The 576,716-nt window shown below is 41.9% G+C and overlaps 16 protein-coding genes, 1 long non-coding RNA gene and 1 pseudogene across 35 annotated transcripts; 9 read left to right on the forward strand and 9 right to left on the reverse strand.

The window, feature by feature from the left end:
• The first annotated feature begins 1,234 nt into the window (after window positions 1–1,234).
• Window positions 1,235–7,481, forward strand: SVBP (small vasohibin binding protein). 4 transcript variants are annotated; one of them, XM_065929759.1, is made up of 3 exons: window positions 1,235–1,288; window positions 1,971–2,120; window positions 7,048–7,481. In XM_065929759.1, the coding sequence occupies exons 2-3, from the start codon at window positions 2,007–2,009 to the stop codon at window positions 7,135–7,137; spliced, it is 204 nt and encodes a 67-aa protein (XP_065785831.1). In that variant the 5' UTR covers window positions 1,235–1,288; window positions 1,971–2,006; the 3' UTR covers window positions 7,138–7,481. The 4 variants fall into 4 exon arrangements, with proteins under 4 accessions (XP_065785831.1, XP_065785850.1, XP_065785859.1 ...); XM_065929778.1 differs by having other exon boundaries at window positions 1,241–1,298; XM_065929787.1 differs by lacking the exon at window positions 1,235–1,288 and adding an exon at window positions 1,305–1,653 and having other exon boundaries at window positions 1,946–2,120.
• Window positions 7,482–9,192: 1,711 nt separating this feature from the next.
• LOC136151576 (10 kDa heat shock protein, mitochondrial pseudogene) lies at window positions 9,193–10,333 on the reverse strand (annotated as a pseudogene).
• Window positions 10,334–11,586: 1,253 nt separating this feature from the next.
• Window positions 11,587–28,433, reverse strand: TMEM269 (transmembrane protein 269). 2 transcript variants are annotated; one of them, XM_065929801.1, is made up of 7 exons: window positions 28,318–28,433; window positions 26,919–27,027; window positions 23,676–23,814; window positions 18,809–18,906; window positions 18,008–18,151; window positions 17,162–17,362; window positions 11,587–12,479 (listed from the first exon to the last, which is right to left on the reverse strand). In XM_065929801.1, the coding sequence occupies exons 1-7, from the start codon at window positions 28,330–28,332 to the stop codon at window positions 12,358–12,360; spliced, it is 828 nt and encodes a 275-aa protein (XP_065785873.1). In that variant the 5' UTR covers window positions 28,333–28,433; the 3' UTR covers window positions 11,587–12,357. The 2 variants fall into 2 exon arrangements, with proteins under 2 accessions (XP_065785873.1, XP_065785881.1); XM_065929809.1 differs by having other exon boundaries at window positions 26,919–26,969; window positions 28,318–28,417.
• Window positions 28,434–30,206: 1,773 nt separating this feature from the next.
• On the reverse strand, window positions 30,207–37,321 carry C1H1orf50 (chromosome 1 C1orf50 homolog). 2 transcript variants are annotated; one of them, XM_065929822.1, is made up of 5 exons: window positions 37,194–37,321; window positions 36,964–37,079; window positions 31,596–31,682; window positions 31,099–31,230; window positions 30,207–30,732 (listed from the first exon to the last, which is right to left on the reverse strand). In XM_065929822.1, exons 1-5 carry the CDS (start codon window positions 37,270–37,272, stop codon window positions 30,532–30,534), a joined length of 615 nt encoding a protein of 204 aa, XP_065785894.1. In that variant the 5' UTR covers window positions 37,273–37,321; the 3' UTR covers window positions 30,207–30,531. The 2 variants fall into 2 exon arrangements, with proteins under 2 accessions (XP_065785894.1, XP_065785904.1); XM_065929832.1 differs by having other exon boundaries at window positions 37,203–37,320.
• A 224-nt stretch (window positions 37,322–37,545) lies between these two features.
• P3H1 (prolyl 3-hydroxylase 1) lies at window positions 37,546–56,205 on the forward strand. 2 transcript variants are annotated; one of them, XM_065914901.1, is made up of 16 exons: window positions 37,546–38,072; window positions 41,379–41,531; window positions 43,193–43,382; window positions 43,593–43,724; window positions 44,799–44,938; window positions 49,872–49,961; window positions 50,233–50,285; window positions 50,460–50,581; window positions 52,468–52,595; window positions 52,757–52,852; window positions 53,514–53,664; window positions 54,355–54,472; window positions 54,872–54,947; window positions 55,202–55,342; window positions 55,746–55,858; window positions 56,028–56,205. In XM_065914901.1, the coding sequence occupies exons 1-16, from the start codon at window positions 37,608–37,610 to the stop codon at window positions 56,092–56,094; spliced, it is 2,235 nt and encodes a 744-aa protein (XP_065770973.1). In that variant the 5' UTR covers window positions 37,546–37,607; the 3' UTR covers window positions 56,095–56,205. The 2 variants fall into 2 exon arrangements, with proteins under 2 accessions (XP_065770973.1, XP_065770965.1); XM_065914893.1 differs by having other exon boundaries at window positions 55,746–56,188.
• A 7,161-nt stretch (window positions 56,206–63,366) lies between these two features.
• CLDN19 (claudin 19) lies at window positions 63,367–70,917 on the forward strand. Its single transcript, XM_065929845.1, has 5 exons — window positions 63,367–63,804; window positions 65,042–65,206; window positions 65,316–65,400; window positions 67,219–67,371; window positions 68,054–70,917. The coding sequence occupies exons 1-5, from the start codon at window positions 63,582–63,584 to the stop codon at window positions 68,100–68,102; spliced, it is 675 nt and encodes a 224-aa protein (XP_065785917.1). The 5' UTR covers window positions 63,367–63,581; the 3' UTR covers window positions 68,103–70,917.
• A 12,073-nt stretch (window positions 70,918–82,990) lies between these two features.
• Window positions 82,991–100,932, reverse strand: YBX1 (Y-box binding protein 1). Its single transcript, XM_065914909.1, has 8 exons — window positions 100,627–100,932; window positions 99,874–99,937; window positions 91,538–91,571; window positions 88,736–88,825; window positions 88,139–88,441; window positions 87,941–88,023; window positions 84,263–84,528; window positions 82,991–83,377 (listed from the first exon to the last, which is right to left on the reverse strand). Exons 1-7 carry the CDS (start codon window positions 100,790–100,792, stop codon window positions 84,294–84,296), a joined length of 975 nt encoding a protein of 324 aa, XP_065770981.1. The 5' UTR covers window positions 100,793–100,932; the 3' UTR covers window positions 82,991–83,377; window positions 84,263–84,293.
• Window positions 100,933–105,787: 4,855 nt separating this feature from the next.
• Window positions 105,788–122,455, reverse strand: PPIH (peptidylprolyl isomerase H). 7 transcript variants are annotated; one of them, XM_065914936.1, is made up of 10 exons: window positions 122,294–122,418; window positions 121,892–121,956; window positions 121,576–121,599; window positions 121,262–121,306; window positions 120,957–120,999; window positions 117,463–117,555; window positions 114,285–114,372; window positions 113,756–113,796; window positions 113,044–113,133; window positions 105,788–105,992 (listed from the first exon to the last, which is right to left on the reverse strand). In XM_065914936.1, the coding sequence occupies exons 1-9, from the start codon at window positions 122,357–122,359 to the stop codon at window positions 113,065–113,067; spliced, it is 534 nt and encodes a 177-aa protein (XP_065771008.1). In that variant the 5' UTR covers window positions 122,360–122,418; the 3' UTR covers window positions 105,788–105,992; window positions 113,044–113,064. The 7 variants fall into 7 exon arrangements, with proteins under 7 accessions (XP_065771008.1, XP_065770993.1, XP_065771024.1 ...); XM_065914921.1 differs by having other exon boundaries at window positions 122,216–122,374; XM_065914952.1 differs by lacking the exon at window positions 122,294–122,418 and adding an exon at window positions 122,057–122,119.
• A 188-nt stretch (window positions 122,456–122,643) lies between these two features.
• Window positions 122,644–135,472, forward strand: LOC136153304 (uncharacterized). The gene is made up of 2 exons (XR_010660386.1): window positions 122,644–123,076; window positions 133,918–135,472. It is a non-coding gene; the product is annotated as an uncharacterized lncRNA (long non-coding RNA).
• LOC136153358 (uncharacterized) lies at window positions 130,234–135,472 on the forward strand. The gene is given in 2 exon segments (XM_065915098.1): window positions 130,234–131,097; window positions 131,254–135,472. Coding segments are annotated over 2 exon segments (2,049 nt in total). The 3' UTR covers window positions 132,439–135,472.
• Window positions 135,473–138,056: 2,584 nt separating this feature from the next.
• Window positions 138,057–255,438, reverse strand: CCDC30 (coiled-coil domain containing 30). Its single transcript, XM_065914991.1, has 20 exons — window positions 254,568–255,438; window positions 245,053–245,231; window positions 242,130–242,250; window positions 235,153–235,340; window positions 227,277–227,366; window positions 225,829–225,982; window positions 218,494–218,565; window positions 214,624–214,739; window positions 211,363–211,461; window positions 171,414–171,590; window positions 167,908–168,117; window positions 166,190–166,344; window positions 162,792–162,954; window positions 156,671–156,783; window positions 150,304–150,445; window positions 145,702–145,838; window positions 144,372–144,486; window positions 140,116–140,183; window positions 139,706–139,879; window positions 138,057–138,577 (listed from the first exon to the last, which is right to left on the reverse strand). The coding sequence occupies exons 2-20, from the start codon at window positions 245,110–245,112 to the stop codon at window positions 138,550–138,552; spliced, it is 2,382 nt and encodes a 793-aa protein (XP_065771063.1). The 5' UTR covers window positions 245,113–245,231; window positions 254,568–255,438; the 3' UTR covers window positions 138,057–138,549.
• Window positions 255,439–257,859: 2,421 nt separating this feature from the next.
• On the reverse strand, window positions 257,860–261,346 carry PPCS (phosphopantothenoylcysteine synthetase). Of its 2 annotated transcripts, XM_065915001.1 has the most exons (3): window positions 260,806–261,346; window positions 260,532–260,635; window positions 257,860–258,809 (listed from the first exon to the last, which is right to left on the reverse strand). In XM_065915001.1, exons 1-3 carry the CDS (start codon window positions 261,311–261,313, stop codon window positions 258,486–258,488), a joined length of 936 nt encoding a protein of 311 aa, XP_065771073.1. In that variant the 5' UTR covers window positions 261,314–261,346; the 3' UTR covers window positions 257,860–258,485. The 2 variants fall into 2 exon arrangements, with proteins under 2 accessions (XP_065771073.1, XP_065771082.1); XM_065915010.1 differs by lacking the exons at window positions 260,532–260,635; window positions 260,806–261,346 and adding an exon at window positions 260,314–260,504.
• Window positions 261,347–261,805: 459 nt separating this feature from the next.
• On the forward strand, window positions 261,806–299,946 carry ZMYND12 (zinc finger MYND-type containing 12). 3 transcript variants are annotated; one of them, XM_065929856.1, is made up of 8 exons: window positions 261,809–262,010; window positions 273,712–273,853; window positions 275,293–275,464; window positions 288,793–288,962; window positions 291,824–291,946; window positions 294,141–294,252; window positions 295,709–295,858; window positions 297,876–299,946. In XM_065929856.1, the coding sequence occupies exons 1-8, from the start codon at window positions 261,901–261,903 to the stop codon at window positions 297,995–297,997; spliced, it is 1,101 nt and encodes a 366-aa protein (XP_065785928.1). In that variant the 5' UTR covers window positions 261,809–261,900; the 3' UTR covers window positions 297,998–299,946. The 3 variants fall into 3 exon arrangements, with proteins under 3 accessions (XP_065785949.1, XP_065785928.1, XP_065785939.1); XM_065929867.1 differs by having other exon boundaries at window positions 261,830–261,954; XM_065929877.1 differs by lacking the exon at window positions 297,876–299,946 and having other exon boundaries at window positions 261,806–262,010; window positions 295,567–295,828.
• Window positions 299,947–318,560: 18,614 nt separating this feature from the next.
• On the reverse strand, window positions 318,561–352,091 carry RIMKLA (ribosomal modification protein rimK like family member A). The gene is made up of 5 exons (XM_065929892.1): window positions 351,929–352,091; window positions 335,400–335,630; window positions 328,507–328,593; window positions 322,878–323,081; window positions 318,561–319,352 (listed from the first exon to the last, which is right to left on the reverse strand). The coding sequence occupies exons 1-5, from the start codon at window positions 352,089–352,091 to the stop codon at window positions 318,862–318,864; spliced, it is 1,176 nt and encodes a 391-aa protein (XP_065785964.1). The 3' UTR covers window positions 318,561–318,861.
• Window positions 352,092–392,343: 40,252 nt separating this feature from the next.
• Window positions 392,344–392,940, forward strand: LOC136164640 (small ribosomal subunit protein eS10-like). Its single transcript, XM_065929903.1, has one exon. It carries the CDS (start codon window positions 392,372–392,374, stop codon window positions 392,867–392,869), a length of 498 nt encoding a protein of 165 aa, XP_065785975.1. The 5' UTR covers window positions 392,344–392,371; the 3' UTR covers window positions 392,870–392,940.
• Window positions 392,941–416,213: 23,273 nt separating this feature from the next.
• FOXJ3 (forkhead box J3) lies at window positions 416,214–555,705 on the forward strand. Of its 4 annotated transcripts, none has more exons than XM_065915040.1 (13): window positions 416,214–416,301; window positions 439,314–439,374; window positions 460,334–460,658; window positions 472,440–472,514; window positions 506,109–506,192; window positions 518,615–518,716; window positions 532,909–533,037; window positions 536,309–536,483; window positions 538,607–539,032; window positions 540,261–540,362; window positions 540,709–540,900; window positions 552,288–552,395; window positions 552,695–555,705. In XM_065915040.1, the coding sequence occupies exons 2-13, from the start codon at window positions 439,331–439,333 to the stop codon at window positions 552,808–552,810; spliced, it is 1,878 nt and encodes a 625-aa protein (XP_065771112.1). In that variant the 5' UTR covers window positions 416,214–416,301; window positions 439,314–439,330; the 3' UTR covers window positions 552,811–555,705. The 4 variants fall into 4 exon arrangements, with proteins under 4 accessions (XP_065771112.1, XP_065771093.1, XP_065771122.1 ...); XM_065915021.1 differs by lacking the exon at window positions 416,214–416,301 and adding an exon at window positions 416,727–416,916; XM_065915030.1 differs by lacking the exon at window positions 416,214–416,301 and adding an exon at window positions 424,482–424,806.
• Window positions 555,706–565,834: 10,129 nt separating this feature from the next.
• On the forward strand, window positions 565,835–567,583 carry GUCA2A (guanylate cyclase activator 2A). Its single transcript, XM_065929915.1, has 3 exons — window positions 565,835–565,909; window positions 566,962–567,151; window positions 567,519–567,583. The coding sequence occupies exons 1-3, from the start codon at window positions 565,835–565,837 to the stop codon at window positions 567,581–567,583; spliced, it is 330 nt and encodes a 109-aa protein (XP_065785987.1).
• A 3,776-nt stretch (window positions 567,584–571,359) lies between these two features.
• On the reverse strand, window positions 571,360–574,526 carry GUCA2B (guanylate cyclase activator 2B). Its single transcript, XM_065929930.1, has 3 exons — window positions 574,434–574,526; window positions 573,140–573,326; window positions 571,360–571,421 (listed from the first exon to the last, which is right to left on the reverse strand). The coding sequence occupies exons 1-3, from the start codon at window positions 574,524–574,526 to the stop codon at window positions 571,360–571,362; spliced, it is 342 nt and encodes a 113-aa protein (XP_065786002.1).
• Window positions 574,527–576,716: the final 2,190 nt, after the last annotated feature.

The raw sequence follows: 576,716 nt of genomic DNA on the forward strand, positions 1-576,716 counted from the left end.
CAGGCTCTTTTTTGTGTCCATGCAAATTTTAAAATTACTTGTTCTAGTTCTGTGAGAAATGCTCTTGGTATTGTGATAGGGATTGCACTGAATCTAGACTGCCTTTGACAGTATGGTCATTTTAACAACAGTAATTCTTCCAGTCCGTGAACATGGTTCATCTTTTCCATTTGTTTGTGTCTTCAATTTCTTTCATCAGTGTTCTATAATTTTCCAAGGACAGGTCTTTACCTCCTTAGGTGGGTTTAACTATTTTTTAAGTGTTCAGTGCTGTGGTATTAACTATTTATACACTGTTGTGCAGCTGATCTCTAGCGCTTTTTCATCTTGCAAAACTGAAATTCTATACCCATTGAACAGCTTCCCTTTCCCCCACCCCAGTCTTTGGCAATCACCATTCTACTTTTTTTTAAGAATTTGACTACTTTAGATGTCTCACAAAAACAGAATCAAGCATTATTTGTCCTTTTGAGGGGTTATGCTCATTATCAAGGCTTTTGCTCTGCAGTGATAAACTGGCTTCTCAAAAGGTTGTGATAATTTATATTTTGACTGAAAGTGTGTGAGTGTAATTCAGGCTACACTTTCACTGATGCTTAGAAGCCCCCTTTTGTTTCAATTCTTGCCTAGTCCTTGAAGGAACAACAGGAGTGGACACGCCTGGGATTTCCCAGGCAAGAATACTGGAATGGATTGCCATTTCCTTCTCCAGGGGATCTCCCTGACCCAGAGATGGAACCTGCAACTCCCACATTGCAGGCCGATTCTTTACTGCTGAGCCACCATCGAAGCCCAAAATTACTATAAATAGTTATAAAAATGTAATTTCAAAAAAAAAGTAACTAAAGTTATCGATTGTCAGTGAACTTGAGCGTTTCTCTTCATTTATATTGGCTACTTATACTTCTGTCAAGATTTCCTTTCTTCAAACATCCTAGTAAACGGCGTCTCACTTGTATCTTCCTAACAAGTTTCCGAATCCAGAAGACAGCAATCACCATCCCTCAGCGAGTTACAGTTCTAGCCCCAGGTTTCAGATCTCTCCCTTCAAAGCCTAGCAGCTCTCCCAGGAAAACTCCCCCAGGAAAAGTTTCAGCTACCGGTACCCACTCGCCCCATCCCCAGCTCCAGCTCCTGAGCCTAAGCTGGGAGTACAGACACGCTTTCTGCGCCCGCGCAAGCTGCCTGTGGGCGGGGCCTCGGCCCGCCGGTCCGCCCTCCAGTTCCTTGCCCCGCCCCAGGCCCCGCCCAATCCGAGGCGCGGCAGGCTCAGAAGCTAGGCCCTGAGGTAGGGGAAGGTGAGGGTCCACGCGTGGGGCCTTGTCCCTGGCGCGGCGGGGCCGGTATCCTGAGCCGGGGAGGAAAGGTTCCGAGTCCCGAGCGCCGCCCGCCTCCCGCCGCCATTTTGTACCGGGAGAGGGCGGTGGCGGCGGGAGGGGAGCTCCCCTGGGGCCGGGCTTGGGCCCCGGGCGGGGCGGTGGCGGAGGGCGGGCCCGGCAGGCTGTTACCGGCTGGGAGGACAGAGGTGGGGTCCCGAGGTTGGCGGCCGCGTGATGCTAGGGCTCCCCGCCGCCCCGCTTCGAGACTTCGGCTGGCCGGTCCCTCTGGGCCGCGGTGTCCGGCAGTGCCACGCTGGATGCAGCCCGCGACAGAGTAGGAAACCGTTCACTGGTCTTTTCGCGTTTGGTGCTCATACCGCCGCTGGTGGGAGGGGCCGGGGAATGGACCGTTGTTCTCTTGTGCAGATGGGGAAAACTAAGGCTCGGAGTGGGGATGAGATTTGCCTAGAAACACTCAGTGAGGTGCTGGCAGTAGGACTCAGGTCTTATTCCTCCGATGCAGCGCCCTTTCCTCCGGGCCCCTCTGCCTCACCTGCCAAAGGAAGGAGCTGAGGTACGGCCTGAGTTTCAGGAAGTTCGTTCGTTCGTTCGTTCTTTGTTTTTAGATCAGCCTTCCTCTGTACCATCCAGGTTAGAGGTGACTAAGAAGTATACGGAAATCAAGTCATGGATCCACCTTCACGTAAAGAAAAGCCCAAAGTTAAAGAGCCTGTCAGCAGAATCGAGAAGGCCAAGCAGAAATCAGCCCAGCAGGAGCTGAAGCAGAGACAGAGAGCAGAGGTGAGCGTGAGGAGGGCCCGTGTACCTGTCGTTTGCTGGAGATGATGCTGGAATGGGGAGAGCAGAGAACGGTATAGGGGAGCCCCGCCTGCCTCCAGCCAAAAACAGGGTTCTCCTAGGTGTCCAGAGGAGATCTCTGAGGACCAGATGGTGAGGCGGCAGACCAGAGTCACATGCCAAGTGTCAGGAACCCCACCCCCACCCCGACCAGTCCCAGGTGATCTCCTGATGACCCCTGGTGCAGAACTTTTGTGGCAGAGTCCTGAGGGAAAGAAGAAAGGAGAAAGAGAAGGGCCTGTGAGGGAGGGTCCTGTAGGGGAGTCCAAGAACAAGTGTCAGACACCCTAGCACAGATGTCCTGGATTTGGCCTGGAGAGTAGCTGCTCCTAATTCAGAAGTAGAGGCCCAAGCTCTACACTCACCACTGTGTTCCTTTGTTCAGTCTGCCCTTAAAAGTCTATTTGACTGTTTACATGGATATTTTACTTTAGTATTTAATATCAGGAAAAAGCTTACTCTGGTCTTTTCCCTGTTTCTGTTTCTTTTCTGGTTTTTTTTTTTTTTTTAATTTCAAAATACAGAAAAACAGAATATTAGAACAAACACGTGGGTACTCAGCACCCCAGATTGGCAGTGTTTAACATTTTGGCATATTTGCATGTAGTCTTTTTTAAGATAAATAAAAATTACCTGTAAATTTGAAGTCCCCTTTTTCCATTTCCTGTCTTATGCCATTTTCCCCTCTTTATGGACAACCATGATTTTTTTTTAATACTTTTACATTCAAATATATTAGTAGATATTCTTGAACAGTATAAAATTTTTTGTTTTAAAATCTTAAACTAACTGCATATGTTTTATTTTGCATTACGTTTTTTTAGAATTATTCATGTTAATGTAAGAATCTAGTTTATTCCTCATCACTGTTTATAATAATCTACTTTGTGAATCTACGTATATTTACCCCGTCTTCCAGTGATGAATGTTTAAATGATTTATAGGGTTGTTTTTTTTTTTTTGCAGTTACAAACAATGCTGTAGTGAAAACCCTTTAGATGTCTCCTTTGATTCCTGTACTGGAATTCTTATAGGGCGAATATAACTAGAAGTAGAATTATGGGGTACATTTTCAAATTTATTAGATGTTGCCAAATTGTTTTCAGAGATTATACAAATTTGTACCCATATTAGCAGGGTAAGAGGGTTCTCATCCCTCACTTCTTTTTCATTGCTTAATAGTGTCAGACCTTAAACTTTTGTTAATCTGATCCAGTCACTAACAGTATTGCACTGCAACTACCTGCTAGGCACTGTTGCGGGCATGGAGGAGTCCCTGCCTTTGTGCAGCTTGCGTTCAGTGAAGAAGGCCATCAAAATGAGTAAATTTAATAGTGTGTTTGAAGTTAATCTATAAACTGAAATCTGCCTTTGGATTAAGTCAGACCATCTGAGAACTGCGGACCTGGCTTCCAACAGATTGTTCCCACTTTACTTCACCTCCCCATCCCCACCTGGACCCAGGCCCCCAGATGATTTTACTGCATTGCACTTTGGTGAAAGTTGGAGAACCGCCATAAGAAACAGCCCTAGGAAACTGTCCTTTGTGCACACTGCAGTGATGGATGTCATTGAGGACATTGTTCATACACTCATTGACACCCTGTTGGTGAGGTTTCACGGGTTACACTTACTTGTCTGATCTCAAATCCCAGCTCCTCCATAAGTTCCAGTTCTTCCCAGGTTAACTTGGGCAAGATACCTAACCTCTCTGAACCTCAGTTCTTCAGAGCCTCCTTGGTAAAATGAGGATGATGACATCAGTCACATGAGTTTGTTGTAAGCAGAAATGCTGTATCTAAAGCACGTAGTACAGTGCCTGCCCCAGAGAAAGCCCTTGAAAATAGCAGTGATGGTTATCACGAGTCGCTGTGCTTTTATTGTGCTCAGTCTAAGTTGAATGTGCTGACCTGCTAAGCTGTCATATTGGACTTGCACTGTTGTAGCAGCTGGCACTTGTTGAGCTCCTCAGATGTGCCAGGCACGTGTCTGACCACATGTTATCTTCATACTGGTGTGTATTACTGTTGCTTTCACTTTGACCTTTGTAAATCCTTCCTGGAATAAAGATGGGAGATATGACATACACGACCTTGTGAGGTAGGAGGCATTATCCTCATTTAAAGTGAGGTATGCTGACCAGAATCCCTAGGTGGTGATGGACTGAGGGGCAGGCCTGCCATCTAAATAGGTCTCTTGACATTCTCCCCTGCTTCCAGCTTTGCCCCACAGCTGCTGGTTCATCTGTGTGGCCTGGAATGCAACCTCCTAAGATAAGAATGTGACAGGAGCCCGTGTAGGGAGTCAGAAACACAGTTTCTGTTCAGTTTTGCATAGATGCCACATTCCAGGAAGTGAGATGAGGAGGAGATGAGAGGGGAGAGTGGAAACAGAGGACCATTTGGCAGTTGAAGCAACATTTGGAACTTTTGGTGACCATTTCTTTCTTGAAAGTCTTTCATTCCTTGGCTTGTACCCTTGACCCATTTTAAGTCTTCTTTCTCTGCTTAGTATAAATATACACTTAATATATAATAATATATATAATACATATAAATAATATATATAAAATGTGTTTGTACTCTTAAAGAAGGTGAATAAAACAAACACCCTACCACCCAAATACAGAAATAGAACATGACCATGCATTAGAAGCTCCTCAGGCCTCACTCTGGCCGTATCTCCAGCCTTCCCAGGAGTAGTACCTGTGGGAACTGAGGGAAGCAGTACCCTCCGTCCTTAATTTTATGCTAATCACCCCCTTGCTGTTCTGTATTAATTTACTGTTTCTGTGTGTACTCCCAAATAATACTGTATAGCATAATAGTGTATCATCTAGTTTTGCATGTTTCTAAACTTTATGTATGCTACCATATTCCATGACTGGCCCTATTCACTGAGCAATGTTTTTTTTAACCACTCAAATTTATTTATTTGTGTTTGTTAAACATACATAAAACCTGACCATTTTAACCATGCTTTTTGAGAATCATTTCAGTTGTTTGAAACTGTTTTCATCACTTCACTGTGTGGAGTTCTATTTTCCTTGAAGGTTATAGAATCTTACCACAATTTTTAAAAATTGGGGGAAAAAAGATTGTAGGATTATTCAGGCTTTCTATTTAGTCAGTTTTTATCATTTTACTCTTCCTCGGAATTTGTATCATTTAAGTTTTCAAACTTATTGACACAAAGTTCATAAATTTTAATTTCTACTCTGGCTTCCCTGGTGACTCAGACAGTGAAGAATCTTCCTGCAGTGCAGGAGACCCAGCTTTGATCCCTGAGTCAGGAGGATCCTCTGGAGAAGGGAATAGCTACTCACTCCAGTATTCTTGTCTGGAGAGTTCCATAGTCAAAGGAACCTGGCAGGCTACCGTTCATGGGGTTGCAAAGAGTTGGATATGACTGAGCAACTAACACACATGTATCAGTAATTATGACTTTTTAATTCTGGTAATATTCGTGCAGCCTCACTTTTATCTCGACAAGTCTCTGAGGTTTGCAGAGTTTTCTTTAGAATTTTCAAAGAACCATCTTGCAGTTTCAGTGATCCTCCCTGTTGTACATTTGCTTGCCTTTTCATTAATTTCTGCTCTTATTTTATATTTTCTATTTGTCTCACTTCTCAGGGTTTTTTCCCTTCTCTTTTTGATTATTCAAATTTTATCCCCTACACACAAACATGGCCCTTTTCTTCTTCTGTACAAATTTGGAGGTTTTACATTGTTTCTGGTTCTTTGGTGGACTGATTAATTACTGAAAGGTGAAGCAATAAGGTAGCTACCCTGCCTTTCACCTTGGAATGGCTCTTGCAGTTTTCTTCTCCCTCCACTGCCTGCCCTGGGTCACGTTCCTACTACCTCCTACCTGGACTGTTGTAACAGATTTCTCCTGAGAGATGCCTGTGATCTCTTCTCCCTGACTGCCAGTTTTCTTTCTCAAAGCACAGATATAATCAGGTTTCTTCCCTGCACACTTATCTCTCCAGAGTCGGCCAGATAAAGTCCAGATTACTTGGTGTGGCATTTAAGAGCCTAACATACCTTTCTTTCTTTCTCCATCTCCCCAACCTTTTGTATTTAGCATACTTGAAGTTTCTAGAACTAATGCTGTGCTTTTACATTATTTAGTCATAATATCCATTGTTCTAGCACTTAGGTCCTTTCCCCAGTCTCTACCTGTTTAAATCCTGTGTGTGTTAGTCTCTTAGTCGTGTCTTGACTCTTTGCAACCCCATGGACTGTAGCCCACCAGGCTCCTTTGTCCGTGAGGATTGTCCAGGCAATAATACTGGAGTGGGCTGCCTTTTCCTTCTCCAGGGGATCTTCCTGACCCAGGGAACGAACCCAGGTCTCCTGCATGGCAGGCAGATTCTTTACCATCTGAGCTATAGGGAAGTCCCACCAATCCTTTTTTGGGGGGGGGGGGCGGGGGGGGTGCTTTGTGGGCTCTTCGTTGAAGTATTCAGGCTTTTCTCTAGTGCTGTGTGACTTCTCTTGTTGCGGAGCATGGGCTCTGGAGTGAACAGGCTCAGTAGTTGGTGGTGTATGGGCTTAGTTGCCCCGCATGTGGATCTTTACTTCCCAACCAGGGATCGAGCTACATCCCCTGCATTGGAAGGTGGATTCTTAACCACTGGAGCACCAGGGAAATCCCCTACGAGTCCTTTCAAGGCCAGGTCAAGCACCTGCCTCACTGCTTCTTTCCTGATTCCCCAGTGGAGCTACTGTTTGCCTCTCCAGTTGCTTTATCACTGCCCCTGTATTACTGATGCAGTTCTGGCATTTTCAAATGACACAGCCTGTGGTGTCTGAAGACAGGTTGAGCAGCTGTCTCCACGGTTAACATATCTTTTTCTCCTATTCAGATCTATGCCCTCAACAGAGTCATGACAGAACTGGAGCAGCAGCAGTTTGATGAATTCTGTAAACAGATGCAGCCTCCTGGTGGAGAGTGAACCACCCCTGCGTTCACACTAGATGGGACCTTGGAAGCTTTGTTTATGAGCGTGCTACCAGTTTAAAGCTGAGATGGCCCATTTGGAGCCTTACACAACTAGACAAGAAGAGATTTGCATTATTCTTGAAACTGGATAAATCGGAACTTCCTGTATGTAACTTGCTTCACTAGTTCCTCCAATCGGAATTGGCCCATTGCTTGCTGAAGAGACTTCTTCTATTCTTCCAAGACAATACATTTTTTTTTTTTTTAACTTTTTCTATTGTTTGAAAAAAAAATCAGTGTTTCTTCTGAAACTGTAAACCTTCTCCAAAAATACAAATAAAATACTAATAAAATGTTTGTTTGCTTATACTTTAGGGGTGCCTAGTTATAAGAAAGTGGAGTCAAAAAGAATGTAATAGGTAGGAAAAGTTGACATTAGCAGAGGGGAGCCTTTTTCCTTCAAGAAGGGAACAGAGGTGAGAGGACAGAAAGAACATGACTGTTTCCAGATTTCATTCTTCCTGAGGCTAAAGCTCTGCAGACCCTACAGATTCTAAGTTTTTAGCTATACAGGTGTAAATATATGACTTTTACTCCCAGATGAGCCACTACTCAGAGCCTTGAAGCTAAGATTCCTGTCACCCTATGAATGTGGAGAGCTAGCAGCAGACTTATACCAACAGGGGGAGGAGGGGAGCAAAGTGCTTTTGGTTTTTCATTTTGTATTTTATTGGGCCTAGAAGCAGAATATGCATGGAAATGAGGCTGATTACTCAGAGGGTACAACAGCCAACATTGCCTCCTCTGTTACTCTCTGTGCTAAAAATTTACCTTTATTTTCCCTAGTGGTTCTGGGAACATCTCTAGCAATTCCCACCTCTTTGTCTCCCCACCGCTCTGAAGTTACTGGGAGTTCTGTTCCCATTCCTATGCTTATTTTGGCAATAAATTGTGATGTTAAGGAACTTGTTGTCCCTATGGAGAATGTGTTCAGAGAGCCTAAGTCATAGTTAAGGATAACCTTTACACAGGCTATCCCCATAAGTAGTAATTAGGTTCTATAGTGTCCTATTGAATTTGAATTGAATACAAATTTTTCAGTTTTATGTTTTGGAGGAATGGGGGTTTGGAGTAAGCTGTCATCATAAACATAAGGAAATGATGTAGTATACTAGAAAGAACAGTGTTTTGGGGTCAAGTATAATTCTTATTGCTTTGGATAAGTTATTAATCTCTCTAAGCCTCACTCTTCTCCCATCTGTATAATGGAGTAATAATTTCTTCTCTCAAGATCATTCATCAAGAAATAAGATAATGTATGTAATAACTATTCAGTAAATATTACTTCCCAGCTACCTTACTTAATGGGATATGTTTCAAATTTCAAATAACCAATTAATATATGAATGTTGGTTGGAAAGATTCTGATCCTTAGTTGGCAACTGCTTGTATTAACATGTCACAGCCCTGGATATAGTTTATCCTAGAGAAGTGTTCTAGTATTGCAAACTGTAGGTCATTGTCAAATCAGTTTAATAAATTATGACTAGCTTATCTTTTTAATTAAACAATAGGGGCCTTACCTGGTGGTTCAGTGGTTAAAAACCCACCTTGCAATGCAGGGGATGCCGGTAGATTCCACATGCTGCAACTAAACATTGGCATGCCAAAACGAAGACCCAGTGCAGCCAAATAATTTTTTTTTTTTTAAAGCTTTTAAAGAACAGATTTTAAAAATCAATGTGGTGAGGATATTGTTTCATGAAACTTTTGTTTCAACTTTCAGTTTTTTACCATCGAGTATAATGTTAGTTGTGTGTTTGCACACATGGACTTGAATATTAGGGGTACATTCCTTCTATACCCACTTTATTGAGAGTTTATCATAAATCGGTGCTGAATCTTGTCAAACACTTTTTCTGCATATAGTGAGATGATTATATGATTTTTATCCAGTCATTTTGTTAATGTGGTATAGCACAGTGGTTTTTGCATCCTAGAATCCCTTAATCCTTAATAATCCACTTAATCCTTTTATTTTTTATTTTATTTTTTTATTTTATTTTTTTGTGATTTATATTTTTTTATTTGGAAATGTTTATACCAGTACAGTGAAACTAAATTTTAAACACTGGATGTCATTAGCTTGGATATCCTTAGTTTATTATAAAAGAGAAACATGGAAATTATTTACATGATGAAAGATTTCAGAACTTCAGTGGAATGGGCAGCTTCACGTGATGCCATTTCAATAGTGACTTATTTCAATCAACGTATTTCCCAAGAATGTCGCCATCTCTAAATAAGAAATAATCCTTGTCGTCTAGAACTACTTTGGTGCCTCCATATTCTGGGAGAAGAACTTTATCTCCAACTTTCACACTAACTGGCTGCATCTCTCCACCCTTTCCTTTAGAGCCTGATCCAACAGCTACCACCGTTGCTTGCAATACTTTTCCTTGTGATTTTTCTGGAAGCATAATGCCTCCTTTGGTTACAGTTTCGGCTGCACTTCTTTCAACTAATACTCGGTCAAAGAGAGGAAGAAACTTTCTGAATGCCTGTCCTGCTATGACTCCGGCTGCCGCAGTTCGCACTCCGCACTCACGCCGCAGGCGAAAGGAGAGACCTACTGTCGGACCCTCCGGACACGTGAATGCCAGAAAAAGCTGCCCCACTTAATCCTATTAATATATTGTATATTTGATTTGCCAATATTTTGTTGAGGATTTTTGTGTCTATATTCAGTAGTGATACTTGTTTGTAATTTTCCTTTTTTGTGTGTTTTCTCTGCTTGCTTTTAGTGTAGGGTGTTGCAGGCCTTATAAAATAGGAAGTGTTCCTTCCTCTTCAGTTATTTGGAGTAGTTTGAGAAGGATATTAAGTCTTCTTTGAATGTTTGGTAGAATTCACCTGTAACCCCACCAGGCCCTGGACTTTTGTTTGGGGGAAGTTTTTGATTACTGTTTCAGTCTCTACTAGTGATTGATCTATTAGGATTTTCTATTTCTTTATGATTCACTCTTGGAAGACCTTCCTTCTAGGTTGTCCAATTTGTTGATTTATAGCTGATCTAATCTTTTGTATTTCTGTCATATCCATTGTTATTTCTCCTCTTTCATTGCTGAGTTTATTGGTACCTCCTCTTTTTTTTTTCTTAGTGAGTCTAACAGTTTTTCAGCTCTCAACTGATCTATAACTATCCTCATATGGCTAACCTAATTTTTGTTTGAGGTGATGTAGTATGATTATTATTGTTATAAACAAAGTACAATGTGTATTTTCCCTTTCAAAGCATTCCTCTGGGAGTCTACATATTTATTTCAGCTCTGCTGCTATGGCTCAGAATGGATATGGAAATCCTCTTTCAGAATTGCATTTTCTTCCTTTGAACAGTGTTCGAGTTCTAGAAATAGCCAGAAGTCATTTGAGGCCAAAATCAGTAGCTAATTTGGTTTTGGTTTAAAAAGAGGATATCATTGGCTAATATTAAATATTATTAGGTTTTTAGACTAATTTAGTTGGCTTGAGCAAAATAAGTATTTTTTGAGCACCTATTATGTCTAGGCACTGTGCTATGTGCTGACCTCTAAGAACTTATGTGAAGACAGTTATCATCTTGGAGTTCCTAAAATATTTTGATGAAGGATAGCAGCAGTGAAATGAGGGTTCAGCATTCAAGGGCATCACACTGAAATGTCTGAGCCCATATATATTTGTAAGATTCCTACTATATTATTCTAACATTGTATATAACTCACTAGAATGTACAACCAAATCAATTAATCTACAAAGTATATGTTTCTGAGTGTGGGGCACTGTGGCAGGCAGCAGAAACATGAAAATGTAAACTGAGGGAGCTTAAAAATCTAAGAAACAGAGCTATTCATCTATCCATGAAAACAAAAATGTAAGTGCTATAACAGATATGAACAGAAAGCCAAGGAGAAAAGAGGGTGCTGTCTTTTCCTTTAGAGCCAAATCATAGCAATGTGGACTTTTTTCACTGGACTTTTTTCATTTAACTTTAGAGTTAATGCATACTTGCAATATATATTGTTCTGCAAACTTCAAGAGGTTAGACCTGAGGTAAAGGTGGTCTGGTGCGCTGGCCGAGGAAGGGGCTGTTGCTGCTACTGCTGAGTCGCTTCAGTTGTGTCCAACTCTGTGCAACCTCATAGACAGCAGCCCACCAGTCTCCCATGTCCCTGGGATTCTCCAGGCAAGAACACTGGAGTGGATTGCCATTTCCTTCTCCAAAGCATGAAAGTGAAAAATGAAAGTGAAGTCGCTCAGTCGTGTCCGACTCTTTGTGACCCCATGGACCGCAGACTCCCAGGCTCCTCCGTCCATGGGATTTTCCAGGCAAGAGTACTGGAGTGGGTTGCCATTGCCTTCGAGGAAGGGGCAGAATGAGCCAATGATCCTCTAGGACACCACCTGGAGGTGGAAAGTCCAGAGGCAGTGCTACGAGTGTGACTTTTAGTGGGCCTGAGTTCTCTATGACGTGCCACTTGAGGGTTCCATACAGTTCTCTTTATTTCTGTTCAATCTAGATTTTAGAATATGAAACGTCCTTTGAATATCTTGAGTTTAGTATTTTTAGAGCTTAGGGAAAAGAAAACACATAATGAGATCCTGGAGGCCAGATGATACCCTGAAGATGCCAATGTGTCTAATCTCTAAACAAAGCAAAAAGCATAAGCTTTAATTGTGAAAATAGAGAATATTAAGTTACAAAATCCTACACATAAACGGGGCAACAGAATTGCCCTGCCATCAGCTCTGCTGTACAGAGCCAGAGTCTATAACTATAAGAAACCCGTTAGTAAGCCCCACTTTACCCCTGGAGTCATTACATTCAGGCAGGACAAGGTGAAGGCTACACCAATTCTGAAGGGTTTCATTTCCAAGGGACAAACAGTGCACCAGGTCACACAGCTGGTAACAGAACTAGAACTCAAACCCAGGCCAAGTTTAGTTTGGAAAAAAATCTGTTCTGTATGATACAAACTATTGTCACCAAGGGATTCAGAATCCTGAATAAAGAGGAAGAAGTACAGGCCAGTGGCCTGACTGTGGGTTGCTCTGGTTCAAGGCCACATGTATCTAGCACAGCACAACAGAGACAAGGAAAGATTTAGTGAGGCTGAGGCAAGGTTTGGCCCACCATGCTGGCAGAAACCCCACAGAGGCCAGTGGGAGCGTGTAGGGCTGTTTAATATCTTCAGTATCATGGCCGAGGACATGCTGCCTTGCCCCACAGGGCATCTGGAAAGAAGATGTAGGAGAGTGACCACGTCAGGCAGTAAAAAGCAGTTATCGAGAATGGACACAAAAACAGCATGATGACACCTAGAAGAAGGAAAAAGGCAAACACTCAATTTTTATGAAGCTGTCTTGTGTGTATTTTCTACCCTCTAAGTCCAATCCCCATCTTTTCAGCCTGCAGTTTTAACTCACACTAAAACCATTGACACATGAGCCTTACCTTTATGAAGTTTGTGTAACTAGATAATTACAATCTAATGCAATCTCTATTTCTTTGCATTGTTCACTTAAGAAGGCTTTCTTATCTCTCCTTGCTATTCTCTGGAATTCTGAAAGTGAAAGTGTTAATTGCTCAAAAATTCTGAAAGTGTTAATTCCTCTATTGTGTCTGACTTGTTACAACCCCATGAACTGTAGCCCGCCAGGCTCCTCTGTCCAAGGAATTCTCCAGGCAAGAATAGTGCAGTGGGTAGATATTCCTTTCTCCAGGGGATCTTCCCTACCCAGAGATCAAACCCAGGTCCCCTGCATTGCAGGCAGATTCTTTACTATCTGAGCCACCAGGGAAGCTCTGACTATTGAATATTCGTTGGAAGGACTGATGCTGAAGCTAAAGTTCCCATACTTGGCCACCTAATACGAAAAACAACTCATTGAAATAGACTGTGATGCTGGGAACGATTGAGGGCAGGAGAAGGGGGAGGCAGTGGATAAGATTGCTGGATAGAATCACCAACTCAATGGACGAGTTTGAGCAAACTCCAGGAGTTAGCGAAGGACAGGGAAACCTGGCATGCTACAGTCCATGGGGTCACAGTCAGACATGACTTAGCAATTGAACAACAACAGTGCCATCTCAGATTCCGTGTTGTCAAATTCAGATCAGAAATCAGTCTTAGCCAAGAATACATTTGAGTTGCCTGGATCTCTTGTTAGAAAAAGAAAAGGAAAAAAAAATTTATATTCATACTGTTTCAAGTTTAACATGTGATACGGGTCAATACAGTATTATACACATGTGGAAAAGAGTTAACATAGCAGGCTCAGGACTGCTATCCTTAGAAAATCCTGCTTGCAAGGTGGGCCAGGAGCCTAGAATCTTGAATAATAAAGTTTCCTACACTGATAAAAACTGATGAGAGCAACTGGTTATACAAGTGAGGTAGTTAATGCAGAACGTTGATTTCCTTCTGTGGAAGTCTGGAATTTTGGTATATGCTAGGCAGAGGGGAGGGGCTTCCCTAGTGACTCAGTGGTAAAGAATCCGCATGCCAACGCAGGAGACTCGGGCTCAATCCCTGGGCTGGTAAGATCCCCTGGAGAAGGAATGGCAACCCACTCCAGTATTCTTGCCTAGGAAATCCCATGGACAGAGGTGCCTGGAGAGCTACAGTCTATGGGGTCACAAGAGATGCACACGACTGAGCAACTAAACCAGCACCAGGCAGAGAGGACCTATGTGTCCAGCCCCTGTAAATGCCTTCAGCACTGAGTCTCTAAAGAGCCTCCTAGAGGACAGACCTTCACAAGCAGTGTCACAGTTCAGTGCTGGAGAATTGTGTCCTGCCTGACTCCACGGGGAGGGGATGCTTGGCAGCTTGCACCTGGTTCCCTCCAGACTTGGTTCCTTTCAATTTCCCCTTGACTGATTTTGCTTTATCCTTTTGCTATAACAAATCTGAGCTATATGTGTGACTCTGCAGAATCCTGAGAGTCCTCCTAGAGAAGCACTGACCCAGGGGTGGTCTTGAGGGAGCACCCCCCCCCACTCCACTCCACTCCCACAGCACAATTTCAATCTCAGACTTACCACCAAAGGGCACCAACATCTGTGGAGATCTACATTGCACTAGAGGCTTCCCAGGTGGCTCAGTGATAAAGAACCTGCCTGCCAATGCAGGAAACACATGTTCAGTCCCTGGATCAGAAAGATCCCCTGAAGGAGGAAATGGCAACCCACTCCAGCATTCTTGCCTTGGAAATCCCATGGACAGAGGAGCCCAATGGGCTACAGTCCATAGCGTCACAAAGAATTGTACATAATAGAGCACAAGCACACACACTTTGCACTAGACAGTCTGCTAGGTAGGTTACAAAAAGTACTTTATGTGCATTTCAGAATTACCCTGTGATTTAGGATTAAGTCTGCTTTTCAGATAAGGAAACAGAGGGGATATAATTCAGACAAGGTCCTGATTCAATCCCTCGTCTGCCTGGATGTTAAAAACTAGACACAGACTGCTTCAGAAAGTTCAAATGGAGGGAGGGAGTGTATCATCTATGGCATTTCCATGAGAGGAACCAGCATATATTCCTCAAGAGAAATCAGAACATGGGACCCAAAAAAGACCACTTCTAAGGATAAGAAGCAGTTACAGAAAGGTATTGGAACATTGGAATACTGCATCTAGAGAACAGTCATTGATTTGTTGCGTTAATGAGATAAGATTTTAAACCAAAGCTGTCCTGGGAAAAGGTCTCAGTAGCCATACAGCAGCTCCTCAGATGTACTGAGCTCTGTGGGGGAGAAGGGAACTCGGCCTAAAAAGATGACTGGCTGCACTCCAGTATCTACAGCAGGCATTTTGAAATCCATCCAGCAGGGCTTCAGTATCAACTGGGGTCAGGGTTGTGAGGGGCAGCCCCCCCTTTGCACACACAGCACAGACAATCCAAGAAAGGCTGTCAAATGTGCCATCTATTTTGAGAAGAGGGGCTCGATGGTGTCTACACAGAACACTGTGGGAAACATTGCTACAATGAGATAAGAGAAGGGTGAGTGAAGGGAAGAAGGGGGCTAAGAAGTTTCCATTTACAGGACACATCTGTGCCAGAGGATTTATATACATTACCTCATTTAATCTCAAGAATCTTGCAAGGTAGGGATTACCAGCTTCATCTTATAGATGAAGAAAACTACAGCAGGCTCAAATTCAGGCAACTAATATGTGCTGAAGTTAGAACTTGAACTCAGGTCTGTTTAGCTCCAAACCAGGTGTCTTCTCCCCTCATTGTGCCTCCGCCAACTGGGACACAGGAGGAGCCAGCACTTAGAACTTGGACAGGGCTGTGAGTGCTAATGCTACAGCAGAAAGGGTGTGAACTTAAAGGGGAGAGTCAGGATGGAACCCAGGACCTTTAAACCAACTGAAAGTGTTAGTCACCCAGTCACGTCCGACTCTTTGTGTCCCCATGGACTGCAGCCTGCCAGGCTCTTCTGTCCATGGGGTTCTCCAGGCAAGAATACTGGAATGGTTGCCATGCCCTCCTCCAGACTCAAGGATTGAACCTGGGTCTCCTGTATTGCAGGCAGATTGTTTATCATCTGAGCTGCCACTTCAAACCAAGTGGACCCACATAGAAACTAAGCATAGATGTCATTCTGTTTACATGAGCGCATCTCAAAAGAAGAAAAATCGATGTTCCTTGAAGAAGACCATAAATCAGGGAAATCTTAGGGAGACATCTTCCAGGGCCCCAGTGTGACCAGGGCCTCAGGGCCTGGTACCTTTACTCAATTGCTATAGCCCAGAACCTGCTTCCTCAATATCAGCTGTACAATATTTCCAACACTCATGTCACATCTCTTCATCTTTACCCCCACCATCACCTTTCATGTGACAAAAAGCAGGTTTTCCTACTTCCATTCTGAGTCTCCTACAATCTATTCTCTATATTACAGTCAAAGTGAACGTGTAAAACTGCTGCTCAGAAATCCCTTCAGAGACTTCTCATTTGCCTCCAGGATCCAATCCCCAATCCTGCCCAGTCTGCTCGCTTCACTGGCCTCAGTCTGTTGCCAGCCCTTTCTCAGCAAGTCCAGCCACACTGCTGCTCAAATGCATCTGGCTGCTCCTTGCCTCAGAGCACTCACAAAGCTCTGTTTCATTTTCTGAACCACCCCTCCCACTACTTGGCAAATCATCTTGTAGTTTCCTTGTGTTTTTAAATTTTTCCAGTTTTATTGAGGTAGCATTGACATATAACTTGGTATTAGTCCCAGGTTTATCAACAACTTTGATATTTGTGTATATTGCAACGTGATAACTGTAATAAATTTAGTTAGTATCCATCACCTCACAAAGTTACAAATTTCTTTTCTTGTGATGAGAACTTTTAAGATCTACTATCTTAGCAACTTTCAAATAGACAATACAGTATTGTAGACACCATGATGTACATAACATGCACAGAACTTACTTATCTTGTAAGTGGAGTTTTTACCTTTTGACCAATTTCACCTAGGTTTCGTTCCCTCTAGGCATTCCCATCTAAACTAGGTCACCCTCTGATGCCCTCTGAGAACATGCTGTAGTGTCACAACACATCAAAACTATATATTTTTAGTTATTTCTACCATGATTCGTTTGGTGTCTGACTCCCCCATTGGGAGGAAGTATTTGTCTGGTTTACCAATTTGATTCTTAATACCTGGTACATGGCAGGTGTTCCTAAATTCCTACTGAACTTAATAACATCCAACAAATATTTACTTGAGTATCTACTAGGTGACTGGCACAATCCTAAGTACTAGGGATTATGGCACAAATAAAAAAAGAGTCTTCTATGGGTGGAAGGGGGCAGATTTAGTATATATAGACAACAAACACATAAATACACTTCAGGGGATGATATCATAGGTTCTATGGAGAAAAATACAGCAGGGTGAGAGAGAGAGGGAGTGTGGGGTGAGAAACAGGCTGGCAATGAGCAGCAATGATAATAAAGGATCACTAGTGACATTAAGAGCAATATATTTCATTTACCTCCCAGATAGACCATTTTTTTCCAGCTCTCAGACTCCAGGATTTCATCATGTGGGTAGTAGCTCTGGTCCATCATGAACAGAATCATGAGTGAGGCCATGCAAGAGAGAATGAATGTGTTGCCTTTGGTCAGGAGGGAGGTGGAAGCCAAAACACAGGAAGCGTAGGGGCAGGGTAGACCCTTGTATGTGAAAGGAATGCCTGCAGGGAAAGAAAAGATGGGGTGAGCTGCTTCCCACTGCTCTAGAGAATCCACAGGAGGAAGCCCTTCTCTCTCTGGGCCTTCCCTACCCCACATTCCAAATTCCCTTACTCTCAGGGCCGCGTCCAGCTGTAAAGAACTTAGTCATTCAGAGATGACATGTGGGTTTTGCACTGGATCCCCAAGGTAAAGCAGGCAGTTAGGACCAGGCCTGTGCCTCGGCCCCTAGGAAGCCTCTGTAGAAGAGGCCTTTGAGATTTTTCCGTCTGCCTCTGCAACCCCTTACATTGTTACCTTGGGCAAGGCAATTAGCCTCCCTGGAGTTCAGTTACCCCATCTGTTTTGGGAAACTGGAGTATAACCTCTAGTTCTAGGGTCTGTGAAGCCATGTGCTCCATCCAAAGGTCACACAACAAGAAAAAAGCACAGCTGGTTCAAGAACCAAGGGTTCCCACCCCCTAGACCAGGGTTCAGCCAAGGCAACCTGTAACCTCCAGTGGGCCTGGAGCAGGAGAGAAGGAAGGAAGAGGGTCTCCATAAAAGGAAGGAGAGGTGTCAATTACTGCTCCCTGGGTTTCTGACATCCAACAGTTTCTCCCCTCCACAGTTTCCTACCCTCAGTCGTAAGTCTGGTTTCCACTCACCGGCTGAATAAAAACAGAGGCGGAATGAAATAGCTAACACATAGATGATGGCCAGGAACCCATTCAGAGGTCCATCCACGCCTAGAAGCAGGGCTGAGGCCAGGCCAAAGGTGGTGAAGACGGCAAAGTCATTCAGCTCGGTTCCTGCTCCAGAAGGCCAAAGTTGGAACTTTCACTCACATGTCCTGTATCTTAGTCCCCTCTGGTGGGGGAAGCTGCTGTCAGGTCCCTGAGGGGCCAGAAGGCAATGCTGCTTCCTGGGGTGGTCTGCTGATCAAAGACTAGGGTCTCCTTCTGGCTCTGCCTCAAACTGACCGTGTGGCCTTAGGCAAGTCTTTTCCTGTCTAGGTCTTAGTTTCCCTGTCCTTCAACATGCAAGGGTTGGACCACAATTGGAAACAAATCAATGATATGGAACCCTTTTTTTTTTCAAGCAAAATCTTACTTGGGAATATTTTATTTTAAGTGAGTTGTTCTGCTTGGGGTATTTTTCATTTCTCCACACCTCCATTACCACAACCACTGCTCCCACTCCCAGATCTGCCCTGAGAGGGAGACAGGGCAGATAAGCCAAGTGAAGGCCAGGAGAAGGACAGCCAGAGATCCACAATTGAACCAGCAGAGTAGCTAGGTCTAGGCTGCGGGGGCCACAAACTCCTGTTCTAGGGCTGCTTCTGCTATGCTCAGAGGGACTGAACAGGGGTGGTCACTGCCGGAAGCCTGCTGGATATTACAGGACAGGGGAACTGACTGAATGGGTGCTCCTGGGGTCAGGATGATGAATCTGAGGCCTGGACTCACCGGATCTGGAGCAGATGTTCAGGTGTCTGGTCGCTGACCTGATAGCCATGTCTAATAGAAAGCTGACCAAAACCATCCAGGAGGCGCAGGAGAATTTCCTAAAGTGCAGGCCCGCAGGCCAAACAGGACAGCTCTCTCACAGTATCAAAGAGACTCCACCCCTACCCACCCCCGACTAAACCAATATGCTTCCTATGCTAGCCAGCACACATATACACACTCCTACATGCTCCCTAACTCTCATCCTTTCTGATCTGTGCTGCCTTACACACCACAAACACACACACGCACACACACACACACACACACACAGAGACTTACATCCATTCTCAACCCACATTCTTAAAGGGCTGCCCTCTATAGGTAATCATTAATAAGGTCCCTTCCAATTCTAAACTCCAGGTGTATTCGATGGCAAGGGAGATCCTAGGTCCTAACCCAGCCTCCACAACCATCTCACTGTGGCCTGTTCCTCCATCTGTAAAATGAAAGGTTTGTATCAAATGATTTCTTTAACAGATACAAGCCTATTTAGATTATCTATTTCTCCAATGTGAGTTTTGTATCTTCGAAGAAGTTGATCTGTTTCATCTTAGGCTATCAAGTCTGTGGACACAGAGTTGTTCACAATATTCCTTTATTATACTTTTAATGTCCATGTAATGATTCCTCATTTTTCATTTCTGATATTGGTAATTTGTATCTTCTCTTTTTCTTGGATAGCCTGGCTAGAGGTTTATCAATTATATTGATCTTTACAGAGAACTAGATTTTGGTTTCATTGATTTTCTTTATTGACTCCTTGTTTTCAATTTCATTGATTTCTATTCTAATTTTTACTATTTCTTTCCTTCTGCTTACAATGGATTTAATTTGCTCTTTTTTTCTAGTTTCCTAAGATGGTAGCCTACGTAATTGACTTTAGATCCTCCTTCTTTCCAATTTTTTCAAAGACTTTATTTTTTAGGGAAATTTTAGGTTTACAACAAAATTGAGAGTAATGCAGAGATTCATTACCCTTGTTCTCACACATGCATAGCCTCTCCCATTATCAATATCATTTAACAGAATGATACATTCTGGCCTTAGTATATGCCAAAAGTGACCCTACACTGACACATTGCAATCACTCAAAGTCCTTAATTTACCTTAAGGTTCATTCTTGGTATTACATTCTACAGTTTTGGGCAAAAGTATAATGGCATATATTCATCATTATAACATCATACAGAATATTTTCACTGTCCTAAAATTCCTCTGTGCTCTACCTATTTATGTCCTCCCAACCCTCCTGACAACTATGATCTTTTTATTGTCTCCATATCTTTGGAGACATATTTCCTCCATATTTTCTTTTCCAGACTGTCATGTAGTAGAGGTCATATAATATGTAGCTTTTTTAGATTGGCCTCTTTCACTTGATTATATGCATTTAATGTTCCTCCACGTCTTCTTAGGGCTTAATAGCTCATTTGTTTTTAACACTGAGAGTGATATTCCATTGTCTGGATGTACCACAATTTATTTATTCATTCATCTACTGAAGGATACCTTTGTTACTTTCAAGTTTTGGCAATTATGAGTAAAATATCATAATCATCTGAGTACAGGTTTTGAACATAGTTTTCAATTCACTTGCTTGATTGTACAGTAGGAGTTGGGCTTCCCTGGTGGCTCAGATGGTAAAGAATCTTCATGGAATGCAGAAGACCTGGATTCAATCCCTGGGTCAGGAAGATCTCCTGAAAAAGGGAATGGCTACTCACTCCAGTATTCTTGCCTGGAGAATTCCATGGACAGAGGAGCCTGGCAGGCTACAGTCCATGCAGTTGCAACAAGTTGGACACGACTGAGCAACTAACGCTGACATGCTGACTCATGCTAGGAGTATGCTTAGTTTGTAAGAAGCCACCAAACTATCTTCCAAAGGGGCTGGACCATCTTGCGTTCCCATCAGCGGTGAGTAAGTGCTCCTGTTGTTCCACATCTTCAGAAGCATTTGTTATTGTCAGTGTTCTGGATTCTAGTCATTTTAATAGGTGTGTAGTGATATCCCATTGTTATTTAATTTGCATTTCCATGATGACATTTGATGAGTATCTCTTCATATGCTAAAATGCCATCTGTATGTCTTCTTTGGTGAGGTGTCTGTTAAATTCTTGGGCCATTTTCAAATTGAATTATTTTCTTATTGATGAATTTTAACTTTGTATATTTTGGACTATAGTTCTTTATCAGATGCATCCTTTGCAAATATTTTCTCCCAGTCTGTGGCTTGTTTTCTAGTTCTCTTTTGACATAGACTTTGGCAGAGCAGATTTCTTTTCTAATATATGCATACAATGTATAAATTTCCCTCTAAGTACTGCATTCACCGCATCTCACACATTTTGATAAGTTGTATTTTCACTTTCATTTAGTTCAAAATATTTTTTCATTTCTTTTGAGAATTTTTTGTCTATGTATTATTTAGAAATGAGTTGTTTAACCTCCATGTATTTTGGAATTTTCTAGTTATCTTTCTGTTATTTCTAGTTTAACTCCATATGGTCTGAGAGCATACTTCATATGATTTATATTCTTTCAAGTATGTTAAAGTATGTCTTACAGACCAGAATGTGGTCTATCTGGGTGAGCTTGAGAATAACATATATTCTGCTATTGTTGGATCAAGTATTATATAAAATATCAATTAGATCCAGTGGGTCAAGGGTACTATTCAACCATATCCTTACTGATTTTCTGCCTGCTAAATATTCAATTATGATAATAGATCCATAAAATTCTGCTTGTAGTTCTATCAGTCTTCATCTCACATATTTTTGACACTGTAAATTATTTCCAAGATATCTTTCATACCCTACCTTCAAGGATTCCTTCTTTTTTGGCTGTGCTGGATGTCCGTTGCAATGCATGGGCTTTCTCTAGTTGCAGTTCTCAGTGGCATGCAGGCTCAGTAGTTGCGGGCAGCTGACTTCTCTAGTCGTGGCACATCAGCTTAGTTGCCCCATGGCATGGGGAATCTTAGTTCCCAGACCAGGGATCGAACCCACATCCCTTGCATTGGAAGGTGGGTTCTTAACCACTGGACCGCCAGGGAAATCCCACCTTCAAGGATTCTGTGTTTCTTTCCAGCACATGCTCCCAGACCCCCTCTGAAAGCAGCTATAACCATCTCAGGCCAGCTTGCCGTAGGAGGCCACACCCAAGTTGACGCACTGACTGCAATGCTTGGGTGGCCCAGCAAAAGCAGAGAGCCTGACCCTAGACCTCAGCTGTCCCTAAACAACCTTAAAATTTCCTTTGTTTAGACCCATATTTCTGTGTCTAGAGGGGCTTCACTGGTGGCTGAGTTGGTAAGGAATCCCCCTGTAATGCGGGAGACCTGGGTTTGATTCCTGGATTGGGAAGATCCCCTGGAGAAGGAAAAGTCTACCCACTCCAGTATTCAGGCCTGGAGAATTCCATGGACTATACAGTCCATGAGGTTGCAAAGAGCCAGACACAACTGAGCAACTTTCACTTCACTATGTGTCTATAGGGAATTGGGCCCACCATCATGGCCTTAAATACTACATTCCCAGATTAGGTTGAACTAAGAAGATAGAGATTTTCTGCTGCAGGTATGTCCCAACTCATGAAACCCCCAAACCTAGATTTAGAGAATTTTCAAACTGGAAGGGAACTTAAACATCACTAGGTAAAACCATCTTATTTTATGGATGAGAAACAGATCCAGAGAAGTTACTTGCTAATGGTTATAAAGAATCAAACAGATTAAGAGGATATTGCTTATATTATAAAGGATTTGTTTGTATATGTGTATGTGCACTCAGTCGCTCAGTTGTGTCTGACTCTTTGCGACCCCCATTGACTATAGCCCGCCAGGCTCCTCTGTCCATGGGATTTTCCAGGCAAGAATACTGGAGTGGGTTGCCATTTCCTTCTCCAGGGAAATTTTCCTGACCCAAGGATCGAACCCACATTTCCTGCATCTCCTGCATTGGCAGACAGATTCTTTACCACTGAGCCACCTAGGAAGCCAATAAAGAACGTATCTTTTTTAAAATATTTATTTACTTATTTGACTGTGCCGGGTCTAAGTTGTGGCATGTGGGATCTTCATGTGGGATCTTCAGTTGCAGCATGTAGGATCTAGTTCCCTGACCAGGGATCAAACCCAGTCCCCCTGCATTGGGACCTCAGAGTCTTAGCCACTGGACCACCAGGGAAGTCTCCATGAAGAGATTATCTTTAAAGATCTGATTTCACAAAGGCATTGAAATACAATTCGATTCATAGAAATACAATTTGCTTAAAATTTTTGGGGTGACCCATACTCATGTCTCAGACTTTCCAGAACAGGGTTAACTGTTCTGCCAGGTCATATGCTCTAATTTAAGAATCAAAAAAATATTAATGGTAGCCTACCTACCCAAGGATTGTGCAAAGGCTACAGGAATGGAATCTTGATTTTCTCACAGAAACCATTCTAGATTGCCATATCTGGAAAGATCTATAGAGGTCATAATGCCTTGTTTTAAAGATGGAGAGGGACTTCCCTGGCAGCCCAGTGGTTAAGACCATGTGCTCCCAATGCAAGGGACATGGGCTTGATCCTTGGTTGGAGAACTAAGACCCTGCATGCTGCACAGCATGACCAAAAAAAAAAAGATGGGAGAAACTGAGGCTCAAGATGTAACCTAGCCAAGGTCATCTTCACACATCAACTCCTAACCCACTGCACTTTCTCCTGCCCCAAGTCAATCTGTATGCCTCAGTGCTTTGTTCTCTAGACAAACCCCTCCCTCCCTCATGCCATTGGCTCCAGCTTTTGGCAAAGAGCTTGCTGGGCCCCCAAACATACTTGCAGAAGCTGCAGAAGATGGAGAAGAGCCCCAGGATCATGTTGGCCAGGGACAAGGCATTGACAACATCCTTCCAGGTAAATTCATTCATCTGGGGATGGCTCTGCTCTTTGGTCAGGAAGAAACTGCTGCACTCACCTGGGGCCCAGAAGAGAGGGTCATGGGGTTGCCAAGGTCAAAGAGTCCCAAAAGAAGGTCCCAGGGACCAGGTACCTCCTGTTCCCCTAGACCTCACCCCAGAACTGCACCCTCCCAACATCATTTCACTGGCTGGAATGAAGGAGACTACAGGTTGATGGAAGAGACCCAGGAGGTGAGACAAAGGTGTTGAACATGAATGCCTGGGAAAGTTCAATAACAAAATGAGTGAACCATAGCTATGAATCATGACCACAGCCGCCACCCGTCTCTGACTATACCTCTTGCCTTACAGCACAGACCTCTCTCCAGCCCATACAGTGACCCTCCTGGCACCCCCACGGTGCAGGGTCCAAGGGGTATGGGCCATTCCCCAATCTGAGAGATAAGCCCCTTGTCATAAAGACCTTTATCATAAATGAGCCTCCTTTATTTTTACATTACAAAGTAAGTAAGTGTTAAGTGTTAGTCGCACAGTCATGCCCGACTCTTTGCAACCCCATAGACTGCAGCCCATATTCCAGGCAAGGATACTGGGGTGGGTTGCCATTTCCTTCTCCAGGGGATCTTCCTAACCCAGGGATCGAACCCGGGTCTCCTGCACTGCAGGCAGATTCTTTACCAACTGAGCTACAAAGGAAGACAAAGCTACTTTTAATACTCTAGAGTGAGCCCACAGGAATCAAAACACTGGGAAGAGCTAACCCTCTCACCCCTAGGAGTGGCCCAGGAGGCCAGAGGCTACCTGACGGGAGGGAAGCACAAATGGCCTGCTGCAGATTCAGGCTCCTTTGTCCCTCCAGCCACACTCCCTCCCTCAGAAGGAGAGGGTGTGGCTTAGGTGCCTCAAGGTCCTAGTTCAGACAGTCCCCAGCAGCAGGCCCAATACCAACAGCGGAAGGGATGAGAAACACAAAATGAAGACACACAGCACTGGATAGTTCACAGGACACTTTTACCACATTCTCTCTCCTGATCCTGACAACCTGGGGAGATGCTACTATAATTTCCCCCATTTCATGGTTGAGAAAACTGAGGTCCTGAGAAATGGACATACTTGCTCACAGTCACATATTAGGTGAGTAGAATTAATCCCACCAGTTTAATTCTAAATCTAGTGCTTCTTACTAGGGGCGTGATCTCAGCAGGAGAAGGTATTTGAGGCAGGGGGTGATGAGGGAGCTCCGAAGGCCAGCCCAGCGGGGCAGCTACAGCCTTTCCACGCAGAAGCAGCCCCTGCCAGTCCTCCTCTCTCCCCCAGCCTCCTTTGGCAGCAGGGATCAGCTGGCCCTGGCCATTTTCACAGTCCCACTGTGTCTGCGTTCACTCTGAGACCAAATACATGCACTCCTTACACATAAACTGCATTGTGAACCTTGCTTTTGGAGAAAGAGCCCCAGTGTTCTCTGAGACAGGGAGGCCCCACTGGTTGTAAACACACTACCCACATATAGAATCCTGCACTTGAGTGAAATATACAGGTTCCAAGGTGTTTCCACGTCTGTTTTCTCACTTAATCCCCACTCATTTTCGAGGTGAGGAAGCAGAGACTCTGCTTCCATATAGCCCCTCTGTACAGCCCCAGGCGTTTCTGGTCTGGGCAAGAGCTAAGACAAGTCATGGTCCTTTCCCATAAATACTGCCACCAAAATGCAGAGGGTGAGAGGTGGCCAGACTTGGAGTTTAGAGTTAAGAGTTTGTTAGGCAGCACAGCAGAGGTAACTGCTCCCATAGGCCAGCTTTATTCACCAAGGGGTATCAGTAGCTATAATGTCAAAGTCACTGGGACTTCTGAGACCTTGTTGCGCCAGATTCCCTCAAGACATAAGACAGGAAGCAATGCTAGCCAGACAAATCTGGGATGGGAAGGGGAGCAAAGGACTAGAGTTATGTTCCCTCTCTGTCAACCCTTCCCTCCTGGTCTGTCCTGAGTCTCAGGGTTGAACTGGCAAGAACAAACACCTCTGTTCCAGCCTAGCCCACTGTTGCCTGGAAGAGCAGCATCCTAGCATCTCTGCCTCACTGCAGAGATACCTGGGGTATGTCCAACAGTTACTAGACACACCTCATCTATACTGCTTCACAGTTTAATTAATGTTCAATTAATTGTCTACCAGATTATCTTGTTCAGTCACAAAACATGTTCATCTCTGTGGTTTCCAATGGCCCTGTGAGGTCTGCCAGATAAAGCAAAGAAGACTCAGAGGGGAAGAAACTTGTTCAAGGTCACACTGGAAGTGGCAGAACAAGACTTCCAACTTCACCTTAAGGGTTCTTTCCTGTGTATTCTGCTGTCTACCAACCAACAGGACTGATCATTTCATATTTGTTGTAAGCTCAGATTGAGCAAGGTGCTGAGGAAAGTCCTTGGTACCTGCCTGGACCTTACCATCTATTCAGGAAAAGAAGACTCATGCATGCATGTGGAGACTTACAGACTGTTCATGGCAATAACTCATCTTACAGGTGGGGAAAGTGAGGTTTCAGGACAGTTGAACAATTTGTCCCATTTACTAGCGGAGCCAGGACTGGAATTGGGCCTCCTCTTTCCCAATTAAAAGCCATCTGCAGCATAATGCACAGGCTCCAGGTATGAAAGGATGTGGACCCAAGAGTAAGGGCTGTTGAAATTTAGAGGAAAAAAGAACAATCCATTCATTCAGCAAACATTTGGTCTTGAGACAAAAAAGATTAAAACCTGGTCTTCTCCCTCAAAAACCTGGTCTGGCAGAGGCTTCAACCCTGCACAGAAAGGAAGAGGTGACAAGGCTGCTAAGGGAGCATAGATGAGGGGTCCTGCCTGTCAGGGGGCTCAGAGAAGGCTCCTCAGAGGAGGGGTCAGAGCCGAGACCTTGCCCAGCAGTGGCCGGCAGGACTAGCTTGTGTCGCTCCCCAGCTCCTTGGAGGTCATCAGTGGCTCCAGCACCCTCAGGGTGGAGCTCAACTCCTTCATTTGATATGCAAGTCCTTTCTGCATTGCCCCTTGGCCCCTTCTCTGCCCGCTTCTGGTCTTGGGTTGGGTGGTGGTCCTCTTTGGGAAGCCTGGCACACCCTCAAGTCTTGAGATGCTCCTCCTCTGCACTGCCACATGTCCTTGTGCTCACCGTGTGATAGCTGGCACTCTGAGTTGGCACCGCCCATGTGGTCTTCCTTCTCTAGAACAGGGAAAGGAACTTGAGTGCCGACCGAGGTCCCCGGTGCCCAGCATGAGGCCTGACAACAGAAGTTGTTCGGTGATTGTTAAACTGATGGAGCACTCTCTGTTTGCCTGAGATCCTCTCCCTGCGCTCATTCACTCAAAGCCTGTCCAGTCTGGCCCATGAGCCGCCTTCTCAAAAGAACAATCCAGCCTCGTCAACGCACCCAAGCATCTACCCGATGCTTATGATCTTCCATTTACTCATTTTTAAAAATGTGCTTGTTGATGCTTGCCCTGTGCCCAGCCTGCATGTTCTGGGCACAGCGAGCATCCTCAGGAGGCTGGGAATCTGGGGGGGGAGGCAGATGTGTGCAGGGACAGTGAAGGCGGTGTGACGAGTGTTGTTGGACAAAGGTTTGTCAGGTTGCTGAGTGTGTCCTGGGACAACTAAGTCTGTGAGGGGGGCAGGGGAAGGCTCCACCAACATGACATTTGCGACTCTATATGCATAAACAAAAGGGGTGGGCGGTAGCAGGGAGGGCGGGGCGGTGGCGAGGGCAGCTTCTTGGCAAAGGAAATTGCAAGAAGGCAAGCACAATGAGGAGGCTGGATGCCAGGGAGAGAGGGGCGCCTGGAGGCAGAGCCTGCAGGGAGGTCACCGTTGTGATAGCTGGTGTGATCTTGCATTGCCCCTGTGGCTTGGCAGTAACGTTTATTTAGTAAGAAGGTGTAGGAGCGTGTCTTGCTCAGATGTGGGTCGCGAGTGGAGGGTGGTCTCGAGAGGAGAGGCTGAAGAAAAGGAAATCAGCCATGAGACTGGTGAGGAGAACGAAGTGAGCGAGCTGCAACGGCAGACGCTGGGGCTGCTCCTGGAAGGAGTGGGGAGGGTTGCGTGTGACTCAGGGCTTTCTCGGGAAAGGCAAGGGCGGTGGTGTCGGTTCTGTGCCCAGGAACCCGGCAGCTGGTGTGAGAACGCTCCGGTGACACGTCCCCGCGGGCAGGCGGTGAGCCACGGGCCCAGCCACTTGTGTGAGAAACGACCTGCCTCCCCGCAGCCACCCGACTGCGCCCGCTACTCTTGAGGCCAGCAGCCCAACAGAGAACTGGCCTCCTCCTGACGCTGGTCCGTCCAAGCTGAAGACACCAGCGTACTCCTCCTCGTCCCTCCCCCTCTGCTATTTCGCGCGCCCTGCGGGATGACAGCAACGGGCGAAGATGCCCAGGCTAAAAGATGGAAGAGACCAAGCCGGAACTGGGCGCCAACACCTCGAGACAGCTTTCCCCGCTCCCCCCGCCCCCGCCCCCACCCCTGCCGTGATTACTGACACCGCCTGGAGGAGGCACATGCTGCTGCGGATGCTTACCTGGGGACCAGACATTCTTAGATGGGGTGGGGGCCCACACTCCGTCCCCGCTTCCTGTGCGGTGGAGGGGCCAGCCAAGGCGTGCGGGAGCTGCCGACCCAAGCCTCTCACCCCTGGCTCTTAGCTCACAATCCCCAGGAGGCAGGGGAGGGGCAACAGGGCTTTAGCTGGCAGGAAGAGGGGCCTCGTTTTGCAGGGGAGCCCGAGGTCTTGAAGCAGCGGCACCAGGGGCGGGGTCTGAGAGGAGTGGACTAGTGTAACACGATGAATGTGGAAAGGCTCAGCAGGTGAAAAGACCAGCGTGTGCACGGTGCATGGGAGGTAGGCGGGGAGTTGGGGGGAGGTAAAGCTGTAAAGGGACGCTGGGGTCCAGCCTATGAAGGGCCCCTGAAATATAAGGTCTCTGCTCGTGGACAGGGCTTCGGCTCTGCTTGGATCACTGCTTTATCTCTGAGCCTGTATGAATGCTAGGCATACAATACCCTCCCACCCCCAGCCTCAGTATTTGTTGGATCAATGACAAGCTGAGTAATTTACACCCAGTCCTGAAAAATAGTACATTTTAAGGGAAATAACAAGGTCAGGTTCAGGTTTCTAAAAGGTCAATTTTATCAACTCCCTACCCCCAATCTCTCACAACCCCCAGCCAATACTCTTCACTTTAAACTAGCTCCAATTCCCCAAATGTTATATTACGTCTTGTCAATGTCCCTCACGTGCAATTTTTTTTGTCTAGAATTGTTTATCATCCTATTCATCTACCTATCTCCTAGCTGTTAGAAGAGTGTTCTGGTCAGGAGTCACTCTTCGTGGCTGGCAGGACTATTTTGGTTGATGTAGCTTGTTAAGTGGATATTCCTTTGTTCATTCACAATTCTATATAAAAATGAACCTTCCCCCTGCCCTGAAAGACAGCCTTCCCACAGAGAGGACAGTTGGTACCTCCAGATAAGCTCTAACTCTTGTTTTTCAGTTCCCAAGCAGGTGTCAGCTCCTCCAAGTCTTCTTAAATTCTCTAAGCTGAGTTAGGTAGCTCTCCTCGGTGCTCCATATTCCACGTGTACTTCCATCATAGCCCTTTTTATACTATGTTGTAATGGCTGACTTACTCTCCCCAACTAGATTGTGAGCTTCCTGGAAATAGGGGCCTGTCTTACTCAGCTGTCATTTTCCAGAATCTGGAAGCTAGAAGGCACTTAATACTTAGTAATTAAGTATTATTTACTTATTTATGGGTGGGTGGATGGGTAAATGAAAAATGGTTACTCTATATAATCACTGGGTCTTAGTCCCTCTAGATGTTACCTCCAAAATCACTTCACAGTGCTCCTCTCTCTGAACTTGGTAACCGGCTTAACCAGGAAATCACAATGGCACCACCTAGTGGTCAATGTAGGGAGTAGAGTGAAGTAAGCCAGACCTTATTAATTGTGCAGAAGTAACAGTCCATAGTGATGCTGGGAGGGGTTGGAGGCAGGAGGAGAAGGGGACGACAGAGGATGAGATGGCTGGATGGCATCACCGACTCTATGGGCATGAGTTTGAGTAAACTCCGGGAGCTGGTGATGGACAGGGAGGCCTGGCGTGCTGCGATTCATGGGGTCGCAAAGAGTCGGATGCTACTGAGCGACTGAACTGAACTGAACAGTCCATAGGGTGGCAGAGTCAGACACGACTGAAGCAATTTAGTGCACACACACACCCACACACGGGAATTACACACTATCGCTAGCCAAGCCAGGCTGTTTGTCATCCTCCAGTACCCAATACTCTGCTTCCCAGATGAATTTGAAGCTAGAATTGCACAAACTATTAAATAGCCTCAACCCCAATCTTAAACACTTCTAGTTACAAAAGACTAAGTGTTTCTGGAAAATGACTCGCCAGCCTTTTTTGCAGGAAGAAGAAAACTTTCCTTCTTTAATGCTCTACCTTATGAGAGAACAGATGGAGATAAAGGAGAAGGAAAGTATACTGGCTATTCCTGTGAAACTGACCGGTTGGGTACATGTGACCCAGAGAGGATCCCAAAAGACACTGATATGATTCTACCATCCCACCTAAAAGTAACAACAACAGCGTTTCCATCCACACAGGATCACCTTCAAAGGAGTTCATGATTCACCCACACGACTTTGTCTCCCTTGCTACCTCCCACCAAGGCAGAGGTTGGGGCAACAAGGAGGTGACAGGTCCATGTCCTAACAGCCTTTGTCAGAGTCCACTCTCAGTGGACCTGAACTCCTGGAAGCTGGGTTCAGTGCTTGGAGGCAGAGCCACTGGCTGGTTTAACAACTTGTTCACGACACTGATTTTAGCATCCTGCTTCTCAATGTCCTCATACGGAGTCCAGGACAGGTCGTGCTGGAGCTTGTAGGCACCAAGGAAGTCATGTGGACGACTCATCCCCCATTCCTAGAGAAGGCAAAGGAGTCAGTTCTGATCAGCGCAGGAGGTAAAGAAGCTGAGTCCATTTCCTAATTATACCACAATTTTCTTTTTTGGCTTTTCACTTCAGACCAATCAGAATCATCCTTGGAAAGCAATGCATTACACATCAGGTATCTCCCTGAATAGAGATAATGATTGTGAAATAATTTAAGCGCATATATTTTTCAGAGTCATCTCTGGGCTCATGCCACCTCTAGTTTTCTAGAATATCACTTACCAACCCCTATGCCTACGTTTTCTCACACATAACACATACACACACATACACACTACACCAAGAATTTCTTAAAGATGAGAGTAGGTTTTTGTAGCAACATTAAATGTTCTTACCTCTGGAGAAATAATGGAAAAATACTGCTGACCACTCTCCCGTTTATACAGGTAGTAAATGTTGCCAGGTTTTTTCACTATATTACAAGCTACATGGTGCAAGTCAGCATCTCTGCGAGCATCCTCCAACACCTAAAATCCACAGAGATGTAACCAATTAGGTATAAGAGGTAGCAGTATTCATACTCAATGATCACCTCACACAAAAGCTGGAACCTGTTCAACGCTTAGGGTCTTGCTCCCTCACATCAATGAATCATGACTGAGATCCAGATGACACTGAAGAGAAAAATTAGACTACATTATGCTACTATGTTATAAAAATGCCTTTGGAAAACTTACTTAACCTCTTAGGCTTATTCTATTTTGCTCAACACTTCTATATTTCTAGGAGGCACCGAAACAAGTAAGTTACAGTGATTATAAACACTGTAAGTTCAGTCAATCCTGTGAACTAAATGAAGAAAATGAAAGCTTACCGAAAAGCTACTACTTACCTTCCTGGCTTGTTCTTGCAAATGTTCGATTTGCTCAGCTATGACTGTCAGCTTGTTGGTGGCATTTGCTCTGATGAATTCATTAGCCTAAGGGTGAGAAAAAACTGAACTGTGAGTCAGCAAAGGGTAAGACTTTACGATGCTCTTATTTAGATCCCAATGTGAAATTATGTCAACATGTTGGCTTACGCCTATCATACCCTTCCCATTTTCACCATTCCCCCATGAGCACCCACTCATCCCAAGGCCTAGCTCAGAAGGCACTGCCTAGGAGAAGTCAATGCTGACACGACCCCATACCATGGAAATAAGTGCTCTTTTTCTATCTCCCAAAGCATCTGTCTTGTTCACTCTAGATTCTGGTCACACTCAAAATTTTCAGTCTTCCAACATGCCCCAATCTCTTTTGCTTCCAAGTAATTTTGCATATGCCCTCTCTTCCATCCATTTCTCCTCTTGCTCTTTTGCCTGACTAACCCCACTTATTCCTCAGTTCTCCATCTATTTTCTCACACTTAAACATTTCTGAAATCAGGGATGGGTCTTACAATGAAAATCGGAAGACACTTGTGGTATGTCTCTTATGACCTGCAATATAGAAACCTGACTACATATAGAAGGTATCTGGTTTTTTTCTTAATTAATTTATTTTAATTGGAGGCAAAATGCTTTACAATATTGTAGTGGTTTTTGCCATACATTGACATGAATCAGCCATGGGCGTACATGTGTTCCCCATCCTGAACCCCCCTCCCACCTCCCTCCCCATTCCATCCCTCAGGGACATCCCAGTGCACCAGCCCTGAGCACCTTGTCTCATGCATCGAACCTGGACTGGCGATCTGTTTCACATATGATAATATACATGTTTCAATGCTATTAGAAGGTATGTGTTAAACTGACCGTTATTCAGTTGAATTATTTACATCACACTTAATTATATTTAACTTATATTTGCACTCCTGCTACTTAAAATGCGTTTTTAAAAGACTGTAAGCTCAGTGGGTAAAGAATCTGCCTGAAAGGCAAGAGACCCGGATTTAATCCCTGGGTCAGAAAGATACCCTGCAAGGAAATGGCAACCCACTACAGTATTCTTGCCTGGAGAATCCCATGGACACAGGAGCCTGGCAGGCTACAGTCCACAGGGTCGCAAGGGTCGGACACAACTTAGCGACTGAACCACCACCACTGTGATGTAGACCTGGAACAATTGTAACATACACAGAAGATTGTCCTGTGCTAGGAAATTCAACTGAAGGCACTGGAAATCGCTTTAAAAAAATAACTTTCAAAGCTAGGAGACACATATGTAACCAACTAATGTACTGGGAAGGACTATCATTCACACATCAGAAGTCTGTCAAAAAACTTCCAGATTTCTTTTCACAAAAAGCTGATTAACTTCTTTTTTTGGCTCTGTCCAACCAGAGATTGAATCAAGGCCCCAGCAATGAAAGCACAGAGTCCTAACCACTGGACCACCAGAGTCTCAAAAAAAAAAAACCAAAACTGATTAACTTTCAGTGGTATACAATTGTTAAGGAAAAGAAAGTAAGAGGTTACACTTGAACTAAGAAACATTAAGAGAATTTGCTGGTTAGTTGAGGAAGCTTATGATAAAGGTCAGGTATAAGTCATGTTATGAGTGAAGAGAAAACAACTGAGTAGGCTGAGTGAAGCCTTTATGTGTTTCACAGACACATACTTAGCAACTACCACAGGTGAGACTGGGCACAGTGGTACCACAGTGCCACGCTGGGCACTGCACTGGACACATTGGCAAACATGAGAAAGAGGTCACTGCCTTCATTAGGATTACAGTCTAATGCGACTATCCTTGAGGATAGAAACAAGTCACATATGAAATTGTATGCTTTCTAGTAACTGTGTTAAAAGTAATAGTAAATAAGTAAAATTAATTGTAATAATATAGTGAATTACCTGGCAGTCCAGTGGTTAGGACTTGGCACTTTCACTGTGGTGGCCTGCGTTCAGTCCCTGGTTGGGGAACTAAGATTCCATAAGCCACATGGCACAGCCAAAAAAACCAAAAAACCAAAAACTACTAATATAGTTTGTTTAACCCAATATATCAAAAAGCTGAGCGCTGAAGAATTGATGCTTTTGAACTGTGGTGTTGGTGAAGACTATTGAGAGTCCCTTGGACTGCAAGGAGATCAAACCAGTCAATTCTAAAGGAAATCAGTCCTGAATATTCATTGGAAGGACAGATGCTGAAGCTGAAACTCCAATATTTTGGCCACCTGATGCGAAGAACTGACTCATTGGAACAAAGACCCTGACGCTGGGAAAGATTGAAGGCAGGAGGAGAAGGGGACAACAGAGGATGAGATGGTTGGATGGCATCACCGACTCGATGGACATGAGTTTGAGTAAACTCCGGGAGTTGGTGATGGACAGGGAAGCCTGGCGTGCTGCAGTCCATGGGATCGCAAAGAGCCTGACGCAACTCAGTGACTGAACTGAACTGATCAGAAAATTTATCATTTCAACATGTAATCAAATAAAAATTGTTAAGAAACATTTTACATTTCATATTAAGTGTATTTTTTATATTCACAACACCTATCAATTTGGATGCTATATTTTCATTGGAAAAACTTAATCTGTATTGAGGCTTTATAAAATTTATAGTTGGGGGACTTCCCTGGTGGTCCAGTGGCTAAGGCTCCATGCTCCCAATGCAGGGGGCCCGGGGTTCATCCCTGGTCAGGGAAGTAGATCCCACATGCTGCAACTAAGATCCAACACAGTCAAAGAAATAAATAAAAACATATATTATTTTTTTTTTAAATTTGTAGTTGGAAGAGTCAATTCACATACTCAAATTGTTCCAAATATACTTAAAAGTTTCCAGCCATTAACTCAATTACCAGGTTTTAAAATTTAAATTAAGATCACATTAAAATTTAAAATAGTTTCTCAATTGCACTAATAGATAAGAAAGTCTTACTGAGGTTGTGACATTTGACTTGGGTCTGAAGGAAAGGGCAAGCCATGCAAAAAACCAGAGAAGCAGCTTCCAGGCATTTCTGAGGCCAGTACAGCTTATGAGTACTTAGTGACAGGAGATGTAAAAAAACTGCAGGCATTAGATCATGTAAGGCTTTATGACCCCTGATACAAGAACTTGCATTTTGTTCCAGGGACAATAAGGTACCTTATGGCCAAGCAGAGAGGTGGTTCCTGAGCTAGGATAGTGCTGGTTAGGAGTGGCCTTGAAATAAATCTTTTTTCTTAAGGTGGCAACAAATCTGTTCTTTGTACACAAAAGAACCTAATTAAAACAGAAATAAGAGAAAGACTACCTCTAACGACTAAGCACAAACTCTGGCCCTAATCACTCTGAGGCCCTGTGCATATTATCTCATTTAATTCTCATAATACCTTATGAACTTGGAGATGATAACTTCACTTTCTCATTTTAGGATTAGACTCAGACAGGTGAAGTAGCCTGTCCAAGGTTTCAAGGCTTCCCTGATGGCTCAGTGGTATACAATCCGCACGCCAATGCAGGAGATGTAGGAGAGGCTCCCTGGGTTGGGAAGATGCCCTGGAGAAGGAAATGGCCACACATGACAGTATTCTTGTATTCTTGCCAGGATAATCTCATGGACAGAGGAGGCTGGCGGGCTACAGTCCAAAGGTTCACAGTCGGTCACAACTAAGTACACACATATATCCACAAATCTCAAAACAGATCAGTCTGATTCTAAATTTCATGCCTTAGGGTTCTTGTGCTTTCCAACACACATGAATACCTAAATGGCATGTAAGAAGTCACCCCTGCTACAAAGTATATTTCAGTTCACTAACTGAAATACACTTGATTCTGTTTATCTTCAGAGTGCTTTTTCTTCAGTTTTTCAAAGACTAATGTTGGAAAAATGGAGGCAGCACAATAATTCATACTCTGTATTTCACTAGATTACAGACTAAAGGACAAAAACCGTCTTCCTTCTTTCTTTTCCACGTCATTGTAATAAACATGCCACTCAATAACCCACCGAAAATGTTTGCCTAAGATGTGACTCTGGGAGCTTCCCTGCCAATAAGTGATTTGATTCAACAGACATATAAAGTCAAAGTGAAAGTCACTCAGTCATGTCCAACTCTTTGCGACCGCATGGACTATACAGTCCATGGAATTCTCCAGGCTGTAATACTGCAGTGGGTAGCCTTTCCCTTCTCCAGGGGATCTTCCCGACCCAGGAATTGAACTGGAGTCTCCTGCATTGCAGGCAGATTCTTTACCAACTGAGTTATCAGGGAAGCCCACATAATGTTTTCCTAATCCATAAAAGACATATTTTGCTTTTCACCTCTCTAGGAAAGAGAAAGCACACAATATATCAAAGGAGATTTCCTAAGCATTTGAAAACAAAACTGAGGTACCGAGACATACACGTAATGGAACTTGAGCACATTATTAAAATTTTTGAGCAAAATGAAGGCCTTTGAATATAACCAAGGCCAAATGTGATCATATACACCAGGATGAGGGGATATCATAAACTTTAAAGTAGCAATGCCCTATATCTGTACAACTCAAAGAGCATTCTACAACTGGAAGTCTTGGTAAAAAAGATTAGAGGAAATCTGGATTTTCAAGAATTTCAGACCAAAGAGTTCTCCTAGTTCACAAAAGAAGCTGAGGTCCAGAGAATTACCTCAAGTCACAGTGCAAGTTAATATCAAAACTGGGATTAAAATTCATGTGTTCAAACTCCCAGTGACCCTGGGAGAACGGTTCCGATGAAGCAAGGGGAGAAGCCAGGTTTTGCAACAAAGGGCAGGTAGTCTGAACATCAAAGGACTATTACTAATTAAAGGAAAACAGGGAATCCAAATTAAAGAATTAAGCGCTTTTCTATTTATGTGAAGATACAAGAGTCTGGACTCACTGAAATCATGCCTTTGATATGCACCACAGGTGTCTGAAGCAGCATCCTGTTTTCATCCTGAGCTTCCTCAGGGCTCACTATAGGGAGTGGCTGCAGTCTGACGGCTGCTAGATGACCGCTAGATGGGAGATATTCTTTCCTTCCTGAGTTCCCTCAGGGCTCACTACCTGTGAAGGCAGCAATTGCTAAGGACTGTGACATCCTTATTTACTCATACAGCATGAAATATTCCATTTCTCAGAGATTATGGGCACTCAAGTTGAAGCTGAAGGGGTGTTTGGTCTCAAAAGATCAGCTGGAGTCAGGCCACCAACTGGCCATGAACATCAGTATTCCCCGAGTGTAAAATGGAGACAAGAAAAAACACTACTCCACACTAAGTGGCTGGGAGGACCAAATATGCAAGATAGTCATTCACTATCCCAGCCCCGCCTCCTCACCTTCTGCACCTGCTCTGCGAGCGCCACGAGGTCTGAAGGGTCCCCGGCCCGGTGGGTGTGGTAGGGGCTCACCAGGGCCAGGCCGCCGGGGTTCGGGGTGAGCTCCACCAGGGCTCCTGCGACACATATCCAGGAACATAGGCCGTGAGCGCCCGCCCGCGGCCTCCCGTGGAGCCCGGCAGACTAGCTGCTCCGGAAGGGCTTCTTTTCCCCATCTGACTCCCGCCTACCTCCCCGACCTGCCGCCGACAGAACTCCTTGGTTTTCTGTGACTCCCTGGGTTCCCCCGGGCGTTGCAGCATCTTCCATGACAGGACTTTGTTCTTCTCACTAACCAGGCGGCGCGAGGCTGCAGAGCATGCGCAAAAAGGCCCGTGGGCGGAGCTTCCGCGTCTTCTGACCACTAGGCGTCCGAACTGCCCGAAGTCCGGAGGCGGGGCTCCTGTGGACGCTCAGGGTTCCGCTGAGGGGCGGAGTCAGGGCTGGGGGAAGGCAGAAGAGGTGGTGCCTCCTGGGAGACGCTGCCGGGTTTGGGAGGAGGGGGTTCGTCTGGGGCGGGGCTTCCCTCGAGGGCGGGGCTTCCCGGAGGTGGGACTCCAACCTCTCTGGCCGGTGACCAGGGGTCCCGTTAGGTCTGAGAAGCCATGGCGGCACGCGCGTTAAGGCTGCTGACCACATTGCTGGCGGTCGCCGCCACTGCCTCCCAGGCTGAGGCCGAGTCCGAGGCGGGATGGGACCTGACGGCGCCTGATCTGCTGTTCGCGGAGGGGACGGCGGCCTATGCTCGCGGGGACTGGGCCGGTGTGGTTCTGAGCATGGAGCGGGCACTGCGCTCGCGGGCCGCCCTGCGCGCTCTCCGCCTGCGCTGCCGCACCCGGTGTGCCGCTGACCTCCCCTGGGAGGTGGACCCAGAGTCGCCCCGCAGCCAGGCGCAGGCTTCAGGTGCCTCCGCCCTGCACGACCTGCGGTTCTTCGAGGGTTTGCTGCGCCGCGCCGCTTGCCTGCGCCGCTGCCTCGGGCCGTCGACCGCCCACTCGCTCAGCGAGGAGCTGGAGTTGGAGTTCCGCAAGCGGAGCCCCTACAACTACCTGCAGGTCGCCTACTTCAAGGTGCAGACCTGCCCGGGCGGCTGGGGGTCCTTCTGGGCGTGGTTGGTTCGGGGAACTTGAGGGGCGAGAGACGTGTCCGCGGAGAGGGAAAGTGGCCTCTTGGACGAGAAACTTTTCCCGGATCCAGGGAGAGCAGGGACCCTGCCAGGAGACCAGCCTCTCCGGGTTCGCATAGGCAGATGGTGACCCCAAAAGTCCAGCCTGGGGTTAAGGCACATGCCAAGCAAAACTTTTTCTCGTGTTACTCAGGAAGCCGCTTATAGGGAACTACAGCGGCAGCTGTAAATCCTGATTTCATTGTAAGTTACCCAGTGAGAAGCTAAGACCTTTCTACAATATCTTCCTTCCGGTTTGCTTTTCAGTGATGCTCTTCCTGCCGCCCGGGTGCAGCAGCCTTCTTTCAGGACGTGAGGTTGCCACGTCGCCAGTAGGGGCTGTCTGGCCCCTCCCCGTGAGGGACCCTCTGGCTAGTGTCAGGTTTCCAAAGAAAATTAGCATTTTTAGGAATTCCAGAGTGCTTTAAGTCCAAGTAGATTGGAAGGTTTAAGTGCTTTAAGTCCAGATTTGGAGCGCTTCTGATTTATGATGATAAAGATAGCCAAAACAGACTTCCAGGCTTTTTAAGTACTTTGTGTTTGTTGGTTCATTTACCCAGATCCTGGCAATATCCTGTAAAGTAGATGCTATTAATAGCCCCATTTTATTGGGGGGACAATGGAAGGAGGAGCTCTGAGGGCTTATCTCTTATATCCATAGTGTAACAGCCCTTCAGTTCAACTTACAGACTTACTAAGTCTTGGGGACCTCAGATTTCCACCTCTCTACAAGCATTCTGCTTACACAGTTCTGCTCCATTCCTCCTAGTTTCCCAGAGGAGTACCAGATTTGACACCAAAATAATTGGGCTGTGTCTTTGGTTATGTCACTCAACAACACTTTTAAAAGTTCTTTGACAAACATTTACTAAACACTTATACATTCCAGTTTTTGAACAGGTGATGTGCTTGACTTTGTATGTTTTTGTTTTACCTCGCTTTGTAGTTTAAGAGTCACTTTAGTAGTAAGGGCTACTAAAACAGTATGTATATCCTGCTGTGGAAAAAGAACAGAGGAGGAATCTGTGGTTCAGAGAAGTTGGACTTGAAAGAAGAGGTGACATTCGAAGCTGATCCCAACTATTGCCAGAGGAGGGGAAGGATAGCCATTTCCAACAGAGTAGGGCCAGAGTAGGAAGAGAATTCTGCAGACTTCATGGACTCATCATCAGAACTGGGTTGTGGGATGCTGATTCTGGAAACCATGTGGAATAAGCCTTGGGAGATGGAGAAAGTGGTGGCCAAGTGAACCATTAGGAGATGACTGCAGTTGTCCACATGAGAGGGAGAAATCAGGTGCCTTGCGCTCAGAGGGTAAAAAAGGGCTGGAGGTGGAGTGAAGAGTGTAGAGATGGAGGAGAATGGAGAAAGGCAAGAGTAGTGCTGAAAGATACAAGAGAGTCAGTCCATAAAAGGGACAGACTTGGGAGAATTTCTGGTGAAGGAAATGGCAACCCACTCTAGTACTCTTGCCTGGATAATCCCACTGATGCAGAATCCTGGTGCAAGCTACAGTCCATGGGGTCACAAAGAGTCAGACACAACTGAGCGACTTCACTTTGAGAGAATTTCTGATTTTACAGTTAGGGATACTGAGGGACAGAGATGGGGATTGTTGACCTTGGGTCACCTAGCTATTTGGGGGTCACAGTCAGGACTGACTCCTTGTCTAGTGTGCATTTACTAGTACTAAAGTCAGAAAAGAAAAAAAATTTTCTTGGCATATTAGTCATGTGCTGGGAAGAACTGACACAGTGGAAAAGACCCTGATGCTGGGAAAGGTTGAAGGCAGGAGAAGAAGGGGACAACAGAGGATGAGATGGTTGGATGGCATCACCGATTCAATGGACATGAATTTGAGCAAGCTCCGGGAGTTGGTGATGGACAGGGAAGCCTATCGTGCTGCAGTCCATGGGGTCGCAAAGAGTTGGACACGACTGAGCGACTGAACTGACCTGAGGATTTACATTCATTGAGCTGACATTTATTAAGCATTTAATATGTGCCCAGTGCCATGTGTTAGAAGCTGCATATATATCCTCTCATTTAACTTTCCCTGCAATCCTGTGAGATTAGGGAATGTATTTATATATTTATTTATTCATTTTTGGCTGTGCTGGGTCTTCATTGCTGTTTGGGGGCTTTTCTCTAGTTACGATGAGTGGGGGGCTACTCTCTAGTTGTGGTGCTTGGGCTTCTTACTGTGGTGACTTCTCTTGTTGCAGAGTACAGGCTCTAGGGCTTCAGTAGTTGTGGTGCACAAGCTTAATTGCCTGCAGTATGTGAAATCTTCCCAGACCAGGGATCGAACGCCTGTGCACTGCATTGCCAGGCAGATTCTTAACCACTGGACCACTAGCAAAGTCCAGCGAATGAGTTTAGAGAATAAACTTTAACTTGTCTAAAGCCCCAGCAAGAGAATAATTAAACCTACCATTGTTACCAGCCTGATATCACAACCCATGTTGTTAATCATTATATCATCAGTGATTTCTTCTGGATTCTATATATGAAGCTGTATAATTTTGGTATGCTGGAGTCCATTGCTCTAAGCACTACTGTGGCCTGTAGCACATCTCTTTCCCTCTCATATTTCTGTAAAGTCACTTGTTTTAACCTCATGAGCCCTGGGTTTTGAAAAGTCAGAAGATGTCATGTCTGGATTTTGAATAGGACCTTAAGACTTTTCGCCACCCACCTTTTCCTTGAATGAGTCAAAAGGACATATGCAAAAAAAAAAAGCATTTTTTTTTCTAGGCAAATGCTTAGGCATGGTCTAATGTTAACTGCGCTTTCTCCCCTACCCCTAAATCCTTGAGTTCTTGGACTTTTTCAGCTCAATCCCTACATCTGAGTCTCGAGAGTGTATTATCTCAGGCAGTCAGTCTTCCATAGCATTCCCCCTACAATACCACCTTTGCTTTAGAATAGAATGTTTATACTTTTGAAGCATGATCTCCTGTAATTTGAGGAATCCCTAATCCTGATTTGAGAAATAGCTGAAAAAAAAATCTGTTCAGGGCCCTGTGCTTCTAATCTCTGGTATGTAGTTTCTTACAATAGGTGTGTTTTCTGGGCTTGGGAGGAGCTGGGGCACGCTGAGTGGAAGGCTCAGAAAGGCAGGGATTTCCTGTTTACTGTGACCTGCTTATTTGGACACCAAACTTCAGGGTTTTCATGTGACAACTATGTTTTTATTCTTCATCCTTAGATAAACAAGTTGGAGAAAGCTGTAGCAGCAGCCCATACCTTCTTCGTGGGCAACCCTGAGCACATGGAGATGCGACAGAACCTGGACTATTACCAGACCATGTCGGGGGTGAAGGAGGCTGACTTCAAGGATCTTGAGGCCAAACCCCATATGGTGAAAAAAAAAGAAAACAAAAAGCATTATCCTCTTCTCTCACTCTTTATTATAGTGACATTCACTAGGGTTGTTTTCAGATTACAAAAGTAATGTATGTTCATTGTACAACATTAGAAAAATGCAAATACATAAAAAAACAGGAATTAATTATCTCTAACAGTGCTACATTCAGAAAACCAGTGGTTGATATTTTGGTCTATTTTTTAAGTCTTCAGGACCTAATTTTTATGGGCTTCCCTGATGGGCTAGTGGTAAAGAATCCCCCTATCAATGCAGGAGACAAAGGGTTTGATCACTGGGTCAGGAAAATCCCTGGAGAAGGAAATGGCAACCTACTCCAGTATTCTTGCCTGGGAAATCTCATGGACAGAGAAGCCTGGTGGGCTACAGTCCATGGGGTAGCAAAAGAGTTGGACGAAACTTAGCGACTAAACAACAACAGCAGCAAATCTAATTTTTAAACCTAATTTGGTGTCATATTGTGTGTGTATTTTTTATCATCCCTTTGAACTAACATTTTATCATGCACTTTTTCTCATGGCTTCAAATTTTTTTTGAAAACACAATTTTTAATAGCTGCGTGGTAATCCATCTTATGCATTAATTGTATTCATTTACTTATCGAATATTTTTGGTTGCGTAGATTTTTGCTTTTCACAGCAGTGAGTGGTACCATATTCCTCAGTGTTCTTATTCTATTTGTTTAGCAGCTGGTGGCTCAGACAGTAGAGAAGCCTCATACAATGCGGAACCCAATCCTGGGTTCGATCCCTGGGTTGGGAAGATCCCCTAGAGAAGGGAAAGGCTACCCACTCCAATATTCTGGCCTGAAGAATTCCATGGACTGGGGAGCCTGGCAGGCTACTGTCCAGTGGCATAGTATTTTTATAAAGGGCTTATGTTCTGGTTTATTAATAGAAATAGACATATTAGAGACAATATCAGAATAGCTTTTATAAGTAAAATGTGTACATATAGTACTTTATACAACTCTACACAGTTTAGGTTTGGGGTTTGTTTGTCTGTTTTTAGTGATTCTGAGGCAAATGAAAAAATGGTTACCATCCACAAGAAGGGAGCTGTGTCCCACAGAGAGCAGAAGCAGGGTCTGAAATCGGCAGTCCTTACTGCCAGAAAGACTGCTTTCATCACCTCAGACCACATTCTAACCTCTAAGAGTTCAATTTTTTAAATTAAATTGTATTTTGAAAACTTTCAGCCCTACCAAGAAAAAGTGCAGGAAAATGACAATGCCGGACTTCCCTGGTGGTCCAGCGGCTAGGACTCTGAGCTCCCAATGCAGGGGCCCCAGGTTTGATCCCTGGTCTAGGAACTAGATCCCACACGCTGCAGCTAAGAGTTTGCCTGCTGCAACTTTTACGATCCCACATGCCGCAGCTAAGACCCCCGCACAGCCAAATAAATAAATATATATTTTTTAAAGAAAATGACAATGAATTCCCATATAGCTTTCATCTAGATTGAGTTAAATGCTTTTACATTTCAAAAGAAACAAGGAAAGACCGTTTCTAGGAGGCCTTCATTATATAGCAGCCACCCTTTCCGTGGGTAACCAGCGAGGGTTAGGGGGACGCCCGCGGAGGCCGCCGTGGGATAGACGGGAGAGCCGGCATCTGAGTACCTCTTCCTCCCAGTAGCACGAGTTTCGGCTGGGAGTGCGCCTCTACTCCGAGGAGCAGCCGCGGGAAGCCGTGCCCCACCTGGAGGCGGCGCTGCGGGAGTACTTCGTGGCGGACGAGGAGTGCCGCGCGCTCTGCGAAGGGCCCTATGACTATGACGGCTACAACTACCTGGAGTACAACGCCGACCTCTTCCAGGCCATCACAGGTGCGGGGCCCGAGCCCGCTCCGATCGGGCCTGCTGGGCTCTCGGGGCGGCAACGTGCTTCTGCAGACAGGGCATCTTAGGCCTCATTCCTGAATCTCCTAGAGCTGGGAATCCTACTGAAAACTGCTTCCTCTTGATTTGTTCATCTTAAGCAGAATTGGAATCCTGGAAGTTGACCTTATGGTTCTCCCTCTCTTCGATTCCTTTCAGATCATTACATCCAGGTCCTCAGCTGTAAGCAGAACTGTGTTACGGAGCTTGCGTCCCACCCAAGTCGAGAGAAGCCCTTTGAAGACTTCCTGCCATCTCATTATAATTATCTGCAGTTTGCCTACTATAACAGTAAGGCCTACATCCCTCTTTCTCAGCTGCTTTTAACTAAGCCTGAAGCAAGGAAGGCAGGGATCGTGGCCAGTGTGCTTCTTTGGCCTGTTTGGCTTCTCTCTGTGGCTCTGGGAGGCACTGTGCCAGGTGATCCCTGGGTGCCTTGTTACAGGCCACCTCCTGGGAAGCCAGTACCAGCAGCCTGAGAAGCTGGGAGAGGGAGACTCTAGGACCTCACTGGTCCTCTCTATAACATTTATAATCTGATTTTGCACTTGAGTTAAGTTATAGTAAGGGCTTCCCTGGTGGCTCAGATGGTAAAGAATCTGCCTGCAATGCAGGAGACCCAGGTTCAATTCCTGGGTTGGGAATATTCCCTGGAGAAGGGATGGCTATCCACTCCAGTATTCTTGCCTGGGGAATTCTATGGACAGAGGAGCCTGGTGGGTTACAGTCCATGGAGTTGAAAAGAGTGGAACATAACTGAGTGACTAACGCTTTCACTTTTTTCACTTTTAAGTTATAGTAAAGGTAAGATGTATTTCCATTTAAACCAGCTCACAGGACATTTCCCAGCCCTTCTCCTTCATAACAGCACTGATGCTCTGGAGTAGAGAGAGGGGCATGTCAGTATCCAGAAAAATAAGTCAGCGGGTCTTTACTGAGTTCCTACGGTGTGCTGAAGTAAGCCTTATAGCATATTCAAGAATATATGCTTTTATAGTAGAAACCAACACATACCAACAAAAACTCTGCCAAAGAGGCAATCTGCTATTATAATCTTCCCTTCCCTTCTGAAAGTCCATAGGGGAAAAAAGATAGGAAGATGGGAATATTTCTGATATTGGTCTAATGAGTGGGACTATTAAGGCCAATGTTTGAATTACCTGAGGACACTGAGCACCTTAAAATCAATTACATATTCTTTGTGGATTCTGTCATTTCTCTCCACTAATCAGGCAGTTGTGTTATGTAGCTGGTGCCTCCTAGCCGTGTCATTATCCCCTTGAGCTGTGCTGAGACTGAACTCTAGGTGGTTCGCAGTACCCAAAATGAGATGCTTTCTTTTCAGCCATTTTTTCCCCTTTGCAGTTGGGAATTACACACAGGCCATTGAATGTGCCAAGACTTATCTCCTCTTCTTCCCCAATGATGAGGTGATGAGCCAGAATCTGGCCTACTATACAGCCATGCTTGGAGAAGAGCAAGCCAGATCCATTGGCCCCCGTGAGGTGAGAGACTTGCGTTACTTAGGGCAGCTGCCAGCTGAACCCAGACCAGAGAGCAGAGTGGGGTGGAGAAGGGGGAGCCAGCTGCTGCTTGGGCAGGGTAAGGCAGGGTTCCCAGGCAGGCGTGAATGCATGGGAAGCATAGGGAATAAGCCAGAGCCTTCATTAGCACAATCTGGGCCCAGAAGTCTGTTCTCTGAGTTGGCAAAGAAAAGCAGAATTGCAAAGCAGCCACGTTCTTTGCCTTTTTTAGCATCGCTACTTTAAGACTTTTTACTGTTTGGCCAAGATTAATCATTTTCTACTTCATGTTAACTTTTTTTTTCACTCACCACTTTTCTGCCTCCACTTTCCTTCCTGTCCCCTCTTCTTTCTGCCATTGTCTGATCTGTCCCTGTTTCAGCATTAATCCCATATCCTTCCAAAACTGGAAGGAAAATCTATGTGATACAAAGGCTAAAATGAAAAGTACTGAAGTGAAACCACCCCCCCATCCCTGCTCTGTTGGGAGGACTGTACATTGTGCTGTTAATTTAACAATGGCTATTTCAGGAATTACAGGTGATTTTTTTTATTTTGTTCATTTGTATTTTCTAAATTCCCTGCAATGAATGAGTATGATTTTTGTATTAAAAACACGAAAAGAGAGGACTTTCCTAGATGTCCAGTGGTTAAGACTCCACACTTCTACTGAAGCAGGTGTAGGTTCGATCCCTGGTCAGGGAACTAAGATCACATGCCTCAGGGCATGACCAAAAAATAAATAATAAAATAAAATAGCCTAAAAAAAAACATACATGAAAAGTTCTCTGTTTTAATTTAATGAAGTTTGGCACTGTGTACCTTCTTATGTGTGCATATGCCGCGCAGAGGCCCTAGATCCTGTCCTTCTTGAGCCCAGAACAATGAGGTGGATTTGAAGTCACTAATCTGGGCTCAAGTCCTGACTCCTCCACTTACTAGCCATGTGATTTTTGGCACATCGTGTGGGATCTTACTCATGCTGCTTTGCCCTTCTGAGTCTCTCTCTTCCGCTATAAAATAGGACTGTGGTTCTTGCTCTCTCTTCAACACAGGATGAGTAGGAAGGTCAAATGAGATAGTGAGCTGGGACTTCCCTGACGATCCAGTGGTTAAGACTCAGCACTTTCACTGCTATGGGCCAGGGTTCAATCCCTTGTCAAGGAACCAAGATCCCACAAGCCTCAAGGTGCCATCAAAAAAAGAGAGAAAGCCGATAGGCACTATACAACATGTTGTGTGGACAGGTAGCATCACAGGGGTCTGGATGATGGTACACAAGTAGCAGTTGGAGTGTTTTCTCACCTTGAACCTCAGTTACCTCCTGAAACCAGGGGGCTTATCACTGTGGCCCTCGATCACTTGTGTCCTGCTGTCCTCACCCAAACCCCAGCCTGTAAAATTGACTATAACTTTGGACTAACTTTTCACTTTGTCAACAACAACAAAGATAAATAGCTACAATTGCTCTAGAAGCCCTCAGTTGTTAATGCATCACATCTCCTGGACAAATGAAGGGGATGAGAAAACAGGTCCACCCCAGGCTGTTTAACCAATGATTCATCAGCCAGGGATTCACCCCATAGCTGTACTGAGCATTTATGCAAAGGTAATGTGCACAGCTGTGCATCAGAACACTGCTGCTGAAAGCAAAATAACTAGAAACGAGCTCAGTGCCATCAATTTGGAGACTGGTTGAATCAATTTTGGTGCATTCATTCAGTGACATACAAGATAACTCATAAATTGCATGAGTAGATTACTATGCACCAATATGATATTGTCTCCATGATAATAATTTTAGGTAAAGAAAAAAATTTAACATAACTGTTCATGGAGATTATTCCCCTACCCCCAACCCCCAGGCATGGGCCTGTAGGTCAGGGGTTGGAGGAAAGACCTGAATGTTTCTATTTATGTCTATCAGCTCTCTATGGGTTTAGCTGTGTATGTTTTACCTTCATGTCTTTTTGAGTGCCATCTGAAACCACCTTGGAAAGGTATACAATATGACATTTGTAGGATACCGTGGTGAATATAATAAAAGAGGTGCCAGCAAGCTAGAGTGGACGCATGGGAGAGAAGGGAGTGCCTGGAGAGTCAGGGAGGGCTTTGCAAGAGGCAGTGGTGGTGACATTTGGTTTTAAAGCCTACAGTAGGTGAATGAGACAGGGAAGGGCTGTTTAGATGGAGAACAGCATGTACAACAGCTACACAACTATCCCATGCAAATGGAGGATGGTGCCAGGGAGTTGCAGGCAATGGGGCCTGGGAGGATCAGATTCTGAAGGGTCTTGAGTGCCTCTCTAGGACCTTGGACTCCACTCTGTGCAGCAGGGAGTGGTGAGTCCTGGAAGGGTTTGAAGCAGCCTGATGAGCTATGATGGTACAGGGTTCAGAATGGGAGGTGCTGGGGGCCATGTGGCACCAAGAGAGCTGCCAAGGCCTGAGCGAAACAGGGGAGCCAACCAGGTGGAGGAGGGAGGTGAAACTGGCAGCATGGGTTGGGGGGTGTTTTCACTCCTCCCTCCTCTCTTTGTCTAATTAGGTACCCTGTTCCAGTCTGGGACCCACTCCAGTATTCTTGCCTGGAAAATTCCATGGGCAGAGGAGCCTGGCAGGCTAAAATCTATGGGGTTGCAAAGAGTAGAACACAACTTCAAACTGAGCAACAGAGCACACACCCCAAATTCCCAGTCTGGGAGACCAGTGCGTGGAGCTGGCCACAGGGCTTCAGAGTATACAGGTGGCAGGGTGGAAGGGACTCACAGCCTCCCTTCCTGCATGCACTCCAGCCCAGGGTGGCTAACTTTTCCTCTGTTCACTGGGAAAAGCAGGTAGATGATGCTGTAGTAACAGACTTCCCATTCTGGTTGTTGCGGCACTTCCTGTTGAAAATAAGCACCCTTTAAATGTGTGTGGCATTTTATAGTTTACAAAAATCTTTTATAGCTTTTCCATCCCAGTGAGGTGGCATCACCAACCTACCCTGAAGTTAAAAACCAAGGTTCTTCCTTCCTAGAGCTGGCATCCTGAGGGTCTCCAATAGAAGGAATCCTCATCTTGCCATCCCCTCCCATGTGGAGACTGGTTACCTTGTCATTGTCCTCTTTGACTGCTAGATGATGACCACCTGACTTTGAGATGGCACTTCTTCTGGCCTCTTTGCTCAGTTAAGATCCCCTTCACCCTTACCCTTGATGGCCATATTAGTGAGTCTTGGGCAGAAAGAGAAAATGAGTGGTCAGCCTACCATTTCTAACTAGAAACGCCCTTCTGGTAAGAAGGTAACTAACATCTGTTGAGCTCCATCCCAGGCCAAGAACTGAGCTGGGTTTTTATACCCATCATCTCACTGAGCTGGGTGTTAACACCCATCATCTCATTCTGTCATCACGGGTGCCCTGTGAGGTGGGTACTATTCTTCCTTTTTTAGAGATGAGGACATTTAGGCTCCACGAAAGGAGTTAACCTGCACGGTGGCCTGTTACTGCCTATGGTGACTAGAATCTCTGCTTCGCTGCTTTATCCCAGTGCCAGCATAGTTTTGACACAAAGCTGCCACTTGGAAAATCAGTGTTGAAAGAGTAAGTGGTAGAAGTGGGACTTGCAGCCTCATGGGGCTGCTGCAGAGGGTTAAAGGAGTTAACACATATCTAGCTTTGTGTCCAGCACTTGGTGAGGGAGGCCAATCATTTCAGTTCCTCAAGAGGGACTACCCTGGTGGTACAGTGGTTAAGACTCCATGTTCCCAGTGCAGGGGGCCTGGGTTCCATCCCTGCTCAGGGAACCAGATCCCACATGTCATGACTAAGAGTTCAAATGCTGTAACTAAAGATCTTCCATAAAAAAAAAAAAAAAAAGAAATCTCGCATGCACAGCGAAGATCCTGAGTGTCACAACTAAGATCTGACACTAAGACCCAAATAAATAAATATTAAAAAAAATAATTTTATCCCTTACAATATTTTAAAAAATGAACTCCCTCGAAAATTTCCATCTTCCTCTTGAGTAAATAGAACAGGTGATTAGGTAGGCCTCATTGATGCCTTTAAAGTTTTCCTTATTGCCCTCATCTTTTATTTCAACTGATAGTGTCTTCTTTTTCTTTTCCTTCCTTCTTCTGCTGCTAGGAGACTAGCAGGGCACCTAGGGAAAGATGGGGTCCGGAAGGTACTTAGTTTCCCTACCCCGGGTAAGCCTACCAGTGGGAAGGGCCGGGTGCTGGGCCCCATTGCTCTTTCTGCAGCTGCCTGGCTCCGGGGAGGGATACCCTCTGCTCCAAGTCTGAGGGGAGGCACATGACGCAGGATAAAGCACACGGACTTTAGGATTAGAGAGACCCAGCCCTGAACACAGGTCCCTGCTCTGCTGTTTCCTATTGTGTCACCCCACAATAGGACACAATATTGTCCCTCTGTACCTCAGTGTCCCCATCTGTAAAATGGGGATAATCAGATCAGCCTCAAGCTGGCAGTAAAAAGATTGAATGAATAACACAGGAGCCACCTAACACCTAGTTTTTAAGTTGTTTGTTTTTTCCTGAGTACCAAACTCCTGCAAAAGTCGAGAAGGAGTTTTCCTCCTTTGAAGACTAGTTGTTCCTGAGAATCCTCAGGTTTTCTGTCTCAGAGAGTCATGGCAGAGGAAGGAAGGGGGCGTTTTCCCTTCAAGGGAAGCCTGGTTATGCCACCCTCAGACATGCTGCTTGTGCCAGGCAAGAGGAACCCTCGAGCACAAAAGTGAGGCTTTTGTCCCAAACTGGGGGACGGACACATGAATGGTGGTTGGAGAGGAAGCCTCGGGTCACACTGGGAGCAGAAGTATAGATGCGGGGTGGAGGGCGGGGGGTGGGGGGCCAAGAGCTAGCGGCAGGACTGAGTTCCAGAGCATTCTTCCCGCTGTGTGTCCTCAGAGTGCCCAGGAGTACCGCCAGCGGAGTCTGCTGGAGAAAGAACTGCTCTTCTTCGCTTATGATGTTTTTGGAATTCCCTTTGTTGACCCGGTGAGCCAGGGTGCGAGGGTGAGGGATGGGCAAGGGATGGGGTGAGCTGTACGCCAGGTGACTCCGGGGAGAAGCCCAGTGGAAGAGAGACAAGGGGGATTTCTGTGTAGCTAGTTATAGGTGACTTGGTCCCAAAGACGTCTCCCTTTGTCTCCTGGAAGGGGTCTGGTGAGAAGGTGGACTTCCTGTAGGCCCTAGTCTGAGCATAGAGACCCAGAGAATTCAGCACAGCGCCCCCGGCACTGTTCATTTCCTCCTGCTCTGCTTTTAGGACTCATGGACTCCAGTGGAGGTGATTCCTAAGAGACTGCAAGAGAAACAGAAGTGAGGCCCTTGAAGAAACTGCATGAGTGGATCGGTGTGATGAAGCACTTGAGGCTTCCTGAGCCCAGGCAGATGTGAACTCCTGGCAAGGGGTGGGCAGGTCCAGTCTGGGGAGCCAGGGTGGGAGCCTGGGTTGGCCCCGGGATGCAGCGCTCAGAGCGGCTGTGCCCACAGGTCAGAACGGGAAACAGCCGCCCGCATCTCCCAGGAGATCGGGAACCTTATGAAGGAGATCGAGACCCTCGTGGAGGAGAAGACCAAGGAGTCACTGGACGTGAGCAGGCTGACCCGGGAAGGTGAGAGGATGGGCTCGGGGCCACCTTGGCCATCGTTGGGGGCAGCAGGGCCAGGGTCTCCATGTCAGCTGGGCAGCTCCCGTGAGAGGGCAGCCTCAGGAGCCGAGCCAACACAGGTCAACCAGGGTCACCCTTCCTCACTCACCCACGGGACTTCTGCCTGCAAAGAGCACTGAGAATTGGCCTTTGGTTAAGAAATAAGATGCCTGTGTCACGGGGCCAATTTAGTTCACTTCGGTAAGTATTTAGAGGAGAAAACTCCCCTTGCCCCCAGACCGTTTCCTCCCAACTGCCATCATTCGTTCTGTCACCAAGCCTCAGAATCTTCAGGTGTCCTTTGGTCCCCCCTTGCTGTCCCCTCCAGTCCACTGGCCAGGCCTGCCGAGTAGGACTCTGTTCTCTTTCTATCTCCCCAACGCTTTTCATGTCCCATTGCCTCAGGCCAGTGACAGGCTCCCAGCCCCTCCTGTCTGCAACCTTCTTTCCTCTTCCAGTCTGTCCTTGCCCCTTCCCCTCGGGGGGCAAGACCAGTCTCCAAACACCGGGACACTCACACCATCCTCCTTGTCTCCCCTTTAACCGTAGGCTCCACTCTTGTCTTGTTTCCGCCTTTTCCTCATCCTTGAGCCTCTCTCTGCCCGCAAGTCCTTGTTCAGGCCTATCTCTCATACACACTTCCTATCATCCCTGCCATGAGGCATCTCAGATACACCCCCACAGAGTCCTTCTTAAACTCCAGGCCAGTCAGGAGCCCCTGCCTATTATTTATTTGTTTGCGCTGGGTCTTAGTTGAGGCATGCAGGATCTTTAGTTGCAACATGTGGGATCTAGTTCCCTGACCAGGGATCGAACCCAGGCCTCCCCTGCATTAGGAGCACAGAGTCTTAGTCACTGGCCCACCAGGGAATTCCCTTCCCTCCCTCTTTCTGTTGAATTTTCAAGGCACTCTGTGCTTTCACAAGGTCTGCTTTGTGCTGCTTATTGTGTAATTATTGAAACAGGTTCTGTCTTCAGGTGTTAACCCCTCACCTCTTCTAGCACAGTGCCTGGCACATGCTAAGGGTGGAGTAAATAGAGTTGAACTGGACTCTGGTATGTCCCCAGCACAAAGAGATACCAGGAGAAATTGAAGAGAGAAAGACTGGCCTTTATGGTTGCTTCAATTAACAGCGGTTAATTTAAAAAGATTAGCACATTAAAGAATTTGTCCATCATTCGTTTGTTTTCAGAGAGCTTTCACTCTACTCTGTTATTTCTCTTGATTCTCATAATTGCCTGAGAGGTGGGTTTGGGAAGATTGTAAGATCCTCATTTTTAAATAGATGATGATATGATGGTGGCTAAACTTTTTTTTTTTTAAACTGGAGGATAATCACTTTACAGTGTGGTGTTGGTGATAGGTAAACTTTTAAGCATTTACTCCATGCCAAGTATCGTGCTTAACTTTTAAGGTGTTTTACTATTCTTTACATCAAGCTTATGATATACCAGGAGAAACTGAAAAGAGAGAGACTGGTCTTTATGATATTATTTTGCAGTTGAAATAAGGTTCAGGGAGGTTAAGTAACTTGCCAAAGTCACACACCTAGTAAGTGGAGGATCCGGGAGTCAAACCCAGTTCTTTCTGGTCTTAAGCTCACGTTAGAGGAATGTCTATGTTTCTCCAACAGTGTGTGAAGGCCCAGGAGCCAGCAGCTGTGGAAGTGCTTGGATCTCCTGTCCTAAGTTCCATCCTTTGGTTCAGCCCACCTTTGGAAATGACTGAATGGAAGGTTTCTCTGGTGAACAGGAATCAACTGAATTTCTATTCCTTACAGGAAGGTAGTATCTGATGGAGAGTGTCTGAACTGCTGCTGGATTTAGCCAGTTTTGTCATTGCTTTGCAGGTGGCCCCCTGCTGTATGACGGCATCAGACTTACCATGAACTCCAAAGTCCTGAATGGTTCCCAGCGGGTGGTGATGGACGGCGTCATCTCCGATGAGGAGTGCCAGGAACTGCAGAGACTGACCAATGTGAGGGAGTGACCACACAGCCTCCCTAAGGGCCCAGCATCCCCCGACTAGGTGCCTCTTAGGTGCCGGACGATTGCCTGCCCCTTGCTCTGGGCAGTTGATCACCTCTTCCCGGGCTCTCAGCTGCCTGGCTAACTCTACCTGTTCTGGGGGCCTCATAGGCAGCAGCAACTTCAGGAGATGGCTACCGGGGTCAGACCTCCCCACACACCCCCAGCGAGAAGTTCTACGGTGTCACTGTCTTCAAGGCCCTCAAGGTAGGGTCAGTACTCTGTTCTAGGTGTGGAAAGGAGGGAGGGGGTACCCAGGCTCTGAGGGGGAGTTGGAGATGGTGGCAGGAAGGGGAAAAGTATCTGCCTCTCAGCATTCCGGCTGCCACGGAGGCAGGATAAACCATGCAGGGTGAGGCTGACTTTTGAACCATGGCTCTTAGTGTAATAAAATTGAGGCAAGCAAGTAAGACTAATACCCCAAGTTTGAGAGTCTTTCTGAAGAACAGCTATACTTTTTTTTTTAATATTTATTTTTATTTATTTGGTGGCACTGGGCCTTAGTTGCAGCATGTGGGACCTTTAGCTGTGGTACGTTAACTCTTATTTGCAGCGTGTAGGATCTAGTTCCCTGGCCAGAGATCCAACCTGGGCTCCCTGCCTTGGGAGCATAGAGTCTTAGCCACTGGACCACCAGGGAAGTCCCAGAGTGGCTCTACTTCTGAGCAGGATGCATGAGTTATTTATAAAGAGAACTATGAAGGGGAGGGGAGGGGGCGATGGCAGAGGGTCACGTGCGGGAAGCAGCAGGACTGCTCCTTCACAAACACGAGAAGTGGGGCCTTGTGCCCCCCTGGTCTCTGTCGGCCTCCAGAAAGAGGGGCGCCCAGGGCCCCTGACCCAGGCTGACCACTGTTCTCCTCGGCAGCTGGGGCAGGAGGGGAAGGTTCCTCTGCAGAGCGCCCACCTGTACTACAACGTGACCGAGAAGGTGCGCCGCGTCATGGAGTCGTACTTCCGCCTGGACACCCCCCTCTACTTCTCCTACTCCCATCTGGTGTGCCGCACGGCCATTGAAGGTGGGCCTCCCTCACCCCGCAGCCCCCGCCCAGCAGACATCCCCCTTACCTCAATGCCCTGGATATGATCTTTGCTTGAGAGCCATTAATTTTAGCATCTTCAGTCATCTTAAAAGTCTGTCACTAATTTTTAAATACCAAGTTTGTGAGAGAACTCCTTATTTTATAAGTTAGGGCAGACTGGAGGTCACTCGTTGTTCACTCTCCCTCTGTAGCATTCCCTTTTGCGTCCCTGCGGAGGGGTGAGGTACGGCCAGTGTCCAGGACTCACATGTGACCCACAGCCGGGTCTGTCCTGCCAGAGCCTTCAGTGGCCCCAGTGCTGACGTACCACTGATGGTGGCAGAGGTTAGGGCTTTACTGTCCCTCAGAATGTCTGGAATCCTACCATAATCTGGGGACACCAAAGGAGTAAGCCAGGTGCGACTGTGTCATGGTCTCCAAGCGGGGGCGCCCTGGGGCCTGGGCAGCAGGAAGCCAGTGGTCAGGCAGGGGAGTGCTGGGTGAGGCCTTGTCTTTATTCCACCAGTGTTGAGGATTTAAGGTTGGTCTTGCTGCTGTGTGGTGTGGATCAAACCAGAGGAAGGGAAGCTGGTCAGCAGTGACCCAAACCCACCCCCAGGCCAGCAGGAGAGCTGCACGGCTGTCCCCTGAGAGCCCCGGTGCTAATGTGTGTCCTCTTGGCCGCAGAGGCACAGGCTGAGAGGAAGGACGGGAGCCACCCCGTCCACGTGGACAACTGTATCCTGAACGCTGAGGCCCTCGTGTGCGTCAAGGAGCCCCCAGCCTACACCTTCCGGGACTTCAGGTGCCAGCGGTCCTCAGGTCCCCAGGGCCCCATGCCTTGTTCCCTCCTCCAACGCATGCATGCTTGGGACCAGGTCTTGCCAGAGTCCAAGACCCTCTGGGTTGGAAATCAAACAATACAGGAATGGTTACAGTGTATTGGGAGAAGAGAATGGAGAAGGGAGGATGTGGTACAGAAACAGCCCAGAGAAGGGCTTGGTGGGTGCTCAGGGTTAAGGGTGGGGAGGTCAGGAGTCCTGTTCGTGAGCCTTCAGAGAAGGTTCTGGAAAGCTTTCTGCCTATGAAAGGCCCCCCTCCAGCTGCTGGCTGGGAGCACTTGGAGGTGAAGGCACCAGAGCTGCAGGTTTTCTCAGGGGTGGGAGGAGGAAGTTGGTGTTGAGATACCCTCTGCCTTTCCCAGTGCCATTCTTTATCTGAACGGAGACTTCGATGGAGGAAACTTTTATTTCACTGAACTAGATGCCAAGACTGTGACGGTGAGTGCACCCATCCGTGGGAGACAGAAACCCTCAAGCTGCAGGGGCAGAATGGCCGGCTGGCCTTCCTGGTAGCCAGCAGTCCCCTCCCCAAACCAGGAGGCCTCCGACCGATCATCTTTTCTCTTTAGCTCTGGGCTTTGGGCAGCCCGGCAGAGGAGCCATCCCCCCAGCCCGACCTGAATGACCCCATGTCCCTTCTGAAGGCAGGTTTCAGTCTCTGACCTGGGCACCCGCCTCGCTGTCCCCTTTAGGCAGAGGTGCAGCCCCAGTGTGGAAGGGCCGTGGGATTCTCTTCTGGCACCGAAAACCCACATGGAGTAAAGGCCGTCACCAGAGGGCAGCGCTGTGCCATCGCCCTCTGGTTCACTTTGGATGCTCGACACAGCGAGAGGGTGAGAGCAGTTGGTGCTGCCGTGACCTGTTCCTGGCAGGGCCCCTGTTCTGCTTCCTCCTTCCCCAGTCCCACTGCCGATGCTTAGACAGGAAAGAAACACTGGGCTTGGGAGTCCAGAGAGAATCTTCGCTCTGGCACTGTCACTGTGGTCCCCGGCCCTTCCTTCCTTGTCAGTAAGGCTCCAGGTAGGGGGTTGGGGGGACAAGATGGGGGAGTGATCCTAGTTCTTGGTCCCTCACTGGGTACCACCTCTGCTACCTCTGCCCACGACCTGCTAGGAAGAGGATGAGCTCGGAGGCCACAGAGGAAGAACCTTCTTGTTCTCCAAGAAGTAGCACCTGGGCGATGGTGAGTACCTGGTCCAGAGGCCTCTCGGAACAGCTAGGGGTTTGTCCTTGCAGGACCGAGTGCAGGCGGATGACCTGGTAAAGATGCTCTTTAGCCCAGAAGAGATGGACCTCCCCCACGAGCAGCCCCAAGAAGCCCAGGAGGGGACCCCCAAGCCCTTACAGGAGCCCGTCTCCAGCAGTGAGTCAGGGCCCAAGGATGAACTCTGACAACTCCCGTGGATGGTGATCAGACCCACACGAGGGACTCTGTCCTGCACCCTGGACTGGCCAGCCCCGGGCCAGGAGCAGAGGGAACCTAGGCCTGCCGCCCAGCTGAGGGGATTCTGCTCACGGCCGTCTGCATGGTGCTACTGCTCTTGGAGTGGACATGGCGGGATGGCCCACTCCCCTCTGGGCCTGACTGAGGGCTCAGGACACAGGCCCAAAGCCACTCCGGGGGCCCGCACAGGCTGCCACGTGACAGCAATACAGTATTTAAGTGCCTGTGTGGACAACCAAAGAATAAATGATTTGTGGTTTTTTTACCTGGTGGTTTGTTAAGAGTGGAAATATGCCCACTGGCCCCAGAGGTCTCACTTGATGGAAATTGTTCCAGGCAGGACGCAGTGGCAGGCCCGGTGCGAGGAGGCTGGGTGCCGCACTGGGCCTGGCCACTTCCTGTGCAGCCTCAGGCCAGACACTTAACCTCAGGAAACTCAGGGTTGTCTTATGTTCAAGGGGGACCGTAATCCCCGCTCTGCCCACCTCCTGGGCAGCTGTGTGGCCCAGAGGCGATATCGGATGTGACAGCATTTTGTAAACTGGAACGCTCTGGGTGGATGGCAAGGATTATCACTAATCCTTCTCTGGCAGCCAGCGTCGGTCAGCAGTGCTCTGGCATGGTGCCCCCGTGTCGGCCACATGCATCCTGCTCTGCTGTCTGGCCTCTGGGTCCTCAGACCTCAGGGCCTCCATGTGCAGGACAATACACACCGCTAGGAGACAGTAAGAAGAGAGCTACAGCTTCCGCTCCTCTGGCCCCAAGCTCATCTCCCATCCTGGGCTTGAGAGGCAGGGGGGTCGTGAGTTAGGAACCTGCACTCTGAGAGCCCATTTATTCATTTAACCATGTTTATTTATTGAGCACCAGCTAAGTGCCTGGAGCTGGGAACATGGAACCCAACAAAACAAGTCCCTGCCCTGCAGAGCCTATACTTTAGTAAGGGAGACAGGGAACAAACACATAAATTGTGTGTGTGTGTGTGTGTGTGTGTGTGTGTGTGTGTGTGTGTGTGATCCTTTGAGGTAGATAAGAAAGCAGGTTAGGGAACAAACACATAAATTGTGTGTGTGTGTGTGTGTGTTAGGGAACAAACACATAAATTGTGTGTGTGTGTGTGTGTGTGTGTGTGTGATCTTTGAGGTAGATAAGAAAGCAGGTTAGGCCCCAAGTGGGGAGCAGCAGCAAGGAGGCCAACATGGTGGCACAGAGTGGGCCAGGAGGACAGCCAGTGAGGTCAGGGGCCCGGGGCCCTGTTGGCCACAGGGAGCACCTGGGCTTTGACTCACTGGGACAGGAGCCCTTGGGGGATTTTGAGCAGGGGGCGGGGGCATCTGACCTACATTTTAAGGGCCTCAGTGAAGAATGTACATGGAAAACGGGCTACAAGAGCAAGTATGGAGACAAGGAGAGCATAGCAAAGGCTGCTGCATTGACCCTGGGGAGAGATGGAGGCGGTGTGGATTGGGTGTCGGCAGTGAGAAAGGTCAGGTTCTGAACCTCTTCAAAGTAGAACCAAAAGGGACTTCCCTGGTGGCCCAGTGGCTAAGACCCTGCATTCCCAAATTTGTAGGGGGCCCGAGTTTGATTCCTGAACAGGGAACTAAGATCCTACATGCCACAGCTAAAACCTGGCACAGCCAAATAGATAAATATTCTTTAAAAAATTTTAAAGTAGAGCCGAGAGGAGTCGCTGATGGGTTGGCTGGCATAAGAAGAAGGAACAGCAAGGATTTAGCCTGAGCAGCTGGTGAAGTGGAGCCACCTTTTCTCCCATGTCGGGCAGACTGCAGACAACAGGGTTATGGGCATGGAAATGAGGAATCTGGTTTTGTGTGTTTTGCTCAAGTTTGAAGAGCCTGTTAAGCAGAAGATTCCTAAATCTGGAGTTCAGGGAGCGGTGGGCATAGGAGTTGAAGTTTTGGAGGTTATCATCAGCACATGGTGGGTGTTCAAATCCAGGAAACTGAGGTCAGTGTGGACAGAAGAGGAGTCAGAAGACTGGGCCAGGCTGCAGGCAACTGGAAGGCAGTGGGGTCCAACAGACGACATGAGGACCAGCCGAGAGTGGGGAGCCAGGATGTCTGGTCCTGGAAGCTGATGAGAGTGTTTCAGGAAGGTGAGGGGGGGGGGGGGGCGGTGAGCAGTGGTGTCTAAAGCTGCTGAGAAGTTGAACAAGCTCAGAACCGGGACCCCACTTTTGAATTTGGGGATGGATGTGGAGATTACTGAGAACTTTGGCAAGAGATGTTTCGGTCGTCTTTCAAGTAAGGGGAGGAGAATGAGTGGTGCTGGTGGGTGCAGACCACTCTTCTCAGGAGTTTAGTTCTGCTCAGGGGCAGGATGAGCTGGAGGGAAATATGTGGGAACAGTTGTTTTTCAAGTTGGGAGACAGTCTGCTCACGGGAACCGTCCTATAGGGACAGTCATTATTTCTTTAGTAATTGGTGGTCTGTGTCCTGTTTGGATGACCCACTTGCCTTATGGAGAGAGGACCACGTTAATGGAAAGAACACCAACTTCACCCACATGCTGAGCTGGACTAGACTTTCACTTCCCACCACTTGCGGCTGTGTGATCTCTTGAATGTGTTTCCTCACCAGTAATGTGAGATTATAGCCCTTACCTCCTGGGATGGCTGAGAGTATCAATGAGGGAATATTCATAGAGAGCCTGGCATAATGCTTGGCACATAGGAGATGCTCAACATTACAGAAAACTAATCAGCCTGATTGTGGTCTTCCAGGAGCTTTCACCTCAAGGCAGATGACCTTCACAATTTCAAAGTATGCTAAATACATAGAGACAGCAGACTGTCTCAGTGTAGCTCACGAAAGGCCAGATGTTTTTAGCGGCAACAGAACTGGAATAAGTGCATATGATTATGGTGGGTGAGTCCTCCCAGCAGCAGGAGGTGATGGCAGAGTCCAAGCTAAGACTGCTTGGCCTGTGTGTGTGACAATTGCACACAAGCGGATCAGCACTGGGGAAGGCTGCTTGAAATGAAGCAAGAGCAGCCAACGGAGCATGAGAGGGGACGGAGGTAACTCATCAAACTCAGGGACGACGTGGACATGGAAGATGTCTGTCTCGGCACTCTGGGCAACTGGCAGAGCTCTCAGCAGGGGTGCCAAAGAGAGCCAGTGCTCAGGATTGTTTGGGGAAGAGAAGAGGGCACTGCCAGTCACCCTCACCCTGGGTTAGTTGTTGTTCAGCCGTTAAGTCATGTCTGACTCTTTGCAACCCCATGGACTGCAGCTCACTAGGCTCCCCTGTCCCTCACTATTTCCCAGAGCTCACTCAAACTCAGTGAGTCAGTGATGCCATCTAACCATCTCATCCTCTGTCACCTCCTTCTCCTCCTGCCTTCAATCTTTCCCAGAATCAGGGTCTTTTCAGTGAGTCAGCTCTTCACATCAGGTGGCCAAAGGATTGGAGCTTCAGCATCAGTCCTTCCAATGAATATTCAGGGTTGATTTCCTTTAGGATGGACTGGTTGGATCTCCTTGCAGTCCAAGGGAGTTTCAGGAGTCTTCTCCAGCGCCACAGTTCAAAAGCATCAATTCTTCAGCACTCAGCCTTCTTCATGATCCAACTCTCACATCCACACATGGCTACTGGAAAACCTATAGCTTTGACTGTATGAACCTTTGTCGGCAAAGTGTTGTCTCTGCTTTTTAATACACTGCCTAGGTTTGTCATAGCTTTTCTTTCAAGGAGAAAGCATCTTTTAAGTTCGTGGCTGCAGTTACTTTCCACAGTGATTTTAGAGCCCAAGAAAATAGTCTGTCACTGTTTCCACTTTTCCCCCATCTATTTGCCCTGGGTTAGTTGTGGGACACAAAAATGAGGCTGGTGGTAGGGCCAGTAGATCTTTCAGTCCTTGGAAAGGAGGCAAAGGAACGATGAGCCAAGTGCCGTGAAAGGAAATATGCAAAGAGCATGACGGATCCCAGATCAGAGCACCTGATCCTGCCGGAGCGGGCGAGACACTGGGGTGACCACGCTGCTAGCTGCGCTGCTTTCTAGCTGTGCCGCCTGGGGCAAGTCATCTCCATTTTGAGCCTGGGATTCCATGGGAAAGTCAGACTCCAAGCTGGGGGGAGTTTGGCCAGCACCACCTCCTGAGCCACCAGCATTTCAGATGGTGGCTGCAGAGAATGTGCTGGACGGCAACCAACTGAGTCAGACCCTCTTAACTGGCAGGGGGAAAGGACCAGGGGAGGTGCTCCTGTGTTTCACTGGGAGGGAGGCAGAAATGTCATCTTCACACCCATCAGTCGGTGGTCAGCACAGATCTACCTACTAAGCACCCGCCCCGCCAGGCACTGCCAGGCAGGAAGGGGCAGTGGGTCCTCAGTCACCCAGGGTGAAGAGGGTACCCAGCCTGCAGCCAGGGTGTGAGGGTACAAGTGGGAGATCGCCTAGGAGGGAACAGAGCATACATTAGCCACAATTCTTCAGGCATATTATGTTTTCCAAAAGCACTTCTCGCCCATTTTGATCCTTCTAAACTCCCCTGTGACCCAGACAGATGAATACTATTGTCTCTACTTTTCAATTGGGGAACCAGGACCAGAGAAGCTAAAAGGGACTTGCCTAGCATCACACAGTTTTTCAGTGGCAGAGATAAAGCTAGTAGTAGCCCTAAGTATCTTGTAAGTGAAAGCACTTTTTAAACAGTGAAGTGTGATTCCCCAGGGAAGTTTCTAGTTAGTTCTTAATGGAGGCTGGGGTGGGTTCCTGAGCCTTGTTGCTCTCCCCACATGCCTGGGAGTTGCTGGACTGTAGGGGGCCATAGAGGTGGCAGAAGCCCTGGGAGGAGAAGCTGCGCCTGGTTAGGGAACTCGACTCCAGAAGCAGGATCTGGATTCCTAAGGGCTTTGGGACATGGGTGAGGAAAGGCCATTGGGGTAGGAGAGGATGTTTTGGTAGAACAGACTCAAGACCACAAGTAACAGAATGGATGAGTTTCCAAGGGAGATGTGAGCATCATTCTGGATCTTAAAGTGAGTCTGGTCCAGTGTAGGGAGGGCTCGGGGTTGTGGGGGCCCAGCCAGGGTGGAGGAGTGAGCGGGTCCTGGGGGCAGCTGAGTGACCCTGAGCAGCTCGCTTCCCGTCTTTGATTCTCAGCTTTTCATTTGTCAGAGGAGGGCCTTGCAGTTTGTGGTCTCCAGGGCTGTGTGGCTCTGACACTCTGTGTGTCCTTGAGGATCCTAAGGCTCAGAGACCTGACTCAGGTGCTCCTTGGGATCAGAATGACTCCTGGATCCTTCTCACAGAGGAAGCCCTGCATGAGGCTGGGAGGGGGCTTCCCTGGTGGCTCAGCCGTGAAGAATCCACCTGCCTTGCAGCAGACACAGTAGACACAGATTCCGTCCCTGGGTCTGGAAGATCCCCCTGGAGGAGGAAATGTCAACCCACTCCAGTATTCTTGCCTGGAAAATCCCATGGACAGAGAAGCCTGGAGGACTACAGTCCATGGGGTCGCAAAGAGCTGGACATGGCTTAGCAACTTATCTGGGAAAAGCCAAGCCCAACCTGGAGAAGGCAGTCAGTCCTTCGGGAATAACTGCTGAGTGGCCGCCCCATGCAGGCAGCCTGCATTCTCTCAAACACTGGGCAGCTCTCTGGGTGATTCCATGAAGCTAATTAGAGTTCATGAATCTAATTCCATGATTTAGAGATGAGGACACAGGCTCCACAGCCAGCCAGCTCAGGCCTGTCCCTCCCAGTGCTGCAAGAAAGGTGGGGTGTGGGCTAGACAGATCTGATATGAAAGCACCCTGACCCCGGGCTTCCTAGCCTGGGGTAGGTCACCTCTCTCAGTCTTGGTTCCTTATCCGTGAAGGGGCGCCCACCGTGAGGGGTTGTCTACGATTAGAGAGGGATAAAGCCTAGAAACCCTCGCCCGGAGTCTCTACTCTGGGCGCCGGCAGTCCCCTGCTCCTCTACATCACTCTCTCACGGTCCGCGGTGGAGGGATCGGAATTAGGGACTGGACTGTACCATGGCTCTAGGCCCGGCTAGCTTTGGGGGACTCGCAGGCGGCCCCAGGACAGCCAGATGCACGTGGCTCTGGACTTTCCAGCTCCGAGGACCGCGGTGGGCGGTGACGGGGTGGGGGGGAACAGTATCTGGAACCACAGGGCCAGCAGCGCCCACTGCCCCCTTGAGGGCAGGCCCCTCCCCCAGCTGGCAGTCGCGGGGCCGCGGGCCATACCAGGGCCCACGCCTGAGCGGGCGCACAGGGCGGCATTGTCTGCAGCGCCTGGCACCCTCTCGTTTGCATAGCCACGTGAAGAATGCGAGGGAGCGGGCGGGGCTGCCCCCGCGGAGGGGTTCTGGGTGGAGGGTGCCTGGAGCCCAGGGTCTGAGGCAGGACCCTGCCTTCCCCCAGCGCAGCATGGGGAAAGGCGAGTGGGACGCTGGGGTAGGAGGGGATGCGGGGGCGGCGGGGGCTGGCGGGAGCGGGAACAGGATTTTGACATTCCCCGGCACCCACGCCTGGCGAGCCGAACTAAACGTGAGGGGATTGCTAATGAGGTCGACGAGAGTTAAACATTCCCTTGCTCCAGAGGGCTCAGCTGGGACTGGAGAGAGGAGGGGGGTGGGCGCTAGGAGGGGGCAACCTGAACCCCAGGAATGTGCAGAGGCCACTGCTCCCCACCAGGCTGTTCTGGAGCTGGGGGCCAGGGCCTGGTGCCTCAGGCCCCAGCAGGAGTGTTAAGCCAGCCAGCAGAGGGATTAGCTGCCTGAGCAGTCTGCCCTCCTTCAGGCTGATGCCAAAGGTTGGTGATATCTCCCACCTCTCTGCCAGGCTCCTGGCTGGCTGGCGGCCAGCTCTGTCCCAGCCTTCATGGGGTCGCTCTTCTGCCCCCCACCTCAGATCTCAAACAGACCCCTGTTTGAGGGAGTCTGGCCCTCCCCTGTTTTGATACACATGGCCCCAGGGACCCAGGACCTCTCTCCCCAACACCCCCTCCCCAGCCCAGGCTCTCCATAGCTGACCTCAGAATCCGCTCCAAAAAGTTCTCCTCGATGTCTCACCCTAGTCTTACCTCCTGCACATTGGAATCCCATTCTCTTTCCGTCCTACAGGCAGGGGACAGAAAACCCCAAGGCTCAGATCAACTGTGCGAGGGCAACGTCCATCATCTCAGGGCTGATGCTTGGGGTAGGAATTAGAATTTTAGGGCACTTGTATCAGCTTCTAAAGGGGTTCCCCTAGGGGAGAGGCCCTGAGAGCCAGCCCAGGTCACTCCTCCCAGCCCCTCCCTTCTCTATCCCTGGGGAGGGGAACCCACCTTGGCCACGCCCCACCCCACCCCCCACCCCCAGGGGGCTGGGCAGGAGGAGCTTTGCTGGGGACCTTGCCCTGGCTTAGGCGGCTACTGTGGGCGGGCCCCTGGCCTTTCCAGCCTGGGCCTCCCCCTGCATTCTAGAGCCTGGAGCCGCTGCCTTCGCTGCTGCCACTGCGGGGCTGCCGCCTCTCCTCCTCAGCCTCTGACCACTTGCTGCACCCCACCCCCCACCCAGCTGCTCCTGTCACCTGGCCATGACCTCGGCCCCCCCAGGGATCCTGGCCCAGCCCTGAGCCCTGGAACCCCCGGTCCCCTCCCTTGGCCATGGCCAACTCCGGCCTTCAGCTCCTGGGCTACTTCCTGGCCATGGGTGGCTGGGTGGGCATCATCGCCAGCACAGCCCTGCCGCAGTGGAAGCAGTCCTCCTACGCGGGCGACGCCATCATCACCGCCGTGGGCCTCTACGAAGGACTCTGGATGTCCTGCGCCTCCCAGAGCACCGGTCAGGTGCAGTGCAAGCTTTATGACTCGCTGCTCGCCCTGGAAGGTAGGCCTCATGCCCGCTGGGATGGGGAGGCGGGAAGTGGGGGTGAGGGGCCCAGAGCAGGCTTTCCCACAGTCTGCCATCTGCCCTGGGCTGCACTCGCCAGCCCCTGCCCCCGTGCACTCGTGAAGAACCAGGTCAACCTGTCCCCTGACCGGGAACAGGGGCTCTAGGTTCTGGCAACTGTGGGTCCACATGCCAGCTCTGCCACTGTAACCTTGAAGGAGTCACTGACCCTCTATGTCCTCATCTGGAAAGGAGAGGACTAGGACTCTCGCAGGATTCTGGGAGGATTGAGGAGATGACTGCCAGCACTCAGAGGGGCTCAGTCAAGACCCTTCCCTCTGTTTCTCCCCACACGCTCTGCAGACATACTGTGTGCACATATCTACGTGACAGTCCTGCCATGTAGACAAGTATGTGGGCCCTTGGGTGCACCTACACACACACACACACACACACACACACACACACACTGATTCAATGGACATGAACTTGAGCAGACTCCAGGAGATGGTGAGGGACAGGGAAGCCTGGCATGCTGCAGTCCACGGGGTCTCGAAGAGTCGGACACGACTAACACATATGCACGTCCACACACAGGCACTTGAGTAGGCAGGTAGTCTTCCTCCTGAGGTGTGGGGCTGAGCCTGACAAGTTGGCTCGTAAACAGACACCACTTTAGCTCTACCCTGGCTGGGAGCCCACCCACCGCCCTCTGCCCAGGGCCCCACAGGCCTGAGCCAGGCTGCTGTCACATGGCCCCCGCTACTGCGGACCAGACAGGTCATCTGGCCTCCATCAGGGACCCAGATGCCCTGAGCTGCCCCTGGACCCAGGACTGGCCCCAGCAGCAGGCATCCAGCTGCCATGGGTGACTCAAGGGGCAGAGGGAAAGCTGACCAGCGTCAGATCCCTCAGCTCCTCCTTCCGCCGGATCTGAAAGGCCCCAGGAGAAGCTGCCTCCCAACCCCACTGCCTGCGAGGCCTGTGCCAGGCCCCAAAGGGAGTCGCCTGGCCAGAAAGCAGCAGATGGGAGAACTCATGCCCCCCCGTCACCACACACTATCCCAAAGAACCCGCAAGCGAGGGTGAATGGTGGAGACACAGGTGTGGCTCAGCTCCACACCCTGCTCTCACACCCTCCCCATCCCCTCACACTTACGGCAAGTAGCACCTCCAGCTTCAGCTCCAGGCCCCCCATCCTGGGCTCCGGCTCAGTTCCTCCCACTCCACTCAGGTCACATCCAGTCGGCGCGAGCCCTGATGGTGGTGGCCGTGCTCCTGGGCTTCGTGGCCATGGTCCTCAGTGTTGTCGGTATGAAGTGCACTCGGGTCGGAGACAGCAACCCCATCGCCAAGGGCCGTGTCGCCATCGCTGGGGGTGCCCTCTTCCTCCTGGCGGGTAAGTGCCCAGCTCCCCCCACCCCCATCTTGACCGTAGCCAGCAGCCCCATGCTGGGTGGCCTTCTGGGGACCGGAGCAGAGCTGAGACCTCCCTGCCCTGTCCTTAGGCCTCTGCACTTTGACGGCCGTCTCGTGGTATGCCACCCTGGTGACCCAGGAGTTCTTCAACCCCAGCACACCTGTCAACGCCAGGTGAGTGCTGGGGCATGACTTGAGCCATGGCTGGGTCTCCCGCTCCACCTTCTCTGAGGCCACTGGCCTTCGTCCCGCAGGGCACCTGGCGGGGAAACTAGGGACAGGCCCCAGGGGCTGTTGCTGAGAAGTTCTTTGGTGTGGGGAGCAGACAGCATGTGTCTGGGCCCTCCATCGGGGCGGGAAGCTGATGGAAGGCACCCCAAGGGGTAACGCCCTGGCTCTGGATTTAAATCCCAGCTCCACACAGGCTGGCTGTGTGACTGGCAATTCCTTAATCTTTCTGTGCCTGGTTTCCTGCCCTGGAACATGCAGCTAGGACCAGGGATGCAGCTCAGTGTGATTGTGAGGGTTCTATGAGATGGTGCAAGTAAGGGACCTAGCTCAGTGCCTGGGTTGTTATTTCTGTAGGAGGCACAGGGACTTGGAGCCAAAGAGATGAGGTTGGAAAAGTCTTAAGGGCAGATAGCAGAGGCCCTTGGAGCCATAGGAAGCTTTCTTTTCCCCAACTTCAGGTGGAAGGCAGGACAATCCCTCTGGCTATGGTGTGAGAATGATGGGGAGTGGGCAAGGCTAGTAACGTTCTGTTGTAGAGGTCTGGAGCAGAGGGCTTTGGGCTGAATGGCAGAGATATTTGGAGGCTAAAATGGTCAAGACTTGTAAGGTCAAGGTGTGGGGGTCAAATAAGGGGCTCTGTGAAGGGACTGACCCCTCCCCTTACCTCTCAACTCTGCCAGGAACAGAGAATGGGACAGTCTCAACCCCAGCTATCCCAACAGACCTTGAGGCCTGGGGTGGAGGGAGGATGAAGAGAGATGGCTGGGTGGTTGCAGTCTGGAAGGCTCCCTGGAGGAGGCAGCAATATGGAGAGGGGAGGAAAAGGAGATTTCAGTAGTAAGGTTCATTCCCCGAGGCTGGCAGCTGTAACCTCGAAAACCTGCCCAGCAAGAGGTAGCACAGCTCAGAGATGCCAGGCTGGCACTCAGACTGCCCCTTCAGCACTCCTCAAGGTTGCCCGAATTGCAGGCCCTGTGCTGGGCCCTGGGGACATGGACGAATCCGGTGCTGTCTGCCCTCAAGGTGCTCCCCGGGGAGCCAGACCAGCAAGAAATGATCAGCCACCAATGAGAGTCAATGCCAGGTGGCGAGCAAAGAGGAGTCAGGGAAAGCTGCCGGAGGAGGTGCATCTGCACTGGGTCCTAGAGGCGGAGGGGACGCAGGTAGCGGAACGCTCCAGCAGGGGGCGCCTCGGGCCCTACGGTGGGGAGACCTGGGCGCTGCAGAGGGGACGCCGGGCTGCCCCGCCCCGGCTAGGGGTGGAGAGGCGGGAGTGCTAGGTGGAGCAGGCGGAGGAGTCTGGCCTTCTCCAGAGGGCGGCGAGAGCCCAGTGACGAGTTCCGTGGGCCAGACCATGACCAAGAGAGGTGGCTTGACTGCCCCGTTCCTCCCGTCCCTGGCGGCCTGGCGGGGACCCCCCCCCACCACACACACCCCCTTGCACTGGCCAGAGGAGGAAAGGGGCCCGAGGTTGCACGGAGCAGACCAGCTTGGACCTGGGTCGCTCTGAGTTGGTGGTGCTGATGTGCTGGGTCAGGGGCTGAAGAAAGGGTGTGTGTTCATCCCAACTTCCCCAGATGTGCGTTCATTCATCCCAGCTTCCCCAGAGAGCCCGAGGAGGCTTGTGAGGCCCCAGCCTCCGCTCCCCACGCCCTGCCCATCCTCCGCTCTGCCAGGCAGAGGCTGGGAGCCCCCCGGGGGAGGTCGGGGCGGGGCAGGGTCGGCACAGTCACACCTGATAGTGTCCTCCACCCCTCGCAGGTACGAGTTCGGCCCGGCTCTGTTCGTGGGCTGGGCGGCCGCCGGCCTGGCCCTGCTGGGCGGCTCCTTCCTCTGCTGCACGTGTCCGGAGCCCGAACGAACCAACAACAGCCCGCAGCCCTACCGGCCGGGTCCCTCCGCGGCTGCCCGAGAGTACGTCTGAGCTTGCCCAGCATCCACTGGCCCGTGCAGCACCCCGGGTGGGGCCAGGAGGGCTCAGGGGGTCCCCCAGGTCGGCTAGGGCTCTGAGCAGCTTGTCCCCAACCTAGGCACCCAGTCTGCGTCCTGAGACTCAGACCCGGACATTCAGAGAGAGGCTGGAGGCCGGCCCCAGCCCTCCTGTGCCGCTGGGGCCAGGGCCAGGGCCAGGTACAGGCAGGGACCTGTCCACACCCCAGCCAGCTGCAGTTCCTTTCCTGGCTACTTATTTACTCTCTATGCTGGGCCTGGAGGACGCAGCAATAAAGACGCCCTGGGGATGGCCAGAGCCCATTGTCCGTCTGCCCCACGGGGCTTCTCACAACCCCAGGAAGTAGCGCCAGGATGACACTTGTCCTGGATTACACACAAGGAAGTGGGTTCAGAGAGACCAGGAGGCATGGCCCGGCTGCCTCTGAGTTCAGGTCTTGCAGTATGCCTGGAGCTGCGTGGACACACACAGATGGCTGAGCCAGGCCATGTCACTCCTGCCCCCAGAAATGAGCTCCTGCTGCAGGGCTGCTGTGAATTCCACTTGCCAGTACCTGAGTCTGGGCCTGAATCCCACAGCCCCTGCCCCAGCCCCACTGCCCTCTGTTCACCCCACTAATTAGCTCTCCTCTCTTTTGACTTTCAGACCAGTTGTTAAATTGTCCGCCTCCACCAAGGGCCCCCTGGGTGTGTAATGTCCAGGTCCTCAGCCTGGCTCTGCCCCGCCTTGCCACACCTAGACTATGTGCTTGATATTTTTTGGAAAGAAAAGTGAACATCCAACTCTGAGTGTGGTGTCATTTGATCCGTCTCTGGTACGGCAGAGCTGGACCCTGGGATCCTTGGTCACAAAGACGGGGAGACAGGTCCAGTAAGGCTTACACAGTACATCCAAGCTGGTCAGGGTCCTCCCTGGCCGTCCTTAGGTTGGCACCAGCTCCTCCTTGGTCAGAGACGCAGCCCTGCTGCTCTGGCTGTCCGGGAGCCCTCCTGGGAAAGGGGGTGATCCCAGGGAGACCCTCTCACTTGGTGCTGGGGGCCAGAGCCGGGTGAGAGGACACGAAGGAGGAGTTGGCTGCCTGGAGAAGTGCCTGAGGGAAGGACGTTAGGGCATCGCAGGAGTGTCGGAAGCCCTGCTCCCAGCCCAGCGCTGCTTCCTCTCCCACACCCACCCCTCTTGTCTCCAGTCTGCTGAGACCCCACTGTTTCTGCCCTGGAACCACAGTAGGGAGGGGCAGCCTGAGGCTGCCTGAGTCAGCAGCTGGAGCTCTGGCCTCACACAGGGCTGTGGGCAGAGCTGGAAGGACTTTAGGTCTTGAAGTACAGTTATCACCTCCTTCATACAGAAGCAAGTGTGTGCGCGGGCTTAGTCGCTCAGTCGTGTCCCACTTTGCTACCCTTTGGACTGTAGGCCGCCAGGCTCCTCTGTCCATAGGATTTTTCAGGCAAGAATATCGGAGTGGACTGCCATTTCCTTTTCCAATTGAAGCGAGAGTCCTCAAAGGAACATAGGGAGAACTAACCCAGATGAGGCCTGCTGTCACACTCAGGTGTTGCCCACCTGAGGCACCCTCCTGGACCCTGGGCCTCTCTCTGGCCTCTGCCCTCTGTCTCTCCCAACCAGAAGGAGCTGACCACAGCTCTTGGAAAGAACTGTCCCTTTCCCTCCCCTGCCCTCCTCAGCCAGTTCTCGTCTGGCTCCCTCCACCACCCGCCCAGTGACATCTCCTACCCAGTCACGGATCCCAAGGACGCAGCTCAACCGTCTCCTCCTGACGTGCCTCTGAGAGGTGAAGTCAGACGAGATGACCGTCCGGCTCCAGGAGAAGGGAGGGGAGAAGCAGACGGCAGAGCTGCTGTGGGATCATCCACGGCGGCCTGGCCTGGCGGCAGCTGCACATACATAAGGCGCCTGAGGGGCTAGAAGGGGTAGGTGGCTGAGCCTAAATGGGTTCACCAGAGCCCTGCCTCTCGAACGAGGTGAGAGGTGAACGAGAGCTACGGAAGAGCCTCTCTGGGTGCCTGACATTGTAACGTAGGGGTTCTTGGCTCTGCTCGCTCATTCAAGTCACCTGGGGAGCTGATGTCCAGCCCTCTCTGCGGCCTCCAGGCATCCCAACCTAATGGTCTTGAGGTGGCCACGTGGTGGACCTGGGCACCAGAGGTCAGCACATGAGGTTTGAAGCTGTGAGGCCTGAAGCTCGGGGCTGTGGCAGCCACATTTCTTGCCCCTCTGAGGCAGTCTCGAAAGGCAGGTAAAACAAGAGGCGAGAAAGACAAAGGAAGCCCCTCTTCCTCTGCTTTTCCCGAGACCAGGCCATTCCGTGAGGACACCACACCCTCCCAGTAAATAAATGAACCCCTTTCCGCTGAAACAGTTTTGCGTTTGACTTCGGTCACACACAGCCATGTTCAGGGGCCACCGGATGCTCAGGGCTTGGTAGGCAGATGTTGGGACAGTGTGTGCTGGCTGCTTCAGGGCCGGGCTGTGCGGGGGACAAGCGCCAGGCCGGCGGGTGGCCCCACAGCCGGGCGGGAGCAAACTTCCGTGTGATCCTTTGTGAAGGGACGCCTTTTGTGCCCATAGCCGAAGACTGGACAGGTGGAGAGTCAGGTGACCGCTCACAACCCACTGGTTCCTGGCAATGGGAGGATGCCTGGGAAGAACTCAGAGCTTGCAGCTAGAAGAGTTTGGGAAGCCTAATCCCCCCAGGCCTCTTCTCTTTCAAATGTTTATATCACGGTCACCTTGTCTGCCAACCTGTGACAGGGTCAACTGTCCAGGCCTCCTGTTTCCTATCCCAGCCGCAAGGCTAGAGGACTGAGAGGAGACCCAGGTAGGCTGTGCTGTTATTATTTTACTAGCAGAGTTCTTTCAAGGATGAAATTAAGTGTTAGTTGCTCCATTGTGTCCAACTCTTTGCAACCCCATGGACTGAAGCCATCCAGGTTCTTCTATCCATGGAATTCTCCAGTCAAGAATTACTGGAGTGGGTTGCCATTCTCTTCTCCAGGGGATCTTCCTGACACGGGGATCAAACCCAGGTCTCCGCATGGCAGGCAGGTTCTTGACCATCTCAGCCATCAGAGAAGCTAAGAATGAAATTGGCAGGCCATAAAAGATGGTTTGGGGAGGGATATACCTGTGCCCTCAGCCTCGAAGGAAAGCCGGAGTACCAAGGTAACAGATGTTCAGCTGACGGGTGTGAACCAGGTGCTGGAGTATCTGACCAGACACTCATCTATTGCCTGCATCTGAGAGTATAGATAGAACTGAGTATTAGAGGATGTCAAGGAATTATGGTTAATTTTGTTTTATATGTATTATTCATCTTATGTGATAATGACACTGGTTACCATTTTTAAGCCTTGTCTGTCAGACATGCACACTGAAACAATGTAATGGCTGGATTTTCTTTAAAAATACTCTAGGAATAGAAAAGTCAGGGGCAGGGAAAATTTTTTAAGTAAGACTGGTAAATGCCAGTGGTACTTAGGGGTTCACTCTGTTTTTCTCTGTGTGTTTAAAAATGAAAAAAAAAATCAAACTGTTAAAAATACATCTACGTTTTGCTGGTTTGTAATTTTATATACTTCCCATTCGAATAAAGGTGATGAAGACTTTTGTCACTCAAAGCAGAGTCTTCCAGCCACAAGCATCACATCACCCCAAACCTTGTTAGAAGTGCAGAATTTCAGGCTCTACTCCAGACTACGAGAAACAGATTCAGCATTTTCAGGAGATCTCTGAGTGATTCTGGAGCATTTCGGAAACGTAGGTGTAGGCTAGTGAGAGCTGTGTGTTGCTTCTCCTTTTCTGGATGAGAATTTCAACTGAGCTACCATTGACTAACTGGATATAATGAAAGTGGTTCAATTTAAGATTTTGTCTAGAGGTGGAAAGATTGTCGGGAACACAACTAAACCTGATCCAGGCAAAATTGGACATGAAGAATGGACAACACCCATTAGTGCTTCCTGATCATCTCTCCTCAGAGAGCACGTAAAACTAATACTTAGTTCAATTTATGAGACTATTGTAGGCAATTTTATTCTGGATACTATATAGTCTTGTTAAAAACAACATGAAAAAAAAAAGAAAAACAAGAAATGTGGAGGAAACAATCACTCTGCTGAACAGCAGTAATTAACATTATGTTGTAAATCAACTGTGAGTAAGTGAAGTTGCTCAGTCGTGTCCGACTCTTTGCGGCCCCATTGACTATACAGTCCATGGAATTCTCCTGGCCAGAATATTGGAGTGGGTATTATTAGTTCCTTCTCCAGGGTACTGTACTTCAGTAAAATTTTTTTAAAAAGAAAAAAAATGTTAAGGAAAGGGTAAACAATTCTTTTTTTTTTTTTTTTTTTTACCAATTTTAACAATTCTTTTTCTGAGCATCAGAGGACTGACTCAATGCTATGGAGTCACAGAGTCAAAACCTAAACCACTGTTGCTCCCTCTCTGTGTTGGTGGCCCATGTGATTGCCACAAAGCTGGAGTCCTTGGTTGCTGGGTTTGGAGATTGGTTACATATAAGGGGATTGAACAAATAAGTAAATTTGTCGTTGTTTAGTCGCTCATTCATATCTGACTTGTGACCCCATGGCCTGTAGCCCTCAGGCTCCTCTGTCCATGGGATTTCCCAGGCAAGGATGCTGGAGTGGGTTGTCATTTCCTTCTCCAGGGGACCTTCCTGACCCAGGGACCGAACCCTCATTCTCTGCATTGCAGGAGGATTCTTTGCCAATCACCTGGGAAGCCCAAGTAAGTATCTACACTGGAGGTAATTGAAGCGTCTTCTCACTGTCAGAGAATGGATTTACAGAGTTGGAAAGGGGGAAGACTAGAATAAATCTTGAGGTGTTGGATTGGAATTGGAGGTATGCGGATGAACATACAGCTTTTAGTATATGTAGATAAATGTAGAAATACAGTTGTATATGCACATGTGTATAATATACATACACAAAGCCTTCTGCAACCACGGCCATGGAACTGGAGATATGGAGAGCCTACTGTACTACAGTATTTTATATAAAGGACTTGAGCATTTAGGGATTTTGGTACGGTTGTGGTTGGCAGGGGAGGGGGTGGACAGGTGTGGTTCTGGAACCAATCCCCCGTGAGTACTGAGGGCTGACTGTACATCCCCTAGACAGGCCAAGAAGCAATGACCCCCAAGGGCAAGCTCATATTTTGATTTCTGAATACCATGCAGAACCCCAGGGAGATTCAAGGAAAGTACAAAATAAGCTTGGAGCATCTTGTTCCAGAAAGTAAGAATGTGCTCAAGGAATGATGGAGATGTGTCTAAAGGATTCAGAAACCAGATTAAAGGGTTCCCTCTGATTTTATCTGGAACAGTTTGATTATCAAAATTCATAGTGACAGTAACGGATTTTATTTATTTTTTTTCAGTAATAGATTTTAACTCTGTGAATAAAAATAAGAATCCACTAGTTCCTAGAGATATGAATAATTAAATAAGTGGGGAAAAAGAAAAAGCTTTACAGTAAAATGGCAATATGTGTAATTTATTAACTAAGAAGTACAAAATACTTAATTTTGCAGTGATGAGCACAGCGGACATATCTTAATCAAGTGATAAGAGTTAATACAACCAGCAATGAAACAAGACAAATGTAGATGACTCCTAAGATAGAGATGGAAGCTTTGAACTCACCTATGATGAAAACAGAACCTTTCACTTCCATTTTTGAAAGATGTTTTTGCTGAGTATAGAATTCTAGGTTGACTCCTTCACCCTTTTTCAGCACTTTGTAGATGTCATGCTAGTGTTTGCTAGCGTTTTCTAGCTTACATAGTTTTAAAATCAAAAGTCTGCTGTAGTTCATATTGTAGTTCCTTTGTTTCCCTCTGGCTGTTTGTTAGATTTTCTCTGTCTTTGGTTTCCTTAAATCTGACTATGATGTGCCTGGATGTATTTTTTCCTTTGTATTCATTTTGCTTCATGTTTTCTGAGTTTCCTGGATCTGTGATGTATTAACTTTCATTGACTTTGGAAAACTTGCAGCCATTATTTTTTCAAATGTTTCTTCTGCTACATTTTTCCTATGTTCAGCAGCTACTTCAGTCACATGCTGGATATTGTGTCACAGCGCTTCAATGGTCTGTTTTCCCCATGTTTTGGTTTGTATAATTTCTACGGACATATCTTTAAGATCAAGATGTTTCCTCCGCTGTGTCATCATTTGATGAGCACATCTAAGCAATTCTTCACTTCTGCTGATACCTTGTGCTTAGTTTGAGACCTGGAATTCAGAGTTTTTCTTAGTGTTACTGAGCTTTGGCATTCAACACTTCCTGCATGCTGGCACCAAAGACAGTCTCTCCATGCTCTTGTTCCTTCCCCAGAAACAGCTTGCCATTGCTTGCTTTATGACACAAGGCTCATGTTGGTGGCAGAGGTTTCTCAGCCTTAGTCATAGACCGGCCCTGTGCACCTGAGCATCTGACCTCTGCCTTGTGATGACAGTCGGTCTTGGGTGGGAGTTTCCTGCCCTCCCATCAGGAAGCAGATTTCTGTTTTGTATCAATTCAGGATCTTAGTAAGGAGTTTCTCCTATTTTTCTCTAGTGTCAGGCAGCTTTTGCTTCTACCCCAGCTCAGAGGTAGGCAACCTTGGTTTAGGACTTACTTCTTACTTAGCTTTTCATTCCTTTTTTATCTCCTAATATTTCAAATAGGATCATTATCTTCTGCTTGTTAATGCCTATCTGTGCTTGTGAGTATTCTTTGTTATCTCTAAATGTCTGTTATTTTTTCACCTTCATATCCTACTGTGTATGGAATCCTAGGTTGGCAATTATGTTCTTTCAGGTCACTGAAGATATTTTTCTACTCTGAGACTATCATTTTACACTTTTCTGGCATCCATTGTTTCTGTTGAGAAATATCAGCTTAAATGTCACTCCTCTGAAAGTAACCTTTTTTTCTTCCTGTCTACTTGCAATATATTCTTTTGCCATTAAAAAAAAAAAAAAGTGGTATAATTTTTGATGTGTTTAGATGTGAATTTCTTTTTATTTAACCTCTTTGGGATTCTTGACTCTTCTGGTGTCTCCCCCTCTCCCCACCCCAGTCATTTCTGATTGAGTCTTAGTCATTATCTCTTCAATTTTCTCCTTTTATCTTTCTTCTGTGGCTACAATTACAGACTGGTTGATTTTCTTACTATATTCTCTATCTCTTAGCTTTTCTCCTCTATTTCCCACATTGTTTATTCTCTGTATTTCATTAGAAATGATTTCCTTCAACTATCTCTCAGTTAATATTTATTTTTACTTTTTGACTGCACTGCATGGCTTGTGGGATTTTCATTCTCTGACCAGGACTGAACCCAGGCCCTCAAAAGTGAAAGCGTGGAGTCCTAATCCCTAGATCACCAGGGAATTCCCTTTTTATTTTCAGCTTTTAACTAGCTTCTGAACCTGTCTATTGATTTCTTTGGTGTATTTTTATAGTCTCAGATTTCCATCTGATTAATTTTTAAAAATCTGCTGTCAATTTATAGTTTCTGGCTCCCTCCTTTATTAGTTTGCCAGGGATCCTATAACAGAATAATGTATGTTGGGTGGCTTAGACAACAGAAATTTATTTCCCCACATTCTTGCAGGCTTAAAGTTCACGGTGTAGGTGTAGGCAGAGTTGGTTTCCCTCTGAACACTCCGTCTTTAGATTGTGGAAGCCTGTCCTCTTTCGGTGCCTTTGTGGTCATTCTTTGTGTGTCTGTGTCTTAATCCAGTAAACATAGTTGCTTTACATTCTATGTCTAATATTTTTGGCCTCTGGGCTACCTGTGGGTCTTTTTCCACTGTCTGCTGCTTCTACCTTCTACTAGTTCTTGTTCATGATGATTTGTCTCCTATAGACCTAATAATCTTTGAACGTATGCTTGATTTGACATTTGTAAAACATTTGTAGAAATAATTCAAAGCCTAGGATTATATTATTTTCCACAAATAATATTTTACCTGCTTTAGCTGGGTGCCTGGGTTGGGGAGTGGAACTGGCTTTTCAGGATCACCTTTATTGAAGTCTAGGGCTTGAGATATGGGCCCCCATATGATTCCAAGTCAGGTGGCAATCTATGTGAGGGTTGGTTAATTTACTACCATGGTAACCATTCAAAGTCCTCAACTCAAAGCATGGGGTAATACACAAGGGTTCACATGCTTGCGGGCCTCTAGCAGTTACAACTGCCTCTTCCAGGCCAGCAAACTTAAGCTTCCAGATAAGAACCCAGTCTCTGTTGTCTCTTCTAGATTTTCAAACATATCCAGGGAAAAGGAAGCCCTGAAAATCACTTACTTTTCTACACTTTCATCCTCTCCTGGACCTAGCCTAGTAGTTTGTTATTTTACTCTCTTAAAGCTTAAAAAAATTATATATTTTGCCTAGTCTTTTTTTTTTTTTTTGGGGGGGGGGGGTGTTTGCTTTATTTCAGTTGCCAGCAACTAGGGTGGGGGTGTGGAGGTCGACTAGAGAATATAGTCAGGCTCCTCTGTCCGTGGGATTCTCCAGGCAGTAAAACTGGAGTTGGTTGCCATTTCCTTCTACAGGGGATCTTCTTGACCCAGAGGTCGAACCTATGTCTCTTAAGTCTTCTGCATTGGCAGGTGGGTTCTTTACCACTAGCATCACTTCTGTTTATATGCTGTTCTTTTCATCTTTAGTCCTCTATCTTCAAACATTTGTTCTAAAAGCTGTCTAGATCTGCTACCAGGTCTTTCTCAGGGATAGTTTCTGTTGGTTCTTTCCTTTGATTGAGCCATATTTTCCTTTGTATGCCTTATGATTTGTTGTCATTAAAAACTTGACATTGAAACTAATAATAACCCTGGAGATCACATTTCTCTCGTCTCCAGGGTTTGCTGTATTTTTGTTTTCTTTTACTCTAGGCTGTATCTGTACCAAGGATCAGCTTAAGGTGTATATTCAAGATATCTTCAGGTCATTTCTGAGCTGTCTCCCCCAACCACCCCCACCATCCTGGCATGTCCAGTGACTAACTCCCCCCACCCTCATATGTGGGTGCTTTTGATTGTCCTTTAGACTAAAATGAAGAGGGAGGAGGCACCAGCTTTTTATATTCCCTGAAAGTCCCTTCAGCTGAAGGGGATAGGCTTGCAACAATGAGGGTAGGTGCAACAACAATGACTGCTATCTCTGTGTTGGCACCTCCTTGATTAGAAACAGCTGATTGACTACAATCAGAACATAATGCCAGTATTTAGGGGACAGGGTCTTTATTGCTCACTTTGGCTGCTGCAAGGTATGTGCAAGGTGCTCCAGGAACAACTGCATGCCTTAGGGCTGAGCTGGGCAGTCACTGCTGAATTAAGAGCCAAAATACCCAATTAATCTGTTTACCGTATGTCTTCCCTGGATGTTGCAAGCCTTCAAAATAGTTTCAGTTCAGTCGCTCAGTTGTGTCCGACTCATTGTGACCCATGAATTGCAGCACACCAGGCCTCCCTGTCCACCACCAACTCCCGGAGTTTACTCAAACTCATGTCCATTGAATCGGTGATGCCATCCAGCCATCTCATCCTCTGTCATCTCCTTCTCCTCCTGTCCCCAATCCCTCCCAGCATCAGGGTCGCATCAGACCAATTCTACCAATGTACTTGTTGAGTTTACGAGGACAGATTCCTGGTGCTTCACACTCGGTCATCTTCCCAGAATCCTTTCTCACCTCCTTACTTTTCTGTGATGCTTATGTTAGTCTGGGTTCTCCAAGCAGTAGAACCCCACCCTCCCCACAATAGGATTAAAATCCAAGAATTTTACTATGGAAACACCTTTAAAAAATGGGTAGGGGGCTGGGGGAGTCATCAAGCCTAAGTGAAGGAATACTGGGTTGAAGAATCAGACTGCCATGGAGTCTAAGCCAGTGAGCTGTCAGAGGAGTTCAACATCTTCCAGGAACAGGACTGTTTTAGAAATTGCTGAGCTTACTCATTGATTGGCTCAGTAGCACTTAGAAAGCACAGTCTCAAGGCAAACATGGTGGCAGATTTCACAGCAAAGCATCTTGAGTCAGTTACACTACCTGTAGTTAGAGATTCGCAAGTCTTACTCTCATGGCCACCACAATTTCAGTTTACAGTGTTCAGAGCTCCTATCTAGTTGATACTTAAAATTACTAAAACAACAGCCTACATTTACTGAGCACTAACTCATGCTCCAATACTTTGGCCACCTGGTGGCAAGAGCCAACTCACTGGAAAAGATCCTAATGCTGGCAAAGACTGAAGGCAAAAAGAGAAGGGGGTGGATAGGATGAGATGGTTAGATAGCATCACTGACTCAATGGACATGAATTTGACCAAACCCTGGGAGGTAGTGCAGGACAGAGGAGCCTGGCGTGCTAAAGTCCATGGGGTTGCAAATAGGGCATGACTTAGCAGCTGAACAGGACTTCCCTGGTGGCTCAGATGATAAAGCATCTGAGAGACGGTCTGTGGGAGACCCGGGTTCAATCCCTGGGTGGGGAAGATCTCCTGGAAAAGGAAACGGCAACCCACTCCAGCATTCTTGCCTGGAAAATCAAATGGACAGAGGAGTCTGGAAGGTTACAGTCCATTGGGTCGCAAAGAGTTGGACACAACTGAGCGACTTCACTTCACTAGCAGCTGAACAACAGAACATAAGGTATTCTTAATCTTCGCAAGAAACTTGGGAAGTAGGTACTATTTACCTCTACTTTCATTGGCAGGCCTGGAACTCAGGTTTTCTGACTGCAAATCACTTTTCCATCCTGGTGTCTCAAAATAATCTATGAAAACTGAATTTTATGCATAGGGTAAATGAGACATTTGGTAGCACCACAGAATCACAAAGCTCTTCTCGTCTGGTCCCTTCTCCCCCAACCTCCACATAAACATGTTTCCTCATACTAAAAAACCCTTCCTTCAAATTTGCTATCTCTGGAATGACCAGAACTCCCGGGCAGTCTTTTCATCCCAGTGTAATTGGCAATCAAATCCCTGTCACTCTCAAGAGCATCTATTTGGCTAACACATAAATTATACGGTCTAACATTACTAACTTATCTTGCCCTTCCAGCGACAGCCCTTGCTTCCGCCATCCCACTTCTTCCCAACGTAGTAACAGTTACTGAGCTTTCACTCTGTACCCTTGTAGATCTTCGGATGTATCAGGGAAAAAGCAAACACAAAACACAAACAAGAATATCTGCCCTTTACTTTCTGGCGAAGAGAATATGCACTATTGATTAGCCTACGATACACACTATGGAGAAAAGTCAAGCAGGGCAGGGAGGTCAGAAGACGTGGGCACAGGCAGGCTGCTATTTTAAACAAGAGTGGTCAGGGAAAGCCTTCCTAATCTTTCTCTGAAATAACAGAGGGAGAAAGGCATTTAGTTCCTGGAGGAAACAATCTTCCTGTCAAGAAGTTTCGGAAAGTGTGTAAGTCTTAATTTGGAATATGCTGGCACATTCACATTAAAGAAATGTGAGGTTGATGTAGACCAGAGAGAAAGCAGTAAAAGTGGGTGTGGGACACATTGTTAAGACTCCTGTAGGGTTTTGTTCAAAAGTAAGACTGGAAGCTTCTGAACAGTTTTGAGCAGAGAAGTGACCCAGAGTCTGACACAGTTTTTAAGAGGACTGGCTGGAGACAGGTGGGGCAGGAATTTGGTAGCTGGGAGCTCATCTTGCAGATACAACAATCCAAGTGAGACACGACAAGAGGCCTGAATCCATGTGGACAGAGGTGGTGAGAAGTGGTCAGATGCTGGCTGTATCAAAGGCAGAATCAACAGGATTTGCAGACTCTTTGGATGTGGAGTGTTCTAAGAAGTGAGAAGTCAGGATAAACTTGAGGATTTTGGCTGGAACCTGTAAGGATGGACTGTTACTGAGAAGTGGAAGGTTGAGCATGCAGCAGCTCTTGTCGCCACTCAGCTGCTGGGTCTTGGGACACCATCACACTTCCACAAGCCTGCTCTGAACCTTCGTCTCCTTGCCACTGAGCCCAAGGGACACTTTTCAGCCTCCCGCTTCTTGGACTGTTTGGTTTTGATGCCCACTGAACCACTTCTTGGTTCTTCATGATTCCATGATGCTCCTCTTCCTGGATTCCTCACATCTTTGGGCCTCCACTCTATTCTCCACAATCACAGCTTTCAATAGCCACCTGACGGGCAGTCAGCACCCCAAACCTTCCCTATGGATGCTCCAGACACTGCAAACGGACCCCTCCCCTTTGTGCAGCCCCTATTCTAGCAAATAGCTCTTATTTTCATCACCATTCTATAATCATGCCAGATTCTTCCCTCTTCCTCATTCCACATTCAGCTTAGTCCCCTCAAACTGGCACCCCATTTCTGAGAACATCTCAAATTTGACCTTTTCCTACTGCCTTATCTATGGTCTCATCTCATCTGGGCTTCTACAACAATGTTCCCTTTTTCTGTCCCAGAGTAACTTAAAGTGGTAACTATCCTATTTAAAAATCATCCAGTGGTTAGGACTCTACATTTTCACTGCTGAGGGCTCAAGCCCATCCCTGCTCAGGGAACCGAGATCCCACAAGCTACAGCCAGCCAAAAACATACAAACATCATTCAGACCCCTTATCACCACCTTCTCAGCCCAGATAGAAGGGCTGTACAGCTGGCTGCCCCAAGCCAGTTAAGAGGTGCTAAACATCACCTGGATAGGTATTTATGCAAGTTGACTTTTTATCATTTACAGCTTTTAAAGACAGCCAGCCAGACTGAAGGGATGTAAGCAGGCTCTCCAGTATCTGAGGCGCCATTCAGAGCAGGGAGAGGTGGAATTCCTGACAAATGCTCCTTCCCCAGCCAAAAAGCAGCCTTCCCAGGCTTAGTGCCACTACAGAACCTCAGAAATGAGCCTGTCATGAACTATACTTGCCTGTTTACTTCTGCCAGGTGCTCAATTCCCGTTCAGTGCCACTACCTTAATTTCTATCAGCTCTCCTCTACTGACTCAGTATCGCTTCTCAAACCCCCCACTGTGCCAGACCCTGTGGATTTAGTCACCAGCTGCTTTCCTGAATGTTCTTTTAGCCTACCTCTCAGTAGACTTGTGCTGAGGACACTCCCTTTGAACCTCCTGTAGTGGGTTTTTCTAAACCCAGAGTACTGTCGTGCCCGATGGTGGGCTAATTCTATTACACCATTGCCACTTTTAAATTCAAACTTCCCGGAAGCCCATGCCTTCAAACTAAGCTCACTATCCAGCAGCATTCCCTGACATTCCAGGGCCTTCACCACACCTACTTCTATCAACTGACCTGAGGGAATTTCAACACTCAGGATCCTTTTGAACACCATGGTCTATTTTTGACCCCGTTACCTCCAGTACTGCCTTCCACACTCCAAGCTTGTTGGTTTAAGGCCAGGACCTCATTCTTACAGCTTCCTTCAACTAGTACTTTTACTCTACCAGATCACTTTGGAATCATGTTAACTCACAGACTCATTCCAATCACCAAAGAAAGCTATGTGCTCTCAGCGACTTTCACTAATAAGGATACACCTCCCAGATCTGGGGATGGGGGAAGTGGATGCTGAGGACAACAGCATCAGCTTTTAAACTTGCATTCACTTGAAAAAATTTTTTATTTGGCTGTGCTGGGTCTTTGTTGCTGTGTTGGCTTTTCTCTAGCTGTGGTGAGTGTATGGGCATCTCACTGCGGTGGCTTATCCTGTTACAGAGCACAGGCTCTAAAGTGTTCAGGCATCAGTCATTTCAGCATGTGAGCGTCCTAGCTGTAGTTTCCCCGCAGCATGTGGGATCCTCCCAGACCAGGGAACGAACCCACTTCTTGCACTGGCAGGTAGATTCTTTACCACTGAGCCACCAGGGAAGCCCTCTGCATTTGCTTTCAATACCTTGACTCCCTTCTGTTGGATTCAGCTGGCCAAGCTCGGGTGAAACCCAACCCTCCATCTGCTGGCAGTTCTACTTCCTTCGTATACTTATTTTCCTATTCTCCAAGACAACTATTTTACATCTTTTTTCTCTCCTCTAATCTCCAATCTCTCATCTTTTCTAAAACCCAAAAATGCCATTTAAGAAACTGAATTTGAATAGATGGATCGACATCATTTGCTTTAACGTCTTTCAATAGTTTTACTTCCTCCCAGATATTTGGAAAATGCTACTTAGTTCTACATTTCCTTGATACTACTATATTTCTTATTATATGAAATAAATTTTAGCTCTTTACTAATAAATTATCCATTCTTGACTACAAGCTCTTCTGGTTTGTTACCACTATCACCTATTCCTTAAGTATTACCTGACTGCCTGGGTCATCCAGAACAAGCTTCGACAGAAACGAAAAGCATCCTAACTTAACTTTACAGAACAAAAAAAGACAACAAACTTGATTTGACTGACTTGGCACTCAGCTCCTTGCCACCTCTGTGCTCTAGCCACAGAGGTCTTCAGGAATATGAGGTATTCAAACTGTTACAGCGAGAAAACCAAACTCACGGGTAAGCAGCTAGGGTAGAGCTGTCAGAGGAAAGCGCTGCAGCAAAGGACTGCTGCCACCACCCCTCTCTAGGCTATCCAGTCCTTGTACACAGTGAATTCAGCATGACGTGCTGGGTGACATGAGAAAAATACACACGAGAAAAACACTGTTCTGTTTGCAACACTGGCAAAAAGACTATAACACAAAAAGCTTTCTTCCTTGCCATGGTTTGCAAAATCACATTCTTACATTATTGGGTTATATAAGCAATGTTTAAATCATTCTCCACAACATATACCCCAAATCCAGAAAAAGCATTTCAAAGTGTTAACTGATATAAGCCCAGCTACTTGCCTATTTTTTCCTACTTTATTCACCAGTCTCCTGAACTAAAACTACCACTGCAATGCAACTCTCAGTTCTGTGAATGCCAATCCCATTCTGGACAGGCACACGGCACTTCATGACTAGATGTGCCTCTCTAGCCAACTGTGTATCCCCAAGGTCTCAAAAACTGGCCAGAATGATCCAGAATATCTCTGGATAGCAGTCATTAAATTATTCCATAAAGGAAAGTAAGACACTATAAAATATAGAACATGCTTAGGTTACAAGGGTGCCGAGAACAAAATGAAAAGTCACTGACCTCTATATTCTTTAAGCAGCCTTCCCACAAGCATTCCATCATTTGTGGTTACCATCTCTAGTACCCAGATAAAGCAGCTGAGCTGTGTTTACTGAGTACAGCAGTCTCTGTGGCAGACATCTGCTAACTAAGGTGGGTGTCCAACCTGGAGGCTGAAATAACTCATAGTCCTGTTAGTCTCCACTAGAGCATGCCCTCTCTTTACCACTGCCTCCCAGTAAAAGGAACTCACCGAAAGGAAAAAGGCTGGATTATCAGAGCAAATCTTTTCTAATTTTCAGTACAGGTATGCTACTCAACAAACGATCACACATTTTAAGAACATTTCCTTGAATAAATACCACTGAGTATCACCTATCTGCAGAGATTTAAGCTAATACCCAGCTGAGTACTTACACACTAAAATGAAGCAAGGCAGAAATATACAACAAAGACAATTATTTAAGACCTTTATTAACAGGTGCTTGCAGTTTGTTGACTTTTTTTTTTTGAAAAAATCAAGCTGTAAACTTTTATTACAAATTAAAAATGAGGTTCTTAAAAATCTCAACTTGACCAGATATGAAACAATTTAAAAACCTTTAAAGGTGTATTGAGAAAAAACAGGCTTTTTTTTTTTAAAAAACACGTTTGTCATTACCAAAAAGAGACGTCTTTAGGTAAAAATAATAAAAACCCCATGCTGCATAGATAATGCAGATAGTTCTAGTTATCTGGTCAACAGGCAAAAAGCAAGCACTTAAGGTCTTCAGCTCCAATCTTTTGTTCATTTCTTATTGCTGGAATTTCATATTCATTTCTTCTTGTTGGATGACTAAACTGCAAGAGGAAAAAAGAAGTTTTTAAATTACCTTCCACAGTTCACTGCAATCTTTTAGTATATCAAATTGCTCCAGATCAAATGAGCTAGGTAGGGAAGGTATTAACACACTTCATATTGGTTTACCTTTACACAGCAGTTCATAACAGGAGTGGGCATTGCTATATAATAAGAATGGTTACTCAGATTCTGAATGACCTTTTGATACTCAAAATGGGGGGGGGGGGGGCGGGGCGGGGGGAGTCTCACTGGCTGAAAATGGTAATTCTAGACCCAAAGAGAGACAAATACATGTCTCCTAGAATCAAGTGAAAAGGGAATCCTCTTAATTTTAGAATTGATGATATAATGCCAAAGTCACCACTTTCCTCAAACAGACCATACTGGTCACCATCACCTACGTTTTTAATCTGAGTAGCTATCCCACTTATTTTTGAAAATGAAGAATGTCACAATGTAATTACTTTGTTAGGGTAGGGTTAGGAAGACCTTCCTCAGCTCACTGGTGTTTGTGTGTGCACTCAGTCACGAGTCATGACTCTTAGTGACCCCCATGGACTACAGCCCACTAAGCTCCTCTGTCCATAGAATTTTCCAGGCAAGAATACTGGAGTGGGTTGCCATTTCCTTCTCCAACTTACTGGTAAAATCATCCAAGAAAGTTGACAAAAAGCCCTAATACACAAGATACAATGTATATATCAAAGCATGGCTCTGATATATAGTCCATTAACAAAATGACATTCAAATCATCTTAAGATTAGTTTGGGTAGAAGACACGGTAAGTTTAAGTGGCTTACTTTACCTGATGAACTGGGTTTTCCTCTCTTTCATTAACGATATCACTCATGACTGCCTAGAAGCCAGAAGGCCATCTTACTTACCCGGATGATGGTAGAGATGGTAAGCCGGCATTTACTCAGCCCCGCCCTGCTCAGCCTCGGGAGCGGACGAATTCTCAGCTGGTGGATCGGCTGCTTTTGTCTCTTTGCCATCTTGTGGTTTAGGGTTTTCTGGGCGTCTGCGTCGGTAATTGAAGTTGCGGCGGTACCGACGTTGAGGTGGTTGCTGACCTTGGGTCTCATCTCCTTGATTTTCCTTATCTTCTTCATTGCCGTCCTCTCTGGGCTGTCTTTGGCGAGGAGGGCCCCTGGAATGAACATTGTGGAAACTTGCAATGATAAAACCTTCTTTAATCAAGTCACCAGGTTAACACACCCGCCCTTTCTGTTTATCAAGTGGTATGCAGGCAATTTATCAAAATTGAAAGAGTAAACTTGGTTTTTACTTCACAAATTGAGCACAACGACTTGGTAAAAGGATATGGAAATGTAAACTAAGATGACCATTTAAAACTGATTTTAATAGTCTCATATTACCCAATACATCCATATATATACCCAATATATCCATAGATAGTGAAGGTTGGGGACCCTGGAGTGCTACAGTCCATGAGGCCACAAAGACTTGGACACGATTTAGTGACTGAACAACACACTCATATTACTCAAAATGCCCATAGTATAACCTATTCCAAAGTTAGCCATGAAAGGACTAAAGCTGTACAACACCATCAATACTCTGATGCCTTTTAAAAACACGAGTATTAAAGTAACCAGGTTTGGAAACAAGTGCTAATCTTTATAGATGAACATTTGTTTAAAAAAGCAGAAATCAAAACCAGAGAAAAGGTATCATCTTCATATAAATCAAAGTACATAGCAACCATTAGTTTGGGAAAGGCAAATCAAAACTACTTCATACACACCAGGAAAGCCACAATCCCAAGGCTGAAAACAATCATTGGGGAGGGTGTGGAGAAACCCCTCAATGCACTGCTGGCTGGTGTGAATATAAACTGGTGCAGCAGCTTTGGAAAACAGCTTGGTGACTAAATGACCTAGCAGTTCTACTTCTAGAACTGTATCCAAAACAATATCCATCATGCATTATTTTAACATTCACAACAAGATGCGAAAATAACCCAAATGCCCATCAACCAAGTTAAGGAAGAACAAAATGTGATATCCATACAATGGAACCTGATTTGGTCATAAAAAGAAATCAAGCACTAAAGAGGGAGGCAGGATCGGGATGGGGAACACATGTAAATCTATGGCTTGATTCATGTGAGTGTATGGCAAAAACCACTACAATATTGTAAAGAAATTAGCCTCCAACTAATAAAAATAAATGAAAAAAAAAAAAAAAAGAAAAGAAATCAAGTACTAATGATAAAGGCATGAATGACTAAAATACACAAGGTGAAAGCCAGACAGAAAAATGTCCAAACTAGGCAAATACAGAGGTAAGGAAAGCAGATTAGTGGTAGCCAGGAGCTGGGGTAGAGGGGAATGGAGAGTGACTATTAATGAATACATGGCCTTTTTTTTTCTTTTGGAGGGGGGACATGATGAAAATGCCTGGAATTAGCCATTGGTTGGATAACTTTGCGAATACACTAAAAACCACTGAGTCACACACTTTAAACACCAAGATTATTAGCATGCCTTTTATACCTGTATAGGTCATCCCAGCTCTAACTTCCCATTTAAGATTCCATTTTTTACCTCTAACCCCTCCAATCTTCCACCTACCCCTCCCAACCTCCCCCCACCTCTTCTGAAATGGTTTTCCCATATTTTTGGGAACTCCTGACCAGTCCTTGGCAAAACTGCCCTGGCCCTCCCCTGTAGCCTTCCAGTGGTGGTTGTCCCACCCCTTATCACTGTGGCTTCTAAGTGAATTCTAAAACCCCACCTCTCATATCTTAATGTCATATTCCATTTTATTACCCTTTTCCTATTGTAATGATCAGGACAGTTCCATATAACATGAGCTTTTAGATTCTTTACCTCCCACGCAATTCTTGTTTGCTACTTAGGTTCTCAAGTTTCAACCAATCCACTCTCTAGTCACCCTTTACTTATTTTCCTGGTGTATTCCAGGAGTCTTGTTCTCCCACTCTCATTTCCACTAGGACCTATAATCCAACAATCCTATCACTCATTCTGTCCCTTAACTCTTCCTTAATCCTTTTCTCTCCTTTGTCTCCAAGTATAAGGTCTACTACTAAGGATTATCACCAAACCCAAACCCAGTATCTCTGAGTAGACAAATGCTGAACGATCTAACCCTGCTTAATCTGAAGCTGCTGCTCAAAATGGCTGGAAAAACACAAGCGTGTTTGGTGGACCCACTTTAAATCTGTTATCACTGTTATTTGATTTCCTCTATTTCTCTTCTTGAGATAATTTCATATATTTGTCCCAAACCTCTCACCCCTTTCCTTTTGACTTCACCAACACACTGGTGCTCATAAACTCTGGCTTTTTACACATGCAACATCCACGGTTCCCAGCGAAAGACCAACCCATTACGTGGACCAAACCCAATCCTAACTGAAGATAGCTGCGGCAGATAATTCTCTGACAAGTATCCTTTTTAAAAAATTGCATTTAAAAATAAACAAAATTGCATTTTTCAGCCTACAAATAAGCTCTTACTTCTCAAACAAACAAAAAAAATCCTTTCTTAATGATTCTTTTCACTTTACTGCCACCTCATCTGTCTTCCTTTCAGCAAAACTCCTGCTATACTGATTTCAGATTTCCCACAATTTGCTCTTAGATCTGCACCAATCATTTCACCCCCTGGATTATAAAGTAGTATGTGCCATTTACTACTCAAACAAAAAATTCTTGACTAAATATAAGTTTGGAAAGCCCTGCATTCATTATAATAAATATATTCAAATGAAACCATTAAGTCTAACTTAAACCAAAAGGCAAACAGTAAAACTGAAGCACTCAACAAAAATTCATGAGCTGTTTTTAAACACACCAATGAAACTAGGTAGAAAATTGGAGAAGTTCTACAACGTAACAAAAAGTAGACCAAGGATGCTACCCTTGGGATTTAAAGGGACAGAGCATGAAAGCCCATTTTAGGTCATTTATTACTATCACAGATAAACATTTATCACTAAGAGCTGATACTGTGACTGTTTGCAGTATTTCAAGGAGGTATCTATGTCTAGGTTTACAAGAGTATGCTACCTGTTAGTTTTAGGGATCACATCTGGAGACTCAATATTCTAAGACCTTTTACTACGTATATGCATTAAACCTGTTTGGCCTGTGAAGCTCTACCCTAATTCCTCTAATAATTAAACAGCTTCCGTTAAAAAGGTATGCTTACCTTTACTTTTCTCCCTCCCAATGAATCAGGTCTTAAAGTTATAATACAATGCAGTTTAAACTACTATTCTCTTACCTGTTAAAGGACAGAAATGGGAAATTCCATGCCCTCATTAGAGTAAAACAACAACAAAACCAACTGCAAAAAGTAGACCACATCTATAAAGCTGTTTTTTAACCAGTGCCAGCAAAGATGCAAAGAACACATTCTCAAAGATAACTGACTTCACGTTCACCTCTTAGGCATCTGATGAAAGAAAATGTGAAGTGTTAACAGACAAATGACTGAAAAAGCCTGCAGAAGAAGCATGCTGCTGCTGAGTCATAATACATGCTTGAAAAAAATTTAAATGCAAACCATACCTGCGGAATCGTGGTCTATAACCCCGATACATATTCTGTCTCACTGGTCTACCTTGTTCTCCTGCACCCTGGTTGTCAGCACCCTGAAAAGGCAATGGAAATCAAGCCAAATTTTACTCAATTTACATTAGCACCAAAACTCAACCAGACAAAAGTCTGAATACAGCAGCAGTTAAAAGTAAATAAAATCACATTTACCTCCATCACTTCTCCCTGCACAGGAGGGTTGGAGTACTGTGGTCGACGCCCATAGGGTCTCCGCATGTAGTAAGGTGGGAACCTCCGCCTGCGGTAGGGCCGGCGCTGTTGGGCCTGGCCTTCGGGAGCGCTCTCCGATCCCTCATTCTTTTCCCCACTCTCACTATTCTGGTAATTCTGCTGGTAATTGCGTGGAGGACCCCTGCGACGTGGATAGCGCCTATAATGGTTACGGTCTGCTGCGTATTTACTGCCTTGCACTGGAACTCCACCAGGGCCTGTAACATTTGCTGCCTCCGCACCCTACAAAAGCCATCATATAGTGATAGTGACAACGGAATTAAGGACACTCAACAAAACTTACACACAAAAAAACAAAAGGGTCTCTGTGGCCAGGGGCGCATAGAAACGATTAACTAGCTCCTCACTGTTCTGAAGAGGTGGCCCTCTAACCGCAGCCAGCACGCTAGGGTCGGTGCGCCTGTGTTCAGTGGTCACCTAACCCGTCCATCCACCTTAGAGCCACCATCCTGAAGGATGAGCTCTCCAAAATATTTCCATACTCAAGTCAAACCTTTACACAAAAAGCATCCTCACCTTTTCTCCTTCAACAACATCAAACTCCACAGTCTCTCCATCTCCTACACTGCGAAGGTACTTCCTGGGGTTATTCTTCTTTATGGCAGTCTAGTAATATCACATTCCAAAAATAGATTAACAGGGGAGAATAATGTGCTTTTTCATTTAAAATGTACCAGAGTCAATATTATTTTAACTTGGATATACATGTAAAGTTAGCTTTAAATAAGACCAAACCATCAATAAATTTAGGAAAACAAGGACCAGTGCTACCCCCAACCTCAATCAAAATACTCCAATCTTACAAGGCCCCAGCATTTTATCACTATTTTCCAAACTAAAACAAGTAATTTAACACGCAAGACAAACACAACTATAAACATATATTTTAAAATGCTTTTTGCAAAAGCATTATATGTAGCTTTGAACAAAATGAGGATATCCACCTATCCCCAAAGACTGCACTCAATAGTAGAAGCTAGCCCCACACAGGGCCAGTTTAGATGACAGGCGAGTTTAGTTTTGCATGCTTCTAAGTTGACCAAACCAACTTTGTCCCTGTGTTACCATATCAAACTGTTACAAATGTCAACCAAAATCCCTTCCAACCTGACTGTGGGAATACTTCAATGGAAATGCAATTCCCATGAATTAACTATGCCACTTTTAATATTCTGTTGGTTATTACCTCCCCAGAATACATTAAATCTCTCATTGTTACTCATTCTCCAGACTTGCATAACAAAACTAAAGGGGAAGAATAACATCTCACGTTTGTAATATTTCCATAAAGTACTTTCATGCATTACCCACTCAATCGCATTATGAAGATGATGTGAGGCATCATTATTCATTCCTCTTTTAAGGTAATAAAATAGGCTTTAAAAGTCAGGTGACTTGCCCAAGGTCACACAGTGTGGCAGAGTATGGACTTTCTAAATCCAGGTCTCGGGACTCCAAATCCCATGTTCATTCTACTATATCACAGCAGTATCTATTACGGGATCACCCATGCATTTCCATTCCAGAGGAGGGAGGACAACCAACAAATCTGAAGCCAATTAAGCTAAAGTTGCCCAGAACTGCAGTCTCCTTGTAACACCACCAAGACCTGAGCAGCCAAAGTCCTAAGAAACAACTAAATTTTGAAATCACCTCCAAAATAAAGAGGAAAGCATATTGGTGACAACTTGTGGGTTGGTACAAGTGGGTGACATGTGTTCAGCCAAATAATTGATCTCATCTGTCATCTAAACTGTCACAAAGTTTTCATACCTTTCATGTAACTCTCAATTATCTGCAGTCATAGGGGATAGCAGAAATATGGGTTAATTAAAATCCCAAACTGTTATTTTGGTCAGTATCAATTCTCTCCTGCACATTCCCAGATACTTCACTGTTGCCCACAGGGAGCAAGACTGGCAAGCCTTGCTGTCTGTCTCTTGTACCCAAGTATGCAAATTCCTTCGAAAATGCAGAAGGAAGTAAGAAACAGATTAAGTATTGGTATTCAATTTTATAAAACAAACATTTGTTTTTTAATACAATATTTTGCCTGAGCAGTCCTGTATTTGTTTAGAATTTAAATGTTTCCATACTTAATATTTGACCCTGTGATTACTCAACAGGGTTTTGGATATACCTCGAAACTGACCTGGTTTCCCCCTCAATTGCCATTGAGTGGTCTACAGGTCAATGCAGAGAGCTATACAACACCTTTCCAAAGGCAGCCTTTCCAAGGAAGTATGCTGCCAGCCAAGCAGCTGCCTGAATAACGGCACGAGTGTGGAGACTGACTGTCTTTTGATGTCTACATTACAGTACAGTGGTTAAAACGTTCTTAAAGAGTGATTTTCAATACAAGTCAATAAAATTTCAATAGTCTTAGTAAAAAAAGAAAACCACCCACTGCCCCGGTGGAATTCATAGCAGTATGCATTCCTAAACATTTCTCCTACCCATTGCATTCCTCTGAAGAAAATTAAGTCCAATTAAGCCTGATATACTTAAGGTCGAAATATTAGTGTTCATTTGGCAGAGGCTTACTTAAACAATAAACTTCTTAATGTTTAAAGTTTCCCAAAATACTTTCCTTAAATAGTACTTGTGGAGGAAAGTTTGGCATGTAGCACCTATCCTGTCAGTTTTTTCCTCTCAAACACTGAGGCTAATCTAAAAACTATTTAATAAGTAATCACCAACCTTGCCATACCACCCTTTCACTTAACCTTAAACTAGCAAGGATTTCTAAATTTCCCAAGCTGGTAAAAATTCCCCTAACATAAAAACATCTTACCTAGTCAAAGTACTTTAGAATAAACAGAAGGATCTATGCTATAATGTCCAGTTTTTCAACATTTGTCTCAGATCAACATACTTTGCAGCTTTGGCCTATTTCCCCCATCATTACTGTCATCTGTCAGAGGTAATTCTAACAGCATTTGAGAACATGTCAAACTTCGTGTTATGGACAGCAACAGTATAGTTCAAATTTAGATTAATGGAGGTTTTCAGTTTGTCTGAAATAAGGTTTGAAAATTCAGTGTAAGGAATCAAGTAGATTCAACATTTTTAAAAAGCTACAGCTATTAACAAAACAAAATACCAACACGAAAGGCCTATTTTAATTAAGTGAACTGCCAACACAATGTTTTAATGTACACATTTAAGCTGTACTACCCCTCTTCCTGTGGGAACTAAATTGTCTGGTAAGTGGACTTAATAAACCTTTTTTACAAGGAACAATAGTTCAGAAGACACACACCCTTTTCTTCTCACAAGCGTTAAGCGAGAAGTGTAAACAGCCACAGGAGCACTCACCTGGTGTACAAATACATCTTCCTTGGTGTCATTCCTACAAGACAGAACCAAGTAGAACAAGTTAGAAAACTGAACACTACATTTCATGTTGTCAAAGATTAAGAATACACTTGATCCTCTGGGCCTTCCCCTCCCTTTTAGAGACTTTCCTGGCTGCCAACCAGCCATTAGGAAGTAAATTAAGAATAGAAACAAAAACACAACCAGTACCAGTAAGTCACAATGGTTTTACTAACAACTGTCTCACCACCAACCTTAGAAGGATTAAAAAAGGAAAAAGACAAATAAAAAGTGTCCTACAAAGCCATTAAGAGGACAGAAGTGACTAGCAACATATATTGTCACTTCTCATTCTACTAAACACTAAATGTATTCCAGCACAAGCCATTCATACCTCTAAGAGCATGGTTACTACCTTAAGTAGAAGAGATCACGAACATACTCTCATCAATTGCTAGCTTCCCTCCTACTTCATCTTCACCATTCCCAACTCTCAACTTTCACTGAGGGTCATAAGGATGACCTCAGAATATACAATACCAGGAGTGAGTCCTAAATATAAACTATGGACTTTGAGCAATAATGGTGTCAAATGTAGATTTATCAATTTTAACAAATGTATCACTTGGTACAGTATAGCAGAGGTGGTCATGGATACAATCTGTAGACCTGGGGTACATGGGAACTATGTGTTTTCTGTTCGACTCTGCCATGAACAGAAAGTGCTCTTAAAAATAAAGTACTGATTAAAATAAAGCGACAGATTATAGTGGAAGTACAAATACGAACACTACCAATACCAACATCATTCACATGGCAAGCATTGTTTGTGCCAGAAAACCAAGAAAGTGAAGATGGAACGCAACTTTTCACTAGTACACAACCCTCTGTTACTTCAAGACACCATTTTTACACCAATCTTTGTTGCTGTTTAGTTGTCTCTTTTGTGACCCCCACGGACTGTAGCCCACCAGGCTCCTGTCCATGGGATTTCCCAGACAAGAATACTGGAGTGGGTTGTCATGTCCTTCTCCAGGGGATCTTCCCAATCAATCCAGAGATTGAACCTAGGTCTCCTGCACTGCAGGCAGATTCTTTACCACTCAACTACCTGGGAAACCCACACCAATCTTTAGTTCGTTGTTAAGCAAATATGGTTGAAATATTGCTTCAGGGCTTCACAAGTAAGTGTTAAAGGAAGCAACATTCGCCCTGAATCTTGAATGAGTTCACTAGAAAATGAGAATGATGTTCCCAGTGGAGAGGTCATGGACATGAGTAAAACCAACAACTAGCAAATTCAAGTTGAGTTCAAAGTGGCTGGAGAATATGACCCAGCTTTTGTGGCTGTGTGGGTGAGGGAGTAGATTTGAGATACCGTTCTTAACTTAATAGGGGAAAAACTGTGAATGAGTGAATGTTAGAAGTGAGGGGGCAGTGGTGAATGATTTGACTTTCTAGAGATTGGGAATTAATGTGATGATACTATTAGTAAAAAGAACCACTGGAGGAGCAACATTTCTAGACCTTTACCTACTCACCCCACCCTGTTTTCAGTCGGTCAGAGTTGAGAAAGGACTCAGTATTCTAGTATTTATGCACCAAAGACTCCATATAGCATCGAGGACATTTATGGAAACAGGATTAATTTAAAATCTTCAAACACACACACACTCCCACCCAAGGCAGGGTGACTGAAAACTGACCCTATAAACTAGTTGAGTATTGCTGTTTAGTCACTAAGTCGTGTCTGACTCTGCAAGCCCACGGACTGTAGCCTGCCAGGCTCTTGTGTCCATGGATTTCTCAAGCAAGAGAACCGGAGTGGGCTCTCATTTCCTTCTCCAGGGGATCGTCCCAACCCAGGGATCAAACCAGAGTCTCCGACAATGGCAGGTAGATTCTTTACCACTGAGTCACCAGGGAAGCCTCATTGAGTATTAGAACACTTAGGAATTAACAGCCATCTGTCAAATAGGTCCACATACATCACACAATTCCATAGCTACCATTAGTTTTCAAATGCATTACGACTGAATTTCAAGCTCTAAGGTTGTTCCAAAGAGAGGGGGATAGTACTTTCACTAATGGAAGTAAAGGATATAAGACTTGCTAGATGACTAAGGTAAAGGATATTTAGTACTGGACGTTCATGTAAATAAATTTATTACTTGAGTTTTGGGGGGGGGGGGAGTACTTTATGGTTTTAATATGCATTAAAATTTCCTTAAAAAAAGAAGGCAACTTTTAAGAGAGGGATTTTTCATTACTAACAATGCTGCTGCCCATGCATCTGGGTAGCCAATATCATTTTTTCTAATGTAGCTGCAAAGAGGCATTTACAGACTGAAAATACACACCACAATAAAAAGAAAAGCAGTTGCCTATGAATTTTACTTTGGGTTGTAAAAGGAATTAAAAAAAACTCACCAAATACTTCTCTAGTCAGTTAATCTAGTTGCAACTTGTTATACAGGGGAAAAGCTTAGATACCTTAATAGTTTATACTGTGAGGGTTTAAGTTCCAGATACTTTGGCAAGCATTTTACCATACCAATCCTCACAATGCCAAGGTGGGTGCTTTTATTTATATTACCACCCATCCTACAAATTAGGAAAATAATTGGTAGAATCTGATTCTACAGGCCCTGGTCCTTATCATGTTGAGAACTCAAAAAGGACCTGTTTGGAAATCTTTACGTATTTCTGCTTTCAAGGTAGATTACAGCATATGGTTTCTCTAATTTTGGGAGAGGACAGTAATAAATAACAAGAACCCCGTACACACCCTCACCTGCAGTACAGTTATATTCTGTGTAACTGGACCAGGATTCTGCTACATACTGCCCCCCACTACCATCAACACATGGAAAATGCAAACCCCATTCTTTGCTCACAAGCCACATAAAACCAGTTCTGTTCTGTGTGGGTTTGTTGATTCCCAATTACTGCCACTTTTAACTTTTTTCCGAAGTTTATTCTTTCCTATTATTCCGCCTTATTAGTTCCTCCTCTGATCTACCACAGGCCACAGGACTGACAGTGAAGAACAGCAAACCCAAAGGGCCTCATCCAATTCTTTAATAATGCTGAGTATTTACCTGTGCTAGCTAACTGGGCATTGTGCTAAGCACCAGAAATAAAAATAAGACATGGTCTACCCTCAAGAATTTCCATCTAGAAGGCCACCACCATTCAGTCTAATACAGCAGCTGAATTACCAAACACAGTTGCATATTAGAGTATGTTAAGGCATGTCAATCAAAGGAGGAGGAAAGAGTGGCAAGATGGGATATAGAACACAATGGTTATGAGCTCCTTACCAAAATCAGTGGAGCCAAGGTTGGAATCCTGGCTACTCCCATTCTTAACTACATAATCTTGGGCAAGCTGCCCTATTTGTGAAGTCAAATATCTAAGTTTGTTTCCTAGTGGCCTTAAAAAAAAGGAAAGTAAAATGAATTTGATCATTTCAATATCATGGTCAACACTCACTATTGAAGTATTTTACATTCAGTTTCTCAAACGCTCAACAGCCGCATGTGTCTACTACTGTATCGGACAGCACGGATTTACAATATTCCAACAGTGTCATTCCATGCACCAGACACCAGTCCTTCCATTCCCCAGCAGTCAAGAGAGTGTGTACTGTGTTCTTCCACTCTATTTCTTGGTGTTCACAGAACAGTCACTACTGAAAAAAAAATTTCTAAATGAAAACACAGCCTTTTCACCTATCTAAAGTACTGATATAATTTTGTTCTCATCCAGCATATAACACAGTAGTGACATCAAGGAAAAAGAAATCACACAGACAGCACGAGACTGAAGAAAAGGGGATGCCATTTTAAGTTAAGAGAATGCCAAAGAAAAAGGAAGTCCTGCAGGGATCTAAAGAAAATGAAAGGCTCTTCAAAGTCCCTAATGTAGCACAATGAAGGTAAAAAAGCATGTAGCCAACTTTTCAAATTTTAAGAAACATTCTTTTTACTAGGTGCCAATCCACAGTATTGCCTGAAAGGAGACATACCATATGTAAGCCTATCTAGCCACAATTGTCAACAAATGCTGTTACGCCATTATCTGAAGACCACCACACCAAGCCAATAATAATTTAACATGCCCAAGAGCATAAATTAATTTATAATCCTATAGCTATAAGAACAAAAGTTTCAACTCAACAACTTGGTGAAATGACTTCTGGCCAACTGACGATCAGTGCCCAACAATCAGCACAGGAATCAATCCTAAAGCGCTCTGCATACAAGCCACCGCCTTAAGAACCACAGTCTGTGTTTGAAAAGACTGCCAATGACACATCAGACTTTGGGGACCACTCAAGTGTCTTTTAATGACTCCAGCCTCCTTAGCACACCATCAAATCTTCAAGTTTTCTCTAGTGCCACAAGCATTTACTCATTTATGTTAGACTACCTATGATTTCTTGGCTCTTCCCATGTGATCAAGCTATAATCACTTTGACTTTAATAGCCTAAGAGGCTTGGCAATCATCTTTCTACAGGTCTACAAACTTTTAAAATTAGCAGGTTTTGTGGGACTTCCCTGGTGGGCCACGATGCCACACTCCCAATGCAAGGGGGCCTGGGTTCGATTCCTGGTCAAGGAACTAGGTTTCCACATGAAAACTAAGACCCAGTGCAGCCAAGTAAATATTTAAAACAAAACAGGCTTTGCAGGGTCACAGACTGCTGTATATTTTCCTCTTTCTTAAACAACATTTAAAAGGCAAAACTGGTTCCTGATTCACAGATCACATAAAAACAGAATAAGTTTAAAGATAAAGCCTAGTACTCTCTCCTTTAATTCCTTAATTGCTTCCCAATATAAGGTAAACAATCCGCACACTAAACTAGAACTATACTATGGCAATCCCTAACTACATGAAAACAGGCAGTGAGAAGTAGAAAGCCTTTCAAATCTGGGGAACTAGCAGCATACAGGAGCCCCAGTGACAGGACAGATATCATTTAAGAACCTTTCAAATGGCCAAGAACACCACCCCACCTCCAATCTATAGCCATGTGGAAACAAACAAACTGAAGACCAGGCAGAGAGCATAATAGCAATTAAGGCACATAAACTCCAATGTGAGAAAATAAGTTCAAATCTGAGCTCTGCTACTTACTAACCACACTTCTTGGAGCAAGTTTACTCTCTGGGCCATTGAATAGTACCTATACCTGAAATGCCGAGGATTAAATCCTATTAGTTGACTTTAAGCATTTACTATAGTTCCTGGCATAAATATCTGATAAACACTAGCTACTCGTTTACCACCACTGTAATGAAGAATGAGTTATATACACATGAAATCCCCAATAGGGAGGCCCCCTGAAGGGAGACCAAACCTGAGAGCCATGATATAGTATTTTTCTAGGGGGGGACAGCTGAGACTTTCCTAGGCCCTGGGTAATAGGTAATAAACACAAATGCAGATTAACAGAGGCCAGGCAGGAAAGGAAGTAAACAACAGGAGAAAACTAAGCCTGAAAAATGTGGTAAAAGAGAATGCACACCCCAATCACAGGCGTAACACTCATGGCAAGCTGATCTTCATTTACTTGGAACTAAAGGCCCCAAAACTAAACTAATAGCTCTTAAAAAACTTAGAGATTAAGCACATTACCAGTTTGTGATCTCTTCTGTATTTTATTCTCTTCACTCCACATTTCTTGGCCATCCCTTAGAATTAATTTAGCATTTTAACTACTATGGATAACAGGAACATATTTCTATTCTGGTCACTAAAAGATGCATGTCCAACTGGAAAATAAATTGTTAACTGATCCATGTCAATCTTTCTTAAATTTGGTGAGCATGGATTAATCCTCAACACCTGGAAGCAAAAAAAGGAAAGAGTTTCTAGATTCAAAATCAGAGAATCAAACCCTGAAACCACTGACCCCATGCCATCCTTATAATGCTATCTCCAATAGTTTTGAGTCAAGTTTTTCATTATAAAATGAAAAATAATTCTAGGGGTTAATAACCGCTTTAGTCACATAATCTAATTATCTTCCGCAGTCACAGAACACAAAGGAATAACAATGAATTCCTAGACTACATAGCCTAAGAAAACAAAGCCAAAAAATTTGCTGTGTTAAAATCAACACAGTCTTATTTGTTTGGCACCTTTCATATAATACAATCCTTAAAAGCTTTAACAATTACACAAGCAATAACAGACTAGAAAAAGTTTATAATGAAAATACATTCTCTTAAAGGGGACTTTTACATTAAAAATGTATTTTTAACAAACTGTAAAAACTTAAGAACCTAAAATACGTAATTCATAGAATTCCAAGGTTAAAATTAGAGCTATACAAATCATCCCATACATGGCATCCCCCAAAACAGCACACATCACACACACACTCTTCTCTCAGGAAAGCCAGGTGCCTACAGCCCTGAACCACTTGCTATACATTTTCCCTTAAGCAAGGTAAACCTCTCCTGAACTTAACTTCTGTTAGGTTTTACAGGGTCTTGTTCAAGTCTCTGAATTACTGAGACGATCAGTTTAGAAATGTGAAGCACATTTATCTGAACCAGTTAGTTTGACAAAACACTGTGGTTAAGACAATCCAAACAAAGGATCATTAAAAGCCAACTTACTTTTAACTTGCCCTATCTGATGATCAAAAAGGACTGATGACAAGTTAGATGGATAAAGAAATGGTATCTCACAGAATAAACTTAGAACGGGAAGAACTGCTTTTATCTTGGATTATCAATTGTTCACTTACAAATATAATCTAGATCCATTTAACAAATGCAGTAAAACAGAAGGCACATACATGCTACAATCTTGAAAACACACACACAAATTACTTAAAAGGCTGCAAATTATAGATCACTCCTAATAGGCACACCTGTGATAGCTTATCACCACACTGGGTCAAAGGTCAAAAGCAGTGTTTCTCAAGCTAAGGCTCACAGACTATAATCACCTGAAATTCGCCTTAGAAAATGTACCCCAGACCTAATGAATCTAAGCTGAAAAGAACTCAGGAATGTGCACTTTTACCCTTTCAAAGCAAGCACACAAATTTGAAAACTACTGGTTTAAGGGTGAGGCCAGTAAGGAGAATCAGAGTAAGACTCAAATACTAACAAATTTAGAGATCACCTAAAAAGTGGTCAAACACTGGCATCAAAGCAGTCCCTTCCTTCCTCGCCAGTAACCGATTATCAAAAAACTGATAAGAAACTGTGGCCTTGGCCTGTCCCAAGGCAGTGTAAGAACAAATGGAAAATTCCTAAAGATTTTGGAAAAAAATAGTGTTTCCCCTCAACTGCAAGCGTGGAAAACAGACCATCAAATGCTTACCATCTCTTTTGCTCTCTGAGCGTTTGAGTAACTAATGGGTTCTCGCCAGCCAACTGTGTGTCTAGGCTTGATCTTGCCCACTTGGTTTCCCCTCAGTAGTGTCCATTTCAGAAATATTTGGTATTACTTCCTACTCCTGAAGTTCTTTCAAACATCCAGTGTAAGAGGGGTGTAAGAAAGAAAATGCTAAGACGACCGCATCATACCTGAAAGGCCAACACTGCTGTTGGCATGCAGTGCTCTGCCCCCTCTAACTGCACTACCAGCCTGGGCAGCCATCTTGGAAAAGATGCCCGGCTGACAGGGACCACGAAGAGCCCTGGGAGCGAACTGCCGTCACCATCACTACTGCTGCAAACAACTCAAAGGATTAACCCTAAAGATGCAGTTTGCAGCTCTGCCTTCAAATACAAAGAATAATGTTATTGTGGACCAAAGTCACTGTATAAGCTACAACCAAAGCTTTAACAGGTACGATTTGGGGGGACAAGGAAGTAGGAGGAATAAGGCAAGAAGACCTTAGTCCAAATGACATACTTGCATTGTAAATATTACGTTACCTCCAAAGGTTAACAAGTTGTAAATAACCTACACAATAATCAACGGCTCACATTTTCAAATTCCATTTTCACTAACATAGAAAATGACGGATAAAAATGCGAGGGTTCTAAGCCTAACAAAATCACACCAGATCTTAGCTTTCCCAGTTCCCCCTTACTGGTAAGAGATGGCTCACTCACTCCGCTTGCCTTTTAAATCGCTTTGCACCTTTCAAGTTAGCTAGAGATCAACATTTAGCTACAAAACAAAGACAATCTCTAGGTCTCCTAATCCTTTCGGTCACCAAAGAAAACAAAACCCCACTAGCACTACACCAGGGCTGGCAACCTACACAAGCGCCAACAACCCCAAGTTCGTAAAGCTTACAGATATGGAGGAGAGCAATGAAAGAGGCAGGACAGGGCTTCAGCGACGGTCACCTCACCTGTTGATGAAACCATATCCGTTCCTTACATTGAACCATTTTACTGTTCCCAAAACCTTCGTTGCTGAAGGAGAGAGGAAAAAAAACCCACAATTACTAGACGTCCTTTATTAAAACCGCCACGCTTCAGCATCCGGTGGCTCACGCATTCCCTAGCAGCGGCCCGCGGCCACCTGACAGCCTTTTTCCCCAGGGCCCGCCGGCCATCCGCGCGGTCCACGTGGGTGAACCCACCGCAGCAGAGGCTCCGGGGCAGGCCCGGGGCGCGGGCCCGAGCTGGGTGTGCGCGGGGACCGCGGGCGGCGGCGAGCACGTGAGAAGGGGGAAGCCGCCCAGCCCACTCCGGCCTGCGTAGGCGGCGCGCCGCGCCCTCAGGGTACACGCGGAAGGGAGCGGGTGGGGGACGGAACAACGGCGTGCGGGCCCGGGCGCACGCGGCTGGCGGGCACGGAGGGGAGGGACCCCGCCGCACACGCGGCCGGGGGCGCGCGGCCACACAGGGGGAGGGGCGCGCGGCCCCGCGGGGTCCGCAGGGGGCGCGGGAAGCGGCGCGCGCGCGCGCTTGCCGGGCACGCGGACCGGGCGGGCCAGCGTCCGCGAGGGCGCGAGTGGGGGGGCCTGGGGGAGGGGCGGCCGCGCGCCGCCGAGTCGGTCCCCGCCGGCCGCGCGCCCGCCGGCTCGCCCCGCTTCGGGTAACGGTTCCGCCGCCAGACTTCCCTCCTTGCCCCACCCCCGTCCACGTCCGGTCCTCACCGATGACCTTCTTGTCCCCGCCGGCAGGCGCCGCCGATGTGAGGCCGCCCGGGCCGCCGCTCCCTGCGCCGCTGCCCGTCGTGCCGGGCTTGGTGTCGGCAGCGCTGAGGGCGGGGGCGGCGGGGGGGGCGGCGGGCGGCTGCTGGGTCTCGGCCTCGCTGCTCATAGTTGCGGTGATGGTGACTGGGGCCGGCTGCGGCAGCTGCGGCTCCTCCCGGGATGTGATGGTAACTAGGCCGGCGGCGGCGGTGGGGCTGCTCAGGGCTCTCTGGGGTCCGCTCTCCGCTCCCGCTACCGATCGAACTAGCGAGAATGGCGGGACGGGCGGGATAAGCCCTGCGATCGACCCGCCCTAAGCAGCATTCACTGGTCAGTAGTGTTGTCAATCTCACCACCTGACCACAACTCCTAGTTTCTATTGGCTAATACTCTTTCACTCCTCCACTCTCATTGGCCTTTAGGCGGCTAATTCGGCCGACCTACAACCGTTCCTGCCTCTGCTGCCGCCATAGAGACCGGAACTAGAATTAGAGTAGAGTCACCACGAGAACCATAGAGAACCCGAGAGGACGGGCTAGAGGGGACGTGACTTTCACGAGGCTGCAGCCGGGGTGGGCTGGCTCCAAGTTCAGGGTTGTGTCCTGGCCGAAGGAAAGGTACGGCCAGATGCCTGCGCCGGGATTACCCGGCCTGACCTGGGGGCTTGGAACGGGGCCCGACGACACCGTAGCTGCATGTGGAGAAGGCCTCCCTCCCGTCCTGCTCCAAATATGGTCCCTGTGACCTCAGACCATTACTGCAGATAGAGCCGTCTTTTCTACAATGGCCGTGTACTCGCGGCATAGCCGAGAGTTTCTGGAACAGACTTAAACGTCTGCATTCAAAAAGCGTCGGTTTACGGCGAACCGGTCACTCTGCGGGGGGGTGGGGGGATCATGCTAGCTATTAGGAAGCCCCTGTTAAAAATATTGAGGGCGGAGGGCGGGGGTCCATGGGGACCTGCCTTCCAAGCACAAGACTGTCTTGTCAAGTATTCACGTCTTTTTGTATTGACCACAAAAAAGATTTAATTTCAACTCACGTTTATTGAGCAAGCTAGGCATTTTATTCTTACAACAGCCATAATTGAAGTTGCCACATGATGTAGATGAAACCCTTCACCTTCGTTCTTTATTAGGCGTCTGCTATCTCCTGGGGTTGGACAAGTTCGCCAGTTGCAGCCTTCTTAAACTCAGCCTAGGGGTGAAGGCACAAATTCAAAATGCGACATACCAAACACCCCAGCGCTGCTAATGCACAAAGCGTTTTGGGAGTGGCCGTGGGAAAAAGGTAGGGTCGACTTAAAGCACATGGAGGTTTATGCAAAGGCATAGAGGGAAGAAGAGAACGGGGTCTGGGGGAAATGCAAGTAGTTACATAGGACCAGAATGAAGACGCTGGGTTATACAGGAAGGCAGGGTTAAATTAGGAACATTTTATCTGAAACTTAAGGGCAATAGTGAGAAGGGTAATTTTAGAGTTGAAATAGGGACTGGAATGAGGTGGTTTTTTTTTTTTTGTAATGCTAGGGAGTAAAGAATGGGTTGGAAACTTGGAAGTAGGGAAGCCACCTAGGAGGCTAGTGTGGTAGTCCTTACCTCATCCGTATCATTTATCCTGTCAATTCCACCTCCTAAATGCCTCCCTGAATCAGTCATAGAAAATCTCTAAATACCAATTTAGTCTTTATTCCTACTGCTGCTACTTTACTGTAGGCCATTATCATCTAGTGCTCATTGCAGGGGTGGTTGTTTAGTTGCTAAGTCGTGTCCGACTCTATGTGACCTCTGTGGATTGCAGCCCGTATTGCTCTGTCTGTGGGATTTCCCAGGCAACAATACTGGAGTGGGTTGCCATTTCCTTCTCCAGGTGATCTTTCCAACCCAGGGATTGAACTCATGTCTCCTGCATTGACAGGCAGGTTCTTTAAAACCACTGAGCCACCTGGGAAGCCCCAGAGCAGGGGTAGGCACACTTTTTCTCTAGGAGTCAAATGATTCTGTCTCAACCACTCAACTTTATAGAGCCTGAAAGTAACCACAGGCAATCAGTAAACAAGTGCATCTGTGTTCCACCCAAAAAGTAACTTACGGACACTGAAATGTGAATATCATGCAATTTTTTGTCACAAAATACTTAGATTTTCCAACTGTTTAAACCCTTTCCCCCCAGCTATTTAAACATTTAAAAATCGTCCTTAGCTCATGAACCACTGAAAAATAGAAAATACCTGGCCTGCCAAACCCTGGCTTAGAGTACCGCTGTGGCCTAGGCAGTATCGCTGTTTCTTACTCTAATAGTCCCCACACCAACATCCAGTGTTATTTTGAAACCACCAATCACAACACTGTCTTACTTAAAATCTTTCAGTGACACCACACACACAATTGTCCAGATTCCTTCACATGGTTAGCAGGACCTTGCATGACCTCTAAACTTAACTTCCACCCTTCTTTCACATCCCCTGCCCAAGCTTCCAGGTGACCTTACAATCGCTTCCTTTGAATTACTGCATACTATTCCCTCTGTTCTTCCTTTCTCTGCCTGCTTAATTCTTCATCCTCTACATCTTGCCTCAGGTGTTACTAGATTAGGAGACCCTTCCTCTCCTAATGTACTCTCCTAATGTACTGCACTCATTACATCTTCCCTGTAGGACTAGGAGTTCCTGAGGCATCTAGCATAGTCCTTGACACATGGTATCTTAATGCATTAAATATGGTGTGACGTAGAAAATGGATCGGAGGTGGCGGCACTGGCAGCAGTGCCAGTAATCCAGGAGGAAAAGGTCTGCAGCCCCGGAGCTGCTCTTCATCTGTTCCAGCTCCAGGTGACTTTTGACTGTTAAAAAGAAAATGTTTCCTCAAAGGCAATTCTGCCAACAGTGAGGACATTTAAAAGTGTGCCCTATAGACTTGAGAGCTTTTTTGCAAAGTGGAGTTACAAAGTCACTTAGAATAATGGCAGCAGCACCTCTGAGAATAAGTGAGCAACCTTCCCTATAACTGCTTTGAAGGGATGGCTTCTCAAGCAGAAAAATAAATTCTGTAACATTTGTCCTTAAACTGTTACTTAAAAGTATCTTAACTTACTCATCCAATTACTTTACTAAGCTCTCTCTTCATGCTCAATGCATATGAAGATAGATGAACGATTTAAGAAATAAGAAACTAGTTTTCCTCGTAACTACATCTCTACCACTGCAGATGGTACTGAAGCACTGAGGAGAAAGTTCATGTCAAAATTCATCTCCTGTTTCAAGGTGGGAGCTCTCCACACCATAGTTCTGCTAGTCCCCCTGTCACCCTGAGAGCCCAGTGTAGTGACCACAGCTCTGGTGTGTACCTTTAAGAGATGAGAAAAGCCAGTGGGTTCATTCCAAGAATCTCCTCTGCAAAACTCACTGGGTCCCCATCTCTAATAGACTCTGGCCCAAGAACATAGTTCCCTTTTCCTAGAAAGCCTTCCCCACCATTCAGTTCAGTTCAGTCGCTCAGTCGTGTCTGACTCTTTGCGACCCCACTAATCGCAGCACACCAGGCCTCCCTGTCCATGAACAGCTCCCGGAGTTTACTCAAACTCATGCCCATCCAGTCGGTGATGCCATCCAGCCATCTCATCCTGTCGTCCCCTTCTCCTCCTCCTCCAATCCCTCCCAGCATCAGAGTCTTTTCCAGTGAGTCAACTCTTAGCATCAGGTGGCTAAAGTATTATGTCCAGGTTAATTCCAACCAATCTGCCAATACTTACCTCAAATGTTGTCTCTTCCTTTCACCCCAGATCTCTCCGCTCTGCTTCCATAGCACCTTAAACATACCACTGTCATTCATGGAACAAGTATTTATTGAGCACTTACTGGCTACTGGGTGCTTACCTCTTCTAGTGCTGGAGACAGCAGTAAAAAAAGACAAGACCAAATTTCCTGCCCTCATAAGGGTTCACATTCTAACACCGCACTGAATCCAAATCATGCCTAGTCCCTGTCACAAGCATGGGTCACATCTTATTCATTTTTGCAGCTCCAGTGCCCATGACAGACACTGGCATAGAATATAGATGCCAAGTGTAGTTTAATTCAATTCAGTGTCCCATCAGGGGACTGTCAACTCAGGATCCCAGCTGCTCATCCTCCTTCCTGTCTCTTTATAATCCTACTCCTTTTAGTTACTTGAAGATTTCTCCTCCACTGGATCACAGACCCTTCTTTCCTGTGTTCCCTGAATCCTGTTTACTTAACCAGAGAGCTGGGAATATCCACACAACAGAGGCCCTTGATTATCTCACCATCTTCCTTGTCCCCTAGTACAGTGAAATGGCACTTTTAAGCTGGTTCTATTGTGTCAGAGAATTTAGCTCTCTGCTACTCTGCTGCTACAGTAGCCTGCTGCTAGTAGTTATGAGTCATCCCTGCCATGAGCCAAGAGAACGTAGGAATGGGATAACACGTTGCCTCATGAAAGCAATACCAGGGAGTTCCCTTCATCTCTTGAACATGATACTCAAAGGGATCTTTTTATGCTGGTCTATTTCCTTTCAAAACAAATATCTTCCAACGCATGTTACTGTTTACAAGTTACTCATATTCATTCTCTTGTTTGACCCTTTCAACAACACTGCAAAATGGTAATATTATCCCCATTTTACAGATAAGGAAACCAAGGTTCTGAAAGGGGAAGGTCTCAAGACCTCAACTTTAAAAAATGACTTCCAAAAAAAATAAATAAATAAAAATAAAAAATGACTTCAGATTCAAACCAAGATTTTTAACTAAATTATTCCCACTTCATCATGATTAAGACACATTCTACCAAATGGTCTTCCATTCCCAAATATCTCAAGCTAGTGACCTTTCACCTACAGGCTCTAAAACTAACCAAACGGAACCTACTGGAAACATCTTTGGAAGTGCTAGAAGGGCCCTGGAGTTTTGTCTTCTTTGCCTGATTAGCTTTAACCTAAGAGGGGACTGCTACAACTGCTTATGAATCTGAGGCATCAACTCTGCATAGCAAAAGCCTGCCTCTGGTCCATGCTGGTCTCTGGGGAGAGCCAGTTCTCCTAGCTGGAGCTAAGGCATGAGGAGGTAGGGCTATCATTACAACCATTCAAGAAGAACACAACATACAAAGAAAAAAAAAACTTTATTTACAGTTTAAAACTTAAACACAAAATTTTGGGGTTTGAATCTGTGATGCTTCCAAGGTCTCTTTCTTGATCAAATGGGGCAGCAGCCAGCAGGGAAGCCAACACAGGGGCCAATCCAGGTTATCTTACTCAAGAGTATCCCATCGAGCAAGGGAAGGCCTGCAGTGGCAGAGGTGGAGGGTCTGCGAGGGATGGAAGAGAGAAGCCGCTCAGAGGGGACAGGCCACGAGAGAAAACACTCGCAACTCTCCTCTGCACCCCAAACCCTCCTGTCCCCAAAGAGCAGAACCACTCTGATTCTTGCCACCGGACAGACCTTTGGTGCCCTACAGCAGAGTGGAGAGGGATATTACATAAGAACCAAGAAAGAAGCTATTAATAATATTTACAGTCAATACACTATCTCATTTATTATTTACCCCTCGCAGTTTTGTGTAGTATATATAATTAAGCAAAGGGCAAAACTAGGGTTCCCAGGGGTTTAATGGCCTGACAGTGATGGGGTTTCCTGGTCTACTTGGCTCCAAAGTCTGTGTGCTTTCTGCCAGACCTTGATGGCTCTCTGGAGCGCTAGAACAAAGAGCAATCCCTTTTCCTTGAAGCTTTTGGGCCCAGGGCTATAAAGAAACGAAAGTCCACACCCTCTGTTTATGGCCTTGGAGTTGGCTGTAGTACAAGAATGGGGTGAGTACACTCAGTTGCCACTGCCCCCTCCCCGCAAACATGGCTAACGCTCCTCCTCCTCCAGAGCACAGTGGGTCCTGGCGTCACAGCACAGGCTCAGACAGAAGTCTAATCCCAGGTCCTCAAGGAGAATGTACAAAAATTTATGATTGCACTTTACAAGTTGCCTGGTGCTCTGGGACCTAAACTCTAATCCCTGACCAGGCACTGTGTGAGTAGGCATGGTCCCTGCCTCAAGGAATTCTGAGTCTATAGAGAAAACCAGACCAACACATTCATGATATACTGTGTTAAATGTGGGACTAGAGATGTGAACCAAATACTGTGGATACCCCCAGGAGGGGACCAGGGAATGATTCACAAACTGATGTTAGCCACATGCCCCTGGAAGTACTGGAGGAACTAGGATTAGTTAAAACTGCAGATACACAGTATGCATTTCTGTGTATCTGAATTGTATATTATAAAATACATGCCCAATGTAGAAAATTCAAGCACATACATAAACTGAAAAGAACATCTTCAGCTACCTTTACCCTGCAGAGGTAACCATTACCACCACTCAGCAATCCATCGCTACAGTAATTTCTGAAAGAGTAATTCTAAAATAAACAGGATCATGTTTGTATAATGTGATCTATCTTGACTTTGTCCCTTAATGTATCTTAGAAATCTGCCAACACATACAGATCTACTTCTTTCTTTTTACAGCTATATAGTATTCCATGGACATATCACTCTGTATGCCGGGTTTCAGGGCAGGGAGCTTTGCCTTTGTACTGGAGGAGCTGGAATAGAGCCTTTCTCTCCTCCCTGCCCTTTATAGCTGGCAGGGCTTCTGACTTTCAGGGCAGGGAACACACAGTGTTACACACCCAGCAGGTATACAGATATTTGCTGCCCTGCTCCCTAGACCAGTATTTCCATGTGGAACCTCTCCTCTGGCCAGACTGCTGCAGTGGACATCTCACTGGCCTCTAGCCTATCCTCCACAATTCTGAATAAAAAAAAGTCAGTTACAGTGTTCTTCTGCTCAAAACCCTTGAGTGGCTCCTACTGGCCTGGTTCTTTTTGGACAGCCAGGCCACCGTTTGGAATCTCAGAAGCATGGTGGACTCTCACCCTGGGGTGGGAGGGGGCTGGGGGGAGTTGTACATACTGCCTTAAAGCTCACCCCCACCATGAGGTTAACATATGAATGCGTCAGCCTGCGCTGGATCTCACATCTGTCCTGGCCTCCTCTAGCCTCACCTCTATTTGCTTTTCACACCTTGCTTTGGCTGTACTGAATTACTTGCAGTCTCCCTAACACTTCCTGCTGTTTCCTGCGGTTTGCACCTTTGCTCATGCTATTCCCTGTGCCTGGAATGCTCTCCCATTTTAGCTATCTGACAAGCTCCGTTCTTGTACTCAGGTCAAACATCTCTCCTGCAGTCTTCCTGAACACTCCAGGCAGACACAAGCATTCATTTTCCTTCATCTTAAAATCTCCACAGTCCGGTGCTTTATTTTACTGTAATTTTCAGTTTCCCTAAGAGACTGTGAGTTCCTTGAAGGCAAGAACTGGGCTTTCCAAGTTTGTAGCCTCATCTGCAGCATGGAGTCTTATCTTAATTATTTAGTTCTTAATTGTGAAATGAATGAAGGGTTAGCCAAGGTGTCTTTCAACATCTTCCTCTACAGGAATGTATCAAATTTACAGGAAATCCCAGGTTGGGATGTGCACTCAAGTTTGAGAAATACTGCCTGGGAGGACTTAAACTCAGTCATCACAACAGCAGCTTCACATCTCTTATCATAGCCACCATCCACAGGTGCATTTAATTTTTAACCTACTGACTATTTGAACTTGAATAACACCTCATTGTAAGCTATGATAGCTGTAAAATTATGTGCTATGCTAATTGTATTTTCTCTTAAAAGACAAATATTAAAAAACATTCATCCAGCACCACCTAAAACAGGGTTACTCACATTTCTCTGGTAAGAAGCCTCTGAGATGCTTGTAACAAACATGGCGTCCTGGATCCTACCTCAAATTCACTCAGACTCTTGAGGGATGGGGGATGGCGACTGGGAATTAGTAGGCTTAACAAATGCTCCTATGTGATTCTTATCTTCAGGGGAACTTGGGGACCAATGAATGTAAAGAAAGAGCTCTATTGCTTGACAGCACCAGATCTGGGGATCACAGAGAGACTAGCAGGGCTGTCAGAGGCCACAGCCACTCTTTTCCAAGAGACTCTCAGGCTTTCAAAACAGAGGTTCCACCGCCCCCACACCTCCGCCATGTGGCTGTAAGTAGCCAAGAACCCAGTTCACTCTACAGCAGGAGAATTCTGTTTTGAAAGCCTGAGAGTCTCTTGGAAAAGAGTGGCTGTGCGCTCTGACAGCCCTGCTAGTCTCTCTGTGATCCCCAGATCTGGTGTTGTCAAGCAGTAGAGATCTTTAAATTAATTGGTCCCCAAATTCCCCTGAAGATAAGACTCACGCTTCCCTGATAGCTCAGTTGGTAATGAATCCGCCTGCAATGCAGGAGACCCCAGTTCTATTCCTGGGTCAGGAAGGTCTGCTGGAGAAGGGATAGGCTACCCACTCCAGTATTCTTGGGCTTCTCTTGTGGCTCAGCTGGTAAGGAATCTGCCCGCAATGTGGGAGACCTGGGTTTGATCCCTGGGTTGGGAAGATCCCCTAGAGAAGGGAAAGGCTACCCACTCCAGTATTCTGGCCTGGAGAATTTCAAGGACTGTTTAGTCCCTGGGGTCGCAAAGGGCCGGACATGACGGAGAAATTTTCACTTTCAAATTCATAATAAAAAGCTTTCAAAGGACTCACTGAGATAAAACCTAGGTTTCTACATCTAGAGTTGTATATTAACAGAAAACTTCGTTTTCACTACAACCAAGGTCAGGACCTAAGGTAAAGCACAAAAGTTGTGAAAGGAAGGGCTTCATAGGAGGTACAGCTGATCGAGTGACTTCACCTGTCTTCTGTCTCCTTTCTACATTCCTCTATTTCCAGTGCCTAGGCACAGGCCTCAAATGCCTGATAAGTGAATTAGTGATTTGAATGCAGTAGATTCCTGCTGGACTGATAGCAACAAAAGATTATCTCCTCCTGTGTCTTTTCTGATTGGAACATGGTGAGTTCGCAATTAAAAGACAGGCTGTTATTTCCCTGTGGTCTTGCTACTCCAGGTCAGCGTGAGCATCGCCTAAGAGCTGGTCAGAAATGCAAAACCTCAGGTCCCATCCAGACCGACTGAGTCAGAACCAGCACCGTAACAAGACCTCCCGGTGACTCATATGTGCACTAAAGTTTGAGAAATACTGCCTAGGAGGACTTAAAAACATCTATACTGGCTGTGAAACATTACTCCACCCAGACACTACCTGAGGGATCTGAAATACTCCTTTAGAAATTGAGAGATATTTGTAACTTTACAGCTGGGGAGAAAACATGATGGAAGGAAACCATACTTCTGGGGGAATTACTCACTTCTTTTCCTCACTTTCTCCCAAATCCATTACTCAGAAACCCAAAGTGAGGACCCCATCTGTGGAATGCCTTAAGGTCAGACTACCACTTAGATTCCCTACACCTTAAAACCTACAAGTTTTCAACTTGGTAAAGTTAAATGAGATAATTAAAGTAAGGTTTTTAGCTCAGAATTTGAGCACCAGAAATATTCACTAAGTGACAGAATTGCTTTTACTCTATTATCTCTAAATATAAGCTAAGAAAGATTTAATTTTGGGCAAGTCAAGGTTAGAAGACTAAGTTGAAGGTACCATGTGTGGCTCTTTAAATTTAATGAAAGTTACATAAAGATAAAAATTGAGTCCCTCAGTCACAGCAGCCACATTTCCAATGCTCAAAGGTCACATGTAGCTGGAAGCTACCATAATGGATAGCACAGATGCAAAACATTTCCACCATCACAGAAAGGAATACCTCCTGGACAGTATGGATGTAGAGGACCTCTGGAGCATCAAAGCGCATCCCTGGGATTTGTCCTGCTTGGGGTTGTATAGGTTGAAAAGAAGGGCTTTCATAGAGGCAAAGGTTTACATGACGTTCGCTCATAGCAGTGAGGAGAGGAGGGTTGATGACTGCCACCTTCAGAAGACAAATTCCTAACATGGATTTCCAGTAACTTTTTGTAAGGGACTCAGAAAAATGTAGAGAAAAGGCCGCAAACATAAAAGGATTTCTAAACTTTACTGTTTTTAATGATGTGTCCTCCAGTGGTGATCAGTGGTCAGTCTTTAGAAGGAAAAGGACCAGTGAGTTCAACTTTAGTTCAGCCCAGAAAAGAGGGGGAGAGGGAATGAAGAGCAGTGAAGAGCAGGTTGAGTCTGGGGCCTCCAGTACCAGCAGAAAAGACAGTTCAGCGTGTCAACTGGGCCTGAGAAGGAAGCATTTGGCTGGACAAGGGTCCACGTGAGCTTTCAGCACACACTTGTGCATTCCTGCCCTGGCATCTGCTCACACCAGATCCATGCCCAAAATGCCTGACATTCTCCCTCTCTATTAACTCATGTAATAAATTTTAACTGAATGCCTTTAAGTGCCAGATGTTGTGAACACAAAGTAAGTCACAGATGGAGGTATGCACAGTCATTAATGTGCATATTAATGCTCTGGTATTTGACTAGATCTCCATTTGAAAAAATGGCAGAATCCAGAAAAATAAATTCTAGATACTTTTGTAAGAAAAACTACAGAAACATTAGGCATTATGACTGAGGTAGTAAGGACCTTCTTAAACAAGATTAAAACACAACACAAGGGAAAAGATTAAAAATTCTGATCTCATCAAAATGAACAACTTCTCTTTAACAAAGGATATCACCAAAGTTAAAATAAGCAACCCACTGCCAATTTTTTTTAACATATATTTGGGACAAAATGGCCACAACATACAAAATAAGAACTAAGATACAGAAATGTACACTTAATTCAAGTCTAATTGTATAATTAAAAATTTGTAATTATTCAGATATATGCTACATATCAGTTATGTTTTAAGTACTACATAGTTTTACATGAATCATATAGGAAAAGTCTTCCAGACATATGTCAAATGGAAATAAAATGATGAACAAATATTGGGTTGGCCCAAAAGTTCATATGGTTTTTCTGTAACCTCATATGACATACCTAAACAAACTTTTTGGCCAACTCAATAGTATAATGCCATTTAGGAAAAAACAAAACCTCCCCAAATTAGATTGGCAAAGAAAAGGCCCTATGGACATATATCAGACTGATATAGCAGTTACCTCTGAGAGCAGTGGGATGGGGATGCAGATGGGGGTGGGCGGCGAACTGTCAAGGAGAAGGGGGGTTTTAGCTGTTCTCTGTGAAAATTTTCACGTCGCTTTCCTAACTAAAAATAAATAACCAAACAAAATACGTGAATCGTGATTGGATTTCTTTTTTTAAGAGCTTAGAAAATTTACTTTGTGGATAACTGGGGAAGTTTGAACTTGTATATCAGACAATATTATTGTGGTTATGCACGATGTTCTTATTTTTAGCAGTCACTTGCTGAAGTATTTAGGGGTAAGGTGTCAAGAAGTTCTCGAAACTTCCAGATGGGAAAGAAATGAAGTAAGGGAAAGAAAGGAAATAAGAGGAATAGGAGAGGAACAGAGGGAATGGGAATGGGAGGAGAGGGGAGAAGACAAAAGCCTCAGCAAAATGCTAAAACAAGAATGCTAAATATTGGCAAATTTAGGGGAAAAGTATACAGGTGTTCAATGTACTATTCTTCCAATTACCCTGCAGGTTTGAAAATTTAAGGAAAAAAAAGAGGAAAGAAAGTCAGAGCACTACCATTCTTTACCTAGCTGGAAGTGCTCAATTTCTTTCTTGAACTCATACTAACACTTAACAACATCACTCATATTACTAGTGATCACTTCTGAGAATGTGTTTTTATTCCCCATAAGTTCCTAAAAGGTGGAGGCATCTTTCAATGTTTTTTCCCATTCTCCATGTCCAATGTCCAGCACAGACTGGGTGGTGAGTAGTAAGCCTGGGTAGGAAGTGAGTCTTTGTGGACTGAAAAACGTGTCACATTCACCTCTGAGTCTGGCAAACACAAAGTCAGGGCCTGGGACTGCAGTGTCAGTTCTGATGAGAGGCTTGACAACAGTCTCCAGGCTGCCCAGGCTGCTCCCAATCACCCAGGGCTGCAGCCAGGGCTTTCTAAATGGGACTACTGAATGAAACGAGTGTCTAACAGTGTTGTCAGAAAGTGCCTGATGGTTTTCAGGTTGATAGTTTGTAAACTATAAAGTGTTAGAAAAATAAAGTGTCCCACTCAACCTTCCTCTTTTGATCCTTACAGTGACCCTGGGAGACAGGCATTATCACCATTGGACAGATGAGAAAAACAGGCTCAGGGAAGGGAATCGACTTCTCTTTAGGTCACACAGAGAGAAAATGAGCTCAATCCCACATCTTCAGGTCTAAAGTTCTTTCCACCAGACCGTGCTGCCCTCTGGGATCCTGACTCCTGATCAGGAAAGACACACTTACCTGATACAGTCTCCCTCTGGACTACATCTCCCCACACTGTGAGATCACCACAGGCAGCTTGGGTTTATTGTTGGGGCCTGTGGGAACATTCTAGGAGAGAAAGCACAGTGGTGATTCCGCCACTATGACACCCCTCACCCCACACTTACTGATGCCTCCCAGCCCCTGTGCTAAGGACTGACGACTCATGGGCTGATCTGACAGGAATATAATACAGATCAAAGAGAAAATGTACAATCTCAAAAAAAAAAAAAAAAAAAAAACCATCACACTCATGACATATAAAAATGCAGTAAGTTGTAAGACAGAGTAGAGGAAACAGCATGAGCAAAGACTCAGGGCAGGAAGAAGCAAGAGGCAGGGATGTGTATGCATATTTAAGGAAGGGCTAGTAGTCTGATGTGACTAGAACACGGAAGTGGCAGCAGCAGACAGGGCAAAAGAGGTCACGGAGAGGAAGGCAGGGACTCAGTCATGAAGAACCTTGAATACAACGCTGAGGAGGATTGCATCAAGTAGGTGAAGGAGTCAGCAGAGGCCAAAGCTCAGTTCGTACAAGAGAGGCTAACTTAGGGCCCAGAACCCTCCGGAGGCACACGGTGTCTCCTCCCTGTGAAGCCTGGCCAAACAGGTTCTCCCACTCCTCAATACTAGTCAGGTAGTACGAGGCCAGAATGGCTGAGACAGAGGAGATCAGCACCACAGGACTCACCTCAATCTTTCTCATCACCAAAAGTCCATCAATGATTTTTCCTGTGGGAAGAGTATGAGCTGGACTTGACTACTCTCATTTGCATAGTATCTTCCAGCCCCCCACGGCCCATTCTCAGCCATCATCTTATTTGAACCTCAGATTAACGTTACAAAATTAATATTCAGTGGAAATAAAATGTTTCCCAGGTCACAGGTAGTAAGGAACAGAATTAGGCTCATACCTAGGTCGGAGCAATTGCAAAGCCCCACTGTACCATGCTGCCTGTGTGGTATTTCTTAATGCTGCCATTCCCTGCAGACACACCTACACCTACACAGACACACTGCCCAGGTGGCTACTCACGACATCATCTGGCCCTTTCGTCATCCTCTCTAACCACACATCCTCCCCACCCGCCACGGCTTCCACCTTCCTAACTACTACCCAGGGCAGTTACACCCTTCGAGCATAAGAGCTGGGGGACCAGTTCCTTTAGAAGCTCCCCACTGGGTGAGGGGACCTGGACTAGAACAGGAACAGGACTCACCAAACACCACGTGCTTCCCATCTAGCCAATCACACTTAGAGCAGGTGATGAAAAACTGGCAGCCATTTGTGCTGGGACCGCTGTTTGCCTGATGGAAACCAAACAGATACACTGTGAGTTTTCCTGGCCACGTTAGCTAAAGGGCCAAACTCCCTAAAAGAGCCCTGACTCCTCCGTGCTATTGCAGCAAATCTGACTGAGCATTGACTGTGAGCCAGGGTCTGATCTAGGACTCAAGGACACAGAGAGGAACAGAATACACAATTTCTGTCCTCAAAGAGCTAGACCCTTCAATAACTACACATGTCTCCTACAGTGTGAGTTTTTATAATGGAAAAAATTGTTTACGGAATCTGATTTTCTGTATTTAGGCCAGTACTGGTAATAACTGGATCACATTTAACGAATTAGCTACCAGCTCACAAAAAGCCTGTCACTTGTGCCGTAAACTGTTTTCTGTCTGAATGGCTCTGTACTGTCCCAAGATAATGGTAATAAAAAAATTTAAGGTGCAAGAAGTTGCCATACTAGTGCTATGCTAGAAAAAAGATTCCGTTTAATTAACGACGTGCTTTTTATAGCTACACCCCAAATCCTTTATTATTGAATTTTATAGGAAAAATTATCTTTTAAAATTGAGGATCTGAAATTCTCCAGTCATATCCCTTTCCTTTTCCTCTCTTGAAGTTGCTTTTGTATCACCACACTTCACAATGCACTGTATAATGACAACACAAAGCAATCAGCAAACCCATGTCATGTTTCAGCAGCGCTACCTTACCACAGCGTCTGTGTAACTACGTGAGTATTTCACTGCATACTTCCCTTGTTTTGAAAACTGAGTAGAAAATGGAAAACTGAAAGCGCTAGTACTATTAAAAGCACAGGTCTCACAAAAGTAATACTATGGAAACAACACTGGAAATCATCAGATAGGTCACTAGCCTTAACTGGATGTTTAGTGGATTTAAATTAGTTGAGTCTGTGTTTTAACACTGAAGAAATGAAAAAATGAAATACATTAAAGACTTTGTCTAGAAGGGATTTCACATTATATTTTAGAAATTCCCCATGTGAGATGAGACTATTTTTGGTTCTTGTTCATGTATGCAGGAACATCTCACATTAGCAAGGACTGCCTGAGCCAGTGGGAACACAGCTAACTCTGGAATGAGGGCAGACTCCTCAGTGGACCACTTCTTCTTCCTTCTTTTCTTTTCCTCCCTCCCTCCCTCCCTCCCTCTTGTTTTTGCTATCTACCTACCTTGCTGCTCAATGTATAAACATTTATCAGTAGGCAGGCAGGAAAACAGTCATACAACATGTGTTTTTCGTCTGTCATTTATCCAGTCTTCCAGGCAGAATAGCTTACTGGTTCAGAAAACAAGCTTTGGAGCCAGATGATCTATCTTGAATCCCAGCCCCACTACTGCCTGTGATCTAGTTCAGCTGCATAACCTCTCTGCATAGAGAGGTTTTTTGCACTCTCTTAAAGGGATGCTAAAGATTAAAATGAATTAATGCAAACAAGTTGTTGTTGAGAATATGCGCGACATTAGCCTTTATTCTGATTATCTTTCAGTCATTCATCAGTCTCTGCTCAGCACCTTTCTGGATCAGGTAGTCAGAGTAGGAGATCAATGCAACTCAGTCTCTGCTCTTGAGGAACAAAACAATTGTGCTACAAAGAGGGTGACAGCACAACCAGTGTCAGCCTGAAAGCAGCAGAAAGCAAAGTTTCCTTCCGCTTTTTTCTGACCCCTCCCCAGAGGCTGACATAGTGGCACCCACCTGGAAGGGCTCCAATTCTCATGACGATGACCCAAGCCCACCTGAGCCCCTTCGGCACGGTACAGTGCTTGCCCAGCCTGACTTTTCTAAAGGGAGGTTTGTACACTGTCTGTTACGCTAGGCTCACCCGAGTGTTATGGCAGCCTCCTAATTGGCTTCTCTGCCCTGTCCTCTTCATTCTTATCTGCCACTCAAACACTGTAGCCAGGATCTTCGTTTTAAAACACAAAGTCGATCAGCCCTGCTCAGAAAAGTGTATGGCTTTCCACATTCCATGAAATCAAGTCCACATAACCTCATCCTTATTCTGGCATTTAGAGCCTTTCAGGAGCTAGACCCGCCTGTCTCTCCAGTGGTCTCTACTAGTTCACTCCCTCCCCTATCCACAATCTATGTTCTGGTCACACATCTTCTGTCTAGGCTGTTTTATCTGGTAGAGAACTTCTTTGGATCTTCGCAGCAATTACTCTCATTCTTTGGGGCCCTCAGAGTACTCTTACATACACTGAGGTGACCTCCCCTTAGTACACTGATGGCGGGAATTACACACTGGACTCATCATTCAGCATGTGTGCTACCCGCCTAGAGGGCAGGGATCAGGTCTGTACCCTCAGGCCTTACCACAAGGCCTAAAACAGTGGATATCAACAATTTTTACTTGACGGATGCCTGAGTGGATGAGTGGAAGAATGGGCAAGCAGACAAAGAATGTGCATGTAAACAGTGGGTCTGGTGGAATAAGAGTTGGGGAACTAACAGAGAAAAATAGGTGATGACAAGAGGGAGGGAGAGGGTTGGACAGTGAGAAGGAAGCAAGGTGAGAGGGGTAAGGGAAAATGAGAAGTGAGGGGTAAGTAAGGAGAAGTGAAGGGGGAATAAGCAGGGATGTGTAGATGGGGAGCTAAAGGAGGTGGGCAGGGGGACAGAGAGAGGAGCGAGATGTTTGAGTGGGGTTGTAAATGGGCAGAGAGGGTCCTGGGAGTGAGGAGGAGTGGTGTGTGACCTGAACAGGGCGACCAGCCAGCAGGCAATGTGAGGGAGGCTCAGGGGTGAGTGGCGTGACGGGTGTGTGAACACTGGGTCTTGACAGCACAGCTGGCTGCATTCTAAGCAGCAAGGCTGAGTGCCCAGCCACAAGTCCTGGCTCACACCAAGTAAGAAAATACACAGCAGAGTTCGATTTTGGCTCCCTGGCTGGCTAGTGGGTCCAGCTCCCCAAACCAAACCAGACTGAGGAAAGAGGTGGGCAGGGCAGAGCGGAATCCTGGGTCAAGCAAGGCTAGGAGAGCATCTCCTTTCATCCCAAGGGACTGCGCTGGGCCTCCAGAGGGCCCAGAATCCAGCTGGCTGCAAACCGAGCTCCATACATTGATGGGTCCTCACTTACCATGGAAAGAAGGCCTGGAGCTGAGTGTCTGAGCTTAAAATTCTCATCTGCGAACGGCCCCCGGTAGATACTGGCAACTCCGGTACCATCTCCCTGAGCAGAGAGAAGGAACTGTTAGTGACTCATGAGTGTTGGCTCTCGGAGCTCACAGGAAGCAGCTGCTGCACCCGAAGCCTCGCTACTTTAAAGTCCTCTTATCCCTGCAGGTCACTTTGGGAGCCACACCTCTTTAGCCCTATCCTGTAATCAAAACAAGCCCCATCCAAGGCACATGCAGCCCACAATTCGGCTAGGGCACCTCACTGAGAAAAAAACAACAGGTCACATAGCTGGGCCTCTAGAAAGGTGGATTAGGACACAAGCAAAGCAGAGGATAGGAAACAGTAATTACATATGTAATCAATGCCCTTTCCAAAGACTCTCTTGCCTGCAGTCATATATGAGAATCCATTTAACTGACTACTTCCCCTCTCCTCTCAACTATGCAGGTGGGTGGGCTCTTGGAAGTCTAGTCTGTACGACAAGATACCATCCGTCTGGCTAAAGTTGAGGTGAGGGGAAGTTGAGGGGAGAATGTAGGGCCAGAGTTCCTTCTCTGGGAAGCATGAAGTAGAATATATGCTCTCTGGAGGCTGAATTTGTACTGTGTAAACCTGGAAGTTGGAGGTGACTATCTTCAGCAAGGTGGATTGGATAAGAAAAAGACACTGCAATACACATGTACAGAGAGCTCTAGAGAAACAGAAAGAAAGGACTGCTTGGTTCTGTGACTCTCCAGTTCCTAGACCTATTTCTTCCTTTGGCTTCCACGGAACACCTGTCATAAATCCCCAATTTCTGCTTACACTAGCTCTATTTGTGTTATTCCTTTGCTCCTCCAACAACTCCATGGAACATGCATGGAGTTTATCTTCCCCATTTTCCAGGTGAGCGGACTTAAGTCAGGATAATAAAGCCACCCGACCAAGGCTTTGCTGTAGTACCTTAAACAGAACCCCAGGGGTTTAAAGTTAATATTGAGAGACTACCAAAGACCAATCTCTCCCAGCCAGTTAGTAAACAAAAAGAGTATTCGGTACATGATGGGATGTGAAAACACTGACTCAGTGCAGAATCAAGGGGCCCTTACTGGAGCAAAGACCACTGAACGGGATTAACATAAGCCAGGGAAGGAAAAAAACTCTCAAACTGTTTGATTAAAAGTTATTGGTACAACCAAGCTCTGTATAGTGGAAAAATGGGCTTTGAGTTCCAGATCTATCATTTACGAGCTGGGGAAGTCACTTCCTATCTCTGAGCCCCAGTTTCCTCACTATCAAGTGAAAATGAAATCACCTACTCCTTATGACATTGCCAAAAAGATGCAATAATAGTGTCTATAACAAAAACTTTTTGCGATCCACATAGCTCTGTGTAAATGTGAGCTATTGTATCTTTGTTGTTATTGTTGTTCAGTCACTAAGTCATGTCTGACTCTTGTGACCCCATGGATGTAGCCCACCAGGCTCCTCTGTCCATGGGATTTCTTTAACTACACATAAATATACACATACATATAGAAGGAAGAGAAAACATGTCCTTTTCCAATTTCAAAAAAAACCTAGAGAAAAGATCAGTTATTGCATCATTCTCTATAATCACACTGTCTACTGTGCTCCAGAAGCCAGAATAGGGAAAATGACCAAATTAATTTGCAGGACAAGAAACAGAAAGCAACTTAAAGCTTCAATGATAGTGGACTGATCAAATAAATTCACTGTGAACAAATTAGTGAACAAACACTGTTCGCTAAGGGAACAGTAGGGAGTAATTAGCAAGAATGTTTTGGAAGAAGACAGTGACAAGGGAAAACACAATGATTGAGCACAAATTTTTAAAAGTTTAAGTCTGTTAAAAGATATGACACACAAATGTACACAACAATAAGATGGGCAACTGTAAAGTAAAATGCCAACAGTGTATTCCTTGAGATGATTTATTTTCATTTTTGTACTCTTCTTTTGCAACCAGAAAAAAAATTATTTAAAAAATTTTAAAACACATTATTAAAACAAACAAGCAAGCAAATATTCTTAGTCCAACTTTAGAAGGTCTCAAATTCCGCTTCTACCTGTTGCTCATTCTATTTTTTCTGCCCTAAGGGTGGCTCTGAGTAATTTCTTCTCTCTGACAGCCTTCTGGCTGACTAACTGCTAACTCTAGAACTATCAGCAAGCGAGCACATGTGCCTGGCACAAGTGAGCACATATGACCCATAAGAAGTTGGTCCTATCCCTACTAAGACAATATAGCAGTATAGAAGCCTTTGGGAAGAAAAGAAAGAACGCAGAGAATAGCATCTTAGCCTTTCTTACCTGTCAATAAAAAAGGATTATGGTCACCCCAAGCCCTACTCCAATCAGTTGTAGCCAGGGGTTGCAAACTTAAATGCCTATAGGAGTAGGTGAATAAAGAAGGGAAGCAAGTAGTGGGAACTGTGGTGAAATAATAAGGACATACCCGTCTAAAGGCAGTTGTTACTTGACTCAACCAATTGTTGCTGCATGAGAAACATAGGCCAAGTGCACCCCTACTTTTCATTTGTAACAGAGAAAACAAAACTCCAGAACTTTCCAGTAAAATTTCCCAGTTTCACAACATTATACAGATGAAACAAAGCATATATGTTTCTGATTCAGCCCCAAATCTGCCACTTTGTAAACTCATCTGGGGAGGAAAGACAGAGATCTTAAAAAAACTCCTAAGAGTCAAACTAAATATACATGTAAAGGATAAAGAATGTCTCCCAGATCCAAGAAAACAGCAACATGACTAACCAAATGATATTAATGAGAAAGATCATGCACAGAAATGAGTGGGTAAGGACAAACGTAGCTTTAAGAAAGCATAAATTTGGTTTATTCAGAACCCTGCAAGGTTGGTGGAAGTGAAGGAGGCTTGAAATGGGGATGCATACAGTCTCATTGCAAGAAAAGTCATGCTTAGCAATGAAGGATTACTTCAATGGGTTCTCCTAGTGAATAGGGAAAATATCCTTCCAGAACTCTCTCTGATGCCTTGCCCACTAATGAACTTGATTAAAAAAATAATAACTCACCTTTCCAGGCACTGGGATACCAGAAGCGGATGGGAAATCAGGGCATAAGCATTTAGTTCACTGGAAAGGGACTTGACCCCATTTAGAAAAAAATAACTGTAACTGATTTCCAGCTAAATTCCATGCGACCAATTAATTTGGGTCTGTCATGGATCACCTATAGGTATGCTTCGAAAGTCAGTTCCCAGCCCTAAAAGGCTGAGATTTGGAAGTCAGTGACTTAATCAAAGTGCTGATGTCATCTAGTGATGCAGTGAGTAGCAGCCATCACAGGACATTTGCATTCCCACCTCCTCCCCCAGCAAATTGGCTATTGTTCTCTGGTCCCTGAGAAGCAGCTTCAATAACAACAACAACAAAACTTATAGGTCCTTAATAGGAAAGGAATAATACTTACATTAACAAAATCTCCACCCTGAATCATGAAATCTTTTATGACCCTGAAACAGAGAACAAAGGATCCTGGGAGAAAATTTTGTGGTTTGGAATAACATTAATTTCAAAATATAATGTTTATCACTTTGGTTTTAAGTAAGTCTTCAAATCAATGGTTGAGTTCACAAAAATATCCCTTCTCAAGAACTAAGAATTATGCTATGGTTTTGTTTTCCTCTGAAGAGACTAGTCACTCAAGGAAGTAATTCTAAACAATACTAATAGTAATTCTAAAAGTACCCCAGGATGGCTTGCCGAAAGTCTTACCTGTGGAAGGTGCTCCCCTTGTATCCTATCGGAACCCCATCTTTTCTATAAGCCAAAAGAAAGAGACTTGAAATGACAACAGGTAAACACGGCTTTTCAAGCTTACCACACAGTCGGGCCAGAGATACTCTTCTAAAGACGGTCGGGAGAGAGACGAAGAAGGCAAATGAACTGAGGACAGACCCACAGTAATACCTTCTATTACTGTCACCAGCAATCATTCAAGGCCTGCCGGTGATTCCCCATTACCCTCACTGCATACTCAGGACACCCCTCAGGAGCAAGCAGAGAAATCAACCACGTCTGAGACTGACCTGAATTCTCCTGTGCAGAACTGCCTGAAAAGGAAGAGTGAAGGATTCAGTCGCCATGGCATCACAACTCTGAGCGCCCCTAACCTCGGCGGGAAGGGGAGACGTCGGCGCTAGCCAGCCCACCTATAGGCTGGTAAGACGTCCAGGCATACAGATTAACAACATAAACTGAAAAGGGAACTACTATTCAGAGCGATACCCAGAGAAGTCAGATCTCAAGGACGGTGAATGAACGGATAGAGGTAGGCAGAAGATTTCACAGACAGGCCTAGCTTTCTCGTTTGGTTTATCCTGCAAAGCTGGAACATCTCCTTACCTAAAATTCTCCGCCGTCTTAGGCACAACGTCTGCAAAGAGCTCAATCTTCATACGACCAACTTCCTGCAACCGGCGAGAGACGTTCAGAAAGCCAAGTCTAAGCCCGTGAAGGCCTCACCGAACAGGGAACCCTCGGGCCCCCATGCCGCTAGGTCTGTCCTACCTCCGCCTCCATAGCCTACTCTTCCTTTCCACCTGGTCCCTCCACCAGCGCGGCGCTAGGCTGCGCAAGACTCCTCCTCTTCCTCCTCCCTCACCCCCGCCCCGCAGGTCGGTAGGTGCTGGTTCAATTTCACTTTTTGGCTCCCCGAGTTTGCTACACCTGCGGAGGTAAGATCTGCCTGCCAGACCGCGTGCACGTTCCCTTTGGCATCGGACAGGCTGGCTGCCAAGACCTCACCTGGCCGCCAATGCTGACATCAAAGAATACCACGGGATTGACAGGGCTTGAATTTGCCACCGCCATGCCTCTGACCCGGAAGCAGAAGTCGGGAGCGCGGAGTTCCGGCGATTCTACGCCCCTCCTCGTGCGGGAGGTGTTTATTTCCGGCGCAGGCGCAGGCGCAGGCGCAAGAAGAGACGGGGACGGCCGGCCCCGCCCCCGGAAGCTCTCCGCCTTCGACGCCAAACTGGGTGCTGCGTGGGTGGCGGGGGCTTCCTTCTGTTTTGACAACTAGTGTTACCTCACCTGAGTCTCCTTGAGCGCTGAGTTTGGAGTGTGAAATGTGAAACCCAAACAACTCCATTTTAGGATAGCACCGCCATTTTGAGTAAAACCCCCTCCCGAGGAGAGAAAACGAAATTTAAAGAGAAAGAAACTCAACGAGTCAATCAAGGGAGGGCAGGAAAGTCCCTCAAGAAAGCCCCTCACCTCCCACCAATCAGTAGCTTACAAGACCTCCTTAGTTAAAGAATTAACCAATCCCCTTAAGCTTCCCGCTTCCCCCACTATACGGTATAAAAATAGATCGCTGCCATCGCTCCGGGCTCTGTCCGCATGGCCGTTAGGTTGTGTGGAGGGAGTCCTTGCCCGAGCTTGTAATAAAGTTCCTCACTGCTTTTGCATCAATCCGTGGCTCCTGTGGTGTTTGGTGGGATTCCGCGATCCGGGTACAACATTTTGGGGGCTTGTCCGGGATCCCCCGGACCCTCCAGGACCCGCACTTCAGAGGACGAACGGCCGGTAAGCAGTAGCAGCAGCTGCATCTGTATCTGTAAGAGGGCCCCTCTCTGTAGCTGGACTTAAACCTAGGCGGACGCTCCGATACGGGTACAGCAGGGAGCAGGAAGAGACGTCTTCCAGCTCCCACTCTGTAGTCCCGTATATATATATATATATATATATTTACACATACACCTCTGATACACATCTGATATACTCTGTACCTTTTGTTCTTGGAATTGCACGCTCTGTTATTTGTATGGTGTGTTGTCTTGTTTGTTCATTGTGTTGTTACAGCCACGTGTTCCGGGAAACAAACTCACTCAGAAGGACAATGCAGATAGTGGTGTGCAGTTTATTACACCGGCGGGCCCAAGGCAGAGTCTCCTCTTAGCCAAGGACCCCAACCAGCATTTGTGAAAATCTTTTATACCCCATGTGTACGTGTCCAAACCCACCACCCCAAATTCCTTGAAACTTACATAAACAAAGGAAGGGTAAATACAACTACAATAACCCCATCATTCACATGTTATGTATTCAAACAGTTAATAATCAATAAGCCCGTGGTCACGTTCCAACCAGTTAATAATCGATAAGCCTGTGATTACATCCTGATAGATACGGAAAAAATTTATGACCTGTCCAGAGGCAGGGGTGATTATGGTATGTTTTCTCTTAGGTGATGAGTAACCTGGATACGATCTTCAAGGTTCCCCTGTCCGGAGGGGGTCTTCTCCTTCCATTGTCGTTCCCACAGGCACTAAGCAGAGAGTTCAGGGTCCACTGGAGAGTGGCCGAGCATGATCAGCATAGACAGGCCTGAGATGGAGTCCAGGCCCTATGAATTCCTTCTTCATTCCCCCTTCTTGATGCTCTTAACTCATGAGCATCATTCATAGGGATATATTGCACCCTGGCTCTCCAACTGCCAATTAGGGAGAATGACATCAACCTTCGGGTTACAAAGTTCATAATACATTGTAAAATTCAGGGTCCACAAAGCAGAACTATCAAGGCAACTATGACAGTGGTAAATATAGTTTTCTACCAATCGCCCTTCACCCAAGATAGGACCGAAGTCCAGAAAGGAATGTTTTCATTTGACATTGCTTTTACCTGGTTTTTCATGTCATCTAAAGCAGTTGATACATTGTCAGATAAGTCAGGAATGTATACACAACATTCAACCTTAATTATAGCACAGGTCCCTCCTTGAACAGCTGTATGTCCAAAGCCATTTTATTATGAATTACTGCTTTTCTCATTTAGATTTGCTCTTCATTTAAGGCTTGGATGGCTTCTGTTTTATCTATGAGGGCCTGTTTGTGAAATTAGTCAAGGCCTCTACTTTAATCATAATATTTGTTGTCCCTATAGAGGGTACGAAAAAGGCAGCAATATACTCATACCATTGAAACACAGATCTTGTCCACCTAGCATGTAAATAAGGTAGATTTACTGGGGCTTGCTATAGGTTAGGCTTTTGTTACACTGGCGTTTATATCAAATGTAGCCCCATGACCCGAGTCTATTGACTGTAGGTCTTACATCAAGAGAGCAAGGAGGGGTTATGATTGACAAGAGAGAGGAAAGTCTCTTTTTGTCATCCCAGAAAAGAGCAGAGTGATTTAAGATCTCCTTGGCAGAGCAGTGTCACCCACCAAGGAAGTCCATCCATCACAGACAGAGGCATAGCCCCACATACCCAGCAGTTGTAGGTGTTCTGGAAGTCTGCGTAGGAATGTGCCCATGAGACGAAAACATTGTCAGAAGTTAAATTCAAAATCACGTTGATGAGGCCAAGCAGCAGGAGTTGATTGTGTGGCTTCATCCTGAGGAGGGGCTAGTCCGGGATCTTTTCCTTCTTCTTAAGGATAGTCTTAGTCTCTCGAGGGTCAGTGGGGTCCCTCTGTGCAGTCCACTCAGCGTTTTCTGGGTCTGCGTGGTATGCTCTCTTCACTCTCATTTGATGGACCCAAGGGACAATACCTGCAACTTTAACTGCAGTAGGGGTAGTTAGAATAACATAAGGGCCCTTTCACCAAGGGGCTAGCAAATCATATTTCTAATTTTTGACCCATATTTGGTCACCAAGTGTAAATTCATGAATCTGTTCCCCAAGGGGGAATGGCACCCTTTCTTGTACAAACTTAGTTACCCGATTTATTACCTTACCCAGTTCCATCTGCTGTGAAATCCTATCCCCCCTTACCTGAGGCAAATTTGTTGACACCTGTTTTATTATGGGAGGAGGCCTCCCATACACAATTTCGTATGGAGAATAGCCTTGGGACTGTGGGGTCATCCTGAGTCTGAGCAGAGCCGTTGGAAGAAAGTCCACTCAGGAGCAGTCAGTTTCTCTGATCCACTTGGAGAGTCTCTTTAAGTGTCTGGTTGGTTCATTCCACCATCTCACAACTCTGGGCCTATATGCAGTGTGCAGTTGTTATTTGATGTTAAAGTTTTGCTTACTTGTTGCACTAAATCAGTCACAAAAGCCGGGCCATTGTCCGATCCAATGCTAGGAGGGAACGCAAATCTGGGAACTATCTCCCTAAGCAGGCACCGGGCTACTTCTGATGCTCCTTCAGTTCAGGTAGGAAAAACTTTTACCCATCCCGAGAATGTACATACCATGACCAGCAGGTAATGGTAGTATCGGTGAGGTTTCATGTCAGTGATGTCCACTCCCAGGTGTTCAAGGGGCAGCATGCCTTTCAGCTGAATACCTGGAAGTTTTTGTCTGAATACCCGAGAGGCAGCATTAACCTGTGAGCAGGCAGCATGGCCTAGGTGGGTCGCTTGGTGTGTTTGACTTACCAGAGTGTGTGCCAGCTCCTCCGGTACCAATAATTTGCCACTTGGCAATTCCCACCATCCCTTTTCAGTCTTGATGGCCCCTTCCGCTCTGGCTAACCTGACAGCAGTTGTCCTTGTTTTATCAGGCTAGTGCCATCAGTATATAGGACACGATTAGGGTCTGGAACCTTGAGCCCTTCTTTAAAACAAAACCCAGATACCTTACCTCCTCTTTGTAGATCTGTGCCTTCTTCTACACCCAGTAACCTGCTTCCATCAACAGCTGGAGCAGTGCATTTGTCCCTTTCCAGCATTTTTCCTTGGTCTCACGCAGCCAGCAGCAGGTCATCCCCGTATTGTAGGAACCAACATCCACACTCTTCCGGATGGAATGAGTCCAGGTCAGAAGCCAAGGCTTCCCCAAAGATGGCTGGGGAGTTCTTAAACCTTTGTGGGGGAGTCCAGATGAGCTGTTGTTCGGTGCTCCCGACTGGATCTTCCCATTCAAAGGCAAAGATGGGCTGTGACGCTGGGGCGAGGCGTATGCAGAAGAAGGCATCCTAGAGATCTAGGCAGGTGTAAACTTTAGTCCTCGGCGGGAGGAGGCTAAGTAAGGTATAGGGGTTTGGAACAGTGGGTTGTAAAGTCAGAGTAACCATGGTTTACTAGCCTGAGATCTTGTCCAGGCCTATAGTCCTGTCCTCCTTCCTTTTTGAGTGGCAGGCTCGGCGTATTCCAAGCTGACTGGCACTCTATTAGAATGCCAGCTTGTTTCAATCTACTGATGTGGGGCAGTATGCCGGCCCAGGCCTCTGTCGGTAGCAGGGTCTGGTTTGAGTTCTGTTATCACTGGGGCTTGATGTTTAGCCAGCCTGGGGGGAGTGGGGTTGTCTTCTGCCCAGACCTCAGGGAATAATTGAGTTAGCTCTCTCATGCTCTTTTGGCCCACCCGGTTCTTCCTTCAGAGGCTCATGCAACCTCCACTCATCTTGGGGGGGGGGGTATTGAGGGAGAGGGCAAATAAGTCATAGAGTCCGTCCAGAAGGTGGGCCTCTCCTCAGGGGAGAAAGTCACCTGTGCCCCTAGTATGGAGAGCAAGTCTCCTCCCAACAAGGGTACTGGGCACTCAGGAATGTAGAGGAATTCATGAATCACTTGGTCCCCCCCCCCCCCCATCTGACATTTTCTGGGCTGGCAAAATGATTTAATCATCTCTTCTCCCAATACCCCAGTTACATCGGTAGTCTTTGGACAGTGGTGCCACAGGTTTTGTTACCACCGACAGTTCTGCTCCTGTATCCACCATGAAGTCAATATTTTGGTCCCTCACCTATAAGGTTACCATGGGCTCTCAGGGACCTGATATCTCTGAGACCCAGCAGCCCTAGTTAATTTCCGGGTCAGCAAGCCCCACAACTGCGGGGGCTTCCTCTTCCTTCTTTGCCTTAGGGCATTCATTCTTCCAGTGGCCAAAAGCTCGGGCACACTGGTTTGGCTGTAATGGGTCCAGGGCCTCCCTTGGGACCAGTTGAAGGACTGTCCTGTCCCTGGGGCAGATGAGGTTTTCCGGTGGGCCTGAGATAGACTCCCAGAGTAGCAGCTTGCACTGTAAGTCTCTTGTCTGTTCTCTTTCGTTCCCTCTGGCTCTCTGGCAGAGCGCAGTCTCTGCTTAATTCCAGTGTCTCCCTCCCTTTCTTGTCAGTACTCACCAGGAGAGGGGCGTATAGCTTGGTGGTTCAGCTGGAGCTGTTTCCTGAAAGTGTTGGCCAGAGGCTTCTGTCACTGGGATCGGAGCCTGCCAAAACGGCGGCTCTACAACCTCCGGGAGAGCTGGCGGAAGAGCAGCAGCTGCTGCAGGAACTTCACATGGCCCTGCATAGGGCATTAAGGAGGCCTCCGGTCCTAGTGGAGCACTGAGAGGCAGGTGCCTCATTATCCAGCATGGGGGAGGAGTCAGGTCATCCCCGTCCAAATCCTATAGAATTTCCTTTTTTATCATCAGTCAATTTTTGTGCCATTAATATTTTTTCCTTTCCCTTCTGGATATAGAACCTTGTCCAAGGAGGGTCTCGAGCTAACTCTAGCCATGAGTCAATAGATGGATATCAATCCAGGTGTCCTGGCTCTCCTGTGACTACTGTATAGACCGCTTCCACTATTTTTAAGTTCACGGTGTTCTCTGGTGGCCATCCTGCTCCCATAGGGGGCCATTCGACCTCACAGAGTATGTGGAGGCAGTTAGGCTTCATCTTCACCCCATAGTATCCTCCAAATCCCTTCTTTAAATTTTTAATCATGTACTCCAATACAGTTGCCTTAGATTCACTTCCCCCCATCTTGCTTACCTTCTTGAACCTTCTACTACTTTTTTTTTTCGTTCTGTCTACGAAGTTCTCAGTACCCTAAGTACTTCTGATATTTCCACTCAATGACACTTAAATTGCCTTTCTGCCTCCTTCCTAATTGGGGTGAGAAGAGCCTTAACCTGCCAGATCCCAGAAGGAGAAGGGGGATCGGTGTGTCTTCACCTGCCAGTCAGTACAGCTGAACCAGAACATCACATGGTCCAAGACTGCTTCTCCCTTAAAGTCCATTCTGCCTTGGTGGGCCTGATCAAGTGAGGATGAAAACACAGATGGGTTAAATATCCCATGTCCCAGGGCATCTCCGGAAAAGCCAATTTATACTCACTTCTGTATCCCCCCTCCTTCTGGCCTAACAATTCCAAGGGGGTCAAGAATTTCACAACAGATGGGACACCTCCTAGGGGAGGGCAGAATATGAGCATACAAGGACCAGTTTCCTATCCTAAAAATCCCCTGGCGATCGCTTGGTAATAATTTTCCCCTAGACGGCGTGGACACACCTCCTAAATGACCTTCACAAATTTCCTTCCTAAACCCTAGCACACTCATCGACCTGTGGACCAAGCAATCGCTGCTGCCTGCCTATTCCAGGCTCCTGTGGGTCCCTGCCCCTTCTAGTCCCTCCCGGGGGGGGGTGATCAGGCCCCCTCTTCCACCCTACCAGGTGGGTTCCTCCTCACCTGAGCGCTCCATTCCCCTGCTGCCGTTTACTACCTGCCAAAGCGAAGAAACCGGGCGTTGAAAGGCCGAATTCTTCCAGAGGGGCGAGGCGCCTTCCCCCCTCTAGGAGATTCAAACTACAAAGCCTTGGGGTGGCCTCAAATGAGACCTGTCTCCTCAAAGTGAGGCGTTTCCCGGCCAACGCACCAAATGTTATAGCCATACGTTCCGGGAAACAAACTCACTCAGAAGGACAATGCAGATAGTGGAGTGCAGTTTATTACACCGGCGGGCCCAAGGCAGAGTCTCCTCTTAGCCAAGGACCCCAACCAGCATTTGTGAAAATCTTTTATACCCCATGTGTACGTGTCCAAACCCACCACCCCAAATTCCTTGAAACTTACATAAACAAAGGAAGGGTAAATACAACTACAATAACCCCATCATTCACGTGTTATGTGTTCAAACAGTTAATAATCAATAAGCCCGCAGTTACATTCCAAACAGTTAATAGTCAATAAGCCCGTGGTCACGTTCCAACCAGTTAATAATCAATAAGCCTGTGATTACATCCTGATAGATACGGAAAAAATTTATGACCTGTCCAGAGGCAGGGGTGATTATGGTAGGTTTTCTGAAAACTTAGGTGATGAGTAACCTGGATATGATCTTCAAGGTTCCCCTGCCTGGAGGGGGTCTTCTCCTTCCATTGTCGTTCCCACAGGCACTAAGCAGAGAGTTCAGGGTCCACTGGAGAGGTGGCCGAGCATGATCAGCATGGACAGGCCTGAGATGGAGTCCAGGCCCTATGAATTCCTTCTTCAGTGTGACTGACTGACGATGGCACAGACCCAATCTGGATGCTCTCCGCTTACCTTAATAACTGACCATTTCAAAGAAGTTAGAGCTCGAGCTCATAATCTGAGTGTAGAAATTAAAAAATCTCGGATGGTTATCTTTTGCAGTGCTGAATGGCCCAGCTTTAACGTAGGCTGGCCTCCTGAAGGGACTTTTGACTTAAGGACTGTCCGGAGAGTCTGAGAAATCATCCTCAGACCTTGAAGCGGACATCCAGACCAGGTCCTATATATCCTGGTTTGGGAAGATTTAATAGTCAGCCCAACCCCTTGGATCCAACCCTTTTTACCTCCACAGGCAGCAGCAGCCACGGAGATCCTAGTGGCTGAAGAAAAGAAAAAGCCTCCGGCTGCCCCCTCTGCCCCTGTTTTACAGGAAGATTCGACTCTTGATCTCCTTATCACACCTCCACCATATTCTCTCCCTCCTCCTATTCAGCTCGAACCCCCACCCCCCTAACCTCCTCCAGAAGCGGCTGGGGGGGGACCTGCAATGAACACCCGAAATCGTAGGGCCGCCTCCCCTGGGGGGCCTGCCGACTCTACTTCAGCAGCTATTCTTCCTCTCAGGGCTCTGGGTCCCCCTGATGCTGATGGAAATCAGCCCCTTCAATATTGGCCCTTTTCTACTAGTGATTTATATAATTGGAGGACCCAGAATGCCCCATTTTCAGACAGACCTAAAGAGCTTATTAATTTGTTAGAAACTGTTCTGTTTACTCATCAACCTACGTGGGACGATTGTCAGCAGCTACTCCAGATATTATTCACCACAGGAGAAAGAGAAAGGATCCAGCTAGAGGCGCGGAAACTGGTGCCAGGAGAAAGTGGGCAACCCACGGCTAACCCTGCGACGATTAACTCTTCCTTCCCTTTGTCTAGGCCACAGTGGGACTATAACACGGCAGAAGGTAAGGAGCGGCTCCGGGTCTACCGCCAGGCTCTGTTGGGGGGTCTCAAAGCGGCCGCTCGCAGGTCCACTAATTTGGCTAAGGTAGGCAATGTACAGCAAGGGAGAGAAGAGCGTCCTGTGGCGTTCCTGGAGAGACTGATGGACGCTTTCCATCAGTACACTCTCATGGACCCTGAGGCGGAGGATACTAGGTCAGCCTTAATGATGCATTTTATTAATCAGTCAGCCCCAGATATAAGGAAGAAGTTACAGAAGATAGATAGATTAGGTGAAAGATCTATTCAAGATCTGATGGCAGTAGCAGAGAAAGTTTATAATAACCGAGAGACACCTGAAGAGAAGCAGACTAGAGCCGCCGACTGGCAGACCCGAAATATGGCTCGCATTCTCCTGGCCGCCACCAGCGCCCAGCCGAACGAACGAGAGGAGAGATTGAGACAACTGGCAGAAGGTAAGCCGAAACCTAACCCCCAGGGAAAACCAAAGTTAGGACGGAATCAGTGTACATATTGTAAAAAAGAAGGACATTGGGTTCAGGATTGCCCTAAAAAGTTCAAACAAGGAACTAACGTTTTGGCTCTGGGGGACCTGAGCGACTAGGGGAGATGGGGCCCGGAACCCCTCCCCGAGCCCAGGGTAACCTTAAAAGTGGAGGGGACCCCAATTGAGTTTTTAGTGGACACTGGGGCTGAACATTCTGTCCTGCTTGACCCACGGGGAAAACTCTATTCAAAGACTTCATGGGTGCAGGGGGCCACTGGTATGAACAAATATTCATGGACTACCCGAAGAAACCTAGATCTGAGCACGGGCCGGGTATCGCACTCTTTCATGGTCATACCAGACTGCCCCTACCCACTGCTTGGCCGAGACTTGCTAACCAAAATAGGAGCCCAGATCCATTTCTCATCTGAGGGGGTGAATGTTACGGACCCGGCTGGTAGGCTGGTACAAGTTCTGACCATGCAAACAGAAGATGAGTACAGATTACACCAAGGCCCCTCCGAAGTAGCCCCTGAGGTTGATATGCATCAGTGACTTAATGAATACCCACAAGCCTGGGCAGAAACCGGAGGTCCAGGCTTAGCCAAACATTGGCCCCCAATTTATATTGAGTTAAAACCAGGAGCAGAGGCCGTCAGAGTCAAGCAATATCAGATGCCACAAGAGGCAAAAAGGGGTATTCGCCCTTACATACGCAGGCTGTTGGCTCAGGGCATCTTATGCCCATGCCAATCCAACTGGAATACCCCCCTTCTCCCAGTCAGAAAGCCGGGGTCCAATGACTACAGGCCAGTGCAGGATTTGAGACAAGTTAACTAACGGGTGATGGACATCCACCCCACAGTAGCAAACCCCTATACTCTTTTGAGCTCCTTGAACCCCAATCACCAGTGGTATACGGTACTGGACTTAAAAGATGCTTTTTTTAGCCTCCCCCTGGCACCCAAAAGCCAGAATATTTTTGCCTTCTAATGGTCAGATCCAGAAGAAGGCATTCATGGGCAACTAACTTGGACGAGACTACCACAAGGATTCAAGAACTCGCCCACGATCTTCGACGAAGCATTACATGAGGACCTGGGTGAGTACCGTGTCCAACACCCACGGGTTGCCTTGCTACAGTGTGTGGACGACCTTTTGTTGGCCACAGAATTCCAACAAACCTGTCTGGAGGCAACCAGAGACTTGCTGTATACTTTAGCTGAGCTGGGATATCGAGCCTCCGCAAAGAAAGCACAAATTGGCAGACAAGACGTTCATTCAACCTGGGATACATATTAAAAGAAGGACAGCGGTGGCTGTCCAAAGCTAGAAAAGAGACTGTGTTAAAGATCCCTAAGCCCCAGAGTCAACGCACAATTAGAGAATTTCTGGGGTCCGCTGGATTCTGTAGATTATGGATCCCAGGTTTTGCTGAAATGGCAAGACCACTATACCAGGCAACAAAAGAGACTATACAATTTGCCTGGACAGAGGAAATGAATAAAGCCTTCCAGGACATTAAGGCAGCCCTCCTGTCAGCCCCTGCCCTGGGTCTACCTGACGTCACTAAGCCCTTCTTTCTCTATGTAGATGAGAGCAGAGGGGTAGCCAAAGGGGTGTTACTCCAGAAACTGGGACCTTGGAAAAGACCAGTGGCATATCTTTCAAAAAAACTGGACCCAGTGGCTAGTGGATGGCCCCCCTGCTTGCGTATGGTGGCTGCAGTGGCCTTGTTAGTAAAAGACGCTGGCAAATTAACCCTGGGACAAGAACTGCAAATAACCCCTCATGCCATAGAGGGTATATTGAGACAGCATCCAGATCGATGGATCAGTAACGCTAGACTGACCCATTACCAGGGACTACTACTAAACCCTACCAAGATCATTTTTCAGCCGCCAACTACTTTGAGCCCAGCCTCACTCCTGCCAGATCCAGACCTGGACACTCCACTACATGACTGTGCTGACATCCTGGCTCAAGTATGTGGGATCCGGGCTGATCCAAAAGACGTCCCCCTTCCGGATGCTGAACTGACTTGGCACACGGATGGGAGCAGCTTCGTACAAAATGGACAAAGGGACAAAAAAAAATGCAAGATCTCATCAAAACTGCAAAGATTGTCATCAAAGACTACCGGGAGAAAATAGAGAAAATTGCCTCGGACTGTAAGGCTTGCCTGCTAACAAACCCAACCAAGACTTCAGGAGCAACTAAAGGAGCCAGAGAAAGGGGAACACGCCCTGGAGCCTACTGGGAAGTAGACTTTACTGAGGTAAAACCGGGACAATACTGATATAGATACCTGCTAGTCTTCATTGATACTTTTTCTGGATGGGTAGAGGCCTACCCAACAAAAAAGGAGACAGTCCAGGTTTTAACAAAAAAACTCTTAAAAGAGATCCTGCCGAGGTTCGGATTCCCTGCACAGGTAGGTTCTGATAACGGTCCCGCCTTTGTCTCCAAGGTAAGTCAGGGACTGGCGGCGGTTCTGGGGACAAATTGGAAATTACATTGTGCCTATCGACCCCAGAGTTCAGGACAAGTAGAAAGAATGAACAGAACTTTAAAAGAGACCTTGATCAAATTAACCCTAGAGACTGGTGGAGACTGGGTGGCGCTCTTCCCCTTTGCCTTGTTCCAGGTGCGGAACTCACCCTACATGTTGGGGCTAACCCCCTTTGAAATTATGTTCGGGAGACCTCCCCCTATTGCACCTAGTTTAAAGACTGATTTAACAGCTGACTTACCTGTTGATGCTCTGTTTTCCTCTCTTAGACTCCTCCAACGGGTGCACAAGAACATTTGGAAATGGCTAGAAGCCCTATACCTCACCAAACCACCGCCTGAACCGCATCATTTTCGGCCAGGAGATTGGGTCTATGTGCGAAGACACCACTCAGGCACCCTCGAACCACGCTGGAAAGGACCCTACTCCATCATCTTAGTCACACCAACGGCCCTCAAAGTAGACGGTATCTCAACGAGGATCCACTTCTCGCATGTGAGGCCTGTTGATCCTTTCACCCACATCCACAAGGTTCTGCCACAATGGAGAGTCTCCAGGCATCCAGACAATCCGCTCAAGCTAAAACTTCAGAAACGCCCCAAAAGAGTATCTCCCTCTTAAGGTACTTTGTGCTCTGGGCAGCCATCCAGGGACTTACCTCAGCCAATCCCCATCATCCGGTTAACATGACTTGGATGGTCTACAACCCTGAGACAGGAGAAATACTTAATTCGAGTTCCAACGTAGCCCCCAAAGGGACATGGTGGCCCGTATTGACCTTTGATTTATGTGTCCTGGCGGCCGACGGTAATGGCTTTGGTCCCCACCAACTGACCGACTTTTTTGCTCATGGCTCCTACAGCTTATTCACCCGCAATTGTGAGGGTAAGGGCCCACATTATTACGAACAAGTGCCTGTCTATGTCTGCCCAGGGGGAGGAAGGGATCAGACCCAAATTGATAAATGTGGGGGGGTAGATTCTTTTTATTGTGCCGCTTGGGGATGTGAAACTACAGGAACGGTCCATTGGCTCACCAACTCTGACGAAGACCTCATTCAGGTAAAATCACCCCCGCACACCCAAAAATGCCCCTCTCAGGGAGTATCATCTAAACCTGGACAATGTTTTCCATTACAGATTGAGTTCACAGATAAAGGGAAAAAGTTTACCAGGTGGGATTTTGGCCGAGCCTGGGGCCTCCGTCTCTACAAGACCGGATATGACACTGGAGTCCGGTTTGAGCTTAAATTAAAGCTGGGAACAAACCAGGTGATAGCCCCAAAACCTTCTTCCCAAGAGATAACCCCAAAACCTCCCTCCCAAAACCAAAGTCGGGATACTGGACCTACTCCACACACTCCTCCCATAGCAGACATGTCTCCACATACAGACCCCCTTATAAAGATGATATAGTTGACTCTGTAGAAGACCCATGATTGGGCCTTCCATAGGAACTAGAAGAGGGGGAAATGTGAAATGTGAAACCCAAACTACTCTATTTTAGGATAGCACCGCCATTTTGAGTAAAACCTCCTCCCGAGGAGAGAAAACGAAATTTAAAGAGAAAGAAACTCAAGGAGCCAATCAAGAGAGGGCAGGAAAGTCCCTCAAGAAAGCCCCTCACCTCCCACCAATCAGTAGCTTACAAGACCTCCTTAGTTAAAGAATTAACCAATCCCCTTAAGCTTCCCGCTTCCCCCACTATACGGTATAAAAATACATCGCCGCCATCACTCGGGGCTCTGTCCGCATGGCCATTAGGTTGTGTGGAGGGAGTCCCTGCCCGAGCTTGTAATAAAGTCCCTCACTGCTTTTGTATCCATCCGTGGCTCCTGTGGTGTTTGGTGGGATTCCGCGATCGGGTACAACAGGAGGAAGTCCTCGGCCTTTTTTTGCTCGAGGCCTACGGGCATCCCATTCACTTGGATACAGTAAGTGCAGTACAGATTATTCTCGCTCAGGCTACGGGCCTTGGACTAGGCCCTTCAGGATCCTTATCAGCCTTTGCAACCAAGACCTATCTGAACCATCATATGTGCAGCTTCTTACCCCTTTTCACTAGTCTGGAGGCCCATGGAAGCAAAAACCGTGTTTATATTCAGAGCTTAAAACAGCCTGGCTTATAAGGCGCGTTCAGTAAATTTAGCACTTTCTTGAAGTCAGGCACTAGACTTTTAATTCCAGTTCTCCCACAGGCTTCCGCTTTCATCATCTCCAAGTCACTTACTGCAGAGCAGCTAGAGATTTTAAATGAATCTGCTTATAGATCACTCCTGGCTTCCCTTATTTAGAAAAAAATCCAGTTCTTTACATAAAAGACCTACATTACATTATCTGGCCACCTACCTGGGACTCTAGCCTGTTCCTATAGGTCACGGAGACTCGAATTCTATTTAGGGCCTGTTAACTGACTTTAATATTCTTCTAGATCTTCATGAGGGTGGGGAGTGGCCTTGTAGGTCAAGTCTCAGCTCAGGTTATCAGTCAGGAACATTGTACCCAATCTAAAGTAGCCCTCTGCCACTCTTTTGGACAGATTACTGATTGTCTTCATGCCATTCACCATCCAAAATTATATGGTTTCCCCACCTCACCAGCTGCTTCACACTTGTTTTAACTCCATGAAAATGAAACTGGGTCCTTCCTAAAAACCAGGTTCCTTTGCAAAGCCTATTAATAACCTATCTAAAACGTTCCTTTTCTTGTCCACCTGTTTCCCTCGAGGTTGTGGAGTACCAAAGAAAAAGGGATTGAGACAGCAGGCCCTTGCAGGACACTACTGTGTATAAAACCCTTTCTTCTGTACCTGATTCCTTGTTTGTAGAAAGACTTGAGCCTCCTGGACCTTGTTCCAAAGAGCAGATCCAAACAGTTCCTAATGAAGGACATGAGGGAATGCAAAAACAAAGGAAAAGCAGTCACGGAATTACAGTTCAGGGACTTCCCTGGTGGGCCAGTGGTTAAGACTATGCTTCCAGCACATGCATGGGTTTGATTTCTGGTCAGAGAACTATGATCCTGTCTGCTGCACAGCAATAAATAAATAAAATTTTAGTTGACTTTGTTGTACACCTGAAACTAACAACACTGTTAATCAACTACAATTAAATGTAAAAAAAAAATGTATTTCAGTGATAAAACAGAGCCTCAGTCCCTCCTCATGGGATATATGTAATAATCTGATACAGATCTTTGAGTGCTGCAGGAACTAAAGCCCTCACCCAGGTGGAGGATGGTAAGTACCTTTTGAGAAGCCAGACTGGTGGGAACTGGAAGGTTGATGATTGAGATTCCTGGAACATCACCCTGTTACCTCACCACCAACCAGTCAGAAGAAAGATACACCTTACAGTCATCATCCCTGAATGATGCCTTTAAAAACTATTCCTTGAAAACTCATGGAAAGTTTGGGTCTTTCCAGAAGGAACCACCTGTTCTTGCATGGCCCATGCAATAAAACTTTCTCTCCTCCAAATTCGAATTTTTCTATTTGTTTTTTCTCACTGTTCTGCAAGCACCGGGACTTGGGTTTGTAAAAAAAAAAAAATGACACTTTCCGCCCCTTACTTCACAGGTGTGCCCACTATTCAATAAATAGATTCAATGACTTGAATGAGTTGGGTAAGACTTGGATTTAATATCACAGCTATTATTTCCTATATCCTATGACCACCCTTTTGGTCTGAGGAAGCAAAGCTTACATATAAAAATTCAGTGTGTCTCAACTTAGTTCAGTTCAGTTATGTTTGACTCTTTGCAACCCCATGAACTGCAGCATGCCAGGCCTCCCTGTCCATCACCAACTCCCAGAGTTCAACCAAACCCAAGTCCATTGAGTTGGTGATGCCATCCAACCATCTCATCCTCTGTCGTCCCCTTCTCCTCATGCCCTCAATCTTTCCCAGCATCAGGGTCTTTTCAAATGAGTCAGTTCTTCACATCAGGTGGCCAAAGTATTGGAGTTTCAGCTTCAACATCAGTCCTACCAATGAACACCCAGGACTGATCTCCTTTAGGATGAACTGGTTGGATCTCCTTGTAGTCCAAGGGACTCTCAAGAGTCTTCTCCAACACCACAGTTCAAAAGCATCAGTTTTTCAGCACTCAGCTTTCTTTATAGTCCAACTCTCACATCCATACATGACCACTGGAAAAACCATAGCCTTGACTAGATGGACCTTTGTTGACAAAGTAATGTCTCTGCTTTTCAATATGCTATCTAGGTTGGTCATAACTTTCTTTCCAAGGAGTAAGCATCTTTTAATTTCATGATTTCATGGCTGCAATCACCATCTGCAGTGATTTTGGAGCCCACCCCCCCAAAAGTCATCCACTGTTTCCCCATCTATTTGCCATGAAGTGATGGGACCGGATGCCATGATCTTAGTTTTCTGAATGTTGAGCTTTAAGCCAACTTTTTCACTCTCTTTCACTTTCATCAAGAGACTTTTTAGTTCCTCCTCACTTTCTGCCATAAGGGTGGTGTCATCTGCATATCTGAAGTTATTGATATTTCTCCCGACAATCTTGATTCCAGCTTGTGCTTCCTCCAGTCCAGCGTTTCTCATGATGTACTCTGCATGTAAGTTAAATAAGCAGGGTAACATATACAGCCTTGACGTACTCCTTTTCCTATTTGGAACCAGTCTGTTGTTCCATGTTCAGTTCTAACTGTTGCTTCTTGACCTGCATACAGGTTTCTCAAGAGGCAGGTCAGGTGGTCTGGTATTCTCATCTCTTTCAGAAATTTCCAGTTTATTGTGATCCACACAGTCAAAGGCTTTGGCATAGTCAATAAAGCAGAAATAGATGTTTTTCTGGAACTCTTGCTTTTTCGATGATCCATCGGATGTTGGCAATTTGATCTCAACTTAAGGGGTCATTTACAATAACTTCTGGTTACTTTCTCTCTCCATTTGGTTTCCCTCTGTACTTCCAATTGAAGGTATAGAAGAAAGAGGAGAAGGAGCAGCAGAAATCATCCATCAGTATAGTTTTATACCAACTATTTAGAATAATTTTTTATATTGATAATATCCTATGTTGATGAGGTTACAGAAAAACTAGTACACCCAAACTGCTATTGAAAATAAATAATGATGTCTAAGTGTTTATTAAGCTGTTACTAAGTGCTGCATACATGGTTCATTTCATTTGGTCCTCACGGCTCTATAGGATAGGAACTACTATTGCTCCCATTTTATGGATCAAGAAATTGAGGCTTAAAGAGTTAAACTATAGAAAGAATATGTTGACACAATCTTTTTAAAACAATTTAGCAAGTGATGTATCAAAACTATATATCATTTATATTCTTTATCCCAATCATGCCCATCTTGTAAATTCGTTTTCTGGATAACTCAAGAAAAGAGCTACATTTACAAAGACTTTCATCACAGCAATAATCTTAAATAGTAAAAAAGTAGAAACAAATGTCAAACAACAGATCAGTTTGTAGGACAACATGATAGGATACCATATGGTTACTAAAAGAATAATTATGAAGACTGATGAAATATGGGGAAATGTTTTATGATATATTAAATTTAAAATCAGACTGAAAATGAATATACAGTATAATCATTTAAAATATATACATTTGAATAAGAACCAGAAAAGGATAAATGAAAGTAGTTGTGTCAAAAATGTGGGCTTTATATGTTTTTTTCTTTCTCAAATATTTGCTTTAAGGTGATTACATTATTTTTTTGTTTTAAATTAAAAAATAATACCCATGATAATAAGAATAGGTAGAATGCTGAATTATCCATATATGTGCTCTGCTGAACAACAATCTTACTAAACCACTGAATTTATGTCATGACATTGATCAATACAAGGCATTAGAGGATACCAAAAAAACTTGAGAAATCCATTTGTAGAACAGGTTTAATGAATTTGTCAACAATTTTGAAGATTCCTGGTTGATGTCCAGTGAGGATCTGCCTGAACTCTTCTCCATGTCATGTTCCACCTGCACACCCAAACTTCAGGTTAGCAGTTTTGATCAGTCTATTTAGACACCGATGATTTTCTAGATCTGACTTGGTCTTACTTTTGAATGAGATGTGTTTCTTTCAGAGAAGCCATGTTTATGTATCCAGCTTCAGAATTCTGTGAACACGAAAGGGACTTGAGGGCCTTGGGGTCTGCCACTGCTTCTTCTAACCTCTGTTCTTCGGTCTCTTGAAGACTTTCAGTGCACTCTGCTGAACCCGTTCCTGAAAAACTAAGAAGGGCCTTATGTGAGGACCACATAAAATGGATTCTTTTCTACCTTAAGTCAGGATTCTGTCAAGTGTGAAGGTGAAGTGGCAGCAAGGGGAGGAGGAGCTACAAGAAGATTTAGATACTAAATATAGAGAAAATTACCTCTAAATACTATGCTTTCTCAGGCCAGCAACCAGAACTAGCTAGGCAGCCATGACTCTCAGGCATGCAAATGATGGTCTTGATTTTACTAACCTGGAGTTTGGTAAGTAAATGATTTTATTCAATACTTCAGATTCACGGATGTCACAAACAGTTGTTTCCTTAAAAGAAAGGATGAGTATTAAATTATAATCATAAACCATTGGTGATATGTATTTTTTTATACATATTTTTGGTTAAAAGTGTAATCACCTCACCTCATACCTATTAGACTAACTATCACCAAAAAAACAAGAGATAACAAATGCTGGAGAAGATATGGAAGAAAGGGAACACTTCTGCACTGTTCATGGGAAAGTAAATTGGTACAGCCACTGTGGAAGACATATGGAGGTTCCTAAAAAATTAAAAAGAGATCTACCATATGATCCAGCTGTCTTACTTCTCGGTATGCACCTGGCGGAAGTGAAATCACTGTCCCAAAGAGATATCTATATTCCATGTTTAGAGGAGCTTTATTTACAATAGCCAAAATATGGACAACTTAGGTGTCCATGATGGACGCATGGATAAAGAATATGTGTACCATATAATACTATTCAGCAAAATGAAAAATTTTAAATAAGGAAATCCTGCCATTTGTGACAACATGAATGGACCTTGAGGTCATTGTGCTGAGTAAAATAAGTCAGAGAGAAAGACAAATACTGTATGATCTTAAATATACTTGGAGTTTAAAAAAAAAAAAAAACTAACCTTCTTGAAATACAAACCAGATTTATGGTTGTCGGGGATGGGGGAATTAGGTGAATGTGATCAGTGGTATGAACTTTCTCTTGTAAGAGAAATAAGTTCTTGGAACATAATGTAAAACATGATGACTACTTAAAAGCACTGCACTGTATGTATTGACAGTTGCTAAGAGAGTAGAACTTAAAAGTTCTCGTCATGAGGAAAAAAAATTGGACCTATATGAGATGATGGATGTTAACTAATCTTACAGTGGTGATCATTTTGTAATAAATCCATATAATAAATCATTATATTGTATACTTTAAACATAAATGTTATATGTAATTTATATCATCAAAATTGGGGGGATTTAATCCCTACTATCTATGGAATATTTGACAATTCTACATCTCATACTTTTAACAACAAAAAACCAAACAATTGGATTTAAAAAATGGGCAGAAGAGCTAAAGAAACACTTTTCCCCAGGAAGACATATAGATGGCCAACAGGCACATGAAAAGATGTTGAACAACACTTAAATTACTAGGGAAATGCAAATCAAAACCACAATGAGATATCACCTCATGCCCGTTAAAATGGCTGTTATCAGAAAGGCAAGAAATAACAAGTGCTGGCAAGATGTGGAGGAAAGCAAACCCTCATACACTGTTGGTGGGATTGTAAATTGGTACAGCCACCGTGGAAAACAGCATGGAGACTCCTGAAAAAACTAAAAGCTACCACATGTTCCAGTCCCACTTCTGGGTGTTTCTCTGAAGAATATGACAACAGTAATTTGAAGAGTATATGTGGACTTCCTTGGTGGCCCAGTGGTTAAGCATCTGCCTGCTAATGCAGAGGACACAGACTCAGTCCCTGATCAGGGAAGACTGTACATGCTGGGGGGCAACTAAGCCTGTGCACTCCAGCTGCTGAGCTCATGGGCCACAGCTACCGAAGCCCACACTCTAGAGCCCCTGCTCTTCAACAAGAGAAGCCGCTGCAGTAAGAAGTCTGCGCATCACAACTAGAGAACAGCCTCCCCTCACTTCAACTAGAGAAATCCTTGCACAGCAATGAAGACCCAGGGTAGCCTATATAAATATTAATAAATAAAATTTTTTTAAAAAGAAAAGCTATGGCATTAATAACAATAGTCAAGATATGGAGACACCCTAAGTGCCCTTCAATGCATGAATGGTGGATAAAGAAGACTATAAATATATAAAGATGAAATCTTGCCATTTGTAACAACGTGGGTGAACAACAAGGTATTATGCTAAGTGAAATAAGTCAGAGAGAAAGACAAATACCATATGGTTTCTTCCCTCGCAGCTCAGTTGTTAAAGAATCTGCCTGCAATGCAGGAGACTTGGGTTCAACTTCTGGGTCAGGAAAATCCCCTGGAGAAGGAAATGGCAACCCACTTCAGTTTTCTTGCCTGGAGAATCCCACGGACAGAGAAGCCTGGCAGGCTACAGCCCATGAGTCTCAAGAGTCTAAAAGGACTTGGTGACTAAACCTACCTTAATTCACTTAATGTGGAATAATATGTGAAATATGTGGAATATATTGCATATGTGGAATAATATGCAAAAAAATAAACAGATAGATACAGAGAGCAGAGTAGTGGTTACCAGAGGGGAAAGTGGGTGAGGGTGAAATGGGCAGAAGTGTTCTACTGTTATGGTGGTGAATAGAAACTATAAATTTTTGGTGGTGAGCATGCTGTAGTGTATACAGAAGTCAAGGTATAATTGTTATATACCTGAGACCTATATAATGTTATAAACCAATGTTAGGGTAGGGTAGGTAGGTTTAGTTGCTAAGTCATGTCTGACTCTTGTGACCCCATGGACTGTAGCCTGCCAGGCTCCTCTGTGCATGGGATCTCCAGGCAAGAATACTGTAGTGGGTTGCCATTTCCTTCTCCAGATCTTCCTGACTGAGGAATTGAACCTAGATATCCTGCATTGCAGGCAGATTCATCACCAACTGAGCTACAAGGGAAGAAACCAATGTTACCTCAATAAATAAAATTATTTTTAAAATAACAAATAAATGCCAGACTTTCTATATTAGTGCTTTTCACTACTAGCCTGATTTTATTTTTTTTTAATTATGAAATTATGATAACACATTTATAGGAGACCTGGAAAATACAGAAAAAGTTACATATAACTGCTAGCCTGTTTATTATGTCTACTTTTCTACATGAATAACCTCATATTAGCTGATGTAATCATTCCAATATATTTACCTAGGTAAGCTTTTACTTAATACTCTGGTAAACATTTTCTGTCCCTTTGTAACATAAAAAAAGTTACCTGTTTTGAGCTCCATGATCTTTTAAATTTTCATTTATTTATTTGTTTACTTTTGGCTGCACTGGGTCTTCATTGGTTTTTGTGTGGGCTTTCTCTGGTTGTGGCAAGCGAGGACTACTTTTCATTGTAGTGAATGGGCTTCTCACTGCAGTGGCTTCTCTTGTTGTGGAGAACAGGCTCTAGGCTTCAGTAGTTGCAGTGTTCCCTACACTGGCAGGCAGATTTTATCCACTGCGCCACCAGAGAAGTCCTCCATGACTTTAAAAACCAAATATTCTTTCTCAGGAAAATATAGACCAAAACAGACCAGAGAAGTGGTCACAGAGCATATAAAGACCATATCAGAAACTGGGAGTTTTACCCTGAAGACTGCAGGAAGTTCTTGCACAGCACTGAGTCTTCTGCTCAGACTACATGTATTTTCTAAAGACCCCTTCAGCTACAGACTAAGAACCACAGGACTTATAAGACAAAGGCTGGGAAGATGGCAGAGGGGAGATGAGACATGTCTTTCCATGGCCCCTAAACCAATAAGCAGGATCTACTGTGAAGTATCCTGGGAAGAAAGGCCTAGCAGATGATATAAGCCAGGGAAGAAAGCAAGTAGGCTTCATCCTGGATTCAGAACTCAGCTCTGCTTACTGAAGTCCCTCTGGCTGACTCGGTCACCAGCCAGACCCTGGATCTCATCTGAATGTAGACTATTGGCTGCATCTCTCTGGACTTGGCTACTTGCCTGCCAGGACTTTTGTAACATAATTGCATTTCTCTGACTCAGATGTTCTCCTTAGACTTAACTCCTTGCCAGACCAGACTAGCTTCACTTTACCTTTCTGAGCCTCAGATGGGCTCATCTCTCAAGATGGGGATAGAATAATACAAGGCAAACAGGGCAACTGAGAAGGAGGCATATGTGTGTGGACATTTAACATCCTTTCATTCTCAAATATCTACGGAGCACCTGTTCATAGATACAGCAACGTATGAGATGTAACCCTTTTCCTCCAGGATGTCACTGCTGAGATGATGAGAGAGAGAAGTGAAAAGGCAATGACAGTACAGTGTGTTAAGGAAGAGGCTGGGAGGCATACACAGAGTGCTTTGGGATCACATTGGAGGAGCCAGTCGAACAAAAGCTGACCCGATGAAGAGCAAGTTGGTCAAGAGCTATGTCAAGGCCTGCTCCCTGGGTGTGCAGCCAGTGAATCTCTGCCATAGTCCACCAAGGCCAAGTTCAGGCTACAGCTTCATGCAGAAGGTGAAGGGAAGAGAAGACAGCAGCCTTACCTCCCCTCTGTGGGTCTGGATGCTCTTTATGATATGCTCTAGGAGATCAACCTCTTGTGTGAGCTGGAGACTGTTTTTCTGTAGCTGCTTATTTTCTTCATCCAAGACAAGTACTCTAAGGATGGCATAGATCAGAGGCGTAACTCAACATTTCTGGATCATCCAAAAAACTCTCTTCCACTTCCCACTAGCTCTGGGTCTTAGCCCACTGCCAAATTTTAGAACCAACTTTGCCAGAATAATTCCCAACACATTCCAAAACCAAGTGAAAACGAGTAAGCTTCTGGCTTATACACAGTCATTAAATAGAGAATAGAGACACACTCTATGCAAGAATACGAAAGGCACAGTTCCAGCCCTTGAGAAACCTAAGAAATGATATGATCACATTTAGAGGCGGGACTCTGCATCCCTTCTAACATTGTAGCCACACGGCCTGCATCTGGTTCTGATCTCAGTCACCCCGTGTTTTTATTTCAGTAGTAGTAGAAGTAAAAACAGTAGCAGCAGCAGTATTAGTAGCAGCAGTAGCCATTTACCACGTACTTGCCGTGTATGTGGGCACTGTGAACTATCTATACAGCACATGCATGCTAAGTTGCTTCAGTCATGTCCAGCCGTTTGTGATCCTATGGACCATAGCCGCCAGGCTTCTCTGTCCATGGGATTCTCCAGACAAGAATACTGGAGTGGGTTGCTATGCCCTCCTCCAGGGGATCTTCCTGACCCAGGGATCGAACCAGCATCTCTTATATCTCCTGCACTGGCAGATGAGTTCTTTACCACTAGTGCCACCTGGGAAGCCCATCTATACAGTAAACACTTAAATCTTTTCATGTATTAGCTCCTTTAATCCTCACAACGAGCCCATGAAATAGATGCTGTTATGAAGCCTATTTTGCAGGTAAGGAAACTGAGGCTCAGAATGGGGAAAGTAACTTATGTAAAAAGATAAAACCAGAAAGTCATACAGCTGAGATGCCAGCCTTATTCTCTCTCAGTCTACCTTGATTCCGTAGATGCCAAAACATGAACATGAGTGTCAACACACATAAACGGGATGGACCAGGATGAACACAGCTGGGTCCTTGGGAGGCAATCCTGCCATGAAAGAGCCTATCTGAATGCCCAGCTTACCCTCTCCATGATACTGTTCTCTTTAATTTTACAACTTCTGCCACTTGTATGAACTGCTAAAAACACCCAAATAGCAGAGAAACAATTATGAGACAAGTCTGCAAACTCAAAGGACCACCTCTGGAATGATCTCTTTGTGGAGGGAGAAATATCCTCTTTGTGGAGCTCACAGGTCACTGCGGCAGGCACCCACCTGCTCTGGACAGAAGATATCATCCACTTGTTGCTGTTAATCAATGTTTCTTGTTCTGTGACCTGCTCCAGAAGTTTCCTTTTTTCTAGGAGCAGGATATCATTTTGGGTGGTGATTTGGTGCTGGAATGCCTTTTCCTAGAGATAATAAGTCCTCATAATTACCCCAGCAGGAGAAAGAATTACACATTTAAGAGCATCAGCCTGTTTCTAAACTCAACAGTAAATTGTCTTGCAAACATCTTTTCTCCTGTCTTCTTAGTCTGTCTTTACCTGTTTGCTGACATTGTCAGCTAGACCATTCTCCTATTTATCTTGGTTATTTTATGCTATGTATTTGTTTTGACATTTATTCATTCTTTTGGGTTAAGTTTTTTTAATGTTTGAACACTCAACTTCCAATAAGGTCCCAGTGCTCTCTCATCTGTATTTTAATTCTATAGGTATCAAGTCATTAACAAATACAACTAAATTCTCTGAAGCTCCATACTGAGAAAGATTTCCATATAACACATTTCCATCTGCTTTGTAGTTACAGTCTTTTTAAGGTGAAGGAAGATGGGAATCTAGCCACCTCACTTGAAAACCAGCATCAGGGTTTCGGTTGCTTGGCATGTCAGCCAGGTATCGAGAGTACTCTTGCAGTGATGATGCTGAAATGATTTCTAGCTTGACATCATGTTTCATTTTCTACCAACATCTTCCCTGAAAGCAATAGCTAGTGAAGTTATAGCTAAAATAATACAGGATTACATTTTGTGAAAAAAACACTAACATCCTTACCTTGAGTCAGCAGATATTAGTAAATATCACAGTTGGTGAAGAGCTCAGAAGCTCACAAGCGTAGAACTGCCCCTCTCCCTTCACCAAGGACCTGTTAGTGGTAACAGGTAAGTGCCTTCTCCTATTTGTGTTGGTTCCCACCTTCATTTGGGGGATGGGCATGAATGGGAGTGTAAGGAGAGTAAGGACCTCTGGCAGATGGGTGAATCACATGGTTAGGAGGGGCAACTTTCTTTCTTCCAATAAGGCACTATTAATAATATAGATCATTCAGAAAAGACTGTCCACATATGTGGTATCTAAAAAAACTCAAACAACAACAAAAAAACAGACTCATAGATACAGAGAACAGATTGGATTGTTGGCTGCCAGAGGTGAAGTCCACGGGGTTGCAAAGAGTCAGACATGACTGAGTAACTGAACAACAAGAGGTGGAGAGGGGTGGGCAAAATGGGTGAAGGTAGTCAAAGGTATAAAGTCCAGTTATTAAAGAGTTATAAGGATGTAATGTACAGCATAGGGCTATAGCTAGTAATACTGTATTGCATATGACAAAGTTGCTAATACGGGAGATCTTACAAGTTCTCATTGCAAGAAAAAACATTTGTAACTATGGGTGGTGATGGATGTTAATTAGACTTATTGTGGTGGACATATATACAAATATTGAATCATTGTGCTATATAACTAAATAATGTAATAATGCTGTAAACATAATATTATGTCAATTATAATTCAAAATAGAAAGAAGGGAAGGAAGAAAAGAGAGCGAGGAAGAAAGGCAGGGAGAGAAGAAGGAAGGCTGTTTATCTATTAGTCTATTATTAAGGAATTGTAAGGAAGGAGATCACGGCATGTTTTGGAACAACTCTTCCATATTTTAAAGTCCTTCATCCAGGACCCTTCAGTGTCTAACAACAGTCTCACCTGTTACTCTTTAAATACATTATGATAAGGATTGACAGTGGAAGCAGCCACCCGACAAATAATCTCTGCAGTTATAACTGGATTAGAAAGGAAACTGAGTGGGACCGGCTACTGACACACTGTCCATTGAAAATACTGTATTTTTTAGGAACCAGGACACCTGCTGTAATAATAGGATAAAATATTTGTGGAAACCTGGTTTGGGTGGTCACACAGTCAGAGGACTCAACTGGCTCATTGAATAAGAGAAAGCTGAAGGAATGAAGCACCCCAAAAGTGGCATTATTTTCTGGAGACTTTGTGCTTAGAAAGTGAGTCCAGGATTTGTATGCTTGGGGCTCTGGTTCACAGGCCCTAAAATAAGTAGAATCAAGAGCTCCAGGTTTGTACCTCTGTGGTACATCTACTGATTAACATGCTTCTAAGAGATTTTATCATACCTCAGTCAGTGAAGAATCTGCCTGCAATGCAGGCGACCGGGGTTTGATTCCTGGGGCCAGGAAGATCCCCTGGAGAAGGGAATGTCAACCCACTCCAGTATTCTTGTTTGGAAAAAATTCCATGGACAGAGGAACCTGATGGGCTGTAGTCCATGGGGTCACAAAAGTTGGACATGACTTAGCGACTAAGCCGCCACCACCACCAAGAGACTTTACAAGAGATGTTACTTTAAGAAGAAAGTAACACCTATGAAGATTTGTATGTGCCAGGAGGTCCCACTTTAGGCATTTTGTATTTTAATCCTCATAGAAACCTTGTGAGGTTGGGATTCATATTTTCACAAGAAAATGATGCAAAGAGGCTCGGGAAAGATCACAGAACTATTAAGTGGCAGGGCTAGCCTTTGCATCCAAGACTGTCCAAGGCCAACTCCAACCACTCTTTCCTTGCCTCTGGTTACTTGCAGCCTCCAGTAAATTTCATGGAGACCTGTGACTCGGGGTAGACGTTCTAGTTCCCCAGGGCTGCTGTAACAGATTACAACAAGCTGGGCGGCTTAAAACAACAGGAATTTGTTGTTTGAATTCCTAGAAGTCTAAAATCAAGTTGTTGACAGGGTTAGTTCTGGGGGCACTGAGGGAGAGTCTGTTCCATGTCTCCCTCCTAACTGATGAATGCTACCAGTCCTTGGTGCTCCTTGGTTTGTGGCTTCATTGCTCCCATCTGTGCCTCATCATCACATGGCCTTTCTCCCCTGTGTACGTCTTTTCCTCTTCATATAACGATACTAGTCATATTGGATTTGGGGTTCACGCTAATCTAGTATGACCTCATCTTGACTGTTTATACCAGCAAACTTCCAAATTAGGTCACATTCTGGGGTTCCGGGTGGCCATGAATTTGGGGGGTATACTCTTGAACACAGTACAGTCAGGAAACATGCCTCCTGAAAGCAGGAGGCTGGTTTTGCCATGTAAGCTTGGAAGTGGAAGGCAGGCACCACCAGGAAGAATGGGTAGTGCAGAATAGGCTGATGGTATTTCTGGTGGGCCCGTGCACAAGAGCTGCTACTTTCTTCTGTTACACTTTCTGCGTTGCCTTCCTAACCTGGATCTGACCCTAAGTCTAACCTGGATCTGAGGCTTCCAAAGTCTGGTGAGTTAGTGCCACAATAGGAGGGTACTGCAAAATCTAACTTGTTTTCCATTCTCACTACAGTTTAAAGCAACAGAAGGATTAAAAAAAAAAAAAAACTTAAAAACACAACATTGGTGACCCATCTCTTATAATCTTCACATGTGTTATTACAGTCATTGAGGGAGTCTTCTTGTGGAGTCCTATAATAGCCCATGGAATAACTGAATTTATATCAATTGTTTTGGTATCCTTGGCATATAGTGGTGATATGATAAAAATCTGGTGGGTGTAGAAAGGAGTAATTTAGGACTGAGGACAATGTTTTCAAAATTCTGAAATGGGTTGGGTATCTTCAGAAGGGAAACATTTCTGGCCAAATCAGTTGCTCTCCCCTTTGAATTGATGTAGTTTATTGCTCTCAAGGCCATTCTGCACTGGGTCCTGTTCATCTGTTCCATTTACTTTCTGCCAACACCAGAAAGTCACAGGGGCAACAAGACAAAGAAACCAGAGAGATTTAGAAAACAGCCTGAAGGTGCTAGTCAGATAGAAGAGTAGGGGTCACCTGTTTTCATTGCCATTTAAAATGGACAGAAATGTGAGGCGAAATGAGGGCTACATAAAGCAGGAATGAGTTGTGGAGACTGGTTTGGAAGTCTCAGCTAAAGCGTGATTAACATATACACTACGATATGTAAACTCCAGGAGTTGGTGATGGACAGGGAGGCCTGGCGTGCTGCGATTCATGGGGTCGCAAACAGTCAGACACGACTGAGCGACTGAACTGACTGACTGACTGACCATATGTAAAACAGATAACCAGTGGGAATTTGCTGGATGATGCAGGGAGCTCAAATTGGTGCTCTGTGACAACCTAGAGGGGTGGGATCAAGTGGGAGGTGGGAGGAGGTTCAAGAGGGAGGGAGCATATTTATACACCTATGACTGATTCATGATGATGTATGGCAGAAGCCAACACAATATTGTAAAAGCAATTATCCTCCCATTAAAAATAAATTTAAAAATTTTTAATTAAAATATATATATATATGAAAAGGCACTTTCATTTGAAGGCAAAATGCTAGCCCTAAGCAGCAGTGCAGAGTATTTTCAGTGTCCACTTTGATCTAGCATCACTATGAGTCTTACATACTTTTGGGCAGGGCTTAAACAATTACTCAAACTGAAAAAGGGTGCAAAGAAAAGAAATGGAAACCTGGGCTCTGAAGAGGCCACAAACGCATTAAACATCAAGTGGGCTTCCCCAGATGCCCAGCACCAGCAGGACCAGTGAATGCTCCACCTTCCCCCTCACCTTTTCCATTTGCTGCCGCAGGGCTCCAAGCTCATTTTCGAGTTGTTTGATTCTCTCATCTCGGAGTTCTACTTCATCAACTAAACGATCCTTGACTCTGTGCAGCTTGACTTTGTAGTGCTGATATTTCTGATTATAGTTTCTACAAAAGTAAATTTAATATAGATGCACCTAAACACAGTGAAAATTTACTTTGCCTCCTCGATTAGCACCTTTCTTGGGGTTCCTCTTCTTGCTTTGTCAGGGTGGGTCCCATAGACAAAGACTTGTCCTGCCTCACATCCATAGGACTTCTCACCCAATTGGGGGAAATGGACCAAGGAGAACCTCCCCCATGACACCAGATTCAGTCATCCCCAACACAGGAAACTCCTTGACTTCTGATCCCTGACATCTAAAAATTTTGAATCCTACTCCACTGAGCTAGTCACTACTTTAAAATTTTCTGGTTCTGGGCTATACCCTTGGACAGTGATAGAACCCACTCTGTCTTGTCGATTTTCCAGACAACTGGGTTTGCTTTCACTCTTGTCTTGAGTTTAGACTTCTAAATGCCAATTCTATCTAGATCTTTGCTCAAGACTTTTATTCTGATTCTGACATAAATTTAACTTACCACCAATAAATACATGAAAAGATGTTCAAAATTATTAGTATTAAGAAAATGCAAAAAAAAAATACAGTGAGATACCTTTTCACACAGGAGAATGGCTGAAATAAAAAATAAAAGGTAGTGAAGTACTGGAAGGACTTCCCTGGTGATCCAGTGGCTAAGACTCTGCTATGTAGGGGCGCCAGGCTGGGTCCCTGGTCAGGGAACTAGATCCCACATACCACAACTAAGAGTTTGCATACTGCAACAAAGATCAAAGATCCCACACGATGCAACCAAGACCTGGTACAGACAAACAAATAAATAAATACATGTATTTTTTAAAAGTACTGGCAAGGATGTGGAGAAATTGGAATACTCATATACTGCTGGTTGGACTGTCAAATGGAAAAAGCCTAGTAGTTCCTCAAATGCTTAAATATAGAGAGCCATATGATCTAGCAATTCCATTCCTAGGTATATACCCAAGAGAAGTGAAAATGTACACCCACACAAAAACTTGTACATGAATATTCATAGTAGCACTATTCATAACAGTCAAAAGGTGAAAACAACCTAAATTTCCATTAACTGATGAACAAATAAGCACAGTATGGAGTATCTGTATAATGGAACACTATATAGCTATAAAAAGGAATGAAGTACAAATACATGCTACAACATGAATGAACTTTGAAGGCACTATGCTAGGTGAATGAAGCCGGTCACAAAGGACCACATGTTATACAATTCCATTCATATGAAATGTCCAAAAGCGACAAATATAGAGTGAAACAAAGTACAGTAGTGGTTGCCTGGGGCTGGGAGTAAGGAGGGAAACCAGGAATGGAGGGTATACCTAAAGGATTTCTTTAGGTAATGAAATATTCTAAAATTGATTGCAGTGATGGACTATAACTAAAGCCTCTGAATTGTACACTTTCAATGAGTGAATTGTACAGTATGTGAATTATATCTTAATAACCTATTATAAGGGCTTCCCTGGTGGCTCAGATGGTTTAAAAAATCTGCTTGCAATGTTGGAGACCCAGGTTCAATCCCTGGGTTGGGAAGATCCCCTGGAGAAGGGAATGGCTGCCCACTCCAGTATTCTTGCTTGGGGAAGTCCATGGACAGAGGAGCCTGGCAGGTTACAGTCCATGGGATTGCAAAGAGTTGGACACAACTGAGTGATTAACACTTTTTTTAAGAACTAGGAGCTGGATGGCAGGGGAAGAGCAAAGGAGACTTATTTAGATGGTAATTTAGTCTAGTGACTCCCGGAGAGTCTTCTCCTCTGGTTAAGTTATTATCTTACCTCTAAGTGTGTTTTGCAAGACTCTTCCATTTTCCAAAATAGTGCCCCTCTCTCTCCTAACTATTAACTGTAAACAAAAGAATCATTTTGCATATTTTTCCCTTAGAAGATTAATTCAGCTGTTGGCCAGATACCAAGCAGAGAAGTTTGAATTCCTGTAGGTCAGAGACATGCACACTGGCCCTTGTCACCAGCTCGTCAGTGTGGGTGGCAGTGATTGACTGTGGGGATGGGTCCTCAGTACACTTTCTCCTTCTTATATCATTATAGACCTCCTGGTTTTAGCTTGGCACTTGGTTGCTCAAACATGAACTACAAGAAACTGTAGTTTTTTTGTAGTTAAATGAGGCAGCTATATGAGGCCATGTGAGTAAGTTCCGGCCAGTAGCTGGAGTGGAAGTAATGTGCCTTAAAGGAAAACAGAATGCCCTTGCCTTCCCCTCTTTTCCCCTTCTTGTTGGATAAAATGTGAATATAGTAATGAACTGCCTTGGACTATGTGGATAAGTGTTAAAGATGCTGGAGCGACAAGAAAGGAGTCTAGACTTTGGAAATATTGAGCTCCCTGCACTTTTAGGTAAGAGAGAAACCCCCTCCCTTTCTAAAGACATTCTTATTCAATGTCTCTGCTACAGCAACTCAACAGAGTTACTCTAGATACTGGGGTTTATAAAACTGCTTTAGGCTTGTTCAGTTCTGTGGCCCCTGTAGCACCCACTGTATAATAGGAAATATATATTCTTATGGATTGACTAAGGTTCTATACAGGAAGATATTTTCATCTCACAAATGTTCTCATTTTCCCTTATTCTGGGAAGAGTCTGTCAAAAGATATCACTGGGTTTCAGCATCCCCCAGTCCATAGCTTCAGAGGTTTAAACACTAATGGTACACCTGTTGTTCTCTGAGTTTCCCAGCTGTTCACAGTTCCTCTGATGTTTTGACATCATTTGAAATACAACATGAATTTCTAGAATTTCTTTTACACATTCTGCCCTGGGTTATTAAAACCCACATCTGCAGCTTCCATGCCAGACAGCTGCTGTCTCTCTTATTCTGCCATTTGGACTATTAAAAATTCTAATAAAAATAGAAAAATTATTTATTTTTTAAATGATAAATTATAGAAAACTTGGGGAAAAAATCCAACTCCCATATGATCTATTTTATGATATTGTTGTCTTTCCTTCCACTCTTTTTATAAGTATCTTTTGTTTAAACACTGTCTAGGTTAAAATTATTTTATGCTCTTTTCATTTATTGTATCAGAAGCATTTTCCCACATCGCTTCTAATGTTCATGGCCACCACCTTTTACAGCTGTATAATATTCCATCAAGTGGATGTACAATACTTGACCTAACTAGCTCCTATTGCTAGATATTCAGGCTTCTTCCAGTAGTACTACATGGTATGAAAAGTACATGGATGCAGTAAAGCTGATGAGAGTTTAGACCTTCCCAAATAGCTCGCTGGCTATTTGGCACATCTATCAGTTTGGTCAGAAGTTCTGCTGGCCAACTTGCCAAAGAACATGTGGATTTTCTAAGTTTATGGTTGGCTTGGTTAACTGCATGCATGATAAGGCATCACAATACTCATGTTCTAAAATTTCAGGACAATTTTTGGGTTATGTTTAAGTAAAACCAGATGGTTTTTCCTTGATTTTTATTTAAAAATGGCAAGGAATTTGTTCCTCTGGAAGAATAGCTGGGAAAATATGGGAAAAAAGTTAAGCATTGTTTGTAAAGGTCAGGAGTAGGATCAGGGGAATGAAAAAAATGAACCTAGAGTTTTGACAATTTCTTCCATTTTCTTTCTTTCTTTCTTTTTTTTTTCATTTTCTTTTCTTAAAGCTGTAATTTTCCTAGGCGCCCATCAGAATCACATGGGCATGATTTTAGAAAAATATTGATCCCTAAGCCCTATACTCACAGATTCTGATTTAATTAATCTATGTTGGGGCCCACATATGTGCAGCTAGGGTTAGGATTCACTGTTCTAAAGCCTATGGACTAATAATATGGAAAACTATTCAGACTCACTAGCCATCAAAGAAATTCAAAATAAAATAACAAGTAATTTATGACTATAACTGATCATTGAAAACAACAGAAGGGAATTGTTCCAAAATAAAAATTAATGGAATAATCTGAGCAAAAGAAGTCAGACACAAAAGATTACATGTAGTATAATTCCATTCTAGTAGAGACAGAAACCAGAAGAGTAGATTCCTGGGAGGAGGTGAGGGATCAGGAGATACAGACTGACTGTAAAAAGGAACAAACTCTAAGGGATAAAGGAAATGTTCTGTGTCTTGATTGGGGTTGTGCTTAGTGGGCATATACATTTGTCAAAACTCATCAAATTGTACATTTAAAAATCTGTGTACATGTAAATTATACTTCAGTTAAAAGAAAGAGCATTGGGAAAAATTTCATCAGAGCCCTCCGCCCACAAAGGTAGCACCCAATCCAAATACAGATGTAGTGAAATTTCTACTCTCACACAATAATGGCAGAAAATTTTGGTAGGATGCTTCTGAATGTTTGATAGCACATTTTGAGATCCATAGCTCCAGCTTTTGGATTAGTAATTCCACACCTAGGAATTTATAAAGATAATTTTTTAGAATGAAAAACATATGTACAAAAGCGGTTTTAAGTTATTTTGCATAAAAATATCAATGGCAGGACCAGTGGGTAATTCTTAACTAAATCGGGGCTGTGTTAGAGGGTTGCGTCCATCAGGCCTAGAATCAGGCCTGAACTGTTTTGTGAAAGTTCTTGCTTGGCACTGACCAGTGGTCCAGGAACGAAATATACCAATTAAAACAGTGTTGCTTTGCAACCACAGGTCTGGAGTTTCATGGCAGTTCGCACCAACTATCAGCATTGTTTATTGATAACAATGAGATTAATGATTTATACCTGATCCGACTGAGACCCCAAGAAGGCTGTGCTCCCGAGGCTGGTTAAAGAGCAGGAATATGCTTACATGATCAGCAGAACGTAAAACATCTCCACTGAGAATCCGTTTTGGGATCCCTGGCTCTGAGGTGGTCAGTGCACATGCTGGGGGTTCCCGATCCAAGATGGGAGGGTGCATCCTGGTCCTGACAGAGGGCCTGGAGCTCCTGCCTGGCCTTCCTGGACTCACTGCTGTGAGACACCATGGGCTCTGTGGATGCCCTCTCCTCCCTCTAACGGCAGATACAAAGTGGGAAGAGCTCTGTGCAGGTTAGTAGAGGGCTGAGTTCTAGTCTTAGATTTGTCATTTTAATATGAGCTGAGCCATACATGTTCCTTTCCATGTTTCTATGCTTCTCAGTGATATGATAATCAAAGCAAGATACTGAATATCAATGACTGAAGAATTTTCCACTATATAGCAGAAAGTGGTTTTCAAATCATTATTACTACCATCAACATAGGAAGTGAGTGAGAATATAAGAGAATAAGAAACTTCAACTTAAAGAAACAATAGAGATGAGGGGTACAGAGCTAGAAGCAGAGAGGTGGGTCATAGAGGAAAACTGAAAACAAGTAGATATAATAACAGCTTTGTGCTAGATACTGTTCTATTACATGTATTCATTCATCATTTAATTCTCCCAATAAATTTATGCAAAAGGAATGGCTATTTTGCCCATTTTAAAGATGAGATACCTCAGGCACAGAGAGGTTACTTAACGTGCCCAAGGTCACACAGCTAGTTCCTAGTAGAACCAGGAATTGTACCCAGGCAATACGGTTCCAGAGTCCATACTCTGAACTACCATGCTACACTTCAGAGAGGAGGAGAGTGGGAGGAATCTGGTGGAATGATGACCAGTGAATGAAAAAAGAGTAGGAAGTCTGGGAACATAGATTTCTATTGAGCACCTTCTATATACCAGGGACTGTGGATAAAAAGATGAATAAGACTGTGGCCCATGTCCTTTAAAACCTATAGTCTGGTGAGGAAGAAAGGTGTGAATCACATTATTTCAGAACAACACGGTGCGTTCTTAAATAATCACAGTCACGTATAGAAGGCTATAGGGACACAAAGAGTGAGCACCTCATCCAGCCCAGGCTGAAGGTGTCAAGGAAGGCTTGTCTGAGAAGGAAGAGTTGAAATGGGGAGAGCATGGTTCAGACTGAGGACAGCATGTGAGGGGAAAGAGCCTGAAGGCAAGTCAGAGGGATGTATTTGGGGAAGAGCAAGATGTTAGATACCACTAGAGCTCAATAAATAGCAATTCCCTTCCCCCTCCCTCTCATGAGAAGAAATAAGGCCCCACACCTCCCTAGAAAAAGCCCAATAGATAGAACTTCCGGGAAGGAAGGATAATGGTGTTGGCGTTCTTGAAAAGTCACCTCAGCGAGCATCACCTGCTGAGCTCTGAAGCTAGTTCTGTAAGAAAGAGCTTTACTCTACGCAGTGTTCTTCTAAAGGGAACTTATTTTTGTTTACCTCACATAGAGATCAAACTGCTTCAAAAGGTGCTCATTTTCTTCACATAGAGCTTCCTTCTCCTGCTGCAACACAGACAGCTTCTTTGACAATTCCTGGTTGCTCTTGAGATGCTGAAAAACATTTAAAAAAACGAGAATACACTGGTGAAGAAAGGCGTGATGTTGAGAGAATGTAAATGGGCAAAGCCTTTCTGCTAAAAAAGGCTTACAGAAACCATAGTAGCGTCCTGTGATTTTTTGCACCTCCAGAATTTCTGAAAGCTAGTAGCTCCTTTTCCTTACTTGTGATTCCTCAACCCTTCCAACAGTTGTGTAAGCCTATATAAAAAGTCTGAGAACTCTAAGGTGTGTGGGGTGGTTAGCTACATCTGATCAAGTTAATGAGCCCTAGAGGAGAAAATGGCCAACTCAGGGTTTGTTTACTGGAACAAGGCATACTCAGAGACTCAGGGCACTTCCTTCATTTAGGCAGCAGGTCAATATATCCAAAATCCAAATCCAAATTTCATCAAGTAGGTTGCAGAACCGCAAGCACAAGTTGACTTCATAGCCTTGCTAGATCTCTTATATGAAAAATAGTGTTTTATTTGGAAAACATGCAAATCTGAGAACTGGGAATAAGAACATCTGACAGGATCCCAATAACTTTGAGCACCCTGGGTCTCAAAACCCTACTGAGCCCCTCTTATCAGCATAAGCAGTCCTACGGTCTCAGGACATTAGGCACCCTTGTCTCCAGGACTCTACTGACTCCACCTGGGGCATTTATCTGTGCAATGATGCCCGTTGTTCTTAAGACCCACCCCTACACCATCACCACCACTTCTCTTTGCCTCGAATCCTATAACAAGAGTCAGATCCCAGCACGTCCTAGGGAAAAGGAGTTGAGTATAGTCACTGACCTAGGAGGACTGCCATACTGAAAGAATGGAAAGATTATATGAAGTTAAATTGGCAGAAACCTGAGGAATATACATAGGACTGTATTCCTACAGTGTTTATACTTGGGACAAAGGAACATAATGTTGAATAGGCTGAATTTATTGACCTGATGGATACACTTACAGAGATTCAGGGTTTAATGTGTTAATTTAAATATCTCAAGTGACTTTAATAGTTGACTTGGTTGGTGGACTCAACAGTGACCAGGGTTAAATGATATTAAAACGCCATACTGGGTTCAGGATGGGGAACACATGTAAATCCATGGCTGATTCATGTCAATGTAAGGCAAAAACCACTACAATATTGTAAAGTAATTAGCCTCCAACTAATAAAAATAAATGGAAAAAAAATAAATAAAACACCATGCTAAGTGAGAGGAAAAAATCCAGAGTCTCAAGTAGATAGGAAGTTTGGAGTAGATTTATCATAGGTGACCTGCTCATCCAACTCATCATGACCCTTGCATGACTCAGAAGACATTTCTTTCACAAAGGCTTTGCCAAATACACTGGTGAGCACCAGATTCCTTGAAATGTTCCATAATGCTCTCCTATGAGGATGATGGTGGGAGGTGCCAACATTGGAATTGAGCCCTGATTTTATGATGGGAGGTGATGCTACTGCAGAGTGTCAAAAGTCAAGCACAATGCTTAATCCCCGATACAAGGTGGGCATTAGTACTGCTATTAGACAATAGGGCCAGAGATAAAACCAAACGGCTAGACTCGTAGCAATCATTGGTTGTAGTTAACTGATCACAGTGATTACAGAACTAAAATAGATGAATGGCCTATTAAAGTTTTACTTGAGTTGTATTTTTAAATAAATAAACGCACCTGGGTCTGGTGAGCAGAGGTCCAATTTGAATGACAACACAGAGAGTAATGGCCCCTTACTCAGTCCTCAGACCTGAGTCAGTTCAGACCCAGGGTCCTTTAGCCAGGTTTTCTTCAGGAAGAACCTTGTGTGTGACTCTGCCACAAGCATGTGATCTTCTCCCAAGCCTTTCCCAAAGAGATCTGTGGCCTTTTACCCAGGTGACAGGGCATTGGAGAAAAGGGATTATGGAGATTTGGGGTGAATTCCATACAGTGCAGTGGTTCTGCAACAGCACTAGCACCATGGAGCCCGAAGTGCAACCGAGGCTCAGCATTCAGAGTGGAGACTTGAGGAAGGAAGGTGGAAAATGGAGTTTGAGTACACAGTGTCTTATAGTGTGTCTGCAGAGACTCATTGGCTCAGTACAGGTTTCACGATGGGTCTAGTGGGTTTATAAAGCTCCTCAGTTTGTGAATTTCCCAGTTCTTGAGTGTGCAGTCAGCTTAGACAATATGGAAGAGCAGATTCTTCTTGCTGGCTTTCCAACCCGAGGCATGAGGGCTATTGATGATAGAAAAGGCCACATTCTTAGAAAGCCTCTTCTGAGTCTAGAATCAAATTATACCACCTTTGTTCCTTCAGCCCATTTATCAAGCAACCATCAGGGTTGTATGGTTTTAGTGGTGCCCGAAGCAAGACAAAGGGCTGCGCTATGCCAGGCTGTGGTGCAGACTGCTCTGCCATTGGGCTTTATGATCCAGCAGGCCCAAATTTGCCCCAAGTTTCTGTGGCAGAGGAGGAAACAACACAGAGCCTCTGGAAACCTTTAGTTTAATCTTAGGATTTGGGAGGAGAGTCATCTCTCCTCTCAATCATGTCTCATGGTTGGCCACGAGAAAGAAAGGGTTGAGTAACCTGAGCTGCCCTCCCTGAAACGAGGTGTTCTTCTATCCACTGAGCATTGAGTTGGCATGTGCCGTAGTACTCCGTCCTCAAACAGAACCGCTATGGAAAATACTGAGCAAGCTGCATGGCCAAGTGACACTTACCTCTATTGTATCACCTCTCTCAACCCAAACCTATGGCCTCACGGGGAGTTATGTGTCACCAGTTAGCCGAGAAAGATTAGCTTGGGCCTGATGTACTCATGATTCTGTACAAAACATGGCAACCACTTGAAATAGGGCTGCTGAGGCCTGATAGCCCCAACTGAGGGGTGGTCCTTCAGACCAGTGGGAAGGGAAATCTCAGTGGGCAAAGTTTATGTTCACTTTGCCTGGAAAGAGAGACATCCAGAGGCATGGACCGATGCTAACACATATAAAGTTTCTAATAGTCTGGCCAAGATGATCAGGGATTTGGAAAGAATAATATTGGAAGACTGATGAAATGTGTCCTACTGGTGGAAGTGTTCTGTGACTGCACTCTCTAGCAGGGTGGTCACTAGCTACATGCGGCTACTGAGCACATGAAACATGCCTAGTATGTCTCAGGAACTAAAATTTCAATTTAATTTAAATTTAGATAGCCACAGTGGCTAGTTGACACAATATTAGCACAAGCCTAGAGTGTGAAGATATATGTGCCTCATGGGCTTTTCCACAGCAGAGGGCTTCCACAGAAGAGGTGGCCTTCAATAATCAAGTGGAAAAAAACAGTACATTCTGTAGATGTCACTTAGCCTCTTTTTCTATCCTTTATGTGCTCACTCACTTGGGCTCAAAGTGGACAAGGGGTCACCAATGCTAATCTACTCAACTTGCCAAAAGCAGATCAATGTTGAGCTACTGACATGGAACCATCTACTAGGCAGGGGGCCCAACAGTCACCGGATAGCAGGTTTATTATACTGGACCTCTTCCACCACAGGGAGAACAACAGTGCGTCCTCAGTGAAAAAGACACTCATTTTAGACCTGGATTTTCTTTCTCTGTCCATAGTGCTTTTGCCAGGACTACCATCTGCGGGCTTTCCAAATTCTTTATTTCCTGCCATGATATACTTACTACTCAACATAGTTCCTGAACAAGAAAATCATTTTAAAGTAAGAGAGGTGAAACAAAGTCTCAGTCACTGCTCTCATCATATATCCTACTATCCAGGGGGAAAAAAAAGAAAAAGAAACCTGCAAAACAGTGAAAAGACCTATGGAAGATGTAGGTATGATGCTGGCCAGGTGACAACATCTTTTGAGGTTCTGTGTTGTCCTATAAGATGATGTCTAAACTTTCAACCAGTGATTGATATATGCTGTGGTCTCTCTCAGAGCCAGAATATGGGAAAGAAACCAAGAGCTGGAATGGGAATGGCTTTTCAAACATATGTCCCAAAACATGTTTATCGGTAGTTAATTTATTGTATTATTGATAGTTAATTTATAATTAAGTTTTAACGTTAGTATATCCATGTGGATTGAGACTGAAGAAGTAGCAATTACATTATCCATAAATGACCATAGATGCTGCTGGGACTTTCAGAAGTTAAGTGAATCAATGAAACAGGAAGCAGAGCACCACCTTTAAAAGAATGACATAACTGTTGAAGATATGACAAAAACTGGTTGAAACTATTAGGGTCAAGATGGCAGAAGATATAATTTCCACTAGACCTTGAGCTTCATTTCCGCTAGAAGCTCACTGTAATTAGGTAAGTGATACACCCACAGGTGCCAGACAGTTCCAAGGCCAATCATAAAAGGCCCAAAAGTAGTCAGTGGGTATGGCCCAATTCTGCCCCTTCTCCAAAACAGTTGGACTAATCCTCCCATCATTAGCCTATGAAATTACTCAGTCCATAAAAACTAACTATGCCATATTTCTGGACTTCTTGCCTTCTGAGATGGTCCATCCTCTGTCTGTGGAGTGTGTTTCCTTCAGAGCCACTCTGGCCTTTCGAGTCGGACCACAATCTACCTATGGAATGTGTATCTCTCTAAATAAATCCACTTCTTACCTATCACTTTGTCTCTCACTGAATTCTTTCTGAGACAAGACAGAAGAACCTGAGCGTCATTAAGTCCTGAGAACAGGTGTGTGATCTCAATTAAGACAACGGGTTCAAGCCCCAGTCTGAGTTGTGCTGCTTCATCGTCATCTGTATGAGTGACAGTGCATTCGACTCAGCGGAAGCATACTATTCTTCTTGTAGTTTATAAGGTTGAATATGGGTAAAAGGGTTTGAATGGAAGCTGCTTATACAAAGTAGACTGTGACATTGCTCACCAGGACCCTTACTTTTCTAAGCTCTCCCCTGTGCTGCACGATTGGAAGTCTGAAAATGACATTTCCTAAACTTCCCTTGACAGCAGAGTTCCAGTTTGGTTTCTGCAAATCAGAGGCACTTGCACAGAGTTTGGAAAGCATGGGGGAAGCACAGGAGAGGCCACCATGCTCCTCTTGTGCTACTGTAAGCAGACAGGGTAGGGAGTCTCCAGAGAAAGAACCAGGCATGATTTCTTGACATGAGAGAAGACATTTTTGGCTTAATCCATTTTGTGATCTAAACCTGGCCACCGTGCTTGTCCCTGAACAGGTCTCAGTAGTTAATGATTTTAAGGGAAGTGAAGAAGTGCAGGAAAAAGCAAAAGCAGTCAAGAAACAATAGTTCAGTGATAAAATTAGCCCTAGCTCCTCCTCAAGGGAAATATATAGCAATCTGATACATGTCTTTGAGTTCGGCAGGAACTAAGGCCCCCACTTAGGTGGCGGACAGAAGGATGATGTTGACCCTCATGACTTCTATCAACTAAAGCCTGGACTCTGCACCTTTGCCCCAATTCTATGCTGAATTCTCCTTTGCTCAAGCTCCTTCATGGATATGCAGGTATCCTTAGCTTAAAACTTCCCCAGTTTTGCTGTTTTAGGAGACACTGCTTTGGGAAAGATCCCTGGTGTTTTCACTTGCTGCAAATAGATCCTTTCTTCTCCTGATCTATTGATTTGGCTGTGTCTCTTGGCTTGACACCCACCAAGAGGCAAATCCAGTTTCTGGTAACACTATCAGGTAGATCAAAGAGGGAAACTTTGAAAGGGCTTTGGGAGAATTCCTGCTAATCTCCTACAAGGGTTGGTTTCCTTGTGGTTTCTGAATTTCTGGATTTATTGAAAGCTAGCAACAGTTCTTTCTGACCTACTCACCCCTACCTCTCCCTTCCAATAGTTTTGTAAGCATGTTATTCCCTGTGTTAAATTCCTTCTTGCTTGAAATATCTAGAGTAGATTCTACTTCCCTGTCTGAATCCTAACTAAACTTAATGGGTAAAGTGCTAGGCATTCAAGAATTATTAGCTCTTATTAACTATTACTTAGGTCTAAGAGAATAGGAAAACTGAGAAGCATACCTATTTGTCTTCTTACCTCATCAGATTTTCTTTTTTCATTTTCCAGTTCTTTAAGTTGGGCCTTTTGTTGCTGAAGTTTGATTTGCTGCTGAGAACTGGTCATTTCCAGTAGACTCTCTTTTTCCTGTAAGATTTTCACTTGCTTCTGTAGCTCATTCATATTCTGATCTAGGAGTTTCCTTAAGGCAATTAATGTATATTAAATCACACTGTGAATTGCAAAGCTTTGCAAAAGAAACTCTTTGACCTAAAATTGTTAGACTGGGCACAGGGGAATTTTTTTGTTCAGTGAGATAAAGTAGGGGTTCGTAATGGGCCAACATCAAAGCAACCTCCTTTGTGATGGAAGCTTTTCTTAGTTTTCTCTTTCCCGAAAACTACCCTAAGAAGAAATAACTGTCCTTATTTCACAGAGAAGGGAACTCGCCAACAACCATCTCATTGGAAAAGGCCCTGATGCTAGGAAAGACTGAAGGCAAAAAGGAGAAGAGGGTGGCACGGGATGAGAAGGCTGAATAGTATCAGGGCTCTAATTCTGAATTCTATAGTCCTTGTGCTTGTCCACACTGCTTTATGAGTTGAATCCTTTCATCTCCTTGCTTTAATAAAGGGCTGTCAGTTACAAACACTTGATACGAATGCACATGTGCTAACACTGCTATAACATTCTCCTTCACTTTTAAGAAAAAGTCCAAATTCTTTTTTGGACTTGTGGGATCTTAGTTCTCCAACCAGGGATTGGACTTGGGTCCTTGGCAGTGAAAGCATGGAGTTCTAACCACCGGACCACCAGGGAATTCCCCCAAATTCTTTAATATGACTTGTGAGCTAACTTACCTTTCTAGCTCCATTTTCTTGCCACTTCCTCTACCCCCAAACATTTTGTTCCAGGCAAAATGAAAATTTTTCACTTCCCCAAACAAGTCATCCTCCACATTTATTAATCCCCTGCAACTCCAGCTTTGTCCCTATCCTCTTCCAGGTCTTCCTTTATCTGGTATTTTCTACTTAGCTTTCCCGTAACAACTACTTTACTCTCAACTTACATAGCTCTCTTTGAGGAAGGCTTTCTTGAGCTTCCTGGACCTAACTAGGTGTCCCTGCTGTGTGTTACCTGAGCATACTAAATCTCCCTTAGTATAACCCTTCTCATACTTCGTTATAGTTGCAAAGCCTTAACGTGTCAGGATGGTGGTGACGGTGGTTAAGTCGCTGAGATGTGTCCGACTCTCTGTGACCCCGAGGACTGCAGCCCACCAGGCTCCTCTGTCAGTGGGATTTCCCAGGCAAGACTGCAGTGGACAGCCGTTTCTCCATGGGATCTTCCTGATCCAGGGATCTAGCTCACGCCTCCCGCATTGGCAGGTGGATCCTTTACTGCTGAGCCGCCAGGGAAGCCCCATGTGTCAGGATATTAATTACAAGATATTTTATATCAGCAAAAAGTCTAAAAACATTTTATACAAATTATGATATAGCTATGTAACAAAATGCTATACGACTATTTAATATTATGAAACCATAAATCCATAACAGAAAAATAGATGGAAAAGCACAATATTTGGGTAGCAAACATATTTCTATTTAAACAGTAGGTGTCAAAGAGAAATTTTAAGATTACTGTAAACTATATGTATTTTACAGGGCTTCCCAGGTGGCATAGCAGTAAAAAAAATCCACCTACCAATGCAGGAGACCCAAGAGAGGAAGGTTCAATCCCTGGGTCAGGAAGATTCCGTGGAGTAGGAAATGGCAACCCACTCCAGTATTCTTGCCTGGAAAATTCTATGGACAGGGGAGCTGGGCGGGCTACAGTTCACAGGGTTGCACAGAGTCAGACACGACTGAGCGAGCGAGCACACACACCTATGGCAAACTTCCTCGGGTTCTCTTGAACCTGGAGCTGATCGTGCTATTTGTCCCTTGACTTAGAAGTTTGTTTACCATTCATTATTTTTGTTTTGCCTCATTGTCTGTTTGCCCTAGGGCTTTCTCCAACTTTGTGAGCAGTGCTTTAAAAGGCATGCTTATTGTAGTTTATTCAGGAACTAGCTGTGTTAAAACAGGAGAAGGGTCTCATCTTGGTAGAAGTGGCAGTGAGACAACTATTTTTCTATCAGACCTGAGCGAATCCACTATTCACTCAAACATTCATTTATTTACAACATATTTGCTAAGCACCTACTGAGTGTCAGGCTCTATGTTAGAGGTTTCTTTTCTTTTTGAACTGTGCTGAGGAGCAGCATGTGGGATCTTCATTCCCAGACCAGGGATCTAACCTGCGACCCCTGCAGTGGAAACATGGAGTCTTAACTATTGTTACCTCCAGGTAAGTCTTATACTAGAGGTTTCAATTAGAGCTGAAAGTAAAGCTTCTGAGCTTAACAATTTATGTGAATGGCTATATATCTTTTCAGTAGTTAAAACTACGAAGTAGTTTCTTAAGACACATGTTCTGAATGCCACAGAAGTGCCAATGTTTATATTGTCTAAATTTTAAAATTTTACTAATCTTTATCAATTTTGCCAGCTACATTTTTTATGGAGTAGTAACATACATATGACAATATGCCCATGACTTGAAGTTTAGGGTATATAAGATCATTTTAGTAAGAATCCTAATAATCAAAACCCTTCTAGAAAAAAAACATGACAGCTCTTAACTACTATCAGCATGTGAACAATTAAGATGCCTATAAAGTACTTGGATCTTCTTTAAAGAAAATCAGCTGATAAATACAAAACAGCAACCGCATTCTACTCTGCATTTTGTGCCAATCCTGTTAAGAGTTAGAAAAGCAGATCCCAAGGGATCATATTTCATAGGTAATCCATTCATTCAAGAAGATTTACTGGTGTACCAAGCATGTTCCAGAACAAGAAATAAACCCTGCCCTTGAGAATTCCACATTCTAGTATGAAAGGCAAGCAAGAAAATAAACAATCAGAATATACTGATACATATATATATATATGTATACACACACACATACACATACACACATATACATATATATCACCATGTACAGATGTGGGGCTTCCCAGGTGGTGCTAGTAGTAAAGAACCCACCTACCAAAACAGGAGATGTAAGAGATACTGGTTCAATCCCTGGGTTGGGAAGATCCCCTGGAGGAGGGCATGGCAACCCACCCCAGTATTCTTGCCTAGAGAATCCCATGGACAGAGAAGCCTGGCAGGCTACAGTCCATAGGGTCACAAAGAGTCGGACACAATTGAAGTCATTTAGCACGTACATACACATACACACACATATATACACACACATACATACATACAGTTTTGTAATTGAGTTTACTTCATTGGGGACACAGGAAATGCAGTGGTAAATTGACACTGCTCGTAAACTCAAGGGTGGTTAGCCCACAGAAAAACGACGTCTTTGCTCCTCTTACCTCTTCTGTTGTTCTTCCTGATACTGTTGCTTTATTTTAGCTTCATTTTCTATTGCTTCTTTTATCCTTTCCTCTAATTGCTTCTTCTCCAAAATACAAGTGTCTGTCAGATTGACTTTATGAGCATGTTCTAACTTCTGCTGCAGATCCAAAATCTTAAGTGAAAAGAGTTTACAAATAAAACTTTAAGTGTGACTTATTTTCCAATTAGGGAAATACCATATAGATAGCAAACAGTAGTACTAACATAAAAATCTCATCTGAAGAGTGTGACTAGATTTAATTTTAAAATTAAATTACTTAATTGTTGCCATATGCAATAGGTTCACATAATTTAGTGTGTGTAGGTAAACTAAGCTACAAAATCTCCTTTCCAATCTTATATTGTCTTCTTTCCAGTTTTCCTCCACCAAATAGGTAATCACTGGTATTAGTTTCTTGTCCACCCTTCTAGAGATTGATTTATGTTTATATAAACAAATACTGGGGCTTCCCAGGTGACTCAGTGGTAAAGAATCTGCCTTCAATGCAGGAGACACAGGAGACTTGGGTTTGATCCCTGGGTTGGGAAGATCCCCTGGAAGAGGAAATGGTAAGCCACTCCAGTACTTTTGCCTGGAAAATCCCATGGACAGAAGAACCAAGAGGGCTACAGTCCATGGAATTGCAAAAAGTCGGACATGACTGAAGTGACTGAGCACACATGCTGCGTCCAAATACACGTGTGCAGCAGAATGCAGCAGAATTTCCCTAGTTTTTATGCCTAGTAGTAGAAGTGTTGGGTTGGTTGTATGGTATATATACAACTTTAATTTAACTAGATACTAATGCCAAATTGCTTTCTGAAGTGTCTATAATAGTTTACTCTTCCAACTGCAGTCAGAATATGTGATCCTGTTGCACAAAATCCAGTACCAATATTTCTATTGTCTAAATTTCAAAATTATACTAATCTTTATCAATTTTGCCAGTTACTTTTTTAATGGAGTAATAACATACATATGACAATATGCCCATAACTTGCACATACTCAGTTAAGTTTTACTTACATAACCACCACTTTAGACCAAGATAAAGAATCCTTCCAGCACCATAGATGATTTCCTCATGTTCCCCTCATAAAGATATCCACTATTCTATCACCATAGCTTAGTTTTGTCTATTCTTTAAAACTCATATAAATGAAATTACATAGTATGAACTCTTCTGTGCTGGCTTCTTTAGCTCAACATTGAGTTTTTGAGTTTAAGACAGATTGCTATCATCTAATTTTGATGTTTGCTTTATGTGGTTTGATGAAATGATTTATTTTTTACATGAGATTTGACTCTCAGATAAACCCAAGAAAATGTGCAAGTGTTACATACTACTGCCACCTGGTGTTAGGCAGGCTAAAATGCAGGGGTAACATTTCAAAAGGGTTCATTTCTTAACACCTATCCCTCCAAAAATTACAAACTAAAAATCAAATAAACAGACAATCCAAGCGACAGGAGGCTAAGTCCTTTAAAATTTGAAAGTATGCAATAAAAGTAATTTTATCTCAGATTTACTGGAACCGTAGGAACAGGTGACATCAAAAGAGGAAAGCATGGGAGAGTAAAAAACCCCTAGAATTTTATCATTTACACTGTATTTATTTCTTAAAATCCTCAAGGAAACAGAATTTCAGTAGTAGTATCCAGGGCATGATATTTATTAAGTGTGAGGATAATTACCTTGTCCTCTGCATCAGCAACTTTAGATTTCTCCTGAGCCAGCATTTCCTGTAGGCTGTTCTGTGATTTAATGCTCTGAGCCTGTTTAAGTACTTCCAGCTCCAGTTCCCTGATTTTCTGCTGACAGTGCTTCCACTCAGCCGTGAGTGAACAGCACATCTTTGAGCTGTCCAATAACTTTTCCTGGGCCTGCTTGAGTTCAATTTTGATCTAGAGGTGGGTAATAAAGACAAGTGACAAAAATAAGCATGGGATGAATGTGAATGTGAGCCAGAATAAGCAGCTTTCAAAGAAGTGTAGTCTCCCCCAAGAGCTGACAAATACCAATGTCATGTGACTGGTTACCTCTCTGGAGCTGCTGGCAGCTTGACAAAGGAATTTTCCTAAGAGTTTCTATACATGCGTGGTCTAAATAGTTTCCATCCTTTTTTTCCCCCCAGTCTACTCCAAGCTGGCTTTCAATCCCACTACTTCACGAAACTATTTTTGCTAAGGGCACTACTGACTTTCCCATTGCCAGAATTTAAGTCCCGTGGGCAACTGACCTGTTAGTAGCAGTTCCTTCCCCCATCTCAGAAAGTTCTCCTCTCTCAGTCTGTGATACCCACCTCTCCTGGTTTTCATTTACCACTGCTGTTGCTTCTTGGTTTCTTTCGTAGACTATTCTAGTGAATTCAACTTCTAAATATTAGTGGACTGTTCTAGGCCTTCCTTGTAAGTGACGCATTCTCTCTCTAGATTCATTCTCATGATTTAAAAATATCACATTTACTCCAATATATGCCAAAGTGGAACATCTGGATTCTGCCCATATCTCCAAAACTGTCCTCTCAGTCTCCCTGATTTCAGTAAAGGATGCCACCACCCAAGCTTTTGTTGAGTCTACTGACCTGAGAGTCATCCTTGAGCCTTCCTTTTCCACCGTCTATTCAGCACGTGCTATCACTCTACCCCTACAACACACCTCGCGTCCATTTCTGTCATTTGTGTCACCACCTCTGCTAGATCATCATCATCTCCAGCCTGGACCACAGCAATAGCACTGGTTGCACCACCTCCATGTTTAGTCCCTTCTACTCTGTTATCCACACTGCAGCCAGTGTTCTTTTAAAAACAGAAGTTGAACTGTACTTCCTGAGTGGTATGTGCATGTGTGCTCATGCCCAGTAGTGTCTGACTCTTTGCAACCCCATGGACTATAGCCTGCCAGGCTCCTCCATCCATGGGATTCTCCAGGCAAGAATACTGGAGTGGGTTGCCACTCCCTTCTCCAGGGGATCTTCCCAACCCAGGGATCGAACCCATATCTCCTGCATTGCAGGCAGATTCTTTATTTCTGAGCCACTGGGGAAGCCTTCTGAGTGGTACATTTCACAATAAAATGGTTTAAAAGCAACACATTTGCATTCTGGTTCCTTAGCCAGTCTTATAAGTATGCCGAATATTAGTCAGAGGTCAGAGTTCAAACATCTCTGAGTGGATTTTTAAAGTTCTGAGTTTGTAAGGCTGAGTTTCTAAAGTGCCCCAAACTGAAGAGAGAGAAAGACAGAAATAGGCATGGTACTAAATTCTGACTCTGCAATTTGTCAGCTTTGCCACCTTGAAAAATTTTCTCATCCATAAAATGCTGACCCTTCAGGACCGGGAGGTTTATAATAGAAAAAGTGGACAAACTGTCACTATAAGGTAGTTGGCTATTGCATATAACTCTGCTTAGGTGCCTGGGCTAAGGCAGCAGCCCAAAGACCAAAGTCTTATCAATGAAATGGCCAAAATTTTACCCTACCATGAAGGAGATTCAAAACAAGAAAAAATACCTTCTCCTTTTATCAAGCTATCATTTACCATCCCTGAAGGACCTGTGCATTAATCAACAAATACTGATATTTATAGGGTGCCAACCATATTTAAGATGTTATGATCTGTTGTTCTGGTCATTGTACCTTGACAAAGATGTGGTCAGAGTGGACAATTGAAATGATCTAAGAGAGGTGTTTGAAGGGCAAGGTAAAAGGCTGTCTTGAAATGTGAGAAAGATTTGGAATTTGATTTCAAACTACAAAGGCTTGAGAGAATATGATACTTAGTATTCTAAAAACTGTGAATGAAGAGGATAGGGAAGAAGTGTATCCAAACAATCCTGGAATTCTAGACCTCTCTAGAAGGGCTTTTCTAGAAGTTTGAGATAAATTACTGTTTTCCTCTATATCACCCCTACTAGACTGTGAGCTCCTAAAAAGTAGGGACCTTTCTTAATCCATTTTTGTCACTTTTTAAATAAGGTCATTGATCCTGCCACATGAGGGGTGGCAAGCGCTTTATATAAAGAGCCAGACAGAAAATATTTTAGCCTCTGTGGGCCACATGGTCTACTGTCAGAACTACTCATCTTCGCTGTTGTAGTGCAAAGGCAGCCGTCAATAATATGTGAAAGAACAGGTATGGCTGTGTGCCAATAAAACTTTATTTACAGAAATAAAAGGCAAGTCAAATCCTGCCTATGGATTTTACCTATAGGCCAAAGTTTGCTGACCCCTGCACCAGGGGATAAGAATTGTGTCAATTTTGCCTATCATTAAATCCTCAGTATTGACAAGATGGCCTGCCTTGTGTTAAGACTAATGCTCAATAAATATTGGTTGAATGTTGAACTCCAGAATCTTAAATAGGGGCTTACAGAAACTAGGTCCCTAATATATGTTTACAGAATTGAACCATAATTAAAAGAAAATACCATTTTACATGGTGGTTCAGTCTGAACATTTTGTAGTTCATAAAATTTAGATGAATATGTGGGTGGCAATTCTATACAGATCATTGTAAAATAAGCGAGTTTGGGGGATGTTCCTCTAACTTCTTGATACACTCACGTCAAGAAGAACAACTTTGCTCTCTCATGGTTTGTCCCTTGGGGCAGTTGATATTTGATTCAACCAATAATAATGAATGCACCTAGGGGCTTCCCTGGAGGTCTAGTGGTTAAGACTTTGCCTTCCAATGCAGGGAGTACAGGTTCGATCTCTGGTCGAGGAGCTAAGATCCTACATGCCTTGGGGCCAAAAAACCAAACGTAAAATAGAAGCAATACTGTAACAAATTCAATAAAGACATTTTAAATGGTCCACACAAAAATAATCTTTTAAAAAATGAATGCACCTACTAGGAATAAATATGTCCAGAGAGAGAACCAGGGAAGTGCTACCAGAGATTTGGTTCAGGTCATTGAAATTATTAAGTGCTAAATGTCCTAGGTAATGATTTCAAAAAACTTAAAAGTTTTTCACATTTATAGCACACACAACCTTTCAGCAGCAGAGAAACAACTGAAGTGTGCATCTACTTGGTAAAGAGAAGTTGAAGGTTGGAGTTACCAGATCGCTGACGCTGTCTACCCATCTGGGGACTCAATCATGAATTACCAAGTTGTAGAAGTTAGATTCCTTCATTCCTGGGGTCACTTGAGCAATTGAGACTCTTAAATGAAGGATACCCCCCACTTGAATTACCTTAATGCTTTCTTCCTGCAGTAAGCTATTATGTTGCTTTAAGTCGGAGTTCTTTCCTCGCTCATATCTAAGCTCTTTTTCTGCTGAGCTGCATAGAGTCTGGAGCCGGTGCAAATTCTGGTGAAGTTGTTGAACCTCCTCTTGCTGGTATTTCAGTTTTTCTCCAGATGATGGATACTAAAAGAAACGTTTTACCAGGGAAACATGGACAATTTGAAAGAATGTTGGTAAAACATGGGTTCCAGCTGTCAGAATGTGATTAGTCACAAGTAAATGTTTTTGGAGTTAGCTTCACTATAACCAATTATTCTTTTCACATGTGTGGCTAGTTGTACGCGTTCATATAATTTAACTCAGAGTGAAAATATTGAAGAAGTTATGTGAACAAAAGCAATTAAGAATAGAAAATTAAATTTCTTATTTTTCACATTAACGAAGGGGAACAGAAGTGTGGACAGTTTTAGAGCAAAACATGCTTTAAACAGGGAGTACAGGGCTTCCCTGGTGACTCAGAAGTAAGGAATCTGCCTGCCACTGCAGGAGACACAGTTTCGACCTCTGATCTGAGAAGATCCCACATGCCTGGAGCAACCACTGAGCCTGTGCTCTAGAACCCAGGAGCCACGATTACTGAAGCCCACACACCCTAGAGCCCGTGTTCCTCAACAAGAGAAGCCACTGCATGAGAAACCCGCACACCACAACTAGACTGTATCCCCTACTTGCCACAACGAGAAAATCCCTCACAGCAACAAAGACCCAACACAGTCAAAAATAAAGAAATAAAATTCTACAAATACAGGGCGTTCAAACTATCAATATATGAAGGAGTGTGAATGTGTGTATGGAAGCTATGTGCGTGTGTGCACGTGCATGTGCACACGTTTGCTTGTGTGTAGTGTCTGATGGTAAAGGGAAAGAGGATATTTAGCAAGAGATACTAAATTCCTAGGCTTCCTTATCGCTTTCCTTTTACTCCATGATGATTCCCCTTCAGTTACTTTTGAACAACACACTCTCCTGCCAGGCCTCTCTGGCACAATAAAACTCGTGACCAAAGGAGGAATTATTTAGATTTTCTAAAAGGTAGGCACATATAGGCGTGCTGAGTAGATAAAGAATTCGACCTTATTTAGTTCAATTGATAAGATACTGTTTCCTGAGTCCTGGTCCAGTGTGTTTCCTGTTCAAGGCTTTCTGATAAGGTCACATCATTACTCTAGTTTATCTTGCTATAACAGAATTGCCACAGTGAATTCCCCAAGTCCTTGTTAGCCTTTTGGTTCTGGTCTTGGGTTAGTCAAAAAGGCAATCTGGATCCAATTTGTTTGTCTTAGAGCTGCAAGTTTCTAAGATCCCTAGATAGCTTGCTATGGATAAATGCACTGTTATCTAAACATGGTCAAGTGATATTTATTCATTGTTACAGAAGAATAACTGATGGACATTCTAATTTTATCTAGTAGTCTAGAAGATTTGGTTTAATGTAAATGTATCCCCATGACTCAGATCTATTCTAGGGGAGCTATTACATTAAAGTTTTGAAGAGGGCAAGCCTAAGGGTCAATTCCAGATAAATTCACCACAATAATCTAAGACAGGGGTTTCCTTGGTGGTTCAGATGGTAAAGAATCTGCCGGCAATGCAGGAGACCTGGGTCGAACCTTGGGTCGGGAAGTTCCCCTGGAAAAGGGAATGACTAACCACTCCAGTATTCTTTTTTTTTTTTTTTTTCACTTTAATATTATTGCCTGAAAAATTCCATGGACAGAGGAGCCTGACAGGCTATAGTCCAGGGGATCGAAAAGAGTCAGACATGACTGAGTGACTAACACTTTTATTTTCAATCTAAGACAGACACCTTGGGAAGGCTTTTGGGAGCCAGCTTGCCAGCCTTCCTTAGAAAATTAGCTTGATGTGAGAACTATATGCTTTCTGTGAGTCTGTCAGCAAGAGGAAGCAGATGACAAAACAGTTAAAAGGTCAGTCTGTAATGGAGACAGACCCAGGTTCCACCACAAAGTGTCATACTAGGACAATTATTTAACCTCTCTAAAGCCTCAGTTTCTTCATCTATAAAGTGGCAACAATAATATTCCTGTCTCATTGTATTGCTTAATACACACAGAGTATTAAGTACAGTGCCTAGGGCATAGTAAAAAATGCGAAACTACATATTAAATCTACAAAATTAAGACAATTAACAGTGGTTCAAATGTGTTTCAAGAATAGTGGGAAAGTAATATCTAGAACTCAGCTATTGCAACAGAATACTGTTGAACAACAGAAATTAAGCCCTAAAGGTCATTAGCAGCCACAAATGATGTCACAAAAGACATATGAGCAATATAGCTCACATACTTACTCATAATAGAAACGCTCACAATTTTTTTACCATGTATTTGCCATTTATAAGCATTCTTTAAAGTTTAGGTGTTTATAGATACCTAAATTTGCATGTTATGAGATTAATAAACTGTAGCACACATGGAAAGTAGCAAAGTACCAGCACCATAATCTTGCAACATCAGTGAAGTCTAAAAACCACACACACACACAAGAACTAAAAAGTAGAACAATCTATAGCTATCACATGATCAAAGAGCTACATACACAGAAAGAGGTTCTGAAATTATCACTGCACAGTGCACTGTAGACAAAAATCTGACTAAAATATATTTTCTGGGACTTTACCGGTAGTTCAGTGGATAAGACTCCATGCTCCCAATACAGGGGGCCCAGGTTTGATCCCTGGTTGAGGAACTAAGATTCCACATATTGCAACTAGAGAGGCTGCATGCTGCAATGAAGACCAGTGCAGGCAAACAAACAAAAATAATTTTAAAAATGGTAAATATTAAAAATGTGTTTTCTTCCTTGCTTGCTTAAAGAAGTAAATAAAATATCATGTGCGTGAATGTTTTGGGAAATGTGAATCTTAAAACACAAATATGTTATTTTTTCCCCACGAGGCCCATATCTACCTCATTTACTCTTGTATGTACCTTAATGTGGGGCCTGGCACATCACGGATACTCAGTTAATACTGGTTGAATAAATGAATGAGAAAAGCGTACACTTCTTTCAATGCCAGATTCACTGTTACGGAAGAAAATTACTGTTTCTGTGGCTGTACGGTATATAGATTTCTTCATTCACAAAATGGCTATTTCCCCAGATTTCTCATAGAATTCTTATACATTTAATAGTTTTTCACACACATCCCCACCAAGTATTGAGAAAAGATTCTTCAAGTGATGGGAAAGGATAAATTAGAGAAAATTAATAAATTAAACTTCATGGCAAACAGATGGGGAAACAATGCAGAAACAGTGACAGACTTTATTTTTTGGGGGCCCCAAAATCACTGCAGATGATGACTGCAGCCATGAAATTAAAAGACTCTTGCTCCTTGGAGGAAAAGCTATGACAAACCTAGACAGCGTATTAAAAAGCAGAGACATTACTGACAAAGGTCCGTCTAGTCAAAGCTATGGTTTTTCCAGTAGTCATGTACAGATGTGAGAGTTGGACCATAAAGAAGGCTGAGCGCTGAAGAATTGATGCTGTTGAACTGTGGTGCTGGAGAAGACTCTTGAGCGTCCCTTGGACTGCAAGGAGATCCAACCAATGAATCCTAAAGGAAATCAATCATGAATATTCATTGGAAGGGCTGATGCTGAAGCTGAAACTCTAATACTTTGGCCATCTGATGTGAAAAACTGACTCCTTGGAAAAGACCCTGATGCTGGGAAAGACTGAAGGCGGGAAGAGAAGGGGGCGACAGAGGATAAGATGGTTGGATGGCCTCACCTACTCAATGGACATGAGTTTCAGCAAGCTCTGGGAGTTGGTGATGGACAGGGAAGCCTGGTGTGCTGCAGTCCACGGAGTCGCAAAGAGTCAGACACAACTGAACTGAACTGAATAAATTAACCAAGGTGTTAGTTCTCATATTCTAGGTTTTATTATTCTAAAAGTTCACTGATCATTTTAAGCTCATAAGTAAACTTTAATCATCTTTGTGACCACAGTGTGACCACTCAAGCCTCTTACACTGGCCCACTGTCCAATAAAAGGATTGTCTGGGTATGAAAATTCAACTTCTTTTTGACTATGTGATGTCATACTTCCTTGTGGTCTTCTGAACAAATCCAGTGACTTCCTTCTCATTCAAAGGTATCTGAATCTCCTTTTCAGGTATATATTTTCCTGGTTTACGATGACTTGACTGTTTTTCACTCTATAGCCAAACCTCTTTTCAAGTATGTTTTTGACTTCTTTTATTAACAAGCTTCCTTGTTTTCTTGGACATCCCTGGTGGCTCAGATAGTAAAGTGTCTGTCTATAAAGTGGAAGACCCAGGTTCAAGCCCTTGGGTGGGAAGATCTCCTCGAAAAGGAAATGGCAACCCACTCCAGTATTCTTGCCCGGGAAATCCCATGGACAGAGAAGCCTACAGTCCATGGGGTCACAAAGAGTCGGACACAACTGAGAGACTTCACTTTCTTACTTTCACTTTCTTTCTTGTTTTCTAAATGTATACTGAATCACTTCTCAAATGTATATTATCAGTTTTTTGAAGTTGGTTTACTTATGAGTTAGTTTACTTTTGAGACACTCCTTCTGTGGATCTCAAAATAATTCCTAGAAAGGTGTGTATAGGGAAATCTTAATTTGTACAAGAGGGAATCAGTAGAACTGAGGTAAAAGAATTGAGATACAGTCACTCCTTTTATTTCTCCTGCAAGCAGACTGTTAATAAATAGCAATTGTTTATTGTTCCATTGCTCAATCATGTCCGACTCTGCACCCCCATGGACTGCAGCATGCCAGGCTTCCCTGTCCTTCACTATCTCCCAGAGTCTGCTCAAATTCATGTCCAGAGTCAGTGATGCCATCCAACCATCTCATCCTCTGTCACTCCCTTCTCCTCTTGCCCTCAATCTTTCCCAGCATAAGGTCTTTTCCAATGAGTTGGCTCTTCACATCAGGCAGCCAATTATTGGAACTTCAGCTTCAGCATCAGTCTTTCCAATGAATATTCAGGGTTGGTTTCCTTTAGGATTTACTGGTTTGGTCTCCTTGCTGTTCAAAGGACTCTCAAGAGTCTTCTCTAGCATCACAGTTCGAAAGCATCAATTCTTTGGCACTCAGCCTTCTTTATGGTCCAACTCTCACATCTGTGTATGACTACTGGAAAAACCATAGCTTTGGCTATATGGACCTTTGTTGGCAAAGTGATATCTCTGCTTTTTAATACACTGTCTAGGTTTGTCTAGGTTTTCTTACAAGGAGCAAGCATCTTTTGATTTCAGGGCTGCAGTCATCGCCCACGGTGACTTTGGAGCCTAAGAAAATAGTCTGTAATTGTTTTCATTGTTTCCCCATTTATTTGCCATGAAGTGACGGGACTGGATGCCATGATCTTAGTTTTTTGAATGTTGAGTTTTAAGTCAGCTTTTTCACTCTCCTCTTTAAATAGCTATAGCCATATTTCAAAGAATTTCAAGTCTGTGGCCTTTCCCCCACCAAAACAATGTATTTTGTATATCAAGCTAGGTACCAGGAACACAAAATGTGGCACAAATCCTGCTGTCCCCTATTCCACTTGCCTAGTACCAACAATGACAATCAATCAGTATTCTTTCCTGCTGAGAATTGGTGGAGCCTAAGAACCCTTTATAATAAAATACATCAATGAATGGGCTCAGCTGAGATTTTGATTGCTACTTTATTAACATTCAGGGCATGGTTATGATATTGTTCAACAGATATGTGCTAACAGTGATATTAAAAATTAAACCCCTATCCACAGCTGATCAGAGGAAATGGAGCCAGTCAGACCTCATGTTTATCACACCTACCTGGGCACTACTGTCTTCTGAGGTATCCCCAGAGCTCTGAGACTGAAGAGGGCTCTGATTCATAAGACTCAGCTCTTCTCTGAGCCTCATAACTTCCTCAGGCTGCAAGGTCAACTGCTGTTCTTCGCCTCTCATTTCTTGGTTCTGCTGTGAGTCCTCCTCCTTCTGTCCCTCTCTTGGAAAAGTGCCCTCCTTTACTGCCTTCTCTGGAACTTCCTTCTGCTTATTTTCTCCTAGTTTGGGACTTAGCATAAATATAATAATAAAAAAACCATCAAAATGCTCCCTATAGTAGCAGAATATGGAGGAAAAATATGTACCAGTGAAGAAAGTGCTGCAAGCAAGATTTTTGACCTGAATTCTACAGCGGAGCAGTTGCCTTATACTTGGAAATACACTTTTAAAACAAATCAGTCGTATCCTTTTTACTCATATTCAGGGAAACGACCCATCATAGGTTTTTGTCTACAGGTGTAGACAAATAACCAGTTTAGTGAATTTTTCACTTTTTCAACTTTTAGTATGGCACTGGGCAGATATAGCTTATAAAGATTTTTTTTTAATCACTCAATAAGCACCAGGCACTTTGGTAGGCATTAGGGCTACAATAGGACAAAATCCTGTCCCTAAGGAGCTTACAATTTAGTGAGAAATAAGGACAAGTTAACAAGTGATTATATTAAGCTGCTGCTGCTGCTGCTAAGTCACGTCAGTTGTGTCCGACTCTGTGAGACCCCAGAGATGGCAGCCCACCAGGCTCTGCCGTCCCTGGGATTCTCCAGGCAAGAACACTGGAGGGGGTTGCCGTTTCCTTCTCCAATGCATGAAAATGAAAAGTGAAAGTGAAGTGTCTGACTCTTAGCGACCCCATGGACTGCAGCCTACCAGGCTCCTCCATCCATGGGATTTTCCAGGCAAGTGTACTGGAGTCGGTTGCCATTGCCTTCTCCTATATTAAGCTAGTAATAAGTAATTGGAGGCCTGATGGATGAGCTGGTACAGGCTAGGCAGATGTAAAGGTAGGGATGTGTGCATACTTGCCTGTGTGTATAAATATGTTGAAGACGGGGGATGTTGGAAGACTTCATAAATAAGATAGGTAAAAGCCCAGAGGCAAAAGAGAGAGTGTGCTTTAGGAAGATTATTTGGAGTCTGTGTGGCAGGGAAGTCAGTTGAGAGATTGTTGTGATCTGCCTACTAACCAACAGTGACTAGAATAGGACGGTGAGGATGAAAAGGCAGAATGGGTCTTAGAGAGATATTTAGAAGATGATATTGATAAGATCTGTCATTTATTGGGTGTGGCAGGTGAGGGAGAAAAGGGAACAATGAGTGACACCTGGATTTCTGACAGGAACAAATGAGCAAGTGGATGGTAGCCCAAGAAGACAGAATGTAGGTATACACTGGAGAGATGCTTGGGGTGAAGATACAGACACAGAGGAATGTGAGCAGAAACCCTGGGATTAAATGAGCCAGGGAGAAGGAGGAAAGTAAGAGGAAGAGGATCAATCTAGATAGAAGCCTAAAGACTTGTGAGGAACAAGCAGAGGAAAGGGGCCTGAAGAGCAAGCTCAGAAGCCAGAGTAGCGGGAGGAAAACCAAAAGGCTGTGAGCCACTGAAGCCAAGGGAGGGAACATACCTTCCATGGTTAGAGAGTGTGAATGAAAAGTGAACACAAACAAGTCCATTTTGTTTTTATTCCATTAATCTTAAATTTGTTTCCAGTACCTCGGGGTCTAGCATAAGATGCTTCACAAGTTATAGCTGGTGCTCAAATTCTCTAAGAAGGCAGTTTGGCAAAGCAGATCAAGAGCCATAAACATGTTCGGATCTTTTGTCTGAATAATGGCATTCCATTGAATTTGCTGGTATAAAATAGTTGGCAAGAAGAAAAAAGCTGAATATATAATAATGCTCATGACCTCAGTATTTAAAACAGTGATTAAGTGGAGACACAGAAATGGCTAAGATGATTAAAGATAAACCAACTTGAAAGTGGTATGTAGACTATTCATCAACATTAAATACTTATTAAAGTAAAATGGTGGAACAATGAGTAATATATATGTATTGTGTGTAAACATCATACATATGGGAAAGGTATATACAGAAAAAAAACTTGAAAAGAACACAGGAAAAATTGTATCTATGGAGTTTTTTTCCCTTTTAAAATTCATTTAATATTGTATGGAAAAGAATTAAATAATTTACCTTGAACTCAGCAGTTTTTTTAAAGGTAATATATTAAAATGATTAAAAATATGAGATAGAGTAAAACGTTTTAAAAATAAATTTCTGATAAAATAATGATTCCTTCCATCCTCTGTAAACTCTTTGCTTTTTCTTACTCTCAAAGGAAGCTGAAGACTGGGAAAATGTAAACATATACCTAATATTTTTTAAAAATGGAAAGACTAACTTCTGCATTCAGGAAGATAAAGTAGACATACTTTTCCCTATTTTCCCAACAAGTACAACTAAAAACTCTGGACACTATATATAAAACAAATATAAGAAGACTCTGAAAAGTAGGAAGAAGTAGAATCAGCTAGGGAACTCAGGACTTGAAGAATGACATGTCTATGAGTTTCCTGGGTTTTACTGTAGCCTTTCCTTGGGTGTTCATAGAGGCTGAGTGGGGAACCTAGGCTTCTACTGTAACCTGGGGTAGTAATGAGACAATATACTCCTCCATGTCACCTGCCCCAGAGTGGCATCAGAAGAAGCCAGCTAAACAGATGGTTAGATAAAACAAGATGTAGGGTTTTATAATATAATACCCAAAATATTCACATTTCATTCTAAATTATTCATCATACCAAGAACCAGAAATCTCAACTTGAATGAGACAAGGCAACAATAGATGACAAATCAAGATATCAGGATTATTTAACAAATATTTTAAATCAGATCTCATAAAATAATCCAAAGAGCAATTATGAAGCATTTGAAACAAATGAAAAGGTAGAAAGTGTGAACAGAACTAGAAAGTCTCAGTAAAGAAATAGAAGATATAGGAGAAAAACAAAATGGAAATTTAAAACTGAAAAATACAATAGCCAAAAATTAAAAGCTCATTGGATAGAATCTATAGCAGAATGGAGGAGGCAGAGAAAAGAATCAGTGAGCTTGAAAACAGAACAATACAAATTACCCAATCTGAAAAACAGAGAGAAAATAGACTGGGAGGAAAAGGGGGGAAAAAAGTGCCTCTGGGAACTGTGAGACTATAGCAAAAGATCTAATGCATTTGTTATTGGATCTTGGAAAGAGAGGATAGGGCTGAAAACGTACGTAGAGAAATAAAGGCTACAGCCTTCCCCAGACATAAGCTGAGATTCAAGAAGCTGAGTGAGCTCCAAACAAGATAAACCTAAAGAAATCCATACCAAAAGGCATCAAAGTCAAATTTCTGAGAAACAAAGACAACAGAAACTTGAAAGGAACAGGAGAGAAACACTAGGGAAAGACAGTTCAAATGACAGCAGGCTTCTCATTAGAAATCACAGAGATCAAGAAGGAATTTGCATAACATTTTTCAAATGCTGAAAGAGAAAGGAAGTGCTGATACAGAATTCTACACCTAGGGAAAATATTCTTCAGGAATGAAGAGGAAATCAAGATGTTCTCAGATGAAGAAAAATCAAAAGAATTTGCCACTCGCAGAAGTACTCTAAAAGAATGGCTAAAGGAAACTCTCTATACACATAGGAAATGATTTAAAAAGGCACACTGGAACATCAGGAAGGAAGGAAGTATAGAAAGAGTAAAAATCTGGATAAATACATTTTCCTTCTCCTTTTGAGGGGCTTCTCTGGTGGCTCAGATGCTAAAGAATCTGCCTGCAGTGCAGGAGACCCAGGTTCAATCCCTGGGTTGGGAAGATCCCTAGGAGAAGGGCATGGCAAGCCATTCCAGTATCCTTGCCTGGAGAATTCCATGGACAGAGGAGCCTGGTGCGCTCCTCACAAAGAGTCAGAAATGATTGAGCAACTTTCACTTTCACTTTTTCCACTTCTGAGTTTCCTGAATTCTGTATAATGGATGAAGCAAAAGTTATAGCACTGTTTGATGTGATTCTAAACGTGTGTAGAGAAAAATTTTAAGACAATTATAAATAGGGGAGGGTAAAGGGACATGACTGTGACTCAGATCATGAACTCCTTATTGCCAAATTCAGACTTAAACTGAAGAAAGTAGGGATAACCACTAGACCATGCAGGTATGACCTAAATGAAATCCCTTATGAATATACAGTGGAAGTGAGAAATGAATTTAAGGGACTAGATCTGATAGATAGAGAGCCTGATGAACTATGGACAGAGGTTTGTGACATTGTACAGGAGACAGGGATCAAGACCATCCCCATGGAAAAGAAATGCAAAAAGGCAAAATGCTTGTCTGAGGAGGCCTTACAAATAGCTGTGAAATGAAGAGAAGCTAAAAGTAAAGGAAAAGAGGAAAGATATTCCCATTTGAATGCAGAGTTCCAAAGAATAGCCAGGAGAGATAAGAAAGCCTTCCTCAGCGATTAATGCAAAGAAATAGAGGAAAACAACAAATGGGAAAGACTAGAGATCTCTTCAAGAAAATTAAGAGATACCAAGGAAACATTTCATGCAAAGATGGGTTTGAAAAAGGACAGAAATGGTATGGACCTAACAGAAGCAGAAGATATTAAGAAGAGGTGGCAAGAATACACAGAAGAACTGTACAAAAAAGATCTTCACGACTCAGATAATCACAATGGTGTGATCACTCACCTAGAGCCAGACATCCTGGGATGTGAAGTCAAGTGGGCCTTAGAAAGCATCACTATGAACAAAGTTAGTGGATGTGATGGAATTCCAGTTGAGCTATTTCAAATTCTGAAAGTTGATGCTGTGAAAGTGCTGCACTCATTATGCCAGCAAATTTGGAAAACTCAGCAGTAGCCACACGACTGGAAAAGGTCCGTTTTCATTCTAATCCCTAAGAAAGGCAATCCCAAAGAATGTTCAAACTACTGCACAATTGCACTCATCTCACACACTAGTAAAGTAATGCTCAAAATTCTCCAAGCCAGGCTTCAGCAATACGTGAACCGAGAACTTCCAGATGTTCAAGCTGGTATTAGAAAAGGCAGAGGAGTCTACGGCCATACCACCCTGAACGCGCCCAATCTCATCTGATCTCGGAAGCTAAGCAGGGGCGGGCCTGGTTAGTACTTGGATGGGAGAAAAGGCAGAGGAACCAGAGATCAAATTGCCAATATCTGCTGGATCATTGAAAAAGCAAGAGAGTTTCAGGAAAACATCTATTTCTGCTTTATTGACTACACCAAAGCCTTCAGTTGTGTGGATCACAATAAACTGTGGAAAATTCTGAAGGAGATGGGAATACCAGACCATCTGACCTGCCTCTTGAGAAACCTGTATACAGGTCAGGAAGCAAGAGTTAGAGCTGGACATGGAACAACAGACTGGTTCCAAATAGGAAAAGGAGTACATCAAGGCTGTATATTGTCACCCTGCTTATTTAACTTATATGCAAAGTACATCATGAGAAACGCTGGGCTGGAAGAAGCACAAGCTGGAATCAAGATTGCTGGGAGACATACCAATAACCTCAGATATGCAGATGACACCACCCTTATGGCAGAAAGTGAAGAGGAACTAAAAAGCCTCTTGATGAAAGTGAAAGACGAGAGTGGGAAAGTTGGCTTAAAGCTCAACATTCAGAAAACTAAGATCATGGCATCTGGTCCCATCACCTCATGGGAAATAGATGGGGAGACAGTGGAAACAGTGGCTGACTTTATTTTTTTGGGCTCCAAAATCACTGCAGATGGTGACTGTATACATGAAATTAAAAGACACTTACTCCGTGGAAGGAAAGTTATGACCAACCTAGACAGCATATTGAAAAGCAGAGACATTACTTTGGCAACAAAGGTCTGTCTGGTCAAGGCTATAGTTTTTCCAGTGGTCATGTATGGATGTGAGAGTTGGACTGTGAAGAAAACTGAGGGCTGAAAAATTAATGCTTTTGAAGTATGGTGTTGGAGAAGACTCTTGAGAGTCCCTTGGGCTGCAAGGAGATCCAACCAGTCCATCCTGAAGGAGATAAGTCCTGGGTGTTCATTGAAAGGACTGATTCTGAAGCTGAAACTCCAGTACTTTGGCCACCTCATGCGAAGAGCTGATTCAATGGAAAAGACCCTGATGCTGGGAGGGATTGGGGGCAGGAGGAGAAGGGGACAACAGAGGATGAGATGGCTGGATGGCATCACCGACTCGATGGGCATGAGTTTGAGTAAACTCCGGGAGTTTTTGATGAACAGGGAGGCCTGGCGTGCTGCGATTCACGGGGTTGCAAAGAGGTGGACACGACTGAGCGACTGAACTGAACTGAACTAAAAGGGACATAAAGGGAGGTAAAGTTTCTACATTTCATTCAAACTGGTAAAATTGTGTGTATGTATGTATGTGTGTGTAAAACACAGTACCTAGAGCAACCAATGTAAAGCTATGAAAAGAAGTACACTCAAAAACACTATAAAATTCAAAGCAGAATTATTAAAAAGTGTTCAAATAACTCATAGGAAGGCAGAAAACAGAAAATTGATGCAAACAACAGAGAGAACAAATAGAGAACCAAAAATGAAATAATAGCAAACTTAAGCTTTAATAGATCAATAATTATATTACATGTAAATAGCCTAACCACACCAATTAAAACAGACTGGCTGAGTGGATTAAAAAATAAGACCTAACTGTATGATGTTTACAAAAACTCATCTCAAATGTAGTAATAAAAGCAAGTGGAAGGCAAAAAGATGAAAAAGATATATCATGCAAATGTTAATAAAAAGAAAACAAGAGAATCTATATTAACATCAGATAAAATGGATTTCAAAAATAAGAAAATTAAAAGAAAGAGAGGAGGACATTATTTACAGATAAAAGGGTTAGTCCACCAAGAAGACATAGCAATCCTAAAATGTGTATGCACCAAACAACAAAGCTACAAAAGTACAAACTGAATAACTAAAAGGAGAAATAAACAAATCACAATTACAGTTGGAGATTTTAACAATCCGTTTGCAAAAATTGATAGGACAACTAGATAGAAAATCAGCTATATCAGTTGACACTGAGAAAGCATTTGATAAAATGTAAAAATTTATGATAAAATCTTAAAGAAACAGAAATATAACTTCTTTAATTTGACCAAAATCCAACAGCTAATGTTATACTAATGGTGAAAACCAAATACCTTCCTGATAAGATTGGAAACAAGACAGAGATATTCATATTCACTACTTTTATTCAACATACTGCTGCAAGTCCTAGCTAATGTAAATTGGCTAAAAAGGAAATAAAAGGCATACAGATTAGAAAAGATGAAATAATCTGAAATGTCATGATTTTCAGATAACATAATTGTCTATGAAGGAAATTCCAAGGAATCTTAAAAAAAAAAAAAAACAACCTAGAACAAATAAGCAAGTTCAGCAAGGTCACAGAATGCAACATAAATAACTGTTATTTCTGTATATTAGCAATGAACACATAAACACTGAAATTTCAAGTACTATTTACAATTGGTCAGAAAAGTATAAAATAATTAGGTAAAAATACACAAAACATGTGTGGATCTCGTCTGATGAAAACTATAATATACTGATAAAAAAAAAGAAAAGAATGTATCTAAATCTAAACATAAATGTAGGAAATACTGTGTCCACGGATTGCAGGATTATTCATAGGAAAGATGTCAATTCTCCCTACATTGATATGCAGATTTAAAACAATTTGTATCAAAATTTCAGTCAGATGTTTTACAGCTACAGATAAGATTACTCTAGCATTATATGAAAGGGCAAAGGAACTAGAAAACTAAATGATTTTGAAAAGGAATAAACATAATTAGTCTATCCAATTTCAAAATTTGTTATATAGCTATAGTAATCAAGATTGTGTGATATTAGTGGAGGAACAGACACAGATCAATGGAGTAGAATTAGAGAAACCAGAAACAGAAGCTCACAATCATGTCTAACTCATTTTTGTCAAAGATGTGAAAGCAATTCAATAAAGACAGTATTTTCAAGAAATGATGCTAAAGCAATTGAATATCTAGAGGCAAAAAAAAAGAATCCCATCTAAGTCTCATACCTTATACAGAAGTTAACTCAAAATAGATCATGAGCTTAAATGCAAACTATAAAACTAGGAGAAAATATTCAAGATTTAAGGTGAGGCAAAGAATTCTTAGATTTAATATCAAAAGTATGATCTGTAAAAGGGAAATTTGATACCTCATCAAAATTAAAATTTTTTTTTGCTCTGAGAAAACCTTGTTAAGAGGATGAAAAGACAGGGCACAGACTGGGAAAAATATTTGCAAGTCACATAACTAACAAAGAAACTAGAATCTAGAATTTAAAAAGAACTCTCAAAATTTAACATTAACAAAACAAATCCAATTAGAAAATAGGCAAAACATATCAAAGGAAACTTCACTAAAGAGGATACACAGATGTACATAAAAAGATGTTACACACTAGGAAAATGCAAATTAAAACTACAATTGGGATGGGGAATACATGTAAATCCATGGCTGATTCATGTCAATGTATGACAAAAACCACTACAATATTGTAAAGTAACTAGCCTCCAACTAATAAAAATAAACGAAAAAAAAAAAAACTACAATGGGATATTACTACATGCCTATTGGAATGGCTAAAATTTAAAAGTGATAACACCAAATGCTAGTGAGGATACAGAGAAACTGGGTCACTTATACATACCTAGTGGGAATGTAAAATGATACAGTCATTCCGGAAAAAGTTTAGCAATTTATTTTAAAAAGACTAATTAAAGCTAAATATGTGAGTACCAGGTTATCCAAAATTGCACTGCTGGGGATTTATCCCAGGGGAAAAAAATAATATGTTCCCATAAAACTTGAATATTTACATCAGCTTTATTAATAATAGCCAGAACTGGAAATAACCCAGGTGTCCTTCAATGGATGAAAGTTTAAAAAAGAATCTGTGATATAGCCATACCAAGGATATACTACTCAGCAATGAAAAGTATCCAACTATTGATATATGCAATAACCTAGATGAATCTCTAGAGAATTATGTTGAGTGAAAAAAGTCAACCCTAAAATACTACTTATTATATAGTTACATTTATATAACATTCTTGAAAAGAAAAACTTACAGAAATGGAGAATAGACTAGTTAGAATTAGAATAGAACAGGGTCAGGGGTTAAGGAAGGGGTGAAGTAGGAGGGAAGTGGGGGTGGCTATAAAAGGACAACATGAGGTATCCTCGGAGTGATGGAAACGCTCTGTATCTTGACTGTATCAATGTCAATATCCAGATTATGATACTGTACTACAGTTTTGTAAGAGGTTACCATTGCGGGAAATTGGTAAAGCATAAACGGGGATTGCTATTATTTTTTACAACTGCGTGTGGATACACAATTGTCTCAAAAGTTTAGTTTAAAAAATGAAAAATCTATAAACTGGCCATTTGTTATTTATGAAGGTACTTGATTTGTCATATAATAATTTAATAATATATCATAATAATTTATTTACTATGAATAATAAACAGTAAATTTAGCCAGACCTAATATGGTTTCCAGAGAAGGCAATGGCACCGCACTCCAGTACTCCTGCCTGGAAAATCCCATGGACGGAGACTGGTAGGCTGCAGTCCATGGGGTGCTAAGAGTCGGACACGACTGAGTGACTTCACTTTCATGCACTGGAGAAGGAAATGGCAACCCACTCCAGTGTTCTTGCCTGCAGAATCCCAGGGACCGGGGAGCCTGGTGGGCTGCTGTCTATGGGGTCGCACAGAGTCGGACACGACTGAAGCGACTTAGCAGAATATGGTTTCCTTCTATAATTACATTGTGGCCATGCAGTCACAGGAGGAGAGAAGCTGCCTTCATTATATTTCCATAGTTTCAAGTTTAGATGGTCCTCCTCTTAGGCAGGTCCATGAGACGTGCCTGTAAACCCTTGTTTTGAGCACAGCAGACAGTGAGTCTGCTCTCACTTGGAGGAAATGAGCAGTTCTTTCCCAGGGACAATCTTGGGATAAGGCCATTTTACATCTTTATGAATACTCTGGATAAATGATTTACATTCATATGAATTAATTAAGGAGAACTGCAATACCCAAGAATATGGGAATTTAATTTAAAGTAATCTTATTAAGACAAAGTTTCATTAAAATAAATGCTCTCCAAAAAGAAAAGGCTTTATCTTTTTAAAAGGTATAAGAGAAAATATGACTTGGAAATCAAAAGAAAACTGAGCAGGTTTTTAAAGTAATACAGGAACTTCCCCGGTGGCCCAGGGGTTGACTCTGTGCTTCCACTGCAGGTAAGCAGGGGTTCAGTCCTTGGTTGGGGAACTAAGATCAAGATCCCACATTCCCTGTGGCCAAAAAACAAAATTAGAAAACAAACAAACAAGCAAAAAAACTTTATTCAAATACTACTATGTATACTGTATCATTTTTATATGATAATAATAATGTAAAAGTTGCATGGGTAAAAGTAGACTACCACTCAAAAATGACATGGAACTGAGAACATGTCCTGCAGTCAGTATACCTACAGCTTAGGGACTAGAAAACCCACCATGACTTTCAAACTTCTCCTCCCCTCTAACACAGCTCTTAATATTTATTTACTGAGTTCTGACTGAAGCCAACCCCCTGTTACTTTTACTCCATTCTATAATTTTGTAATTGCCTCCGCTCTTCACCTGGTAGGAGGTGCCTAGGCAGCATCCTTATTCTGTTCCTTTTCTAGTAGCCCTGATACATGGCAGTCTTGAATGTGAATAAAGATTCAAGAAAGAAACTAAAATAGGATGAGTCATGAGGTCCAGTCCTGAATCTTCCACCTACCATTTGTGCAATGTTTGGTAAGGCAAAACCTCTCAGAGTTTCAGTTTCTTGCTTTACTCATAAGATTGCTGGGATTTTATGAAGTAAAATGTGAAAGAATTTTGATAACCTACAAGGACAGGGTACAGTTAAAATGAACTAAATCCTAATGAAAGCGAAAAGTAAAAGTCGCTCAGTCATGTCTGACTCTGTGACCCCATGGACTGTACAGTCCATGGAATTCTCCAATCCAGAATACTGGAGTGGGTAGCCTTTTCTTTTCCTTTTCCAGTTTGATCCCAACCCAGGGATCAAACTCAGGTATCCCGCATTGTGGGCAGATTCTTTACCAAGCTTAGCCACAGGGGAAGCCTAGTAGGACTGTAGAAAAACAAGACACAGTCCATTACCTTAAATGGAGCTTAAAATCTAGTAGAGGAGATATACTGTAAGAATCGATCAATTTGGCTTACTGAGCAGCTTTTATGTGCATGGGGCCATGTTAGGTGTGCTGTGACACCTCCTACTTCTCTTCAATTGAAGATCTGGGTTCATGGCTTTCTGGCATCTTCTTCACCCCAAGTCCTGCGATCATCCTGGAAGATTCCAAGGTCCATAGAGATCACCCACCAATGTCTTGACATCTCAGTTCCTCAGTCTCCTTATCTCAAATGATTGTCTCATCTCTCTCACCTTGCCAACTACTTGTATAATCACACCGTGGGTAGTGTGATCAATAACTGCTCCACTTCTGAAATACTAAAATTAAACATCTGGATTCCAGCTTCTCCTTTTTACACAATTTGTACTCAATGCAATCATAAGTACCTTAAATTACTTGCCCAGCTCCCTTTACTTTGCTTCTTTATTCAATGCAGTCTATACAGTTCCTTTAATCACTGTCTAAATAAAAGACTTAATTCTCTTGCTCCATTGTTCTTCCACTCCACTCCTGTGGCAAAACCTCAACCCTGGATAAATTCAACCATCTTCTCAAGTCTATACTAAATGTTAATAAACATAAATGTGGGGTCTCTGGCCTTGATTGGGTTCTCCATACCACCTGCTCTTCCCAGTCAGTTTTCTTTTCCATTTTCCACCGTGATTATTTCAAACTTCTTTCATTCTCCTGCAAACGCTGCTCTTTCTCTTTCTCTCTCACTTTCAGCAGATAACTTTGCTTCCTGCTTCAGAGGACACAGAAAACACCAAACAAGTCCTTTGATTTCCTCTCAAATTATAAACCCATTTGGGACTTCCCTGATGGTCCAGTGTTAAGAATCTGTCTGCTGATGCAGAGGACACAGGTTTGATCCCTGGTCTGGGATGCCGTGGGGCAACTAAGCCCATGGGCCATAACTACTGAAGAACCGGCACTCTGCAACAAGAGAAATCATGCCAAAGCTGCACACGGCACCAAAACCCAGCGCAGCCAAAAAAAACCATTTGGATCTCTGTTCATCCTCCCTTTCTTCCTCCTGTTACAGTGGACAAGGCCGATCTCCTGACTAATGCCAGCCATTTTCTGAGTCCTAAACCTGCCCTTTTGGAGACTTTCCCACCAGTATTCAAACATACATGAATTTCCTCTTAACTCGGTTCCATATTCTCTTCTATTTGAAACCAGACTTTTTGGAAAGTGTTATCCACAGTCACCATTTGCTCATCTCACATGCCCTCCTCAACTCGCTCCCATTCACCATCCCATGGCATGTTATCTAGGAAGCAATGTGTTTTCTGCCCTTCATCCGAACTACTCTTACTAAAGTCTCCAATCACCTTAAGGTTGCTAAATTTAGCAGTCACTTTTTATCCCTTATTTGGTTTGACTCATTGGTAGCATATGATACTCTTGACTACTTCTTTCTTGAAACACTCTTTAATCTGGCTTCTGTAACACACACGCTTTTGACTTTTCTTCTGCTTCTCTAGCTGTTTTGTCTCAGTTACCTGTTGGAAGTACTCCTTTTGTCCATATAGAGAGGTTTTCCTTAGGTTTCTGCCTTTGAGTGTTTTTATCAAGCAACATATGGGAATATATCCATCAGATGACTTGTATTACCATCTACCTATTGATGATCCTCAAATTTGTCTCCAGCCCAGGCCTCCAAACCCATCAGTCAAACTATTTGTTGAAAATCCACATATGGTTGTTCCAAAGACACTTGAAAGTCATTGTCTCAAAAGCTGAACTTCTCTCTTCTCTCTCAAAATTATGTGAATGATTCCATCAAACCAGAAAATGAAATCTTCCTTAACCTGTCCTCATACTTAAACTTCTGCCTAGAGGACCTTGTTCCTTACTTCCTATACTCATTAATCCCCGAGTTTCATTGATTCTGCCTCCTCTCAATTTCATCCACTTTTCTCCATCCTCACAAACATCATTTCAGTAACAGCCTCCTAATTGGTCTTGCTACTTTTATTCTGGTACCAATCATCTACTCTCCACATAGCAGGGAGAGTGATTTTTCTAAAGCACAAATCTCTCTGTGTCTCTGCCATGTTACTAAATCCTGCAGCAGTTTCCTATTGGCAAAATTCCCTAGGGTAGGCATTCATATTCCCTCCAGATCAGATCCCTGACTTCCTCTTCATTCTCATCTCCTTCCTCATTTTCTTTCTACATACTTTATGCTACGGCACCACTGATGTCACTTTTAGTTCCTCAAACAAATCAAGCTTTTTCTTGCAAATGTCATATCTTCCCTGAAAATTATTCTCCCCACTTTTTGCTTTGCCCTTGATTACTCATACTTCAGGACTCAATTTATCAGTTCCCTTTAAGAATATTTTCTGGTTCATTAGCTAGGCCAGAGCCTCTCCTTTGTGCTCCCATCCAAGACTTCCTTGTTTAGTGATTTATATTCCCCTATCAGGCAATATGCACCGTAACTCCTCTAACGATAGGACCTGTGTCTGTCTTACTTTGTAGCCTCAGCATCCACCTATAGTACCTGGCACATGATAGATAAGCAATTTATTGTTGAATGTGGTTGTGTAATGGATCTGAGATAAGCGGGGGCTGTGAAGTGGGGCACAGAAGATAAGCAAACAGGGAAACATTATGAGAAGAGGGGAGAAGAAAACATACAGCAGATAAGTGGACTTCTTACCATCCCAGCAATGGCAAGCAGTTTCAACCTAGCTATGGAAACAAGTGGCAGTAAGAAGTTGTTTACAAAGAAGTCCAGAGCCTTTCTCATGGCCAGGTTCTCCACCTCCAAATGAATTAAGGCCACAGCCTTGTTCCCTATGGCAAGTATCTCTGCCAATTATCCCAAGTCAGCTGGGTGGATTTTCGTCAGCTTTGACTACTGATATCAAATTATACTCTGAGAACAGCATCGAAACATGTATATTATCAAGTGTGAAACAGATCGCCAGTCCAGGTTGGATGCATGAGACAAGTGCTCGGGGCTGGTGCACTGGGATGACTCAGAGGGATGGGATGGGGAGGGAGGTGGGAAGGGGGTTCAGGATGGGGAACACATGTAAATCCATGGCTGATTCATGTCAATGTATGGCAAAAACCACTACAATATTGTAAAGTAATTAGCCTCCAACTAATAAAAACAAAGACAAAAAAAAATTATACTCTGAAAAGCATTCAGATTGGCCATTTCATCTCCACTGTTACTTATTCACTCTGAATTACCATCTCTTCATCTGTGGCTAATATCTAGATTAACTCGTCTTTCCTCTCAATTCATCTAATAGAATTACTAGGCCTATATCCCTCAAAAGTCTTGTAACACACTATTTTAGTGCTCAAAACTAGACTTATTTTTCTTACACCTACAACAGACCTACACATTGTGATCTGGCTTCTTGGCTCTTTGCTCCTATGATCACTATAATACCTGCTCTCCAACACCTCCGTAGTATCTCATTCTGCTTCTGCAACTAAGGCTCATGCTTTTGAATCTTAGAGCTCACTATAGACTTAAAACCAGTTTTTAAGAGGACATAAAATTCAGGGGACTGAAACTGGCAAAACAGTCCCTTCTGTTCTAGAATAAAGACAAATTTGGCTATATCTAGGCCATATTTTCTCAACTCACTGATAAGGTATCATTTAGTATGATATATAAGTTAAAATGTCATCTATTTTTCCTTTTGATGATCTAATTCTAGGCTTTTGTCCAGACAAAATTTGATTTCATCTATAGCATTTGTGCCAAAACACAGTAACGCATTTGTCTAAATCTCAAAAGTTTCTGTGCAAGATACTTCTGATGGGACTTCCCTGGCAGTCTAGTGGTTAAGACTCTGTACTTCCACTGCAGGGGGCCTGGGTTCCATCCCTAGTTGGGAAGCAGATTAATGTGGCAGAAAGAGAAGAAGAACTAAAGAGCCTCTTGATGAAAGTGAAAGAGGAGAGTAAAAAAGTTGGCTTAAAACTCAACATTCAGAAAACTAAGATCATGGCATCCGGTCCCATCACTTCATGGCAAATACATGGGGAAACAATGGAAACAGTGAGAGACTTTATATTTTTGGGCTCCAAAATCACTGCAGATGGTGACTGCAGCCATGAAATTAAAAGATGTTTGCTCCTTGGAAAAAAAGCTATGACAAACTTAGACAGCATATTAAAAAGCAGAGACGTTATTTTACCAACAAAGGTCCGGTCTAGTCAAAGCTATGGCTTTTCCAGTAGTCATGTATGGATGTGAGAATTGAACTATAAAGAAAGCTGAGCACAGAAGAATTGATACTTTTGAACTGTGGTGTTGGAGAAGACTCTTGAGAGTTCCTTGGACTGCAAAGGAGATCCAAACCAGTCAATCCTAAAGGAAATCAGTCCTGAATACTCATTGGAAGAACTGATGCTGAAGCTGAAACTCAGATACTTTGGCCACCTGATGCAAAGAACTGAGTCATTGGAAAAGACCCTGATGCTGGGAAAGATTGAAGGCAGGAGGAGAAGGGGTCGACAAAGGATGAGATGGTTGGATGGCATCACCAACACAATGGAAATGAGTTTGAGTAGGCTCCGGGAGTTGGTGATGGACAGGGAAGCCTGGTGTGCTGCAGTCGATGGGGTTGCAAAGAGTCAGACACAACTGAGTGACTGAACTGAACTGCGCAACCAAAAATAAAAGATACATTGGCTGGAAAAGTAGAAACACAAGAGTTACAGGGCAAGATTAACAACAGTGAAAAAAAAGAAAAAAATTCTCAAAACAATTATCAGATATAATGTTAAATAAAAATAGCAAAAAACAAACCTCTCTGAAAAGTATGGTCTTAATTATGTAAAAAATACATACATATTTGTATTAGTTAGTGTTAGTCACTCAGTCATGTCTGACTCTCGGCGATCCCATGGACTGTAGCCCACCAGGCTCCTCTATCCATGGAATTCTCCAGGCAAGAATACTCAGGTGGGTTGCCATTCCCTTCTCCTGGGGATCTTCCCAACCCAGGGATTGAACCTGGATCTCCTGCATTGCAGGCAGATTCTTTACAGTCTGAGCCACCAGGGAAGCCCCAAATACATATATGTGTATGGGAAAAAAGACAAGAAAGAAAAAATTAGGACATTAACATTTTTCCATAGTGGAAATTATAGGTTACTATAAACTCCTTATACTTTTCCATGCTTTCCAGATTTTCAAAAAAAGCATATATTTATTTTTAAAAGAAGGAACAAAAGTTTAAAATTGTAATAACATATCAAAAGACAAGCTTTGGGAATTTTTTGAACTGATTTTTCCATGCACATCATTTGGAAATGAATATCAAAATTATATAATTATACCCCCAAATAATTAAGGTGACATGAGATTTTCTCCATTTACCAGAGTTCCTCTTCCTCTTCCATCAGACTTTGAATATCTACTCCCAAAATTGGTACTTTAGGCACAAGATCTTTACAGGCATTTTCACTTGTAGTTAAGTTAGCAGCTGCAGTTTTTTTCCCTACAGAAAAGTTATTTAATTGCTCAAATTCTTGTAAAAGCATCAAGACCTGTTAAGTAAAAAGACAAATATTCTATTTTGCATACTCTATATGTGACTGTAAAAAAGTATGTTAATTTCATTACATGCTTAAATGATTATTAGCTTAAATAACATAAACTGCATCCAAACTGAAGTCTTATTCCAATTTAATACTTTGCAGTTGTTACCTAATCTAACCCATTTTTACCATAGGCATAGGAGTGCATTAAGTCCATGGTTTTAGGAAAAGAGGGTATTTTGGGTCTCTGGGATTAGCTTCCTAGAGTGCTGGTTAGGGTTGTGCTCTTTTAACAAGCAAAAAGATGTGTTACCCTATTAGAGCTTTTGCATTATTATCACATATTTCTGTTCTCAAGTTTAGAGTGTACTTCATTTATTCAAAAGCAGTAATACACTGTTGCAAGAAAACATTAGACATAATATTAGCTATACATGACAGAGAACATAAGTCTTCCAATCAGATTTTACTTGTTTGGAAACACTTGAACATGTAAAGACTCCCAGACTATTGTAGTGACTCTCAGATTTTAGCTAATAAGAGCATCACATGAGTTTAAAAAATGCGGTCTCACATTGCCACCTCACTCCTGAGATTCAGGTCAGTGGTATGGGCTGGGAAATGGGAATGTGCACTTCAGATAAGTCTCCCAGACAATTCTGATTCCAGTGGATGCTTTGAGAGTCACTGCTCTGCTGTGCAGTTTGGCAAAATATTTACTCAGGTTTTGTGGCTTTGTTTTGTTTTTTGACAAACAGATTCCTTTCCTCAAACGCATATTTTCACCTAAAACGAAAGAATGCCTCCAGAAGGCAGCAGAAAGGGTGGATGGGGGATAGTTCCAAGAATGGAAGATGAATCTCCATTCAAGTATTGCATGAAGAGAGACAACAACCTGTCTGACTCCCATTCTGAGCCTCTCTGAAAATGCGAAGTTTTTATAGTTATTACTAATATGTTTGATTCTAAGAACACAATCTAAAGATCAGTTTAAGTTACTTTAATGAATCTTTTTTATCTTCTTGGCCTTTTCAATTTTCTGAAGAAAAACCACAGTGTGTGATATGGGTTATAATCCCATAGAGCTATATATATAATCTCATATGTATTATAACCTCTCCAGGGGATAAATTTGGTCTTACACTGGGCCTTAGGAGGTGGGAAGATACAGACAGGTGAAGAAGAGACTATACAATATTTCGAGCATGATCAATATGGTCAAAGGCATAGTGTGTAACTGAGCAGGGAGTATTTTTGCTCAAGTGAGGAGGATGGTCTTCCTGGAGTAGAGGCTACAAGATGAGGAGTTGAGGAAGTAAGACAAGACTGAGGGGAGGGATCAGATTATGAAGAGACCTGAAAGTAATTTTCTTAACGAACATGTGTAACTTTTGTGAACAGGAAGACAGATTCCAAAATGCTATTTAAATCACTGATTTTTATAGTCATTGTAAAAATTTAAACATTACAAATAGTCAATGTTAGTTTCTTAAGAAGTAAAGAAAGTCAAACAGAATTTAGACTTGACATTCTAGCAAAGTGAGAATTGCTGACGTTTCTAAAGTGGAAGGTGACCTTGACACTAAGCACTTTCTAGGTATTCTGGATTCTCAAATGACCAAGTTATTGGATATTATAAGTGGTCAGCTTTGCTCTTTATCATGAAGAAAGTTAAGTCCACAGGACCCTTCATGGCACAGATGTTGTGGAACAGGAGTAACTCTGTTCCACAGGCTCCTCCCTACCGAAATTTTATCCTGGTGACATAGCTCAATCTCATAACCAGCCATGTTGAAGTACCATAAAGCATTCAGTTGATTATTCCACTTTCTGCTTAAGGACCTAGAGGAGTGAGGAGAGAGCTCAGGCTGAGAAACACCAGGCAACTTGGTACTTGTTCATTATTCCAAGTCTGGTGTCCCTATCTGTAAACTGAGGAAGCTGATACACCCTCTTCTGGCTCTAAAATTCTGTGGCCCAAATAAAACAACAGCCTATAAAACAAGGGCTTTAATAAATACATAAAATACAATTTTTAGTCACTCTTAGCAAGACTCGGAGAAGGCAATGGCACCCCACTCCAGTATTCCTGCCTGGAAAATCCCATTGACGAAGGAGCCTGGTAGGCTGCAGTCCATGAGGTTGCTAAGACTTGGACACGACTGAGCGAATTCACTTTCACTTTTCACTTTCATGCATTGGAGAAGGAAATGGCAACCCACTCCAGTGTTCTTGCCTGGAGAATCCCAGGGACGGGGGAGCTTGGTGGGGTCTATGGGGTCGCACAGAGTCAGACACGACAGAAGTGACTTAGCAGCAGCAACCACAGAAAATAATTAAAGAATCAAAGTTTCAAAACTGAAACTTTTAATAAGTAAAAGTTTGATGGGAAATAGAATACCCATAGTCTCAAAGTGCCTCCCCACAGATGGTTATTAACTGCAAAGGGAATTGTAATAAATTTATAGTGGAGAAATCCGACAGATAATACCTTACCCAAAGTAAATAGAACAAAAGGACATCCTTTTTTGTTCTGATACAATGCACTGAGAAGGATACAGCATCACTTCTGCAGTATTCTTGCAAAATTATGTAATCTAAATTATATTGTGAGGAAACATGAGAAAAACCCAAATTGAGGGACATTCTTGAAAACAAATGATTTGTACTCTTCAAAGAGAGCAAAACCATGAACAACAAAGAATGAGGAACTGTTGCAGATTCAGGGAGCTTTAGCCATATGACAGTTAAATGCAATGTACGGTCCTGGATTGGACCTTGGACTAGGGAAAAAAATGTCTTTTGCTATAGAGTGGGACAATTGGTGAAATTTGAATAAGAGCTGTAGACTACAGTACTATATTAATATTAATTTCCTGATTTTGAGACTTGTACTGTGACAAAAAGATGTCACTATTTTTAGCAAACATATGGAAACATTTGGGGTTAAAGGAGTATTAAGTCTCCAACTCATTCCCGGGGTTCAGGAAAAAAGTATGTATCTATGTGTGTAGAGCAAGAGTGAGAGAGATTAATAAAACCAAATATGGTACCATGTTAACATTTGGAAGGGTAAAAGTATATGGAGAATCTTTATACTATTTTGCAACTTTTCTATAAATCTGAAATTATTTCAAAATAAAAAGTTTTTTTAAAAGAGAGGGAGAGAAAGTCCCATTATCAGGACAGTGATCTGGATCTCTGGCTTTATACTATATTCTTCTCACTTCCTTTCATTCTTTATGTTAGGTTTTCTGATGATACTTTGAGAGACAAGGTCCTTTCGTTGTATACTGTGATGAAAATGCATCTTGCTGACAAGGTCCCACAAACAAAGCTGAGATGTAGGCTGTGCCAACATATTAGCCTATTGGCTGGATCTTTCCCTCCCTAGGTCACATGCTATTTGATGTGCCCCAGTTCCTCAGCAACTTACTCTGTGATTTCAGAGCAACAATTTCAGATAGGATAAATTAGGCCTTGATTTAGTCATCTACCTCACATGTTGCATTAAAATGTAAATCAACATATTTTAACCGTTGTGTTCAAGCCTTTAGTCCTTCCTACCATTTTAATCAACATAAGAGAGTAACCAAGGGTGGGAATTTTTAGCCAGGAGTTGGTGATAACCTAATAGGTAGGACTCTGGAAATTACACAGCTGGCAACCTCTCCGTTTAGTGTTGCACTGACCCTAATTTGGCAGTGCCATTATTATACTGGGGGAATTTGCTGGCGTTGGGACATTTCACCATTTTCCTAATTCTAAGTTCAGTATAATTAGAAAAGATGCTTTCAGTTTTTAAAGTTGAAGACATTTTAGTAAACCTGTTTGTTTTTGCTTTTTTTTTATTGTGATAAAATATATAAAACATGAAATTTACCATCTTAACCATTTTTAAGTGTACAGTTCAGTAGTATTAAATACATCCACATTGTTGTGCAACCATTGCCACCATCCAACCCCATAACTCTTTTCATCTTGTAAAACAAACTCTGTACTTACTAAACAACAACTCTCCAATTCTTACCTCCCCACAGATCCTGGTAACCACCATTCTACTTTCTGTCTTTATGATTTTTGACTACCCTAAGTACCTCATGTAAGTGAAATCAAATGATTTTTCTGACTGGCTTATTTCACTTAGCATAATGCCCTCAAGGTTCATCCATGTTGTAGCATGCTGCAGAATTTCCTTCTTTTTAAGGCTGAACAATATTTCATTATATGTATATACCATGTTTTGCTTAATCATTCATTCACAGATGGACACTTGGGTTGCTTCTACATTTTAGCTATTGTGAATAATGCTGCTTTCAATGTGTATGTACAAATATCTGTTTAAGTCTTTCTTTGGCATATTTATCCGGAAGCAGAATTTCTGGGTTATATGACAGTTCTGTTTTTAAGTTCACCTTTTACATTATGTTATGGCTTCCCTGGTGGCTCAGACAGTAAAGAATCTGCCTGCAACGCAGGAGACCCGGATTCGATCCCCGGGTTGGAAGATCCCCTGGAGGAGGGCGTGGCAACCCACTCCAGTGTTCTTGCCTGGAGACCCCCACGGACAGAGGAGCCTGGCGGCTGTGGTCCATGGGTCACAGAGAGGCGGACACGGCTGGGCAATGAGTACAGCACAGCATGTGCTCTAAAAACCAAGCCACTGGGAAGCTTCTCTAAACTAAAAAATTCCTAGGTTAATCCTAAGAGTAAGGTCCTGGCTGAAGTCTGAATATTTACCCTGAAATACAGCTTGACTTATAATCCACACCATGTGGCAATTTGTTCTATAATAATAAAAGAAACTCTGATTTCCAAGTCACCTCTTAATGAAATTAATTTCCTTTTATGTCATCTTCATAAAAGACAGGTCATATATAGAACGTTTAAATACTAAATAATTCAGTCTCACCTTTGTTTCTAACTCAGAATTCTTTCTTTGTAGCAGGTCATGTGCTATTAACAAATGGTCTCTGTGTTCTGCTGCACCTGGAAGACTTTGAATTTCACGATAAAGGCATGTAAGTTCTGACTTTGATTTTTGCAATTCCTGATTAAGAAATGACAATATTCAATAGAACAAAACAAGGTTTTCCACAGAAAATGTATACTACTGCTAAAAAAATGAATCTTTGAAATGATTCTGACAATTTTTTTGCTTTAAATATTATAATTTATCCTCTGATAGACAAATTCCTTTCTCTATTATAGTTAAAGAAAAGATTCCTTAAGTCAAAAATTAAGTGTTCTTTTTCTAAATTTGTCTTTCTCTTTGAATCTTCTTCCTGCTAAAAAAAGACAAAAACAAAAACCACCCAGAAATTTAACACGAGGAAGCGCAAAGAGCCAAGGCAAGCGAGCCCAAGAGAGAGCCCAAAGCTCCTTCTCATAGGGGGCCTAGGTCTGGGTACTGGGGTCTTCACTCAGAGCCTGGCAGTACAAGCTGGTACAGAATAAGGTAGTTCCAGAAGCTAGCAGCAACTGACCCAGAGGGGGTTTCTATCCAGGGACAACCCTAACAAGGCCAGGCTGTGTAAGAAGTGGTACTTGTTGGCCTAGTTAAAGACCTCTTCTCCACAGGCATCAGGGAACTGGGCTCTATAGGGCCTGTAGGAGGCCAAGTCTAAGGCCCCAGCTCTGGACTAGGTGCCCAGGCAGCGGAAAGCAGTCCTGAACCAGTCATGGCTATGAAGGGTCACGTGCCATTGGCATTCTTAACATCTATCACTTATAGGTTCAAGACTGGGCTTCTATTTATCCCCACTTTATACAAGGTGTGTAGAGAGAAATTCTTCAGCAATTCCTGCATTAGTTATGTTACCTGCTTTAAAATGTATTCTTTTACAGTTTCTTTTTTATAGGTCAGGTGCTACGTTGTTTACCCTTAACCTTATGACAACCCCATGAGGTAGGGTTATTGAAACTGAGGCTCAGAGAATGTAAATGATCTGCCTAAATTCACATAGCCAGGAAGTGATAAAGCTGGGATTCAAACTCACTGACTTCAACCACTGCTCTTCACGACAAATTATGCTGTCTTACTTAATGCATATTCAGTGACTTAACTAGGGATTCCTCTAATCCTCTGATTTTTTCCATATTCATGAGAGAAAATACTTTAGTTAGATGTAGATTTTTATTAAATTTCTGCATTGATGACATAGAATATGCAGCATTTGACTGGTGGATGACAGGGCCTGAGAGCCAGGCTGTGGTGTAGCTCTCTATAAAGGGAGCAGATAACATAAAATTTACTTTATGGTGTTTCCCAGGTGGTGCTAGTGGTAAAGAACCTGCCTGCCAATGCAGGAGACATAAGAGAAACAGGCTTGATCCCTGGGTTGGGAAGATTCCCTGGAGAAGGGCATGGCAATCCACTCCAGTATTCTTGCTGGAAAATCCCATGGACAGAGGAGCCTGGCAAGCTATAGTCCATAGGGTCACAAAGAATCAGACACAACTGAAGCAACTTCGCACAAAGCATGCAATGCTTGTTACTATTCCCAAAGGCTTGAGATCAGACAGGGAGGAAAGTGTTGATGAGGAGAGAAGGTAGGGAGTGGCCATCCAAAACCATAGAAGAGGGCAAGTGCTATCAGTGTCCCACCTCATTCCATGGAAAATTCCTACTGGTCATCAGCACGAGGGAGAAAGCAATGGCACCCCACTCCAGTACTCTTGCCTGGAGAATCCCAGGGACGGGGGAGCCTGGTGGGCTGCAGTCCATGGGGTCGCATAGGGTCTGACACGACTGAAGCGACTTAGCAGCAGCATGAGATTTAGGGCACTGTGCCTAGCTCTCACCCACCCTGCAAACTGACTGTCACCATCCTCTGAATTAATGATCTAGAATTCCATGAACTCACTTCCAGGTCTCTCTGCCAAATATAGACTGGTATGTCTCCTGATAGACCTTTCCAAGATGGTATGACCAGCGGTTAAAAGGAGGGACAAGTCTGGGACTCTACAACCATCATAACAATCAAATCCCTTCTACTTAAAGGACTCTTTTGGGCTAGTGTTGGAACTCAGCCTGGAGAAACAACAGTCACCCTATTATTCCTAATACAAATAATACTCTATAGCTATAATTTATTTTAAAATAACAATAAATAATATGAAATCCCTAAATTACAAAAGCAAAAAGAGGAAAATAACATCCTAAATGGCAAAATACCTCACTTTCAACTTCCAAAGCTCTCTGCTCAGTATTAAGATTAGATGTCAACTGCTTTTTTCTTTCTCTCTCTTCTGACAACTCACTTTCAAATATTTCAATTTTTTCTTGGCTCATTTTCAATATCTGCAAAAAGTATTTTAGATAATTAATTCTATATATTCAATACAATAATCGTGTATCTTATACTTTGATAATACTTTTCTGCCCAACTCAATTATAAAGTCATATGGGGAGAAACGAACCTGGCAAAATTAATTCATGGTACCATAGCTCATAAGATGGGTTTTTCTCTCTAAGCCCCTTTTTCTCAGCTGTAAAATGGAACTAACACTTGTCCTACGTACATTATAGCCATAACAGTAGGAGTCATCCTTACAATTTCAATATACTAGTTTGTTCTAAATACAGTTTTCAAGGGCTCCTTCCTGAATGACTAATCCTGGAAGGTTTTCTATAACCACTGATCACGATCATAGGATGTAAATTTACCATTCTTTTTGCCTACTTTTGGGACTTCTCTCATAGTTCAGTTGGTAAAGAATGTGATTGCAGTGCAGGAAATCAGAGTTTGATCCCTGGGTGGGGAAGATCCCCTGGAGAAGGAAATGGCAAACCACTCCAGTATCCTTGCCTGGAAAATCCCATGGACAGAGGAGTCTGGTGGGCTGCAATCCATGGCGTTGCAGAGTCAGGCACAACTCATCAACTAACACTGCGCCTATTTTCAGTAATTCTTAAGCATTCTTATAGAGTCTGCATCACCTGTATTACAAAATGTAACTGAAAATGACCTTTTAATTTCTTACATCATTTAAATCTTGTGCTTTCACTCTCTCTTGACCTTTCATACTGGTTTCTCATCTGTCTTCCTATCTGATAAGTCAGGCTCCAAGAGGGAAATCTTAATCCAAATAAACCATCAGCTAAAATACATACATATATTTGCTATTTTTTAAAAATGCTGAAAAGATAAGCTACAATTCTTAAGAATCTCTTCCGGAGGCTACAGCCTTGAAAACTCCCCTACCAGCAATTCCATCTTTTATCTGGTCTTGGATGCTTTGGAGAGTTGCTTTAAGATATATTTCAGTCCTTGCTCTGTTTGGCAACTTAACCAAAGGGAACAAGCACTATTAGGAAAACATGCTACAGAATCCTGATGATTCTGAATTAAACGAGTTGATAATTTACCTTATTTTTTTAACTTTTCTTTTTCATCAAACTTTAAACTTTTTATTTTGTATTGGGGTATAGCCAATTAACAATGCTGTGGTAGTTTCAAGTGAACAGTAAAGGGACTCAGCCATACAGATACGTGTATTCATTTTCCCCTAAACCTTCTCCCATCCAGGATGTCACATAACATTGAGCAGAGTCCCATGTACTATACAACAGGTCCTTGCTGGTCATCCATTTTGAGTTTAGCAGTGTGTACGTGACTGTCCCAAACTCCCTAATTATTCCTGGTTAGTGCTGACTGGACCAGTAATAAAATTAAATGCAAAGGAGGTTTATGAGTATTTAGATATAATTTAGAAACAGGAGACACCAACATTGATATTACTTATTACTATTATCAGAATTAGGTTTCAACAGAAACTTCAACTTGAACTTTTCAATTCAGAGATAAAAATATTCCGTTGCTAGGCTGAAGAAAGGAAATAACTGATTTGTATCTAATCAAATTTTGGGGAAAGTATTCTGGAGTTTGCTTATATTCCCAGGTTCATAACTTACTGCAAGACTGTATAAACTTAACCTACAGATTAAAAAAATAAATCCACTAGTTTAGTAAAGTTGGTTATCAATAATTTATCTTCCTCATGTTAAATATCAATAGAATAGAAATATTAATAGAAATTCCAGATCAATGAGTTGAGAAAAATGGGGAATTCTACTGGAAAAATGGATGCTGAAACCTAAGTGTAGCTTTTACATATCCTCCTATCTAGCGGTATGGACAAAAGATCTATCAAAGAATCATGCTGACTTCCTAGCAGAAATGCACAAGGATACAGGGAAGAATATATTTTATCCCCAGGTCAGCTTCTCCCTGCTCATCAGCTGCCATGTGCACTGATTAATGTTTCTGTACATCCACACATGACATGCTGATGCATTCAACACTCAAGAGTCTACTTAGCCCTGCCCTTACACCGCCTGAGATGACCGAGTGCCAAGTGCAGAAAATGTTTTCAACTCTTAAAAATGAACGCTCCACCCATTTCTTCTGTGTTTTCTCTATACAAGAATGCCATGTACTTTAATGCTATAACTTCCAAGAGAGAGCTTTTCAAAAGGATATATACTTGAAATTTACCATAATTTGTGGCATACTAAATACAGCCATAAATTTAGGTGATTTATGTATCTCACGAGACTGATGATCAAAGTTTAGAGCAGAAAAACACAGGAAAGGGGCCACAGTACTGTGAGAAATAAGCAATGGACATAGTGATCTCTAGGCAACTGAAGGGAGCCTGCCTCACCTGTCAGCCAGCAGTAAGCAGAGGAGAAGGAACAGACTTCTAGGGGATCGCCTCACTGGCACAGGGTAGCTGCCAACAACTCTGGAGAACAGTCTAACAGCTCAGAATGCCCCACTTGCAGTGTTCTACTGTCTGAAGGGCGGGGGCCGTCTGACATCTGAGCCAAACTGTGCCCCCAGGCACCGCATGACGAGAGCGACCGCCAGCCTCCACCTCCTCGCCCGCCACGTGCCTGTGTCATGCTGTCCTCTCTCACGGGCACAGTCAAAGGAGATGGCGGGTGCAGGCCCTGCAGAGAAAAAATGCTGCCGGGTCATCACCTCCAGATAGGGACGTGCTCAGTGCCGGGTGTGCTGTAGACCCCGTGAATTATAATATGCTCCCTCTATGAACCCTCACGAGCGTTGGTATGAGGTAGAAAATGGTCTCTAAGGCCAGACAGACCTGGATCAATTCCTGGCTGTGCCTCTTACTTTATCAAGTTCCTCTACTCAAGTGTGAAACAGAACATACCTACTTACCTCGGGGAGGACTGTTGTAAGGATTATATAAGGTTATGTTAGTAAAACAAGATCACACATATGACAGATGATAAATACATCATGACTACTTTTTATTCCTGCCAGATACCTAGCTTTTCTTCCATTTCAAGCATCTTCTGGGATCTCCCTGGTGGTCTAGTGGCTAAGACTTCACGCTCCCAATGCAGGGGGCCAGGTTTAGTCCCTGGTCAGGGAACTAGATCCCACATACTACAAGGAAGAGTTCACATGCTGCAACTAAGCATTTTCTTTGAGAACATGGATACTAGCAACACTAAGACAGCCCATTTAACGGTAAATCTATCTGCATGTAAAAATGGATAAAGAACATAGTCATATATGGAGGAGTCTGTCTGACTTAAGGGAGTGGTTTTGTAAATTATTTGTCCATTTGAAGTTACAGGGCTTCCCGCTTCCTTTTATCTTCAGAAGAATTCTTATGGAGAAGCTACAGAGTGCTCACAAGTGGAGGCGTCTCTGGCTGATGTGGAGGTAGAAGGCCTGGAGATTTGTACCTAAGAACAGCAAGAATCTCTGAAACACAGTTTGGAAATCATAGTGGCAAAAAAAAAAAAAAAAAAAAAAAGAGCTTTGTAGTCAGTTGAAATCTGAAATCTTGACTTCTACATTTGTGCGTCTGTGATCTTGGTTTCCTCATCTGTAAAGCAAGGTGAACAATACCTAAGCTCTCCAAAGGCTTGCTAACCTTAAGTGAATTATGTCAAACCCCCCACCCCCAGTGAAGTCACTGAAACATTATAGGTACTCAAATATTAGTTTCTATCCTTTTACTTACTTTCTGTAGGACACAGAAAATAAAGTCGCTATAGGTCAGGATAATTGCATGAGACACTGAGTTCCTGGCATCTTCCCTGGCAGCTCAGCTGGTAGAGAATCCACCTGCAATGCAGGAGATCCCTGTTCGACTCCTGGGTTGGGAAGATCCCCTGGAGAAGGGAAAGGCTAACCACACCAGTATTCTTGCCTGGAGAATTCCATAGACAGAGAAGCCTGGCAGGCTACAGTTCATGGGGTTGCAAAGAGTCAGACACAACTGAGTAACTTTCACTTTCCCAAGACCTGTCTGAAAGCTGAAGATCCATGACAAGGAAAGCATGGCACTAGGTCAAAATCTGGAAATGAGCTCAAGGAAAAGTGCTGCTATTGTCTCCCTACTGATTACAGTACACAGTTCCCTTCATTCCCCTACTGAAAAAACTCTTGACTTAATACTTATTGATATCCATCCAGCTACTAAACATAATCAAGGAAGCTTGAGGTTTTTTCTTCATGAAAGATTAAGAGAGAACTTTGAAAGCAAAAATCTATTTATAGTTACATCCTCTTTCCTCAGGAAATGACTTTAAAAATCATTTAAGTATAATTAACTACTTATTTCTTAAGTAACTTCTCTAATTTTAGAGACCTTCTACTTTATAGAGAAGAAGCATTTACTTACAGTGTTCCTCAGTGCCCCTTTCCAGCTGGCTCTGTGTGGGATGAAGTAGGTGAGAGGATCAGTGACGGTCAATATAAAGCTTTATTATTTTAGAAACCCACACATATTTCAAGCCTTAATGACAAGGAAAAGAAAACTGATTTCTATCATAGCCTAGACAATTGAGATGAGACAGAAAAAATTGTCCAGTACTTTAGGGAGAAAAACTGTATGATCTTCTTTTTGGCACATCTTTTAAAATAAGATAGATTCTTATTTATCCAGAATGTCATAGACAACGTCTATCATAGAGGAAGGTAGATGAACCAATTATTCTACAAGGGTCTTTTCTATTGTCAAGAATTCCATGATACAAAGGGCCACAAGGTATCCTATCTCACTTCAAGAAAGAACATGCCGCATTCTTTCCAGGCAGCCTCCAGTGAATGACTGAGCATAGTGAAAATAATAAAGCCTGGCCATTTCTGGCCAGTGTGGATCCTCTACAGGTTATTATTGTGCCAAAGCCTCCTGTAGGCCTGGGCTAGACTTCTCAGGATTGCAAGACAGTCTTAGGCTCTTCTTAACCAATTTTCCTGCTTTTTCTCTTTTCTTGAACAGATGTGAGAACTATATTATGACCTGAAGGTTTTGCCTGTCCATGTCTACTCCTTCCTTTTATCCTTCACAGGTATCACCCCTGTGAAGGACAATTCTTGTAATTCTAAGTTCATCTTGGTGTTGCTTCCTAGAGCAGCCTCCTTCAGGTTGATTTATGAATGACAGAACAAGGAATGGGTCACAACCATGGTCACCATTAAAAACAAAAGAAAATGATGATTTGACTAAAGACATAAATATAAATATCCAACAAGCTCAGTAAGCTGCAAGAGGGACCCACAGTGAGACACAGTAGAATCACACTACTAAAAGACAAAGACAGAAATAATCTTGAAAGCACAGCAAGACAGAAGTGACTTGTCATATACAATGGATCCTCAAAGAGATTATCAGCAGATTTCTCATTAGAAGCTTTAGTGACAAGAAGGCAGTGGGCTAATACATTCAAAATGTTGAAAGAAAAAACCTGTCAACTAAGAATCCCATATCCAGCAAAACGGTCTTTTCAAGAGTGAGGAAGAAATGAAGACATTCACAGATCAACAAAAGTCACAAGACCTTGCTACCACTAGAGCTGCCCTGTGAGAAATCCTAAAGGGACTCGTATAGAGTGAAAACAAAGGATACTAGACAGTCACTCAAAGCCATAGGAAAAGATAAAGATCTCAGTAAGGGTAAATATATGAGCAATTATAAAAGCTAGTATTATTGCAACAATGGCTTGAAACTCTACTTTTTGTTTTTCACATGATTTAAAAGATTAATACATCATATTAAAATTATATATGCTATGATACTGATGAAATTTGAAGACATCATGCTAACTGAAGTAAGAAAGTCACAAAAAAACAAACACTGTATGATTCCACTTAAATGAGGTACTCAGAGTAGTCAAAACCATAGAGAAAGAGAGTAGAATGGTGGTTGCCAAGGCTGGGAGGGAAGGGCAGGATGAGGAGTGTTAGGGAAATTAAATAAATAGTCTTGTTTAGGCTTCAGAGACAAAGCAGGGAAGGTCTCTGACCTTGTTTTAACCTTTAAACCTTTAAATCTTCTAAAACCTGCTCGGACACTGCCCTGATTGGGAGTGACTGCCTGCTGTGAGTGCAAAACTTGCAGCACCATAGATAAGATGGGGGAAGAATCTTGAGATTGTTGAGCCCCTGAAGGGGGCCTGGCTAACCAAGCCCCAGGCTTCAGTTCAGTTCAGTTCAGTCGCTCAGTCATGTCCGAATCTTTGAGACCGCATGGACTGCAGCACGCCAGGCTTCCCTGTCCATCACCAACTCTTGGAGCTTACTCAAACTCATGTCCATCAAGTCAGTGACCCATCCAACCATCTCATCCCAGGCTTAGCAACTTCCAAGTTTTACAAAACAAAACAAACAGCATTAACAGGAAACCAGGCTCGCAATTTGGTCACAGACTGATGATGATACCAGTTTGCATCCATCCTGGGATTATAAGTGGGAACCCTGAACTGCAATCTCTGAAGTCTCACCGTGGAGCCAGCATGCTGCCTGGGACCCTTTCCCAATTGGGACTCCAGATGTGCTGTGACACAGGACTTCCCAGTGCTGTTTAAGTCTGGATGTTGGTCAAAACCCAATTTGGTATCCCACCTGGGCTGGTGGTCCGTTTCAGGGGAATACGTGTAACTATATGGCTGATTCATGCCAATGTATGACAAAACCCACTGAAATGTTGTAAAGTGATTGGCCTCCAACTAATAAAATAATATTTAAAAAAAAAAAAAAAACCCAATTTGGTGATGTATTCTCTGCTCTTTCTATTTCTCTTTCCTGTTAATGTTACTATGTTGAAAGTAAGCTAGATAATTCTCTAACATATTTCTGTATTATTTATTTGTATATAATGAGTGGCTTATTTTGTTAACAAATCCTTTGAATCTGAGACGAAAGTGAAAACTTTTGGCAAAAAAGGAGTTATTGTTTAATGGGTATAGAGTTTCAGTTTTGCAAGATCAAGAAAGGTCTAGAGGTGGATGGTGGTGAAGACCCTGATGCTGGGAAAGATTGAGGGCAGGAGGAGAAGGGGACGACAGAGGATAAGATGGTTGGATGGCATCACCAACTCAATGGACATGGGTTTGGGTGGACTCTGGGAATTGGTGATGGACAGGGAGGCCTGGCGTGCTGTAGTTCATGGGGCTGCAAAGAGTTGGACACGACTGAGTGACTGAAGTGAACTGAACTGAATATCACTGAACTGTACACTTAAAAATCGTTAACAAGGTAAATTTTCTGTTTTATGTACTTTACTACAGTAAAGAAAAAATAGAAAAAAAAATAAGTAAAACAAAGACTTTTGCAGACAAACAAAATCAGAAAGCTTATCACTATATCTGCACTAGAAGAAATGTTAGTCAATGTTCTTTGGGCTGAAGAAGTATGGTACCAAATGGAAATGTGGACCTGTGCAAGGTAATGATGAACTCAAGAAATGGCCAATAAGCATAAGAAAATACACTCAGTATCATTAGTCAATCAGGAAATGCAAGTCAAAATTATACTTAGATATTACTTCATACCCACTAAGATGGCTATAATAAAAGAGACAAAATGTAACAAGTGTTGGTAAGACATGGAGAAACTGGAGTGCTCATATACTGCTGGTGGGAATGTTAGATGGTACAACTGTTTTGGAAAATAGTCTGGCAGTTCTAAGAAAAGTTAAGTATAGAATTAATATATGACGCAGCAATTCCACTCCTATGTACATATTGAAGAAAAATGATAACTTGTTCACACAAAATTTTGTACATGAATGTTCATACCAGCATTATTCATCACAAAGTGGAAGACAATCTGACAGTTTCTTATAAAGTTAAACATGCACTTGCTCTGTGATTCAGTAATTCCACTGCTAGGTATTTATCTAAGAGGGAAAAAAAAACAGACTGGTATGTGAATACTAGTAGCAGCTTTTTCATAATAGCTGAAAACAACCTGATTATCTATTAACCAGTGGCTAGATAAACAATGCATCATATATCTATACATGCAGGAATATTACTTAGCAGTTTAAAAATGAACTACTGATACAGGAAACAATATGGATAAATCTCAAAAGCATTATTATATTAATAAGTGAAAGAAGCCAAACACAAGAGTGTATACTAGATGATTCTATTTATTTAAAATTCTAGAAATGGTATGGTCATAGAAAGTGGTGGAGTGGGAGGCACTGATAGTAAAAGGTGAGGGAACATTTTAGGTTAACGAATATGTTTTCTTGATTGCAATGGTTGCGGTTATACAGATGTATGCATTTGTCAAAGCTCATTGAACTCAACTCTTAAAATATGTATGTTTATACTGTATTAAATATTTTAATGAAGTTAATTTTATAAAAGAAACAAATAAGTTTTAAACATTTGAAAAATGCTCAATCTCACTACCACTAGATGATTGAAATGAAAACTACACTGAAGATACCCATTCTCATTTGCATTTGGTAAAGATTTCATAAACATTTGCATGTTTACTAAATGTAAATATTTGACAATATAGTCAGTTAGTGAATCTTTGGGAAACCCTCTTTCTCATACACTGCTGAAGGAAAAGGAAAATGATGCAATTTCCACTGAGCAGTATCTGGCAACATTGACCAAAATTACTGACGCATCTACACTCTAACCTTATAATCCCATTTTTGTGACTCTATCCTACAGAAACACCTGTATAAGTATGCAGAAGACTAGAAATAACTTGAGTGTCCATCAACAGGAGACTGGTTAAACAAATTATAGTACATCCACACAACAGAATGCTAGCTGTTTTAAACAATGAGGGAGATCTCTTTGTATGATATGGAAGGATCTCCAGAGGCATTTTAGTAAAAAAAGAAAGGAAAAAAAAAAAAAAGGAAGGAAAGGAGGAAATCTGAATAAATAAGAGGAAATCTGAATAAATATTCAAAATGCTTCTATATGAATAAAGATATACTGGAAGGATAAATAAGAAGTTAACTGAGTCAACTTTAAATCAGAGTGCCACCATTCTGGGCTGCCTGGGAGAAATTCTGATAGACAACCTGAAACCTTGCCTGGAAATTCCTTCTTCCCTTCCTTCCTCCTTTTCTTTCCTCCCTCCAGCACCCTCCTTCCTTCATTCTTTTCTTCCTCCATCTTCTTTCCTTCCTACCTTTCCTTCTTTCCTTCCTTCCTACAAAATGCATTATTACCTGGGAAAGAGTTTTGGAAGACAAGAAGAACATTGGCTCCTTGGGTAGGGCATCAAGAAATCCAGTGGCTATAATTTCCTTGATACCGAGGAGGTGGCGGGTATAGGGCCCAGGGAGTTACAGTAAAAAAGACAAGTTCCAGTGAGGGAGATCCCTCAGCAACAAGGAACGTTACTCATCTTAGGTGTACAAGAGAAAGGCTGCAGCAAAATCACCTCTCCTGGAGCTCAAAGTCTGAAACCACCCTCTCTGTGATACATTGGCTCTTGCTACAGTCTGCCTCGTGTTTGATCATTTCGACCACCACTTCACAGGCTGACTGTGCTGAAAAGACTGCAAGGTGTACACACTGGAGACTAAACCACATTAGTTCTCTCTGATATGGGGTTCCCACTACCCCTCCCCTACCACTGGTTGACTCTACAAAGCAACTTTTCATTTGGATGATTAAAAATGCCCATACTGATTGTATTTTTGGAAGATTCTTTTTTCTTTATCGAAACCCATTATATTTTACATATTAATCATTCCCTGTGGGGAGGAAGTGAACAGAAACATATCCTATCCTCTGTACTCAGATTTCTTTCTCCACACTCTGGCAAAGCAATAGGAAATGGCAGGCAAGAAAAGAGTAGCCTGTGTTCAGCACCCAGTGCTCTGGTGCACTGTGTAAAATGCAGCTCACTTCAAAACGAGAAGTCAGAAATTACAGAACTTTAATACCTCTACTTTCTGTTCAGTCCCCACAGTTTTTCCAGGAGAGTGGTTTCCAAGATGCTTATTCTGCTGAGAGTCACACGTTCCTCTTTTAAGTCGTTCAACCTGAAATACAAAAGCATTTTAAATACACAGTGAGGGGGGTGGTGCTTTATTTTAAAAATATATAGGTTATACATGAATACATTCTTTTTGTGAAAAATTTAAACAACATATAGGTATATAGAGTAAAAGATGATCTTTTCCTTCACATAACTTTGCCCCATAATTCCATTTCCCTCTCCACAAGTAACAATGTTTGGGATATACTCTTCCTGAACTTTATCTCACATGTATGTATGTGTGTTGTTGTTCAGCCGCCCAGTCACGTCTGACTCTTTGCATGTGTGTATATATATATATATTTTTTTTTCCTCCCCCCCTTTGGGGGTGGGGGAGGTTTCCCTGGTGGCTCAGTTGGTAAAGAATCCTCCTGCAATGCAGTAAACCCAAGGTTCAATCCCTGGGTAGGGAAGATCCCCTGGAGAGGGTAATGGCTAGCCACTCTAGTATTCTTGCCTGGAGAATTCTATGGACACAGGAGCCTGATGGGCTACAGTCCATGGGGTTAAGAAAGAGTTGGACATGACTGAGCAAACATATATAAATATATATGTGTATATATATAAAACATACACAAAAATGTTTAACATACATTGAATATATTTTATCAGTATTATATGTACAAATTTATAGAGATTTAGACAACTTGAACATTGTTCATTCATTCTTATGATTGCATTTTAAAATTATGATAAAATATACATAACACAAAATTTATCATTTTAACCATTTTTAAGTATATAGTTGAGAAGCACTTAACATATTCACATTATTGTGTAAGCATCACCACCATCCATCTCCAGAGTTCTCATCTTGCAAAACTGAAACTCTGTAATCATTAAGCACTAACTCCTCATCCTGCCCTTCCCCACAGTCCCTAGAAACCACTATTCTACTTTATGTCTCTGTGATTTTTGACTACTTTAGGTACCTCATATAAATGGAATTATACACTATTTGTCTTTGTGTGACTTGTTTATTTTAAGTAGCATAATGGCTTCAAGTTTCACCTATGTTGTAACATATGGTAAAATATCTTTTCTTTTTAAGGAGCTATTTTATATATATATATATATATACACACACACACACACACACACACACACACATATATACACCATACTTTGTTTATCCATTCATCTGTCAATGGATACTTGAGTTGCTTCAACTTTTTGGCTATGAACATGAGTGAATAAATCTCTGTTCAAGTGCCTGCTTTCAATTCTTTTGGGTATATACCCAGAAGCAGAACTGCTGGTAACTCTAAGTTTACTTTTTAAAGGGAGTACACACTGTTTTCAAGTGTGTCTGTACCATCTTACATTCTTAACAATATAGAAAGGGTTCTAATTTCTCAACATCCTCATCAACATTTGTTATTTTTTATTGTTTTGATAATAGCCATCCTAATGAATTACTCTTTTTTTAATTTATTTTTTTCCATTTATTAGTTGGAGGCTAATTACTTTACAATATTGTAGAGGTTTTTGCCATACATTGACACGAATCATCCATGGATTTACATGTGTTCCCCATCCCGATCCCCACTCCCGCCTCCCTCTCCATCCCATCCCTCTGGGTCTTCCCAGAGCACTTGCCCTGAGCACTTGTCTCATGCATCCAACCTGGGCTGGTGATCTGTTTCACACTTGATAGTATACTTGTTTCAATGCTATTCTCTCAGAACATCCCACCCTCACCTTCTCCCACAGAGTCTAAAAGTCTGTTCTGTACATCTGTGTATCTTTTTCTGTTTTGCCTATAGGGTTATCATTACCATCTTTTAAAATTCCATATATATGCGTTAGTATACTGTATTGGTCTTTATCTTTCTGGCTTACTTCACTCTGTATAATGGGCTCCAGTTTCACCCATCTCATTAGAACGGATTCAAATGAATTCTTTTTAATGGCTGAGTAATATTCCATGGTGTATATGTACCACAGCTTTCTTATCCATTCGTCTGCTGATGGGCATCTAGGTTGCTTCCATGTCCTGGCTATTATAAACAGTGCTTCGACGAACACTGGGGTGCACGTGTCTCCTTCAGATCTGGTTTCCTCAGTGTGTATGCCCAGGAGTGGGATTGCTGGGTCATATGGCAGTTCTATTTCCAGTTTTTTAAGGAATCTCCACACTGTTCTCCATAGTGGCTGTACTAGTTTGCATTCCCACCAACAGTGTAAGAGGGTTCCCTTTTCTCCACACCCTCTCCAGCATTTATTGCTTGTAGACTTTTGGATAGCAGCCATCCTGACTGGCGTGTAATGGTACCTCATTGTGGTTTTGATTTGCATTTCTCTGATAATGAGTGATGTTGAGCATCTTTTCATGTGTTTGTTAGCCATCTGTATGTCTTCTTTGGAGAAATGTCTGTTTAGATCTTTGGCCCATTTTTTGATTGGGTCATTTATTTTTCTGGAATTGAGCTGCAGGAGTTGCTTGTATATTTTTGAGATTGAATTACTCATTCTTGCAATAAAATTTCTTGAACACTTACAGTGTATGCCAGGCATTGTATTAGATACTAGAGATATGATTATGAAATGAATATAACTAAAATTGAAGTAACATATAGTGTATCTAGAACCTGGAAGTACATATTAAAAATGGTTCAAAAACATAACACAACTAAGTGTTTAGTATTAACAACCTCAAACTTTGGTAAATGTGAAAAGTATAAACTATTATCTAAATCCTTATTAAAGAGAAAAGATCCTAAATTAAAGCACAATCAGTTCAGTTCAGTTCAGTTCAATCGCTCAGTCGTGTCCGACTCTCTGCAACCCCATGAATCGCAGCACGCCAGGCCTCCCTGTCCATCACCAACTCCCAGAGTTTACTCAGACTCATGTCCACCGAGTCGGTGATGCCATCCAGCCATCTCATCCTCTGTCGTCCCCTTCTCCTCCTGCCCCCAATCCCTCCCGGCACCACAATAGCAATAACATTACTGTTTAGCATATGTGATTAAAATGTATGAAGCAGAAATACTGATACAAAGCATCCAGGTCAAAGTCTGGCATCTACCTGCATTGTTCCAGCCACCAGAAGCAGACTTCACTAATGACCAGTGGATGATGTATCTATCTAGGCTGCTCTAACTGCTGTTAGTCTATACACATTTAAATTAACTCTAGGAACAAATTTAATTAAACAACTTACCTCTTCTCCAAGTACTTTCTTTTCTGAGTCAAGTGATCGAACCCGATTTCTTAGAGCCAGAATTTCCTCATCCAGTCTCTGATTATGTTCCTTTGCTTTCTGTAGGTCAATTGAGTCTAAAACAAAGAAAATGCAATTGATTCAATTGGACTGAAGTTTTTTGAAAATAATTTATTTTTGGCTGCACTTGGTCTTTGATGTTGTGCGTGGGATTTCTCTAGCTGCTGAGAGCGGGTGCTACTCTTTGCAAAGGTGTGCAGGCTTCTCAGTGCGGTGGATTCTCCTGTGAAGCACAGCCTCAGTAGTCGTGGTACACAAGCTTGGATGCCCCACATCATGTGCGATCCTCTTGGACCAGGGATCCAGCCTGTGCCCCCTGTATTGGAAGGTAGATTCTTCACTACTGGACAACCAAGGAAGTCCATGGATTGAAGTTTTAATTTGGGGGCATTAAGTCTAAAAACTGAGGAAGTACTATTTCCTGCTGTTCTTGTCAGTTCTACCATGTCTCTGCACATGTGATTCTCTGCAAAGAAGAGCTGCTAGACTCTCAAGTCCAACCCTAGAATGTTGTACCAACTCATGAAACAGAACAGAATGTTTCTTCAATTCTCATGCCAGTCTAATGAGTTGGACTTTTTCAGAGTAGTGTTTCCAGCAATAGAGGTTCTTCCAGGACCTGGAATTTTAAAACAATTTAAAGCATTTAAAACCTAAATGACCAAGAAAATCATCTTCCTAAGCTCCTGTGGTCCCACCTCTCTTACATGCGTGTATGCTCAGTCGCATCAGTCATGTCCAACTCTTTGCGACCCTGTGGACTGTAGCCCGCTAGGCTCCTCTGTCCATGGGATTCTCCAGACAAGAATACTGAAGTGGGTTGCCATGCCCTCCTCCAGGGGATGTTCTCAGCCCAGGGACTGAACCCGCAGCTTTTATGTCTCCTGCATTGGCAGGTGGGTTCTTAACCACAAGCACCACCTAGGAAAGTCTCTCTTACACACCTCCTGCATTTCTTGGTACTTCTCTTGCACTTGGTAACAGCAGGACCCCCATAGACAGCTGATGCCCTGAGCTAGGAGCAGCGAACAGACAGACTACCCAAGTGAAATCAGATTAATTCATCAAAGTCATCTTTCTCCTGTAGCACCTCTGCCTGTAGGCCACTCTCACCTCAGCACCTCATGTTGAGATCTGCTCTTTCTAGCACTCATCAAGGTTTCAATAGTATAAACTTGTTGCCGGTAATTTTCTTGGATCAGCAGCTGTTTCTTTTTTTCACTTATGTTTTTCCTGTTTTTCGTTTGTGGCTGTAAAGTTTCCTTTGTCTTCCTTCTTCATTGCCTGTTTGGTTTTTAACTTGTATTAATTTTTTCTTTCTTCATTTTTTTGTTTCCCTTGCTATCCCCTTTTTCTCCTTAGCATGTGAATTTTTAACTTGAAAAATGCTGAAAACACGCCAAAAAGGAAAAAAAAATTTACAATCCATATACAAATATGGAAGGCAAGATTTGTTCTAACTTTTGCATACGCAGTTTAAAAAAATTTGAACAATGCTATACAACACTATCTGCAAATTTGCCACCTGTGAATACATCATGGATATCTTTACAGGATAGTTCACCTAGAGTCATTTTTCATTTCTTATGTGGAACTATTTTTAAATTGAGATATAATTTATATACAATATAGCAAACATGTCATAAATGTTCAGTTTAATGAATTTTGAGAATTTTATATACCTGTGAACTTGCCTTCAAAAAGATACAGAATATTTTCATCACACCATAACATACCCTCAAATCCTTTTCAGTTAGTTCTCCACTCCCACCCACCCCTACAGTCACTTTCTGACTTCTATCACAGAGACTATTAATAGCTTCGCTCATTCTTGGTTTTCATATAAATTAAATCTTACAAAACACATAAGTTTCTTTCAGGCTACTTGCACTCAGTATATACAGTATTCAGGGGATTCACCTGTATTTTATTGATAATTTGTTCCTTTTGAGTCCATCTTATTAATATACTATGATTTGTTAATGCCAGTATCTCATTTTGTTCTGCATAGTAAACCACTGTCCAAATTGTCATTTCAATCTCACTTTCCTCCTACTGATGAAGATTTAGATTTGCTGCCAATGCTTATTCTTATAAACAATTATACAAGGATTTTCCTTGTTCATCAATCTCTAAGTCCTTATGACATTATTTCCAAAAAAGTTAATCCCCAGAAAGAAATGACATAGCAGGATCAGAAGGCATGTGCATATAAAAAATTTGACAGAGCCTGCCAAATTATTCTTCAGAAAGATTGTACAAAGCTACGTTTTCACAATGGCATTGTCTATTTCTCTATACTATATATTACCAGTATTTTTAATTTTCACAAATCTTAAAAATACAGTTGAATAATGCCTATTTTACATAGGTCACTAAAATTAGTTCTGTTCTGCTTATCACAAATGGAATACAGACTTTTTGTTTTTTAAAACATCAAGCTAGGGCTTCCCTGGTGCCTCACTGGTAAAGAATCTGCCTGCCAATGCAAGCGACATGAGTTCTATCCCTGATCTGGGAAAATCCCACATGCCGCAGAGCAACTAGGCCCAAGCACCACAACTACTGAGCCTGTGTTCTAGTGCCCGGGAGCCGCTATTGAGCCCACGTGCTGGAGCTACTGAAGTCCAGGTACCCTAAAGCCCGTGCTCTGCAAGCAGAAGCCACTGCAATCAGAAGCCCACGCACTGCAACTAGAGAGGAGCCCCTGCTCTCCATAACTAGAGAAAAGCTCGTGAGGTAACACAGACCCAGCACAGTCAAAAATAAATAAATAAATAAAATTATATTTTAAAAATCAACCTCTACAGTTAGGTTCAGAGCGGATATTCTCATCCAATCCTTATCTACCCTGACCTGAAATAATGTTGTTAATGTGCGTGTGTGTGTGTGTGTGTTCAGTCGCTCAGTCATGTCCACTCTTTGTGACCACATGGACTGTGGCCCACCAGACCCTCTGTCTGTGGGATTTTCCAGGCAAGAATACTGGAGTGGGCTGCCATTTCCTCCTCCAGGGGATCTTCCTGACCTAGGGACTGAACCCACATCTTCTGCATCTTCTGCAGGTGGATTCTTTACCACTGAGCCACCGGGGAAGCTTATCCTGTGGTTACCTAGGGACTTTCCAAAAGTCTTCACTGTCAAGACAAAAGACACCTTTACTAGGGTGAAGACCAAATAAATACATGTTACTTATTATAAATTATAACATCACAGGATAAATAAACCTAGTTTTATAACTATTAAACCAGTTTTATATAACCAGTTTTATAAGTATAAAACCACTAAGCATATTTTAAATTATTTTTGTAGCTACTATCATTATAACACTCAAATTTCATTGTATTTCGCTGTAGCTACTGTCATTTATACATAGCCAAGTTAGGGTGAGGTGTTGTTAAATGCATTATACAGTGTCTTAACCTCAGTGGTCCCAGTAAAACACATATTGTTTGTGTTAATCAAAGGTTTTGCAGTCAGACGTATAGCTCTAATACTTAATGTAGCTACTGGATAATTCATTTAACATTGCCATGACTCAGTTTCTTTACCTATGAAATGGTTAGAATAATACTACAACTTGGCATTGATGTTAGGATTAGAGATAATGCATGTAAAATGCCTGATAGGGTATGAGTTAGTAAGCAACAAGTGGTAGTAACAGTAATAAGATGGTAGAGATAGTAATAATAGAACTAGTAGTAATATCATTATTTATTAAATATTATTTAATAACATTACTTAACATAAATTATATTATTGTTTAATGTTTTATTATTAAGTATTATAATATCTGTTAAAGTTACTCACCACTTTCTTTCAGCTTTATCAAATTTTCTTTCAATTTCTCAATTTCTAGTTGAGCCTTCTCAAGTGCAGAATCTAAAAGAAAAAAAGAGCAATATATTTGTGTAAGGAGCAAATGATTAGCATAATAATCAAATTTCAAATGACCTTCTGGAACACTTTCTTTCTGATGGCTGTCCTCTGAGTTTCTGCATAAACGTCACCTCCTCCAGGAGCTTTCCCAGAGTGCCTTCTTCTTTTTTTTTTAAATTTTTTATTTTTCAGTGGGTTTTGTCATACATTGATATGAATCAGCCATAGAGTTACACGTATTCCCCATCCCGATCCCCCCTTCCACCTCCCTCTCCACCTGATTCCTCTGGGTCTTCCCAGCCCACCAGGCCCGAGCACTCGTCTCATGCATCCCACCTGGGCTGGTGATCTGTTTCACCACAGATAATATACATGCTGTTCTTTCGAAACATCCCACCCTCACCTTCTCCCACAGAGTTCAAAAGTCTGTTCTGTACTTCTGCGTCTCTTCTTCTGCCCTGCATATAGGGCCATCGTTACCATCTTTCTAAATTCCATATATATGTGCTAGTATGCTGTAATGTTCTTTATCTTTCTGGCTTACTTCACTCTGTATAATGGGCTCCAGTTTCATCCATCTCATTAGAACTGATTCAAATGAATTCTTTTTAACGGCTGAGTAATATTCCATGGTGTATATGTACCACAGCTTCCTTATCCATTCGTCTGCTGATGGGCATCTAGGTTGCTTCCATGTCCTGGCTATTATAAACAGTGCTGCGATGAACACTGGGGTTCACGTGTCTCTTTCAGATCTGGATTCCTCAGTGTGTATGCCCAGAAGTGGGATTGCTGGGTCATATGGCAGTTCTATTTCCAGTTTTTTAAGAAATCTCCACACTGTTCTCCATAGCGGCTGTACTAGTTTGCATTCCCACCAACAGTGTAAGAGGGTTCCCTTTTCTCCACACCCTCTCCAGCATTTATTGCTTGTAGACTTTTGGATAGCAGCCATCCTGACTGGCGTGTGATGGTACCTCATTGTGGTTTTGATTTGCATTTCCCAGAGTCCCTTCTTAATGTTCCTACTACATCTTAGGTTTCTTCCTATCCCTAATATTGTCTGATCATGTAATCTTTCCCTGTTTCCCTAACCAGATTCTATGCTAAAGAGTTTGGACCACTGTAAACAAAAGGAATAGCTAAACGTTTTTAAGCATGGTACTACAAATTTAGTGAAAAGAAATTACACACATAAATACTTAAAATTAATGCCTGAAATTAATAATATATAGAATTTCACCAGCTGTTCCTAGAAATAGCAAAACAGAAAAATTTCAGAAATAACTTTTGGTACTATTCAAGAATTGTATGAAGATTGCAGAATGGCCTAGAGAAAGTATATGGGGCACTGGAGTCTATTGAATTTGTGTTCTCTAACCCAGGTTTTATCACTTTGCCTCCTGTGGTCTACTCATCACCAACGCTACAGCTGATAGGCCTCCTATAATGCAAGTTGAGGAATCTCCCAGAAGTAAGAGACCAACATGAATCTTACAAGAGATCATTCCCAATCACATAGAAAAGGTAAATGAGGCAGAGTCCAGAGGAAACCAGGCATAAGCTTCCAAGAGCCATCTCTCAGCAGTCATACAGGATGGGCTTAATTTCTCCAGCAATGAAACTGACAATTCACATGAAGTCTGCCAAGAAAATTCATTACAGACTCAGCAGCCAAAGTTTTTACTGGGGGCTACTTCAGTCCTGGGTGTTCACTGGAAGGACTGATGCTGAAGCTGAAACTCCAATACTTTGGCCACCTCATGCGGAGTTGACTCATTGGAAAAGACCCTGATGCTGGGAGGGATTGGGGACAGGAGGAGAAGGGGACGACAGAGGATGAGATGGCTGGATGGCATCACCAACTCGATGGGCATGAGTTTGAGTAAACTCTGGGAGCTGGTGATGGACAGGGAGGCGTGCTGTGATTCATGGGGTCGCAAAGAGTTGGACACGACTGAGCGACTGAACTGAACTGAACTTACACAGACACCACCTTCTGCCTACAACATGCCAAAATTCCAGACTCTCAGAAGGAAAGCAGGTTTTCAGCATAAACCACGTTGTACAACAGGTCAGGCACAGGTGAGCCACTATTATAAATTGGGGGAGGGAGGGAACCTTCTCCAAATCCACGCTCTCAGATGCTAGCCAAGGCTAACCTAACAAACAGGACTTTCTAAGGACAGCAGGGTCAAGTCTTCTATTTTAACTATTTTCTGCACAGGATGGATATACATTTTGTTTATCCACTCACCAACGATAGATGTTTAAGCTGTTTCTATGTTTTGGCTAGTACTGTAAATAATAGTGCTTCAAACATTCACATGCAACTTTTTAAAAAATGTATTTTATTGAAGTATAGTTGACTTATAATGTTGTGTTAATTTCTCATACAAGCTTTTTAGTGGACATATATCTTCATTTCTCCTGGGTCACATGATAATTTTATACTTAACACCTTGAGAAAATGCCAAATTGTTTTCCAAAGTGTCTGCACCATTTTATATTCACCATTATATGGGGAATATAAAACAATGTTCCAATTTCTTCACATCCTTGCCAACACTTGACATTATCTTTTTTATTACAGCCATTCTAGTGGGTGTGGAGGGGGATCTTATTGTAGTTTTAATTTGCACTTCCCTAGTGATCAATGATTTTGAACATCTTTTCATGTGCCTATTAGCCATTCACATGCCTTATCTAAAGAAATGTCTACTCAAGTTGTTCATTTTAAAGTTGGACTGTCTTTTTATAATAACATAAAATAATATATAAGTAAGAATTCTTCATGTAGTCTGGATATGAGTTCTGCATCAAACACATGATTTGCAAACACTTCTCTCAGTCCACAGTTTGTCTTTTCACTTTCCTGTTGGTATCTTTTGAAGTACAGAAATTTTAATTTCAATTAAGTATAATTTATTAGACTTTATTTTATCACTTTTGCTTTTTTGTTACTTCTAACATATGATTGGCTATGCCCAGATCATAAAAATTTACTCTATGTTTTCTTCTAAACATTTATAGTTTTAATTCTTGCATTTAGCTCTGTGGTCCATTTTGAGTTAATATTTGTGTAGGCATGGCCCTGCCCATCAGAGCAAGACCCAGATTCCCCTCCAGCCAGTCACTCCCATCAGGAAGCTTCCACAAGCCTCTTATCCTTATCCATCAGAGGGCAGACAGAATGGAAACCACAGTTATAGAAAACTAACCAAACTGATCACTTGGATCATAGCCTTGTCTTACTCAATGAAAATATGAACCATGCTATGTAGGGCCACCTAAGATGGACGGGTCATGGTGGAGGGTTCTGAAAAAATGTGGTCCACTGGAGAAGGCAATGGCAAAACACTTCAGTATTCTTGCCTTGAGAACCTCATGAACAGTATGAAAAGGCGAAATGACATGACACTGAAAGATGAACTCCCCAGGTCAGTAGGTTCCCAATATGCTACTGGAGAAGAATGAAGAAATAACTCCAGAAGAATGAAGAGACGGAGCCAAAGTGAAAACAACGCCCAGCTGCGGATGTGACTGGTGATGGAAGTAAAGTCTGATGCTGTAAAGAATGATATTGCATAGGAACATGGAATGTTAGGTCCATGAATCAAGGTAAATTGGAAGTGGTCAAACAGGAGATGGCAAGAGTGAACATCAACATTTTAGGAATCAGCGAACTAAAATGGACTGGAATGGGCAAACTTAACTCTGATGACCATTATATCTACTACTTTGGGCAAGAATTCCTTAGAAGAAATGGAGTAGCCCTCATAGTCAACAAAAGAGTCTGAAATGCAGTACTTGGGTGCAACCTCAAAAATGACAGAATGATCTCTGTTCGTTTCCAAGGCAAACCATTCAATATCACAGTAATCTAAGTCTATGCCCCAACCACAAATGCCAAACAAGCTGAACGGTTCTATGAAGACCTACAAGACCTTCTAGAATTAACACCAAAAAAAGATGTCCTTTTCATCATAGGGGACTGGAATGCAAAAGTAGGAAGTCAAGAGGTACCTGGAGTAAAACAGGCAAGTTTGGCCTTGGAGCACAGAACGAAGCAGGGTAAAGGCTAACAGTTTGCTAAGAGAATGCACTGGTCACAGCAAACCAAACATGCTCTTCCAAGGACACAAGAGACTGCACGTGGGCATCACCAGATGGTCAGCACCAAGATCAGACTGACTATACTCACTGCAGCCAGAGATGGAGAAGCGCCATACAGTCAGAAAAAACAAGACCAGGGACTGTGGCTCAGATCATGAACTCCTCATTGCAAATCTCAGATTTAATTGAAGAAAGTAGGGAAAACCACTGGACCATTCAGGTATGACCTAAATCAAATCCCTTATGATTAAACAGTGGAAGAGACAAATAGATTCAAGGGATTAGATCTGATAGATAGAGGGCCTGAAGAACTATGGGCAGAGGTTTGTAACATTGTATAGGAGGTGGTGATCAAAACCATCCCTAGGAAAAAGCAATGCCAAAAGGCAAGATGGTTGTCTGAGGAGGCCTTACAAATAGCTGAGAAAAGAGAAGCGAAAGGCGAAAGAGAAAAGGAAAGATAAACCCATCTGAATGCAGAGTTCCAAACAACAGCAAGGAGAAATAAGAAAGGCTTCCTCAGTGATCAATGCAAACATATTGAGGAAAAGAATAGAATGGGAAAGACTACAGAGCTCTTCAAGAAAATTAGAGATACCAAGGGAACATCTCATGCAAAGACGGGCACAACGAAGGACAGAAATGCTATGGACCTAACGAGCAGAAGATATTAAGAAAAGGTGGCAAGAATACACAGAACTATACAGAAAAGATCTTCACGACCCAGATAACCACTATGGTGTGATCACTCACCTAGAGCCAGACATCCTAGAGTGCCAAGTCAAGTGGGCCTTAGGAAGGATGACTATAAACAAAGCTAGTGGAGGTGTGGGAATTCCAGCAGAGCTATTTCAAATCCTGAAAGATGATGCTGTGAAAGTGCTACACTCAATACGACAGCAAATTTGGAAAACTCAGCAGTGACCACAGGACTGGAAAAGGTCAGTTTTCATTCCAATCCCAAAGAAAGGCAATGCCAAAGCATGTTCAAACTACCGCACAATTGCACTCATTTCACATGCTAGCAAAGTAATGCTCAAAAGTCTCCAAGCTAGGCTTCAGCAGTACATGAACTGAGAACTTTCAGATGTTCCAGGTGAATTGAGGAAAGGCAGAGGAACCAGAGGTCAAATTCCAACATCCGCTGAATCATAGAAAAGCAAGGTAATTTCAGAAAAACATCTGCTTCATTGACTATGCCAAAGCCTTTGACTGTGTGGATCACAATAAATTGTGGAAAATTCTTAAACAGATGGGAATACCAAATCAACTTACCTGCCTCTGAGAAACCTGTATGCAGGTCAAGAAGCTACAGTTAGAACTGAATATGGAACAATGGACTGGTTCCAAATTGGGAAAGGAGTACGTCAAAGATGTATGTTGGCACCCTGCTTATTTAACTTATATGCAGAGTACATAATGTGAAATGCCTGGCTAGATGAAGCACAAGCTGGAATCAAGATTGCCAGGAGAAATATCAGTAACCTCAGATATGCAGATGATACCACCCTTATGGAAGAAAGCAAGAGGAACTAAAGAACCTCTTGATGAAGGTGAAAAGAGGAGAGTGAAAAAGTTGGCTTAAAACTCAACATTCAAAAAACAAAGATCATGGTATATGGCCCCATCACTTTATGGCAAGAAGTTGGGGCAGCAATGGAAACAGTAACAGACATTATTTTCTTGGGCTCCAAAATTACTGCAGATGGTGACTGTAGCCATGAAATTAAAAGATGCTTGCTCCTTGGAAGAAAAGCTGCGACAAACCTAGCCAGTCTATTATAAAGCAGAGACACTACTTTGCCAACAAAGGTCCATCTAGTCAAAACTATTGTTTTTCCAGTAGTCATGTATGGATGTGAGAGTTGCACTATAAAGAAAGCTGAACACCGAAGAATTCATGGTTTTGAACTGTGGTGTTGGAGAAGACTCTTGAGAGTTCCTTGGACTGCAAGGAGATCCAATCAGTCCATCCTAAAGGAAACCAGTCCTGAATACTCATACGAAGGACTGATGCTGAGGCTGAAACTCCAATACTCTGGCCACCTGATGCGAAGAACTGACTCACTGGAAAAGACCCTAATGCTGGGAAAGATTGATGGTGGGAGGAGAAGGGGAAGACAGAGTATGAGATGCTTGGATGGCATCATCGACTCAATGGACATGAGTTTGAGTAAACTCTGGGAGCTGGTGATGGGCAGGGAGGCCTGGGGTACTGCAGTCCATGGGGTCTCAAAGAATTGGACATGACTGAGCAATTGAACTGAACTGAACTGATACTTAAATAAGCAACAACAAACATATGAAAGGATTTTCAACATTGTTAACTGTCAGGGAAATGTTAAGTAAAGCCACAGTTAAATACTACTACATAACTCACCAGAAAAGGTAAAATTAATAAGATTGATGATACCAAGCACTGACAAAGAATGTGAAGTAACTAACAACTCATACACAACTGAGCAGAGCTTAAATTGATACAAGTATTTGAAAGACAGCATGACAGTAATCTACCAACACAGAACAAATCCTTAACCATCTGATCTGATAATTCTACTCAGGTATATCATGATCAGAAACATATAGATAAGGACAAGAATACTTAGAGCAGCACCGTTCATAATAGACCGCAACTGGAAACAACATAAATGTCTATCAACAGTAGAAGGGATAAATAAAATAAATGGAGTATGTTTATTCAACGAAATACTAGAGTACAAATAGCAAAAGTGAACAAATTAATGTAACATGCAACAATATGAATGAATCTCACAAATATAATATTGAACAAAAGAAACAAGCTAAAGAATGTATACTTTCTGTAGTTAAAACTCAGAAACAGCCTTAAAAGTTAGGACTAGTCATTACTTTGGGGGAGGAGAGAGTATGTAGACACAGGGAGAAGAAAGAGAGTTTCTGGAGCACTGGAAATTTCTTGCACTGGCTGGTGTACTGGAGTTGTACACCTTTCGGTAGTTATGATATGCTTCAACAAAAATTTCTGGACACTGTAGAAAATGGGACTATATATCAGACTTTTATGTGTTTATCTTAGAAGATTTATTTTCTCAGTGTACTTGTGTTTTACCCTTGGTAGGACCATTACATTTAAAACATGGTCAGAAATGTTCATCTGTCACCACAGCCTACCTAATTTACTCTGTACCTTCTCCTTCCCTTGCAGTTCAACAGTGAGCCTTCGGATCTCTTCATGGGCCGTCTCTAGCTTCCACGCTACTTGCTCCAAATCTCTCTCTCTGCAGTTTTGTGGTGTTTTATCTTTTTCTGGATCTTCATTATGGGACTGAAATAAAACTGTTGTTAGTAGTACACTGAAAAGTAAATATATTCTTAGGATATTGCCCTGTAAGTGTTTGAAAGCCAATAAGGAAGAGTAGATTATTAATGTGCATTTCTTTTATTAGGTTGAACCATATAAAATTGGTGATACTTTATTGTTTTTATACAATTTCACCTTCAAACCTAACCTACTTAAGAGATTATGGTTATATAATTATTTCAAAAACTAGAAATTCAATCATAAAAATAATCTTTGGCAAAAAAGAGGGAAAATAGTCCTCATTTATATGGTAATTAAATACAGCTTGTAAAATGCCTTTACATTAAATTTTATTTAATTTCAAAGTTGGAACAATTAAGGCTCAATTCATGTTTAGAGCTCCTTCCCTACAACTATTTTTAAAGCATTTTAAAAGCTAACTGAGAAATTCAATCTCAATTGTATTTGGCTTTTGATCCCCAAGATATATATTTCGTATATGAATATAACTTCATTCTACAAATTTTTCTAAAAAGGAAGAAAACAATCAAATATTAGTGCAATCTACATAACAAAACTACTTTCGGCTTACTGGTATATTTCCTTGCAGTATTTTTCATTTACATATATTTTTTACATAGTCATAATCTCAATCTGTGTACACATTTCTGTCTGGCTTTTTCATCTAACATTATATTAGGAATATTTTTCTACATTGCTGTATAGATTTGTAATGATAATTTTTAGAGGCTATATAATGTACCAGTGGGTGCAGCATAATTTATATAATCATTTCAACATTTTGGTACTTTTCCATTTTTGCTATTGAAAATAATACTATGGTTTCATCCACATGTATTTATCTTGGCTGCTTCCCATTGTTAAATTCTCTATATATACTTTATTCACTGGATTTAACTCTTAATAACATTTCCCTAGATCAAAAATAATTTCCACAAAGAGAATTACTTATATTTAAAATAATGTGTTACACATTTTAAAGGACCTCCCCCCAAAAAGAAACTTCGAATATATTTGGAAAGAAGTGTGTGCTGTCCCAAGGTGATTTTTCAAAGGACATAACACATATTGATTGCTTAAATTTTGATACATTCAATAAAAATCAGCTATTGTGTTAAACAATTTATTTTTTCTTCCCAAATTTCTATGATGTGTTCATAATACTCTCATGCACAACTGATATCTTTTACAGCATGGATTTATACATTTTAATGTATTCAAACAAAATACTTCCAAGGTAAAACTAACTTGTAATTACCTATTATTATTAAGCAAAAGATTGTAAATTTTTTCTTACCTCACTCAGACTTTTTTTAGACTGATGCACAGGTCCTTGATGTTTCTGATGTTCCTTTTGCAGAGGCTGGTGGGTTTGTTCAAGTTTCTCCTAAGTGAGGTGAATGAAAATTATATCAATCAGCTTCATGAACAAAAATGTCATTTAAATTAAAAAATATATAATCAAGTAGAGAAAGAGAGAGCACAATCCAGTCAATTTTATGAGGCTAGACTATGCATTCTCAATGAGATAATACTGCCCCCAGGGGAGTTCAAACTGATTCCTAAGCGGGGGAAATCTTACCCTTTTAAGTACAAAGTACAGATGCCTATGGTACATATTTAGAATTATTTTATATCAGTACCATCAAGATTTCATGGGAGAGTGATAGAAAAAATTATCTCATTATAGAAGTTTAATGAAAAAAAGGCTGGCTAACACTGCCTAGATGGACCTTGATATTAAAACCTGACAAAGGTAACACAAAAAGAAAAATTACAGGGCCACCTCACTCATAAACATAGATGCAAAAATTTAAAGAAAAGTTTATCAAACTGAATCTATACTATTTAGAAAGGATAACATATCATGAAGGAGTTGGATTTATCCCAGGAATACAAGATAGGTTTAACATTAGAAAATTTAATCAATGAAATTCTCATATTAACAGGTAAAAGTTCTAAATAACTTCATCATTTCAGTAGCTGTAGAAAAAACTCAACATTTTCTAAACTCAACATTAATTCCTAATAGAAGCTCTGAACAAATTAGGAATAAAAGAGAACTTTCTTAACTCAATAAAGTCTATCTTTAAAAAACAGCAACTCTTTTTTTTTTTTTTTTTTACAGAATATAGCTTTATTTATAGAATCTTACAAATAAAAACATTTACAGTCCACATAACTTATTTTCTTTTCTAATATATCCTTATAACTCCTGACTTATTTTAAAAAAATACTGTGATGGAATTGTAGAACTGTAAAAGAAAATATGAATAATAAAATTCTAACCTCTCCCTTTTGCAAAAATCAGACAACTTTTTGAAAAAACAGCAACTCTTAATCAAACATCATACTAGTGAATAGCTGAACAATTTCTCTCTGATATCATTAACAAGACAAATATGTCTGCTATTCAAGATAATACTCAAGATCCAAGTCAGTATAGTAAGGTAAGTAAAGAAATTTAAAGGAATAAAGATGGGAAAGGAAGAAACAAAAGTATCATTATTCTCAGATACAGGTGGAAAAAGTACAAAATCTTCAAATAAATTATTAAAATGAATGCAAAATTTTAGCAATATTGCTAAGTATAGTCAATATGTGAAAATAATTATAGTTTTAATACTAGCAATAGATAATTAGAAAATTAAATTCTCAAAAAACATACAGCATTTACTACTAATAGCATCCAAAAATATGGAGTAACTAGCAGTACATATGACAAAAAATGGGCAAGATTTGGCGAAAAAAGTGATAAAACTGTACTTATATACATTAAAAAGTAAATGAAGAGATAGTCTGTGATCACAGATAACATAATTAAGATAGCCATAAATTAAGATAAACATAATTAAGATAGCCAATTCCTCTCAAACAGATTTATAGAGTCAATGCAACCAAAAATCAAAATCCCAGAAGGAAAGAATTTCTTAAACAGGACAGAAAAACACTAACTATAAAACAGATGATTGATAAATTGAACAATGTTAAATTTAAGAACTTCTGTTCCTTAAAAGACACTGTTACGAATATTAAAAAGACAAGTCACAGAGTGGCGAAAAAGTATTTGTGACACACATAATCAATAAAAAGAATTGAAACCAGAACACAGACAATACATGTAAATATTAAGACAGACAACTCAATTTTTTAATGGACAAAAGACCTGAAAAAACACTAACAAAATAGGAAATTCAAGTGCCAAATAATCACACTAAATTCATTTTTAATCAGGGAAATGATAATTAAAACCAATATGGGATATCATTATGCACCTAGTAATTCAGCAAAAATTTAAAAGTCTGAAAACATCAGGTGTTGATGAGAAGCAAAGGCATTCTCATACAATACTAGTGCCAGGATAAACTGGTACCACTACTTTAAGAAGAAAGTTTGACATTATCTAGTAAAGCTGAAGATCCACATACTCTATAATTTCCTAAATCTCCTCTTAGGTGTATACCCTATACAAATGAATGCACATACAGAAGAATACTCACAGCAGCATAACTGATAAAATTAAAATACATTCAAAATAGATATAAATTGGAAATAACCCAAATTAGCATAGAATAGATAGTCTCCTGTAGTATACTCACATGATGGAATAATATATAGCAGTGACAAGCTGATTAAAAATAAATAATATAAACATAACATTTTACAAAAAAGCACTTCCCAAAGTTCATTCCTTGTATGTAATGTTCAAAAATAGACAAAACTAATATATTATTTAGGGATGTATATCTCTGTGGAGAGGAAGGGGGTTGTGATCAGATAAGAAATGTTCTAGGCAGTTGGCAATATTGTATTCCTAACAGGACCAGTGGTTACATGGGTGTTTTATTCAACAACTATTAGTCAAACTGTATTTTTAAAGTGCTACCATTTTTTCTGCACATATTCTGTTATATTCTGCAGTAAAATATTAAAAAAAAAACCAACTTTGATTATTCCTGGCATTATAAGTCATCTCTTTGTCCTCTGCCCCATGCAACAATAAAGTGGTTAAATAAATTCTGATACAACCATTTAAAGGATATATGTTATCAAAAAGACAAAGGAAAATCTCTACACACTAATACAGAAAGTGAAAACAATAGGCATAATGGAATATAATTTGAATTTTAAGAGAATGGAAACTTTTCGGAAAGATAGGTTAAAAAATTGTTGGCAGTGATTGCTTAGCAGTATGGAAGTGAGGAATTGGGGTGAGAAGATAACTTGTTTTTCATTCTATTTTATACTGCTTGAATCCTTTTTTCACTATGTGCCTGCATTAAGTTAAAAAGCCAGTCATTTCAGTTCAGTCGTTCATTCATGTCCGACTCTTTGCGACCCCATGAACTGCAGCACGCCAGGCCTCCCTGTCCATCACCAACTCCCGGAGTCCACCCAAACCCATGTCCACTGAGTCGGTGATGCCATCCGACCATCTCATGCTCTGTCGTCCCCTTCTCCTCCTGCCCTCAATCTTTCCCAACATCAGGGTCTTTTCCAATGAATCAGCTCTTCGCATCATGTGGCCAAAGTATTGGGGTTTCAGCTTCAACATCAATCCTTCCAATGAACACCCAGGACTGATCACCTTTAGGGTGTACTGGCTGGATCTCCTTGCAGTCCAAGGGACTCTCAAGAGTCTTCTCCAACACCACAGTTCTAAAGCATCAATTCTTCTGCACTCAGCTTTCTTTATAGTCCAACTCTCACACCCATACATGACTACTGGAAAAACCATAACCATGACTAGACGGACCTTTGTTGGCAAAGTAACATCTCTGCTTTTTAATATGCTGTCTAGGTTGGTCATAACTTTCCTTCCAAGGAGTAAGCGTCTTTTAATTTCATGGCTGCAATCACCATCTGCAGTGATTTTGGAGTTCAGAACAATAAAGTCAGCCACTGTTTCCACTGCTTCCCCATCTATTTGCCATGAAGTGATGGGACCAGATTCCATGATCTTAGTTTTCTGAGTGTTGAGCTTTAAGTCAACTTTTTTCACTCTCCTCTTTCACTTTCATCAAGAGGCTCTTTAGTTCTTCTTCACTTTCTGCCATAAGGGTGGTGTCAACGACATATCTGAGATTATTGATATTTCTCCTGGCAGTCTTGATTTCAGTTTGTGCTTCCTCCAGCCCAGCGTTTCTCATGATATACTCTGCATATAAGTTAAATAAGTAGGGTGACAATATACAGCCTTACATACTCCTTTTTCTATTTGGAACCAGTCTGTTGTTCCTTGTCCAGTTCTAACTGTGCTTCCTGACCTGCATGTATAGATCTATAGAATGGAATATTACTTTATAATAAAAAAGAAAAAGTACACAACAAAACAGATATATATCAATTATCTGAGTCAAATAAGCCAGACCAAAAAGAGTTCATAGTCTATGGTTCCATTTGTATAAAGCGATAGGAAATACAAACTGGTCTATAATAACAGAAACAGATCAGTGGTTCTGAGGACCATGTTGGGAAAGAATAAATTCAAGGAAACTTAAATATGAAACTTTTGCCTGTGGTGGATATTTTCCATTATCTTGATTGTGGTGTTGGTTTCATGAATGTATACATGTAACAAAAAATTATACACTGTAAATATGTTCAGTTTATTGTATATTGATTATACCTTTAAAAAACTTTTAAAAAATTGCAAGGATCTTATTATCATGAATTGTAGCTTGTAAAAATTTCATTGCCTCCCCAGTTATATTTTACATAGACTAATATTGAACTAACCTGTGCATAAAGTAGATGAGAGAATCATTCCTACCAAAATGGGACCACATATGCTGACTTGAAAGCCCAAGAAGTTTTGCAAGGCCTGATCTACATATGAACTACATTTTACTTAACATTAGTTTTTATTTTTTTGTTGGCTTTTTAACTGTGGAAAATTCTTAAAGAGATGGGAATACCAGACCACCTGCCCTGTCTCTTGAGAAATCTGTATGCAGGTCAGGAGTACAATTTTTTGTTACATGTATACATTCATGAAACCAACACCACAATCAAGATAATGAAAACATCCACCACAGGCAAAAGTTTCATATGCTTTCTTAAATTTATTCTTTCCCAGCATGGTCCTCAGACAACCACTGACCTGTTTCTGTTATTATAGACCAGTTTGCATTTCCTACCACTTTATACAAATGGAACCATAGACTATGTACTCTTTTTGGTCTGGCTTGACTCAGATAATGGAGATATATCTGTTTTGTTGTGTACTTTTTCTTTTTCATTATAAAGTAATATTCCATTCTATAGATCTATACATTTACCTGTTGATGAACATTTGAGTTGATTATACAATGAAAGTTGCTGTGACATGTGTAGGTCTTTACACGGGCACAGGCTTTCATTTCTCTTGGTGTATTCCCAGGAGCGGAATGTAACAGTTGCATGTTTAACTTTTTAAGGTAATGCTAAGCAATTTTCAAAGTGGCAATATCATTTTATATTCCCATCAGTAGAATATGAGGATTATAGTTGCTTCACATTGTCAACAATACTTGATATCGTTAGTCTTTAATTCTGGGCATTCATTGATATTGATAAATTGATAGTGGTGACTCGTGATTTTTGTGTTTTCCTAATAGTAAATGAATTTAAGCATTATTTAATGTGCTTATTTACTATTTGTATATCTTCTCTGGTGCAGTTGCTTTTTAAATTTTTTGCCCATTTTTTAATTGGGTTGTATGTGTTATTATTATTGAGCTATAAGATTTATTTATATATTTAGATAGAAAGATTTTGTTGGACACATTTAAAAAAAATATTATCTCCCAGTCTATGCCTTCCTCTTTTATTTTTGTCTTTTGAAGAGCAAACATTCTGAATTTTGATAAAATCCAATTTCATACTCTGTGCTTTTCCTGTCTGATAAAAATCTTTCCAAACCCAAGGTCACTAAAATTTTCTCCTGTAGCTTTTATCTCCTACATGATCTATGAACCGTTTTGAGTTAATTTTTGTATACAGGTAGGATAAAGGTATTATAAAGCCTAAAATTTCATGTGTTACCTTCACACTCTTGTATCTCACAGTGCACCAAAAGCCTAACCATGAATTCCTCTGCTTTTGCCAGATATACTGCCGTCTAACAGGAAAGATTCCCTACCCAGCTAGTTCCCCTCTCAGCCCGAACAGCTATACTCTACCTGGTCCTCAGCTATTTAACAATTGTCATTTCGCCGCCAACTCATGGAATGTTTTAAACAAACTAGTCATATCCTCCCAGAGGAACAAAGGAGCGCCTCTCCTACTGTCACCACAAAGTCTGCCTCCCGTGGGTCCTGTGAGCTCACTCTGGTCCCGAATACAACCCCCTGCAGCCCGGCCTGAGAGGCAGCGTCCACCCCTGGGCTGTGAGTCTATGTGATTAACTAACAGCCACATCTCTGTCCAGAGCTGGGTATCATGTCTTTGACTATCTCATAGTATTTAGAGTAGGGACTCCCTCCTTTACCAGTGGGGAAGGGAACTCAATAGAGTTGAGGGAGTTTCTTCTGTTTGTTTTTTGCATATGCCTGTCCAATTGTTCCAGCACCATTTGTGGAAAAGCGCATCTTTTCCCATTAAATTACCTTCCCATCTGTTTTGAAAATCAATTTACCATACAGATGCAGGTCTTTATTTTGTTCCATTGATCTATATATCTACCTTTACACCAATACCACACTTTCTTGATTACTGCAGCTTTGTGGTAAGTCTTGAAAGCGGGAAGAGTATATCATCCAATTTGTTCTTCTTTTTCAAAGTTGTTTTGGCTATTCCAGTTCCCTTGCTTTCCTTATCCATTTTAGAATCAACTTGTCAATTTCTACAAAAAAGTGACTCTACTGATTACTTTATGCTCAGGTAAATGACAACATTAGCTTAAACAAAATATAAACGGGAATGTGACAGAAATGTTATGAATTACATTTTACAATAACAAAATCCTTTGTACTATCTGTTTTAATTCTTCCTGTCCATGAGTTGTAAAACTATGACTTAGTAGTGATCTAAGTAAACTATGATCTTAGCCTTAAAATCATCTAAGACTTCACCTTCAAAACACCAATTTGTTTTATAGATTCCATCTCCTTCATAACTCCTTAGTTCATCTTCCCTTCTCCATTTACACTCTGAGTCTTGTTTTTGGTTCTCATTCTTTAATTATTTATTATTTAACATCTCCTGAAACCCCAGCTTCCAATATGGCCCCTTGCCAATCCATCTCTCCACAATGGCCAGAGTGATTTTTCTAAAACACAAATCAGATCATGCCATGTGTGAGTGCATGTTGCTCTTCTCTTAAAATCATTTAGTGACTCTCCAGATCTCTCACAGCAGTCAGTTATTAGTCAATCTGAAATATTTTTATGCCTCTAGTATCCTCCAGAACACTGTTGGGTGCTGAGTCCAAACTCTCTAGTTTAGCATATGAGTCTCACCATGAAGTGGTTTCTGAAAATATCTCCAGGTGCATTTCTCAGCATTGACTCACATGAACCAGTACGTATTATGCACTGTCTTCTCTGCCAGAAATGCCTTTCCCTTCTTCTTCATCCAGCTCACACCTACTCAGCTTTCAAAATGCTACTCAATACCACTTCTTCTGGAAGCCTTTTCTATCCATCCTGACTGAGCCCTCCCCTGGGTTCTCCTAGCCTTCTATGCCCCATTTTACTAAAGAACTTTCCACACTGAGTTATAACCACTAGTTTATTTCTTTCCTTCATTAGCTTCATTTCTTTCTTTCATTTTTCTTTCCTTGCAAGTCCAGATCACATTTAATTTGACTTTGTTCCTACATCTACTAGCACAAAGCCTGGCACACAATAGGTTCTCAACAATAAAAATGCTAATTAACATGTGGGGTTTCATTTTAGAGCTATACATATATTAAGCAATTTCATTTCATTTTCATGATCATCTTGTGGAGTAGGTGAGTTGCTCCCAGATTTTTACAGATTATGACATCGAGGCTCACAAAAATTAAGTAATTTATTCAAGGACATACTGCTCACAAGGGGCAGAGCAGGTCCATTCAAACCTAAAGTCTATATTCTTAAGTGCTATCAAAATTGGCTTCCTGACATTTTAATGTATGAAAGGTTAAATAAATACATGCATTCTTCAACTGGCCTGCTTCTTATTCAATTCTGTAGTTAATTTTGGAATACCTGGGGAAAGTCTTTCCGCAGGTTATGGCTCAGACATCTTTGTGGTTCTGGCTTGGGGTTCCCAAGTTCCAGTTTTCTCAAGAGTGTACTTCTTTCCATGATTAAGTGTGTGATCTGTTCACTGGGGCTGCTCAGAGCCACTGTAGACAAGGCTTCTTGATACATTTCAACTTCCTTTGTTTGCATTTCTGTTAGGAAGAAATAGCAGAAACAACACTGTTACAAGAAATGCAGGCAAATAACTAAAAAGTAGTGGGAAAAGCTTGTCCAAAGCGGTAGATATTCTTCAGTTCAGTTCAGTTGCTCAGTAGTGTCTGACCCTGCAACCCCATGGACTGCAGCAGGCCAGGCTTCCCTGTCCATCACCAACTTCCGAAGCCTACTCAAACTCATGTCCACTGAGTTGGTGTTACCATCCAACCACCTTATCCTCTGTCGTCCCCTTCTCCTCCTGTCTTCAATCTTTCCCAGCATCAGGGTCTTTTCCAATGAATTGGTTTTTCACATCAGGTGGCCAAAGTATTAGAGTTTCAGCTTCAACATCAGTCCTTTCAATAAATATTCAGGACTGATTTCCTTTAGGATTGACTGGTTGGATCTCCTTGCAGTCCATGGACTCTCCAACACCACAATTCAAAAGCATCAATTCTTCGGCACTCAGCTTTCTTTATAGGCCAACTCTCACATCCATACATGACTCCTGGAAAAACCATAGCTTTGACCAGATGGACCTTTGGTGGCAAAGTAATGTCTCTGCTTTTTAATATGCTGTGTAGGTTGGTATTCTAGATATTCTTACTACCTATGTAAGTTTAAAATTTGTCCTTGCATAACTTTTAAAGTGTATTGTTGTTTCAGTTAGTGTTTGCTCTTGTGGCAGGTATTATGCTAAGCATTTGAAATAAATTTATCTTATTTAATCCAGTGAGGTAGGAATCATATTATCACTTTTAAGAGATGAGGGCTCAGGCACCAAGAAATCTGTCCATAGTCACTCAGCTAATCCTGCCGAAATTCTCGATGATTTCAATATTCAGGTAAATGATTATATTCCAGGAGCCTGTCCTTTCAGTTTCTTTACCAGCTAACTTGCAAAAATCTGGTCCTCTATCCCATCTCAGTCACCTACTCTGTAGTAATTCCCTAGACCTTGTCATTAGCCTGTATAGTTTCTATAGCCTCTCCCTAGCCTCAATTTCAAACATCCTATTCTCCAATCATCCCTCCCACCTCTTTGTACTAGCAACTCAATTTCAACAATTTTTGACCATACTGGAAACTACCATCCATTTACTATAAAGACTTCTCAGCATTCCTTACGCCATCCCTATTCTCATTTCCTTTCTTACTTAGCTTAGAGTCTACAGCCCATCATTACAATCACTCCCCTGAAAACATTCACAATTCTCTTGCCTCCTTTCCTTCCATTATACTTGGTGACAAAACTTCAACCTGTTTAAACCCAGCACTTCACCAGTGCACTCCAGAAGCTGAACGTAGCTGGAGAACACTGCACAGACCGTGCTTGGTTTCATTTCAAACTCATGACTACCAACCAACCTTGAGTTGGGCCCCTACTGCTGCTCAGCAGTCCTTCTGCATTCCCCTGCTTGTCTTTCTCTCCCATTTTCTAGAGACCTAAACCATTATTTCATCCTCCTCTCTCATCAAATCTCTAATACCTCCTTCCCATCCTCACTCTCAGCTGAATACCTGACTTCTTATTTCACTGAGAAAAGAGAAGTACTCTGAAAAGAGCTCCCACTAGCTCCCCTTACCAAATCTGCCAGCTCTCTGGTACTCTTCCTTCTTGTGAGATTAAACAAGCTACCCCTGTTCCTAAGGCCAGCCCCTCTCCCTATGCACTGGATCTCATTCCTTCTCCTCTCAAAAAAAAAAAAGAAAGCTCCTGCAGTTGACTCTTATCTCTGCTGCCTCATGGAGCTTTCTTCCCAACTATTCATCTTAGAGACATGGTATATCTCCCATTAAAAACAATAGTCATAGGGACTTCCCTAGTGGTCCAGTGGTTAGGACTCCACACTTCCATGCAGGGGACATGGGTTCGATCCCTGGGTGGGAAACTGAGATCCTGTATGCTGCACACAGCATAGCCAAAAAATTAGAAAATGAAAAGTTAAAAAAAAAAATAAAAGTAAAAACAAGGTAATGAAAAGCACAAAAACTTTGCTTTATACACGTGTTGCCCTCCAGCTCCTCCACCACTTCTTCATTCCTCTTTGCCGCACAACTTCAAGAAAGGATCAGCCATAGCCATGTCCCCTCCTTCTCCTATCATTCTTTCCTGAATTCACTCATTGGCTTTTGTATCCACTGCTCCACAGAAACAGCTCTTCTCAAAAACACAATGAGCTCCACGTGACCAGATCCAATGGTCAATCTCCTGTCCTCACTCCACATAGCCTATTAATTGTTCATTTCCTTTTCTTAAAACACCTTCCCCATTTCTCACCTTGGGCACCACACTCTGCTAGTTTCCTCTTACCTTTCAGGCCACTCCTTCTCAGACTCCTTTTTCTTACCTCTAAACAATGGAACACATCAGGGCCCGGCTCTGAAACGTCTTCTCTTTACTCCCTAGGGTATCTCCTACCATCCTAAGGCTTTAAGTATTTGCTATACCTGATGACTCCCAAATTTACATCACTAGTTCACAATGCACTCCAGACATAAACAAAATTGCCTATTTGACCTTTCCACTCAGATGTCTAATATTCACATCCAGATGCAGATGTCCAAGAGCAAACTCTTTACTGTCTTCCCTAAATAGGACCTCCCACATCTACCCCATCTGAGTAGTTAGGATCTCCAGTATTCCAACTGCTCAGGCCAAAGAGATTGGGGTCACCAGTAATTTCTCTCTTTTTCTCCCATGCAACATGAAATATGTGACCTCGGTATGTGCTGTGCTGCACTTAGTCACCTGCCAGGCTTCTCTGTTCATGGAGATCCTCCAGGCAAGAATACTGGAGTTGCCATGCGCTCTTCCAGGGGATCTTCCTAATCCAGGGATCGAACCCAGGTCTCCCACACTGCAGGCAGATTTTTTTACCATCTGAGCCACCAGGGAAGCCCGTGACCTTGGTATGGTGGTGGCTTAGTCACCAAGTCATGTCCAACTCTTGCGACCCCATGGGCTGTATAGCCTGCCAGACTCCTCTGTCTATGGGATTCTCCAGGTAAGAATACTGGAGTGGGTTGCCATTTCCTTCTCCAGGGCATCTTCCCAACCCAGGGATCGAACCCAGGTCTCCTGCATTGACAGGCGGATTCTTTACCAACTGAGCTACAAGGGAAGACCTTGGTATAGGGCTCAAAAAAACCCATTATCAAATCATGTTTGTTCCACCTTCAAAAGACATCCTTTAATTACAGACGCATTTCTGATGTGATTGACATATGTGTTCCTAAAATAAACAAGGGAATCTGTATTTCACAAAAATGCTCACTAAAAATAATGAGGCTTATGGAAAAATGTTGGCTTGGAGCACTCAAAACCTTTATTGTTGCATAATTAATGCTATAAAAAACACTGAGAATCCCAATTATATCAGTTCATTAAAGAGATATGTCAAATTCGTAAAAAAATTAAGGGAATACTACAGCAAATATAAGCAAACAATATAAAGAAATAGAGGAAAATAGAATGGGAAAGACTAGAGACCTCTTCAAGAAAATTAGAGATACCAAGGGAACATTTCATGCAAAGATGGGCACAACAAAGGACAGAAATGGTATGGACCTAACAGAAACAGAAGATATTAAGAGGAGGTGGCAAGAATACACAGAAGAACTATACAAAAAGGTCTTAATGACCAGATAACCACGATGGTGTGATCACTCACCTAGAGCCAGACATTCTGGAATGTGAAGTCAAGTGGGCCTTAGGAAGCACTACTACGAACAAAGCTAGTGATGGTGATAGAATGCCAAATGAGCTATTTCAAATCCTAAAAAATGATGCTGTTAGGGTGCTGCACTCAGTATGCCAGCAAATTTGGAAAACTCAGCAGCGGCCACAGGAATGGAAAAATTCAGTTTTCATTACAATCCCAAAGAAAGGCAACGTCAAAGAATGTTCAAACTACAGCACAATTGCACTCATTTCACATGCTAGCAACGTAATGCTTAAAATCCTTCAAGCTAGGCTTCAACAGTACATGAACCAAGAACTTCCAGATGTATACTCTGGATTGAGGAAAGGCAGAGGAACCAGAGATCAAATTGCCAACATCCGTTGGATCATAGAAAAAGCAAGAGAATTCCAGAAAAACATCTACTTCGCTTCAATGACTATGCTAAAGTCTCTGACTGCGTGGATCACAACAAACTGTGGAAAATTCTTAAACAGATGGGAATACCAAACCACCTTACCTGCCTCTGAAAAACCTGTATGCAGGTCAAGAAGCAACAGTTAGAACTGGACATGGAACAGTGGACAGGTTCCAAATCGGGAAAGGAGTGCATCAAAGATGTGTATTGGCACCCTGCTTATTTAACTTCTATGCAGAGTACATCATGTGAAATGCCTGGCTGGATGAAGCACAAGCTGGAATCAAGATTGTCAGGAGAAATATCAATAATCTCAGATACGCAGATGATACTACCCTAATGGCAAAAGTGAAGAGGAACTAAAGAGCTTCTTGATGAAGGTGAAAGAGGAGAGTGAGAAAGCTGGCTTAAAACTCAACATTCAAAAAACTAAGATCATGGCATCTGGTCCCATCACTTCATAGCAAGTTGATGGGGAAACAATGGAAACAGTGGCAGACTTTATTTTCCTGGGCTCCAAAATCACTGTAGACGGTGACCACAGCCATGAAATTAAAAGACGCTTGCTCCTTGGAAGAAAAACTATGACAAACCTAGACAGTATATTAAAAAGCAGACACATCACTTTGTCAACAAAGGCATAACCAAAGCTATGGTTTTTCCTGTAGTCATGTACAGATGTGAGAGTTGGACCATAAACAAGGCTGAATGCCAAAGAACTGATTTTTTTGAACTGTGGTGCCATAGAAGACTCTTGAGAGTCCTTTGGACAGCAAGGAGATCAAACCAGTCAGTCCTAAAGGAAATCAATCCCGAATATTCAGTGGAAGGACTGATGCTGAAGCTGAAGTTCCAATACTTTAGCCACTTGATGTGAAGAGTTGATTCAATGGAAAAGACCCTGACGCTGGGGAAGACTGAGGGCAGGAGGAGAAGGGGGTGACAGAGGATGAGATGGTTGGATGGCATCATTGACTCAGTTTGAGCAAACTCCAGGAGACAGTGAAGGACAGGGAAGTCTGGCGGGCTGCAGTCCATGGGGCAGTAAAGAGTTGGACATGCCGGAGCAACTGAACAACACAGCAAATACAGGGCATCCCCAGGTGGCACTAGTGGTAAGGAATCCGCCTGCCAATGCAGGAGACATGGGTTCTACCCCTGGGTCAGGAAGATCCTCCAGAGTAGGAAATGGCTCCCCACTTCAGTGTTCTTGCCTGGAAAATTTCATGGATGGAGGAGCCTGGTAGCTGCAGTCTACGGAAGTGCAAAGAGTCAGACTACGACTGAGCACACATACGCAGATGCATAGCAAATACAGGACTCTGTCTTCTTTTTAAAAATCAGGTTTGCTGTAAAGATGAGATCAAGAAGGAGCTGAGTCTGCAGGGTAAGAAAAAAGGCAAAATGAAAAGGATTAGGAATATCTTTGCAATAAGCACTTTCAAGGCAAAATATGTGGCCAAACAGCTCAGAAGAGGAAAGTGGGATGAGTGGGCTTTAGGTATAAACTCCATGGCTTGCTGGTGAACCCAAATCATTAATATGCTGGGGTCTACAAATCATTAATATGCTGGGGAAAAGGGTATGTGAACTTCCACATGTAACTCCCATTGTAGTGACATTACTCCCCTATTTCCCAATCCTTCATGAGCTAATTAATTTATGCTAGTAACAGAACACAGAGGAGCTTTTGCTTCTTATAGTAAGGCAGATTAGAGCACTCAATGACCTTGCAGCTGAGAAAAACTAAAAATGCCAGGAAAAATTTAAAATTCCAAAAATGCAACCAGAATATGAACAAAACTAGAATGCAAGCTTTTGAGGCAGCAGAAGAAAACTCAGTTATCCAATGGAAAACAAAAAAAGGGGGGGAAAATGAAACTAGAATGAAGTACAAATGAATTACCTCTTATGATTAGCTCAATTCACTCTGTACCTGAGATTTAAAATACAGAAAACTGTCCATCATGGACCCTTGTGAAAGAAAGTTCTAAAATGAAAAAATGGAAAATGATTCCAAATAGGATATCTGAAATGAAAGAAAAATGCTAAGCAAAGAAAATAATAAATGTGTGGTAAATATAAATATTTACTGGCGTAAAATGACCCCATGGCGTGCTGCAGTCCATGGGGTCACAAAGAATTGGACACGACTCAGTGACTGAATTGAATTGAAATCTAAATAAATACTGACTATTATAATAAAAGCTAATTTATGGAGTTAAAAAAATACAATATTTTAAAGGGGTCCTGTCTGTATCTTCCTTTGTAGCTTTGCAGTACTTAATAAACATTTCCTGAGCCCTTAACATGCTAGGTACTTTACAAGGCTGGAGCTGTTGAGAACATAGAAACTAGGGAGACTGGGACGTGACCTCTGCCCCAGGAGAGCTGACACAGGTAAGGATGACCTAGGGCGCTAAGTGTTGTAACTGACATTAAAGAAAATAACCATTCTGCACTCTCTCACACACATTTCAGGATATTTCAGAATACATACCTTAAAAAGATAGGCAGAAAATAAGCCTATAACATTACAAATACTTTTCTTGAGGTGAAGGGTATATAGTAATTTTTTTCCTTCCTTCTCTTTTTATACATTTCCCGAATTTTCTATAATTGTCAAACTCTACTTATTAGAATTAGAGAAAAAATTTTACATTTTTTACAAAAGGAAAAATTACCTGGTTTGAGTTGGAGCTCTTTAAACTCATGTCTAGGGTGTTTGTTTTCCCTTTCATAACTATGAGAAAATGCTTCTTTTTCCTCTGGTAAGTCACAGACATGGTTTGCATAGTTTTCCACCTAAGACGAAAATAACACATTTTCTTACCAGACTATTAAGTCAAAGAGTCATTAAGAGATCACCATACTATTAATGGTTATAATACGAGAAATAAAAGAAAACTCAGCTTTGCTTAAGCGTGGACTCAGTATCTAATGTCCTCAATATTTGATGTCTCTCCCTAAGCTTCCTGTTCTCATGTTATCAGACGCTGTTTCCCCACAGATAGGATGACACATCACCACAAATTTCTGGGAAAATCACAATCTCTGATTTTTTTTCCATTAACAACTCAGGTTTCAAATCAAGTCTCCTTATCTATGGCTTAGGAAATACTGTCATGATACTCAGGAACAGAGAAATATCTACACAATAATTATTTATACTCTTAAGCAAAACTCATGATTATGGTGTCTAAAATTTTTTTCATTCATAATAATTGCTTATTTTAATTAACTATTAATTCAAATTAAAATGATTACATAAATTATTTTTTAAGGTGTTAAAAAATGATGAAATGTTGACAGGAGCTTTATTAAAATAAACTGTTGGGTATTCTTTAAAAATAGTTTCTGATTAATAGGGCATCTTCACAAAAGGCACTTTTATGTGGCTAATATAATAGGTTGAAAGCAAACTATATGCTCCAGGTACTCTGTTAAGGACATCGAATACTGAGTTTTCACCACAGTCCTAAGACACTGTTACCTCCTCCTTTATAGGTAAGGGAGGAGGCTGAGAGAGGCTGAGGGAGCTGCATTGTCAAGCAAGACAGAAAGAGAGGAGCCGGAATTCACACTAGGCCAAACTGCTTAGAAGTAGACGACCAAAGTAACTGCATCTTGCTGAATTGTGTTGAAGCCTTCTGGGGACAACTGCTCAGAATATGAACAAAAAGCTGAATGGTATAGTAGAAGGAACACAGAACTGCAGCCCAACTTTATCACTTCCTGGTATGATTCAGTTCCCTTCTCTTTAAAATGGCAGGAACAGTACTATCTATTTCTAGTACTTGGTGGGTGCCAAGTACTTATCAAATACTTGGTGGGTGCCAAGAACATATGTGAAATGTTTGATACATATTGTGTGTATACCTCACAAATCCTTTTTAAGGAGTTATTATCAGCTCCAAACTACAGATGAGAAATTTTAAGCTCAAAAAAGTAACTTGCTCAAGGTGACACAAGAGAGTCAGTGCCAAAGGCAATTTTTCACCCTCATCTGCCTAATGTTAAAGTTTATGGTCTACTATGCTAATTGTCCTCTTAAGAGTTTGGAAATCAGACTGCCCTCTAAGAGTTAACTTTAAAAATCAACAAGTTAGCTGAGCTGAGCTGTCAGAACACAATAGAGTGATCTGCAAGTGACCTGAGAGAATTTATTAACTCATTTAAAGAAAGTAGCTTAACTGGGCAAACAGAAGAGGCTGGTTGTACACTCAAGGACTTTGTCAAAAATATTTCTTGAGGTGGCTCATTTGCTTTAGTTTTTTTTTTTTTTTTTCTTTTTTTCCCCCCTTTCTTTCTTTTGTGTGGTTTTCAAGAAATATCAAATAGCAAAATGGCACTTTATAAAACTAAAGAAGATGTTTGCCTAGGTAGCAAACAGGATATAAAGCCCAACATTAGAGAAGCAATGAAATGTCCCTTGTTAATCAAATCACAGTGATGTTTAACTGCTGTTGAACTTAATACTTAAAGATACACTGTAAATAGCCATTCCTCCAAGGAATGGCTGGATCAGCAAAGAATTAAAGAGAGTTGTTTTACTTATTTTTATTACCTTTTATTTCCAGAAAAAGAAATACAATTTTGTTCTTATATTGGAGTTTTTTCTTTATATTTCGAGAAGTTGGAAATAACTTTATTAAAGGAAATTTAAGTATCTGGAGTAAAAAAAATAAAGTATCTTATATGTAAGAATGTAGGTTAATCAGTACTGGACACATCAAAAAGAGTGATTAAAGTGTCAGAAGTGTCATTATATGCTCCTCTACTGGCCTGGTACTGAGGTTCTAGGATATAACAGGTCCAGAAACAAGGGCAGGTATGATAGTGTGATTGTAGAAATATGGTTATCTTAGCTGGTGCTCTACAAATTCAGAATCATTTCATTTGTTCAGCAAGTAAAGATTTGATTAAAATTTGGCTTCCTATATAGTGTGTCTATAGAGGAAAAATGCATCAGCCACAGGATATATGTGTTTGGTTCCTTTGGTAGTTATATTTCTTACTGCTATTTAAAAATCTGGTTCGATTTTTCTACAAACTTTTCTGTGAGTTTGGTCAATACAAGGCCACCTTTGAGAAGCAGATCCATTCCCTATAGGCTGGCTAGTCAGGTTTCTAAGTCTACTAGCCAGAAAGTCAGCTAGGGGGTTGGTTATTGAGATAAGGATGAATTTACTAAGATAATGAAAGCCACCTTCAGCAGACCTATTTGGATATTCAACCAGTCCTCTCTGGACAATGTCCTGTATATGTATTCTATTGGAAACCAATACAGATTGGTATTATTCTATTGGAAACCAATACAGATTGTTGATATATTTCATGAAAAAAAAAGTGTACACATGAGTGCTTTGCAAACTACACAGTGATATTCAAATATCACTTTTAATATGTTAACATAATGGAAGGATGATGAACAAAACCACAGTTTTTTGGTTTTTTTTTTTTCCTTTTTGGCCACATTGTGCAGAACTTCCCCAACCAGGGATAGAACCCTTGCCTCCTACAGTGGAAGCACAGAGTCTTAATCACTGAACCACCAGGGATGTCCCAAAACCATGGCTATCTCAAAATTATGATATTAGTTCTTACGTCTTTAATTTCTTCCATGTGCTTCGCTGACAGCTCTTCTAGATTTCTGGAAGCAGTCATCAGCCTGTCTTTGCTGTAACAAGCCCCAGACAAAACAAGAGTTGTTCTTCTGTCAAGGCAAGCAGTTCAATTTCTTCTTTCTCAGGATGGTGAACTAAATCTTCTAATTGAAATTTTCCCTTGATAAAAGAAATAAGCATATGTATGTATGTACAAACACATACAAACATACAACTGAGCATACAAGAAATGTTATGTTTATATACCTAGAGTTAGACTCCTTACAAAGTATAGCTTAGTTTCCCTATTAATTAACAGTTATGCTATCAAGTTATACTGAGCCGCTGCTGCTGCTAAGTCACTTCAGTCATGTCCAACTCTGTGCGACCCCCATAGACGGCACCCCACCAGGCTCCTCTGCCATGGGATTTTCCAGGCAAGAGTAGGGGAGTGGGTTGCCATTGCCTTCTCTGTTATAATGAGCACATATATGAAATAGCTAAAATACAAAAAATTAAAGCTTTGAAGAGTTCTTTTATATCCTCTAAAATAAGAAATGCACATGTTAAAAAACACAAGCTTTCTGCCTGCACAGTTCTGAAGTTTGTAATTTAATAATCTAAAAATCTCCCCAAGGCCCCTTGCAATGTTATAAATCCCAAAGTAGTTTTTGGCTTTCAAGTATTTAGAAAGAAAAGGATTCCTCTGGGAGCTAGAAAGCCATTAATTCTGTACCATCAAGGAATTATTTTGCTCCTAGAAAGTGTCTTATAACTTCTGTTGACATTTAAGTCATTTAGCTCACTTCTAAAACTTTTTGATCTAAGCCTGCCATTGATACTGTCTTTAATTTTTTTAACTTGAAAGTACTCATGCTACATAACAGCTTGCACTACATGGTGTGGAAGAGATAAATGTTTGCTGATTATGGAGTGATATAAGTGTTATGAGAATCACTAAAGCATCACAATGAATAAAGCCAGCGGAGGTGATGGAATTCCAGGTGAGCTATTTCAAATCGTAAAAAAATGATACTGTGAAAGTGCTGCATTCAATGTGCCAGCAAATTTGGAAAACTCAGCAGTGGCTACGGGACTGGAAAAAGTCAGTTTTCATTCTAAACCCAAAGAAAGGCAGTGCCAAAGAATGTTCAAACTACTGCACAATTGTACTCATCTCACATGACAGCAAAGTAATGATCAAAATTCTTCAAGCTAGGCTTCAACAGTACGTGAACCAAGAACTTCCAGATGTTCAAGCTGGATTTAGAAAAGGCAGAAAAACCAGAGATCAAATTGCCAACATCCGCTGAATCATAGAAAAAGCAAGAGAATTCCAGATAAACATCTACTCCTGCTTTATTGACTATGCTAAAGACTTTGACGGTATGGATCAAAACAAACTGTGGAAAATTCTTAAACAGATGGGAATACCAAACCACCTTACCTGCCTCTGAGAAACCTGTATGCAGGTCAAGAAGCAACAGTTAGAACTGGACATGAAACAATGGACAGGTTCCAAATTGGGAAAGGAGTACATCAAGGCTGTATATTCTCACCCTGCTTATTTAACTTATATTAGAGTACATCATGTGAAATGCTGGGCTGGATAAAGCACAAGCTAGAATCAAGATTGCCAGGAGAAATATCAATAATCTCAGATATGCAGATGATACCACCTTTATGTCAGAAAGTGAAGAGGAACTAAAGAGCCTGTTGATGAAGGTGAAAGAGGAGACTGAAAAAGTTGGCTTAAAACTCAACATTCAAAAAACTAAGATCTTGGCATCTGATCCCATCACTTCATGGCAAATAGATAGAGAAACAATGGAAACAGTGACAGACTTTATTTTCCTCGGCTCCAAAATCACTGTGGATGGTGACTGCAGTCATGAAATTAAAAGACACTTGCTCCGTGGAAGAAAGACTATGACAAACTTAGACAGCGTATTAAAAAGCAGAGACACTACTTTGCTAACAAAAGTCCATATAGTCAAAGCTATAGTTTCAGTAGTCATGTATAAATGTGAGAGTTGGACCATAAAGAATGTGCATCGAAGAACTGATGCTTCTGAACTGTGGTGTTGGAGAAGACTCGGGAGTCCTTGGACTACAAGAAGATCAAACCAGTCAGTCCTAAAGGAAATCAACCCTGAATATTCACTGGAAGGACTGATGCTGAAGCTGAAGCTCCAATACTCTGGCCACCTGACAAGAAGATCTGACTGGTTAGAAAAGACCCTGAGGCTGGGAAAGATTGAAGGCAGGAAGAGAAGGGGATGACGGAGGACGAGATGATTGGATGGCATCACCAACTCAATGGACATGAGTTTAATCAAGCTCCACGACATGGTGAAGGGCAGGGAAGCCTGGAGTGCTGCAGTCCATGGGGTTGTAAAAGTCAGACATGACTAAGAGACTGAACAACAACTGTGAATAAGACTTGCTGGTACAATCAAATATATTAATGACTTTTAACTAAGTTAATGTGACCCAGATTATAGGGAAAGCATGACTGTTAATGAACTGCAGTTAGTCTACATAATCATGATCAGTTTTGCGCTTTTAACAGCAAAACTATGTTTTGATTATTTTTATCTTTTCTTGATAAGTTTTCCAGAGTTTTACTCTTTTCACATCAACAGTTCTTGAGGATGATATATAAAATGATAATTATCATCTGATACATTAAAGAAAAAAAGGATCCAGATCTGAATTTTAGTGTCCCCATGCATCTTCCCCATGACTTATAGCTAAAAGTCCTCTTGTGCTCCTCCTCACCCTACTCCCATCATCTGGTCCCCATTCATATCCTCCTCCCTACAAGGTCTCTGACCACTATTCAGTTCCTTGTGGTTTTAGTTCTGAGTATTAGAGGACCTAAGACACTAGAAATACATTTGGCAATATAGAAAAATGCTTCTGTCATAATAAAGAGAAAAAGTAGAACATAAAGGTATTATTACAACTATGTAAAAATCAGACACATAAGAATGGAAGCAAATACATCAAAATGTTAAAACACAACTGTGATAAATTGGTGAGATTATGAATAATAAGAAAATAAATGTTTGAATTCTTACATGTCCTACACTCTGAGTTGCTTGCCCCCAGAGAGTAGCATACGCCCCGTCACCCTACCATATTGTGGGGTAGAGCGGGGCAGTCTTAAGCTGGAGGAAGTTGAAAGGAGAAGTGGATGGGGCATATTGAGAATACCACTGCATTCTGGCTTCTGGGAAATTTGGGGTATCAGAGGGTAAGCAGCGATACAGGAAAAGGAAGCTTTTGTCTGGTCAGGAGGGTGGTATAGGATGCAAGTCAATAGCCAAGTGTATGACTCATCCAAGCTCCTAGACCAGACACCCTTCCAAAGCCAGAGACCTTTAACCTCCACTCTACTTATTCATCTAAGCCCATGGCTTCCACTGAGCTCTTGTCATAACCTAAACTACTGTTGAAATCCCACAATTCTAAATTCCAAATGTCTGGCTCTACCATCTTCCGCTCTTTTGTGTGTGTATAGTAAATATACTAAACTTAAAATTTACCATTTTAACCATACTTAAGTGCAGAACTCAGTGGCACTGAGAACATTCACAGTGCTGTACAATCGTCACTGCTATCCATTTTCAGAACATTTTCCTTATCCCAAACATAAACTCTGTATCCATTAAACAACAAGACCTCATTTCCCACTCTCTAATTTCTGTCTCTATAAATGTGCCTATTCCAGGTACCTCATACAAGTGGAATTATACATTTGTCCTTTTGTTTCTGGCTTATTTCACTTAGCATGTCTTCAGGTTTCACCCTCTTCATACCATGGATCAGAATTTCCTTCCTTTTTAAGGCTGAATAACATTTCACTGTGTGTATTTTGGTTACTCATTCATCTGCTGATGGGCACTTGGTTTGTTTCCGCCTTTTGACTATTGTGAATAACACCGCTGTGAAACACTGATGTAACAAGTATCTAAGTCCCTGCTCTAGTTGTTTTGGGCATCTTCCTAGGAATGGAATTTTTGGATATATAAATCTATGTATATTAACTTTTTGGAGAACTGCCATAAATATATTAAAAAAATAGCCATAGAAATGGGTGTGAAGTTGTTGCTCTCTTAAACTATTCTACAATGACAGTTGAAACCTCCAGTCCCTGGACCATTACATCCTGTCTCAAACTACCAGATACTCTTTGGCTTCACTTATTTCCCCCTCAAGCCTGGACCCTACTGTGGTTCATCTCAATCAGTCTCTCATCAATGTTTCCAGTTATCTAACCCCTTGTCCCATCTTCTCTGCAAATCCAAACTGGGGGAAAAGTTTGACCATTTGACTTGTCTCTACCTATTTTAGTTTGCTGAGTGCTGGGAGAGAAAAATGAACAAGTATGCAAATTGGAGCCACTACAAATCCATGGTCTGCCGCCTGAGCCAAGCTTCTCTACTTGCATAGGCCATTCCATGCACTTGGCTAGTTTCTGCTACCATTTCACTCAGTAAATATTCAGAACTTCACCTCTCCCATCAAACTCCAAACCTCACCTCTCCCCTCTGTTGGCAGGTGACCATGTCTCCCACAGCACTAGTAAGAACTAAGGCCATCATAAAGCTGTCAGCTTCTTCTGTGACCACCAATACACTAACCACCATTTTTAGAGACCCTGATCCTTTTCCCTTCTCAGAGGAAGAGTTTTCCCATTCTCTTGTCCGAAGCAAATCCCTTGACCCGTGTTTCAGATCCCATCTCGGATTGCTTCTTTTTTCTTTTATGTTGGCTCATTATCTCCCTCTCAACTGATGTCATGTCCTTAGGTAAAGATGTCTTTGATGGTAAAAATAAAGGTACAAAATAACTCTCCTTTGATCCTACCATATCCCCCTCTCAAGTTACTGTCCACTTTCTAATCTATCTTACCCTCCTCAAGTCACAGCCTTTGGCTTCTGCTCTTACTACTGTACTCATACTCTCATTCAGCAACAACCCTCAAAATGCCAAATTCAACTGGCTATGTTTCTGCTCTTTTTAGGAGTGGTATCTGTCCACTCCTTTCTGTTCTGTGACGTTACTTTTTCCTGTTTTCACTCTTACCTCCCTGGCCTTGCCTTTCCTGTCTTCTTCCTGGGCTCTTCAACAGACACGTCAAACGCCACCATTCCTAAGAACCCTGTCTTTGGCTCTCCGCCCTTCTTACTATCATGGTGATGAACAGCTCGGGCAGGGGAGTCTGACATGCCTTGGTTCAAATCCTGGCTCCACCACTTTCTAGTCATGTGACTAACACAAATCATCTAACTTCCTTAAACTCTGATTGCCTCCAAATAGAATGGATATAATAGTAATGCCAATCTCATTGGGTTATTAGGAGAATTAAACAATAATCCATCTCTGCTAAGCCCCAGGTCTATCTAGAAAAATTGGCAAGAAACAAATACACTGAAGTTAGAACAAATATAAATAAGTAAATGTAGCAGAAATTGCCAGTTTTTCTTCAATATATATTCTTTTTAAAATATCTATTTAATTGATTGATGATTTTGTATTCTTTTTTCCTGCAGAAATAAGATTTTTTTTTTGTACTGGTCACAAGGATGCCTTCTGCTAGATACATCCATGTGACTAAGTTCTGACCAATAGGATGTAAATGGAATTGTGGGCCACCTAGTTTAGCAAATGTCCTTAAAGGAAAAGGATGGACTCATCCTCTTTCTTTCCACTGGCTGGAATGCAGACAAAGATAGTTTGAAGCTTGAGCATCCATCTTGGACACCATGATGCTGAAGCCACAGGCCACAGATGATATACTATCATGAGAGTAGAAATCTGAACCTTTGGCAATTTCAAAATGCTGCCCTATCAGTTCTGGGGTGCTTGCTTCTTGACTTTTATGGACTTCTATTTTTCAAGCCATTATTATTTTGAGTTTTCTGGCCTTTACAGCTGACCAATTCCAACTACTTAGGAGGGTTATCGGAAGAATAAGATAGAAGTGCACATGCTGCAAACAAGGAGATCAAACCAGTCCATCGTAAAGGAAATCAGTCCTGAATATTCATTGGAAGGACTGATGCTGAAGCTGAAGCTCCAATACTTTGGCCACCTGATGCAAAGAACTGACTCACTGGAAAAGAGCCTGATGCTGGGAAAGACTGAAGGCAGGAGAAGGGGACGACAGAGGATGAGATGGTTGGATGGCATCATCGACTCAATGGACGTGAATTTGAGCAAGCTCTGGGAGTTGGTGATGGACAGGGAAACCTGGCGTGCTGCAGTCTATGGGGTTGCAAAGAGTTGCACACGACCAAGCAACTGAACTGAACTGAAACCTAGTTACATGGAAGATGGACATGGAAATAGACAGTCATTGCTAGTCTATCCTGACCCATAAGGTCTTTTGCCTGTGCGTTTCCCTATGAACCTGCTCCCATTTACTTACTTTTCCACATGGATGGACTTTCTCTGTGTGCTCATCAGCAAAGCTAAAAACAGTCATCTTAGTCCTAAACCTATGTAATTTCTCAGATTACGTAATTTCTTTTATCTATCCCATTTAGTTCAAATTTATGAAACAGAGACAATTATTTGTTGCTCACTCCATGAATTTCTCTCCTCTCTCCAAAGTTAGTTGTACAATATTCCTTGTTCAGTCAGCTGTGGCTAGGATAGGTGGGAAGTAGGGATAAAAATACAGCCATCAAGCCTAACCTTTAAGCAAGGATTGGCAGAAAATTACAAGTTCCAGGGCAGAGAATGTAGGCAAGAAGGCAATACAAAATGAATCTACTGCTGCTGCTGCTAAGTTGCTTCAATCATGTCCGACCCTGTGTGACCCCTTAGACAGCAGCCCACCAAGCTCCGCCGTCCCTGGGATTCTTCAGGCAAGAATACTGGAGTGGGCTGCCATTTCCTTCTCCAAATGAATCTACTAATTAAGAGCAAATGCATATCCAACTCTCTAGTGTACAACTCAGTTTGAAAAATCCACTCATCTTTCTTATCATTTGGTCTTCCATCTGTATCCCAGTTAATAAAATCACTATCAATATAGTTTCCCAAGTTAGAAATCTGGGAGTCATCTTTGGCCTATCCTTATTCATCCCGCTCTCATGGACAACCAGTTCCTGCATTTGTGGATTCCATCTCTTCGATCATTTTCTAATTAATCCTCTTGGTTTAGCCTCACCTCATCATTTGCCTAACTTAGTGTAACAGTGTCCTTAACTGATTTTCTTGCTGCCGGGTTGGCCCCCATCCAGTCTGTACTCTATAAAGCTCTCAGACTGACCCTTGTAAATGCAAATCACTTGCTGCTTAACATTCCCATTGTTTTCAGGAAGAGTCTGGTTCCTCAGCTTGGCACCGGAGTCTTCACAACATGAGCCCTGCATGTCTCTTATCTTCTGCCACACCTTGACAGCCCTTCATGCCAGTGTATGGACTGATCATGCTGCTCATTACATGACTCTGAAACATAGGTCCCTCTGCCTGGAATCCTGGGTCCTTCTGCCTGTTTCGCTCTGACATCCCAGAACTAACATTTTCCCGATGAATTTACCGAGTCCCGATAGTTGAGTAATTTGAAACTTATAAAAAAGCAGATCTTGAGGTAATATAAATTCATTCTTTGAATTCTAAATGCTCTGACATCTAAACTGTGCCTAAACTTGCCCACATGACAAAGTATATAAGCACACTATTCTTTAAAAGGAGATACTGAATACATGCTCATTAAGTATCTTAAAAAGTCGTGGTCTGGAAAGAAGTACATCCTGTGGTGTTTTTGGAGCTGCTAAAAACTTCTAGATGTAAAGAATGAGGTGGTAAGAGCAAACTGAGACAGAGGCAAAGAATTTTAAATGGGAAGAGGACAAAAGAATGAGTGCAGTCATTTCAACTTGCTCTTAGTGCTGCAGTAAGTGCCTTCCAACTACACGGCAGGGTCCAGGACCATACCTCATGCTACAGCATATCTCCTGGGGCTGAACAAAGGATGAGCCTGTGACCCTATGGTCTTTGAGTGACATAAGGGAACAGAGTAAAGAGTATGGCCATGAAAACTGAGAAATCCACTTAGGTTATTCATCCTAGTCCTTCTTTCTCCCTCCTACACAAATATAATTTAAAACATACAAATGTTTTAAATACAGTATCCATTATACAGTTATTTTCTTTTCAATTTGCAAATAAAATAAGGAGAAAAATACTTTTAAAAAGTTGAGAACAACATAGCAATGTTTAAACACTTAAAATACAAAATTAAGTGAAATAGAGAAGCAAATGTCCACTGTAACTAAGTAAAAAACATATGCACATGAGCAAGGACTGACACAGAACAGAACAATGAACTATTGATATGTCAACCTTAGCACTGCTGTCAGACTCAGCCAGCCATTCAGGGCTGGCTAACTCTTTCTTGTGGGGAAATTCTTTCTTGTTCTATGGACAGAAAAATGGAGAGCGGAATCTCTGGCTTCTACTAACTAGATGCCAGTTATACATCACCAGTTGTGACAACTAAAAATGTCTCCATCCATTGCCATTATGTTTCTTAGGGAGCAAAATCCTCCCTTCTGCTGCCCCATCCAAGGTTTAATAGCACTAGGCTAGGGGTAAGAGGAAAGTTTTTTGAATTTTATGTTAATATTGCCATAATGATGTTTGTTTAATAAATATATACTGGAAAGGGAAAAGAAAATCCTTTAACATATAGCATTTAACAGTGCTTATTACCAAGAGTTAAAATTTATTCAGCTCTCATTTAATATGAAAAGTTTTAAAAATCCACAGAACTCATTTTTCTTCTCCAATCTATTATAGAAGAGAAAGCTGAATTTCTGAGTACGTGGACACTTGACTTGGCTTTGAGCATGACTATCACAAATAACTGATGAAATTAGTCTGAGAAATAAAAATATCTAAAGCATTGTATCCCCACAAATACCCATTTAAAATGTACACTTTGCATATCTTCAAAATAACTTTATATATATAAAATAATAAAACTCAACAAGAAACACATACTTTAAGACAAATTAAAGTTTTCCAAGCTCAATTACAATTGCACTGGATCTAAAGAAATCATATTCTACTTTTACAGCCGCTTTTCCAATCTTTTGAGAACTTTTAAGCCTGCCCCCTTGCCAAAAATATTTATTTTCAATCATTCCTCCTGTTTTTGTTTCTCATCTTATATCACAAGGAATATTTTCTGATTAAGAACTATCATGAAGAGCAGGCACAAGAATTGTTTCAAGCATCTCCTTTCCTGAAAATTCTATCCTGTCATGGTGTTGAGTTCATACGGACTTGAAGTTGTAGGATGATCATTCTGAATGATCTTTTTCACATACGTGAACACGTCACTAAAATGAATGCCTAAAACAGTATACACTTAAGGAGAAACATCTTCTTTCTTTAAATAAAACTGGGATAAGTCCAAAAATACATTTGGATTTTTTTCTCCTCCATTTTCAAAACACACTAGACTTGTAGAAATTTACTCTTTGTATTTACCAATGTATGCTTTTCCATTTTCGTCTCGAGCTTACTCAAGACAGAAAGCTTGCCGTGGTACAGAGACACAAAGAAAATCTTCCAAATGATTCCAGGGCTGGAGAATGTGAAATGCTTAGTTACCCAAAGCATTGTAGCAGGAAAGAAGGAGGGGGTGTAGAGATAGCAGAGGTGATGGAGACGAATGAACATTCAGGAATGTGCAGTGTGGACAAGAAGGGGTGAGAATGGCCGTACAATGATCAGGATGAAAAAAATGACGCTCAGGGTAATGAGAGAAGTGGATGAGGTTGTAGCTTGAAAGGCAGAAGGTAACTGACTTGATGACGTCTGATGTTGAGGATACAAAGGGCCTCCAGAGCTTCATCAGGAATTAAAGTTCTGCATGACGAACCAACGGCAAAAGGGAGGAAACAGCAGTTCTTTGTTCACAGGCCGACGCTCAGAGGATGCCGTAGCTCGGTGGACTTTGTCATGGCCCCTACCTTCACGCGCAATCTCTGAGTAGGGGTGACTCTTCGCCTGGAAAGTGAGCAAAGGAACGCCTACTTAAGCAGATTGAGTGTTCTAAACTCTCTTTAAAGAAAAGCAGAAGCCTAATTCTAAGGGCCTGCGACGGGTGGGTCCCGGGGAACCGACCAATCTATTCTCAGTCCGAATCCCTCCAGCCCGCGGCTAGAAAGGCCAAGCCAGGTGAGGCTCTTCTCCTGTCGTTTTGGGCCCTGCCGGGAAAGGCCTGGAATGCTGAAAAAGAGCGAAGAATAGCGGCTTTCTTCCTTGGGGCTGCGGCGGGAACCTCAGGAACCGAGCCGGAAATTGTCTCTTGGAAAGCGCGGTGAAGGTTCGGGGCAGCCAGGGTGCGAGCGGCAGGTGCCTGCTCAGTCCCGGGCGTCATAGCAACCGCGCTAGCCGCGTAGACGCCTGGCCTTCCGGCGGCAACCATAGAAACGACGCGCGCCATTGGCTCAGGAGCTGCGCTTCCTGCCGGAGATCATCGCTACGGCGCAGACCATTGGCCTCTGGGTTAGCCCCGCGGTAACGAAGGTACAGCTCTTCCCAGTGGTTCTGCAGTAACCATGGTAACGTCGTGGCGCCTATTTGCAACTTCAAGTTCTGTCACAGGGCATTAATAGTCCTTAGCTTCCTGCCAAACTTTATCTAGAGCCCCAGTCTAACAAATTTGGATTAAATTTTCTAGAAGTAACTTCATTCTTAAAAGGGGGGCGGGGGGAGCTAGGTCAGGGGTTCTGAATTTTAGATCAGGACTCGTCATTCATTACCTGGGTCGGGCACCTAAGACACATCACAACACTTTTGGAACCCGCTTGTTATTGTAAAAATGACGAAACCGAACTTGACTACAACTATTCCTAAAGCCCTTCAGAAGTCCTAAGCACTGAAAATTCGGTTTTCGCGAACCGTATTCTCTATGTAAGGCAAAATAAAAATATCTAAAAGACACAACATTTAACAAAGGACCGGTTTATATGCTCTTCATTTAAATGCTCTTAATGCAAGATTCTAGTTTTCCTAAACTTGATTTTACTCATGTTTTGGGGCCCTTGCTTTTCTGGTATCCCGAACATACACTTAACATTTCTTAACCTTATTCTAGTTTCTCACAGGCTCCTTTCCAAAGCTTTGCCAGTTCTACATGCATTATCTGGACAGATCTTATCCCTTACACTTCCTAAACTCTCCCTCTGGCACCAGAGCCCTTGCAAGTGTTTTTTTCCCCTCTGATCTAAAATGCTGGCCACCATCTCCCCCAGCCCACTTTGAACAGTTCAAGTGTCATTTTCTCCTCAGGGATACATTGTTTAGTCCTCCAATTTAGATTCAGGACCCTTCTTATTTGCTCTTATTGACTTATGTTCCTTTTTATTCTTAGTTTTTTTGTTTTGGGCTGTGCCCTGGCTTGGGACTGAACCTGGGCCATGGCAGTGAAAGCACCAAATCGTAATCACCAGGGAACTCCCTCATTCTTAGTTTTCTTGCTTTCTTCACACACTTCCATTTGCTGACTAAAAAAACCACCTCTTGGACTTTTTACATGCTCTGAATGCAAATGAAACTGAACTGGAAAACACGCTAAACAATTCCATTTAGGGTAATGGAGGTTGTTTTAAAGCATTAACAAAATAGAAAATGGTTCCCAAGGGGAGTAATGATATTAATAAAAACAAACATTATAATCACTTTTAGTTCTAGCTCCATTTATCCTCATTATACATTCAAAGATAATGACAGCCATCATCCACATGAACCTACAGATGTACAGGAGGGAAGAAGTCAGGCTTTTACTTCATGCTCCTTCAGTACTGCAGCCACTGTCTACAGTATGTTGCTTTGTAGATTTTGCTATTTGGATCAGAAATTAATTTAAGATTTTTGTTCAATGGGATTGCTGCTTCCAGAGAAGTCCTGATTGCTGCAGTTACTTTTCCTGTTTCCTGATTTAATGAAGTCACATTTCCTGATCTGATGACATATTTAGGTGTATCTTGGCACTTATGTGCACATCTCAAAGTTTATTATACTTCTATTATCAGACAGATACATTGGACTACTCTTCCCAACACACTCCATGAATTGCATTTTAACTCATTTATGTCAAGTACTTTTTTATACCTAGTTCTTAATGACAGTTTTTCACACTGCATTCTGGACCATCCTATGGATCACTGAGGGTACTTCTCTGGTCTACTTATTTTGCACTCCCAACCCAAAGCCCAGGACAGTGAGAGCTTTGAAAACTTTTCAAGGATTCAGGAATCAAGCAGGGCACCAGCAGTAACACTGCCTTGCTAAGTGAGAAAATTAGCAATTGCACCTATTGTGCAAATTATGTGTCAAATGCCAGACTCATGCTTTACTGTCACCATTTATTTAATCCCCACAACAAATGGTGTTACTTTGCAGAAAAATTACCACCATTTTATAGATGAGGAAACTTCAGATTAAGTCAGGTATCTAAATTTACAAAGTGAATAGGTGGCACAGCTGGAAGGGTGAAATCTGGCTAAGACAACTCCAAAACCCATACTCTTCATCTCCTTCACGTCAGTGGTCACCAACTGGGTCCCGCCTGGCCTCCAGCTTAACTTTCCCACAAGAGCAGTTATAAAATATTTGAAAGGTAAATTCTTAACACAAATATGAAGTGAGTCTAGAACAAGAAGCAAGAAGTAAATGTAGGGGGATAATCATCAATCTACAGCTAATCTATCTTTGGGGAGGTGTCCTTCTCTCCTACACCCGTTTTTACTAAATTTCCGAAAAAACAACATCATTGTATTGATTTTTGGGCACATACTTTATTGTACTTAATTTTTACATACCCATTTCCCAAACTAGACATGTTTATTCATCTTTTTGAGCTAACTCTGGAAGATAGTGAAGAACAGGGGAGCCTGGCATGCTGTAGTCCACGGGGTCACAGAGCTGGACACGACTTAGCGACTGAACAATTCACCTTTGAATCTTCAAAATCCTCAGGGCCTACCACATAGTAGGTATCAACAAAATAAGCATGGCCATTCAGGCATCCATCATCCTTTTTATAGTGTGAAGAAGGCTGATATTCAGGCCCCACAGGTATATATTGAGGAATATGATACCTAATAAGCTTTTTTTCTTAAGCTGAGAAACAGCTAGTCATTTTCAAAATCAAGATAACATTCAGGTGAGTGTGTCAGGTGGTTCGGTCATAACAGATTTGCCTTTGCTTTCATTTTTTGAGTACTGAAAGACCTTTAAAAGATAGATGCTGAGCCACATTAGTCTGCCCACCACTCACTGCTTTTCCCCTTCATTTTCTGTCTTTATGAAAGCAAAGGATTTATTCTACTTCTCACCACCTATAAGAGCCCTGGTCCACTGAACAATTTTTGATCCTATAAATAAAGGCTTTTTACCTCAGTTTTTGTCATGTATAAAAGCAGTATGTCGAGACTGAAGATCATCCACTATCTTCTCTTCTATCTCTATGCCTTTTTCTACTTCTTCCTCTGATAACAGTAACTTGGTCTCTGAGTCTTTGGTTATAATAACCACAGAAGATCGTCGTGAATCAAGGATATTAGCCACCACCACTTGATGTCGATAAACTTCTAAAGCATTCCGTGCACGATCAATTATAATGGAGGGGTCAGTCTCCAACTTAAAGGAAATTATAAATGCTTTGGGAGCCCAGTCTTTAACCAAAGGAGAAAGCATTTTTGGAACCATCTTCATTGTTATCTGTATTGGAAAAAGAGAATCTTAATAAGCAAACAAGGTTACTACCTACCAGTCAGGTCAATCTCAAAGGAAATTAAGGAAGCAGGGACTCAGATGTTTGGCTATGTCAATTTCAGTAGGATTTCTCACTACCAAACTTTTTAAAGCTATTAAATGCTTACTTAAAAGTCCTGCCTTTGTAGGGTTCATAAGGATGTCTGATTTCAAAGCTTCATGCATATTCTGGGGCAAACCACATCTTATGAATTAGCCCTGCCTCGCAACCCTCATTACCATAAATAAAACTGAAAAAATAGCATTACATTTTCTCAAACATTCCCTTTAGATTTTTTAAACCAAACCTTCAAATAAACAAATACAAATAATCTGTTTATACAAATGTTACTCTGGCAGAAGCTCAAGGTTGAGTTTTTAAATCTCTCAGTCTAAAATATTTCTTCCACTGGTGGACTGGCTATTTGATTCCATTAAAAAACTGTCACGTGTAATATCTTAGCACTGAAGAAACAGAACTGATTTTATTTTTATTCATCAACGCCATAATATCATTCTCAATCCCTTCTAAGGGGAATGTTGAGTTGTTTTGTGTACTTTCAAGTACAAGACAGAACTAAGAATTACAGGATAAAGTAAAGTTCCCAGAATTTAAAAAGTGTGAAATCACTAAGCTAATCATCAGAATTTTCCCTCAAAGAGTCAGCAAGAGTGACAGGGATCACATACCCATTCCCCATTTTACTTTCCTCCTTAAAATTTATCACTACGTAATATAGTATGCATTTGACTTACTGTTTCCTCTGCAGATAATAAGCAAAACCAGGGCACAATATGTTTCTTTTCACTGCCTTATCTCCTACAATAGTGCCTGGCATATAGTAGGTACTCAATAAACATTTGCTGAAGAATGAAAAAATGAACTGTCCCACAGAATCAGCAAGTGCTCCACAGGTAGTTTCTCCTATTTAAATTCTACTTGTATCACCCAATAAAAGACTAAGAATTCCCTCAGGTTCCAAGAAGCCAGATGATTTCAGCATCTTCACCACACCACTACCCTCCCCATACCTTCTCCTTAAACTGCAACAATAACCACCATCTAATCTGCCCCCACCACTCTCTCTAATTCACCTTTCACAAGGTGAAAGGATGATGCCAGAATGTTCTTCACAAACAAAAACTTTATCTCATTCTCTTAGGTTTCCCTTGGCTCCAAAGGATTAAATTCAAGCTCCTTAAGAAGGAACACAAAATTTTCTATGAAGGAAGCTGTCCCTTCAGCTTGCCCTCCACCCTCACCACTCTCCAGCTTTACCAGACAATGTCAGTTCACAACACAATGCTCACTTTTAAGCTCCAATTGTGTACTCTATCTGGAATTATCTTCCCTTGGTCTGGTACACCTTCTGCTCATCTTTTAAAACCCAGTTCAAGCCATTTCCTCCAGAAAGCCTTGACTTTCCCCAAGATTCACTCACCCCATGCTCTGACTTCACTTTGTACGTACCTCTACTAGAGCATTTATCACTCTGTACTGTAATTATGTCTGTGTCCAGCAACCTCAACAGATTGTGAGGTTCTTGAGGGAGGGCGGTGTCTTATTCATCTCTGTATCCCTAGTGCCTAGCACATACGGAATGCAGAAAGGCCATCTCCAGATCAAAAGGAAATTAACCCAAGATTGGTTATAGGAAATCAGATCTCTGGAAGAGAAGCGCCCATCACCTGCAGTGGGCCCCCAGATGACTGGATCTTGTGTTCAGGCATTTCAGAGGCAGGAACATAGAAATCTGACACGGCCGCAGCCAGGTAAAACATCGCAGAAGAACCTGAAACAAGAAGCACAGAGTGTAATAAATCAGAGAAGGGTATGGAGTCAGCTCCTTTTCAACTCAGGTTCCTCCGTTGTGAGAGCCCTGGGTATATATAGTAACGGGCTATGTGTCTAGGGGTAAAGGCTCTGCCTCCTGGAATCCGATGAACTCCTAAAGTCACGCACCTAGTGGGCTGAGAGCCTGGGCTGCAGCCTGCAGCAAATGCAAATAGTCTGCCAAAGTGGTGAACTCTATGGCCAGAAAGGTGCCGGCAGCCTCAGCTTCCTGGTAGCTCTGCAGAGCTGCGGCGAAGCCCGGGAGTGCTTTTTCCTCGGCCTCCAGGCTCAGCAAGCCCGAAGGCGCTTGGCCGGAGGGCCGCAGAGCAGACAGCCAGGTCTGGGGCGGGAAGCGGTGGGCAAAGGGGAAGGCAGAGCGCGCGCGGTACAGGAACAAGACCCCGTAGCCCGCGGCCAAGAAGGCTTCGGCCGAGCCAGCACCGCGCCGCCCACTGCTGAAGTTGTCCAGGAAGCGCACAGGCCGGGCTTCCAGAGGGACCTTGGTGCCGCCAGAAGTGACCAACACCACCCGTCGGCCCTGCGCGCCCAACCGGGCGGCGAAGCGAGCCATAACCTCTGCCCAGCGCGCAACACCGGCGGGCTGGGGAAACTCGGCAACCAGGTCCACGGCCGCCATCAGTCCCGAGGCGCCCCCGCGTCTGCGCAAACTCTAGGCCCTTCGGCGCCACGCCCCCTGTCCCCTTACCTGGCCCGCGCGCAGCCGCAATAGTCACTGGGCGGTTGGCTACGGTGCGCGGGACGTCAGCGCAGGGTTTCCGCTTGTCTGGAAATACGAGCTGGCTCCGCCCTGCACCCTGCGAGTCTGACACTTGAGTTCTCGGCTGAGAGGCACACCCCCTTGTTTAGTTTCCTAGCCTGAGTGACGGTCCGGCCGTTGTTTGATCCTTATCGGCCACCGTACAGACCCTGCTAGACTCGGACCCCGGCTAAAACTTTGATTGCCCGGCTGTTTAACCTTTGGATTTGGAGCGGTGCGGGAGGGGGAGGGGTGGAGGAGTGGCTTGTTTTTTTTTTTTTTTTCCCCTTTCATTTTTAAAAAAAAACAACCCTACAAACGCACTCCCGAGTTGTCAGTCGAGCCACACGCCCTTCCCCTCGAAAGGCCGGGGATGAGGCGGCGCCGTGTCGGTCACGTGACACCGCTGTCCGGTGCGTCCTCGCCGGGCAACCGTCCTAGAGACTGACAACGCCGTCTGCCGCGGCATGAACGTGATCTACCCTCTGGCGGTGCCCAGGGGGCGCCGGCTGTGCTGTGAGGTGTGCGAAGCCCCGGCCGAGCGGGTGTGCGGGGCCTGCACGGTCACTTATTACTGGTAGGCCCTGAAACGTGGCCCCTGGGCGCCTCAATCGCCTCCCTCTCAGCCAGGGAGCCCTCTAGGTTCAGGAGTCTAGGAGGCTTCAGGACTGGTCCCTAAGACATCAGTGTCTGCGTTTGCTTCCTCTTCCGCTCGCTCGTCCGTCTCCAGATGTTTTGTGGAGCGCCTGCTGTGCGCCTTGCACTGTTCTAGGTGCTGAAGTTACTGGGGAGAAACTCGGGAGACCACGTCTCCCAAAAAAGTAATATTGTCATGAGAAAGCTAGATAAATAAACCAACAGACCAAACAAAATAATTCCAGAGAGTAGCCCGGTATTCTTGCCTAGGAAATTCTACGGAGAGAGGAGCCTGGCGAGCTACAGTCCATGTGGTCAACAGCAACAAAATGCCTTAAAGACAAAGAAAATGTGATGGGAGGTTGAGCAGACAGCCTCTCTGAGGGTAGACTATGGATATATGATTGAATAGGAACAGCCCGCCCGAGAAACGCTGGGGGAACAGTGGCGCAGTGAGGCTCCGAGGGAGGGAAGACCTTGCTGTGTTTGAAGAACAGATAGAAAGCTGGTTTGTCGGTACACAGCCAAGATCGCGGCGGTATGGGAAGGGTATGATATTAGTTTTCATTTACTTCAGCATAACATCCCCTGACCTTTGCTTCAGATCGGCCCCTATTTGGGGCCTGAGATAAGACAGTGAGGTTGCTGACGTTCAGAAACCTAGTCCAGAGCAGGCTAACCTGTTTTTAAAAGTAAGTTATAACACAACCGTATATGACAAGTGCTGTCACTCAGGGAGTACTATTCCCTGGGACCTCTAAGGATGGAAGCATGATGACTGGGGTGGTATCTGCAAAGGCTCCTCTGAAGAAATAATATTTGGGCAAAGTCTTGAAAGATCAGAAGGAAGTTGCTAGGTGAATGAGAAATGGAGAAGGAAAGGCAAGGCACTTCTTGAATCCAGGACTGCTTTGGCAAACTGAGAGAACAGACTTTGTCCGAGGTGGGTTGAGAAGGTAATGGTGGAGAGAGCAGTTACGACTGTAAGCTTGCTGTCCAGGCCCCGTTGGCAGGTCATGAATAAATCACAACCAGCATTTTAAGGGGAAGGAAAACCTATCAAGTATCAGAGTAATCCTACTTGAATTGTTTCTTCAGACTTGTGTTTTAGTGTTTATGTGTTTGTACTAGTGATATGTATTTCCTACTATAGGTTGATTTTTAAAAAGTTTGAAAACCATTGTGATAGGTAGTAGTAGGAGTTTATACCAAGAAGATAAAAGTTAGGGCCAAACAGTGATAGGAGATCAAGGAGTTTGGAATTTATCCTCTGGGGGGCCATGGATGGTTTTCACGTGCCCTCATTTGTATTAAGGAAAGATGACAGGTATCGATGTGAAGTTAGGCTGGAGAGTAGACACTAAAGGCTCATAACTTCTCAACTGCAGTGATCCCAGTGGAGAGTGAACATACCTTTTGGACTGAATCCAGTGTCCCTCCTCAGTGCCTTCACAGCACTCATTATGTCCCCTATCCTCACATTTATGACAGATTGAAATCATTTTTTAGTGGTCTGTATCCCTCACTAAGCTGTATGCTTCATGAGGGCAAGGGCGGCATCTCTGTTTTCACTGTTGTTTCTTTATTGCATACAGAATACAATTCAGAATTTGTAGCAGAAGCTACAAAGCCCTGGCTCCCTCTCTACTTTCATTTCCCACCATACTCACCCTTCTTTTCCTGGATGCAGTTATAGAGGCTTTCTTTCAGTTCTAATTTGCCAACTCCTTTCCTCCCTCAGTTTCTTTGCCCAGCCTGTTACCTCTGTTGGGAATTTTTCTGTACAGTCACAGCTCTTCCTAACTCCCTTTCATCTTTCTCTTCTCAGAAATGTTATTTCTTCAAAGAGGTGTTTCTGCTAAACCCAACCTAAATTCCATCTCATTTTCTCTCTCACATTTTTCCTTCACTTTTTCAATACTTTTATATTTTTGTCTCACTTGTTTAATGTCTTTTTTTTTTTTCTTTTTTGTTGTGTGGTTTATGGGATCTTAGTTCCTCAACCAGGGTTTGAACCCTTGTACTCTGCACTGGAAGCATGGAGTCTTAACCACTGGACCTCCAGGGAAGTCCTGAGTAAACACTTCTAAGTGCAGGACTGGCCTTCTGGAGAGAGATAAGACTTCTTTGCCTCATACAAGCATCTACCTCCTCCTTTGTCCTCTTCATCCCTCAAGCCCAGAAGTAATTCCTCCTTCCTCTCAACTCACTTTGCAGTTACTCTGTAATCTTTCAGATGACTCTTATTTCCCTGACTCATTTTAGTTGTTGGCAAGCCTGTTAGCTCAATTTTATTATGCTCCATTAATACAGGATGCCGTGCCATTAATGCAGAATAGTATTATGTTTAACATGTAGACAGACTGTCATATGTTCTCTTTGATCTGTTTCATACTCATCTGTGTATACCCTATGGTCTCCAGCAAAGTATCTTGAAATGGTTGAAACTAAATATTTGATGAATCCATGAATAAATTATTATTTCCTATGCCCTTATCCTCCATTATTTCCTTTCTCTTCTTTCACTCCCTTTAATTATTTTTAAGGTCTTCTCCTCTCCCCCTAACTTTTCTCCAGATATCTATATCCTTGTGTCCTAGAGATGTCATGATTTTTTTCAGAAAATAAAACTGTGATAATTGTTCTCTATCTCAAAACTGAGGGCCTTTAGTACTCCCTTATAGGGTTTTTACGACTGAATGTAAAGCATCTAGCACCATGCCTGAGATCAAGTTGGCAGTCAATAGATATTGTTTTTCCTCACTCCAAATTTAAAGATCAGGAAGGGAAGTAAAATTGAATTTGTGAAAGTTAATTTTTTTGCAAAGTAATTTTTTGATTGCAAACGTAATTCCCACTCCAGTGTTCTTGCCCGGAGAATCCCAGGGATGGGGTCGCACAGAGTTGGACACGACTGAAGTGACTTAGCAGTAGCAGCAGTAATTCATGCTCAGTGCAGAAAACTTGAAATTACTGAATGCAATATATAACATAATATAAAATATAAACATGAAAAATAATCCATAACCTCACAGTCCAGATAATTAATAGCTTCACATTTTGGTGAATTTTCTTATGTTCTTTTCCTATAAATTCATTTATTTTTTACATTCTGTGTAATCTTGTGCATATCATTCTATGTTGCACTGTGAGAATGTTCCCAGGAAATAGGACGTTTTTAAGAGAAGGCAATTTTATAAAGTACACTGGAACATTACAGGTAAAAGAGACTTTAGTAGTATAGGTTAGTAAGTTGTAGCATAGAGATAAGAGTAATTTGCAATGATTTTTCCTTTCATTTAACAAATGGGGCACAAATAAAAATGTTCTCACTGTGTAGGAAGAGAAAACAGGCAGGTGGTATTCAATAGTAGCTACGATCTGTGGTGAACTGGAGAATTCAGGCCCTGCCTAACAGTCTTCCACTTCAGTTTAAAAAACATGGTAATGAAAAAATAAAAAATAAAAAAATAAAAAAAATAAAAAACATGGTAATGGCCAAACAAAACATGTCTAACCCACAAGCTATTTGCTTGTGATCCCTGATTTGAATGCATACTTTTCCAATCCTTCTTTATGCATGGCCCTGTGACAACTGTTAGGGATGATACAGATGAATAAGCAGAGAGCTCATAAATATATAAAATATGCTGCCTTTCTTTAGAAAGGCAAGATATGCAAATGCGCTCAGCAGAACAAAAGTTCAGGCAGTTAAGTAAGTTAATATTTCCATTGCTCACACAATTACTCACTAAGCCCCTATTTAATAAATACCCTGTGGAACTCACCTATTTCTTTATTCTGACTGTTAAGTGCTTTTATTAATTTGTTTACAGTAATTCTCTATCAAGAAACCCTTTAAAATGCTTTTTGTCATTTGTATGAGAGCCATCACAGTTTATAAAGCAAATACTGTATTCATTTCTTTGTCCCAGAAGAAAGAAAGGCAAGAGAGTATATGAGCGCAGCAATTACTGTCTGTGACTGCTTTTATGCAACAATGAGTTGAGTAGTTCCAACAGAAACCGCATGGCTCTCAAAGCCCAGAATTGATTATCTGGCCCCAAGAAGAACTTTGCTAATCCCTGCCTTCAGGTATTGTTACCTATTTTGGAGTATGTGTAAATGGAATTAAACAGCCAACTTTCTCTCATCTTTAAATAAAAGTGTATAATAGGCAATAGAAATGCAAATCTCCCCTTTTAATAATGAATAGAACAACTAAACAAAAGATCAGCAAAGAAATATGACTTGAACAACAGTATAAACCAATTAGACCTAACAGACATTTACAGAATACAGAATATATATTCTTCTCAAATGCATCTGGAACATTCTCCAGGGCAGACCAACTATTACATCATACAAGAATCTCAGTAAACTTATAAGGATTGAAAATATGCAAAATATGTTCTTCAGCCACAATGGAATGAAATTAGTCAATAACAGAAGGAAATTTGGGAAATAGATGACTACATAGAAATAATACACTCAACCAGTGGGTCAAGAAACCACATGAGAAATTTAAAAATGCTTTGAAATGAAATGAGAACAAAAACACAACATACTAAAACTGATGGGATGCAATGAAAGCAGTACCCAGAAGGAATTTCATAGCTGTAAACAATAACTCTAAAAAAGAAGGAAGATCGCAAATCAATAACCTAGTCTTACACTTTAAGAACTAAGAGAAAGAAGAGCAAAATCAACCCAAAACTAGCAGAAGGAGGGAAATAGTGCAGATTACAGCAAAGATAAATGAAATAGAAAATAGTGAAGTGAAGTCGCTCAGTCATGTCCAACTCTTTGTGACCCCATGAACTGTAGCCTGCCAGGCTCCTCCATCCATGGGATTTTCCAGGCAAGAATACTGAAGTGAGTTGCTATTTCCTTCTCCAGGGGATCTTCCTGACCCAGGGTTTGAACCTGGGTCTCTCGCACTGCAGGCTGACTCTTTACTGTCTGAGCAAAATAGAAAATAGGAAAACAATAAACAGAATTAACAAAACCAAAAGTTGATTCTTTAAAATGGTTGAAATTGACAAAACTTTTGCTAGACTGACCAAGAAAAGAAGAATCAAATTACTAAAATCAGAAAATTAAAATGGAGACATTGCTACCAACTTTGCAGAAATAAAAGGAGTTATAAGAGAATACTACATACAATCGTATGCCAACAAATTTGAAAACCTAGATGAAATATATTCCTAATAAGGCACAAACTATTGAAACTGACTCAAGAAGAAATAGAATATCTGAGTAGATCTATAATTAAAGAAATTTAGCTAAGTAATTTAAAAAAAAGCTTTTCACGAAGTAAGCCCAGAACAATTTCACTGGTGAATTCTATCAAATATTTAAAGAAGCATTAACAATTCTTCACAAAAAGAATTTTTTCTTCTGAAAAAATTAAAAGAGGAGGGAATAGCTTCCAACTAATTTTATGAGGCCAGTGTTATCTTAACACCAAAACCAGAAAAACATCAAAACCACAGACCAATACCTCTTATGATACAGATGCAGAAATCCTTTCCAAAATACTAGCAGACCAAATTCAGCAGAATATAAAAAGAATTATATATCATGACCAAGTAGAATTTCTCTCAGGAATTCAAGGTTGGTTCAACATAAAAGTATCAATCATATATAATATCATCTTAATCGAATAAAGGACAAAAATCACATAATTATCTCAATAGATACAGGAAAAACATTTGGCAAAATCCAACTCCCTTTATGATAAAAACACTTAACAAAATTCCTGGGTCGGGAAGATCTGCTGGAGACAGGATAGGCTACCCACTGCAGTATTCTTGGTCTTCCCTTGTGGCTCAGCTGGTAAAGAATTTGCCTGCAATGCGGGAGAGCTGGGTTCAATCCCTGGGTTGGGGAAGATCCCCTGGAGAGGGGAAAGGCTACCCACTCTGGTATTATGACCTGGAGAATTCCATGGACTGTATAGTCCATGGGGTCACAAAGAGTTGGACATGACTGAGTGACTTTCACTAAAAAAATGGGAATAGAAATGAACTTCTGTAACTTGGTAAAGAGTATCCATAAAAGAACCATAGAGAAACACAATAGTAACCTCATACTTAAGAGTCAAAGACAGTAAGTTTTCCCCTCTAAAATCAGAAATAAGGCAAGAAGTCACTTTCATTACTTTTCTTCAACATTGTACTAGAGGTTCTAGCTGGGGCAATTAGGGAAGACAATGAAGTAAAAAGTACCAAGCTTGGAAAGGAAGGAGTAAAAGTATGATCTTTATATAGAGAAATCCCTAAAGAACCCTCACACAAAAAAGCAAGGTTATAGGATATAAAATCAATATGCAAAAATCAGCTGTATTTCTGTACACTAGCAAGGCACAATCTGAAAATGAAAATAAGACAATGATTCCACTTACAATAGCACTTTAAATAAAGGAATAAATTTAATCATAGAAGTATAAGACATACACTGGAAAAATACAAAATATCGTTGAATAAAATTAAACAAAACCTAAATAAATGGAAAGATATTTCATATTCATAGACAAGAAGACTTAATATGAAATAGTTTCCCTGGTGACTCAGTCGGTGAAGAATCCACCTGCAATGCAGGAGACCCAGCTTCCATCCCTGGGTGGGGATTATCCCCTGGAGAAGGACCTAGCAACCCTCTCCAGCATTCTTGCCTGGGAAATCCCATGGACAAAGGAGCCTGGTGAGCTACAGTCTATGGCATCACAAGATCAGACACAGCTTAGCCACTAAACCAACACCACAACCACCACCACCACAGATTCAATGCAATCCCTGTAAAAATTCTAATCATCAGTTTTGCATTAATGGACACTCTGATCCTAAAATCTATATGAAAATGAAAGGGACCTAAAATAGCTAAAACAATCTAAAAAAAAAAAAGCAAAGTTGGAAAACTCACACTTCTCAATTTCAATATTTACTACAAAGCTACAGAAATAAAGATAGTGTGATACTGGCATAAGGATAGACATATAGATTGATGGAATATATATGATGGAATATATTTGAGTCCAAAAAGAAGCACATACATCTATGCATGTTAAGTCACTTCAGTCATGTCCAACTCTTTGTGACCCTGTGGGTGGTAGCCCATCAGGCTCCTCTGTCCACAGAATTATCCAGGCAAGAATAACTGGAGTGGGTTGCCATGCCCTCCTGCAGGGGATCCTCCCAACCTTAGGAAAGAACCCACATCTCTTATGTCTCCTGAATTAGGAGGCAGATTCTTTACCACTAGCACCACCTGGGAAGCCCACATCCATCAATGGTCGATAGATTTTCTTTTTTTTTTTTTTTGTAGTTTCTTTTTTAATCAAAGTACAGTTGATATACAGTAATACATAGGTTCCAGGTGTATAATATAGTGTTTCACAATTGTTAAAGGTTATACTCCTTTTATAGTTACTATAAAATATTGGCTATATTCCCTGTGCTGTATAATATATCCTTGCACCATATTTCATATATAATAATTTGTCTCCAAATATTATAGGAACAATAATACTCCTATATTGTTCCCCCTCCCCTCTCCCTAATGGTAACTGCTAGTTTGTTCTCTCTATCTGTGACTCTGCTTCTTTTTTGTTATATTCACAAGTTTTGTATTTTTTAGATTCCATGTATAATTGATATCTCACAGTATTTGTCTTTTTCTGACTTATTTCACTTAGCATAATACCTTTCAAGTCGATCCATATTGCTACAATTGGCAAAATTTCATTCTTTTTTTTTTTCATTCTTTTTAACTAAGTAATATTCCAGTGTGTGTCTGTGTCTGTGTCTGTGTTTGTCTGTGTCTGTGTGTCTGTGTGTGTATACCTGCCAGGCTCCTGTCTGTGGGATTCTCCAGACAAGAATACTGGAGTGGGTTACCATGCCCTCCTCCAGGGGCTCTTTCAATTCAAGGATCAAACCCATGTCTCTTTACGTCTCCTGCATTGATTAGCAAGTGGGTTCTTTACCACTAGCACCACCTGGGAAGTATATGTGTGTGTGTGTGGGTATATATATATGTACATATATATGTACATATATATATGTATGTATCTTTTCAAATGAATGTTTTTGGATATATACCCAGGAGTGGAATTGCTGGGTCATATAGTAACTCTATTTTTTAGTTTTTTGAATTTTCCATACCATTTTCCACAGTGGCAATACCAATTTACATTTCTACTAACAGTGTATAAGTTTCCCTTTTTTCCACATCCTTGCCAACATTAGTTATTTGTGTTCTTTTTTGATGATAGCCATTCAGACAAGTATGAGGTGATATCTCATTGCTGTTTTGATTTATATTTAACTAAGGTCTGTCTAGTCAAAGCTATGGTTTTTCCAGTAGTCATGAATGGATGTAAGAGTTAGACTATAAAGAAAGCTGAGTGCCGAAAAATTGATACTTTTGAACTGTGGTGTTGGAGAAGACTCTTTTTTTTTTTTTTTGGAGAAGACTCTTGAGAGTCTCTTGGCTTGCAAGGAGATCCAACCAGTCCATGCTAAAGGAAATCAACCCTGAATATTCATTGGAAGGACTGATGCTAAAACTGAAGCTCCAATACTTTGGACACCTGATGCGAAGAACTGACTCCTCAGAAAAGACCCTGATGCTGGGAAAGATTGAAGGCAGGAGGAGAAGGGGGTGACAGAAGATGAGATGGTTGGATGGCATCACCGACTCAATGGACATGAGTTTGAGTATATTCCGGGAATTGGTGATAGACAGAGAGGCCTGGCGTGCTGCAGTCCATGGGGTCACAAAGAGTTGGACAGGACTGAGCGACTGAACGAACTGAATGATTAACAATATTGAGTATCTTTTCATCTGCCTATTGGCCATCTGCATGTCCTCTTTGGAAAAATATCTACTCAGTTATGCCTATTTTTATTTTTATTTTTTATTTTTTTTTTAAATTTTTATTTTTCAGTGGGTTTTGTCATACATTGATATGAATCAGCCATAGAGTTACACGAATTCCCCATCCCGGTCTCCCATCCCACCTCCCTCTCCACCCGATTCCTCTGGATCTTCCCAGCCCAACAGGCCCGAGCACTTGACTCATGCCTCCCACCTGGGCTGGTGGTCTGTTTCACCACAGATAATATACATGCTGTTCTTTCAAAACATCCCACCCTCCCCTTCTCCCACAGAGTTCAAAAGTCTGTTCTGTACTTCTGCGTCTCTTCTTCTGCCCTGCATATAGGGCCATCGTTACCATCTTTCTAAATTCCGTATATATCTGTTAGTATACTGTAATGTTCTTTATCTTTCTGGCTCACCTCACTCTGTATAATGGGCTCCAGTTTCATCCATCTCATTAGAACTGATTCAAATGAATTCTTTTTAACGGCTGAGTAATATTCCATGGTGTATATGTACCACAGCTTCCTTATCCATTCATCTGCTGATGGGCATCTAGGTTGCTTCCATGTCCTGGCTATTATAAACAGTGCTGCGATGAACATTGGGGTGCACGTGTCTCTTTCAGATCTGGATTCCTCAGTGTGTATGCCCAGAAGTGGTATTGCTGGGTCATATTCAGTTATACCTATTTTTAAATTGGGTTGTTTGTTTTTTGATGTTAAATTGAGTTATTTATATATGATAGATATTAACCCCTTATTGGTCACATAATTTGCAAATATTTTCTTCTGTTCATTAGGTTGTATTTTAATTTTGTCAATGGTTTCCTTTGCTGTGCGAAAGCTTGTAAGTATCATTAGATCTCATTTGTTTATTTTTGATTTTATTTCCTTTCCTTTAGGAAACAGATTCAAAGAAAAATATTGCTATAATTTATGTTAGAGAGTATTCTGCCTGTTTTCCTCTAGGAACTTTTTGGTTTCTGGTCTTACATCCATTTTGAATCTATTTTGTATATGGTGGTGGTGGTGGTGTTCAGTTACTCAGTCATGTCTGACTCTTTGTGACCCCATGGACTGCAGCATGCCAGGTTTCCCTGTCCTTCACTATCTCCCGGAGTTTGCTCAAACTCAAGGCTATTGAGTTGATGATGCCATCCAATCATCTCATCCTCTGTCACCCTCTCCCTCCCCTGCCCTCAATCTTTCCCAGCATCAGGGTCTTTTCCAATGAGTCAACTCTTTGCATCAGGTGTCCAAAGTATTGGAGCTTCAGCTTCAGTATCAGTCCTTCCAATGAATATTCAGGGTTGATTTCCTTTAGGATTGACTGGTTTGGTCTCCTTGCAGTCCAAGGAACTCTCAGGAGTCTTCTCCAACATCACAGTTCAACAACATCAGTTCTTCATTGCTTAGCCTTCTTTATGGTCCTCACACAACTTTCTCACATCTGTACTTGTGACTACTGGAAAAACTATAGCTCTGACTATATAGACCTTTGTCAGCAAAGTGATGACAAACACTGTGTACATTTAACATGCTGTCTACGTTTGTCATAGCTTTTCTTCCAAGGAGCAAGCGTCTTAATTTCTTGGATTTCATAGCTGCAGTCACCTGCAGAGTTAGGGGTCAGAAAAGCAAACAGTTACAGATTACAGATTAGGAACAATTGCAATAAAAACTAGGAAGGTTCAGGCCTGTTCACTGTTCTCTTTTTCTTCTTCATTCTCAGGAAAGTGAAAGAAAAACTCATTCCTCTTTTTCCTTTTCACTGCAACAGGAGTCATTCATAGAGGAAATTGTCTAAGGAATGGGAGGGAATTTCCTAGTGGTCCAGTGGTTTGTTACTTTCCCTGTCCCTTCCCTGGGCTCTGGTGGCCCAGTAGCGCTTTCCTTGGTTGGGGAATTTAGATCCTGCAGGCTGCATGGTGTGGCCATTTAAAAAAAATAAAAGGAATGGGAGTGGACTCTCTGTCGAAGTGCTGTCCAATAGAGTGTTTCTATAGTGATGCAAATGTTCTATATTTGTGCTGTCCAATTAAGTGTTTTAAAAATATTAAATATGCAAGTAAAATAGTCAGAAAAGCTGTAAACTAAACTGCCACAATGCGTTTCTCTGGAGAGCTAAAAAATACTAGCTTTGGAATCAGGCCTAGAGTAGCTACTTACTCTCCACACCCATGCTTCCTTACCTTTAAAAAAATAATTTTTTTTTGTTTGTTTGTTTGCAAAAAGTTGAACAGTTACTTGTGAGATCACCTGTTGCACTGCTAGGATTGGAGGATATTCACAGTGTGTTCTATGCGAATGCCCCCGGTGGAGCACAGAAGGCGCAAATGGTGCTCTTCCCAGCCTTGCCCCAACTATAAGGAAAGTGTCTCCGAGAGCCTCATGAGAGGCTCTCTCCTTTCCCTAAGAAAAAGATCCTTTAATTCATCAGCTTCAGTGTTCAGATATTTTGAAAATGACCTTAGGCCAATACAGTGTTAACATTGTCTTTGTTGTTACTAATGAAGAAGAAAAGCAGAATAACCACAGAAATATCATCCCACCACTCCTACCACACACCTCTGATATTTACCCCACCCAATCACCATATGAAGGAAGAGCAATTTGTGTCAGAAATGGCTTTGGGCTCCCTGCCTGGTCTGTGTTGAGCTTACTCTTCTAGTCCCTAGGGCCCAGGCAGCAGTAGGGCCAGGAGAATCCGCGGTCAAGCCCAAGGTAGAGATAACGAAGTCATGTTTCCGTTGTCAGTGGTGTGGTTCATCAGAGAGCTGATTGGGGCAGCATCCACGAGAAGATATGTCAGCTCCTGATTCCCCTGCGCACCTCCATGCCCTTCTACAACTCGGAGGAAGAACGGCGGCATGGCCTGCAGCAGCTGCAGCAGCGTCAGGTAGGGCCTGTGGGGCACTGCAGGTCTAAGTCCGGGGTGCAGCACAATGGCCCCAATGAAAGGGCGGTCTGTGCAAGGCCACTGAACTGCAGCCTCTGCAGGCAGAGGTGTGGTTTTATGTCTTTATGCCTTCAATTCCATTCAGTCAGTTGTCCGCAAATTCGCTGAATCACTGCAGCATTAGCTCCCTAGAGCTGCTGCCATAACCAAGTACCACAGATGGGGGGCTTGAACAACAGCTTTATTTTCTCACGGTTCTGGAGGCTGGAAGTCCAAGATCAACAGTAGGTTGTCAGCAGGGTTGATTTCTTCTGCGGCCTCTCCCCTTAGCGTGCAGGCGGCCGCCTTCTTGCTGTGTCCTGTGGTCTCTCCTCTGTGTGCACACATCCCTCCTGTCCAAATTTCCTCCCCTAATAAAGGCGCCACTAGATTGGATTAGGAGATGCCCCATTACCTCATTTTAATTTGTCTGCCTCTTTAAAAAGCCCTATCTCCAAATGCAGTCCCATTCTGAGGTACTAGATGTTAGGGCTTCATCATATGCATTTTGGGGACTTCTCTGGTGGTCCAGTTGTTAAGACTGCCTCTCAGTACAGGAGGTACATGTTCGACCCCTGGTCAGGGAACTAAGTTCCTGCATGCCTCATGGCCAAAAAAACCAAAATGCAAAACAGAAGCACTATTGTAACAAATTCAACAAAGGCTATAAAAATGGTCCACATAAAAAAAAAAATCTTTTAAAAAACTTATGAATTTTGGGGTTACAAAATTCAGCCATAGCTCCCAAACATGCTAAGTATTGTGATAAGAGCCTAGGTGCATGGTAGAAGGTCAAGAAATGATGAATGAATATACTAGTTAATAAGTAAAGGAGATTGGGAAAATTATTATTATGGCATTGATAGCATCTCAGTTATTCTGAAAAAATAATGCTTTATAAGCCATAAATCTCAAAACAAAAGATTCATTGATTTTAGTATAGTGACACTTTGAGAGTGGCCTTAGAATGATGCAGAGTCAAAGTTATTTCTAATATTAACTAAGCAGGATAATTCCAGAAGGAAAAATATGTTTGTCTCAAAATTAACTCAGAAAGGCAGAAAGTTTTAGACTCTCCTGAAACATTACAGTTTTGCTAAACTAAGATTTTATTAAGAACATAATAATATTCATTTAATAATTTTATATTGGGCACTCATTTATACCAAGTACTGACCTATGATGAAAAGATCCTTGTCCCTGGACCTTGAGGAGCTCGCAGTCCCGAGTTTTCCTTTCTAATCACCTGTTTTGGGTCTCAAGTCCACCTCAATGTGGGCAGGCTCACTACGGGCTCTTGACCAGGTCGTTAGGTGTTGCCCTTATCTCCAGGGGTACCTATAACCACCATTACCTTTTACCCTTAGATGTCTCAGATAGCCTCATTTTTTCTTCCACAGAAGCATTTGATTGAACTCTGCTACACCGTTGCCCAGAAATACATCTTTGAAGGAAAACATGAAGATGCTGTCCCGGCAGCTTTGCACTCTCTTCGCTTTCGCATGAATGTGCACGGCCTGAGTTCAGTTGAGCTGGTGCCTGCCTACTTGCTGTTGGCCGAAGCCAGCCTTGGTAAGTGAAACTGATTAGAGGCCCCTTGGAACCAGTAAGAAGTGCTGTATTGAGTCATGATGGTGGTGGTTTAGTAGCCAAGCCCTGCCCGACTCTTGCGACCCCATGAACCTGTGGGCTACAGAGACTACAGAACTGTAGTCTCCTGTGTCCATGGGATTCCAGGCAAGAATACTGGAGTGGGTTGCCATTTCCTTTTCCAGAGGATCTTCCCAACTCAGGGATCAAATCTACGTCTTCTGCATTGCAGGCAATCTCCTGCATTGCAGGCGGATTCTTCACTGCTGAGCCACCAGGTAAGTACATATTGGGGCATGTTAATGGCCAAAATGTCCAGCTCTGGCAATGGCACTAAGACACATTTTGTGGAAGAACAGGATTGTTGGAAAGTTTGGCACAAGGTGGGGAAGGAGATGTCTTGAACTTTTGGTTATAACCGACCCATATCCAAGCTAACTGGCCTTAGCAAAAGGAGGAAGTTTATTAGGACGCTGGAGTGTCCTAAAGGAAGGGAGGCTTAGTGAGATACTAGACTCTGAATGCTATAAGAAGCCAAGACTAGTGCTGTTTCTCTCTTGGGTCTTGTCTCTGTTTCTCTCTGCATCCTGCTTTATTTTCCATCTCTACAGACAAGCTTTTTCTACCCTCTGCTTACTGCAGAAGACAGCTACCTCAAAATATCATAGGTAGCTGAATTTACATTGAATTTACACATCCTCCAGGTTCAAGGTGGGTAATAGAAACTAATTAGCATCTGATTTCCAATGTTAAATTCTTGAAAAATAGAATTGTGTTGACTCAGCTCGAGTGTGGTATCCATCTGTATCTACCTTTGTGTTGGAGTCACACAGTTCAAACACAAAATTAGGAACCTGCTCCTACTGATGGGAGAGGTGATTCTGAGAGCAATGAGCACAGACTTAGCAGACAGCACACATGGTGGTTTCTATAAGAGGAGAATTAGCATTTTCGAGGGGAATGAACATTTTTGAGTATCTATAGCATTTTAGGTACTGCTTTGTTGTTCAGTTGCTAAGTCCTTTTCAACTCTTTGTGACCTCATGGATTGTGGCATGCCAGGCTCTTCTGTCTTCCACTATCTCCCTGAGTTTGCTCAGATTCACGTCCATTGAGTTGGTGATGCTATCTAACCATCTCATCCTCTGCTGCCCCCTTCTCCTTTTGCCTTCAATACTGTACTACTGCTTTATATATCTCAACAGCCATTTTTTTTAAAAAAAAAACTTTTAAAAAAGTAAAACTGTTGGAAATACTATAAAGGACTTTCCCCCTAAGCTATCTGAGAGTAAGCTGCTTACCTGATGCCCTATGCCTTGACTACTTCAGTGTGCATATCCTACAAAGATGTCTCCTTCTTAACCACAGTACAATCATTATCGATGATTATCTACTAAGCAGACCCCATTCGGCTTTTTCCAATTGTCTCAATCACATTTTTATAGCAAAAGGACAGAGCCCAGAATCACAGTCTCATTTTGTTGCCTTGGCTCTTTAGTCTCCTTCATTCTGGAATAGTTTCTCAAGCTTTCCTTGATGTTTACCATGTTGACACTTTTAAAGATTAAAGGTCAATTATTTTATACAATGTCCTTCAATTTGAGTTTTTCTGATATTTCTTCATGACTGAACTCAGGTGATGTGTCTTTGGCAGGAATATCACAGAAGTGATGCTGTGTTCTCATCCCATCCTAGAAGTTGGGATGTGTTTTTAGTTTGTTGCATTATTGATGATGTTCAAGTTACTTTATTAAGGTGGTATCTGTCAGGCTTCTTCTCTATAAAGTTACTCTTTCCTCTCTTTACAATCAATAATTTATAGAGAGGTATTTGAAACTATATGAATATCCCATTCCTCAACAAACTTTCAGTGAATATATTTTTTATATCACGATAGACCTTTGTTTTCCTATTTTATTTAATGGGTTACAATCCATTAGTATCTTTAATTTGATGTTCAAACTGTCCTTGATTTGGCAAGTGGCAGCCCATCACACTGGCTTCTGTGTTTCCTTGACACATCCCCACTGTTCTCTTTCTTTCTTTCTTGTTTGTTTTTTGGGAGGTTGTGTGTGTCTGTGTGTGCCTGGCTGTGAGGATTGCAGGATCTTAGTTCCCTGACCAGAGATAGAACCTGTGTCCTCTGCAGAGAAAGTATGGAATCCATTAGCACTGAAAATTGAAAGTGAAATTGTTAGTTGCTCAGTAGTCCGATGCTTTGCAACCCATGGACTGTAGCCCTCCCGGCTCTTTTATCCATAGGGTTTTTCAGGCAAGAGTACTAGAGTGGGTTGCCATGCCTTTCTCCAGGGGATCTTCCTGACCCAGGAATTGAATCAGGGTCTCCTGCATTGCAGGCAGATTTTTTACCATCTGAGCCACCAGAGAAGTCCCGTATTAGCACTGAACCACTGAACTGCCAGGGAATTCGCTCCCCATCGTTCTTTGATCATTTTTCCTGCTTTCTGAAACCTATCTGCAAGGAGCCCTGATTTCTTTTAGTGGAAAATGGAGTTCAGAAGCCATGAATTGTGCACTAGACATACTCATTGCTAGTGAGGTATGGCTATTCCCAGGCTTCTCTGTGGACAGAATTAGGAAATATGTGTATAATAATGTGTATATGAATTGATGCTTTTGAACTGTGGTATTGGAGAAGACTCTTGAGAGTCCCTTGGACTGCAAGGAGATCCAACCAGTCCATCCTAAAGGAGATCAATCCTGGGTGTTCATTGGAAGGACTGATGCTGAAGCTGAAACTCCAATACTTTGGCCACCTCATGCGAAGAGTTGACTCATTGGAAAAGACCCTGATGTTGGGAAAGATTGAAGGCAGGAGGAGAAGGGGATGGCAGAGGATGAGATGGTTGGATGGCATCACCGACTCAATGGGCATGAGTTTGGGTAAACTCTTGGAGTTGGTGATGGACAGGGAGACCTGGCATGCTGTGGTTCATGAGGTTGCAAAGAGTTGGACATGACTGAGCGACTGAATTGAACTGAATGTGTATATGTATATGCACATTATTACTAAATCTCTTTATCTCTCTGTACATCTATATCTATATATGATCTTGGGTCCCTAGGACTACATTTATTTTTTTTTTATCTTTTAATTCAAGGATAATTGCTTTACAGAATTTTGGTGTTTTCTGTCAAACCTCAACATGAGTCAGTCATTAGTTCAGTTCAGTTCAGTCCAGTCGCTCAGTCGTGTCCGACTCTTTGTGACCCCATGAATCGTAGCACGCCAGGCCTCCCTGTCCATCACCAGCTCCCAGAGTTTACTCAAACTCATGCTCATCAAGTCGGTGATGCCATCCAGCCATCTCATCCTCTGTCATCACCTTCTCCCCCTGCCCCTGATCCCTCCCAGCATCAGAGTCTTTTCCAATAAGCCAACTCTTCACATGAGGTGGCCAAAGTATTGGAGTTTCAGCTTCAGCATCAGTCCTTCCAATGAACACTCAGGACTGATCTCCTTTAGGATGGACTGGTTGGGTCTCCTTGCAGTCCAAGGGACTCTCAAGAGTCTTCTCCAACACCACAGTTCAAAAGCATCAATTTTTCAGGGCTCAGCTTTCTTCACAGTCCAACTCTCACATCCATACGTGACCACTGGAAAAACCATAGTCTTGACCAGACGGAAGGCCACAGGTATATATATATATATCCCCTCCCTCTTGAACCTCCCTCCTGCCTCCCTCCCCACCCCACCCCTCTAGATTGTTACAGAGCCCCTGTTCGAATTTCCTGAGACATACAGCAAATTCCCTTTGGCTGTCTATTTTACATATGGTAACGTAAGTTTCCATGGCACTCTCTCCATACATCTCACCCTCTCCTCTACTCTCCCCACGTCCATAAGTCTGTTTTCTATGTCTGTTTCTCCATTGCTGCCCTGCAAATAAATTCTTCGGTACCATCTTCTAGATTCCGCACATATGTGTTAATATACAATGTTTCTCTTTCTCTTTCTGACTTACTTCACTCTGTATAATAGGCTCTAGGTTCATCCACCTCATTAGAATTGATTCAAAAGTGCTCCTTTTTATGGCCAAGTAATAGCCCCATTGTGTATATGTACCACAACTTCTTTATCCATTCATCTGTTGAAGGACATCTAGGTTGCTTTGATGTTCTAGCTATTGTAAATAGTGCTGCAATGAACAACTGGATACACGTGTCTTTTTCAGTTTTGGTTTCCTCAGGGTATGTGCCTAGGAGTGGGATTGCTGGGTCATATGGTGGTTTTATTTCTAGTTTTTTAAGGAATCTCCATACCGTCTTCCATTCCCACCAACAGTGCAAGAGGGTTCCCTTTTCTCTACACCCTCTCCAGCATTTATTCTTTGTAGGCTTTTTGATGATGGTCATTCCGACCAGTGTGAGGTAATATCTCATTGTAGTTTTGATTTGCATTTCTCTAATAATGAGATGTTGAGCATCTTTTCATTTGTTTGTCAGCCATCTGTATGTCTTCTTAGGAGAAATGTCTGTTTAGGTCTTTTTCCCATTTTTTGATTGGATTGTTTGTTTTTCTGGTATTGAGCTGTATAAGCTGCTTGTATATTTTGGAAATTAACCCTTTGTCAGTTGTTTAATTTGTTATTATTTTCTCCCATTCTGAAGGTTGTCTTTTCACCTTGCTTAGTTTCCTTTGCTGTGCAAAAGCTTTTAAGTTTAATCAGGTTCCACTTGTTTACTTATGTTTTTATTTCCATTACTCTAAAAGGTGGGTCAAAGAGGATCTTGCTTTACATCAGAGTGTTCTGCCCATGTTTTCCTTTAAGAGTTTTATAGTTTCTGGTCTTACATTTAGGTCTTTAATCCATTTTGAGTTTACCTTTGTGTATGGTGTTAGGAAATGTTCCAATTTCATTCTTTTACATGTAGCTGTCCAGTTTTCCCAGCACCATTTATTGAAGAGGCTGTCTTTGCCCCATTGTATGTTCTTACCTCCTCTCCCAAAAATAAGGTACCCATAGGTGCATGGGTTTATTTCTGGGCTTTCTACCTTGTTCCACTGGTCTATATTTCTGTTTTTGTGCCAGTACCATACTGTCTTGATGACTATAGCTTTGTAGTATAATCTGAAGTCAGGAAGGTTTATTCCTCCAGCTCCATCCTTCTTTCTCAAGACTGCTTTGGCTGTTTGGGGTCTTTTCTGTTTCCATATGAATTGTGAAATTTTTTGTTATAGTTCTGTGAAAAATGCCATTGGTAATTTGATAGGGATTGCACTGAATTTGTAGACTGCATTTGGTCATACAGTCATTTTCACAGTATTGATTCTTCCTATCCAGGAACATGGAATATCTCTCCATCTGTTTATGTTGTGAAGACAACATTTTTAAAGAATATGTCACTTTGATGTTCCAGCAAGCTCTCCACGTTGATGGGCAAGCGAGGGTCTCGGATCAGCGCCTCCAGCTTCCTCTGGCGGCTCGCGCCCGCGCCGTCCCCCGACACGGCCTCGGGGGCGCCGGGCATCTTCCCCGTCGTCGGGGGCCGGCTCATACCGCCGCCAGGCCCGCTCTCAGCTCCCCGCGCTCCGGCCCGGCCGGCCTCGGGGCCTACCGCCGCCCTCGAATCACCGGCCCCGGCCGGGGCTCCGCCCGGGCCCACCGCCCGCCTCGAGCTCAGCGACCCGGGGCCTTGGGGCTGTGGGAGGCCGGCCCGGCCCCGGGAGCAGCGCGGAGCAGACGGCGTCCCCGCCCCTCAGTCAGATTCGCGCCGCCCGGTCCACTCCTCCGCCGCGAGCTCCCTCAGGACTCCGAGGGCGGGAGCGGGGAATTGGCGCCGCCACCGCCGGGCCCCCCGGGGGCTGTCCCGCCCTATGGGGGCTCCGGGAAGCTGAAGCCCGAGCTCCAGACAACTACTGCCACGGCCAGCCGGCTCCCATGACCGCCGGCGGCCGCCCGCGCCCCTCACACACTCCCGCGCGGCGCCCGTCTCCGGCTGCGCGCAGCCGCTACCCACAAGCCCTTCGGGCCCCCTAGGACTACATTTAAATCCACAGGGTTCAATCTCATTTTCTCCTGTTCTATATTTGTAGTTCCCTTCTCTGACAGTGAGAATGTTGGCTTTCATTTTCACTGATGTATTTATATATTTAATCTGTTATCCTGTATGAGTTAACCTCCCATCTCTAACCCTATTCTTTCCCCTTGCAGATGTCCTCCTCTCCTTTTGTGGACTCTGACTCCTTATTCTGGGATGCCTCTTCTGCATGGACCCCCTCCTTACTGGCTTGCACTCTGAATCTTCATCCCAGGCCACTTAGCTGCAAGAATACCCTTTTTATCCTGCTTTGGTCTGACTCCCCATTCTGGCCTGTCCCTCCTCCATGACTAGTGGAAGACTGCTGAACAAGGAAATACAGCCTTGGCTCTGTTTATCTCTGACACTGACTCGCTATGGAATATTGGAAAAGTCACCCTAGCCTAAATCCTATCATCTCTCATCTGAATTACTCCCTGCCAACTGGCCTCTGCAATCTTCCCCGGCCTCCCTCTAATCTGGTCTCTAAACAAAATGTGACCAAGTCACTCCAATAAATAAAGACCAAGTTCCCAGAGCAACCTGTTAGCCCATGCTTGGTCCAACCTTTATGAATTCTCTACCTCACCTCTCATCTTCTCTCTCCCTTTCAGTTGAGTTGACCTTCTCTTGTTGCAACTGCGATGCTTCCTTGTTCTCGAAGGTTCTTCTCTAGCTACTCTCCCACTTCTCCTCCCCTCCCCCTCACCTGACTAACTCCTATTCATCCTTCAGGCTCAGCTTGAGTCACCACTTCCGTCTACAACCCTTTCCCAAGCTCCCAGACTGAGTCGATTCTCTTTTTTTGTGTATGCAGTTAGAAACATCTTTCTTTTTTCTGGGCACTTACCTTGATAATAATTATACATTTGTTGATGGGGCTTCCATGGTGGCTCAGCAGTAGAGAATCTGCCTGCCAGTGCAGGAGATGCGAGGTTGATCCCTGGGTTGGAAAGATCCCCTGGAGAAGGAAATGGCAGCCCATTCCATTTTTCTTGCCTGGGAAATCCCATGGACAGAGAAACCTGGCGGGCTACAGTGAATGGGGTTGCAAAAGAATCTGACACGAGTTAGTAATTAAACAAGAACAACATTGTTGATGAGCTTATTTAATTCAAGTCCCTCTCCTGCAATAGACCATAAGTTCAGGGGGAACTGGGACTGTGTATATTCTTACTCATTATAGTGTCTTTACATCGAGAACAGTACTTAGTGTAGAGAAGGCACTCTAAAACCCTCTCACAAGACCTGACACCTAAATGGGAACCCTGTAAGCATTTGTTGAACCTGAGTCCTCTTCACAGGACTGTTTTGAGGATTAAATGAATTTGTGTGTAATGAACATGAAAGTGCTTTGCAAGCAGGAAAGTGCTGTCTAGATGGAAGGTTTCATTATAACTCCCACCATTACTGATTTATAACCTTACCAACCTTTTTGAAAGTCTAAATAAATCACATGCCCCCCCTCCCCACATTCCTCTCCCATCTTAGAGATTCCTCCAGACTGGAATGGAAAAATTACAGGCATTCATCTTTTTTTTTTTTTTTAAAGTAAAACTTTGAAATTTTAACCCACTGGAAAATGACATTTTCAGTAACACTTCAAAGAGGAGCCACTTTACTCACCTTCCCTCACTCTAGTCAGCACTCTGGAACTGAGAGAACCTAGGTTTAAATTTCATCTCCTCACTAGTTGTGGGAACCCAGTCATCAAGCTTTTTCTTACATTAGGGCTCTCTCACACATTGCCTGGAATGCTTGTTTCTCCCTCTTACATGGCTGATTCCGTTCAACCTTCAGGCATCTGGTTAAACATCACCTCCTCAGAGATGTCTCCCGTAATCATCCAAAGTAGGTTTCTTCCTGCCTTTTTTGATAACTGTTCTGTTCATTTCTTTCCTAGTCCTTCACTTTTTGTTTCTTTATTGTGTAACAATTTCACTGGACTGTAAACTCCTTGAGGTCAGGACTGCAGCATGCAATGAGCATCTGGCAGACTGGTAGAGACTGGACAGATCTGATGAACTTATATTAATTGAAGGCATACGATTTCCTTCTCAGATGTTTCTTTCTCAGGGTTGTTTGCAGATGTAATCATAGATGCAGGTGGCCTCACCTGGTGGAAGGCCAGTGGAAGGCATAGTGTAAGGTAGGCCCTCATTAAATGCTGATTCCTTTTTTTTCCCTTGGGCGATTCCTAGTCACACCTTTGAATCATTTGTGACTTTTATTCTGCGTTTCTTTACTTTCAACACCAAGTCCTGCAAAATCTTCCACTATAGTATCTCTCGAATCTGCCACAACCCAATGTAAGCCTACTTGTCTCGCTCTTGAGACAAGTACCACTGTTGCTTAACTGGCCATCTTTTCTCTCTCTACTGCATATACTCTGCAAATTGCCCTGTGGGATAGTTTCCTTTCCTGATGTCTCTGTTACCTCCACTCTATCCCTGCTCCTCTCCAGGTAAGCGCTGTATGGAGGAGGGCATGCCTGAGCTCACCCACTCACCGGTCACAGTCTTAATTCCGACCTGCTTGTCACAGCTTGATCTGCTCACCTCATTATATCCTGCTTTCTGAATTTGCAGCCTTGTCATTTTTTTCCCTCGCACATACACTTTTTCCTTTGGTACTGATCCTTATTTAGATGTGGTTCAGCTTGGCCTAGGGGCGTTCCTTTTCTAGCAATAATATCTCCATAAATGAGAACTGGACTTGAAAAATTTTCATTTTCAATAGATATCAATACCCTCTACCAGTTTTTTCCTGAACTTAAACATCTTAGCTAGACTTCCCAGGTGGCTAAGTGAAGAATCTGCCTGCCATGCGGGAGATGCAGGTTCGATCCTTGGGCTGAGAAGATCCCCTGGAGGAGGAAATGGCAAGCCACTCCAGTATTCTTGCCTGGAAAGTCCCATGGACAGAGGAGCCTGGCGAGCTATAGTCCATGGGGTCCCAAAGAGTTGGACATGACTTAATGACTGAGTACGTATGTACGCAAATATCTTAGCTAAGAGTCATTTGCTTCTTTAAATTTGAGAAGGCCTCAGTCTAAAACCCTTAATTTCTAGACAAAATCTAGTTGGAAAATGTGACTTGCCTATTTAATTAACATGAACCAGGATCCTGGGCCAAGGTTTCTCGATTCTAATATTTTCCCATTTTAGTGTAAGCATCACTCAGGCAAAATTACTTGCTGCTTCTTGTTGACTGCTTCTTCCTCACATCTCCTCCAGTAATTCAGTGACGTATGATTACAACTAGAATAAAGCAGTGCTTACGTATGAAGTATGCCTGGGAGGAAGTGCCAAGAACAGAAGGTTGGCTTTGAAGGTGTCTGGGTCCTCCTCGCCCTACCCTTTACTGATACCATTTCTCGTGCAGCTTTCAGCACATGGAATACTTCACTCCATGTGAGGTCATGCCTCCTGCTCTGCAGATGCTCTCAGAGTAGTTTTCTGCTCAGTTCTCACAATCTCCCTAGGAGGCAAGCAGGTAGGCAGGAAACCGTTAGATATCTTTACAGCTAAACAAAAAGGTTTAGGTGTCAAGAATATCTGACTATCAGAAATAAAGGTGACTTTCACTTAACCATGGGACATGGTTAACCACCTAAACCATTCTAGCTCATAAATATCTTTTTTATTTACTCCAGCCTTATTCACTGCCTTAGTACTAGGTTCAAGTACTTGCTGGAATGATTTAAAAAGTCTTTGGATGAGTGTTTTACTCTTCCTCCTCCCCTTTGGTCTCTCCTCCGCATAGTTCCAGAGGATTCTTCTAAATCTAAATCCAGTTCTTTCTCCCTTCCTGAAAATCCTCTAATTTTTATCCACAAGCAGCAAGCTCCTTGGCATGACTTACTAAGCCCTCCATGATCTGTGCCCTGCCTACCTCTTTACTCTCATTTCCTGCCACTCGATCCCTTATACTTTGTGCTCTGGCTTCACAGACTAATGTATAATTCTCCAAACACAACATACTACGTCATATCTCTAGGCTTTGCATATATGTTAATTCTGCCTGAAATGCCCTCTTTTCTTTAACTATCTGGAAAACATATTCATCTTCCAAGCCTAGCTCAGACTTTTCTATCTTAGCTTGGTTGGTAAAAAAAATACCATAGACGGGGTGGTTTAAACAAACATTTATTTCTCACGGTTCTGGAGGCTACAAGTTCAAGATCAAGGTGCCAAAAGAGCTGGCATCTGGTGAGAATCCAATTCCTAACTTGTTGACAGCTGCCTTCTCTTGGTGTATCCTCAGAAGGCCAAAAGCGAGATCATCTCTCTCATGTCTCTTCTTGTAAGGGCACTAATCCCATTTATGAGGGCTCTACCCTCATAATCTAATTAACTCCCAGAGGCTCCCTTCCAATTACCATCTCACTGGGGATTAGGGCTCCAGTATATGAATTTTGAGGACACAAACATTCAGTCCAAGCACTGACCATGCCTCTCTCCACTCCATTGTCCCTCTCTACCCCATCCACAGAATTAAACACTTCCCTGGTGGCTCAGTAGTAAAGAATCCATCTGACAATGCAGGAGATGCAAGAGATGCATGTTTGATCCCTGGGTTGGGAAGATCCTCTGGAGAAGGAATTGGCAACTCACTACAGTATTCTTGCCTGGGAAATTCCATGGACTGAGGAGACTGGTGGGCTATAGTCCGTGGGGTCGAAAAAGAGTCAGACACAACTTAGTGACTAAACAACAACTCTGTTCTACTTGAAAACCTTATAATGTTACTATGATTGCATTTACGCTCTATTAGGAATATATTATGTTTATTATGAATATGCTAGTATATATTACAAATATACTAGTGTACTTATTTACACTATGAGCGCAAAGCTAATAGTGGTGATGGAATTCCAGCTAAGCTATTTCAAATCCTAAAAGATGATGCTGTTAAAGTGCTGCACTCAATATGTCAGCAAATTTGGAAAACTCAGCAGTGGCCACAGGACTGGAAAAGGTCAGTTTTCATTCCAGTCCCAAAGAAAGGCAATGCCAAAGAATGCTCAAACTACCACAAAAGTGCACTCATCTCACAACTAGCAAAGTAATGCTCAAAATTCTCCAAGCCAGGCTTCAACATTACGTGAACGAGAACTTCCAGGTGTTCAAGCTGGATTTAGAAAAGGCAGAGGAACCAGAAATCAAACTGCCAACATCCACTGGATCATAGAAAAAGCAAGAGAATTCCAGAAAAACATCTGCTTCCTTATGCCAAAGCCTTTGACTGTGTGGATCAGAATGAGCTGTGCAAAATTCTTAAAAAGATGGGAATACCAGACCACCTTACTTGCCTCCTAAGAAACCTGTATGCAGGTCAAGAAGCAACAGTTAGAACTGGTCATGGAACAATGCACTGATTCCAAATTGGGAAAATAGTACATCAAGGCTGTATATTGGCACCCTGCTTATTTAACTTACATGCAGAGTACATCATGTGAAATGCCGGGCTGGATGAAGCACAAGCTGGAGTCAAGATTGCCGGGAGAAATAACCTCAGATATGCAGATGACATCACCTTTATGACTGAAAGCAAAGAACTAAAGAGCTTCTTGATGAAGGTGAAAGAGGAGAGTGAAAAAGCTGGCTTAAAACTCAATATTCAAAGTACTAAGATCATGGCATCTGGTCCCATCTCTTCATGGCAAATACATAGGGAAACAATGCAAACAGTGGAAGACTTTATTTTCCTGGGCTCCAAAATCACTGCAGATGGTGACTGCAGCCATCAAATTAGAAGATGCTTGCTCCTTGGAAGAAAAGCTGTGACCAACGTAGACAGCATATTAAAAAGCAGAGACATTACTTTGCTGACAAAGGTCCATCTTGTCAAAGTTATAGTTTTTCTAGTAATCATGTATGAATGTGAGAGTTGGACCATAAAGAAGGCTGAGTATTGAAGAATTGATGCTTTTGAACTGTGTGTGGTGTTGGAGAGGACTCTTGAGAGTCCCTTGGATTGTAAGGAGATCAAACCAGTCAATCCTAAAGGAAATCAGTCCTGTATATTCATTGGAAGGACTGATGCTGAAGCTGAAGCTCCCAAACTTTGGCCACCTGATGTGAAGAGCTGACTCATTAGAAAAGACCCTGATGCTGGGAAAGACTGAAGACAGGAGGAGAAGGGGATGACAGAGGAGAAGATGGTTGGATGGCATCACTGACTCAATGGACATGAGTTTGAGCAGACTCTGAGAGATGGTGAGGGACAGGGAAGTCTTGCATGCTGCAGTCCATGGGGTCACAAAGAGTCGGACATGACTGAGCGACTGAACAACAACAATGAATATTCTTGTTTCCATGTCACTCATTCATTCCCTGTAAAATTTCATCTTTGAATTCCTATCACTTCAGACAAAGGCACAAGGAAGGTATTGAATATGAATATACATATATTTTTAAATTGAGATATAGTCCATGTACTGTAAAATTCACCCTTCTAAAGTACCATTCTGTAGCTTTAGTGTGTTTACAAGATTGTGCAGCCATTATCACATCTAATTTGGGAACATGTTTGTTACCCCAAAGTGAAACCCAATACCATCGGCAGTCACACCTCAGTCCCCATGCCTACAGTCCCTGTTTTTGCTATTTAGTTGCTCAGTCATGTCCTACCCTTGGCGACCCCATGAACTGCAACATGCCAGCCTTCCCTGTCCTTCGTTATCTCCTGGAGTTTTCTCACACTCACGTCCATTGAGTGGATGATGCTATCCAATCATCTTATCCTCTGTTGTCCCCTTCTCCTCCTGCCTTCAATCTTTCCCAGCATCAGGGTCTTTTCCAATGAGGTGGCTCTTCACATCTGGTGGCCAAAATATTGGAGTACAGTCCCTGGCCAGTTACTAATCCACTTTCTGTTTCTATGGGTTTACCTATTCTAGAAATTTTATATCAATGGAATCGTACAATGTATGGCTTTTTGCCTCTGACTTCTTTCACTCATACAATGTTTGCAAGGTTCATCTGTGTTGTAATATGTATCAGTACTTCATTCCTTTTGTGTCTGAATGACATGCCACTCACAAATATGGAAAGACCATATTTTGTATATTTACTCACCAGTTGGTGAACATTTAAATTCTATATTTTGGCTATTATGAATAGGCTGCTAAAAGCATTCATGTACAGGTTTTTGTGTGTCAATCAGTATTTAAGTCAATGAGTGAGTGTATGAGTGATGACTCATCTTTCATCTTGTGTTCTCTGGGCAGGATATGAATTGCAATCTTTATTTCTTTTGGGCAGGTCTGGGCCGGGTCGTCCAGGCTGAGGAATATCTATCCCAAGCTCAGTGGACAGTCCTCAAATCAACTGAATGTAGTTATGCCATCCACTCCTTACTGCATCGGAACCTGGGACTTCTCTACATGGCTAAGGAAAACTATGATGAAGCCCGCTATCATCTGGCCAATGATGTAAACAAGCTACATTACGACACCTGAATGTTTCTGAGAACACCTCTGTTTGGTTGTTGTTTATTGCTGTTTTCTTTTTACTGAGCATTTCTCTGAAACTTTCTGTTTATAGCTGTTTGTTTGGTGGACTATTAGCAAGAACACAATTCTAACAACCTGAGTTCAGGACTTTCTACTTTTTGTCTGTACATCCTTGTCCACATCACATCACTTCCCAAGCCTCAGTTGCTCCAAGGATGATAAAGGGAGGCAGAAGAGCATCCTGATTAAGATGCTTTATGGGCTTTCCTTCTCGTTCTAGTGGTGTCTCTTCACCAGGCACATAGACTTGGATAAATTATTTCATGTCATTCATCACCTGTAAGACAGAAACCATAAGCCAGTCTCTGCCTCATTAGGTAATTGCAGAGATGAATAAGATAGCAGAGCATGTGCAGTACTTTGGCTATTATTTTTATAAGTAACATCAACATCTTTACTTCAGAGTGTGGTTATTACATTTAAATGGCCTGGAGTTGTGTGAAAGTGATTTGTAAACTATAGAACTCTGTACATTGTTAGACAGGATGATGTGGGTGATGACTGAGCTGTTCTTCCAAAGGTTTCTATTAGGATTTCAATATTGGACCATATTGGGACTTCCCAGGTGGCACCTGCCACCTGCCAATGCAGGAGACGTAAGAGACACAAATTCATTCCCTGGGTCAGGAAGATTCCCAGAAGGAGGGCATGGCAAGCCACTCTAGTGTTCTCGCCTGGAGAATCCCATAGACAGAGGAGCGTGGTGGACTATAGTCCATAGGGTCGCAAAGAGTTGTTCATGACTGAAGCAACTTAGAACAGCACATTGGACAGTATTACCAGAGAGAGGAGCTCCTGAGTCTGAAATCGGGATGAAGTTGGGGTCAGACTGCAGTCGCAATGAAGGCTGAGCCTTTCTTGAGCCCCTCCATTGGACAACCTTCCCTCTGGTTGCCTAGCGCTGCACAGTGTCCCTAAATTTGCTGGAAACCTTGTTGCGTTGGTTATTCTCCATATCCCCTTACCCCAGATCCATTCTTTGCTCTCCTCTGCCCCGGAAGGCTGGCCTTTATGGACTGTAGAACCTGGACTTCACTGCTCTCTGGCCTCAGTTGCGTTTGGGGAGTGAGAGGCATGGCAGAGGAGGTTCTGAGGAGACAGAGGTTGAGGTATTTATTCTCTCTGCTACCTTTCTGCACCAGCACACTTCTGGCAGGGGAAGTGCTCCTTGCAGCCACAGCTCCCATCAGGTAGCCTTCAGCCGCAGCTCTCACTCTTGCTGGCCCTGGTAGCCCTGCTTTCTCCCCTGGTTTTCTCAGGAGTTTGGACTATACCAGTCTCTTACTGTAACAATCTCAATAGCACAGTGCCTAGTGCTTCACTAACTCTCATTGCTTCCTTACCCCTTCCACGTCTCTGGAGGTAAACCTTTTATTAAACTATCCTCAGGAAATACTTGTGAGGGTACCATATACTTCCGCCTAGCAGCTTGGCTCATGCACTTCTTTGTTTGTGTTTCCTCTCTATACTCTACAACCTCCAACAGATCAAGCAGAAGCAAATTCTGTCTTGAGCTGGAACACAGAGTTGGCATTAGATCAAGCTCAGATTCCTTAGCCTAAGTTTAAAAAAAAACCCCAAATTATTGATACATACCATAAAATTCAATGGTATGTACAGTTAAATGTACAATTCAATGATTTCTTAGTAAACTTACAGAGTTCTGTAACCACCAAGATAATCCAGTGTTCACCCTAAAGAGAGCCCTCATATCCATTGCAACCATTTCTCATGCCACTTCCTGTCCCTCTAGATTTACCTTTTAATATACACACTTAATATAAACAATGATATGTGATCTTTTGCATCTAACTTCTTTCACTTAGCATAATTATTTTGAGTTTCACCTGTGTTGTTGTGTATACCTCAATACTTCATTTGTCTTATAGTTGACTGTCACTTAGATGTACCATAGTTACCCTTCACCAGTTGATGGACATTGGGATTGTTCCATCTTTTGCCTGTTATAAATAATACTGTTTATGAGCATTTATATATAAGTCTTTGTGTGAAGGAAGTGGAAGTGAAAGTCGCTCAGTCGTGTCTGACTCTTTGCAACTGCATGGACTATACAGTCCCTGGAATTCTCCAGGCCAAAATACTGGAGTGGGTAACCTTTCCCTTCTCCAGGGGATCTTCCCAATCCAGGGATCAAGCCCAGGTCTCCCGCATTGCAGGTGGATTCTTTACCAGCTGAGCCACAAGGGAAGCCCAAGAATACTGGAGAGGGTAGCCTATCCCTTCTCCAGTGGATCTCTCGACCCAGGAATCCAACCGGGGTCTCCTGCATTGCAGGCAGAATCTTTACCAACTAAGCCATCAGGGAATGTTTTTACTTCTCTTGGATATATGCCTAAGAATAGAATTGCTGGGTCATGTGATTAAACTATGTTTAATTTTTTGAGGACTGGCAAGCTGTTTTCCACAGAGGCTGCATCATTTTATGTTCCCACCAGCAGTGGACAAGAGGATTCCATTTTTGCCATGTCTTTGCCAATATATGTTATTTTCTGTCTTTAATTAGAGCCGTTATTGTGTGTGATTAAAGACATAGCTCATTGTGGGTTTGATTTTGCATTTCCTCAGTGATTAATCATACTGAGAATTATTTCACGTACTTATTAGTCATTGGTGTATCTTTTTGGTGGCTTGTCTGTTCAGATCCTTTGCCCATTTTTAAATGAAGCATTGTAAAAATTCTTTATAGGCTTTGGATACATGTCCTTTATCAGACACATGATTTACAAAGAAAACTCAAGCACTCTCTCTCTTCCTTCTAGATTTATTTTGCCAGTTGTGCATTTGGAACAGAGCACATCAGGGCCTCAGGCGGCTACTTCCACCTGGCCAACATCTTCAATGGCCTTAAAAAGTTGGACCTGGCAGACACATTGTACACCAAGGTGAGTTGGGAATACGGGAGCTGAGCCTTGATACTTAGGCCTTATATCTTGAACCTGGTGTCAGGCCATTCATGAGAAATTCGAGACACAGAATGACATGACTGGCCCAAGGTCACATAGCTTAATACATGACATATTCCACTTCTCTTTCTTTCTGTTTCTCCTCTACCAGAATAGTTTAGTCCTTAGCATCCATAGAGCAGTTAGCAAATAACAAATTATGGGTCAATAAGAACCAAACCCTTCCAAACAGACTGCCGTATACTCTGTCATAGGACTTCCCTGTAGCTCAGACGGTAAAGAATCTGCCTGCAATGCAGGAGACCAGGGCTTGATCCCTGGGTTGGGAAGATCTTCCAGAGAAGGGAATGGCAATCCACTCCAGTATTCTTTCCTGGAGAATCCTATAGAGAGAAGCCTGGCAGGCTACAGTCCGTGGGGTCGCAGAGTCGGACACGACTGAGCAACTAATACACACACATATATACTCTGTCATATCCCTAGCAGCAAGCTAAGGTGGTCATGTTGAAGTGTGGGATAGAGGAGGAGATTAGATTTTTAAGCAAAATTGATTGTGGAAAAGTCCTGTGAAGGGATCAAAGAACATGAAAGTACTTTAAAATGTCCATCTTTACCTGTGAAAGATTTTAAACTGTTTCTAATATATTTGAATTTTGGTTATGTTCATATACACTTTACTTAGCAAATAGCCATTTTTGCATGTGGTATAGGCTCTCATGCAGTGACTGTTTATTCATATTTTAGACCCACTTCTGAGGACAAGGCATTGTGATGTAGCTGAAAAAAAATGAGCTCTGGAATCAGGCAGACTTGAATTTAAACCTTGGCTGTGCCACATAGCAGCTCTTACCAAGAGTCAAGTGTGATCTTAACTTTTCTGAGCCTCAGTTTAATTATCTATGAATTGGGAGTAATAAGAATAAGACTTCAGTTGGGATGTTGGGAGGATATAAAGGAAGTTGTATGTGCTCAACATATGGCAGTCATTTTTATTTAAGAATATATTTAAACCTTATTTTGTAAATTAGTTTTTATTGGAGTATAGTTGGTTTACAATATTGTGTTCGTTTCTGCTACACAGCAAAGTGAATCAGCTATATGTACACATATATCACCTCTTTTTGGATTTCCTGCCCATTTAGGTCACCACAGAGCGTTGAGTAGAATTCCTTCTGCTATACAGTAGGTTCTCATTAGTTATCTATTTTATACATGTGTGAGTGGGTGCTCAGGGGCTCAGTCAGGTCCGACTCTTTGCGACGCCATGAACTATAGCCCACCAGTCTTCTCCATCCATGGGATTATCCCAGCGAGAATACTGGGGTAGGTTGCCATTTCCTCCTCCAGGCTATCTTCCCGACCCAAGCATTGCACCCGGTCTCCTGCAGCTCCTGCACTGGCAGGCGGATTCTTCACCACCTAAACCACATTCCTCCAGGGGATCTTCCTGATTCAGAAATCAAACCCACCTCTCCTGAATTAGCAGGCGGGTTCTTTACCATTAGTGCCGCCTGAGAGCCCATGCGTGATGCTAGGGACCTGAATTTTTCACAACACTGGTCAAATCGCTTTGACTCCTCTGTCTCAGTCTGCCCGTTCTGCAAAATAGGGAAGATGGCATGGATGCACACCATGACAGGGACAGCTGCTCTCCCTCTGAGGGGCAAAGTCTATGGATCAGAAGAGGTGAAGTCGCTGCTCTGCTTCCTAGGAAGAACTGCCACTTCCCATTTAGGTCGCCACAGAGCGCTGAGTAGAGTTGCCTCTGCTATATAGTAGGTTCTCATTAGTCATCTATGTTATACATGTGTGAGTGCGTGCTCAGGTGAACCACCATAGTAGTGTATATATGTCAATCCTAATCTCCCAATTCATCCCATCCTCTTTCTCCTCTCGGTATTCATTCGTACATACATGGCAGCTATTATAATTAGACCCCACCAGGGCTGTCCCCAGATCAGCCTACCACGTGCCCTTTGCAGCCTAACATTTGTCACACTTACCTTGGGCAAGCACCTCCAGGCTCCTAGGGCTCCCCCTGCCTCCAGACACAATGAAATGGGGAGTCTGTAGATGGTCAGAAAGCCTGGCCAGAGGTTCTGCCCTCTCAAATGTCTGGTCCAATGGCTAAAGTCCAGCCTGCTTGTCTGATTACCATCTCCTTTCCCAACAGGTCTCTGAGATCTGGAACAAATATTTGAATGATCACTATCAAGTCCTCTCACAGGCTCGCATCCAACAAATAGATTTACTGGGCAAACGATTTGAGACGGACACTGGCTTGGGTAAGTGGCAGTTCTTCCTGGGAAACAAAGCAGTGGCTTCATTTCTTCTGATCCATAGACTTTGCCCCTCAGAGGGAGAACAGTTGTCCCTGTCTTGGAGCGCATCCGTGCCATCTTCCCTGTGTTGCAGATGGGCAAACTGAGACAGAGGAATCAAAGAGATTTAGCCAGTGTTGTGAAAAATTCAGGTCCCTAGCATCACCCATGGGCTTCCCAGGTGACACTAATGGTAAGGGACCTGCCTGCCAATTCAGGAGAGGTGGGTTTGATTCCTGAGTCAGGAAGAGCCCCTGGAGGAGGGTGTGGCAACCCACTCCAGTATTCTTGCCTGGAGAATCCCATGGACAGAGGAGCCTGGTGGTGTACAGTCCATGGGGTCGCACAGGGTCAGATATAACTGAAGTGACTTAACCCAGCACAGCACCACAGCATCACACACAGTCTTTCCAGTGGGGTTAATGAGGGACAGATTTGGAAGGAAAGAAAACCCAGCTAGAACCCCCCATGATTTTTGCATAGCATCCATTTTTTATGTGTTATCCTCCCAGGACACATGAGTGTCCACATGGAAGTCCCATTGCTCATTTGTTCTGGAGCCTCATCCCCTTCGTTTACTGGACCGTGAGCTTCTCAGCAGCATGATTCTTCTCATGGTGGATTCTGAGTCATCTCTGTATCCTTAGCTCAGCAAAGAGCTGAGGACTGAATACAGCACCATTCCTTCTGAGATCATAAAAATTGACGCAGGATCTAGTTTCTGCTCAAAAGAGACAGTGTAGTGAGACAGAAACTATGTGAAAGAAAAGATAACTTCAACAAGTACAAATTATATTACAAGGTGAGTCCCAGAATGAAGAAATGAGTACAGTTGGATGTTTTGAAAAAGGAAGACTTCTTGGAGGAGAAGTTTTGAGCTAAGCTTCGAAAAATTCATAACTTTATTGACTTTTCTTTCATTATGAAAGTGGTTCATGTTAAAGCATAAAACTTGAAAATCATAGCTATCCAAAGAGTGTCAACTTTAACATTACAGTGTATGTCTTTTCTGTCTTTTTCTCTTAGCTTAGCCTCACATGGGGAAAGCGGAAAGGTTGTTGCTTAAGCATTTTTGGATTTGGGGAAGAAGAATTAAGATTCTGTGGCTACCAGAAGCCTGTCTCCCTCCTCTTGCTGTAGAATGAAAGCTGAGTTGGACCCAAGGAATCACACCAGGACAAATTCCCTGTATCGGGCGCCTGAGAAATCTAGGACTCTGAAAGAAAGCAGGCTAAGCAACTCAGGGACCTGTAGGAATGAACTTTTTTTTTCTTTCAGTTTACTCTGATGATGGCACGTTGGACAAAGCTGGCGAACTGCCTGAAGGCTGGGTGCCCTAGCTGCTCAGTGCTCATCCCTGGGGGTAGACGCAGCTGCCCCAGGGCCTGTTTCCTCTTCTCTCCCTTTTTTTCCATTGCAGATGAAGCCCAGGAAGCAGAAGCTATTCAGATCCTGACTTCAATCTTGAACATTCGAGAATCTACATCTAACAAAGCCCCCCAAAAAACAATCTTTGTTCTCAAAATTCTGTCCATGCTTTACTTCCTGATGATGAATTCTTCAAAGGCAAGTTCCCCTAGAAAAGCAGCAAATCTAAAACAGAGGGAGAAATTCCTCTGGTTGGATTCGGCTGTTTTGTCCATCTGCACTAGCTTTTGTCCTCAGAGTAAGCCCTCACTCCAAAAAAGTTCAAACACTGACAACATTTCACCTGTTAAGTCCAACTGCACAATGAAAACAGGATTGTCTTCTTCCCTCAAGGGGACCACCCTAGGGTTGCACAGGTAAACTGAGGCTGGGACAGTGCTGGGAGGCCTGTAGGACAGAAGGGCTCTGGAGAGTTCTTGGGGAAATGGAGCAGTCACTCTGACTACACAGTGATAGTGAGTTCCCTGTTGCTGGAGGGATCCTGGCAGAAACAATTCCAAAGGTAGTCATTTTTGAGTGCTTATTACATGCCAGTCACTAGCCTAAGTACTTTACATGAAGTATCACATGTAATTTCCATATCAACCTTACAAAGTAAGTCTTTTATCATTCCCACTTTACAGGTAAGGAACTGAGGCACAGAGTGCATCCATTATTTGCCAAATTTCTTATGGAGTAAGTGGCAAATCTCAGGTTCCTTAATTTATTGATTGACTGATCCACTCATTCAATAATTTATTGAACTTCTGCCATTTGCAAAGGATGGTTCTAGAGACTGAGGGTACAGTGGTGAACCCCCAGCCAAGTTGCCTATTTCCGTGGAACTTAGGTTCTTCTGGAGGAGGGGAAGTCACAATAAACAAGTGAACACATAAATGTGTAATATAATTTCAGAGCCTGTAAAGCTCTACAAAGAAAAACAAAGCAGGCAAGAGGAAAGAGGAGAGAGGGTTGGCTGGAGGAGGCAGTTTTGTGCAGGTGACATGGGAAAAGTTAAGATGTCCTTCCCCTGTTCCCTTCCTCCCTTCTTTCCTTCATTCTTTCCATTTGCCTGCAAAGTTTTACTAAGCACCTACTGTATACCAGGGCCTGGAGGAGTTCCTGATCAGTGGGTTGTAACAGAGTGTGAGAGCAAAGCCTGGGACATTGTGGGAGCATGAAGGTGAGAAGGGTCAGGGAACAGAGAAGCATTTTCATTGCATTTCCAGGTTTACTGTGGACAAAACCTCTGCATTTCAGGGTCCCATTTTTTACTGAAGGAAGTCATTCCTCCAAGGTATTTTAAGGATGTTAGGTCTACAAGAGGTTCTTAGAAGAAAGGGCCACCTCTCTCTACTCAGATTGGTGCCTTGCTTCCTGCAGGTCTGGAATCAGCTATCTGCTCTTGAATAAGGCCTTCCCTGTCCTCTGCCTGAAATGGCAACCCCCCATCGGACACGACTGAAGCGACTTAGCAGCAGCAGCAGGAGCATTGCCATCACTAATACTTTCTGTCCCCCTGTCTGCTTTAGTTTTTTCTCTCAGCTTGAATCACTATTTAAGATACCATCGTATTCTACTTATTTGTCTTGTTTATTGCCTCTCTCTCCGACTGTATAGTAAATTTCACAAGGTTAGGAATTTCTGCCTATAGTCACAGTCTCTGAAACACAGTAGCCATTCAATAAATGTTTATTGAAAGAAAGGAGGGAAAGGGGGAACGAAGGCAGAGCGGGAGGAAAGAAGGGAAGGTAGAAAGGAAGGAAAGGTGAGCCAGAGTCTGTCTCACAATGTCCTGTGAAACTTCTGTCCAAATCAAGACTCTGGGCCACCTGGATTCCCCAAATGGCAATTTACTTGTGGCACCTCTCACCTCTATGCCTCTCAATGTTGGTTCAAAGGGCCCTGAAATGGAGAAAAGAGGCTTTGTCCACTATAAACTCAGAATTTCAGCATCCAGGTTTTCCTGTTCCCTGACCCCTCTCACCCTCATCCCACACGTGAGGCTAGCTATGAAGACCTAGGTCATGTGTTCACAAGTTTTCACAAAGAGCTCAGTGGGTAGTATGAGAAGTTGAAGGGTCCTGCCCATGTTTCTGGGGTTGAGCAGAGATGGGGCTTCCAACATAATGCTTTTCTGTGACAATTTCCTTTTGTCTCTGCAATTCTCTTTCAGGCAGAAGAATATGCCTTGAGAGCCCTCCACCTAGCCAAAAAACAGAAGCTCAGTGTCCAGGAACAAGACACCATTCAGGGTTTACTAAATCTCATCTCAGGTGAGGAAGCTCAACCCATTACTTAGTGACCCATGAGCTCTGCATCAGGGACGACTGAGCATCTAAAGTATTTCAGCCTTGCACAGGGGCATTGAGGTGCTATGAATTGCTGAAGTACCCACCCCGTTCCCCTGGCACTGCACTCGTAGCTGTGTTTTTATTGTTACACAGCATATGTTGGGGGAATGTAGAGCTTTTGGCACAGAGATCAGTAAAACTCTTGCTTATTATGACTTTGTACGACTTTGAATAATGTGCTGTCAGTTCACTAACAAGGTATTCGTAATTAAACTGCAAATAGTTTATCTTATTTCTCTGAGGTCTCCCAGTGATTCATGCTTCATAGTTCTTTGCCAAAGAAAGGGGTAGGGATTAGAGCTATATTGGAGTAAAGCTCCTCTATTCTGCTGTAATTAAGTTAGCATTAATTTGAAGTAGATTGTGATTAAAATGCCCATTATGATTCCTAGAGCAATCGCTAAGAAAATTACTCTAAAAACAGTTAAAATCAACAAAGAAATTAAAACGGCACACTAGGAAAGATCCGCTTAATGGAAAAGCAGGCAGTAAAGGAGGAATGGAGGAGCAAAAAGGATGTGTGACATATAGAAAGCAAATTGCAAAATGCAGACATAAATTGTTGTTCTTGGACAGAAAAGGCCCCTGGGGCCTTTCAAGGAGCTCCAGTATAGATGGGCTAAGTTACCCTTCCAAGCTGCTGTCTCTTTCCTCAGAGAGTTATTTGAAGTGGATGTGAGTCATCTCTACTGTCTAGGGCAGAAGTCCTCTGGAAGGTCTTCTGTGATGTAGGGGACAGAAGGCAGTCACGGGAGCAGACATGCCTGGTTCAAATCCCAGCTTTCTCACATACTAGCTCTGTGACCCCCACTCACTGCCCCCACACACTCAATCTCATTACATTCTAAGATGGCCAAGGTGTGGCCATGACTGTATCAACTTGTCCCATTGAGGACTCTGGTCATTTAGCGCAGACATTTTTGCTCCAGACTCGCCAAGCAGCCTGCCCATTAGCTCTTTGCTTTCTGGATAGATCTAAACCAGGGGGAGGATATGCAAATCAAGGACCTGTCAAAGGACTTACCTGGTGGCCCAGTGGTTAAGAATCCACCTTGCAATGCAGCAGACTGTGGTTTGCTCTCTAGTCTGGGAAGATTCCCCATGCTACAGGCCAACTGAGCCCGTGTGTCACAATTACTGAACCTGCTCTCTAGAGTTTCCGAGCTGCAACTACTGAGCCTGTCCACCGTAGAGACCATGTTCCGCAACAAGAGAAGCCACTGCAATGAGAGGACTGTGCACTGAAGCGGTAGTAGCCCCCGCTCGCTGCAATTAGAGAAAGCCCAGGTGCAGCAATGACGACTCAGGGCAGCCAAAAATAAAATAAATTAGAAAAAAGAAGGACCAATATGGCCTCTATGGGGAACAATATGGAGATTCCTTAAAAAATTAGGAATAGAACTACCATATGACTCAACAATCCCACTACTGGTCATATACTCTGAGAAAACCATGACTGAGAGAGATGCATGCACCCCGGTGTGTGTTGCCGCACTATTTACAAGAGTTAGGACATGGAAACAACCTAGATGTCCACTTTAAGATGAGTGAATAAAGAAGTTGTGGTACATATATACAATGTAATATTACTCAGCCATAAGAAAAGAACACATTTGAGTCTGTCCTAATGAGGTGAAAGAACCTAGGGCTTGTTACACAGAGTGAAGTAAGTCAGAAAAACAGATATGATATATTAATGCATATTTATGGAATCTAAAATAATGGTACCAATGAACCTATTTGTAGGGCAATAGAGATGCAGACACAGAGAACAGACTTACGGACACAGAGGTGGAAGGAGAGGGTGGGACAAATTGAGAAAGTAGCATGGAAATATATACATTACCATATGTAAAATAGATAGACAGTGGGAATTTGCTGTATGTCACAGGGTGCTCTGATGGGTGGAATGGGGGTGGGAGATGGGAGGGAGGTTTAAGAGGGAGGGGATACATATATACCTATGGCTGATTCGTGTTGATGTATGGCAGAAACCAATAGAATGTTGTAAAGAAATTATCCTCCAATTAAAAAAACTTAAAAAAAAAAAAAAAGATGTTACCTCAATATAACTTTTTTTTTCAATAAAACTTTGAAAAAATACATACTTACGGAGTGTTAATACTTATGGCGGACAGTTATATATAAAGAAGAAATAGAAACCACCCAAAACTCCTCATAGAGAGACGCCATAGCTAATATTTTGGATATTTTTTCTAAACATAAAAATACATCTAATAGAGATCAGTCTTATGTACACTCTGTTTCCTAATTTTTAAATGTATATTGTATCATCTCCCCAGGTGATAAACACAATCTGAAATGGCTCATTTTCCCTTACATATGGTTGTGTAAATGAATCACTTTGCTGTTTGTCTGAAATTAACACAATATTATAAATCAACTATACTTCAATAAAAATTTAACTATCCCCCTAAAAAAAAAGACCTATCAGAGAGTTTTATATTCCTCACTGAAATTAATTCACTCAGACACATGTAATATTAATAAAAATAAGTCAGATGGCTATACCTTGCCCCTTTGGATCTGTAAAATCCCCTTGGGGTATACTTAGGATTCTCAAAGACTGCGAAGTCCCAAAGGCCTTATTTTTCTACCTGTATCTTGCTTTCATTTTTAGCTTCAGTTACCTTTACACTTTCCACATCTTGTCTTGTAGTTGTTTTTTTCATCTCTTTAGGGACGCAACTCCTTTTTGATTCTCACTTCAAATATGAGCCAGCTCTTCCAAAGAGATCTTTAATGAAGTTTGGGGGAGTGAGGAGAAGGATGAACAGTTCTTCAGCAGATAAGTTAAAGGAAAATATTAGAACTTCCTTATTCTAAAGAAGTCCTTCAACATCCATTTCATTAAACTCGAACTCTCTTCTTTACTATAGTCACTGGCCTCTTTTCCCCCTCCTCCCTGTTTTCTGTTCCTTCCACACCTGAATTCTTCTTCATGAGTCCTCTCCACTGAGTATATTAAAAAAATTATTGCTTCAATTTATTGTTCCTATTGACTGATTTTCCTCTTGGTGATGGCCCATAATGTTCTGCTTTTTTGCATCATGTCTAGTAATTTATTTTCAGCCTTTCTGCTTTTCTAAGATTTGAATTTAAAGCTGTAAATTTATCTCTAAATACTGCTTTCATTGATCCCACATGTTATTAAAAGTATTTTTACTATCATTCGCTCTAAATAGATCTTAATTTTTTATGATTCATGAGTCATTTAGAAGTATGATTCTTAATTTCTAAAAGATCGTGACTTTAATTACCTCTTTGTTGTTTTCCAGCTTAATTTTATTGACATCATAAAATATTCTGTGTACAATTTTGACTTTAAGAAATTATTTGAAGTTTTCTTTATGGCTCAGGGTATAGTTAATATGTATTTGTAATGTTAGGTGTGTGCTGGAAAAGGATGGAATTATTGGGAACCATGCCCTGTATATGTCCATTAAATCAATTTTTTTTCACATTTTCAAACTCTGCATCTTACTGATGAATTTTTAATTTATTTCTGAGAGAGGTATATAAAATCCCTCCAATATGATTGTGGCTGTATCTATTTTTCCTGCAGTTTTATCAATTTTTGCACTACATGTTTTGGGGCTTGATTATTAGGCAAGTACAAATTCAAATATTTTCCTGTGAATTGAATCCTTATTTTTTGTATTTTGAAGTGATTCTCTTTATCTCCAGGAATGCTTTTGACTTTCAGTTCGGTTCAGTTCAGTCTCTCAGTTGTGTCTGACTCTTGTGACCCCATAGACTGCACCACGCCAGGCCTCCCTGTCCATCACCAACTTCCAGAGTTTACTCAAACTCATGTCCACTGAGTTGGTGATACCATCCAACCATCTCATCCTCTGTCGTCCCCTTCTTCTCCTGCCCTCAATCTTTCCCAGCATCAGGGTCTTTTCAAATGAGTCAGCTCTTCGCAAAGTATTGCAGTTTCAGCTTCAACATCAGTCCTTCCAATGAACACCCAGGACTGATCTCCTTTAGGATGGACTGGTTGGATCTCCTTGCAGTCCAAGGGACTCTCAAGAGTCTTCTCCAACACCACAGTTCAAAAGCATCAATTCTTTAGCACTCAGCTTTCTTTATAGTTCAACTCTCGCAACCATACATGACCACCGGAAAAACCATAGCCTTAGCTAGATGGACCTTTGTTGGCAAGGTAATGTCTCTGCTTTTTAATAAGCTGTCTAGGTTGGTCATAACTTTTATTCCAAAGAGTAAGCATCTTTTAATTTCATGGCTGCAGTCACCATCTGCAGTGATGTTGGAGCCCAGAAAAATAAAGTCAGCCACTGTTTCTAATTGTTTCCCCATCTATTTGCCATGAAGTGATGGGACCAGATGCCATGATCTTAATTTTCTGAATGTTGAGCTTTAAGCCAGCTTTTTCACTCTCCTCTTTCACTTTCATCAAGAGCCTCTTTAGTTCTTCACTTTCTGCCATAAAGGTGGTGTCATTTGCATATCTGAGGTTATTGATATTTCTCCCAGCAATCTTGATTCCAGCTTGTACTTCATCCAGCCCAGCATTTCTCATGATGTACTCTGCATATAAGTTAAATAAGCAGGGTGACAATATACAGCTTTGACGTACTCCTTTTCCTATTTGGAACCAGTCTGTTGTTCCTTGCCCAGTTCTAACTGTTGTTTCCTGACCTGCATACAGATTTCTCAAGAGGCAGGTCAGGTAGTCTGATATTCCCATCTCTTTCAGAATTTTCCACAGTTCATTGTGATCCATGCAGTCAAAGGCTTTGGCATAGTCAATAAAGCAGAAATAGATGTTTTTCTGGAACTCTCTTGCTTTTTCAATGATCCAGCAGATGTTGGCAATTTGATCTCTGGTTCCTTTTCTAAAACCAGCTTATACATCTGGAAGTTCATGGTTCATGTATTGCTGAAGCCTGACTTGGAGAATTTTGAGCATTTCTAGCATGTGAGATGAGTGCAATTTTTTGTGCAGTAGTTTGAGCATTCTTTGGCATTGCCTTTCTTTGGGATTGGAATGAAAACTGACCTTTTTCAGTCCTGTGGCCACTGCTGAGTTCTCAAAATTTCTCCATTCACATTCCAGGATGTCTGACTCTAGGTGAGTGATCACATCATCATGATTATCTGGGTCATGAAGATTTTTTTGTACAGTTCTTCTGTGTATTCTTGCCACTTCTTCTTAACATCTTCTGCTTCTTGTTAAGTCCATAACATTTCTGTCCTTTATTGAGCCCATCTTTGCATGAAATGTTCCCTTGGTATCTCTAATTTTCTTGAAGAGATCTGTAGTCTTTCCCGTTCTATTGTTTTTCTCTATTTCTTCGCACTGATCACTGAGGAAGACTTTCTTATCTCTCCTTGCTATTCTTTGGAACTCTGCACTGAAATGGGTATATCTTTCCTTTTCTCCTTTGCTTTTGGCTTCTCTTCTTTTCACAGTTATTTGTGAGGCCTCCTCAGATAGCCATTTTGCTTTTTTTCATTTCTTTTTCTTGGGGGTGGTCTTGATCCCTGTCTCCTTTACAATGTCATGAACCTCCATCCATAGTTCATCAGGCACTCTGTCTATCAGATCTCATCCCTTGAATCTATCACTTCCACTGTATAATCTTAAGGGATTTGATTTAGGTCATATCTGAATGGTCCAGTGGTTTTCCCTATTTTCTTTAATTTAAGTCTGAATTTGGCAATAAGGAGTTCGTGATCTGAGCCACAGTCAGTCCCAGTCTTGTTTTTGCTGACTGTATAGAGCTTCTCCATCTTTGGCTGCAAAGAATATAATCAATCTGATTTCGGTGTTGGCCATCTGGTGATGTCCATGTGTAGAGTCTTCTCTTGTGTTGTTCAAAGAGGGTGTTTGCTATGACCAGTGCGGTCTCTTGGCCAGACTCTATTAGCCTTTGCCCTGCTTCATTCTGTACTCCAAGGCCAAGTTTGCATGTTACTCCAGGTGTTTCTTGACTTCCTACTTTTGCATTCCAGTCCTCTATAATGAAAAGGACTTTTTTTTTGAGGTGTTAGTTCTAAAAGGTCTTGTAGATCTTCATAGAACCATTCAACTTCAACTTCTTCAGCATTACTGGTTGGGGTGTAGACTTGGATTACCGTGATATTGAATGGTTTGCCTTGGAACCGAACAGAGATCATTCTGTCATTTTTGGATTGCATCCAAGTACTGCATTTCAGACTCTTGTTTTCTGTGATGGCTACTCCATTTCTTCTAAGGGATTCCTGCCCACAGTAGTAGATATGATGGTCATCTGAGTTAAATTCACCCATTCCAGTCCATTTTAGTTCTCTGACTCCTGAAATGTCGACATTCACTCTTGCCATCTCCTGTTTGACCACTTCCAATTTGCCTAGATTCATGGACCTAACATTCCAAGTTCCTATGCAATAATACTCTTTACAGCATTGGACCTTGCTTCTATCACCAGTCACATCCACAGCTGGGTGTTGTTTTTTCTTTGCCTCCCTTTCTTCACATTCTTTCTGGAGTTATTTCTCCACTGATCTCCAGTATCATATTGGGCACCTACTGACCTGGGGAGTTCCTCTTTCAGAATGTTTTGTTCTGATACTAACATGAAAGTGAAAGTCGCTCAGTCATGTCCAACTCTTTGCAACCCCATGGACTAGTCCATGGAATTCTCCAGGCCAGAATACTGGAGTGGGTAGCGTTTCCCTTCTCCAGGGGATCTTCCCAACCCAGGGATCGAACCCAGGTCTCCCGCATTGCAGGCGGATTCTTTAGCAGCTGAGCCACCAGGGAAGCCCAAATGAGCCCTCCCTGCATACTAACAGAGCTATGCCTATTTCCCTTGGGGCTGGATAGCTTGTTATCAGCTAGATGTTATCATTTACCTCTGCTTAAGCACTTACCTCTGCTTCAGAGGGGAAGCTTGGAACTACAGTTCCCAGTATCTCTTTCCTTTGATGATTCTGGAATAAATTCAGCCAATGAGGGGCAACTGCACAATATTTGGAAGCCAGATGAGAAGGAGGATCTTCCTGAGAATCACCCACTGTTGCTTTCCTGAAAGCAGATTTCCTATAAAAGAACCTTGCTGACCTTGGCTGCCTGATTATCCAACCATTTCAAAGATCATGTAAGATTCTAATTCCTTACATAAAATCAGTCTCTTTACTCAAACTGCTCAAGGAAACTACTGTTTTCCCAACTAAGCCCTGACTAAACACTATTTCTTTTTACAACCTTTTACTTTCAAGCAATCTGTACCCTTACGTTCTGTATGTACCTCTCATACAAGTACAAATTGTGATTTGTGGGTTAGATATTTTTATATCTGTAATTTGAAAAACAATCATTTAGTCAATTTACATTTTATTTCTGTGCTAAAGTTTTTGGATTTAAATCTATTATTCTGTGCCTTCTATTTGTATTGCATGTTCTATTTTCCTTCTTCTTTCTTTTAGACTGATTATGTATTTTTTCTCATTCCATTTTCTACCTTCCCCCATCTCCATCTGCTAGTTTGTAGGTTATACACTGTATTTCTATTCTTTAAGTGATTACTACAGAAATTCAAATACTCATCCCTAACTTATCAAAGTCTGAAGTTATTCAGGTTGTTTACCCTTATCCTGGACAATATAAGAACTTTAAAACCTTTAAACTGCATTTTCTTCCCCCAACTTATGTATCACTACTTTTACTTATTTCATGTGTATCTTGAACCCACAAATCACAATTATTATTATTATTTTATTTATAATAAAGAGTTTGCTGATGGAAACTTCTCAAATTTTCTTTCTTTCACTGATTCAAAAGTGTTTTATTTTGCCCTCTTTTTTGACTCTTCAATGAAAATGTATTTCACGTTCATACATGATACAGTGATGCAGGACATAGTCTCAATTCTGATGCTCTCTGTGAAATGTGATTTGTGTGCATGCATAAATGCTCAGTTGTGTTCGAGTCTTTGTGACCCCATGGACTGTAACCCGCCAGGTTCCTCTATCCATGGGATTCTCCAGGCAAAAATATTGGAGTAAGTCCCCAATTCCCACTCAAAGGGATCTTCCCAACCCAGGGATCAAACCCACGTCTCCTGCATCTCCTGCATTAGCAGGCAGATTCTTTATCACTGCACCACTTGGGAAACCAAAATGTGATTTCCCTGACCCAAAAAGGTATACACAGGTTAAAGAGAACCAGTTCTTGGGAAATAAGAGTATCTCTTATCTTGCCACCAAGTAACCTTCCCTAAGCATCTTCAATAGAATTTGCAGGTATGGAGCTGAGGGATCATTTCTGAAAGGCTTGGATAAATGTTCTCTACTAGCAAGTACATATGCACTGTTAGAAATTATGTCATTTTGTCTACGAACCTTTATTTAACAAAGATTGACATTGAGTAGTTGCTCTGAGTACCCACTCACCAATATTTTATCATTGCACAACTTTAGCACACCATAGTGCTCTGGCACCAGTAGGTCCTACTATAGATGTACGCCATGCAAGTGAGGTTTCTGTATTCACAACTGCTCTATGAAGCATAATATATCTCAGGAACAAGAGGTCACACAGAACACACATCTGGCCAAGTAGGTGGTTCAGACAAGATAATGAAGCATTACTTGAATGACAAACAATGTCATCATTTTGTTTGCTAGGAAAAGTACATCTTTCCTGATATTCATCAGATGGATGATGATGAGATGGAGATTAAATATTTAATTTAATATATATGCATATGCAGACAGTTTCAATAATTAATAAATATTTCAATAAAGAGCAGATTTGAAAAGCATGTAAGCAATCTTACTATTGAGATCAGGATATAAAACCAAGTTATATATTATAAATGTTGTCCCTTGCTTACAAACAAGAAACAATCCTAGAACATCTTCAAGAATAAGGAAGAAAAGTTTTCAATGAACAAAGACTATTCAGGCCTTGAAAGTCAAACTTTACCGCAAGAAACAGCACTGGATGAAGGGGCAGGAGAGCAGCCATAAAAGACTGCTGGCGTGTGTTTTCCTCTCCTCTGGTTTGAGCATGAGGTCAGAGTTGTGCCCTCACTTGAGGAGGCCCTGGAAAAGGAGCAGGTTTGTGGGAGCGAGAGAAGAATGTGAATTCAGCTTGGATCATGGTGAGTTTAAAGATACTTATGAAATATTTGAGGGGCAATGAAAAGGCAGAAAACTGGACATACCATCTGACATTAGGAAAAGAAGCCTGGGTTTGAGAGATCAAGAGCATCATGTGGATGGTAATTAATACTCTGAAAATGAAGGAGACAACCTAGGGAAGAGAAGAGAAAGAAGGACAAGAGACTCAGGAAATGCCCTGAAACAGAATGTTTAACGGAGAAGAGGTGAACCCAGCAGAAGAGGCTGACATAATTTCAGATTTATCCAGAGTATCCATTCAAAGGATTCCCATATGTCTCTCACTCAGATTCCCCAGATGTTAACATTTTACCATATTTGCCTTTTCACTTTCTCTCCATAAATACACATTATTTTATGAATTGTTTGAAAGTGAGTTGCAGACATGGTGCTCCTTTATCCCTAAATACTTAATATGGATCTTCTAAAAACCAGGAGGCTCTCTAACATATTCTCATTAGTACAATCATTGAAATTGGGAAATTAATCATTAGTAGGATACTGTCAAAGAATGAAATACAGACTATAATTCAGATATCACCCATTGTCATAATGATGTTCTTTAGAGCTGTGATCCCCAGCCTTTCTGGCACTAGGGACCATTTTCATGGAGAGCAATTTTTCCACACACAAGAGGGGGTGGAGTGGCTTTGAGATGATTCAAGTGCATTACATTTATTATGCACTTTATTTCTATCGTTATTATATCAGCTCCACCTCAGACCATCAGGCATTAGATCCCGGAGTTTAGGAACGACCCTCACTTTAGAACAAAAGAACATCCCTGAGCAAGCAGTACATCCAGTTGCTGTCTCTTTAGGCCTTTAGATGTGACACAAGGTCCTGCTACTCAAATCTTGTCTGACTTAGAAGGGATTCAGCCAAAATTCCTAACAAATGAAGAAGCCAAGGCCTCTTGGGAGTTCTGACGAACTGTGATTCACTGAGGGTGCTGTAGATCTGAGGCCAGGGGAAGAGCAGTAATCCTTGGGGGAAGCCCGTTCCCTGATTGAGGAAACTCCTGCAGTGAATAACACAGCTGCAGGGAAAGCAGTGAAACGGGAACCAGCCTGACAGCCAGGTGGGTGATAGCAGCACAAAGTGCGGACAGTCTCAGGGGATGACCATGGACCGTTGGAAAACAGGAGGGGAGGTCTCACTGGCTCTTTTCCTCGGGGAGAGGAAATCCCAAGCTAAAACACCTGAGGCAGGTGTCTGCAGCCAGCCTGAGGACCTCTCTGCTGGGGCCTCTTCAGCGTGGTCTCTGCCAGAGCCACAGAAGGGATGGCGGGGAAGCAGGTACCACTCTTCCCAGGGGACCTCAGGCCCCATCGAGCACACTGGTCCACAAGGCAGTAAATCCAGTTCTTCTGAGATAACGGGGGGAAGTTTCTATGCACTGGATATTAGACAGGATCAAGGAATTACTGTTAATTTTGTTGTATGTGGTACAGGCATAAGGGAATCTCTCTTTTTTAAAAGTGGAATAGACATTTTTAAAAATGTATTTATTCTTAATTGGAGGATAATTGCTTTACAATATTGTGTTGGCTTCTGCCATAATCAGCATGAATCACCCATATGTCCCCTCCCTCTTGAATCCCCCTCCCAGGTCCCACCCCATCCCACCCCTCTAGGTTGTCACAGAGCACTGATTTAAGCTCCCTGTGATAGGCAGCAAATTCCGACTGGCTATTGAGAGAGTAGCATGGAAACATATATGTTACCATATGTAAAATAGATAGCCAGTGGAATAGACTTTAAAAAATATATATTTATTTGGCTGCGTCGAGTCTTAGTTGCTGCGCATGGAGATCTTCGTTGCATCATAAGGAAATTTTTGTTGACTTGGCGCGTGGGCGCTCTAGTTGCTATGCAACAAGTGGACTTAGTGGCCCTGTCCCACGGACCCTGCATTGCAAGGAAGATTCTTAACCACTGGACCACCAGGGAAGTGTCGGAAATCTGTCTTAAAAATGAGATGCCTTCTAAAGTATGCAGGGGGGAAAAGATATGGAGCGTGGGAACTGTTTTTAAATGTTTAAGAAAAGAAATCGGTAGATAGAGTAAAAATAGAAAATGTTGATAATTGAAAACTAGAGGAATTCACTAAACCAGCCTCTCTACTTTTATGTCGTTTGAAGAATTTCGTATAAAATAAAAAAGAAGTTCGGGTCACGTTCCCCAGTGTTTGGTTGAAGGACAATGTGGGTGGCACAATAGAGCAGCAGCCTGCCTGCAACAAAGAAGCGTTATCCCTGTGTCTTTCTTCCTAGAAGCGTTATCCCCATGCCTCTCTTCCTAGAAGCGTTATCCCCGTGCCTCTCTTCCTAGAAGCGTTATCCCCGTGCCTCTCTTCCTAGGCAGTGGCGGGGGCGAGGGTCTCCCTGACCCACACTAGTTGGGGAACAGCCTTCATTCAAGGTCCTCAGTCCTGGTGCTGCCTGGAGTTAGTTCCCGAAGCTCTTATCACTGTTTCTCCCAGGAAGTCTTTGCAAATGTCATGCAAACAAGTTCTAAAGGCTCTTGTGATCCTTCCAGCGCCCTGGGACCCTTCCTGCACCACGGAGCCATTCCCAATGGCTTTCAGATCTCACTTGCTATTTGCATCTTCATTCTAAAGTCAGTCCAGGAGAGTATGCTGAGCAGGCTCACGACAAGCTCATACCATCTGCATTAGTATTTTCCTCCATCATCTTGACAGTTGAGAGTTGGCAACATTACAATTCAGACAGCACTCTGCGTTTGAAAGGAAAATTATGGTTTTTCAGAATGCAGCTGGCATGCAAGTGAATAGGACAAAGTTTCTATGAAGACTTTTCCTCATTTTATGATATGAAAATAATAAAATGTAGATTCAGCATGTGACTTTTACTGAAAAAGAACCACCAAAAAGGACAAAGATTTGGGGAAAAAGGCAAACAAACCATTCTGCTCCACGGCAATAATTTTAATCAAAACCAAAACCAGCAAAACAGTCATTTAGAAATGACTTCTTCTCTGTGGGAGAAGTTAACATTGTTATTACTGTTCAAACCACTTGGAAATGAGCTCTTTGGGTGACTAGTTAAGATATATTCTTTTAAAAAATTTATTTATTTATTTGGCTGCATTGGGTCTTAGTTGCAGCCCACAAGATCTTCATTGCATTGTTCAGGATTTTTCATTGCTGCACATGGACTCTGGTTTCAGCACGTGGATTCAGTAGTTGCAGCGATGCATAGTCTTAACTGCTTCACAGCATGTGGGATCTAAGCTCCCTGACAAGGCATCAAAAGTCATCCGCTGCCTTGGAAAACGGATCCTTAACCTCTGAACCACCAGGGAAATCTGGAGATATATTCTTTGTGGCACATCTTCCGTTTGCCAGTTAGGCAAGAAAAACTACAATTCACTTTTCTGGGAGGAACTTAGCTGAAGTATAGCCCACAGGAGAGACACAGCCTGAAAAACTCCTAAGTTCAGGAGCAAACCAAACAGATTTCTCATGTGTGAAAACACACAGAAAAATAGAACAAGCAGAGAAGCTGTGTTTTCAAGCGTTTTTCTTCAAGTTAGTTCTGCACACTATGACACTGGCTTCTGAGGAATCCATCGCACATGCTACCTCCCTGGAACCAAGATGTTTCAATTCTTCAGTATATCAATTTCTTTCTTCCCCCCCCCCCCCAATTATTTTTATTAGTAGAAGGCTAATTTCTTTACAATATTGTAGTGGTTTTTGCCATACATTGACATGAATCAGCCATGGATTTACATGTGTTCCCCATCCCGATCCCCCCTCCCGCCTCCCTCCCCATCCCATCCATCTGGGTCTTCCCAGTGCACCAGCCCTGAGCACCCGTCTCATGCATCCAACCTGGACTGGCGATCTGTTTCACACTTGATAATATACATGTTTCGATGCTTTTCTCTCAGATCATCCCACCCTCGCCTTCTCCCAGAGAGTCCAAAAGTCTGTTCTATACATCTGTATCTCTTTTTCTGTCTTGTATATAGGGTTATCGTTACCATCTTTCTAAATTCCATATATATGCGTTAGTATACTCTATTGGTGCTTATCTTTCTGGATTACTTCACTCTGTATAATGGGCTCCAGTTTTATCCATCTCATTAGAACTGATTCAAATGTATTCTTTTTAATGGTTGAGTAATATTCCATTGTGTATACGTACCATAGCTTTCTTATCCATTCATCTGCTGATGGGCATCTAGGTTGCTTCCATATCCTGGCTATTATAAACAGTGCTATGATGAACACGTGTCTCTTTCAGGTCTGGTTTCCTCGGTGTGTATGCCCAGGAGTGGGATTGCTTATCAATTTCTTTCTTGGTTACCCATTGGCACTGGCATGCTGATCAATGTTTAACAGGCATCTCCCCAGGAGGGGAAATGATATATCATGTTTGCCCATCTCTGTGCGGGTGGATATCCCCACCATGGTTGATTTCAGATCATCAGTGTGATGTCACTGAACAGTGCATTTGGGTACAGATGCTCAGCCGCACACCATTCTGTGGCATTTCCACTATACAAACACGATAGATGTCAATAACCTAAGGAGCACAGACAATAGTAAAAGGTAGTAAAGTAATTAGGAAGTGATGAGTTTTGATTATTTTTTACCTATGTTTTAAATATACTTTAATTGTAGATTTATATAATATATATTTAATTTGGGCTTCCCTGGTAGCTTAGCTGGTAAAGAATCCACCAGCAATGTGGGAGACCTGGGTTCGATCCCTGGGTTAGGAAGATTCACTGGAAAAGGGCATGGCAACCCACTCCGGTATTCTTGTCTGGAGAATCCCATGGACAGAGGAGCCTGGCAGACTTCCATGATGGCTGCCTTTAACAACCAGCTCACGAAATTCCTGAAAAGGTAACAATCCACTCTCATGGGCTGGTCCAATCTGGTACAGCACACCACTGGTACTCTGGGGACACCTGGGTGGGACTAAACAAATCAGCCACCTGCCTGGTCTTGCCACTACAAAGACCTTTATTAGTTCTAGACTAAGAGACTCATGCTCTCTCCAGATAGTAGGATCAGTGTTCCCTCTAAACAGGAGATCCTGGGGGTCCGAAGGGGGCCAGGACCGGGGCAGCAGAATTTTAGCTGCTTTATTGGCTAGTTCCATCTGCTCTCAAGGCTGTCATCCCTGCCAAGTCCAGATGGTGCTGTCGGGCTATCAGAGTTCCCTACACAGCCCACCCTCCAGCCCCAGCCTTCTGACTCCCCTCACCCTCTGTTTGACAGATTTAATTCAAATCCTGGCGTCTCCTCCTTCCATTTGATGCAAAGCCAGTAAACCTTATATAGGAAGAGCCAAAGAAGCCAGGTGCTAAATCATCCAAGGTCACGCTGCTTCTCTGCTCTCAGCCTCCCAGTTGTCTGTGGCAGCCTTTCCTCTAGGAGTTTTCTAAGCCAGATACACCCTCTATATCTCACACTAGAGCATCACAGAATCTCGGGGATAGATGGGACCTTTCAGTCATTAAGCCTAAACCACAGCACGCTTGAGCAGCCACCAGCCCTGTCCCCTCCCTCTCCTGCATCTCTTTTCCCAGCTGTAAAGCTGCTGTCTGCCAGCTTTTATCCCTTGGCACTGAGCCATGATCACAAGCGGGAGCTGTTTGTGATTGCTGACACTGAAGGAAGCAAGAAGAGGAAAACTGCTGAAAGCCAGATCTGTGGTTAAGAGCTTCACTTTCAAGACTGTATTTATCTACCACATTTATAGGTGATGATGCAAAGGTTAAGCAAGATTAAGTGGCTTTCCTTAGGTCACATAAGCTGTAAGTTATCAAGCAAGGATTTGAACCTGGGTAACTCAAACCAGCACCGTTTACATCAATCTGTGTTGGCTTCCATAAAGCATGATGACCCTGACAGCTAGTGGTGATTATGGTGGTTGCCATACCTGGCTAGGGTAGTGGGAATGAACAGTGTATCACCCTAAGGGACAGCATTTGAGTTCCTCTTGAGGAGGGAGTGATCTTTGATTAGGAAAATGCCTCTAATAAGCCATGGTTGAAAGTGAAATCATGAAGGTAGGGGTGTTGGCAGGAATCAAATCTTAAAAAATCAAATCAAAAAAGGAATGACTGTGCTGCCATCCATGAGAACATAAATGGATTTGGTTTGTCCCAAAAAGGGCTTCCCGAGTTGCACCAGTTGTAAAGAACCTGCCTGCCAATGCACAAGATGTAAGGGATGTGGGTTCTATCCCTGGGTTGGAAAGATTCCCTGGAAGAGGGAATGGCAACCCACTCCACTATTCTTGCCTGGAGAATCTCATGGACGGGGGAGCTTGATGGGCTACAGTCCATAGCGTCACAAAGAGTTGGACACGACTGAATCGACTTAGCCCGCATGCACACAAGAAAGGAGACAGATATCATGTGGGGTGGAAGGTGAGTGGATTCTTCTGTAGGGTATCAAAGGAGTGTTTTATGAATGGGGGCTCCATGTCTGCATTGCTGTAAATGCTCCCATTTCCTCCCACATCACCAAAACACACACAGGCACCCATGCCCATGCTGACTCATTTGAATTTTGGTGTGCGTGGAAGTAGGGGTGAGAACGGTACATTTCAGCTGAGGCAGTGCAGAGATGAGACACCACTGTCGCTTAAAATGAGGAAGCAGAAGTCTGGAGTCAGCAGTAACTGCCCAAGATATAAACCCCTTAGAAATCACGGAGTTCCAAAGGCCCAGTTAGCAGACTTCTCTGGATCTCAAGGAGCAGGGGGTGTCCTCAGCTGACACACCAGCAGGCAAGAATCTCTTCTAGTGGCTGACTGTAAGGGGGATATCCTATGGACCTGTGAGTGGAAGGAAACCTTTGACTTTGCGGCTGGTTGCAAACAACATGTTTATTGATCAGGATTTCCCCTCAGGTGTGCCTGACAGGAGACGCTTAGGGCCTTTGTGCCCTCGGAACTCCATGCAGGGCCACTAAGACCTCTGGAAATCCAAGACATTCTTCAGTGAGGGAACATGAATCAAACTGGGGCCAAAGAAGCCTTCAGTCAGCTTGGCAGGGGCATTCTCTCACAACCCACCACTGATGCTGTAAGATGGGGCTGTATGCTCTTGGTTGGTCCACAGAAAGCACAGGTGATAAGCCAGCACGCACCTGGAAATCTCATATACACCTCTGCAGCTCTTACCTGAAAGTCACATCCAGGAGCTGAATCCTTCATGTCATGCTGATCCAGAGAAGGGGTTCAGCAGAAGGGGGATGGGTACAGGTTGGCTCCAGGATGGCAGCAAATATTGAGTGCCATGGAAGAACAGACACACCACTGGCAGTATGCCAAACCAGTGGGGAACCAGACTGCCTGCATCCCAGCCTTGCTGCTGACCAGCTAAGTGAACATGGTCTCCGGGATTCAGAATTCCATCTATAGAATGGGGACTGAACTGGTTCCAAAGCCCTGCTCCTCCGGTGGCCTCAAATCTGGCTCGGTGGGTGACCTTCTTAGTTTTACCTCTGAGCCCCAGTGAACATGAAACGGCAGAGCAAGTCTTCCCAACAAGGTTGGGATGCCAGCACAGGGCTTGGGATGCTGCCACAGGTCAGTGTGGGAGCTGCACCTGGAGAAGGAAGTGGAAAAGGCTTGAAGGGACAAGGTTTCCAAACTCAGCTGTGTGTTTCAGAAGGGCAGGCTGCAGTCTAGCCACAGACTTGGTAAGAAAACGTAGTACAGTTTTAAGAAAGGATTAAGACAACATATTCCTGAACTGGGGGTCTTCTAGGTGACAACATTTTAAGCCACATTCTGAGCTGGAGTTTCAGAAGCAGCCATAATCAGCCCCAGGTTTTCTACTAATGTTAGGCTACAGCAGCAGGTCCAGGAATGTTAACTCCAGGGAGAGTGAGAAGAGGGCTGCTGTCAGGGCTCTTTACAAAACATCGGCATAAAATAACAGCAGATAGAAGCCTGCTCACCTTCAGGTGCATAGGAAGTATTAGGCCATTTTGCTGACTTTGGATTCACCCTCTGACATGGCTCTGTGATCGCCTGCACATGGCTTTCTTTCTTGGTCATTCATTTCCAGGAGGGTCAGCTCTTACTTGAGTGATTGAAGCTAGCTGGTTCAATCTTCCTCTGATTTACATTAAGAGTATTCTCAAGACCAGCCTTCATCAGGACTTAAAAAAGGGATGTGTCTCTACTACTTCCACCAAGGCAGATGGAAATCCATGCATCTCATTTTCTTTATACAGAATAGTTTCTAATCTAATCAGTAGGTTAGATCCCTAACTCTAATCAATACATATTCATGATTCTTTCATTCAAACAACTCACCAAAGAGCCATTTCTTCCTTTTCCCACTAGAGTTCCAGATGATCCCAACTCACCACTTCCACCAAAATGTCACAAAACTATCCCAGACCTTTCTCCTTCTCTTTCTTCCTCATCCCTTCCCCAGTGGTCATGGAATCCCCTTTGAGTTGGGAGCACTGAGTCTGCAATTGTGACTAATGACTTATGATCCACTTACACTGTTGATCAGACCCCCAAGACCTAAAGTCCCGAATCCACCTTCAAGGAGGGATACCCATACCCCTCAGCAATCAGACAAACAGCATGAAGACATTTTTCCCAAGTGCAGAATCATATATATTCTGAGTGACTGAGCTATTGGCATTCAAGTTTTGACCAGTTTCAAGATGCTACTACCAGATAATGGGAAGACTGTATACAGACACCGCAATTTATGTTACAGAAGGAAGACTGTGAGTTGATATACCAGTCAAGAGTTTCAGGTTATATACAATACATCCAGAAGGCTGAATACATTACTCCTTTCAGGTCGTAAGACCTCTGAGAAGCTGCATCCATTTTCAGGCCCCCCACCACTGTTTAGCGTGCTAATGCCAAAAATTTATGGTCTCTTTCTTCAACTCCTCCCAGAGGAGGGGTGATAGGAAACTGTTAAAAACCAGATGCTGGAGGCATTTCTCTACCACCTCCCACATAATGCAGTCTCATTAATTAAATCACTTCAACCTCAAAGCACACCGCCCTCAAGAGGTAAATAAAATAGGCATATCCCCTATCAGAAAAATGGAAAAATCGAGGTCAGAGTCAACTTGTTTGTATAGGGTTATCAGCTGTTGAAGGGGAGAGTCAGAACGAGGAGCTGGCTCTGTGCCCCATGTTCCCTCCAGCAGGCCCTGTGGGCAGCTGTGACGAGGGCGGCCCAGCCATCTGGCCGAGGCTCGCAGGGCCCACAGCCAAAGTGGGAAATCCTGGAGCAAGACTACGACCCAGCTGTGCCCCAGCTTCCTCTGTTTCTAGACAGGGCTGGGTTCCGAGCAATGATGCCAATGACTACAGATGTCACTGGCAGCTGGAAAACAGGCCCTTTTGACAACTCTGGAAGCATCCTCTAGCTGCTCTGCTCAGGATGGGGCCCACTATCACCCCTTAGATAAAATGGAGAGACTGAGGTTACACTAAACTGTGGGAAGGAGTGGATGCAGTTTCCAGAAGGTCATCACTTGGTTCAGGTTTACATAGAAAACATCTGGCCAGTTCCAACGAGAACAGACCTAGAACCATTCTTCTAAACCCACCCTGAGTGGTAAAGATAAGGTACATGTCTTAACCTATATAAAGGTGAAGGATTATCATTTTTCAACTCTACAGACACATGACTGGGGTTACAGCTCAGTGGCATGCACCTTATGTTGGCTGTATTTAAACTACTATTGTGGAGTGCGACGTCTTCATTACACGGTGTCAGTTTTCAGTTGTACAACTGTTACTTAGTGAGATCTGATTTTAGCCACAGTATTTTCAAAGCCAGTTTCCATTTAAATGTGTTGTGAAAGAAAATGGACTAGTTTGACTTTACACACATTTTACATTACAGAAGTTCAGGAATTCATACACCCAAATGGGTTGTTGCTGCCTTCAAACTAGTCACCTTGGGAAGATGTGTGTTTAGTCGAGGGAAGCTGGCCTTACTCAGAACATTTCTAGAACCCTCCTTGGAGCTATCCACCTGTAAGCTTCCTTAATGGTCTTTGTCCTTTAAGGGTAGATTTCTTTTTTGAGGAATGATTTTTTAACAGCCAAAGAGCATTAGAAGATAAGTCTGATTAAGTAAAATGACTGATGGAGCTTGGGATGACCTCTGGGGAGGAGTGGTGTAAAAAATGAGGTCTGACTACAAGGTGGTGAGGCCTCTTTTCTTGCATGGCTTCAAAGATAATTCCAAAGAGGAAGTCTATGTGGTCTTGGCACATGGAACATTGCAGCTCAAGAGTAAGGTCTCCCAAGGAAGTAAGTATGATCAGGGTGACTCTTGAGTGCATATGTTCTAGTTTATTTGGTTAAAAAGGTAGCCGTGTTCATTTCTGTCATACTTCATACAAGCAGAAACGGAAAACTCCATCTCTGTGATTTCTCCCAAGGGAAGGGTCATCATCTACTGCTAGAAGAGTTAAAATGGAAAGCACTTGGTGTCATGTCAACATTATCCACTTCCCTTCACCATCCCCCCATAAGATGTGCAATGAGTTGTCCTTGATACCTGAGTCTCCCCAGTGTAGAAAAGTGAGTAAAGACAGAGGTCTCTGGAACCTGGGAAAGACTAGTATGTCAATGGGACTGGAGTGTGTTTCCAATGGCTCTATCTACCCAACAGGCCCACAACACCAACTCGTATAAGAAAATCTCCTATAGCTAAGTACACAAAGTTTCAGCAGAGGAAGTGGGGGAATGATTAGTTTTCAGTAGCTCTCTAGGATTAAAAACCCACTGGCTTCTGATGTCAAGTGAACAGGAGTCCACTGAAAAGAAGTCCATGGTGTTCTAGTGCACGCTTAAGGAAGGTAGTGTGTGGCCACTAGCTCATTGAAATGCATTTCCAGCTGAGGCCAAAGGCAGCAAAGGTGCAGGAGGCTGCGGGGGCTGGCGTTAGTTGAAGCAGGGTCTATATACTTGGCAAAGCAGTTTGTAGAAAGCCCCAGTTACAGAGCAGGATGTCTGCCAACCACTGAAGTCAAAGGACACTCAATTTCACTTTCTACAAAGTGCTTCATTGAAGATGCTAATGAGGAAGCTCCCTTTGAAACACCATATCCTGAGTGTCAGAGAAATATGGTCAAGACGGTGATTGATGGGTAGCAGAGACTGATTCTTTAACAGCAATGGGACTGTGTATTCTCTGAGCATCTCTCTCTCACACACACAGGCACACACACACTCTCTTAATGAAGAGCAGACAACTGCAGTCACATTCCACTTCTTCTGCACATGTCTCTGTCGGGCGGTTGCTCTTTTGTACAGTATCTCCAGGAGCAGTTCCAGCTTAATGGGTTCCACAGCTAAAAGCCAAAGCACAGCAGAGAGTCAGTGCCCCAAGTCAGCTGTGACATCCAAGTGCTTGCGGCAGACATCGGTCTCAAATCAATCAGTCGGGATGCTGTTCTCGGTGAGGGTTTTTATATTAGTGTTTCTAAAAACCACAAAGCTAGGCCATTTGCTTAAATCATCGTTAGAAAGAATGCTGAGTGCCCAGATGGGATTTCTAGTTTCTGTGCAAATGAAATCACACTAGTCCAGATTTTATTCGCTCAAAACTACTAGGGAAGCAGTAGGATTTGGTTTCAGTGCTGCCAAAAAGCAGGAATTTACTTAAGTTTTAATTCGGAAGCAATCCTGGTGTTAATGTTGTAGCTGGGGTCAGGCAGCATGGGGGCCGGGGCGCCCGCTGTGCTGGCCGAGGAAGCCCGGACCTCTCCCAGTTCAGGCTCACTCTCGCTGGAGGTAGACCCGCTGTTGATGGCGTAGACGCTCTCCGCGACTCCCTGAGCTGAAGCACAGCCATCTGGCTCTTTCTTCTCCCTGGGGCTAGACAAGCCTGGGAGGACGGCCATCTTCCCGGCCTGCCTGTTGGGCAGCAGGGACATGGTGTAGTCTGCAATGATCCCGCCCACATCTAAGTTGCATGCCTGGTCGAAGGCTAGGAAGCCCACATTGGCATTTGCCTCACACACCACGAAGGAGCCATCGTCCATGATGAGAAGATCGATGCCACAGAAGTCCATGCCCAGGATGTTGGACACCTGGATAGCCAGCTGCTTGCCTTGCTCCGTCAGCGGGCACATGACGCCCACACCACCTGTGGGCAAATCACAGCGGTGTGACGGTGACACTGTAACTGAGCAGGACCCTATGGGGGCTTCCCGGAACAGACCCCCGCCCATGTTCTCCGCCTGCCTTTTGAATGTAGAAAAACTTTAGTCAGAGAATAAATTTAATCAGAGAAGTGAGAACATGCAGAAAGAAAGGAAAACAGTCCAGCAAGACAAAATAATAATACTTGAGCCATTAAACAAAGAAAGGACCTTTAGCTCTCCCTCAGGGACTATAGATAATATTCTGAGCCATGTCCTTTGAGTTGTTTGCAAATACTGAAACCCTCACCAGGTCAAAGAAGTTAACTGTATGCTGTCCACAAGCATGTAGACCCCAGACCAGTAGGAACCAGAAGGCTGATGATGCTGAGTCCCCATTATCTCATCACTGACCAATAAGAAGAATGTCCATGAGCTGATCATACCCAGCTCCTTGAACACTATGAGACTCCTCACTACCCCCTCCAGGGTGGAACACACAGTCCTGTGGGCATTAGCCCTCTGTGGCCCCCTTTGCCTGGCAAAGCAATAAAGCTATTTCTTTCTGTGCTGTGCTTGCTTAGTTGTTCAGTTGAGACCCTCTGGACTGTAGCCCACCAGGCTCCTCTGTCCATAGCATGCTCCAGACAAGAATACTGGAGTGCGTTGCCATGCCTTCCTCCAGGGGATCTTCCCAACCCAGAATTGAACCCAGGCCTCCCACATTGCGGGTGGATTCTTTACCGTCTGACCCACCAGGGAAAGTCCAAGAATACTGAAGCGGGTAGCCCATCCCTTTTCCAGGGGAACTTTCTGACCCAGGAATCAAGCCAGGGTCTCCTGCATTGCAGGCAGATCTTTACCAACTAAGTTACCTATAGAATTCCTTTCTACTTCTCCCAAAACTCTGTCTCTGAGATTTAATCCATCCCCAGTGTACAGAGGCCAAATTCTGGCAACAATACCAGACACCAACTGATGAATCAAATGACCTTTCAAAGGAAGGGGGGTATGCTGGTGAGAGGTAGCGAAATGGGCACTTTTATTACTCACAAAAGGTCTGCGTGGAAATCAGGACACTCTTTGAGAAAGTAATATGAAAATAATAATCTTCTCTAGAGTTTTAAAAAAATGTTTATATTCTCTGACCCAGTCAATCCACCATGAAGGAAATAATCTTATATAATAGGGAAAAAAGCTTTATGCACAAATATGCTGATGGCAGTTATTCAAAATACTGGAAAATCAAAATGCTGGTACATAGTAGTCATTCGATATTTGTTAATGAGTAAATAAAATACTATCATCTAAGTAGCTCACAATAGAAGAAAGGAGCATAGTTTACAACCATTACTAAAAATGATGGTGAATTTGAAATCACATGGGAAAATATTAACACTTGAAAGGTATAAAGGCTGTGTAGTATGACCATAATTATGCCAAAAAAAACCCAAAAACCCAAACCATTGTCAGAAACAACACCATCAAAATGTTAACATTGGTTGTCTCTAGATGGTGGGATTAATGATAAATATCTTTTTTCATTTGACTGTGCCATATTTCCTAACTTTTCTACATTGAGGATGCATTAGAAGAAACAAAATTAACTTATTATTTTCTGAGAGAGGCTTGTGATACAAAAATCCCACACCAAGAGAGAGTCTGCTTACTTGTACTTGTTAAAAAGCTAAGACCTCTGATTTAATTGTCTCCCTTTAGTCTTCCTGCAAAGATAACACTTGGGACTTCCTTGGTGGTCCAGTAGGATAAGAATTCGCCTGCCAATTCAGGGGACACAGGTTAGATCCCTGGTCCAGGAAGATCTCACATGCCTCAGGGCAACTAAACCCTGTGCCCACAACTACTGAAGCCCGTTCTCTAGAATCTGTACTCTGCAACAAGAGAAGCCACTGTAGCAAGAAGCCTGTGCACTGAGAGGAAGAGGAGCCCCCACTCACCACAACCAGACAAGCCACTGCAAAGCAACAAAGACCCAGCATAGCCAAACAAATAAGTCAAGTGGTTAAAAAAAAATGACAACTTACAAACACAACACTTGTATTCTCATAAACTGATGACTTACACCTTAACTCTGCCTCTCCACCACTTATTACATTGTATGAGGAAAAGGTTATTAAGCAGCTTTAAAACAGTTCATAAAAAAAAAAAAAGCAATATGAATAAATTACAAAGTTGTGGTATTTTCCAGTTAAAGAATGAATTTTGTGAAGCAACTGAAAAAGACAAACAGATAGTACATAAGGTTTGATACTGTGGCAAGACATAGGAGTGTCATGAAAATTAAATGAGATAATATACTAGGTACAGTGTCAACCTTAGCCTAGCATTTGCTTCTATCACAGCACTTTAGTCACTGTACCTTACAATGATCTGTTTATACGTCTTCTTCTTTACTGGACTATAAGCTTCCTGAGGGTGAGGACTCTCATTAATCCTTACATTATCGGCATCTACCCAGGAGCCCACTCTGGGAGACTGCTCAACCACACTCCAGTTGAAGGACTGGATTGGTGTTTTGGCCTCCTCATTAGTCACCAGACTTGATACACTCATCTGGCAATTTAGGAAATAACAACTGGGTATTTTTTCACATTGCCAATAAATTCCACTCATGACAATAGTTGACAACAGCTTTCTGTAATGAACATAAGAATTTCCATGCCCTCGGGACCATCTCTATTCACCACAACAGAAAACAAGCCTTATCAACAGGTCAATGGGATGGGTTTATGCATTTGACCCAAATAAACTGCAGCTTTCTAATAGCATCAAATATAGAAGAAAAACACAAAGAAAAAAAAAAGAAATACAATTTCAATTGTCAATGCAAGGTAAAAGCATATGCTCTGTCTCCTGCATTACCTTGGTTTACTTCTCACTCTCTTCCATTTTTTTGTTTTTGGCCATAACACATTGCTCTCAGGAGTTCCCAGACCAGGGATTGAACTCATGCCCTCAGCAGTGAAAATGCAGAGTCTGAACCACTGGAACCCCAAGGAATACCCTACTGCCTTAGTTTTAGACTCCTTACTTCAGCCTGAGCTGTTGCCAGTTTCCAAAATCAGCTCCCCTGCCTCCCTCCTATGCCTTCAATCCATCCTCTTTCCAGACATCAGTTTTTCTCAATCACCAGATCTCCTGTTGCTCCTTGTTTAAAGGGAGTTCACATTGCAGTGTCCTGACGTTCCCTGGTTTGACCTCCGACACGGCCCTTATACCCACCTGTCCCCCACCTGGAGTGCTTACTGCTAAGGGAAAGGGCTTGCTTCTAATTCCTCTCTGTGACCCTGGCACCTCGCAGAGGGTCTGATAGGACAGGAGGGATCAAGACACCCTGACTGGGTGCAAACATCCCGAGATGGTGAAGGACAGGGAAGCCTGGCGCGCGGCAGTCCATGTGGTCACAAACAGGTGGACACGACTGAGCAACTGAACAACAAAACATCCTGGTGAAAAACCCCGGTGGCTTCCCCCAACCAACAGTCCCACTCTGAGCTTCGGTGCCTCACCGAGAGAGCAGTTGCTCTGCATCCGTCCATCTGTGGAGCAGCGAAGCATGGAGCCTATCACCTGGCCGCCGACCACCACCACCCGGATGTCCTTGCCGTGGGACTCCTTCACGTACTTCTGGAACAGGTAGGGCACGTCGTGGCGGATCAGGTGGCAGATGTCTGAGAGGTGGTGTTTATCTCTTGCGAGAAAAACACCTTTTCCTTTAAAAAGAAAGACAAACAGCAAAAAGAGGAGTTAGACACGCCTCTGAGTACAGTCCTTGCCATCCCACCTCCCGGTCCAGAGTCAACCATTCTTTCCCAACCTGCCTCACTCTGGCCCCTTCAGCTTCTCTGAGTTGACTCTTGTGTCTTCTCAAATGGCCATCAAATTTTATTTTCCCTGGGTTTTACTCACCTCCCTCTCTGTTCACAATGGTTTTTTTTTTTCCCCAAAAATGAAATAAAAATGTATTCCAGAAACACACAGAAGAGGCCAAAAGAAAATCTTAAGAATCTAGTTAATTCGGGTCCAAAACTGGAGGATGCTGACAGTTCATGTCTCACTCACTTTTGTTTAAATCCCCAAAACTTACACCATGTCAATCAATGTTTATGGAACATAATTAATTGAACATACTTTAGAGAAATTCCCAGTTGAGATGGAGACAGACCACAAAAGATAATGACACAGCCTGATATGGCATTAGGAGAGGTCAGTGCTGAATACTATTGGAGTTCAAGAAGTAGCCACTGCCAGACGTCCTGAACTTTCAAACATGAGAAATGCATTATTTGGCTATATCCATTTAATTCTAAAAGGAATGACCCATACTTCTATTGATATCTGGGGAAGGCATTTGTACTTGATTCCAAATTTTTTATTTTCTGCCTGAATCACTTACGTTTTTGAATTACTTGACATCTGCTTTTCCACTTGCACATTAGCTAACAGATCTGAGCAGGGGGGCCTGATGGGTTTCCTCTACAAATCTGACATGAACATACTGTACCCTGAACCTTGTTAGCAAATATGGAACAAAGAGATGGTCTTCCTAAGATCTGTTACTACCTTAAAAAGAGTGGGACATTTCTGAAGTCTCAAAAAAAAGAGGGATGGGTATCAGTCCCCAGTGGTGAATAACGTAAAAAAGTAACCTCCAAAACATGGCTGGTTCATTGGACATTTGGCACCAGGAGATCTGGCATCTGGCAGCAGATGGCAGGGATTCAATGATAGGCACTGGGAGAATTTTCAGCAGAAATGGGGGCTAAAAATAGGTTCCTTGGTTCCTGGCACAGAGGTTCCAATATGGGGCTTAGTCTGCAGTTAATTAAGGAGCTACAGTTTTAAAGCAAGGAGGGAAAAAACTAGGGTAGGGTGGGGGGAAGAGTACGAAGATTATTTAATCATCTATTGTGTGCCAAATACTTTATATTTTTAAATTATATCTTTCATATTTCATGCTAGCTCTGTGAAGGCATTAGGACAAGTATAGCTATTTTTGTTTGACAGAAAAGGAAAATTAGGGCCCACAAGATTAGTAACTTTCTCAAGGGCACATCTTGCATGATGAGTCCACAGCCTTCTTGAGATTTATTTCCATATACCAGAGTCTAACAACTGCTACAACTTTGTTCACTCCCTATCCACTGTTCCTCAGATGCTGTGTGTTACAACCAAACTGAAAATGAAATTAAGAACAGCATTTCACTTACAATAGTATCAAAAGGAATACATGTAGCCAAACAGGTTCAAGACTTATTCACAGAAAACTACAAAACATTTTTGAAAGAAATTAAAGACTGAAATAAGTGGAAAGACATTCCATGTTCAAAAAATGGAAGACAATATTGTTAAGATGGAAATACTCCTCAAACTGACCTACAGATTCAATGTAATCCCCACCAAAACTCCAACTTCCTTTTACTGCAGAAATTGATATGCTGACCCTAAAATTTATATGTAAATTTATGGGGCTCCAAATAGCCAACACAATCTTGAAAAAGAAGGACAAAGGTGGAGGACTTGAACTTCCCAATTTCAAAACTTTCTACTGGTGGCTCAGATGGTGAAAGAATCGGCCTGCAATGCGGGAGACCCGGGTTTGATTCCTGGGTCGGGAAGATCCCCTGGAGAAGGGAATGGCAACCCACTCCAGTATTCTTGCCTGGAGAGTCCCATGGATAGAGCAGCCTGGTGGGCTCCACACCGTCCATGAGGTCGCAAAAAGTCAGACATGACTTCGTGACTAAGACACACATGCACACACAACAGTGTGGCATAAGGATACACATATAGATCAATGAAACAGAACTGAGAACCCAGAATAAACCCTCATTCAGATGGTCAATTTTGGATTTTTGACAAGAGTTCCAAGAGCATTCAGTGGAGAACCAACAGTCTCTTCAATAATAATACCAGGAAAACTGGATATCCACAGGCGAATGAAATTTGACTCCATCACACCATATACAAAAATTAATTCAAAATGGATCAAGCACTCCAAATGTAAGGGCTAAAACTGTAAAACTCTTAGAAAGAAAAATAGGTGTAAATCTGTATGACCTTGGATAAGGCAAGCACAAAATGACATCAAAAGCACAAGTAATCAAAAGAAAAAATTGAACTTCATCAAAATCAAAACCTTCTGTACATCAAAGGATGCTATCAAAAAAAGTGAAAAGATGACCTACAGAGTAGGAAGAAATCATGCTCAGATTATGTATCTGATAAGAGTGTAGTAACCGCAATATAGAAAGAACTCTAAAAAATTTAATAAAAAGATCAGTAAACCAACTGAAAATGGGCAAAGAATTTGAAAAGTCATCTTTCCAAAGAAGATACCAAAATGGACAATAAAATGAAAAGATGTTCAACATTAGTCATTAGGGAAATACAAATCAAAATCATAGTAAGATACCACAAACACCCACTAGGATGGCTATAATAAAAACAAATTACACATTTAAAAGTTGCTGAGAGTAAATCTTAGAAGTTTTTATAAAAAGGAAAAAAATTCTGCATCTATGACAGATATTAACTTACTGTGATCATTTCACAATATATACAAATACTGAATCACTATGATGTACACCTGAAACTAATATATTGTTACACGTCAATTATACCTCAATTAAAAAAAGATTTTAAAAATAAATCTGTAAAATAGACCTATACATTACTAATGCTTGGCAAACATGCATTTTTGTTCTTTTTAGTTTGTGACTTGTTTTTATGGTGGAGCTATGGTGACTATTTACATCACTTGCCTAGGCCAATTAATATATCTAAAATAAAAGTTTTATTTAGTATGTGGTGAAAATAGAACTCTCATACATTGCTGGTAGGGACATAAATTGGCATAACTGTTGTGGAACATCATTGTAGGGAAACATTGGTAGTTTCCCTAATGTTAAACACAGAGTTACCATATGACCCTGCAATTCCATTCTTAGGTATATATATACCTAAGCGAAATGAAAACATATGTTCACACATATGTGCATGAAAGTTCACATCAGCATTATTCATAATAGCCACAAAGTAAAACAACTCAAATGCCCATCAATGGATAACAGATAAACAAAATGTGGCATATCCATATAAAATATTATTGAGTCATAAAAGGGATAAAAAACCGATCCATTCTACAAAATGGATGATCCTTACAAACATTACACTAAAAGAGGCAGACACAAAAGGCCACATATCATGTGGTTCCATTGACAGGAAACATCCAAAGGAGGCAAATCCATAGAAACAGAAAGTGGATCAGGTGTTGCCAGGGACCCGGGGAGGCACCGCTCTGACTGACCTTTGACAAGCACAGGTTGCTTCCGGAGGTGATGGAAATATTGTGGAATTAGGTAGTGGGGGCTACCCTGCTGGTTCAGACAGTAAAGAATCTGCCTGCAATGCAGGGGACCTGGGTTCGATCCCTTGGTCAGGAGATCCCCTGGAGAAGGAACTGGCTACCCACTCTGCTATTCTTGTCTGGAGAATTCCATGGACAGAGGAGGAGCCTGGCAGTCTACAGTCCACCGGGTTACAAAGAATTGGGCATGACTGAGTGGCTAACATTTATTTACACAATGGTTGTACTGAAAAGTAAAAATACTAAAATTCTCATTATTGTACAACATAAAATGGTACATTTTTTGTTTTATGAATTATCTCTTAATTTTTAAAATATCTAAAAGTACTACATCTGCTATTTAGTTTATTTATCGTCTGTCTTACCTTTCTACAACGTGAGCTCCTTGAGGGCAGGAAGTTTTGTTCTGTTCCTTTCTGTGTCCCCCTGGCACTTTGAGGGCACTCAATAAATATCGGTTGAATTTTATTTCATGTATACTTCACCACAATAAAAAACTAGTTGAGACACTGCATTTCTGCACTGCAGTATATCTGAACAGTATTCAGAGCCCCACCTCACCATCCCAACTCATTTCTCTTACTCCTCAACTCTTTCCCCAGGTTGCTTTGCCCACCCTGGCTTCTGCATGCTGCTTACCCAGTTCAAATTCCACATTCCAACTGAAGTCTCCTTTCCTTCCACTGAAGCCTTCCCTGCCTCAGGGCAGAGCGGACCCCTCCCTCCGTGAGGCTGAAACAGGCGCAAGGACCTGCAAGCCACAATGCATCACCCTGCAATGCAACATCTCTACCCTCTACACAGCGAAGACCAAGAGCAGGGTGTGTGTCAGGCTCACGGAAATCGCTCGTCCCGTGCCCACCCGGGGTACCTCCTGTCACTCCAGATGCCCTGAGCAGTAAAGGATGCCATCTGGGGTGTCATCAGGAGGTACCCGCTCACATACCAGGGGAGGGGAGCTGCTTTCAGCCGCACACATCCTCTCAACTACTGCGTCCTGAGCAACGTAGGAGGTCCTGGGGACAGAGATGGGCAGGACCAAGTTCCCACCTCTGAGCAGCTGCAGTCAAAAAGGGGGAAAGGCACAGAAATCTATACCTGTCCTAAAGTGTAGTACTATGCTGGAGGCAAGGATGAAGCGCTTCGGAAACACAAAGGGAAGAGTGATTAACTTTGGAAGAGAGGGAAGGAGACCAGGGTTGTGGAGGGAGAAGAAACGATGTGAAGTTGGCTTTAATGCACAGGCAGAAGCTCACTGGAGCACAGAGGAAGGCAGGGTCCCCAGAAAAGGGAAGAGAACAAAGATTTTTTAAGAGAGCAGGAGACACAGTCTGGTCTAGAATGGATTATGGAGTGTTCAGGGGGCCAGAGAAGGCTGCCAAGGAAGGTGGACACTGTTCCCCCAGGGTGAGGAATAGGAACTGTGTCTAACAGGCAACACAAGCTCTTCGGAAGGTTGTTCAGCAAAGGGGTGACAAGAAGAGATCTTTGCTCCAGAGAAACTGCTTCCACAAAGACAAGAGGATGCACTGGCAGTGGAGCTCGGGGAATCAGTCAGAACCAAGTCAGGAGTCTACTACGAGAGTCTAGGGAACGGCCGGCAAGGGTGTGGCCAAAGCTAGAACAGTGGGGACAGAGCTAAGGACTACACCACAAGCTCCGCCAGGGGGCGCTCCGTCCCTCCGAGCAGCGCTCCTGCAGCTCGGGGGCGAGGGTCTCGTCCAGGCAGAGCTGCCGCCCAGTCAGAAGCCGGGGCAGGGGGCACTGACCCCGGTGTCCCCGCGTGCTCTTCACCACCACCGGGTAGCCCAGCGGCTCGGCTTCATCGATCATCTTCGAGAAGTCTTCATGTCCACCTGCCAAGAAAAGCAAAAGTCAGAGAAGGTGAGGCTGATGGTTGGGGGGGCTCTGTGGGAATTCTTTAGAGGCCTCGCGTCTCTCTGATTAAGGCAATTTGAACCCATTCCATCCGACAGACTATGTGTTTTGTATCTGTCATCTAAAAGGTGGGAGCAGAGAGATATGGTAAGCGGCATTATCATGGCCTTCTACGTGGCAGAGGCTTCACATGCTGCAGTCCATGTCATCGTCATGACAAGCCCACGGGCAGGGCAGGGATTTTTTTCCCCCTTATCATGGCTGGGGTAGGCAGATCTCTAAGAAGGCCCCCGAGATTCCCACCTGCTGGTGTACATGCCCTGTATAAGCCCCCTCCTAAGTGCAGGAGGGGCCAGTGACTATGCTGGGGGAGCATTCCTGTGATCAGGCTAATAATCAGTTGACTCGAATTAATTAAAAGGGAGATATTCTTGGTGGGCCCTGTCCTAATCAGGGGAGCCCTGTAAAAGAAGGTGAAGCAGCAGAGAAACGCTCCTGCTGGCCTTAGGGGAGTGAACTGCCATGCTGGAGGGAAGTCCATGTGACAGGGCCAGGCGGGCCGCCTCTAGGAGCTGACAATGGCCCTAAGTTAACAGGCAGCGGAGAGCGGGGACCTCAGTCCTACAGCTATGAGGAACTGAATGCCAACTAGTGAGCCTGGAAGACCCCAGACTTCAGCCTACTGAGACCTGAGTATAGCACCTGGCTATGCCATAGCTAGACTTCAGACCTTCTGAAAATGGGAGTTGGTAAACGGGTGTTTTCTAAGCTGCTGAGTTTTCAGTAGATTGTTGTACAGAGGTAGAAAACCATTATCTAAAGAAACCAAGTCTGGGATTTGTCTCATCCAAGGTTAAGGCATGACTGAATTGGCTCCACTATACACTTTTAAGCCTTCATTTAAAAACTATGAATATTAATATGTATTAAAATCCTTCTAAATTGTTTTATAAGCTTCCTTGATTTCCTACACCTTTGCATCTTTGTTGTTGTTGTTTAGTCGCTAACTTCTGTCTGACTTTTGCGTCCCCATGGACTGTAGCCCACCAGGCTCCTCTGTCCATGGTATTTCCCAGGTGAGAATACTGGAGTGGGATGGCATTTCCTTCTCCAGGGGATATTCCCTACGCAGGGATCAAACCCACGGCGTTGGCATTACAGGCAGATTCTTTACCACTGAGCCAACAGGGAAGCCCTTTTCTATCTTTAAAGGACCATTATTCTTCCTACCACAGGTGTTACAGTTCATCAATTTTTTTGCAAAGCAAAATACTCTGAAATACTAATAAGACCTGTCACCAAAGTGCTAATGATTTTTAAAAATGTAAAGCAGCATACAGAGGCAACGCAGGTAAACAGGGGCATCATCACAGTGAAAACATTTTATAAGAAGAGAACTCCTAGCTTCCTGATATTCACTGATAAAGGTAACTCCTCCCTAACCGTCTTTTTGTCCTTCCCTAGAATACAACGCAAGGAAGGCCCTTTATTTATTTATTTATGGCTGCATGTTATGTGGAATCTTAGTTCCCCAACCAGGGACGGACCTGCACCCCTTGCATTGGAAGTATGGAGTCTTAATCACTGGAGTGCCGGGGAAGTCCCAAGAGGGATTTTTCTTATCTGAGGCCATCCCTGCATCTGGGCCATAGACCCCTTTCCCTCTCACCTCCTCAGGGATTTTGCAACATTAAATGTCCTCCCTCTGCTGTATCTTCCACCTCTCAGTTCAGAATGGCAGCTGCATTTAAAACATGCTCAGTTGTCTCCCATCTTAAACAAACAAAACCCATTCCTTGACCCTGAATCATCCCTTAATTACAACCTTGAAGAAAGTAGGGAAAACCACTAGACCATTCAGGTATGACCTAAATCAAATCCCTTACGATTATACAGTGGAAGTGAGAAACAGATTTAAGGGACTAGATCTGATAGAGTGCCTGATGAATTATGGACGGAGGTTCACGACACTGTACAGGAGACAGGGATCAAGACCATCCCCAAGAAAAAGAAATGCAAAAAGCAAAATGGCTGTCTGAGGAGGCCTTACAAATAGCTGTGAAAAGAAGAGAAGCCAAAAGCAAAGTAGAAAAGGAAAGATATACCCATTTGAATGCAGAGTTCCAAACAACAGCAAGGAGAGATAAGAAAGACTTCCTCGGTGATCAATGCAAAGAAATAGAGGAAAACAATAGAACGGGAAAGACTAGAGATCTCTTCAAGAAAATCAGAGATACCAAGGGAACATTCCACGCAAAGATTGGCTCAATAAAGGACAGAAATGGTATGAACCTAACAGAAGCAGAAGATATTAAGAAGAGGTGGCAAGAATACACAGAACTGTACAAAAAAGATCTTCATGAGCCAGATAATCACGATGGTGTGATCACTCACCTAGAGCCAGACATCCTGGAATGCAAAGTCAAGTGGACTTTAGGAAGTATCACTATGAACAAAGCTAGTGGAGATGATGGAATTCCAATTGAGCTATTTCAAATCCTAAAAGATGATGCTATGAAAGTGCTGCATTCAATACGCCAGCAAATTTGGAAAACTCAGCAGTGGCCACGGGGCTGTAAAAGGTCAGTTTTCATTCCAATCCCAAAGAAAGGCAATGCCAAAGAATGCTCAAAACTACCACACAATTGCACTCATCTCACACGCTAGTAAAGTAATGCTCAAAATTCTCCAAGCCAGGCTTCAGCAATACATGAACCGTGAACTTCCAGATGTTCAAGCTGGTTTTAGAAAAGGTAGAGGAATCAGAGATCAAATTGCCAACATTTGCTGGATCATTGAAAAAGCAAGGAAGTTCCAGAAAAACATCTATTTCTGCTTTATTGACTATGCCAAAGCCTTTGACTGTGTGGATCACAATAAACTGTGGAAAATTCTGAAAGAGATGGGAATACCAAACCACCTGACCTGCCTCTTGAGAAATCTGTATGCAGGTCAGGAAACAACAGTTAGAACTGGACATGGAACAACCGACTGGTTCCAAATAGGAAAAGGAGTACGTCAAGGCTGTATATTGCCACCCTGCTTATTTAACTTCTATGCAGAGTACTTCACGAGAAATGCTGGGCTGGATGAAGCAAGAGCTGGAATCAAGATTGCTGGGAGAAATATCAATAACCTCATATATGCTGATGACACCACCCTTATGGCAGAAAGTGAAGAAGAACTAAAGAGCCTCTTGATGAAAGTGAAGGAGGAGAGTGAAAATGTGGGCTTAAAGCTCAACATTCAGAAAATTTAAGATCATGTCATCCGGTCTCATCACTACATGGCAAACAGATGGGGAAACAGTGAGAGATTATTTTTTTTGGGCTCCAAAATCACTGCAGATGGTGACTGCAGTCATGAAATTAAAAGATGCTTACTCTTTGGCAGGAAAGTTATGACCAGCCTAGACAGCACATTAAAAAGTAGAGACATTACTTTGCCAACAAAGGTCCATCTAGTCAAGGCTATGGTTTTTCCAGTAGTCATGTATGGATGTGAGAGTTGGACTATAAAGAAAGCTGAGTGCACCCAATGTTCATCGCAGCACTGTTTATAATAGCCAGGACATGGAAGTAACCTAGATGCCCATCAGTAGACTAATGGATAAGGAAGCTGTGGTACATATACACCGTGGAATATTACTCAGTCATTAAAAAGAATTCATTTGAGTCAGTTCTAATGAGATGGATGAAACTGGAGCCCATTATACAGAGTGAAGTAAGTCAGAAAGATAAAGACCATTACAGTATACTAACACATATATATGGAATTTAGAAAGATGGTAATGATAACCCTATATACAAAACAGAAAAAGAGACACAGATGTACAGAACAGACTTTTGGACTCTGTGGGAGAAGGCGAGGGTGGGATATTTCGAGAGAACAGCATTGAAACATGTATATTATCTAGGGTGAAACAGATCACCAGCCCAGGTTGGATGCATGAGACAAGTGCTCGGGCCTGGTGCTCTGGGAAGACACAGAGGGATCGGGTAGAGAGAGAGGTGGGAGGGGGATTGGGATGGGGAGTACATGTAAATCCATGAGTGATTCATGTCAATGTATGACAAAAACCACTACAATATTGTAAAGTAATTAGCCTCCAACTAATAAAAATAAATGGAAAAAAAAAAAAAGAAAGCTGAGTTGAAAAGAATTGATGCTTTTGAACTGTGGTGTTGGAGAAGACTCTTGAGAGTCCCTTGGACTGCAAGGAGATCCAACCAGTCCATCCTAAAGGAGATCAGTCCTGAGTGTTCATTGGAAGGACTGATGTTGAAGCTGAAACTCCAATACTTTGGCCACCTGATGCAAAGAGCTGATTCATTTGAAAAGACCCTGATACTGGGAAAGATTGAGGGCAGGAGGAGAAGGGGATAACAGAGGATGAGATGGTTGGATGGCATCACTGACTCAATGGAGATGAGTTTGAGTAAACTCTGGGAGCTGATGGACAGGGAGGCCTAGTGTGCTGCAGTCCATGGATTTACAAAGAGTCAGACATGACTGAGTGACTGAACTGAACTGAACTGATCCCTAGGTCAAGCTATCAAAGGGCTTCCATTTCCTCACATCCCATTCACTTCCTCATCCCTGACAGGTTGGTTTTTCTTTCCATCACTAAAGTGAAGCTGTAGTCATTGAACTCCCTGTGCTACATCCAACATACATCTCTGTGCTTATGTTATGTGTCTTTTTAGAATCAAACATCACTTTTCATTATACCATTCTTTGTGGTATGTTCTTTTCATTGGCTTCTGTCACCTCTCTTTCTTTTCTCACCTTTCCAGTTGCTCTTACTTGGCTTCTTGCATAAGTTCTTCTTCTTTTTCCTTTTCCCTAAAGGAAAACTGATGCTTTTGAACTGTGGTGTTGCAGAAGACTCTTTAGAGTCCCTTGGACTGCAAGGAGATCCAACCAGTCCATCCTAAAGGAGATAAGTCCTGGGTGTTCATTGTAAAGATTGATGCTGAAGCTGAAACTCCAGTACTTTGGCCACCTCATGCGAAGAGTTGACTAGTTGGAAAAGACCCTGATGCCAGGAGGGATTGGGGCCAGGAGGAGAAGGGGATGACAGAGGATGAGATGGCTGGATGGCATCACCGACTCGAAGGACATGAGTTTGAGTAGACTCTGGGAGTTAGTGATGGACAGGGAGGCCTGGCGTGCTGCAATTCATGGGGTTGCTAAGAGTCGGACACAACTGAGTGACTGAACTGAACTGAACTGAAAGGATTCTCTCTCAAACTCTCTTTTATTAATTATTATTTTATTATGGTAAAATAGACATAACAAAATTTACCATTTAACCATTTCACGCAGCTCAGGCCTCTCTTCATTCTGCATGTTCTCCCTGAGTAATCTCCATTCTTGTGATTTCACTGAACATAATCGAAGTTTCCATATCTACTTCCAGAGTCTACATCTTTCTCAGGCGCTCCAGATTCACTTATCTGCTGCCTACTGAATACTTTTACTTGCATATACTATAGACACCTCAAACAGAATGTGTCCTAAACTCAAATAATCTCTGCCAATAATGCCTTGTCCTACCCACCAGTCTGTTTCTCCTCTTCCCTGGAATACTCATTGAGTGTTTGCTTTCACATCTGTTGGCCCAACCAGAAACCAGAGTCACTCTTGATTCCTCTCCACCCTCCTAACACCCAATCAATCATCAGGTCCTCATATCTGTCTCCTTCTTAAATCTTGAATCTGTTCACTTCATTCCTACTCTAACCACCTTAGTTTCGACCATCATTGCTCACTTGCATCATTTATAAAGCCTACCACTCTATATGGCTTCCCTGATAGCTCAGGTGGTGAAGAATCCGCTTGCAATGCAGGAGACCTCAGTTCAATTCCTGGATCACGAAGATCCCCTGGAGAAAGGAAAGGCTATCCACTCCAGTATTCTGGCTTGGAGAATTCCATGGACTATATGGGGTTGCAAAGAGTCGGGCACAGCTGAACGACTTTCACTTTCACCACTATATATCCTGTCTCTACTTTACCTCTGGTCTAATTCCTTCTCCGCAGTGTAGCCAAAGTGATATTCTGACCTCTGTTCAGGCCATTTCCTTGCTTAAAGCCCTCCAATAACTTCCTGTTAGTCTCAGGATTACCCCAACCTCATTCATATACTGTAGATGGCAACTTCTTATCCTTCTAGCCATGTATCTCAACTCTAGTTCCCTGATGTTCTACAAATTACTCAAAATAACACCAATCGGTCATGTTCTCTCTTGCCTTTATATCTTTCTATATTCTGCTTTCTTCTTAGATTGCTCCCTTGCCCACGTTGCTTTAGCTCGGTAACTTCAGCTTTATCTCTTTTGGGAAGTCTTCAATATCTTAAACTAAATTAGGAGCTCTCCTATGTAAACCTGTACCATCTTGCACTTACTCTTATCCTGGCACTTACTGCACTGCACTAAAATTGCCTGTTTACTTGCGGTCCTCTGCCCCAGATGAACTGGAAATGCCTTGAGAGCAGGACTCTCCTACTTCCTGCGAGAGCAGAGTGCCTAGTGTGGTAGTTGGCACGCAGTGTGTTCCAGCTACATGGTTAATGAGCGAATTCCAGAGAAAAAGGAGCAAAGACATTTCAGACAGAGGGAATGACTATGATAAAGACTCAAGGTATTGACTCAACTAAGATGAGCAGATTCACCTTGAAAGCCAACAAGAGCTACCAGAGGGCTTCTGGGGAGAGAGAACATAAGCGATGTGGGCAATTTGGAAAAACAAGTTTCAATTCTATTTTTAGGACACTCACCATAGGAGAAGGTGTCTGGCATGGGGACCCCATGCCCAGCCAGCTCCTGGAATGTCCAGAATTTGTTGATGCAGTTTAGAATGCTCTGTGGGCGGTTGACTAAGCGGCAGCCCAGCTTCTCCAGGTGTCGCAGGACGGTGATGTCACTGTCCGACTGCACGGAGGGCGTGGGCACGCGGACAAGCACCACGTCTGGGAAAGTGGTGAGCGCCTTCTGGTTCAGCTGCAGGCCTGCAAGCAAAGCGAGAAGTGAGCTGTGTGCTGACTGTCTAATCCCACCAGAAGCACTGCTTCCAACAGACTCCTCAAGACTGAGGTTAGCGGGAAGAAGAGCCTTGAAAATGGCACTTGAATATCCTGTTGTAATGAGATGCTACTGTCCATCTTATACTCCAAGAAAATGGGCAGAGTGTGACACTGAGGAAATACAAAAGAATGAATGGGGGCGGGGGAGGAAGGCGGCATACCAAGACTAATCCAAGTCAGAAAAATCCATAGGAGATAATAGTCCAGTACCTCCTTCCATGTAGAACTATTAATGACATTTGAACACTGAAGTCGCTCAGTCGTGTCCGACTCTTTGCGACCCCACGGACTGTGGCCTACCAGGCTCCTCGTCCATGGAATTTTCCAGGCAAGAGTACTGGAGTGGGTTGCCATTTCCTTCTCCAGGAGAACTATTAATAGTAGTCCCTAAAATGTAGAGGCTTAGGAGGCTGGAGACAATGACAGGGAATGAAGTATAAGTCACTTAAATTATCTTTACTACTCGCATGATTTCATCTTGAAAAGTCATCTGGAATATTATGAATATAATGAATATAAAAATGTCAATGTTAAGTGAAAAAGAAAAGATATAAAATTATCGATACAAGTTAGAAAAGGTATATCAACATTTTAACAGTGAGTAATGGGATTATAGATGATTTCCTATATTATAATTATCCATATTTTCCAAAATGTCTCCAACTGCATATTATCTTTATAACAAAAAACTTAAAAAATAATCAATCTACTAAAAGTCAATTCAATATTAAGAAAAACTAGAATGCATCACAAAACAATTAATCTGTATAGCCAAAGGACTTAAACCTGCACGACACTGGATGAACTGGGAGTATTAGCTTGTGATGAAGAATCAGAGGAACAAGAGTGAAGTCTTCAATTATCTGTAGGGTTCCATGCAGAGGAATTACTTGGCTTGTCTTCTGTGACCTCAGGAGAAGGAGCTGAGGAGCTATCCCATAAGAGCATTATTTTGCCTGACTGCTCACTGCTATGACCCCAGCCCCTAGAACAGTATCTGTCGTGTGGTAGGCATTCCATGTTTATTTAATTGAATAGAAGCTACATAGAGATAGATTTGGACTCAACAAAAGGGATACTTTTCCGTTGTCTTAGGATGGAATGGGCTGAGGCTCATTAGGTCATTCAAGGATGGCACAGAAGGAATGTCAAGGTTAGATAAGCTCACAGCAACCTGCTTGATCTCTTTCAACCCTGATAGCCTATGGTTTGGAGAAGGCAATGGCACCCCACTCCAGTATTCTTGCCTGGAAAATCCCATGGATGGAGGAGCCTGGTGGGCTGCAGTCCATGGGGTCACTAAGAGTCAGACACGACTGAGCAACTTCTCTTTCACTTTTCACTTTCATGCATTGGAGAAGGAAATGGCAACCCACTCCAGTGTTCTTGCCTGGAGAATCCCAGGGACAGCGGAGCCTGGTGGGTTGCCATCTATGGGGTTGCACAGAGTCGGACATGACTGAAGGACTTAGCAGCGGCAGCAGCAGCAGCCTGTGGTTTGTATTACTCTTAGTATTTCACTAGGCATCTCCAGTGCATTCAGCACTTGGGGATACAGTGAGAGGGACAAGAAGCGGACCAGCGAGGGCAGTGAGACGTGAGTTCAAGGAATGACTTGGTCTGCCCTAATGAACCTTAAAGGTGTCTCTAACAGCTCCACAGAAAACCGTGTAAACACAGTTTGAGAACCATGCTATAGACTTTAACCTAAAGCACCTTTAATTTTGTTACATGATAAAAGTGCACCACCATATTAATTTCAAGAAAATAAAAGTTGCTAAGGAAGTTACTATTTCTCTACTCGGGGATGAATAATATCAATACAAAAGCTCTAAGCAAAACAAAACAACAGCAACCAAACAGAAAAACCCAAACCAAAAAAACAACTACATGGATTTAACTTGCACAGTTTCCTCCCATTCTAGATGTTTCACCAATTTAAAGCAAAGAGAGTAAGTGCAGTCATTAAGTTAAATTGTTTTTAGTACTTCTGTTGACAGCGTGAACCCAAGGAACTGGAACGTAATTCTCAGGGATGATGTCTAAAGAACATTCAGGTTATCTTCACTTTGCCATCAGAAAACAGTATCATTTATATGTGCTTTTTCCTGTGCCACTAATAGCCCCTGGGGAAAATAATCTGAAAGGGGGAAAAAGCAAACCCTGAGTAATATCCTGAAAATTGGTAGGAGAAGAAAGAAAGGTATTCAAGTTGGTAAAAAAGGTGAGTAAATACAGAACAGTCAGGGGAAAAGCAACAGCCCAGAACGACATTACATAATGAGGTAATATATGCAAAAATGCTTTGAGAACTACAAAATGCTATGCATATGCAAGGCACTGGCATTTTTACTGCACAGACATTCTACGGAGCAAGGTAGGACACTTTATGGAGATTTGCACCACCTGATGAGAAAAATGGCTTTGCAACAGAAAAGTGACCTAGAGAGATGAGAAGCAGCAGAAACGTCTGGCTTTTAAATCTCAACACAAGACCACAGACAAACAGTTAAACTTCTAAATGGGAAGAAAAGAATTCAGTCACTTCTGGAAATACCAACCACAAGTGGACAGAGACAGCTCAGCCTCAACAAGCAGATTCACGTACACCTAGGAAGTCTTACCAGGACTTCATCTCTCTTCTCCAAAGGTAAATCTTTGGGCCTGGCTCATTCCAACTGAAGCCTTTAATAAACGAAGAATGGAATGGGTTAACGTGGAGCTGAAAAGGCCCTCGCAAGCAGTTAGACAGATGTGGTCTCTGACTATGCTGGCCTCCAGTTCTGTGCAGAGAGGAGCATGATGGATTTAGGGGAAACATCAGTACAACCAGTTCTTTCTCTGCCCATTGACCCAACTCCAGCATACATGCCACGGGGCAACATCACTTGCCCCCTGATCACTCCCATTTTCTTTGCTGTCTGTACCTTGGGCTTCCCATGTGGTGCCAGTGGTAAAGAATCTGCCTGTAATGCAGGAGATGTGGGTTTGATCCCTGAGTAGGGAAGATCCCCTGGAGGAGGACATGGCAACTCATTCCAGTATTCTTGCCTGGAGAATCCTGTGCACAGAGGAGCCTGGCAGGCTACAGTCCATAGAGTCGCACAGAGTCAGACATGACCGAAGCGACTGAGCACAGCATGTCACGGCACCTTGTCCAAATCAAACATTTCTAGAAGCAGGAGACAAGAGTCTGCAGCTTGTGATGGCATCCGTCAGCAGGAACGGCAGTTCCGCATAGCCACGGCCAAGAACAGCTTGGATTTAAGACTGGTGCTCGGCAAACCTGTCAGTGAATTCTAGAGCCTTTAACCACTTAGTAATCTCTCTCCCTCTCCCCATAAATATCTCCTCTCAGGAAAGGATGGAGCTTAATGTGTCACCTTTCCTGGGATCATTAACGTTCCCGCTGCAATCTATGGGCCTTAAGCCAAGGGAATGAAGGGCTGATGCAGAAATCAGAGAGGGCAGGCCTCTGCTTTGCTGCCAAGGGATGGGCGGAAAGCCCTGAACCATGAGGGGCTCGTTCCCTCAATAACAAGGGATTTCATGTGATTAGGTGCCCGAGTGCTCTTGGGTATCACCTTGACCTGGACGGCAGGGTGAAGGAAAGGAGCTGAGTTGCTTCTGGGATATTTGGGGTCTCTCAGTCTCCTAGATTGGGCTTGAGATTTACTATTTAGCCTCGAACCACTTTTTTAAAAAAAATTAAAATGATCACTCTGTTCCCGAACAGGTCCATAAGATTGTGAGAATGATCAGACCCCAAACTAGTTAGTACAATGACGAATAACCAACCTCGCTTAAATCAACTTTTTGAAACCACAAAATTTCCTCCATATTACTTCCAAAAAAAAATAATATACTTTCATGTGCAATTATGTTCTGATTTCCTTTTGACTCTATTCTTTTTATTTGGAAATATTTTTAATGTATTAAAAACAAGACAGAAAAATGAGTAACTTTTCCAAAGAATTGAGCCTGTTTTTTCTTTCTAACCTATATATTGGATTAAATTAATTCTACAAAACTAGACTTTTGCATTTATATGTACAACAGCAGAGAAATGAACATAATAATACAGAGAAATAGCTTTAGAAATAACTCATTACTGGAAAGCAGAGCTCTAAAAATTAAAACCTATTTTCAATCATTCATACAAATACAGGGAAGAGTCAAGGATAATAAAAGGTAAAATCATTCAGATCTGAATTTGCCTAACATTTTGTGTTTGAGGGACTTTGGTAAGAACTTTCATATGTATTATTGTATTTAAATTAAAGATGTTTCGTTAAAAAAAAAAAATAACAGACGTAGTTGCTGAGGAAGAGTGATAACCTGGGAGCTTGGGGGTAGTAAATGCAAACTATTACATTTAGAATGAATGAACAAGGTCCTACTGTATCACACAGGGAACTATATTCAATACCCTGTGGATATTGGGAGTATCCACAGGGAACTATATTCAAAACCATAATGGAAAAGAATATAAAAAAGAATGTATGTTGTGTATAACTCCGTCATTTTTCTGTCCAGCAGCAATTGGCAGAACATTGTAAATCAACTATGCTTTAATTTTAAAAAAATGACATCTTGTATATGAATCCCTGGACTAGACTGACTAGTAAAAGTCTGCATTTACACAGACCTGATGCCCAGTGTGGAGAAGGCCATGGCACCCCACTCCAGTCCTCTTGCCTGGAGAATCCCAGGAGCCTGGTGGGCTGCCGTCTTTGGGGTCGCACAGAGTCGGACATGATTGAAGTGACTTAGCAGCAGCAGCAGCAGATACCCAGTGGGTCACGACCCTTTAGATGTGTGGACACACAGCACTCATTCACATACACACATATACATCCCCGGCTTCACAACGAAAATGCAAGCTTCAGAACTAAACTGGCAGGGCTTCCTTGGTGGCTCAGTGTTCAAGAATCTGCCTGCTAATGCAGGAGACACGGGTTTGATCCCGGATCTGGGACAATCCTACATGCCGCGGAGGAACGAAGCGCGTGTGCCAGAACTATTGAGTCTGTGCTCTAGAGCCCAGGAGCCACAACTACTGAAGCCCACGTGCCCGAGAGTCCATGCTCCGAAACAAGAGAAGCCACCACAATAAGATCGCACAACTGCAACAAACAGTGACCCCCATTGCCACAACGAGAGAAAAGCCCACACAACATCAAAGATCCAGCACAGACAAAAAATAAATAATTGATGAAAAAAAAAAACACCCTAAACTGGCTTCGTGTATGCTAGGAAAAAAACACTCTTCATGTACAAAGCAAGTGGCAGAAGTAAGAAAAAAAGCAGAACACCATCACAGGAGAGCCAGCAAAAAGACCTCACGGGAGTTTTAGAACCACTACACTTGAGTAGGATCGTGTTTACTACTAGCCACGGTTGGCAGCAAGGCTCAGAAAGGAATCAACCCTATAAATAAAGTAAGTGGATAATAATCCATGAAGTGTTGCGCATTACCATGTCGTGTTAGGAGGAATGTGTGTCATCCCAAACATGATCTGGCTCATCCCAATCACTCTCCACATTTTCTCCAGTCTTTTTCTACCCTACCCCCCAGCATTTCCTCATACAGAAGTTATTTTTATTCTTACTATGCCACTCTTCCTTCCCTTTTAAAGGTCTTTGTTACATGCTCAAAGAAAATCTCACCTCCACCTCATTAAGACCCACAGTCATTATGTGGCCACCTTCTCTTTCCACCAGATGCTATTTTGAGGTTATGTAATTCAGTTCAACCTTTATTGAACTGTTGCGATGAGTCAGACACAGGAATACAAAGATGAGCCAGGTGGTCTCTGCCTACCAGTCTATTGTCTCCTTATGGAGAAAGATACTGACATCATTGTAATTCATTCAGTCACTCAACACACATTTATCATTGCACGCAGTCATTCAGTGAAGACTTATTGAGCACCTACTTTGGGCCAAACTCAGTGTTGGTTTTGGGTCTCCCCAGCAGGACTCCTGGAGACAAGGACTGAAGTAGGAGAGGTTTATCATCAGGGTGGTAATTTCAGGAAACACTGGGAGGGGAGTGGAAAAGACAATGCTGCAAATCAAAGGTGTCTTAGGAAGTGAGTGATGACCTTGGCACCCAGAGCTTAATCCTGCTGAGCAACAATAAGACATGGTTTAGTGCACACTCTTTGGTTGCCACACCCAAGGGGCGAGGGAGCTAGTGATTTATAATTTTATATGTACGCTAAGTCCGGCTGAGAGCTGATCCAGGGGTGTGGTGTTAATTCCCTGGCCCTTTTGGCTTACCATACATGTGTGGGCAAAGTGAGCTCCTGTAACCAGAGAAAGCCCTCAGGCAGAGATTCACGTACTGATGGTTAGATGCAAGACAGGGGGTGGAGGAGGGGTGCCATCAAGTGTAAGGGCCAAGTGCCATGGGAGAGCCCCTGACAGCGAAGGAACATGCACCCAGGCACTTAAGGGCTGGACACAGGGGCTGAGGTGTGTGAGTGAGACAACATCCCTGGGATTTAAGAAGAAAGAAGACAGACAACTGTAATTAATGTCAGTGAGGTTCTACAGATCACCTGGGTATTAAGAAGAGTTATCAGTCTGGTTTGGGCAGGGGCTGGGGAGATTCTAACACAATATTAGAAGTGCTCTAGCAGGCATATATATCGGTACAGTGACAGCAAAGGAGGAGGGGACAGTTAGGGGATTATTTCTGAGAGAATCAAGGCAAGTTTCAGAAAGGACATGTCAACTCACAGTGCTTCTCACTCAGAAGAAACATGTATAACTAATAAAACCTTGATGCCTATCTCTTGTTGCAAAGGCATGGCAATCATACACGCCGAGTTCAGGAATATCCCAGGGCTATTTGCAAGGGCCTTTCAGGAAGCTGAGGCCACAAGAGATGAAAGGCAATTATGGCAAAGTGGATAAAGTCCTGGCCTCTAAGTCAGAGGCTTGATTTAATTTGTGCTGTCATTGAACAGCTTGGCAAGACAAAAAATGTCCCTGGGTCTCAGTTTCCTCTTCTGTAAAACAGAAGAACTTGAAAACCGTCCTCTCTCCCCCACCTCACCAACACAATCTTTCCTGCAACCACAAAGACAACTCTCATCAAGCCCTTTCCCTCTTTCACATCAGTGTCTCAAGACTCCAGTCTCCAAGGCCATGTCTTTGGACTCTGATCCACACCCAGCCCAGTTCTGACACTGCCTTTTCTACTCACACCTTCCACCTGCCCTGTGCCCTAGGGGACTCAGTCAGTGGGACTCAGTGGGCGGCAAATCCCCTATCCTTGACCTTTTCTTGAGTGTTCCTTTCCTCTTCTTTCTTTGAGTCTAATTGACCCCTGCCTCTCCCCAGTGGTACTGCTTCTTACTCCCTCCCAAGCTATGGAGGTTTTCTCTCTCTCTCGCCCGGGGTCACTGGGCCTGGAGGTAGGAGAGACATGCTCCCTGCTTCTCACTGTGGCTTGACCATCCCCCTTCTCTCCTCCTAAAACACCCAGTCTGACTCTCGTCCAACACCGCCACATCTCCCTACTTGTGCAGGTCTTCTAAGGCTCCCAGTCAATCCCCTGTCCTTGAAGCTTTAGCTCCAGACTCACTGACTCTCTTGCACTGTCATAGATACTGGTGACTTCAACATCCCAATGCAGGGGACCTGGGTTTGATACCTGGTCAGGGAACTAGATCCCACATGCTACAACTAAAGATGCTGCAGGGAAGATCAAAGATCCCATGTGTTGCAACTGAGACCCAGTGCAGCCAAAGAAAGAAGTCAATTAATTAAAATTTTAAAAAAAGAATTCTTCCAATGCCCAGGTCTCTCCGCTTTTTGACTTCCTTTCCTCCAAGGATCCTGTCCATCACCCCAACTCAGCCACCACTCCCAGTTACATTCCAGACTTTATGCAGTGATCATAACTCCCATCTCCAACCACTGCCTCCTATCTTTCCAGTTCACTCTCTCATACCCCAACTCCAGCCGCACTTTGATACCATCTGGAACTCCCATGCGTGGATCCCCCATCTTTTTACTGCCCTTCACCCCCTTCATGCCCTCACTTCCTCCCTTACACTATTTAAATTCCACAGCGAAGGACCACACATCTACCTTCATGTCCTTGCACCCATTTCTTGCTTGGCTAAACCACAATCCCAGTAACCCTGATCCCACTCTGCCTACTTCATGTGTCCTCCTGTGCAATGGGGCATGGCTGGAGAAAAAACACACAAACCTGTTGGCTGGTTTCAAGGGTATCCTTACTGCTGCCTGGTAAGCTATTCTATTTCCCTAGTTCATTCACTCTCCCTCAACCCCAAACAACTATTTCACACTTTGTCTTCTTGCCTCAAATCTTTACTTCTTCCTACCTCCTTCTCATTCTGACTCTTCCTATTTCAATGATTCTGAAGCAATCAGAAAAGAACTTCTCTGTAAGTTTCCACTATCACATCTACCCACCTGCCTGTACCTGTGTCAATAGGTTACCTCCTCTATTATACAGTGGCTGAAGTGTCCTTGCACCTAGCTTAAGCCAACTTCTTGAAATATGCATTCGATCCCAACCCCTCTCAGGCATGTAAGGCACTGCTCCAGCAATTAACCTCCTCCTCCTAAATCTCCATTTCCCTCTATCAGATCATTCACACTAACAAAATATGGTGTTATTTCTCTTCTTTAATAAAAGCCTCTCAAATTCATCTTTGAGCAATATCTTAACTCAAGCTGCTATTACAAAGTACCATAGCTTGAGTGGCTTAAACAACAGACATTTATCTTGCACAGTTATGGACACTGGAAGTCTGATATTGGGGTGGCAGCATTATTGCGTTTTGTTCCTGCTGGCAGTTAGCTGCCTTTTTGCTGTATCCTCACATGGCAAGGAGAAAGAGACAAAGATCAAGTTCTCTCAACTCCTGTTATAAAGGCACTAATCGGATCATGAAGACCCCACCCTCATGATCTCATCTAAATCTCATGACTCAAAAGCACTACCTCGAGATACCATCATATCAGAGGCTAGAGATTCAATATATGAATTTTGGGAGAACACAATTCAGTCCATACAAGTTATCAATCCATTCTTCACCTTTTCATTATAATAAAACTCCTAAGACAGTGTGTATATTCACTGTGTTCCATTACTTCATTGAAACTGCTCTTATCAGAGTCACTAATGCCAAGCCCACAGTTTAAACCCAATGGTCAATTCTCAGTCCTCATCTTACTTGATTTACAAACTACAGTTGAAAGAGTCTCATCATGTCTTCCTTCTTTAAATATTTTCTCCACTCAGCTTCCAGCACACAACACTCTCCAGGGTTTACTTCTTTTACTTAGGATTCTTTGCTGGTTCCTCTTCCTCTCCCCAGAGCTTCCCCAACGGCTTGGCAGTAAAGAATATGCCTGCAGTGCAGGAGAAGTGGGTTCAATCCCTGAGTGTGGAAGATCGCCTGGAGGAGGAAGTGGCAACCCACTCCAGTATTCTTGCCTGGAAAAAATCCCATGGACAGAGGAGCCTGGTGGACTATAGTCCATGGGGTTTCAAGAGTCGGACAAGACTGAGTGACTTAGCATGCATTCTCCCTCTCCCCAACCACTAAACAGTGGAGTGTCCCAGAGCTCAGTCTTTGGATCTCTTTTCTCTCTGTAGTCACTCCTGGGATAGGTGTATAGAGATGCTCCTACTTTTGCTATCCTCAGGTCAGGACTTTCCCCTGAATTGCAACTGATATGATAAACTGCCTACTTACCATTTCCATTTGGATGTTTAATGGGCACCTTAGGCAGTCCTGATCCTCACCACCTACCCAAACCTACTCCCCTCACACCCTTTCCATATGAGTAAACAGTAAACCTGATTCTCACAGCTGCTTAGGACAGACATTGGAACTTTGAAGGCCTCCTTGATGAGTCTTTCTTACATGTCCAATGTCTGATCCAGTAGACAAATCCTGACAACTCTGTCTTCAAAATATATCCAGTCACTTTTCCCCTCCCCCCCGAAATCATTCTAGTCCAGCAATCAGCATCCTTCATCTCTCACCGGAGCTGCAGCAACACCCTCTCAGGCGATCTCTCTACCTTTGCCCTTGCTGCCACCAGTCTGTTCTCACACTATGGCCAGTGTGATTCTGTGTGCATAGGGCAGGTCACATCTCCTCTCTGCTCAGAATTCTTCAGTGGATTCCCAGCTCATTCCAGGGTAAGATAGAAAGTACATCCATGACTCACAAGGCCCTATATATGGGCTCCCCTCCCACCCTCACCTCTCTGACCTCCTCTCCTGATGCTCATTCTTAACTCATTCTGCTCTGGCCACACTGGTTTCCTTGCTCTTCCCTCTCCCTGAACCCCCCTATTCCTGGATATCCCAAACAGCCTGTGTCCTTATCTCCTTCAGGTCTTTTACTTGAACCTCATGTTCTGGGTGAAGATCACTCCAGCCACCCTATCTAAAATTACAATCCTTTCTCTCGCCCCCAGAAATGTGCTACTTTTTCTCCCTTCTTCCTTCTTTCCTTTTTTCCTCCTTAGCTCTTTTCACCAAATGCTAATATATTTTACCTCGTTTGTATTCTGTTTCCCCATCTAGAATGTACTATCCTCGAGAGGCAGGGATTTCTGTTTTGTTCTGATGCCTAGATCAATACTCCACACATAGTAGGCAGTCAATAGATATTTATCGAGCAAATGAATGAACAAAATCATAATGACGACAGAGACTGTCTGTTCTTACCCTCCATTGTGTCTCCAGCACTTAGCCCAGCACCTGGCCTGGCACAGAGTGGGCACCCATTTGATATTTGTGGAACGAAGTAAAGGAATGGACAGGATCGTTGTGAAGATTAACTGACACATAAACGATATTAAACTATTTGGAGGAGAAGGGGGTGACAGAATGAGATGGTTGGATGGCATTACTGACTCAATGAACATGAGTCTGAACAAACTCTGGGAGATAGTGAAGGACGGGGAAGCCTGGAACGCTGCAATTTATGGGGTAGCAAACAGTTGGATGCAACTTAGCAACTAAACAACAGCAACAACAATAATAATACCAGAGTTATCAGAATAAGGAACCATTATTCCTGTTTATTCTTTGATGCATAGTAACTTAATTGTATCCCTTCCTCACAACGAAATCTTGAGTTACTTTTTAATAGTGAAGGGTCAAGTAGAATTAGATTGAGAATTTTGGGTCCTGTTGTAGCTTTGTAACAAAATAATATAAAATTCCCAGTACCTCTGGGAAATAGGTACTGTGGCCCACCTATCTACTGGAGAAGTTGGTGGAGCAGGGTAAGCCTAGCAGTAATGTACCTGTATGTCAGTGGACTCTCTACTAAGAAGGGGAATGACAAGGGGGATGGATGGATGCAGATGACCTGGACCTCTCTGATGATGGCTGTATCCCTTCTATCAGGCAAGCTTAACCAATCTGGTGGCGGGTATGGTAGTAACAACGGATGATTCAGAAACCTATAAAGTAGGGCTCTGAGAACCACTAAGGACCCCCATCTATTAGTTCTAGAACATTTTCCAACACAGTTCATGAGCTGTCCCTAAAAACAGCTATTAGAAACATCAACATAAACCACACTTCAACCCATCCTCAGTCCTGGAGGTCAGCCCAGAGTAATAAGTGTGGACCCATGGGGTAAAGCATATCCATTCAGCACTCACGTCAGTCTGGAAACATTATATGGTTGGTGCTTCCACCCACTCCCTGATCTTTCCACTAGTGCTGGATACTGGTTTATTCAGATTACAGGGTGTCAGGCACAGGCCTTTAGCATGGACTAAGGTTAAAGATTAACCTTTGTGCACAAAGTTGAGCCTGGTACCCTTTCTTGCTAGTGTCTTCTTGCACAGTAATGGGAATCCATCCTTTCTCTGCAAGGCCCCTGTTCTCTTTTGGAAGGCCGATATAAGACCATTTCCTCATTCAAATTTAATTAAGATTTCTTCCCACCCAAACATTTTAAATCTTACACACCTGATTCCTACAAAGAACCACGTGAGAATCTCCCAAAACACCTTAATGTAAAGAACCTGACCTAGAAACTGCCATGCAGCCACCAAGGTTTTAACTCTGAAAGGAAGGGAAGAATGCTGAATCATCCTGCTCCTAGGAGCCAAACTGTAACACATCCTCATTTCCAGGTCAACTCATCTCTTCTGTCTTGGTTTCTGTTCCTGAGTTTGGGGCTATACTTGTTTCTTGAGACTTTTGTAAAGTCCTGTGGGTGGTCAAAATACTTGATTTGCACCAGTGACTCTGCCCTCAAATAAACAAACATCTTCATCATGAAAACAGTTATGCATCCAATCATGAAATCCCAGACACAGCAGCTAAATACAGCACAAGTCTCACATACCTGCGTTAGCCTCTCACATAGCTGTATTAGCCTTTAAAGGCACTTCATTCAGTCATCCAACAAATGTCAACTGAAGGTCTACTATGTACCTGTTCTGGAGCATGCATTTGAGCAATATCCAGTCATTTAGGGGGTGAGAGGAGATGAACTTTGTAAATAGGTAAATTACAATAAAATACAATGAATGCTATCTTATTTGGCAGCAGATGGGAGAGATGCTTGGGGGCCAGGTAAGGAGTCAAGACAGACTTTAAAGAAAAGAAAGACTTGAGCTGCATATAAAGGGTGAATAAAAATAATAAAATACAAAAAAACAAACAAAAAAAACAAACAAAGGGTGAATAAGAGTTCCCCATGGGGCAGGGAGCTGGACCAGATGAGCATCTCAGGCAGAAGCAATTTCAGCGCAAGGGGCAAGTTGAAGTCAGTGCGGGCTGATGCATGGGATGCAGTGGAAGCAAAGGAAACAGAAAGTGCTGAGCCCAGAATTACTCAGTGTTGGTCCCCAACTGCCAGCCAGCACCATATGCCCAGACACTCTGACTGGGCACATAATTATCAGATTAATATGTAAAAAGAAACTTGGCCTATGGCATATGATAAAAACTCCATGTGTTTGGTTTTGAATATTCCTACGTGCATTTTGGTGCCATATTCACCACCACTGATTGAGAATAATTAATAAAAATGTGTTGAACAAATGAAGAACTTGTGGTTTCTAAGAAGGACATGGCGATGCACAGATTCTCATAATGCTACATCTAGCAGGAAGGTGAAGGGAAAGTGTTTTCTACAGGATTGCTTCAGTCACCTGAAGGTCATTCACTCTCTCCAGCAGTCTCCCCACCCGAATCTACGCTCAGTAGAGCAGACCACTGGGTTAAAAAGAATAACCATAAAACCTCGTATTTGCAGCATTTCTTCAGTTTATTTGTATTATTCTGTTTAAAATAACTGCAGTGTTTAAACGCAAAACTTTGATCCTCTTGTCTGAATTCTACTTCAGATATAACCTGAAATTCTTATCTCTGGATTTGGATTCCCACTAGCCTCCATGGAGGCAAGATGGGCAATGAATTTAAGGAACTGGTGGAGTCACTGCCCATTCTTGTCTCAAAATGACCCCTTTATCTACTCCCACATGAATCTAAAGAAAGAGTGGAAAGAAGCAAAGATATGAAGCCTGAGTAAAGGTGACACTTTAACTTCCTAAACTATCACATTACTCTGCAACATCACTGTCTAGCCTCTATTTAATGTAATTCTGTTCAGTTTCATATCTACTGAGAAAAGTATTGGGCTGGCCAAAAAGTTCATTTGAGTTTTTCCATAACATCTTACAGAAAACTCTGAACTTTTGGGCAATACTATAGGTTGCAGATGTCCAAGGACACACTTATTCCATTATCACTGGCTGGGAATTAGATCTAGTTGTTAACCATTCATTTGCTGCTAACTAGCTGGATGGCACTGAGCACGTCACTCCATCTCTTTGATCTTTAGGTTTTTCATTTATAAAATGAAGGGGTCAGAATGGATGATCCCAAACTCCTTCCCAGCTCCCACAATAATTCTCAAATAGGCAAGGACATCAGTACCATTGTAACTCTTTCTGGATTTCGAAGTCAGTAAATTCTAGAGTTTATTTCAGAGGAATACTTTGGCTTAACAAATTACCAACAGTTTTCTATAACTGACTCTAGAAGAAACTGGGAAATAGACTGTATATCTTAATTCATTTAAATACATTTATTGAGTGCCTATTACCTGAGAGGCACTATTTAGACACTGTTAAAGCACTGAGCAAAGCAAAGGAGCCCAGTATTCTCATGGAACTCACTTACTTGTGCTTTAATTAATCCCCCCATGCACCATGCACCGAGTAAGTCTTTTGACTGCTTTAGACAGCAGAAACAGTGATCTAAAAGGTTTGTTTTATGCGTTGTGACTTGTGTGGGGCAATCACTGAATTAGCAAAAAATTAAAACTGCTTCAAAAAGTACCTATGTTCATGTTCTTGATCAACTAGGCAAATAACTACATAGATCTTGTAGTATAGAAAGAAGTAACTACTGGCTTCTGAATAGACTGAGATACATTCACACATGAATTCCAGCAAAATTTTAAGACACTAAACAAAAGCGTGGAAATGTTTCCTGCTGCATTAGAATTTAATTTTCTATTTTCCTATGACTGACTGTTTAAAATGGGGTTCTAGATACAAAACAGAGAGCATTCCCCTACTCTTTCATGGAATGCATGATGGGTCTATAAAAAGGAAAATGATGTAGAATGATGTGCCTGTATCTCAAAAAAGGCAACTTTACAGGCTGGAAAAAAAAAATTTAAAAAGAGCAAACTCTTAGGGGTGGAAAGATGTATATACTAGATCTAGATCAGGAAAATATGACAGATCATTGCATTTAAGTATAGCACTGAGAGATAATTTTACAGCTGGAGAAACCCTAATCCTTAGCTTTATAAATGAGAAAGCTGAGATTCAAAAACATAAAGAGACCTGGCCAAGGCAAAGTCAAGATACTTGTTAGCAGCAAAACTGTAATAATCCCATTCTGCTGGTTCCTCGTCTAGGAATCCAGCTCAGCGTTAACTGAGAATTTTTAGCAAATCGAGACTAGAGAGAGGGAGCCCTTTATGGTTGACAGCCACTCTTTTAGACTAAATGCATATGACACCCAGTGTTTGGAGTATATTTCTCCAACAGACTATTCAATCTGATAGTACTTATGAAGGTTTTTGATTAATTTATGGATGAAACATCTAGAACAGATATGGTCCACTTAGAAATAGGTCATATTCAAAATCTCATGTGTATGTAGCCTGTTCAGAAGTTGGGACCCTTTTCCCCTGCCAAAGAAAAGTAACAAATTATGAGTTTATTTAACCAAGCATGATTGAAATAATATAAATGATATTCCAAGAAGCACTCTCAGTGGGCCCAAAGCTCCTTGGGTCCTGGACCCCTCTGGATACCTCCATACTAGAGGCTGCAGAGACTCAAATACTGCAAGCCAGGGGAAGACTCCTAAACTAGGATTCTTAAGCCAGAAACTGTTTATATTAGAATAATTAAGAATATCTAAAAACACACAACCTTTTGAGGTCATGGTCACAGCTGATAACCATGTCTTACCGCCCCCCTCCCATTCCCTACACTCCAAATCTCTCGAACTCAGTGGTGGAGAAATCAATGCAGCCAGAATGGTCTCTACCTGAAATCGTGACTTTTCTGAAATCAGAATTTAATACTTTCAGAGAAGAAGATCAGTTTAAAGAAAACCCATCAAAGGTCTCCTCTCCCTACTTTACACTCAAGAGGTGATTCTAATCTTTCTCAGATTTCTCCCCATCTGCAGGTTCCTAGCTTGGGAATAATAGTCTATGCAGTGCACTGCTGATGCTTAGACACTCTTGGAAAACTTTTAAAAACATTCATCTTAATGGCAATTTTGTAAATTTAGTGTTGGCTCTTATAAATCTAAGCTGGCAGGGTACTGAAGCGAGCAGAATTTGCTAATTTGGGGTTTGCTTCCTTTTCCTCGGACCTCCAGGCGACTTCAGGTGAACTCAAGTTCCTTCCAGACAAAGTCTCCTAAGTGAATTAAACCCCGTTCTCAAATCTCGGCCTCAGGGCAGATGCTGGTGGTCCAGAAAGCTCCCAAGGTTAGGGAATTTCTCTAACCCGAAGAGGTCTCTCGGGGGAGAGCGGCAGGTTTGGGTGGCCCAAAGGAGACTTAGACGGGGGAGGCCCGATGCGCGGGCCCACTCTCTGGTTCTCGGGGACCCCGGAGCGCCACCCCACCCTCCCGGGCCCACCTAGCTCACCGAGGTTGCCGCCGACGATGGTGACGGCGATCTGGTCCATGAGCACCGCCCGGAAGCGCACGTCCTGCTCGGAGCAGCGCTGCCGGAGGGCGCGCAGGATCTGCACCTGCGGGTAGTCCTCGCGGATGCGCCGGTCCGTCAGGAACCAGAGCTGGGAGCACATGGCGGCCAGGGCGGCGGCGCCCGGTGGGGCGCGGGCCCCCTCGGCGCCCCGGGCCGCTCGCTCGGGCTGGCGGGCGGGCGGCCGGCGTCCCGGCGAGCGCGCGCCGCGGCTCCGCTCCCGCCGGTGCGCCAGGCGCCTCTGCAGCCCTGACCCAGCGAATCTGCCCGGCCACTCAGCGCCGCCGCCGGCCCCGGCCAACCAATCAGCGCGCGGCGGCGGGCGCGGGCCGGCCACGGGGCCAGCTGCAGAGGCGGCCGCGGCGGGCGGCGCCCGGGAGGGGCGGCGGGGCCGGGGCCTGCGGCGGCCGGGGGAGGGGACCCGAGCGGGGCTGCTGGCCGGGGGGAGCCCTGAGCGAGACAGGCGGCGGCGAGGTTGAGCCAGGGCATCCCTGCCCCGCGCTGGACTCCGGTGGGCGTGGCGCTGCCGGCCTGGGTGGGGCGACCCGAGCGGGAGGGGTCGGGGCTGCTATCCAGGGAAGCGGAGAGGGTGTCCCGGCTGACGGACTAATGGTCCGCAGCGGGCAGCGGGATGCTTCCCAAAGGCCATCCCGAACACCTAGGGGCTGGGTGCATCGGCGGCCCCTACGGAACCCGAGCAGGGCCCCGAGGACTTCCTAAGGGAGACTCCAGGACCTGGCGAAGGTCATCCAGCTAGGCCCCCGGTTAGCCGCTTGGCCTTGGACTCCTCTGCCCAAATCGTGGCCTGGAGCTGGGGAGGGGGGAGAGAAGGAGGGAGTTGGGTTGTTTGGGTTGAGGGTCCAGATAATTTGAAGGTGCATTTCTCAGGGTCTCCGGATTTCCCTCGGACACCCGCTCCCAGGTTGCAGCAGTTCTGGGTCTGTAGAACCTCAATGTGAAGAAAACAGATATGGGTCCTTTTCGTCAGAAGGATCATTAGTTGGTCTTCCCCCATCCCTCTAGACCATACAACTGAGTCATCATTAAACACTGTCCTTGGCCCTAGCCAATTGCAAATTCTGCCAGCAAACAACAGTGTTTGTAGCCAGACTTTCCTTTCTAAATAACTGCAGGACTGAAGTTAGCCATCTTTGGAGATTGCATTTGCTCTTCCGACTCATTAAAATATTTATCCTTTTTTTTTTTTTTTTTGGCTTAGGGAGGCAAGAGGAATTTCAAAGCAGACCAAGCAATAACAATTTAGAAATGGGTTAAGATACCTCAGGTAAGGTATAGGCTTCACTATATATATGTATTTTGCAGGTGTGTTCATTTATTACCCACTTGATGTCTTGATGTGCCTTATGCCGTTGGAAAAGTTCTAAGGAGAATTTCAAAAATTAATTCTTTTTCAAGAATTAATAAAGTAGCAGGAACCTAGTGCCCCATGACTTAGTAACTTTCAAAACTATCTTCTAATCACAGATCGACTTGGGGACTAGAGGCTCTATCTTCTACGTTGACCATTTCCTTAATGTCCCATGGTGTATATTTTGCAGACCTTAATGCTTTCTACTTGGCTTCTGCAGTATCATACATAGCATGGCTATAAGATGATCAGAACCATGGTTGTCTGGAACGGTAATGTGTGTATGAGTCAGTAAATTTAGGAATTGCTTACAATCCATTTTCATAGTCATCTTCATAAGTCGAGAATGTTTAATTTATATGCAAATGGCTACTAAGATCTCCAATTTTCTCAAAAACCCAGGTTTGAGGAGAACAGGATCTGGGGATCCAGATGTTATCATCGCTTCTTCACTGTCTTTGCTCACCCTCCCTAGAAGTTTGCTGTCACCACTGTGATCTCTCTTTTCTAGGATCGATGATAAGTGAGGCCCTTGATAGTGACATATCCAGTTAGGAGATAGCTAAGCTTATGTTCCCAGGCGGTGCAGTAGTTAAAAAAAAAAAATCTGCCTGCCAATGTAGGAGATGCAAGAGATGCGAGTTCAATCCCTGGGTTGGGAAGATGCCCTGGAATAGGTAATGGCAACCCACTCCAGTATTCTTGCCTAGAAAATTCCATGAACAGAGTACGCTGGTGGTCTACAGCCCATGGGGCCGCAAAGAGTCTGACATGACTGAGCAACTGAGCCCACAGACAATATTTCTTCATAGATGACTCCCAGATTCAGTTTTAACCCTGACATCTGAGCTTCAACAATAAAAAAAAACATGCTGTCCTGCCATCACCTCACTGTCCCTAGAGCTAAACTCATTCTGTCCCCCTTCATTCCTGATTCAGCCATCTTAAACAGTAAGGAAAATGTATTGTCTCATGTAACAAAAGATCTAGAGGTAGGTAGTTCAAATGTTTGTTCATTTAACAGCTCAGTGGCCTTCTCAGGTACCCAAACTCTTTCCATCTTTCCACTCTGACTACCTAAGGCCAGTGTCCCTTAGGTACTCATGGCTGCCATGAGTCCAGCTGACATGCGTGCACGTCCAATGGAAGTAGAGAGACATGTTTCTTCCCATGTGTCTCTTAGTTAGCAGGGAAAACCTATCTCAGAAGCCTATAAGCAGACTTCTCACGCTCTTCCCACGTCTGAACCAGTCACCAGCAGGGAGTAAGAAGCCATCATGAATTATTTAATCATGATTTCCCTCTGTGGCTGAGAATTGAAATCCCACCATCCTCAACAAGCACATTTACAGTTAGGTGAATCCCTAGGCAAAAATTGGGGTTCTCTTAGAGGACGGAAAATAGATGTTGGAAGGACAAACGATGGTGTTTGATACAGATGGGTAATAAGGAAAATGTATTAGGAAAAGCCAGGTCAGGCTGTGGTAACAAGTGATTCCAAAGTGGCTTACAACAATGAAGTTTTATTTCTTGAAATGCCAAACATGCCCTTAACAGATCAGTTTGGCATGTCTGAGGTTGTCTTCATGCCGGGACTCAGACTGATAGAGTAAGCTTTTTAAAAAAAAATTCGTATTTATTTAGTTAGTTTTTTTGGCTCTGCTGGGTCTTCATTGCTTATGTCTTTTCTCTAGTTGCTGAGAGTGAGGGCTACTCTCTAGTTGTGGTGCGTGGACTTATGGTGGTGGCTTCACTTGTTGCACAGCACAGGCTAGAGAGCATGTGGGCTTCAGTGGTTGCAGCCCATGAGCTCACTAGTTGTGGTTCCCAGGCTCAATAGTTGTAGCACACAGTCTTAGTTGCTCCACTGCATGTGGGATCTGCCCAGATCAGGGATCAAACCCATGTCTTCTGCATTGGCAGGCAGATTCTTTACTACTCAGCCACCAGGGAAACCCTAGAGTAAGCTTTATCTGGAACAATGTTGGTCTCATGAAAAGGGGAAAATGATGATAGTGAATCACGTGCTGATTCTTGATACTTCTGCCTGGCAATTTTACATGTTAGAGCTCACGTTTTGTTGGTCAGAACAAGTTCACCTGGTCAAATCTGACATCAGTAGGGACCAAGTCTAAGGTTAGGGAAGCATGATCCTTTCCTGGAAACAGCAGCAAAAATTTGTAAAAAAGAACACAAAATTGTGACCAACAATGTGGATTGCCACACTCAAGGATGAGAAATAGCCAAATCCTACTCCACTGATCATCTCTCCTCTCTTTAGAGTTCCCGAGGGAACTATACAGAAGAAAGAAATTGGAATAGGAACCAAAGGATCATTTTATTCATAGCTGAGCTAGCACCCAATAACTTCCAGAGAAGAACTCTGCCAAAAGACTGAATCACATGGCTTAGGTTTAAGGCTGAAGTGAAGCTTCGTGATTCCCTGCTCCACCTCCACCCTCTAGATTTGGGGACTGTCACGCGTAAGCATGCCTGCAGAAAGAGAGAAGATAATCAGGTATGCTAGCAGACCGTCTTTATTCATCCAGGTGTGCATCAAATAGAAAGTGAACTGGTCCTACTTGGAGCAAGAGCAGCACTCCTGACCATGTAATCCCTCAAAATATAGTGATCCCAACCACTGTTGAAGTGTGGACTCGTTAGTGTCCTGGGCTCTGACCAATCAGGTTAATAACTGCTTCCATTGGAAGGTAGCAAGTCACAGGCTAGGGCAGAGGAAAAGGGAATTCCTTCTTGTTCTCACATTCTCACTTTTGTTCTCTCTTAACCATTAGGAAGAGGGGTAAACAAATGAGTATTTGTTGTCTATTTGCCTCCTCATCTAGACTGTAAGCCTCTCAGGAACAAAAGTCAATGCATTGAGCATCATGTTTCCACATGTGGTAGGTACTCATGTTTATGTTGATGAAGTTATGACTGTCATGTAAGAGACATCACTGCAATTTCAGTTGACAAAATTGTGGTCAGTTACAGATGTATTAGGTTTTTGTGACCTGGGATTCTGGAGCCCTATTTCTTGTCTTACTTCCAACTTTTACTACATACTGGCACAACAGGGTACTGAAATGTGGATCTGCACGGTGGAAATAAAGTGAAAGTCTTCATAAATATTACAAGTGACCCCAAACAGATTGATATACCAAGTTAGAAGATTTAATTGACCTCAATAAATTAGAGAAATGATCATTAATAGCAGGTTAAAAAGATAAATGGAAAGTAGGACATTGAAGGAGGAAAAGAAGCATCACACACTCATAGGTTCAAGAGAGAAAAAACTGGCCACAAAAAAAGTGTGTCCAAGAAGACCTGATTGATGTGGCAGAGCAGTAACAGAACAAATAGAAAATTGGCAGTAGCTTACCTGGTGGCTCAGACAGTAAAGAATCTGCCTGAAGTGTGGGAGACCTGGATTGTTCCCTGGATTGGGAAGGTTCCCTGGAGAAGGGAATGGCTACCCACTCCAGTATTCTTACCTGGAGAATTTCATGAATAGAGGTGCCTGGCAGGCTACAGTCTATGGGGTTGCAAAGAGTCAGACACAACTAAGTGACTCAGACTTTCTTTCTTTTATGTTAACAGAAGTCAATGAAACCAAATTCATCTTCTTATCCCTGGGACCTAGCATGGTACCTGACATAGAGTGGACATTGATAAGTAGTTACTGGGAAAAAATGTAGGGTTTTGGTCAGATTGTTTATGATATTCCATTCCTCTGCAAAGCCTTTGCATGACCAATGCCTATCTTCTCTTCAAGACCCAGCTCAGATGCAGTTCTTCCATGTGATCTCTCCTAAAATTCACCTTACGCTCACCTAGAAGAAAGTGCTCCACTTCCAAATCCTCATAAGCAATTAATAACTGCTAACTTACTTTAATTAGAGTTAATATGTATTTAATTATAATTATAAAATATGATTAATTTTATTCTAGTCATGGACTCTCAATAATTATTGGGTGAATGGTAACTCTCAGATTATGACAATCCAATATACATAATTTCAAAATTATTGAATTGATAACTAAAGGAAAGTGTCTCAAATTCTAGAATTGTTCACCACTGGCACTGATTCTCACTTTTCTTGGTCTAGTAATCCAGATGTCAGCTTTTCCTGCATCCTCTATTCAAGCTCCTAACCATTTATTCCTTCTCCCACCAGGGTGTTAGGGAATAAGGCAGAATTTACTGAAGGGGAGACAGGATGTACATCATGCAAACTGTAGTAATTCACTTGAAAATTGCCTACAATGTGCCTCTTTTTCCCAGAGTACTCTTTGCTTCTCCCACTAGGGATCTTTTTCCACCCTACTGCCCAGTCTCCCAGAACCCTAGGCAGATTCCTCAACCTTTTATTATTGGGAGGAATGCATTTTATCCCAGCTTCTACTTTCAGACTTGCGCTTCTGACAAGTTACTTGTTTAGCAAAATAGGCCTTTCAATTAGCAGACCCATCTTCTTCAAGAAATACAGGGGGGTTACAAATAAATTTTCCCTGTGGCAAATATGGTTAATACAAAATGACTCAGTGGGGTTAGTCAATGAAGTCTTCATTAGAAGCTTGTTGGAATCAACTTTTTTTTTTCTTTCTATTTAATCAGCTTTTGAAGAGGAGAATAGATACAGCTTTGCAGGGCAGAGTGCAAGGAAAACAGTGGGGTGGTTGCTAGCAGCTGTCATGCTGTGGATGAACTAGGTTCTCAGAATCAGCGAGAAGTTTATAGTTTTCAAGGGGCTTTCTCTATCTCTCTTGAGACAGGCTGCATATTTGCTTATCTTGTTCTTGGCCAGCCCTAGTCTCACTCTATAATCATTAAAGATAGATGTTTGTTGTCTCAGCCTTTTCTAGCTCCTTCACCATTTCTGACAAGTCAAGAATTATATTAGAAGCCTCAGCACTCTCTTTGCTTCCCTCTTATGTTAGGATACAGGCTATACTGCTGTAACAAAGGCCCCAAAGACAGTGAATCTACAAGGAATTTATTTCTCTCTCACTTAATAGTCTAGTAAGGTGATGTCCAGGATGAAGAAGTAGCTCTTCTCTCCTTGTTCAGCCTGGGACCCAGGTTGTTTTCATCATAGTATGCTCCCTGCTCGGGGAGTGGTCATTGTTGGCATGTTTGAGACTGGCTTTATTAACTGCACCTGTATTTCAGACCTCTGGAAGGTGAGGGAAAAGAAGAAGTGGAGACAAGTAGCTTCCTTTTAATGTTGTAAATGAACAATATGCTCCTAACTTCCATTTACATCCCAAGAACTTGGTCCCATGGTGACATCCTCTGCAAGGGAGGCTGGAATATATTCCTTAGTTGGACAGATATGCGCTCACCTAAAACTCAGTGGAGGAGGAGGGGAAAGTGCAAAAGTGAAAGTGTTAGTTCCTCATTTGTGTTTGACTCTTTGCGACCCCATGGACTATGTAGCCCATCAGGCTCCTCTGTCAATGGAATTCTCCAGGCAAGAATACTGGAGTGGGTAGCCATTCCTTTCTCCAGGGCGTTGAACCTGGGTCTCCTGCATTGCAGGCAGATTCTTAACCATCTGAACCACCAGGGAAGCCTTGGGTGTCTATTACTAAAAGGAAGAGGAGAACTGGAGGTGGGGATTATGGTCAGTTTCCAGCATGAGATCCAGTTTCCCTGCATGAGGTATAAACTTCTTGGCATGGCATAAGTGACCCTTTGGATCTTTGGCTTTCCACTCTAATAATATCAAATTACCTGAACTGCCCTGAATATGGTTTTGTGTGTCTAACCTGCATGGCTTTTCATGGTAAATCTTGCTCATCTTTCTTTGCCTGCTACAACCAGCTCAAGCAGCATCTTTTCCAAGAAGTCCTCCTAAACCTTACTTCATTTGGCATAAGTGAACCTCCTTTGTGTTCTCATAACAAGCGATGCATTCCTTTCCTCTCCTGTCAAATTCCCCCACTATCTACATAAGTTTGAAATTACCTCTTTATGACTCTGTCTCCATCTAGATTGTAAGCAACTTGAGAGCAAATATGCTATGTCTCAGTCTCATTTATATCCTTAGCATCTAATTGAGTTAAATTCCTTTTATCCACCATTGGGTAAAATAAATTGCACTTTTGCCTGATCCGTGCATGTCCACTGAGTTGTAGCTTTCATCCATAATGGCCAACCTGTGTAAGTGGGCATTTTTTCCATTTGAATGGAAGCACTAGCCTGAAACCCCTGCTGGTCTAGGATACCGATCCTCCTAGATTTTGTGAATTCCTGCCTCGGGGGCCTGAAGACCTGTTTTGTTACTCCTTAGGGGCCAACTGCTAACAAAGAACCGGGGCCATGACAGCCGTGGTTAGGTTGGTTTCTCCCAGTTCTGCTCCTAGTGGGCTCTGGATATTTGCCCCCTTATCACTGGTTCATCCTGCTAAGACTTTACTATGCCTGACTTATGAATAAGTTTGCCCATGTTAGGCTTAATAATTGTCATTGATACCTTCTGTTTGAAGCTAACTGGTCCAAGATGGGAAAAGAGTCTCAGTTTTGTGACATATCACTGAAACAAAATGCAATCTGTATAGACTTTATTTAGTTGAAGATATCTATTTGTATATCTTTAAATACATGTATCTTTAAAATATGAATATCTGAGCATGCAAAACCAATATATTGAGAGGGATACTCATTTGGTAAATGTTCTTTATTTTCCAAAAGGGTTGACCAGAAAGATCTTAGGAATTAATCTCTCATTTTTTTTTGGTGTAATTTTGTTATTGTTCAGTGAGGCAGCTTATGATCTTTCCTGGAAAATGTTCCATGTGCACTTGAAAAGAATGTGTATTCTGTTGCTTTTGGATGGAAATTTCTGCAGATATTTAATAAGTCTATCTATTCTAATGTGTTATTTAAGTTCAGTGTTTCCTTATTGATTTTCCTGTCCATTGATATGAGTGGGTGTTAAAAGTCCCCTTAGCTTTATTATGTTACTGTCAATTTTTCTTTATGTTTGTTAATATTTGCTATGTATCTAGGTGTTCCTATGTTGAGTGAATGTGTATTTACAGTTGTTATATCTTCTTGGTGGATTGATCGCTTTACATTATGTAATGTCCTTCTTTGTCTCTTGTTCTAGTCTTTGTTTTAAAGTCTGTTTTATCTGATATCAGTATTGCTACTCCTGATTTCTTTTTGTTTCCATTTTCATGGAATATATTTTCTATCCTCTCACTTCTCAGTCTTTGTGTGTCTTTAAATCTGAAGTGAATCTCTTGTAGGCAGCATAGACATGGGTCTTGTTTTTATCCTTTTTGCCACTCTGTGTCTTTTGATTGGAGCATTTCGTCTGTTTAAATATAATTTTTGATGTTGTCTTATTATTGTTTTGTTAACTGTTTTCTGTTTTTGTAGTTCTTTTTTGGTCCTATCTTCTTGTTTTACACTCTTCTAGTATGATGACTGTAGTCTTCAGTGTTATGTTTGAATTTCGTTCTCCTTTTTTTGTTTCTGTCTATCCTAGATTTTTTATTTGTGGTTACCATGCTTTCCAGATGGTACTAGTGGTAAAGAACCTACCTGCCAGTATAGGAGATGTAAGAGACACAAGTTTGATCTCTGGGTTGGGAAGATCCCCCTGGAGGAGGGCATGGTAATTCACTTCAGTATTCTTGCCTGGAGAATCCCATGGACAGAGGAGCCTGGCAGGCTACAGTCTATAGGGTCACACAGTCAGACCCAACTGAAGCAACTTAGCATGCACGCATGCATGTGGTATATAACAACCCATGTATATGTGATTATTTTATGTTTATAATCTCTTAAATTTGAATGCATTCTAACAACCCTGCATTTTTACCCTGGCCCCACATTTAATATTTTTATTTCATATTTTACATCTTTTGAATGTATATCCCTGAACTACTTATTTTGGTTATACATGATTTTACTACTTTTGTCTGAACCTTCTGACTAGCTCTATAACTGGTTAATCTACTGCCTTTACTGTATATTTGCCTTTATCAATGAGATTTTTCCTTTTGTAATTTTCACATTTCTAGTTTTAGTTTTCTCATTTGTACTTAGAGAAGTCACTTTAACATTTCTTGTAAAACCAGTTTAGTGATGTGGAACTCATAATTTTTGCTTGTCTGTAAAACTCTTTATCTCACTTTCAAATCTGAATGATAGCCTTGCTAGGTAGAGTATTTCTGGTTGTAGGTTTTCCCCTTTCATCACTTCAAATATAATGTGCCACTCCCTACCTAGCTACAGAGTTTCTGCTGAAAAGTCATTTGGTTTATGGGAGTTCCTTTATATGTAACTAGTTGCTTTACCCTTGCAGCTTTTTAACATCTTCTCTTTGTCTTTATTTTTGCCATGTTAATTACATGGTGTTTTGGAGTAGATCTCTTTGGATTCTTCTTACTTGGGACTCTCTTTGATTCTGGACCTGAATATCTGCTTCCTTTCTCAGGTTGGGAAGTTCTCAGCTATTATCTTTTCAAATAAGTTCTCTGTCCCTTTCTCTCTTCTTCTGGGACCCCTATAATGTGAATGTTAGTATGTATACTTGATGTTTTCTCAGAAGTTTCTTAAACCATTCTTTTAAAAATTCTGTTTGTTTGTTTTTTCTGTGCAGCTTGGGTGATTTCCATTACTCTGTCTTCTTTTTTACTCTTGATCCAGTCCTCTGTGTTATCTAATCTACTGTTGCTTCCTCCTAGCGTATTTTTTATTTGAGTTATGTATTCTTTGTGTCTGTTTGGTTCTTCTTTGTATTTTATTAACTCTTTGCTAACCTTTCCACTGTGTTCATCCATTCTTCCCCCAAGTTCATTGAACATCTTTATGATCATCACCTTGAACTTTTTATTGGGTAGATTACTTGTCTCCACTTCGTTTAGTTCTTCTGGGATTTTATCTTATTCCTTCACTTGGAATTGGAGAAGGAAATGGCAACCCACTCCAGTATTCTTGCCTGGAAAATCCCATGGATGGAGGAGTCTATTAGGCTACAGTCCATGGGGTTGCCAAGAGTTGGACACGACTAAGCGACGTCACTTCACTTGGAATATAGACTTTGTCACCTCATTTTGCCTAATTCTTTGTTTTTATGTGTATGTATTAGGTAAGTTGGTTTTCTTGAACTAACCTTTTGTAGGAGACATCCTTTGCAGCACTGCCCCTCTAGTCATCATGCTCTAGGGGTGCCCTCTATGTGGGCTGTGTTAAAGGGTCAACTGTGTGTGTGTGTATGTACTTAGTCATTCAGTTGTGTCCAACTTTCTGCAGCCCCATAAACTGTAGCCCCCCAGGCTCCTCTGTCCATGGAATTTTCCAGGGAGGGATACTGGAGTGGGTTGCCATGTCCTTCTCCAGGGGATCTTCCTGATCCAGGAATTGAACCTACATGTCTTTGTATCTCCTGCATTACCAGGTGGATTACCATCAGTGCCACCTGAGAAGTCCTAAAGGATCAACTGCTGTGGGCATATTAGTAACTGCCATATTGGGCATATTGGTCCTGCTTCATGCAGAGGCTGCCAGCCCACTGGTAGGCAGGGCTGGATCCTGGGGCATCTGGTTGTGTAGCCCAAAGGGCCCCAGGACTGGTGCCAACTGACTGGTAGGTAAGTGCTAATAGGGGAGAGAGAGGACTCCAAAATCATGCTTGCCAGCACCAGTATCTTAATGTTAGAATGAGCTCCCCAAATGGCTCCCACCAACATTTCTGTCCTACGGAAAGTCACAGTTGCTTCCTGTTTCTCCTGGAGGCTCTCCAAGATCAGCAATTTGGTCTGACCCAGGCTCCTTTCAAATTGGTACCTCTATACTAAATCTCAGAGCATCAGATTTTGTAGGAATCCTTTAAGAGTGGAACCTGTGTTCCCCACAACTCTCTGACTCTCCCTTATTCAAGCCCCCTTTAAAGCCAGACATTCTAGGGGTTCATCATCCCAGTGTAGAACCCCAGATCTGGAGAACGTGATGTGGGGCTTGGTTCCCTTGTTCCTTGGGGAAAATCTCTGCAATTGTGATTATCCTCCCATTTGTGGTTCACCTATCTGAGTCTTGACTCCACTGTACCTCCATCCCTTCTACTTGTCTCACTGTGGTTCCTTCTTTATAACTTTAGTTGTGGAAAATCTGTTCTGCTTGTTTTCAGGTCATTCTCATCAATAGTTATTCTGTGGATTGTTGCAATTTTGGTGTGTCCATGGGAGGAGATGAGCTCAGGGTCTTCCTACTCTGCCATCCTGGCCACACCCCCTCTAGTGTTCTTGATGAGATGAAGATGTATTGGCAATTTGTAATGCATTGAAAGTTCCCAGAATCAAAAGGTCTCTTGAATTAGAGGTAGTTGCATAGCTCAAGTTGCATAACTCAAGGCTAATAGCCCTTCCAAGTTTCCCTGCTTGTATTAGTTAGAAGTCATTCATTTAGAATGTCAGAAATCCAGTTTAAACTAGTGTAAGTGAAAAGGAAATATCCTGGCTTTCAGTCCTTGGAAGTGTAGGAGTAGACTTCAGTCACAGTTAGATCTAGGGACTAAAATACATTTTCCAAATTGGTCTTTCTCACCTCTCAACCCCTCTCCCTTCCATTTTCTATCTCTCTTTCTCTCTCACTCTCATTCTCTTTTACTCTCATTCTTCTTACTGTGTGTTGATCCCATTCTCCTCCACAGGATATCCCTTCTTCCACATGGCAAGGAAGTTAGATCTCTTCACAGTCTCAGTGTGCTTTATCTGGAAGACTAGATGCCCTTTTTTCTACCTCTAAATCAAAAGACTCCCCCAAAGAAATTTGATCAACTTACCCCTTATTCTGGCCAAGGCTCTGTGGTACCTTGGTTGGCTTGGCACCATGACTGTGAAGTCAGATGGTGTGATTAGGAGCTTCACCAGACTCACACAGTTTGTGTAGGTTTTGGTAAACAATATAAGACATAATCACCACATTCTCATGTGTAATGCCTGAGAGTCCCCAGTAAATATCTTAAGTGTTCCCAGCGAACAACCCAGGCTTCACTTCATACTTGTTGCTGTTTCTACCCTTACTGTTCCACACTGACCACCGCTTACCTTCTGTGTGGATCTGTGCTCCAGTGGTTCCCTTAGACTACCACTTAACCCTGGTACCACTCAGCTGGACCATTGTTGGCCACTCTGCCGCTCAGGCCAATGCTTATGCTGCATTTTTTCTCAGGTCTCCTCTCAGTATGAGCTTCTCAGATGCTCTGACAGGGACCAATACACACACTTGTGCAATTATGCACAGTTGTTCAGGTTGTTGGGTGCACAAGGGCACATGTGGGGACTAAAATCTAGTGTGAAATGCAGTTCACTAAGCTCAAATTATCCACCTTCCCTCATGTGTGTTCCAGGAGAATGAAGCACTTTTTCTGCTTGTGCAAGGGCACCAATCTATGCTCCCTAAAGTTGTGACTCTCCCCAGATGATTTTTTCTAATTCAGATGAAGGTTCTCTAAGGGCTTGCAGTAGCTCAACTCTTGCCTTTTTCTTTGAAAAGGAGACAAACAGCTCCCTCTCCTCTGTTTGCCATTGTATCAGAGGGGTGCCAGCCACAAGCACAATGTTGGGAGAACAGCAAGGATCACAGGCTCCCCACCCCATCATCTAACTATAAAATCCTCATATGCCCTCCCAATATGCCAGGGCGAAAAATAGTGAAAAACTGTCACAAATGTGACTGTGTTATCAAAAGCATACAGAAATTAGCTATGTAAATTGTAAAGCTTGTTGGGTTCACTGTTTTATGACATTGGCAAATTTTTCATCAAGATAGAAAAGAAAAACTAAGAAAATCTATAGGATTCATCTCAGAGACTAACCATTACCACACCCAGGTAACCCATGTTCACACTTAATCACACACTTGGATGGTCAGTTCAGTTCAGTCGCTCAGTCGTGTCCGACTCTGTGCGACCCCATGAATCGCAGCACGCCAGGCCTCCCTGTCCACCACAAACTCCCAGAGTTTATTCAAACTCATGCGCATCGAATCGGTGATACCATCCAGCCATCTCATCCTCTGTCGTCCCCTTCTCTTCCTGCCCCCAGTCCCTCCCAGCATCAGGGTCTTTTCCAATGAGTCAACTCTTTGCATCAGGTGGCCAGAGTATTGGAGTTTCAGCTTCAGCATCAGTCCTTCCAATGAACACCCAGGACTGATCTCCTTTAGGATGGACTGGTTGGATCTCCTTGCAGTCCAAGGGACTCTCAAGAGTCTTCTCCAACACCATAGTTCAAAAGCATCAATTTTTCGATGCTCAGCTTTCTTCACAGTCCAACTCTAACATCCATACATGACCTCTGGAAAAACCATGCCCTTGACCAGACGGACCTTTGTTGGCAAAGTAATGTCTCTGCTTTTTAATATGCTATCTAGGTTGGTTATAATTTTCCTTCCAAGGAGTAAGTGTCTTTTAATTTCATGGCTGCAGTCACCATCTGCAGTGATTTTGGAGTCCAAAAAATAAAATCTGACACTGTTTCCACTGTCTCCCCATCTATTTCCCATGAGGTGATGGGACCAGATGCCATGATCTTAGTGTTCTGAATGTTAAACTTTAAGCCAACTTTTTTACTCTCCTCTTTCACTTTCAAGAGGCTTTTTAGTTCCTCTTCACTTTCTGCCATAAGGGTGGTATCATCTGCATATCTGAGGTTATTGATATTTCTCCCAGCAATCTTGATTCCAGCTTGTGCTTCTTCCAGCCCAGCGTTTCTCATTATGTACTCTGCATATAGGTTAAATAAGCAGGGTAACAATATACAGCTTTGACATACTCCTTTTCCTATTTGGAACGAGTCTGCTGTTCCATGTCCAGTTCTAACTCTTGCTTCCTGACCTGCATACAGGTTTCTCAAGAGGCAGGTCAGGTGGTCTGTTATTCCCATCTCCTTCAGAATTTTCCACAGTTTATTGTGATCCACACAGTCGAAGGCTTTGGTATAGTCAATAAAGCAGAAATAGATGTTTTTCTGGAACTCTCTTGCTTTTTCGATGATCCAGCAGATATTGGCAATTTGATCTCTGGTTCCTCTGCCTTTTCTAAAACCAGCTTGAACATCTGAAAGTTCTTGGTTCACGTATTGCTGAAGCCTGGCTTGGAGAATTTTGAGCATTACTTTACTAGCGTGTGAGATGAGTGCAATTGTGCGGTCGTTTGAGCATTCTTTGGGATTGCCTTTCTTAGGGACTGGAATGAAAACTGACCTTTTCCATCCCTGTGGCCATGGCTGAGTTTTCCAAATTTGCTGGCATATTGAGTGCAGCACTTTCACAGCATCATCTTTCAGGATTTGAAATAGCTCAACTGAAATTCCATCACCTCCACTAGCTTTGTTTGTAGTGATGCTGTCTAAGGCCCACTTGACTTTACATTCCAGGATGTCTGGCTCTAGGTGAGTGATCACACCGTTGTGATTATCTGGCTCATGAAGATCTTTTTTGTACAGTTCTTCTGTGTATTCTTGCCACCTCTTCTTAATATCTTCTGCTTCTGTTAGGTCCATACCATGTCTGTCCTTTATAGAGCCCATTTTTGCATGAAATGTTCCCTTGGTATCTCTAATTTTCTTGAAGAGATCTCTAGTCTTTCCCATTCTGTTGTTTTCCTCTATTTCTTTGCATTGATCGCTGAGAAAGGCTTTCTTATCTCTCCTGGCTATTCTTTGGAACTCTACATTCAAATGGGACTACCTTTCCTTTTATCCTTTGCTTTTCGAGTCTCTTCTTTTCACAGCTATTTGTAAGGCCTCCTCAGACAACCATTTTGCCTTTTTGCATTTGTTTTCCATGGGGATGGTCTTGATCCCTGTCTCCTACAATGTCCTGAACCTCCGTCCATAGTTCATCAGACTTTCTGTCTATCAGATCTAGTCCCTTCAATCTATTTCTCACTTCCACTGTATAGTCATAAGGGATTTGATTTAGGTCATATCTAAATGGCCTAGTGGTTATCCCTACTTTCTTCAGTTTAAGTGTGAATTTGGCAATAAGGAGTTCATAATCTGAGCCACAGTCAGCTCCCGGTCTTGTTTTTGCTGACTGTATAGAGCTTCTCTATCTTTGGCTGCAAAGCATATAATCAATCTGATTTTGGTGTTGGCCATCTGGTGATGTCCATGTGTAGAGTCTTCTCTTGTGTTGTTGGAAGAGGGTGTTTGCTATGACTGGTGTGTTCTCTTGGCAAAACTGTATTAGCCTTTGCCCTGCTTCATTCCATACTCCAAGGCCAAATTTGCCTGTTACTCCAGGCATTTCTTGACTTCCTACTTTTGCATTCCAGTCCCCTATAATGAAAAGGACATCTTTTTTGGGTGTTAGTTCTAAAAGGTCTTGTAGGTCTTCATAGAACCATTCAACTTCAGCTTCTTCAGCATTACTGGTTGGGGCATAGACTTGGATTACCGTGATATTGAATGGTTTGCCTTGGAAAAGAACAGAGATCATTCTGTCATTTTTGAGATTGCATCCAAATACTGCATTTCGGACTCTTTTGTTGACTATGACGGCTACTCCATTTCTTCTAAGGCATTCCTGCCCACAGTAGTAGGAGCTACCCCTCACCCAAGGTCAGGGGTAGCAACTGAGAGCACCAGGCTGTGACAGCGCAGGAGCGGCGGAGAGGAGCTTTCCCACGTCAGTCCGAGGTAAGGGGCGCGGCCGAGAGGATCTACCCCACCTCCAAGGAGCAGCTGCTGCACAGGCACAGGAGGGCCGAGAGGAGCTACTCCACGTTCAAGGTCAGGAAGGGAGGCCGTGAGAAGATACCCCTCGTCCAAGGTAAGGAGCAGCAGCTGTGCTTTGCTGGAGCAGCCGTGAAGAGATACCCCACGTCCAAGGTAAGAGAAACCCAAGTAAGACAGTAGGTGTTGTGAGAGGGCATCAGAGGACAGACACACTAAAACCATAATCACAGAAAACTAGCCAACCTGATCACAGGACCACAGTCTTGTCTAACTCAATGATACTAAGCCATGCGTGTGGGGCCACCCAAGACGGTCGGGTCGTGGTGGAGAGGTCTGACAGAATGTAGTCCACTGGAGAAGGGAATGGCAAACCACCTCAGTATTCTTGCCTTGAGAACCCCATGAACAGTATGAGAAGGCAAAATGATAGAATACCGAAAGAGGAACTCCCCAGGTCGGTAGGTGCCCAATATGCTACTGGAGATCAGTGGAGAAATAACTCCAGAAAGAATGAAGGGATGGAGCCAAAGCAAAAACAATACCCAGTTGTGGATGGGACTGATGATAGAATCAAGGTCCGATGCTGTAAAGAGCAGTATTGCATAGGAACCTGGAATGTTAGGTCCATGAATCAAGGCAAATTGGAAGTGGTCAAACAGGAGATGGCAAGAGTGAATGTCGACCTTCTAGGAATCAGTGAACTTGGATGGTAATAGGTCTTTCAGTTTTATCTGCAGCCTAAATGTACCCCTCACCTTCCTGCCCAGAACTTATGCAAAATACCAATGGGCAATAGCTGGTCTAGATAAGTTTAGCTAATAAATATTATATTGGTTCTAGAACTACCATGCTGACCAGTCCTGCAGCCCTGGTGCTGCCTGTGGCTGGTCACACCACACTGTTTCCTTTGTGATGATTGCTCTCCTAGGAATCTGGAGTCCTGCCTGCAGTTTGTTTCCGTCAGCTTCTCCTCCTGCCTGTTTTCCTCAGACATACCTATACATGAATTGTGGATATGGTTTGAGTTCTTTGGAACCTGGAAGTCATCTCAACTTGCACAACAGAGCGTGCAGTAGAAATCTATAAGAGGTGTCATCTCACTCTACTGTAGCAACATCCAAATCACCGTTTCATCCCAGTGGGCACTCCCTTCAATAGCAGTAGACAAGAATGTGGCTGCTTGTGCCATGTGGTGTGTCCTCTGGACTGATGACTCAGTGAGATCAAAGGTGGTCAAACACATGTGCACATTTCTCAACCTGTGTCTCTCATATTGCTGCCCTATGACCCTGATTTTCTGCAGAAGAACATGAAGCTGAAGAAGTCAGGGTGGTTCCTAATCTACCACCCAGAGACATCTTTTTATTCTCCTTCTGTGTTACCATCAGTAAAACTAGATGGGGGTTCTAGCCAAGGAGAGGACAAGGGTAAGAGGGGGTGTAGAAGGGATGTGTGCTGAGGAGTTCTTGACTATAGCAAAGAGGATTAGAGGGACCTAATGGAGAGATGGCTACCCACTCCAATATTCTTGCCTGTAGAATTCCATGGACAGAGGAGCCTGTGGGCTATAGTCCGTGGGGCTGCAGAGAATCAGACATAACTGAGAGACTAACACACAGTGAGAGACAGTAAGAACTGTGAGTAGATGGCCCTAACCACTGGAACTCAGTTCTTACTGCTGGGATGAAGGGAAGTAAAAGATAATTTCAGGAATGGAAATGAAACAATTGTGCATAATTGCCTTTCAAATTGATCTGCTGACTGAGAGTCGGTCCTGTACCTACTGAGCTAAATTCTTGGTAAAAAGAAAAAGTTAGGTGACTCATTTCTTGGAAAAATTAATAGTGGCTCTTCTTGCCTGGAAAGCTGACAACATATTATCAGTGTTGGTATTTATCTTGTCATGCCTTGCTGAAGCCTTCAGAATTTTTTTTTTTTAATCCTGAAGCCAGATACAGGTTCCTAGGAATGGTTTTTATTTGACAGCATCAAATAAGTTGGTCATGTTCAGTGGAAGTGAATGTACACAGCAGATACCAGCTGGAGTACAGAGGAGGCAGCATAGGAAGTAGAGAAAAAACTCTGAACTAGGACACCTGGCTCAGGTCCTGCCTCGCACTGCCGACAAGCCAGCATTGTCATGTTAGGAAGGTCGCTTAAACCTCACTAGCCATTAGTGTAAAGCAAAGGATTTAAAATTATATAACCTATTATTTAAATTAAATAACTTCTTTTTAAAAGAGTGAATACTGTTGTTGGAATTATGTTGAATCATTAAATCAATTTGGAAAGAATTAACATCTTTATGATGGCTTCGCTGGTGGCCCAGTGGTAAAGACTCCCCATACCAATACAGGAGGTTTGATGCGTGGGTAGGGAAGATCCCCTGGAGAAGGAAATGGCAACCCGTTCCAGTATTCTTGCCTGGGAAATCCCATGGACAGAGGAACCTGATGGGCTATAGTCCACGGGATCGCAAGAGTTGGACCCGACTTAGTGACTAAACAATAACTTCTTTATGATACTGAGCTTTCAAATCAAGAGAATGTTTTTAATGGGGAAAAGAACAGCCTATTTCTCTGCCAATGTATACAGGGGGAAATAATGATGCAAGATGGGGAAAATTGCTCGAGCAATATTCTGAAGTGGGCAAGAGTAGGTGGGCTGTGATGCCCAAGTGGAAGGATTGACATAGGTGGGAACATAGGCAGTTCCTAAATAATAATAGAAAACAAGAAAGAGTAATAGTCGTACATGCAATTAGGTGAACAAATTTGTGGTAGTGGGACCTTGTGAACATTCTCTTTCGATTGCTTCAGCTCTGTGAAATAATAGCCTGATCGGATGGTTAGAGTAAATGTTCTTATATTGTCTGGCTTCTAATGAGATATGTCTGGTGGGGAATCATTAGGTATAAAGGTGGCTGCTGGTTTAAGAGAATTACTTTGTCATCTTTTAAAAGTATCTTTTCTAAAAGTCATCAGGAAACTGTGTCTCTTTGCCTGTATCTTTTGAGATTGGTTTCCATTTATTTTATTTTATTTTCATTTATTTTTATTAGTTGGAGGCTAATTACTTTACAATATTGTAGTGATTTTTGCCATACATTGACATGAATCAGCCATGGATTTACATATGCTCCCCATCCTGAACCCCCCTCCCACCTCCTTCCCCATCCCATCCCTCTGGGTCATCCCAGTGCACCAGCCCTGAGCACTTGTCTCATGCATCCAACTTGGTCTGGTGATCTGTTTCACACTTGATAATATACATGTTTTGATGCTGTTCTCTCAGATCATCCCACCCTCGCCTCCTCCTGTAGAGTCCAAAAGTCTGTTCTATACATCTGTGTCTCTTTTTCTGTCTTGCATATAGGTTTATCGTTACCATCTTTCTAAATTCCATATATACGCGTTAGTGTACTGTATTGGTGTTTATCTTTCTGGCTTACTTCACTCTGTATAATGGGCTCCAGTTTCATCCATCTCATTAGAACTGATTCAAATGTATTCTTTTAATGGCTGAGTAATATTCCATTGTGTATATGTACCATAGCTTTCTTATCCATTTATTTTAAATATTTTTACTTTCCCTTATTAGGAAAAGCTCCTCCCAGAGGTGGAATTTTTAGCTTCCTTTGGGCTTCCTTGAGATCTGTATGTCTCTTCTTTTAAATTAAATAACTTATAACACCAGCTTTAAAATGCTTGTGAGATCTGAGGTGCAACTAAATGTTTCCCATTATTTGTTTCATATATATATATGTATATATTTGATCTGTTATCACATCTGAACAGAAATATATCCACTCAGTAAAGTTCTTTGTGGTCCCTATAGAAGTGATGTACAAAAATCAGTGGTAACACTAATGTAATAATTATGTTGTGGCCATTCTTGATGTACCAAAATGTGGCCCAAAGTTTACCAAGACCTCCTGGCCTTTCTTAATCTACACTACTGATAGCTTACAGTGAATGATGTTGGATTCATGATCTCCGAAAAAGAAGATTTAGCTTCAGGACCAGGGACCAGCCTTGATCACTCAAGAGCTTTTGCATAGCAGAGTTTTATTAAAGTAAAAATTGGACAGAGAAAGCTTCTGACATAGACATCAGAAGGGGGATGGAGAGTGCCCCCCTCACTAGTCTCAGAAAAGGGAGTTATATACTTTTTTCAATTGGTTATTACAATAAGTCAAAAGAATGTCTCAAGGTTGTCAAGGTCTTACCAGACCCACTCCCACAATATACATTTTGAGATAATGGGATTAGAACTAACAATAGAAAGGTCTTACCTGACCCACTCCAATAATACACATTTTAAGATGACAGGATTATTCAGAGGTTCTCAAGGAGGAGAAACATGTCCACAAGCAGGATACATTGTTGTTATAGTCATTGGTACAGAGTTTAAGGGAAAACATATCCTTGAGCAAGAGAGTTCCAGAAAAACACCTACTCCTGCTTTATGGACTGTGCCAAAGCCTTTGACTGTGTAGATCACAACAAACTGTGGAAAATTCTGAAAGAAGTGGGAATACCAGACCAAGTGACCTGCTTCCTGAGAAATCTGTGTGCAGGTCAAGAAGCAATAGCTAGAACTGGACATAGAACTACAGACTGGTTCCAAATCAGGAAAGGAGTACGTCAAGGCTGCCTACGTCACCCTGCTTATTTAACTTCTGTGCGGAGTACATCATGAGAAATGCTGAGCTGGATGAAGCACAAGCTGGAATCAAGATTGCTGGGAGAAATATTAATAACCTCAGATATGCAGATGACACCTCTCTTATGGTAGAAATCAAAGAAGAACTAAAGAGTCTCTTGATGAAAGTGAAAGAAGAGAGTGAAAAAGTAGGCTTAAAACTCAAACATTAAGAAAGCTAAGATTATGGCATCTGGTCCCATCACTTCATGGCAAATAGATGGGGAAACAATGGAAACACTGACAGACTTTGTTTTGGGGGGCTCCAGAATCACTGCAGATATGAAATTAAAAGATGCTTGCTCCTTGGAAGAAAAGTTATGATGAACCTAGACCACATATTAGAAAGCAGAGATATTACTTTGCCAACAAAGGTCATCTAGTCAAAGCTATGGTTTTCCCAGTAGTCACGGATGGATGTGAGAGTTGGACTATAAAGAAAGCTGAGCACCGAAGAATTGATGCTTTTGAACTGTGGTGTTGGAGAAGACTCTTGAGAGTCCCTTGGACTGCAAGAAGATCCAACCAGTCCATCCTAAAGGAAATCAGTCCTGAATACTCATTGGAAGGACTGATGCTGAAGCTGAAACTGCAATACTTTGGCTACCTGATGTGAAGAACTGATTCATTTGAGAAGACCCTGATGCTGGGAAAGATTGACAATACTTTGGCTACCTGATGTGAAGAACTGATTCATTTGAGAAGACCCTGATGCTGGGAAAGATTGAAGGTGGGAGGAGAAGGGGACGACAGAGGATGAGATGGCTGGATGGCATCACTGACTCTATGGACATGAGTTTGAGTAAGCTGGTGATGGACAGGGAAGCCTGGCGTGCTGCAGTCCATAGGGTTGTAAAGAGTCAAACACGACTGAGCAACTGAACAAACTGAACTGAGCAAGATGAGGTTTTTTTTTTTTTTTTTCCCCTGTGCAGTCATCAGCTCTGGACTTAAAGAAAAAAAGTTTTATGTAACTAAGACTAAGGAATGGAGAGAGAGAGAGAGAGAGAGAGAGAGAAACACATTTGTCTTTGCCTCCTCCTTGAGAATTCCAGAGCCCTATCTCCTCTTTGAGAGCCCCAGATCCCTCTCTCCTCCTCAGGAACCTCGGACTTCTTATCAACCTGCCTAGGAATTGACTCTCTCATTCCCCCTTTTTCTTTTAGGAGAATTATGTTTCCAAGGGAAAGGGGCATTGTTTTTGTTCCATAACTACTTCCCTCTGTTGAGGGGCATTTTCCCTAAAATGTTGAGGCAACATATTCTCCTAACCGTCACATTGAGGGTCTCTGATCCAGGGGCCGCAAGTAATAGTTGGAGGAGGTTGTGGCACCTGTAGGAGCCTGGACAACCGTTTGTAGCTTAAAAGCTCTCAGAAACAAATCCAGTTACACAGTTACAGATGTAAGGCAAAATAGTCATTAAACCAAGCTAAAACATAATTAAAATTAAAAGTGACATTATGTTCATAGCTACATCAGTCCATCTTAGAATTGCTAGATGTCATCAGATCAAGAAGAGGCACCACATATGATTTTTGTTGGTGAAGGTGGTTGCAGAGCTGAAGAAAGTCCCTTTTCCTTGAAGTGGAGAATCCCACCATGGGAAGCCTTCAGTTGATGAGATTGAAAAGCTGAAAGCTGAGTCACATAGTTAATTTTAAGCCTTCAGGATCTATATCTATTGTACACAGACAATATCTGTGTACAAAAACTGTCTGTCATTGGATAATCCCATTTGTGGGGGGGCAGTTTGAGCCCTCATTAAAGGTATGGGTAAAATTTTAAACCTACCGTTTTTTGTTTCCTGAGTTAGCTTACACAGATGCCTCATAATAATGTCATTAGCCTTTTCAACTTTCCTGAGGATTGGGGTCTCCAGGAACAGTGTAAGTGATATTCCTAGAGCTTTTGAGACCCTTTGAGTTACAGCAGCTTTAAAGGTGGAGCATTGCTGCTCTGAACTTTAGAGTTTAAGATCTCACTTACATCATGAGAAGTCAGTACAGTAAGATTTTGCCCATTAGTAAACTTATGAGCTTTATGCTTTAGCAAAACAATAGTAGCAATTACCCTTAAGGAGTGTGGTCATAACCTTTTTTCAGTAACAAACAAACTAAACTCTGATCCTGTGGGCAAGCTCAAAGCAGGAGTCTGCAAGAGAGCAGTTTGAAGAGCCTTAAAAGCCTTTTGAGTCTCTGGGGACCAAACCAGCTTGTTGGTTTGGGCCTACTGAGTCTCAGTTATAAGTTTATATAAAGACCAGGCAAGTTCCCCATAACCAGAATCCAAATTACAGTAGCCTGTAATGCTCAAGAATCCACTCAATTGTCTGAAAGTCAGGTTTGGGTCATTTAGGAATTTCAGAGAATAAAATATAAGGATTAGACACTTATTATTTGTATATCTTGAAAAGTCTCCATTTATCATTTGACTTTTTTTACACCCAAAATAGGAGTATTGCATGGACTATTACAGGGAATTAATAGTCCCTGTTCCTTTAAATTTTCAGTGATGGGTTGAAAGGGTTTTAACTCTTCCTTAACCTCAGGCTTTAGTGGGTACGGCTTTTGATGTGGAAATAAGTGAGATTTATTGAGCTTGATAATGACAGGAACAGCATTTTGTGCTTGACTCACAGTGTTTCCATCAGCCCACACTTTAGGATTTGCATTTTGTTAAATTAAAAGAGTGGGTTCCATATTTATGAAAACAGAGGCCTGGACCTTGTTCAATATATCCTTCCCCAGAAAGAGTGAGGGAGACTCTGGTACAGTCAGAAACTCATGAGAAAACAGCATAGAGTCCCCATTTCTGCTTAAAGCATGATTGAAATAATAGCATTTGGCTCATCCAGACAGTCCCATTATGGTAGTGGATCAGGAGGAAAGTGGACCAGGGGCTTCAGTGAGCGCGAAGAAAGCTGCCCCAGTATCTGAAAGAAAATCGACTGATTGGCCCTCCACAGTTATTAACACCCAGGGTTCCTCAGGTGTAATTAGGATGGGAGCTTGTGTGGGGACCCCCGGGCACCTTCAGTCAGTCCTGATTGCCTTAAGAATCCACCGCCTGGGGCCTACACCTTGGAGGACAGTCTCTTCTCTAGTATGGTCCTTTGCAGACTGGACATGGAGCCAAGGGCAGCTTAGATGCCTGAGTGCAATCCCACTTGAGATGCCCCTCCTTTCTACAGTAATAACAAGTCCATCCCTTTTCACCTGGGTTCCTCTGGGCATTTTTCTTCAGGCTGTTTCAGAGTGGATCTAACAGCCATTGTTGGGGCTTCAGTCTTTCATCTGGTTATTTTTTTGCTTCTTATTTTCCTCCTTGTATTCTCTACCATTATATACCATCTGAGCCAGTTGTAACAGTTTTTCTAAAGACTGATTAGGTCCAAATGCCTGTTTTTGTAACTTACGGCAGATATCTAAAGCCAACTGAGTGAGAAGTCTATCTTTTAAGATTATTTCTCCCTCTGAACGTTTGGAATCAATGTCAGTAAACTTGCGGAGAGCCTCCCGTAGTCTATCTAGGAATTTACCAGGAATTTTCATCTCTCCCTGTTCTATGTCAGTCAACTTAGCATAGTCTGAAGTCTCAGCATGCGCTCTTGCTTGAGTCCTTCAAGACTACATCTGACAAAGTGGCTCTGTTATGGGAACTGCTTGGCTCCCAGTAGGGAGGAGGGCTATTTTGTGTTCCCTCTTTCCCTTTGTCTCATGTTCAAGCCATTCATCTCCAAAAGTAGTAGCTTCCCCCAACGAACTCTAGAGTTAGGAGTCAGCCTCTGTCCCAAGACATGCATTATAGCTCTCCAAGTAAGGTCATAAAGTAAAGGCAGTTGCGTAAAGGCTTCTATGTACTTTTTGAATCCTCTCGATAGTCTTGACCACAGTTGGTACTGTTTGAAATGCTACCAAGACTGAGGCAACCCCTCCTGGAGGGGTACCTTGATTCTCGGCCTGTTCATTTGGGAGCCCCAGATACGGGGGCAAAGTAAGAGGACAGAAGGGAACTGATGGTTTCACACCCAAATCTGCACCCTTAGGACACAAGTCTGACATGGCTCACAGGGAGATAAAGACCAACACTTATGTCACTTCTACCCATTTCCCTTGTTTTCTACAGAACTGGTCTAATTGTAAAACAGTATTAATTGAGACCTTTCAACTGGCCAGCATTTCCCGTCTTCCAAAGGATACTGTGGCCATTTAAGTATCACAGAAGAAGATCAGGTGTGTCTTTTTAAAGTTTGGGGGATCAAACCTGTCCCAGCTTTTTAAAATACATTTTAAAGGAGTGGTTCTGAAACTGTTAGCTCCCATCTGTAAGAGAGAAAAAAGCGGCATCCACAGATGTGGCTTTTTTCCACCAGAAGCATCCCTCCCTGCTCTAGATGGGGGTGTAGACGGACTCTCCACCAAAGCTTCCCTTCCCTGGTCAGACTAAGCCTGTCCCTTACTGACGCAAGCACCGTACTCGTCCCTGCCAGTTCTAGCACCGAGGTGGGGTGGAGATGCACCAGGGGTAGACCTGATGGCATACCAGATTGATTTTCAGTTCCTTACTGCCGAGACCTTTGTTTGGTTTGCCTTTTTCTCTAATGACACCGAGAGTGTAACAGAGTAGCTTTCTGGAAGCTAGAACTACTAGGGGACGCATCCATCTTCCGTGTGCACATTCCCAAGTACAGTCCCGAACACAATAGAAGCATTGAGTTATAAAGGGACGAATTAAAAAACCCAAGATGTCTCTTCTGAGTGTCGCCACACCAGTAATATGTAATAAAAAAAGGGGTTGTGAAGGGTTGGCCAGCAAGAAAAAAGTGAATTCTGTCCTCAAACTACTTGGACTAACCTTCCAGTTCATTTCCACAGATTCCACAAAAAGACCATCTAGGGAATTGAGACACAAGCTCTCTAACCTTCTCTGGTCTGCTAAGAGCTAGTACTACCAAAAGAAGAAACCCATTTCATTTCCAGTCTGACCAGATTCTGTAATTCCCAATCTGTGTCCTCAAAAACCTCATGGTGACCAGCAATGCTTCTACCCACATAGATTGGAGGCATAGCCATGCCAAAGACTCACTTTCAGGTCGCTGGCCCCTGAAGCAGGCAGCCAAGAGAGTGACCTCTAACCTGAGAGACGTTCTTGGAGCTAGAGTTCTGCATCGCTCCCAAATGTACTCCTAGGAAGGCTAGGGGCTTTCATGCATGGGGTCTAAGTAAAAGTACATAGTAACAGCATGGATAACAAGTCCCTTGAAAGTCTATGATCCAACATATTAGGTTAGTAGTTCTAATTCCCCATGCAATTACGAAACAGTCAAAGAGACCAGGAAAAGCTGACCGAGAAAGGAAAGTTCAGTCTACCTGCTTCGCCCATTTCTGGCTGCTCCCCTTGCAGGGACATTGGGTGTCTCTTGGCATTAGCAGATGGGTATAAACCCCTGACAGGGCTCCCCTTTTGGGGGCTCCCTTCCATCATTATGAGGCACCACAAAATCGCAGAGCAGGGCTCATCCCTTGCTTCACGCAGGGTGTGTCATTCATTCACACAAGTACACCGTAGAGTTAGTAAAGTACAGCAGAAAATGTGCATACTGAGAAAGCAGAGAGTCTAGAGCTCTGAGTGTTCTTACCTTGTCGTGAAGATCCTGGACGAGCCCCCAAAATTACAGCTTACAGTGAACGATGTCGGATTCGTGATCTCTGAAGAAGATTTAGCTTCAGGACCAGGGACCAGCCTTGATCACTCTGGAGCTTTTGCATAGCAGAGTTTTATTAAAGTGAAAAAGGAACAGAGAACGCTTCTGACATAGACATCAGAAGGGGGATGGAGAGTACCCCCCTCACTAGTCTTAGAAAACGGAGTTATATACTTTTTCAATTGGTTATTCAGTTCAGTTCAGTCGCTCAGTTGTGTCCTACTCCTTGCGACCCCATGAATCGCAGCACGCCAGGCCTCCCTGTCCATCACCACCTCCCGGAGTTTACTCAAACTCATGTCCATTGAGTCGGTGATGCCATCCAACCATCTCATCCTCTGTTGTCCCCTTCTCCTCCCACCTTCAATGTTTCCCAGCATCAGGGTCTTTTCAAATGAGTCAGTTCTTCACATCAGGTGACCAAAGTATTGGAGCTTCAGCTTCAACATCAGTCCTTCCAATGAATATTTAGGACTGATTTCCTTCAGAATGGACTGGTTGGATCTCCTTGCAGTCCAAGGGACTTTTAGGAGTCTTCTCCAACACCACAGTTCAAAAGCATCAATTCTTCAGCACTCAACTTTCTTTATAGTCCAACTCTCACATTAATCCATGACTACTGGGAAAACCTTAGCTTTGACTAGATGGACCTTTGTTGGCAAAGTAATATCTCTGCTTTTTAATATGCTATCTAAGTTGGTCATAACTTTTCTTCCAAGGAGTAAGCATTTTTTAATTTCATGGCTGCAGTCACCATCTGCAGTGATTTTGGAGCCCGGGAAAATAAAGTCTGCCACTGTTTCCATTGTTTCCCTATGTATTTGCCATGAAGTGATGGGACCAGATGCCATGATCTTAGTTTTCTGAATGTTGAGATTTAAGCCTACTTTTTCACTCTCCTCTTTCACTTTCGTCAAGAGGCTCTTTAGTTCTTCTTCACTTTCTGCCATAAGGGTTGTGTCATCTGCATATCTGAGGTTATTGATATTTCTCCTGGCAATCTTGTTTCCAGCTTGTGCTTCACCCAGCCCAGCATTTCTCATGATGTACTCTTCTAGAAGTTAAATAAGCAGGGTGACAGTATGCAGCCTTGACATACTCCTTTCCTGATTTGGAACCAGTCTGTTGTTCCATGTCCAGTTCTAACTGTTGCTTCTTGACCTGGACACAGATTTCTCAGGAAGCAGGTTAGGTGGTCTGGTATCCCCATCTCTTTCAGAATTTTCCACAGTTTGTTGTGATCCACACAGTCAAAGGCTTTGGCATAGTCAATAGAGCAGAAATAGACGTTTTTCTGGAACTCTCTTGCTTTTTCGATGATCCAGCAGATATTGGCAATTTCATCTCTGGTTCCTCTGCCTTTTCTAAAATCAGCTTAAATATCTGGAAGTTCATGGTTCATATACTGTTGAAGCCTGGCTTGGAGAATTTTGAGCATTACTTTACTAGCATGTGAGATGAGTGCATTTGTGTGGTAGTTTGAACATTCTTTGTCATTGCCCTTCTTTGGGATTGGAATGAAAACTGACATTTTCCAGTCCTGTGGCCACTGCTGAGTTTTCCAAATTTGCTGGCGTATTGAGTGCAACACTGTCACAGCATCATCTTTTAGAATTTGAAATGGCTCAACTGGAATTCCATCACCTCCACTAGCTTTGTTCATAGTGCTGCTTTCCAAGGCCCATTTGACTTTGCATTCCAGGATGTCTGACTCTAGGTGAGTGATCACACTGTCATGATTATCTGTTCGTGAAGATCTTTTTTGGATAGTTCTTCTGTGTATTCTTGTGACTTCTTCTTAACATCTTCTGCTTCTGTTAGGCCCATACCACTTCTGTCCTGTATTGTGTCCATCTTTGCATGAAATGTTCCCTTGGTATCTAATTTTCTTGAAGAGATCTCTAGTCTTTCCCTTTCTATTGTTTTAGGGAAGTCCCTGGAAGGGTATTTGAAATTGAGAGGAAGTAGTGCTCCACCCAGCCTCCTTTCCCTGCTAACAAAGACAACAACTTTTTCCCAGGCATGTAGGGAGGCCTAAAGTTTCAGCAGTAAAATGACACATTTCCCCTCATTCTAATCCACCCCTTGAGACAAAACAAATTAAGCAGTCATAATACCCAGCAGAAAACTGTCCATTTGGGGTTCAGTGAACAAAGGAAATAGTGTATCTATCCTGCTTTCTTGTAACACTGCATCCAGGGGCCCTTCCTCCTTTGGGATATCTGTGGCTGGCACAGGGTATGGGGATGGAAACTCTTACTGACTGAATAAGTACTTGGTAGCCTCTGAATTCTTGTCCAGAGATTCTTGGGTTGGGGTTTTTTTTTTTTTTTTTTGGAGGGGGTTTTATTTTAGGGAAAAACCAAAGAATAGAGTGAGACCATCCAAGAGTATGGGATTCACATGCCAGTTGACACAAAAGAACTTGCTTATCTTTGGTCCATTCTCCTTATGGATACTACATCAGAAAACAGGATTCATTCTTTTTCTTGTTTTGTTTCTTTTTTAAAATAAGCTTTACATTTTATAGTATTAGATTTATAGAAAATTTTAGATGGTTTGCAATGGTAGTAAATAGAATTCCCATATATTCCAAACTCAGTTTCCCTCATTAGTAATATCTTACGTTAGTGTGGTACACTTGTTATGATTAACTAAACAATAGTGATACATAATTATTAACTAAAGTCCACATGGACTTCCTTGGAAACGCAGCAGTAAAGTAAACGCCTGAAATGCAGGAGACTTGCATGAGATGCAGGTTTGATCCCTGGGTCTGCAAGATCCTTGAAGTAGGAAATGGCAACCCACTTCAGTGTTCTTGCTTGGGAAATCCTATGGATAGAAGAGCCTGGCAGGCTACAGTCCATGGGGTTGCAAAAGAGGCAGACAGGAATGAGTGACTAAACAACAACAATACCTTATTCAAACCTGTTTTCCTTTTTTCCTTTTAGTTTTATTGAGAAATAGTTGACGTATGTCATTGTATTAGGGTTAAGTTGTACAGCTTGATAGTTTGATTTACATGTGTTGTGAAGTGATTGCCACATGTTAGTTAACATCCATCATCTCACATAGATACGATAAAAAGACAGAAGAAAATTCTCCTTATGATGAGAACTCTTAGACTTTACTCTCTTAACAACATACCTATATATCACATAGCAGTGTTAACTATAGTCATCATGTTGTACATTACATCCCTAATATTTATTTATCTTATGACTGCAAGTTTGTACCTTTTGACCACTTTTCCTCTAGTCTCCCTCTCTCCGATCCCTCCCCTAGTAATCACAGATCTGTTTTCTTTTTCTGTGTTTGGTGTTTTGTTTATTTTGATCTTTTAGATTCCACATATAAATGAGATCATACAGTTTTGGTTTTTGTTTGTCTTCTTTATTTCACTGAGCATAATGCCTTCAAGATCCATCCATGTTGTCACAAATAGTACGATTTCCTTGTTTTTTATGTCTTAATAGTATTCCATTGTGTATATATATCACAGTTTCTTTATCCATTCAGCCATTGAATGGACTCTTGGGTTGTTTTTGTGCCTTAGCAACTGTAAATAATGCTGCAGTGAACATTGGGGGCTGATATCTTTTTGAGTCAATGTCTTCATTTCCTTTGGAAATAATCCCAGAAGTGGAATTGTTGGATCATTTGGTAGTTCTATTTTTAACTTTTTGAGGAACCTCCATACTGTTTATCATAGTGTTTGCAGCAATTTACATTCCCACCAATAGTGAACAAAAGTTCCTTTTTCTCCACATCCATGCCAACATTTATTATCTCTTGCCTTTTTGATGATGGCCATTCTAACAGGTATGAGGAGATCAGATTTGTTTGCTGTTGCTGTTCAGTCACTAAGTTATATCTGACCCTTTGCCACCCCATGGACTATAGCACACCAGACTCCTCTGTCCTCCACTATCTGCTGGAGTTTGCTCAAATTCACGTCCATTGAGTTGATGATGCTATCTAACCATCTCATCCTCTGCCGCCCCCTGCTCCTTTTGCCTTCAGTCTTTCCCAGCATCAGGGTCTTTTCCAGTGAGTCTGCTCTTTGCATCAGGTGGTCAAAGTATTGGAGCCTCAGCTTCATCACCAGTCCTTCCAATTTAGTTTTTACCAAATGCCCTTTTTCTGTTCCAGGATTCCATCCAGGATACCTCGTTACATTTACTTGTTATAGTCCCTTAGGCTCCTCTTGGCTGTGCCACTTTCTCAGAACTTACCTTGTTTTTGGTGACCTTGACAGTTTTGAGGAGAATTGGTCAAGTATTTTATGGGATGCCTCTCAACTGCTTTGTCTGATGTTTTTCTCATGATTAGGCAGGGATTATAGCCTTTTGGGATGAAGACCAGAGAAGTAAGTTACCATTTTTTGCCACATCATTTCAAGAGTACATACCATCAACACAACTTATCACTACTGATGTTGACCTTGATCACTTGGCTGAGGTAGTATTTGCTAGGTTTTTACGCTGTAAAATTACTCTTCCCCTCCTCCCCTTTCCATGTTTTTCTATTTGGAAGGAAGTTACTGTGTACAGCTCGCATGTAAGGAGTGGGAAGTTATGCTCCACCTTCTGGAGGGCAGAGTATCTACATAAATTATTTGGGATAATTTTGCCCAGGAGATGTCTCGTCTCTCTCACTTACTTATTTTTTCAGTCACTTATTTATATCACCCAGTGACTTTTGCTCACATGTATCTTTAAAAACCTTTTATTTATTTATTTTAATTGGAGGATAGTTACAATATTGTGATGGCCTCTGCCATACATCACCAGGAATCAGTCATAGGTGTACATGTGTCCCCTTACATGTGCTTTTTCACCTGGCTGCATGCTTAGAATTTAGAAGGAGGAAACTCAAATTGGATTCTTACAGATATTTGTTTTATATGTTGGTTATACTGATTTGATTATTTTGTTGTTTGAATTGTTCCAACTTTGGCCCTGAGGATCTTTTTCAGATGCTTCCCAATGGTCTCTTTGACATAGCCCTATCTTTGTCGTGTTGTGTTTTTCTGTTTTATTTTGTTTGTTTTACGTTTTAGCACCTCGTTACTTTCTGGCAGTACAAGATGATGCAGTCACACCTTGTGTATCCTCTTCCAATCCTAGAACGAGTCATTTTTCCAAAGAGCCAGAGATCATTCTTGATTTGCACATTTGCATCTACAACAAACTCATTAGAAAGTGGTGAGAGAGATTTGAAACAGAATGGGTAGGACCCTATTTCTTACTGATTAACTATTTTACCTTGCTTAATCCCCTGCCAAAGTTTGAAGCCTGTATTTGTTTCCTATTGTTGCCGTAACATATGTTATTTCTTATGGCTACTGTAACAAATTACATGTTGGCAGGGGTGTGTTTATTCTGAAGGTTCTAGGGGAGAATCAGTTCTTTGTCTTTTTGAACTTTTCATGGGTATCTGCATTTTTTAGCTCATGGCCCGCTTCCAGCAATGGCATCTCGCTAACCTCTGCTTAATCGCTAGCCAGTCTCCTCTTTCTCTCTCTTCAGCCTTCTTCTTCCATCTTTTAAAGGTCCTTGTTATAAGACTGATCCCACCCAGATTATCTAGAATAATATTCCTATTTTAAAGTCTTTAAAGTTCCTTCTGCCATATAAGGTAACGTATTCACAAATTCTGAGGATTAAAACATGAACATCTTTGGAGGGTTTTTATTCTGTCTATTACAGAATCCTAAAACCAAAAAGTAACATTTGCTGATGAATCACAGTTTTAGCTGTTTCCTTTATGCCATGCAAGATATTCTAAATCTAAACACTTTCAACAGTTTCAATCATTTCTCCTTTTCCCCCAAAGAGCTAATCATATTGTTAATATTATTTAATAAACTTTCCTAAAAACTTATGTCACTTTTTGGTATTTTGCCCAAAAGAGTGGCACAGTTTACCTCACTAATTCCAGTGATATTTCCCCCAGTAGAAATTTAGAACATGTGGGCTAAGTCGTTTATGTGAGTGACTTCTTACTCTGACCAAATGATCTCTCAACAAGAAAGGCTAAAGCCTTTATCCAAGTGCACAGGGTCATTACACATGATGAAATACATTCATTTGGGGGTTTCCCAGGAGGTGTAGTGATAAAGAATCCTCCTCCCAATGTAGGAGACACAAGAGACTCAGGTTTGATCGCTGGGTCAGGAAGACCTCCTAGAGGAGGAAATGGCAACCCACTCTAGTATTCTTGCCTGGTAAATCCCATAGACAGAGGAGCCTGGTGGGCTACAGTCTAGGGGGTTGCACAGAGTCGGACATGACTGAATAAACACGCACACACGTGTGCACACTGTATACATGTTACACGTGATGATAGGGTCATGATGGCTCTCAGAGCCTATTTATTGCTTCTGCATCTCTTCCATAGTGCAAATATAAGCCACATCAGTCAGTTACATAGATCAGAGAATTTCCAACTATATGTCCTATAAGATGGACCCAATATATTAGACTTAAAGTTAAATAATTGTGGAGTTTTTCCTACGGAAAAAAGTTATAGTAATGAATAGATTGTTATACATTTAAGTGTTTTTCATTAATTTTCCTTAACACTGGTACCTCCTACTCTTTGTCTCTTGGCACATGCTAGCTGACAACAAAAGAAATGAACAAGAAGCCAAGTAATATTAATAGAAAAGTTCAGAGATAAGAGATAACAAATCACATCTAGATGGATAGTGCATGGTGCTTTTCTGTAATTTTATGTTGCATACGTAGAAATATTTTGCTAGCCAAAATGCTTTCTTATGTACAGAACTCTATGTGTAAAGGATACATATCTTTCCCTAAATATGATGGAGCCATCTACTATTTCTTTGTTGTACTGAAGAGTCTTTACAAAAGGAAGTCATTTCTGTCTTGTAAAAGACTAATATAATCTTGAAGAGGCAAGAATATGGGCTTTGGAGCTAGGTCAATATGAGTATGAATATCTTACCAGCTGCGTGACTTCAAATATATTGCTTAACTGAACAATTTGAATTAGGAATTACGTTAGGTTATTTGCAGAAGATTACAATTAAAGCATCTTAAATATGAAAGCAGCTTATTTCTTCCTCACAATAGAGAAGTGAAGAGTTAGGCAGTTTGGGACTGGTGTGGTGTCTCCTTGATCATGAAGTTTCTAGGTTCTTTCTTTCTGAATGCCCTACCATCTTCAGCTTCCATATTCTAGGTCACTTGTGGTCTGCTATGGCCTTTGATGCTCTAGCTACCTCATCTGCTTTCCAAGCAGCAGGAAGGATAAGGAGCAGACAAAATGTTTCAGGAAGCCCTGCCTAGTGACTTCTGCTTCTGTCTATCTGGCTGCTCCTCTCTGCAAGGACAATGGAAAATATAGTTTTTTAACTGGACAGACTGCTCAGAATTTGGAAGGAGAGAATCACATTGGGTTCTGTGGCAGAGATGCCTAAACAATCCCTGAGACCCAGGATTTCCTTCTTCTTTTAGTAATAGAATCACCACCATACCTACCCACCACTGGTTTTACCTGGCTAAGGGCTACTAAGTAGAGGCTATGTTTTTCAGCCTCTCTTGCAGTTAGTTGTAACCATGTGACCATGACCTTTCTGGACCATGTGAACTGAAGTGTCTATCTGCAGTTTCCTGAGAAAAGGAACCACCTGTCCTGCGACTTTTCTCTTCTTCCTTCCCACAGGCTTGGACATGCCTGGGCAGCGGTGAGCCAGTTTTTACAATATAGCTGAGGATACCACCCTTGACAGTGATCAAGTAGCAAGGAAGTACTGGGTTTCTGGATAACTGTGTGAGGCAGAGCCGCCTGCTATCCTGGACCTTTGGTGTAACTATGTTGTGTTTTATGAGAGAAATAAGCCTCCACCTTGCTCAAGTCACTGTATTTTGGTATTTCTTTGTTATAGCAACTTAGCCTATATCCTAACTAATAATAGTAATTTCTGTGCCTCAATTTATTTTTCTGTAAAATAGCAATAGAATTATGTTCTCCACTGAGTTATTGTGAGGAAAGAAATATACGTAAGATACCTGGGCTGTGGTTATTATACGCGATCAATATTGACAGGTTTCACAAGAGAGTTCTGAAGAGGTGACTAAAGAACTTGGGAGGATATAGCGCCAGTGTAATGGAGGCCCATTACATGCGATTGGATTTTGATTTAGCAACAAAAGCATAAGAACAACAAATGTCTTGCATTTAAATGTGAGTAAGCTAGTTAAAATGTTTAGAAATACTACCTGAAACATTTTCCCTTCCTAGCAATTTGGATTGTTTCTCTGCCTGAGGCTGACATGAGGGAGGGACAGAATGCATGGAGGATGAATCAGTAGTAGATACCAGACTGATGTTCCAAAAGAGAAGGTGGAAACAGCCTTCCCTTGGCAGGCTTCAGAAGTGGGATCAGGGAAGGAGCCTCAGGACAGTGTGGGTTTCTTCCCTTGTGCTTATGAGGGGGATTTACAAAGTCGGACAGCAACTTTTACAAAGACATAAACAACGTTGTTTTCTCTGCTATTAGCAGGACTAGAGCCTTGAGTCTAAGACGGAATTAGTTGTGGAAAATAACTGGGGTCACAAAGAGTCTGACACAACTTAGCGACTGAACAACAACAATGAACATTATATTCCTTTGCACCCCTGAGTCATGGCATGCAAATTTCTATCCTGCTAGAGGCAATGGCACCCCACTCCAGTACACTTGCCTGGAAAATCCCATGGATGGAGGAGCCTGGTAGGCTGCGGTCCATGGGGCTGCTAAGAGTCGGACAAGACTGAACGACTTCACTTTCACTTTTCACTTTCATGCATTGGAGAAGGAAATGGCAACCCACTCCAGTGTTCTTGCCTGGAGAATCCCAGGGGCAGAGGAGCCTGGTGGGCTGACGTCTATGGGGTCGCACAGAGTCGGACACGACTGAAGTGACTTAGCAGCAGCAGCAGATGACTCCAGGTTAATACACTACTGTAGGTCAATTTCATTTATAAATATGGATTCCATAATCTTATAACATTGGCAAATTTAATCCATTAAGATAGTAAAAAGAAAAAATACATCACATCCAACAAATGCAAGTGTAAAAGGATTTTAAATTAGAAGTTTCAAGCCAGAAACCCTGAGGCAGTAGATATTAAATAACACTGTTGTCAGTATACTATCCTGTAAGAATTTCAGAGTAGAGTCAAAAACCAGTTTCATAGTTTCCAACTCCTTCACCCTCAAGGTGTAAAGGCTGTGGGTGCAGGACTTTTAAAGAGGACATTTCTGGAGAGAGCTATGCTATTTCTCTCCTCCCCTCTCTCAGTGAGTAGGGGTAGGGCATTCATTCCTGTTCTCAAGTCATGGGAGAGCTATTTCACTGGGACCATCTGGATACTTATCCTTGATGTAACTCCTTCAGGTAGTAGACCAGTCTCTGACTCATGCCTGGAATGTGTAAGAGGCAGAGATGGCCTGGCTAGGTGATCCTGTCACCAAGTTGCAGGGGAAATGAATCAAGTGGCCAGCATGGAGGGAGAACTGGTTTAAATCCTTTTAAATCCTGCCCAAGAGAATTGTCTGAAGGAGCCATAGGACCCCCACAGAAAGACCCACTGTAGAGTGGACCACCAAAAAGCAAATGCGGAGGTGGGGAGCAGCCAATGGAAGGGAAATCATGTCACCTGCATTGTGGTAGGAACAACAGAAATGTTCCTACTGGGGGCCTTTGCAGAATCCTCAAAGCTGCTTCAGGAGAGAAGGAGTCAGCTTTGAATATTTGCCAATCCCAGAGAGCTTGAAACTGTTTAAGTATTTAAATACTATTTATTTGGTTTCTCTCCCAAACCTGAGAGAGCCAGCTGGAAGAGAAGGAGATAGATACTCTAGGCAGAAAATGAGAATATAACCATGGCCCTACCTCCTTCCATTCCTGCTATAAATATTCATACAGAAGGTCCAAGTTAGGGAAGGAGAGGAGTTTTTACTTTAAAGAAAGCTTGACAATTTGATCAGTATTTAGAATTGGGCATTCTAATGCCTGGACTGTCATGACCATGAGAACTTTTCTTAACTAAGAGTCATGTGTATGTCCAAGATTTATTGGAACAGAGAGGAAAGATTCCCCAATGAATAAAATTTAAAGGCACATTGTGAATCAGATCCAAAAAGCATAAACTTTGTAAAAAATTGGTAAATTAGATTTCATGAGAATTTAAAATTTGGGGTCTGTATCTACACAGTGGAAAGCTATTCATCAAAAAAGCATGTGAGCTACTAGGAACAAATAACAGGTGCAGTAATATGAGTGAATCATAAAAACAATATGCTCAGTGAAAAAAGCCAGACACAAAAGCATACATACTATATGATTTCATTACATAAAATTCTAAAAAAGGAAATACCAAACTACAGTGACAGGAGCCAGATCAGTGATTGCTTGGGTGCTACAATGTTCATCATAGCACTATTCATAATCACCCCAAAATAGAAACAACTGAAATGTCCATCAGCTGATGCATGCATAAATAAAATGTAGTATAGCCATACAGTGGCATATTATTTGATAATAAAAAGGAATAAAACACAGATACATGCTACAACCTGGATAATCATTGAAACATCATGCTAAGTGAAAGGAGCCAATTACATAGGACCACATGTTGTGTGACGCCATTTATATGAATTGTCCAGAACAGGCAAATCTGTAGTGACAGAAAAGTAGGTTAATGGTTGTTTCAGACTGCAGGAAGAGTTGGGGTAAAAAGGGTTACGAGGTTTCTTTTGGGGGTGATAAAAATGTTGCAAAATTTATTATATTTAATAAAATACAATATTTTATATAACATTGTTATATAATATAATATAGAACATATTATACATTATAACATACAATATATTATAATAACATAAAATCTTATTGATTTATAATATTAATTTATTATTATTTATTATTATTACAGTGATGATTGTGCTACTCTGTGAATATACTAAAAAAACATTGAATTGTACTTTTTAAATGTGAATTGTCTCTCAATAAAGATGTGGATTATCTCTCAACAAAGCTGATACCCAAAAAATGTTGTTGGAGATGATTGAAAATCCTTTTATAGAAGAGTAACGTTGGATTCTTACCAATACCACTAAAAATATACATTTCTGATCAATTAAAAACCTAAACATAAAAAATGCTAAGAAGGAGTTCCCTGGTGATCCAGTGGTTAAGATTCTGCACTTCCAATGCAGGGTGTGCAGGTTCGACTCCTGATCTGGGAACTAAGATTCCATATGCCACGAGGTGCCACCAAAAAATAAATTAAAAAAAAAAAAGAATGTTATTTTTTTTAAGTCATGAATTTATTAGGAAAAAAAATTGTAGAAAAATGTTTATGGCCTTAAGAGTAAGGAAAATCTTACAGAAGAAGATTCAAAGAGAAAAAAATGTATAAAAGTGATACATTTGACTATGTCAGTAATAAAAACTTTAAAACAATAAATACCTTTATGATATCTAAAGCTTAAGATATATAACAGACCAAGAGAAAATAGTTTTAAGTATCTGAGAATTAAGATTAATAATGCATAAAAAACTGCTGTTATTAATTTAAAAAGGTAAAGAAAATAGGATACCAACAATTTACAAATGGAAAAACACAAGTGGCCAATATACATACTAAAATATACATTTGAGCAACTCTCCTAGGAATCAGGGAAATTAAATTTAAAATAAAAATTTTTTGGACTTTCTTGGTGGTCCAGTGGTTAGGACTCTGTGCTCTAACTGCTGAAGGTCCAGGTTCAGTTGCTGGTTGGGGAACTAAAATCCCATAAGCTACATGGCATGGCCAAAAGTAAATAAGTAAAAATATCACCCATCAGATTGAGGAATTTAAAAGATTATTAAAACTGTTAGGAAGAATATGAAAGACTTTCACAAAGGTCACAGGTAATTTTCGAAAAGACTGCAGGTAGGAATATAAATTGGTGCAGCCTCTTTGGAAGGCAAACTGGCAGCATAGACTGAAATTTTAAACGTGTGTCCTCTAGGGCTTCCCTGGTGGTTCAGATGGTAAAGAATCTGCCTGCAATGTGGGAGACCTGGATTGATCCCTGGGTTGGGAACATCCGCTGGAGGAGGGCATGGCAACCCACTCCAGTATTCTTGCCTGGAGAATCCTATGGACAGAGGAGCCTGGTTGGCTGCAGTCCATAGGGTCACAGAGTCAGACACGACTGAGTGACTAAGCAGGCACACACACCTCTAGGTATCTACCAGAGTAAAGCATTTACCCAAGTGTAACACTTGTATAAAGGAGTTTACAGTAGCATTGCCTTCATAGGACAAACTGGGAACAATCTGAGGTCTATCAGAAGTAGACTGGCTATGCAAAATTTAAAAGAAAAGGTTGATTGCTTTGTATAGAGAATGACCTCCATGATTTATAACTGAATGACAAAACAAAGCTAGGGAACAGTGTTTGATATGATGAAAATGAAAGTCAATCAGTCCTGTCCAACTCTTTCCAACCTCATGAACTGTAGCCTGCCAAGCTCCTCTGCCCATGGAATTCTCCAGGCTAGAATACTGGAGTGGGTAGCCTTTCCCTTCTCTAGGGGATCTTCCCAACCCAGAGATTGAACCTGGGTCTCCCATATTACAGGCAAATTCTTTACCAACTGAGCTAGCAGGGACGTTTAGTAAAAACAAACTCACATAAAACAATGTTACCTGCAGGTTTATCTTATTTAAAACATAAAAGAAAGTCTGATACTATTGAACTGAAAATAATAGCGAATGGTTGCTTAAAATAACATGATATTGAGGGTTTTCTAGTAAAGAAATTGCTCTAAGCCCTTTGTAACATTTAACACATTCAAGCCTACAACAACTCTATAAGGTGAAATGAGGTTAAATAACTTGTCCAGAGTCATGAATAAGTTGCAAAATCCAAACTTGGACACTATAGCTCCAAGAGTTATCAGTCTTAACTTTGGTTATGTGCGGGAAACAGGACTGGGATTGGGATATGATTGAAGGCAACCATGGCCTAGTTTGTAATGTCTTTATTTTGTACTAAGTATAAAAACACATAAAAGAAAGCTAAACAATGAATTCAGGATGATTGTTACAGATGGGGAGAGTGAACTAGAAATAAAATCCATGTGGAGTGTGCAGAAGGTGCATGAATTTTTTGTGTCAATAAAAATTCATTTAAAAAGAAACATGACAATTTACCAATGATTATAGCAGATTAGAGAGAGAACTCTGATCCCAGTTAATTCATTATTCTTAGAAAAGACAAGCGTAAACTTATCAGAATATTCTGAAAACTGGAGATGACTACTTTCTGACACAACAATGAATAAAATGTTCTCAATTTGGAAACTAGTATGTTAAAGTTGAGATTCAGACAAAACACTTTCTTAAGTATTACCATTAACTATCTTTCCAACCTTTCCCTCCCCTCCTCCTACAAATGGTAGGAGAAATCCATGCTCCATTTCCTGCCCATGTTTTGCTGAGTTCCCCTTTTATCCTCTGCTCAAGATGTTTGCGCCCCACTTCTTTGGATCACTCAGTCCTTAGGGGAACTATCTGCACCTAGTCGATACATAGCCTGCAGGCCTTTAATATGTGTTAATAGATTTGGGAAAGATTGAAGGCAAGAGGAGAAGTGGACAACAGAGGACGAGATGATTGGATGGCATCACAAACTCAATGGACATGAGTTTGAGCAAGCTCTGGGACATGGTGAAGGACAGGGAAGCCTGGCTTTCTGCAGTCCATGGGGTCGCAAAGAATCGGACGTGACTGAGCAACTGAACAGCAGCAACAAACAGATCTGGAATGACTGCAGTAGAAATCTCTCTTTTTCCCTTTCCAGAGCCGGCCCCGGACACAGCAGCAGTCGCGATGTTGATGCCCAAAAAGAACTGGATTGCCATTTATGAACTCCTTTTTAAGGAGGGGGTGATGGTGGCCAAGAAGGATGTCCACATGCCCAAGCACCCGGAGCTGGCAGACAAGAATGTGCCCAATCTTCATGTCATGAAAGCCATGCAGTCTCTCAAGTCACGAGGCTACATGAAGGAACAGTTTGCCTGGAGACACTTCTACTGGTACCTCACCAACGAGGGCATCCAGGATCTCCGCGATTACCTCCACCTGCCCCCTGAGATTGTGTCCGCCACCCTGCGCTGCAGCCGTCCTGAGACTGGCCGGGCACGGCCCAGAGGTCTGGAGGGAGAGCGACCTGCAAGGCTCACACGAGGGGAAGCCGACGGAGACACCTACAGACCAAGCGCTGTGCCCCCTGGTGCCGACAAGAAAGCCGAGGCTGGGGCTGCGTCAGCAACTGAATTCCAGTTTAGAGGCGGATTTGGTCATGGACGTGGTCAGCCACCTCAGTAAAGTTGTAAGAGGTTGTTTTGTGTTGAATAAACCTGTAAAGAGAAAAAACTAAAAAAAAAAAAGAAAAGAAATCTCTTTTTTTCCCTTTGCAGTAGGAATCTTATCCAACAGGAATTAGGACTGGAAATGGAATAATTCAGTTAAAGTCAGAAATCACAAAATGTGATCTATATTTACATTAAATATTTTTGACTTAAAGTGTATTTGTACATTCATTCACCAGTGTTATAATGTAAAGCAAGGTTGAGAAGGAGGATTGAATCCCTGCATTAACTTTCTTGAACATACAACATTCACAACATGCATTTTTATGATTTAAGTTTGGCTTTCTTTAAAGTGGAGCAAGAACTTAAACACACCTGGGAAAGAAATCTGTGTACAGGACTTTAAATTACTTAGAATTATTTACCCAACTTCTTACAATTGTTTTGCCCACACTTATTTCAATGGTAGCTTTTGTTTTTTTACTAACACAGTCTTTATTGAATCTTTTCAAGGCATTCCACTAAGTTTAAAAACAATTTAATGAAATGATGCAAACACAGAAGAAAAATAGAAAGGACACCTGTTCCCACACTCAACTGTATGAATGTTACCATTTTGCTGCACTTGGTTCAGATTTTTCAAAAAGGAATCAATATTACAGATAGAATTGGAACCTTCTGCACACTCCACATTGGTTTTATTTCTGTTTTACTCTCCCCATCTGTAACAATCATCCTGAATTCACTGTTTAGCTTTCCTTTATGTGTTTTTATACTTAGCACATACATGTACCAATAAATAGATATATTTATATAGCTTTGTTTTACATGTTTTGAATCTATGTGTAAATTGTATCATACTGTATTTTTCTCTCATCATATGTGTTTGAGATTTATCCTTGTTGCTATTTGTAGCTCTAGTTTACTCATTTGAACTGCTGCATTGTATTCTATTTTGCAAATATTCCAAAACGTATTTATTTTCTCTCTGGTTGACTATTTGGGTTATTTCCATTTTTTTCCCCCAATAAAAAATACTGCACTGATCATTCCTTCATACATCTCCTTGTATATATATATATATGAAAGTTTCCCTAGCAAATATAATAAGAAATGGAATGTGGGGGACTTTCCTGGTGCCTAGTGGCTAAGACTCCACTCTCCCAGTACAGGGGCCTCAGATTCCATCCCTGGTCAGGAAACTAGATTCCACATGCTGCAACTTAAAAGATCCTGCATGATGCAACTAAAGATCTCACATGCTGCAACTAAGACCTAGCGCAACCAAATAAAATGAATAAATAAATATTTTTAAAAATCTATTAAAAAAGAAATGGAATTTTGGGGTCAAAGGTCATGCACATCTTCACAAGCATATTGTCAAATTATTTTCTAATATGTTTGTAACGATTTATGCTTTCACTAGCAGTGAGTGCGCTCATTGCTCTACAGCCAACACTCATGCTATCAGTCTTTTCCCATTTAGGTGAGTGTGGAATGGTATCCCAGGTGGTTTTATTTGGATTTGGCTTATCTATAATGAGATGAATTATCTTTTCATACGTTTGTTGGCAATCTAGATGTCCTCTTCTCATAATTACTTGCTTCTCTCCTTTGCCCATTCCTCCATTATTTATCTTTTATTCCTGATCTGCAGAAGCTTTGTTAAATTCTAGATACCTATCTTTGTCAATTAAGTGAGTTGTAAATGTCTCTCTCAGATTGCAGCTCGTAATTTATCTTTGTTAATGTCATATTTTGTTGCATAAATATTTTTAAAATAGAGGTGATCACATTTAATAGTCTTTTCTGTCATGGTTTATGCTTTTGAGGTTTAGGAAATACTTACTGAAAGATTCTGCTTACATACTCTTCAAAATGTTTTGAAGCTTTATTTTTTCATATTTGTGCTTGTTTTACTTAGATATGGTTTTCGGTGTGGTATGGGGATAAGGACCTTTCATCTTTCCCTTCTCTCTCTTTCTTTCTCTTCTGTATATACAGTCATCTTACCCTCGGTTCTCTGAAAAACAGAACCTGAGGTACCACCTACATGCTGAGGTACTGAGAGGGGCAATCCTAGGGCTGCAGTAATTAAGGAAAAGAGAAGTTAGGTGTGGGAGAAAAGAAAGCAAATACAAGCTTGATATGTTACCAAGCTGGTCACGGCTTCCCAAGGAAATCCAGCCTTGGTCACCCAAGACATTGTCCCAGCAAGTTCCGTGGAGACACCACATCTCAGAACGGTCAGTCAGAGAAAGGAGGAAGGGTTTATTTGCTGGCTCCTCTTTTCTCCTTCCTCTTCATGGTTGAAGTTTACTCCACTGGAAGTTAAGTCACTTCTGGGTTGTTATACCAACCCAATGGGGAAGCCAGTCTCTAGCACTGTTACGTGGAACTTGATGCTTTGTTTGAACTGATAGTGATGGAAGAACCCCATGAGTCTGGTAGGGTGAGACCTGAACACCAGGACCGTTGTGTCTTCCACACTTTTGGGAGCAGTGGAGGCCACACCAAAGTCAGGCTCTCACGCTATGGTAACACTGAGACAGCTGAAAGTATTAGGAGATGAAGAAATACCAGTAGTGACTGGGGCTCCCAGTGGGGAAGTGGGTCCAGGTCAATTATTTGGATCCTTAACAACCAATTTTCTACTTATTTAATAGCTAATCTGTAATGCCACCAGGACCCAGGAGAAAGGAGCAGTGACCCCACAAGAGACTGACCCAGATTTGCCTGAGAGGATCCAGGAATCTCTGGCGAAGACATGGGTCAGCTTTGGTCCACTGCAGGGTCGGGGGCGCTGAGTGTAGCAGTGCATGCACGGGACCTTTTGCAGGAGGTCCCCATTTTCTTCATTACCTCAACCATAGTTTGGCCTCAGGTCAAATAACAGGGAGGGCACACAGCCCCACCCATCAACAGAAAATTGGATTAAAGATTTACTGAGCTTGCCCCGCCCATCAGAACAGGATCCAGTTTCCCCCTCAGTCAGTCTCTCCCATCAGGAAGCTTCCATAAGCATCTTATCCTTCTCCATCAGAGGGCAGAGAGACTGAAAACCACATCACAGAAAACTAATCAATCTGATCACATGGACCAGAGCCTTGCCTGACTCAATGAAACTATGAGCCATGCCGTGTAGGGCCACCCAAGACGGACAGGTCATGGTGGAGAGTTCTGACAAAACATGGTCCACTGGAGAAGGGAATGGCAAACCACTTCAGTATTGCATTAGAACCCCATGAACAGTATGAAAAAGCAAAAGTTAGGGCACTGAAAGATGAACTCCCCAGGTCTGTAGGTGCCCAATATACTACTGGAGATCAGTGGAGAAATAACTCCAGAAAGAATGGAGAGATGGAGCAAAAGTAAAAAGAAAACCCAGTTGTGGGTGTGACAGGTGATAGAAATAAAGTCTGATGTTGTAAAGAGCAATATTGCATAGGAACCTGGAATGGCAGGTCCATGAATCAAGGCAAATTGGAAGTGGTCATACAGGAGATAGCAAGGGCTAATGTCGACATTTTAGGAATCAGCAAACTAAAATGGACTGGAATGGGTGAATTAAATTCAGATGACCATCATATCTACTACTGTGGGCAATAATTCCTTAGAAGAAATGGAGTAGCCCTCATAGTTAACAAAAGAGTCTGAAATGCATTACTTGGGTGCAATCTCAAAAATGACAGAATGGTCTCTGTTCATTTCCAAGGCAAACCATTCAGTATCACAGTAATCCAAGTCTATGCCCTAACGAGTAATGCTGAAGAAGCTCAAGTTGAACGGTTCTATGAAGATCTACAAGGCCTTCTAGAACTAATACCCAAAAAAGATGTCCTTTTCATCACAGGGGACTGGAATGCAAAAGTAGGAAATCAGAGACACCTGGAGTAAAACAGGCAAGTTTGACCCTTGGAGCACAGAATGAAGCAGGGCAAAGGCTAACAGTATTGCCAAGAGACCGCACTGGTCACAGCAAACCAAACATGCTCTTCGAAAAACACAAGAGAAGACTCTACACATGGACATCACCAGATGGCCAACACCGAAACCAGATTGACTATATTCTTTGCAGCCAAAGATGGAGAAGCTCTATACAGTCAGCAGAAACAAGACTGGGAACTGACTGTGTCTCAGATCATATACACCTTATTGCCAAATTCAGACTTAAATTGAAGAAAGTAGGGGAAACCACTAGACCATTCAGTTCAGTTTCAGTTCAGTCACTCAGTCATGTCTGACTCTTTGCGACCCCATGAATTGCAGCACGCCAGGCCTCCCTGTCCATCACAAACTCCCGGAGTTTACTCAAACTCATGCCCATCGAGTCAGTGATGCCATCCAGCCATCTCATCCTCTGTCGTCTCCTTCTCCTCCTGCCCTCAATCCCTCAAAGCATCAGGGTCTTTTCCAACGAGTCAACTCTTCGCATGAGGTGGCCAAAGTATTGGAGTTTCAGCTTCAGCATCAGTCCTTCCAATGAACACCCAGGACTTATCTCCTTCAGGATGGACTGGTTGGATCTCCTTGCAGTCCAAGGGACTCTCAAGAGTCTTCTCCAACACCACAGTTCAAAAGCATCAATTTTTTGGCACTCAGCTTTCTTCACAGTCCAACTCTCACATCCATACATGACCACTGGAAAAACCATAGTCTTGACCAGTCCAAAAAATAAAGTCTGACACTGTTTCCACTGTCTCCTCATCTATTTCCCATGAGGTGATGGGACCAGATGCCATGATATTAGTGTTCTGAATGTTGAGCTTTAAGCCAACTTTTTCACTCTCCTCCTTCACTTTCATCAAGAGGCTCTTTAGTTCTTCACTTTCTGCCATAAGGGTGGTGTCATCTGCATATCTGAGGTTATTGATATTTCTCCCAGCAATCTTGATTCCAGCTTGTACTTCATCCAGCCCAACATTTCTCATGATGTACTCTGCATATAAGTTAAATAAGTAGGGTGACAATATACAGCCTTGACATACTCCTTTTCCTATTTGGAACCAGTCTGTTGTTCCATGTCCAGTTCTAACTGCTGTTTCCTGACCTGCATACAGATTTCTCAAGAGGCAGATCAGGTGGTCTGGTATCCCCATCTTGTTAAGAATTTTCCACAGTTCATTGTGATCCATGCAGTCAAAGGCTTTGGCATAGTCAATAAAGCAGAAATAGATGTTTTTCTGGAACTCTCTTGCTTTTTTGATGATCCAGCAGATGTTGGCAATTTGATCTCTGGTTCCTTTTCTAGATGGGGAAACAGTTGAAACAGTGGCTGATTTTAGGGCTCCAAAATCACTGCAGATGGTGATTTCAGCCTTGAAATTAAAAGATGCTTACTCCTTGGAAGGAAAATTATGACCAAACTACACAGCAAATTAAAAAGCAGAGACATTATTTTGCCAACAAAGGTCTGTCTAGTCAAGGCTATGGTTTTTCCAGTAGTCATGTATGGATGTGAGAGTTGGACTATAAAGAAAGCTGAATGCCAAAGAATTCATGCTTTTGTACTGTGGTGTTGGAGAAGACTCTTGAGAGTCTCTTGGACTGCAAGGAGATCCAACCAGTCCACCCTAAAGGAAATCAGTCCTGGGTGTTCATTGGAAGGACTGATGTTGAAGCTGAAACTCCAATTCTTTGGCCACCTGATGCGAAGAACTGACTCATTTGAAAAGACGCTGATGCTGGAAAAGACTGAAGGTGGGAGAAGGGGACGACAGAGGATGAGATGGTTGGATGGCATCACCAACTCAACGGACATGAGTTTGAGTAGGCTCCGGGAGTTGGTGATGGACAGGGAGGCCTGGCATGCTGCAGTGCATGGGGTCTGAGTCGGACATGACTGAGCAACTGAACTGAACTGATCTGAGCTGATGATACTGAATCTTCCAATTCATGAACCTGATAGATCTCTTTATTTATTCAGGTGTGTGTTTTTGTTTTCTTCAGTTTTTATAATTTTCTTCATTATGATCTTATACACTTACAGATTAACTCCTAGGAATCTTGTTATTGTTGTCACTGTTGTGAATGGAATCTTCTTCCTACAATTTCTGATTATTTACTGATACAATTTTTTCATACTGATCTTGAGTATGGCAAATTTGCTAAACTTCCTTATTAGTTTTTTTTTTTTTTCAAACTTTAAACTTATTAGTTAATAGATTCTATTCTGTGTATTATTTTTGGAATTTGTACATAATCAATCATATTATCTGTAAATAAGGACAGTGGCCTTCAGATCCCAGTTTTAAAGAGTTGTAAAAATCATGAATGGGTGTTAAATTTTGTTGATGTACTGAAATTTATTGGAATGACAAAGTTTTCTCCTTTACTCTGTTTAAATGCTCTGTAGATTTTAGGATGCTCCACTTCCTATTATTTCCGGGATAATCAACTTAGTCTTTGTAGAAACAGTTCTTTTGATATTCATATTACATTGTTTTACATAGTTTTAATTTAAATTATGTAACTCTAAAATCACTGCAGATGGTGACTGCAGCCATGAAATTAAAAGATGCTTACTCCTTGGAAGGAAAGTTATGACCAACCTAGATAGCATATTAAAAAGCAGAGACATTACTTTGCCAACAAAGGTCCATCTGGTCAAGACTATGATTTTTCCAGTGGTCATGTATGGATGTGAGAGTTGGACTGTGAAGAAAGCTGAGTGCCAAAAAATTGATGCTTTTGAACTGTGGTGTTGGAGAAGACTCTTGAGAGTCCCTTGGACTGCAAGGAGATCCAACCAGTCCATCCTGAAGGAGATAAGTCCTGGGTGTTCATTGGAAGGACTGATGCTGAAGCTGAAACTCCAATACTTTGGCCACCTCATGCGAAGAGTTGACTCGTTGGAAAAGACCCTGATGCTTTGAGGGATTGAGGGCAGGAGGAGAAGGAGACGACAGAGGATGAGATGGCTGGATGGCATCACTGACTTGATGGGCATGAGTTTGAGTAAACTCCGGGAGTTTGTGATGGACAGGGAGGCCTGGCGTGCTGCAATTCATGGGGTCGCAAAGAGTCGGACATGACTGAGCGACTGAACTGAACTGAACTGAATATCAAATGCACTTTGCATCAATAGGTTATGAAAATACCATCTACCCTGGATGAGCAGAAAAGTGTACAAGAGCCCCTTACGTAGCAGTATTACACTGATTGTTCTTCTAAGACAGAATGGGGGGCTTTCCCAGTGGCTCGGTGGTGGGGAGTCTGCCTGCCAGTGCAGGAGACATGGGTTCGATCCCAGATCCAAGGTGATTCCACGTGCTGTAGAGCAACTAAATCCACACACCACAGCTGTTGAGCCTGTGCTCTCCACAACTGCTGAAGCCTGTGTGCCTTAGAGCCCAAGCTATGCAACAAGAGAAGCCACCACACTACAACTAGAGAGTAGCCCCCACTAGCTGCAACTAGAGAAAAGCCCACGCAGTGACAAAGACTGAACACAGCAAAAAAAAGACAGAATGGAGAGTATCAGTTAAGTAGAAATCAATTAACAAAGTGTTCACTGTTTAAGGAAATCAGTGGCCATGGTGACAAAGCTCGTGTTCTGTAGGTCAACATGAGTTGTCTCCATCCAACCACATTCAAGAAATAGTTAATGAGAAATCACTATACATTAAGTACCATGGTAGGCATCATGGTTACACACAGAAGTGAAGCGGATCGTTCCTGTTCACAAAATATTTCCCAGTCTAGTAGAAAGGTTAAGACTAAGTGCTCATATACATCATGAAGAGATAGAAAGAGTAAGACAGATGTCTAAGGAAGTACAAAAGCTATCACAGGAGTAAGCAAAGTAAATGGGGAGGAAACAGTGATCAGGAAAGGAGTCTAAGAGGAGGTGGATTCTGCTATGAGCTATGAAAGGAGTTGGACCTTTGATATCCACACCAAGTGGCCCCTTTAACTGCTCCTGGTCAGCAGTTGCCTTGAAAGCAGAGCTACCCTCTGATCTGCTCTGATGACCATTTCTTTTCCTGTTGACTTCGCACACAGATTCTCCCTCTCTGTCCGGCCCTTTGAGATGAGATGTCCACTTTCTAGTCCCTGGAAACTGCCACCGTGTTATCTTACATGACAACGGAGAATGAAGACAGAAGAAGGAAAAAATTACTAATCAGCTGATTTCAAGATTGGAAAGTTAGCCTGAATTATCCTGATGGGCCCGGTGTAATCAAAAGAGATCTTTAAAGTGAAAGAGGAAGTGGAAGAATCAGCGCCAGTGTGATGCAGCGTGAGGAAGACTTGACCAGTCATCGTGAGCCAAAGCATGCTGGCAGCCACTAGAATCTGGAAAAGGAAAGGAAATGGATTCTCTCCTGGAGGCTCTAGAGGACTACAGCCCCGAGACACTGTGATTTTAGCCCAGGGCAACCCATTTCAGACTTCTGACCTGCAGAACTAGAAGATCTTACATTTTGTTTTAAGCTGCCAAGCTTGTGATAATTTGTTACAGCAGCAACAAGAAAGCAATACAAAAGGTTAATAAAGCTGATCAGGAGAAAGAACAGGTTTTGAGAGTAAGTTTCTGGCTTTGTTGTTGCTGAGCCGAGGAGCTGGCGGTTATCTGTGAAGGGACCAGAAGGCTGTTGGAAATCTGGGTTTGGAGCTGAGAAAAGAGGTTGGGATCTGAGATTCTAGAATCATTTCATCAAGGAGATACTTGACAGCTACAGCATGGCTGTGATGGCTTTCAGGAGAAAGCTTAAGGCAGTGGTACCCAGTAGAAATAAAACATAAGCCACAAATGTGAGTCAGATTTGCAACGTAAATTGTTCAGTAACCACATTAAAAACATAAAAAATCATATAAAATTAAATTTTAATAATATATTTTATTGTACTCACATATCCAAATTATCATTTCAACATATAATTACTATAAACATTATTAATGAGATATTTTACATTCTTTTTCTTGGTTTAAAGTCTTTAATATCTGGTGAGCATTTTACACTCACCACATATCTCCGTTTGGGACATCTATAATTAATTTCAAGGGCCCAAACCATCATGTGGCTAGTGGATACAATATTGGACAGTGCAGTTTAGAGAAGGTGCACAAAGAGTGGAAACTTGAGAAACTCTTGCCTTTAGGAGATGGGAGGAGGAAAAGGAACCAGCAACGGGATAGACAGAGGTAGTGCAATGTTTCAAAATCCCAGGGAATTTTACTTAGGAAAATGTGGTGGCGGAAAAGCATCACATAATTTCTTTCTTCAGTGCTCTGGCTCATTCAACTCTTACATTTTAGAGGCATTCACCCTGTCTGTAGTGAAGCTTTACACTACATTTTCCTTTTCCCTGCCTTTAATCGTCTCATATGTATACATCTAGTCATAAATTTAGGAGCTTAGATATAGATGGCTAGGGATAACAGGGTGACTAGCAGAAAGAAGAAAGGAGCACTAAGGTGGTATGAGGTGGTTGGAGGATGTGATGATTTGGAACAGGTGCCTGGTGGGAGTAAGATGAAGATCATGTTGCCATGACAACTGATTATTTCATTGGTCCAATGACCAGTTGCTATGGTGACAAAATCTTTGTGTCAGTGTGACATGGATCCCAAGGGAGAAGATGCTTGTGCAAAGGACCCTTTGCTCATTGGTAAAGCTTTTATATTTGCAATAATTTCTGCACTGTTTGACAAAACCTCCCCCAGGAACTTCAGTCAACATTGATATCCTCCCTCCTTCCTGTTCATTTACAACAATCATTGCTGGTAAAATGCACAGATTTTCATTGTTCATGTTTTATATGGTGCTTCCTTATCTGAGAGTCCTTAACTGTTTATTAATTTAACTCTTTCTCCTACACAGATATAATCCTATTGAAGGTAGGGATCATTCTTGTGTTTTCAAAAGACTGGGGGTTAGTGGAAAAGACAGACTTTTGGGAGTCAGACATATGTGGGTTTACATACCACCTCTGCTTCTGCCATTTGCAAAGCGCATGGCCTTAGGAAAGTCATTTCATCTTCTTGAAATTTTATTAAGAATTATTCCATAAAATGAGGATAATAAAACTTGCACTGTGAGATTGTTGTGATGATTACAGATAACCTACATAAAGTAGCTGGCTTACAGTAGGGACTCGGTAAATGGTCTTAATTATTGTAATATCATGTCCAGCCCATGTTATGATGAGCACTTAGTAATACTTGATGAGTAATAAGATAATAATGACAGATGACAGGATAACAATGGGACTAAGTTTAATCTTCAGGATTCTTAGAGATCAGCTGTCCTATGGTAGTCCAACTATACAGCTACAGTCTTAACTGTCAACCCAAGTTATGCTGGTTGTAACATCCTGGGAGAAAAGAATTTAAAGTATTTAATTAGAAAACAGGAGGGAAGAGATAACCAGATATTATGTGCCTCCTTATGGAAGAACATGCAGCCACTGAACTATTAATAGTTATGTCAAAAACAAAACAAAACATCACACATGAATGTAATTCAGACTCTCGACCTAATTACTGATTTCCAGGAAACATAGAGGGCAGGGTGTGTGCACGTTCAGCTGTGACTGACTTTCTGCAGTCCCATGGAATGTAGCCCACCAGGCTCCTCTGTACATGGGATTTTCCAGGCAAGAATACTGGGGTGAAAAAAAAAAAAAAGAATATTGGGGTGGGTTGCCATTTCCAGCCTAGGGGATCTTCCTGACCCAGGGATCGAACCTGCATCTCCTGTGTCTCCTGCCTTGGCAGGTGGATTCTTTACCACTGAGCCACCTGGGAAGAACACAGAGGGCAGAGTCCATGTTAAAAACCACCATAGGGAAGCAATCAGCAAGATTCAAATTGTAGGAAACACTACAGGAAAAATAATGTAGTTTCTTCAACAAACACATTGAGAAAAACAGGGCAGAGAGGGAACTTATATATTAATAAGATTTAAGAGACATATCATTAATTTCCATGTGTTACTTGAGCTCTGATTCAAACAAACATTTAAAAAATTCATAAGGTGACTGGAAATTTAAATACTGACAGGATGGGTCCAAGATACATCTTCATACCAGTGACTTCAGAAATTCTCATTAATTTTAGATAAGAGAATGCTATGTTTTGGTATAATAAGAGCTCTTATCTTTTAGAAATAAGACCCTGATGTTGGAAAAGACTGAAGGCAGGAGGAGAAGGGGATGACAGAGGACGAGATGGTTGGATGGCATCACCGATTCAATGGACATGAGTTTGAGCACCCTCGAGGAGATGGTGAAGGACAGGGAAGCCTGGTGTGCTGCAGGCCATGGGGTCACATGGGGTCTCAAAGAGTCGGACACAACTGAGTGACTAAGCAGCAAATATTCTGGAAATACAGGTTGAAAATATATGTGTATTGATGAAGTATGATGTTGGCAATTTGTTTCAAAACAACATTGATGGGACAATGTCACTGTGAGGGTAGGAATCAAAATTGAAAAAGATTAGCTACTACTTGATAATTGTTGAAGCTGAGTGATGACTATGGGGGTTCGTTGTGCTATTTGTCTATTTGCACATCTGCTTGAAGTTTTTCACAGAAAATAAAGATGTTTGGAAAACATTAAGGAATCATATTTAAAACATTAAGTGCAGTTATCCACGATTGTAGGCACAATAAGGGCTTCTCTGGTGTCTTAGCAGTAGAGAATCTGCCTATAGTGCAGGAGACACAGAAGACATGGATTCAGTCCCTGGGTCAGGAAATTCCCTGGAGGAAGAAATGGCAACCCACTCCAGTATTCTTGCTGGGAAAGCCCAGAGAGCCTCGTGGGCTTCAGTCCATGGGACTGCAAAGAGTTGGACACAACTAAGCAACTGAGCATGGCACATGCTCAATAAAGATGCTCAAATGCAAGAAAATACAGAATATTCTTTGGTACAGTGGTGGACAAATGCATTTTTATGGCCTAATGAATAAATTCATGTATATTTAAGCTAGTCCTCCAAAGTTTAATTTCTACACTGGACACATATTTTTCTATTTCAAGTTACAATCAGTACCACTCATATTGTTGTAGGTTAGATTCCTAGAAAAAAAATCCCCTAAGAAGGAATGTGTGGACAAGATATTTTTTAGGGGGAAGAGAGAGAGGTGTGCTTTTGTGATCAGTCCTAGTGGAGAAGTAAAGAGGAAAGGGCAGAGGAAGGAGTTGAATGGTGGTGATACGGTTGTCAAGCAGATTTCATCTGAATCAGCCTCCCAACCCCCTGGGAGCTCAGGAGATGGAGGGCCCTTTCCAGATGTACCGCTTTGAGCAATGGGGCCAGGTCTTCATACTTGGAATCACCCTCATGCCTACCTTGCCCCAACAAACTTGAACTCATCCTTTGAGGCTGAGCTCAAATGTTTCTGTGTCTGCAAACTTTTCCTTAAAACATTCATCCCCAGTCAGATTCATTTCCTTCCTTCACACTTCTTTCTCTATGAACCATACAGGGGAATAGGAAGAGCTCACAATTGTAACATTTATGATGAGCTAGGCACTGCGTTAAGGACTCTAAATGGGCATCTGCGGTTGGTTCTATTATCCCCATTTCCACATGAGGGAACTGAGTCTCAGAGAAGCTGAGCAATTTTACCTAGCTAAAACCATTTAGCTAGTGATGGGCAGGGCTAGTGAGGGCGATTTAATTCCCAACAAAGGAGCCCACACTCACTCACTTTTCACCATTACTCACTTATCACAGCACATACTCAGTCACTATTGTGCTGGACTGCCCCCTAGCTCCTGCTTTTATCCTTGTACTCCAAGCCCTGAGCCAAGTTACTCAACCTAGAGTTAGCATTTAATAAATGTTTACTGAATAAATGGATGGCCATCTAATCAGCATCTGTAGAAAATTTCATTTTGGAAACAAATCAAATCCAGAAGCAAGCAATTTATAGGCACAAGGAGGATGACATATTTCAAGGTAACAAGGACCAAGAAATCCCACTTTAAGGACTAAGATTGGCTATACTCAATACGGCATAAGAAGAGATTGGGTGAAGGGAGTGAGCGTGTAGGCCACAAATTAACTGCTAAGTGGTTAAAAAGGAAAAACTGTACTTAGGTACTTGAACCAAGGCTTTATGTTTGTGCAATGCAAGTCTTTTGTCATCTCTTGCTTTGAGAATCATTACAGAAAGAAAAATTCCCTATTCCTTCCACTATGTAGAATAGTGGGAACAAGTCACAGGTAGAGCATGAATTTAGATTAAATAAAATTAAAACTACTTCCTGAGTCAAGAAGTATGTAAAACAGTTGCTCAAACGTGGAGATGAGAACCTATAAGGAGAAGAAGATACATGAATTATACATGTTTCTATTATATAGAAAAACAACGCTTCTCCTTTTCCATTAAAATATTAGAATCTGAGAAAATATATTTAGACAATCAGTGTGGAATATTAGGAAAAGGAAAAATTTGGAAGTCATTGAATTGAGGCTCAAGTTTTTGTTTTTTTTTTAACTGATTTAGCTGCACCAGATCTTAGTTGTGGCATACAGGATCTAGTTCCCTGACCAGGGATTAAACCCAGGTCCCCTGCATTGGAAGCATGGAATCTTAAACACTGGACCATCAGGGAAGTCCTAAGGCCTAGGTCTTTACATTGCTATTTGCTAGGAATGTGACCTCAGCTTTCTTTTTTTTTTTCCCCTGTAAAACGGGGACAGGGATCTCCACCCTTTAGGATTATTATGGGGATTTAAGTAAGGTAAAATATTACCACCTCTTAACTTCTATAGACATCAGCATTTTGCCTGTCTTCTTTCATAGATCTCTCACACATTTTTTCTGGAGTATTTCAAAGCAAATCTCAGTCATCATGTCAATTCACCTTGAGTATTTCAGTTGCAAGGATTTTTGTTATTTTTATCAAAAGAAACCCCAATGTAAATTCTTGACCAAAAAAAAATTTTTTTTTTTGTACATATTACTCAGTTTGGTTTACCTGTTAAGTTTAACCCTAACAGGTTCACTGGGTCACTCTTCATTTCTCTGCTTTGTGTCTGTCCTTTGAATAAACTAATTATGCTCAATGCTGTTATAATTTGGAATCAGCTGCATGTCATGTATGCAGTGTCTTAACTGTTTAAGTGAGTGTTAGTAACAGTTTAAATCTCTTTCTGGTTTTGAAGCACTGATCTGGGTAGTCCTAATTCACTTGCAGGGCTTTCTTCAATGCTTGCTTCAACGATGTTTCATGGAAGGTTTTCCAATTACTGTCCTGAACTCTTTGGAGATGCTCCTTCGTTTGCCTGCGTTTAACCTTCACCTGTATATTCTCTTAATCAGGCCTGTTAAGAAACTTGATTCACAGTGCACTTCAAGCTATATTTCTCCTTGCCAAGTCGGCTGGGCTCTTCTTCAAGGTTTTCTACTCTTCATAATTTCCTTCAGGAGATTTGTGTGCCTTAACTGCCTATCTTACTCCAGCCCTGCAGATCTCAATGTACTAGCTATTTTTCATTTATGTGGCATTTCAAATAAATGAGGTGCATATCACTTGTAAAGTATTATATTAAAAATTGGCTAATAAAATTACCACAGCCATCCCCTCCAAAATCCCTTAACCCAGTGGGCAATACACTACAACATAGAAGAGCCTTTGTGGGGAGTTAGAAGATGTTAGTTACGTTTCCAGATCATTCCTTAGTGTTAGTTTTAAAAAATTATAAAAATGTATTGAATGAAAAAAAATGTATTGAATGCCTAGTGGGTGCCAGGTACCCAGTAGGGTGCTAGGTTTAAAAATGGATGAGGTGGAAAAAAAAAATGAATGAGGTGGCTCTTGCCTCCAAAACAGGGGCTATACCGTAACCTTCTTTGTAACTTCCTCTGGGATGTGACACGGTCCATGGAACCTGTCTTACAAAGGCTTGTCTAAGCCCACAGATCAGGATTGAGCTTCAAATCCTGTATTTTAAAACCTTTCACTATATTATACCATGGACAAGAGTCTGAGCAAACTCCAGGAGATCCTGGAGAATAGATGAGCCTGGCGTGCTGCAGTCTGTGGTGTTGCAGAGCCAGACACTGCTTAGTGACTAAACATCAAGAAACGTTACACCAACCATCCATTTCTTCTATTTTCACGTAATCCCCACACAAACTCTTTTACCTGGGGATGACTCCAGAAATTTGGATCAGCAAAAGAAAAAAAGTTGGGAAAGCCACTAGGCCATTCAGGTATGACCTAAATAAAATCCCTTATGATTATACAGTAGAAGTAACAAATAGATTCAAGGGATTAGAATTGGTAGACAGACTACCTGAAGAACTATGGACAGAGGTTATAACATTGTACAAGAGGTGGTGACCAAAAACCATACCAAAGAAAAAGAAATAAAAGAAAGCAAAGTCATCGCCTGAGGAGGCTTTACAAATAGCAGAGAAAAGAAGAGAAGCAAAAGGCAAGAGAGGAAGGAAAAGATACACCCAACAGAATGCAGGGTTCCAGAGAATAGCAAGAAGAGATAAGAAAGCCTTCTTAAGTGAACAAAGAAAAGAAAAACAGGAAAACAATAGAATGGGAAAGACTAGAGATCTCTTCAAGAAAACTGGAGATATCAAAGGAATATTTCATGTAAGGACGGGCACCATAAAGGACAAAAATGGTATGGACCTAACAGAAGCAGGAGATGTTAAGAAGAGGTGGCAAGAATACACAGAAGAACTACACAAAAAAGATCTTCACAACCCAGATAATCACGATGGTGTGATCACTCACCAAGAGCCAGACATTTTGGAGTGTGAAGTCAAGTGGGCCTTAGGAAGCATCACTGCGAACAAAGCTAATGTAGGTAATGGAATTCCAGCTGAGCTATTTCAAATCCTAAAAGATGATGCTGTGAAAGTGCTGCATTCAATATGCCAGCAAATTTGGAAAACTCAGCAGTGGCCACAGTGATGGAAAAGGTCTGTTTTCATTCCAATCCCAAAGAAAGGCAATGCCAAAGAATAGTCAAACCACCATACAATTGCATTCATTTCACATGCTAGCAAGGTAATGCTAAAAATCTGTTAAGCTAGGCTTCAGCAGTACATGGACTGAGAACTTCCAGATGTGCAGGCTGGACTTAGAAAAGGCAGAGGAACCAGAGATCAAATTGCCAACATCTGTTGGATCATAGAAAAAGCAAGAGAGTTCCAGAAAAACATCTACTTCTGCTTAATGGACTAGGCTAAAGCCTTTGACTCTGTGGATCACAACAAACCGTGGAAAATTCTTCAAGAGATGGGAATACCAGAACACTTTGCCTGTCTCCTGAGAAATCTGTCTGTGGGTCAAGAAGCAGCAGTTAGAACTGGACATGGAACAACGGACTGGTTCCAAATTGGGGAAGGAGTACAACAAGGCTGTATACTGTCACCTTGTTTATTTAACCTATATGCAGAGTACATCATGCGAAATGCTGGGCTGGATGAGTCACAAGCTAGAATCAAGATTGCGGTAAGAAATAACAACTACCCCAGATATGCAGTGATACCACTCTCATGGAAGAAACTGAAGAGAAACTAAAGAGCCTCTTGATGAGGGTGAAACAGGAGTGTGAAAAGTCTAGCTTTAAACTCAGTATTCAAAAAACTAAGATCTTGGCATCCAGTCAAAGTGGAAACAGCAACAGATTTTATTTTCTTGGGCTCCAAAATCACTGTGGAAGTGGTTCACATATACAGTCATTCCAAAATGACTGTAGCCATGAAATTAAGAGATGCTTACTCCTTGGAAGAAAAGCTATGACAAACCTAGACAACCTGTTAAAAAGCAGAGACATCACTTCGCTGACAAAGTTCTGTACAGTCAAAGCTATGGCTTTTCAGTTGTGTATGGATGTGAGAGTTGAACCATAAAGAAAGCTGAGTGCCAAAGAATTGATGTTTTCAAACTGTGGTGCTGGAGAAGACTCTTGAGAGTCCCTTAGACTGCAAGGAGATCAAACCAGTCAATCTTAAAGGAAATCAATCCTGAATATTCATTAGAAGGGATTGATGCTGAAGCTAAAGCTCCAATCCTTTGGCCACCTGATGTGAAGAATCGACTCATTGGAAAAGACCCTCATACTGAGAAAGACTAAGGGCAGGAGGATAAGGGGACGACAGAGGATGAGATGGTTGGATGGCATCACTGACTCAAAGGACCTGAGTTTGAGTAAACTCCGGGAGATAACAAAAGACAGGGAAGCCTGGACCATGCAGTTCATAGAGTCACAAAGAGCTGGACGTGACTTATTGACTAAACAATAACAACAACAAGGCTCTGCATTAGTCAGGACAGGCTCTGTTACGCTACAGGAGCAACTTCCAGTTTTCAATGGCCCTATCAGCAAAAGTTAGTTTCCTCACTTAGGCCGAGTGTCATTCCCAGGTCAGCTATGCTGCACATGATCTTCCCTCTAGGACGAAGGCAGATGGATCACTATCCTGAACATTGCTGGTCATCAGGACAGCAGGAAAAGAAAACAAAGTGAAGTGCTCTGACTCAAAGCTTCCAGGTTGACGCAAAGCTTCCACCTGGAGGTGGCTCATCCAGTCACTGACATTTCACTGACTAATGCAAGTCACATAACCAAACCTGTTGCAGAGGGAGTGGGGGAAGTACAATCCACCCTTCCAGAGACACAGGAAATGTTTGGGAACAATAATATGGGCGCTTTACCCTTTCTTGATTGCAAAACAAACAGATTTTCAGCCTCCTGCCCCCTCTCTCAGCAGAGACTATTTGGACTGTGTTTGTGTCAATAGGAAAATGAAGTGAATTCTTTGGGATTTTTCGTGTAGAGGTTCCCACCTCAGCTGTGTCTCTGATATGGTTTGAAAGGTTTCCTGAAGTGGTACTTGGATGTAAATATACCCTCCTGCAATGACTAGCACCCAGGAGGTTACATTTCTCATATTAATGTAAACTGACAGGTTAGAGGGTCTTTGAAGGGCTTAGAGCCACAGTCCTGGGTTCAAATTCCCACTCCATCACTCTGAAACCACTGAGCATTTGTTTTCCCCCTTCTTTAAAATGGGGATGATCCACCTCATAGTTTTGCTCTAAGGATTAAATGAAAATATTTGCAAAGGGTCTATCACATTCCTAATCACACAAGAAACAATAAATATTAGCCACTCCCTACCACTATCCCTCTAGCATTGGGGTTTCTTGATCATTCTTACTTAGCCCGTCAGACATGGAGAGGTAAATAAGCTCACAACTTGAAAGCAAATAGTTTCCTAAATACCATGTTTGTACCCAGAGTTTCAGGATCCTTTGGGTTGCAAATCTTGGTTGCTCTTTCCTGTTCACCAGTTTCCTTTCCTTCTATGATTCCAAGAGTTGCTCCGAAGTCACTCGAAGAGAGGAGGGCTCCTCTGTCCCCACTCCACTTGAACATCTTCTGACTCACGCTTTCTAGCATCACCCAAACTTCATCTTCACCATTGCTTTTACGTAATGTACATACCTTATTTAATCTTTGCATTTGTTCTTGTTTGTTCAGCTGTCTCAGTGCCCTTGTATCTTTCACTATGCTTTTAATTAGGTTGGTTGATTCTGAGAATGGAGGGAAGCCAAGGTTTAAACCAGGTGGTTACAAGGAAGATGGTTGGAAGGCGGGTGTGGGGGAGATAGGTGGTATGCGTGCACTAGTATAAATTCATTGCTATGAAAAAAGATTTAGCCTTCCACTTTCTATTGGTGAAATATAGTTTAAGTTACTCCTTTCTTGTGAGAATGATTAAGCAGTAGAGTGTTTGGGAAGGATCACATTTTGCCTTAGTGATAAAATCTGAGGTTAACACCAAGCTCCTAGAGGGCAGGAACTCAATTTATGGATGGTTTACAAAGAGCGATATGGTCTAGATTCATGAGTTAGCTCTTTTCATTAGCCATTAGTGTTTAATGACCACTTTAAGACTGTAATTTCTGTGGCCTCTACTTTTCTTGTATCCACCCAATCCCTTGACTTTGCACAAGCTTTCTTCCTCTACTGCAAATTTTCTTTCTTTACCCTCAGCCCTGCTTCTGTCTCTGTGGCAAACTCCTACCTATTTATTCAGACTTGGCCTTAATCTTACCTATGAGAGTGAAGCTCTCTTGGTATTCCCCTCCACAACCAACCTGACAGAGTTAAGTCTTGCTTTTCCTTTGTTCCTATGGCACAAGTACAAATGTCTACTAACTGCACTGGGATTAACTGTTAACACATCTGTTCTTCCAGAAGCCTAGGAGCCCACAGAAGGTACAGAATTTACTTATCCCCTCTTGATTCCATAGTGTTCAGCCTAATACCTGTTATAGAGTAGTTGCTTGATAAATGGTTATTGAATGTTATTTAAGTGTGCAGAGTGACCAACACCAAACACCCAACTATCATTAAATAGCAGTTAGTGGTGCTAAAAACCTCCCAGTAGCCTCTGTATAGCTTTTTTTTTTTTTTTAAAAAGAAATCTAATACGTGAAATATAAAGTATTATATAAAGATACCCAGGGAGTCTGGAAAGCTCCTCCAGGACTGGGAATGATGGGAAGGGCTCTCTCCCCTTTGCAGGTCTTGTGTGTACGCTAAGTCACTTCGGTCATGTCTGACTCTTTGTGACTCTGTGGATTGTAGCCTGCCAGGCTCCTCTGTCCATGGGATTCTCCAGGTAAGAATACTGGAGTGGGTTGCCATGCCCTCCTCCAGGGATCTTCCTGACCCAGGGATCAAACCTGTGCCTCTTTTATCTCCTGCATTGGCAAGTGGGTTCTTTACTACTAGCACCGCCAATTCATTCCTTATTTTCTACTTTCGTTTTATAATAAAGAGGGAGAAAGGATCAGGTAAAGCCTCATTTGTCTAATAGGCTGTGGGTCATGTGAAGTGTTGAACACCCTGCTATTGACACACTGCCGGTGCTGAATTAAGGTTTTGTAGGGCTGTGGCAGTCCAGTTTGGGACTTTCTTTCAGGAAATTTATAATCAAGGTGAGGCTGGGAAAAGATTGCAAACAACACAAAACAATAAAACCTCTATCTCATTTCTCTTAAGGATCATCGCCCGAGTTGGATACCATTTTCTTTCTGAGGGCTCTCGTGAACCACACTCTCCCGAACCACACTCTCCCTTCCAGGCCACTCTCATCTCCCAAGACTATCAACTACTCTTTCCTGTGCCTTGTACCTTGTACTCGACCTTGTACCTAGTAGTAGCTGTCTTTGGGGGTCTTTATTTTATGGCAACTTGGGCATGATCTCTCTTCCTATGTAGCTATGGTTATTTTTCCTATTTAAAACACCTGGAAATAGAGACAAAGAGAAACTAAGTAACTTGATGTAGGCACATAGGAAGTAGGATGTAAAACATGAGGTTGAACCCAAGTCTGCCTTCCCAATCTGAGCTTTAAGCTTTTCCTACCCACCCCTGCTAACCCTGCCCCTACTATTCCAGAACCACCCCCCTCCAGGCTATGGTCCTTACAACTTTTGGGGTGTGGGGTAGGGGATAGGGTGGTCCTCAGCCTTTGACATTCTGGGGCTTGTGATTCTTTCCTTCTCAAAGACTGCTGATTCCCAAGCTCCCAACCCCATTCTGGCAGCTATCTAAAATGTCTTTCTACTCTTTTATTCCATCATCTGGCTGACTCAACTCAAGTGGCTGAGAGAGATTCCTGGTTTGGAACTTTGAGGACCTTGATTCCCAGTCTCAGGTTAAAACCTTGACTATTGGTCTTGTTTTCTTCTTCTGGCAAATAGGGATAATCCCATTTTTGCCCATCTCCTTAAATGCTATGACTGTTCTTTAGTAGCTTTCTGCTCATAGCACCACTCAGATGATAGTGGGCTTCAAGTCCTGAAGGGCTGGGAAGAAGACAAATGTTACCTATGTTATCAAGGATCCCCCAGTGATCCAACAAAGAACACAGAACTTTCAGCTCCCTTGGCAGCTTGGCAGAAGAGGGAATGACTACTCTGTCAGAAAAACTGGCAAGGGTGGCCTCTTCTTCAGGATGCTATTTCCCTTATCACAGTGTATTGTAATTACTTATCTGCTTTCCACTGCACTGTGAGTTCTTAAAATACAGAAACTGTATCTTATTTAACCTACTCACTGCTAACAATTTGGTCCAAGCTATTATCCTGTACCTGACTAATGGAGCCTCTGGCGTCCATCAATGTCCACTTGCTGTCTACTCTTAGCACATAGCCAGGGTGATCCTCTGAAAGCACGGATCAGATTATATCACTCCTCTGTTCCAAGCCCTGTGGTGCGTCCACTTTAGCCAAGATCCTTACAGTGGCCGACAAGACCCCACTCTCTGACCTTATCTCCCATTCCTCTTTCACTTGCTTACCCGGCTCCAGTTGTTTTGGCCTCCACTATTTCTAACATTTCCACAAATACTTTCACTTCAGGGCCTTTCCACTGGCTGTTCCTTCTGCCTAGGACACTTTTTACTATCCATTGCATGACTCACTCCACACTTCTTTCAAGTTTCTCATTAAAGTCACCTTATGAATTGGGTTCTCTCTGATGGTTCTATTTAAAATCTCATTCTGTAAAACTGGAATTGGAATAAGCTATTATGAATCTACCTTCATTTCTCTTCCACTAAGTCTTCTTAAAGAAACTATAAAGGACTATAAAGAAAGCTGAGCACCAAAGAATTGATGCTTTTGAACTGTGGTGTTGGAGAAGACTCTTGAGAGTCCCTTGGACTGCAGGGAGATCCAACCAGTCCATCCTAAAGGAAATCAGTCCTGAATATTCATTGGAAGGACTGATGCTGAAGCTGAAACTCCAATACTTTGGCCACCTGATTCAAGAAAAGACCCTGATGCTGGGAAAGATTGAAGGCAGGAGAAGAAGGGGATGATAGAGGATGAGATGGTTGGATGGCATCACTGACTCAATGGACATAAGCTTGGGTTAACTATGGGAGTTGGTGATGGACAGGGAGGCCTGGCATGCTGCAGTCCATGGGGTCCCAGAGTTGGACAGGACTGAGCAACTGAACTGAAGTCTTCTTTGCTACCCCTTTTCTTTGCTCTACATGTCTAGATTTTTTGATGTCCCCCCTCTTTTCCCCTAAATATTTTCTTTTCTCCCTCCCTTTTGCCCCAACGCAGATCTAATGTCATTCATCTATACTCATGGATCAGTCTACTTGATGAAAGAGGTGAGGCATGAAATAGAAATATATGAGTTCTCAGCTGAGGTGAAGCTGGAAAGGGAGCTGGACTCAGAAGTCACTGAGTTTGAGTCCCAGTTCTCAGCTTCAACTTCATCAGCTGTAAAGATGAACACAGGAGTTCTAACCAAGGGACTTGGTGAAAACACTGAATGAGGGCAAGTGAAAGGATCTGGCATGTGGTCTCTACCGGTGGCAGAACCTTGGCTTATCGTTCACTGAAGCCCCCAGCACCTAACATGGTCCAGTTGAAGTAAATGAACTAATTATTGATGAAGAAATGGTTGAGGTTAAAAAAAAAATCCCACTTTTCTTCCTTCCTCCTCCAGTTTTTTTCATACCTCTTACTCATACCTCTTACCCTGGTCTATTTTTTTTCCTCCATAGCACTAAACACCTTCTATCATACCAAATTCTTTTCTTGTTTTGTTGATCATCTTTCTCTATACTTAAGATGATAGCTCCAAGTTGGAAGGGTATTCCCACCCCCTTCCTGTTTCTAGTCAATGATCCAACCCAAACACTAAAATAGGGTCTGACAACCTGATCAGCAAATATTTGTTGGATGGATGAGTGAATGAATCTTTTAATCTTCAGAATCTCGCTGGAGTCTTAGGTATAAAAGGGATATAGGAGTAATTTGAATCCTCAGGGCCTAGTACTGCTTGGTAAATGGCAGGTGTTCAATGTTTACTGAAGTTATTGGGTACTCAGCTCTTCACCTGCAGTCTTTATTTGATTACTACAAGACTACGTCCGACAAAAGATGTTCCCAAGATGAATTCACTCAGGCCTCTCCTTTTCGTCTCATCCAATCAACCTAGTATTCATCTAGCAAGTTACCTGAGTTTCCAAATATTGAGCACCTACTGCGAGTTCAAAAGCATACTCGGTGCTATATGTGACTAACGCGAAGGAAGCAATGGCAAATAATACGATGTATGAATGTAATTAAACGTGAAATTACAGGGCAGATACTTTAGAGAAAAAATCAGTAAAGACTGACGTAGAAGTAAATTCCAAAGTTCACAAGTCGCCCAACTACTCTTCTAAGTGCTCCACCTGTTGATAGCAAGGACCATAACCTGGGCAGCTACTTAAGAATCAGAAGGGTCTTGAGAGTTTCATCTCCTTTGTTTTAAAGAGAAGGAAACCAAGGCGAGGCACAGGAGAGGACCCGGCAGAGATGGGTCTAGAACCAGGGACGTGTGGAGTTCTGGAAGAAGAGGTGTCCTGAAGGTCCAAGGTGCCTTTGCTGGGGCCGTAGAAGCCGCGGTGACCGGTGTCCCGAAGAGGCTAAGGTACCTGTTGCTACGGTCAGGTGAAGGGAGCTTGGGGGAAAGTCGCAAGGCGCCCTTCCCCCGGGACACAGGGCCCCGGAGTCCCTGGGGAGGGTTCAAGGCGGAGGTCCCTCTTGTCCTCAACTAAAGGGCCGCTCCCACTGCCCTCACTCCCTGGCCACCACTCTGAGGGACAGAGAACCCGCTACTCCCCGCCTCAACAAGTCGCTCGGAGCTGTCTGCGGCTGCCTGACACCCGCTTCGCGGAAGGAGGACCCGTCCCCCGCACCCCCTGAGTCCCAGGGTACTATTTGCCCCAGCGGAAGGATCTCGCGCTCATATCCGTGGCCGTGACAGCGGAGGGGCAGTGACGCCGCCGACGCCGTACCGGTGGCGCAGCGACGTCGCGGGAGGCGGGGGCGGCAGCGGCGGCGGCGGGAGGGGGAGCTGGTCGGGAAGTAGTTCCGGGTGCGCGGCCCCGGATGTTGGCTGCTCCCGCTGCCGCCGCCGCCGCTCTCGGCGCTGCTCCGGGCCTCAGCGGCTCGCACCAGGCGCCGTTGGGACGTTTCCCGGGGGGCGGAGACGCACACAGCGGCCGGGGGCTCGGCCGGGCCGTCCCGGCCTGCGCAGCCTGAGGTGAGCGCCCGCCGCCGGAGCGGTCGGGTCGGGGCGGCGGGCGAGGAGGCGGGGCCGAGGCATCTCCCGGGACGGAGGCAGGGGCTGCCCTCCGCGAGACGTCCTCTCCGTTCTCACAGCTGCGGCCGCGTCGCGGGGCGGGCGGCGGGCGGCAGGCGGGGCAGGGGGCCTGAGCCCAGGCTGAGGCCCGGAGAGCGGCTAGGGCTGGGTTCCTCCCTCCCCCGCGGCGCTTCTCAGCTGCTGCTGCCCCTCAGCAGGGAAGCGGCGGCTCCGCGCCTCCCGCCCCTCCCCCAGGCGGGGCCCGAGGGAGCTAGACGGGATTCCCGGGGGCGTCGAGTCCGAGGACAGTGGCCGCCGTCCGTAAACTGCCCCTGGCCTGGGCTAGCCCCCCTTCCCCAGCGCGATGCAGCTTCTTCCCTTCAAGCTCCTGGGTGCCTTTTGGCCGGCGAAGCGGCCAGCACCTCGCGCGTCGGTGGTGCCCTTCGGGGTGGGGAGGCCCGTGCGGGGGGCCTGTGTTCCCACCCATCCTGTCGCCGTGTCCTCTATCAGTATTGGGCAGAGGCAGCAGTTCCATGCGGACGTGTTGCTGTCCTGTGTGTGTTGCATCCTGCCCACGTGGTAGGGTGTCGCCCCCCCCCCCCAACCCCCCTCCAGTTTGCAGCTGGTGAGGACGGAGGTTAAAGCGGGCTGGTTTTTTCCTCTGTGATTTCCTCCGGGTGGCGTGGAAGGTGTTAGGGTCAATTTGCTGTGCGGAGGCCGACGGTTGGTCAGCTGAAAGAAGCAAGACTTGCACTCTCAGAGATTGAGACCAGTAAGGGACGTAGTTTCATTGACATTTCCCCCTCTTCCTTGAGCTGCTCTTGTTCTTTTCTCTACAGTTTAATCCTAAAGAGAATAATAAGCTCTAGTTGCTGATGCGTTCAGGTGTATAGTTTTCACTTCTCCGTTCTACTTTTTTGTGTGTGGTTGGCGAAGATTTTTCTTTTCTGTATTGTGCAATCCACGTCTGTTGTTCCTGGTTGGATTCCTGAATGAGCTGAGTTGGATTGACCAGGGAGTTAGAGATTGATGGGGCATCTACCTTGTCTTTTTCTGATATTTATTTTTTCTGTTTTGTTTGCCAGTGAAACAGGTGTGCATGTCATGGATGTTATATGCATAGCTCTTTACTTGCAAGGCAGCACTAGATAAGTTTCAGTGAGTCACTCATTTCGTGGGTGCTTTTTTATTTCGCTTTCCCTCTCTTTCTATTGAGTATCATTGTACTCTCTGGTTTCTGAAACATGTATTTTGAGTAATTTCTTTCCTTAATGTCTCTTCCAGGTTCAGGTTTCCATCTTGCCGTGTTTTGCTCTTTTATGACCATAGATTGCTTCCTTAACAGGGAACGGGCCACAGTAGCAATGAGGGAAGCCTTTTATTTCTCCTAGGCTATAAGCAGATATTTATAGATGAGCAATGAGCTCCGCTTCATTTTTATGTTTGGGTAGTATCTAGAGATTTGATTGAATTAAAAAAATTTTTTAGGTTTCTGTTTTCTTTTTGTATTTCTTGAAGTTAAGATGAATTTTGTTTTTGGTTTTGTGTTGCTGAAGATATGAGGGCTTCCTCATGCTTTTATTAGGTATGTTTTTGGATGAGGTCTGGTGATTTCGATGATTCTCTTTGAGTTTTTTTTTTTTTTTTTTTTTTTTAAATCTGGTACAATTGTTAGTATATTCTCTTTCTGTGTATGTAAAATAAAAATACTTAAGAACAGATTCTATCAGCCCTCACTATGCTAAGTATGGGTGGGGCAGTGGAAGATAAAAGAGTGTTGTTCTGATACATTCTGAGGCATATTTATTAAGTCAGTATTTGTGTACTTCTGCAAAATACTGTGCTATGTATGAAGAGTCACAGGAAATAAAATATGTGGTCTCCTCTCACTTTTGTTGGGGAAAGAACATATAACATGCATCATTTAGAATTTCATGCAACATCAGGCTCCTGGTTGGGATAACAGTGTAGCCAAAATCAAAGGTATAAAGTGACTTGGAGAAATTGAAATTTTCAAAAAGCAAGAGATGTATTCCAGGAGAGTGAAGGGGTATTTACCAAGACATACACCGACAGTGTATCAGTACAGAAGATACCGAGCAACTTGATTGGCATAGAGCATCTTATTGATGAATTATAATAATAAATGAGTTTAGGCTTGGTAAAGTAGGTATTGATGGAGGACCTTAGTAAGGATATATAGTTTAATTTGATGGAGTACCACAGTGAGTTCTAAAGATTGGGAGTAAGATAAAGCATATTATTCCTGAGGAAGATTTTCTTAATTAGTTGAGCATTCTGGAGTAGGAAGACTGACTAGAAGGCTTTTGAAGAATTTTAGGAATAAGGTGATGAGGGTCTGAGATAAAATGGTGATGTTTGGAATAAAACAGTAACTAGCATTTATAGAGTACTGTATGCCAGGTACAGTGTTTTAAACTATATACATATATTTAACTCCTAAAATCTTTATAATAAGGTGTTATTATCACTATGTAGAAACAGAGTTAAGAAAGGTTAAGTAATTTGCCCTAAATCCCATAGAGGGTAAGCAGCAGAGCCAGAATTTGAATCCAGGCAGTTCTGCCTTTGAGCTTATGCATTTAGTCTTTAAATTATACTGTCCTTTGAAAAAAAGGAAAGAATATATAAGAGAATGTTTGTTTGAGTAAAAATTAATTTGAACTTAGTGATAACCTGGATGTGTGCCAAGGAAAGAGGGTGAACTAAACATTAAAAGATTAAAGGCTAGAATTTGGGGAGACTGGCTGATAATGATGAGGAAATTAGGAAAGTGTCACTATAAAGATAAATGAGCCAGGGTGGGTAATGGTCAGCACTTAGATTGTATACAATCAACTTTTCAATAAAAGATTAGCCTCCTTCAACTCCTGATAGTCTTTTCTCCTTGCTGGTTTGACTCTGGAAGTGTAGGCTAGTTTAGTATTAGTCTAAGCAAAGCAATCAGAAAAACAGATCTGCTCAAAAGAAAAAACGTATGGAAATTACTTTGGTTGAGCCATACCACTGCTTTCCACCCTTAGCAAAGATAATCAAGATTTGAATAGAGTAATCCTGTAGTGTATCACTATAAGATGATATGAAATGTAGATTGTATATTGAGCAGGGCTGTATTTGGTAGTTAAAAAAAGAAACTTGAATAGATGAGTGTTGGAAGGTTAGTAGTATGATGGCAAAAGAGCTTTGAGGTTTGGAACTGTGGGTGACATTATAGGCTAATAGATAAAGCATTTCTGAGAAGAACCAGGAAGTACATCAGTGCCACAGAAGCCAAGGATAGGAAGGGTAAAATGGTAGACAGTATCAAATGCAGTCTTAAAGTTCAGAAACAATGATCATGATGAAAAGACTTTTGAATTGGGACCAGGAGGTGATTTGTAACCTGAGAATTTTGAAAGAAAGGATAAGAGATTCCAGATTTGTTTTCTACAGAAGGTGTTGTAGAGGTGTTATGGTCTGGTGTGGTAATTCTTAGTATTTTCTCCTAGTGTTTCCTTCAGTCTCATTCTTGTCCACAGGTCAGAGCTGCTCAAATATTAGAAAACTCACTTTTTTTCTTTGAAAAAGAAACAACCTTGTGTTCTAAAGCCAGTGATTTTATACTTTAAAGGTTCTCTCAAACATTATTTTTCTTTAAAAGTTTTATTGACATAATTCACATACTATACAATTCACCCATTTGAAGTGTACAGTTCAGTGGCTTTTACTGTATTCGCCAAATTGTGCAGCCTTCATCACAGACATCCCAAAAGATAAAGTCTGAGTCCATTAGCTGTCACTGTCCATTTCCTCTTCATTCCCCAGTCCTACGCAAGTGCTAATGTACTTAACATTTCTGTAGATGTGTCTCTTCTGAACATTGTTTAAATGAGATCATACAACTCATAGTCTTTTGTGTCTGAATTTTTTCACTTAGCGTAGTGTTTCAAATGTTATTCATTTTTGTATTATGTGTCAATATCTCAATCCTTTTTATTGTTGAATATTCTGTTGTATGGAACTTAGCAGGTGGTGCAGTGGTAAAGAATCCACCTGCCAATGCAGGTGATGTGGGTTCAATCTCTGGGTCAGGAAGATCCCCTGGAGGAGGAAATAGTAACCCATTCCAGGATACTTGCCTGTAAATCCCATGGACAGAGGAGCCTGGGGGGCTGCAGTCCATGGGGTTGCAAAGAGTTGGGCACGACTAACCACCAGCACGATTCCACCTTCTGGCTGTACTGCCTTTTATTTCTCCACTTCTCAGTTGATGGACATTTGAGTTTCTTACTCTTTTATCATTGTAATCCTCACCCTGTCAACTCCATCCCTCTTATGGCTTTCTTTTAAATTGTAGCCTCTGCTCTGCATTCTGCTAGGCATTGGGGGTATAAAGATGAGTATCACATGGCTCATGAACATTGATATAGTGTGTTTATGGCTTATATATATTTTCTCATGTGTTATCCGTTTATCAGGCAACAGCCCTGTGAGGTAGGCAAAGTGTTTTTTAAGGTGAGCAATTTGAAGTTTAGATTGGGTGACTTGCCCAAGATGAAGTCAGTGATGGAGCAATTAGATCATCTTAGTGCATATCTGTTGTTATTTTCACTTCTTTATGCTGCTCTTCTAACTTAAGAGCAGTCTCATGTGAATTACTGGAGAATTAGAGGTTGGAAAATCCCATTGCTTAGGGAATGAATAACTTTTAATGTTAAAGTTCAGGGTTTAAAATGAGATTTTTCTTATTGCATTTTGTCACTTGTTTGTGATTTAGATAAGTCATTTCATATTTCTGCCTTTCAGAACTTTACTGGGGATTAATGTGATGATGATGATGATGATGATAGAGGTAGTGATAATAATAGCTAACATTTTCTGAGGCTTTACCATGGGCTCCAAAGTGTTCTGACTATATTTATTATTCATATAATTCTCACAACAACTCTGAAAGGTAAATCTTATTATTACCAAAATTTTACAGATGATATAGGTACAGAGGTTAGGTAACTTGGCTAAGGATATGTAGCTGGGAATGGAAACAACCAGGATTTGAACCCCTGCAATCTGTTTTCAGGACTCAGTGACTCTTAATCACTGCAGTGTACTGTTACTGTGTTATGAATTAACAGAGGGTAATGTTTCAAATAAGACCCTGATGCTGGGAGGGATTGGGGGCAGGAGGAGAAGGGGACGACAGAGGATGAGATGGCTGGATGGCATCACCGACTCGATGGGCATGAGTTTGAGTAAACTCCAGGAGTTGGTGATGGACAGGGAGGCCTGGCGTGCTGCGATTCATGGGGTCGCAAAGAGTCAGACATGACTGAGCTACTGAACTGAACTGAACTGAATGTTTCAAGTAAGGGTATGACCAGAATATGAAGATGTGATTTTGAGTGTGGTTGGGGAAATAAACAGCAAAGTCAAGTTGACATTTTATCCACATTTCTTTTAAATATCAGTCTTTAACACTTCAGTGTACAGAGATATGTGTTGTTAGGCATCCAGGTACCTGTTTTCCTGTTTATCCCTGCTAATAGCCTCTCAAATCAGAAATTGTATTTTCGGTGTTCTTCACTGTGAGCTTTGTTAGTCACTTAGCTTTCCACATTGCCACTATTCAGAAACCTTGGCTTAGGACAGCTGAAGCTTACTATAACTACTCTCCTCAGCCTTCCTTTAGCTATGAATCTTTTTCATTTTGAACAGTTAGCCTTTCAGTCCTTAATGGAGGCTCTCTTTGCCTCCTCCACCCCAAAACTCAGAAAACACTACGGAGGCATTTTATAGTAACTGTCAAAAATTTTGACCACCTTAATTGGCATAAATGGACTTTAGTGCACAAATAACAAGAACCAAAGCTTAATGTTTTGGTTAAAGAGATTGACTTATACTGAAATTGGAAAAGGCATCTGCTATATAGGATTTTGGATTTAATAGAATTTGTTATAACCAGATCAGCAAAGCATTATTACTGTGGGCCATCTGCTGGGATATGGAAATAGCTTTGTTATTTGGAACCAGATGTATTTATAACAATGGAATTCTACTTATTTTAAGTAATCTTTTTAGTTAGGTATGTTTGACTGCTGTTTAACTTGGCATGTCAGCTGATAACCTGAGAATGCAGTGTCTTTCAAAGTGGTTATTTTCTATAGAATTGAGACAAAACAACTGAAATGGAGAGCAAATGAGACTCATATATGGTGTTTAGTACTGTAAGAAGAGAAAATACAGGGTAGATATGAACTTGATATACAATAATTAGGACCATATTCGGTAAGAACTCTGGCACTGTCAAGTTTCTAATGACTAAGAAACTACTCTGGTTGCTCTCAGAATTCTACTGTAATCTAAGTGACTTCATTTTGGTATATTCAGACCTACATTAACATTGCCCTCGTCTGACTTATTTCCCATTATTCACAGGTAAAGAAGTCTGTTATGGGATGCAGTAAGAGACACTATCACTTAGAACGTAGTCCTAGAAAACTCTTCTGAATTGAATGCTAATAATTTTGGAGATGGAGAAAGTCTTTGGGTGGAAGTTTTTAGAGTCTGTAGAAATCTGGTATTTGACTGTTTTTGTTTGGGCTGCTGTAACAGAATGCCACAGACTGGGAAACTTACAAACAACAGAAATTGATTGCTCGCTGTTCTAGAAGCTGAAAAGTCCAAGATGGAAGTGCCTCCTGGTGAGGGTCTCCTTTCTGGGTCGCAAGATGGAAGTGCCTCCTGGTGAGGGTCTCCTTTCTGGGTTGTAACTGATGCTCTCATGCTGTGTGGAAAGGGCAAGGGATACCTCCTGGAGCCTCTCTTATAAGAGGCTAATCCTATTTATGGAGGCTCTGCCTTCATGACCTGGCCACCTCCCAAAGACCCCACCTCCTAATGTCATGTTTAGGGGTTAGGATTTCAACATAGAAATTTTGTGGGGGACACAAATATTTAAGTTATAGCATTGGCTATTTTTTCATTATTTTCAAATAATATGTATGTCATGAATTCTATTGAAGAGTTGACTGATGATCCTAGGATGACTGTGTGTCTGAAGGAGACTTTACCCAGTAAACTGAGTTTTAGTTGAAGTTTTTACCTGGAGTACAAAGCTGAAACCTGTAAATGAATTCTACTAAACAGAGTCCTGCCCAGAGGTATAGTGGTGTCAAGGATATAAGATTGATCTTCTGATTGATTGGTAAAATGTGGTGTCAGTGTGACCTTATTAAAGATTTCAGAAGTTGGAATTGGCTTTTTCCTAAGGCTGAGACCTGGCCTTACTGTGGAACATAGATTTGTGAGAGAATGGATGAGCAGAGGAAGACTGCTAGAACTCCATAATAACAATTTCAAATTCTCTTTGCTTATAGATAGATAGATTTGGGAGTGAGGTGCAGTGAGATCCTAGATTTTGGCTGGTGTGTATATGGGAACTAAAATGTTTCTGTGGCTTGGCTGTACAACTTTGGGAAATTACAGGCATGGAAGTCAAGTATGCTGCAGTCATGAGCAGGTTGACTTTTCTGAATGAAGATGGAGCAGACTGTCATGGCAGGAAAACAATATACGCATCGGCTTTTGCTAATGTGATTGGGTCTGTGAATTTGTGACATGCTTTACCTGTCTACCCTGTGTAAGAGCTGTTGATGGTATTATCTCATATGTATGTACATAGATAGGAATCACTGTCAGAATGGCATCTGTGTGCATCAGGGCAAGTCATGTTTTATGTTTATTATAGGGCATGTGTGTATTGGAAAGATATCCACTTTAATTTGAATAATACTTTGTGAAAAGCTTTTTCTCTGATCTTTTAGATTTTGGAGCCTCACTCAGTCCTCGATGTAGGTAAGTCAACTAATACTTGTTTTGACAAATGGAGAAAATGAGATATAAGCTGAGGCTGACATAGTGTTACTCAGTTATAGAGACCAGAGACAGTAGCCTGGACCCTGCATTCTGTCTTAGTCTTGGATTCTGTAGTAGAAAGCCGACAAGATTTTTATGAAGAACATACTTGGATTTTTGAGGTAGAAATTGAAGTTTAAGAACATCAAAGGACCTGGGCTACTTGGAGTAGAACTTGTTTTGTGATGATGTCAGAGTAAGGGACAAAAACTGTTGGGAGCAGCGTCTTCCTTTGTTAAATTTGGATCCTTTTCCAGTAGTTGGATGTATTTTTACTTCAGCTTGCATTCTTTGTGAATTCTTAAGGTAAGAAGGAGATGGAATCAGAAAGGAAACGTCAAAGGATTACTAAATAGTAGATTTGGTCTTATTTTTATGAAAGTATACATCTGTAAAATTTAGAAATCGAGAAATTGTACCTGGAACGTGATTCTACCGAGGATAGTTGGGTTACTGCCATAGTGTGAATCTGTTTTCTCCTGTGCAGTGTGTAGGGAGAGTGACAGTATATAAAGAATTTTTAACTCCACAGAAAAAAAGATTGGGAAAGAAAGCATTTTTACGTTCAGTTCAGTCACTCAGTCGTGTCCGACTCTTTGCGACCCCATGAATGCAGCACGCCAGGCCTCCCTGTCCCTTTTTGCATTGGGTAGTCTTTATTTTCTCCTTTGAACCTGTTTATATTTTCTAAGTTCTCTACCATGAGCAGATAATCATTTTTATAATCTTCTCTTTTCTAGTTTTTAACTAAAAAAAAACTGGTTTTTATGGTTCAAATGAGAATTTGAAAAACGTGAAGCATGGCACTTTTGAAGAATAGTTTAAGCACTTTGTGGTATTATAAAAGTATTTTGCTTTTTGGTCAGTTATGTTAATCAGTTTTATAAATTATTTGATTATAATCTTATAGGTCAAGTTGTGGGTGTATTAAATGTTTTAGGTTTTTCTTTGCATTAGAAATTTGTCATTTAGCTCTGCTGATCAATAAATTAATTTTAGTCCCCCAGAAGCAACCAAGAACTTGGATTTACATTTAAATAAGTGACATAAAAATAGCACTTTTTAGTGAAAAACTAGATTTAAGAATCTACTCATTTGCTTTCATTTCCTTGGCAGATTTCTGGTAAGAAAAACAAAACTGTTAGTGATACTTTATAAAGTACTTGTTTTCATCCAGCAACATTGGACTCAGTTTTTCTCATTTGTTTGCTCATTTATTCAGCATCTAGTATGTCCTGGGCACTGTACTAAAAGCTGGGGACACAAGTAACTGATAGGGTCCCTGCCAGCAAAGATGACCACTTTTGGTTTGGGAGAGACATCAGAGAGAGATCCTAGGCATATGGAGATATCTATTTTTTTTTTCTGTTTTCTAGTTTTTAACTAGAAAGGCAGCATGACTAGCTTATTCCTTTGAAGAACTTAATGCTTTTAGTGGTTTGGTTAGATGACTTTAAGAGAAGCTGATGGCTTCATAATTATTTTTTCTTAACTGCAAAATACTGAAAATCATTGACCTAAAGAATTTCCTTATCTAAGGAGATTTGCTTACAGAGGTGGATGACCTAAGTGTTTGTATCTGTTCTACTTTGGGGGCATAATTAAGAAACCTTGTGTTGATTTTTCCAGAATGGATACAGTGTCTTTTTTTTTTTCTCCTTTTTTTCTCTCTATTGGTGATCCTTGAGCAATAAGGGTTTGAACTACACAGGTCCACTTGTAGTGAATACTTTTCAATAGTGACTGCTGCAGTACTGCACGGTCCATGGTTTGAGTTCACAGATGCAGAGGAACTGCAGATATGGAGGGGCAGCTGTAAGATACTCAGGTTAAACCTCACATTATTTGGGGATCAGCTGTACTAATAAATGAAAGGATATTTCATATTTGAGCTTAATTTTAAGAATTTAATATTGTATCAAAAGTTACCTTTTGTCTAATATACATATTCATATAGACATACATCTTGAGTTAATCTTTTATTCAGGCCAGTGAGATATCCCACTAAAATGCTTGATACAGTTATTCAGCTACTCTTAGAATACCTGTAGTCACTATAGCTGTAAGGTAGCTTGTTTGTTGCTAGCTTTAATTGGGGCAAAATTTGCTTCTAACTTCATCTCTTTTTCCTTCTCATTTTCTGTGCAACATTGGAGACCTAGTTTGCCTTCTTTAACAAGATAACTCTTTAAATATTTGAATGTGATTATTCATTCAGCAAATATTTTCTCAGCACCTACACTTTCAAGACATGGTTCCGGGCATTGTGAGAGATCCAAAGGTAGTTAAGAGGCATGGTCTCTTCCTAAAGAACTGATGTAGAAAAAGAGTCAGGGTTGTGTTGAAAAGAGTGGTTTTCCTTATGATCTGGAAAGCTTCTTGGAAACAATAATGTTTGAAATAAGATAGTGAGAGGGTAGTCTACTGTGAACACATAATCAAAAATCTAGAGGTGAGGAGGAACAGTGCAAGTTAGTAGCAAGAGGCTCAGCCTGGCTGTTTCACAAACTGATGTCAAGGATATTGAAAACGTTCATTGTTGTATTCTCAGGGCCTGGAGAAGTGTTGGCAGGTAATAGGGGCTCCGTAAATATTTGTTGAATGAATGGTTACATTTGGGAAATACAGAATTTCTTGAGTCATAAAGCACTCTAGGATATAGAATACTTTGGTAAGTCTCTTAGAAAATTACTTGACTCACTTTCTTGATTATGGAATGCCTGTTAACAATTTTTAAAGTCCTCTGGAAAATATTTTACTGGGGTCTCTATGCTAGAGCTGACATGGAAGACTGGAAAGTGGTCCCCACCCCCCCCCCCAGGCTAGACACACCCCTTTTCTTCAGTCATTCTCCATTTGACATTTGGCTTCTAAACTCCTTGCCAGTCTGATACCCTCCCTGCAAACTTTCTAGCTTGTAAGTGTTCTTAAAATGTGGTACTCAGAACAGAACGCAATACTCCAGTTGTGAACTAACCAGTGAAGAGTGAATGGAACTGCTACCTCCTTGATCTCGACACTGTTCTTCTAATGAACCTAACATTGTATTTTCTTTTTAGCAGCTGAGTCACTGTCTTGGCTCACACTCAGTCCTCATATTAATTTACAAGAAGTTCTTTGAGTCAATTCAGAGAGATTGCCTGTTAGTAGAACTAACAAATGAATGCCACCCCTCCTTTTTTTTCTGATTGAGTCTAGGCTGTTTTCTCAGAAGTACTAGTTATTCTTAAGCTTCCTGAAATGTGAGGAAAAAAAGAAAAAGAGTTGATTGTACAGTGCTGGAGTAACATTAAAGTCCAACTGTACTGCCGAGTACACTCAAACCTAGATAAAATGTAATGAAACCCTCTATACCTATTACAGATTTAATTATTAAGCTGGTTGCCATATATGCCTCAGTTGCCTTTTTTCCTTTTTCTCTTTTGCTTGAGTATTTTAAAGAAAATTGTGACATTGTTTTTTCACCCCTACAAAGCTTAATATGCGTGTCTAAAAAATATAGACATTTTCTTACATAACCATATGCTATTATTGTAGCTAACAGAATTAACAGTATTTCCTATTAGTGTTGTCCAGTGTCAGTTCATAGTAAAAGTATCCTTGATTGTGTCTTTTTACAGTTTTTAATTGAATCAAGATTCAGGCAAGGTCTACACATTACATTTAGTGTTACTGTTTGTTGTCTCTTTTCACCTGGGTTCCCCCCCCCCCCCCTTTTTTTGGGCATAATTTCATTCTATCCACTTATTTGGATTTTCATGTTTCTGTACTAAATTCTGTTACTATTACTTTGGAAATAGCTGTAAGAGTTTTCTTTCACTTATACCAATTTAGTAAACGTTTTGGACTATTAGGTACAAAATATGTGCTTAGCATTATGGCAGATAGAATGGTTAATTTGACATGTCCCTGGCCTACTAGGAGGCCTGCAATTCAGTGGCAGAGACAGGTACATACAGAAACAATAGGAAAGAGATTATTTGCCTTTATATGGAGCATACCTTGATTATATAACCTCCCATTTATTTTCTTGGTAAATGCTGCTAGTGGACATTACTTGAGTCATGTCCTGATCAGAAACCCGCAGTTGTTTTTTGTCTCTCGATTCAATCTAAAATACACTGTTTCGGGCCTGGCAGTCAGTGCGCCACTAATTCTCACCTTTACCTAAAGTGAAACTCCTCAAAGCACAAATAGCTTTTTTTTTTTTTTTTAAAGACCAAGTTTATATTGTCATGTGGAAGTTTTCATTTCTCAAGCAAGATTATAGACATTTTGAAAGCATAAATCTTTGTATAATATTGGAAAGCTTAATAATTACTTTTGAAGAGTTCTGGCACATAGCCGGTGGGCCTGCTGTTACTGCCTGCTACCTTCCCAGAGAAAACTTCTGCCAGTTAAAAGTAAATAATCCAGTTCTGGATCTCTTACCCAAAAGCCTCCTTAAAAAAAGTCCATTTTCAGTCAGTGGTCTGAGTCACAGACGGCAGATACATGGTTTGCATGTTGTCACTTCCCGATCACCATGTCCATGGCAAACTACTAATTTCTTGTTTTTTTCAGACATTACTTTCTCAGTGTAACACTTCAGGCAGCTACTATCTATTGAACATAATTGGCAAGTGATATGAAACCTTTCTGCTATCCCAGTCCTAAAGCAGTAGTTCCTTAATTAAGCTGTGCAACCAGAATCCTGTGATACTTGTAATTAATAGATTCCCTAGGTTTCACCCTAAGCGCTTGAATCAGGATTTCCAGGAATAGGATAGAAACGATTCTTAAAAGTTGGCAGTGGTTTGTTGACTGGCTTTGGGGACCAGACAGATAATTCTTATTTTGTTAAAAAGCTGTAGCAGTGGAGACTATAGCTTCCCATCTTTCCCCAGTTGTAGTACAGCATCTCATTTCTCTAACAATCATATTGTTCCAGTGTGTTCAATTTACATGGCAGGGGTATGGTGAATCTCTTGCTTTGAATTATAACCAGGCAAAGCACATGAATCAAATGCCTGAGATAAAGATATGGGATCCAGAGAGGTGGCATCTTGGTTTTCTAAATATAACTGAGCATAAATTTAAAGCCTCAAAACTGTTCAGCCCTCTGAGAGCTTATTCTTTATCTATTTAGTGAATACCTTTAGAAGTTTAAAATGAAAGAGTTCAACATTTTTGGAGTGAACAGGTCTTTAGAATTTTTTTCATATTTCTTGTATATTCTTTAAAGATGATTTAAACATATGATTTAACTTCATATACCTTTGTCAGATTTTTCATGAAAGTAAATCTACAAATTGCGGAAACACTCTTTATTAGACCACATGATTTGATTTTGGGACCGGAAATTGTGGTTAAGTTACTGAGCGAAGTAGAGAGACTGAAGTTTCAAAGATTATCCAGTGAGTTAATAACAGATCCAGAAATAGAATCCTGTGTTATTTGCTTGGGTTATGATTTGGTTTGAAGAGGGTGGCCTGTGATCTGTTTACATAAATTTAGGGGTTTGGAAGAAGTTATCGTTCTGTGATATTTAGCCAAGAAGCTCCCCTCCCCCACATTTACCACCTGTTTTATTGACACTAATCCTAAGCTATAGAGGGTAGACAGTTCACATTTACACTTCCTACCTCTAAACCAGTCTTGTAAAGCCAAAGCTGATTGTTGGTTTGCCTGCTTTTTTTCATCTTCTGTTATTAGAGAGTAACAACACCTTGCCCTAGTGTTTTTTTTTTTTTTAAGGAGAAGAGGTGGTATAGCCTCAGTAGTTGTTTTATAGGTAATGTTAGAGTGGTTTCCTATAGTGTTTTTTTCAGGGTTTATATAGATGTATACCTAAGTGTATCTTTGTTAAGCATGTTTAATTAGTGTGTGGTTTGGAAATGGTGGAGCCCACCAGAAAACGAACTTTCCTGAACCACCAATGGTTGAAGGGGTTATAGATTTCAAAGTAATTGCTATAATAGAGTTGCTTTCTGATGAAGTCATTACTTTTACTCTCCCCTTTTCCATTTTGTGGAATAGGGTGGGGTGGGGGGAGGTTCCTATGGCACTAGTGAGGAAAGAAGCAGGAACTTATAGAACAAGAGAATATTTGTGTGTGAATATGTGCTTAAACTTGTGAGCAAGTTTAAGAAACTTAGGGGAAAAAAAAAGGGCCCACCCCCCCACCAGCTTTATTGAGACTAAAATTCACATACCATACAATATACCTATTTAAAGTGTAAAATACAATTTTTTCTAAGCATTTTCATAGGGTTGTGTGTGTGTTTTCCTCTCCCTCTAAAACAAGCCCCACACTTATTAGCAGTAAGTCCACTTCACCTGCCTCCCTGTGCTTAGTCACTCAGTTGTGTCCAACTCTTTGCGACCCCATGGACTGTAGCTCACCAGGCTCCTCTGCCCATGGGGATTCTATAGGCAAGATACTGAGTGGCTTGCCATGCCTTCCTCCAGGGGATCTACCCAACCCAGGGATCGAACCCAGGTCTCCCTCATTTAAGATGGATTCTTTACCATCTGAGCCACCAGGGAAGCCCAGCTGCCTCCCTATCTCCACGAAACTACTCATCTAATCTAACTCAGTTCAGTTCAGTCGCTCAGTGTGTCTGTCTCTTTGCGACCCCATGAATTGCAGCACACCAGGCCTCTCTATCCATCACAAACTCCTGGAGTCTACCCAAACTCATGCCCATCGAGTCAGTGATGCCATCCAGCCATCTCATCCTCTGTCGTCCCCTTCTCCTCCTGCCCCCAATCCCTCCCAGCATCAGGGTCTTTTCCAATGAGTCAACTCTTTGCATCAGGTGGCCAATGAGTCAACTCTTTGCATCAGGAGTCAACTCTTTGCATTGGAGTTTCAGCTTCAGCATCAGTCCTTCCAATGAACACCCAGGACTGATCTCCTTTAGGATGGACTGGTTGGATCTCCTTGCAGTGCAAGGGACTCTCAAGAGTCTTCTTTAACACCACAGTTCAGAAGCATCAATTTTTCGGCACTCAGCTTTCTTCACAGTCCAACTCTCACATCCATACATGACCACTGGAAAAACCATAGCCTTGACCAGATGGACCTTTGTTGGCAAAGTAATGTCTCTGCTTTTTAATATGCTGTCTAGGTTGGTCATAAGTTTCCTTACAAGGAGTAAGCGTCTTTTAATTTCATGGCTGCAGTCACCATCTGCAGTGATTTTGGAGCCCCCCAAAATAAAGTCTGACACTGTTTCCACTGTCTCCCCATCTATTTCCCATGAGGTGATGGGACCAGATGCCATGATCTTCGTTTTCTGAATGTTGAGCTTTAAGCCAACTTTTTCACTCTCCTCTTTCACTTTCATCAAGAGGCTCTTTAGTTCCTCTTCACTTTCTGCCATAAGGGTGGTGTCATCTGCATATCTGAGGTTATTGATATTTCTCCCAGCAATCTTGATTACAGTTTGTGCTTCTTCCAGCCCAGCGTTTCTCATGATGTACTCTGCATAGAAGTTAAATAAGCAGGGTGACAATATATAGCCTTGACGTACTCCTTTTCCTATTTGGAACCAGTCTGTTGTTCCATGTCCACTTCTAACTTTTGCTTCCTGACCTGCATACAGGTTTCTCAAGAGGCAGATCAGGTGGTCTGGTATTCCCATCTCCTTCAGAATTTTCCACAGTTTATTGTGATCCACACAGTCAAAGGCTTTGGCGTAGTCAATAAAGCAGAAACAGATGTGTTTCTGGAACTCTCTAGCTTTTCCGATGATCCAGCGGATATTGGCAATTTGATCTCTGGTTCCTCTGCCTTTTCTAAAACTAGCTTGAACAGTGAACTGCTGAAGCCTGGCTTGGAGAATTTTGAGCATTACTCTCTAGTGTGTGAGATGAGTGCAATTGTGCAGTAGTTTGAGCATTCTTTGGGATTGCCTTTCTTAGGGATTGAATGAAAACGGACCTTTTCCAGTCTAATCTGACTACTAACCCATAATCTAATTTAACATAAATTTGTCTGATTTGGACATCTGATATAAATGAAATCGTGTAATATAGTCTAGTTACTGGCTTCTTTCACTTAGTATGTTTTCAAGGGTCATTTATGTCGTAGCATGTACCATTCCTTTTTATTGGCAAATAACGTTCTGCTGTGTGATTATAATATCTTATCCATTCATCAGCTACTGGGCAGTCGGGTTGTTTCCACTATTTTATTGTTATTTAATGCTGCTGTGAACATTTGTGTATAGATTTTTCTGTGGTGGTATGTTTTCATTTCATGGGTATATTCCCTGTAAAATGGCTGCATCATATGGTTACTCTATGTTTAACTTTATGTTTATGAATGACTTACCTATTCTTATATTTCAAATGCCATAAAACATAACTCTATGTTTAACAAACTGCCAAACTGTTTTTCAAAGTGGCTGCACTGTTTGACATTTCCATTACCAGTGTATGAGAGCTTCAATTTCTTCAAATCTTTGCAACTTTTGTTATTGTCTTTTTTATTATAGTCATCCTAGCTGAAGTTGTATCTGATTACTTAGTATCTGATTACCTAGATGAAGTAGTAGTGTGATTTTGATTTTGATTTCCCAAATAACTAATGATTTTGAACATCTTTTCATCTTATCGGACATTTTAATATCTTCTTTGAAGAAATGTGTATTCAAGTCTCTGCCCATTTTTACTTTTTTTGTAGTCAAATCCTCTACCCCTTTGCTCTATCTCCAAATCTTTGGGCATTTTTAACTTGAGTTGTTTCTGTTGAGTTGTAAGGGTCCTTTATGTATTTTGGATACCGAACTTGTTCTTCTAACTGAATTTGTCTTAAATTATTTGCTTCAGAGACAGAGAGAACTAGTGGATACAAAGACTACATTGAAAAGATTTGGTGAATTTTCAGTTAGATCTTAGTTGTACTTCTTTTGGGTTTATTCTCTTTCCAATCTAGAAGAACTTGGTTTATTCATTCATTTGAACAAATATGACCACAGACTACATACTAGGATTTGGGGATATAACAGAGACTGAAACAGAAACTTAAATCTGCGTTCTAGTGGGACAGAAGCAGACAGTAAAACAAAAGTCATTATCAAGTTGTATCAGATGACAAGAGCTATGAAGAATAAAACAAGGTAATGGGGATATAGTGTGACTGGATGAGCTTTCTAACATGTTCTTCACCTTTCTTGATAATCCGTTCCTCTCTGCTCTTTTTGACCTTATTGCACTTTCTGTTTATTTTCATTTTATGTAGTTTGTAGCTAAATTTTTATTTCACACTTTCCTGATTCTTAACACCCTTCCAGTCTAATTTTTGCTCCCACTCATCTGCAAACCCCACCCTCTATAGTATTAATGATCTTCCATTAAAAGCCTGTTTTGTGTTCTCAGTTTATGTCCATCTTAATCTGTGTGTAACACTTGCCTTTTCCCCCATTAAATCACTTGCTGCTATCTCCAGTACAGTTTTCTCAAGGGTGGTTAAAACTTGTTCCTCTTCTCTAAATCTAAGTTCTCCAAATTTAAATTTTGGCCTTTCTTCTCCCTCTACCATTACCATGGTGAATTGATCATTCTCACATGATTTTGCTTTCTGAGAGCATGTGACTCTGAGTTCTCGCTTTTTAGCTATAGCTGCATCACTGCCTTTAGGTTCAATGAGTGGAGCTGCGATGAACAGCTGATTGCTACTCACTCAGCAGGATTCTTTTCCTTTTACTCCTTCCTCTGGCAGATTTTTCCTGTTGAGGATGATTAAGACACAGGTTATTTCCATGACTGCTTTAATGATTACCTGTGAGTAATGGTATAGCAATTCACAATGTTCAGTCAAGGACCCTGACTCAACAGGGTTGTTCCTTCATGAATGCTAGTAAATTTTTATTTTCAAGTCTTATGAAAGATAGAGGTGAATTCAGAAGTTTTTTTTTTTTTTTTTTTTTTTTAAAGGAATGCTCTCTTGATTTACAGTGCTCTAGAATTTATTTTCAACAGACTTAATTCTTTTATATGTCACGGTGGTGGCTTCATTCAAGCTCCCATTACAGTAACTTGAGGCATGAATTTTCCCTGTTAACAATATACCCAAAATCATAGTTGGGATTGCAATCGAGGTCTTGGCTCAAGGTCATGAATGTTACAAGTTCTTTATAAATAAAAATACTTCCATTTTACCTCCTCCTCTCAAATAATATATTTTATACACCTGTTAGTTTGTTGAACATCTGCTTCCTAGATGTGAATAGTTTGTAGCTCAGTTTAATGTACACTTGATGACTGCTTGTATTAAAAGAAATTCTGTATTCTTCTATTAGTGATGGCATGTAATACAGTAGTTTCTATTGGAGCTTGTGCAGCAGTGCATGACTGATTTTTACTCCCCATGCTCTTGTTATGTCATGCTACACAAAGTTTCTTGTTTGTTGATTTTCAAAGGATTTGCAGAAAATACTAGTTGGTGCTGTTGGCACCAACTTAAACTGTATAAATTTTGGATGAAGTTGCATGAATTAATATAATTGTTCAACATAGTTGACTTCAGAAATGTGAGTTTGTGATTTGGAGGTGACTGATTTCACTGTGAATCTTAGCCTTCTTCTGTGAGCATTCCATGTTTCTGGACATTTGCTTGGGTAGGGAGAAGAATATTGGTGTATTTGTTCTTTCAACTAACCTGACTGGTGTTCAAGACACCATGTAGGAGCAATAATCTTAAGTTAAAAGAGTGAAGAAAACTGAAACCGAGGCATCAAGGCTGCAGTAGATTAGAAAGATGAAGTTCACCATTTAAAAGTGTAAAGTTTGAGGATCTTATACTAGAGGATTTTATTCACAAGGTTGTGCAACCCTCACCTCTACCTAATTGCAGAGCATTTTTATCAATCCTGAAAGAAACCAGTTAGCAATCACTCTCTATCCACATCCCTCCTCCCATCCTCCTATCTACTGGCTGATCTACTTTCTGTCTCTTAAGATTTGCCTGTTCTGGACATTTCATATGAGTGGAGTCATGCAATATGTGGTGTTCTGTATCTGACTTTTTTCTTAAGCTAAGATGCTCAAGGTTCATTCGTGTTGTATCATGTAACAGTATATCATTCCTTTTTATGGCTGGATAATATTCCATTGTATATGGATACTGTGCAGATATGCCACGTTTGTGTATATGTTCATCTGTTGATGGACATTTGGTTTCTTTACACTTTTTGACTTTATAAATAATACTGCTGTGAACATTTGTATGCAGGTTTTTGTGTGAACGTATGTTTTAAGTTCTCACTACCCAGGCAAATGTCCAGAAACATGGAATGCTCACAGAAGAAGGCTAAGATTCACAGTGAAATCAGTCTCCTCCAAATCACCAAGAGAACTTAAAACATATGAGTGTATATTATATATTCCCAAGAGCATTTTACATATATTCATGTATGTATATATTTGTGTGTATATATAATTTATAAAAATACATATCTCTAAGGGTAGAATTGCTGGGTCATATGGTAATTTTTATAAGAATTTACCTTTGTTTTTGATAAAGCTGATATTGTAGAATGTGGTTTAGGTTTAAGAGCCAAATGTGCTGGCTAACTTTCCACGTTCTCTTGTCCCTTCCCATCCAATCTAGACAGCTCACCTGGTGTCTAGATTAACTGTTAGGGTCAGTAGGGCCGTCATACTCAGATAACTACCTTGCAGAGTCCTGGATATAGAGTCCTGGAGTTAGCTCTACCCACTTGGTGAGGAGTGGCCTGACAGCCCAGAGGTGTTTAGAAATCATTCCTCATAGAAATCAAGAGTTGAAGTGTTCAGCTTTTAACAAGGAAAAGAAAGGTGTTAGGCTAGAAACCTGAAAGCCATTCTTAGATAAAGGACCCTAAAGGGAGGAAATACTTTAAAGAAAGGTGATGAATTCAGCTTTGGACATAGTAAATTTGGGATTTCTTGGAGAGAATGTTAGTTATGTTTATAGATTAGGAGATTGATCCCTAATAGGGATGTGGATTTGAAATTCATCTGCATGTAGGCATTTGAAATATAAGAATAGGTAAGTCATTCATAAAATAAAAACAGTAGGGAAAAGTCTCATAATTCCCATATCTGAAGTCTGAGTTTTTGAGTCTGCCACCTGATGTTTCAGCTGTATCTTACTCTTGAGTGGCTTGTTTCCTACTGGTTTTGTGATTTTTGATTGTGAGTTTATTTATCTTGGGACCTTATCCTTGAGAATTCTTCCAAGCCTAGATCAAAGGCAGATTGCCAGAGAGGATTTGCACTTGCATCTGTCAAGGTTAGGGGGCAGATATCACCATTCTAGCACCACTCTAAAATTCTGAGTATGAAGCTTTTTAAACCATAATCTAGGTGAGGGTTAGCTTCTGGTTGTATCTGAGAAGACACTGTTGAACTGCTCTTGTAGCCCCCAGTCCCTCACCAACACTCAACGCCAAGGTTAAGAAATTTTCCTTGAGATTCTCTTGGATAACATCTGGACTTTGCCTCTTGTACCTTGAGCCCTAACACACTGTGGAATTGCAAGCTGAAATTCAGGGTTTGGCGCAGTGCTCTGAAGATGAGTGAAAGCTGGTTTCAGTACTCTGCATACTTCTCTAGTTTCCCTCTTTCACTTAGTTTTTAGTCTTGATCATACTTTATTTTCTTTCAAGTTATTGATTAATATATAAAGGTTAAAAATTATCCAGTGTTATTTTCACTGGGCATGTTGATCAAGCTATCTATTCCGTTGTTCTGGCAGAAGTAGAACATCTCTTTTTAGTGCAAGCAGGGACAATTATTGATAGATGCAGGGAGTGCAGTCAGCCTCTAAAATAAAAGTTATAAACTTGGGATAACTGCCAGTGTTTTGTTTGGCCCACATAGTGTTTAGAAAGTAAAAGTCAGGAGATTTCAAATAAAATTTTGGGTATCTTGCTTCTCTTGAAAAATTAGATGTTCTTAACCATATTTTTTGGACTCCGAAATCACTGCAGGTGCTGATTGCAGCCATGAAATTAAAAGACGCTTACTCCTTTGGAAGGAAAGTTATGACCAACCTAGACAGCATATTAAAAAGCAGAGACATTACTTTGCCAACAAAGATCCGTCTGGTCAAGGCTATGGTTTTTCCAGTAGTCATGTATGGATGTGAGAGTTGGACTATAAAGAAAGCTGAGTGCCGAAAAACTGATGCTTTTGAACTGTGGTGTTGGAGAAGACTCTTGAGAGTCCCTTGGACTGCAAGGAGATCAGTCCTGGGTGTTCATTGGAAGGACTGATGTTGAAGCTGAAACTCCAATATTTTGGCCACCTGATGGGAAGAGTTGACTCATTTGAAAAGACCCTGATGTTGGGAAAGATTGTGAGGGCAGGAGGAGAAGGGGATGACAGAGGATGAGATGGTTGGATGGCATCACTGACTCAATGGACATGGGTTTGGGTAGACTCCGGCAGTTGATGATGAACAGGAAAGCCTGGCGTGCTGCGGTTCATGGGGTCGCAAAGAGTTGAGTGACTGAACTGAACAGTATCGGGCTGTCAGTCGTGCTCAGCAGCAGTTGGCTAGAACTGGAAAAGGAGCCGATCCTTTTAAAGTGAACCTGTTTTCTTTAGTTGCAAGCATTTGTATGCATATTATACCCTCCCATTCCAGCTTCTTTCATTCATATTACTTGTAGACACTGTGAATGATCCTTGCGCTGGATAGTAGTGCTAATAGATAGTTTCACATTTGTTCAATGATTTAATTCTAATAACAAACCTGCAGTTTATCTCTTGATAAAGTTTTAGGTGATACTATGCTGCAGAAGGAAATGGCAACCCATTCCAGTTATCCTTGCCTGGAAAATTTCATGGACACAGGAGCCTGATGGGCTGCAGTCCATGGGGTTGCAAAGAGTTGGGCACGACTGAGCGACCAACACTAACACACTGTCCCCAAGCTACAGATGGAAAAAATGGAGGTTCTCTGAGGATATGTAACTCTTTAAGGTCTCACAGTGTCATAGCTAGAATTTGAACAAAGCTTTTTCTGTTCAATGTTATTCTTAACTTTTTAATTAAGCAGTGGAACTGTTCCTCAAATCAAGTCTTAGTGAAGTCCGTTCTGTGAAACCAACAAAGATATCACTGCTTTGATTGAATGGTAGATGAAGTGGGAGATGGGAACCTATGAGGATGGGAACCTGCATGCTCAGCTCTTTGGTAGCATTTAGGCACCTCTCTGGAATCCTTAGACTCTACTAAACCGTTTGAACTCTTTATCTGTAACTAAGCTTAATTTGTTAAATTTTGTGAGTTTTTAGCTTCTTTGGATGTTACAGTTATAGTGTGCCCATTTTTCCTGTGCTTCCTGGTATGTCAGTCTTCCTTAAGATAGTTCATCATATTGCTCAACAGCATTTTTAGTTTAATTTATTTTGATTTATAGTTTAATTTATTTTGGAGCATCTGATAACTAACTCTTCTTTACCTTTCAGATTCTCTTTGTGGCCAGATGGGTTTGTATGGACAGGCTTGTCCATCTGTAACTTCATTAAGGTGAGTGATTTTTTTTTATTAGAACATGTAGCATTTTAAAAGTTATGCTGGTCAAGTCATATTAGAATCAGTTTGACTGTAAGGTTCACAGTAAAACACTGTAGTTTGTTTTGGGAAGTAGTGCTGTTTTGTGAGATAGGGAGATACTTTTGCTTACAGAGAAAGACTAGATAGTAATTGAAATTCCTTTCTAAAGGATGATATAAACAGGATACCTAAATTATCCTCATTTACAATAAATAAGTAAAATGTAAAAAAGTAGGAACTAAATTGTATTCAACCCAGTGGTTTTATATTTTTTTGAAGTTGCCAAATACTTTCTTCAAATTAAATCTTAAGTGAAATCCTGTGAATAAAATAGATAAATGCTGGACTTAGACTTCCATGTTCTACCCCCATAGTTGCCCTTGAGGGATTACTGTAGTTCGCAGAGCACAGTCCGAAAATATAACAAATTTAACCTGTTAATTAAAAATTTTCAGACTGGAATGTGAATTGTTGATGGCAGCACCTACCAGTTACATGTGGTGTTGCAGCTAGCTACCATGTGTTGTTGCTACCATTTACTTGTTCAGCATATTGATCGCCTAGTATAGTGTCAGGAGCTGTCTGAATGCTGAGACTGCAGTAATGAACGTAATGGATTAAAAATCCTGTAATCACTGGGTTTATATTTTGGTGAAGGGATAATTAATAAAATAACTGTTAGATTATTAGTTAGAAGTAACTGTTAGATACTGATAGTGATAAGAGGTAAAAAACAGAGAAAGGGATTAGGAAATTCAAAGATGCGTGTTATTTTAGATAGGGTAGCTAGGGAAAACTTTTATTGAAAAGGTGACATTTGAACAAAGACTTCAAAGAATGGTGGAACAAACCTTTCGTTGGATAGTAGAGGATGAGCATCCCAGGCAGAGGGAACCCAGGAAGTGCTGGGGCAGGAGACTTGCTTTGTATGTTGGAAGAATAGTGAGGTCATTATAGCTGGAACAGAGCAAGTGATGAAGAGAGTTGGAATTAACCAGCTTTGGAGGGCAGGAGAGAGAGGAGGGATACAAAATTGTTAACGGTTGTTAATGTGGAGTAATGGAATCTTCAGGCTTGAAAGAAATTTTGGTGGTTTAGAATGCCACAAAAGAAAAAGTTGCCTTTTTTGTTTTCATATCCTTGAATTTTTATCAGACTAAGGCTGATATCCTTTTTCCTCAGTGGGAAAGCTTTACCCTATGCTGTTTTGGCCTTTCCCTAAGAATACATCTTCCAGCTTATAATGGAAATAGGTGGAGTGATGCTTTTCTACCTTGTTGGAGCCCATATGCCCCCACACCCTCACAACAGACACCTGTATAGTTTTGAAAAGAACTTAAAAATCAAAAGGGCTGTTGTAGAACTAATTTCACTTAAGAGTGATTTCTGCTTAATATGTTGGGAAGAATCATTTTACCCTTTCTTTGAATATTTAAAACTTTAGATATGACCAAATCAGGTTATTTTTGTAGACTTTGATCTTCCACTGATCATAGATTTCCTTAAAGACACTTGTTTGTGGGTTATGCTAACCATGTATTAAAGTCATTTACTGAGATTTTATATCCCTCTATTTGAATGGTTCCGTTTAGGTGAAACTTATGTATGACATTGGATTAGGAATAATAGATACCTAACTTTTTTTGCTTGATAGAATTATATTGGAAGGGATGATGAGAGAGAAAACCATGAATTATTTTATAACTTGCTCACTATGTTATAATTCTTGTGTGTAATACTCTATAATCAAATTTTTATGTGATGTAGCTATAAATTTAGCATTTAGTTAATAAATGCTTCTCAAAGCTCTGTGACACTTGAGTTGAGATACTTAGGATCCTCCTATCCTAATCTTTCATGTTTTTGTAATATTCTGTATGGTCCAGTCCATCTGTGAGGCAGAGAATTCACGTTCTCAGATGTATGGGTAGACAACCATTGTTTGTCATTGATTTTTCTAACTGAAAGCCAGCCAGGTTTGATATAAGGAGGAGAAGAAAAGAATGACTATTTTTTTGGTGACAGGAAGAGAAACTGAATTACTTGAAACCACAATAAACTATTGTCTACTTTTGCACAGTCTTTCCCAAGCCAGAAATGGCCTCCCAACTACACTGTCCCAACAGAAGTAGAGTAAGAAGTCTTACAGTAACTCAAACCCAGTGACAAACACTGCTTATTTGCCATAACTCTCTTTGTATGTACTACCTTTATGTCTTGTATATACCTTCGTATGCTACTATATATCTAGAAAATGACTAACTTCAAGATAGGAAAGCATGTGAGTTGGTGGAGAAGAACCACCATATGGCTGGGAATGAGCAAATGGGTAAGCAGGTGGTGGGGAGGGTTGTAGGCATAGATGAGAGTGGGAGTGGATTACTTCTGTGAAGTAAAGATAGGGGGTGGAATGAAATCATGTGACAACTAAAAATTTTGTTCGGTAGGAGAAGGTACTTAGTGAATTAAAACTCTTCCTCTGCCCTTTAAATATTTAATGTAAGCAAGTTAAATATTGTTTTCCATAGATGATATTTGATCCTTATTGAATTTGAGCATGTTATAATTATTTTTAAAAATTATGCTCACTGTATTTTTATGATTAAAAAGTAATCATAAATCAATTATTGTAGAAAATTTGGAAAAACAGAGATAGTCATTGTTGATAATGTCTTATCATGTAATTTTATTCCAGTAGATACTGTGTGTGTTAAAAAAAGGTGCCCCGAATTTTCTCTTAAAGAATGGTTTGTTTCAGCAAACTACTAAGAAATACAATGTTAAAAAATGTTTTCTCTGCTCTGTTCTGCAGCTGGTCTTTATGTGATTTTAGTAAGGTATTTATTTGCATGTTGCTAAAAAAGTGCTAATTTTATAAATCATGTGATATATATGAGTCACAGGTGTTCCTTGCAGTCTGAATCTACTGCATTCATACCCTAAGTTTGAATAGTAGGAGTCTGGATAGTGAATACTGAGTCATCTATGTTAAATTTAAGTCCTGAGGTTTGAATAGCAAGAGTGAGAGTTCAGGTAATGATGGATATAGTTTCTTTCAGACAGTAGAATCTTAAAAATCTAGCAGAATCTGTTTGCTTACTGAGTTTATATAAGAGGCTTTGAATCCTGAGGTGAATCTCCTTTTTATTTCCAGGTACAGACTCAGTAATAGCAAAAGCTTACTGAAAAAGCAAAAGTTTTCCTTGAACATTTGTTTTATGTAGACAGGTAAACACATATATGTATAGAACATACTACTTTTACATGTTGTAGCATTAGATTTTTTATAATTTGGTTTGATTAAAGCAAAATAAAATTGGGTATTTCTTTGGACTTGTTAAAATAGGGCCGTTTCTGCATATCTGAATTGTGTAGCATTTATGAGGATTGACTTTTTTGGTTCACATGTGCTTTCAGCCTAGGGCACTAGGTTATCAGTAATACTTTCAAGTATCAGTAGTCTTTGACCTTAAGCCTGAAATCTTTTCCTTTCATTATCTTTTCTATTTTTATGGTTCACACTTAAACCTTTTCCTTTTTGTTATGCTTCTCCCTTAAAGATGCCTTTTATTATTGATCCAGTCTGTTTGTTTATGATGTTAGGGAATACATAGGGATTTTTAGCACCAGAAAAAGCTTGTGTGTTAGTGTCCCAAATGAATTTCCCGTCCATCCATTTTCTCATTGCCATTTGATACTGATAACTGTGCTATTTAGAATGACCAGAGAAGGGTAGATTTATTTTAAGGCTTCTTGCTGCCTGGTTTCTAGTAGCAGACTTGGTATTGTTAAGGCAGCTCTGGTATATGGTTGTAGAATCGGGTAGGCATAGGTTCAGATCTCTGCCACATATTATTCATAAGATCTTGGGTAAGTTACTTCACTTCCTAAGTTGTTTTGTAATAAAGTTGTTAATGTTTACCTCACTGGCCTGTTTGGATTCATGGGATCCGTACATAAAGCATGTGGCATAGTTTTTCCTCTCTTGTGTTTTCCAGTAGTAGAAAGGGCTTCCCAGGTGGCGCAGTGGTAAAGAATCCACCTACCAATGTAGGAGACATAGATTCGAGCCCGGGTCAGGAAGATCCCCTAGAGAAGGAAATGGCAATCCACTCCAGTATTCTTGTCCGGAAAATTCCGTGGACAGAGGAGCCTGGTAGGCTATAGTCAATGGGGTCACAAAGAGTTGGACACAACTGAGTGACTGAGCACGCATTCAAACCCTCAGTAGTAGAAAGCAAAGGGGATCATCATTTTTAGAACAAAAGAGGACATATTTGTATCCTTTGCTCTCAGCTCAAGAACATGGGGTAGAAGAGAATTTCTTTCCTCCTTTCTATTTCCCCCTTTCCCTAAATTCTTATTTTTAAAATTTCTTAAAAATTAAAAAAAAATTTTTTATTGAAGGATGGTTGATTTTTAGTGTTGTTGTTTCTAGTATAGAGCAAAATGATTTAGTAATGCATACATATATAGATAGGTATATTCTTTTTCAGATATTTTTCCCACTGTAGTTTATTACAAAACATATTGAATATAGTTCCCTTTGGTACAGTAGGACCTTGTTGTCTATTTTATATATAGTAGTGTGTATTTGTTATTCTCAAGCTCCTAATTTATCCTCCCCCATACCTTTCTTATATGTTTTTTTTTTATTGTACATATAAATGATATATATTTGCCTTTCTGTCTGGCTTAATTCACTTAGTTTGGTACTCTCTAGTATGATAATTTACCAGTAGTGTTCAGGTTTGCAACTGACCTCAGGCTAAGGATATTGCTGACATTTAATATTAGATTTTTATCATATTTATAATTAATATAGTTTCATGTTTTTAAATCAGTTTCACACAGTGGCAGGAATAACTTGCATTATCATAGTGCATCATATTTATCAAACTTCTTGGAATTGAAATCCATTAATTTGTGTGTTTAGTTCTGGTATGTTCCAATTAAATGAAGAGTAGTAATGAGAAACCATCTTAATTTTGACCATTACAGAAACTTTTCTAAAATACGTTTTGAACTTTCTGGCTTATGTTCTAAAGCTTGCATCTCATGTAGTAGCCAGTAGTGTCATGTGGCTGTTTAAATTAATTAAAAAATATCAGTTCCTCAGTCACTAACCACATTTTAAGTGCTTGATAGCCACATGGCCACTGACTGTCATATTGGCTCACACACAAGCATTTCCATTGTTGTGGAAAGTTCTGTTGGATAGTGCTGGTCTAGAGTATCCTAAATGTGATTTAATCGTTGATCTAAGCTGACTTCTAGGGCTTCCTTTTCTGAGCATCAGGTATTGGAGAGTACCATTGACTATTTATTGACTTAAGGATGTATAAAAATTATTATTGACTTTGATAGCTAGCTTTGTGGTATTCTTACTAATATACTAGACCGGGCATTTAAGCATTGTAAAATACATTAATTATACTTCCCCTCACAACTCTTTGAGTTTGGTGTGATTATTATTTTCATTTCACAGATGAGGAAACTGAGATGAAAAGCAACTCAAAACATACAGTGAATAGGGACAGAGCTGGGTTTCATTCACAGGTCTTGCTCCAGGGCCAATGCTCTTAATCACTAAATTCTACCTCTTGTCTGTCAGTATCATAATTTGAGGAGTTCTCTTAAATGAGGAATGCTAAAAAATATTCTGCTTAATTGAAGATACCGTTAAAGAGTAAATGCAAAGGGGAAATACCAATGCAGGAAACAAGGAAAAATGATAGAAAAATAGTGATTTAATTTTGAAACACATTATCTAAAATTGAAAATATCTTTCCTGAAAGGCAGCAGTTTTTTAAAAGGTGGGTGGAGAAATTTAAATTGTCCTGAATGCATATACATGGAGGGAAATAATATCAGAGGTAATAGAGACTACAAAGCATCACTGAATATACTGGCACAGTAAAGGAGGAGTTAAATTTAAACTCTGTGCCTACCAACAGTGCACGGGATATGGAATAATAGTACTGAAAAATAAAAGAATTTATGATTTGATTTAGTATAATGTACTTTAGTCAAGTTTTGCTTAGTTACAAGTAAAGGAAGCCAGCACTGGATATATATCCAAAAAAAGTAAAGGAATTTATTTGGTGAATACTGCAGTATTTCATGGAATCCAGAGATAGCTGGATCTCATAATAGAACTCAGGTTCTTAGGAACCTAGGCAGTGTATTTTCTTCTCTCTTGCTTTTCCCTGAATGTAACTTATTTCTTCATTTTTTACAAACCAGCTTTTCTTTGCTTTTCTGGCACATGGCCATCCCATACCTCACAAGTACATAGCTTGTTCATTCAGGAGACCAGCCCAAACTGTTTCAGTCCTGATTCTGAATTTCCTGAAGAAGAAAATTCAGACAAGCAGTTTGGGTCAGGTACAAATCCTTTAATTTGTTGTTGTGGTACTTTCTTCTAGGGCCCTGGAAATGGAACCAACACTGAGAAAGGGCTTGGTGAGCTAGGCAAAACTTGACAAAAAGTTTGTGATACAAAGCAACATGTGTTCAGTGTTGGGTAATAAGAGTTAGGATTTCAAGAGAGAATATTTTTAGGGTTTAGAGCTTTTCCTTACTGTTATGTTGGTAGTGAATGAAAAACTTGATTCCCATCTTCCTATCTTCATATCAGAACAGAATATCCTTAGGATTGTGTATTTGAAATTGGACTCCTGCTTCAGTTTTGTTTGATTTGATATATATATTTGTATGTATATTTTGTCTATGTATGTATATATATATATACAGACACACATACATATATATTTTTTGCTCAGGGTGCAAGATCTTAGTCCCCTGAAGGAACTGAGCCCATGCCCCTTGCAGTGGAAGCCTGGAGTCTTGGGACCACTGGACTGCTTGGGAAGTCCAGAGTTTGACGTGTATATTAAATACTTACTGTGTGCTTATTTGTATTCAAGATTCTCATAAAAGCAATAAAAGCAGGGAAAAAAGGTTAGCCTGCCCATAGTAGTGCTTACGTGAGAACCTGAGGGATAGGTGCTATGGACAGGTCTCTGTGGAAGGTTATGTCGCTAAATAGAGATTTAAGCAGAGGAACCCTTTTCTTTGTAGTATGTTATCATTCTTCCTTCCCACCTCCCACATAGCTTAAAGTGGGGGAGAGCTTAAAGTGATTAGCTGTGTATAAAAGCACAATCCATGCAGGTTATGGAAAGATGAGACTATTTGAGTAAATGGAGACTGAGATAAACATAGTTCTTCTTAATATATTATAGGTAGGTCTGTAGAAAATTGAAAACAAGAAGAAGAAAAAAAAACAACAAGAAGAAAAGCCCATGTAATAAAACGAGAGGAATGCTGGTTTGGAAGCCATATAAAATGGGGATAATCATTCATATTTCCTTGCAACACAAATTAGTTATGTTTGTTTTTGATACCAAGAAGAAACCTAAAGGATATAAATTCATGGAGGAAGATTATTACTGCCTTTCAGATTGATTTTAGACATTTTACTGTGTATGGAGTAGTATACTCATTATGATTTTCCTGATGACTGATGATGTTGAACATCTTTTAATGTACTTAATGACTACTTGTATGCCTTTGTTCCAATCTTTTGCACATTTTAAAACTGTATAGTTTGTCTTTAAATTGCACTGTAAGAATTCCTTAGATATTATGGATGCAAATTATTTTTTTAAAAAGTAAAATTTTGATAGCATCCAGTTTACCAATTTTTTCTTTCATAGTGTTTTGTTTTTATGTCTTAACTGAGAAATCCTTGTTGTTGTTCAGTCGCTCAGTCGTGTCTTTTGACCCCATGGACTGCAGCCTGCCAGGCTTCCCTGTCCTTCACCATGTCCAGGAGCTTGCTCAAACTCATGTCTTGAGTCGGTGATGCCATCCAGCCATCTTGTCTTCTGTTGTACCCTTCTCCTGCCTTCAATCTTTCCCAGCCTCAGGGTCTTTTCTAATGAGTCAGCTCTTTGCATCAGATGGCCAAAGTATTGGAGCTTCAGTTTCACCATCAGTCCTTCCAGTGAATATTCAGGGTTGATTTCCTTTAGGATTGACTGGTTTGATCTTCTTGCTGTCAAGGATAAATCCTTAGCCACTCCAAATTGCAAACTTTTTTTTGTTTTATTGAGATACGATTGACATGGTACAGTTTGATCTTTGACATATATACATACCCATAAAATCATTACCACAACATGTCAGCCATTTTCAAAAGTTACCTGGTGTCCCTGTGATTCTTCCCTCTTATCCCTCTCTCTACAAGATAGCAGTTGATCTGCTTTTGTTTGTTTATATTTTCTAGAATTTTATAGAAATGGAATCACATGGTATGTATTCTTTTTTGGTCTGGCATCTTTTATTCAGCACAGTTATTTTAAGATTCATGTATGTCTCTGCAAGTACCAATAGTTTATTCTGTTCCATTGGATTTATATATAGAAATTTGCATATTCATTTACCTGATGATGGATTTTTAGATTGTTTCCAGCTTTAACTGTTACAAATAAAAATGCTGTGAACATTTGTATGTATGTCTTTGTGTGGACATATGATTTATTTTGGATAAGTACCTTGGAGTGAAATGACTCTTAGCACTTGATGGGTGCATGTATAACTTTAGCAACTGTCAAAACTTTTAGAAGTGGTACCATTTTATATTCCCACCAGCAATGTATGAGAGTTCCATTTGCTTCATGTCCTTGTTAGTACTTTGTATGGCCAGTCTTTTGATTTTAGCCAGTCTAGCAGGTATGCAGTGATATCTCTGTGTAGTTTAATTTGCAGTTCCTTAATAACCAATAACGTTGAGTATCTTTTCTTGTGCCATAACTTACTTACCTTCTTAGTTGAAGTTCATCTGTTCAAATCTTTTGCCCATTGTTAAAAATTGAATTTTCTTTATCAGTGAGTTTTGAGAGTTCTTTATATATCCTGGATACAAGTTCTTCTTAAGATATATGCTTTGCAAATGTTTTCTTCCAGTCTGTGGCTTGTCTGTTTGTTCTAATAGTGTGTTTGGAAGAATATGTTTTTGATTTGATAAAGTGTAATTTGTCAGTTGTTTTATGAATTGTGATTTTTCATGTCATATCTAAAAAGTGTTTGCCTAACCAAATGTTACAAAGATTTTCTCTTATGATTTCTTCTGTAAGTTTTATAGTTTTAGTTTCTACATTTTATTCTGGGATTCATTTATCAAGTTTTTGTGTATGATGTGAGGTAAGGGGTCATTGTTAACTTTTCTTCCCATACAAGTAGCCAGGCAGTTGTTTCAGTACCAATTTTTGGAAGTCTTTCCTTTCCCTGCCAACTTGTCTTGGCACATTTATCGAAAATCACTTGGCTGTATATGTTGGGTCTATTTTTGGATTCTGTTCTGTTGATTTATGTATCTATTCTTTCACCAAAACCACTTGTCTTGATTACTATGGTTTTGCAGTAAGTCTTGAAATCTGAGTCTTAAGTACTTCCTGCTTTACAAGTTGAGGAAAGAGGTTGATAATCCTGTATTTGCTTAGTGATGGGTTAAACATTGAGATAAAGACAGATGCTCATATATATGAATTACCAGTTAAATTTTTAGAAGATGGTAAGGAACTGTGGCTTCCTTGAGCACGTGGGAGAAAATAGTTCCACCGAGGAAAGATGGTGGCCGTTATGGAAGACGTTTCTTGTAAGGAGAAGAAGATAAAGTCTGTGTTAAAGACAGCAAAGGTAGTCTTTAAAGTGAGGATGGCAAGAAACAAGAAGTAGAAACAAAGAATATAAGGTCCTTATGAGCCAGTAGTGAAATAAGCAAGATAATTCTCCCCGGAGTCTATGCTGCAGCAGTTTGAACAGATTATTAGTAAATGTTTCACCCTACATTGGGTGGGATTTCTATGAAAATTAATCCTCTTCAGACCTCTTCATACCACAGAATGATAATCAGTATTAATGTATTATATTAATTGATAGTGATTGATGTGCTCTTAGAAAAGAAGGTCTTATTTATATATTAGCTAATAGGTAGCATCTTAAACTTTTTGGTATCAAAAATTATTTAGTGTTCAAGGAGCATGCATTTGTGACTTTTATCTGTCAAAATTGATTGTATTGAAAAGTTAAAACTAAAACAAAATTAAAATATTTATTAATTTACATAGATATAAAGTAAACTAATTATATGTTAACATAAAGAACATAATATGAAAAATCATTGTATTTTCCAAAACAAAAATTTAGAAGATTAGTGTTGCTTTACATTTTTGCAAATTTTTAAAATGTCTGGCTTCATAGAGATAGCTGGATTATATTCTGTGCCTCTTCATTCAGTGTCTTTTGATAGCATCCATCACATAGCATCTGAACAGCTCCACTGTACACTTTTGAGAGGATGACAATGAAAAAAACAATATCTTACTCTGAAAACTGTTTTGATCCTTTAGATCCCCCGAAAGGGTTTGTACTATACTTGAGGACCACTGAGCTGTAAACATCATATGTAGCAGCTTAAGCTGTTTCTTTAGCATTTTTTGTATATCACACTTAACACTTAAAAATTAAATGGGCTCACCTTCCATGATTTTAACCTTCTGCTAACATGGATGCCACATTATTGGTATAATGTCATGGAGGCAGTGTGTATGGAGAGATCCAGTAAATGTTGTATATGGTGAGTTGAAGCAGTATGGTTACAGAGAGGTCAGGATAAACACTTAAATGAGTAAATACATGTTACTCAGAGGACGTTTTGGAGAAGGCAGTGGCACCCCACTCCAGTACTCTTGCCTGGAAAATCCCATGGACGGAGGAGCCTGGTAGGTTGCAGTCCATGGGGTCATGAAGAGTCGGACACGACTGAGCGACTTCACTTTCACTTTTCACTTTCCTGCATTGGAGAAGGAAATGGCAACTCACTCCAGTGTTCTTGCCTGGAGAATGCCAGGGACGGCGGAGCCTGGTGGGCTGCCGTCTATGGGGGTCTCACAGAGTCGGACACGACTGAAGCGACTTAGCAGCGGCAGCAGCAGAGGACGTTTATTATTGCACGAAAGTGAAAGTCACTCAATCGTGTCCCAACTCTTTGCGACCCCATGGAATTCTCCAGACCAAAATACTGAAGTGGGTAGACTTCACCTTCTCCAGGAGATCTTCCCAACCCAGGGATCAAACCCAGGTCTCCCGCATTGCGGGCAGATTCTTTACCAGCTGAGCCACAGGGGAAGCCTGAGAATACTGGAGTGCGTAGCCTATCCCTTCTCCATCGGATCTTCCTGACCCAGGAATCGAACCTGGGTCTCCTGCACTGCAGGTGGGTTCTTTACCAACTGAGCTATGAGAGAAGCCCTTATTGCATATACACATATTTTAAAAAAACTGAGTATAAGAACTATTGTGATAGCAGATTCTGTTTTGGTTTTTAAGTAACATGTAAAGATGCCTTTGAGTATTCTTATATCAAAGAGATTCTTGTTCATTAGCTTTCCAGCTACTCAAGACACATAGAGATTCTAATATGTAGAGTGAAATATAAATGCAAAATACAGTACTTACATGATGACAGAATGTAGTTCAGTGGTTAATGTCCAGAAATATTTGTTTTTTCCTCCTTAAATTGTAGAGTAAAATATTTTTAAGGTGAAAATTACATATATAGCATAAAGGTATCTTGACAGTATGATTCCTAAGCTTTAGCGCAAATGGACTTCTAACTTTGAGTATGGCTTGTATGAATTTATGAATCTCAGATTATATATTTGAGTAATAGAGTAATTTGGAGAGAATATAGAGAAGAGCAGTAACTATATTATGGTTCTTAATTCAGATCCTGTTGGAGTTCTGGACATTAAACTTTGAGAAGGAATCCAAATGGTGTTAATACTGTAAATAATATGAAGCATCATTGTGATGATGACTGGTTAGAGTCATCATCACAATTCTGACCAGTTCTCATATTCCAAGATAGACTTTAAAGAAATTTTCTTCTGTAGTGAGGGAGATATAGATTAGCCTGTTAAAATATTATTATTGCAAACAGTGAATTACTACATACTTTTTGTGAACTTTTCTTCCCTTGGAGATAAAGAATATTGTTGGTCTCCAAAACAGGTCTCCAAACCATGGCTTTTAAAAATAATATAATGAGGTTCTTTTTCATCTCTGATTTTATGATAGGTACCTCTGAAACCACAATTCTGCTTGCAAATGGCAGTTACCTCACTAACTCCCTCAAGTTTTTGCATAAGCTTTGTTGTGAATATTCTTGGAATTATAGGGGTGAGACAAAAGTTGTGAAGGTCAAGAGTTTTGACTTGTGAACTTATTCTATTTGTGTATTGGATTTCTTATCCTAAATTATGATTCTTCCACCTGTATTCTCACTTCAAACTAGTGAGGATTTTTGTAGCTTGTCTTTTAAAAAGATCATTATTCATTGGAAGTTTAAAGGCTCAGTCATTCATGCCTTAGTGGTGATTAGTTTGATGCTGTCCACTTTCCTTCTAAATAGAGCAGAGATAACAGCTTTGAAAAGGTGAGAGTGTTTACTGGAAGAGAAGAGCAAGTTATTAATTTTGGAGCTTATAATACCAACTTCAGGGATGAATTTTGGAGGCTTATGTCAGTGTGAGATGGGAGAGCCAAGATAAAGATGTTACTTAGACGTATGCCTGATATAAACCATGTACATTGAATTTTATCAGGAACAAACCGGTTCTATACCAGGAAAACGGAAAATTTTATTTCTTTTTTCCCTTGTTATACTTCTTTCTCTCTGCTGCAAAATATCCAGCTGAGGCTTTTATACTTCTAGAACTTTGGATTTTTAGAACTCCTTTATAGAATAAATAAGATTTTGTGGGCTGTTTCAGGAATCCTCATCATAGAATCTTATTTCTGTGGGAAAAGCATATTTTCAATTTTCATATGCAGTCTACAAACAAAATTTAAAAACAGCCCTTTCTGGGTCATTTCTTTGGAGTAAATAATTGAATGAGGGGCTCATTTCCATTGAGGTTGATAAATGATTATTGTGTGATTTAGGGCATGTCAGTTTAAAACCACTGAATAAGAGTGACAGTCACTTAAAATTTAGAAAATTCTGAAGAGTAGGAATTTGATGAAAATCGGTAATATTTATTGAGTGCTTATTTACAGAACTCTTCTTCAGTCAGTCAGTTCAGTCGCTCAGTCGTCTCCGAGTCTTTGCGACCCCATGGACTGCAGCACGCCAGGCCTCCCTGTCCATCACCAGCTCCCAGAGTTTACCCAAACTCATGTCCATTGAGTCAGTGATGCCATCCAACCATCTCATCCTCTTTCGCCCCCTTCTCTTCCAGCCCTCAATCTTTCCTAGCATCGGGGTCTTTTCAAATGAGTCAGCTCTTTGCATCAGGTCTTCTTAGTGGTTTGTATATATATCTCATTTAATCCTCACAACAGTTCTTTGGGGTGGGTACTGTTTTTATCCTCACCTTACAAAGGAGGAAACTGAGGCATAGTGAGGCTAATTTACTTGTTTAAGATCTTATAACTTAAAGTGAAAGAACTTGGATTTCAGTACAGGCAGTTTGCTCCAGAGCCTGTGTTCTTTTTTTTAGAAAAATCAATTTATTTTTAATTGAAGGATACTTGCTTTACAATATTGTGTTGGTTATTGCCATACATCAACATCAATCAGCCATAGGTATAGTATGTTCCCTCCCTCTTGCAACTCCCTCCCACCCCCTACCTCACCCCACCCCTCTAGGTTGTCACAGAGCCTGGGTTTGTGTTCTTTCAGTCATAAAACAGAGCCTGTGTTCTTAATCACCATATCTTTTCTAAAGTAGGATGTTGGCTATGTTATTTTGCTGAAATTGAACTAAGAAACTTTGGCTTTGCTGGTATGTGATAACTAATTTTCAAAAATAACAGCAGCTACTTTTGCTTGGAATAACTTAAATTGCTTCAGTTATACATGAAAAAAATTTTTTTTTAATTTCACATGCTTCCAAAATGTAAGGTCAATCTGTAGGTAGATTATTTTTTTACTTTTTAGGTTTCTGCCGCAATATGCCTTGGGTACCCAAATATCTACATGTACTCTTCTTCCTATAAATAGAACTTCCTTCCCTCTTTCCCAAGAGAAACAACCTAGAATTTTTTACAGTTATTATATCTAGCTGAAATTCTAAGTTCTCTGGGTGCTTTCACTTTGATTAGATCTCAGAGTGGCTTCTTGGTTTATGGTAGAGGAGAAGGAGTAGAATAAAAGCAGTAAAAGCTGTTAGTTAGAAAATGGGATAATGAGAAGCACAAAATAGTCACTAGGCCATATTGATTATAAAATCCTCCTGGGTAGCAGTGGTAGAGCCTCACTCCATGACAGTACAATAAGTTCCTTGATTCTGCTCTTTGGGCTCTGCATTGTTCCCTGTGCCCTCTGAAGGGACTCACCTTGTGTAGTATCCCCTGTGGCCACATCTGAGGTGGGTATGGGCGAAGATGCCCTTTCTGGGAAATGCACAACTTTATAGCTCACTTCTTACTGATTAGCTTGGGTGTTATTTTGGATACCTAAGAGACTTTTGCAGTCTAGGCACCCCCTTGCCCCCATACAGTTATTTTAAAAAGCTTAATTTTCTAGACTTTTTGCTACTTTGAGCCAAAGGACATGCCTAGGCAGAATTTTTTTAATGTGAAGACTCTGTCCTCTGTGCTCCAAACTTACCCCAGGGACTTCTAACCTGGTGCCATGGAATCCCTTCACAGTCTGGTGAAACCTGTGGACCCTTCTCAGAATAAGTTCTCAAAATTCATAAAATAAGATACTTAGGATTATAAAAGAAACCTATTAATTATATTAGCAAAATATTAACTTTATAACAGTAATATGTGTATCTTTGAATTAACACATTAAGTAAAAAATCTAATGGCAAATCTTAATACACAGTCATAAATTTGAAGTAGTGAATTTAAAAAGTTGAGATTCTGGAACATTTATCATTTAACATTTATCATATAATACATTATATGAATGTATTAGTGATTTTTGTTGATGGCAGAGTCGTGGATACTGTTAATGCTACTGTGGTTTGTTGTATACTTCTCATAATTAAAGAAATTGCTTAGTTTCAGTTACAAGTTAGTGGAAATAAAGACTGTATTTCCCCCCATCCAGGTTCTTTTCGCCTCTTTTAGATCTTGAGGGAATGATGGCTCTGGTGAGGCCATTGAGGTAATAGTCTTGGGTAGGAAGTCCGCACCCTCCCAGCATTGCTTTTGTGCGGCAGGACAGCACTCTTCTCTATTGCCAAGGCTGCAGTGTTCCAGCTGTCACTCAGGTACTTCAATTTGCTCTTTCAGAAGCAGTTTGTGGGTTTTTTTTTTTTTTCTTTCCCCAACCATGTAGGGCTTCAAATTATAGAACTTTTAGCTTGAACTGCAGGCCATAGGCAGGGAGTACCTCCCTTAGCAAATCTGCGTTTTCTTCATCTCTGCTTGCAACTCTTAATTGAAGTTAATTTCTCTTTTAAGACTTTGTTTTAATTAACTAGAAGGAGGCAACACATGCCAGTATTCTCGATTTTTCCTATAGTAGTTCTCTACTTACTATATAGCCTCAGTTTGCATATGATCTGTTTTCCAGTTACAGTGGGTGACAATTTGACCAAATCCTGTCACCCTTTAGTAAGTGTTACCAATTTTCCATCCTGCAGTATTAGAGTTCTTAATGTTTACCACATCAACTCCTCTAAGAGAGTATCTTATTTTAGGTCCTATTACTTGTATCACCTCACTTCCATGTCCCACATTCCATATTTGTTAGTAGTTGCATTCACCTGCTGGTAGAGTTCTTTTTATAGTAGTTAAACACGTAAAACTTCCCTGGTAGCTCAGTGGTAAAGAATCCACTTGCAGTACAGGAGATATGGGTTCGATTCCTCACTTGGCATTAAAGGAAATGGCAGTGCACTCCAGTATTCTTGCCTGGAAAATACTATGCACAGAGAAGCCTGGCAGACTACAGTCCATGGGGTCGCAAGAGTTGGACATGACTTAGCGACTGAACAACAGCAGACATAAAAAAAGTCTGGAAGGTAGCAGTTCAGGAGGACTAGGATGGCAGCTTCACAGTTGGTTCACCAAAAAATCAGGGACCCAGATCCCTTCTTTCTGCTCCATGTCTTCAGCATATGACTTCCATTTCCACAGATCACTTTATGGCCAAAGATGACTGTTGGCACTCTAGCAGTTGTATCCACATTCAGGATAGGGCAAAAGGTGTAATAGTATCCAGAATAAAATTTGGGTTGTAGTCTTAAGGAAGAAGGGCACAGCAGGTATTAGGTGGCAGTTAGTGGTCTCTGCCATCGACCTTGCTTTTGATTGCCTTGAGTGCTGACACGCAGTAACAGGAATTGTTTTAAAATGTTTAAATGTATATATGTATTTTGACCCCTGAGATGCATGTGATCAGAATTACTGCTGTGGTAATTACAAGGATTTCTTTTAAGTTCCCAGTTGCTCAGTTTTTCACATGATACCAAGTCTTAAGATAAAATGCCAAGTGCTAGGAATGGAGGGGGAAGATTCAGGCATATCTAGGTCACAACATCATAGCCCTCATTATTCTTATTTTCCTTGATGTCTTCCTCTTAGGTCCATTTAGGAAAGCCAACAATATCTCTACCCATTTCCCATTTTTTCAGTCCTATTGAAGTCTTGAACTTTTTCTTTGTAAGCTTTGGTTACTCCTCAGGTATTAGGGAAATTACACAGGGAAGCCAAGCAACAGGCTGAAGTAGCTAAAATGTGAATTTCTGATGGAATCAGTGGCAGTATTTCATTAAGTGGGGTCAGAACCCCCTTCCTCCTCCTGTGTCATGACTTAGGGTGGAGTTGTTATATCGTGATACTTTGTACCTTTTCATTGTATGCAGAGAAAATTCCTCATGCAACTCCTTTTAAGCAATAGATACCATTATATATTTAAGAACTTCAGACATAATTTCTTCATGCCTTGCTTTATCCTCACGTAACATTATCTTACCTTTGCTTCCATCTCCCCGTTTTACCCTCCTCTTCTAGTAGAGCTTTCTGTTTCTGCGTAGTGCTACTTGTCAGTCTGTGCTGAGTCATACTTTTTTTCCAGCTCGTATAGGACTTCAATCTTGTTATCCTTCCTCATACTGTTGAGTCCTCTTCTTTTACCTCTTGCTTTAGCTTGTAAACATGTTTGATCTTGTTTGTTCGGGGAGGAGCATACCCACACCTTTATTGGATAGTCACTGTTCCGAGCATTTAAGCACCCTTTACCTACTTATTCCTAGGCATTGCAGGAACAGAAAATAATTAGAAAGTTCCTTCTGAGGAGTTCATGGCCTCGTGAGAGAGTTAAAGATAACTTAATTCTGTGTAAGTTCTATAATAGAAGTATTTATAATCTGTAGGGGTAACATCTAGTTCAGTTTAGGAGGTGGAGAATAAGAAGAGTAGATTGACAAGACTTTCAGGAGGGGGAGGTAGGGAAAAGGAAGTGAGGATAGAAAGCTTATCATGTAATTGTACATGTAAAAACAGCATGGTCAAGCCAAACTGAGGTTATAATTGCTCTAGGAATTTATCAAGAAGGATTAATAAAAGGTTAATGAAAGCTAAAGTAGTTGAAAATGAGGCATTTAGAATTAGTATAATAGGAGAAGAGGAACCATTGAAAGTTTTTGGGCACAATGACAGGAAAACGTAGCTGACTTTTCTTTTCGAGTATATGCATGGACCCTGGAGGTGCTTAGTGGGGAGGAATCAGAGCCTACGGGGCCAGCTAGGAAGCTTTGGGAATGAGGTGAGGTAATGAGGGCCTGACATTTCTTAACCAGATTTCCATAACCAGATTCCTCAGAGCCTCTCATGCTGTTTTTAAATCTATCACCATCTGTTCTCTTACACAAGTGGACTTCTGTCATCACCATTCCATTGAGAGGTTTCTTTCTAAAGTTACTTGATGATCTGGCCAAATCTAATGGTCATTTTTTTTGTCTTCTCGGTGGAGAACCACTGTAGCAACCAGCATAAGCAGCAACAATGGAGACACTTTTTATCTCCCCAACAAGAATATGTAAAATTGAACAAACAGCAAAGAAAACAGAAACCCAGTTTTTCAGATTTTAAATTTAAGAGAGATTTTTATAGTCTGCCTCAAATTACAGTAGAACTAGTAAACATAAGCACAACAATTGAATACTTTTTACTCATGATGTATTTTACTAGGCACAAATTCTTTCCATCCTATTTAGATCTTAACCTACTTCAAGTCTTAGCTAAAGTTCTTCCTTCTGTGTTTCTTAAGGCTGTAGCCCATGTTGTCTTCTGCTTTTCTCTGAACCATTACAGAACCCATAGCTCTTTTTCAACTCTTTTTTTGTATTTGACTTTCCTAGTTGGAATATAGTTTCCTGGAGGATAGAAATTTTTTCTTAATTGCTGTGTATATAAAATTTTACTCTAGAATAGTCTTGCACACTTGTGTAATTATAAATTCTTGTTAAATGTTATAGCAGTATTAAGTACTTAGTGTATGTTCATGTTTTATTACTGAGATTCTCATAAAATCTCAGTGGCACTGGTGGAAGGAAACAGAAGTTAGAGATGGTTTTCAATAGGGAGCATCCACAATATCAGTTATATTCCAGTTTGCAATGTACTTTTACATTATCTTTGAAAATGTGACTAGCTGCGTGGGGAATTTGAACAAAATAAAGCTATTTGGTAGAGACTTAATTGAGGCCAATATGATGACAGCCTGGTTTAATAATAGCCAATGCTTGTAGAATAAAATGTGAATAATAATAGCAGCAGCTATCAATACTATTATCACCACCACTAAGAGCTAACATTTATTGCCTGTTTATTGTTTGCCAGTCACTGTACTTTATATCAGCAAGAGGTAGATACTATTATTCTAATATTATGAATAAGTATGGTAGGAAAACTGCTAGATTGGGCATCAGGAGCTCTGAGCTCTGATTTTAGTTCTACTGTTAACTATTTGTATAAATTAGTTTTTCATCTTTAGATTGAAGCGACTGTTCTCTGACCTTTGGGTACTTTGCCTACTCTTTGACATTCTGTGATCTCTAAATTATCTTGGCTCCTTATTCCACAAGTTTCTATAACTTCTTTCATTCTGGAAACAGACATTTCTGGCTGAGATTGTAGAACAGGAGGGTAAGGTTTTTTTTAGATCTCTGAAGGTGCTGTGTAGAGGAATTTAAAGTTCAGGTTTCAGAGGAATGCATATTGTAGAGATGGGAAGGAAAAATGAAAAATGTAAAACTGTTGATCAGAATATAAGAAAAAGAATATCTGGTAATGCAGATAGAATCCTCATGGCTGTCTCTTGATTTTACTGCTGTTGATTAATCTTGTTTACCTTATGGTTCATTAGTACCCTCCCTAGATACTCTTAGAGCAGTATTAGTTAATAACACTTGTTGAGTGTTTCTTCCTAGTGTAAGTTACTCATTTAATTTTTAATTCTCAAAGTAGTATTTTAATTATAGGTACTATTATTGTTTCATTTCACAGATGAGATGGGGGTTAGAGATACTAACATTTTCATAGTCTCACAGATAGTAACTGGTAGATTATGTACTTGAATTCTCGTCTGCTTGACTCTAGAATCTGTGTTCTTTATCAGTTCTACATTGCCTTCCAGAAGTTCAGATCCTAAGCACAAAGTGTAGGTTGTTTTTTGCCTGTGGTCATTTGGAATGAAGGGTATATGTGGGATTTTCTTTGCCACAATTTTTTTCTTTTTACTGAGATATCTTAAGTTTCCTATTTTATTTTCTTTTTTCCTTTATTTTCATATCAGTTGGAAGTCTTTCATGCCTCTCTGCTTTGTTGTCAGGCTCACTTTTCCTGCTGCTTTGATCCCAGGATAGGAAAGTTTGTACCCTTTGTTGAAAGTTAGCTATGCTAGTGTGAAGTGTCCAGCTTTGTTTCTATATTTTATCTTCCATTCTTAGAGCAGCTTCCTTCTCTCTCCAGAATATGTGTTAACCTGGCAGGTGTTGTTTTTTCTTTTTTCCTTCTTTGAATGGTAATGGTTTGAAATTTTTCAGCCTTGGAGAGAAATAGATTACAGAATCCAGATTACTGGGATGTTTTTGTAAGCCTGTCCTTGAGTTTTTAACGCTTCTTTTCCTGCTTTTCATTTATGTGACTTTATCTCTTATATCCTATACTCCCAGATCTTAGTTTTTTTAAAGCTTATTTGACTTTTTTTTTTTTTTAACCACATGGTGCTGCCCATTCTCCATTTCTGTATTTCATTGGTGTCCTTGAGTTTGCATTCCTCTTTTCGGTCAACTCCCCCAGCTAACTTGCCTCTTTGCTATTCTTGTCTACCCTGCTTTGCTCTTCCTACCTCCCACCTGCTCAGCTATACCTTCTTTCCTCCATGTAAATTCCTGTGCCTATTTCTCAATTACTTCTCTGACCTCTTGCCTACACTTTACTTTTGGTATTCTTTTATATGATTTCCCTAAAATTTATGTAGAAGAAATGCCAGATATGTAGTCCTAAGTTTTAAAAGGGCCTGTGGTGTTGGTGAGTAAAGAGCTGGACTGCAGAGAGATTTTTTTTCGTACTGTGATCCTGTCTCTCTGTTCAAAGTGACAGATAGTTGTTTTAAGAAAACTGACATAAAAATCACTTTGTGTGTATGCATTTTTCTATCTCTTAGATAGTTTCAAACCAAATTTGTTGTGTTTTGGAGAGGAAGAAATTAAGAAAAAAGATTGGAAATGTTAATCCCTTAAATATTCTGTCTGGTCATTAATATGCTCAATCTTTTTCCTCCAGATTTAACTCAGGCTTTCCCTCACTTTGGAACTCCTAGATTTGTGAATATTGGATATTTTGAGAAGCAGGGGTTCTTTCCTTGATATTGACTAAGGAGTCTATTTACCTTCAGGATGACATCTGAACTGGAGAGCAGCCTAACATCTATGGACTGGTTACCACAGCTCACCATGAGAGCAGCCATCCAAAAATCTGATGCTGCACAAAATGCACATGGAACAGGAATTTCCAAGAAGAATGCACTCCTTGACCCAAATACAACCCTGGACCAGGAAGAAGTCCAACAGCACAAAGATGGGAAACCTCCATACAGTTATGCCAGCCTCATTACATTTGCAATTAATAGCTCACCCAAAAAGAAAATGACTCTGAGTGAGATTTACCAGTGGATTTGTGATAACTTCCCATATTATAGAGAGGCTGGCAGTGGTTGGAAGGTAAGGATTTTATTTAAATTTTTATTTTTATACTGTGAACAGGAACAATATTAGCTTCTACTGAAGGTAAAGCTTTGTGGAGGTTCATGTAATTAAAGATGAAATTCTGATTACTAGTCATTTTTAGGATGTAAAAGAAATGTTTTTAATTCAATGAATAACTATTTTTGGTAGAATATTAATTTGTTAGAACTTTATTATATTAGAGGGCTGACATAGCGTAAAGTGGAAGTAGGGATAATGTAGCATTCACTGGAAAATAGTACCCACAGTTCAGGTAAGTTGAGAGTCTAGGGTTAAAAAAAACCAACATAGTATTGCAAATAGTATTGTTTTCATGACCCGAGATTTTTTCAAAACCTTTATTTTGAAAGAATTCTAGATTTACAGAAGAGTTATGTAAATAGTACAAAGTGTTCATCAATATCCTTCAACCAGTTCCTCCATGTTAATACCTTATATAACCAACCGTTAACAAAACTAAGAAATTAATACTTTTGACTAAGCAGTACTGTTAGCTACTAAGTAAATTACAGACTTTATTCAGATTTCACCAGTTTTTCCACTAATGTCTTTTTATGTTCCAGGATTCATTTCAGGATCTAGTCTAGGATCCCACATTGCATTTTGTTGTCATTTGTCATGTCTCCTTAAGCTTCTCCAATCTGTAACTGTTCCTCATCTTTTCTTGCCTATAATGATCTTGACACTTTTGAAGAGTACTTGACACTTTTGAAAAGTACTTGTCTGGTATTGTGTAGAATGTTCCTCGGTTTGGATATATCTGATATTTTCTTGATTATATTGAGGGTAGTGCATTTTGGGGAGGGAAAATACAGAAGTGATGTGTCCTTTTCTGTATATCAGTCATATCAGGGGGAATTTGATGTCAGTTTATCTTATTACTGGTAATGTTGACCTTGGTTCTTTGGTTAAGATGGTGTCTGTCAGGTTTCTCCACTATAAAGTTACTATTGATGACTTTGTAAATTATGAAATGTTTTGGGGGAGATACTTTGGCATGCAAGTACCCTATTTTTTCCTTAAAACTTTATTCATTTCAGCTTTCATTGGTAGATCATTACAGCAGATTTTGTTTTCTAGCTGTGGTTTTCTCTCTTTTCCTTTATTCCTTCCATATTAATTGGGATTCTTCTGTTAAAAAAAAAAAGCTTGTCCCTTCTTCCCCTTTTATTTATTTATTCATTCATTAAATCATTATTTGTGACAGTTGGCACTCATGGATATTTATTTTTTGTATTGCTGTTATTTGTTCCTCAAATTGGTGCTGCTTTTGCCATTGGGAGCTCTTAACAAGTTGGCTCCTGTAACTGTTGATACATGGTTCATTTCTTTTGTTTACCCCTTAAATTTGTGACTCCACGAGATGTTCCAGGCTCATCTTACACCTTTCCTGCTCCAGCTCTAGAATCAGCTGCCTTTTTAAGAAGTCTGACCTCCTCACCTAAGCTTTTTCAGGAACCTTCAGATTAGTTACCTGCCTAACTTATGTTATGCAACAGATAACTCAACTTTCCATTGTATCTGCACGTGTTGCATTCGTATCCTTATGGAGGAGTTATCCACTTGTGTGCCTCATGGAGGTGTGTATATTTGTTTATGTGCTTGTGGAATAAGGGGGTTTACAGAGCTGCCATCAGCTGGTAGTTACACTTGTTTCTCTTAAGCTTTCCTGTCTTAACATCTTTGTCTTTTTTGTTTGAGTCTATTTATAAAAGGCATTTACTGAATTACTGTGTACCAGTGATGTGCTCTGTACCGTGCCAGATAACCAAGTGCCTTATGGGAAGGGATTTTTTTTTTTTTTAATCTCTTCCTCTACTCCATGCCCCAGCATAGTACTTGCATTTAGTAAGCCTGAATAAATGCAGTTTGAATGAAAGCCAGCATCCTGGTCCCAGCTTTCTTTCCTAGCTTTCTTTTTTGTTAGTTCCCTCTCATATACTCTTTCTTCTTCTATCTGTTCCCACCTATTATGTCCTCGCTATAGATATTTTGATTTCTTGCTTTTTTCTCTTACTTGTCCTTAGACTTTCTCTCTCGCCCTTTTTTCTGTTAGCTTTATTCTGTTTATTCTTTAAGCTCATATGTAACCTCTTTTCTCCCTGTAGAATTCATCTTTTGTGTTTCCATATGTTTTATTAACTCTATTACCAGGTGGCACCAGTGGCACAGAACCTGCCTGCCAGTGCAGGAGATACTAGAGACGTGGGTTCGATCCCTGGATTGGGAAGATCCCCTGGAAGAGGAAATGGCAACCCACTCCAGTATTCTTGCTTGGAAGAGAATCAATCCCATGGACAGAGGAGCCTTGCGAGCTGCAGTCCATGGGGTCACAGAGTTGGACACGACTAAGAGACTTAGCACACAACACTATTATAGAACTTACAGGTTTTTGTTCAGAGATTTTATTTCGTCTTAGTCCACCCGTGAGTGCCAGATTCGGTCTGTTGTATTTCTTATTGCTGACCAGCCCACGTTATGGTCTGAAACTGATTTAGAAATACTGGTATTTCACCTGAAAGATACATGGTTTGAATGTAATGAAGGAGAAAAATGGGAATGGGTGGAGAAATAATGCTGCTTTTTAGAACTAAAAGATACGCCAGGGAGATTATCTGGTTCAGTTTGTTGCTTTAGGAAGCCCTTTAATATTTCCAGGGATTGCTATTTCATAATTATTCTTTTAAAAAAAGTTTCTTCCATCCAATTTTAGGAGCCTAGAACTTGTCATAATTACTTTTAAGTTTTAAAACGTTTTGTAAACATAGAAATGTATTATTTTGACCACTTGAAATGGAGATACATGGAAAGTGATTTATCTTCTCCTTTGCCAAGGTCCTATCTCTCTTTTCATGTTTACAAGTTCCCATTCATTGTCCTTAGATTTGTTTAACATTGCTTGTGCAATTTTCTGTTCACTATTTCTTCTTCAGGTATGGAGGAGATGGGTTAGCTAAAAATGGAAGGTCATGTAGAATTTGTGAAATTAGCCTGTATTGGATGAAAAGAGAGTGGAATAAAGATCCTAAAGCAGTTGTCATCCATCTTTCCAGAAATGTAGAGCCAGTTAAAGTTACCCAGAGGAGAAAATGTTGCTGTGCTTGCTTAAAAGATTCAAATACAATTTTAACGTTTAGGTGAAGTGAAAGTCGCTTAGACGTGTCTGACTCTGTGACCCCATGGGCTCTACAGGCCATGGAATTCTCCAGGCCAGAATACTGGAGTGGGTAGCCTTTCCCTTCTCCAGGGGATCTTCCCAACCCAGGGATCAAACTCAGGTCTCCCGCATTGCAGGCGAATTCTTTACCAGCTGATCCACAAGGGAAGCCCAATATTTAGGTGAACTCTCTTTCATTTTGTGCCAAGGCATTGAAGGGAGATCACAGATTAAAAACAGTCCTTTGAATAATCCATGAGATTTCAAAAAACTATATGAGTTTCTATAATTGAATGATTTTATAATCTGAACTAGAGGAAAAGGAATTTAGACTTTTGTGCTATCCACCTCATGGAAGAAAATTAACCTGTTACGGGAATTTAAGGTAATAAAAGAAAAATATGAAACAGTGGTATTGGTATGTGGGGTATAGTCTACTTTTCTGAGTGAAGGAAAAAGAAATAAGAGTATATTATGTATTTGCTTATTGTAAAAAGAAATTTAGGAGTAATAAACTAGAAATACAGTGAATGTAGTTATCTATAGGTATGTATAGTATTGAGGTAGAAGAGAGAGAAGGGAATGAGATTTTGAGTGTACCTTTTTATATAGTTTTGAGTTTTAAAACATCGTAAGTGTTTTACACATTTCAAAAACTATATGTAAGTAAATAAAGGTTTAAAAAAGAAAATCTTAAAACTGAATATAAGTAGTAGTAGTTGTAACTCAGCTAGTAAATAATCTGTCTGCAATGCAGGAGACCCTGCTTCTATTTCTGGGCTGGGAAGATACCCTGAAGATAGGTTACCTACTCCAGTATTCTTGGGTTTCCCTGGTGGCTCAGACCATAAAGAATCTGTCTGCAGTTTGGGAGACCTGGGTTCGATCCCTGGGTTGGGAAGAGCCCCTGGAGGAGAGCATGGCAATGCATTCCAGTGTTCTTGCCTGAAGATCCCCATGGACAGAGGAGCCTGGCGGGCTACAGTCCTGACACAACTGAGTGACTTAAGCACACAACACATACACACAGTTGTTGTGCAGTCAGTCTTCTGGATTCTCTCTAGACTGAGATCTTGGGTTATTTTCTTAAAATCCTTTGTTCCTAGACTTTCGTGGTCATCTCTTCTTGATCCTTGACCTTGATTATTGTGTTCTGTTTTTTGTTGTTGTTCAGTTGCTCAGTTGTGTTCAACTGCGAAATCCCATGGACTGCAGCACGCCAGGCTTCCCTGTCCTTCCCTATCTCCCGAAGTTTGCTCAGACTCATGTCTGTTGAGTTGATGATGCTGTCCAACCATCTCATTCTCTGTAACCTCCTTCTCCTCCTGCCCTCAGTCTTTTCCAACATCAGGGTCTTTTCTGATGAATCAGCTCTTTGCATCAGGTGGCCAGAATATTGGAACTTCTGCTTCAGTATCAGTCCTTCCAATGAATATTCAGGGTCAGTGTCCTTTAGGATTGAGTGGTTTGATCTCCTTGCAGTCCAAGGGATTCTCAAGAGTCTCCTTCAAGTCTCCTTTTAAACCACAGTTCAAAAGCATCAATTCTTCGGTGCCCAGCTTTCTTTACAGTCCAACCCTCATATCCATACATGACTACTGGAAAAACCATAACTTTGACTAGATGAACCTTTGTCAGCAAAGTAATGTCTCTGCTTTTTAATATACTCTCTAAGTTGGTCATAGCTTTTCTTCCAAGGAGCAAGCGTCTTTTAATTTATGGCTGCAGTCACTATCTGCAGTAATTTTGGAGCCCAGGAAAATAAAGTCTGTCACTGTTTCCATTGTTTCCCCATCTATTTGCCATAAAATGATGGAACCGGATGCCATGGTCTTAGTTTTTTGAATGCTGAGTTTTAAGCCAGCCTTTTCACTCTCCTCTTCCACTTTCATCAAGAGACTCTTCAATTCCTCTTTGCTTTCTGCCTTAAGGGGGTGTCATCTGCCTAACTGAGGTTATTGATATTTCTCCTGGCAATCTTGATTCCAGCTTGTGCTTCATCCAGCCTGGCGTTTCACATGATGTATTCTGCATATATGTTAGATAAGCAGGGTGACAATAGACACCTTACTCCTTTGTGACAGGATGACAATATACATACTCCTTTTCCAACTTGGAACCAGTCATTTGGAAGTGATCAAACAGGAGATGGCAAGATGTGAACATTGACATTTTAGGAATCAGCAAACTAAAATGGACAGGAATGGGCGAATTTAATTCAGGTGACCATTGTATCTACTACTGTGGGCAAGAATCCCTTAGAAGAAATGGAGTAGCCCTCATAGTCGACAAGAGTCTGAGATGCAGTACTTGGGTGCAGTCTCAAAAATGACAGAATGATCACTGTTCGTTTCCAAGGCAAACCATTCAGTATCACAGTATTCCAAGTCTATGCACCAACCACTAATGCCAAAGAAGCTGAAGTTGAACGGTTAGGAAGATCTACAGGACCTTCTAGAACTAACCAAAAGAAGATATCCTCTTCGACATAGGGAACTGGAATGCAAAAGTAGGAAGTCGGGAGATATCTGGAGTAACAGGCAAGTTTGGCCTTGGAGCACAAAGTGAAACACGGCAAAGGCTAATAAGAGTTCTGCCAAGAGAATGCACTGGTCATAGCAGACATCCTCTTGCAACAACACAAGAGAAGACTCTACACATGGACATCACCAGATGGTCAGCACTGAAATCAGATTGATTATAATCTTTGCAGCCGAAGATGAAGAAGCTCTATACAGTCAATGAAAACAAGATTGGGAGCTGACTGGCTCAGACCATGAACTCCTTATTGGAAAATTCAGACTTAAATTGAAGAAAGTAGAGAAAACCACTAGACCATTCAGGTATAACCTAAATCACATCCCTTACGATTACACAGTGGAAGTGACAAACAGATTCAAGGGATTAGATCTGCTAGACAGAGTGCCTGAAGAACTATGGACAGAGAGAGGTTCATGACATTGTACAGGAGGCAGTGATTGAGACCATCTCCACAAAAAAGAAATGCAAAAAGGTAAAATGGTTGTCTGAGAACGTCTTACAGATAGCTGAGAAGAGAAGAGAAGGTAAAGGCAAAGGAGAAAAGGAAGGATATACCCATCTAAATGCAAAGTTCCAAAGAATAGCAAGGAGAGATAAGAGTCTTCCTCGGTAATCACTGTGCATCATAGGATAGAACAAATGACTACAGATATTTGTATTTTGGGAGTCCTGGCTCTCACAGTGGGAGAAGAGAAATATATGTGGGAACATGGTGATTGATTGAATTAGAGATACCAGATTAAACTCAAGCTGAAAATAAAAATTAGTGAGAGTGCTTTTAAAATTCAGATTCTTGGGTCACAACTCGAGAGATTTTAAATTAGTCATCTTAGAACCTAGTAATCTTCATTAATATTCATCTCAACTGATTCTAGGGTAAGTAGGCTGTACTTTTGAGAAACTGCTTTTGAAGATGTGGTTTTCAGGGCCAAGCAGTTTGCCTTTAATAGTTATTTTAGTTGAGTTCAGTCACTTGGTTGTGTCCGACTCTTTGCAACCTCATGGACTGCAGCATGCCAGGCTTCCTTGTCTGTTACCAACTCCTGGAGGATGATGCCATCCAACCATCTCATCTTCTGTCATCCCCTTCTTCTACCTTCAGTCTTTCTGAGCATCAGGGTCTTTTCCAGTGAGTCGGCTCTTCACATCAGGTGGCCAAAGTATTGGAGCTTCTGCTTTAGCATCAGTCCTTCCAATGAATTTTCTGGTTTGATTTTCTTTAGGATTGACTGGTTTGATCTCCTTCCTGTCCAAAGGACTCTAAAGAGTCTTCTCCAACACCCTAGTTCAAAAGCATCAGTTCTTAAGTGCTTAGGTTTCTGTGGTCTACTTTCACATCCATACATGACTGCTGGAAAATCCACCAGTTATGTAACCTGGACCATTTTCCTCCGCCTGTAACTCGGCCATCCTAATGACGTCTGCCTCTGCTCTTTGAGCTTTTTTCTTAGCGTTGTTAGATGTAGCGTGTCTCCAGGTTGTGAGGTCTGAAGTGATCTCTTCTCTGTTGTGTGCTGTAAATACATGTCACGGCTCTCATAGCTCTTGGTGTTTTTATTTTCTGAATATGCTCTTGGTTTGGTATTTTTTCCAGAAGATACATGATTCCCATGTGAAAAGCATTATATTCCATTTTCTGAATTGGTAGAAGAGATCCTTACCTTTATGGAGACTGCTTTTTTGATAGAGAATACAATATAGAGGAGGAAGAACATTAAACAAATCATTGTGTAATGTGAAATCTACATTTTGCCTGACCTAATCATCTGTGAAAGTCAGAAAAGATTTCCTTAAGGAACTAACATTTAAACTAAGAATGGATTGGAGATTGAGTAGACTCAGGTGAAGGGAATGAAGGAAGGCTGGAGGCCATAACTTTTGCAGTAAATGAAAGCCTACAGGTAAGAGTGAACATTGGAGAGGATGAGGGTAGAGGACAGATAGTATAGATTTATGGATAGCAGGGTAGGGTGAGGTCATGAAGACTTGTGGAGGCTTTAGGATTTTAGATTTTATCCTAAGTGCAAGGGAATTTACTGAAGCAGTAAAGTCAGATTTGCCTTGTGAGGAGGTAACTGCCTGCTGGATGGAGAATGTTGGAGAGGGGTAAAGAGAGGAAGGAAGCTATTGCACTAGTTTTTGGTGAGACTGGTGTCCTAGACTGAGATGGTAACAGAAGAGATGGAATAAAGAAGGTAAATTGAAGGCAGGCTTATAAAATTTGGTGACAGATTTGTTTTAGATGGTAAGGAGAAGAAGGGAGGAGTTAAGGAGGCTTGACAGGTGTTTGATTGCAGCAGTTATATGAATAAGCAGAGAAGAGGAAACTGAAAGAAGACCACATTGGAAATAAAGATTGAGTTTAGTTTTAAACATGTTGGGTTGGAGTTTCTGGTGATGTCTAGATTGTTGAAAGTTTATGTTAATTTAGCAGAAAGGTAGGGAGATCTGGATAGATAGATTTAAGTGTAACAGATATTTATTGAAGCCATGGCTGTGGATGAGATTGCCTAGACAGCAAATGTAGAAATGAAAAAAGAACAGTGGCAGAATCTTGAAGATTTCCAACTTTTAAGCCTTTTATAGAGGAGGAAGACCCAAGTAGAGATGTGTTCTTCCAAAGCCATTTAGAAAACATGACCATTTTGATTTCATCTTGATTTTTTTTTTTTTTTTTCATCTTGAAGTTTTTAGATGGGTAGTTTTTCTGATTAGTTCTTTCTTTCCTTTGTCTTCTTTTGGATTTGGACTGAGTACTTTTTGTGATTTTTATTTTATCTTCACTATTATTAGTTATATCTCTTCCTAAATTTTGTTTTAGAAAGTAATTATTCTAGAGTTTACCACCCATATCTTTAACTTATCACACTCTACCTTCATTATACTATTTTATGTATGGAGTGAGAACTTTATAAACCTTATACAGTTGATCCTTGAACAGCCCAGGCAGTGCAGGCTGATTCCTCCACAGTCGAATGTATGATTTTACAGTTGGTTCTCCATATCTGTGGCTCCACATCTGCACATTCAACCAGCCTTGGATTGTGTAGTACTGTAGCGTATTGTGGTGGTGGTTTAGTCACCAAGTCTTGTCTAACTCCTGCAACTCAATGGATTGTGGCTCGCCAGGCTCCTCTGTCCATGGATTTCTCAGGCAAGTGGATTGCCATTTTCTTCTTCAGGGGATCTTTCTGACCCAGGGATCAAACCCATGTCTCCTGCATTGCAGGCGGATTCTTTACTGTTGAGCCACCAGGAAAGCCCACTACAGTATGTATTTATTGGAAAAAAAGTATGTTTAGTGGACGAGTATAATTCAAACCCGTATTGTTCAAGGGTCTACTGTACTTCTGATTCCCCTGAGCCAGCCTTTATGTTGTTATCATGTTTTCCTTTTACATGTTATAAATCTCATAATAAGCTGTTGTATTTGCTTTAGACAGTCATCTTTTAAAGGCATTACAAATAAGAAAAAGCGATTTTTTAAAATTTGCCTTCATTTTCACAGTTTCTGGAACTCTTCATTTCTTTTTGTAGTTTCAGGTTTCCATTTGGTATCATACTTCTGCCTGAAGAACTTCCATCTAACATTGCCAGCCAACTGGTGGTACAAAAAGTGAATTTTTCCAGCTTTTGTGTCTTGCAAAGTCTTTATTTTGCCTTCGTTTTTTTCATTGCATATAGAATTGACTTTTTTTTTTAAATTATTTTAAAGATGTCGCTTTGTTGTCTTCTAACTTGCACAGTTCTTTGAGACATCTGCTGTAATTCTGATGTTTATTTCTCTGTGCATAATCTTTTTTTTTTTTCCTCTTCCTTCAAGATGTTCACTTCATTTTTATTTTCAGCATTTGGGCTATAATGAATATAGGTGTGTGGATTTTTAATTCCTTCTGCTTGATGTTCTCTGAGATTCTTGCATCTGTGATTTGATGTGTCCTGCATTATTTTTGGAAGATTCTTGACTGTTACTACTTCAGGTTTTTCTCTGCCCCATTCCTTTTCATTTCTTCTTCTGAGACCCTAATGACATGTATTGTTACACAGTTCTTTTTTTTCTTTTTGTTACACAGTTCTTGGATGAATTTTTTTGTATTTGTGCTTGTGTGCATGCCCGCATGCATGTGTGTTAGTCTGGATAATTTCTACTGATCTGTCCTCAAGATATCTGAACCTTTCCCTAATTGTGTCCCATCTTCTGATGAACCATCTAGGGAATTTTTTATCTTTGACCATGGTTTTTTGAAACCAAATCATGTTACATTTGACCCTTTCTTAGAGTTTACACATCTCTGTTGAAATTCCCCATCTTTTGCAGTTGTGCATCACTTCCCCATTGATGCAGTTGTATACTTTTTCTACTTGTTGCTTGAACATATAGTTTTCTAAAAGTTCTTGTCTGATATTTCTGACATCTGCATCATTTCTCAGTGGGATTTCTGCTGATTACTTTTATCTTTTGACAGTGGGTTTTTTTTTTTCCCTTCTTTTCCGTGTCTCTTGCAACTTTAGACAGTTTTAGCTACATGTGTAGAAGAATGGTTGAGATAGAGGTAAGTAGTATTTATAACTGTAAATGGACAATCATGTTTTTCCACAGGTCATTTGTGTCTGAGTTGAATTACTCTTACCAGTAGTTGAGCTGGATTTGCGTTTCGTTGTTGGTACCTTTACCTTTGGTATACCACAGACTTTACATTCCTCCTGCAGTAGGCTCCTGTTACCTTGTGCTTGGAGACAGGCTTGGGTGCTGTCGAGTTTGCTCAGTGTTCCTGCTTTCTCTTTAGGTTTTAGTTGTCTCTGCCCACCTTGCTACACATGGGGTCCCCATGCTTCTGCCCCTCCTCCATCAGTAGATTACTGCTTGTTAGTCCTGCCAGGCTTGTGCTAGGGTCCAGTGGTTTTGTGTTTTTTTGTTTTTGGTCTTGATCCAGACTTAGTCTTACTCAGGCCCTTGGACCTGTTGTGGGGGGAGGTGTCCTTTTTCAGTATTTTTGCCCCCTCAGCCAGATCAGTTACCTTTGTTTGTCCAGGTACATTTGAGTGGTAGTTGTGCGACCCTTTGCAAGCTGTAGTCAGCCTCCACCTCCGTGTGGCGTATTGGAGTAGAATCCTGGCCCCAGGGCAGCTTCTGACACTTGTCCCATTGTTGTTGCTGTTACTATTCAGTCAGGTCCGATTCTCTGCAACCTCACGGACTGCAGTATGCCAGGCTTCCCTGTTCTCCACTGGCTCCTGGAGATTTTGGAGCGTTTCATTAAGAAGAAATGGCCTGTAGGTGTTTTCTTTAAAAATTGAGGCATAGTCCTGCTTATTCATGAAAGATTACCTGTTTTGCAGATTCTTCAGGCCTCTGAGTGCATTTCCTTCTATCCAAGTTGGTTTTTCTTTCCTGCTGCATTAAGGAACCTGCATGTTTCTGCCGACTTGTGTAGCCCATGTCTTCCCATTTGGTTTTCTTTCTTACAGATTGTAGTGAGAACCTAGTTGGCTTTTATGTGCTCTTGTATTGGAGCAGTGGAATTTTTTTATTTACAACTTCTTAAACTCATTAAAAAGTGATAACATATGTGCCTTGTAGATCATTTGAACATGATAGAAAAGCGAAAGGAGGAAAAGAATCTTTACTTATAGTTCTGTGTAGAATAACTCCTAGCATTTTGCATTCTGCCTTGTTTCTAAGAATAAATAAATTAACTAATAAATACATACCACAATTCACTATGCATATAATTTTTTATTTGGTATTTAACATTAATCATAGACATCTTCCTGCATCATTAAAAGATCTTACTAAACATTTAAAAAGGGACATATACTCCATTATTCGGAGTTTTGTAAGATTCACTGGAACTGTCTTTTCCAATAACTGTTTCCCTTTGCAGCATTCATAATTTGAAAATCAGAAAGATTTAAATTTGAAGCTCATTTAAAAAGATTATTCCATTTGTAATGATATGTCAGCATATAGCGATATTTAGGTTGCTGATTCTGTTTTTAAAGGAGGGTTTTGGTTTTTGGATTCCAATGACCCTATAGCTTTTCTTTTTTAATTTCAGAATTCCATCCGACATAATCTGTCACTGAACAAATGTTTCCTTAAAGTGCCTCGATCCAAGGATGACCCTGGAAAGGTAGGATTCATTTTCTTAAGATAAAATAATTGGATTCCTCATTGTATCTCTTGGCATATTTGAATCTGAGTTACACCTATTATATAAAGAAAAATAATTGGGATGAAAGCTTCAGGACCTTGTCTAGTTCATTGATAAGAAACCTTTGTGAAATAACAAGTCCTCCTTTACCCTATGCTCCCTATTCTACCTCACCTCGCCTTACCCTATTTTAGTTTGTATGCTTCAAGGAAACAGCAGACAGGAAGAGATTTCTTTTTAAGCAGTAAGAAGCTAGCTAGCTACTGTAGAGCTGGTTTTCTGTTCCAGGTTGCTATTTCTAATCTAGTTTTTGTTTGGTTATTTTTTTAAGTGTTATGTTTTAAATTAAACATGACTTTAGAGTTTCTTGTTGGAACCGCAATTTATTGTTGCATATAAGAAGTGAATCTGGGGCAAGGGGGAAAGAAGTGAATCTGTATGTAATTGACTAGTGGAAGTAATTCTTACCCTGAAGTAAAATTTTTCTCTGTTTTATCCTTGTTTTCTTAGTTGCCGTTTTTTCCTCTTCATTCCATTTATCTTCTGCCATTGTTGCCTTTTTTAGTATTTTATTTGCAGAAACTTCCTTTTTTTGAGTTTCAAACTGTATCAACTGAATTGTGGCCTGAACTTGGTACTAGTTGTTTGGTTTCTAAAGCTCAGAGTACTTACTTGGACCATTTTTCGTTGTCATGATAAATTGGTAGATTAGGACTTTTGAGGTAGTCTATCTGTTGGTAAGCACACGTTCTTTTTTGGTTGGTTAGACTCCTTGTCACCTTCTTCAGGCTACTGTCCCTGAAAGAATTTTTCCAAAATGTAAGCCTGATTGTGTTATCGCCCTGTTTTTAAAAGCACTCTCCACTGTCTTGGAGATGTTTCTTATATCCTTTAGTAGTTTTTCCTTTCCTTTCTAGCTATGATTTCACCTTATTCAAGATCCATTGTGAGGGATTACTTGAAGTTTTCCAGACATACCTTTCATATAGTTTTCTCCTATTGCACAAACTCCCTCACTTGTCTTCATACTCCTTGTTTTTTAAGGTTGAGCTGCAACATTACCCTGTGGAGTTTTTTTGTTTTCACATACTTCAGTTGAGTTTGTTGTTCCACCTTTTGAGTTTCTGTTACTTTGTCATCACTATAGTAGCTTCTAACTGATTTCTCTATCCTCGGGCTTACTATCTCCAGTATGTAGTAGCCAGCCATCTTTCAAAAATGGTCATATGGTCTCTGTTTAAAAATCTTCATTGGTTTATTTACTGCCTTTAGGTTAAAGTCTAAATGTGAAGAGGATGGGGATAGTTTGTATACAGTTCACTTTTTTAGCCCCAGTTGCTTGCACAGTGTCTGGTGGCACTGAGGAGATGCTCCTGTTGAGTGAATGAATGTAAAGCTGACCCCTGAACAATGCATGGGTTAGAGGCATTGACCCTCTGCCAAGTATAATTTATAGTCAGCCCTTGGTATACATGGTTTCTGTGAATTCACAGTTTCACATCTCCCAGATTCAACCAACTACAGTTATGTAGTACTATATTTAATATTGAAAAAAATGTGTGTATAAATGGACCTGTTCAGTTCAAACCTGTGTCGTTAACTGTATTGTATCCTCTGCTAGACTGTTGATTTCTTGAGGTTAGGACATGGAAAGTTGTTCATCTCAACTGTAAAGCAGGTACTCTTAAATAATGAATGTTTAATGGCATCTTCTATGATCTGCCCCATCTAGTTGGTTCTCAGTAAGATTGAATAAATTATTGTAATAGTCTTGTTTGACACAATTTACTATTTGTGTTCATAAGAATTGGTAAAATTTTTCTTAGCTTTGAAGCAGGCTTATTATAAAAGAAGAGGAATTACTACTTTTATTTGCTTCATTACAGTTTCTGATGAGTAGTGAGGGTATATGAATCTGACTAAAAGTCTTCTTAATAGAGTTTCGAGATTATCTGTGTTATTAGAGTTCTGTGAAGCTAGTAATTGCAATCAGATTTAATTTTAAATGATACTTAAATCATTAAAAAATAAAAAACCAACACCCATGAATGCTTAACTGTATTATGTACTAAATTTTAACCAGTTGGAGATTTATTTAATAAAATCTTGCGCTGTTAGCTTTTCTTTTGTGCAGAACTTAAAAGCTTTTCTCCACTTTTAATTAAATAATATCTTGGGGGTATGGCAGGTGATTAAGTAATACCATGTTATTCTTTGCAACTGTTCTTTTTGAATCAGGATTGTCTTACTATTATGCAACCAAAACAGTACAGAAATAAATTGAATCCTGGTAGTTTAATAAAAACTTTTAACTTTCAGCAGTAGTCTTTTTAAAGTTTTGTTTTTATCAAATACATCATTTGGAGAAGGAAATGGCAACCCACTCCAGTTTTTTGCCTGGAGAATCCCATGGACAGGGGTTGCAAAGAGTCGGACACAGCTGAGCAACTAACACACACAAATACATCATTGTTCTTGTTGATTTTAGTCATTGTAGTAAAATATACATTTGATACAATAAATATCATACATTTGGTAGTATATACTAATAGTCATTTTTATTTTCAGTCTCAAGGTGGGATTTAAGTACCAGTTGTTCTTAATTGATTTTGGTCTGAAGTAAATGTTGTAAATCTCTTCTTATAAAGTACATTTATATGAATAAAATCATTTTAGTTTTTAATATCAAAGTAAGATTTTTTTTTAAACTAAGTTCTGTTGCTTAAAACAGTTTTGAAAACCTTAGATTTAGCCCGTTTTGTAGATGAGGAACTAAGGTCCATAAATGAGGAATGACTCGCCCAAGTTCAGTGTGGAATTAGAACCCAGGTATATTGGCTAGACTTACTTGCAAGTCACAGGAACCTATTACAGACTAACTTAAGGGAGAATATATCTGCAGGAGGGACTGGAATGGGAGCCAGATTCTTCAGTTGTATCACTGGGGATGTCTCTTTATATCTGTTAGTTCTACAAGCTTCTCTCATGGCTTCATTTTTAGCCAAATTTGTGGCAGAGATGGCCGTCAGCAGCTTCTGGCACATATTCACTTAGTTTAGTAGCCCTTAGCAGTGTTTGGTGCCCACCCCACCAAATCCCTGGGGTACAGCAAACATCTTAGAATGAATGCCCAACGAGGAGAATACACTTGGTTTCTTGGTTCCTACTGAGTGAGTGAGTGAAGTCGCTCAGTCGTGTCTTGACTCTTTGTGACCCCGTGGACTGTAGCCTACCAGGCTCCTCCATCCATGGGATTTACCATGCAAGAATACTGGAGTGGGTTGCCATTTCCTCCTCCAGGGAATCTTCCCAACCCAGGGATCAAACCCTGGTCTCCCGCACTGCAGGCAGATGCTTACCCTCTGGGCCACCAGGGAAGCCCTCTTGGTTCCTAAACTGGTGCCTTTTCCATTCTACCAGTCAGTCTTCCTTGAAAGGGAAGCCAAGATGTTAGTTAAGTTTTGGTACTTATGAATTGTTTTTTTCTTTTTGTATTACAGTGTTTCCTGGCATTTGAGGAGCTTTCCCAAAACCACCCTTACCACAGTGGGAGAAAACCATTGAGCCAAGGTGGGGTGGGAGTAGTTTTTGGTCTTGGGTAGTGGGTGTATTTTAGCCCCTTAGAATTTGCAAGCTGCTGCCATGATCCAGATGGGTCCAAGAGGTCGAGGTAGAAGTAGCTCAGACCAGCTTCTTTCCCATAATTCTGTGGTGTATAACTGTTCAGTGTATCACCAGAGCGGTATAGTGACCAACTTGAAAAGTTCTTGTTGAATTACAGGTGCTTTTATATGACTATTTACTACTGACTCAATCCTTATTTTCTAGTAATTTTTGTTATAAAAGCCCTTAATATTTGATACTCTCCCAATATACCCTAATGGTCTGAAATCCAGTTTTCTTCGTTCCCTGAAACTAAATACAAACAGCTACTTTATTGCTCTCTTTATAAAGAAATACAAACAAAATGAAATTGTATTTTGCATCCATAACTCTGCTGCCTTTTTTGGGACAGATTTCTGTTTTGTTTCCCCTGATGACAGCCCTGTTTCTGCATCCTGTAATCGGTCTCTTTTTTTTTTTTTAATTCCTGTCTTTTATCTCCTCGTTTACCATTAGCTTTGTATTTTTGTCCGTTTTTTAATCTAATTTTTCGCCAAAAGTCTCATTCTGCAGTTCACACATGCGTCTTTATTTTAGAAATAAGTATTTTTGCTCACATTATGAAAAGACAAATTCTATCAGCTAAATTTTGTTTTAAAAAAAAATAGAGTTCTCTTTTTTTGCTTTCCAGCCTAATCTTTTCTCAACCTTGTTTCTTCTTAACTCAGGAAAATGATACTTTGACTTTAAAGGAGATAAAAGATTATAAAAGGTAGTTTCAGCAATTGTATAATTAATAGCAGGAGTGGGCTCTAGGAGAAATGAGATGATAATTAAGTTTAAGGCCCCATGAAGGCCACCTGCCTGGCGTGGGAGAGAGAATTGCAATGAATTCATTGTAAGAAGAGTTCTTTGTTTTTTGGTTGCTTTTTCTTACCTGGATTGGGGAGGTTGTAAAATGCTCAATGCCTGTGGAGATTGGGGATCTCCTGGTTCATAAAGAAACAGCAAACTTACTACTAGAGAGTTAATTTTTAAAAGTTCTGAGATGGTGATTATTTTCTACTCCTATCCTCTGTCATAGTATAGGAGACCATAACATAGTTGACAGATTGCTTTTGTTCAAAGTGTTTTCTTTTTTTTTTTGACCATGTTAGTACTGTATTGTAATGTATTTGTAAATTGTGTCTTATTTATTGGTATCCTGTTTGGGTCATTTCATTTGTAAAATGTTTTAGAAAAACTGGAAAGGTTTGAGAGAACATAAGATACAGCATTAAGTGATAAACTGTGTTGCTAGAATTATAGGTATGTACCTTGAAAAAGGAAGATGATATAATTTTTACACTAGCCTTCAAATAGATGCATGATTTTTATGAGAAAGAAGTTGACCTCTTATCTGTGTCTTTGAATAAAACCAAACACGAAGTGGAATTTAAAGATAGGCAAAAGTTTTGTTGGACAAAAATAAGGACGTTATGTTTATTGGAGTGAAAAAAAACAAACCAGGGTTCCCAAAGGAGGCTTTAGAGTTTGCCACTTTTAAAGCACCTCAAGGAGAGAAGAAATTATCAGCCTTCGTAGTAGCTTTAACTCACGATAACCAGTTGAAGACTGAGAACAGGACTTGATCAGGTTTAGCTGAGGGACCCATCAGAACACAGTTGAGATAGAATGAGGAATTAAGGGAATTAATGTAAGTCGCAAAGAGTCGGACACGACTGGGTGACTGAACTGAACTGAACTGAATGTCAGCACTAACATGAAGTCAGGAGTGAAGAAAATGCATTGGTGCCAAAGGTGCATGTTTAGACAAAAGTGAATTATGAATGTGAGAGAGTCCCTTAGAGAAACCAAGGTTAGAAAGCCCAGAGTAAGCGTTGAGAAGGGCATTCAGAGAGGTTTTGAAAGATTGGGATAGAGAGGTGAGGGTCTGATTCAGAGAGATAGCACTGCAGAAGCAGAAGTGCTGGCATACAATGCTGACAAGACACTATGAGTCAAAACAGTTTAGTTAAGAACTGTGTTTTATTTGCACATACATTATTCTCTGTTCTCTTCTGAGGAGCAGGATATAGCATTTTGGTGGTGGTGGTCTCCTTTCCATATCTACTTTAAAAAAAAAATTTTTTTTTGCCCTCAGATTAATTTTTTAATTGCCCCTTGGTAGTCAGCACCACCTTGTCACCCACCCCAAGCCCTGGCAGCTAACCACTGATCTATTTTCTGTTCTTAAAATTTTGCTTTTTCCAGATATTCAAATAAGTAGGACTCATTCAGTAGGAGGCCTTTTGAGTCTAGCTTCTTTCACTTAGCATAATGCATTTGAGATGCATCTTTGTTGTTCGGAGTATCAGCAGTTCTATTTTGTTTCATATAGCCGGTCTTAGGGATTTGCCACAGTTCAATCACCATTTGAAGAACATATGGGTTATTGCCAGTCATAAGTTCATTTGAATGTGAAGTTTTCTTTTAGACTTAGATACAATAATTAACTTGATAAATTTAAGACAAAAGACAGTGTTGAATTTAACCTGAACTAGTAATGTATGTGTAATAGTTACATTATTATATGTGAGTCACTCAGTTCAGTTCAGTTGCTCAGTTGTGTCCGACTCTTTGCGACCTCATGTACTGAAGCACGCCAGGCCTCCCTGTCGATCACCAACTCCCGGAGTTTACTCAAACTCATGTCCTTCGAGTCAATGATGCCATCCAAATATCTCATCCTATATTGTCCCCTTCTCCTCCCGCCTTCAATCTTTCCCATCCTCAGGGTCTTTTCAAATGAGTCAACTCTTCACATCAGGTGGCCAAACTATTGGAGTATCAGCTTTAGCATCAGTCCTTCCAGTGAATATTTAAGACTGACTTCCTTTAGAAAGGACTGGTTGGATCTCCTTGCAGTCCAAGAGACTCCCAAGAGTCTTCTGCAGCACCACAGTTTAAAAGCATCAATTCTTCAGTGCTCAGCTTTCTTTATAGTCCAACTCTCATATACATACATGACTACTGGAAAAACCATAGCCTTCACTAGATGGACATTTGTTGGCAAAGTAATGTCTCTGCTTTTTAATGTGCTTTCTAGGTTGGTCATAACTTTTCTTCCAAGGAATAAGCGTCTTTTTATTTCATGGCTGCAGTCACCACCAGCAGTGATTCTGGAGCCCCCGCAAAAAGTGTCTGCCACTGTTTCCCCATCTATTTGCCATGAAGTGATGGGACTGGATGCCATGATCTTAGTTTTCTAAATATTGAGCTTTAAGCCAACTTTTTCACTCTCCTCTTTCACTTTCATCAAGAGGCTCTTTAGTTCCTCACTTCCTTCCATAAGAGTGGTGTCATCTGCATATCTGAGGGTATTGATATTTCTTCCGGCAGTCTTGATTACAGCTTGTGCTTTATCCAGTCCAGTGTTTCTTATGATGTACTCTGCATATAAGTTAAGTAAGCAGGGTGACAGTATACAGCCTTGATGTACTCCTTTTCCTATTTGGAACCAGTCTGTTGTTCCATGTCCAGTTCTAACTGTTGCTTCCTGACCTGCATACAGATTTCTCAAGAGGCAGGTCAGGTGGTCTGGGATTCGCATCTCTTTCAGAATTTTCCAGTTTATTGTGATCCACACAGTCAAAGGCTTTGGCATAGTCAATAAAGCAGAAATAGATGTTTTTCTGGAACTCTCTTGCTTTTTTGATGATCCAGCGGATGTTGGCAATTTGATCTCTGGTTCCTCTGCCTTTTCTAAAACCAGCTTGACCATCTGAAGTTCACAGTTCACGTATTGTTGAAGCCTGGCTTGGAGAAATTTGAGCATTACTTTACTAGTACGTGAGATGAGTGCAATGGTGTAGTAGTTTGAGCATTCTTTGGCATTGCCTTTCTTTGGGATTGGAAGGAAAAGTGACCTTTTCCAGTCCTGTGGCCACTGCCAAGTTTTCCAAATTTGCTGGCATATTGAGTGCAACACTTTTACAGCATCATCCTTTAGGATTTGAAATAGCTCAACTGGAATTCCATCACCTCCATTAGCTTTGTAGTGATGCTTTCTAAGGCCCACTTGACTTCACATTCCAGACTGTCTGGCTCTAGGTGAGTGATCACACCATTGTGATTATCTGGGTCATGAAGATCTTTTTTGTACAGTTCTTCTGTGTATTCTTGCCACCTCTTCTTAATATCTTCTGCTTCTGTTAGGTGCATACCATTTCTGTCCTTTATTGTGCCCATCTTTGCATGAAATGTTCCCTTGGTATCTCTAATTTTCTTGGAGAGATCTCTGGTCTTCCCCATTCTATTGTTTTCCTCTATTTCTTTGCATTGATCACTGAGGAAGGCTTTCTTATCTCTCCTTGCTATTTGAAACTCTGCATTCAAATGGGTATATCTTTGCTTTTCGCTTCTCTTCTTTTCACAGCCATTTGTAAGGCCTCCTCATTTTGCTTTTTGGCATTTCTTTTCCTTGGGGGTGGTCTTGATCCCTGTCTCCTGTACAAACCTCCGTCCATAGTTCATTAAGCACTCTGTCTATCAGATCTGCTCCCTTAAATCTATTTCTCACTTCCACTGTATAATGGTAAGAGATTTGATTTAGGTCATAACCTGAATGCTTTTTGATTTTCCCTACTTTCTTCAATTTAAGTCTGAATTTGGCAATAAGGAGCTCATGATCTGAGCCACAGACAGCTCCCGGTCTTGTTTTCGCTGACTGTATAGAGCTTCTCCATCTTTGGCTGCAAAGAATATAATCAGTCTGATTTCAGTGTTGACCATCTGATAATGTCCATGTGTAGAGTCTTCTTTTGTGTTGTTGGAAGAGTGTGTTTGCTGTGACCAGCGCATTCTATTGGCAGAACTCTATTAACCTTTGCCCTGCTTTATTCTGTACTCTAAGGCCACATTTGCCTGTTACTCCAGGTGTTTCTTGACTTCCTACTTTTTCATTCAAGTCCCCTATAATGAAAAGGACATCTTCTTTGGGTGTTAGTTCTAAAAGGTCTTGTAGGTCTTCATAGAACGGTTCAACTTCAGCTTCTTCAGCATTACTGGTTGGGGCATAGACTTGGATTACCGTGATATTGAATGGTTTGCCTTGGAAACGAACAGTGATCATTCTGTCATTTTTGAGATTGCATTCAAGTACTGCATTTCAGACTCTTTTGTTGACTATGAGGGCTACTCCATTTCTTCCTAGGGATTCTTGCCCACAGTAGTAGATATGATGGTCATCTGAATTAAATTCACTCATTCGAGTCCACTTTAGTTCGCTGATTCCTAAAATGTCGACATTCACTCTTGCCATCTCCTGTTTGACCACTTCCAATTTGCCTTGATTCATAGACCTAACATTCCAGGTGCTTATTTAATATTGCTCTTTACAGCATTGAACTTTACTTCCATAGCCAATCACATCCACAGCTGGGTGTTGTTTTTGCTTTGGCTCTGTCTCTTCATTCTTTCTGGAGTTATTTCTCCACTGATCTCCAGTAGCTTATTATTGGACATGTACTGACCTGGGCAGTTCATCTTTTAATGTCCTATTTTTTTGCCTTTTCATACTATTCATGGGGTTCTCAAGGCAAGAATACTGAAGTGGTTTGCCATTCCCTTTTCCAGTGGGCCACATTTTGTCAGAACTCTCACCATAACCCATCCGTCTTTGGTGGCCCTACTCGGTATGGCTCATAGTTTCATTGAGTTAGGCAAGGCTGTGGTCTATGTGGTTAGTTTTTTGTGATTGTGATTTTAAGTCTGTGTGCCCTCTGGTGGAGAAGGATAAGAAGCTTATAGAAGCTTCCTGATAAGAGAGACTGACTGAGGGGGAAACTGGGTCTTGCTCTGATTGGTGGGGCCATGCTCAGTAAATCTTTAAGCCAATTTTCTGTTGATGGGTGGAGCTGTGTTCCTTCCCTGCTATTTACCTGGGGCCAAACTCTGGTGGAGGCAATGAAGATAATGGTGACCTTCAAAAGATCCCATGCATGCACTGCTGCTCTCACTGCCCTGAACCCTGCAGCAGGCCACCACCGACCCACGCCTCCACTGGAGACTCCTGGACACTCACAGGCAAGTCTGGGTCAGTCTCTTGTGGGGTCGCTGCTCCTTTCTCCTGGGTCCTGGAGCACACAAGGTTCTGTTTGTGCCCTCCGAAAGTCTGTTTCCCAGGTTGTGCAAGTTCTGACAGCTCTGTGGTGGGGTTAGTGGCGATCTCCTCCAAGAAGGCTTATCCCATACCCAAGTCGGCTGCACCCACACGCCCCGTTCCTGTGGCAGTCCACTGCTGACCGGTACCTCCACAGGAGATGCCCACACACAGTTCTGCTCAGTCTCTGTGGGTTACAGGAAGCATTATATGACTTATATATGTGTATATATGTAAATATATGTGAGCTGTCTCTCAGAAATCAATTGTGGTATAGTAAAACCTTATTTATCTACAACTTAATTTCTAAAAGGATTAGGTTAATCCTTTTAGATTAACTGATGATTTAAAAACAAGATATAGCAAACTATTAATAAATAACTTAATAGAATATACAGTTTTAATTATCCTTAACACTTAGAGAAACCATTTGCTATACTACAATCAGTATGCTAATTACATATTATTTTTAATTTGTTAAAAGTGAATTCCTTAATAATCTTTTCTGAACATCACTTAGATAATTTGATAATCAGTGTAAAAGCAATAGAAGACTGTATTTGTTCAATTAGAATGTTCCAGAGGCCTGAGCTGGCATTGGAGTAATTTTTGTCCATACATTCACTCCACCAGTTAGCCAGCCAAGGTTTCTGCCTTTGAGTGTCTGCTGTGTGTTTGACTGTTGATAGCCTATTTTTATTGTCTAAGTAGAGTGGTTATTTAACTTCTTGCCCAAATTAAGAACTTCTGAGGATGAAAGGGCTTTTTTCTTAATTGTGCTTAGTAAATAGGTATAAACTCAGACTGAACCTGGCAGGCTGTTCCTGGATCTCTTTATGACGCATGTAGATGCTGTGCCCCAGTGTTGTGGGCAGCTGCGCAGGAGCAGCATCCCAGGATGATGGAGAGTTTAAAAAAAAACAACAAAAAACCCTTTAAAATCGGATTGTTAAATTTAAACTGGGATAGGGAAAAACACTGAGACACACAATGTGGAGGCAAAGAAAGGGACAAAAAGGGCTCAGTACAGTGTCTGAGTCTCTTGAAATGGTGTGCACTGAGAACAGAGGAAGGGCAGAAAACAGTCTGATGATTCAGTTTACCAGTGAGCAGTGTCTGCATGCTAATATAGTAAAACATAGAACTTACAGATTTGGCCATTTGAGATGGCTATTATTTATGATAGGGACTGCTTTCCCCAGGAATATGAGATTAATATTAACCTTTTGTATTTATTTATATTTAATCAGATAATGGCATTGTTATTAGTCTATTTTAATCTGAGGGCCATTAAAGAATGGTCATATCTGTGTGTAATAGAGCAGGGAACTTTGTTGACATAAACTTTCAGTCAGAAATTATTGGAATAAGTAACATATATGTTATTTGAAGTGGTAAATATTTTGTAATATTGAAAATAAAGGCATTTAAGTCCATTGTTCATCTCTGACACATCTTTATTTTGATGAATTTTCTATACTTTGATTTTCTTAGTTTTCCTACTGTATTTATTATTGGTTGGATCATTTCTGTTGACGAATGTTGGCTAGTTTTCAATTGGGTACCACATTTCCCCCCCACCTCTAGAATTATTCTTTGTTTTAGGATATCTTGAATTTGGCAAGTGATTCAGTTTTGGAAGATGTGTTCAGAGCTGGACAATTCTAGTTTGTGATCTTTCTTTGGGATTTTGTAGACTAAGACCTTGCAGTCTTCTCTGCCAGGAAAGAGACCATTAACTTGCTGTATTAGAATTGTTGAAACAAATAAATAATACTGTCTACATATGTATATTGCTTTACAGACGAATGAACTAATTGAACATGCATTATCTTAATCTTTAAAACAAATTTGTAGTTGAGTCTCACTTTTAGATAGTTATCTTTAAGTCCATAGTAGATTTTTCCATAGCAGATTAGTTCACACAAATCTCACATGATAGAACATCACATAAATGGAAATCATTTGGTATATACTTTGTTTATGTCAGACTTCCTTCATTCAGCCTAGTGTCTGGGATGCTATTGCATATGTCATTTTGCTTATTTGTTATTGTTAAGTAGTATTTCATTGTATGAATATACCATAGTTTTTTTGTCTGTTTATCTGTTAGTGGACATCTGGATTGTTTTCAGTTTGGAATTAATTTGAGCAAGATTTTATACAAGTTTTCTGTGGACATAGTCTTTTGTTTTTCTTGAATAATGGAAAAATGGTTGTGTCAAAGGGCAGGTGGAGCATTAACTTGATAAGAAACTGCCAAATCTTCCAAAGTGGTTGCGTATTTTACATTCCTAATAGCAAGGCATGTGAGTTCCAGTTGCTCCATATCCTGACCAACAGTTGGTATTATCTGTCTTTTTTTTAAATTAATTTTTATTGGCATTTAGTTGATTTACAATGGTGTGTTGGGTTGTGTTATACAGCAAAGTGAATCAGTTATACATATACATATATCCACTCTTTTTAAGATTATTTTTCCATGTAGGTCATTACAAAGTGTTGAGTAGAGTTTCCCCCTATCTTTTTAGTTTTAGTCATTTTAGAAGATATGATATAGTGTCTCATTATGGTTTTAATTTTCCTGATGACCATTGATTTTGAGTATCTTTTTATGTACTTGTCATTTGTGTATCTTCTCTTCTGAAAGTTCTTTTAAAACTTTTCCCATGTTTTCTTATAAAATTGGGTTGTCATTATTAGAGTTCAAAGAGTTTTATATATATTCTAGATATGTCTTTTCTTGGATTTATATTATGTAAACATTTTTTCAAACTGTGGTTTGCCTTTTTGTTTTCATAATAATGTCTTAAAAAAGAGCAGAAGTTTTAGATTGATAAAATCTAATTTATTTTTAGTTTAATGATTAACAACTTGTGTGTTCTGTCCAGAAAATCAACCAAGGTCATAAATATTTTGTCTTCTGCTGGTTTTATATGTTTAATTTTAACATTTAGGTATATGATTCATTTCAAAATAATATTTATGTATGAAATGTTTAATCTTCCTGTTGAATTTTTGTTTGTCTTTACGAAATATTCTTAATTTCTTCAAATATTCTGTCTTGAAACTTCATCTGATACTAATATAATTACTACAGCTTTCTTATGCACCTTCATGGTATTTATTTTTCTAGTATATATTTTGCTTTGTTCTATAAATGTCTTTGTATTTAAAGTGTGTGTCTTATAAACAGCATGTAGATACTGACTCTTGCTTCTTAAATTCAGTCTAACAATCTCTGCCTTCTAATTGGAGTGCTTAGTCTGTCTTTCCCTGGAGTAGGAAATGGCAGAATCCCATGGACAGAGGAGCCTGGCAGATTGCAGTTCATGGTGTTACAAACACAACTGTAGCAACTTACCACACATGCCTGTCTGTACTTAATACGTTACTGGTTTAGTTGCTCTGTTTTTCTTTTGTTTCTGTGTTGCTTCATTTTTGCAATCTTTCTGGCTAATCAGATATAATATTGTATTTTGTTTAGTGACTTCTTAGCTATATGATCTTTTTAAATTTTTTAGTAGTCATTCTAGAGCTTAACAGTATGTACTGTTAACTTATCAAAATCTATTTGGATGTAATAGACCACTTTTTACTTTACACCTCATACTTCACATCACTTACTACTTACCTCTTCCCATCTGTTTCACAAGTTTATGTAATCTTACAACATTTAAATTGCATTTATCTACCCATTCCTTTCTTTGTGCTGTTGTCACATCTTGTATGTCAGTTTGCATCATAAATCCCACCTTAATGTTTGTTTTGTTTTCTGTAATGTTAGTTGTGTTTTGAGGAAATTATGTTGAAGAAGATATTTGCCTAGTTATTTATCTTTTCTGATGTTTTTTTCTATAAATCCAATTTTCAATCTGATATTTTTCCTCTTTAGCCTAACAACATCTGTTGGCATTTCTTGTATAGAACCATAGGCAACACATTTTGTAGACATTTGTTTACTGGAAAAGCGTTTATTTCATTCTCATACTTTTTTGGAGTGTGGAATTGAGTTTTTTGGGGGGTAGTTTTCCCCACCTTCCAGAACTTTGAAGACATTCCATTATCCTTGGCTTCCATTGTTTCTGGAGAAGAATCAGCTGTTATTTATATATTTATATCTCTGTAACTTGCCCTACCTCAACTTCACCTCCTCTGTAGTAGCTTTTAAGAATTTTTCTTTAAATAGTCTGACTGATGTGCCTTAGTGTGGTTTTCTTTATTCTGCGTGGGATTGCTAATCTGGGTCAATAAAGGGTTTTCATTCAAATTTGTGATATTTTTGGTCATTGTTTCTTAAAGAAAATGCATGGTCGCAATTTCTCTCCTTTGCTTTTAGTATCCAATTAAAATATGATAGACTGACAATTGTTTTGTAGACCATTGTAGATCATTGCTTTCTTTATTCATTTTCCTTTGTTCTTTTCCTTTTTGTTCCTTATATTGGGCCACTTTTACTGATCTGTCTTCAAGATCTCTGGCTCACTGACTTTATTCTGTCATATCTGGTGAACATTTTAATCAATGGACATTCTGATTCTTGAATTTTCATTTGATCCTTTTTGATGAAATGAGCTTAACCGTTTGCTTTGATTCTAGACTATTAGGGCTTCTGTGTTGTCTCCAGCCAGTTTGTAGACATGAAACATGACTACGAGCTTTTGTTTCACTGTAAATTTTTATATTAAGAAGGTGAAAGTGGAAGTTGCTCAGTCGTGTCCGACTCTTTGTGACCCCATGGACTGTAGCCTACCAGGCTCCTTTGTCTTTGGGATTTTCCAGGCAAGAGTATTGGAATGGGTTACCATTTCCTTCTCCAGGAGATCTTCGCAACCCAGGGACTGAACCTGGGTCTCCCGCATTGTAGGCAGATGCTTTACCGTCTGAGCCACCAGAGAAGTCCCTTATTAAGCAGGTATGTAATACTGTCTTGATCTATACAGGGTTTAGGAACCCCCTGAATCTAATTCATTCTTTTTTTTGATTACTTACATCATCTTTGATGTTTTGAGATCCTGTTTTTTTCTATGAAAGTAGGTATTGAGTTGGCCAAAAAGTTCATTTGGGTTTTTCTGTAACATCTTAAGGGAAACCCGAACAAACTTTTTGGCCAATCCAATAATTAGAGTAAATGAGATTTAAAAAATATTTTAATGATAAATCATCTGGATTACTGTGTCACCTCCAATTGATCTCCTCCTTCTAATCTCTGCTTACCTTTGCTTCATCTATTACATTGCTGCTTTAAGGTGTGGTGCAGAAATAAACATGCAAATCTCCCTCTTAACCACATTTTCAATTCTAGCCCTCAGCTTCCTGTCCCTGAACTTTATGTTGATGCCATACTGCACCATTTTTCTTGGATTTATGATGTCATATTTGCCCATACTGTTCATTGTATCTAAGCAGTCTTTATATTTTACTCATTCTTTAATGCCCAGCTCAGATGTCAGCATTATCTGAAAGAAAGTAACCTTCCTTTTTCTGTTTCACCTTTTCCCTTCTTCCTTCCCTTCCTCTATCCCTTCTTTTTTTCCTCCCTTCCTATTTTCACCTCTTTTTTTCTTTTTATTACCATAGTTCTTTGAACATACCACTATTACAGTTCCTGATTGATGTAGCTATCTGTATTTTGATCTGCTCCACCCAGTTGTGAGTTTTTTGTTGACAAGGCTTGTGTGTTTTTCCTTTTCATAGGCCCATAGCAGCTAACATAATATTTGATACATAGTAGATGATTAATAAATGTTTACCACAAAGAGTGATGTTTGTCTTTTCCTAGTTAACTAAGAAGTAGCTGTTCTAGTCTTCTCAAGGAAACTTTTCTAATTGTACATTCTCTTGCTATTTTTTTTTAAATTGGAGTTATAATTGCTTTCCAGTGATGTGTTGGTTTCTGCCCTACGTCATCATGAATCAGCTGTGGGTATACACATGACCCCTTCCTCTTGGACCTCCCTCCCATCTCCTACTCCATCCCACCCATCTAGGTTGTCACAGAGCACCAGGTTGAGCCCCCTGCATCATACAGCAAATTCGCACTGGCTATCTGTTTTATATATGGCAGTGTAAATGTTTTCATGCTGCTCTCGCAATTCATCCCACCCTCTCCTTCCCTGCTGTGTCCACAAGTCTGTTTTCTCTGTCTGCATATCTATTGTTGCCCTACATATAGGTTCATCAGTACCAGTTGTTTTTGTTTTTTAGATTCCATGTATATTATACTTGTTTTTCTTTTTCTGACTTATTCACTCTGTATAACAGGCTCTAGGTTCATCCACCTCACTGGAACTGACTCAGATTTGTTCCTTTTTATGGCTTAATAGTACTCCATTGTATATATGTACCACAACCTCTTTATGCATTCATCTATTGATGAGCATCTAGGTTGCTTCCATGTCCTGGCTATTGTAAAGTGCTGCAGTGAACATTGGGGTACATATATCTTTTAGAATGGTTGTTTTCTCAGTGTTTATGCCCAGTAGTGGGATTATTGGGTCATGTGGTAGTTCTCTTCCTAGTTTTTTTAAGAAATCTCCATACCGTTCTCCACATGGCCAAATCGTTTGCATTCCCACCAATGGTACAAGAGGGTTCCTTTTTCTTCACATCCTCTCTAGCATTTATTAGTTGCAGATTTTCTTTTTTTTTTTTTTTATCATGGCCATTCTGACCAGTGTGAGATGATACCTCATTGAAGTTTTGATTTGCAGTTCTCTAATAATAATGAGATGGCTGGATGGCATCACCGACTCGATGGATATGAATTTGAGTAAACTCCAGGAGTTGGTGATGGACAGGGAGGCCAGGCATGCTGCGATTCATGGGGTCGCAAAGAGTCGGAAACGACTGAGCGACTGAATTGAACTGAACTGAACTGAATAATAAGCGCTGTTGAGCATTTTTTCACGAATTTATTAGCCATTTGTATGTCTTCTTTGGAGAAATGTATGTTTAGTCTTCTGCCCATTTTTTGGTTAGGTTGTTTGTTTTTCTGATATTGAGCTGCATGAGCTCCTTGCATTTTTTGGAGGTTAATCCTTTGTCAGTTGGTTCATTTGCAATTATTTTCTCCCATCCTGAGGGTTGTCTTTTCATCTTGTTTATGATTTCCTTTGCCGTGCAAAAGATTCTAATTAGGTCCCATTTGTTTATTTTTGTTTTTATTTACTCTAGGAAGTGGGTCATAAAGGATGTTGCTATAATTTATGTAAAAGAGGGTTCTACCTGTGTTTTCCTCTAAGAGTATTCTAGTTTCTGGTTTTGCATTTAGATCTTTAATCCATTTTGAGTTTATCTTTGTGTATGATGTTAGGAAATGTTCTAATTTCATTCTTTTACACATAGGTGGTCCAGTTTTCCCAGCACCACTTACTGAAGAGACTATCTTTTCTCCATTGTATGTTCTTATTTCCTTTGTCATAGATAAGGTGCCCATAGGTGCATGGGTTTATCTCTGGACTTTTTTGTTCCATTGGTCTTTATTTCTGCCTTTGTGCCAGTACCATACTGTCTTGATGACTGTAATTTAATAGCTTTGTAATATAGTCTGAAGTCAGGAATGTTGATTCCTTCAGCTCCATTCTTCTTTCTCCATAATGCTTTGGCTGTTTGGGGTCTTTTGTATTTCCATATGAATTGTGGATTTTTTTTTTTGTTTTAGTTCTATGAATAATGCTATTAGTAATTTGTTAAGAATTGTGTTGTATCTGTAGATTGCTTTGGGTAGTATAGTTGTTTTCACAATATTGATTCTTCCAATCCAAGAACATGGTATATCCTTCTATCTGTTTATGTCGTCTTTGATTTCTTATTGTTTTCTGTATATAGCTCTTTTGTCTCCTTAGGTAGGTTTATCCCTAGGTATTTTATACTTTTTGTTGCAGTGGAGAATGGGATTGATTCCTTAATTTCTCTTTCTGATTTCTCATTTTTAGTGTATAGAAATGCAAGTATTTTCTGTGTACTGATTTTGTATCCTGCAACTTCATGAAATTTCACTAATTAGCTCCAGTAATTTTCTGATAGTATCTTTAGGGTTTTCTATGTGTAGTATGACATCTGCAAACAGTGAGAATTTTACTTCTTTTCCAATCTGAATTCCTTTTATTTCTTTTTCTTCTCTTTTTGCTGTGACTAGGACTTCCAAAACTATGTTGAACAATAGTGGCAAGAGTGGGCACCCTCTTGTTGCTAAAAGGAATTTAGCAACAATTTAGCAAAGAATCTTAGAGGAATTTTTTAATTTCCTCCTTTTCCCTGGTGGCTCAGATGGTAAGGAATCTGCCTGAAATGTGGAGGAGACCCTGGTTCGATCCTTGTGTTGGGAAGATCCCCTGGAGGAGGAAATGACAACCCACTCCAGTATTCTAGGCTGGAGAATCCCATGGACAGTGGAGCCTGACAGACTACAGCCCATGGGTTCGCAAAGAGTCGGACAATACATAAGGTCAACACTAACAGACATAAAAGGAGAAAATGACAGTAACACAATAATAATAGGATACTTTAACACCCCACTTATACCAATGGACAGACCATCAAAACAGAAAATTAATAAAGAAACATAAGCCTTAAATGACGTATTAGACCAGATGGCCCTAATTGATATCTTCAGGACATTCCATCCAAATGCAGAATATACTGATCAGAAAAGATGCTTGATGTGATTTCGATTTTCTTAAATGTACTGAGGCTTGATTTGTAACCCAAGGTGTGGTCTGTCCTGGAGAACATTCCATGTGCATTTGTGAAGAAAGTGAGAGGATGGAAAAAGACACTCCTCCATTGGGTGCATAATATTTACAATTGCTTTATCTTCTTGGATGGATCCCTGATCTTTATGTAATTCCCTTCCTTATCTCTTATAGTATTTATTTTAAGGTCTGTTTTGTCTGATATGAGTGGTGCTATTCTGGTTTTCTTTTGATTTCCATTTGCATGGGGTATCTTTTTCCATCCTCTCACTTTTAGTCTGTATGTGTCTCTCGATCTGAAGTGGGTCTCTAGTAGACAGTATATGGGTCTTGTTTTTGTATCCATTTAGCCAGTCTGTGTCTTTTGGTGGAGCATTAAATCCATTTACAATTAAAGTAATTATTTATGTATAAATGTTCCTATTGGTGTTTTCTTAATTGTTTTGGATTTGTTTTTTAGATTTTTTTCCTTCTCTTGTGTTTTTTGCGTATAGAAGTCCTTTTAAAATTTGTTGTAAAGCTGGTTTGATGGTACTAACTTCTCTGAACTTTTGCTTGGCAAATCTGTGAAACTTCTGGTTTCTCCATCAATTTTGAATGAGATCCTTGCTGGTAGAGTAATCTTGGTTGTAGATTCAATGCCCAAGCTCTGAAATAGCAAGAATACAAGAGAATGATTGAATGACCTAGACGGAGGATGTAGTTTTGAAATATCACTATTATCCTTCAGTTTTATTGTGTTGGCCGAAGTATTGCATCTTCAAAAAATGTATAATAAAAGTCTGTAGATGCCATTTAAGTCTAGTCTTTTTTTTTTTCCTTTTAGTTTTCATTGAACATAGTTGCGAGTTTAGGTATTTTTTTTCTGCTCATACTGACAGATGAAAATTGACAGAGGAAAATTGTTTGCTTTTATCAGTAAAATCAGAAGATGAATACAAAGACAGACAGCAGCACTCTAATCACGATGGTGAAATTGAGTTGATAATATTATAGATTAGTTCCCCAAACCCAAGAAATTCTGAGTTAGTGATATATTGGGTTGGCTAAGAAGTTCCTTTGGGTTTTCCAATACATTCTTGAATGAACATTTTGGCCAGTTCAGTGTTTTTAAGGACAGAAGCATATATGCTATTCTCACCCAATTTATCCTTCAACGAGAAGGTTTTCATCATGCAGCACTTTGTGACTAGAATGTGAATCATCCCATTTTGCCCCTAGAAAGTCATGTTACAGTATTTTACATCTTTTATGATGTTTGTGCACCAAAATTCACTTGTTATGGTTCACTTGTGGACAGATCCTAAAGTTAGATGTGTAAACAAAAGGGTTAACAAGGAAATTGATACAAAATGAAAATGTAAATTGAATTCATCATTCTATTTGGGATTTATAAAGCAGGTATGAAAATTTTTTGCAATTATGAATAGAAATGGCCATCCTTCAGCAAAATTCTGAGCCATCGAAAATCACAAATGTATTTTATTTTGAAAATATAAAGGAAGAACAGGAAGTGATGATATGCTAGAATTTTTTACATATTTATAGCCTGGAATAAGTTTTGATAGTTTAGTAATATCAAAAGCATTGCTTTTTGATAGTAAAGTATAAGAAAAAACCCACAAGTAATAATAAAGTAGAAGATTTTAGAGATTAGAAATCTGGAATCAGTGTTTACAAGATAGGTGTTTTAGTTTCATGCATGACAAGTTAAGCAGTTAGTTACATTCAAAAGATAGCAGTTGATACATGTACCTACATAACCTTCAAAGTCAGACAAATTTGAATATATTAAGTATATTATATATAAAAATATAGAACATTTGGGTTTGCTATGTTTCAATTCCTACAGAAATATCCTAGTGTCTTTTTCCTCCACTACCCTTTTATTATTGATTCTGTAAATTATTTGCAAAATGACTTCCCTATAAACAAGAAGTATGTATTGAACACAGATGGTAAATACTGATGGCTAGTTTTCCTGGTGTATACTTAGGGCTGATTGTCATGATAACTCTATGAAAGAGAAATGAGAAAAGGGAATCAAAGGTTTGTTAATTAGTCCAAGATTATTGAACCAGATCTGGGATTTGAATTCAGGTTTGTGGGTTGATAGATCTTCTCTTCTGGATATCACATGACCTTCTAAATTTTGTATAAGTATACCTCATTTTATTGTGCTTTGCAGATAATTGCATTTTAAAGAAATTGACATTTGTGTCAACCCTGTGTCAAGCAGGTTTATTTGGCACCATTTTTCCAACAGCATATGCTCACTTCATGTCTCTGTGTCACATTTTGGTAATTGTTGCAGTATTTCAAACTTAATTTTATTGCTTTATTTGTGATGGTGATTGTGATTGGTGATCTTTTATGTTACTGTTACAATTGTTTTAGGGTACTAACAATTGTTTTAGGGTACTATGAACCACATTCATATAAGACCACAAACTTAATTGATAAATGTTGTTTGTATTCTGTTAAACTTTTTGGACTTTCCTCCAATTTTCATTTCTTTTCTTCTCCTTGAGCACCCCTATTCCCTGAGACATCAGTATTGAAATTAGGCCAACTAATAACTCTGCAGTGACTCCCAGGTGTTCAAGTGAAAGGAAGAGTTGCATGTCTGTCACTTTAAATCAAAAACTAAAAATGATTAAGCTTAAGGTTTCCCTGGTGGCTCAGTGATAAAAGAATCCTCCTGCCAGTGCAGGAGACATGGGTTCAGTCCCTGGTCCAGGAAGATCCCACATGCCACGGAGCAGCTAAGACCTTTGTACCACAGCTATTGAGCCTGTGCTGTGGAGCCTGGGAACTGCAGCTCCTGAGTCTTCATGCTCCAAGCACTGAGACCTGTGTGCCCTAGAGCCTGTGGTCAGCAACAAGAGAAGCTACTGCATTGAGAAGCCCATGCACGGCAACTAGAGCAGCCCCCACTTGGTGCAGCTAGAGAAAATCCTGAGCCAGCACAGCCCAAAAATAAATAAAAATTTTAAAAATTTCACATTGAAAGAAAAATGGTTAAACTTAGTGAAAAAAGCATGTCAAAAGCTGAGATAGACTGAAAGCTCTTATGCCAAACATTTAACCAAGTTGTGAATGCAAAGGAAAAGTTCCTGAGGGAAATTAAAGTCCTGCTCCACTGAACACACAAATAAATGATAAGAAAGCAAAATATTGTTAATATTGATAAGGACCGTTTTAGTGTATGGATAGAAGATCAAACTAGCTACAACATTCTTCTAAGCCAAAGCCTAATCCAGAGCAAGGCCCTAACTCTCTTCAATTATATGAAGGCTGAGAGCTATGAGGAGGCTGCAGAAGAAAAGTTTGAAGCTAGCAGAGATTGGTTCATGAGGTTTAAGGAATGAAGCTGTCTCCATAGCATGAGAGTGCAAGGTGAAACAGCAAATGCTGATGTAGAAGCTGCAGCAAGTTATCCACAGTCTAGCTAAGACAATTCTTTGTGATGGCAACACTAAACAACAGATTTTCAGTGTTGACAGAACAACCTTCTATTAGAAGATGATGCCATGTAGGACTTCTGTAGCTAAAGAGAAGTCAGTGCCTGGCTGCAAAGCTTCCAAGGACAGACTGACTCTCCTGTTATGGGCTAATGTAGCTGGTGACTTTAAGTTGAAGCCAGTGCTCATTAATCATTTTGACCACCACAGTTTGTCTGACAACATGATGTACTCATGTTAAACCCACTATTGACAAAGAAGTGTGTTTCGTAAGGATCTAGCTGCTGTAGTGATTCCTCTGATGGATCTGGGCAAAGGAAATTGAAAGTGTTCTGGAAAGAATCCAGCATTCTGTATGGTATTAGAAACACGGATTCATTGGAAGAGGTCAAAATATCAACATTAACAATTTTGATAGAGGTTAATTCCAACCGTCATGGATGGCTTTGCAGGGTTCTAGACTTCAGCGGAGAAGTAACTGCAGATGTGAAGGGGAAATAGAAGGAGAACTAGAATCAGAAGTAGAGCCTAAACTGCTGCAAACTTTTGACAAAACTTTAATGGTTAAGGAATTGCTCCTTAGGGATGAGCAAAGAAAATGGCTCCTTGAGATGGAATCTACTCCTGGTGAAGGTGAAGATTGTTGAAACAACAGCAGAGGAATTTAGCATATTACATAAACTTGGTAGAGAAAGCAGTAACAGGATTTGAGAAGACTGATTCTAATTTTAAAAGAAGTTCTGTGGGTCAAATCCTATCAAATAGTATTACATGCTACAGAGAAATAGTTCATGAAAGGAAGAGTCAGTCGATGTGGCAGACTTTATGGTTGTCTTATTGCCACACAGCTACCTCAACTCTTAGCACCTACTATGTTGAATAGTCAGCAGCCATCAGCATAGAGGCAAGACCCTCCCTCTGTCAGCAAAAAGGTTATGACTACCTGATGGCTCAGTATTGATGGTTAGTATTTTTTAGCAATAAAGTATTTTTAAGTTAAGGTTGTACATTGTTTTTTTTAGACATAATGCTCTGTTGCACACTTATTAGACTACAGTATAGTGTAAACATAACTTTTATATGTACTGTGAAACTAAAAAATACATGATCTGCTTTATTGTGATATTTGTTTTAAATTGCAGTGGTCTGCAACTGAACCTACAATATTGCCGAGGTATGCTTATAGTACTTTTGTTGGAATCTAACGTGGTGTGTTACCTAGGGAAAATTTTACAGGGAGCTTGCCTAGCAGTCAGTGAAGGAAGTGAAAGAGACTGATGTCAGTGTGACTTTGATAAGAGTTGAAGTTGTCTCAGCTCCTGAATCAGGTGAAACAAGTGTAGATTTAGCAGACGCAGATTTCAAAACAGCCATTGTAAATATGTTGAAAGAATTAAAATAAAACATACTCTAATAATTAATGACTGAATAGAGAGGGAATTTGCATAGAGATGGAAACTAGAAAAAGAACCAAAGAAAAATTATAGAGCTGAAAATACAATAACTAAATGAGTAATTTAATGAATGGCCTTAACAAAATATTGGATACACCAGGAGAAAAGATCAATTGATCAGGAACATCTGAGACTTACAAATGTATGTGCCCAAAAATAGAACTTCAAGAAATCAAACAAAAATTATCAGAACTAAGAAGAGAAATCAGCAAATCCACAATTTTTTAATTATGGTGCAGCTGATGTAGTGTATTATATAACTTTCAAGTGTATCACGTAAAGAATAGTGATTCACAATTTTTAAAGGTCATATTTATAGTTATTATAAAATATTGACTATATTCCCTGTGCTGTACAATATATCCTTGTAGCTTATTTATTTTACACATATACCCAGGAATGGAATTGCTGGATCACATTGTATTTCTATTTTTAGTTTTTTTGGAAAACCTCCATACTGTTTTCCACAGTGACTCAACCATTGTACAGTCCCACCAGCAGTGTGAAGGAGTTCCCTTTTTTTCATATTCTTTCCAGCATTTGTTATCTGTGGTCTTTTTGATGATAGCCATTCTGGGTATGAGGTGATATCCCATCATCTTTTCCCTGGTGATCAGCGATGTTGTGTGAACTGTTAAATTAGATATTAATCCCTTCTAAATGATGAAATCTTTGAGATGTATATTTTTTGACCAGAAGAATTAGATTAGGAAGAAAAAACAAGAAGATACTTAGGAAATTCTTAGGAAATTCCAAACATTTAGAAATTAATGTAGTTCTAACGTATCTCTGGGTCAAAGAAATCATAAGAATATTAGAAAACATTTGAACTGAGTGATGAGAGCAGAAAATATAAAAATTTAAATGCTTTCATTTGAAAAATCAGAAGGGTCCAAAATCCATTACTTTAAGCATGTTTCTTAGGAAGTTAAAAAATAAGAACAAGTTGAATCCAAAGTAAGTAGAAGGAAGAAAATAATAAAGGTAGATAAATAAATAGAAAATAAACAAAAAGCAATGAAACAAGAAGAAACAATGCCAGTATTACACAGATTCTTACCAAAAAAAACATGAATGAAGGATCAGTTCATTTCGTTAGCATCGCTATGATGGCAAAGAAGTAACAGGTCTATAGACCAGTATCTTTGTGAACTTAGACCTAGTAATCTTTAACACAATATTAGCAAATTAAATTCATTGATATATAAAAGGGAAAATGCACCATGAGCAGGAAGGATTTGTCCCAAGAATGCATTGCAGGTTGAAATTAAAAAACCAATTGATGTAACTCACCGTGTGAGCAGAAGAAAACTGGAAAATCACATCTCAAGTCAGAACATTTTTACAAAATCTAATACTCATTCAGCAAGCTAGGTATATAAAGGAATTTCCTTTATTAAGGACATCTATAAAAAACCTAAAGTTTATATCATATTTCGTAGTGAGACACTGAATGCTTTTCCTCTGAGATTGAGAAATAAACAAAAATACTTGTATTCACTGTTAACCATTGTTCTGTTAAAAGTTCAAGTCAATGGAGTAAGGCAAAGAAAAAAATAAAAGACATCCAGGTTGAAAAAGAATAAAATTTTCTTATGTTTGCAAGTGACTTTATTGCATATGTAGAAAATCCTAAAGAGTCTATGGAATAGCTGGTAGAACTAATAAGTGAGTTTAGCCAAGTCATAAGATACAAGTCAGTACCGTTTTTTTAGTTTAGTTTTTTAATGCTATCAATTAATGGTTGGAAAATGAAGTGTAAAAGAAAAGCAGTTCCACTTACAATAGCATCCAAAATAGTGAAATACTTTACGGGTACATTTTAACAAAATATATGCAGCTTATTTATTGAAAATTGTAAAACACTACTGAGAGAAATAAAGCAAGACCAAAGTAAATGGAAAGATGTAGCATATTTGTGGAATAGATGTCCGTCTTCCACAAGTTGGTTTATAGAGTTAATGCAATCCCAATAAAAATCCTAGCAGGCTTCTTTTTTAGAAATTGATAGTCTGATTCTCTTAGTCATATGCAAATGCAAAGGACCTAGAATTGGCAAAACAATTTTCAGGGGAGAGGGGAAGAAGATTGTAGGACTATAGTGCTTGATTTCAAGACTTTCTATATAGCTATAGTAATCAAGACAAAATGGTATTAGCACAGGGATAGATGTGTAGATCAATGGAACAGAATAGAGTTAAGAAGTAGACTTACATATATATCTAGTTGATTTTTGGTAGAAGCCAGTGTAATTCACTGGGGAAAGGACATAGTCTTTTTTCAGGAAATGTTTATATCTTGGTCGAAGAAAAATTTATATTGATCCTTAACCTCACACTTAGACAGAAAGTTAACTGTGTATCTATCTCTGACAAAAGACTTGTTATTTAAAAAGTATAAAAATTCTTAAAAATAATCAAAAGTCTTATATAACCTAAATAAACCATATGGTCCAATTTATGAATGACTGCTTTGCAAAGGATACCTGGATGCTAGTAAGCACATGCAGAGATGCCTGTCAACATTATTCATTATGGAAATGCAAATGAAAATCACTGAGGTACAACTGCACATCCTCTAGATGGTTGTAATTGGTAAGACTTAATTACCAAGTATTGTCAAAGACATGGAGCAATTCAACTCATATATTGCTAATAATAGTAGTAGACAATAGTGTGACAATTTGAGTTCATGTGAAATTTTGGAAAATGCAAAACTATAATAATATGAAGCAGATGAGTAGCTGTATGGGATGGAGATGTAGGAACATAGGAAGAGGGATTGCTTGTTGAGCCACATAGAGGAGCTTTTTAGGGTGATGAAAATGTTCTTTATTTTGATTTTGGTGTTGTGTGCATGTATATACATTTGTAAAAACTTCTTTAACTGTATACTTAAGATAGGTGCATTTTATTTTTTAAAAATATACTTCCATAAACTTGATTTTAAAAATAAAACCAGGAAACTAAAAGTTCTTATTTCTTACTTGCTCTATTTAAACCTGTAGGAGTAGGCCCTGCTCTGGGAAGACATTTGATGGAATGTGTGTTGATTGGCAATATTTAAGCCATTTATTTTTTGTGAGAAATATTGTTTAATAAGGAAGAAAAAGGTAGTTGCTTTTTAAAGGTAACTGAAAGGTATTTTTTTGTGTGTAGGGTAAAATACAGCAAAGTATACCATTGTAGTTATTTTTTAAGTGTATAATTCAGTGGCGTTAAGTCCATTAATATTGTTGTACAACCATCACCATTATCCATCTCCAGAAGTTAATCATCTTCCCAAACTGATCTCTGTACCTGTTAAACGTAGTTCCATATCTTCCCTCCCCCCAACCCCTGGCAACCACCACTACTTTCTGTTTATGTGATATGGACTTCCCTAGGTACCTCATGTTTGTAGAATCACACAGTATTTTCCTTTTTTTGACTGATTTATTTCACTTAGCATGTCTTCAAGGTTTACTTATAGCATGCATATATCAGAATTTATTAAAGAGTGAATAATGTTCCTTTGTATGTATACACCTTATTTATGTTTATCCATCGACACTTGTGTTGCTTTCACGTTTTAACTATTGGGAATAGCTTGCTATGAACATGATGGTACAGATATCTGTTCAGGTCCCTGCTTTTGATTCTTCTGGATATATATATAACCTTGAAGTGAAATTGATTGATCATATGGTAATTTTGTTTAATTTTTTGAGCAGTTGCCATACCATTTTCCACAGTAGGTGTACCACTTTACATTTCCACTAGCTGTGCACAAAGGTTCCAGTTTCTCCCCGTCGCCACCAACACGTTATATTGTTTTTTGATAGATATCCTAATGTGTGTCAGATGGTGTCTTGCAGTTTTGATTTGCAAAGGGGAGTTTTCAGTCCTTTAATTGAAACTGGTGATTTCATAGATGAAACTCAGATAATAGGTTAGAAAGAGCCACTAGGTAGATTTTGCAACTTCTTCTGTGAGTCATTTCAGTTGTTTTTGCATTTGAGCATTCAGGATTTTTTGTTTGTTTGTTTTGGTTTTATTAAGCATAGTTGATTTATAAGATTGTAGGTTGTGTTGGTTTCTGGTACACAGTAAAGTGATTCAGTTATGCCTAAACTTTTTCATTATGGTTTATTACAGAAGACTGAGTATGGTTCCCTGTGTTATCCAGTAGGAGCTTGTTGTTTACCCCTTCTCTGTATGTGCACAGTTGCTTCAGCCATGTTCCGCTGTTTGCAGTGCCATGAACTGTAGCCCGCCAGGCTCCTCTGTCTGTGAGATTCTCCAGGCTAGATTACTGGAGTGGGTTGCCAAGCCCTCCTCTAGGAGGTCTTCCTGACCCAGGGATCAAACCCATGTCTCTTACGTCTCCTGCATTGACTGGCTGTTCTTTATCGCTAACCCACCTGGGAAGCCCCCATTTTCTATATATCATAGCTTGCATCTACTAGTCCCAAATTCACAGTCTAACTCTTCCTTTCCCCTTCACCCCTTTGGCAACCACAAATCTATTCTCTATGTCAGTGAGTCTGTTTCTGTTTTGTACATAAGTTCATTTGTGTCATATTTTAGATTCCACATATAATTGATATCATACAGTGTTTTTTCTGACTTCATTTAGTGTGATAATCTCTGGGTCTGTCTGTGTAGCTGCAAATGGCATTGTTTCATTCTTTTTTTGTGTGGCTGAGTAATATTCTATTGTACATACATACCACATCCTCTTTATCCATTTATCTGTCAGTGGGCATTTAGGTCATTTCCCTGTCTTGGCTGTTGTGAATAGTGCTATGAAATTTGGGGTGCATGTATCTTTTCAGACTGTTTTTCTGGAAATATGGGCATTCAGGGTTTTGTCTTAAATTTTGAAAAAGTAACTGAAGTTTCAGACCATGATTTTTAAAATTATTATAACTTAGGCTCAGACATCTTTTTTAGTCAAAATAGGAACCATTATAATCAGTACATTCTGCCAATGAGAAATAAGTTTGTGTATTCCTATGGTGTAAAAATCCATGTTTTGGGAATTCGATGGAGTTCTTGGAAAGCATTTTCTGCTTCCTGCTGGTTGTGAAAATGTTTTCCCTATGAAAAGTTGTTGAGCTGCTTGAAGAAGTGGTAGTCAGTTGGCAAGAGGTCGGGTGAATATGGTGGATGAAGCAAAACAAAACTGCGCAGCCCAGTTCAACTTTTGAAGCATTGGTTGTGCAACATGCTTTCAGGCGTTATGGAGAGGAGTTGGGCCCATTCTGTTGACCAGTGCTGGCTGCACTTGTTGCAGTTTTTGGTGCATCTCATCAGTTTGCCGGGCATGCTTCTCAGATGTAATGGTTTCGCCAAGATTCAGAAAGCTGTAGTGGTCAGACAGGCAACAGACCACCAAACAGCGACAGTGACATGTTTTGGTACAAGTTTGGCTTTGGGAAGTGCTTTGGAGCTTCTTCTTGGTCCAGTCACTGAGCAAGTCATCGCTGGTTGTCATATAAAATCCACTTTTTATTGCATGTCACAATCCAGTTGAGAAGTGGTTCATCGTTGTTGTGTAGAATAAGAAAAGATGACACTTCAGAACTGGTTTTTTTTATTTGCAGTCACCTCATAGACACCCACTTACTGAACCTTTTCACCTTACCAATTTGCTTCAAATGTAGAATGGTCGACATTGAGTAGCTTTAAGAGGATCGGCTTCGATGATGGCTTGCAGTTCATTCAGTTCAGTTCAGTTGCTCAGTCCTGTCCGACTCTTTGCGACCCTATGAACCACAGCATGCCAGGCCTCCCTGTCCATCACCAACTCTTGGAGTCCACCCAAGCCCATGTCCATTGTGTCGGTGATGCCATCCCACCATCTCATGCTCTGTCATCCCCTTCTCCCACCTTCAATCTTTTCTAGCATCAGGGTCTTTTCAAATGAGTCAGCCCTTCCCATCAGGTGGCCATAGTATTGGAGTTTCAGCTTAAGCATCAGTCCTTCCAATGAACACCCAGGACTGATCTCCTTTAGGATGGACTGGTTGGATCTCCTTGCAGTCCAAGGGACTCTCAAGAGTCTTCTCCAACACCACAGTTCAAAAGCATCAGTTCTTCTGTATTCAGCTTTCTTTACAGTCCAGCTCTCACATCCACACATGACTACTGGAAAAACCATAGCCTTGACTAGACGGACCTTTGTTGGCAAAGTAATGTCTCTGCTTTTTAATATGCTGTCTAGGCTTGCAGTTGGTCACTATCAACTTCCAGTGGCCAGTCACTGTGCTCCTCATCTTGAAGGCTTTCGTCTCCTTTGCAAAACTTCTTGAACCACCACTGCAATATATGTTAGCAGTTCTTGCGCCGACTGCATTGTTGATGTTGCAAGTTGTCTTTGCTGCTTTATGACCCATTTTGAACTTGGATAAAAAAATCACTTGAATTTGCTTTTTGTCTAGCATCATTTCTGTTGTCTAAAATAAATATAAAATAAACAGCAAGTAATAAATCATTAGCAAAAAAAATAGAAATGCACATTAAAATGATTTATAACATAACCACATTTGTTTAAGAATGTATTCCAATATCAAATGGCAAAGTTCATCAGTGCAATACTGCGATTACATTTGCACCAACCTAATAAATACATAGTGGATAGAGTTAGGCTTACGAACAGTTGTTTTCTCTTTTGTTGATCTATTTGTGATAAACTACAGTCAGCCATATTTTGTGTGGAAGGACAGATACATATTTGTTTTTGTAGTTTTATTAAAATGTTTAATAACAAATCACTGTAATGTTTGGACAGTAAGTGGTTTCTCAGATTAATACAAATATACACACTCATGCAAAACAAACTAAACACTGAAATTTATCATTTCCATGAACAGTGATTTAAACTGTTGTCCATTGATTCTGAGTATTTATCTTCCTGCCTCACTTTCAACTTCAGTAACAGCTGGGTGTAGAACTTTTTCTTGCTTTGCTTATTTTGAGACCTGCTAACCTGAACCATAGTTATGAAATTGTTTTTAATTTTTAGTGCTTAATTTCTGTAGCATTTGCATTTTACATGGTTCTTGGCAAGATTACGTCAGGTCTGCTAGGTTATTAGCTGAATGCAGTGACCACTTAGAAAAGATAACATGGAAGAATGCCCCGGTATACCTGTGTGTGAAGTGAGATACTGCCTAGATTAGGGTCTGGGGAAGCCTGGTGTTATACCCTGTACTTGGCATGATTTGTGCATTATCTTCCCTCTACCCCCATTCTAACACATGTTTATTGAGTACTTACTCTGTGTCTGATATGGTACCTGGCACTGTGGATATAGAAATGACTTTCTATACTTCAAGGAATTTGTAGCCTAAAAAGGATGTGCTTTATGTGAATGTGTGTGTGTGCTCCAAGTCACTTCAGTTATATATGACTCTGCGACCCTAGGAACTGTAGCCTGCCAAACTCCTCTGTCCATGGGATTCTTCAGGCAGCAACACTGGAGTGGGTTGCCATGCCCTCCTCCAGGGGATCTTCTCGACCCAGGGATCGAACCTGAGTCTCTTATGTCTCCTGCATTGGTAGGTAGTTCTTTACCACTGGCGCCACTTGGGAAGCCCCATAAATAGTACAGAGAGATATTATAGAGAGAGAGATGAATTCTTGAGTATTGTAAAAGGATCAGAGAAGGATTCCTTTAGATAACATCTGAGCTAACATTTGGAGGTAGAATATGAGTTTTTCAGTGGTAAGGTAGCTGTTACAGGCAAGGAGATCAGCATGTAGAACAGGCACAGATGCATGAAAGACATGGTGTATTTAAGGAGGTATATACAGATAATTCATGTGGGGCACAATAATTGATAGATGAAAGCTGCACTTCCCGTCATTGTCAAATTCCAGTTTCAGTTCAGTCGCTCAGTCATATCTGACTCTTTGAGACCCCATGAACTGCAGCATGCCAGGCCTCCCTGTCCCTCACCAACTCCCAGAGTTTACTCAAACCCATGTCCATTGGGTCGGTGGTGCCATCTCATCCTCTGTCGTCCCCTTCTCCTCCCACCCTCAATCTTTCCCAGCATCAGTGTCTTTTCAAATGAGTCAGCTCTTTGCATCAGGTGGCCAAAGTGTTGCAGTTTCAGCTTCAACGTCAGTCTTTCCAGTGAACACCCAGGACTAATTCCTTTAGGATGGACTGGTTGGATCTCCTTGCAGTCCAAGGGACTCTCAAGAGTCTTCTCCAACACCACAGTTCAAAGGCATCAATTCTTCAGCGCTCAGCTTTCTTTATAGTCCAACTCTCACAGCCATCCATGACCACTGGAAAAACCATAGCCTTGACTAGACAGACCTTTGTTGGCAAAGTAATGTCTCTGATTTTTAATATGCTGTCTAGGTTGGTCATAACTTTCCTTCCAAGGAGTAAGGGTCTTTTAATTTCATGGCTACAGTCACCATCTGCAGTGATTTTGGAGCCCAAAAAAATAGTCAGCCACTGTTTCCACTATTTCCCCTTCTATTTGCCATGAAATGATAGGACCAGAGGCCATCATTATCTTAGTTTTCTGAATGCTGAGTTTTAAACCAACTTTTTCACTCTCCTCTCTCACTTTCATCAGGAGGCTCTTTAGTTCTTCTTTGCTTTCTGCCATAAGGGTGGTGTCATCTGCATATCTGAGGGTATTGATATTTCTCCTGGCAATCTTGGTTCCAGCTTGTGCTTCCTCCAGCCCAGCATTTCTCATAATGTACTATGCATCTAAGTTAAATAAGCAGGGTGACAATATACAGCCTTGACGTACTCCTTTTCCTATTTGGAACTAGTCTGTTTTTCCGTATCCAGTTCTAACTGTTGCTTCCTAACTTGCATACAGGTTTCTCAAGAGGCAGGTCAGGTGGTCTGGTATTCCCATCTCTTTCAGAATTTTCCAGTTTATTGTGATCCACACAGTCAAAGGCTTTGGCATAGTCTATAAAGCAGAAACAGATGTTTTTCTGAAACTCTCTTGCTTTTTCAGTGATCCAGCAGATGTTGGCAATTTGATCTCTGGTTCCTCTGCCTTTTCTAAAAGCAGCTTAAACATCTGGAAGTTCACAGTTCACATATTGCTGAAGCCTGGCTTGGAGAATTTTGAGCATTACTAGCTTGTGAGATGAGTGTAGTTGTGCGGTAGTTTGAGCATTCTTTAGAATTACCTTTCTTTGGGATTGGAGTGTTGTCATTACATTGTCATTGTCAAACATTGCCTGAGAAAGCAACCTGGGAAGACTAATTAAATAATAGAGGCCAAGATTAAACTTGGTTCTGGTCCTGGCTCTCAGATTCTTGGTTGAACAGACTTATTTTTCTGAACTTGGATCTCCTCATTCGTATATGTGCAAACTGTATAATCTTTGTTTTCAAGATACTTTTCGAGGAAGTCATAGTTTGAGGGCCTGGAATACAGTAGGTCATCAACATGTATTTTTGAAAGAGTGGTCTGAGAACTTCTATCAAAAAGTAAGAGAGAGTGAATAGTTAAAATTAGAAAAAACAATAAAAGATATATATATATAGACCATTGCTTCGCAGGGTACACTTACTGTATAAAATGTGATCAAGAAAGTTGTTTTATAAAATGTTTCACTTACTTGTTTAGTTTTCGTGAGGTCCCAGGTTGCAGAAACTACACATAAGATTCTGGGGACTTCCCTGGTGGTCCAGTGGTTGAGAATCCTCCTTCCAGTACTTGGGATGTGGGTTGGATCCCTTGTCAGGAACCAAGATCCCACATGCCATGGGGCGACTATGCCTGTGCACCACAAAGCAAGGAAGCTGGGAAGGGAAAGACCATCAAATAGCAAATTAAAAAATAAAATTGAGGGAAAAAATTAAAAGAAACATTCTGTTACCTTGAATGTCATATGCTATTGTAATGATCACATATGTTCAAATAAGATTCAGTATATTTACATTTTAAATGTGTTTGGATGGTCATTTTCCTTTTTTTATTTGGCTGTGACATATTTCTTGGGCTTGACTTCTTCAGATTGTGATTTTTTTTTTAATCTTTAATAATTAGTTATAAATGGACTCTTTTCTTACGTAAACTTTTACTTTTCCTAGTTGAAAATTAGTGTTTCCTCTCACTCTACTCTCCCATTGTTTCATCTGCAGGATGTTTTCTTTTGAAGCACAAGATTGTGAAAGTCCATTTTTAATGTTACAGAATTGCTGTAATATACTGTTAATATTTATTTCTTTACCTTTAGGGGTCCTATTGGGCAATAGACACCAATCCGAAGGAAGATGCGCTGCCTACTCGGCCAAAGAAGAGAGCACGATCTGTAGAACGGGTAAAAAGCTCTTTATCACTACTTTAGTATGATGGGATTATTATTTTGGAAATCTAGATCTTAAAAATTCTTTTCTGTATAATACTGTAATTTCCAGTATTATAGTAAGTATAATTGTAATTAAGGTAATATTTTACTTGGGTGACATTTTCTGTTTTTTCAAAACACTTTGAGACTTATTTGATCCTGACAGCTCTTGAGTGAGGTGGGCAGTTTAGCAATCAGGTAAAAGGGTTTTTGCTTGTTTATTTGTTTTGTAGTTAGGGCACAGTTGTTATCTAACTGAAGGTTAAATCCAGGTCTCTTAATTTGCTACTCTTCCCTGTCTGCATCATTGAGGACTGGTTTTATGTAACAAAACCGTTCCCTTTCACTGCAGATAATCAGTCTGATTATATTGAATTTTCCTGATTATCTTCAAAATGTCTTTTCCTGATTCCAATTATGTAATAATTATTTTGTACACAAATCTGTAAGAACCTCAAGCTGGGCTTAAATTGGGAATGGATGAGCCATGAGGTACAGCAGCAATGGGAGTTAGGCAAATTTATGGTGCCAACAGAGGGAATTCATGTACTCCAGTTACAAAGCTTTGCAAAGTTAAAAGTGAACTCTCAGGTCAGAACCCTTTTTGGTTTTATACAAACCAAAATTTGAAAAGGTTTATATTGATGGCATAGTCTTCTGGTAATGGAGTTTTAAGGCTGAGACGGTGATGAGCTCTGCACCTAATGGTTTAAGAGGGGATGACCTTCAGTTATTGCTGTCCAGCTCTTGTTTTTTAAAACATGCGACTCTTTTTTTTTCAGCATCTTTCTTAAAATGTGTATTCTATTTTTTAAAGTTTATCATTAGTTAGAGGATAATACAGACTTTTATTGTGTGAAAATGTGGAGAACACAGTGTATAGCATCTACTGCCAGAATTTGAAGGAAGGGCAGAAGAGTCCACATCATTTAACCCAGAGCGTTAGAACGGGTGATTGTATCTTGAGGCTGAAGCATTGTGGTCTCTACCGTTTGCTCTCTCCTTCTGAATTTCCTGGAACTTGATTTTGAATTGGTAGTTGGATTGACAACTGGGCAATCTGTTTGGATATGAAGCCTGACTTTTATTCTGTTACCTTGTTTCATAATTCTTAGAGCAATACTTCTTTATATCTAAGAGCACTCTTTTTTTTTTTTCCTGAAGACCATATTGTCAGTTTTATAATGGAAGTCTACGGAAATATAGTATTCTGATTACAGAATTATGTTTTATATACTAAGTATATGTTCTTGAATGTGTATTTGAACATGTATTTTCTCTATTTATTTTCTGCTGTTTATATTTTTATCTTTTAAATTTAAAGCATTTAAAAGTTCCAGCAGTTTGCCTTTGTAGTATAGTTCCATAAAATACCCAGTACCAGAGCCTCTCAGTTAGTATAGTGTACTGATATTTATTTTTGCCTGCACTGTGTGTTGGTTGCTACTGTAGGAGAGGAGCCTAAAGAAAGAGAACAGCTGTAAGTAGAGTATGTCTAATCAGGGAGACAGATGTGTAATACAGAGTACAAGCTCTCACACATACTCTGAAAGGTAATATTCTTACAAAACATAGTTTTGTGTCCTGATAAACTGATGTGTCTGTACTTTTTTATTTAGAGGGTTTTGGGGGGGCGAGGTAATATTTTTATTAGGACACAATTTGTATTTAAGTATACTTGTATTTTTTGGGCTTCTGTGGTGGCTCGGAGGGTAAAGCGTCTGCCCGCAATGCGGGAGACCCGGGTTCGATCCCTGGGTCGGGAAGATCCCCTGGAGAAGGACATGGCAACCCCACTCCAGTATTCCTGCCCGTAGAATCCCATGGATGGAGGACCCTGGTGGGCTATGTATATAGTCCATGGGGTCGCAGAGAGTCAGACACGACTGAGCAACTTCACTACACTTGTATTTAAGTAGTTATTGGGTTTTATCTAAGGGAGTACCTAAGATGGTCAAATAGTATGATTGTTAAAACATTTAGAACTTTTTGTCAAAAACTAAACATGACCCACAGGTTGAAACTTGAAAGAGTTTTAAAATGTAGATAGTAAAGATGTTGACATCCCTGAAAGCTTATTAAACTTCTGAAATGTTATTTCTTCGTCCATGTGTAAACATCAGAGTTCTATGTGAAACATTAATGTATGTCACACATTTTTGAAGAAAGAAGAGCTTTTAATGTAAGAGAAGCAATTTTTAAAAATGCACGTAACAGTATCTTCATGTCTTAAAGGAAAAGTAAAGCCTGATTGTTATCTCCAGCCTAGTATTCTTAACACAGTTGTTTGGACTGTCTTCCTGTTCCCTCCGTTTACTTGAATAAACCGCTGTTCTCTTTTGTCCATTGTTGTATTACTTTCTTCTTTACTTAATCCTTGAATATGTATCAATAAATGCCTTTCATTTTCTTTTTTCTGTTTTCTTTCATCTTACCATGTTTTCTTTATTTATCATAAAGCAGACATGATTACCTAAAAAGGATTACTAATAAAGTTTAGCATGGTGAAGATGAATGGGCTCCATGACTAGGATTCCTGTGATTTTCTTCTGGCCTTACTATTTACATCTTTTGTGACTTTTGGCAAGTTGTTAGAATCTTTGAGCTTCAGAATCCTCAACTGTAAAGGAAAAGGATAGAAGTCTTTTAACAGCTGCCATGGACTAAGTGTGTTCCCCGAAATTCATATGTTGAAACCCTAATCCTAGTGTGATGGTATTTGGAGGTGAGGCCTTTGGTAGGTAATTGGATCAAGACTGTGAAGCCCTCATAAATGGGATCAACGCCCTAATAAGAATAGGCCAGAGAGCTGGCTAGCTCTTTCCTGCCATGTGAGAATACCAGTGAGGATACCTGCAAAAGAGCTCTCACAAGAACCTGACCATGCTGGCACCATGATCTTGGACTTCCAACCTCCAGAACTGTGAGAAATAAATTTGTGTTTTGATAAGCCACCAGTTTATGTTATTTTGTTATAGCAATATGAACTAAGATAATAGCATAATAAAAATATAATTGAGTTTATGTGGTAGATATTTTTTAAGAATTTTATGTATATTAAATTATTAATTTTTATAGTAAATCCAAATGATGAAAGTGATAGACACAGATATTAAGTTGTCCAAGGGTACAAAGGACAGTAGTGAGTACCAAGGCCAGAATTATGAACTCAGTCTGCCTTAAGAGTCTGCTGTTCACAATTGCACTATACTGCCGCTAGTATTTGCTGTGCCGAAGATCAGAGCACTCAATCAGATTTCTTTTCATCTATACATATCTTATTATGAGATAATGGGCTTTATTTATTTTTGGATCTGAGTACTAATTTTTTTCTTTAATGCTATTTAAAAGTATTTGTAATCTAAGTTGATATACAACATTATATTAGCTTCAGGTATATAACATAGTGATTCAGTATTTTTATAGATTATGCTCCGTTTAAAGTTCTAAAATAATGGCTATATTGCCCTGTGCTATATAATATATCCTTGTTGCTTATTTATTTTATACATGGTAGTTTCTATCTCTTAATCCCATATCCTTACCTTGCTTGCCCTTACCTTCTTCATTCATCTCACTGGTAACCACTAGTTTGTTCTCTATATATCTAAGAGTCTGTTTCTCTTTCATAATTTATTTTTGTTTGTTTTTGAGATTCAGCATATAAGTGATGACATAGAATGTTTGTCTTTGACTTATTTCACTAAGCATAGTACCCTCTGAGTTCGTCCATATTGCTGCAAATGGCAGAATTTCATTCTTTTTTATGACTAATATTCTTTCATATACACACTCACACACATATTTATATATATATCTCATTTCTTTATTCAGTCATCTGTTGAAGGGCACTTAATAAGTTGCTTCCATATCTTGACTGTTGTAAATAATGATGCTATGAACATTGGGGTGCATGTATCTTTTCAAATTAGTGTTTTCATTTTCTTCAGGTATATACCCAGGAGTGGAATTGCTGGATCATGTGGTAGTTCTTTTTTATTTTTTGAGGAACTTTCATATTATTTTCTATAATGCTGTACCAATTTACAGTCTCACCAGCAGTATACTAGGGTTCCTTTTTCTCCACATCCTTGCCAGCATTTATTTGTAGACTTTTTGATGATAGCCATATTTATAGGTATGCAGTGATACTGTGATTTTGATTTGTGTTACTCTGATGATTGATTACTCATTGAGCATTGTTTCATGTGCCTGTTGTTCATCTGTTTATCTTTCCTGGAGAAGTGTCAGTTCACATCTTTTGCACATTCTTTTAATTGGGTTGTTTGTTTGATGTTGAGTTGTCTGAGCTTGTTTATATATTTTGGGTATTAACTCCTTATTGGGCACATCATTTGCAGGTGTTTTCTCACGTTTAGTAGGTTTTCTTCTTGTTTTGTTGATAGGTCCTATTTGTTTACTTTTGCTTTTGCCTTAGGAAACAGACCCAAAATAATAATGCTATGTCAATGAATGTTCTACATATGGCCTTTTCTCGGAGATTTATGTTTTTTGGTCATACATTTAGCCTTTAATCCATTTAAAGTTTTATTTTGTAATAGAGTTTAGTTTTGTATATGATGTAAGGAAATGTTCTAATTTCTTTTTACATGTAGCTGTCCAGTTTTCCCAGTTTTTCGTATGTCGAGGAGACTCTTCTCTCTATTGTACAATATATTCTTGCCTCCCTTATCATAGATTAATTGGCCATAGGTGTATAGGTTTATTTCTGAGCTCTGTTCTGTTCCTTCGATCTGTATATCTGTTTTTGTGCCAGGGCCACGCTGTTCTGATGCCTGTAGCTTTGTAGTGTAGTTTGGAGCCAGGGCGTGTGATTTCCCAGCGTTGTTTTGTTTATTTTTCCCCCTCAGGATTGCTTTGGCAAGTTAGAATCTTTTGTGGTTCTGTATAAATTTTAGGATTAGTTCTACTTCTGTGAAAAATGTCATGGGTATTTTGATAAGAATTGCATTAGGGCTATAGATTGCTTTGGGTAGTATGGTGATTTTAACAATATTAGTTCTTCCAGTCCAAATACATGGGATATCTTTCCCTTTCTTTGTATATATCTTTAGTTTTCTTCATCAGCATTTCATAATTTTCACAGTATATGTATTTCACTTCCTTAGTTAAGTATATTCCTAGGTGTTTTTACTGTTTTTGATGCAATTTTAAATGGCATTTTCTTGCTTTTTCTTTCTGATAGTTCATTATTGGTATATAGAAAAACAGCAGATGTCTATATATTAATTGTATCTTACAGCTCTACTGAATTCATTTACTAGTTCTGATAGGTGTTTTTTTTTTTTTTTTTTTTTTGCTGCTGACTTTAGGGTTTCTATATATAGTATGATGTTATCTGCAAATAGTGACAGCTTTACTTATTACCTTCCAATTTTTTCCTGTCTGATTGCTGTGGTTAAGACTTCCAGTACTGTGTTAATTAAGAAGTGACAAGAGTGTGAATTCTTAGCTTATTCCTGATTGTAAAGGGAAGGCTCTCAGCTTTTCACCATTGACTATTGGCTGTTAGTTTGTCATACATGGCCTGTATTATGTTTGATATATTCTTTCTATATAACTTTGATGAGAGATTTTGTCATAAGTGAATGTTCAGTTTTGTCACATGCTTTTTTTGTGTGTCTTTATATGTTGTTGAATTTGACTTGCCAATATTTTGTTGAGTATTTTTGCATCTATATTCATCAGAGATACTGGCTTGTCATTTTCTCTTTTTGTAGTGTCTTTGTCTGGTTTTAGTTAACAGATCTCTTCATTTTAAGAGAACCCACCACATTTAATCTATATCTATATATGCATACACACACATATATATATAATTGTCATAAATACTATTACAAATGACAACAAATTACTATGTAATTTAGCAACATGTTAGAGCAAGCAGTGGTAACTAAAGTGACTCAAAGTAGAAAATGCTTCTGTGAGAAGGCCTATAGGAAGAGGAGTAAGACTTAGAAGTTTGATGCAGAAGTATAACTTTTTGCATAGAAAATAGTAAAATATCAAGGACTGACCTGATTGGTTCAGTGGTTAAAACCCCGCACTTCCGCTTCAAGGGGCACGGGTTTGATCCCTGGTTGGGAGACTAAGATCCTGAATTGTTACAGAGTGGTTTTGTTGTTTGAAGTGAACTCTTACCACTTGCCTTTCTTCTCTGAGGCTGAGTCTGAATGAGGGAAGCTTAGTTAAAGGTATATATGGGCAGAGGAAGGAATGCAGTGTGCATGCTCTCAGAACTCTTAGAACTGAAAAACATTTCAATTGGGCAAACATATACTGAGTGTATGGAGAAGGTAACCTACTCCAGTACTCTTGCCTGGAAAATCCCATGGACGGAGGAGCTTGGTAAGCTGCAGTCCATGGGGTCGCTAGGGGTCCAACTCGACTGAGCGACTTCACTTTCCCTTTTCACTTCCATGCATTGGAGAAGGAAATGGCAACCCACTCCAGTGTTCTTGCCTGGAGAATCCCAGGGACAGGGGAGCCTGGTGGGCTGCCGTCTATGGGGTCACACAGAGTCGGACACGACTGGAGCGACTTGGCAGCAGCAGCAGCATACTGAGTGTACATTGAGTGGGAGGTACTACATGTTGCCTCCATGAGATACATTGAAATAAAATTTCTTGAGACATGCTACTCATTTTTGTAGGCTAGAAAGTGTTTCATAAGGGTTTATTTTGATCAATGGGTAAGATTTACTTTTTTGTTTTTTAACAGTATTGTTGGAGATAGTTTATGTACAGCTAATTGAATATTTAAAGTTTACAGTTTGAGGATTTTTGTCATGTGAAGTTATTACTAGTTTACAGTATGAACATTTCTATCACACCCAAAAGTTTCCTCATTTCCTTTTGTAACTTGTTCCTCCCTCCACTCTTATCCCAGACAACCGGATCTGGGGAGAATTGAAAGTGTGGTATCTTTCTATTCATTATATTGTTAATTTCTCTCAGGAGTGTTTACAGTTTTCAGTGTAGAGGACTTGGATGTTTCCAGTTAGGTTTAATCATGAATATCTTGGATTTGGATGCTATATGTTTCAGTTTTTTGATGCTAGTAATAAAAATGTAATTAATTTTTGTATATTAAACTTGTATCCTGCAATCTTGTTAGTTCTGGTATTTTTTAAAGATGCCTTGGGATTTCTATAATTATGTTATCTGCAAGTAGACAGTTTTCCTGTGTCTTTCCTTCCTCCTCTTCTATCTCTTCCTAGAACCTTACTGCAGTGAAGAGAATCTCTCATTTCAAGTCTTTGTTTGAAATGAGAATAAGGCTGGATTCTTTCAAGTCTTTATTTGAAATGAGAAAGTGGGCATCCAGCCTTATTTCCATTCTTAGGAGGAAAGTATCCAGTCTTTCATCCCTAAGTATGACATAAGCTGTAGGGCTTTTGTAGATACTGTTTATCAGATTAAGGAAGTTCTCTAGTAAGCCCAGTTTAGTGAGTTTTATCATGAATGGGTGTAAATTTTTTTAACTGCTCTTTTTGTTCCTATTGAAGTGATTATATGACTTTTCTTTTATTCTGTGTGAGTGTTAAATTACACTAATTGCATTTGAAATGTTGGACCTTGTATTCCTTGGATGAACCCTTACTGAGTCATGATATATTATCCCATTAATGTATCGTTGGATTCCTTTTGCTAATATCTGAAGGATTTTCGCATCTGTGTTCATGAGGGATGTGGATACAACAAAAATCAGGTAGTCGGAACATTAAAAGATTATGTTCAAGAAAACTAGACCTCTCAAGTTAATGAATTTAGCACTTTTCTATGTATGGGGAGATGCAAGAGTCTGGGCTCATTGAAATCATTCCTTTGATATACATCTTAACTATTTAGGGCCAGTATCCTGTTTTTCTCCATCCTGAATCCCCTCGGGGTACACAGTTGACGGTGACTGCAGTGGCCGATGGCCTGATGGCCTTACCATCTTTTGTTTACTGATTTGACAGGTGACATTTTTCGTCTACAGTAATATTGGCTAAGTTTTGATATTAGGGTTATGCTAGCCTCATAAACTGATAGGGGTATATTCCTTCTATTTTCTGAAAAATTTCTTGATTGGTAGCTTGGTGTATCTTCCTTGAATATTTGAGAAAATTCATCAGTGAAATCATCTGGACGTGAAACTGAAGATTTTTTTTGTGTGTGTGGAGGGTCAGCTTGTAAAGAATTTGCCTGCAATGGGGAAGACCTGGGTTCGATCCCTGGGTTGGGAAGAGACCCTGGAGAAGGGAAAGGCTACCCACTTCAGTATTCTTCAGTGGACTGTATAGTCCATGGGGTGGCAAAGAGTTGGACACAACTGAGCAAAATTTCCCTTTCAGTTTCACTTTTGATGGTTACTTTGTTATGGGACTGTTCACATTTTTTCTTTTTATTCCAGTTTTGGTAAATTATGTTCTTAAGGAATTTTGTCCCTTGTATATAAGTGGTTATATTTGTTAGTGTAAAGTGGATCATAATATTCTCTTTATTTTAATACATATAGAGTCTGTAGTAATAACTCTTTCCTTCTTGATATTGATGATTTGTTTTCTCTTTTTTCTTCATTGGAATAGCTAAAGGTTTGTCAATTATGTTAGTCTTTTCAAAGAACCAGGTTTTGTCTTAAAGTTTTTTTTTCTGTTGCTTTTCTGTTTCATTTCTATTTTTATCTTTATCATTTACTTCTTTCTCAGTTCTGTTCAGTTCAGTCGCTCAGTCCTGTCCGACTCTTTGTGACCCCATGGACTGCAGCACACCAAGCTTCCCTGTCCATCACCAATTCCTGGAGCTTACTCAAACTCATATCCATCGAATCGGTGATGCCATCCAACCATCTCATCCTCTGTCGTACCCTTCTCCTGCCTTCAAGCTCCCCCGGCATCAGGATCTTCAAGCTCTCTTCGCATCAGGTGGCCAAAGTATTGGAGTTTCAGCTTTAGCATCAGTCCTTCCAGTGAAAATTCAGGACTGATTTCCTTTAGGATCTGCTGGTTGGATCTCCTTGCAGTCCAAGGGACTCTCAAGAGTCTTCTCCCAACACCACAGTTCAAAAGATCAATTTTTTGGCACTCAGCTTCCTTTATAGTCCAACTCTCACATCCATAACATGATTACTGGAAAAAAACATAGCTTTGACTAGACGGACCTTTGTTGACAAAGTAATGTCTTGACTTTTTAATATATATTAGCTATCTAGGTTGGTCATAACTTTTCTTCCAAGGAGTAAGCATCTTTTAATTTAATGGCTGCAGTCACCATCTGCAGTGATTTTGGAGCCAGAGAAAAATAAGTCTGTCACTGTTTCCACTGTTTCCCCATCTATTTGCCATGAAGTGATAGGACCAGATGCCATGATCTTAATGTCCTGAATGTTGAGTTTTAAGCCAACTTTATCACTATTCTCTTTCATCAAGAGGCTCTTTAGTTCCTGTTCACTTTCTGCCATAAGGGTGGTATCACCCTGCATGTCTGAGGTTATTGATATTTCTCCCGCAGTTTTGAGTCCAGCTTGTTCTTCATCCAGCCCAGCATTTCTCATGAGGTACTCTGCATATAAGTTAAATAACCAGGGTGACAATATGCAGCCTTGACATACTCCTTTCCCAATTTGGAACCAGTCTCTTGTTCCATGTACAGTTCTGTTACTTCTTGACCTGCATATAGGAGGCAAGTCAGTTGGTCTGGTATTCCCATCTCTTGAAGAATTTTCCACAGTTTGTTGTGATCCACACAAAGCTTTTGGCATACATAGAAGTAGATGTTTTTCTGGAACTCTCTTGCTTTTTCAGTGCTCCAGCAGATGTTGGCTATTTGATCTCTAGTTCCTCTGCCTTTTCTGAATCCATCTTGAACATCTGGAAGTTCATGGTTCACGTACATTGAAGCCTGGCTTGGAGAAGTTTGAGCATTACTCCACTAGTGTGTGAGATGAGTGCAATTGTGTGGTAGTTTGAGCATTCTTTGGCATTGCCTTTGGAATTGAAATGAAAACTGTGAGGCTGCCAGGGTTAATTCCATGACAGGCAGCCTGGACCTAAGTTTTAGCTTTCCCCGAAATGGTAAGATTCCCCACCCCCATCAGGTAACCTGAAGCCAGCCAATCAATATGCGCCCAGTAAGAGACAAAGGGGAAAGCTGAAAAGCCCGCGAAAGCCCAGGTTTGAAAAAGCCCGCGAATGTCTGTACCAATAGAATTGCTTTGTAAACATGTAACCAATCCGCTTAAGCCAGCTACTAATTGATTATGTATGTCTTATAAATTTCTGTAACAGCTTGGGCTCAGGGCTTTTCTGACCCTGCACCACTGTGATGGCGGAGGCAGAAGGCCCTGGCTCGAGTCAGTAATAAACTTCCCTTTTTTTGCGAGTTGCATTGCCTTGGAAGCCTTCTCTCTTCCCGCTCGGGGATTCGGACATCGGGCATAACAAAAACTGACCTTTTCCAGTCCTGTGGTCACTGCTGAGTTTTCCAAATTTGCTGGCATATTGAGTGCAACACTTTCACAGCATCATCTTTTAAGATTTGAAATAGCTCAGCTGGAATTCCATCACCTCCATTAGCTTTGTTCATAGCGATGCTTTCTAAACTTCACATTCCAGGATGTCTGGCTCTAGGTGAGTGATCACACCATTGTGGTTATCTGGGTCGTGAAGATCTTTTTTGTACAATTCTTCTGTGTATTCTTGCCACCTCTTCATAATATCTTCTGCTTCTGTTAGGTCCATTCTGTTTCTGTCCTTTACTGTGCCCAACTTTGCATAAAATGTTCCCTTGGGATCTCTGATTTTCTTGAAGAGATCTCTAGTCTTTCCCATTCTATTGTTTTCCTCTATTTCTTTGCATTGATCACTGAGGAAGGCTTTCTTATCTCGCCTTGGCTATTCTTTGGAACTCTGCATTCAAATGGGTAAATCTTTCCTTTTCTCCTTTGCCTTGAGCTATTTTTTGTTTTCTCAGCTGTTTGTAAAGCCTCCTCAGACAATCATTTTGCCTTTTTGCATTTCTTTTTCTTGGGGATGGTCTTGATCCCTGTTTCCTGTAAGATCTCACGAACCTCCATCCATAGTTCTTCAGGCACTCTTGTCTGTCAAGTCTAATCCCTTCAGTCTGTTAGGCACTTCCACTGTGTAATTGTAAGGGATTTGATTTAGGTCATAACCTGAATGCTTTTTGGTTTTTCCTACTTTCTTCAATTTAAGTCTAAATTTGGCAGCAAGGAGTTCATGATCTGAGCCACAGTCAGCTCCCAGTCTTGTTTTTGCTGACTATTTAGACCTTCTCCATCTTTAACTGCAAAGAGTATAATCAATCTCATTTCAGTATTGACCATATGGTGATGTCCATGTGTAAAGTCTGCTCTTGTGTTGTTGCAAGATCCATTGTGTTTGCTATGACCCATGCATTGTCTTGGCAAAACTCTGTTAGCCTTTGCTCTGCTTCAATTTGTACTCCAAGGCTAAATTTCTCTGTTACTCCAGGTATCTCTTGATTTCCTACTTTTGCATTCCAGTCCCCTATGATGAAAAGGACATCTTTTTTTGCTGTTAGTTCTAGAAGGTCTTGTAGGTCTTCATAGAACCATTTAACTTAGCTGCTTTGGCCTTAGTGGTTGGAGCATCGACTTGTATTACTGTGGTATTGAATGCTTTGCCTTGGAAACGAACAGAGATCATTCTTTCATTTTTGAGATTGCTTTTGAGGGTATTAACTTCAGCTTTCTAATTATACAAGATCACTACCACCATGTCTGTGTCCCAGGGTTGCAGCGAGAGGGAAAAAGAATGGGGGACAAGCAAATTCTTTTCGAAGATGTGACCCAAAAGTTGTACACATCACTCTTGCTCAAATCCCATTTGTCACACCTTAGTCCCATCGCTGCAAGTAGTTGCAAATGAGGCTGGAAAAGGTGGTCTTTAGCTGGGCAGTGATGAATTAATGACTACAGAGATCCATTACTAAAAGGTAGAAGAGGGAGGAATTGGCATTAGTGGACTATTAGCAGTATCAGCTACAGAAGTTTATCTCTAATATTTGTAAACTCATTCCATAGCCCATGGTGATTATCAGATCAGTGGATGTGTGCTATGTCACTGCATTTGTGTCTGACTCTTTGCAACCCTGTGAACGGTAGCCCACCAGGCTCCTCTGTCCATGGGGTTCTCCAGGCAAGAATACTGGATTGGGTTGCCATTTCCGTCTCCATATCAGGTTAGTAGTAGCCTATTAAAATATAATAGAAGAGAATCAGTGAGGATTTTATTTTCAGAAACAAAGTACAAAACTGGATGTTGGAGAATTTTATGAAATAACTTCAAATTGTGTTAAAGTTGGTGGTTTTATGAGTTAATAATTATTTATTTTGTTCTTGTATTTTAGGCCTCAACTCCATATAGCATAGATTCAGATTCTTTGGGAATGGAGTGTATTATTTCGGGAAGTGCCTCTCCAACTCTGGCAATCAACACTGTGACTAACAAAGTAATTCTTTTTTTGAACACTTTTGAAATGTCATTGAGTAATACATTTTATTTGCTTTTGTAGTAACAACAGGTTTCTTTATGGTTGAGGTTCAAGAAGATATCGGTTTGACCAATCCATACATGGCAGTTTGAAAGCTGAATCCTCAATGCTTTTTAGTTTTACATAAGTTAGAAGTAAATAAATAATTCTCTGGAAAATTGAAAGATACTTACTGGGAAGCTCTATATTAAATATAAATTCTTGACATTTCCAGTCCCAAAAACTTTTGAGTACAGCATTTTATTGAATCAGTTTGTTTCAAAATCATTGGTTACCCCCTCTAAATATGTGATTTAAAAAAAGTTTGACAAAGTCCCAGGGCATCAGCTGAATCCAGTAAGGTAAATAATTCAGGCAAACTTCTAGAGTTGATTTGCATGTTGGTCAACATCTTTCATGATATTCAAGTCTAGGTACATACCCAGAAATAATATGAGGTAGTCTACTGCAGATTGTTTGTTTTTTTTTTTTTTTAGACAAAGGTCAAAACTTTGTGCCATCTCATTTATTAAGTATACCTAGTGGGATACAAATATCTCTTTGTATCAAGAGATGCTTGAAATCAAGGTAATTTCTTAACCTCATATCTCAAAACCCTATAAAGGCTGTGGGAGGTTCATGAAGTAACTCAGTTTTGTGCATTTGTTTCCTCCTTACTGGACCATGATGGGCACCTTGAGGATGTGTATTTCCCACACTTGTACTCATATAATCTCTCAGTCTTGCTTTTACCCTCTCCTCTTATCTCCCTTGTTTTCACTTGCTCTTTGTTTTTTTATCTTTCATTCCTGTACTCTGTTGTGCACATACACAAACAAAAACACACATACTCAATTGCTATATGTAGTATCTTTCTATTTGTTAAAGTTAATGGATTAACAGAAGATAGGTTATAATCAGAGTCAGATTTCTAATTTAGATAGGAAACTGGCAACTGAGGTAAAGAGTAATAATTTTTCTCAGATAACAGTTTACAGGCTGATGCCACCAGAATCACTTAGGAGAGGGGTGAGTATGTTAGTGTGTATGTTTGTTTGGTGGGAGTAGTAATTCCTAGATTCCATTGCAGGACTACCAAATCAATTACTTTATCTTTGTGGAGAGGACTCAGAAATCTGTACTTTAAAAAATCATCCCTAAGGGTACCCAGCTAGACTTGAGTATTTCTGGTGAAATGCGTGGGCTGGAATCAGAAGTATCCAGTACTGTTCTTTGCAATAGTCCAAGTAGGAGATACTGAGGTCTAAACATGGAATTTGTGGCTGTTAGGAAACAATTGAAAAATAATAATGCTGGGACTTCATGACTAAATAAAGGAGCTGGAGTTTTTGGACTTCTACTTTCAGATATGATAGAATAGCTAGTATCAGATTAACCCTTCTCCCTATCTATATAAAATTACCACTCCATCCCCACCCCCCACACTCCCCATCCCCCGCCTACCAATTAAAAAGAGAAGAGAGGCATTGGAGAAAAAGATAGGACTTCAGAAGGGAAAATCTCAGTAAAAAGAGAAGCACACTGAGATAAGCTATACACATTTTCCTTTGGGACGTTTCCCACTTCTTAGTGCATGGCATAGAGGCTGAACAAAAAACTGCAAACTTGGGCAGTCATTGAGCTAGGGAGGTAAAAATTGAAGTTTGAGGTTGCCAAAGAGCCAGGGCTTAAGGACCATCATCCCGAGGAATCTCAGAAGTGACCTCAACTTTTAGCAAGCAGTATCCACTTAAGACTTTTTTGCTGACCCCTAACCTGTGTGTGGATGTGAGAGTTGGACTATGAAGAAAGCTGAGCGCCAAAGAATTGATGCTTTTGAACTGTGGTGTTGGAGAAGACTCTTGAGAGTCCCTTGGACTGCAAGGAGATCCAACCAGTCCATCCTAAAGGAGATCAGTCCTGGGTGTTCAATGGAAGGACTGATGTTGAAGCTGAAACTCCAATACTTTGGCCACCTCATGCGAAGAGTTGACTCATTGGAAAAGACCCTGATGCTTTGAGGGATTGGGGGCAGGAGAAGAAGGGGATGACAGAGGATGAGATGGCTGGATGGCATCACCGACTCGATGGACATGAGTTTGGGTAAACTCCGGGAGTTGGTGATGGACAGGGAGGCCTGGCTTGCCGCAGTTCATGAGGTCGCAAAGAGTCGGACATGACTGAGCGACTGAATTGAACTGAACTGAACCTGTGTGTGCAAATCAAGTAGAGCTTGCACTAGCCAGGATTCAGCAGTCTCATAGAGAAGGGGGGACAAAAATTGTAATTCTTCCAGAAGGAAGCTATGGTAAACACCCCAGTATTTCAGTTTGATAATTCAGAAAGATTATATTCTATGAGTAAAAGCAAACCAAAATAACACCAGTCTCAAACTGTTATTAGAGTGGTATGTTAATATTCTACTTGCGAAAAGGAAACTAAATTCTTTCTGGAAGATAACATATCCTCAGCTTTTTCAAGTTTTCATAAGTAAGGTCTCATTTTCAGAAAAGAATTGTCAGACATTCCAGGAAACAAGACCAAATAATTAAATGCCAAGACGAGGGAAAGACGAAGGATATCACAATATCCACAAGTGATCTACATACTGATTTTTAAATAACTGTGACTAATATGTTGAAGAAAATAGGCAAATTATAGAAAATTTAATTGGACTCTGTATGGAAGAATCAAGAGAACTGAAAAGTGTAACAACTGAAATTCAGTGGATGGGTTTAAGAAAAGATTAGACCCATCAGAGGAGAGAATCCGTGAACTGGAAGATAGGTCAGTAGAAAATGTGCAGATTGACGCCCAAAGGAAAATCCCAGACAATTCAGAAAAGTTTAGGAGATAAATGGATATGGGGAAAAGAGCTAACGAACTTGCATTAGGGTTCCAGGGGAGAAGAAAAGGGGAATAGAGAAGAAACAGTGTTTTAATTTTTAAAGACTGATAAAAGATAACACAGTACAGATTGAAGAAGTCCTGAGAAACTCAGGAAAGGCCAACTAAAAGAAATCATTATTAGGCAAATAAAAATCAAACTACTAAAAAAACAAGAATTTTTAAAAAAACTTAAAATCAGGAAAATAACAGGCAACTTTAAAGAAACACACTGAATTCTGAATAGAAATGATCAAAGACAGCACCAGAATGAAATTTTTGTAGTGCTGAAAGGAAATAACTGCTAACCCAGAATTCTCAAAATTTCTATGAAAAATGGTTAGAAAATAGTCTTTTACAGAAATAAAATGTGAGAGAATGTTACTAGTTCACCCATATTAAAAAATGAAAGGAGGTTAATTTTTCACATAGAAGGAAAATTGCCCTCTGCAGAAAAGAATGAAGAAGACCAAAAGAATATATATGTCAGTAAATATAAATATGTATTGAGTGATTAAAACAATAGCAGTGCTGTTGTATAACACAATGATTTGGAGTCTAAAATACTTGCAGAAGTTTAAAAGTACATGACAGTACTAGGGTAAGATAGGAAATACATGTACTTAATATCTTCGCATTGTGTGGCAAGTAGTAAAAGTACTAACTCAAAGACATATAGTAAAATAGAGGGTACTGATTCTTAATACTTCAGCATATATCAGGATAACTAGGAATGCTTGTTAAAAAAAACCACTGCTCTAGGTTACTACAAGAATAGTAAAAGAATATTACCAAATAAGGAAAAATAATAAATCCTTTATTAATCCCAAGTAGCCAAGAAAGGAGAAAAAAATGAACAGAGAAGAAGTGGCAACACAGGAAAATAAATAGTATTTAAATCTGATTGCATTAAGAAATACATTAAGTGTAAATGCACTGAATATTCAATTTAAAAGCCAAAGAATCTTTTCTGACCACAACAGCATGAAACTGGAAATCAACTGTAGAAAGAGAAATGAGAAAAAAAAAAAAAAATTATATGGAGGCTAAACAACCAATGCATCCACAATGAAATAAAAGAAATTTAAAAATACCTTGAGACAAATGACAAACAACCATACAAAATCTGTGGGATGCAGATGCAGCAAAGCATTTCTTAGAGGGAAGTTCATAGTGATATAGGCCTTCCTCAAAAAAATAAGAAAAGTCTCTAACAACCTACCACCTAAAAGAATTGGAAGAAGAATAAACAAAACCTAAAGGCAGTGAAGGAAATAAATAGTAAATAAAAAATTTTTAAAAACAGTAGGGAAAAAAACAATAAAACCAAGAGCTGTTTCTGTGAAAAGGTAAACAATATTAACAAACTTCTGGCCAGGCTCACCAAGCAGAAGAGAGGACCCAAATGAGCAAAGTAAGAAATGAAAGAGAAGTAATAACTGATACTGCAGAAATACAGAAACCCATAAGAGAATACTTTGAACTATACTAAGAAATGGACAAGTTTCTAGAAGAATACAGCCTGCCAAAACTGAATCAAGAAGAAATACATGATACACTAGAATAGAATCTGTTAAAAAAAAAAAAAAGAGAAAGAATCACTGCAGACAACAGTCTTGGACCAGATGGCTTCCCTGAAGAAATCTACCAACCATACCAAGAATTTATACCAGTCCTTCTTACACTCTTCCAAAAGATTGAAAAGGGGGAACTCTTCCATCATTCTATGAAGCTGTTATCACTGTGATACCAAAACCAGACACAGACAATAACATAAAAGAAAATTACAGGACAATATCTTTGATTCATATAGATGCAAAAATTCTCAACAAAATATTAGCAAGCCAGATCCAAGAATACATAAAAATTCTTAGGTGGCTCAGTGATAACAGAATCTACTTGCCAATGCAGGAGCCACAGGAGACATGAGTTTTTATCTGGATTGGGAAGATCCCCTGGAGAAGGAAATAGCAACCCACTCCAATATTCTTGCCAGGATAATTCCATGGACAGAGGAGTCTGGCAGGCTATAGTCCCTGGTTGTGAAAGAGTTGGATATTACTAAGTGACTGAGGATGATACTATGATCAAGTTGGATACATCTCAGGGTCACAAGAATGGATCAGTATATGCACTGTATTTTTAAAATCGCTATACTATTCAAAGCAGTCTACACACTTAATGTGATCCCTATAAAATTACCCATGATGTTTTTCACAGAAGTAGAATAATCCTAAAATTTATATGGAACCATAAAAGAAGCAGAATTGCCAAAGTAAACCTGAGGAAAAAGAACAAAGCTAGAAGCATAACCTTCCCAGACTTCAGACAGTACTGCAAAGCTGTTGTACTCAAAACAGCATGATATTGGCAGAAAAACATACATATGGATCAATGGAACAGAATACAGAGGCCAGAAATAAATCCACCCACCGTGGTCAATTAATCTTGACTAAGGAGGCAAGAATACACAATTGAGAAAAGATAGTCTCTTGAGTAATGACAGAAAGTGAAGAGGAACTGAACAGCCTCTTGATGAGAGTGAGAGAGGAGAGTGAAAAAACTCACTTGAAACTCAACAATAAAAAAAACTAAGATCATGGCATCTGGTTCCATCACTTCATGGCAAACAGATGGCAGAAAAGTGAAAGCAGTGACAGATAGTATTTTGGGGGACTCCAAATCACTGCAGATGGTGACTACAGCCATGAAGTCAGAGGACGCTTGCTCCATCTTGAGAAAGAAAAACAGAACTGGAGGAATCAAGCTCCCTGACATCACATTATACTACAAAGTTAATTAATCAAAATAATATTGTATTGGGACAAAAACAGAAATATAGATCAATGGAATAGGATAGAAAACCCAGAAATAAACCTTTGTACCTGTGGTCAATTAATCTGTGACAGAGGAGGCAAGACTATACAACTTTGGAAAGACAGTCTCTTCAACAAATGGTGCTGGGAAAACTGGACAGCTACATGTAAAACAATGAAATTAGATCATTCTTTAACTCCATACAGAAAAATAAGCTCAAAATGGATTAAAAACCTATTTGTAAGACTAGATACTGTAAAATTACAGGAAAACATAGGCAGAACACTCTCTGACATAAATCACAGCAATATCTTTTTAATTCCATCTCCCACTATAATAAAAACAAATGGAAACAAATGGGACCTACTTACACTTAGGAGCTTTTGCACAGCAAACAGTAAATAAACCGTAAAGACAACCCACAGATTGGGAGAAAATATTTGCAAATGATGTGACAGATAAGAGATTAGTCTCCAAAATTTACAGAGTTCGTGACACTCAACAGCATCAAAATAATCCACTCAAGAAATGGACAGAAGACCTATGTAGACATTTCTCCAAAGAAGGCATACAGATGGACATTAGGCACATGAAAAGATGTTCAGTGTTGCTAATTACTAGAGAAATGTGAATCAGAACTGCAATGAGATATCACTTCACACCACCCAGAATGGCTATCATCAAAATTTCACAAACAGCAATTGCTGGAGAAGGGTAGAGAGAAGGGAGCCCTTGTACACTGATGGTGGGAATGTAAATTTGTACAGCTACTGTGGAGAACAATATGCAGGTTCCTTAAAAACTGAAAATAGAGCTACCATGTGACCCTGCAGTCCCACTCCTAGGCATATATCTGGAGAAGAATGTGATCCAAAAGGATATATGCACCCCAGTGTTTGTCCATTGACTGTTCACAATAGCCAAAACCTGGAAGCAACCTAAATGTCCTTTGACAGAGGAATGGGTAAAGAAGATGTGGTATGTATATACAGTGAAATACCACTCAGTTGTAAAAAAGAATGAGATAATGCCATTTGCAGCAACATGAGTGGGTGTAGAAGTTATCATGCCAAGTGGAGTAAGTCAGAAAGTCCTAGACAAGTATCCTATGACATCACTTAAATGTGGAGTCTAAGATAAGACATAAATGAATGTATTTGAAACAGACTGACAGATGTGAAAAACAAAGTTATGGTTACCAAAGGGAAAAGGGAGTGAGGAAGGGATAAAATAGGAGTTTCGGGTTAGCAGGTACTCCCTACTATATATAAAATAGGTAAACAACAGGATCTTACTATACAGCTCAGGGAACTATATTCAATCCATGTAGTAAAATATAATGGAAAAGAAAGTGAGAAAGCATGTATGTGTGTATGTGTGTATAACCGAATCACTTTGCTGCACACCAGAAACTAATACAACATTATAAATCAAATAACTTCAGTTTTTTAAAAATGCCAAAGATTGTCAGACTGGATGGAAATACAGAAATCAAACTATGTTCTACTTAGAAAAGATACATTGTAAAAGAAAGACATGTCACTAAAAACAAAGGTTTATTTTTGGAAAAGGACCATTTCAGTAATTAACTGTAACACTACTAAATTTCCATGTGCTTAGTAACAGCCTCAAAACCTGGCAGGACTAAAAGAAGAAATGGACAGATCTTTGATCAGTGAGGTAGATTTTAACATGTCTCTACTGCTGCTGCTAAGTCGCTTCAGTCGTCTCCAACTCTGTGCGACCCCACAGATGGCAGCCCACCAGGCTACCCCGTCCCTGGGATTCCCCAGGCAAGAATGCTGGACCATTTCCTTCTCCAATGCATGAAAGTGAAAAGCGAAAGTGAAGTTGCTCAGTCGTGTCCGACCCTTAGCACCCCATGGACTGCAGCCTACCAGTCTCCTCCATCCATGGGATTTTCCAAGCAAGAGTACTGAAGTGGGTTGCCATTTCCTTCTCCATAACATGTCTCTAGAAATCATAAAACAGCAGATCAATACCAAAACACAAAAATCAGACAAATCGTGTTCAAGATATTTAAATTGAACTACAAAATTAGGAAATTTGACTCAACTGATACATAGAATGTCTTATCCAACAGTTGTAGAATAGACTTTTTTTTTTAACGTATGCATGGCATAATTACCAAAATTGATCATGTTATACTGCTTGTGCTAGAACATTAAAGTGATTCTCAGCAAATTTCAGAAAACAACAGCATACGGTGAGTATTTTCAAATGCAGTGGAGTTAAAGGTAGAAATAATAGCATGGAAGTAATGGGAAGATCACCCAAAGTTTGCAAAATAAGCAATATGGTTACACAACCATATTGTGTGGATCAAGGAAGAATCATTACAGAAATTAGAAAATAGTTGGATTGATGAAAAACAGAAATATGAAATATCAAAACCTGTAGAATACAAAATATTAGCCTTAATCACATGTAGTAGAATACAATAAAGATGGAATATTAACAATTTAAGCATCTAGAAAAAGAAGAGCAAAATAAATTCAAAGGAGGACAAAATAGAGGTCAGTGAAATAGAAGGCACGTATACAGAAGCCTGAGTCAACAAACAGAAATTCAGTTCTTTATAAAAGATTAATAAAGTAGATAATTTGTTTCTAGCCAAGGTGGAATAGCAGGGTCTAGACTTAATTTGTTACTTCAGACAACTGAAAAAACAGCCAATGTATATGAAACAATGGTTTTAAAGAGATTGAGCCATAAGGACAGTTGTCCCCTGAGAAATGGTGAACAAAGTTGAGTCCTGTGGTTGTACTAGATTACTGCCTGGAGAAAGTTTCCAGGACACAAAGATCTCCCTGAGTTGAGGAGGTAGAGCCAGGAGAACTTGGTGGCTAGAGTTCACAGGGCAGCATGTCAGAGAGGAGAGAGCTGCACAGAGAAGGAATTACAGAGTTATATAGAGGGTTCCTCTTGAGTCTTCTGGACTGTAGCCTACCAGGCTCCATGGTCCATGGAAATTTTCCAGGCAAGAGTACTGGAGTGGGTTGCCATTTCCTCCTCCAGAGGATCTTCCCAACCCAGGGATTGAACTCGGGCGTCCCACATTGCAGGCAGATGCTTTACCGTCTGAGCCACCAGGGAAGCCTTATCAAGGCTTCCTTGAATTACCTTACTTGAAGGTAATACTATATGATGATATTAATTATGTGTGGAATCTTGAAAGGTGAAACTCAGAAAAACAGAATAGAATGGTGGTTACTGTGGGCCTAGGGGTGGGGAGAAATGGGGATATGGTCACAGGGAGTTTTTTGTTATAAGATGATTAAGTTTTGGGAATCTAATATATAGCTTGGTGATTACATGCATAATACAGCACTGTTACATACAGAAAAGTTTCTGGGAAATTAGATCTTAAATGTTCTTGCCATTAAAAGAAATAATGATCCTGTGAGGTGATGGAAGTATTAGCTAATGCTGTGATGGTAGTGATTTTGCAATATATATCAAACTACACCTTAAACTTACACAATGTCATATGTCAGGTATATCTCAATAAAGCCTGAGGTTAGGAGGTAGGGGGAACTGTTATTATAAGTATACTCTATGGAAGTTCAGGTTGAATATGTGTATAGACGCATGGAAGACATTTTAAAACCCAAATCAAAATCTTTAGGGATAAAATTTATGTTTAGGGATAAAAATTATGTTTGAGTTGGAAAATAGACTGGGTGGGAGACCTCCCTGGTGATCCAGTCATTATGACTGGAGTCATAACACAGAGTATTAACTGAAGCTATGACCCGGAGTCAGTCTGTGTAAGAGATAACTGTGTAAAGCAAAGATTCCAAAAACAAATTGTGGATTTGTAACACATAAAAGTAAAATATGTGACCATCATAGTGTTCAGGCAAGGAGAGGAGAAATTAGTTATGATAAGAGGAAAAGTTTAAAATTTGCGAAGTCAGAAGTAAAGCTGTCATTCACAGATGACATGATTGTTCATACGGAAAACTCAAAAGAATCTATAGATAAACTCTTAGAATTAAAAAATGAATTTACAAAGTTGTCAGTATTAGATCAGTGTTGGATTTTGGAAGTCATTCATATTTCTTTGTATTAGCCATAGACAGAAAACAAAATTTAGAAGATAATGCTTACATTAGCATTCAGAAACATTAAGGATAGAGATAGCTTGTTTTATTGAGCTTTGCTGTGTTACCCTACCCAGACACTGCACTTTTTATAAACTGAAGTTTTCTGGCGACACTGTGTTGTCAGCTGATGGTTAGTTTCTGGTTTGTTCTTTTTTTTAGCTAATAAAGTACTTTTAAATTAAGGTATGTACATTGTTCCTTTAGACTTAATGCTGTTAAATAACACACCTCATAGACTTAGTACAGTGTAAACATGACTTTTTTATGCACGAGGAAGCCAAAAAAATTGTGTGACTCACTTTATTTTGATACTTCCTTTATTGCAGTGGTCTGAAACCAAGCCCACAATATCTCTGAGATAGCTAGGATTGAATGCAAGATTAATTCTACACAAAAAAAACTATAAAGAATTCCTAAGAGAATAAAGGGTATGAATTAGTAGATACGTAGTTTTCATAAAAAAGATTATTGTAAAGAAGTCAGTTTTTCCTAAGCTTATCTATAGATTTAATATCCCAGTTAAAATTCCACAATGCTTTTTTTTAGGAAAAGGAATTTAGTAGAAAATGAACAGCTAATTTCGAAATATAGACTCCAAATGGGAAAGAGTAATTGGAGAAAATATTGAAGAAAAAGATAAAAGAGGATTTATACTTCCAGGTATCAAGAGTAAAGCTATAATAATTGAAAGTGTAATATTGGCCTAAGAATAGACAGACAGACTTGTGGAACAGAGTTCAGCAATGTCTTTCAACACATGATGCTGAATCAGTAGTAAAGTGAGGTTTTTCATTCACAAAAATCAATTTCAGATGGATCAGAGACCTTAATATAAAGTTCTCAATTGTGTGAAAAAAATCCCAAATTTAAAAAAATGGAATGAAGTAATAAAGATTAAGAGCTGATACTAATGCAGTTTGAAACAAAGCTTATGTAATCCTTTAGCTAAATTTGCTGCAAAAAGATAGAAAAGGATACATGCATTGTATGAAACTTACCACTAATGGTAGCTGTCTGTATAATGGTTACCTGTAACAGGAGATAATGTGGATGTATAATGACTGGTGAATGATAATTGGGGGAGTTTATGAGCAGGTCTTTTGGTGTGCCAGTATGCTCTGTGTCAGTGGTTCTGGATCTGTGGACACCTGACTAACCAATACTCTTGGGGATTCCGTGATAATACTAAAATATTATTTGCCTTTTTCTTTGTTTTTGTGTTTTCACGGTTGTAGCAGAAGCAATACAGGTAAACATTAGTGCAAGTCAAAGCAGTACTGACTATGCTAGTTCTCGCTGCATTCTTCACAGCCACACACCCTTCAGATTATTGGACGGGCGAGGTGGGGGGTACATACGTTTTACCTCAGAATATCCTTGATGATGCAGGAAAATAATTTTATTAAATTGTGACCTTTGAGTACACATCTTTTTAAGAGTGTGCAGTGAAATGAGAAGTATGTGTAAAACACAATGTGGCGGCTTCAAGGAAGAAGATTTGTGTTGAACTGGCTGCTGCATTCATGGAGATATGATTTTACATAAAAGACCAACTGGCACTAATATTCAGATTTGAGTACTTGGCAGATATTTTCTTGAAAATGAATAAACCTCTCACTTCAAGGAAAACAATTAACAGTCTCTCTAGCCAATGGTAAAATTTGAGCTTTTAAGCAAAACACATAAGTTTGGAGAACTTACATCCACTGCAGTGAGTCTGATAGCTTCACAGTCTTTTCCAGTGAGTTTATTGGTGATGTTAACAAGTGTGATGTTTTGATTTTGTATAATGAAATACGTCAGTATTTGGGAGATCTGCAATGCTTAGTGAACAGTAATTTTCAAATGATCAATGTATAGTGTTATAAAATCATAAATGATGCAGATTCTTCATTGCAACTAATCTTTTAAATATTGCCATTTGTTGTATTTTTGTGTAGTATCAAAAAAGACTATTTACAATTATCTGAAAAGGCTGTAAAATATTCTTCCCTTTTCCATATATATACACGTGTGTGTGTGTGTGATGCTGGGTTTTCTTCCTATCCTTCCACCTGAACAACAAATTGCAACAAATGGAACATAGAAGCAGATGTGAGAATCCAGCTGTTTTCCCATTAAGCCAGGGTTTGAGATTTGCAAAAATGTAAAACAGTGGCACCCTTCTAATTTTACTTATTTATTGAAAGAAAATTTATATTACATGGTTGAGTTTGTGATTGTTATTTTTAGATTAATAAATACTTAAAATTGTTAACTTCTGATATGCCAGTTGTTGATAAATATATAAAAAAACTTCTTGACTGCTTAATTTTTAAGACTGTAAAAGGCTTCTAAGAGCCAAGTTTGAGAACTACTGTTGATTACATGAGTATGATTCCATGAATATGCCCATTTTTTAATTAACAAACTATAATTTGTATATTTGCTCTGTTACATTTTAGTAACAGTGTTATCTTCCTTAGTTGTGAGGATTTGTCTAAGATGATGGGGAGTATTTCTGACTTGAGTAGTAGGTGACAGCATGGAAAGGAGAGAATGAGCAGCCAACAGAATGACTATAGATAGGATGGTTGTAATTTGTTGATATTTTATTGTTTAAGAGCCTATAAGGTTCATTTTTTTTTAATGAAATTTATACTGGAAATACCAGAAAAATCTTTGACATAGTTTTATTTCCTCTCATTTTCCCTTATACACTTTCATTAGATCGTAGACACATAATTATTCCTAGCTGATGTGAAGGTGAGACAGTTTGGTTTTACCTGAAGTATAGAGGCATATATGCCTCGCTTCCCTGGTAGCTCAACTGGTAAGGAATCCACCTGCAATGCAGAAGACCCTAGTTCAATCTCTGGGTCAGGAAGATCCCCTGGAGAAGGGATAAGCTACCCACTTAAATTTTGGGGGGCTTCCCTCGTGGCTCATAAGGTAAAGAATCCACCTGCATTGTGGGATACCTGGGTTCAATCCCTGGGTTGGAAAGATCCCATGGAGAAGGGAACGGCTACCCACTCCACTATTTTTACCTGGAGAATTCCAGGGACAGAGGTACCTGGCAGGTTACAATCCATGGGGTCACAGAGTCGGACATGACTGAACGACCTTCACTTTCAACTTTTGACAAATGAGCACTGGGCTTGATCCCATTTTTAATACAGACAGAAGAGTGGTGATAGCTCAATTGGTCATTAAATTCAGCAAGTATTATTATTTGTATACTGAGTAGAAAGCATTACACTGCTTATGATTATTTTGGGGGGAACTCAAGTTGCTAACAGTCTACTATTGGAGAAAAGTTTGGGGACTTCGCTGGTGGTCCAGTGGCTATGACTCTGAACTCCCAATACCAGGAGCCCAGATTTGGTCCCTTATCAGGGAACTAGATACCACATGCCATGTTAAAGATTGAAGATCCTACATACTGCAGCTGAGACCCTGTGCAGCCAAATAAATACATATATATTTTTTTCATTTAACAAAAATTAATTAAACCAGAAAATCAAATGGGGGCTTCCTAGGTGGCGCTGGAGTTACTGCCTGCTAGTGCAGGAGTAATTGTTCCCACAAAAGCAGGAGCATAGAAAGGAAAGTAGTAGCAGATGAATAGAACTTTAAAGGATAGTTGGGCTAATTTCCTCTTTTAAAAATATCTTTTTGTTCTTGTTTCTAATTAAAAATGATAATGCATATTATATACAGACTTAAGCATTGTAAAAATATATACCATCAATGATGAAAGTCTTATATACCCAGCCACCTGCCAGTTAACCATCGGTAACAGTTTGATATATAGTTCTTTCATGTCTAATGTACATGTTTGCATATTATTTTAAAATCAGGTCACATATTTATTGATTCTGCAAATATGTTGGATGGTTAAGTTTCTGGTTTTCAATATTATAAACACCATGATACCTAAATTCTGGGTTTTGTATTCTTTTCTTGATGCCTAAGATTTTGAAAGAAGGAAGGAGCAATTTTGCTTGAAGCTCGAGTAAAAATAACTTTATGCATTATAGAAATATTTAACAGTAAAAATCTATTATAATCCCCTTATTAAATGTTGATGAACTAATTATACCATTTAGAAAGTTGAATTTATGTACCTCTAGATGGGATATATCCTTCAGTTTGAAAGTAAATTATTTTGTGGTGAGCATGGAATTAGTGAGTGTAGAGCACAGATCTGGGGGTAGGTAAACACCAAAGGAAAGACCAGTAATATTTTGCCTTCCTTCCATATTCCCGGTTAGTTGTATTTTTGTAGAGTTGTTTAAAATGTAATTTTTATAGTGGGAATTGCTCATTCAAATGTTGCTGTTCCTTTCATTGTAGGTAACATTGTACAACACTGATCAGGATGGTAGTGATAGCCCACGCAGTAGCCTTAACAACAGTCTCTCAGATCAGAGTTTGGCGTCCGTTAATTTGAACAGTGTTGGAAGCGTGCATAGTTACACACCGGTAAGTCTTCGTGAAGTTAACTCCTTTGTTGAGTACTCATTTAGTGCTTAAAACTGAACCAAATGTAATTGAAATGCAAATAAAAAGTGAATATGTATATTTCTCATTGGTCAGTTAATGATCGTTAGCTTAGATAAGTAAAACAGATTTTATTATACCGTAGCAAGTTAGATACAAACATATTGTTGTACTATGTTATATATTTTGATCTACTTAATCTGTTCCATGTCCAAGTGAAAAAAAATTGGAATAGGAAAAGAATTTTTACTTTTCTTTTCTAAAGCTGTGTCTGATGGTATTTTATAGCCCTTGGTTAAAAGAGCTTAGAGGATATGTATATCACCTTGTTTCCCAGAAGTGTATCTGAGAACAGGATTCTACAAACCCCAGATGTTAGGATGACCTGGTACCTAGTTGCTTACCAGTCTTGTATTTTTAGATTGGGTCTAGAAAACAGAGGTATGCTATAAAGGGACCTGTGTGAGTCTTCTTGCTCCTATGCTGACCCTTGTTATCTGATACTTCTTTTCAAGTCATCTCGCAACTGTCTTCCACAGTAGACAGAAGGGAACCCAGGAAAGTCACACACCGGCCACACTGTTCATGGTACAGATTTGATCTCATCAAGTCACTCTCTGTTCCAAGATGAGTAAATAGGTAAAAGCTTACACAAGGAAAAAGTAAAAGGGACAGAGGGGACCCGAATTTAAGAAGTAACTAGAGGGAAACAAAAACTTAAAATTCACATTGAATGTAGGAAAAAAAGATGACTGCAAACTGTTAACAGTGCTCTGGGGGAAAAATATTTTTCAAGAATGCAGAAAAAAACAGATAAAGGGTATGTTAAAGAATACAATAGGTATAGAGAACTGCAAATTATAGGTGTCCCCAAATAGTTGGTACAGAGCAGTTTTCAAAAGAAATAAAGAATAAAAGGGTTAATGAGCTCTAAGAAAAATAAATGGAAAAAACTATCTAGACATATCATGACAGATTTTTAAATTTCATAAGTAATCATAGATACTCTAGCAAAAGAAATAGGGTGCATTCAGAGAAACACAAATCATACTTTTCTTCCATAATACTAAATGCCAGAAGATAATGGAACACTTTTATACAGAGTGTTGAGGGAATAGATTTGGAATTATAAATATTATGCTCACCAAATTTTCATTCAGTTGTGAAGTCAAAAAAAACATTAATTCTTTAATACAGAGTTTCGAAAGCATCCTACCCCTGTTTTCATGCACCCTTCTTAAAAAAAATTACATATTTAGCTGATTGGGTGGTGAATTAAATTACTCAGTAATGATGAAGTCATGATAGAAAAGGACTAGTTGGGGCACTGAAGCAAACTCAGCAAAGATTTAGTAATTTTAAGTTGTTTTAAAATAATTAGAGTAGAAAATTGTGAAATGAAACCAAAGAATACAGAATTCAAAATTACAGAATATAAGAGGAAAAAGAAGCCTTTACAGAAACAGGTGACAGAAGTGGGAGCAGACATGTCTGTTATTCCAGTGCATGTAAGAGAGTTAAACTCCCCTGTTAAAAATTAGACATTGTGGACTACTTTTATTTTTCTCCTTCATTTAACAAGGTAATCAGTCATTAAGAGCTCCTAAAGCAACAATACAGTGTGAGCGTGTGGTTGGGCTTATCACGTATCCATAGATTGAGCTTTTAAGGACACAGTAAGGCTAAATGCATTGTGACAGTTTTACTACTTATGCATACTGTATAAGCCAGATCACTATGGTGTCAGCTCCCTACGTCCCACAGGATGACTCTAAACCGAAGGAATCCGATGAGAGACTACACAAGCGATGGGTGCCTGTTGTGGAGGAGCAGATTCCATTCTGTACCTAAATTGTTACACAACTTGCAGCTGTACTCCAAGGCTGTAACTTAGAAAGTCCCCTCCCTAACTGGAAACAAGGAGGCAGACGAGAAACCATCTCTTGGCAGATTCTTGTAAGTTAGAGGGAGGGACTGCTTTCCCTCAAGTAGGAAAATGGATGAAAAATATCAGATAATAATTTGCTCCTTGTAAGGCCACTCATCATCCTTTGTTCTGGGGTAATCACAGTATTTTCAAAGGCCTAGGTCATTCTGCCATTGACACTTTCTTACATGGCCTGTGTGGAAACGTTTAAGGTCACTAGAGTGCCAGTTGGTGAAGCCACTGCCCTACACAAAATTCATATTTTTTCAGGTCATTGTAGACTCCTTGTGAGTATCATTTTGAAAGGCTGTATAAACTTACGGTCACTGAAAGTGAAAGTTGCTCAGTCATATCTGACTCTTTGTGACCTCATGGACAGTATGTAGCCCACCAGGCTCCTCTGTCCCTGGGATTCTCCAGGCAAGAACACTGGATTGGGTAGCCATTCCATTCCTCAGGGGATCTTCCTGACCCAGGGATCGAACCCAGGTCTCCTGCATTGCAGACAGATTCTTTACCATCTGAGCCACCAGGGAAGCCCACTGATAGTCACTGCTCCTGTCTTATTTAATTTTGCAAAACACTAAGACATATGGTAGTTTGTCACTGCTTAATATCTTTAAGAGATATTGCTGATCATGTTTCATTCATTTTATTTCTAGTTGTGCTGTCTTCAGAGGTAATTCTTACTTAGGTGTTCAAGATACTCTTTTTCCCTTTCAGAGCTGAAGGCCCGGATCTGTTTTTCTCAGCATCTCCTTTGTCTTTTATCCTTCACTTCTCATTTCCCCAAAGTTTCATTTAAAAAGGAAAAATTCACCTACAAATGAGTTAGATGTATCGAAGTTCCTTGTTACTTTGGGCAGTGTCATACAACCTGACTCAGCAATACTCATAGTATATAAGTACTTAAAGGTTAATTGAATAAACAAATGAGAAATGTTAGTTTCAGAGTAGTGTCTTTGAGATGAGATTGCTTCTGTGGAAATTGAGATGAAAATTTCACAGAAACTATAAGGGTTCCAGGCTTAATTTATCACTTATTATGACCTTGGGAAGCTCCTTTAACTTCTTTGAATACTCAACTCCTACTGTGAAATGTGGAGATTGGATTAGATTTCTGTGATTCTTTAAGAAACAAGTTAACAATTTGTGGTATGCCCTTTATGTGTATGCAGTTTAATAGATGATAGAAAAGCCAAAGGCAGGGAAGTTAATTCCTTTGGGTTCTGTTTTTAGTTCTAGTATTTTTAGTTACATATTGTATGTAACAAACCAATTCTGATATAAAGCTACTAAATGAGTAGGTTTTTTCTTTTCTGTTAGGTGACAAATCATCCAGAACAAGTTTCTCAGTCATTAACACCTCAGCAGCAGCCACAGTACAACCTTCCAGAACGAGACAAACAATTACTTTTCTCAGAATATAATTTTGAAGATCTCAGTGCCTCATTTCGGAGCCTTTATAAGTCAGTTTTCGAGCAGTCACTTAGTCAACAAGGTGAGTTTTAATACTTTTTTGTTAATTGTTTATTGAAATTTTTTAAAGAATTATTTTCAGATTACACTTATATTTCCTTAATCTTAGAACATTACCATCATGATAGGATTGAATGCCTTTTATACCTTTACTGTAGTCTGTATATATAAGAAATCTATCTCGTCATGCATGCCTACTTCATTTGATTACTGCTGGTATCCTGGAGCACCGTGTTAAAGAATTCTGACACTGCATTTATGGCGTGTGGGAAGGACTGTCATGATCGGTTAGTGATGTCTAGCACGCGAAGTGTTTTGAGTGGTAAATGTGGCATCACGGGAGTAGATGTGCCTTGCTTTTCTATCCTGACTGCTGTTATCAAAGAGATAGCTGTTAGAGTATGGTAGCACCAGATTTGTGATTTCATATGTGACACATCAAGTAAACATTGTAGTTAGTAGTCATTATTTTGTACAACATACTTAAATCAGCTTTAACGCTAAAAGAGATACTGTTTGAGATGCAGTATTATATTTCAACCACATACTAGATTTTTGCATTTATGTTGGGGTTTCTCAGGTGCATTTATGTATTATTGTCCTGTCAGCTGCTGGTTTAATTTTAATCAGAGTCATAGGATAGAATCAAGATGTCTCATTGTTATTCGCCCATAGAACACTAGTCAGAAATTGTCGGGAACTCAAATATCGAAGCATTGCTTTGTTTGGCAGGTTAACTATATTCCAGGTCAGAGAGTATACCTGTTCACAGCAGTAGACAAAATAGACAAAAATCCCTTCCTTTACATTTTAATGCATATCGCTGACAAATATTATGAAAGTTAATGTTATACGTAAATATTACATGTATTGGTGAGTATCAGTAGTTTGTATAGGAAGTTAGTTTTCTGGTTAAAGTAAGAGTCACGTGTTTTCTCAAATTTTATATTAAATTTTCTTTCTATAAAAGTGCCAAAGAAAAAAACAAACCACCCATATAAGACTTTGCTAAGCAGATCCAGCTTTGCTGATCTCAGTACAAAAATACTGGCTTTGAAATATCAGTGGTAACAGTTTCTCATGTTTGAGCCCAAGATGGCTGGAATCCTTAAGCCTAAGCAAAACAAATAAACAACCAGGCATCTCTAGTGCTCTGTTTCATTACTTTTATGGAACTTTCTTGAGACAGACACAGTTTAGTGGCTTGTAATCCTCACAACAACTCTTACGAAGCACGTACCGTTGTCATCCCTATTTATAATTGAGGTGATTGTGACTTAGGTTAATAACTCTCCAGAGTTACCAAGTGTATAAATTGTAGTGCAGAGATTTTAATTCTTCTTTTCTGGCATTAAGAAATATGTAATCTTAACCCTTAAACTGCCATATTGGATTTAAAGTTTTTGGAGTAGTCAAGAGAAAGAGATCAAAAATAAAAGAGCTTTATTTCTACTCTCTTTTGCCAAAGGTCTTCAGATCTGTAGAGAACTATCTTGAATGTGACTCAGTACCTCATCCTCTTTTCCCTTAATGTTTAGTCATCTTTCAAGGGGCTTCCTTGGTGGTTCAGTTGGTAAATAATCCACCTGCAGTGTGGGAGACCTGGATCCCTGGGTTAGGAAGATCCCCTGGAGGAGGGCATGGCAACCCACTCCAATATTCTTGCCTGGAGAATCCCCATGGACAGAGGAGCCTAGCAGGCTGCAATCCATGGGGTTGTAAAGAGTCTGATGGGACTGAGCGACTGAGGACAGCACAGCACATCTTTCAAGACCACCCAGATATTGCCTTTTCAAAGAAGGCTTCCTTGTATTTCGATGCCCCTTCCTAGGTAGAACAGGGAAGAAGCAGAGTTTCTGTATTCCCTCTGATTACTTTTGCTTTAGTACTTACAATGTTGGACATAATCTCCTCAAGTGTTTGTTTCTTCCCCTCGGCCATGAGCTATTGAGGACAGAGAATGATGTTTCTTCTCGGTAACCCCAAAGCCCAGGGTATGGTGGATATTCTATCAGCACTTATTAAACTGAACCAGAATTGCTTCCTGACAGCATATACTTTTGCTCTGTAAATAATTTTGCAAATGTTTGTCATAAAATACAACTGAAATCTGACCATCAGTGATCTTGCTTTCTCTGTTTTCAGGTTTGATGAACATCCCTTCCGAATCTTCCCAGCAGTCCCACACTTCTTGTTCCTATCAGCACTCTCCCAGCAGTACAGTGAGCTCTCACCCACACAGCAACCAAAGCAGCCTGACCAACAGTCACGGCAGTGGCCTCAACACCACGGGCAGTAATTCGGTTGCACAGGTCTCACTGTCACATCCCCAGATGCACACACAGCCGTCTCCACATCCGTCCCATCGACCACATGGTTTACCGCAGCATCCACAGCGTCCCCAGCACCCAGCACCACACCCACAGCAACACAACCAGCTCCAGTCACCTCACCCCCAGCACCCGTCTCCACACCAACACATACAGCACCATCCGAACCACCAGCATCAGACGCATCAGACGTTGACACATCAGGCACCTCCACCCCCACAACAGGTATCCTGTAATTCTGGTAAGTTTTTGTCTTCTGACTTGTGTTTGGCTATGAATGCCAGTCTCTTATCTGGGGCTTATATATGTTTTCTGTTCGTACTCTTCTAATCTGTCGTCTTTTATGTTTCCTTGCTGTAGTCCTATAGTTGTTTGTAAGTCATTTAATCCATAGATTAACCTGGATTATTGTCTTGATTACAATTTTAATATAAGCAAACTCAGCAACCCTTGCAGGTTTTGGTTTTTAACTCCTTGTCCTTCTGGAAAATGAGCATTTTAAAGAAGAATGTAATGCACAGTCTGTCTGCAATCTATTGTGATTCAGTATGGTATAGAAGAAAGAGTATAGATTTGTGTCTGAAAGACACAATCCTCATTATGCATTTCAATCCTCATTATGACTCTTAGATCTTTGGTGCAGTAACTCTTTTAGTCTTGTTATTTTTTTATCTATAAAAATAAAACAACACCGGTATACAGTGCTGTTATGAGGATCATATTGGAAATACAAATATAAAACGCCTAGTCTGGCGTGTCTGCTTAGTCACTCAGTCATGTCCGACTCTGTGATGCTGTGGACTGTAGCCTGCCAGGTTCCTCTGTCTGTGGAATTCTCCAGGCAAGAATGCTGGAGTGGGTAGCCATTCCTTTCTCCAGGGGATGTTCCCAACCCAGGGATCAAGTCCTGATCTCTTGGACTGCAGGCATATTCTTTACTGCCTGAGCCACCATCGAAGTCTTGTACTTTGTTGAATGTTCCCACTTTTTCTTTCTTTGCATATTCCTGCCAAGTGTTTCATTTAGAATGACAGATTCATACCCTGAATTTTTTTTTTTTTTAAGTCTGTTGCTCATAAGATAGGTCTTGATGGTTTCTGGTGAGATGCTTAACTGACATTGCTCACAGACCAGGCAGTGTCTGCATTGCACAACTCCAAAGGGCGCCACAGACTTCTGCAAGGTGAATGGGGCCTCTTGGAATTTTGCAGAATACAACTGGGTTCAATTCTTAGATAAAACACAGTGTCCTTGTTAAGTATGTCACCTCTAGGTTCAATTTCATTTATTTGTAAAGTGCAGAGAAATAATACCTTTCCTGCCTGTCTCACAGAACAGATTGCCCCAACACAAGATATGGTGGGTTTGAATCCATTTATAAAACTGGATTGGGATCAGCCAATACCAGGAATAAGGCTAGCTCAAACTTTTGCTGTCCAAGATTTATAATGTCACTATTATTTTTATAGGTGTTTCAAATGATTGGTATGCGACACTCGATATGCTCAAAGAAAGCTGTCGAATTGCCAGCAGTGTTAATTGGTCAGACGTGGACCTCTCACAGTTCCAAGGTGGGTGTTGGCTCCTTCTGCCTTAAAACCAAGTGTACATGGTGTGTTTTTGAGTACACTGTAAGTTTCCTTGAAATAAGCGTCTCCTTATATAGTGTTTCTTTTACAATTGGTAGTATGCTTAAAAACAACACTTTGTAAAATTCTTAATTAAGTCTTTTGGCCAGTTGATGTAGTGAATGGTTACAGACAAGAGATCTGAGGGAAATAAGAATCAGTCTGAATAATTTAGAAAATACCATAAGCAAAAGATTACCAGTGGAAATTTTGAGGGTGGAAAAAAATTGCTGTTTTCTTTGCAGTTTGCAGGACCATGCTAACAGTATTTTTAATGTTTTTCTCATAGGTTTGATGGAGAGTATGAGACAGGCAGATCTCAAGAACTGGTCTTTAGATCAGGTTCAGTTTGCTGATCTCTGTTCTTCTCTTAATCAGTTCTTTACACAAACTGGCCTTATCCACTCACAGAGTAATGTACAGCAGAATGTCTGTCATGGTGCCATGCATCCAACAAAACCTTCCCAACACATCGGAACAGGTATGGCTTTAATTTTCTTCTTTATTTTTTCTCTTTTTCTCATTCATATTCAGTAACTGTTTAGGGCAGCTCGATATGTTGTTAATGATAGAAGTGATCCATTTATATCTTTTTATTTCTAAGAAATAAATGAAATCAAGTAATTTATTTAAGGTATATCTTAGAAAAAGTAAGATAAAAGAAACTATGTTTTTATTTACTTGATTATTTTATTGCTTGTGATCTTTAACCTTTCAAGTTACCAATCAAGAAAATGTCTTAAGGATATGTACATTTTAATTGTGATAAGAACATAGTTTTAAAGTGTTACCAGTTTAAATTTGTATAGACTTGCAATGAAAATCAACACATATATCTTCTAAGAATGTTAAAATTAAAGTTAATTTATTTAAAGAGTATACATAATGGAAGTCTCATTTAAGTTTTACTCTGAACTCAAAATTTGTGCTCTGCATTTTTCATCTCACTTTTCCTCTTTTATTCTTTCCCCTTATAGCCATCTCATTTATTCTGTGAGATTGCAGTGCCTACAGTTTTCTAAAGTTTATTTTCTGTGTTTAATATCCAGGTTCTTTCTCTCTTCATTTTAATTTCTTGATGCCTTTTATATCCAAGTTGACTTCTTTCCTGTTCATTGTCTTGTTTTAAAACTTGATGCTGAAAAGCCCTCTTTTTCTATCCTGAGTTGCTTCATTCAGTTGTTTTCCTAGCTTATTTCACATACTTGATCTTTCCATATGCTCTAGATCCCTAGTCCTTTTTGTGAATCTTCCTTTCTGTGTCTTTTTTTTGTTTAGTTTATTTTTTAATTGAAGGGTAATTAATTTACAGAATTTTGTTGTTTCCTGTCAAACCTCAACATGAGTCAGCCATAGACATACATACATCCCCTCCCTCTTGAAGCTGCCTCCCATCTCCCTCTCCATCCCACCCCTCTAGGTTGATACAGAGCCCCTGTTTGAGTTTCCTAAGACATAGGCAAATTCCCATTGGCTATCTATATTACATATGATAATGTAAGTTTCCATGTTACTTTCTCCATACATATCCCCCTCTCCTTCCCTCTCCCCATGGGCAGAAGTCTGTTCTTTATGTCTGTTTCTCCATTGTTTCCCTGTAAATAAATTCTTCGGTACCATTTCTCTAGATTCCATATATATGCGTTAGTATATGACACTTATCTTTCTCTTTCTGACTTAACTTCACTCTGTATAATAGGTTCTAGGCTCATCCACCTCATCAGAACTGACTCAGATGTGTTCCTTTTTATGGCTGAGTAATATTCCATCATGTATATGTACCACAACTTCTTTATCCATTCATCTGTCGATGGACATCTAGGTTGCTTCCATGTTTTAGCTGTTGTAAAAATGGTTGTGCGAACATGAAAGTACAAATATTTTCTAGGCCCTGCTTTCAGTTATTTTGGGTATATACTCAGAAGTGGAATTGCTGGATTCTATGCTAATTCTTATGTTTCATTTTCTGAGAAACCATCATACTGTTTTTCATAGCAACTGTACCATTTTGCATTCCCACTAACAGTCATAAGGGCTCTAATTCCTCTACATCCTTGCCAACATTTGTTATTTTCTCTTATTTTTAATAGTAGCTATTTCAGTGGGTGTGCGGTTGTGTCTCATAGTTTTGATTTGTATGGTTAATGATGTTGAGCATCTTTTCATCTTATTGGCCTTTTTTTTTAAATCTTATTTGGGAAATGTTCTTTGCCCATTTTTTGATCAGGTTTGTTTTTTTGTTGCTGAGTTTTAGGAATTCTCCTTATTTGTGAATATTAACTCCTTATGAATTATGAGATTTACATATATTTTCTCCCATTCGTTTTCTTTTTTACTGTGTTGTTAGTGTTGTTTATTTTTCTTTTGTTCTGTATACCTTCAGTATAATATCCAAGAAATCATTGTCAAATTCAATGTCATGAAGCTCTATTTTCTTCTAATAATTAAAAAATTTTTAAAGTCTAACCATTTTGAGTGAATTTTTGTATATGGTGTTATATAGCAGTCCAATTTCATTCTTGTGTGTGTGTGTGTGTGTGTATCTAGTTTTCCTGTTACCATTTGTTGAAAAGACTGTCTTTTGCCCCATTGAATGGTCTTGAACAGCTTGTCAGAAATCATTTGACTATATGTATATGTGTTGCTGGATTTTTTATTCTGTTTCATTGGTCTTTATGCCAGTACATTGTCCAACTATGGTATCGTTGTAGTAAGTTTTGAAATAAGAAGTGTGATTCAACTCTGCTTAATGTTTTGTGGCAGCCTGGATGGGAGGGGAGTTCAGGGGAGCAGGGATACATGTATAATCATGGCTGAGTCCCTTCACTGTTCCCCTGAAACTGTCACAACATTGTTAATCAGCTGCACTGCATGCAATACAAAATAAAAAGCTCAAAAACAAAAAAGGAAGTGTAGTCCACCAGCTTTATTCTTTTTCTGGGTAGTTTTGACTGTTCAGGGTCTCTTGCGATTGCATATGAATTTTAGGATGGGGTTTTCTATTTCTACAAAGGTCATTGAGATTTTTTTTATATGGATTACATTGAATCTGTAGATTGCTTTGACATATTAAGTCTTGAAGTTCATGAACATGACATGTGTGTCTATGTCATCTTTAATTTTTTTTATCAGTGTGTTGTAGTTTTCATTGTACAAGTTTTTAATCTCTGTAAGTAAGTTAATTTATTCCTAAGTATTTTATTCTTTTTGATGTCACTGAAAATGGGATTTTTTGTTATTTCCTTGTCAGATTGTTCATATATAGGAATGTGATTGAATTTTCCATGTTGACTTTGTATCCTGCTGCTTTGCAGAATTCATTCCTTATAACAGTTTTTTGTGTGTAATCTTTAGGGATTTTTACACATGAAATTATACTGTGAACAGAGATGAGTTTATTTCTTCCTTTTCCAGTTGGATGCCCGTTGTTTCTCTTTCTTACCTCATTACTCTGGCTGGGATGTTCAGGACTGTGTTGAATAAAAGTGGTGAAAGTGGACATCTTTGCTTTGGTCTTAATCATAGCGGAAAACCTTTCAGTCTTCTACCATTGAATATGATGTTTGTTATGGGATTTTCATACATGGCTTTTATTATGTTGAAGTGATTTCTTTCTATTCCTAATTTGTTGAGTGTTTTTATCATGAAAGGGCTTCCCTTGTGGCTCAGACAGTAAAGAATCTCCCTGCAATGCAGGAGATGTGGGTTTGATCCCTGGATTGGGAAGATCTCATGGAGAAGGGAATGACTACCCACTCTAGTATCCTTGCCTGGAGAATTCCATGTAAAGAGGAGCATGGCAGACTACATCCTGTGGGGTTTCAAAGAGTCAGACACAACTGAGCAAGTAACACCTTCATGCTTTTATCATGAAAGGTGTTGACTTTTATCAGATCTTTTTCTGCATCAGTTCAGATGATTGTGTGGGTTCCCCCCCCCCTTCATTCTGTTAATTTGGTTATATTACACTTACCAGTTTTAATTCTTCAAATATGTGGTAGAATTCACCCATGAAGCCATCAGATCCTGGGATTTTCCTTGTACAGGTTTTTTTTTTTTTAATGTATTGAATCTTCTTACTCATTATAGGTCTGTTCAGGTTTCTTCTTTTTTCATTATTCAGTTTTTGTTGATTTTGTGTTTCTAGTAACTTGTCTATTTCATCTAGAGTGTCCAGTTTGTTGGTATACAGTTATTCAAAGAGTTTTCATTCTTTTTATTTCTGTAGAATTAGTAGTAATGTTACTATTTTGAGTTCTCATTGTTAGTAATTTGGATCTGTCTTTCTTAGTCTATTTAGTTAAAGCATTGTCAGCTTTGTTTTTTTCTGAAGAACCAACTTCTGGTATTACAGATTTTTCTGTAATGTTTTACTGTTCTCTTATTTCATTTATCTCTGCTTTAATCTGTGCTACTTCTTCCTATCTGCTGGCTTTGGGTTTGGTGTCTTCTTTTTGTAGGTCTGTTTTTTAATGTAAGTCTTTATAGCTATAAATTTCTGTCTCAAAACTGCTTTTGCAGTTTCCTATAGGTTTTGGTATGTTCTGTTTTTGTTTGTATTATCTCTTAAGTATGTTCTGATTTCCCTTGAGACTTCTTTAATCCATTGGTTAAGTGTGTTAATTTCCACAAATCTGATAATTTTCCTATTTTACTTCTTTTGTTGATTAATTTGTCCTGCTGTGGTCAGAGAAGACACTTTGTATGGTATCTATCATTTAAAATCTACTGAGGGACTTCCTTGGTGGTCTAGTGGCTAAGACTCCATGCACCGTATACAGAGGGCCCAAGTTGAATCCTTGGTCAGGGAACCTGTATGCAACAACTAGGATTGAAGATCTTCCATGCAATAGCTAAGGCCCAGTTCATCCAAATAAATAAATATTTTTTAGAAATCTGTTGAGACTTGATTTATAGCCTAATATGCTTTATTCCGAAAAATATCTGATGCACTTGAAAAGAATGTTTATGCTGTTATTGTTGGGTAGAATGTTCTATATATGTCTATTAGATCTAGTTGGTTTATCATGTTAAATCCTCTGTTTGCTTATCTTCTGTCTGGTTGTTCTATCCATTATTGAAATAATGGGTATTTAAGTCTCCAACTATAATTGTAGAGCTGTTTATTTCTCTTTTCAATTCAGTTTTTGCTTCATGATTTTTGCAGTATATTATTAGGTGCATAAATGTGCATAAACAATTATAAATGTTTATAATTGTTCTGTCTTCTTGCTATATTGCACCTTTTGTTGATATATAATATCCTTTCCAGGGAGTAAGACTTTACAAGATATCTCTTATAACCTTTTTTGGTTTAAAGTCTTTTGTCTGTTATTAGTACAGCAATCTCTGCTCTCCTTTGGTTGCTGTTTGCATGGAATATCTTTTCATCCTTTCACTTTCAATCTGTTTGTGTCTTTGGATCTCAAGTGAGTCTATTATAGTCAGCATATGGTTGGATCATGTATTTTTATCCATTCTGCCAATCTCTATCTTTTGATAAGTTTGATCCGTTTACATTTAAAAGAATTATTGGTAAGAAGTGACTTTTATGTTTTACTATTTCCTATTCCTAGTGGCTTTTTTTGTCCCTTATTTCCTGCATTACTGTCGTCTTTTGTGTTTAGTTGATTTTTTGTAGTGAAATGTTTAAATTCCTTTCTCATTTCTTTGTATGTTCTGTAGCTGTTTCTTTGTGGTTACCATGGCAATTGAGTTTAACATTCTAAAATTACAATACACTAATTTGAATTTATATCAGTGTAACTTCTATAGCATATGAAAGCTCTGTTCCTTTTCGTCTTCACCTCTGCCTCTGTTGGTTGTCGATGTCTCAGAATTACATGATTCTACATTGTGTGCCCAAAACATACACTGATAGTTATTTTAAATGTGTTAGTCTCTTAAATTATATATAAAACATGTGAAGCTGCAAACCAAAGTTACAGTAATATGAACTTTTATACTAATAGCTTTTAAAAAACATATTAGCATGTTAAATCATATATAGAACAAAAAGTGGAGTTAAAAGTCATTGTTATGATAATACTATCTCCATAATTGCCCATGTATTTACCTTTATTGAGATCTTTATATTTTCTCATGACTTTAAGGTACTATCTAGTGTCCTTTGATTTCTTCCTGCCAGACTCTCTTGACCATTATCTTCCAGGACAGGTCTAACAGTAACAAACTGCCTTAGCTTTTACTCATCTGGGAATGTCTTAATTTCTGCCTCACTCTTGAAAGGACACTTTTACCCACTGTAGGATTCTTTGTTGACAGGTTTTTTTTGTTTCCTCTCTCTCTCTCAGCACTTTGAATAGATTGACCTTCTGGTCTCTGAAATTTCTGATGAGAAATCTGCTTATTGTCTTAATTGAGGATTCCCTAGTATGTGACAAGTCACTTCTTTCTTGCTGTTTTCAAAATTCTCTCTTTATCTTTGTCTTTTGGAAATATACTTGTAATGTGTCTTGGTTGTGGTTTCCTCTGACTTCATCTTACTTGGAGTTCATTGAGCTTCCTGGATGTTTATAGTCCTGTCTTCCATCAAATTTGGAAGATTTTCACCTATTATGTGTTCAGATAGTCTTTCTACCCTCTTTTCTTTCTTTTTTTCAGGAACTCCCAGAATGCATAATTGAACTGCTTGCTAGTGTCTGAACAAGTCCCTTAGGCTCTGTCTGCTTTTCTTCAGTATTTTTTCTTTCTGTTAATGTGTCTCAGTAATTTTCATTGTCCTATCCTCTCTTCAAGCCTGCTGATTGTTTTCCTCTGCCTGCTCAGGCCTTCTTAAGTCCCATCCTCTGCTGTCCGGTCAGAGTTGCCAGGTATCTCTTACGGATTCTCTCTAGACTGAGATCCTGGATTATTTTCTTAAAGCCCTTTGTTCCTAGACTTCTGTGGTCATTTCTTTTTGATCCTTGATCTTTACTGTTGTGTTCTGGTTTTTATTATTGCTCAGTCGTGTCTGATTCTTTACAACCCCGTGGGCTGTGGGACACTAGACTTCCTGTCCTTCACTGTCTCCCAGAGTTTGCTCAGACTCAATGTCCATTGAGTCAGTGATGCCATCCAACCATCTTGCTCTCTGTCACCCCTTTCTCCTCCTGCCCTCAATCTTTTCCAGTCTCAGGGTCTTTGAGTGGGCTGTTTGCATCAGGTGGTCAGAGTATTGAAACTTCAGCATCAGTCCTTCCAATGAACACCCAAGATTGATTTCCTTTAGGATTGACTGGTTTGATCTCCTTGCAGTCCAAGGGACTCTCAAGAGTCTTTTCCAGCACCACAGTTCAAAAGCATCAATTCTTCGGTGCTCAGCTTTCTTTAGAGAGTTATTTAGAGATGTGTCCAACTCTTATATCCATACATGACTATTGGAAAAACCATAGCTTTGACTAGACGGATCTTTGTTGACAAAGTGATGTCTCTGCTTTTTAATATGCTGTCTAGGTTGGTCATAGCTTTTCTTCCAAAGAGCAGCATCTTTTAATTTCATGGCTGCAATGCAGTCACCATCTGCAGTGATTTGGGAGCCCAAGAAAATAAAGTCTGTCACTGTTTCCCCATCTATTTGCCATGAAGTGATGGGACTGGATGGCATGATCTTAGATTTTTGAATGCTGAGTTTTAAGTCAGCTTTTTCACTTTCCTCTTTCACCTTCATCAAGAGGCTCTTTAGTTCCTGTTCACTTTCTACCATAAGGATGGTGTCATCTGCTTATCTGACTGAGGTTATTGATATTTCTCCCGGCAGTCTTGATTCCGGCTTGTGCTTCATCTAGCGCGACATTGTGCATGTTATACTCTGCATATAAGTTAAATAAGCAGGATGACAACATACAGCCTTGACATGATATACCCCTTTCTCTATTTTGAACCAGTCTGTTGTTCCATTTCTGGTTCTGTTACTTCTTGGCCTGCATGCAGGTTTCTCAGGAGGCAGGTGAGGTGGTCTGGTATTCCCATCTCTTTAAGAACTTTCCGCAGTTTGTTGTGATCCATATAGTCAAAGGCTTTAGCATAGTCAGTGAAGCAGAAGTAGATATTTTCTTGGAATTCTCTTGCCTCTTCTCCGACCCAGAGGATGTTGGCAATTGGATCTCTGGTTCCTCTGCCTTTCCTAATCCAGCTTGTACAACTGGAAGTTCTTGTTCACGTACTGTTGAAGCCTAGCTTGAAAGATTTTGAGCATTACCTTGCTAGCATGTGAGATAAGTGCAATTGTGTGGTAGTTTGGATATTCTTTGGCATTGTCCTTCTTTGGAATTGAAATGAAAACTGATCTTTTCCAGTCCTGTGGCTATGATTTTCTTAATTATTTCCTGCCACCTTTCATTTTTATTCTCAGTACTTCCCTTCCTGCTAGGGTCCCCCAATTCCTTCTTGATTCTCAGTGCTACTCCATTCACAGCCTGCCAGACGCAGAAGACCTATAGTTTTCCCATAGTGTTTGTCTCTGAACTTTAGACTTTTCCTTCTGAGTCAAAAGAACTTTAACCAGCCCTGGCCTTGTAAGCCATGTTGATCAACTCTGGTGTTAAGTATCTGTCACCTCTTGGCTGTTGATGTCTGTTGAACAGACACTCAAGTTTTTTGTTTTTGTTTTTTTACATGCCTGCCTGCTGCTTTCTGTTTTAAGTCCTAGCCATTTTGTGTCATTATTTTATTCTCCTCCTTGCATCCCTCTTTATTTCACATTTATTCAGATATCTCATTTCTCTCATCTCTGTCCCCCAATAATTTCTTCACCACATTTTCTTAGAAATGTAGTTTAAGAGGGGACTTCAGAGAGCTGTTATTTTTATCCTTTTATTTAACAAATAAGGAAACTGTGATCCAAAGAGAGAAAGTGATTTGCCTAAGATGGCAAAATTCATTTGGATATAGATCTTGACTCCCAGAATATAGCCTCTCCATATCGTTCAATCTCTTTCTGTCCTGTATGTTTTCAAGACTCTCCTTTTGATAAATACCTCTTTGGGCTTCTTAGAGATGCCAGAAATTAGTGTTATAATGTGTTCATGTGGAAGGGGAAAGAAGTAAAGGATGTTGTAACACACCAGTGTATTGCCTCTTACTCTTACATTGTTTTACCTGTATTTACAGTTTGTCTTGTCCAGTAGTGTTTAAGTCCTCTAGTGGTGCTGTTCTTAAGGTGATACTCCACTTAAAGGTCATTAAATACAAATAGGTGTGCATGCGTTCATTCAGCAAACATTTGTTTACAGCTTTCCTATGGCTGACTATATAGTGGGAACTGGGAATAATGAGTTCTCTCCCAAATAGTCACTGATCTCAAGGGGCTCACAGCCTCATAAGAGAGACAAGTCTATCAAGAAATACTGTACTATGAGGACTACATTTCTGCCACAGGGCAATGAGAATAAGAGAAAAGGGCTTACCTGTTTTGGGGAGAAAGAAAAGCTTCGTACAAGATGATACATTTCAGGTGGACTTTGCAGTTTAAGTGGGATTCTCTGTGACAGAGAAGTCTGATCACTTCTCTGCTCAAAACCTTTCATTAGTGCCCATTTTTCTCAGTAAAGACCAGAGTCCTTATACTGTGGTCCATGTGGCCCTGCGTACTCTGTTCCCCCGTTACTCTCTGACCTTGTCTCCTTTTCCATTCCCCTCCTGTCACCCCCCTGCTTCTGCACTGCTGGCCTCCCTGCTGTTACTTGAACACTCTAGACACACACCACCTGCCTCAGGGCCTTCATACTTGCTCTTTCCTCTGTCTTGAGTGACTTCCCCATTAGACACATGACTCAAGTTTTTCCCTAAAAAAGCACCTACTCAAGTGATGACTTCCCTGAACATCCTACTTAAATAGTGCCTACTGTCCAGCACTCCTTTTCCCCCTCCTTGCCTTATTTTCCTCCGTAGTGTATATAACGTGCTATTTAATTTAGGTTTCTCCCTTCCTCCCATCTTCATCCTTCGCAATAATCTGAAAACAAGTTCCAAAAAGACTGGGAGTTTTATTTTTCATTTACACTTATTAGCACAAATACTTCTTAATGAATGGTCATTCAACAAAAGTCTGCTTTTAAGAAATATGTTTTGTGATTAGATTTGTTGTTGAAATATAGTTGATTTGCAATATTAGCTTAGGTGTGCAGCACAGTGTATATTTTTAAATTCTCATGACTACATTCTAAATATTATAGGATCCCAGAAATCTTTGTAAACTGCTTTGTAAGTTAATTTTTTGCTTAGAAAGTCCAAGTACACGCTCATTGTTCAGTCTGTAATGAGAACATGGTGGGGGGGGATGAGAAGTAATGAGAATCTCTCCATGAAAATAAAAGTGTTATGAATGTTACAGTTTCAAAAAGTTAAGGCCACTTGTTTAATGTGGGTGTCAGTTTATGCCCATCATCTTGTTTATTTTCATAATTCTTCCCTAATTCTCACCTGTCTCCTCCTTTACTCAGAGGAGTGAAGCCCCGTAGCCTGATTCAGCCTTAAGAAAGAACATGAGCCACAAATGTGAAGGCTGGTCAGTATTTGGCAGAACTTTTTGTCCTGCAAAAATACACTGGAGTTACAACTTCGTATAACTTTTCTCTTCTTCTGAAGTCTTCTGTGTGGCAGATTGGTCAAAGACCTCAGTTCTGACTTTAAACTTTTCTATAAAAAAGCATGTCATCTTGGGAGACAGTAGCTGGAAGTCAGAAGTCTTGGGTTCTCTCCCTGGTTCTTCTCTTGTCTCACTTCCTCACCTATATGAACAGAAGTAGGGCTGGGTTAGATTATCTCTGAGGCTGTTTCAAGCTTGGACAGTCTTAACTTTCCGGTGGCAGGTGGAAACTCGGAGTGGCCAAAGATAGTGTGCCCTACCTTGAATACAAAAGGAAGACTTTTCTTCTCTTTCTATTTTCTCTGGGAAAATGATCACTGTTTCCTAGTATGATTACGGTATTCCTAGAGTGCAAGTGTAGTCTTTGTGAAACACTAGCATACCTTAGGGGGAAAGCCTTTCCAGGATTCCAGATGTTTAATAATGTAAAACTGATGTGACTGTGGTTCTTCCCCAGGAGTTACTGTGGGTGCCTGCGTGATGTTTCCTCCTCTCCCTGTCTGTTTTGCATTAGGATGCAATGTAATTGATGTTTTGGAGCTGTTATACTTGATGACTGCTGTCAGTGAAAGCATATTAATTTAAGAACCCTCTGAAATGCTATTTAAATAAGATCTATATTTCCCATTTTCACACTTCTAAATAATACATTGTTAATCACTTTTGAGGTGGCTCTTTTACTTTATATAAATCTTTCCTATCATTCTGTGCCTTCAGTCACTTTGTTAATCAACTTGGGCACACTGAGGTCTGCTTTCAGGATGAGAACATCAGGGCAGTAGAAACAACTGTTACTGGAAAGAACCTATGAGTTAGAGCTGAATTGTAGCCTCTGTCAAATTGATGTGTCTTTGGACAAGTCAGCTCAGCCTTCTGAGCATCAGTTGCCTCATCCATAAAATGAGATAATCCCTGCCTTGCCTTCATTGTGGGCCTAGAGGGAGACTCAGATGAACTAATGGATATGAAAATGCTTTTGAACTGTGATAAGATATGTAACAACAACAGACATAACTGGCCTGCAAGCTTCCATGGAATTAGAGGTGGTGCCAGAATTAGCACCAGTGTACTCACAACCCATCCCGGCACCCTGTCTGAAAATCCAGCATCACCTCTCGCAGAGTTTTAGCATCCAGAAGGAGAGAATCTCCCTTCTGTTTTCATCTTCACTTTACCTGCTTAATTTAGTTTTAGGTAACAATTCTATTAAGATTTTTGTGCTTGATTTGTTTTACTTATGGTAATAGGTTTTCCTTCTTTGTTCTTTTCAATCTGATTAGGAAATCTGTACATAGACTCCAGGCAAAATCTCCCTCCTTCAGTGATGCCGCCCCCTGGTTATCCTCACATCCCACAGGCACTCAGCACTCCAGGAACAACAATCGCAGGTAATTTGAGGCATGATGTGTTGGGGTTGGTGCTCAGAGTTTAATACTGAAAGGCTTTTTTAGCTTTCCCAGCAGTGAATGAGGCTACCTCAGGAGGGAGTGAACTCCCTGTTTCAGAGAGAGGGGTGGGGTGCAGAATACGTATAAAACAAGGATCCTAAGGGAACCTTGTAGAGACTTCTGGTGGATTAGTGAGAGCATGTGCGTCGAGTTCCTGGCATGCAGAATTGTTCAGGTGTTTGTTTCTGCTTCCTTTCTTCCCTCACAAGTCACTGCTGATGTTGCCTCCTTCCTTCCAGGCCATCACGGAGCCATGAGCCAGCAGCACATGATGCCTTCCCAAGCCTTCCAGATGCGGCGCTCTCTGCCTCCGGATGACATCCAGGACGACTTTGATTGGGATTCCATTGTGTAGAGCGTGTTTCTCAAGGCACCAGACCCAGAGTCACCTTTCTGTGCAGTGGAAGGGAAAGGTTTAAGAGAATCCAGTTGAGAAAACAAAGTTGCTAATCATTTTACCATGTTATCAAAAAATTTTTTGAAGACAATCAAGAAGATTTTAGCTGGATGACTTACTGCTTTTATCTGACCCAGACGAGTACTACATGTTTGTCTCCCGCCAGCTGCCCTATGTAGCTCCTAACTGTTGTGTGATTTGAACAGCTTTTGCATATTGTGTCAGTTTGATGTTGACCACAAGTGCCAGACTGATTTTTCAGACAGAGCCTGTTTTGCTGCAAGCAGTTTATAGATGCATATGTATAAATATGTGTACAAAAATTACTAAAAGGCTTCAGTTTTTTTCTAATTGGATTATTATGTTTTGAGAAGAAAGTTACTGTGAGTTTTTATTCCTTGTTAGGCTATTTTCTGCAGGATGCTTTTAACTGATGTAGGCAACTGAAAGGAAATAGATTTTTTTCAAAGCCCAGTTCCCCTTATTGAAAATCTTTTTTGGAAATGTGAGCATGGAGTTCTCCTTAGTAAGTCATAGAGAACCCAGAGTTTGATACTCTCCAAACAATCTAAAGGGGCATGTTGTTCCCGAGGAGCAAGAAGGACTGACCGGATGTTTTTTGATGCCTGGGGGATTCTAGAGTTCGTGTTGTACCTTGTCAGCATCTGTTTTTCTAAGTCTACACTGTCAGCCAGTTCTAAATGTGTTTGATTGATTAGAATCTGGGCATTCTTGGCTTTTTAAACAAATCAGTGTCTCCACATTCACTTACGTATTTATTATTCAAAAGTGTTATTTTAATATTTATTGCTATCTTCTGTGAATGCCCAACTCCTGTTGGGTTCATTAAGAAGAAATGCAGTGTCTGCAAGCACAGAATTAGTTTTCTTGATAAGAGTTTACAGACAAGACAATCAGAGAGAGATTGTGTCTTTCTCTTTGTCATTATTCCTGCCTTGTGAGTATATTCTCTATCTTTGCGTTCCTGCTGATTGAGACATTAGCTCAGTAAGATTTTCTGGAATTTGAATCTGAGCTCATTTGGGCAACAGAACAGCAGGGCAGTGCTTGTAAAGCAACTTCCCGCCCCCGCATTCTCTTTCCATTTAGGGAGCACTGAAAGGAGCGTAGAGCCTCACGTGGGTTTTATTTGCCTCACTCTCCAGTGCAGTTATTGCCGCGTGGCCTGCTGTTTCTGTTGTCCTGTGTGTCTGTGTATGCATGCCGTTTGGTTCCTTTCTTTGAATGCAGCCTGCTTCTTAGGATTTTTTATTAGTTTGTTTTTTTGGTTGTTGTTTTGTTTTGTTTTATATCACAGTTATTTTGCATGGATTGATTGTCTTAGTTTTATAATAAAACTGAGAGAAATGAGATTTCTTTTTTCAATGAATAGATTTTGAATTGGTTCTTTAGGCCAAAAACAGATTTTTTTTTCTCACTTCTAATGGGAAAATAAAATGTTCCATCAAATCAAGGAGTACTAACTGCTCACTGGTTGCTCTTTAGCATTACTAGTCTCTGTCAGCCATGCTTAAGTCACTTTAATTACCCTTACTGATTCTGTGATTAAGTAATCTCTACTTGGACTAAGCAAAACATCTTTATTTCTCTGTGTGTGTGTGAGAGTGTTTGTGAACGTCCGTGGGTATTTTTTTAATGGAGTGTTGCCTTGAATGAATTACTGGGAAGCCAGCCATGGTAAGGGCTGGTGAGGTTGGGAAGAAAGGAAGGGCTCTATGTTCCTGTTGTTTGGACCCTGCTTGGCATGAAAAAGGAAATTCAGTTCCAGTCCCTTGGATCAGTAAAAATCGGGGGATTCTGGAAAGGCAGCCAATAGGCCCCTGTTAGATGGATCAGAGGCAAGATGAGATAGCAGCCTGCAGAGAAAAAGCTTGGGGAAAAAGGGGGGAGCGTGATTCTTAGTCTGCACAAGTCATTGTTCTCTAGATACCAAAATAGCTGTTTTGAAACTTTAAATTGTGTGGGTAGCAGTGTGCACTTTAAACAATTTGAGTATTGGAATGCAGTAGCTTATACTGAGTGATTCAAGTAGAAACCACTGATGAAGATTTTACAAATTGTGTGAAGCTAATTTCCCATTCAACAATCATTTACTGATTTGCAGTGATGAATATTTTTGTGACAATTTAAACTTACCATGAATGGCCCTGGAGGCAGAGCCTCCACCCAGACCCATCCCACTCTAGTTAATGCACATGAGTGGGAAGCCCAGGACAGGCCTCCTGGTGGTTCCGGCCAGACACAGCTACCTGACGAGGTGCACCGCATCCCTCTAGTGGCTCTCAGTGGGTAGTTGTTATTGCAAAGCAAGTTCTGTCTTGGGCTTAAATTGACTGAAGACTTGGGGAAAAGAATGAAGTGCATATAATCAAATGGGGGCACTCTGTCCAGGAGAATAATCCGACTGGCATTTGTGGCAGTTTTTGAAATGTAAATGTATTCATGTGTGTTCTTGTAAATACATGTCTTTCAGATGTCCTTTGAAGTGGGAGGGAATCAATCTGGGGATTATTTCAAATGGAATAGAGTATTTTGATATTGTTCATTCAGAGGGTGATGTGTACATATCTATATTGTATATATGTGATGAAATGCATTGGCTTTTTGTGCAAACACAATCTGCTCTCTGTACTGCTGTTGGCCAGTCAGTGTTTTAATGTTTCTACAGTTTTGCTATTGCACGATTTCATATTTTGCCTCTATGATGAACGGCAACCATTCTTTGTAACTGTTTAGTGCTGTAAAGAAATATTCCAAGTGTCATTAGGATTGTTGCTGCCAGAAGTGATATGCATGAATGGCACTTAAAATAAATATATTATGTTAACTCTATTTACAACACCAATTGGTCTGTGTCATTTGCTGCAGTTGAGGGAACAAGATTGGAGCTAGTCCAGAAACAGAAAGCTTGCAGTCTTTCCTTCCTTGGAGTCTCAGAGATTGTGTCCCATGTATTGCTGCCTCAGAACAGTCATTGCTGCTGTTTACTGACCATCTCACTTGCTCTGTGAACTTGGGGAAATTATTTCCTTTCTCTCAGCCTCATTTTCCTCATTTACAGTTCCTATAAAGTGAGAATAATACCTGCCTCCTACAGTTGTAGAGGGATTAAATTAATTAAGGCATTTAGAACAGCACCCGGCACATAAAAAGCACTCAGTATGTGCCAGGTGCTATGCTAAGTAGATACTGTTATCATCATCTTACCTGTGGGAACAACTCACACAGAGGTGTGGAAGCATCCCCAGATCCTTTGTTGACAAGTGGTAGAGCCAAGGTTTGAATCCAGATCACTTGACTCCAATCTCATGTTCCACATTACTTCAGGAGAATTTCCCCAGACCCTAGTCTTGCCCCCAGCACTGCCTTCCCAGAGAGCTCTCTCCAAGAGGTCAAAGTGGAGCTTCTTAATATCTGTGGAGCCCGCAGTGTCAGGCCTTCCCCTGAGAAATCCAGAGATGAGAAAGCCACAATTCCCATCTGTCCGGGGTGCAGACTTCCCATGACAGGGAGCAAATGCCAGCGCAGGGACACTGCCTGGGGAAGCTACTCTGAAGGCGCCCCCTGGCAGGAAGATCTGGGGGTGAGCAGTTAGGTCATACTGAGGCTGGGGCATTGGCTTAGGGAAGCCTCGGGTGGGCGTGGGTTATTTGAGTCCTCATAGGGTCCTAGATGGACAGGGAAGGCATTTCCATTTATATCACTATTCTTTGCCAGGCTGGCAAGCTAGAGTAGCATGGAGAAGGGGTGGAGTTGAAGCTAGAGAAGTGACAGATTGCTAGTTAAGAGCCAAGCACCGGTGATCCTGTGGGATGAGTGGTGGTGTCCCAACCTGATTATGGAAACGTGCTTGATGGCACTGATGCAAGACTGACAACACTGGTGGGAAGTAGACTTGAAGCTATGGTCTGTCTCAGGAATGGGAGGACTTCCTACCAATCCCACGATCCTGCCCAAGACCTGTCCCTGCTTCTGACTTAACCCGTACAACCCTATCTACTTCAGGTTCCTTTTTGTCTGAGCATCTCAACACTGAGTGTCATTCTACTGGGTAAAGATACATGTTCTGTAAAACATTGCCCTTGGATGCAAGTCAGCTACTTCCACTGTAACCAAGAATTAGGAAAAATGGCTGTGTTGGGCTTACTGAGACACTATTTATCACCAACATGATTTTCCAGAGGATTTTGGACTTAACCTCCTGTGTCTTCCTCCATATGATAAACTAGTCAACCACACATTTGGTAAGTGACTGCTCCAGAGCCAGAGTCCAACCCCAGGTCAAGGCTGCTTTGGCCCTGCTCTCAAGCTATGTCCCCGAGCAACGCTGACCCCAGAAGTCAGAGTAGGGCAGTCACCATGTCTTCCTTGTTTACATTACTTACTCCAAGAACTTGATGCAGGCGATCAGATTTCCCCTTAAACTGTGTGGTAGATACTCTTGTTATCAACCTATTGCAAAGGAAGAATCTGAGCCAAAAAGTGATTAAGTCACCTGCCTTGGGTTTGAGATGATATTATTTCAAACCCAGGCCGTCCAGCCCCAATGTCTGCACTGCACTGCACTGGGCTGGCATTCCGTACCAGGCAAGGACCTGGAGTCTTAGAACAAAGCCATGAGGCCGCAGTAAGGAGCAGAGGCCACCAGAGGGCGCAGGGCCACCAGCTGTGTCCTCTTCCTCGTTTGGAAGGCTTCCTTTTACCACGAGTGCTGTGTTCTCTCCTCTGCAGCCCTCACGGAGCTGGCTGCTCCTCCAGATAGACAGGGACCCCCAGAGCCCAGACCTCAGAATCTGTTCACTCATCATGAGAGCTTGCTGGAGGGAGCCAAGGAGCCCCCTCTAGTCTGGAGTGGGGCCCACTCTAGAGCAGCCTCTGAGCAGAGACGTCACTTTGCCAGCAAAGGTCCATCTAGTCAAAGCTATGGTTTTTCCAGTAGTCATGTGCGGATGTGAGAGTTGGACTATAAAGAAGGCTGAGTGTCGAAGAATTGATGCTTTCCAGCAGCATGCTGGAGAAGACTCTTGAGAGTCCCTTGGACGGCAAGGAAATCAAAGCAGTCCATCCTAAAGGAAGTCGGTCCTGAATATTCATTGGAAGGACTGATGCTGAAGCTGAAGCTCCAATACTTCAGCCATCTGTTGTGAAGAGCTGACTCGTTAGAAAAGACCCTGGTGCTTGGAAAGATTGAGGACAGGAAGAGAACGGGGCAACAGAGATGGTTGGATGGCACCACTGACTCAAAAGACATGAGTTTGAGCAAACTCTGGGCAAGATAGTGAAGGACAAGGAAGCCTGGCATGCTGGAATCCATGGGGTTGCAAAGAGTCGGACATAACTTAGCTACTGAACAATAGTACCTGAGCCTGCTGCCCTGGCCCAGCCACACTTGAGCCCACTGTCCCCTACTCCAAGGTTAGGGTGGAGAAGGTCGGGCCCCCATCCACCCCAGCTGAGTTTCCTGAGGCTCTGCTCCTCTGGGACCTCAGTTGATGCATTATTTGGGCAGGTGTGGGGAGGGCCATGGTCAGGCCAGCCACAAGCCTTGCCACTGTACATCCACCCTTGTCCTCCCACCCCTCCCTCCAAGCCCCCCACCCCCACTCACACATCAACCCCTTTGGCCATCACAAGCATTATGATTATTGCCACTATTTGCCAGGCCCTGTGCCCAGCACTTGACAGCCGTTATCTGAGTTAGCACTCCCAGTGCCTTGGAGGTTGATGTCATTTATCTCCATTTTACTGCTAGACATTGCCATTCAGAGAGGTGAAGTCATTTGCCCAAGGTCACCGTCAGAGGTTGGCAAGGGATGGGGACCCAGAGCTACCTTACTCCGGTCTGCTCTTGGCACCAAGGCCTATGACCTCTTCCACAACACTCCCTGGTTGCCCTTGACCTTTCTCAGGGCCAGTCTCCACACCCATTCCAACCCACCCCACCCTAGCCTGAGCTGACGTCACTGGGTGAATGCCACCCATCTCAGGACGCAGCCCCCAGAAGGTCAGAGGGGCAACTTCCTGTCCCAACAGTGGCAATAAAGACGCCTGAGGACACTTCTCACCCTTCCCACACCTGAATGACGTCCACAGGCAGAGGCCTTCCCGGGAACAGTCCTCCGAGAGCGTGTGAGTGTGTGAGCTGCGCCTGGGGTGGGGTCGGGGTGGGGGGCGCGTGTGTGTGCAGGTCCCGTAAGTCAGGGTAGCCGCGGGTGCTGACTGTGCTCGTGTGGCCTTGCGAGCATGTGAGCAAGACCCTGTGTGTGTGTGCTTGTGTGTCTGTGCCCGGGTATGTGTGTTGCCTGTATGACTGACCGTGTGCCTTGGTGTGCCTGTGTGTGACCACGAACCGCAGACAGGAGAGAAAGCATTCTGTTGGAAGGGACGGCCGGACGGCTCCTGACCTCATCAGCCACTTGTGTCTTCCCCTACGGCCCCCGCCCTGGGAGACACTTGCCTGAGGATAGAGCTGGGGTTAGGATCCTCAGATCTCTTTTCCCCCCTTTCTCATCATATTCCTGACCTGGCCCCTGTCACTGCTCCTTCCTGCTGTGGCCCTTTGGACAGGCACCCAGATCTATCTAAACCACCTGTTCCTGCCCCGGGGCAGCTCCTACCTTCCTCCTTGTCCCCTCACCCCCCAGAATTTCCTGGTCAGACCAGAAACTGGTCTACTGTGAGCTGCTGGCCTATGCCTCAGCATGTTCCCTGCAGGCCTCAAAGGCCAGAATCACACCTGAGACAATGGAAACAGCATAGCCTCTGCAGTCAGAAGAACCTAAAATTCCATCTGAGCAAGACATTGCCCCCTCCGAGCCTCAGTTTCCTCATCTGTATAATGGGATTAAAGGGTTGAGACCATCCTTGAGCAGTCAGTTGGAAGCAGCCAGCCCAGGCCCTGGCACATTGCAGGTCCCAAGGGCCCATCTACCTTCCCTTCTTGCCCCCTTCCCTTGCTTCTCTTCCACAGGCCAAGACCCATCATTCTCCTGCAACACCATCCTTCCAATCACCCCTGGCCCTCCCGCGGCACCATGGGGGTGGAACACACCCCTTCTCTCCTAGACCAGTGCAGCAGCCATGCCTAGATGGTCCACTCCCAACACCAAGGGCCATGATGGTGTTTCTAAATCACAGCTCTCCACTCCTCCATCGTTTCCCACGGTCAGCAAGTCGAGGGCAAAATGCCTCCGCTTGATGTGTAGAGCTTCCTCTGACTGCTCACCCACAGCCAGAGGGTGTCACTCTCTGCTTCAGCCCATCCTCCTAACTCTGGGCTTTCTGATGCCAGCCTTTTCTGTGCAGCCCCCATCTCTGTCGGTCCAAATCCTCCCATTGATCAAGGCCCCATTCAAACACCACCTGGCCTGGAAAGTGTCCCCAGACATGGCCCCAGGGGGACCTTTCTCCCCGAGGAGCCCCAGGGGGGTGCCTGTGTCATCTCTTCCCTCTAGTCTGTGCTCTGGGGCACATGGCAGGAGCTCCAGATGGGTCTCCTTCCTTCCCTGACAGCCTTTGGGTGCAGGGGTTGTTTCTGTGGTTGATGCCCACAGGTGACTGGGGTCGGGGGGGGGGGGGTAGCTGCTGGGGGGATGAGGCAGCTGCTGGCCTGCCATGTGGGGAGCAGATGGTGAATGGAGCTCCCCAGGTGCCTCATCCTCACCAGGCCACGGGGGCATGAGATGACAGCGCCGAGCAAACAACCAGACACACCCTCTGTCTACTCCCCAGCTGCCCCCCAGAGCATCACGGGAGAGATCCTGCCCACCCCAGCACCTGGGGAGGGGGGAGGGAGCCCTAAACCCCCACCTGGACTTCAGCTCAAGCCAACAGGCTTCAAATTCCCACTCAGTTGTCCACTTTCCTCCTCTGTAAAATGGGCATCGCGGTAAAACAGGGTCTGACTCAGTGGCTGCATCTTTCTTCTCCTTCTGTGAAGATTGGGAGTCTGGGGGCCAGGAAGACAGGGCAGGAGGGATGAACCAAGGAGAAGTTTCAGCTTTTCTTTGGCACTTGTGAGAACTGGCCTCTGCTCTGGAATTTATAGCTTTGTGACCGCAGCTGCTGCCAAGTTCACCTTGGCAATGAGTCTGAAAAGTTGTGCCTTCTTCTAGGCTGAGCCGGCCTGCCCCCTGCTCATGTCTGCGCCTCCCTCTCTGTTGGCTAGGTGCCCTCACGCTGAGCACCACCAGGGCCACTGCGCCCGAAGCGTCTGCCCGCGCCCTCGGGGAAGTTGTGGCGTCTTAACCTCTCCAGGCCTCTGAACTTCAGTGTCTGCACCTATAAAGTAGGGTTCTACGGTGACTCTTCATGTATTCCCAGAGCTGTTAGGAGGTTCACATACATCGGGATGTCTTCCTCAGGCGGTTCTGGGCTCTCGGAAGAATGTCCAGGACGTGTTTACAAGCGGGATGGGGAGGCTGTGAACTGTGGGCCACACCCTCCTCATGGTCACACAGGTCAATATGGGAGTCTACAGCCTCCCACCTGGGCTCTGCTCTAGGCCTTCCTTCCTAGGGTCAGCTGAGGCCTCCCGCCCTCAGGGAAGCAGAGCCACCAGGCCTGGAAGAACTGGGCCTCAGGGTACCCAGATTTAACAGGCACACTGGAACCATGGTGAGGTCACCCCAACCCAAGAGTTCAACAACCTCTAGGTCAAAACAATGGCGGTCGGCAACCTCACAGAGTCCAGAGGGCACCCCAATAGCAGGGGGCATCCCGGCAGCTGCAAGAGTGGGTGAGGGGTGGCTGGGCTGCAGGCTGGGGTCTGGTTTCCACACCTGTAAAGCACGTACCAAGACCAAGTGTTTAATCCTCGTTTCCTGTTACTGTTAATGTTGTGATTAGTCCAAATACCACAACCTGTCTGGTCTCCAGGCTTCCCTAGTGGCTCAGATGGTAAAGCGTCTGCCTGTGATGCAGGAGACCTGGGTTCGATCCCTGGGTCAGGAAGATCCCCTGGAGAAGGAAATTGCAACCCATTCAGTACTCTTGCCTGGAAAATTCCATGGATGGAGGAGCCTGGTGGGCTACGCTTCATGGGGTCGCAAAGATTTGGACACAACTGAGCAACTTCATTGGTTCACTGGTTCTGCTCTCCTGCGGGATCAGGGGTAGCTGCTAAGTTCCAAGCCTTGTGTGGGTACTGGGGCCACCACGGAGCAAGACACAGGCTCTGCTCTCAGGAGTCTGCAGGAGAGAGGGCGGCACAGATTGGTTGGTTTTATCAGGGGAAAGAATAGGAAGCTGATGGAGCCCAGGGGACAGATATGGTCCTAATACAGGCTTGCTAGGGCTAGAAGCCAGTGAGAAAAGTTTTCCAGGCAATTCAAAATCCACAATATACTTGTCATTGTTTCCATTTTTCTGATGTAGAAACTGAGGCTCAGAGAGAGCACACAACTATTCATTGATGAGCGGGAACTCTACTGAGGGCCGCCTGGCTCCAAAACTGGAGTTATTCTACCAATATCAGAAATCCCCAATCTCTGGGGTCTCATGCCTGGTGATCAGAGGTGGAGATGATGTAATAATAATAGAAATAAAGTACACAGCAAATGTAAGCACTTGAATCATTCCCAAACCATTTGCCACCCACCCACCCTGGTCCATGGAAAAAACTGTCTTTCATGAAACCAGTTCCTGGTGGAAAAATGTTGGGACCACTGACCTACAGGGCCCCAGGTCTGGGCTCCTTCTTTCCAGCCCACTCCTAGGGAGACTTGGGATCCTTGTGAAAAGTGAGCAGGGAGCTGACCATGACGAGCTTTGACAGAGAGTCTGGGCTTCCTTCTGATGGTGTTGGGCAGCCACTGATGGGTTCTCACGTGGGGAGGCAGGTAGAAGTGGTATGGCTTGGTAGGCTATGGAGCTTCAGGAGTTTGTCAGAAGAGGTGGCCTTGGATGTGAGTGGCCCCAAACAACCCAGACCGACCCACTTGCTGCCTATAAGGAATGATGAGGGGTGTCGGGGTGCTGGGGAACCAAGACCATAGGACTCAGGTGTGAGCCTGGGGTGGTCCAGAACCCCAGGCTTCCAAGAGGGCCCCAAGATCCAGCAGCTTCAATGCAGGAGAGGAGGGAGGGGGCCTGGATCCACACCGGGGCCCAGGTTGGGCCAGGGAATTGGCGGGGAGAGAGAGGGAGGGTACTGGTTTCCCAGGGTAGATGTCAGAGGCAGGGTTGGGGAGGGTCAGGCCCAAAGGGCTGAGGCCCGGGAGCCATTTCCTCTTTCCCACAGTGTGGAGCTGTGTCACTCCCATGCACCTAGACCCCCACCCACCCCACCCCTGCTGTGTACTAGGTCAGCCCTGGCTAAGGGGATATGGGGAAAGAGGCTTCAAGACCAAAGCCCCCTCCCTTTACCACTAATCGCATGGTGCCTCGAGAGGGAAAAGAACTGAAAAACCAAAGGAAACCAGAGACAGGGCTCCTTCATCTCATAGCAGCCTATTCAACCCCATCCTTGATGCTAAACTGAATCCCAGTTCAGCTCCAGATCCAACCCCAGTCACAGACCTGACCCCCACCCACTCCTCCATCTCCAACTGCAGACTCAACTCCAACCTTAACCAAGCGCAGAACCTGAACCTAACCCCAACCTACCTCCATGTCAGGCACAGTCCCCACGTCAACCCAATCCTAGCTGCACCCCCAATTCTAACCCTTACCCTGACCCTTACCCCATGCCCAAGCTCAGCTCCACCCTGATCCTGACCCAAACTTGAATTCGAGTCCCAACCTGAACTCCTATCACTCTCTGCTACTTCATCTTGCCCTAAGGTAACTCCAGTCCCAATTGGAAACCTATTGAGTGGTCTTAATCCAGCTTCCACACTAGCCCAGCTCAAGTTCACCCAACCCCAATTCCAACGGCAGCAGCAACCTCAGCTGCACTCCTCCTGGTGTGTACATGTGCTCACCTCCATCCCAGTCACAATAAATTCTACCCTGATTCTAGCCTTACCTTCAACCCAAACTCCATCCATAATCCTTCTGTACCCTGTCCATACCTAACCCTCCACCGGTGTTTACTCCCACCCAACTCTCAGCTAGCAGAGGCCACCACATGGCTGTTCTGGATATGTAGACTTCAGCATATATACATACCCCTCACACACACTAACACACTTCAGTTTACACATACACCTCTGTGTACACACACACACACACACACACACACACACACACGCACACTAGAAAAGGAGGGAAGTTTAGTCTGGTTCTGAGGATTAGCCTGAGAGGGCAGGATAACCAAGTGTTTCTTGCTCCTCCCTGGGGTTGAACCCCTTTGAAGTTCCCTACAATTTCCCCTACAGTGTTGACTCTCCCCACCCTGGGATTCCCACCCCCACCTCTTTGTTTGGAGCCTCCCTGGCTTCCAGCCAGATTGGTTTGTAGATTAGAACAAAGCAGCTCCTAGGGCTGCCCTTCCTCTGTGTCCTGGAGGCTCTGCTCAAAAACAACACAATAAACAAGCACTATGCCAGGGTATAGAGTTCATGGGGGTCAGAGTCTAGAGGAGCAAAGACACACACCCAAGTAACCCAACTCAACAAGATCCCAGGTAGGGAATGTTATCTGGTTCTGTGAGAACAAAGAGAGGTTATTATTTAGCTGAGGATGCAGTGGGGGTTATTGGATATGGGCCTTAACGTTTAAGTAGGAGTTCACCTAATGACGAGGAAGGAAAAACCTTCCAAGGCAAATGGAACCACATATTCAAAGTCAGAGTTGAGCTTGGCAGGAAAGACCAGGATGGAGGCGATTAGGCTGAGTTAGTTGTGGGAGGGGGAGCAGAAAAAAGAAAGGGATGTGGTGGAGGGAGGGGGAGATGGTGAGAGAAGCAGGGGTCAAGGGAATCAGGAAGGAGGAGAAATAACTTTCAAGGATGATCTGAACTTGCTATATGGATAGGACAGCAGACCCAGCGCAGGATGAGAACAGACCGTGGCTCAGACCAGGCGATTGATCCCCAGAAGGGCCAAAGGGAACCAGAAGCTGCGCTGCTGTTGATCAAAGTAATGATAACTCAGCGGGCTGTACTGTACGCTTTCTGTGTTCCAGGCATTGAGGTAAGCATCTTTCTAACCTCATTAATTCTCACTCCCATGAGATATGCATTATCATGTTGGTCCCCAGAGGAAATACAGGGAGTTCTGAAGTTCAGAGATGAAACAATTTGCCCAAATTCACACACATCGAAATGGGGCAGTAAATGGGGCTTGAATCCAGGCCTATGGATGACAGAGCTGAGTCCTTTCTCAAAGTCACAGTGGCCAAACCTAGTACCCGCCTTGGTCATCTCATCTCTCATGACTTGAAGCCCCCTTGAAATCTCCTCCTCCCCCCAGGCTGAATTACATTTCCCCGCTTCTACCAGACCTATTTTAGTTCCCTGCTATCCCACATGTGGCATTCTCTGCAAAAAATGGCCCTCTACCTTTGGTCCCTTCTCTAAGAAAATTTTCACTCATTCTCTAAAACCGGGTGCTGGCACAACCTCCTTTGGGAAAACTTCCTGAACTTCCCTGCCGCTGGGCTGGGTGAATGGCCCCTCCATTCCCCTTGCCCACCCACTCCCCTAACAACCCTGCACTGCCCCTGCCTGGGCCTCCCTCTATAAGGGCTAGGCGGAGTCTGCAGCCCCACCCTGGCACATGGCCTGGCCCGGAGCCATCAGTGAGTGTGAGTGGTTGGTGAATGAACACAGAACCCAATCCAGTGGTGGGTTAAAGTGGGAGTCCAGGGAGGGGCCGGGGCTCTGACGGTTCCCTGGACTGATCTCTTATCTGCCAGGGCGGTCTTAAGCCTTATCTGATTAGGATTGAATTGACCATCAAGCAGCTGAGATGCTCATCAAGACTCCTGAGTTACTCAGTAACCCTGCCCTCTTTAAAAGTCCCACTGTTTCCCCCTGGCATCCAGAACCAGTCACTCCTCTCTCCTGGGTGCTGCCACCATGAACACTTGCCTGTTGTCTGCCCTGTGCCTCCTTGGAGCCTGGGCCACCCTGACAGGGGGAGTCATCGTGAAGGTAAGTTGTCTGTCCCCACTGTTGCCCAGACTGCTCTCTACCTCCAGGGTGTAGGGCCTGTCCTCTGATAAAGTAACCCCTCCCTGGGGACTGAGGGTGGGGTATGTCTAAGGCTTGGTTCTGCCCCACAGATCTCCTTGTCAGCCCTGCCTCTTACACCTTTCATTTTCAAACTCATAGAAAGATCAGGAAGAGACAAGAGAAACAGTTAGGGAAGGGCAAGTGACTAGCCAATTTAGAGTGCTTGCCGTGACCAGGCTCCACTGGTGTCTCACTGGGCCCCAGGATGAAGAAGGGATTGCTAGTCCCTTTTCTTAGAGGGGGAAAACAGACCCTTAGAGTTTGTAACTTTTCATGGGCACGTGGTTGGGAAGTGAAGGAGCTCAGTTTCGCTCCAGACCTTACTTCTCAGCCAAAGCCCTGACCTGGATCTCAGAAATCACCTGGACACCCTGAAGGTCCTGACAGGAGGGCATCCCTACTGGTGTGGATGCCAGCTAAAGGCCAGCCTGGCACTAACTGGGGGCCCCGCTCTGGCTCCACAGTCAGGCCCCAAGAGGCCTTTTATTGCTTCTCAAACATCAGTCAGGCACCAGGCTGGAGCTGGGGGCCAGGGGATCAGCCCACACCTCTCTCAGGCAGAGGTGAAGACAACCTGGGTACAGCCACGTGGATTCAGGAAGCCTGAATCTGGTCCCAGCGCTGGGTCTCTCCCCGCAGATGGGCACCATGGCTCCCACTAGTAGACACCTATTGTGTCCCTGACACTTCGTGTCTGTTTTCTCCATTACTCATATAACATGTAGAACCTAGGCTCCCGGATTGTAATGACTTGTTCGTGGTTCCAAAGCAAAACCAGGATACAAGCCTAGTGTCTGGCTGTAAAGCCTGAACTCTGACCACCTCATATTGCCCCGCGGCGGAGCACCTGGCGGCCATGTGCGGCGAACACTGCTTAAGTGCCTCTGGGCCGGGAGAGGGGTCACTCCTGGAGGAGGCAGTCAGGGAGCAGGCTGCAGCCTGGCCTCACACTCCGGACATGTCTCTCTCAGGATGGAGACTTCTCCTTTTCTCTGGAGTCGGTGAAGAAGCTCAAGGACCTCCCGGAGCTCCAGGAGCCTAGGATCCCTAGAAATTCTGGAGGACTCATCGCTCCCAACCTTTGTAGCTTGCCTAATTTTCCCGAAGAACTCAGGCCTCTTTGCAAGGAGCCCAACGCCCAGGAGATCCTGGACAGGCTGGGTGAGTAACCCTCTCTCTGAAGAGCCGGGGGCCCATGGACTCCCGGATTTGTAGCGCTCGAGGGAGAGATGTGTTATGATTGGTGGGATTCCAGGACAAGCTCTACTCTGATTGGTGGGTCTGTTAAGCCCTCTGTTGTGCTTCCGGGTTCTTCTGATCTCAGCTGTAGCCCCGGTCTGAGTAGACTCTTCTAATTGGCTGGCTTGAGTGGTAATTGTGTCCTGGTTTGTTGTGAAAAGCCCCAGTGGTCAGAAAGGACAGGCCTGGGTTTCTCCTGGGTGGCGGGTGTCCAAACTCTGGCTCAGGTGAGGGAGAGAGCTTTGGGGAAGGGAAGCTGCTCTCACGGGGCTTCGTCTCTCCGGTCCAGGGGCCATCGCGGCGGATCCAAGCACGTGTGAGATTTGCGCGTACGCGGCCTGTGCTGGATGCTAGAACAGATGGTACTCCCTGCCTCCTGTCCCTCCCTCGCCGGGCTCTCCTCCTCCTCACAGCTCAACCTACCCCGAATGCAGGAGTGAGGAGAGCAGCCTGAGGGGTGCCCAACCCCTGCCCCCACCGGAGCTGCTGATGCTTCCCAAGGTCCATGCCCACCCGCGGCTAATAAACCAGATTCCAGAGCCCTCTTTGTTGCGTTCGTTCCTTCTTTTATCCGTCAGTCTACTCATCATTACACTTTAGGGATGCCTACCCTGCCCTCACCAGCTCAGGGTTTAGTGTGCTATGGGCAAGCACCCCACTCTTTCTGCTAAGCCAGCACCCTCTCGGGCTGCCCCCTGCACAGATGCTGAGGGGACTTGAATCCACCATCCATCAATGAGGGAGGTGGAACCTCTGCTTTTGTTTCACCATCCTCGGGGTCATCAAGGCCACTAAACCACATGAGAGCACTTGAGCTGCTTTGGATGACCAACACAGGCACGGAGGGGCTATGCGGTCAGCCCCTGGCCGGAGAGTGTTCAAGGGGCCTCAGGATCTAGCCCTGCATTGACCACTTAAGCGTTGCCTCATGCCTGCACCCCTGCCCCCAGGGCCCACACCCCAAGTCATAGTTCTCACCATGTCCTCTGCGCCACTTTCTACACTCCTGGCCACATCACTCCTGCTCAGGGACCAAGTCCTCACCTCTGTGCCTCCTCTCAGAGAGCAGACTTTCCTCACCCTTCCAGGAGAAGTCCTTATGCCCCCTCATCCTTGCTGCTCCCTGGGCCTCCCTGTGGATTAATGGCTTCGGAGTCTGGGGAAGTCCCTCTGAGCCCCAGGGCAGGTGAGGCCCGTCAAGGGGCTGATCCTGTACACGCAGGGCAGAGCAAGCAACAGCTACATCGTTTGAGCCCTGCGGTCCTGCTAAGGTCTTCCACGCACTACGCGATGTTTGAAAAGTCGCTTTCCCACTCTGAGCCTTGTCTCCTCCTCTGTGAAACTGAGATTGTAATTGTACCAGCTTCCCAGGAGGCGCCAGTGGTAAAGAAACCTCCTGCCAGTGCAGGCGGCATAAGAGACTCGGGTTCCATCCCTGGGTCAGGAAGATCCCCTGGAGAAGGAAATGGCAACCCACTCCAGTATTCTTGCCTGGAGAATCCGACCGAGAGAGGAGTCTGGTGGTAACAGTCCATGGAGTCGCAAAGAGCTGGACATGACTGAAGCGACTTAGCATGCACACACATAGCACACACCCAGACAAGGTGAAATAGTGTTTGTAAATGTGTGTGTAATGCAAGTAAAGTTCAGATTATATGCAAACAGGAAAGCGTTCAATTAATGGTCAAACCAACAAAACAAAATACAAAGAACAAAGAAAGGTAGAGGGAATGAGGGAAAAGGAGGCCATGGGGCCCTTCCTAGGGAAGGAAGAGGAAGTGCCCCAGGGTGATTCTGGCAGGGTTCCCTGGGCTTCAGGATTCAGAGGGTGAGGCATCTTCAGCGCGGGGGCGGAGGGTGGGAAGGCTCTGTGAATGGCGATAGGAGGCAGGGTGTTTGCATTAGCCCTTGGAATTTGCACTGGGATGGATGTAATTTCAAAATCAGGGTGAAGGGAGAGAGGCAGAAGGCATTTCAGAAAATGGATGGGGTTTAATGCAAACACAGACTCAGGAAGGTCCACGACACTGAAATGGTTCAGCCTGGAAGACATAGAACCCAGGAGATGCACAGGGCTGGGTTTGAGCCTGACCTTGTCATTGATGGGCTCTGTATCCTTCTTGGAGACTTGGTTTCCTCCTCTGAGAACGGAGATGATAACAGATCCCTCCTCCCAAGGTTGCAGGGGCACTTGATGAGAATGGTGGTGGGGCAGAAACACTTCAAGCTCCCACTCTGAAGCCAAACTCTGTTAGTTCAGGCATTGCTTTTTACCAGTTGTATGACTTTCAGCAGGTTAGTTAGCCTATTCTTTCCTCAGTTTCCTCATCTGTAAAATGGGAATGACAAGAATCCCTACTGTATAGCCCTGAGTGAAGATTAAAATGGGGTAATAGAGGAAAGGCTTTTAGAGGTCCCCGGGGCCCGGTGTGAGCACTTTGCTGACGTTGTTATTGTTATTTCTGTGCAGATGGCTCCACCATGTGCCTCGCATATAGTAGGTGCTCCCTCAGTGGCAGTTGCCTTTACTGGCTCCTCCCCAGGCAGGTAGGAGACAAGGCCAAATGGGGCTGGGCTCAGTTTAGACTTGAGAGATGGCACTGAGGAGCCTCAGAAGGGTAAGGGGCACTGTGCTGCGATGTACCTCTGGCATGGTGGGCATAGGTAGCCTGCAGGGTGCAGGGCAAGAAGGAATCTCTGACCTGGCAGGGGTTGTGGGAATGGGGAGGCAGTGATGACAGAGGAATGAGAGGAGCCCAGAGAGATGTAGGAGGCCTTGCAAAGGCCCCTGTGAGGGGAGCAGAGGAAGGAGCTGGAGTGTGTGGCCTGAGAGGCTTCTGGCCTCAGGAGGGGCAGCTGGTCTGGAGGAATTCACCATGGCCGTGGCCCTGGGATCTGTGTTCAGAGGGCATGGCCCTTTTGCACGGCCCAAGGATTTTCTACTCTCTGGTTGCCTGGGACAGAGGCCGAGGAGGAAGCCATCCTGGGAAGTCCTTCTCCCAGGAATTCCCAGCCTGAAGAAGAGCTCGGAAGGCCCTTGGAGGAAGACGGTGGCTGCAGGCCATCCTGCCTTGGGTGTCCTCAGCTGTGGTCAGGGACTGAGGTCACAGGGAGACAGTAACATGGCGGTTCAGAGCAGAGACCCTGGCCCAGACTTCCTGGGAAGAAGCCTGCTTTGCCACCTTGCTGAGCCTGTGAGCCCGGGCTCATTAGCTCTCTCTGTACCTCGGTCCCTCAGTTGTAAAGTGGACGTGGTAATGATGAAGTATCTGCTGCCCTGGACTGTTGTGAGAACTCAGTGAGTTAATATCCGCAGACAGTTCAGAGCAGTGCCTAGGGTGTAGCAGATGCTGGTATCATTAATATTCCTCAGGGCCACCAGGGTGAAGAGAGGGAAGGAAGGCCTCCAACCTGGAGCTGGCCAGATGGTCCTGGGGAGCCCAGGAAGGGGGACAAGGGTGCACTAAGGCAGCGGAGGGTTGGGGTGGGTGGGCAGAATCAGCCCAGAAGGGGCACTGAGTGGCTCTTCTCTCCACCTGTCCCACCGCACTTCCACCGTTAGGAGGGAGCCCCCGTTCCTCCCCCATCCTCCCCTATTCTCCCCTTATCATCCCCCCAACTCCATCAGGAGCACAGAGGCTCTGGCTCTGCAGCTGGGCCAGGCCCTGAGCTTAGCTTGGGGGTCAGATAGGTTTGGGTGCTCTGTGGCTTCGCAGCTCTGTGATCCCAGGCGACACATTTCCATTCACAGCCTCACTCCTCTGATATGAAACAGAGCTTAATGAACCAACTCCACAGACAAGGAAACAAGGAAAACGCCTAACTCAGGGGTCCAACCTACCCAGCTTCCTGGGAAGCTCTGCTCAAGCCTCCTGGGGATGAACAAATGGACGCCTGGCTCCGAGTGTAGGTGGAGAATCTTTATTCAGCAGCAGGGTAGTTCCAGGAACCAAACTCTTCTCCTACTGTGGGTCCAATTGCTTTGCACTAGTTCCAGCTGTCGGGCCCTGGAGGAGGGGGGATGACTGCGGTGGTGGGGACCCCCAGAGCCTGGATGGGAGTGGGGGCTCTGAAGGCAGTGTACTGGTGGGGGCAAGGTTCCTGGGTGAGCTCAGGGCACCCAGGCCATCTCAGCTGCAGCCGGTACAGGCAACATTCACACACAGCTCACAGTCATCGTTAGCGATGGTCCCTGGGTGGAGGAAAACACTTGTCAGCTGAACCTGAAACATCCATGGTCCAGAGAGTCATTGACCAGGCAGCCAGAGAAGGCCTGCCTCTGAGAGGGTCTGAGGGAGGGGCCTGGTATCTGTGTCACAGGTCGAGAGCAAGAAAGTTTAAAAGCAGAGTGAGAGGCTTGGGCTCAAGTCCCATGTCCTGTCCTCCTAGCAGTGCCTGGGCGAGTCACTCAAGCCCTGCCTAGTTTTCCTGCCTGCTCAACAGACAGTATCAACCTGGCCAAGGGGTTGTGAGGATAGCGGGCAGGCAAAGGGGTTGACCCAGGGCCTGGTACTAAGTAAGTGCTCAGTAAATACTGGCTACTAGAGATGATCATACTAAGTGAAGAAAGTCAGGCTTCCCTGGTGGCTTAGAGGTAAAGAATCCCCCTGCCAATGCAGGAGATAAATGCTCAATCCCTGGATTGGGAAGATCCCCTGAAGAAGGAAATGGTAACCCAATCCAGTGTTCTTGCCTGGGAAACCCCATGGACAGAGGACCCTGGTGGGCTACAGTCCATGGGGTCACAAAGTGTTGGACAGGACTAAGGGAATAAACAATGGAACAACAGCAGCCATCAGACAAAGACAATTACCACAGGGTACCACTTCTATGTGGAATCTAATTTTAAAAAATGATACAAATGAACTTATTCACAAAACAGAAACAGACTTACAGATACCAAAACAAACTTATAGTTAGCAGAGGGGGAACATGTGGGGAGGGATAAATCAGGAGCCTGGGATGAACATATACACACTAGTACATGTGCATGCGTGCTCGGTCACTTCAGTCGTGTCTGACTTTGTGACCCCGTGGACTGTAGCCCAACAGGCTCCTCTGTCCATGGGATTCTCCAGGCAAGAATACAGGAGTGTGCCATGTCCTCCTCCAGGGGATCTTCCCCACTCAGGGATTGAACCCATGTCTCCTGTGTCTCTTGCATTGCAGGTAGATTCTTTGCTGCTGAGCACCACTATATATATGATAGATAACCAACAAGGACCTACTGTACAGCGCAAGGAACTTTACTCAATATTCTGTGATAACCTATATGAGAATCTATAGGTTATAGATTAAGAGGTTATAGATTAACCTATATAGATATAGGTTATAGATTAAGGTTACAAAGAAAAGAATCCGGAAAAGAATGAATAGATGTATATGTACAACTGAATCATTTTGTTGTATACCCAAAGCCAACACAACATTATAAATTAATGATACTCCAATAAAATCAAAAGAGAAAAATAAGTGCTAGCCAGTTCCTGCATTCTCCTGATCAGCTGTTTCATCCCTCACATTTCAGCTTAGATGTCACCCGCTCTTGGAAGTCTTTCAGATCCCCTTATGCCAGCCCAGACATGAGCCATCTCTCTCCTGTGTCCCCGCTGTGCCTCCCTGGTTGCCCCATGTATTGCAGTCATTTTTATGGATCTGTTTCCAGTGTCCCTTCCCCCTACCTGTGAAGTGTTGGAGGTGGGCCAACTATCCCAGCCAGGCTGCTGGGGACTGAAGGGGATCCTGGCATGACTGATTTCAGCCCCTCAGCCAGGAAGGCCAGGGGCTGAGTTTCTTGAATCTCCCTATTCTCAGCCACTAGGTGCTTAACAAACCACACGAGGTAGAAGGCCTGGGGCACAGGGAGGGAAGAACATGAGGGCCGGGGGCTCTGTGGGGGAGGGGACTCACTCAAGGCCTGGAAGATGCTAGCTGCATCCTTAGAGGCACAGATGGGCCGGAGGTCCAGCGGCAGGGCCGGGTGTTGGCACACAGAGGGCTGGGGGCTCTGGTCTTGCAGGCCGGGGCTGGGCACCCATTGACCCACCAGGTCATTCAACTTCTTCACCGATTTCAGCTGGACCTGGAAGCCTTGGTACTGGAGGAGGAAGGAGACCTCAGGCATCACAGCCTGAGCAGGGAAGGGGGCAGGGTGCTGCCAGGAGACCAGGGAGCGCCCCTGTTCTCATGGAGTTGGAAAGTCGAGGCGTGGAAGATCACCTGGCAGGTGGGAGGTGGTGCCTGACACTTCACACCCCCCTATGCCACAGGCTAACCGGAAGATGAGGTTGAGCAAGGCTGTGATCATGGTGGTTCAAGGCATGGGCTTTGGAGACAGCGGGGACTTTGATTCAAATTCCTGGCTGCCCGTCTCTTTCCCACTTTGAACCTCATCTGACAGAGACAGTCAAACTCCACTCCTCCCGGTGCCTGGTACCCAGGCCACCCCCACCCCCCATAACTGTGTGATTGCCCGTGAACCAACATGGCAAAATGATGGCAATGCCTAGTCTAGCTGGCTGGGCTCCAAGGCCAAGGCTGCAGGGGGAAGCTGACACCCCATCTCAGGGTTCCCTTATTCCTTCCCAAGGATGCCCAGTCGAATGTGCTACCCAGGAGCCCTGTGACAGCTTGCCCCACTGCAGGTAGGCTCTGCCTCCATCGACAGACCCCTTCTAGCTTCACAGCTGCTCTGTGAGGAGACCTGGACCGCCTGCTGTCTTCTCTTGGGGCCTTTCTGTATGCTGGGGCATTTCTCTGCCTGGCGCAGATCTGGTCTCTGTACCTAGATACCTCCTGCTCATCCTGCAATGTCAGCTGGAGTTAACTCTCCGAGCAAACTTCTCTGGTGGCCTTCATCCCCTCTCCACCCACACGTGGGAGAATACAGAGAGTTGTGGGAGCATTAAAGAAGTCTCCCTCTCCTTCTGGGCTCTTCAAGGGCAGGCACTATGTCTGATTCCCTATCTGACCTCTGACCGGGATGGGCACTTGAGGAGAGCAATGAAGAATGACCATCTTTTATTGTTATCATTACTGTCATCCTTGTCACTGGCGTTCCAGCGGCTTCCACCCACCTGCTCTTTTGGCCCCTGTGGTGTGATTGGGTGTTGGGCTGAGCCCTGGGTCCTGGACTGTCCTTAGTGAGTTTCCCAGCATTCCGTCTCCATCCCAGCCTCTCACCATGGGGACCTTCAGGACAAACCTGGATGTAGACTGACTGTGTGCCCTGTAGCAGCACGAGGAAGACCAGGGCAACCGCACACAGCAGGCACCCTGACACCGCCCTGCTGGCCATCTCGCTCTCTCTGTGTCCCGCCGCCGTCCACCTGGCTCCCACCTGCTTCCTCATCTGGCAGCTTTTTATAGGCTGGCCTCCAGCACCCTGATCACTCATTAACTGGTCAGCCCGGGCGGGGTTGACAGCTGGCTGGCACCCTGACAAGCCCAGAGCCCATTCCCAGGAAGGGGGTTGGGGGTGGTGGGGGTAGGGAGGCCCAGAGAACACAGGAGCGTGATGCTGGGGTAAGCACCTGCCTTGTGTGCAAGACGTTGTGCAGGTGGAGTGAGGAGGGAGACCATTTCACAGCCAGGGAGAGCGAGGCTCCGGAGGTAGAGTACCTTGTCTCAGGTAACGGAGCCAGTCGATAGTAGAGTGGGGACTCGGGCATCTGACCCAGGTGAGCCTAGGGTTTTTCCTCAGGTCAAAAGGTGCAGGCAGACAGGTGGGCAGATATCAGGCTGACCTCAGGGTTCTCCATGTCCCTAGATCCTTGTGTCTCCTGCTCTTCTCTCCCCAGTTTTATTGAAGGGCCATCCTTGTGATCAGTGCCTGCCCAGCCCCTCATCTTGCCTCTGCCTCCCATCTCCCAAGTGATGGGTATACCCAGGCCCAGTATCGTCCATCTCACCTGTTGATGCCTTTTAGAAGCCAAAAGCCTAACCCGGCCTGGAGGAAAGAGCACCTGCCTTGGGAACAGATCGACCAGGGTTCAAATCCTGGTCCTGCTGCAGCTGAGTGACCTTGTCAAGTCGCATCAACTCTAACCAAGATTAGTTTCCCCTTCCATCACAGAGGCATTGTGACAGGATCCACCACATGAGGCTGCCATGAGAGTGATAAGGCTGGGTCCTCCTGAGCTTGTCCTTGTCTGGGGGTAACGCATGCCACTGAAGGCCCCTTGATCTCACAGTTTCCATTTGAGGCAGTGTGTGACCTACCATCTCTGTGATTGAAGGTTGGGTCAAAGTCCGCAAGGGCGTCATCACCACTGCCAGCCGGGACAGCTGTCAACAGTGCCCATCCCACGGCTCTGCCCTGCCAGGCACGGAGCCTGGCATGCAGTAGGTACTCCATGCTTAACACTGAATTGAAGCCTAGATAGCCCATCTGGGTATTCCGGGCCCAGTCTCCAACTTGTGGCTGAAATCTGATGTCACTGTGTTTCCTAAGGCTGATCCTTTTTGCAAAAGCTTAATCCCATCTCATGCCTTTGGGGCTGCTCCCCACCAGCCTGCATGCTCATCTCCTTCTTTCTTATCTTGGGATGAAATGGAAAAAGCTAGAGTGAACTTTGGTATTCCCATTGTCTTGCTTTGAATCCAGACTTTGGCCTACTCTTCTGAGTACGAAGAATTCGATAGACTCTTACATGACTTCTTATCTGTAAACTGAAATAACCGTCAGAAACAATAACTCTCTTCTCAAATATGCAGGCGCCATGCTGTTCTGTGAGCAGAATCCCCTTCAATCTGTTGCGACAGGTGTCACTGTCGTCTTCTATTTACAGATGAAGTTCATTGTACAGGCCCAGTGAGTTCAAGCACGTGGTGTGCGCAGCACGTTTTCTCTCTGGAATTCTTGTCTCTGCTCAGCTTATGGGAGAAAAAAGGAACACGGGCCTTGGAGGTAAGAAGATCCATGTTCAAACCCAGACGCCAGCACTTCTGAACTGTGTGACCTTGGGCAGCTTCTCCAAGTCTTCATCAGTAAGTGGAGGAAATAAGGGACCACCTCCCGGTGGCTATTGGGAGGAAGACCTGGACAGTCCCATCCCAAAGGAGCCCATGACTCTCCCTTTCCCCAGAACGTGCATGGCCCTTGGGGACCACATTGTCAGTCGTGGTTTTCCCTCCTGCCTCTCCTTCCCCATGGCGGCCTCCCTGACAGGTCCCACCTTTGAACCTGCAGCTGCGACACATCCGATCTTCGAACCCCCGTCCCCGCTCTCTCCACCAGGCAAGCTCAGCCTCCCTGGCCTGGCCCCAGGAGACAAGGGCCAAGCCTGTAGCGTTTAGAGGATCCTGTGTCCGTGGCCTCCTTCACTTCTCTGTCTTCCTGCTCTACCAGCCAGGGACCATCATGTGTCATTCTTTCCCTGGGAACAAGGTGCCACTTCCCCCTCTGCCTAGTCTGACTCAGGTTCATATCTCAACCCCGTTCTTCCTAATCTCTTCACCAATCCATCATGCCACAGACGCACACCCC

Source organism: Muntiacus reevesi, chromosome 1, assembly GCF_963930625.1.
Source record: "Muntiacus reevesi chromosome 1, mMunRee1.1, whole genome shotgun sequence".
NCBI lineage: Eukaryota > Metazoa > Chordata > Mammalia > Artiodactyla > Cervidae > Muntiacus > Muntiacus reevesi.

What these genes read in the sequence shown, in the direction of transcription:
- CCDC30 (XM_065914991.1), bottom strand. Translation starts at nt 245,112, where the DNA reads ATGACTGCTTCCAGAAATCTAGAAGAGCTGTCAGCGAAGCACATGGAA. An exon ending in CAGGAAGAACAACAGAAGAG is followed by an intron (nt 162,955 to 166,189) that starts GTAAGAGGAGCA and finishes AATTGCCTTAAG; the next exon opens with GAAACTCCTAGATCAGAATA. An exon ending in TCCAGACCCACAGAGGGGAG is followed by an intron (nt 140,184 to 144,371) that starts GTAAGGCTGCTG and finishes CTTTCTTTTAAG; the next exon opens with GAAACAACTGTTTGTGACAT.
- PPIH (XM_065914921.1), bottom strand. Translation starts at nt 122,359, where the DNA reads ATGGCGGTGGCAAATTCAAGCCCTGTCAATCCCGTGGTATTCTTTGAT. An exon ending in GGCAGATCTTACCTCCGCAG is followed by an intron (nt 121,957 to 122,215) that starts GTGTAGCAAACT and finishes CGCCGGTTGCAG; the next exon opens with GAAGTTGGTCGTATGAAGAT. An exon ending in AGGGTGGAGATTTTGTTAAT is followed by an intron (nt 117,556 to 120,956) that starts GTAAGTATTATT and finishes CTCTCTGCTCAG; the next exon opens with GGAGATGGTACCGGAGTTGC.
- FOXJ3 (XM_065915040.1), top strand. Translation starts at nt 439,331, where the DNA reads ATGGGTTTGTATGGACAGGCTTGTCCATCTGTAACTTCATTAAG. An exon ending in CCAAGGATGACCCTGGAAAG is followed by an intron (nt 472,515 to 506,108) that starts GTAGGATTCATT and finishes CTTTACCTTTAG; the next exon opens with GGGTCCTATTGGGCAATAGA. An exon ending in GAGCACGATCTGTAGAACGG is followed by an intron (nt 506,193 to 518,614) that starts GTAAAAAGCTCT and finishes CTTGTATTTTAG; the next exon opens with GCCTCAACTCCATATAGCAT.
- CLDN19 (XM_065929845.1), top strand. Translation starts at nt 63,582, where the DNA reads ATGGCCAACTCCGGCCTTCAGCTCCTGGGCTACTTCCTGGCCATGGGT. An exon ending in CTCGCTGCTCGCCCTGGAAG is followed by an intron (nt 63,805 to 65,041) that starts GTAGGCCTCATG and finishes CACTCCACTCAG; the next exon opens with GTCACATCCAGTCGGCGCGA. An exon ending in TGCCCTCTTCCTCCTGGCGG is followed by an intron (nt 65,207 to 65,315) that starts GTAAGTGCCCAG and finishes CCCTGTCCTTAG; the next exon opens with GCCTCTGCACTTTGACGGCC.
- TMEM269 (XM_065929801.1), bottom strand. An exon ending in AGAGTGCCAGCTATCACACG is followed by an intron (nt 23,815 to 26,918) that starts GTGAGCACAAGG and finishes TCTGGGCCCCAG; the next exon opens with GTGAGTGCAGCAGTTTCTTC. An exon ending in ATCTTCTGCAGCTTCTGCAA is followed by an intron (nt 18,907 to 23,675) that starts GTATGTTTGGGG and finishes CCTGCACTTTAG; the next exon opens with GAAATTCTCCTGCGCCTCCT.
- GUCA2B (XM_065929930.1), bottom strand. Translation starts at nt 574,526, where the DNA reads ATGGCCAGCAGGGCGGTGTCAGGGTGCCTGCTGTGTGCGGTTGCCCTG. An exon ending in CACAGTCAGTCTACATCCAG is followed by an intron (nt 573,327 to 574,433) that starts GTTTGTCCTGAA and finishes TTCCTCCTCCAG; the next exon opens with TACCAAGGCTTCCAGGTCCA. An exon ending in TAGCATCTTCCAGGCCTTGA is followed by an intron (nt 571,422 to 573,139) that starts GTGAGTCCCCTC and finishes TCCTCCACCCAG; the next exon opens with GGACCATCGCTAACGATGAC.
- LOC136164640 (XM_065929903.1), top strand. Translation starts at nt 392,372, where the DNA reads ATGTTGATGCCCAAAAAGAACTGGATTGCCATTTATGAACTCCTTTTT.
- SVBP (XM_065929759.1), top strand. Translation starts at nt 2,007, where the DNA reads ATGGATCCACCTTCACGTAAAGAAAAGCCCAAAGTTAAAGAGCCTGTC. An exon ending in AGCAGAGACAGAGAGCAGAG is followed by an intron (nt 2,121 to 7,047) that starts GTGAGCGTGAGG and finishes TCTCCTATTCAG; the next exon opens with ATCTATGCCCTCAACAGAGT.
- RIMKLA (XM_065929892.1), bottom strand. Translation starts at nt 352,091, where the DNA reads ATGTGCTCCCAGCTCTGGTTCCTGACGGACCGGCGCATCCGCGAGGAC. An exon ending in GCCAGACACCTTCTCCTATG is followed by an intron (nt 328,594 to 335,399) that starts GTGAGTGTCCTA and finishes TTTTCTTGGCAG; the next exon opens with GTGGACATGAAGACTTCTCG. An exon ending in GCAGAGCAACTGCTCTCTCG is followed by an intron (nt 319,353 to 322,877) that starts GTGAGGCACCGA and finishes ATTTGCCCACAG; the next exon opens with GTGGTGTGGGCGTCATGTGC.
- PPCS (XM_065915001.1), bottom strand. Translation starts at nt 261,313, where the DNA reads ATGGCGGCCGTGGACCTGGTTGCCGAGTTTCCCCAGCCCGCCGGTGTT. An exon ending in CCAGGCTCTCAGCCCACTAG is followed by an intron (nt 260,636 to 260,805) that starts GTGCGTGACTTT and finishes TTCTTGTTTCAG; the next exon opens with GTTCTTCTGCGATGTTTTAC. An exon ending in CATCTGGGGGCCCACTGCAG is followed by an intron (nt 258,810 to 260,531) that starts GTGATGGGCGCT and finishes TTTCCAATACAG; the next exon opens with ATAACAATGAAGATGGTTCC.
- YBX1 (XM_065914909.1), bottom strand. Translation starts at nt 100,792, where the DNA reads ATGAGCAGCGAGGCCGAGACCCAGCAGCCGCCCGCCGCCCCCCCCGCC. An exon ending in GGATATGGTTTCATCAACAG is followed by an intron (nt 91,572 to 99,873) that starts GTGAGGTGACCG and finishes TCTGTCTTGTAG; the next exon opens with GAATGACACCAAGGAAGATG. An exon ending in TGCAGGGAGAAGTGATGGAG is followed by an intron (nt 88,024 to 88,138) that starts GTAAATGTGATT and finishes TTGCCTTTTCAG; the next exon opens with GGTGCTGACAACCAGGGTGC.
- GUCA2A (XM_065929915.1), top strand. Translation starts at nt 565,835, where the DNA reads ATGAACACTTGCCTGTTGTCTGCCCTGTGCCTCCTTGGAGCCTGGGCC. An exon ending in CAGGGGGAGTCATCGTGAAG is followed by an intron (nt 565,910 to 566,961) that starts GTAAGTTGTCTG and finishes TGTCTCTCTCAG; the next exon opens with GATGGAGACTTCTCCTTTTC. An exon ending in GGAGATCCTGGACAGGCTGG is followed by an intron (nt 567,152 to 567,518) that starts GTGAGTAACCCT and finishes TCTCCGGTCCAG; the next exon opens with GGGCCATCGCGGCGGATCCA.
- ZMYND12 (XM_065929856.1), top strand. Translation starts at nt 261,901, where the DNA reads ATGAACGTGATCTACCCTCTGGCGGTGCCCAGGGGGCGCCGGCTGTGC. An exon ending in TGAGACGGACACTGGCTTGG is followed by an intron (nt 294,253 to 295,708) that starts GTAAGTGGCAGT and finishes TTTCCATTGCAG; the next exon opens with ATGAAGCCCAGGAAGCAGAA. An exon ending in GATGAATTCTTCAAAGGCAA is followed by an intron (nt 295,859 to 297,875) that starts GTTCCCCTAGAA and finishes TCTTTCAGGCAG; the next exon opens with AAGAATATGCCTTGAGAGCC.
- C1H1orf50 (XM_065929822.1), bottom strand. Translation starts at nt 37,272, where the DNA reads ATGGAAGATGCTGCAACGCCCGGGGGAACCCAGGGAGTCACAGAAAAC. An exon ending in GTCGGCGGCAGGTCGGGGAG is followed by an intron (nt 37,080 to 37,193) that starts GTAGGCGGGAGT and finishes TATGTGTCGCAG; the next exon opens with GAGCCCTGGTGGAGCTCACC. An exon ending in TGCAAGAACAAGCCAGGAAG is followed by an intron (nt 31,231 to 31,595) that starts GTAAGTAGTAGC and finishes TGTGGATTTTAG; the next exon opens with GTGTTGGAGGATGCTCGCAG.
- P3H1 (XM_065914901.1), top strand. Translation starts at nt 37,608, where the DNA reads ATGGCGGCACGCGCGTTAAGGCTGCTGACCACATTGCTGGCGGTCGCC. An exon ending in TACACCTTCCGGGACTTCAG is followed by an intron (nt 54,473 to 54,871) that starts GTGCCAGCGGTC and finishes TGCCTTTCCCAG; the next exon opens with TGCCATTCTTTATCTGAACG. An exon ending in ATGCTCGACACAGCGAGAGG is followed by an intron (nt 55,343 to 55,745) that starts GTGAGAGCAGTT and finishes TTGTCCTTGCAG; the next exon opens with GACCGAGTGCAGGCGGATGA.